The following is a 576,716-nucleotide window of genomic DNA, read 5'->3' on the forward strand; positions in this document are numbered from 1 at the left end:
GAGGCCGATGAGAGGCCATACATGAATGTGCTTTGTGAAGGCTCTGTGGAAATGTTGGATGCTCTTAGCATCCCTGTTAGCTGTCTCTAAGGACACCTCTGTCAATGTGAGGGAGTTTTCGTGTGACATGTGTTGTCTCCTGGAGTGCTGAGGTCAGTGGCATTCCACTGGAGCCCAAAAAGAAAACCCAACTAATATGTATAAGACAATAGTTGTAGTTGTGGGTGTTAATTAGATAAATTACCAAACTGCCTGCCACTTGTGATATGAACCAGAGAATATTTTTACTTTCTGATACTGATTTCTAATTTTCTTTGCAGGACAGATTTAAATTGTGTGTGGTACTATAAGGTAAAGAGTTCAACAGCATGACTGCCAGATGTTAGCTACTTGTTTTAGTTAGTTCAGGCTGCTTAACAAAATACCTTAGACTGGGTAATTTATAAATAGAAATGTCTTGCTCACAGTTCTAGGGGCTGGGAAGTCCAAGATCAAAGGCATCAGCAGATTCAGAGTCTGGTGAGGGCTTGCTCTCTGCTTCAAAGATGAGACCTTTCACACGATGGAAGAGGCAAACAAGCTCTCTCATGCCCATTTTATAAGGGCACAAAACCCTTATGAGGGATCCAGCCACATGACCTAATCATCAACCAAAGGCCCTGCTCTCTTAATACCATTACCTTGGGGGTTAGGTTTCAACATATGAATTTCAGGGGGGACAGAAACCTTCAGACTATAGCAGTACTGTATTCAACTATTTCCCTCTACTCTTAACTTCAGTTTTAACATAAAATAATAATTTCTAATAATTGTTGGACACTATTGTCTATCTAGCTCTGTACTAGATTATTTGGCTTTGCACAGATTATTTTAGTTCTCACAATAAACCTATACTTTAATGCAATTTATAATTCCTACCTTTGCAGACGAGAAAACAGGCTTAGAGAGGGCAAGTAATTTTTCCAAGGTCTCACAGCCAACAGCTGGAATTCATTTCTAAAGGTACTCTTAATATTGCATTGGACACAGAACATGGTGGTAATCTGGAAAACTGCAACTGCCTGGCTGGAGAAAGTATAAGTTGGTTCAACCACTCTGAAAAACAATTTGGCACTCTCTTATAATCTTGAACATTCTCATATTCTGTAACCTAGAAATTTCACTCCAAGGTAGGGAAATTCTCATGCATTACACTAGTATGTGTATATAGGAATGTTATGCAAGCATTGTTCACAATGCTAAAGAAACAAAAGACTTTAGAAAAGCTCAGACATTCTGTTGACAGGAGGGTGACTAACTTGTCGCAGTGGATTATACAGCAGTGAAGATAAATGAACTACAACTCCACAGAGGTGCAGAGATGAATCTTAACATTATGTTAAGTGGGGAAAAAACATTACAGAAGGGCTACCTACAGAATAATATTACCTTAATATGCAAAACGAAAAAATAATGAATAGGGATACATACATATGTGATAAAACCTTAAAAAAATCAAGTGAAAGTCAGGACAAAATTCAAGCAAATGCTTCCCTCTGATGGTAGGCAGGGAGTGGGATACATATGCACAGGTAGATACAAGAGTATTTGAAACATTCCAGTTATTAAGTTGAGTAGTGAAGTCTATAGGTGCCTGCTTTGTGGCTAAAATATAATAGTATTATATATTATTTTAAATGAAACAGATATCACATAATTACAACTTTCTTCTCAAAAGTTACCACTGAGACTTGACTGCAAAGGTAGTGTGAAGATGAGTGTATTGGGAGTCTCTGCTTCTCATTCCCACCCCCAGGAACCTAAAGCCTAGATGACTAAAAAGAAAAAAAACATCAGATCAAGGGCATGGCTATGATTACCCAGGTTTGTTTTTCTGGCCCGTTCAAGCTAGAGGACTACCTGGGGCTCTTAGCCCTGGATAAACCATCCTGCCGGTAAAGCAAAGCAGATGAGAAAGATCTAGACCACCCACACAGCAATCAAGAGCTCCTCTGGGTGGGCCAGGAAATTGCAATTGTCCCTGCCCTGTGGCAGCACTAAGCCACCTGTGGAGTGGCAGTATGGGCCAGGAGGAGTGGCAGTGTTCAGGGCTCAGCTGCCCAGCTGGTCCCTAGGGACCAGCAAGTAAGTGCCAGTGAGATATCAACACCAGAGCACTCCAGCTGAGGCAATTTAAAAGAGTGCATAATTGGACATAATAGAGTTAAAATATAATTGCCTCATTAAAATGGGTTACTAAATCTCATTGTGTGTGAGTGTGAAAGAGATAGACAGACATGTGTGTTAAACTGCAAGAAAGAGAAGTTACATAAATGAATGTGAGCGGGTAAGATCTGAGAGTGCCTGGCAGTGCCACCTAGATAGAAGAGACCCTGGTTCCTAATGGACAGCGTGTGGAAACCCCCAGCTTGTGGCTGCTCTTGTGCAATGACAGCTCAGAGTTGGGACCGACTAAATGTAACCAAGTTTCATCTTTTGCCAGCGGGTCTCCATTTTTAAAATCAAAGCTCCAGGTTAGGAATGCTTTTCTATCCCTTTGCTGTCGCTAGTTCACCTTGGCATGGCTACCAGAGCAAGCTGTAAAATTGGGACTTTTCATGTCTAGTTGCCTTCATGGCAGATTCAGAGCTAGATTTGAGGCTGTTGGCCTGAGTGACAGGAGCATGACTGCAGGGGTGAAATACTTCCAAGCAGCCACAGAAGTCTTTATCACCCTCTAAGGGAGCCCATACAAGTAACATCTTCTGCTCCTTCCCTGAAAGTTTGAACACAATGAGGCTTTGGTTAGATTTAGTAAATGCTCCCACCACTAACACACACAGAGAGAACACTCTTCTTTGCTGACATGTGGTACATAAAGTACAATGTTTCCTGCCACTGCCACCTCCACTCCCACTCTGAAAATCATCAGTGCCCCCTATAAGAACTCCTGAAGGGAGAAAAATGTCACCTACTTACCTCCTTTAAATTATTTTCAAGAAAAAATCAGTAATTTCTGACAATAACCTAGAACTCTCATTATCCCAAGAGCCTCAAGTGGTCATGCTTCACTTTGTTCTCAGTTTCCTAACATGAGTACAATCTGGCAATTAGCACAACTTAGTCCGGAAGGAGCAAAATTAATTTTTGTCTCAAAACCCTCACACATTAAAATGTCAAGACTAATGAGTTATTTTATTTTCTGTTGTAGAAAGCAGATAAACGTTAACAATCTGGTGTCAGTAAGTGTCACTAAGACCCAAAATATGCAGAGTGCTTATTGTAGACATAGCTTAGGCAAGGAGATGAAGGAAGCAAATAGAGAAGGAAGGGGGTAGAGGGTTCCATACCCCAGCCCTAACCTGTACACAAAACGCTGATCATACCCCATCACCCTTTAAAACAAGAAATGTCAAGTCAACATGAGAGAGCTTAAATTCACCCTAACCAGCTTATGTGACTCATCTCGGCTGGTAAGCACCTGCCTTTAAATGCAGATTTTCACTTATATGCACAGATTTGTTTCTATGCATGATTAAATACTCTGTTGATTCTTCAGATAAGTTCAGAAGTGCAAAAAAGTAGGAGGATAAGCTTTTTAATTACAAGCAATTCAGCCTGGCAAATAGAACTCTCAACCTGTCCAAGTCCTGGACTTCCAAACCTTGCCAAGATCCCCATCTGCTTCTTCTGTGGGAGCTTGGGGAGGGGGTGCTGATTCAAGTTCCCACAGAAAGAATTAGAAAATCTTGGACCAAATGCTTAGTTCTAACAAATAAAGAGCCTCAGTTCTGGATAAAAGTTAAATTGTTAAGACATTCCACTGCTCTGGTTTTGGGATGGGGTTAGGAGGGAATAGTATGGGATGGGGTAGGATGGGGAAATGACAGAACCAGATTTCAGCTCATCTTGATGAAATTTGGAGTTACAAAGGCTACTCTTGTTCCCCCAGGTTTTTTTGGGAATGGGCCAGGGGTGACTGGATGCCCAGAATGCTCTGAGTGGCTCTCCCTACTCCACCTCCGTGCCCAGTTTCCTTGAGTGCCAGGATACTCCAGAAGCCTCTGAATGGAGGCCCCTGAAATGTTATGCAACAGAAATTGGCAACCCTTTCCTTTCAAGTTGCCAAGCGGGAGAAGTGTTGGTAGGTGGTGGAGGAACAGGGAAGGTGAATGCAATGTGTTAGCTGGGAGTCGTGACTCAACATGTAAGGTGTCCCCAACTGTGTAGCTACTGCTCAATTGACAGGCAGATGGAGGGCAGATGGGCAAGAAGGGTGGAGACAGAGGCAGTATTGGGGAGAGGGTCCAGAAGCCAGAAGTGGCTGGGTGGCAGCTGCTGAGTCTCAGCCAGGCTGGCACAGTTATCAGGAAGCCTGGAGTGCCACCCTCTGGTAAGTGAGCCAAGGGTTGGTTGCTAAATCCTGTAACAGAACCCTCCCTACAGGCACTTGGCATTTGAGCCTTAATGGTTTTGGCACTTGGCCTAATTGCTCAGAATATGTGCTCGGTTAGAGAGTAATTCCTTCATCACACTCAGTAAGTATCTGCACACAGCACAGAAGCTGTGATATTTTTATTCCAGTAATTCCTTTGCCGACCACCAAAATTCTATGAAACCTTCCTTGAGGCTAGTAGATATAAATCAAACTCAGAGTTTTACATTAACTTTAGACTCCAGATTATGAATAATTTTTAAAGCAGAATGTCTACCCAGTAAGAAAACTGCTCTATTTTGTTCAAGAAACCATCTAGAAGGAAAGTTGCAACATACAGTTAAAAAAAGGATTCACATTTTATCTTAAAATACCGAAAGCTGGAAATCAATCTGACATACTTGCTTATTCTTGTTAATGTGATTAAGTACCATAACACATTTTGGGATTAAGGTCATTTCAGTGAGTGAAATAAGATTATTTCTAGTATATGAGATATCTAGATTTTTCAGAGATTAAAGTCATATGCTAGTATTCAAAAATCAATCAGAACCAATAGAATCCAAGTCACCCAATCCAGGGTTTGGGAGAGAAGGATAAGTGAACAATATGAATAAGGCCTCAATATGCTGTGAGGATTTGCTTAATTTACCATGGGATCAAGTAATTGGAACTGCCAGTAATTCAAGTATCAGTGATTGGCTTAATTGGTAAGTCTACAGTTTATTTTTATAAACTGTGGAATAGGAGACAGACAGAGAGAGATATCAGAGGGCATGGCAGAAGGAAGTCTCTTAGCGATTCTTTTTTAAGGAACAATTTTGATTGCCTCATTTCCTTGCTAAAAACTTTAATAGCAAAAATGCAAATAACATACTTCTAAGTAACACATAGTTCAAAGAAGAAATCATAATAGATAGAATTTATATATCTAGAAATTGCCTAAAAACATATAAAGCAAAAACTGACAAAACTAAAAATACAGGAAAATCCACAATCATAAAGTATTTAACAAGTATCTCTCAGTAGCTGATACACCATGCAGATTAAAAATCAGAAAGGCTATAGATGATTTAAACAAGATTAACAAAATTTATCCTTTTACCATATGCAGAGCACTGCACCCAATACTACAGAAAACATATTATTTCTAAATCTAAAAAGGACAATTTACTAAAACAAATGATATGTTGGACCATAAACCAAGTATGAATAAATATAAAAAGGTTGATACACAGAATATATTTTCTGGTTATAGTGGAATTAAGCTTGAAATCAGTAATATAAAAAAATAGAAAATATTCATATGTTTGAAAGTATGTTTCTAAGTAATCTGTGAGTCAAATAATAAATCACAATGGAAATTAGCAAATACTTCTGAAGTAAAAGGTAATGAAAATACGACATATAAAAGTTTATGGATATAGCTAAACCTGTGCTTAGATAGAAACACAGATGAACACATTAAATATATTTAAATGAATACATTACAACAGAAAAAGGTCCAAAAATCAATAATATAAGCTTCCATTTCAAGAAGAGAAAAAGAGGAGAAAATAAAATACCAAGAAAGTAAAAGGAAGAAAAAATATAGAGCAAAAAGAAATGAAATAGAAAACAAATATGCAATAAAAAAAAATCAACCAAGTCAAAAATAGGTTCTTTGAAAGGATAAATAAAATCCATAATTCTTCCAAGACTACCCAAGGAAAAAAAGAAAGAAAACACAAATTACCAATATTAGGTCTACAGACCTTAAAAAAGTAAAATGATAGTAAGGAGAACATTATGACAAAAATGTTTAGATGAAATGGACATATGCCTTGCAAAATAAAATTTACCAAAACTGACACAAGAAGAAATAGAACAACTAAAGAGTTTTACATCTATTTAGAAAATGGGATTTTTAATTAAAAACCTTCCTACAAAGGCATCTCCAGGTTTAGTTGGCTCTACTTGAAACGCTTCTAAATATTTAAGAAAGAAGTAACAACAATCTTACATTCTTCCAGATAACAGAAAGAGAGAATATGTCCCTATTTGTTTTATGAGGCCAGTATTATCATATTATCAAAACCTGACAAAGACCTTTAAAAAAAGGAAAATTACAGGGCAATCTTTCTCATGAACAAAGATGCAAAAATCCTAAATGAAGTGTTATCACATAAAATAAAAAGATATATAAAAAGGATAGTACATTATGACCACTGGGTTTATTCCAGAAATGCAAGGCTGATGGTTGAAATTCTCCATATTAAGTAAATAAAAGGGGGGAGGCACAGATATCAATTCTCCCCAAATTGATACATAGAGTCAAATAATACCAACCATTTTCCCAACAGTTGTTGAAGAAATATAAGTGAATTCTCTATCATTTTTCTGTATCTATCTCTAAATAGAAACAGAAAAAAAAACTGATCAAATTCAATACTTATTTGTTCTTTAAAATAATCACGACACACCAGGAACAGAAAGGAATTTTCTTAATTTGATAAAGCGTATCTACAAAACACCTATCTAACAAACAATTGAAAGCTTCCTCTCCTTCCATAAACTTTACAATTAATAAGTAAATTTAGCAAGGTCACTACTAAATATACAAAAATATACAAAACTAAATCCAGTGATTTATACAGAAAGGGAAAATAATATGATCAACTTAGGCTTATTTTGGGAATGCAAGAGTGATTTAAGGCCGGGAAAATTATAAATATCATTTATCACATTAACAAATAAAGGAGAAAAGCAAAATGATCATCTCAGTAGATTCTGAAAGTGGTTTAATAAAATTCAACATCCATTCATAACTAATAACAGCATGTAAGAATACAAAATAACTTCTTCTCTGATAAAGATTATCTGCTGAAAACTTACAGCAAGTATAATTCTCTATGGTGAGATACTGAAAGCTGAATTAAGAAAAGTAACCATTATCATAGCTATTAGTTAACATTTTGCTGGAGGTTCTAGCCAGCATAAAAGAAAAGAAAAAGAAATAAAGGGTACATAGGCTTCAAAGAAAAAAAAAAAACAACATTCTTATTTTGTCTCAAATAGATCTATATAGAGAAAACTCAAAGAAAAATCACTGAAAATAATATTACGAAGGTGCCTGGATCTATTATAATCAACATATAAAATCAACTCCACATCTTTATTTTTTAATTGTACATTATTTATGGGGTACAGTGTGATTTTTGATACATGTATTCATGTGTAATGATCTAACAGGGTAATCAGCATATACATCACCTCAAATGTTTATAATTTGTGTCAGACACATTCAAAATCTTCTCTTCTAGCTATTTGAAAATATATAATAGACTGTTAATTATAGTCACCCTACAGTGCTATAGAACACTAGAATTTTTCTACTATTTAGCTTTACTTTTGTATCCATTGAACAACCTCTGACTATCCCCACCATCTCCTTACATGTCCCTGCCTCTAGTATCAACTATTCTATTTTCTAATTCTATGAGATGAATGTTTTTATCTTCCATCTGAGAACATGCAGTATTTATATTTCTGTGCCTGGCTTATTTCACTAAATATACAATGTCCTCCAAGCTTATCCATGTTGGCATAAATGAGATAATTTTGTTATTTTTTTAATGGCTAAATAGTATTCCACTGTGTATATATACCACATTTTCTTTATCTACTCATCTGTTAAAGGACACAAGTTGATTCCATATCTTGGCTATTGTGAATAGTGCTGCAATAAACATGGGAGTAAAAATAAAATATCTCTTCAACATATTCATATTTCCTTTAGATATACCCAGTAGTGAGATTGCTGGATCATATGGTAGTTCTATTTTTAGTTTTTAGAGGAATCTCTATACTGTTTTCCATAGTGGCTGGACTAATTTACAACAGCATATGCATTCCCATTTCTGTGCATTCTTGTTAGCATGTTATTTTTTTCTCTTTTTGATAGTAGCCAAAATGAGATAATATCTCATTGTGGTTTTGGTTTGCATTTCCCTGATGATTAGTGGTGTTGAGTTTTTTTGTTTTTTTTTTTTCATATACCTGTTGGCCACTTGTGTCTGGTTTTGAGAGATGTCTATTTGGCTTTTTTGCCCTTTTTTAAAATTGGATTTTTGTTGTTGTTGTTGCTCAGTTGTTTGAGGTCCTTGTATATTCTAAATATTAATCCCCTGTCAGATGAATAGTTTGCAAATATCTTCTGAAGGTTGTATCTTCACTCTATTGATTATTTCTTTTACTGTGCTGAATCTTTTTAGTTTGATATAATCTTATTAGTCCATTTTTGCTTCTGTTGCCTGTGCTTGTGAGGTTTTCTCCATAAAATCTTCACCCAGGCCAGGGTACTGAAGTGTTTCCCCTATGTTTTCTTCTAGTAGTTTCATACTTTCAGGTCTTACGTTTAAGTCTTTTATCCATTCGGGGTCTAGTTTCACTTTCTGCATATGAATATCAGTTTGCAACTGCTGCACATAGAAGTCAATTCCATTTCTATATACAGCAACAAATAATTGTAAGTGTAACTTAAGAATAGATGTCATTTACACTCTTAACAAGAACTATATGTTTCTCAGGAATAAACACCAGAGTTTTCTCAGACATACATTAAGAAAATCACAGTGTTTTTGAAGGACGTTAAAACTACCCTAATAGGGAAATTCTGACATGCTGTGAGTTGGCTTAATCTTATAAAGATATCAATTCTCCCCGAACTGATACGTAAGAGTTGAAGTAATCACAACCATATTCCCAATAGCCATTGAAGAAATATAAGTGGATTCTCTATTATAGTGACAAATTTACATTGCTATTTGTGGAATGGCACAAAGCCAAGAACAGCTAAGGCACTCTAGATGAAGAAAAGAAAATGAAGCGCTCTGCCATATATTGAGACTTACTATAAAGGTATAATAATGACATTCGTTGTTGGTGCAGGAATGAATAAACCTATAAAAAGAGTGCAGTAAAAATACATACATTTATTCACATATGGGAATTTGATATATGACAGAGATAGTACTAGCCTTCCCCCACCATTATCACACACAGAAAGAAGAAAGCCATACTAATTCTACACCATCCCCCAGAGACCTGAGGTTACAAAGAGCAACACCAGAGCTAATGATTTACCACTTGCAGAGAGTCTTTTGGTAAATCAAAGTAGTGTGTTTGCATATTTTTTGGTTAAATGCAAGTTCTGTTATGGTTTGTTATTATATGATCCATTATATTAACCTATTAATACTCAGCTCAGTGGGGAAATTATTTTCTTTATTGTAAAATTTAGAATAAAGGCAGGGCACATTGAGATGTTCTTTCTGTTTTTGTTGTTTGTTTTCTGTTTTAGCAGCACCTTTTTGGCTTTTTAATGCTTGGCTTGCTTATATCTTTGTTTGTAAAAGAATCTAATAGTTTTAAGCAAGGAAAATTCCTAGTCTGCAATTAAATATGTACGGCAACTATGTGGAATACTAATCAAATCTTTGGTGTTCTTTCTAAGACTTAGCTTCTAAGGTAAATTCATTTTTCTACCTCAGTTCAATCTTCATTATCATTTTACTTTCCACTGGAGGCCCAGCTAGCACAACAGTGGCCAGCTCTTGCCTGAATCCCAAAAATTAGACTTATATAGATGATACCCCCAGAAAGACTCAGGGCAATCTCAACACAGGAGACCCAACTTTTGATGCTGGCTTGCACTCTTGCTTCTTGTCATCTTGCTTTTAGTAGGCCAAAGCTAATACTTCTCCAGTGGAATTTCAGATGTTGACATTGATGGAAACAAAGAACATATTTAAGTAAATTAATTTCCTGGTAGCAAAGGTATAAACTTTGAAATCCTAGACTGGCTTAGACTTTCACTGTTAAATTCACAATAATGTAACACTTTGCCAAAAGATGCTATGTCCCCTCAAAGTAAGCAAATATAACATATGAATACTTTTGGCCCTATCAACAATTTCCCCAATTCAGCTAATTTTTGTAAGCTTAGTACCATTTATTTTTACTTATTAAATTGTCGGTGTTAAGAAAGTTTTATTTTTAACATTCACTAGTATTAAGGTTAGTTGGATTTGATAGACTAATATGCTGTTATTAATGTAATTATTAATACTACATTCGTTTCTCAGCTAGTTTATAGAAATTTCATATTTGGACCTGCAAAAATACATAATTATATTATCTATCTTCCAAAGCACATTCTCTCAGAGGTGAAGTAAGCATGCAATTTCAAGATGATAGGTAATTGTGCTTAATACAATTATAGTCCCAAAGTAACCACATGTAGTCCTATCTATTTATAATATTATCTAAACAGCATATTTAATAAATATGTATTCAATATTATTCAGTATTATTATATGACTCTGCATTTCACTTATATATTTAATTTAAAGTCCATAGTGTATAAAAAAACTGATAAATATTCCAAGACTGGACAATTATATATCAGTACTATTGCCAGGTTCAAGGAAAATATCCCTCAATTTCTAGTTTTCAAAAGAGGCCATCAGATCACAAAACCACAATAAGATCACAATTAAGACATGAGAACTGGCCTGTTTTAATTCCATTATATTTGCAATTTACTTTGAGAAAAAATTCATATAACATAAAATTTACCATTTTAAAAAGAGCACAATCCAGTGGCTTTTAGTATACTCAATGCTGTGCAACCATCATACTGTGTAATTCCAGGACATTTCTATCACTCCAAAAAGTACCTGTTAGCAGTCTCTTCCTGATCAGTTCCTCTCCCTATCCCCTGGAAACTGCTAATCTACTTTCATGTCTCTGTGGATTTGCCTATTTTGGAGATTTCATTAAAATGGAATCAAATTATATATAGCCTTTTGTGTTTGGCTTCTAATCAGAATAATGTTTTCAAGATTCATCCATGTTGAAGCATGTTTCAGTAGTCCATTCCTTTTTATAAATGAATAATATTTCATTATACAGATATGTCACATTTTGTTCATTCATTATCTGATAGACATTTCAATTGTTTCTAATTTTCAGTTATTATAAATGCTGCTATGAATATTCATGTAAGTCTTGTGTAGACATAAATTTTCAATTATCTTGGGTAAAAGCCTAGGCATAGAAATGCTAGATCATATCATAACTCTACTTAACTTTTTGAGGTACCGCTTGTTAAACTGTTTTCCTCATCAGCTGTACCACTTTACATCCCCACCAGCAACGTATGGGACTTCCAAGTTCTCCACATCATACCAGCTTCTAAAATTACTAACATTATAGTCACCTTGGTATGTGCAAAGTAGAATCTCATTGTGATTCTGACTTGCATTTCCCTAATGACTAATGATGTTGATCATTTTTTCATGTTAGGGTTAGGGTTAGCTATCTGTGTATCTTCTTTGGTTAAATACCTATTCAAATACTTTGCACACTTTAAAATGTAGTTGTCTTTTGTTTTGTTTTTCAAGGAAGAACTTGATGTCCCAAAATTATTATTTTTTTTTGTAGAGATGGGGTCTTGCTATGTTTCCCAGGATACTCTTGAATTCCTGGCCTCAAGCAATCTTCTCACCTAGTGCTGGGATCACAGGCATGATCCACCATGCCCAGCTCAGTTGTCTTTTTTTTTTTTTTTTTTTTTTGAGAAGGAGTCTCGCTCTGTCACCAGGCTGAAGTGCAGTGATCCACCATGCCCAGCTCAGTTGTCTTTTTTTTTTTTTTTTTTTTTTTGAGAAGGAGTCTCGCTCTGTCACCAGGCTGAAGTGCAGTGGCGCAATCTTGGCTCACTGAAACCTCCGCCTCCTGGGTTCAAGTGATTCTCCTGCCTCAGCCTCCCGAGTAGCTGGGACTACAGGTACCTGCCACCACACCCGGCTAATTTTTGTATTTTTAGTAGAGATGGGGTTTCACCATGTTGGACAGTACGGTCTCCATCTCTTGACCTCAAGATCTGCCCACCTTGGACTCCCAAAGTGCTGGGATTACAGGCGTGAACCACCACGCCAGCCCTCGGCTGTCTTTTTATTGCTGAATTGCAAGAGTTATATTTTGGATACACAGCCGACCCTTGAGCAATATGGGTTTGAACTGTGTGGGTTCACTTACACATGGATTTTTTTTTTCCAACCAAAGCAAACAAAAAAACAACAGTACTCATAAGGTGTGAAACCTGCATATATGGAGGAATGGCTTTTCATATACATGGATTCTACAGGGCCAGTTTTTAAGACTCAAGTATGTGCAGATTTTGGTATACAACCACATATACCAAGGGATGAATATATATTCTAGATATCAGATTCTTTTTTTTTTTTTTTTTTTTTTTTTTTTTTTTTTTTTTTTTTTTTGAGACGGAGTCTCGCTCTGTCACCCAGGCTGGAGTGCAGTGGCCGGATCTCAGCTCACTGCAAGCTCCGCCTCCCGGGTTCACGCCATTCTCCTGCCTCAGCCTCCCGAGTAGCTGGGACTACAGGCGCCGCCACCTCGCCCGGCTAGTTTTTTTTTTTGTATTTTTAGTAGAGACGGGGTTTCACCGTGTTAGCCAGGATGGTCTCGATCTCCTGACCTCGTGATCCGCCCGTCTCGGCCTCCCAAAGTGCTGGGATTACAGATATCAGATTCTTGTCAGATATAAAACTTGCAAATATTTTCTACCATTGGGTGAGTTGTCTTTTCACTTTCTTGATAGAGTCCTTTAATGCATATATTTTAAAATTTTAATAAAAACCAAATTATATTTTCTTTGCATGCTTGCACTTTTGGTGTCATATTTAAGAAACTGTCACCTAATATAAGGCCATCTACATTTTCTTCCAGAGATTTATAGTTTTAGCTCTTATATTCAGATCTTCCATCTATTTTTAGTTCATTTTTGTATATTTTTGTAGATTTCCAGTTGTCACAGCCCCATTTTCTGAAAAGACAATTCTTTCCCCCAATGAATGGTCTTGGAAGCCTTGTAAAAAAATCAATTGAGCATAGATATATATGTTTATTTCTGGACTCTTAAATTTTATTCCATTGAAATATATGTCCATTCTTATGCCACTACCACACTGTTTTGATAACTGGAGCATTGTAATAAATTTTGATATTGGGAAGTTTCAAGTTGGGTTGGCCATAGTCCTCCACATATACAAATAAATTCCAGAATCAGCTTGTCCATTTCTTAAAAACAACAACAACAACAACAACAACAACAAAAACAAACAAAAAAAAAAACCAGGCAGATGAAACTTTGATAGGAATTGCATTTAATCTGTAGATCAATTTGGGGGGGATATTGTCATGGTAATAATAAGTCCTCTGATCCATGAACACAGGATGTCTTTCTAGGCCATCTTTAATTTCTTACAACAGCATTTTGTAGCTTCCAATAGACAAGTATTTCACTTCGGTGGTTAAGTTTATTCCTAAGTATTTTATTCTGTTTGGTGTTACTGTAAATGAAATTTGCTTAATGTTCAGATTGTTCACTGCTACTGTATACAACAGATACTTCCACAGTGATCTTGTATCCTACAATGTTGCTAAGCTTATTAGTTCTAGTTTCAGGGCTTTTTAGAAAGATTATTTAGGATGTTATATATATTTTTTGATACTTTGTGTATATGTGTATATACATAAATACATACATATGTATATATATAACCATGTCATCTATAAATCAACATAGTTTTACTTCTTCCTTTTCAATCTAAGTGCCTTTTGTTTCTTTTTCTCATCTAATTGCTACGGCTATAATATCAAGTACAATGTGGAATAGAACTGTTGAGTATCCATGTCTTGTTCATGATCTCAGGAAGAACGCTTTCAGTTTTTCACCATTAAGTATAATGTTAGCTGTGGGTTTATTCATAGATTCCTTTCATCAGTTTGAGGAAGTCCCCTTTTTCATTTATAAAAGGGTGTTTCTTTTTTTTAAGTCTCACTCTGTCACCTAGGTTGGAGTGTAGTGGCATAATCATAGCTCACTACAGATTCAACCTGGGAGGCATGAGTCACTGTGCCTAGCTGGTGCTGGATTTTTATCAAATGCTTTTTCTACAATCACTGAGGTGATCATGTATTTTGTTTTGTTTTTATTAATATGATATAGTACATTAATTGCTTTTCATACATTCAGTTGACCTTACATTCCTGAGATAAATTCACTTGGTTGTAGCATATAATTTTTTAAAACATTGCTGGATTCTGTTTGCTAGTATTTTGTTGAGCATTTTGCATAGATCTTCATTAGGGATATTGGTCTGTAGTCTTCTTGTGATGTCTTTCCTGTCTTTGTTGTACCAATAACAAATATTAGCCTTGTAGAATAAACACATTAGGGTGTGTTCCCTCCTCTTTTTGGGGAAAAATTTGATTAGTGTTAATTCCTCTTTGAATGTCTAGTAGAATTCACCAGTGAATTCACCAGTAATGACATCTAGTAGAATTCACCTGTGAAACCACCAGTGTATTCCCCAGTGAAGCAATTCACTAGGCTTTGTTGTTGCTGGGAGTTTTTTGATTACTGACTCATCTTGTTGCTATAGGTCTATCCAGATTTTATATTTCTTCTTGAGTTGATTTTGGTACTTTGTGTTTTTCATTTGTCCACTTTCACTTGTTTGCATATATTAATAGCATTCTGTTATCTGTTATCCTTATTTTGTAAGTTCAGTAATGTCCCCTCTTTCATACTTTCGTAATTTGAGTGATTATTATTATTATTATTGTTCAGTCAGCTAAAGATTAGTTAGTGTTTCTATCCTTTCAAAGAATTTACTTTTGGTTTTGTTAATCTTCTATATCATTTTTCTAGTCTCTATTTTGTCTCTGTTATAATCTTTATTATTTCCTTTTTCTTGCATTAGGTTTAGTTTGCTCTTCTTTTATGTTTCTTAAGGTTATTGATTAGGTTAATTTCTTTCTTTCCCTTTAAGGTAGGCTATAAATTTCCCTCAGAACTATTTTTGCTGCATTTCATAAGATTTGGTATGGTGTTTCATTACAAACTTTCATCTCAGAGTATTTTTTAGTTTCCTTTGTGATTTCTTCCTTGGTCCACTGGGTTAAGCGCATCTTGTTTAATTTCCACATATTAGTACATTTTAAAAATTTCCTTTTGCTATTAATTTACAATTTCATGTCATTGTGGTTGAAAACATACTTTGTATAATTTCAGTCTTTTAAAATTTATTGAGACTTGTATTGTGGCCTAACATATGGTCTATCTTGGAGAGTATTCCCTGTGTACTTGGGAGGAATGTGTATTCTGTCGTTGTGGGGTGGATTGTTCCATTGATGTCTACTAGATCTAGCTGATTTAGAAAGTTATTGAGTGTTTGATTTCCTTGTTATTCTTTAAGTCTTTTGTTGATTTTTTTGTCTAGCGTCCTTTCATTTCAGCTCCAAGTACTTCATTGAGCACTCACTTAGGGCAGGTTGGCCAGCAATGAATTCTCAGTTTTTGTTCATCTGGGAATGTCTTAATTTCTCCTGTGTTTTCAGTTTTGCCAGACACAGATACAACCCCCCACCCCCTACCCCCCACAGCTCTTTGAATATACCATCTAATGCCTTTCGGTTTCTACAGTTTCTGATGAGAAATTAGGTATAAGTCTTATGGAGGATCACTCGTACATGATGAGTTACCTCTCTCTTGGCGTTTTCAAGATTCCCTCTTAGTCTTTGGCTTATAACAGTTTGATTATGATGTGTCCCAGCGTACATATTTTTAGTTCATCCGACTTGGAGCTCAGTGAACTTCTTGGATGTGTAATGTTTTACACCAAATTTCCAGTATCCTGACAATATTTCTTCAAATATTCTTTCAGACTCTTTCTCTTTTTCTTTGAGACTTCCATTGTCTGTATATTGTTGATGGTGTCCCACAGGCCTCTGAGGCTATTTTCTTTCATTCATTTTTTTTCCTTTTCCTCAAACTGGAACATCTCAATTGACCCACCTTCAAGTTTTCTGAGTTTTTTCTTCTGCCTGCTCAAAATTGCTTTTATCCCCTATAATGTATTATTTTGTGTACTAATTCTCATGTCCAAATAAGTTTCTTTTCATAATTTTTATAAAGTATAACTTTAAATTATAACTTTTAAAATTTATAAATTTATAAAAAAACTTCCTTTTTATACCCATATCTTTTCATTATATTCTGTATTTGGTAAGATACTCTTCTCATACTTTAGTCCTTCAGACTTGGTTTCCTTAAATCCTTGAGTACATTTAAAATAGTTAAAATCTTTGTCTACTAAGTTCAATATCTGGGCTATCTATTGGAAATCAGACTCTCTTGCCCCACCCCATTTGTTGTTGCTGCCTTTTATAGCTGTGATTATATTTTAGTGACTTTCATGAATTCATTCGGTAAAATCTATATTCTTTGTCGTGTGACCACTTATGTGTCTGATTCATTAGCTTAACTGTCAACTAATGATTAGATGAAGAGTTCCCTGAATGCCTAAAACCAAAAAATTGCTCAGTCCTTGCTGAAGGGCTCTGTGTGCCTGTTGGGACATATCTTGGACACTCAGCCAGACAGCTTCTAACTTTGCTTCTGCCTTCATTCCCTGCTTGCTCAGATCCTCAAGGTCAGGCAGAGGTGAGAGACTGGGGTCTGTTCGTTCGTGAACATGCACACAGTCCTAAACGTGCACAGAGCCTTCTAGAGTCCCAGAAATATGTAAGAGTTTTTCAAAGTCCTTATGAATATCTCATTCCCAACCTTTCTTCCAAAGCTTTCTGGTTAGTTTATTGTTTGCCCCAACTGTTACCCATTGCTTCATGTAGCAATGACAGGTAAATGTTTTAAATAAATTCCCCACCCCCACCCCAGTAGAGCGTGAGTTCCATAATAGGTAAGATAAAGGCCAGTTTTTTGAATGGGTTTTCCTGGGAGCGATCAGACAGATCAAGGTCCATTTTGCCAATAAGGTCCATTTTGCTCTTTCCCATACCATGAATGTGGCATGTTCTTTTCAAGACTAATGCTGAACTAGGGAGCAAGGTATGGAATTGGCATAAGTTAAAGCACCAAAATGCTTGCTGTTATTGCTAACATTTGTTTTGTTTTGTTTTTTTAAGTAACTCAGGTTACTGTGATTTTTTAATTAGTTTCTAGAGTCCTGAAAAGGTTGACTTTGACCATTTTTTGAAGGCCAGTTTTATTGCTACCTTTATGAGGGGACAAAATTTTAAAATTCACCATTTTTGCTCTCACCATGCTATTATATGATTTTACATCTTAACCAAATAGTTAATAGAACCCAATCGTTATGATAATCACAGACTGAACAATGTACAGTTGTGGTTTGAAACTTTGTTTTCTTGCTCTCAACTTCTTATCCCAAGGACATCTGGCTGAATTATAAAGGATGATATTAGTTCATTTTTTCTTCTTGCCAACATGCACAAGCACTCTACCAAATTTCAAGTTAATTTACAATATATGTAACTATATCTGTGCAAGACAGGGAATTTCTCAATGGGAAACAAATGATTTGGTTATATTTTTAAACTCTGATGTTTATCACAGAGCCTACTACCTACTAGGTACTTAAGAAATGTGTTTAATAAGACTAATGAAAAAAATAGCTATCATATATTGAGTTCTAACTTTAGCCCAGGTCTTATGCCAAGCAAATTTCTAAACTATTTTTTAAAATTGTAAAATATATGAACAAAAGTTTATGTAACATATATGAAAAATTTTAAAGAATATTTAACAGTACTAACAACCTAGCATAAGAATAAAACATTATCAGTAACTTCAACACATCCTGTGTTTCCGTCTCCATAATCTTAAATTGTATTAATCATTTCCTATATTTTCCTTACACCTTTACCACATGTATATCTATGTATATTTTTATACTTTATTAAACATTCTATAAAAGGGTATTATATTATTCTGATTTCTTTCTCAACATTATATACTTGAAAACCATTCATTTTCTCACTGCTGTACTCCATCCTATGGATATATCTAAAGACATTTAAGCTAACATTATTCTGGATAGAATAGGTTGAAGTAATAAATCCCTAAAGGAAGGATTAAAAACAAAAAGTATCCAGGATCAAGCCCTAGAGTATGCCAACTTTTAGAAATCATATAGAGGCAAAAGAGCCAGGGAAGAAGGTCAAAAGGGGGTTGGGCTAATGAAATGGGAGGAAAATTAGCAGAAAGTGGTGCCATGGAAGACTGGAAAGGATAGAATTTCAAACAGAAATGTGTGGAATGACATTGAGAATTCAACAAGTAGAGATACAGAAGAATCTGCTGGATCTGACAACATACAGCACTGATGAAAAGCTTATCAGGTTAGTTTTGGTGTAGTGGTGAGAGACTCAAACTATATTGGGATACTTTAAAGACAGAATGAGAAATGAGGAAGTAGATGACAGCATGTCTAAACTAGGAAAGGAAGCAGAGAAATGGAGGTGTTAGGATCTGGGAAGTAGAGAGTATTAAAAAACATTATGAACATTATGACATTATGTATGACATTAAGAATAATCCTAGAGAGAGGCCAGTTGTTGCTGAAGCAAAATGAAGGGACAACCCAGAGAGAGAAGGCTCTAATAAGAAGATGAGAGATGCAAGCCAGAGCATAAAGGAAGGGAATATCCTGTCATAGAAAGAGAAATAACATCTCAAGTGCCAAACGAGGAAGAAGAGGAGATGGGTGTGATGTTTGAGAATAGGAAAATAAGGAAGATTAATAGTTTCTATTCTTGGTGAATTATGAAGGATATGAAATGAGAATGTGGATGAAAAAGTCCTTTAGAAACATGGAAAGTTAAGAGTAGAATTACAAACCAATATTGAATGTCTGTCTTAGTTCATTTAGACTGATACACCAAAATACCATAAACTTATAAAAACAACAGACATTTATTTCTCCCAGTTTTGGAGGCTGCAAAGCCCAAAATCAAATCACTAAAAGATTTGGTGTCTAGTGAGGGCCTGCTTCCTCACTGACAGCTGTCTTCTCACTGTAACATCACATGGTAGAAGGGACAGGGATCTCTTGAGCCGCCTGAGTAAGGGTACTAAGCCCATTCATGAGGGCTTTATCCTGACAACCTCATCACCTCTCAAAGGATCCACCTCCTAATACCATCACCTCAGGGGTGAGGATTTCAACATGAATTTGGGGAAACATAAACATTCAAACTACAGCAGTGCCCATTTGAACACTGTAATCATGAATTCCGAGTAAAGTCAATCAGTCCATTTGTGTCATCTTTTTCCTCAGGTAACATTCACCTGCTCAAGTGAAGGCACAGAGAAAGAAATGGAAAAGTCCAACCACATAAGGGTTTTGGCATTCAAACACCCTTCCTCTCTGAAAGAAGGGCAGACATGCATATTCTAGGTTATACTTATGCCAAATGAAAATAATTCAAAATGCAAACTATGGAGTAATGGCAAATTTAGGTGTTATATTAATGGATTGTTACTTACAATGTTTTATTTTGCCTTAGTTCTCAAGATTACACATACCAAATTTCACCTGTGAATCTCACGGATTACCTCAGTTTTGCCCTATGTTGTACTTCCTTTTCTATTAGTGCATTTTCTAAAAACACATCAATAGGATGTATATCTACAGGATAGCTGCAATAATTGCTGCTCTAGACATATTGTAATATTTTATTTGAAAAAAAGCCAGCTAAAAAGCACAATAAATTTTTCCCTATAAAACAAAGGAATTTACTCATGGCAAGGTATCAATCTTCTTTCACTGTAGAAATAAATTATATTAAAATTAAGTTCTTGATTTATACTTTATTTTCTGTCTTTTATATATAACACATACTAATCGAAGGGAAAAAAACTAAAAATACAGATTTATACCCAAATGGATAATGATTATATAATCATTCTCACTCCAAAAAGAATTGTATTAGGTAAAAATAATTATAAACTTCAGATAAATAGGTCATACTCTATAAATACTAACTTGTTATATACAACATAATCTTCTACAAATATTGATGTTATTACTTTTCAAAATATTTCAAACTAGTTATTTTTTTCCTTGTGCTTCAGTTTTCTCATTTGAAATTTAGGGACTTGCCCCTTTTTATAGATTTACTAGAAATCAAGTTTTTTTGCTGATAAGAATGTCAAATCAGGCACACTGGGATTTATTCCTTTAAAAATACAGTCATTTTGAATCTTCCTAATAGGTAATGGTCTAAAGTCAGAGTCCGGTTACACCATGGAGATAAGACACACCGCCGATTGGCAACCCCCCCTCTGGCAGATTTTTCTCCAGTGTTTGAGTAGATCATTGTTTCTTGGTTTGAACACCAGATAAAATGTGTAGTTGGTTGGATTTAGGGCCCGTATTGTATGACCAATACCCATCTTTAAACACCAGCCTTAGACACAGCTCAGGCTGTCTACATGCTTAGAGTTCATTGGAAAGGCTGAGTTCCACCTTGAGTTCCATTGAGGGCTCCCACAGAGTGGAATCCATCCTGTTTAAATCACTTTTCTCTCTCCTTTTTTTCTCATTATTGCTGAGTGTATATTTAAAATTGTGTAAAAATGTATGCAGTCAAATATATATAGTATGCTAAAGTAGAACAGAAAGGAGATTCACTGCCATATACACCAGAAGCACAATTCACTGTTATTTTTCTCCCTTCTAACAACTCTTTAAGGGCAGCTATTTTGGGGACAGAGACATAGGCTAGGTTCAGAAAAGCTACTAAGTATACCTACTCATATTAGTAAGAAAGCAAATGAATCTTTAGGTAAGGAGACATTTATTAGGTCATATCCTTACACTAATTCTTAAATTTAGACAAATTTTTTATATGCTGTTAATTTAGAACTACTAGTCTTGTAAAAAACATTCTTCAAACCTTTCATATTACTTTATGCTTCCTGAATACAGTGAAAACTGCAGAGCTGGAGAGATGGCTAGCAAAAAAATAGAGCATCTTATTTAGAGTAGATACACAGCAGTACTAGCTCAGGTCAACATGTTATTTACTTCCATGTTATTGAGACCAAAAAAAAAAAAAAAGTATCGGGACTTACAATCTCATGATACAAAGAAAACTGTAACTATCAAATTTTAAAGTAAAAATTCAAAGAATAAAAAATAACCTTCAGTGTTTTAGGGAGGTCATATTTTGCTAACACAATGAAATAAGATAATCAGGAAAGAAGCGTCTGCACTTGCTGTGGCGATCGGTGAAGAATGTTCTCTGGATCTTTGTATTCATTGACTGGATTCATCACAGCTGCATACACTTCACCATAGGCTCTGCAGACTAATTCTGTAGATTGTTTTACGATCTGCTCTCTATTGATAAGCAAACAAAATGTAAACATATCATTTGAAAAAATATTTTTACTAAGAATTATAAGACAGCTTGACATTTCAATCAATACATTTCACTTTCATTATCATCACACATACACTATTTAAGAATCACTATACAGGTACACAATTAATCCTGATTTGGGGATAAAACATAATTTTATACTTATTATTTATTAAATCTTTCTCCATTACTATATAGGTTGCAGAGGGCATGGACTGTGTTTTGTTCCTGATATATAGTGAACTGCTATATATTTGTGCCTGATACACAGGACTGCTAAATAAGAAACAAAAACTGTGACCCAATGTCAATGTATTGATTTTGCAAAAGTGGTAATACATTAAAGAAAGATGCTTACAATTGTTCAAATTTATCAACACTTTTATCTCTCAGAAAACTTAAACTGCTCTTTCACCTATAGCTTTTACACTAACAACCACATCTCCTAGCTTTCTCTTCATCTCTATCACCCCAAGCTAAAATGTGACGCTTGCAGTAAATCACAGCTTTCTCACAAATACACATTTCTACAAAAGCACACAAAAGAACAGAGTTTTGCAAATGTTTACACAATTATCCAGCTAGAAAAAAACAGTACTGGTTCGTTAAAAGTGCAACAACTCTCTGCATAGTTCCATGACATTAACTTCCTGTCATCCCCAGCTATTTGTACTATTCATGTATCACCACGAGAAGATGGTACTAATGGTTCTCATGGTACTAGCCATGAGAACACTGGTGCTAATTTTCTGATTTTTACAAAAACTAAAATAAAAATGTGTGTGTTTTTTTTTTTTTTTTTTTTTGAGACGGAGTCTCGCTCTGTCACCCAGGCTGGACTGCAGTGGCGCGATCTTGACTCACAGCAAGCTCCGCCTCCCGGGTTCACGCCATTCTCCCGCCTCAGCCTCCTGAGTAGCTGGGACTACAGGCGCCCGCCACCACACCCCGCTGATTTTTTTGTATTTTTAGTAGAGACGGGGTTTCACCGTGTTAGCCAGGATGGTCTCGATCTCCTGACCTCGTGATCCGCCCACCTCAGCCTCCCAAAGTGCTGGGATTACAGGTGTGAGCCACCGCGCCCGGCCATAAAAATGTGTTTTTAAAGCTTTGCTTCCAAACCTCCTTTTCTTGTAGTTTCCTACTTGTGTTAATGGCATAACAATGTCGTATCACCTCAGTTCAGGTTCTAAAATGACCTCTTGCCTGGAGTACAGGCAAACTCCTATCTATTCTTCTCTCTTTCAGTATCCTCCATATTCAATCCATCTTACGCACTGTTGTTAGATTAATGTTTCTGAGGCATACTTTCGATCATATCTTTCTCTTACCTGGAGCCTTCAAAGAGCATCGATGGCCTCTTTTGGTTTCAGAGAAGCCTACATTCCTTCTCCTACCATTCAAAATCATCTAACACTTTCCCTATCACTACTCTAATTCCAATGCTACTCCTGACTGTTCTCCCGGCTCTAGTCTTGCTGATCTCAGTTCCTTTGCTCCTACTTCATTTTCCTAGAATGCCTCTTTCACCACTTTTAAATGCTCTTAACGTTCAGCAAAAATGTTCTCTCTTATCCATGAAGTCTTATCTGATCTTTAGAGCTAGAAATAATTACTTCCTTTGTGGAATGTCCATGGTACTTTTTCTGTTCCTTTCATATAGCTTTTACCACTCCTAACTTACAATAAAGCTTCTACATTTTCTTGATGTTCAGATCCCAACAGTTTTGTATTAGGAAGGGGTTAGCTCTGCATCAAATGGATATGACTGACATATAACCCAATTTCCAAAATGTCCTTTAAAAATTATTATATTACAGAAATACATGTTGTTCGTGTCTTACCTGTCCTGCAAAATTTCAAGTAACTTGACACTGTTTATGTTCATATGTCCCTTAAAATCCAGTATATTTTTAATATGATGGATGCTCAATAAATACATGTTCACTGAATACTTGATGGAGAAAAATAACTTTTTCCTTATTTACAGAGTCCTATTCTGGGGCTCTTAAGCCACCACTGTTTTTCATAAACGCTGAATCAGTGGCTATTTCAGGGTAAACTGTTTCTTCACATAGTCAAGGGTACCTGATTGTGACTAGCCAGACTAACGTAATAGTTATAGCGTAATAGTAATATTGTGTTAAGTTGTAACACAAGTCAATATCATGAAGCCACCATCAACAGAACATATTCTTTGTTTTTCTAGGAATTATGTTCTTTTTTGGTAATAATGGATAGAATAATATATTTTTAAGATTATCTGTAGAAATATATGCATCTGTGGTCTAGAAAAGAAAATAGTTGGATGGAATAAGAAGTCCACCTATGAACTTGGAACATCCGTACACTGTTCTAATGGGGTCCAAACTCTTGGTGAGTTGAAGTAACTTGACATTTTCCAAAAATTGCTAAAGCTCCCAAAATGACAGTGAGTAGTAGAAAGATATGCTGAGTAAATTTTCTGAGCAGAGTAGAGTGGTGCTACTGGTTGTACTACCTTTTTGCTGAAAGGAAAGGGATGATGGTAGAAACTGGTTTAGAAAACTACTTAACTAAATGAGGCTTGGAGATTTTTTTTTTTTTTTTTTTTTTTTTTGAGATAGTCTCACTTTATCACCCAGGCTGGAGTGCAGTGGCATGATCTTGGCTCATTGCAACCTCTGCCTCCTCACTTCAAGTGATTCTCCTGCCTCAGCCTCCCAAGCAGCTGGGATTACAGGCATGCACCACCATGCCTGGCTAATTTTTGTATTTTTAGTAGAGACGGGGTTTCACCATGTTGACCAGGCTGGTCTTGAAATCCTGACCTCAGGTGATCCGCCCACTTTGGCCTCCCAAAGTGCTGGGATTACAGCCATGAGCCACCGTGCCTGGCCTGGAGATATTTTTTGATCTACTGATTGGTGATCTTACCTGTAATTAAATTTGCTTGACAATGAATGTAACAAAATAATGCAAAAATTATTTTTCATGAAAACATACTAGAAACTAGTATTTTAAAACTTTATTAGATATAACACACATTTGATACCCACTTTTGCAACAAATCAGATACTGGATTTTAGAAATAGTGTTCTTAGTTCTTTTCTAAGTGCAATAACATAGATTTCTGAGAAGTGTATAAAGCATTCATTACCCATGTCTCATACTCAAGTCTATACTCAATCTCAATACAGCATATACTTGATCGTATATAAGGAGTACACAAAATAAGGCTATTTCTTCTCATAAAAAGTATAAAATGTACAATTATAAATATTGAATATGATTTTTAAAAGTTCAGAGTAACTTGTAAATGTAGTATTGTTGAAACTTCTGAAGCAGTGAAGTTTAAATTTCATTTTCAAGTAACAGTGATAAAAAATTTAAAATTTACTGAAATTTAGTTATAACTTGACACATTTATTTCTAAGCTATATAAATTAGCTCACAAATGTCTGAAACTAACAATACAGCTGAAAATCCATTAAGTCTGCAATAGATAAAAATAAAATAAAGCAGTACTGCATAAACATAGATAATTAAATAAAATCAAGCCAGTTAAAACTAAACAAGAGTTTATAATTTATTTTAAATTTTGGTGTTAGATGGTATAGTACGTCTTCAGTCTGCTCCTCACTTTAAAAAGCCACTGAGATAGGGAAGGGGTTAAAAAAAGAACATGCGTATGGTGGAGAAGATGAAGAAAGCAAAGCTGGTGGATAAAAAGAAATCTTCATGTATTACATGAAGGAAGGAGGAAGGAAAAAAAGTAAAGAATAAGGAACTGCTCCTCCTGGCCTGCTAACTGCCTGCTAAAGCCAACAGGATAGAAATAAAATGAAAAGGGAGATTCTCTAAAGTGAGTCTGAGTCAAACTCAAAGTATAAAGACCAAGAACTCTGGATGACAGTGTGATTCTACATTTCTGAACAAATATGAGTTTATTCATCACCACCAAAGCGACAGGTTCCTACACTCACTTTTATTAAGTATTTTCTAATCAGTTCTATAGGGTACAGTAGAGATAAAATGGTATAGTGGAGGAAATTACTGTTAGAAGACTTACATTCTAGTTGAAGCTCTGCCACTTACTATTGTTGCCTTGAAAAAGTAATTTAACCTCTACTAAATTACTAGATGAATTAGTTAATCTTTATAAGGTACTTTGAGCTTTTGAGCGATATTATTCCATTGAGAGTTGAGAGTATTTTAATGAGTTATTGTTTAAAAAAACTACCTACATGAATAAATATATCACATATGCATACATATACATTATTTTAGGGAACTAAGTTTCCCAAAATATGATTTATAAAAGCATATCAATTATTTGTATATAAATGAATGTTTCTATAGTGCTAAAACCATTTTACCCTCTTGCCAGTTTACTATACTTTTTATTTACAGTAATAATTACTATGTAAATTCATCCTTTATCTTAAAAAGTATATTAAGTATCTGTCTATCAATCAACTGATCAAATGATTTTTAAAAGTTCAGAGTAACTATCTATATTGTCTGCCAGCCTGCCTGGTCTTAGCCCAAATTATTCATTAAATACTAATATCACGTATGAAATACAGAGTCTCAAACAATAATGAATCATTATAGTGACAAATAATCAATGTTCAAAATGGAAAAGTTTCAAGGATTCTATGACTAAATCCAAAATGACCAACAAATCATCTCAGTTCAGTCACATGCTTCTGAAAGCTGGGAATGTCCTTATCAACTAAACACCCTGTGTACAGGCAGTGAAAGCAGTGAATTTCTGTTGTTGTTGTCAGCAGTGCATGCTGAACACTGGTTCTAGCATGGGCATCCACTTGATTTTACTTACTTACTATTTTGATCAATCACAGCCTAGCCCATAGCTGATGGGGAGTACCTTCAGGACTGTTCCTGTCCTCTTGCTTTTCACAACACCAAAAGATATGCAAAAAGACCAGTTGAAAGGGGAAAGTAACTTTTTTTTAAATTTTTATACTTTAAGTTCTAGGGTACAGGTGCATAACGTGCAGGTTTGTTACATAGGTATACATTTGCCATGTTGGTTTGCTGCACCCCTTTACTTGTCATTTACATTAGGTATTTCTCCTAATGCTATCCCTCCCTCACCCCCACCCCACGACAGGGCCTGGGGTGTGATGTTTCCTGCCCTTTGTCCAAGTGTTCTCCATGTTCAATTCCCGCCTATGAGTGAGAACATGCAGTGTTTGGTTTTCTGTCCTTGCGATAGTTTGCTCAGAATGGTTTTCAGCTGCATCCATATCCCTACAAAGGACATGAATTCATCCGTTTTTATGGCTGCATAGTATTGCATGGTGTATATGTGCCACATTTTCTTAATCTAGTCTATCACTGATGGACATTTGTGTTGGTTCCAAGTTTTTGCTATTGTGAATAGTGCCACAATAAACATACATGTGCATGTGTCTTTATACTAGCATGATTTATAATCCTTTGGGTATACACCCAGTATGGGATCAGTGGGCCAAATGGTATTTCTAGTTCTAGATCATTCAGGATGTGCCACACTGTCTTCCACAATGGTTGAACTAGTTTACACTCCCACCAACAGCGTAAAAGCATTCCTATTACTCCACATCCTCTCCAGTATCTGTTTCTTCCTGACTTTTTAATGATTGCCATTCTGACTGGTGTGAGATGGTATCTCATTGTGGTTTTGATTTGCATTTCTCCGATGACCAGTGATGACGAACATTTTTTCATGTGTCTGTTGACTGCATAAATGTCTTCTTTTGAGAAGTCTCTGTTCATATCCTTTGCCCACTTTTTGATGGGGTTGTTTATTTCTTGTAAATTTGTTTAAGCTCTTTGTAGATTCTGGGTATTAGCCCTTTGTCAGATGGGTAGATTGCAAAAATTTTTTTCCCATTCTGTAGGTTGCCTGTTCATTCTGACGGTAGTTTCTTTTGCTGTGCAGCAGTTCTTTAGTTTAATTAGATGCCATTTTCCTATTTTGGCTTTTGTTGCCACTGTTTTCATCATGAAGTCCTTGTCCATGCCTATGCCCTGAATGATACTGCCTAGGTTTTCTTCTAGGGTTTTTATGGTTTTAGGTCTAACAGTTAAGTTTTTAATCTATCTTGAATTAATTTTTGTATAAGGTGTAAGGAAGGGACCCAGTTTCAGCTTTCTACATTTGGCTAGCCAGTTTTCCCAGTACCATTTATTAAACAGGTAATCCTTACTCCAGTTCTTGTTTTTTTCAGGTCTGTCAAAGATCAGATGGTTGTAGATGTGTGGTGTTATTTCTGAGTCCTCTGTTCTGTTCCATCAGTTTAGATACCTGTTTTGACACCAGTACCGTACTGTTTTGGTTACTGTAGCCTTGTAGTCTAGTTTGAAGTCAGGTAGTGTGATGCTTCTAGCTTTGTTCTTTTGGCTTAGGATTGTCTGGGCAATGCAGGCTCTTTTTTGGTTCCATATAAACTTTAAAGTAGTTTTTTCCAATTCTGTGAAGAAAGTCATTGGTACCTTGATGGGGATGGCATTGAATCTATAAATTACCATGGGCAGTATGGCTATTTTCATGATATTGATTATTCCTATCCATGAACATGAAATGTTCTTCCATTTATGTCCTCTTTTATTTCGTTGAGCAGTGGTTTGTAGTTCTCCTTGAAGAGGTCCTTCACATCCCTTGTAAGTTGGATTCCTAGGTTATTTTATTCTCTTTGTAGCAATTGTGAATGGGAGTTTGCTCATGATTTGGCTCTGTTTGTCTATTATTGGTGTATAGGAATGCTTGTGATTTTGCACACTGATTTTGTATCCTGAGAATTTGCTGAAGTTGCTTGTCAGCTTAAGGAAATTTTGGGCTGAGACAATGGGGTTTTCTAAATATACAATCACGTCACCTGCAAACAGGGACAATTTGACTTCCTCTTTTCCTAATTGAATACCGTTTATTTCTTGCTCCTGCCTGATTGCCCTGGCCAGAACTTCCAACACTATGTTGAATAGAAGTGGTGAGAGAGGGCATCCCTGTCTTGTGCCAGTTTTCAAAGGGAATACTTCCAGTTTTTGCCCATTCAGTATGATATTGGCTGTGGGCCTGTCATAAATAGCTCTTACTATTTTGAGATATGTTCCATCAAAACCTAGTTTATCGACAGTTTTTAGCATGAAGCGCTGTGGAATTTTGTCGAAGGCCCTTTCTGCATCTATTGAGATAATCATGTGGTTTTTGTCATTGGTTCTGTTTATGTGATGGATTATGTTTACTGATATGAGTATGTTGAACCAGCCTTGCATCCCAGGGATGAAGCCAACTGAATTGTGATGGATAAGCTTTTTGACGTGCTGATGGATTTGGTTTGCCAGTATTTTACTGAGGACTTTTGCATCGATGTTCATCAGGGATATTGGTCTAAAATTATCTTTTTTTGTTGTGTCTCTGCCAGGCTTTGGTATCACGATGATGTTGGCCTCATAAAATGAGTTAGGGAGGATTCCCTCTCTTTCTATTGATTGGAATAGTTTCAGAAGGGATGGTACCAGCTCCTCTTTTTACCTCTGGTAGAATTCGGCTATGAATCCATCTGGTCGTGAACTTTTTTTTGGTTGGTAGGCTACTAATTCTGCCTCAATTTCAGAGCCTGTTATTGGTCTATTCAGAGATTCAACTTTTTCCTGGTTTAGTCTTAGGAGGGTGTATGTGTTCAGGAATTTATCCATTGCTTCTAGGTTTTCTAGATTATTTGCATAGAGGTGTTTGTAGTATTCTCTGATGGTAGTTTGTGTTTCTGTGGGATCAGTGATGATATCCCCTTTATCTTTTTTTTATTGTGTCTATTTGATTCTTCTCTCTTATTAGTCTTGCTAGCAGTCTATAATTTTGTTGATCTTTTCAAAACAACAGCTCCTGAATTCATTGATTTTTTGAAGGGTTTTTTTGTGTCTCTATCTCCTTCAGTTCTGCTCTTAGTTATTTCTTGCCTTCTGCTAGCTTTTGAATTTGTTTGCTCTTGCTTTTCTAGTTCTTTGAATTGTGATGTTAGGGTGTCAATTTTAGATCTTTCCTGCTTTCTCTTGTGGGCATTTAGTGCTATAAATTTCCCTGTATACACTGCTTTAAATATGTCCCAGAGATTCTGGCACATTATGTCTTTGTTCTCATTGGTTTCAAAGAACATCTTTATTTCTGCCTTCATTTCATTATTTACCCTATAGTCATTCAGGAGCAGGTTGTTCAGTTTCCATGTAGTTGTGCAGTTTTGAGTGAGTTTCTTAATCCTGAGTTCTAATTTGATTGCATTGTGGTCTGAGACAGTTTGTGGTGATTTCTGTTCTTTTACATTTGCTGAGGAGTGCTTTACTTCCAACTATGTGATCAGTTTTGGAATAAGTGTGATGTGGTGCTGAGAAGAATGTATATTCTATTGATTTGGGGTGGAGAGTTCTGTAGATGTCTATTAGGTCTGCTTGGTGCAGAGATGAGTTCAAGTCCTGGGTATCCTTGTTAACCTTCTGTCTCATTGATCTGTCTAATGTTGACAGTGGGATGTTAAAGTCTCCCATTATTACTGTGTGGGTGTCTAAGTCTCTTTGTAGGTCTCTAAGGACTTGCTTTATGAATCTGGGTGCTGCTGTATTGTGTGCATACATATTTAGGATAGTTAGCTCTTCTTGTTGAATTGATCCCTTTATCATTATGTAATGGCCTTCTTTGTCTCATTTGATCTTTGTTGGTTTAAAGTCTGTTTTATCAGAGACTAGGATTGCAACCCCTACTTTTTTTTTTGCCTTCCATTTGCTTGGTAGATCTTCCTCCATCCCTTTATTTTGAGCCTATGTGTGTCTCTGCATGTGAGATGGGTCTCCTGAACACAGCACACTGATGGGTCTTGACTCTTTATCCAATTTGCCAGTCCATGTCTTTTAATTGGGGCATTTAGCCCATTTACATTTAAGGTTAATATTGTTATGTGTGAATCTGATCCTGTCATTATGATGTTAGCTGGTTATTTTGCCTGTTAGTTGATGCAGTTTCTTCCTAGCATCGATGGTCTTGACAATGTGGCATGTTTTTGCAGTGGCTGGTACCAGTTGTTCCTTTCCATGTTTAGTGCTTCCTTCAGGAGCTCTTGTAAGGCAGGCCTGGTGGTAGCAAAATCTCTCAGCGTTTGCTTGTCTGTAAAGGATTTTATTTCTCCTTCACTTATGAAGCTTAGTTTGGCTGGATATGAAATTCTGGGTTGAAATTTCTTTAAGAATGTTGAATATTGGCCCCCCACTCTCTTCTGGCTTACAGAGTTTCTGCTGAGAGATTTGCTGTTAGTCTGATGGGCTTCCCTTTGTGGGTACCCTGACCTTTCTCTCTGGCTGTCCTTAACATTTTTTCCTTCATTTCAACCTTGGTGAATCTGACAATTATGTCTTGAAGTTGCTCTTCTCGAGGAGTATCTTTGTGGCGTTCTCTGTATTTCCTGAATTTGAATGTTGGCCTGCCTTGCTAGGTTGGGGAAGTTCTCCTGGATAATATCCTGAAGAGTGTTTTCCAACTTGGTTCCATTCTCCCCGTCACTTTCAGGTACAACAATCAAACAGATTTAGTCTTTTCACATAATCCCGTATTTCTTGGAGGCTTTGTTTGTTTCTTTTTACTCTTTTTTCTCTAAACTTCTCTTCTTGCTTTATTTCATTAATTTGATCTTCAATCACTGATACCCTTTCTTCCAGTCGATCAAATTAGCTATTGAAGTTTGTGCACGCATCACATAGTTCTCATGCCATGTTTTTCAGCTCCATCAGGTCATTTAAGGTCTTCTCTACACTGTTTATTCTAGTTAGCCATTCATCTAATCTTTCTTCAAGGTTTTTAGCTTCCTTGTGATGGGTCAAACATCCTCCTTTAGCTCAGAGGAGTTTGTTATCACCGACCTTCTGAAGCCCACTTCTGTCAGCTCGTCAAACTCATTCTCCATCCAGCTTTGTTCCATTGCTAGTGAGGAGCTGCAATCCTTTAGAGGAGAAGAGGCTCTCTCGCTTTTAGAATTTTCAGCTTTTCTGCTCTAGTTTCTCCCCATCTTTGTGGTTTTATCTACCTTTGGTCTTTGATGTTGATGACCTACAGATGGGGTTTTGGTGTCGATGTCCTTTTTGTTGATGTTGATGCTATTCCTTTCTGTTTGTTAGTTTTCCTTCTAACAGTCAGGTCCCTCAGCTGCAGGTTTGTCGGAGTTTGCTGGAGGTCCACTCCAGACAAGCGGAGGCTGCAGAACAGCAAATATTGCTGCCTGATCCTTCCTCTGGAAGCTTCATCCCAGAGGGGCACCCGCCTGTATGAGGTGTCAGTCAGCCCCTACAGGGGTGTCTCCCAGTTAGGCTACATGGGAGTCAGGGACCCACTTGAGGAGGCAGTCTGTCCGTTCTCTGAGCTCAACACAGTGCTGGGAGAACCACTGCTCTCTTCAGAGCTGTCAGACAGGGACGTTTAAGTCCGCAGATGTTTCTGCTGCCTTTTGTTCAGCTATGCCCTGCCTGCAGAGGTGGATACTACAGAGGCAACCTGCCTTGCTGAGCTCTGGTGGGCTCTGCCCAGTTAGAGCTACCCAGGCCACTTTGTTTACCTACTCAAGGCTCAGCAATGGCAGATGCCCCTCCCCCTGCCAGGCTGCTGCCTGGCAGGTCGATCTCAGACTACTGCGCTAGCAGTAAGCAAGGCTCCATGGGCTTGGGATCTGCCTAGCCAGGTGAGGGATATAATCTCCTGGTGTGCCGTTTGCTGAGACCGTTGGAAAAGCACAGTATTTGGGTGGGACTGTCCCGTTTATCCAGCTGCCATCTGTCAGCCTTCCCTTGGCTAGGAAAGGGAAATCCCCCGACCCCTTGTGCTTCCTGGGTGAGGCAATGCCCCACCCTGCTTCTGCTCATCCTCCATGGGCTGCACCCACTGTCCAACCAGTCCCAATGAGAGAAACCAGGTACGTTGGTTGGAAATGCAGAAATCACCCGTTTTCTGCGTCGATCATGTTGGGAGCTGCAGACCGGCGCTGTTTCTATTCGGCCATCTTGGAATGGTGTAACTTTTTATTTGAATATAAGCTATGATCATCTAAACAGGTAGACCATTAACTTTCCTGTCTCTTTGCTACCACGAAATCCTCAGGGGTATTAATTTATTAAGGGGTGTCCTATGGGCCTTTGGATGGTTTAATGATCTTCCCAGTCCAAGTATAACTTTTAAAAAATTAAAAAGATGATTCTCATACAAATTAATGATGGGTCAAAAATTTAATAACTCATTGATGAGGAAACTACTAAGAAGATAAAGCTGGTTCAAAGCACATTTTGAGAAACTGGTCATTTACAGGTATTTGAAAAGGACAGTTAGAACAAAACAGGTTAGGTACAAATGTGCTACAGAGCAAGAAAAACCATAGCTTTGGGGCTATTTCTTCTACCACACAGAATCTATAAATTAACACGTCCACAGAATTTGGAACTTTTAATCAATAGTAAACAGAGAATCAAACAAAGGCCCATTCCCTAAATAAATAATTATTGATGAGCCTGTTAAAAACAATGCTTCATTATGATCCTGCAATGACATGCTGTTCTCTCAGAACTTATTTGCCTAATTCCAAGTTTTGAAGGGTCTTTCTTAACATCTCTTACACTTAGAAAGTAGCTGCTATACCAGCACATCATATAGCAAATATAATAATCAGGTAGCTAATTTACTGTTAGGAAAAAAACATATTGAGAGATCAGCTTGTTATATAATTTTAAAGAAGGCAACGTTTTTTCAGCTACCAATGTATCAGAATGCTATACATTGAGAAATTCAATTTGTCCAGTTACAAACGTCACAGTGTCATAAAAATCTGGTATTACAAATTTTAAAATCATGATAAAGACTGATCTATAACTAAATGGAGATATTATTCTCATTTTAAAATATGTTCAAAGAAATTTACTGTATTTTAAATAATTATTTAAAACTGAACTGAGATAAGAAATGAACTGCTTACTTCCAAAAATCAGTGAGCTTGTCATTAATCTGTACTTTAGGATTTTGGTTGCCATAACAACATTATACAACTTTCTCATTACCATAAACCCAGCATTTCCAAAAATAGATTATTTCAACATCAGGTTCTGTGATCACTGAAGTTAAGTTTTATTTTAGCACCACAGTTAAGAGTGCAATCAAATGTGCCACAGGAGAAAAAAAGGTGTTAAGCCTGAAAGCCCAAGTAGAAAAGATGATAATATCCTTATGAATAACAGATTAGTTAAAATTCTGATTTTTCTTTATCACCATATAAACATAAGAAATGTCACAATGGGTCAAGACAATTTTTCATCCCAGGTCAGCTATCTGTCTACAAGTGAAATTTAAGTATATTTTTCATGAGGCCAAGCTACGTATTTCATGTGTCATCTATCATCACATATGCCAGACATCTATGAGAATCTTTCAAAAATAATAAAATAACCTCAACACAGAAAGAGCTAATAAAATACAGTATAGTCTAGTGTTGAAGAGAATAGGGTCTAGAATCAGAAATACTGGATTCAAATCATGGCTCTACTTCTTACTTAATTTTTAACCTTGATTCAATTACTTAATCTTTCTAAACAATACCCTCTTTTAAATTCACCGAAAGAATTGAACTAAGCAATCTATTATTAAAGGATCACTCTGAGTGTTCAGTTTAGGCTGTAGGGCTTGGGTGGATGGTGGTGGAGAGGGCAAGTGTAAAAATGGAAGACTTCAGAGGTTAATGTGATAAACCAGGCACAGATGATGCCACCTTGGGCTGGAGTGCTAATTATGGAGATGTTCAAAAGTATGAGTCCTCTCTCATATACTTTTTCTTAGATAAATATTTAATGAAATAATTCCATGAGAAGTTTGATTAATGTTGGAGTTATTTACAGATTAACCTGTTACACTAGTGAATTCTCCAGTCAATGAACAGAGTATGCCTATTTAGTCAGACCTTTTAGAATTTTCAATACATTTTTATAAGTTTCATTATGTAATTTTCCATATATATTATCAAATTTATTCCTAGGAAACAATCCTATGACTTTTATAATAAAGTCTTTTACTTTTCATTGTTATAATTAGATATTGCTGGTATACAGAAAAGGTGCTAATTTTTGCATGTTAATTTTGAATCCGGCCAAGTAACAACTCTATTTTAGTTCTATTAGTTTATTAATTGTTTGCCTTTGTTTTTGGTACAGACATTTAAAATACATTTTATTAATTCTTTTCAATATTTATGACTCAATTCATTACAATGGCTAGAAGCTCCCAGGTAAATAGATGTGACAGTAAGTATGCATATCTTGTTTTGAACTTTAATGAAAAGATTTCTAATGTTTCATCATTAACTATTATGTTTGCTGTAGATTTTCAATATTCCAACATAGTGTAATGGTACTCTTCTCTAACTGGTTTATGTAGTTAATTCAAGTCAGATTTTTCTTTGTATCCTTTGGCTATGGTGCTTCTTCTCTTGATGCAATGGCATGTTTGATTTTTTAAAATTATTTTTTATATCTTGCAGGCTTTTTATCTAAGACCTACTGAAGCATGACTTTTATCACTATAAAACATTCCCCTTTGACCTTTTAGTGACTTACACCCTGAATTCAATTTTGCCTGTTAATATTGCAACTCCTTCTTTCTTTGTATGCCACTTTGTTGTAAATGGTCTCTTGTAAAGGGCATATAGGTAAACTGGGTGTTTTTTTTTTTTTTTTTAATCTAAACTGACACTCTTGTACGTTAAAATAGGGTAAATTAAGTTATCCACATTCATTGCAAAAACTGATTTAGCTTGCAATTTATAAAGAAAAACTTGCTATGACTTTTCCAGTTCTTGCTATGAACTTTCTAGAACTAGAAATATCTAGTTTGAGTTCTTAAGTTCATCTGCTTAGGATTTCTTATTTCCTTTTTTGCTCGTTCTTACATTAATTTCATGAATGTTTCATCCGTACCTAAAAACAATGTGTATTTTCTATAGTTTGTGTGTAGTATTTTAAATATTTCTTTTTTTTTTTTTTTTTTTTGAGACGGAGTCTCGCTCTGTCGCCCAGGCTGCAGTGCAGTGGCACAATCTTGGCTCACTGCAAGCTCCGCTCTGCCTCCCGGGTTCACGCCATTCTCCTGCCTCAGCCTCCCAAGTAGCTGGGACTACAGGCACACGCCGCCATGCCCAGCTAATTTTTTGTATTTTTAGTAGAGACGGGGGTTTCACCATGTTAGCCAGGATGGTCTCGAACTCCTGACCTTGTGATCCACCCGCCTCGGCCTCCCAAAGTGCTGGGATTACAGACGTGAGCCACCGAGACCGGCCGGTATTTTAAATATTTCTATTAGGTAAAGATTGGTAGTACTGTTCAACTATGAAGCATCATGTTAATGTCCTATTTTTTTGTATCAATTACTGAGAGGAGTTATGTTGAAATATCTAACTACATTTCTTGATATAGCTATTCCTCATCAATTCTGTAAGCTTATATTTCATGTTATTTGCAGCTCTGCTATTAAATGCACATATATACTATTATATTTTCTTCATGTATTAAACCTATTATATTATAAAATGTCACACTTTATCTCTGGTATTATTATCTGTCTGTAGTCTAATTTTTCTGAGAGTAATATAGCTATTCCAGCTTTATGATTAGTGCTTGCATGGTATATCTTTTGCCATCCTTTTAAACTATCTCTGCCTTTATATTTAAAATGAATTTTTTTACAGATAGCAGAGAGTTGTATCATGCTTTTTCATCCAATCTAACAATTTTGCCTTTTAGTTCGACTGTGTCTTGCCTTTTGGTTCAACCTAATTACTTATTAGGCTGTAATTAAGTCTATCTTCCTGCTACTTGTTTCATACTTGTCTCATTTGTTCTTTTACCCTCCTTTTGCACCTTCTTTTGATAAAATTACTTTTTTAAAATTCTATTTGATCTTATCTATTGGTATGTTAAATAACTTTGTTTGTTTTCATGGTTGTAGGAAGGTTTACAATCTACCTCCAATCAATACTCTATATTGCATGGATAACTTAATATCCTTACAATATTACAACACAAAACTTCCACTTCCCTCCCACTGCATCTTTTGCACTTTTGTTGTCATATGTTTTATTACTATGTGTTAAAAATTCTACCATTAGGAGCAAGATGAGCAAATAGAAGCCTCCAGTGATCGTCCCCCAAGCAGGAACGCCAAATTGAACAACAATCCACACAAAAAATCACCTTCCTAAGAACCAAAAATCAGGTAAGCAATCATAGTACTTGGTTTTAACATCATATTAAGGAAAGAGGCACTAAATAGGATAAGAAAGATAGTCTTGAATTGCTACACTGTCTTTCCCCTAATCCCTGGCACTGGCAGCATGGCGTGGAGAGATAATTTATGCACTTGTGGAAGGGAAAAAAAAGAGTGATTGTGGGACTTAGCAATGGAATTTAGTGCTGCCCTGTCACAGCAGAAAGCAACACCAGGCAGAACTCAGCCAGCATCCACAGAGGGAGCATTTAGACCAGCACTAGTCAGAAGGGAAGCCTCCGTCCCAGTGGTCAGAACCAGAGTTCTGGCAAGCCCCACCACCATGGGATAAGGTGCTCTGGGATCTGAAATAAACTGAAGGGCAAGTTTTGGGCTGTAAGGGCTCTAATTCGTGGGCAAGCTTCTGTGCTGTGCTGGGCTTAGAGCCAGTGGACTTGGGGTGCATGCGACCTAGTGAGACACCAGCTAGGGCAGCCAAGGGAGTACTTGTATCACTCCTCCTGCAACCCCAGGCAATGCAGCTCGTAGCTCCGGGAAAGACTCCTTCCTTCTGCTTGAGAGAGAAGAATGAGAAGGACTTTGTTTTGTATCTTGGATGCCAGCTCATCCACCTCAGAACAGAACACCAGATATAACAGATTCCTAAGGTTCCTGACTCCAGGCCCTGCATCCCAGACAGCTTCTCTGGACCCACCCAGAGACAAGGGAAACTCATTGCCCTGAAGGGAAGGACACAAGCCTCGCTGATTCATCACTTGTGGACTGCAGAGCCCTTGGGCCTTGAGGGAACATGGGCAGTAGCCATACAGTGATCCCTGTGGACCTTAGGCAAGACCCAGTACTATGCTTGCTTTGGATCTCACCCAGCACAGTCCCAGTGGTGGTGCCACAAAGAGGCATGTATCACCACTCCCCCAGCTGCAAGGCAGCTCAGTACAGACAGGGAGAATCTATTTGCTTGGTGGAAATTAAGGGAAGAGAACAAGAGTCTACATCTAGTAATCCAGGAAGTTCTCCTGGATCTCACCCAAGAACACCAATGTAGTACCTCATTGAGTCTGCAAGAGCCATAGGGCTTGGGGTGTTCCCTAATGTAGACACGGCTGCAGTGACCAAAGACTTAATTCACAACACCCAAGTCCCCTTGAATACTTGGAAAGCCTTCATAAGAAGGACAGATACAAGGCCCAGACTGTGAAGACTATAATACCCACCTCGTCAATGCCCAGACACTGATGAACATCTACAAGCATCAAGACCATCCAGGAAAACATGACCTCACCAAACGAATTAAACAATGCACCAGTGACCAACCCGGAGTGATAGACATTATGCGGCCTTTCAGACAGAGAAACCAAAATAGTTGTGCTGAGGAAGTGCAAAGAAATTCAAGATAACACAAAGAAGAGATTCAGAATCTTGTTTTTTGTTTTTCTGAAACAGAGTTTCACTCTCGTCGCCCAGGCTGGAGTGCAATGGCGCAATCTCGGCTCACTGCAACCTCCGCCTCCCGGGTTCAAGCGATTCTCCTGCCTCAGCCTCCCGAGTAGCTGGGATTACAGGCAGGCGCCACCATGCCTGGCTAATTTTGTATGTTTAGTACAGATGGGTTTCTCCATGTTGGTTAGTCTGGTCTTGAACTCCTGACCTCAGGTGATCCACCTGCCTTGGCCTCCCAAAGTGCTGGGATTATAGGCATGAGTCACTGTGCCTAGCCGAAATTCAGAACCTTATCAGATCACTTTAACAAAGAGCCGGAAATAATCAAAAAGAAGCAAACAGAAAGTCCAAAGCTGAAAAACACAAGTGCCATGCTAAAGAATGCATCAGAGTCTCTTAGTTGCAGAATTAATCAAACAGAAGAAAGAACTACTGAGATTAAAGACAGGATATTTGAAAATACACAGTAAGAGAAGACAAAAGAAAAAGGAATAAAAAAAAAATGAAGCACACATACAAGATCTAGAAAATAGCCTCAAGGGAGCAAATCCAAGAGTTGCTGGCCTTAAAAGAGGAGGCAGAGAGAGATTAGATTAGAAAGTTTATTCGAAGGGATAACAGAGAACTTCCCAAACCTAGAGAAAGATATCAATATTCAAGTACAAGAAGGTTACAGACCACCAAGCAGATGTAATCCAAATAAGGCTATCTCAAGACCTTTAATAATCAAACTCCCAAAGGCCAAAGAAAAAGAAAGGAATGTAAAAGCAGCAAGAGAAAAGAAACAACCTACAAAGGAGCTCTAATACTTCTGGCAGCAGACTTTTCAGTGGAACCCTTACAGGCCAGGACAGCAGACTTTTCAGTGGAACCCTTACAGGCCAGGACAGCAGACTTTTCAGTGGAACCCTTACAGGCCAGGAGAGAGTGGCATGACATAAAGTGCTGAAGGAAAAAAAAAAACTTTTATCCTAGAATACCATATCCAGTGAAAAGATCTTATAAACATGAAGGACAAATAAAGGCTTTCCCAGACCAAAAAAACAAAAAAACAAAACAAAAAAAAAAAGGACTTCATCAACACCACATCTGTCCTACAAGAAATGCTAAAGAGAGTTCTTCAATGTGAAAGAAAAGGATATTAATTAGCAATAAGAAATCATCTGAAGGAACTAAACACACTGGTATTACTATGTACATAGAAAAACACAGAAAAATATTGTCAACTGTAACTGTGGTGTGTAAACTACTCATATCTTGAGTAGAAAGAGTAAAAAGATGAACCTATCAAAAATAACTACAATAACATTTCAAGTGACAGACAGTATAATAAGATATAAGCAGAAACAACAAATATTAGAAAGAAGGGCAATGAAGTTGAAGGGTAAAGAGTTTTTTATTAGTTTTCTCTTTGCTTGTTTATTTACACAATCCATGTTAAGTTGTTATCAGTTTAAAGTCATGGAGTATTAAGATATTATTTGGAAGCTTCATGGTAACCTCAAGTCAAAAAACATACAACATATACAAAACATAAAAAGCAAGAAATTAAAATATACCACCAGAGAAAATCAACTTCACTAAAAAAGAGACAGGAAGGAAGGAAAGAAGGAAATGAAAACCACAGAAGAAAAGAAAGCACATTTTTAAATGGCAGAGTAAGTCCTTATCAGTCATAACACAATGTAAATGGACTATGGTCTCCAATCAGAAGTCACAGAGTGGTTGAATGGATTAAAAAAAACAAGACCCAAAGATCTGTTGCCTACAAAAAAAATACTTAATCTTTCATAAAATACTTCTGCTTTCATAAAAGCAGACACAGACTGAAAAAAAGAAAGATAGAAAAAGATACTCCATGCCAGTGGAAACAAACAACAAAATAGGAGTAGCTATACATATTTATATCAGAAAAAATAAGATTTGAAGGCAAACATAAAAAGAGACAAACAAGTTCAGCATATAATGATAAAGGAGTAAATTCAGCAAGAGGGTATAACAGTTGTAAATATACATGCACCCAACATTGGAGCACCCAGATATACAAAGCATTATTACAGATAATGAGAGAGACAGGCCCCAAAACAATAATAGCTGGAGGCTTCAACCCTCTACTTTCATCACTGGACAGATTTCCCAGAGAGAAAATTAAAAAAGAAACATTGGACTTAATCTACACTACGGACCAAATGCAAACACACCTAATCAATATTTGTAGAGTATTTCATTCAATGGCCGCAGAATAAACATTTTCTCTTCAGCACACAGATCATTCTCAAGCACAGACCATATGTTAGGACACAAAAAAAGTCCATAAAATTTTTAAAAAATGAAATTATATCAAGTATCTTCTTTGATCACAATGGAATAAAACTAAAAATCCTAACAAGAAGAATTTTGGAAACTATACAAACACATGGAAATTTAACAGTATGTTCCTGAATAACCAGTGGACCAATGAAGAAATTAAAAAGGAAATTAAAAAATTTATTGAAACAACTGAAAATGGAAACAACATACCAAAACCGATAGGATACAGTAAAAGCAGTAGTAAAAGGAAAGTTTATAGCTGTAAGTGCTTACATAAAAAAGCAGAAAAGCTTCAAATAAACAACCTAATGATACATTTTAAAGAACTAGAAAGGCAAGAGGAAACCAAACCCAAAATTAGTGGAAGTAAATAAATAAATATCAGAGCATAAATAAATGAAATTGAAACAAAGAAAAGTACAAAAGAGGGATGAAACAAAAGGTGATTTTTGAAAAGATAGACAAAATTGACAAACCTTTAGCCAGACTAAGAAAAGAACCAGAAGATCCAAATCAATAAAATCAGAAATGAAAAAGGAGACATTATAGCCAGTACCCCAGAAATTCAAAGACGCATTACGGGCTACTATGAGCAACTATAAACTTAGAAGAAATGAATAAATTCCTAGATACACGCAACCTGCCAAGACTGAACCATGAAGACATTCAAAACCTGAAGAGACCAATAACAAGTAATGAGATCAACGCCATAATAAAAATCTCCAGCTAAAAAACGCCAGGAACTGATGGCTTCACTTCTGAATTTTACCAAACACTTAAGGAAGAACTAGCGCCAATTCTACTCAAACTATTCCAAGAAATAGAGGAGAAGGGAATACTTCCATGTTCATTCTATGAGGCCACCAGTATTACCCTGATATCAAAACCAAAGACAGATTAAGAAAAAAAAAAAAGTAAAACAAAAATACAGGCCAATATCCCTGATGAACAGTGATGTAAAAATTCTCAAAATAATAGGGAAAAGAATGGAAAAAGAAAATGATCTTAAAGAATTCTTCCTTTTTGGCCAGGCACAGTGGCTCACACCTGTAATCCCAGCACTTTGGGAGGCCGAGGTGGGTGGATCACGAGGTCAGGAATTTGAGATCAGCTTGGCCAACATGGTGAAACCCCGTCTCTACTAAAAATACAAAAATTAGCCAGGCGCGTTAGCAGGTGCCCATATTCCTACCTACTCAGGAGGCTGAGGCAGGAGAGTTGCTTGAACCTAGGACGCAGAGGTTGCAGTTAGCCAAGATCGTACCACTCTACTCCAGCCTGGGTGACACAGCAAGACTCCATCTCAAAAAAAAAAGAAAGAAAAAAAAAAAAGAATTCTTCCTTTTTGTGCCCATTTCTTACAGTGCATTAAGCTGGGGATAAATCTTCTCTATTTTCATTTATTTCAAAACATTTATTTCACTTTCAGTTTTTTTTTGATTGATCATTTAAAGTTGACATTGTTTTTATACTTAGCTTTTTAAAGGTGATGATATTCTACTGTGTTCTGGTCTGTGCTGTTTCTAACGAGAAGACAGTAGTAATGCCACTGTTCCCTGCAAATGTCTTTAAAAATTTATCTCTTTATCACTGGTTTTCAATAATTTGATTATGGTATGATTTGGTATTTAATTTCTTGGGCCTGAGGGTTCCTATTTGCATAACATTTAGACAAAATTCCCCTTTTATTCAAATTTTTCTGCTTCAATTACACTATGATATCTAATTATACACATTAGACTGCTTAGTATTATCTCACAATTCTCTAAGACTCCATCTGTTTTCCAGCCTTTTAATTTTTTTCTATCTGTGCTTCAGTTTCTATTGTCCTCTCTTCAACTCAACTGATCTTTCTCTCTGGAGGGTTCAACTGGCCTATAAGCCAATCCAGTGAATTTTTCATTTTATATACTGCATCTCTGAGTTCTAAAATTCTAATTTTGTAAAATCCCCTATTTGTTCTCTCAGGGTCATGTTTTCCTTTAAATTCTTGAACATATTTTTAACAGCTTTTTAAAAACACCTTATCTGCTAATTCTGTAAACTTTATCATTTGAAAGTATGTTTCTATTGACTGATTTTTTTTTTTTCCAGGTTTGGCTAATATTTTCCTGCTTTCTCACTGCAATAGTATTTTAGTGCATGCTTAGCATTGTAGATGTTAGCATTATAGACTGCATGCTTAGCATTATAGATGTTGATTGTCTATAACTGTCATCTTTAAGTATGTTATGTTTTGTTCCGGAAGGCAGTTAATTTAATTACAGATCAAGTTGATCATTTAGAGGCTTGATTTTAAGCTTAATTAGTATGAATATAAAGTTGCTCTGATGGTTAATTTTAAGGGTTAACTTGACTGGATAAGGGATACCTAGTTAGTTAATAAAGCATAATTTCTGGGTGTGTCTGTGAGGGTGTTTCCCCAAGAGATGGGCATGTAAGTTAGGAGACTGAGTGAAGAAGATTCCCCATCAATGGGGCGGGCTCCATCCAATCAGCTGAAGGCCTGAATGGAACAAAAAGGTAGAGGAACAGCAAATTGCTCTTTTTCTCTCCTGCAGCTAAGATACTCTTTCTTTTCCTTCCCTTGACATAAGAATTCCAGGTTCCCCAGTCTTTGGAGATTAACCCTGCTTTTAAGGTTTGGACTTTCTGAGGTCTCTAAAGCATTCAGTTCACAGCTGTCCAGTAGTTCTTTTCCTGGTAGTTTTTGTTGTTGTTGTTGTTAATTTTACCCCAAACTTGCTTTACTTTTGTCTATATGGATATTCCTAATAGTACAGGTGAATAAAAGAAGGTAGTTAAAAGAAAAAAAAATCCAATTTCTCTAAAAAAAATTGCTCCATTATAGGTACATGCTTTATTTCTAACATATTATTTCCATAACGCAGGAAAAACCTTGAATAAAAGAGTTATCAAATCTTATCCACTTTCCCACATGCTCACTTTAGGAAGCATCTGCATTCTCTTTATTTCTTAAGCTATTATGGAAGTAACTGTGACTCAATAGCAAAGATTTGTTGAGAACATTTTATATATGCACAATTGTGGTTTCTATAGTCCAAACTCTATTTTTGTACTGCTATAAGGTGAATATTTGGAGATTTTGTATTGAAAATAGAACAACAAGCTTCAAATTCACTCCAAAGGGAAGACTTCTTTAAAACCATTTTCTTTCTCTATTCTTTTTCTTATTTCCTATACCACCTTGTTTCCTAGCTATTTAAATGTATTCAACAGCTTATTCAAAGGCTGAGGTGCTCAATCAAAATCTCTTTGAAAGTCAATCAAACGAAGACAAGACAAGAAAAAGGGAGACATGAGTTACAGGTGTCCCAAAGATATTGCAACTATGAAGATAAACAAAGTTCAGGAGAAGAGAATATGAAAAAAACAAAAACAGATAGTATACGTGCAATTTAAAAATCTGCTTTAGGCCGGGAGTGGTATCAAGCCTGTAACTCCAGCACTTTAGGAGGTCAAGGCGGGCAGATAATTTGAGGTCAGGAGTTTCAGACCAGCCTGGCCAATATGGAGAGGACCCATCTCCACTAAAAATACAAAAATCTGCCAGGTGTGGTGGCATGCACCTGTAGTCCCAGCTACTTGGGAGGCTAAGGCAGGAGAATCACTTGTACCCGGGAGATGGAGGCTGCAGTGAGTCGAGATTGTGCCACTGCACTCCGACCTGGGTGACAGTGCCAGACTCTGTCTCAAAAAAAATAAAAAATAAAAATCTTCTTTAATGTTTAATCTTTTTTTTTCTGAGATGGAGTCTTGCTCTGTCACCCAGGCTGGAGTGCAGTGGTGCAATCCCAGCTCACTGCAACCTCCGCCTCCTGAGTATCTGCTGGGTTCCCTGGCCCGGGGGTTGGGGACCCCTGCTTCACAGCATCTGGGCTATATGTCATCTTTCAAAGTATATTAAAACCTCTCTTCAGTCATTATTGCGTTCAAGAGATTCTCCTGCCTCAGCCTCCCAAGTAGCTGGGACTACAGGCACGCACCACCACACCCAGCTAATTTTTGTATTTTTAGTAGAGACAGGGTTTCACCATATTGGCCAGGCTGGTCTTGAACTCCTGACCTTGTGATCTGCCTGCCTCGACCTGCCAAAGTGCTGGGATTACAGGTGTTCAGAGAACCACCGCGCCTGGCCTGATGTTAAATCTTAAATGTGTAAAATGCCCTATATTTTCAAAGCAATCCTGATTTTGAAAATAAGTAGCTAAATTTATACTATAATTTCTGTTCATCTAAACAAATATTGAAAATTATGTTGCAGATCACATTTAATTTTCGAATACTTTGCAAATAACATTTAAAAATATTTCTGAATGAAAACAAAGGTAAATAGGCACTAAGAAATTTCAAATTCTTGTTAGTAGTATTAATACTTATATAAATAATATGCATATCTCAATTTTAAATGTCATTATAAATAGCAAGAATTCATAATAGGATGTTAGGCACATATCATAAAATAATTTTTAAAACTGAATTAAAAATTCACATTTAAAAAAAAGTACCAAAACTTTTTCATTTGTCTGATAACAAAATAACAGTTTACATTGTAACTGTTAGACAATGGGACAATAAAAGTAAATGAGAAACTAAAATATTCTCAATAATGGAAGACAAACATTTAATTTCGAAAATGATTTAAGCTTAGGAAATTTGACAAGTTTCTGAGGCAAAGAACTCAAATAGATCCGTATACAATACTCAATCCCATCGCTGGTTCAACAGTTTTTTTTTAAACTGTTACCAAGACTAAAGAAGAAAAATAAAATTTTAGAAGAGCCTAAGAATGTATAACTTCGAAATTTTGTGGAATGTTGCCAAACTGCCCTTTGAAAAGATTGTACTAATTTATACTGTCATTAAAAAAGTGTGAAAATGCCCATTTTCTCGGACCTGTTCCATTAGTATGTCATAAATGTTTTATTGTCAGCAGTCTGATAGATAAAAGTTCTCATTGCTTCAGTTTGCATTTTTTGGTAATTACCATTTCCTCAGATATTTACTTGCCATTTCCATTACTTCTGTGAGTTGTCCAAATATTCGGGCCTGTTTTTCTACAATCTGTATTAATTTATAGGATCTTACTACATATTAAGGATAATATATTAAGGATAATTTATCTGTTACATATTTTGCAAATATTTTTCCATATTATTGTTTATATTTTAACTTAGCTTATATTATCTTTTTCTGTAAAAGCCTTAAAATGTTACAGAGCCAAATCTGTCCATCTGTTTCCTTTATAGCAGCAGTTCCCAATGTTTTTGGCAGCAGGGACTGGTTTTGTGGAAGACAATTTTTCCATGGACGAGAAGCTGGGGGATGGTTTTGGGATGAAACTGTTCCATCTCATAAGGAGCACACAACCTAGATCCTCCAGGCACAGTTCACAATAGGGTTCATGCTCCTAACAGGCGGGGTCCCTGGCCCGGGGGTTGGGGACCCCTGCTTCACAGCATCTGGGCTACATGTCATCTTTTAAGTACATTAAAATCTCTTTTCAATCATTATATTATGAAAAGAAAAACAATATACTTCACATGTAGTGTCACTGCTAACAACATTCAAATATTACTTACTGAGACATGGTTAAGTTAAAAAGAATTACAGGTATTCAGTTAAAAATTTAATAATTTAAGAAGCACATTGGCTGGGTGCAGTGGCTCACGCCTGTAATCCCAGAACTTTGGGAGGCCGAGGTGGGTGGATCACGAGGTCAGGAGTTCGAGACCAGCCTGGCCAATATGGTGACCTCCATCTCTACTAAAAATACAAAAATTAGCTGGGTGCAGTGGTGGGCGCCTGTAATCCCAGTTACTTGGGAGGCTGAGGCAGGAGAATTGCTTGAACCTGGGAGGCAGAGATGGCACTGAGTCAAGATCACTGCACTCTAGCCTGGGCAACAGAGCAAGACTCCATCTCAAAAAAAAAGAGAGAAAAAACGAAGCACATACAAACAACCTGAGTCACAGCATAACAGTTTCTTTGGTAATCTCTTAAGTCTTCAGAATTCTGGTTATGTAAACAGTATAATATCTTTTAGGATAATACAATATAAAGGTCACAAAAAAACACTAAATTCATTTACTCTAGTCACTCACCTAAAATGGAACTTTCCTAAGTCTGTGTCTGAGAAAAAAAAAATGGTCCATTGATTTCCAGCCAATTTTAATTGATACCAAATTCTGCATGGTGAGTTAAAAAGCTGCTTCCTTGCTCCATTTTTTGCTGTAGTTCTATGCTCAGGAACAGAAAATAAGTATATCACCTCTACAACATTACATTCTTTTAGATGTCTGAAATGTTTTCTTCAATAGTTCTTTCCTTACTGTACATTTTAATGTAAATATTTGTTCACATGTTTAACTGACCTATTAGGTTATAAGCTCCATGAAAACAGTGCAAATGTCTTTTAAACCTTAACTCCTAGTGCCTGTTACGTAGAAAACACTTACTGCACTGCTATTTGAATAGAAAGGAAAAAATAGTGTAGATAATGTTGCCTAATTTCTTACCTAGACAATTTTGCCAATATTTTTCTTAAAATCAAGAAAGATTATATAATCTGTTTCTTCTAATTGTTATATTCTAATATTTTCATGTATGATTCTGTGTCCTGAATACATTCCTGATAAATGATACTGAGTAATTTTATATCTACAGAAAACTACCTTAGATTCAAAATAGTCTATAAATCAGTTCATCTGCATCGCATAATGAATATATTATTGATTTTCCATAACATATTCAACATTATTCTAACATGTTTGTTAACATAAAGGTATTTGGTATTACAGCTACATAGCTTCAATTATATTCAAAGTAATTATAAAAATCATTTACTAATTAGAGATTTTGGAGTGACACATAGACATGGAATAAGTACAGACATGTTCAGATCACATCCTTTGGTGTGCTGAGGCAGAAGAAAGGTTGAGAACTACAGATTTTCAATGGTAAATCGCCTATTCTTGAAAATAATTTTTTTTCCAAAAAACGTACTTGATATTTAAAAATATGTGAATCTTTACCAACTACTTGGGACCAAAAATACTTACTTCACTGTGGCACTTAGAAGAAAGTTCAGCTGTGGTATTAATAGGTTGTCTGGGGCTGACAGATAACGATCAAACTGAACCTAAATGAAATAGAGAAATACAAAATATAAAGTACATACATGTGCTAACAAACATCTCAAATACAAACATATCTTTTTTTTTGAGGCAGCGTCTCACCTTGTCGCCCAGGTTGGAGTGCAGTGGCACAATCTCGGCTCACTGCAAGCTCCGCCTCCCGGGTTCACGCCATTCTCCTGCCTCAGCCTCCCGAGTAGCTGGGACGACTACAGGGTGCCCGCCACCGCGCCCAGCTAATTTTTTTGTATTTTTAGTAGAGACGGGGTTTCACTGTGTTAGCCAGGATGGTCTCGATCTCCTGACCTCATGATCCACCTGCCTCAGCTGGGATTACAGGCGTGAGCCACCGCACCCAGCCAAACATATCTTTTAAGAATTAAATACTTGAGAAAAATTCCATACTCCAAATAACTAGATTGTTGTGTTCAAACTGTGTAGTATTTCGTAAACATTCTACCTAAAACTCCCTAAAACTGTCACATCTGTAATATAGTCAATATTAGCAATATTTACTTTTAAAATCCTGAATCCAAACCACTCATTTTACTCTTCCTCATAAAGCTTTTAAGTAATAATATTAACAAAAAGTAAAGTCATCAGGTTTCAGGTCTACCTGTTTCTTGATTTTACTATATTTATTCATTTGTTCATTAATCCATTCATTAGTTCAACTAATACCTACCATTGAAAAGATACTATATTAAGTAATAGAAGTACAAAATGAGCAAAAAAAAAAAAAAAGGATAGTCCCTAGCTTCATAGAGCTTATGACCTAGCAAGAGAGGTGTTAAACAGGCAATAATATAAATAAATATAAAATTACAAACTTTGTTAAATGCTATTAAGGAACAAAACAAGGTACTATAAAGAATAAATCAAGGACCTAGTCTGTGGATTTGGCAAAAGCATCTCTCAGGAAAGGACATTTGAAGTGAAATCTTAAAGATTAATATACATTAAGTAAGTGGATGGATGGGTGGGGAGGTTCAGGGAGAGGAGATAGCATGAAGGCTTGATGTGGGAAGGAAAACAGCTAGGTAAGTAGAGATCATGTAAGACTGGTATGCTTATTTAAGGATTTTAATAATTTTAAAAGCATTAGTAAACCATTTAAGTTAAGTAAGGGAGAAATCTGATTTAAGTTTTAAGAAGCTAACTCTGGCCATAGGAAGAATAGAATGGAAGATTGCAATAATAGATGCAAAGACACCAATTAGGTACCTTAGGCACCTACTGCAGCATTTTTAGACTATGGGGCAATCAAGACGAAAGAAGTAAAGATATTTGAGGACCATCAGGACTTGGTTACTGATAGAATGAAGAGATTGACTCCCAGATTTTGGATCTGTATAAATTAATTCACTATATTATCGTAACACAAAACTGTACTCTTCATTCATTTGTGTAGTAGCTGCACCCCTTACTAGATCATATCTGTTTTCATCCCAGTTCTTATTATGATGACTAGAAAATAGCAGAAACTTGGTTAATAACTATTTAAATGATAAATGGATAGAAGGTCTTACAACTTTCCGAGTTAATAATGCCTGGAAAAGGACTTCGGTTTGGGGTGGAATGGGCAGAGTTAGTTTTGGACATGCTGAATTGAAGTGCCTTAGAAACCCCTAAATGGAGACAACAAATGGTTGTATATAATCATGTATTAAATACAAAACTCAAGCAAGATTTGTCTCTTTAGAGAAATCATATATTCATATTCATCTTAATTGTTGTGAAAATTAACACCAGGAACATGAAGAAGTTTTAATGGCATTTAAAATATTTTATGAGTTGTATTACAGACTGGATACGTGTCAAGAGAGGAGAAACAGAGGGAGGGAACACACATTTGCTACTAACTAATGTTACAGATGTAAGTGTGAGCATAGATCTTCATTTTTGGGGGGTAAATACCTTGAAGTGGAATTTTACTGGATAGTATGGTGAGTGTATATATAACTTCCTAAAAAACATATCTTTTAATGAATCTAAAATTCATTTTCATCTATTTTTATTTAAACTTTTTAACATTGAATTTTCGTTGCATTTCTAATTTTTGCTATTATATTTTTGTTTTATATATAGAAGTTGTAACTGTTGCTTCTATATAGTGTCTTTTATTATGACATAATGTTTCTGCTTTGTTGCATTTAGTCTTTTTAAATTCTACTTTAGATATCTAATAATTATATAGATAGCTCTACCTTCTTCTTTGCATTTGTTAGGTATCTTATGGGCCTATCCTTTTATTTTCAGTTAAATTGAGTTCTGGAAGATAATATATAGGAAAGCTCTGGCATCAAAAATTGTTGGAAAATTTAAAAACCTTCCTAGAGGACTATCTATGAAAGTCAGGCCATTGTGGTAGTGAGTATTTGTGAGTATTTTAAATACTTAGGATCAGTAGTTTAGTACAGTAGTTAAATCCACAAGCACTGTAGGCCAACTTCCTGGATTGAATGGGGTTGTCATGAGGATTCAAGAGTTAACACATGAAAAGCACTTGCTATGCTAAGTAAATGTTAATGGCTGTTCTTGTTCCTTGTTATTATTATTACTATTACTAGTATTACTATCATAAAACTTCCAAAAGGGATCACTCCTATGAGGGATAGAGCTATATGACTTAAATATCATACAATGAACGGCTATGCACATGAGAAAAGTATATACACTTAAGACACAGAAACACACACAAAAAGTAGTGATCATGCAAAAAGGAAGATACAAGATCTTCACCTGAAAAGGAAGGTAATAAAGTCAAAATCCAGTGAGTCTCAAACTAAAGAGTAACATACTGTTTTAAGAGTGGAATCTAGTTTCAATTTTCATGTCAGGAAAAAGTCAAGAGCTTTAAACCAAGGATCATGTAGTAAGTTTATAATGATATACAGCCTAATTTCTTCATATCTGTCATTCCTGTTTTCAATTAAATTAGGAATAAAACTCTAAAAATAGAGTAAACAGTAATCCTAAACAGTAATGATGAGACTATCAGAGCATAGTGGAACACTACCATGAATTTAAGACTTGGCCAGAACTACTCAGTTAAAGGAATACAGGCTTAGTCATTATTATTGGACCCAATGTTAATACAGCATATCGAGAGATAAAAAGTATCACCCAGAATGAAATTATCACACAGCAAAAAATGAAGAATATTGATCCATAAAGAAATCTAAATTAAAATGTTTTATCATACACTTACCATTGCAGCCTTCAGTGTCACAGAATCTAGGTTGGGCATATTAGCTAAAGAGCCCTATTTAAAAAAAAAAAAAAAAAAAAGCAGATCCAAGATGTAAAAAAGGAGATGTACATTTTATTTCACTTATTGAATATAGTCCATTAAAGAACTGCCCAAATTTGGAAAATCATTTAGCTTATTTCCATAGAACTCAAGTGTAATTTCTTCAACCTCAGTAAGATCAGGGACTATGATTTGTTGGAGGGAGAAAGAGGCGCTCAAGTTTATTAACAACAGAAATATCATGATACTTCAAGTTTACTCATACTCAAGAAAATGAAGGCAATGAAGCACTGGAAGATGCCAGTGACACATGGAGGCTTTGATACTTTTAGAAAGTACAGAAAGGCAGCAAAATTGGTTCCTACTGGTAGAAATTTGCTTACCACTTTAGCAAATAAAAAATTGAAAAGTTGTGTTTTAAGAGCTTCATTTAAGAGTTTCTGGGCCATAATACAGTCTTCATGTTAATGCCGTTTGAAAGAGTTCTTTGCTTTCTTAAGAAAGATGGCTTACATGGTTTTCTAGGGTTCACATCACTCCTTTATTTCTACTAGGGTTCTGTAATTTAACAAGATCATATGCTGGCCCCAGAAGTGACTACCTTCTCAAAGTAATGGGCACTTCATTAAATTAAAAAGAAGATGACTGCTATTTATACTGTAATCTATGCATTCAATTACAACTAATAGTGATATAGGAATCCAAAAAATTTACCAGGATGAATATCCTTTAGACATTTTATTATAATACTAATTTTTGTATATTTTCATTACTTTTAACAAAAACCATTTTTAATAAAAAGGATTGTTAATACTGTGGGGCACTCTACCATATTTAGGAAGTCATCTAAGAGCTATGCATGTACTATGTCTTAAGAATAACCCTATGACACAGATACTATTATTACCCCCAACCCACAGGTAAGGAAACAGATACAGAAAAATAAATCCCTTTCCCAGGAAAACACAGCTAATATGTGGTAGAGCCAAGAATCCAGAGTGCAGCTCTAGAAGACCATACTATAAACTGGCATGTTCTTGAATTAGGAAGGAACATAAATTAGTAAGGAACATCTAAGCACTTACCTGTTCGGGTTTATGTTGCTGTACAGTGTTATAGATTGAACTCAAGCCTACCCTAGTTAAAACATAAGAGGCTTGCTCATTTATAAGTGTGTCCAAATGTGCTTCAATCTAAAATAAAACACAGAAAGAAAACATTTTAAAAGAAGAATGACACTGATGAGAGTAGAAGTAAACTACCCCAGAGTCTGAGCTCTTCATCATGGACTTTTTCCTTGCATTGGCACAGGGATGACCTCTGTAACAAAACCTTTTTCTTCCCCCAAACAGTAAGTCTTTCTATGAAAGGGGGGAAAAGTCTTACTTTAAAAATTATAACCAAGGAGGATTCTAGGACTATCCTCCAGTCACAAAATCTGGGTCGCTTCTCAACTCTTTTAAAAGCTGGTAATAAACAAAACACAAACAAAAAACACTAGTAAACAACAACAGTATAAAATAAAATATTTAGGAAGAACTCCGAGATGAGGGCCTGATGTTCCTGACTTCCTGTCCTCCTCATGGTCCCAACTTGCTAGGCTGACTTAACAAATCAAATATACCATCTGGAGAAGCCTAGAGGAAATCCTATTACAGCTCAGGGAGCAATTTCTCCTGTGGATAAGGCAGGCCTGTGACAAGTAGGGAAGAGTTGAGGGCCCAGTAGAAACTTGGCTAAAGATTTCAGGTTCAGGAACTGCCTAAGAAGATGCCACTACCAGATGTGAGTAGTATGGGTTCCCCAGTTTTGTGCTACTTTGGGGGATTCCAACTAAGGCTAATGGAAATAAAAACCACAGAAGAGGACTACCTTGATGGGTTGAAACATTCCCTGGTGAGAAAAAGCTTGCTCTTCCTTTTTTTTTTTTTTTTTTTTCCCGCTAGTACAATCCTGAATCTGGAGGTCTTCCTTCTATTCCTCACCAGAATGTTCCCCCAGATTTTACCAGTTTGCTTGCTAGTGATACAGTACACTGTCAACTTATGGTATCTGTTACCATCTAAATGGTTGCAATTTTCCAAGCAACTCCAATAGTTCTGCTCTTCCCCCTAAAAAGCTTAGAACTGATTTAAAAGAGGTAAGGAAGCTAAAAGAAAGCCCTTGTGAATAATCAGAACAAGCATGGTTTCTTTCCTGAGGCATCACTATGGAAAGACATAAAGTAATTTCATTTTTTTTGTTTTAAATAAATGCCCAAGGAAGTACAATTAGAGCCCTTACTTGCTAGACTTACCAGAAACCAAAGAAAAACAAAGTGTGCAAAGGTAAACACTTAATGAAGGTGAAAAAGAGTTACTGCTAAGAATCAAATTAGTGGTCTGAAAGAAAAATGGAAGGAAAGTAATATAGAGCAAATATCAAAGAAATAGATTAAAGTAAAGAGATCTAAAAAGAAATCAGAGGGCAGATCCTTGAGATAAAACCAACCGAGGACAGGGGTTTCAAAATATAAAAAGTAACACATAGAAAAGTGATGATTATAGAAACAGAACTCTTTACTAAGCAAAAGAAAGGTTTGAATCTTTACATTGAAATGGCTCTACAAAGTCAAAGATGCAAATAATTTTTAAAAAGAGACATACCAAAAATATCCTGGGAAAACATATGAACTCAAAGGAAAATCTCTGTAAGTTTACAGATGAATGGACTAGATTACTAAAAACAAGAGAATCTGACTAGCCTGGACTTCTTGCTTGAAACACTGGAAGAAGCTATATAAAAGTGGGAAAAAAATAATAGGCTATTGGTAGTAAAGGTCCTAAAATCAAGAATCCTTTACACAACAAGGTAAAGTGTTACTTTGGAGAAATGTGATAAACCACACCTTCCCACATCCACACCCTTGTATTGTCCTCTATCATACTGAATCCAGGCTGTTCTATGTGCCCAGTCTTAGCTGACAGCACGCTAGCAAGCATAATGCAAGTATAGACCAATAAGCACTTCCACACTGAGATTTGTCTGCTTAGAATACCCACTCAGAGGGACTGCCAGTGGGGTGTGAAAGGACACGGGGAAAATTGCTAGTGGAGTCTGGAGAAAGGGGAACCTGAATTACCTGCTGATAGGACAATTACTGAGAATGCTGCCAGGACTAATAAAGATCTGGCTCAAGAGATCTCTGCAGAATGCTGAAATACATGTAAAAGTCCAGTTGACACATTGAATAGGGGCGAAAATAAGCAAGGACATAGATAACTTGAATAAACTAATAAGCTCAATTCAGCGCACAGACCAGGAGGAATTTTCACCATGTATAAAATAGTTATGGAACACATAAGAAAACCAGATAATTGGTGATAAAGCAAATTGATAAACACCTGACATATCTGAAGATTTAGATCAGTGGCAGGGATTTGGGCTTGCATTAGTGACAAATATAGAAAAAAGTGACATTTCTTAAATAAAAACATTATTAATTCCACAGAAAATGAAAAAGTCATCCATGAAAGGTAAATTAACCATCCTTCGTTACGTGGCTCAGTCACCAATGGTGTTTACATAGTAATAATAATTTAACATAATATTGATCTAACCAAAATTTATAATATAGCTGCATTTGGGAGGATGGGAAAGCTCTAAATATAACCATATTCTTATCCAGGGGGGTTGGGGGAGTGGCGGTAGATAACTAAATTTTCATTGTTCATTTCATTTCATAATGTATTAGATTATATCTAATCTAAGTTTTATATCTAAACTTAGATTATATCTAATTATTAGATAGATTATTAGATTAGATTAGATTAGATCTAATACATTAGATATAAATGTATTAGATTAGATCTAATACATTAGATATAAAACTTAAAAGATCTGTAAGTAGCAATACACACAAGTGTTTAGAATTACAAATATAAATACCAAAAGAAGCAACTATAAAAACTGAAAGAAATTGTGCTTTTGAGGGAGAAATGAGAGAGAGATGTTGGAGGTGGAGAGCATGGTACACTGGTGGCTTTTCATAAGAAGTTCGGTAGAATTATTTGACTTTAAACCACAAATATGGAAAATTCTGATATATTTATTTTAAAAGAAAAAAATTAAAAATTAGAAAATATAAATTTAGATCTATCAAAACTCATTCCTATATCCACTGCCAAACTGTTGATATATGTGTGATAGCACAGAACATTCAGAGTTGTTTTTTAAAAAAACAGTATATTTACCAATAATCACTGCTTAAAATTGGAATCCAACTATCTACTAAATTTTACAAATGGCTTTGTTTTAGTCATCATGTACACTTTTAAGTGATAACCATTTGCTTTATAGAACTCAAGGACTGAAGTGATTGGTATAGCAATTTGTAATGTTTTGCCTAACACTGGTTTACACATAGATAAAAATATATCTGTCCTCTGTAACACATTCTGCATTAACTATGCAGCTTGAAAAATATAGCATATTATTCACAGTTCAGAAACTAAAATCTGCATACAGAATAACTGTTCAAATTAATCAGAAAAGCTTCAATCCACCATCACATACTACGGTATGAATCGAGTATTTTAAACATTACATATTCTGGTTCCTCTAAAGCTGAAAACTGAAATGCTGAATTTGTGTGTGTGTGTGTGTGTGTTGTATATGTGTGCGTGTGTCCTTTCATCAGATGATATCAAGGGATCTATAGGAATTGGGTCATTAAAATTAGTTAAGCCAATCACATAAAGCTATCACATAGAGAAAAAGATTCAATCATAGTAAACAGTCATTTTATAGAAAAATTTACCTGAAACTGTAGCATTTCCAGACGTCTGTCAGTGAATTCAAATAGAGCTAATGTTGTCTTCATCATATATAGTGAATTGACCATGAAAGTGGCCATGTCAGCTGTGCCTAAGTTGCTGGCTGATACAGTACACATCTGTAGGAGAGGATCCAAGACACATGATAAAACCTACAAATGAAAAATAAAATGAATTCTTTATTTCTCAATCACTGATATGGTCTCGGGTTAATGATACTTCAGAATTAATGCCAAACTAATCGGAAGGAGGCCAATTTATAGAAGCACATAGGAAAAGATTAAACATAAATCAATACTTTTTAAATTATGAGAACTGGTTTAATATTTGAAGGAAAATCAACAGTAAGAAAGGGATTGTCGAAGTATATGAATTACAAAAACCCAGAAGTGAAACAGAATGTACAATAGAGGAGCAAAAAGCAATCATTAAAAATGAATTTACAACATACCTGCACAAAATCAGCTTGACGAGCATCTAATGGTACAACTGAAGAATCATGAGATGCTAAAACTTCACGCAGCAACATTAGTGTCTGATTTAGTGCAGAACTTGGTCCAAGATCAGGTGGTGGGAGTTCAACCTAAAATAAGAGATGATTTATCCACTCCTTATATTTTTCCACTAAATTTTAATGGGTAAATGTAAGTTCATAGTAAAAAAAAATGTAGAAGTTATAAAGCATAGACTCACACATTAGAAACCTATAATTTATTAATAGCTTACTTTGAACTATACTAATAGCACACAAAGTGAGAGAAAAGTTCTTTGCCAGATTATCTCAGAATATCTCACCTTGTACTCTAAAATTAAAAAAAAATTTTGAAAAGTTAATGTTCACTTGAATTATAGAATTATGTTTTAATATGTATTTAAAATGGCCTGTTTTGTTTTTTAGCCCAAATCATAAGAAAAAAGCAGTCCATAGACCAGCACTATCCCAACTATAATATAATTGAGAAACGTCACCTACTCTCAGGCCCAAATCTCAGAGATTTTAGATCAATATGTATAGGCTAGGTGTTCAGGAATTGACAGTTCAACAAGCACCCTAGGAGTCTCTCAAGAAGGTAACCCATCAGTCACACATTTTGAAAATCACTTCACAGAAACAGTATAACATTACCATTAATATCTTGGGCTCTAGAGTTCAACACATTAAGTTCAAATCTTGGATCTATCAGTTACTAGTTGTGTAATCTTCAGCAAGTTACTTAACTTTTCAGAGCTTCAGAGGGACTCTGTAAATATTAAATGAGATTATTGCATGGCTGAATAGTGTGCCTTGCACTTACTAAGTAGAAGGTATGCCAAGTTCACTATCCTTATTTGGTGGCACCATGATACATAAAAAGAAGTGCCTATGAATTTCTTTAAAAATATTTTCAGAATACTTGTAATGTTAATAAAGTAATATTTTGTAAATTTTTTAAAAATAGCATTTAGAAGACAATGTAAGAGACTACATCTGAGTGGCAGGTAGGTAGAAAGGTGTAAGAATTTTCAAATATTGGCATTTATTATAAGATTGTTTCATGTAGAAAGTTAATACATAAGTGACATCACCAGGAATAGCAAAGTAAGCATGTCCAAAGATACTCTCTCCTTCATAAAAACAACAAGAACAAAAAAAATCATAAAACATGCAAACAAACAAGAAAATATAGTCCACGCACAGCATACACAGAAAAACACCTCAACAGAAACATTATCTGAGGAAGTCCAGATGTTAGATTTACTAGACAAAGACTTTAAACAAGCTATTTTAGATATGTTCAAAGACTGAAAGAAATCATGTCTGAAGAACTAAAGTATGAAAACAATGTCTCACCAAATAGAGAATATCAATAAAGTGACAGGAATAATAAAATATAACCAAATAGAAATTCTGGAGTCAAAAGGTACAATAACTGAAATGAAAAATTCACTATAGGGTTTTGTTTTGTTTGACAGGGTCTCTCTCTGTCACTCAGGATAAAGTGCAGTGGTGCAATCACAGCTCACTGCAGCTTGACCTCCTATGCTCGAGTGATCACCCCACCTCAGTCTCCCAAGTATTAACAGCTAGGAATACAGGCATGTGCCACCATGCCTGGCTCATTTTCTTTTTTGTAGAGATGGTAGACTTTCTATATTGCCCAGGCTGGTCTCAAACTCCTGGGCTCAAGTGATCCTCCTGTCTCAGCCTCCCAAAATGCTATGATTACAGGTGTGAACTGCTGTGCTTGGCCTTACAGCAGATATGAGCAGGCGGAATAAATAATCAGTGAACTTAAAGACAGGAACTTAAAGATTATTGAGTCTGAGAAACAGAAAGAAAAAGAATTAAAAAAAAAAAAAATGAACAGAACATCAGAGATAAGACACCATTTAACAACGTAAGTATACAGGGGATCCTAGAAGGAAAGAACAAAGAGAAAAAGGCAGTGAAGAAACAATGACAGAAAGCTTCCCAATTTTGATTTTAAAAAGCATTAATCAACATCCAAGAAGCTAACTGACCTCTCAGAAGGATAAACTCAAGAGACCTACATTAACACACATCATAATCAAACTGTCAAAAGACAAAGAGATAATTCTGAAAGCAACTAGAAAGAAATAACTCATTATGACAAGGGATTTTTGACAAGATCAATAGCTGATTTCTTGCCAGAAACATGCAGGCCAGAAGCATTGGATGACATATTCACAGGTTGAAATAAATGAACTGTCAACCAAGTATTTCAAATTCAGCAAAACTATTTTTCAAGAATAAAGGAGAAATTAAGACACTCCCAAATGAAGGCAAAAATTCTTCACTAGTATACCTGCCCTACAAGACATACTAAGGAAAACTGGACACTAGAAAGTAACTTGATCCACATAAAGAAATAGAGCACTGGTCAAGGCTGCAACAAAGATAACTATAAAAGACAGTTTTAATGTATTTTCTCTTCATAACTCTAATTTAAAAGAAAACTGTATGAGGCAATAATTATAAGTCTATGTTGATGGGCATACAATGTCATAAGATTTAACTGCATTAATAATGGCATAAAGGAAGAGGAGAATGGAGCTATATAGGAGCAAAGTTTTTGTATACTATTGGAAGTATGTTGTTATAAATTAAGATGCTAATTGTAAGTCCCAGGGCACCACTCAGGAAATAAAACCTTATACCCACATACATATATATTTAAATAACAAGGGAATTAAATTAGTATACTAGAAAATATCTACTTAATGTAAAAGAAGTGACAGGGACACAGAGAAAAAAATCATTTAAGACATACAGAAAACAAAATAGCAAAATGCAGACATAAATCCTACTCTACCCTCAATTAAATTAAGTGTAAATGGATTAAACATGACAATCAAAAAGCAGAGACTAGCAGATTAATTTGAAAAACCACACCATGTACCAACTATATGCCAACTTCGAGACACACTTTTAAGACAAAAATAAATTGGATGTAAAAGGATATAAAAAGATATACCTTGCAAACAATAACTGAAAGCTAGATTAAATTAGCTACACTAATATACTAATACCAGACAAAACAGACTTTAAGACAAAAATTATTACTAGAAATAAAGGATATCTGATAATGATAGAAGGGTCAATCCATCAAAAAAATAAAATAATTATAAACATATATGCACCCAACAAAAAAGCCCCAAAACACATAAAGCCAAAACTTACAAAATTGAAGGAAAATATTTCTTGTGATGAAGAGATACATATTTCAAGTTCCACAGTTTCTTCAGTTTTGTCTCCTTTTCTTTCATTAAATTCAAATAAATGTGAACTTAAAAAAAACCTCCAGACTATGATCTTATCTTCACAAAAGTATTCTATTTATCATTCCTACTTAAAATGATATCTAGACTGTTGTTAAACAAAGTTAACTAATGTTATTTCCAAGAAGAGGGTTTTAAAAAGTTTTTCATCTTTGTACTCTTCTCTATGGTTTACATTATGTATAAATATACGCATATCAGTTTTACAAAATTAATAGAGTGATCTCTGCCCCCTAAAAGAAATGAAATATACCAAGCAGTTAATAACAGTTAATTCAGGGTGAGAGGATGTAGATGAGTGTTATTTTCTTCTTTGTGTTTCCATTTGTTTTTAAAATAAATATACATTTAATAGAAATCAACATACTCATAATTCTAAAAATTTAAATATAATGATATTCCATATACATGCATACATATACATGTTTATAAGTAATATAAACTGAACAGAAGATACTCAAAAATTTTTCAGTGGAATCTTTAGCTTAGTACAAATCAGAAAGATCTGCTAGCATTCTAATAGCTATAATATAGAAATAGACAGCTATAAAAACTAGAGCAAACATGTATGTGTCAGTTCCCAATACCTTTCATAAACAGAAGAAAAAAAAAAATCTAACAAATCCTCCAGGGAAGCTTAGAGAGAGAGATAGAGAGGAGGACAGAGAGAGAGAGAGAGAGAGAGAGAAAGTATATAGTGTCTTTTGGAAGCAATAAATCTTTAAAAATCTTTTTTTTTAAATTTTAGTAACTTTTGGTGTACAAAAGTTTCTGGTTACATGGATGATTGTACTGTGGCGAAGTCTGAGATTTTAGTGCACCCATCATCCAAGTAGCGTATATCGTGCTCAATATCCAATTTTTTATTCCTCACTCCTCATCCTCTCCCCCTTCTGAGTCTCTGTAGTACATTATATCACTCTGTGTGCCTTTGTGTACCCAGAGCTTAGCTCCCACTTTTAAGAACACAGTTTTTGGTTTCCTATTCCTGAGTTGCTTCATTTAGAATAATGGCCTCCTGCTCCATACAAGTTGTTGCAATTTCTTTATCCACTCATTGGTTGATGGGCACTTAGGTTGGTTCCATTATCTTTACAATTGCAACTGTGCTGCAATAAACATACCTGTACAAGTGTCTTTTTGATATAACGACTTCTATTCCTTTGGGTAGATACCCAGTAGTGGGAGTGCTGGATTGAATGGTAGATCTTTTAGTTCTTTAAGAAATCTCCCTACTGTTTTCCACAAAGACTGTGCTAATTTATATTCCCACCAGCAGTATATAAGCATTCCCTTTCACCATATCCACACCAATACGTTTTTTTTTTTGTTTGTTTGTTTGTTTGTTTTACTTTTTAATAATGGTCATTCTTACAGGAGTAAGGGTGTCTCGCTGTGGTTTTAATTTGCATTTCCTTGATCTCATTTGCCCACTTTTTGATGGGATTTTTTTTCTTGCTGATTTCTTTGTGTTCCTTGTATTCTGGATATTAGTCCTTTTTCAGATGCACAGTTTGCAAATATTTTCTCTGTGGGTTGTGTGTTTCCTCTGATGGTTATTTCTTTGGCTATACAGAAGCATTTTAGTTTAATTAGGTCCCATTTATTTATTTTTATTTTTGTTGCACTTGGAAGCAATAAATCTTAAAAAAAAAAAAAAACTTTCAAAAATTCACACAAGAGATTTTTAAATTGCCAAACAAAACAGAAGACCAATGATGTAAAACTTACACATTGGTGGGAGAAAGCTTAAAGGAAATCTTTTTCTCCCTTGAAATCAAGTCTTTAAGGATTTTAAATTTAAGGCTAAAGACACACTTTGCCATAGTTAGAGTTGATGGTAAATTATTGCAAGTGAATGCTACTTGAACTCAAGTCATTCGACAAACTGCCATTCCATGAGGTGCTTTCACATACATCCATTAGATCAGCAACAAGGTAAGAACCACACTTCTAAAGCAAAGTGAATATTATGGCAGTTTTTCAGATAAACAAACTTTGTGACTATAAAATCCTATAGCAGAATAACGGAAAGAAAATCTAAGGAAGAGAAATAGTTCATTAATATCCTTTTGTCACTTTAGTTTCATTTTGTAAAATTCATTTCTAATGGTTAAACTTTGTAAGTGACAAGTCTACATTTCTTTTAAGTACCTCCAATGCATTCTTGCACTTACTTTATACTAACCATAATCTCCCTTAGGGAAGAGACCCTCTTTACTATGTCTTTCATATTTCCATATAAGCCTGTGGAGGCCAAACACTAGACTTAAGCGGGCTTTGTTATTTAGAGCGCCTAAAACAAGTAGTAGCAACCATTAGAAAAAAAACAAAATACATTTTATGAGCTTCATGTAAAACAATAATCACAATACAAAAATTCCTATAAGCTTTAAGCTGTGTAGAAAATCCAAGTTTATTCACACTCCACTTCCTTGGAAACCAGTCAGTACCAGTGAGTGAGTGGCAGATGCATCCTCAGAGTGATGTGACTGGGAGAAAGAGGTGTTAATATTATCACTGCTACTTATGCCAGGACTTGAGCTATTCATAGAAATCTTACATACTGACAGAAAGTTGAAGAAAATGTGAACTTTTGCCTTACAAATAAAGATTTCCCTCTTTCTTATTCTGTATGTTTGACTTTTCCCTCTATTTTTGTCATGATCTTAAACTCTCAAAAATCTTAACTAGAGTTGTAACCTGACCTTGGCCACATGATACTTTGCTGAGTATGTACAGCAGGCATGCAAGTACTTGCTCAGGCAGGTAAGCTTTGTTTTAAACATGGCCACATGTTACTTCCAAATATCTATATCATGGATATGTGCCACTAACCTAAGCACGTTCGTGTGAATGAATGGATAAAAAAATCACTGGTTATATTCAAAGCATACTCCCTCAGCGACAATGAGCAAACATCTTTGCTTGTTTTTAAATCCAAATACAAGGCTGCTAAAATGACATGTGAAAGTGTCTACTTCAAATAGATTAGACTTCCTATTTCAGGCACATATCTTAACTGCTCTTTCACAACGTTTTAAGCATAATGGATATCAATAAAAACTGTTGATTATGGTCGCTTACATTCAATTTATGTTCCTGCAACATAGTTATAACATAAAACATATACATGTACCACTATATATTTAATCAATTGTTTTGAAATACCGATGGACTAAACAGTAAGTCATTTCTTAACAAGCCTCTAGACAATAAACATGTTCCCACAGTACTATGAGGGAATGCTTTGGCATTAGTAATGCTATTTAATAGGGAATATGAACCAAAATAATTCATCTATAACTGGCTTCTGTGTGGAAGAATGGGATCCATAAGTACAATATTAAAGATGTTTCCAAAAATAAAGAATTAACATTTTATTAAGCCTGAACACTATAAAAGGTTAGTGAGAGAAACTAAAGACCTAAGTAAATGGAGAGATACATGATGTTCATAAACTGAAAATCTTGGTATCATTAAGATACTAATTTCTCCTCAACTGATCTATAGATTTAATCAAAGCCTCAGATATTTCTGATATTGACTGGGAAAGGGAATGAGGATGCCTACTGAGGTGCTATAAATGTTTTATGTCTTATCTGGGTGATAGTTAATGAGCACATGCAAATACAAACATTCAACTAACTGTACACTTTATATTTGGGTACTATAGCTGCAGTTAAAAAGAAAGCTCAGCCGGGCACAGTGGCTCATGCCTGTAATCCCAGCACTTCGGGAGGCTGTGGCGGGGGGATCGCAAGGTCAAGAGATGGAGACCATCCTGGCCAACATGGTGAAACCCTTCTCTACTAAAAATACAAAAATTAGCTGAGCATGGTGGTGCATGCCTGTAGTCCCAGCTACTCAGAAGGCTGAGGCAGGAGAATCGCTTGAACCCGGAAGGCAGCGGTTGCAGTGAGCAGAGATTGTGCATGGCACTCCAGCCTGGTGACAGAGTGAGACTCTGTCTCAAAAAAAAAAAAAAAAAAAAAAAAAAACAAAACCAAGCTCATTTGTTCTTCTTCTTTATATTATTGTACACATTAAACATCAGGTCTTATTATGAAATACTTATTTCAAAATTTGAATATTTTTAAGTGACAAAGTTGAAGTATACAGAAACATTTCACATTTAAAAGCATTTAAAGGCCAGGCATGTTGGCTCATGCCTGTAATACCAGCACTTTGGGAGGCTGAGGGGGGTGGGTTGCTTGAGGCCAGGAATTCAAGATCAGCCTGGCCAATGTGGTGAAACGCTGTCTCTACTAAAAATACAAAAATTAGTTGGACATGGTGGTGGGTGCCTGTAATCCCAGCTACTCAGGAGGCTGAGGCAGGAGAATCGCTCGAACCCAGGAGAAAGAGGCTGCAGTGAGCAGAGAGTGCACCACTGAACTCCAGCCTGGATGACAGAGCCAGACTCTGTTTCAATCGATTAATCAATCAATCAATTAAAAAAAGCATTTAAGCTACTGAAAACTTCCTATTTCATATATCAAAACCTCTCTTTTTTTAAATGTGTAGCGCTATACCAAAAGTCCTCATTCTTCTTGTGACTACTTTTTATCCTTTCTGTAGTTTAGGTGCTCTTTTACTAGAGAAAAATAAAAAGGTTGCACCATAAAAATTCCAAAAGCTGTTCCTATGACTTCATCCCACTACCAACTCTAGTTTTATTCTTTCAGCTATCTTCCACTTAAGGTCCTCTAATTTTCTGTTGTGTAGTTTCTTAGAAGGCCCTTCACCCATTTGCTTTCAAAATATAAAGACAAACCAACCAAACACAAAGTCCTCATATTTTTAAACGAATTTCCTCATTCTCTCTCTATCTATATTAAAATAGATACATAAAGGATTATATATGTATATATTTAAAGAAGTGTGTGTGTGTATATATATATATTCCTTTTGCTCTAAATACATACATTCTAGTAACTGACAATATGTGGAATTTAAGTTTTTAAGTCAACAAAATTGTCCAAGATAAATTTAAGAGTACAAATTAATGTGTTTGAAATAATTTCAAATTACAGCTTATTTTACACCCTTTTTTTTTTTAATGTTAAAGCATTTTGGATAAAAAAAAAAATTTGGTTTTTTGTTTGTTTGTTTTCCTGGCAGAACCATCTGTAAGGAATAATGTAAAACGCAAACTATTCAACCAGAACAGCACCTCTCAAACTTTAATGAGCACATGAACCTCCTGGGAATCTTATTAAAATGCATAATTCGATTCAGTAGGTCTGGAGTAGGGCCTGAGATATTTGCATGTCTAGTAAGTTCCCAGATGATGCCCAAGCTGCTAATCCACATACTATGCTATGAGTAGTAAAAAGAGATTCAAAGCAGTAGCCATATCCTAGAATTTAAATGACTATTTATTTAAAGAATCATTTTAGGCTTTTTTTTTTTTTTTTCTCCAGAGGACCAGGCAAATCAATCCTGACTACTATTAATTTGATATGGGTTTCATTTAAGACAGGCTATATCTTTTCAATTAGAACTGTACTATTACTATAGTGAGAAATAATTTTAGAAAATGTCAGTCTAGCCTAAATTGATATAGCATTGTGTCTTTTGCAGTAGAGATACATATTCTCTTTTAACTTCACTAGATTTGCAGTTATGAATATTTCAGGAGAGCTTGATAAGGAAGGCAGTATGCATACTTGAATACTCAAGTGCTTCAAACTGCTTTGTTAGGGAAAAGGTGCGTCTTTCAATAAAATTATGTCCTTGAATTTTCTTTTTTTCATGCTGGATAAAGAATTAGTTCCCAAGTATGTCTTTTTAAAAGCACAAAAGCAATCATATTTTTTAAAATTCATCTCTGGCTATACCTTTATTTTAAAAGCTATTCTTCCTAACAATTATACTATCCACTTAAAATTATATTAACAAAAATTTCCACTTGGGTGCTTTGCTAATGAAGAACATTCTACAATAAATACTGTTTTCTTCATAGAGCTACAGTGTTTTTAGAGGAAGCAAAATGGTTCACAAGAAGCAGAATAAGTAAAAGATATAACTAATATAAAATTATGGAACATTAAAATTTGATGAAAGGAAGATATTCTTGCAAAAAACCTGAAATGATTGTAGATACAAGCAACATATAAGTTGTAAAGAGAATCATAATATAGTTGCAATCTAATGTAAAAATAACTCTAAATATGGCCCAGTTCATATCTGAGAAAAACATCAGGGTTCAATTAATAATAATGACAACGAAAACAACAATAATGATCAGAGCCCATTCACTGCTATAAACTCACATAAGCTGCAATATTGATTGGTAATTAATATATTCAAAATTACAATTACTTTCTTCCCTCACTTTCACGCTGTTCTGTTCCAAGTTTTAATTGGAAGATGTCATCCTTCAATTGCCTTTTACTATCCATTACAGATGACCCTTAAACAACACACATTTAAACCACAAAGGTCCACATTTACATAGATTTTTTTCTCCCTCTGCTACTCTCTGAGACAGCAAGACCAATCCCTCTTCTTCCTCCTCCTCAGGCTACTCAATGTGAAGACAATGAGCATAAAGACCTTTATGATGATTCACTTCCATTTAATGAATAGTCGATATATTTTCTCTCCCTTATGATTTTCTCGATAACGTTTTCTTTTCACGAGCTTACTTTATTGTAAGAATACAGTATATAAATACATACAACAAAAAAATGTGTTAATTGACTGCTTACATTACTAGCAAGGCTTCCCAGTCAATAGTAAGCTAATCAGCAGTTACATTTTGAGAGTCAAAAGTCATATGCAGATTTTTTCAACTGCACAGGGGTCAGCATCCTAACTCCCATGTTGTTCAGGGGTCAACTGTATATTTTCCTGTTTTGTTGCAACTTTCATTTTAACTTTTACATGACTAATAAAATATACAGAAATTTACTATTAGAGCAATAAAACAAAATAAATGGATAACCACTTGGGAAAGAGTAAGATCTTAACTTTTCAGTCTGAACAATAATAAACTTCAGTAGATTAAAAATTTGTCGCAAAAGTGAAAGCAGGGTGTGGTGGCTCACACCTGTAATTCCTGCACTTTGGGAGGCTGAGGCAGGAGGATCACCTGAGGCCAGTAGTTGGAGACAAGCCTGGGCAACATAGTAAGACCATGTCTCTACAAAAAAAAAAAAAAAAATTAAATTAGCTGGACATGGTGGCATGCACCTATAGTCCCAGCTACTTGGAAGGCTGAGGCAGAAGGATGGCTTGAGCCCAGGAGTTCGAGGCTACAGTGAGCTATGATCCTGGGCAACAAGAGTAAGACCCTGTTGCTTAAAAAATAAATAAATAAAGTGAAAACATAGAAACACCTAAGAAAATATATCTAAATAAATACATTAAATAATCTATCATTTCCCCACTAATAGATGCTAACTTTATTACATATTAAATTCTAAATGTTTTTTCTTGTGGGAATACTTTCAAGCATGGAATGCTCCCAAGGGAAAAAACTATATAAAAAGTTATATTGAACTATAAAAAAATTAAAAGTTTATGTTTCAGAAAATACTACAGGCAAATTTTAAAGGCAGATGATAATGTGGAGAAAATGTCTGTAATATATATGATGGAGTTAATATTCTTAAGGCATAAAGACTATCAGAAACAAACAAGACAACCCAACAGGAAAATGGCAAAGGACTTGAACAAGCAATTCACAAACAGCCAAAACACATTATCTTAAAATGCTCATTCTCACTAGAATTCTCACAGAAATCCAAATGAGAAAAATAACAAAATGTCACTTTTGCTCATCGTGTTGGCAAATATTTTTTTTTAATGTCCATTATCCAGTTTTAGCAAAGGTTGGCACTTTTTCAGTAGGAGGTAGGATGGTAGATTTGAGGAAATGGGTGAAAGTAAGTATGGTAAATGTGAGTGGCTGCCAAAGGACAATCAGTATTTGCTGGACCTCCTGGAGGGCCTTCCTGATGCTGGAGACAATTTTTAGTGACTCCTGTCTGTATGATGTAATTTCCTTTTGCGGCACTCAGGAAAAATTGAAAACTTGAAATCAAGGTGGTTTTGCAAAGTGAATGTGGTAAAATGGCAAGGGTGCAAGAGATTTAAAGCTAATGGCAAGACAGTGACGCTATATTCCGTGTTACCAGTATTTATTGAGCACCTCATGAGCTGGCATATAAGAAAATTAATTACATTTGTATATTGATCTTTTCACCAATGACTTCACTAGAATTCATTTTCTGGTTGCACAACTTTTTAGTTGATTCTCCTAGGTCCTCAAAATAGACTATCATAACATCCATAAATAATCTAACGTCTCCTCCTTTAAAATATTTACAATTCATTTCTTTATCTGGTCTTTCTACCATGGTTATTATTTAAAAGTATTGGCAAGCATTCTTGTTCTTCACTTAAATAGAAGAATCACGAGTGTGTCAATATTAATTATGATGTTGGCTGTTAGTTTTATCTCTTTTTATATGGTTAAGGAAGTATTCTTCAATGACTTACTAAGATTTTCCCTAAACAATGTGATCAAATATGAGAATATAAAATTTATTTTATATACTCATTTAGTATATTTCCTAACACTGAAACATTCTTATATTCATGTAATAAATCATTCTTGGTTTTAATATATAAATGCTGAATTTTGAAGTTTTAAAACTTAAAAGGTGACTAATGTATGGTTTTCACTACTGACTTATCTTTAAAAGGTTTTATGTCAGTGTTATACTACCTAAAACAAACTGAGAAGCTTTCCATATTTTTTCGTGTTCTGGAGAATTATCTGTTACTCCTAAGTATGAATGAAGTTCTCTATATAATCTGAACGAGGCCTGGCAACACGTTCTTTAATAACTTTTCTTCCTTCCTTAGGTATATTCACACTTTCCACTTCCTTTTGACTCACATTTTACCAATTTATGTCACCTTAAAAAGCATTCACCCTATTCAGATTTTCAGATGATTAGCATAAAACTGCATATGTGTACTCTCTAAGTTTTAATTCTCATCTGTGGATTGTCTCTAATTTCTAAAAACTTTTAATTTTCTTTTTTCTTGATTAAACTTGTTAGAAGTTTGTCAATTTTGTTTATCTTTTCAACAAATAATTCTGCTTTTGTTTTCTAATTTGTCACAGCAATTTAATTCCATCCTTTCCATTTATCTTTATTTTATTGTTCTGCTTCAAATTTCTTAATACAAATGCCTAATGCATCTATTTTCAGTCTTAAGGCCCGTATGTTTTCCAATTGGTAAAGCTGGAAATATGCTCACCCATGAGCTTTTCTACATACTGCAATCTGGCTCCTATCTCCACCACAGAACTAAAATTGTCCAGTTAGGTCACCTAGCACGTATATATTGCCAAAGATAACAAGCCTCCTACTAGAACTCTTTAAAAGCATCTGTCATTATTAACCATGCCCTCCTTCTAGAAACTCTCTTCTCTTAGCTTTTCTGATAAAACCTTATCCTAATTTTTGTCCTGCCTCTCTGGCCATCCTCTCTTAGCATCATACTGTTCACTTTTTTCCTTCTCTTAAATGTCAGCGTTTCCCAAGACTGTGTTCTGGTAGCTCCACTCTTATAAAAAAAATTCTTCCTAGTGACTTCACCCAAACCCATGAATTCAACTATCTCTTATATGTAAAACTCTCTAAATCCAAATGTATCGCTCCCCTTTAGATAAGACCAATTCCAGAGGGATGTCTCATAGGCACCTCAAACTCAACTTATCTAACTTAGACGATACCATCTTTATCTCCCAAATGTTCCCTCTTTCTGCATTCTAGATATTTGTGGTTAGCCTAGGAATTAGTCTAGATGACTCCCTCTCACTTACCCACATTCAGTCAGTCATCAAGTTTTGAAGATTCTATCTTTACCCTTCAAGAATCTGTCCCCTCTTGCCTATTCCCAGAGTCTTTGCCTTAGATCATGTAGGAATAAAAAGAACTGCAATACTCCTTTAATTTTCCTATCTCCAAACCGGCCTCCCCACTTATATATATAAAACACATCACTTTACTAGTGGTATTTTTTAATAAATGAAAAATGTGTTTATAGGTAACTCATACTCATGTTCTAGCATATTCTATTTGTTACTTCTATTTAAGATGACCCCATCCACTCCTTTCTTCACCTATCTAAATCTTACCTGTCCTTCAAAGTTCAACTCTCTTACGTTTCTCTGTGGAAAGCTTCCTCTCTGTAGAAGAGTACATATAGTTTGCTAAATATACCCCTCCTTTGGTGCTAGCATATACCCTAGGCACATGTCTTTCATAAATCATAGGATTCTATAATAACCAGACTTATTTGGTCATTTTCCACTAAAGGAGAAGCAACCTTAATGAGGTCAACAGACCTTGAGTGTTCATCCTTGTACTCTCAACATCTAGCACATATTTGTTCATGTTTAATGTTTGAGTATCATGTATAAATTATTTTAGAAGAGTTCTGTCTAAATAAGAACCATAAAAACAAATATAACCAGAAATGATTGTTAGTAAACTGGTGATGCAAACAGAAATACACAAGGCAAGAAAAATCAAGGTAGACATCCCAGCTCCACAAATTCATGTTGCTTTTCCAAATGAATCTGAGTCATGCATGTAGGTCAGGAAGTAGACTCCTATTAAGGCTTAAGAAAGTGAAGACTGAACTTAGGAAAGTAAAGATTGACCAGGTATTCTGAACTAAATTGCTACTGACTATTTTATACCATATTACAAAACCTGGGCCTAATATAGCTAACCTATTAGATAGAGTAGTACAATTAAAAAGCCAGCATGGTGATTGTGACACATCCTTGAAAAACTCATGTCCTCAATAATGAAACAAAAATAAAGAAGGATTTGATCGTTGTAAATATATTCCTTAAGGTCCTACCAAAATACCCTGCTCAATTTAAGATATTAGATCTTACAGAACTTGTTCAGGTTTTTGTTGTTTATTTGTTTTTTTGTGGGATGTTTTTTCTTGTTTGTTTTCATAAATAATTATATAACTCAGAGGAGCATACATTTCATAAGGGCAAAACTGTAACATCAAGGGTAGAAATACAAGCTGTTTGGAAAAAACATTTTGTAAGAGTTCTGGTTTTCCAATCTATATGTCATCTTAGCCCCTGGCTAAATATAGTAAATTTGCTTTAATTATACAACTTCTGTGACAGAAAAAATGGTAGTAAAATTGGAGCCTGAAACGCTTTCTCTAATTATAACTCGATGTTATACTGTTTCTGGAACGAAGACTATAAACTTAGGTACAGTTAGCCATCTCAAAATGAAAGTTGTTGGTGACAGGAAGAACTCAAAGGAACATAGAATGTAATGGGAAAAGTTATAAATCAATAACAAAATCATTAAAATATCTTTAATGTGAAAGATTCACATTCACATAATTTAATAATTACATTTTTCAAACATACCTTGTCCATTAATTTACTTGCATGAAGACTCAAGCTATTGAAGAATATTTTTTTGCTTAGCAAATGCATTTCTTCAATGGTAGTCAACAATGTAGTTGCACTATTTCCAACAATGCCACTAAAAGTGAAGGATATTTCAGGTTGCAAAACAGAAATTGAAACAAAACAGTTCTTTAACTGAGTAGAATCCTTTAAAAAGGCCTAGATTTAAATAAAAGTTTTTATGTAAAATATAACCTGCGAATTACAAATACTCTAGTTTCATATTTTAAAAATCAGGATTTTTGTTTTTCTTTTGAATTAGGTGACGAAAAAATAAAAACAAACTACTATGTTTTCAATATTTCACAATCTCTTCTAGCAAAACTGTGGGTGAGAACAAATATTTGTAATATATAAAACCCTATCTCTATTTTTTCTCTATTAGAGTAAATATATGTCTCGATTATCTAAGACAGTTAAATTTTAGGAAGAGCATTGAATCAACAGTTCTATTGATAAAATATTTAAATTGTATAAATAGTGAGTTATTCTTTTAATTAAAACTGTCATACTATATCAATAACACTCCTATAAATTAGAGTTTTTCAATTTTTATACAACTGCCTACAGAGCAGTATATTTAGACTAACTGAAAAGTCTGATAAGTCTGAAAAGTATGATAATATTTTGAGATAACTAATTACATTAGTACATTCCACAATCCTCAATTTGCTATTGTATAAGGATATTTCTTAGACCCATTCAAGGAGGTTTCCCATTTTTGCCAAGATCTAAGACAAATATATATATAAAATAATTCCCAATTTTTTTCTCCTAATTCACACACTGTTGTGAATTATTGTAAAATAATTGTTGTAAAAATGATTTTAACAACTTTCTAGGGGAAAAGCTTCTCGAGGATATGAAAATATGCTGTAATCCAGTAGGGAATTATAATTTCTAAGGGTATAACAACATCTTCCATGCCTAAAACGTTTTAGATTGCTAAAGATGAATATAATGGCATTAAATACTACCAAACAGTAAGCTAAAACACAGCAAATTTACTGATAAATCATACCACATACGATATATTATAAAAGCAAATATTAATCTTTGCAAATGTAATATTTCAGTACAATTCTGAAACCAAAATAAATTAGTTCATGAAAAAAAGTTCATGAAAAAAAGCAAATTATTAGTAAAATACACATATAGAGCAAACAGCAAAATACTAGCAAATTGCTAAACCAACAGCCACAATACTTATATTTTAAAGAAACAACAAGTATTTCAGTTAAAAATATTGTAAACCAAATACTAAAATAAACTGGATGGAATTCCCACACATGCCTGCACATGCAATAAAAACAAGTATTTCTCTGAACAAAAGTGTACATCAAGCAACAGGGGAAGCAAATTAAATGAAAACAAATAGAAACAATTTAATGAAAAATTTAGAAAGAGCTCAACATACATTTACATTTTTTTTAAATTTGTAGTTATCAGCTGCACTTTGCAGTTATTCAGATCTAGAATTTCCTAACATTTATTGGGCACTCACTATGTTCCAGTAACTTGTCCAGATAATTGTAGGTTTCTTCTGACATTTCATTCCATATTTCTATCTAACATGCTTATACTACTACTTGATTTTTCAGTTTTAGGTATTATCTACAAATTCCCTGATGTAGAAGATGAGAGTTAAACTCTCTTATACACTTCTCCTCCTCCACCACAACACACCCAAACTGCACCTTCCCCAGGCTTCCTAATATAGCCACGGGCACAGAGTTCTGGTAAATAACTATTCAATGTTTGTATCATTACACTCATGTAAATACTATTCAGAGCTGACCAAAGAATCAGGGATACCCAAAACAAGCCAATGAACAGGCTAGTGAAGAAGACAAATCCCAGTGTGACAGCCAAGCAGCTTGCAGTAGGCCTAAAGGGCAACACATCTAGACTGGAGGGGAATGAGGGCTCCAAGAAGGGTATCAGACAGGGGCAGGAGAGAGGCCGATTACCTGGTGGACTATATGGTGAGACAATGCAGTGCTGAGTTCTCTTAAATAGCTTGGATCCGAAATAGTGATAAGGGCATAGGAAAGTAAAGTACAAAATCAAAGTGTTTATTAATTCCAGGGAGAAAAGTTTTAGAGGAAAAGATATATAATCCAAGCATGCTCGAGTCCCTGTTTTTGGGATTCTATATCTTCCTTTTGTTGGGAGTTTTAATGTATAAGAGGTGAATTTTTTGAGATCTTGCATGCGTCTTGTTTTTTTCCCAACTTCACTGCTATTCCTTGCCAGTTTTGTGGTTTCTCCTCTTCTTGACCTCAAAATATTGGAGCTTCCCAGGACTCAGTCCTTAGCCCCATTCTTTATCTATACTCATTTCTTAAGTGACCTTACCTACTCCCATGGCATCAAATGTCATCTATTTTCTGAAAACTAGACATTTACAGCTTCAGCCCTGATTTCTCTCTGCATTATTTGCTCACTCAAAATCTCCTACTCTATGTTCACAGATACATCAAATCTGACAAGGCCAAAACTGAACGGAATTCTTCATTACCCACCACTCCCATCAACCAGTTCCTCTCCAGCATTCCCCATCTCAGCAAACAAAACCATTCACCCAGCTGTTCAAACCAAATGCCAAGAATTCATCCTTGACTCCCCACACCTCACTCTATCTAGTATGTATACATGTCCTATTGGCTGTGACATAAATTATCTCCAAAATCAACTACTGTCACCCTAGTCTAAACTCATCATCATCTCTTCTCAGGACCACAAACTGCTTTCTAAATATCTTCCTTATTTTCCCTTTTGTCTCACTACACTACATGATTCACAGAGTATTCAGAGTAACCTTGTAACACAAACCTGCTCAGGTCACTCAAAACCCTCACATTTTTCCCAATCTTATTCACTCAGTATGAAATCTAAATATCCACTCTGGCCTTCAAAATCCTACATGAGCTGGCCTCTCTCTACCTTTCTTATTTCATCCCCCGCCTACTCCTTCCAATTCACTACACTCCAATTCCTGGTCTTCTTTCTAGTCCTCCAAAATGCAAGCTTTTCCTAGCTTCAGTACTAGAGTGTATTTTTGTCCTGGACATTCTTCCCCAAGATCTTTTCATGCCCAACTCCTCCATATTATTCACATCTGTATTCAAATATCACCTCTACTGAATGGCCTCAAAAATAGTCACACACACATATATCTAGTCATATATGGTCACTCCCTATACTTCTATTTCCTTTCTCCTGCTTTATCTTCAGTGCCCATATAACTACCAAAAATTATTATTTTATACTTGCTTGTCTCCCCTGCTAGAATGTAAGTTTAAGCTCTGTTTTGTTAATTACCGTTTCCTTATTACCTAGAAGAATGGCAAGTATACAGTCAACTTTTTAATTGAATGAGGAAATGTGTGAACAAGTAGAAAAAGTACACGCAAAAAGTCAAAGAAAGATTTTAATTGTCATCTTCAATATCATCTTCAAAGACAGAAAAATTACAATTATCAGAGCCTAAAAAACCTATTATCATCTTCAGAATCTGAATTATTTTTTTCTAACATTTTCTGCATTAGAAACTAAGATATCAATATCTTTAAATAATAAATTTCATTTAGTCCCATCATGGACATTATTAAATAAACAATTTTAAAAATTATTTTACCAGCATCTTTTTATAACACAGCATTTGCTATGTCTAGCTTTCAGCTGCCCTTGTGTTTTCTAAGTATTTATTATTCTCTTATTATAGGATGCTATAATATTACAACTGAAACTAATTTATTGCTTTTGAATTATGGGAACGATGACAATAAGTTTATATCTAAAATATTAAGGGACTAATCCAAATCCTATCTCTGATCAGCTTTGTAGACTACAGCTTGTTAGTTTTGTTTGAAAATCTACTAGTAAGATGTAAAATCCCCTTCTTAGCTGTCAAGTTCTGGGTGGCTACTGTCTGTCACTAAGGGGTAGGTGATAACCTTACCAGTTTTCTGGTACTCTGTAAACTAGTGCTCCTTGAACCTTTCCTGGTAATGTTAGTTATATTCTTCTTAGATTTTTAATAGTTGGCCTACTATTCCTGATACTGGCATACTGTATAACAAGTAATTTTTAAATAATTATTTAATAGAAAAACATAAAAACTATCAAAAACATGGCTTGGAAAGACATTGTTTTAACATAACTATACATGTAACAGTCTTACAGTGACAGTTATAATAAAACTCAAGGGTATACCACCAACAGACATATGTAAAGCAAAAATGAATGCATATTTTGGAGTCAAAGATGACATTTTATATAAGACGAGTAGTTCCTAATCAGATAAAGTTGCCAGTATGTAGAGAAGATAAAGCTATGGTTCTATTTTATCACTTATAGTAAACTAAATGCTAAAGAATTTAGGTTATTTACATCCAGAATAGAACATTTAATTCACTATGCTCTATTGTGAGTATATGGTGTGGCTGCGTTAGTTGCCTTGCATGTCTTTTACTAATGCAGGAAGACTCAATAAAGACTTACATTATAGACTTATATTGTTATATAAGTTGTGTGTGTGTGTGTGTGTGTGTGTGTGTGTGTGTGTGTAGTTAAGCTTGGAGAAAAAAGGAGAAAGGAAATAATAGACCTTAAGGCATAGCATGTATAATATGCATATAATGATTTACATGGTGTGGAGGTTCTACTAGTTATGCTTAGTCTATACTTAGTGTATAATTACCATACACAATATAAAAAAAAATCTTATACTGTGCTGTAACTGAAAGAAACATCACATTGGATTTGGCAAGCACATTTTGCCATTCCACTTACCTGATTGTATGGTGATAAAATTTGAGGAGATTAGAAATTTTATATAATAAAACTGCCCCAGGTTCAGCAACTATTACTTGCTCAATTCGAACCTATTAAAATACATGAGAGGAAAGTAAACATTTCTTAAAAGTATAACTTTTTTTCATTAATAACATATGGTATGAATAGAATAACAAAGACACAATTTTATTATTGCAGAGATTACAAAATGCCTCCTAAGTAATTTCTGAGTAGTAAGTCATAGAAGATAGTAAAGGAACAAACATTTTAACATAGATATACTCTACAAAAAAACTGACCCATTATTTGCAGAATTTGGTTCAAGCCAGTTGTTACCAGAAATATCAATACATTGAGATCATTTGAGATTTATCACCAGTATATAATGGAATGTGGTTCAATACTAAATTGTAAAGGCAACTGCTACATCCGTAAAACAGATTATCAATGAAAACATACTGCTTTATTGCCAAATATTCAAGAAAAAAAATTCCAGTCTGTAAATTATTATATCAAGTTTGTCTATTAATCAAAGAATAGAAAAGTAGACAAATCTTGAATTAGCACCAACATATTTGCCAAATTATAAGACTACCAGAGCAAAATCAGATCTAGTTCAAGATTAACTTCATCTGCCTCAAGATTTAGCAAATACAAATTTTTTCTAATTAAATTTCATCCTTCACTGATCTTTCTTTTCTCTTATTAATGAATATAATCTAAACTACACTGATAAATGCTTACCTAAATATTGTATCTACCCTTAAGCTATTGCTTACATTATATCTTCTTGCTTTCCTAACTAGTTTCTAAATACAAATACAGTATAGACATTATGTCTTCTTCTGCCTATTTTACATCTCTGTAACATCTGGTAGAACAGTATACACACAACAGATGTTTAATAAATGCTTTTAAAAGTTGAACTTTCTCTGTATTTAGATTTTGGCACATGTCATAAAACAACAAGATTTGCTAAAATGAGATTTCATATCTGCATACAAAAGCCTCTTAGATTACAGAAATCAATTTACATTTACATTAATATGTTTATGAAATTGGTTCATCTGTTGGTATAGGTGATACACTATCTAACTACCACAATACCATGGATCATGAATGGCATTTGAACTTAAAAAATATATTTTTCCATATTATAATTTATTTTTAAACCAAGACCTTAACAGTGACTTAAATTATATGTTATATCAATAAGTGATATTTTCTTAATTTTAATATAATTATTACAGAAAAATATAAAAAATGTTAATTGTAGGCAAACAGCTCTTTACTAGCAGATTTTAAACACCATCTCAGCTATCTGGCCACCTGCCTTCCAGAATTTTGAGGCATCAAGAAAATATTCTTAGTTCTAACTCCCTTAAGAAAGAGAGAAAAGAGGGGAGAGAGAGAAAGAAAGAAAGGAAAATAAAAGAGGGAAGGGAGGAAGGAAGGAAAAAAAACCAATTTCTATCTCTCTCGAATACAAAGGTTTTGAAGGAAAGTGGCAATAAACAATACAACAGCTACAATACAAAATAGAACAGAGAAAGACTGGAAAATCAGGAGACTGACAAATAATACACCAAGAATGCTTTGTTTGCCACACAGAAAGAAACACTCTGTCTTTTGAGGGCTATATAAGAGGCTAACCATTTTCAGCAAAACCCAACAGTCACAGGAGAAACAACAAAAGACAAGAGAAACAAAAAGTAAAAAGTAAAAAAGGTCAAAGAGACCAAAGAAGTGGTGGTAGCAGCAACTGGGCTGGAAATTATCACTGTGATGACAGTGGAGGGAAAAATCATTAGCAGAGATGGAAAGCAGCAATGGGAATAATGGCTCAAATATAAAGTGTGTTGGAACAAATCCTGGCACATCATAAGCACTCAATAAATCCTAACTGCATTGTGAGAAGGAAGCAGCATCAACCATAAAGACAGATATTAAAAGCAGCAAAATGGGCTTCAGGCACCCTGACAGCAGAGAAGGCAGGGAAGAGCTAAAAGAACAGTGGCTCTCCTCTCCAAGGCCAGAGAGACAGCTAGAGCAAAAGTGAGAGCAAGAGAAAGAGAGTGGGTTTGTGTTCATGAAGGGGACACGGGAAGAAGGGAGGACTAAAAAAGATGATGATTAATTTCCTTTACCTTAGTATCACAGACAGCTGCTCAGGGTAGACATCTGTTCCTATGTATACCTCAATCTGAGGGCCCAATGACTATGTTGTGTATAATATTCAGCTTTATTTTCCATGCCATTGATCTTTTACATACGCCTGCTTTCACAGAACCCGCCATAATCTAAGGTCTGTAGCATATACTACCCTAAAGTTTTTATTAAAAGAGAAAATTCAAATGATAGCTGGTAATCTCTCAGCAATCTAAAACATTCACATAAAAGAAGCATTTTATACCCATGGGCTTGAAAAAAAAATTTAATATATTGGTTCTGAACTTTCTAGCTATAATTTTGGAGTAAAGACATGTACAAAGTAATAGGGTTGATGCTGATGAGCCATGAATAGTATCCTCTATACAACATATGTAATCTTAAACTTAGAGCACCGATTCTTTAAACTGGCAATAGGTTTACAGATCTTATCTTAATGCATACATTTACAAATATTTAATCTACCACCTATGATGTTTCACTTTACTAAGACAAAGAAAAGATTAAACAAGGTAGAATAAATCAAATATATAGTTTCTCAAGGATTATCTCCCATTACCACTATAACCTTTTCTTTGTGCTTCTAAAAATCAAAATCTCTTACTCTAAAAAAAAAAATCATTTCTACAAGGAATAATAATGGACAGAAAAGTAGCCATACATCCAATATCATATGTCATTAGAAAAAGTTTAGCTGCTTATCAATTAGGAAGAAGAAATTTTGTATGAGTGAGATTATAAAAGCAGATTGATCACTAGAAAAATTCAGAATTGTAATTACAAAAGGAAACATTAAAAGTCAAAATTTTTTTCCTCATCTAACAACTATATCACTGAAAATATAACCACCAAATAAAGTCATACAGAAAAAAAATTCTTAAAACAGTGTAACACTGTCTATCAGTATAAAAGGAAGGGAGGTATGAAGTTGCTGGATTATATATCACTATCAAGCTAATTTGATATGTAACTATTGTGAACACCTGCTAAATATTCTCTGGAGTATGCAATACATATTATCATCATATGGAAAGATTTCAAGTTTCTGTCATTTCAGAAAAGGAATTTTTCTTCATTTTACCACAAAAAGATACTTGTTTGCTTACTAGTGTCTTCTTTCCCTTTGGCATCTTATATTTAAATTTGCCAGCAGATCACAGTAAGGTCCTACAATTGTCATAAAGATCTTTCTGAGTATGTACATTTAAGGAAGATGAAGTGAGAATTTCTAAGTACATTTTAAAACAAAGGCAGACTTCAGTATATAATGTCTTTATATAAGTGGTTGGTATTAGTTTAAACATTTTTGATATAATAATTCTTACTCAAACCAGGACAGGAAAATGAAAAGTCCACTATAACCCTTAGATTCTAAAATTATAATATTTACACAATTACTTTTTAAAAAGAAAAGGAAAAGCATACACCTACTATGTAGCCACAAAAATTATAAATTAAAAATTTTTTTTAAAAAGAAAGAATAGCTGTAAAAAGAAACATAATTACACAAGCAAGGAAGCGGGGGAGGTAAGGCAGATAAAGTAAAATTTACTTTATCTTTTACCTAGTCACTTTGATAAAGTGACTAGGAGTTTAACTATATGAAGTTATAAAAAGGTATAAAAGCATAGCAAAATAAATCTCATTTTATTCCTCCTCTTCTTCTATCTTTCCAGTAACTACCAGCATACAAAATAAACAACATTTATATAAGTTATATATGTCTACAAGGAAAAGTAAACCAACAATTGCCAAGTATTCTCTAAATATTAATAAAGGAAAATAAAGGTATTTACCATCTGCTAAATACTTAGTAAGTGTCATAAACTATGTACTTCATCTACACAGTCATCCTCACAACAACCCTGGATGATAGATGTTTTAACATACAGGTTCCATGGGAGCATAATTCAGGTGCAGAAGAGTTAAGCAGATAGAATAAGTAAACACAGTTAAGTGGCAATATGGGAATTCTAACTCAAATTTGATTCCAAATTCTGTTCCTTGTACTATAAATAGTATTGCTAATACCAATACATATTATTTTATCCTTGGATTAATCATTATTTACTGCTATAAGCAAAAACTCTTCTATGTTTGAAGCAATCAAGTAAACAAAATATTCTTAGTAAATCTCTCTGTTAAGAGTTCATAGATTTGCTATTTAAATTAATAGATTTTTTTCTCACTTGAGTAAGAAAAATTACTACAGGAAATATAATCTGTAAAAAATAGGTCAATATATGTAAACTACAAATATTTCCAATTTTCTTTGTCAGAGAGAAAACTGGCAATTATTATTTTAAAATGTTTCTTATTCATCTACATTAGTGTGCTAATTTGAAAAAATTATAGATTGTATTTGAGCTGGTATCAGTTCTTAAGTTCCTACAAATAAGGTAATAATTTAACCAGGTACCATATAGCATATGTAAAAACAAAATATTTTACCTTTAGAGGCCTGCACACACCTTCAGTGATATGCCCAACAACTTCTTGAATATTTTCTTCAACACCTAAAATTAATTACTACATAATTAATATTTGTTTCCATATTATACCTTGCTTCATATAAGTTCAAAAAACAAATAATATATAATACATATAATTAATGGCACTAATAACTTTTAAAATAACCATAACAGGGCCAGGCGTGGTGGCTCACGCGTGTAATCCCAGCACTTTGGGAGGCCGAGTTGGCTGGATCACAAGATCAGGAGATCAAGATCATCCTGGCTAACATGGTGAAACCCCGTCTCTACTACAAATACAAAAAATTAGCCAGGCGTGGTGGCGGGCGCCTGTAGTCCCAGCTACTTGGGAGGCTGAGGCAGGAGAATGGTGTGAACCTGGGAGGCAGAGCTTACAGTGAGCCAAGCTTGCGCCACTGTACTCTAGCCTGGGCGACAGAATGAGACTCCATCTCAAAAAAAAAAAAAAAAAATTAACCATAACAATATTTTAGTAAGTTTGATATCTCTTGGGACATTACTAATTGTGTTAACATATTACTAATTGTGATAATACCTAATATGTGTCTAGAAAGCCTTAATTCATTTGATTTTGAGTTAATAAAATGAATATTTCTTTGTGAAAAAGATTAAATTTATAAGACAGAGAAAAAAAAAAGTCTGAAATGTATTCATTGAATGAAGTGATGCCAAGATGTATTAGCATTTATTTTACAAACATCTTGTTCCAGGCAGTACTGCTTAGCACATACACTGAGGGTATAAAGTTGAAAAATACACCTTGAAATCTTACAGAAAAACTGGTATTTTCCAAACACCAACTATTTATCAAGCTCTGTGCTGGGTACTTGACATTTACTGCTTGTAACCACCTTCATTTTTACAGAGCCCAGAAGACTGAAGTCATTCCTGTAGAATAACCTACTTCATCTAACTACAATCTATTTTCTTTCTTAACACTGCCTCATATATACTTTTCTAAAACATCTTTAAGGAAACACATTTATTTAAATGGGGTAATGAGAATAAGAACAGAAAGAGAACCTAACAATGCACACTTTGTGCCAATCTAACATATGCTGAGTCTAATCTTGATACTGAAGAGTTAGAATCTATGAGGTTAGTATTACCACCATAACACTGACTCATCTTGCAGATAATGTGAACCACAGAGACATGTGGCTGAGCTATGTAAAACAGTCAAGTGATATCAAGCCACAGTGTCTCTCTTAACTTCCTATCAAAAATAGAACATTTTAAAATCATACATACACTAAACCCTCAAACTCTAAAACAGGCCTCTTTAAGTAATCACAACTAAGAAGATTTGGAATTCTGTAAACAAGACATCAGCAACTCTCAACTACAGTTATTTTTCTTCCTTGACATCAAGACAAAAATTTTAAGTACATTGTATATATGGTGATGTAGTGTGGATGTTTTTCCCCTCTAAATTCATGTTGAAATGTAATCCCCAATGTCGGAGGTGGGGCCTGGTGGGAGAGGTTTGGGTTATGGGAGTGGATCTCTTATGAATGGCTTGGTGCTATCCTCACAACAGTCAGTGTTGCTTAAAAGTGTGTGGCACCTCCCATCTCTCTGTCTTGCTCCCTCAGTCACCATATGACATGCTGGTTCTTCCCCCTTTTACCTTCCACCATGACTCTAAGCTTCCTGAGGCCTTCACCAGAAGCAGATGTTGGCATCATGCTTCCTCTACTGCCTGCAGAACTGTGAGTCAAATTAAACCTCTTTATAGATTACCAAGCTTTAGGTATTCCTTTATAGCAATGCAGAAACATACTAACAGATATGATAATTGTTTTAAAATTTTAAAACAGTGTCATGAGAATGAAAAAAGAGGTTGGGTAGCAGAAATGAAAGAATTAGTAGCTTAAAGACCTTAAACAAGTCACTCAGCCTGTTTACACACAGATAAAACTAAGATAACACCACCTTGTACCTTTAAAGCGTCATGCAGAGGATTTGAGAAAATGTATGCTAGATATTCCAGAAATTTCTTAAAAGTGCCACAGAGGCATCTAGGTTTGATATGGAAGGTCATTAGGGTTCACTATAAAACTGAACAGTTGAGTGACAGGACAAAGGTGATGGAAGAGAAAGTCTATTAGCAGAATGAGGGAGAATCTAGAGAAGAGAAAAACTAATCAGGACACTTATTGTACCATCAAGGTGTTTATCTAAGTGAAGAAGATGGCAACAAGAGTAGAAACAGAGATGCTTGTGTTATTTTCCATATTTAGGCATTAGCAATGCAATCGGTGGACCCACCTTGCGTAGTTACATGCTTTAAGAGAGCTTCAAGGTGTTCCTTTTCAGAAGCAGTAGCTTGATGGAGCCAAGCCAGCATATCTCCCACATACCTAATGAAAACTAAATGTTAATAAAGATTTCCTTTGGAAAAACATCAACTCCTCTTCTGCTGTCTGATTACTATACCTCAAAGGGTCATGAGAGTGCATTTCAATTGGTCTAGGTGTACCTCCGGGGCCCCCTCTTGTGAGCGCATCAATAAATCCACGAACAACTGTACTTCTTCTGGCTGTTCCAAATTCATCTAAGGTATATCTAGAAGAAACAAGTTGTATAAAAAATGGTTGGGCTTCTTTGTCTCTAGTGGCTATATCAGACTATTCATGCAATTTCTGAGACAAGCAAGTACTTAAAGCTCTTTTAGGCATTTGGTCAAGCAACACTGCTTTCAAACAAGAAAAAAATATTTAAGAGATAACTTCGGCATTGAAAATTGAATCAAAAAGTAAAAACTTTTACCCCTCCTAAGAAACAATGCTGGAATATGGGACTAAAGCAGAGGCAGCAGTAATAAGGGATAAAGCAATGGACATAGTAAAAGTAGGAAAATCAAGCCAAGGTGGGAAGACTTAACTTTTTAGGTTTAACTTTTTAGGTTTCAGTATATTCAGTATATTAGGTTTCCGTATATTTCAGTATATTTATAGTCTAAAACGATGCTCTACTGTTTTACATAAAGTCATAACAGTTCTCAAAAGCTGATTATAATTAGAACTCTGCAATCCAAGGCTGGGTGTGGTGCTTCACACCTGCAATCCCACCACTTTGGGAGGCCGAGGAAGGTGGGCACTTGAGTCCAGGAGTTAGCGACCAGGCTGGTCAAAATAATGAGACCCTTTCTCATGATTAAAAAAAAAAAAAAATAGCCAGGCATGGTGGTGCATGTCTATAGTCCCAGCTACTCGGGAGGCTGAGTTACAGGGATCACTTGAGCCTCTGAGGTTCAGGCTACAGTTAGCAGTGACTGCTCCACTATACTCCAGCCTAAGCCACAGAGCAAGACCCTGTCTCAGAAAAAGATAAAAGAATTCTGCAGTTCAAAAATTGAGATTTTCTCTTCTACATTAAAAAGTCTTCTTTATACATACTATCACAATTATCACCAAATTTTGCTCTAAAAATTGCTATCGATTTTTAAAAGCTTATTTTGACTCCAATATTAGACATAATAGATGTTCCTTAAATTTACTGACCAATCACATATACAAGCAAATACCTTTTTAAAAAACATGTATTAAGAAGTCACCTATTATAATGGAAAAGGCATGGAAAGGCTTTCTAAGGTGAAGGAACTGGTAGGGAAGGAAAGCTTTTAACTGGGGAATGGGACAATTTGGGATTCAATTTATAAAAAGGGCCTGGAGCTCTCTGTAGTACCCATTTCTTTGACTTGATTCAGCCTTGTTTCCCATTATCACCACCACTCCTGACATCCATCCCTCAACTGAAAGTTTTTTCCATTTTAAAAGTATAAAGAAAAACAAAATATATTTTAGCAGTCTGACGTCAGCAGATTCTAGACTAACTTGTAAACCTCTAAACAGTATTCTACCATACTAAATTTTAAGAATTATGTCAATAATTCTTTAATTCCTATATATAAACAAAAATTACCAAAACTTCCCAAGATACCAAAATAATTAATATCTTAGGCTACATAGCTTTCTTTCATATGCTGTTAATTGGATGAAAAATCCACATTTTGGTAAACATGTGAAAGATGGTTTACTTCCAAATAAAAGAGAAAGTCGGTAGAACTGGCAAATAGCTATAAATATTTAGGAATATGAACCTTTTTTGAGGACTGTTTACTATTAACTAGACTATGGTTCTTTGTGTGTTTGTTTTCTGTTAAAAAGAAATGGTTTTGAGATTCCCTGTGGTGACATACAAGTACAGAAAAGGGAAAGTGCAATATCCAGCTAAGTTTTGCTAAAGTGCATAATTGCCTTGCATTTACTTTCTATTTTTTAAACAAATTAGAACCAAAATGCTCATTGCTATTTTTTCCCTCATGCTCTTAAATTATAAATCCATTTAGTGTGAAGAATGCTATCTTTTAAATGATTCTCTGAAATAATGAACTTATGACTGCTTATCACAGCACAAAATTCACAAATGTTTAACTTTTTAAGTATATAAAGCTAATCCTCATTCCCAAGACCCTGCTAACCATAGTAAAAATAAACAGCATAATTTGTTTCTAGGACTGTCCACTGGGACCACAGTTGTAACAGAATCCAGTGAATCTACTGGTATCTTATATAGGGGGTAAATTACCAAGCCTAGCAAACACTGGAATTTCATCTGTTTAATACTACACAATATCAATAAACATTAATATTAATGTCAATCCTCCTATAGAACAAATATAATTTAAAGCAAAAACAGCATAAGCCACATGAACCTTCAATATCTTTAGACATGACACATCCTGGGAAGGCCCAGAGACAGAAGAAAAATTCTTTGACCAAAATCAGACATTCTTCCAACAATAATCAAAATTCAAAATGGAGCCTTTTCAGGGGGAATGTTCAAATTATGTAGATATTCTCAAATACCCCTAGTTAAAATTAAAAGTCTCATTTCAAAAATCGTGTTTAGCTACCATTAAAGAAATTCTGGTCAAAAAACAAAAGGAGAAAATTTTTTATCAAAAAGCAAATTAAAAGATAATAGTATAGAAGTGCCTCTTTGAAATACAACAAATACATAAAGAAGGAAGAAAAATCAGCATTGTACATATTACTACATTTTAAAATAACTTATATTCTAAAGGCTTACCAAAGGAATTACCAAATTTTTTCACTTCCATTTATAATTGTACATGATTTATTATTAAAAGTCAGTAATGCATTAGCATTCCAGTTATATTCTACATAAGAAACACTGAATAATGGCAACTTTCCCCAGGCACTTCAATAATTGACATTTTTCTTGTCTGTAATACTTACGTTATTTGAGACACAATAATGGACAGTGAAGCTTTTATACATTACTTATTAAGTTCATATAGTGCCATCTGGTGGTTAGCATGACACATTATTAAGTTTTCCCTAAATGTAAGGAAACTACCACTTTGAAAATAATTACTCAATGAAAGGCCAATTTTCTCTTTTTTAGCATTTATCTTGTTCTAATCATCTGGTCTTAAAAACTTACTCCCCCACTCAAGTTCTAAATGTCTCTTAAAATCTTCCGAATTGCCATTACTGCCCTCCTGCTTCTTAGCATATGCCCTTCACAGATAAACCTCTGTGCCTCTCCATTATAGTTCCATTCTTTATCTTTCAAGCTTTTTCCCTGATTGCCACATAGCCCTCAAATACACCCCTTTTTAGTTGACAGCTTTCTAGTCACCTCCTCTCAAAATAAAAACAATATCTAAAATTTAGTGATGTACCAAGCATCACACTAAGTGCCTTAAGTGAACAATCTAACTTAATCTTCACATCAACCCTGTAAAATAGGCACTATTATTATCTTCATTTTACAGCGAAGGAAACTGAAGCTTATAAAGGTACAAGGACTTCTTAAAGAAATTTGACTCAAGAGCCCACCTTTTAAGCATTTAATATTGCTCCTTTCCAAGTTTCGATAAAGAACTATAATTTAGTAAAAATTTATTTGCATGGCAGAAGTCAGCTCTTGTTTTCAGGTGCCCAAAACACACAAAGGCTTTGTTTTTTTTTTAAAGATTAACCTTGTGAATAAATATTAATCTGCAGACAATGCAACAGTTGTTAAAATCAAACACTAAATGTTTTAAGTGCTAAAAGACTCATAATCAATGCCAATATGTTAAAGTGAAAAAGTTGGGAAAGAAATTTCAAAGAACTGCTACGCTGCTGATCAATGGTAAACATTAACTTATCATATGTATATGCACAACGTTCAGGGCTATTATGATCCAGCTATTGCTCCTAATTCAATAGCCAGGGCAAGCTTTTGCAATTAATTTCCCAAAGGTGCATGTTCTCTCAATGTATATCTTTGCATTACTGTTTCCTCAACCTGGAAACTGTTCTTCCTTTACTTCTAGGAAAATGCCTATTCAGCCTTCAGAACTCACTTTATACCTAATTCCATAGGAAACTTTCACTGATGTTCACTCTTTCCCCTACCTCAGAATACTTGAGCCACACAGCATCTGGGACATAACTTCTAGACTAGCAATTAGTATATTCAATTAAAATGCATTTGTTTATCTCCAGTTCCATAAAATGAAGCAGTTTGAGGGTAGTGCTTTACTGAAGCTGTGTTTCTAGAATGTAAAATGGTGCTTAACACATAGTACTCAGTAAGTAGCACTGGGGTGTTATTATTTTACACAGTTGTTCAGCATTTGTGTTCAGTGACCTTATGATAGGATAAGTAGTGTTCCAATCAGAAAGTAATGGGAAGGTCCTCTAAAAATAGTATAAGCAGAAACTGAAAGGGATGATTCAGAGCAGGATGTACTACCTTGGTAAGAGTCCCCTGGTTTCCTATTTTCAGAATTGTTAATATCATGAACCCCTACATCTACCTAAAGCTTATGCTCATACTACTCTAGGCATTAAAGAATTTACTTTTTATTTTATAAAAATTAAGCGAATAAGATTAAAATATAAAATAATAAACATATCAACAAATATAAAATGCATTAAATTCTTATCCAAAGCATTACCACATGGCTCTTATTTGGCATCAGTTATGAGATCAAAGACCTGGGCCCTCTCTTCCTAAATCCTATTCATAGAACCTTGATATTAAATATTCTTTTTTTCATCTCTGCATAACCATATTTCTCAGTTCTGGTATGACTTCAGTCTCTGTAGGGAAGGATTCATATAGGAGTTTTAGTTACTTACAATTCTAAGGGAGTTAATGAGATGATGGGGGAAAAGTCACTGAACCTCTATATAAATAAGAGGTAGTCTAGATACAGAAACACTTTGGTTTCTCTTTCCATATTGTATTCTATAGTATGTAAAATTCAAATAAGCTGATATCCCATGAAACAAATTCAAGTTAAGGTGAATAATATTGTTGTCAATTATTATAAATATTACTCAAACTATTATATATGCTTTTGATAATACTGATATTTAAAGTAAATTATCAAAAGAAAAGTAGACCTTCTTTTTTAATTAAGAAAAAGTCACCAACTTATATAAGACAGGTCTGTCCTGCAGGGCTTCCATTGCCTGTGTCAATACTGGAGATACGTCACATGATTCTTGTGTCAATGTTCTGCATTCATCTGAAATATAATTAACATTATAACTTTTGTTAAATTCAGCTTAGATGTTTATTATGTCTGTTGCATTCCAGGAGTCTAAATTCTATGGCAAACACCCCATAAAAAAAATCCTCACAAAAACCTAGATACACCAATCAAAAACTAATTTATGCTGTCAACCAAACTAAAAAGTTAAGCTTAAGTAGTTATATAACTTTAAATGACCACATATGCTATCAGGTATACCCCAAAGCTGTATTTTATTATTATAAAAAACGAGAGTTCTGAAAAAACCAACCAATGAACAAGTATTTCCTAACAACTGCCATATACATGACATTATTAGGGAGGCAGGGAGGAGCACTAAAAATATATTATCAGTTCCTTCCCTAAGAAGCAATCTTTAAGCAGTTTGCTAAAATTGTTAATGTGGTTAACCAATATATAGTGATACAATTATAATTTCAAAAGAGTTTGAATTTTAAACTCTTAAAAATCTCTACACCAACTTTTCTTTATTGTTCTAATTTTATCTGTAACATGCTCACAAGTGCCTAGTACATTCAAATTTAGAACTTCTCAGAAATTCCCAACCTTTGGTACACAAGGGCTTCACACTGGCAGTATACTTTCTAGCATGCACTGACTGAAAACAAAATATGCACAGAGAATTGAAGACATCGTAAAACGTCTTCATAGTCTCCACAAGACAGAGGCCCACAGTTGGGAGCCACTATGTAAGATGTTGTGGAAACACAAAGAAATTTGAGTCAATGTCCATGCCTTTGAGAAAGTAAAAAACTAGTGAGATAAGACATATATGAAAAAAATACAATGAGATGCAACGAGAGAAAGGCAGATAACACTCCAGATGGAAGCAAACAGTGTAAAGAAGGAGATAGGTAGAAAAACAAACAGGTTTTAGAGATAAAGACTTAACCAACCAGACCAGAGAATTCCATTTGCAGAGCATAGTACAGGAGTAGCTGGTTAACTAAATTTAATTCCAACCCCTTCCAACAGTTCATTGGTAACACCTATTAAAATATGTGCTCCTGTTCCGTGCTTGTTTGTTTTAAGTATCTTCTCTGGTTTTAATAGGCTATTTGCAAAATGTCTATTGAAACATTTTCAAACAAATCTAAAGCAAATAAAGCATTCCTGGTAGGCAAAATAATGGCCCTCCAAAGATGTCCACATCCTAATCCCTGGAATCTGTGAATATGTAACCTTACATGGCAAAAGGGACTTTATAAATGAAATTAAGGTAGTAGACCTTAAAATGGAGAGATTTTCTCAGATTACCCAAGTGGGTCCAAGGTAATCACACAGGCCTCACAATGTAAGTAGCTGGCAGAAAAGTTAGAGATATGAGATGGAAGATGAGGCAGGAGAGAATCAACATGAGAAAATGACTTGACCTGACATTGCTGGCTGACTTGGAAGATGGAGGAAGGGGCCGCAAGCCAAAGAATGCAGGCAGCCTCTAGGAACTGGGAAAAACCCTCAGTGACAGCCAGCAAGGAAACACAGACCTCAATCCTACAAACACAAGGAATTGAATTCTGCCAACTAACTGAATGAGCAAGGAAACAGATTATCCCTTAGAGCCTACAGAAACAAATGTAGGTCTACCAACATTCAGATATTAGCAGAGTGAGAACCACGTCTGATTTCTGACCTACAGAGGAGTAAGGCAATAAATATGTGTTGTTTTAAGCCATTAAGTTTGTAATAATTTGCTACAGCAACAGCAGAAAATAAATTTACCACTTACAACTTTACAGTTATGTAAACAACAAGAGACACCTAATCTGCTTTAAGATAATCTAGGGCAGAAACTGTCTTCATGTTTTTATTCTCATACTTAATCAAGCATACTGCTTGGCCGATAGCAGGTGCTCATGATACAAACACAAAAACAGTGTGTTCAAACGTGAAGTTTGTTTTTCTGTTTTAAAGTATTTTTGATTACTAGATCAAAATGCATCAAAGACCAAGTAAAAATTTAAAAATCAAATACAATTTTTATTTAAAAAATGTTTTTGACTACTAAAATCAAAATATATCAAAGACCAAGTAAAATTTTAAAAAACAACTACAAATGTTCATGAATCTAGACAACATAAAATAAATCACTTACTTTGAGCCCATCGGTAAAGTCTTTCATAAGCCGTTTCTTGAAGTAAGGCCATCTGTTCCATAATTTCTAAACTAAAAAAAATTAAAGATTTATTATAATTTAAATCTTAGTCAACAGCTACATCTAAGCACCTAATTATTTTGTTTGCATATTACATATTACAGCATATTAACTTTTTATCATTTTATGGAATGATTTTTCAATAATTTTCTACAATTAAGTAAATGTCACATTTTAACCATCACTTACTTATCAACTGCTGTTTTAGCCTAAACCTGTCAGGGTATAACTTCACTATTCTCTAAAGATAAATAAAGATTAAACTTCTATTTCACAAAACGCTATATAGCTTCACAAACAATCTAGAATATCTTTAAAATTTTGGAAACATAAGCAGCAATGCAATTAGTTCAACGAGTAGTTACTTACCCTGCCGTTTGTTGATTTGTACGCAAGAGAACTTTGACATCATTATGAATCTGTTTTACTCTTCCAAGTGCCTTGAAAAACTCCTTTAAAATTAAGAATGTGACTTTATGTCCAGGCTTCAGGCAAAATTACATTATTTAAAACTGAAAGGTCACTGCCAAGGGCAAACAAACTCACCTATTTTAACGAAGACTTCCTATACTGATCTCAACTTTCTCTAAGTTTTCATAGATGATGTAACTGGTATTTATTCACATCTTAAGACATATTAACAAATTAACCCAGTTCCTACTACGTGCCAAATAGTGTTGACAGTTGCCAGGAATACAAAATTTATAAAGACAAAAATCCCTGTCCTCAAGAAGTGTACATAGTCTAATGAGAAATGCAAAACTAAAAATTAGTAAATTAAAAAAAAATACTGTGTATTACCCATCTTATTACTTAAGCCTGGCTTTCTTATTGCTCAAGATGATGTTTTACATATCTGTTGTATACTCATTCTTGCTCCCTCGTCCAAGAGTAGAATGCAAAGTTAAATATATAGGAGGTGACAGATGCCAAACTGTTGACTGATATTTAAATGTACTGGAGGCTTAGGTTTCAGAGTGCCACAAATAGTGTTCCACCCATGAAAAATAATGGATGTGTTATTTTTCTTTGATGGATAAAGCTTAAAATAATAATAATAATAATAATAATCTTCTTTTTCTAATTTCTACCAAGGGAAGAAAAAAATGATATATCAAATATTTCAAAAGCACAAAGTTCCTCAAAACATGAGGACAGTACACACTAATACATAATATCTCTATTAATCATCTCACCTATTTACCTCTCTACACCCAAATGACCAGTTCCATTTTAGCCAAGCCAGTAAAAGTGATACCTACTCAGAGACACTCAGTGAGAACCCTTCCCCACCTCAAGAACCCTTCTTGCCCTCTGATCCCACAATGATGACGACAGGCTTAAGTTTACAGCTCTTCCCAGCTAGAAGACCAAAAGATTCCTTTTTGGAAAAATTATTAATGTCTTCAAGAAAAAAAAAAGAAATGAAACTTTTTCTTGTTATTTAACATTTTGAGAGGTTTTATAATACTATCAGCCAGTTTGGAAAGAATGGAATAGCTTAAAAAATTAATTAGATGAAAAAATAAGCGATTTCTAACCCAAGGAAAGACACAAAGTTATAAAAGAAAGAACATTCAATCACTGTAATGTCATTGTAATGAAAATAAAAAATGTGTGGTAGGTACTACGGCTCAGACCTGTAGTCCCAGCACTTTGAAAGGCCAAGATAGGCAGATCGCTTGAGCTAAGGAGTTTAAGACCAGGCTGGGCAACACAGTGAGCCCTGTCTCTACTAAAAATTAAAATTAAGAACATCAGCCAGGAGTGGTGGTGCATGCCTGTCATCCTAGCTACCTGGGAGGCTGAGGTGGGAGGATCACTTGAGCCTGGGAGGTTGAGGCTGCAGTGAGCTGTGCTCATGGTACTGCACTCCAGCCTGAGTGACAGAGCGAGACCCTGTCTCAAAGAAAAAGAAAATAGAAAATGTGGTCTAACTGTACTATGATGTATGAAGGAGATAAAGAGAACATATGTGTGTACTATCTGTGTTGGGGGAGGAGACAGAGTGGGTAGAAGGCTAAATCCTCACATTTCACAGCAGAGAATCAACAGAAAATAGTTAACATAGATAATCAAAGCATATTCTTTTTAACCATAGATCTAGAATATAGAATTTACAAAAGAAGCAACTAATAACATTGAAAATGGTTGACAAAAGACCTAGGGGTGAGGAAGAGTAAAATAGGTGACATAGATTTTCTTTCTCTAATCTTTATTGACTCTGACTTTTTAAAAAGTACACGCATTACTTTGAAAAATATATTAAAATACACATCTTAAATTTCTAAACATAAAAATATTCTCATATGAAACTTTTTAAAATGGGAAAATAAAGCTTCAAAAATGCAATTTCTCTCTAATATCTGTAACTACTAAACTTTAAATGATTACAATAGAAAGTCAGGATACCTCAGTAATGGGTCCTTCTCTTGTACCTCGGAGAAGACTCATTTCATCAGGAGTCAGTTGGAACTTGGATAAGAAGGCATCTGCGACTTGTGCTCTTATCTCTAATTTTTGGCTGTAATTTTCAAAACAAGCAATAAAAATCAAGCATCTTATTCAGTTGCATAGTTTTAAAACAAATTATATCTCAGACATAACTTTTTAAAACAAAGGTATGAAAAATTCTCAACATTTTCAAAAGCCTTGTTTCTGCCTCAAATATTATAATTTTATCAGACATGTAGGTGATAAAATTAGCTAATATTGTTCTATTTCAGATGCTTGCACACAATAAATGGAGTTAATCATTATGCAAAAGAAAAAATAAGTCCATGCATGGTCCCTGCATTACAAATTTGCAGCCACTTACAGGTACTTAAATAGTTCACCTTGCAGTTTGCTAGATTGCTTTTATAAGGGAGAAATATGTACCTGTTTTCAACCAATTTCTTTTCAGTCACTAAAACAATTCCTAGCCTTTTACGTTTTCACATGCAGTACATATCAAAAATCAAATTTATTAGTTTATGTTAGAGAAGATAAGAACTCCTTTATTAATTCTCCATAAATTGCTAGTCACTTATCCACTTTTGTCTTCCCCACTTTTTCTACAAAATATAGTAATAAAAACAACCTTTTAAATTATATTGTCTGAATGCAACCTATCTAAACTAGCTGACAGAAAAAGGCACACTCAAGGACCTATGGACTAAGTAGAATCAATACCCACAGGCAAGTTAGGTACACAAATTACTTGAACAGAAACTCAACATTCCTGGTTTCTGTATCTCAGAACTGAAAATACATACATAAAGTTATAAAAGTATTTCACTAGCAATATCCAGAGAATAGTAATATTCCACAATTAAACAGATTTCAAATAAGAATGAACAAAGATAAACATAAACACTATTTGTATAGATGATACAATGCATCTGCCATCTCTGTTTTATTTGCACCTTTGAGATGGGAGGTTTTAAATTCAAAGTTGGTTGCTAATGCTCCTACTGAATAAAGAAACTTACAAGGAAAAATCCTCCAGGTGGCGGCAAAGATCTGTTTATTTCAAATGAGAAATCACCTAATTGAGTCTACACAGATTTAAATGTTATGTTCTTAATCATCTTATTACTGATGTCTGAAAGTTATCTTAATATTTATCTTATTTTTGCTTGGTTGCTTTGTTGCCTGTGCTTTTGAGGTCTTATTCAAAAAATCCTTGCCCAGTCCAATTTCATGGAACAATTCTCCTATTTTTTTGTTTTTTTCTGGTAGTTATATAATTTGGGGTCGTATAATTTACTCTTTAATCCATTTAGAGTTTGTTTTTATATATGGTGAGAGATAAGGGTCTGGTTTCATTCTTCTGTGTGTAGCTACCTAGTTTTTCCAACACCACTTACTGAAGACACTGTCTTTTACCCAACATGTATGTGTTCTTGGTGCCTTTGTTGAAAATCGGTTGGCTATAAATGCATGAATTTATTTCTGGGTTCTCTAGTCTGTCCCATTGGTCTATGTGTTTTGACACCAGAACCATGCTGTTTTGTAGTATATTTTGAAGTCCGGTACTATATAATGCCTCCAGCTGTCTTCTTTTTGCTTTGACTATCCAGGTTCCTTTGCATTTCCATATGAATCTTAAGATTTTTTTCTATTTCTGTGAAGAATGTCACTAATATTTTAATAGTAATTGCATAGAATCTGTAGATTGCTTTGGGTACTATGGACATTTTAACAACATTAATTCTTCTAATCATGGACACAGGATTATCTGCCCATTTATTTGGGTCCTTTCCAATTTCTTTCATCACTGTCTTATAATTTTCATGGTAGAGATCTTTCACCCCCTAAGTTTATTCCTAGGTATTTTATCATTTTTTGTAGTTATTACAAATGGAATTGCTTTCTTCATTTCTTTTTCAGATAATCTGCTGTTCGTGTATGAAAACACTACTGATTTTTGTATGTCGATACTGTCTTCTGCAACTTTACTAAATTCATTTAATATTTACACAATTCTACAATTTTTTGGTGGAGTCTTCAGGATTTTAAATATATGAAACAACCTACAGAATGGGAAGTACTTGCAAACTATGCATCTGGCAAGAAGCTACTATCTAGAATATATAAGAAACTCAAACATCTCAATAACAACAAAAAAATCTGATTTAAAAATGGGCAAAAGACCTAAATAAACATTTCTCAAAAGAAGACATACAACTGGCAATAGTTATATGAAAAAAATCTCAACATCACTAATCACCAGGGAAATGCAAATCAAAACCACAGTATCACCTCTCAATTAGAAAGGCTATTACCAGAAAGACAAAAAACAACAAATGCTGGCAAAAACGTAGAGAAAAAAAGAAATCTTATACACTGTTGGTGGGAATATAAATTAGTACAGCCATTACGGAAAACAGTGTGGGGTTCCTCAAAAAACTAAAACCTATCATGTGATCCAGCAATACCATTATTGGGTATATATGCAAAGGAATAATATCAGTATGTCGAAGAAACATCTGCACTTCCACGTTTACTGCAGTGCTATTCACAATAGCCAAGATATGAAATCAACCTAAATGCCCATGTACAGAAGAATGGATAAGAAAATGGGTGTGTGTGTGTGTGTGTGTGTACACATACAATTGAATACTATTCTGCCATAAAACAAAATGAAATCCTGTCAACTGTGAAAACATGGATGAATCTTAGAGGACATCATGTTAAGTGAAGTAAGAAAGACAAACATCACTTGATCTTCCTCATATCATATGTGGAACCTAAAAAAGTTGACTTCATAGAAGTAGAGAGTACAATGATGGTTACCAGAGGTTGGGGAAGATAGTGTGGAGAGGGGGAGAGGAAGAGATTGGTCAACAAGTACAAAGTTACAGTAAGGAGGAGTAAGTTCTACTGTTTTATTACAAACTAGGGTGACCACAGTAAATAAACAATGCAGTGGTATTTCAAGATAGCGAAGAGTTTGAATATTGTCAAAGAAATGATAAATGTTTAAAGTGATAGATATGATAATTACCTGGAAACATTACATTGTACCCCATAAATATATATAATCATTATGTCAATTATAAATTGAAAATGAATTTTAAGAAGCTTAAAGAGTTACCTTAACAGGTTTTGTTTTATACTTTTAAAAGTTCCAGTCATTATCATAAAGAATTTAAAGTAATTATAAAATTTCATCAAATTCCTAGAGACTATGCAAATTCACCATGCGAAATAAAATGTTTTTGGGAGCTTTTTTGGATCTATCTTTAGAATCAATTTATTAGGCACAAAGAAAAATTTGTCTCTTTAGTTTATAGTTTCATTTTGTTGTAACCAAAACAAGTGTTACCCACCTTGATCATACCCCTTAATCATTACAATTCATTCCAAATAATGTGGCTGAGTGGATCTAAAAATCAATCATGAGATAAAGACTGAAACATAGGCTCTTACTATAGCTACAACAGAGATGGTGCAAAAATATTTTTATAATGGGCACAATACTAAAACAAGAGTTTGATATATCAAGATGGCAACTTGAAAAGTAGTGACAGAATAAATTCTAATATATTTTTTATTATCATATTACTCTAGTTTTACCACATGTATTCTTTTCAGGTAAATTTTCACAACCATTCTGACAGGAAGTTATTGTTAAATGGTCCAGTGATTTGGTTTGGGAATATTCACTCATTCAAATAACATTATTGGAGACTTACAATGTATAAGGCCTATGCCAGAGAACAGTGTGACAAAAGGCACTTATGACACAGACCTTGTCCTTACTTTACCTCAACATATATATGGAACTTTTAGAGGGCTTTTAATGTCTAAGTAAAAAGTATATGAGATAAATATTAACATAAAACATATAAATTATAACTTCCAGAGTATTTAAGATTATGTTTATACAATCACTGTATATTGTATAAATAAGTTAAATAACAATATGTGAAATATATATTACAGAAAAATACATAATAGACAAAACTGAGGTAGATCTATATGTACTAACATAAAATGATCTGTAAGGCATTTTACAGATATAAAAAGTTGCAAGACAGTATGTATAGGAATCCCCACTTATTTTTAAGAGCCACAATAGTCCCCCCTTATCCTCGGGGGATACAGTCCCAGGCCCTCCAGTGGAAGCCTGAAACTGCTGATGGTACCAAACCGTACACATACTGTTTTTCAATCTGATAACTGAGACAGCTACTAAGTGACTACTGAGTGGTGGCGTATACAGCATCATACACTAGAAAAAGGGATGATTCAAGTCCCACCAAAGTGGGAGCCAACCACTTGAGATTTCCTCATGCTACTCAAAATGGTACACAATTTAAAGCTTATAAATTGCTTATTTCTGAAATTTTCCATTTATTACTTTCAGACTGCAGTTGACCATGAGTAATGGAAACCACACAAAGCAAAACCACAGACAAGGTTGGGAACACGTACATCAATTTTCAGTATGTCCAGTCATACATCGCCTAAGTATTTAAAATAAATAGACTACTTAATCTTCATGTTCCTTCAAATCATCCCAGAACATGATTTATGAATTTTGTGGTACTTTTCTTTTTCTTGAAAACTTATCTGTGTCATATCTTAATTCTACCTCTAGGTTCACCTACACCAAATAATTTCAAAATAATTTTTTAAAGGGACATAAGATATAAACCAAAACAAAAAAAAGTAAAGAAATACAAATGGCAAAACAAAATGAGAAACATGTCGATTCATCACTATTCAATGATATGTAAATTAAAATGATTAAATTAAATGAAAAATTAAATTAAAATGATACCAGGGCCTGTCGTGAGGTGGGGGGAGGGATAGCATTAGGAGATATACCCAATGTAAATGACAAGTTAATGGGTGCAGCACACCAACATGGCACATGTATACATATGTAACAAACCTGCACATTGTGCACATATACCCTAAAACTTGAAGTATAATAAAAAAATAAAAATAAAAATAAAGTGGTGTGATAATATTCTGCATCTATATTGGCAAAGTTTTTAATGATGATACCTAATGCTCATAAGGATTTAATAAAATAGACACACAATGGAAGTAGAAATTGTTATAACCTTTTTCAAGAAAACTTTAGGCATTGTATTTCAGGACACTTCCAAAAATGATCCTCTTGAAATAAAAAATCATAGGAAAATGGACATAAAATATTAAGTGAAAAAAGTAAAATATTAACAACACACACACCTACTCACTCTGGAAGGAAATATACCAAAACATTAATTGTGGTTTTGTCTGAGTGGTAGAGTTATATCTGATTTTAATTTTCCTTAAATTTTATACAATAGATTTATATTAACATTATGTCCAAAAAATTTAAGAAAGAAAAGGCAGTTTTTTACACGTAAGAGATTCCTTTTACCTAATTCATATGATGGAAAGATAAGTGAAATAACCTGTTTGACAGGATCTTAAAGAATCTGGTTATCAATCACAATCCTTAAGAAAAAGTATTTCTACAATATTTTTCTTGGTACTAAAATAGAAAAAAAGAAGAAACTTTCCACTTTAAGTTTCTATAAAGTATCAAACTGAAAGTTAAACATTTTTGAAAGACTGATTAAAACTCAATAGAGATAAAATCCTGTAATGAGGTTGTTCACTTGTCAGCATTTCCAGTATCATGCCATGATTTTAAAACCTGATAAATTTCTAAATTTTTATCTTAGTATTTTAAAACAAATAGATAAAATAACTTCAATACAAAAATATATTGAAAAATAAAGCACATACAAATGACAAAAAAGATAAAACTGAGCTACATCAAAATTTAAAATGTTTGTGCTATAAGTGATATCACAAAAGTGAAGACAACTCACAGAATGGGAGAAAATAATGTATCTGCTAAAAAACCTATATCCAGAATATATAAAGAACTTTTACAACCAATAAATAAAAACACAAATAACCTAAACAAAAAATGGGTACAGGACGTAAACAGACATTTCTCCAAAGAAAATATGCAAATACCAATAAGCAATAAAAAGATGCTTGACATCATTAGTCATTAGGAAAAAGCAAATCTAAACCACAATGAGCAGTACTTCACATCCAATAGCATGGCTATCATCAAAATGACAGATTAAAAACAAAGATATGCAGAAATTGGAATCGTCATATGCTGCTTTTGGAAACGCAAAACTGTGCAACTTCTTTAAAAAGAGTGTGGCAGTTCCTCAAACAGTGAAACAAAGAGTTACCATACATGATTCAGCAATTCTACCTCTAAATATATACCTAGGAGGAATAAAACATATGCCCACACAAAAACTTGTAAACAAATATTTACAGCCAGCATTATTTGCAACAGCCAAATAGTGGAAATAACCCAAATGTCTATCAACTAGTGAGCAGGTGAACAAAATGTGGTATAGCTATACAATGGAATACTATTCAGCCATAAAAAAGTTAAAGTAACATGGATGAATCTTAAAAGTATTTATGCTATGTGCAAAAAGCTAGCCAAAAGGGCCACATATTGTGTGATCTTATTTGCATGAAAGATTCAGAATAGGCAAATCTAGAGAGGCAGAAAGTAGATTAATGGTTCACTAAGGCTGGATGACTACTAATGGTCACGAGTTTTCTTTCTGGGATGGTGAAAATGTTGTAACTCAGATCATAATGATGGTTGTACAACGCTTTGAATATACTAAAAACCAATAAACTATATACTTTAATTTTATGATATGTGAATTATATCTCAACAAAGATGTTTTTACAATAAAAGGTTCTACCTTTTGAATTACAATTACATGATTATAACTGTACAAAATACAGCTTAAAAGGCATCTAATACATTCTTTCAGCTTGATACTTTCCACTCCTTAATAATATTTAGTTAAGTATATGCACAATTGCTATTACTGTTATAAAGTAAGAGTGTCAAATATTAACAGGCAATGTCAGCAATAACTATTTAAAATTTTAAAGTAACCGTGTAGATATATTCAGTTGATAAGTTTTCTGTGTAGAAAGGAGTGGGTACAAAGAGCATTAATACACTGCCTTTGCTATCCAGTTAAAATAGTCAAAGACCATAATGTCCAGCAACTGTTTAGAAATTATAGGGCAGAAAATGAGTGCTAGAAGAATAATGTGTTGTGGGATTACAAAGAAGGAACTAATTAATTTTTTTTCCTGGTGACCGAGTAAAGGTTCCTGGCTGAACATGGAAAATAGATAATAAAACTGTAAAGCACAAAGGTAGAATACAATTTCCTATAAGCTGAAGTATTTTTTAAAGAAAGCAAGACTTTCTTTGAAACATATATATGTACTTACATATATACATTCTCAAGGAACATGTACATGCATGTGTGACATACACATGACAGCCTATAATTCTTAAGTTTTGTAAAATATTTGGAAATATATGATGGGCATAAACAACAGGGAACCTTAAAGGACAAATGAGTTTTCAACAAATGAATTTCGGGAAATGGAATTCCAGGTAGAATGAATGAGAACGCAGAAAAAGTCTACCTGGTTGATAAATGCAGTTAAATCAGGAAATAAAAAAGCAATAGCCACTTTAAATGAAGTGTGCCCACAAAAAAAAGGAAGGAAAAAAACAAAACCTCTTTTGTATTGGTGGGGAAAAAATGTTAGGGAGAAAAAGTTCTTTTTTATTGGTGGGGAAAATTTGATCAGACAAAATTTTCATTAAAAAAATCCATACCATCTCCAAACATAATTTTTAAAATACGTAAACCAAATATTATTTCCAAATTTTTCCTCATACTATTTCCCTTAGAGTATGATCATCATAATCACGAGAAACACGTAAGTCATACTGTGCCTTACCCCCAAAATTTTCATTTCCAGTCCAATATGTGTGACTGAAATAAAGTTGTTACAGTTTATCTGAGTCGGGCCCCTGCATGTCACTGGCAATATTTTCTTTTGGATAGTTGCTGCTATGTACAAATGAGATAGGAAGAAAGAAGAAAAGAGATGTGATGCTGTCCTGCTTTCCCCTAACCTTTTATTAGGTAATGCAAGAAAATGTGTCACACATGCTTCTGCAATATATTTTTACATGCAATATAAAACCATTTATACAAGAAAAAGTTTTAAATTTTTATGCCACCAATTTCAAAACCTGAGTTAAAGTAGTTTACAATGCAATTAAAATAAAACTGTTAAAAACTAAAATAGTAAGAAATAAAGGGAAAGGCTGAGAAAGTAAATAATACATCTGAGGAAAGCTATTGCAATTAAGCACAAAATAGCTCTAAGCTTCCTAGTTGCCAGAGCAAAAATAGAAATAAGATGCGTGACATGGATTTCTTTGTCCAATAAAAGGGAGGAGTAGGCAGGGGCAACATTCTTTAATGTATGTCATGCAGTGTGTTCAGCAACTTATGTAAATCATTTAGTTATCTCAAAAACCCCATGACATAGATATTTTTCCGTTCCTTCTTTCAGACATAGAAACTTAGGTTAAGGGAGGTTAAGAAATAACTGTATAAAATCACAAATCTAATAATCTTTTACCCAAGGTTTCGATTAAAATTCAGGCTTTTGTCTTAAATCCTATATTCTTTCCATTTTAACATACTGAACTTAAAAAAATACACACACATAAACATTCTCCAGAGATTATTTTTCTGAATCCAGAGAGAAATTTGGCTGGTGGGCCTTTATAAGAGATAATAAAAATATAATAGTGATTTCAGTAGTATTTAAAAAATACAAAGGTATGTTCATGTACATATAGCCTTTCCTGATCATCAGTGAAGCCCATCGTCTGGCTACCAATGAAATATTAAGGGAAATGCTAACCTGCAGTCCTGTGAAGAAAATTCTACATTGAGCTTTATCTATTAGAGCATCTCAGCTGTCCTGATGACTGACTGACTTCTCACTCAGTTGGAAAAATATTCATATCATTTATACATTTGTCTGAATAAGAGTATCATATTATTCAAATAATCCCACAGTATTTCTATTTCTAAAGCTAACTGCTTGTTTAACGAAGTTTCTTGGTAAAAAGATATTTTAAAATGAAAAACCAACTCCGTGTCAGCCCCCAGAGACCTGTTATCATAATTTCTGCCTTGCAACTTTCCTAAAATATATTCACACAAATGTTCACTTGGCACATCATATCTATAGCTCTTGGGATACTAGAATGTCATGAATTTTCATTTCCCAAAAGCATTATCAGGTCAAAACACTTCCATAGGCTGACTAAAATAATAAACATAAACCTTGCTTAGTTTTGAGAATACATGAACAGAGGCACAATGTTTTAATATTGTCTCCTGTATACATTATTTAGAGTCCCATATTACAAGCTCCAATATAAGGTTTATTTTTCAGTTTTCACTTTATGTTCCTTTCCTAACATTATAGTTGCTTCCCATATTCATTTACTCAAAAATTATTTATTGAATCTGTGAAATACCAGGCACTGCAAATACAAAAAGGAGAATAAGAAATTGTCATTGTTCTCAAGGAGCTCACAGTTTAGGAGATAAAGAGACAATCAAATCAACAATTAATTGCAAACAACTGTAATACATATTACACCAAAAATGAAAACAAAAAGATTTAACTGAGAACAAGAAATGTTTAAATAGGCTTTGCATACAGGATTACTGATGTGTTATCCTTTTAGTTTTAGTCACAATTTTCAATTAAAGTAACGCTTTGTGTTCAGCATTAAGTTAGAGAAAAATTAATGTCAAGGTCTCTAACAGGGCATGTGTTTTTCTAGGACACTTTTCTTTCAAAAGAACTGTTATAAAATGCAATCTAATTTTATGGTGAAGGCACAGGCTTAATTCTGATAAAGAAATTTAACATTGCCTTTCCTTACAGAGCTGACTGCTTTGCAGAGTCAACCATCTCTCACATGGGCTTAGTCTGCAACTTTTCTCACCACTTTAACCACCAACAGGAGAATATTTGTGGTGATGGAACTGTACTATATCGTGACTATGGTGGTGCATTCAGGAATCTACAAATGATAAAATGTATAAAAATAAATACACCAGCCGGGCGCAGTGGCTCAAGCCTGTAATCCCAGCACTTTGGGAGGCCGAGACGGGCGGATCACAAGGTCAGGAGATGGAGACCATCCTGGCGAACACAGTGAAACCCCGTCTCTACTAAAAATACAAAAAACTGGCCGGGCGAGGTGGCGGGCGCCTGTAGTTCCAGCTACTTGGGAGGCTGAGGCAGGAGAATGGCGGGAACCCGGGAGGCGGAGCTTGCAGTGAGCTGAGATCCGGCCACTGCACTCCAGCCTGGGCGACAGAGCAAGACTCTGCCTCAAAAAAAAAAAAATAATAATAAAATAAATAAATAAATAAATAAATACACCAATAAGTAAAACTGTAAAATCTGAATAACACAGGCAGATAGTACCAAGGTCATTATCCTAGTTGTGGTACCATACTATAGTTCTGTAAAATGTTACCTTTGGCAGAAACAAGGTAAAGGCTACCTTGGATCTCTGTATTATTTCTTACAACTGCATGTGAATCTATAATTATCTCAAAATATAAAGTTTAACATTTAAAAAGTTTAAATGTTTTTTCAAAGTTTACCAGTTAGGAGGTGAGAGAATTAAGGTAGGGGAGAGGGACATTCCACAAAAAATTAAAAATATGAATAATATTTTGTCTAAGTCCAGGTCTTTCAAATTATAGTCTCTGGACCACTGTATAAAAATACCTGGGATTTTGTTAAAAGGGCCAAATCCTGAGCCCAAATCAAGATTTACTGAGTCATTAACCAAAAAACACAGTTGTTTAGTTTTTTCAGTGAGATCTCTGAGGATGGAGGCCAAAACTTGCCATTTTATCAAGCTCCTTGGTGGTTCTTATGTTTACTATGATAAGGTATGGGATACATGAATTGTAATGTAAAACACCAGAAAGAAAAACTGAAATAAAAGATGGCTCCAATGACACCTAACATCACACTAAATATTTCCAGTGATTTAAAAAAAAAAGCTTTGAAGAACTAATTGTTCAAATTGTAAGGGACAGAAAATTCTTGCTTATCATAAGTCAAAATTTGCCACCTGTAAATTTCTTCTTTAAAACTCAGTTCCAAACTCAGCAGCAATACATAATAAAATTTAGCTCTTTTTTAAACAAGAAAGATCATCAAATATTTGAAGACACCATCATGTCCCTCTTAGTCCTATACTTCTCAATAAACAATTCTGGTTTTTTCAACCGTACGTCATTTTTTGAGACCCTTTACCATCCTATTCACCCTCTTGCCCAGCCCCGTTTTTTTCTTAAAAGCTTGAATCTGTTGATATTTCACTTAACATTCCATACTTTGTGTCATTCACAATTTTCTAAGTAAGTTGTCTATGTATACTCTAAAGTCTTTGATTAAATGTTAAACATAAAAGGATTGGATTGAAGGTGCTCTGAAAAGTTTACAGACTTTTCAGAAAAAAAGCTGACTTACAGGTCATCATCAAGTAATTAACCACCAATGTGGGGGTACGACCATATATCCGGCTATAAAATAGAGAATGACATAAACAAGATAAAAGAGAATTTAAGGCCAGACTTCCTAAAATTAATTTCTATCCAGGCAATTTGCAATTCAATAAATCTGAGGACAACATCAACTTGCTCTCATTTTGGCTTGTAGAAATCACAAAATGGGTAAAGGTGGATTTTAGTGAAAGGGAAGGTAGTTAGTAAACAAAAAGGGAATTAAATGCATGAAATTATGATTAAACTTTTATAAAGTTTTGATACTTAGTTTTTTTTTTAAAGATTTTTCTCTGGCATAAGGAATAAAATCAAGAGACTATTTTATTTGGTATTCTTCCTTTCAACTAGTCTTAAAACTGGGCAATATTTTTATATTTTCCTGCTGTCAAACCCTTTTTTCAAACAAAATCTTACATGGAATCCTAATACATTAAATAAATAAAAGTGAAATTGCTCTAACTAAAATTAGGGTGAGAGAATCTGACCTCCAAAACTCCATTATCCTCTACATCTTGCAAAGAAACCCTAAGGTTCAATGAACTATGGTTTGAAAGCCACAGTTCTAAGATAAGGTACATGTTCCAATATCCAATAACGTACTTCCTATACGGGTAAAGAAAATGTTTGCTTTGTTTTGTGCTATTAAAGATAGTATTTTTTAGATGATATTGGTACATATATTTTATTTTGCTAATTTTGTCACATTTTCTCCATGTTTTTATAAGACAGAAAAGTAAGTTACAATGGTTACCATTTTAACTGCAATGGATCATTCCAGTTGATCTCTGAGTCCTCTGTAGCCCATGATATCCTTTTATACAAGTAACTTTACACCTCTGCACTCTTTATAATTTCCCATTCATCAATCTTAGCCTGAAGAGAATTGTATTAAGAAGGATTAAGGGCTCAATATAAAAGAATGTCAAGATCAATGGATGTAAAACTAAGGAGTTGGGGATCATGTATTTGCCATTGTTGGTCTAGGGCAGTGTTTTTCAAACTCTTGACTATGACCCATAATATTAAACCATTTAAAACCATTACCAAAACTGAAAGAAAGGCTTCACAAAAAAATATTCACCCAAACTATTTTTACTTATTTATTTTTTAGAGACAGAGTCTCTGTCTGTCACCCAGGCTGGAGTGCAGTGGCATTATCATAGCTCACTGCAACCTTGAACTCCTAGGCTCAAATGATCTTCCCACCTCAATCTCCAGAATAGCTGGGACTTCAGATGTGCACCACCACGCCCAGCTACCCAAACTATTTTCTGTTTTATTTTATTCTATTTTTATTTTTTAAGGCAAGCTATGATTGACTTAAATAGTAGTAATGACTGATAAATTATAATTTACAACCCACTGATCTTGACCTGAACTACAAAAAACACTAGTTGTATCAGGAGTCACAGACTTTTTCTGTAAAAATCTTGATATACATATTTTAGGCTTTGTAGGCCACATGTGGTCTCTGTTGTAACCACACAACTCTGCTGCAGTAGGGTAAAAGCAGCCATAGACAGTATGTAAACACAACCATAGCTGTGTTCCAATAAAGGTGCATTTACAAAAGCACGTAGTGAGCTGGATTTGGCATGTGGCCATAGTTTGATGACCTGTGGTCTATACTACAGTATACTGACCTACCGCAAAATGAGCATTTAAAGTGGTAGTATATCCATATTACTGGTGAAATACCTAGAATACTAAAGGTTTAAGTGATGTACCCAACTACTGAGCAGGAGACAAGTATACTGCATCATAATATAATGCTTCTCCCCCTCTATACTACTCCACACATGAGAGATGCATTGTTAATGAGTTTTAGCATAATTGCTATGAGTTTTAGCAATACTGAACACAACACATTATACAAATCCATACTATACTCACCTTTATTCACTCACTCATTCATTCAATCAACCAACAGTATACCTATCATATAAACTACAAGGAGAATTTATACAATTAACTCTTAATTTTACCAGAGAGGATATATCATAGCTTAAAAATAAAAGACAATGATTGTGAAAAAAATAGTAGTAAAACTATTAAAAATCTGAAAAAATTTACATTTTAAAAAGCAATCATTTCTGAACTCCGCAGCAAACAATAACAATACATCATCACCTCTCTTCCAAAGAAGGAATAATCTCTCAACCTCAATATCAAGTTTAATGCTCCTAAACTACTGTCTTTATGCTTAAGTTACTATTGGATAATATAATAGCTTAGGACCTTATGAACCATGTTATTATTCTGCTTTAGTTTTGATTTGGAGTTACATATAATTTTCTTTGACTCCAATCTCCAAATTACTGAAAACGTGGCTGTATGAAGAAAAACTTACCTTTCAGATTGAAGCTTAGTGGTTTTTACTATTAAATCTTGAGTCTGTTCCTTTGCTGCCTAAAATTATAAACATATCTAATATAAGTACATTCCAATTTTATTATATTTCAGAAAACAAATACTACCACTTACTGAGATTTAGACTTAAAACAAATGAGATCACTCTATGGAACTCAGAAGAAAAGCACAACAAAATGAAATACGTAGATGTTTCAAGGCTCATCCACTGGAGGAACACACTCAGAGTTCTTAACATAAGGCTTACAAGAAAGAAAAAGGTATCCAGACGCTGACTAAGGAACTTAGTTCATGATGCTTTTTAGTGCAACAGAAGCACTGGAAGAATAAGTTAAGAATGAAGAACATGACTTCAGGTATGGACATGTTGAACTGAGATACCATGCAACCTCTACATGGGGTTGTTAACTAAGTCACTGAAAAGGAAGTGTGGAGCTCAACAGAAAAGTGTAAGATGGAGGTAAAAATTTGAAAGTTGTAATATACAAACTATCTGCCATATAAGTTTTTGGTGAGGATCAGAGCTAGCCCCATCTAAAGGACACAAGGCTATTCCTAACCAACTTTCATTCTAAGCAATTCTCTCTTCCCTAAGCCAGAGTTGAAAGGATCAAGAGTGAAAAGTCAATTAAGAAAGCATTTTATCCAAAGATTAGAACACATTCACGAAGTGGCTTTAAACAAAAGACAATAAGATTCTCTCTCAAAGATCTGAACTGGGGAATATTACAAAACTAAGGCAATAAACAAGAAGAGAAGCAAGTAGTCATGAGGCATATACAGAAATAGAGTCCATGCCTTGAAGAAAAATTAAATGAGCCAGAAAGATGCATAAATTACATCATTAGTAAAGTAGAGAAAAACACATAAAATAGAAGGTGAGTCAGTCTGTTAAAGAGAAAATACCAGAGCAAACACCTGAAGACACTGGGTCATTTTCATGTTAGAACACCACAATAAAGAGTCAAGCTTCTATTGCTAAGGTTTCTTTCTTTCTTTTTCTTTTTTTTTTTTTTTTTTTTTTTGAGACAGAGTCTTGCTCTGTCGCCCAGGCTGGATGGAGTGCAGTGGCGCGATCTCAGCTCACTGCAAGCTCTGCCTCCCGGGTTCACGCCATTCTCCTGCCTCAGCCTCCTGAGTAGCTGGGACTACAGGCGCCCGCCACCACTCCTGGCTAATTTTTTGTATTTTCAGTAGAGAAGGGGTTTCACCGTGTTAACCAGGATGGTCTCAATCTCCTGACCTCGTGATCCGCCTGCCTTGGCCTCCCAAAGTGCTAGGATTACAGGCGTGAGTCACTGCGCCTGGCCTGTTGCTAAGATTTCTTTCTAGAGCTGCCTTAGATCTAGACACCTCCAGTTCTGGGTTTTTAGAGGCCTAATCCTCTACAAACTCAGTTTTCAAACTGAGGGAAATTCTCTTATTGCTTTCTAGGTATCCTGTCAATAACAGAGCCTGACTGCCACCTCAAATGAAGCTATTTTGAGTGTATGTTCCCAGGAAACAGATTTTTTAAGAAAATAGATTTGAACCTAGGTAATTCTGCATATCACTTATCTTTATTATTATTTGTTTTTAAAGACACAGGGTCTCACTCTGTCACCCAGCCTGGAGTATGGTGGTGCAATCTTGAGTCACTGCAGTCTTGACCTCTGGGCCCAAGCAATCCTCCCACCTAAGCCTCTAGAATAGCTATGACTATAGGCATGTGCCACCATGCCTGGCTAACTTATTAAAAGTTTTTGGTAGAGATGGGGTCTTGCTATGTTGCCCAGACTGGTCACAAAGGATCCTTCTGCCTCAGCCTCCCAAAATGCTGAGATTATGGGTGTGAGCCACCATGCCCGGCCATTTCACTGACTTTTAAGGAATGGAGTTCAACATGATAGCTCCCAAGGTACTCTTTTAGAATTATTAGACTGTCAATAACTTCTTCAAATGTTTATACTTCTTAAAGTTTCATTTCCACCCTTGTACAGCCTGGCCTTATGCAATTTTTAAAATATAGTATCCCCCCCTCAAGTCAAAGATATATTTCCTTTTTAATATTTCTGAAAAAAAGAATGCTTCACAAAATCAGTATCAAAAAACATTTACTAGCTTTTTACTCCAGTCATTATTGAGGGTGCACTTTACAGTTAACACCATTTATTAATCAATGAAATATGATACTTTAGCACAATGTTATATAATAAGAATTTGCAAATGTTTTTTGCATATTTCCTGATATTTTTCATTTATAAACTATGGTAAGAATTCCAAAGTAATATTTAATAATATTAATGAAGATTATTAACCTCACTTTCCATTATCTTAAATGTTAAAGATGATTATTGTTGAATTAATAATAAACATATGCATCTAAATATAATTTATCCAAGGAAAACCACAAAGGAATAAACAATAACATATATAAAACTACTGATTACATTTTAAAATGTTTTCTAATAATTTCTAAAAGGTACCATAGTCAAAGTATTTCAGAAAATATTAAATAATTAAATGAATCATTATAACAACATTCTACAAGAAAAACAGGGAGGATACGCTAAGAACTACTTTTCTTTATGAATGAATAACTTAAGAACATTAGAGTTGGTATTATGAACACATACTATTAGAATTCCAAAAGTGCTATATCCAAATAAATTACCTTTAAGCATAAATTGAAGGAATAAACAAAACCTTCAAAATCATGGGCCTCCTACTACTAGAAATGATATGTGGATCAAAAATGAATGTAAGCAATAGGCAGTAAAAATATTTTTAAATATTCAATCAAAAAGCTATGAGGGAATCTTTTATAAGTGATAAAAATGTTCTGTATCTTGATTATGGTTGTTGTTTCACAGGTGTATAAAACTGTCAAGACTATCAATATGAACACTTTGAATGGGTGCAAGTTTATTACCATTCATAAATTATTCCTCAATAAAGTTGACCTGAATAAAGAAAGAAAATAGGCCCATGTCACTATAGAAGAAAAAATAGGATGTAAGGTGGGTGCAAAGAAAATATAAAGGACTGGCCGGGCATGGTGGCTCATGTCTGTAATCCCAGCACTTTGGGAGGCCGAGGCAGGCAGATCACTTGAGGTCAGGAGTTTGAGACCAGCCTGGACAACGTGGCGAAATCCTGCCTCTATTAAAAATACAAAAATTAGCCAGGCGTGGTGTCAGGTGCCTGTAATCCCAGCTACTTGGGAGGCTGACACAGAATTGCTTGAACCCAGAAGGTGGAGGTTGCTGTGAGCCAAGATCGCACCACTGAGGATAGAGTGAGACTCTGTCTCAAAAAAAAAATACAAAGGACAAAACAGAAGGAGACACTTCGGTTGTAATTTAAAATATTTATAAACTATTTGAAAAATAGCATGAAGAATAAAAATACTATGATCTTTTTATATTTAAAACTCTCTATGATGAAAAGTATAAAAATATAATTAAGGGTACAAATTAAAAAATAAGAGATACTACCACTAAAAATTGGAAACTGAGTAGTCTAACATTACAAAGCATAATATTATTTAAAAAACACACAGGTACAATATAGAAAACATTATAAAGTGTAATTTGAGGACAGGCATTACATTACGGAGACTAAAAGATGAGAAAAGGAAATAAAAAAGTTAAAGAAAAAGAAGGGTCAAACAAAATCAACCACTGAGGAATAAAGTAAATATATGCCAAAAATGTGAAATGGCCATTAATAATTAGTATATGCTATATAATTATTTAAATATTGTCAAATTAACAAATACCTAAATATAGGACTAAGAGACAATAAACATGCCAATAATATCTGATAGGTTAGTAAGAATATCAAAATTTAGACAAGACCAGAAAAGATAAAATTTTAGAGAAACAAGAAATTAACTAGTCCTGCAAACTGATAATGCAAGTAGCCTGTGATTAATCTATAGAATATGCATTAATGATTCTTCCTAGAATCACTGTTGATGTCAATGGTTCCAGGAGACACTTAGAGATAGAAGCTTGCTCTTAAAATGTGAGGGTAGTAGACATAATCATGATTGGCCCTTAGGAGGAAACTGTTCTATGTACTACTCCAAAATTAGATGACTGAGGGTAATTAAGTCAAAATGCTGATTCTGCTGCCAAATTGTAAGGTTAGGATTGCTTTCATTAAAAGACCTAAAATTATACATATTTTCCCAGAATTGTTTTAAGGCTATGCATAAATCAGAAATAAGCTGGGTCTTTATCAGGCACAGCTTTAGTGTGAAATTAATCCTAAGGCTTCTTACTAAAAGAAAATCATTCCTCCTAGATTTCTAGAATATTATGGAATTGAAAGGTTTATCACAATTCTACATAGTTAGCTCTGTACTGGCTAGACCAAAATATAAATGCTCTAAAGTCAATTGAACAATATTAATAAATCATTATCCAAAGAAACACAAAGATATCTAAAATTTTTAAAAATAAGGATTATATTTATACCCAAATTTCCTACAGGGCATTATGGATTAGATATCTATACATTTTGTAGACCTAATAATTTTTGAAAGTTTACTTTAAAGCAGGAACTATGCCAAAATCTAGCCATTATACAATACCTGTAGGCGACTTGTCATATCTTGACAACAGTTGCTCATTGCTTGAACATCTTCACTTATGCTTTCAAGTTCCTGAAAAGCAGAAAAGTAACATCACACATCATACATACAGTAAGAAGAAGGTTCTCTTCTCTTAGCTAAATCCTTATTTTAGTTACATAAATTTTTTTTTTGGTCAAGGTATGACAAGAGATCCCATATTTAAAACTGGAAATGATTAAAAAGAATAACATCTAGTGCTAGAAAAATTGTAAAGAAAATAGTCCATTCCTTTTAGAGAATATGACCACAGGAAAATGGCAAATGCTTTATAAAACTGAATATCCCTTTATTCCTAGTGTTATTCAATTGCAGTTATTCTTATTGATGTTCAAATAGTCCTATGTTTGGCCAGTAGAAGAATCCTCTTCATATTAGCTCCAAAGTCCTTTTGACATTTATCCAATAGTCTCAGATAGCATCTTTGCTTTCTGATACTGATAAGATTGTTCCTTTTAGTAGGAAATGATGTTTAAAAGAGCCAGGCATGGTGGCACGCACCTGTAGTCCCAGTTACTTGGGAGACTGAGGTGGGAGAATTGAGTAAGCCCAGGAGTTCGATGCTATAGTGTACTATGATCATATCTGGGAACAGCCACTGCACTCCAGCCTGGGCAACATAGCAAGATTCCATCTCTAATGTAATTTAAAAAAATCCTTTCCAAATTATTAGTCTTCAGTCAATAAAAACCTACCAAGGTGTTAAAACAATCTATTTTTATTGAACACTCATTGAAACCATGTGCAACACTTCCATAACTCACAGAGAAATATATTAGTATTATAATGTATTAATACAGTTAATAAAATATTACATAGTAAGATATAATAACATAAACAAAATTTATTTTCACTCTATGGCGAGTGGACTACACTCTCAAGTATGATGAATCATTATTAATACATTGAAGTTACTGATATTAATCTGAAATTTTCGTATTTTAGGATATAGTAAAAGTAACTCAATTCTAATTAATCTCCAATAGAGAAGTTGTTATCCAAGAGAGGTTTATTTGATGAAGGGATATTTCTATTGGAAAGCCATTCAGGGAAATGTTAATATTTTTGTTAAAAAAGCTAAAATTCCTAAGATAATCTTCTAGAACAATGTTACAACTTTCTAAGAATTAGTATTTGTGGAAGTCACAGATTCATAAATCACATTAATACAAATAAAGACCCAAATGCAGCAAGAGAAATTAGCTAAGTTTTCTATTTGGGCATAGTATACGAATAGCAAATATATCAATCTAATTCAAAAAAATACTTAGCACAGAGCCAGACACAACAATAAATTCTCAATATATGCTAAATGAAAAGAGTTTACATACCTCCTTCACTTCCTTGAAAATGCTTACAAATTCTTCATTGATGGCTAAACTTTTACGTTCAATATCTCCACGTAAATTTCTTCGAGTTCTCAGACTATTTTCAACAAAAAAGGTTGAAAGTGCCTTGAGAGCTTCTAACATCTCCTATACAATTGGTAACAGAAGACAGTTATTGGAACTAATTTTTAAATGTTTTCCTAATCTCAAGACAAAATGTAATGAAATCATTTTCAAATGATTTGTTTTCATTAAACAATCCAAAAAATATTGAAGGACCTTCAAATTACTGAAGCATGCTTATTTCCAGAACATAATAAGGATCTACTTACTTGTGTATAGTGTTATATATACAAGATTATTCATTGCAGAATTGTTTGGAATTGCAAAAACTAGAAATAATCTAAATGTCCATCTAAAAGGGATTGCTTAAATAAATTATGATATACCAATTTACAAAAAAAAAATCTTTATGCACTTACATAGTATAAGCTTTGAGATATGGTAAGTGAAACATCAAGACATAGAAACAGTTATAATACCAACAGTTAAAAACTTAAAAGGAATATATACATGCATATTTACTTGCGTATACCTAGTTTACACATACATAATGTACACATATATAACGTACACATTAACTATCTCTGGAACGATCTATTTAAGAATAAGTACTGGAAGCCTCCAGGCTAGAAACTGAATAACTGGAAGCAGAACTTGGAAGAACTTAAAGGGGAAGGCCTCTCTGAGGTGACTTTGAACTGAGGCCTCAGTGGTAGGCAACAGCCAGTCATGGGGACAAAGCCTTCCACAGACAGAGCACATAGTGAGTACAAAGACCCTAAAGTGGTAGAAGGAAGGCCACTATGACTGAAGCTATGAGAAATTATTACGATTTTAGGCAGGGGAGTAATATAATATGATTTATATTTATAAAAGTTTATTCAACTTTGTAAGGGAAATGAATGGTAGAAGGGTACAAGAAAGGAAGTAGATAAGAGAAAAAACTAAATCCAAGTATGGTTTGATAGTAGCTTAGAACAAGATGGCAGTAGTACAAATGAAAAAGAGATATTCCAAAACATGGCACCGTGGCTTACATCTGTAATCCCAGCAGTTTGGGAGGTCAAGTTGGGAGGACAATTTGATGCCAGGAGTTCAAGACCAGCCTGGGTAACATAGTGAGGCCCTATCTCTACAAAAGATCAAAAAATTAGCCAGGTATGGTGGCATGTGCCTGTAGACCTAGCTACCTGGGAAGCTGTGGCAGAAGGATCGCTCGAGCCCGCAAAGATCGAGGCTGCAGTAAAGCTGTGTTCTCTCCACTGGACTCTAGCCTGGGTGACAGAGTGAGACGTGGTCTCAAAAAAAAAAAAAAAAAAAAAGATATTCCAAAAATTTTTTTCAAAGTAGGATACGTTTGTGGATTTGACAGGAGACGTAAAAAAAAAAAAAAAGTGACAAGAATCCAAAATTACTCATATGCTTCTTGCTTGACGGGGTAAATGGTGATGTTCTTTAGTGAGAGTGGAACCAGTTTAGGGAAAAATCAAGAGTTCCGCCCATGTTAAGTTCTATGATGTCAATCAGTATCCAATTGGAAGTATAGTATAGACAACTGATTGTACAAATCTGGAGCTCAGTCTATGTCAGAAACACAGTCATAAATTTGAGAGTAATCATACTTTTTACTACTTAAAATTATGAAAGTACAAGATTTTTCTCACAGAGAGAACATGAAAGGAGGAGAGAGCAGAGAACCAAGCCCAGGACATCCCATAGTACCCTAAATTTTGCAGATATACATGTCTACACCTCTACTACTGTATATTCTAGTAGGCTTACCCTTTCATGTTTCTGTTACGTTACTTTGAAATATTGGCTGGACTGACAAAAATAGTAAAGCTATTTATATAAATCCAACGTAATATTTAAGGGGAAGCAAAAATATGTTTACAACTATAAATACTTACCATACCAAAAAAAAAAAAGAAAAAAAAAAACCCATAAAGTGAAGCAGTTTCTTTTGACTATAGCCTTGCAACGTCCTTAGGTCTGGTTCAAAGAAGTAGTCAGTAATACTGAATGAACGAAATCACAGACTCAAATGTAAATTACAGTTCCACCAGTTACTAGTTGTGTGACAACCTAGCTGCACTCTCTCCATGCTTTATTTTCCTCATGGTAAAAAGAAGTTCATGTGGCCGGGCGCTCTGGCTCACGCCTTGCAACCCCAGCACTTTGGGAGGCCGAGGCGGGCAGATCACCTGAGGTCTGGAGTTTGAAACCCGCCTGACCAACAATGAGAAACCCCATCTCTACTAAAAATACAAAATTAGCCGGACGTGGTGGCGCATGCCTGTAATCCCAGCTACTCAGGAGGCTGAGGCAGGAGAATCACTTGAACCCAGGAGACGGAGGTTGGGGTGAGCCGAGATTGAACCATTGCACTCCAGCCTGGGCAACAAGCGCGAAACTCCGTCTCAAAAAAAAAAAAAAAAAAAAAAAAGAAGGCCATGTTATCTACATCAGAATAAGCAGCAGTCTTAAATGATATAATAAATATCAATATGAGACACATTAAACACTTCATACATTTTACGATAAAATTAATATTTGTTAAGAAACAGTAAGTACCAGGCTCTTTGCAAAGGACTTTACCTGGAGTCTCTCACTGAGTCCTCAAATAACCACCATGAGAAAGTTACTAGCAGTATTCCTAATTCCTAAACAGAAGCTGAGATTAATGAAGGGACTTACTCAAATCATAATGCACAAACTTAGTGGTTCTATCTAAAAAGTGGTAGCCCCCAGAGCCCTTCTTTCTTATTCATTACATTGCAATGTTATTTTGTTACATACCGGAGTCAAATTGTTATTGACAGCTATTTTTCAGTTATCTACATATTCACCTGTAAAACTCTCTAACTTTGACATATGTTCTTCTTTATGTTACACTGTCATGATCAATTTACCTAGCGACTCACGGAAACAGAAGAGACGGCTGGGTATGTGAGCAACTGTAAAGTCCAACTTAAGTTTCAGGAGGTACTTGGGAGAGCATGCGGTCTATCTTCTAAAGAAATACAGCCTGAGCCCACAGATCACAGCGCTTGGCTAACAACAACAAAAACTAGGAGATATAAGTTCATTTTAGCCATGGGCAAAGGTAGTTCTTTCGCGCTGCAAATTATTGTAGCTGTTGTCACTTGTCGGCGGAAACGCTCCCTTATCCCTACCACTGCTCTCTTGGTCTCCTGACCCCCATTCGCACTGCCTTATCTTGGAATCTGCTCTTCTGCATGTATTTCCTATCCCGTCCTGTGCTCTCCTCCTGTCTCCCAGCTGACACCGCCAAACACCTCCGGGGGTGTATGGAGGGCACCTTTCGAGACGCCACAGTTCACCAATCCCATCCAGAGAGTCTTGAAGGCACCTTTTCAGGTGGAGAGAACACACAGGAAACCCCTTCGCTTTTCCGGAGATTACTGGGCTCCCCTTTCTCACCCCCCCCGCCCCCGGCGCCCGCAGAGCAGCGGAGCCCGCAGGTCTGGGGTCACTCGCGATCGCTCTGCGACCGGGACGAGGGAGACCGCGGTGGGTCCCTGACAGACGCCGCCCCTGGCCCGGCTCAGCCCCGCGGGAACCTGTGATTCCAGCCCCGCCAGCCCGGGTTACCTTGTCGTTGTCCAGCCGCGTCTCCAGGATCTTATGCAGCTTGCGCGACAGCGGGTTGTTGGTCGTCGACGAGGTCCCGCCTGCCCCATTGTTGAGGCCGTTGGCAGCCCCGGTCGCAGACACTGCGACCACTTCCCCGCTGCCCTCGGCCATAGCGCTGCGCGTCCCGCCCCTTGCTGCCACCTCAACCAGGCAAGGACAGCAGCGGCAGCGCGAGTATTGCGCATGTGCAGATCGGCTGCGCATGCGCATCGGCCCCGGAAGGCTCCACCGGGTAACCCTGCCTGGGCTCCCAGAAGGGTGAGGAGTGGAGAAGAAGTAGGGGGCGGGACAAGATCCTCAGGTGGGAGGAGAAAATTTCTAGGATTAGAGAGGACTTGGAAACTGTGAGTCTGCGACGTTCTGAGAATTAGATGACAGCCAAATGTAATTTGTAAAATACACCAAGACTTGTGCCTGGCATATACATTCAGTATAAGTTAACTGAAAGTTTAAATTAAATTTGCCTTATCTGAATTCATTTTTTTGAAAATGATGTGTTGAAGGCATAGTATGTGCCAAGTACTCTGGTAGGCACTGGAGAATCTACATTGTATGTCTGAAACAGACAAAGCAGTTAATAGATGTTATTAGGCTGTGATGAGTGCTCACGGCATGAAGTAGTACAGTGAAAGAAAATGGAGGAAAAGGCCCACTTCACTCAGGGAGGTTTGGAGAGGAGTTGACACTTAAACTGAGATTTGAAGGAGAGTCAGAATGTGAGGAGAAATCATTCCCAGTTGGAAGAAAAGTGTGTAAGTGTACAGGCCTCAAAACAAGATGAACTTGGCTCTGACACAAATGGACCAGAGCCCATGTAACTATAAAGTAATGGATAAGAAAGTAACAAGTTGAGAAAACGTCCCAGGAAATGCTGAAAAACAAATATCTTTTTTTTTCTTTCTTTTCTCATTTTTTAAAATTTGGATCAAAATAAAATCCTGGACTTCTGTGAATTATTTGTCAGACACACTATTTGGCTCTTGTCATCAATTTTCCTTGTTTCATATATATCTATGTACATATTTATATTGTATATCGGACTTAAGGGAAAATTACCTATTACACAGGTCACATAAAGAAAGCACTGACAAAACCACTCATCTCTACTCTAATAAAGAAGAGAAGGCTCAACTATCCAAAAGAAAAAAATATACAAAAAGCAACATTATCTAGGTATGGATTCAACAAAAACTACAGAGAACCTAGATGAAGAAAACTTTAAAGTGCTACTGGGAGAACATACAACTTAAATCAATGAAAAAATATATTGTTCTCTTCAACAGGAAGACTCAATATTGTAAGATGTCTTTTTCACAGATAAATTTAAGTTCAGTGTAACCAAAACTAAAATATCAAAGGTGTTCCTAAGGTGTATATATCCAAATGAATCTTGACTATACAAAGCAATAATATAATGTGGAGTTTACAAATATGTACAGTTCAAAGGAATGACAATGATAGCATGCCAAGTCAGGAGTGGTCATGAAATATCACATATTAAATGACTTCCTTATGTGAAATCTCCCAAATAGGTAAATCCACAGAGATAGAAAATAGATTACTGGTTCTGGGAAGAGGAGTGTTGGGAAGAGAGAATGGGGAGTACCAGCTCATTGTACAGGTTAGTTTTGGGGGAGATGAAAATACTCTAAAGTTAAATTGTGGTGATGGCTGCGTAAATATACTAAAAACCACTGAACTGTGCACTTTAAATGAATGAATTGTATGGCATGCAAGTTTCATCTCAAAGCTGTTTTTTAGGCCAGGTGTGGTGGCTCACACCTGTATTCCCAGCACTTTTGGGAGGCTGAGGCAGGGGATCGCTTGAGTTCAGGAGTTAAAGTCCAGCCTGGGCAACATAGTGAGACACTGTCTCTACAAAAAAAAAAAGAAAAAGAAAAAGAAAAAAATTACAAAAACTAGTCAGGTGTGGTGGTATGCCTGTGGTCCCAGCTACTTGGATGGTTGAGGTGGAAGTATCACTTGAGCTCAAGCCTGCGGTGGGTCCATAAACTTCACCTGTTTAAAGTATAAAATATGACAACTTTTAGTTTATTTACAGAGTTGGCAAATATCACCATCATCTAATTTTAAGACATTTTCACTACTTTAAGAAGAAAACTGTACCCATTAGCAATCACTACCCATTTTCCCCTCTCTACCGCCCTAGGAAAGCACAAATCTGCTTCCTGTCTCTATAGATAGCCAGTTTGGGACATTTCATGTAAACAGACTAATGATATTGAGTTGTAAGAATTTTTTATATATTCTGGACACTAGTCTTAATGATTTATTGGAAAATATTTTTTGCTACTTTTGCTTGTCCTTTTACTTTCTCCGTGGCATCCTTTGAAGCACAATTGATCTTAATTTGATGAGGTGCAACTTATCAATTTTCTATTTTATTATTTGTGTTTTTGGTGCCTTATTCAAGAAATGATTACCCAACCTAGATCACAAAAATTTATTCCTGTGTTTTCTTCTATTACATTGGCACAAAAGTAATTGCAGTTTTTGCCATTGAAAGTAATGACAAAAATTGCAATTACTTTTGCACCGACCTAGTAAAATTTTATATTGTCAGCACTTATATTAAAGTCTATCTTGTACCTTGAGCTAATTTTTGTGTATGGATGTTAGGTAGGGATCCAGTTTTACTGTTTTAAATGTGGATATTTAGTCATCTCCCACACCATTTGCTGAAAAGACTGTTCTTTCTCCCATGTGAGCGTTTCTATAGATTGAGAAAAAGCAAATGATAAATCCAATTTCCATTCATGATTGAAAAAATAAGCAAACCCTTAGCAATTTGAATAGAAAGGGACTTCCTTAATTGGATTGAGAGTATATCCAAAACAAAAAAACCCTCTGACAAACATCACACCTAAGGAAATATTTAAAACTTTCTCCTTGACATCAAGAATAAGACAAAAACTATCCACTATCACTGCTATGCGTTATTTCACTAGAGGCTCAAACCAGAATAATAAACTAAGAAAAAAGTCATAAAAATTTGAGAGAATTTTTTAAATTCACACTTTTTGTAGATGATGCAATTGTGTCACTAGAAAATCCAGAAGGATCTACAGAAAAATTGTTAGAATTAAAATAATAACCTATTTCACATATTGTTTTCCAAAACTCCAAAAAGTACAGGATCTTGGAATTCAACTAGCTTGCAAAAGAGGTTGTGTGACTCATTAGCATCTCATTGCAAAAATACGTTTTTACATTGGTCAGAACTTGCTTCATCAGTTAGCATTGAAGAACCTGTAAAAGTGATTGAAAATCCAAGATTAAAAACGATATGGAGCCAGGTCCGGTGGCTCATGCCTGTAATCCCAGCTACTCGGGAGGCTGAGGCAGGAGAATCACTTCAACCGGGAGGCAGAGGTTGCAGTGAACCAAGATTGCGCCACTGCACACCAGCCTGGATGGTAGAGCAAGACTCCTTCTTTAAAAGAAGAAGAAGGAGAAGGAGAAGGAGAAGGAGGAGAAGAAGGAGAAGATGACGACAGAGGAGAAGGAGGAGGAGGAGGAACAGGAGGAGCAGGAGGAGCAGGAGGAGGAGGAGAAGGAGAAGAAGAAGAGGAAGAGGAAGAGGAAGAGGAAGAAGAAGAAGAAGAAGAAGAAGAAGAAGAAGAAGAAGAAGAAGAAGAAGAAGAAGAAGAAGAAGAAGAAGAGGAGGAGGAGGAGGAGGAGGAGGAGGAGGAAGAGGAAGAAGAAGAAGATATAGAGACAAGGCACAGTGGTTTATACCTGTAATCCCAGCACTTTGGGAGTTAGAGGCAGGAGGATCACTTGAGCCCAGGAATACGAGACCAGCCTGGGCAACATCAAGAGACTCCACCTCTACAAAAAAATTTAAAAAATAGACAGTTGTGGTGGTACATGTTTGTATCCCAGCTAGTTGGGAGGCTGAAGTGGGAGGATCACTTGATCTTAGAAGGCTGAGGCTGCAGTAAGCTGTGATTGCACCACTGCACTCCAGCCTGGGTAACAGAGTGAGAATCTGTCACCAAAAAAAAAAAGAAGAAAGAAAGAGAGGGAGGGCTGGAGGGAGGGAGCGAGATGGGGGTGGTGGGGCGGGGGGAGAAAAGAAAAGAGAAAAGAAAAGAAAGCAGGAGAGAAAAGAAGGAAAGAAAAGGAGAAGGAAAGAAAGAAAATATTTGGGCTGGGCATGGTGGCTCACACCTCTAATCCTAGTACTTTTGGAGGCTGAGGCAGGCAGATAGCTTGAGCCCAGGAGTTTGAGACCAGCCTAGACAAGACGGAGAAACCCTGTCACTACAAAAATACAAAAATTTAGCCAAGCATGGTACCGCACGCCCCTGTAGTCTTAGCTACTCAGGAGGTTGAGGTGGGAGGATTGCTTGAACCTGGAAGGCAGAGGTTGCGGTGAGCCGGGATCATGCCACTGCACACCAGCCTGGTTGACAGAGTGAGACCTTATTTAAAATATGTTATTTAAGTTATTCGAGGATTCAGGATTTCTTAACTTTGGCACCATTGACATTTGCATATTTTGTTGTTATTGTTGGGAACCCTTCTGTTCACCGTAGGCTGTTTAGCAGCATTCCTGCCCTCTATCCACTAAATGCCAGTAGCATCCTCCCCAGGTAGAACGATCAAAATGTCTTCAGACATTGCCAATATCACTGAGGGGCAAAATTGTCCAGGGTTGACAACCACTGTTCCAAGCCATAAGTATTTTAGTTATCTGATATTGCTTAACATGTTACCCCAAAACTAGTATATTTTTAAAAAAACCATCATGGCTTCCGTGAGTCAGGAAATCAAGAGTGACTTGGCTAGGCTGTTTAGGCTCAGGGTCTCTCATGAAGCTGCAATCAGATATTACCTAGGACTGCAGTCATCTGAAAGCTTAATTGGTGCTGGAGGATTCACTTCAAGGTGGCAAACTCATGTGACTGGCATATGCTACTCATTAGAAGGAGGCTCCATTCCTCACCAAATGGGCCTTCCCACAGGGCTATCCGAGTGTGCCCATAACTTGGCACTCTTCCTGCTAGGCATTTACTATGGATATAATGCAAATACTTGCCACAGTATATAAACAAAGATATTTATCATATCATGGTTCGTAATAGAGAGAAAAATAGAGACAGAGAGAGAAATGAAGAGAAAGGAAGGAAGGAAGGGAGAAAGAGAGGCAGAAAGAGAAAGAGAAAGAAAGGAGGGAAGGAAGGAGAGACTAAGGGATGGAGGAGGAAAGAGAGACAACCAAAGTGTCTATCAACAGAGGACTGAACAAATAAATTATGATGCACTCATTCGTTCAGCAGAATACTATGCAAATGTTATCTGCTATGAAGGAGGTTTAAATGTTAACCTGCAAAGAATTCCACAATATATTATGTGAAAAAGTAAGCTGTATTATGTATGCATGATGAGGTAACTTATATGCATGAAATGGAGAGATACATAGAAATTTAGATTTTTTTTTTTTCAGGATGGCATTCCAGTGGAAGGAAGGCTTCCATTTCCCATTTTGTACCTTTCTAAACTGATTGAAATTTTCTAATCTTATTCATGTATTACTAAATATATTAACAGACATTATTAAGGTAGAGTAACCATGACCCACTTTTCTTGTTTATTTCTGATTCTCTGAATTAACAATTGTAAAAAAGTAAATGAGATAATTTATGAATTAAAATAATATGTGGTAACATGAAAACAGGGAAATTATTTTACGTTTTAAATGCTTAAGTATATTTTTATGAGGCTAACTATAAATTGTAAGAACTTAAAATCAGTATTTGTCAAGAGTTAAAATAAATTTTCAGGTGTGCCTTATCAGAGACATGTGTGTATGTATCTGTGTATTTTTGAAAATAAAGTCTTTTAGTGAAAATGTGAAAGATAATTTTTTTTTTTTTTTTTTTTTTTTTTTTTTTTTTTTTTTTTTTTTTGAGACGGAGTCTCGCTCTATCGCCCAGGCTGGAGTGCAGTGGCCGGATCTCAGCTCACTGCAAGCTCCGCCTCCCGGGTTTACGCCATTCTCCTGCCTCAGCCTCCCGAGTAGCTGGGACTACAGGCTCCCGCCACCTCACCCGGCTAGTTTTTTGTATTTTTAGTAGAGACGGGGTTTCACCGTGTTAGCCAGGATGGTCTCGATCTCCTGACCTCGTGATCCGCCTGTCTCGGCCTCCCAAAGTGCTGGGATTACAGGCTTGAGCCACCGCGCCCGGCCGAAAGATAATTTTTATAGTAAGCTCCATAAAGTAGTAGAACATTAAAAGAATTAAAAGATATGCTCTGACCTAAATATTTCAATTTAATGGGAGAACAAATACATGCATGTAAAAGAGCAAATGACAGAAGATCCATGCAATAGAGTGAAATGTGGAGATTCTTACCTTCTAAGAAATGGTTGAGGCCAGATGCAGTGGCTCACCCCTGTAATCCCAGCACTATGGGAGGCCAAGGTGGGCAGATCACTTGAGGTCAAGAGTTTGAGGCCAACATAGTAAAACCCCGTCTCTATTAAAAATACAAAAATTAGCCAGGTGTGGTGGTGCGCGCCCTGTAATCTCAATCACTAGGGAGGCTGAGGCAGGAGAATTGCTTGAACCTGGGAGGCGGAGGCTGCAGTGAGCCGAGATTGCACCACTGCACTCCAGCCTGGGCAACAGAGCGAGACTCCATCTAAAAACTAAAACAAAAACAAACAAAAAAAAAAAGAAAAAAAGAAAGAAAAAAAAAGGAAAAGATTGAAAGGAGGGCCTCTCCAAGCTCCTACTCCTCTCCTTTAGATCAAGCTTCTCCAACCTGAGGCCCCCAGACCGCATGGATATGGCCCAGGACAACTTTGAATTCTGCCCAACACAATTTGTAAACTCACTTAAAACATTATGGATTTTTTGCAATTTTTTTTTTAGATTGTCAGCTATCATTACTGTTAGTGTATCTTATGTGTGGTCCAGGGAAGCCAAAAGATTGGACACCATTGCTTTAGAGGGTTATTTAAGCTTTCTTGCCCTTTGGCTTCTGAAATAAGAGGAAGTCACTTTGTATTGGCTACTGGGGCTTCATCAAAATATAATATGGCATTTACTAAAGCTATGTCTAGTGAGTCATAGAATTTTCAGCCTTCTACATTTTTCATTGTGTTGATAATAGTAGCTCCCATTATTTAGCAACTATGTTTATTGAAAATCAGGCTCTGTGCTAGAATTTATTATACACTATTTTTATCTTCACAGCTACCCTGCAACGTAAGGATCATTACCACATTATCATGTAATTAGTACTCTTATTGATGAGTAATCCAAGACTAAAGAAACCTTTCCAAAGATGTATGGCTAACTCAGATAACATAGCCAACTACCCCCTAATTGGGCATTTAACTTAAAGGGTTGGGCCGGGCACGGTTGCCAATGCTTGTTATCCCAGCATCTTGGGAGACCGAGGTGGGTGGATTGCTTGAGGTCAGGAGTTTGAGACCAGCCTGGCCAACTTAGCAAAACCCTGTCTCTACTAAAAATACAAAAATTAGCTGGGCACGGTGGTGCGCACCTGTATTCCCAACGACTCAGTAGGCTAAGGCAGAAGAACCTCTTGAACCCAGGAGGCAGAGGTTGCAATGAGCCAAGATCATGCCACTGCACTCCAGCTTGGGCAACAGAGCGAGACTAAAAAATAAAGGGTTGTATTACTGCTTTCTCGGTTTTCAGTTGTGTACACCTCTCCATTGGAATGTAAGCAAAAACTTTTGCAGCTAAACATTCAAATGTGTTCTATGTTGGTGTTACCTTGACCAAGTTCTTACTGCCTTCACGCTGACACCAGCATTATTTTTCTAAAACACAGATTTGGTCCTATCACTTTTTTTGCCTTAAAAACCATGATGGTTTGTGAAACGGGTATCCAGTGGGGATCATCAAAAGAAAAAAATAAATAAACAAATAAAAATAAAAAATAAAAAACAGAAGAAAAGATAAAAAGTAATAAAACGAAATAAAATAAAAACTGTGATGGCAGTTATCAAATAAATGAATGTTTTATTATAGTATACACAGGACTTCATAATCAGACCTTCATCATCAGATTTCATGTTATCACTCTGGCCTCATTTCTAGGCACTTGCAAATGATTGCGACATTCTGGCCACACTCCATTTGCTAGGCTACAAATGCATCACAAACTTTCATCTCCTTATGTTGACCCCTACAACCCACTTGTGTTAGTCCATCTGGGCTACTATAACAAAATACATAAACTGGAGAGCTTTTAAACAACAGAAATTTATTTTTCACAGTTGTGGGGCTGGGAAGTCCAAGATCAAGGCACTGGCATATTCAGAGTCAGGTGAGGGCCCACCTCCTGGTTCATAAATGGCTCCTTCTCACCGTAATTTCACAGGTAGAAGGAAGTGGCTAGTGAGTTCTTTGAGACCTCTTTTGCAAGGACACGTGTCCCAATCATGAGAACTCCACCCTCATGGTCTAATCACCTCCCAAAGGCCATACCTCCTAATTCTAACTTGGGAATTAAGATTTCAACTTAGAAATTTTGCAGGGACACAAACATTCAGATTTTAGCACCACTCTTTCAGGAAAGCCTTCTCTTACGAAACTGGTGATATCCTATTTGTCCTTCAGGCCCCACTCAAACAATTCTTTGTACCTTCATGAAGCACCCTACCTCTCCTGGAGCAGAATTAATTGGTCCCTCATGCAAATTCCTTATCGTATCATTATTTTAAAAATTTATTTTTAAATTTGTTGTTCCCCCACTAGACCCTAAGTACCTGGATGATGAGGACTATGTCACTCATCTTTGTCTTCCAATTTCCAGCACAGCATCAGGCACAATATATGTGCCTTAGTAAGCTAAAAGCTTACTCAATGAAAAGGACTGAAATGAAGTTTTATGGTGTTATAAGTTAGGGTTCTTAATCGCAATTGTTAGGAGCAGACTGAAGACAATTTAAATAGAAATGTGTTTATTGAAAGAATAGTGGGTAGGTCTTAGAATCAACAAGAAGGAGGAAGAATCAAGCTTGTAAGAGAGGCAAAAACATAAGGAGACTAGGCACACATAACCATCATCAAAATCACTGCACGAAACAACTCATCATGGACCCACTGTGAGATAGACAGATTGCTCCACCCACGCTGAGATGTCTGCAAAATGCTGTAACAATGCCTGGATTATGAAATAAGATGTATAGAAGCTGCACACTTCTGCACGGTTGTGTGTATGACACACAACTGCCACATTTATGTGAGCTATGTCACACCACCATCAGTGGAACTATACAATCAACCTTCTTTTCAGTCCAAGTCTCATACAACAATTCCTCATTCTCAGACAAAGCATATATATTTATACACATTTCCTATTCTCTTTCAGTCTCAACTTTCATCTGGCACACGCATGTCCATGCATATACATAAATACATCGTCTAGTATTAAGGTATAAATATTCATGTACTTTCTAAAGCTCTGCTTGTGTCCTCTTTCCTGATATAGATTCATTCATTCTCTAAAAGCAAAATTCTAACGTGTTCACTTGTCTGTTCGTATAGTTCCCATCTGTAAGGCTGCCTTGCTTATTCAATATATACCACATTTAATTCCTCAGTAGCAGGGTCTCCAATTTAAATATCGCAGTTAGTAATTTCATTATTCAACTTCTATGCTGGCAGCTTTAACACACAAACTATCTATTTTCCCTTCTTTCTAGCTGGCCTCCCCAGTCATTATTCTGCATAGCCCTGGCAGTCTTCCCCTTTTAATTGATTGCTATCGATTTTCTTTTCAGAATATATGAGCCCAGGGCCTCTTAGTGGAATTAAGTACCTACCTGTCAGAAAGAATCTGATTTCTGTTAAAATCTTTCTGCTTAAGTTTCCCGTGTACACTATGCTGTGCCTTGCCCATCTTACACCTCTGTCTGGAATGCCCTTCCTTTCTTCTTCCCTCGATTAGACTTACTCATTCATTTAGGCTGCTCAGGAGCCTCATCTCCCAAGTGCCTTTCCAGTCAGGCCAGGTGTCCCTTCCGTGTGCTTTCAAATAATTCTAAAGGTTGTTCTCTCACTGTACATTTCACAGTAAAAATCATTATCCATGTGTTTTTATTATTTCCACTAGTGTGTGAACTCCTGAGGTCAGAAAGCATGTCATTCATCTTTGAATACTAGGTGCTTTATGCAGTTCCTGAAATTTAGTAGGTGCTATAGTCTGAATGTTTGCGTTTCCTCAAAATGTGTACGTTGAAATCCTGCCCCCAAGGTGATGGTATTGAGGCAGGACTTACCATTTGACCCAGCAATCCCATTACTGGATATATACCCAAAGGATTATAAATCATTCTGCTATAAAGGCACATGCACACATATGTTTACTGCAGCACTATTCACAATAGCAAAGACTTAGAACCAACCAAAATGCCCGTCAATGATAGACTGGATAAAGAAAATGTGGCACATATACACCATGGAATACTATGTAGCCATAAAAAAGAATGAGTTTATGTCCTTTCCTGGGACATGGATGAAGCTGGAAACCATCATCCTCAGTAAACTGACACAGGAACAGAAAACCAAACACCACATGTTCTCACTCAGAAGTGGGAGTTGAACAGTGAGAACACATGGACATAGGGAGGGGAACATCACACACTGGGGCCTGTCAGGGAGTGGGGGGAAAGGGGAGGAAGATAATTAGGACAAATACCTAATGCATGTGGGGCTTTAAACCTAGATGTTGGGTTGATATGTGAAGCAAACCACCATGGCACATGTATACCTGTGTAACAAACCTGCATGTTCAGCACATGTATCCCAGAATTAAAGTAAAATTAAAGAAAAAAGAGGTAGGACTTCTGGGAGATGAATAGATCATGAGGGCTTCACTCTTACAAAAGAGACCAAAGAGAGCTAGCACACCCTTTCTATCATGTGAGAACTCTCCAACAGTCACCATGTTTAGGGAACAGGCCAGGCCCTCATCAGACACCAAATCTGCTGGCATCTTGGTTTTGGACCTCCCAGTCTCCAGAGCTATAAGAGATAAATATTTGCTGTTTATATGTCACTTAGTCTATGCAATTTTGTTATAGCAGCCAGACTTAATTAGCCAGGAAGAATTTAATAAATATTGTTGAATAAATTTAAAAATTAATATAAATAAATAGATGGACCAACTTTATTTGAATAAATCATGATCCAAATGGAAGCAAATATATCCCATTTTGTTCTTGTTGTTTCAGATAGCGTTTCACTCCTGTCTCCCAGGCTGGAATGCAGTGGCGCCATCATGGCTCACTGCAGTCTCAGCTTACTGGGCTCAGGTGATTCTCCCACCTCAGCCTCTTGAGTAACTGGGACCACAGGTGCATGTCAACCATGCCTGGCTAAATTTTGTGTTTTTGGTAGTGATAAGTTATCTGTGGTGTTGCCTTGCTTAGTCAATATATATTTGATTAAAAATATAAGATTAAAAATGTATGCCCAAGCTGGTCTCAAACTCCTAGGCTCAAACTATGCATCTGCCAAAATACTGGGATTACAGGTGTGAACCACCGCACCTAGTCTCTCCTATTTTAAACCAAGCTGAAAACATAGCATTTCAGGTACATTCTTAAACAGGTCTAAACATTTTAATGGTTGAGATACAGTGAAAATAAAAATATTTTCAATGATTTTTTTTTTTTTACTTATTAATGTTTCAAAAAACTTTTTGACTCTCTAAATTTGTATCATTAATATTATAATGTTCAGGTAATATGTGTATTATATATTTTATAGTCATAATTTATACATATTTATTCATATTTAAACTATATGTATATGCTTTGTTATTTTTAAAAGCCTTGGTTTAATACTTTGTGATACAGCAACTGAAAATAGCTATTCTAGTTTCAAGTTCCGTTTATTTCAGTACCTAGTTTGAACACTATCATGTCAAAAAAAAGAGAAAGAAACCTCTCAACATTTTACAAAGGCACAATATATATTACTATATACTACTTATAAGAAGGTTCACCATAAATAAAATTGCATCTATAGCCATATTTCATTGTCACCTTTAGAACAGTATTTCCTGGCTTGTAATGTGGGTGTTGAATATCTTGTAGTTGGAATCGAAGGAAGGTCAGCTGTGCCATATTTTATTTTTAATTGTATTATGAGTATTCGGTTTTTTATTTTTCTCTTCTCTTCTTTTCTTTTCTCTTCTCTTCTTTTCTTTTTTTTCTTTTTTTTTCTTGAGACGGAGTCTTGCTCTGTCACCCAGGTTGGAGTGCAATGGTGTGATCTCGGCTCACTGCAACATCTGCCTCCCGGGCTCAAGTGATTCTTCTGCCTCAGCCTCCTGAGTAGCTAGGATTACAGGGGCACGCTGCTACGCCCAGCTAATTTTTGTTATTTTCAATAGAGACAGGGTTTCACCATGTTGGTTAGGCTGGTCTTGAAATCCTGACCTTGTGATCAGCCTGTCTCAGCCTCCTAAAGTGCTGGGATTACAGACGTGAGCCACCGCGCCCGGCCATGAGTATTATTTTCAATCTGTGGCTTCTCTAAAGGAATCTCTTTAAATCTATCTGTAATTTTGTAAAGACGAATTTAGTTAAAATTAGATAACATAATCTATAATGCCAACTAACTGGGTCCCTCATAACCTGAAAACTCAATGAAAGGCAACAAAAAGTGAAGCTTCCCCTCAACCTCTCAGCATTATGGAGCTTCCACGGTACCCTCAGGAAGCCTCCTCTACTGTCCATGAAATACGACATGTGACCTTGAAATGTAGACAATGAAGGCATTCAATCAATAGAGTACATTTCATACTGCTTTTTTTCACCGTGAAGATGAAAAATTAAAGCTCAACAGAAGCTTTGACATCTTCTCACACCCCCATGCATTCTCTCACCTACATCCTGGAGTTTATGCTCCACTTTGGAGGACGTTAGTGTAGAGAATCAAATCCACACTGCTGTCTCTGGCTTCCAGGTGCTCTGTAACTTGACCTCAACCAACCCCAGCATGGCCTATATTTCACTCTCACTGCTGCCCTATGTTGAGTTTCTACTGCACTCCAAGAGTTTTAATCCTGTTTCTTAACATGCCCAGTGCTTGCCCTCCTCACCGTGCTCAAGCCTTCTCTTCTACCTGCAATGTTCTGCCCCTGTTACCCCTGTTTCACCACCTACCAGGTTTCTCCTTCATTAAACCTCCTTCCATCTGGGGTATCATTTTTTTAAACCTCATCTGAACAAAGATGCATAGAACTGAAAGGTTCTCTTTGACATCTGAAGTAGAAATAATTATGCACATGTATTACCTCTTCTATGAGTAGATTATGAACACCTTAGGAAGGGGCACCAGGGGCTGGTCACAGTGGCTCATGCCTATAATCCTAGCACTTTGGGAGGCTGAAGCAGGCAGAATACGAATTCAAGAGATGGAGACCAGCCTGGCCAACATCACGCACTGGGGCCTATCATGGGGAGGGGGGAGGGGGGAGGAGGGAGGGATTGCATTGGGGAGTTATACATGATATAAATGATGAATTGATGGGTGCTGACGAGTTGATGGGTGCAGCACACCAACATGGCATAAGTATACATATGTAACAAACCTGCACGTTATGCACATGTACCCTAGAACTTAAAGTATAATAATAAAAAAAAAAAATACAAAAATTAGCTGGGCATGGCAGCACGCACCTGTATTCCCAGCTACTCAGGAAGCTGAGGCAGAAGAATCGCTTGAACCCAGGAGGCAGAGGTTGCAGTGAGCCGAGATCGCACCACTGCACTCCAGCCTGGCGACAGAGCAAGACTCCAGCTGAAAAAAATTAAATTAAATTAAATTAAATTTTAAAAAGGGGTACCAGATCTCATTAATTTTTCTGTTCTCAACAATTACCCTGCAAACTTTTTGGCATATAACAGATATCCATTTGGAAGCAGTATGATAAAATGAAAATATATGGTTTTAGAATGAGGGATACCTAATTCATGGACAAAAGGTTAGCATAATTGTGAAAAGTTTGGAAAGGAAGAATCTTCTATCATTTAGAAAGAGGGTGGTCATACATTCACTCTCACTAGAGGAAGTGAAGCAAGGCCCAGCTGACAACCCCAGAGATGTAAAAGAAGAGACTTCTCCATTTGGTGGAATATCAAACTGAAGTTCCTTTCAACAGCAGGAATCTATGGTTTGAAGCAGAAAGAAATGCCACATTTCTAAAGGCTACTTCCAAGTAGAATGCTGTTACATTTTATAGTCACCTGTTATGTCTCAATTATATTATATAATTGTAATATATGATCTCAGATCTTATTATTGACTAACATATGTACAAAATACCATTTAAAAAATGAAAAGTGATTTTAGATTTTGATAGGTTTTATATTTCAATAGAGTAGGTCATCTTTTTTATGTGATCCAGCTCAGGAATGGATTATGGTTCAAGTTTATTTTAGAGGAGGTTGTCCAGCTGACAACAAGAAATATCAAACCAGCCAGGTGCGGTGGCTCACCCACTTACTTGGGAGGCTTCCAGCTACTTGGGAGGCTGAGGTAGGAGGATCACTTGAGCCCAGAGGTTGAGGCTGCAGTAAGCCTTGATTATGTCACTTCACTCCAGCCTGGGCAACAGAGTGAGACTCTGTCTTAAAAAAAAAAAAAACAAAACCCGAAAGAAAAGATACTAAACCTGTTAATTAAATGTAATATCATCCAGCTGTTACCAGAAGTACAGCCTTGAGTATGAATTCTCCAGGAACTTGGTGTTTTGGACAAAGAATTGGACAAAACACACAAACTAACAAAGGAATAAAACACAGGAACAGGAACGAAGCAGTGAAAGCTGGGATTTATTGAAACATACAAGCATTCTACAGGGTGGAAAATCTTTACGGGAGGCAGAGGGACTGATGGTCTTTCCTTCTGTAACTGCTTCATGCTGATTGGGGCATAGTCCCTACCTACTGGTGACCACAGAACTCTCGCCCTGCTCTGTCTAAAGGAGATGTTAGTGCCAGAGGTGTTTAAATCAGACCAATTCCATCTTGAGTAGGGGTTGGGTAAAATGAGGCTGACACCTACTGGGCTGCATTCCCAGACATTAAGGCATTCTAAGTCACAGGATGAGGTAGGAGGTCGGCACAAGATACAGGTCATAAAGTGTAGGAGATTGTTCATCGTGGTGGGAAAAATCGTAGAAAGATGCAAACCTTCTTGGAAGGCCAGGAGGTTTTGTAAAAGCTTCAGAAAAGGATTTGACTGAAGGCAGCCAAATTCTCTTATCTAGGAGGCATAAATAATTCACAATGCAATAACATATAATTATAGGGTTGAGCATGTAATCAAGAAATAACCATAAAAATGGAAAACCAGCAGCCCCTGGGGCTGCTGTTCCTGTGGAGTAGCCATTTTTTATTCCTCTACTTTTTAAATACACTTGTTTTCACTTTACTCTATAGACTCTTCTGAATTCTTTCTTGCACAAGATCCAAGAACCCTCCCTTCGGGTCTGCATCGGGACCCCTTCTCTGTAACAACAGGAGCCCTGAGCTTGTTTTGATTAGTTGTCCATCTTGGGCAGTTGGGGTAAGCGCCATCTGGAATTTGACAGCTGATAAACGATGGGTTCCATATCAGATGAGGCAATTCACGGTACAAAGTCCTAAAAGTAGTGAAACAAAAATCATTACTAAAGGTCCTAATATAGGTAATATTATTGGTAATAGCCAATTTTTAAAAGGAGATAACAAATTCCTTAGCCAGCTGGGTCCAGCCCCAGTATGTTCTCTTAGCCTGTCAATGATTTTTAGGTTTTCTTTTAGTTATATTTTCTTCTACCTGTACAGATGTATTTACATAAAACAACAAGTTTCATTTAATAAAGCACAAGTGCCTTTTGCTTCTGGAGTAATTACAACTAAAGCTCGGCAGTTTTGCAAAGCTACCTCTACAAGCAAATGAAATGGTTTTTGCTGATTTTCAATGGCTGCTACTGTGGCTTTCCAAGACTCTTGTACCATTATAGTTAAGTTTAAAATTCTTTATTCTAGTATGAGAATTCCAGCAAACCAAAACACTCCTCTAAAAATAGAATAGCCTGTGCCAGGCTTTTCTAATATAAGATCGTCAGTGCCACAGCCACGTTCAATGAAGAGTCAAACTCTGTAAAAAAAAAATTTTTTAACGGAGTTTTGCTCTTGTAGCCTGGGCTGGAGTACAATGGCATGATCTCGGCTCACTGCAACCTCCACATCCCAGGTTCAAGCAATTCTCCTGCCTCAGCCTTCTGAGTAGCTGGGATTACAGGCATGCACCACAACGCCCAGATAATTTTTTTTGTATTTTTGGTAGAGACGGGTTTCTACATGTTGGTCAGGCTGGTCTCGAACTCCTGACCTCAGATGATCCACCTGCCTTGGCCTCCCAAAGTGCTGGGGTGACAGGCATGAGCCAGCGTGCCCAGCCCAAAATATTTTAAGAGATTTATTCTGAGCCAAATATGAGTGACCATGGCCCATGACACAGCCCTCAGGAGGTCCTGAGAACATGTGCCCCAGGTGGTTGGGGTACAGTTTGATTTTATATGTTTTAGGAGGCATGAGACATTAATCAAATACATTTAAGAAATACATTGGTTTCATTCAGAAAGGTGGGACAACTCAAAGCAGAGGCTTCCAGGTTATAGGTAAATTTAAACATTTTCTGGTTGACAATTGGTTGAGTTTGTCTAAAGATCTGGGATCCATAGAAAGGAACGTTCATGTGAAGATAAGGGATTGCGGAAACCAAGTTTTATTGTACAGAGGAAGCTGTCAGATAGCAAACTTCAGAAAGAGCAGGTTGTAAAATGTTTCTTATGGGACTTAAAAGGGTGGCCTGGCTCTTAGTTGATTATATCCTGGATCTGGAAAGGAAGGAAGGAAAACAAAGGGGAAAAGGGATTCTCTATAGCATGTGGATTTTTCCCACAAGAGACTTTGCAGGGCAATTTCAAGGTAAGTCAAGGAAATATATTTTGGGGTAAAACATTTTGATTTTCTTCCATGTTATGCCAGAGTCAGATTATGTCATGATATACAGGGTTAAATCAAATCCATCTGATGAAAATTTATGGTTTGTAGGGCATGACTCCCCAGAACCCTTAGATAGGAATTTGGGCAAGATAAAAATCAGAGCTTAGTCTTCAGTAGGTATAGATAATTGGGGAAATTGTGCAATAAAAATTACATACTTTATTGAAGGACTAGTTTTGCCATCTTCCACACCAAGTTTTTGTCCATTTAGTAATCATAAAAAAATACTGGCAAACAGTGTTTGTGACTGTGACTGTTAATATCCTACTAGCACAAAAATATCACACACACACACACACACACACACACATTTTTATGGTGCATAAAATATTCAGCATTAGAGTCTCTTCTAAGAGATCATGTGGCAATTAACTTTACAATTAAAGCCAAAGCTTCTGGAAGACGCTTCTACTTACATTTTTTTAATTTTTATTTTTTGAGACAAAGTCTTTTTCTGTAGCCCAGGGTGGAGTGCAGCAGTGCAATCTTGGCTCACTGCAACCTCTGCCTCCTGGGTTCAAGCAATTCTCCTGCCTCAACCTCCCAAGTAACTGGGACTACAGGCACCACCACACCCAGACCCTTATTTGTGATATCCTCTTATTCCAGTTTTGGAAACACAAAGGTATGTTACTGGATTAGGGATGGTTAGAGCAAAAAATAGCATAGAAACTAGAGGCTGCTTAAAAATATGCAAAGATCCATGATGAAGAAGACGTGGAACATAGGGCACAGAAATGCACAGTCATCTCTCAGGCCAGCCTTTGTGCAGCACCACTCGTAGCTCCTGATAAACCTCAGCCCTGGAAGCATGTGGCCTGTCAGCAATCAGAACTGGCCTTTAAGAGGATCGTTGGAGATAAAATGCTCAGAAATAAATGCTCAGTGCCACAAAGTGAAACCAGCACTCAGGCAGTAGTTTTCTCAGCAAGGCAATTTACTTCTGCAGAAGGGTGCTGCTCATGTCAATCAGTATTACAAGAGCACAGGAAACAAAGGAAAGCAGGGGGTTTTATTCTTAAGGCAATCCCTACCTCTGTGTCACTCCCCTATGGGCTGGGGTGGGACCGCACAATCTAAACTGACCCGATTAGCTGCTTGTAAATATTTTTCTAAATATGGAAGGCAAGGGGAACATGAGGTACAGTGGTGAAGCCTACAACACATGCAGTTTCAGGGGAACAATGGGTGTAGGTAACTAAGATGTGAGTTATCGATTAGAGCTGACGGGAAGTAGGTAGGCTGTTTACAGTAACTGGAGGCAAGGAGGCATGTAGAACAAGAAAGTTAGGTTTGAGAACAAAGAACAAGGAAGTTAGCAGGCTAAACTTTTGAAGAGAAACTCAGAGAAATTCATTGTTTCCTGCAGTATTCTAAACTCTGCCGCCTGTAGACACCTAAGGAACCTCACCTGGTGTATGAAGGGGAGTTTGGGTGACTATCAACGAATAAAAAAAAAAAAAAAAAAAAAAACAGTAGCCAGGTGAGGTGGGGGGGCGCTTGTAGTCCCTGCTACTTGGGAGGCTGAGGCAGGAGAATGGCATGAACCTGGGAGGCGGAGCTTTCAGTGAGCGGAGATTGGGCCACTGCACTCCAGCCTGGGCAACAGAGGGAGACTCTGTCTCAAAAAAAAGAAAGAGTCTAAATTAATTCTCCACTTTAATCAATACCTTTATCTTATACTTACCCACCATGTTTGCTCAATTCTCTTCACCTATTTAATTTTCCCCAGTATGGTGAAAAGGAAAATTAACTAACCCAGAAATCAGCAAAACACAGCATAAGCTCTTAAAAACCGATTTTTTTTTTAAAGACAGAGTTTCTCTCTGTCGCCCAGGCTGGAGTGCAGTGGCGTGATCTCAGCTCACTGCAACTCTGCCTCCCAGGTGCAAGCAATTCTCCTTCCTCAGCCTCCTGAATAGCTGGAATTACAGGCTCAAGTCACTATGCCAGGTTAATTTTTGTATTTTTAGTAGAGACAAGGTTTTGCCATGTTGGCCAGTCTGGTCTTGAACTCCTGACCTCAAGTGATCTGCCCACCTTGGCCTCCAAAAGTGCTGGGATTACAGGCCTGAGCCGCCACACCCAGCCTGATTTTTTTATTCTCTGGCACAGATCCACTGAATCTCATTGGAGTGTAGAGGACAAAGTTCCAGTTATAAAGGAGAAGGAGGAAGAGGGGGAAGAGAAAGGTAAAAAGAAAATGTTCCTTACGTAATTTTTTACTGCTGACCAATTTCGAAAGTCTGTAATGTTTTTAAAGTGTGATCCCTAGAAGGGATATTTTAACGAGTTCTCCAGATGATTTTGACACACACTAAAGTTTGCGTTCTGCTCTGGTATAGCGTATGTGGGTTTTTCAGTAAAGGAGGATCCAATTATGACAGACTCCTAAAAGAAGCTTTATCTCTACAATAACTTTGTTTATTCTCTCTCTCTCTCTCTCTCTCTCTCTCTCTCTCTCTCTCTCTCTCTCTCTCTCTCTCATTCTCACAAACCTACACAGATTACACATTTATAAAAATAAAGGAAAGATAAAAAGTGGAATTTGCATTCTGGTGATTGCATGCATACCCCCATCTATTTTCCTATGGATAAACCCCCGCCTGCTTTCCTCTATTCCTTGAAGTTTAAGAATGTGTGTTATTCATCTATATACTCCACAGCAACAATTTGTATAATGCTTTATGCATTTAAGAACTACTTGTTATTAGAAAAATTAAATTGTTCTCCTATGGGAAGCAGGATTTGTGTTTGTAATGTGCAAAAGTATCCAGTTCAAGGTGGTGAATTTTAAATTACTGTTTAAAATTTGTGTAACATTTTCATCTAGTAATAAAAACATGATGTGTGTTAGTATCTTAAACACGGCGGAAGTTAATGACAGCAATCAAGAAAAACAATTCAAATTAAATATCCTACTAATTTCTAATCGATAGCATAATTTTCCCATGCTAAGGAAAATCATTTTCTTAGGTCAGTCCCAGGTTCTTAAAACATATTGAGTAAATCATGGTTAATGATGATAATATTGATATTAGGGATATAAGGCCTTTAGGTAAGAAATCATTGGAAAATTTTATGTCATTCCTGACAACTTAAAACAAATTTATGCTGATCAGCAAATTAGAAAATATTTGCTAATTAATCGACTAGAAAAAGTACATGTTATTACTGAAATATGATAAATTTTGAAAATGCTAAGAGAGACCATAAAATCAAACATAGACAGTTAAAAGCAATGTATTTCATGAGCACAGATTTATGGCTCAGTTAATCAATATTTGAATTAGATGTGGGTAGCTCAGTCGTTAAGCCACTTCTCCACAAACTGCAAATTAATATTAATGAAAAATGCAATGGCATTCAGCAGCAGCATTCTGTCGCTTGTTAGAGTAACCATTAATTTTAATTTTAAATATTAATGAAATATGATTTTTTTTGTCAGCTTTAGGCAAAGATTTCAAAGAAACAGCAAGACCTGAGTCAGGGGAGACCCTATCATAGGCAATTCGAGAGCAAAGTTGTCAGCAGTGACTGGTTAGCAAAATTTGAATCACTCTCTAGCAATTAGCAGATGATTGTGACTGATTACTTCCTTCATAATGAATAGCTGACCCCCAGGGTTATTTGGTTTGCTGTCTGTGACAAGTCTGTTTAAAGACCTGTCTGGTGGCAGAGATGGAGCGATTCATTCTGAACAGGTAATTCAATCATAAGTCCAGGGAACAGAGCCATGAAAACCAGCCAGCGTTTTGTACCAGGAGAGAGAAGAGCAGAAAGAAAAGCTTGGGAAAGTAGTGACAATAGGTGAGCCCCCCACCAACCTTTATGACATCCCAGGATCTCGGCATGAGAGGCCTGATAAAACTTGGACAGCATGTTATTGAGCCTAGTCCTACTCTTTAGATCTGATAGAGTGAAAACAGGATATTCTAATCATCCTAGAGTAGAGAAAACTTGTCACCTTTTTCAACGGGCAGAGGAGCAACTCTTTAATCAAGATGAAAGGATTCCAAAGACTGATTTACATGTCTCAGAACCTGGAGGACAAAAAGTAGCCAGATCTTGTCATCCTGGCAGCACCCCCTAAACCAGATCCTATCTCCTTCTGGGACCTCTGACCTAGAAAGCATATCAGGTGGATGGCTATATAGGAGAAATGCTCTTTTTCTCTTGCATAAGTCTGGGCTGACTCGTCAGAGTGCTGTGTCTAAAAACTATTTTCTATTTTTTAGAGTAAAGTATAAGCATCATTATTGCTCTTATTAGTAATAAAAAGCTTATGAGTCACCTGCCTCTGACAGGAATTGACATCAAAATAAAAATTACTTAAATTACTTATGAAGTATGTGTCTACATATTTACCATGTCTGACATAAAGTTATGATAATGAAATTTTCTTTCAAAGTCATTGAATTAATGCATGTCATTTCTATTCAAATTTAGAAAGCAAAGTCCTTTTTTTTTTTTTTTTAAGAGGTGGAGTCTTGCTCTGTCTGTCGCCCAGGCTGGAGTGCAATGATGCAATCTCGGCTCACTGGAACCTCCGCCTCCTGGGTTCTAGCAATTCTCCTGCCTCAGCCTCCTGAGTAGCTGGGATTACAGATGCACGCTGCCATGCCCGGCTAATTTTTTTGTATTTTAGTAGAGACAGGGTGCCCAGTCTGGTCTTGAACTCCTGAGCTCAGCCAATCCACCTGCCTTGGCCTCCCAAAGTCCTAGGATGACAGGTGTGAGCCGCCGTGCCCAGCCTTTTTTTGTAATCTCTAATGATGCTAATATCACCTTTTTCTTAAATAAAAAAATGAAAATGACATTTTTTGATGTATTATAACTTTACATGTTCAGTGACCTTTATTTCTGAAGAAATACATGTCAATTTACAGGGTAACTTTCTTAAAAATAAAAAGCAAACAAGCAAACTTAATTATTTGTTGAAATTATGATACCCTTCAAAAGGTAAGAAATAATTTAAATTAAGTATAGTGAAAGAACACCCTAAGCAGTGACATTAATAATTTCCTCCCTCCCTCCCTCCCTCCTTCCCTTCCTTCCTTTTTATTTGAGATGGAATCTTGCTCTGTTGCCCAGGCAGGAGTGCTCTGTTGCCCAGGCAGGAGTGCAGTGGTGCGATCTTGGCTCTCTGCAACTTCCACCTCATGGGTTCAAGTGATTCTCTTGCCTCGGCCTCCCAAGTAGCTGGGACTACAGGCATGTGCCACCATGCTCAGCTAATTTTTTTGTATTTTTAGTAGAGACGGGGTTTCACCATGTTAGCCAAGATGGTCTCTATCTCCTGTCCTCATGATCCGCCTGCCTTGGCCTCCCAAAGTGCTGGGATTACAGGCGTGAGCCACTGTGCCTGGCCGACATTAATAATTTCATAATGAGGTTTTCCCCGTCAGAAAGAGGAGCATAAAATATAGACATTGCACAGAAAAATGAATACATATTTTTGAGCCTAATATTTCCATTTGTTCCCAGTAGGGTGCAAACAATATACCCTGACAATCAAAGTATTAATTTTAATTCAAAGAAAGGACTATTTCCCAAAATGCCTCAGATAATATTTGATTTATCATTAGAAATAGAACTACTCTCTACTATTTTAAAATGCCATGCTTGCAATAGCTGTATGTTTATAACATTTTTGAATGTCCATACACTATATGGAACGTCAGTTATTCAATGAGTGTAAGAGCTACATTAAATGTATTTTTGGAATAGAACACTGTATAAATATTAAATTAGCAAGTATGGGAATATTAATACAAGCATATTTTATAAATTTATATGTAAATGCTTGTTTATATCCATAAATGATATAAACAAGCATTGTTTATATCATGATATATAAATGATTACATAAACATGAAGAAAAAAACAGATTGTTCAAGAAATGAGAGAGATCATGTAAGGGAAGGTGAGATTCACAGAATAAAAGGCTTCACTAAAACAAAAGCCTGTGTGCTTATTTATGTAAAATTAAAAACGTGTGAGTAGAAAAATTAGACATAAAAAATAGTTCCAGGAAAGCATATTTTGGGAAGATAGAGGACTAGGAAGCATCAGGAATTAGTCTATACACCTAAACAATTGTACAGTGTTTATCTGATGTAACTATTTTGGAACTCTGGAGTCTATTCAAGGCTTGCAAATTTCAGAGGAAGGCTTGGAAGGTAAATTCCACTTAATTTTGGTAAATTTCAGCTCTTCCTTCAGTAGTGGATACCCATCCTTCACCCCCAGCCCTGTGGCAGGCAGCTGTGAGGAGGAGTTTTGGAGCATCTTGTATGCACCCAGTGAGAGGCCAAGGTGGGCAAAAAGGACTCTCTCCTCCAAATATCAGGGATTTGTGTTCTAATTGCTGATTGCTGTTTCTGATCATGGAAGTCCAGTATGGAGGGGGGATAGCCACTGTCGCATCCTCCCTTCATTATTGCAAGCTTCACCCCCTCCAACTGAAGTGACTTCCAAGGGATTTAAAGGGCTGGTGCCCTTTAACCTCCCTCCTCTATTTTTCTCCTCACCACCCCCTCCCCCGCCACCTTTTGGATGTGAGACCTTAAAAACTAGAATATTCAAAGGAAAAAAGTTACCCCACATGCCCAGGAAAAGACACAGGCTCAGAAAAGACCTGAGTAGACTTTACGTCTCAGGCTGATCCTTGGCATAGAGACAGCCTACAGCAATCAAAAACAAAACAAAGCCAAAACAAAAACAGCAAGCCCTGGGGAAGAAAGTAGAATATAATATTCAGGGTTGCCACATTATTAGATTCAAATGTCCAGTTTCCAACCAAAAAACTCAAAAGTATACAGAGAAACAGGGAAGTATGGCTTATCCAAAGGGAAAAATTAAACCAGCAGAAACTGTCGCTGAAGAAGATAAGATGCCACATCTATCTTATCTTTAAAGCAACTATCTTAAAGATGCTCAGATAACTAAAACATGGCATAAAGAAAATGGTGTATGAACAAAATGGAAATATCAATACAGAGATAGAAAACTTAAAGATAATTCATAAAGAAATTTGAGAGCTGAAAAGTACAATGAATTAAATGAAAAGCTTATTAGAAGTATTCAAAGTTTATTAGAAGTAGGCAGAAGAAAAAAAATCAGTGAACATGAAGATAGGACTATTGAAATTGTCAAATCTGAGGAACACAAACCAAAAATACTGAAGAAAAGTGAAAAGGGACTAAGAAATCTCCGTGGTACTATCAACAGCACCAATGTATGCATTGTAGGAGTTTTAGAGAGAGTAAAAGAAAGATTATTTGAAAACAAATGGCAAAATACTTCCCAAATTTGATGGAAGACATGAATATAAACATCCAAGAAACTTAATGGATTCCAGGTAGGATGAACTCAAAGAGACCCACACCAAGGCACATAATAAGACGATTGAAAGACAAAGAACAGCAAGAGAAAAGCAAGTCATCACATAAATGGGATCCTCAATAAGATTAAAATGGATTTCTTTATCAGAAACTTTGGAGTCCAGAAGGTAGTGAACTGATACATTCAAAATGCTAAAAGAAAAAAAAGTCTGTCAGCCAAGAGTTCTACATCCAGCAAAGCTATCCTTCAAAAGTGAGAAGGAAATTAAAACTTCCCTAGATAAACAAAAATTGAGGGAATTCATTACCACCTGACCAGCCCTGTAAGGGAGTCTTGCAGGTTAAAGTCATATGAAGAAATAAAAATCTCAGGAAAGATAAATACATGGGCAATTATAAAAGATAGTATTTGTGTAACAACAGTTTGTACATCAACTTTTTGTTTTCTATATGATCTAAGAGACTAATACATTTTTAAAAATTATTAGTCTAAAATTATAATTTTGTACAATTTTACAACATTGTACAAGTTACAACATTGTAACTTTGGTTTGTACCTTCATATATTGTTTACTACACAATTCAAAAGAATAATGCATTAAGAAAACAATTATTTGTTTATGTTTTTGAGCACACCACATACAAAGGTGTAATTTTGTGACATCAAAAAATAAAACAGATGGAGACAGAGCTGTAACTGAGCAGTTTTTATATATTATTGAAGTTAAGTTGATATAAATTTAAATTATAGTGTTATAACCTCAGAATGTTAAATGTAATCCCCAGGACAATCACAAAGAAAATAATTATAGATATACTAAAAAGGAAATGAACAGGAAATTAAAATGCTTTACTACAAAAAATTATAAAGAGGCAGTGAAGCAGAGGACAAAAAGGGACAATGATGGGGGATTTTAAAAAAGCTATAAGGAATATAGAAAACAAATAGTGGCTAGGTATGGTGGCTCATGCCTGTAATCCTACCACTTTGGGAGGCAGAGGCAGGTGGATCGTTTGAGCCCAGGAGTTTAAGACCAGCCTGGTCAACATGACCAAACTCTTTTTCTATTAAAAAATACAAAAATTAGCCAGGTATGGTGGTGTGCACCTGTAGTTCCAGCTACTATGGAGGCTGAGGTGGGAGTATCATTTAAGCTTGGGAGGTCAAGGCTGCAGGAAGCCATGACAATGTCACTGAACTCCAGCCTGGGTGACAGAGTGAGACCCTGTCTCAGAAAGAAAGAAAACAAAGAAAGAAAGAAAGAGAGAAAGAGAGAGAAAGAGAGAGAGAGAGAGAGGGAGAGAGGGAAGGAGGGAGGGAGGGAGGAAGGAAGAAAGGAAGGAAGGAAGGAAGGAAGGAAGGAAGGAAGGAAGGAAGGAAGGAAGGAAGGAAGGAAGGAAGGAAGGAAGGAGGAAAAAAACGAATAGTAAAATTATAGAAGTCATATTAGTAATTAAATGTTAGTGAATGAAACTCGCTGATCAAAAGACAGAGATTGGCAGAATGGATTTAAACACACACACACACACACACAATGATGTAACTTTATGCTGTCTATAAGAGACACCCTTTAGATCCAAAGAGACAAATAAGTTAAAAGTGAAAGGATGGAAAAAGATATTCCATGGACATAGAAACCCAAAAAGAGCAGAGATGGCTATTCTAACATCAGACAAAATAGATTAAAAAAAAGATTGCAAGAGACAAGGAAGGGCATTATATATTAATAAAAGTTTTAATACAATAAGAAGATATAACAATTATAAACCTTTACATACCTAATAACAGACCATAAAAATATATAAAGCAAAAATTGATAGAATTGAAGGAAAAAATAAACATTTTTTTCCTTTTAAAATTTTTTTTAGATTTTAAAAAATTTTTATTTTTTTATTTTTTATTATTCTACTTTAAGTTCTATAACAATTATTGGAGACTTCAATATATCACTCTCAATAATAAATAGAAGGCCGGGCATGGTGGCACACACCTGTAATCCCAGCACTTTGGGAGGTCAAGATGGGTGGATCATTTGAGGTCAGGAGTTGGTCTGACCAACATAGTGAAACCCCACCTCTACTAAAAATACAAAATTAGCCAGACATGGTGGTGCACACTTGTAATCCCAGATACTCAGGAGGCTGAGGCAGGAGAATTGCTTGAAAGAGAGACAAAGGTTGCAGTGAGCGAAGATCGCCCCATTGCACTCCATTCTTGGCAACAAAAGTGAAACTTCATCTCAAAAAAGAAAAAAAATAATAATGAATAGGATAATAAGATAGAAGATAAGTAAGAAAATAGAGGACTTAACACAATAAAACACATAGATTTAACAGACATACACAGGACAGTCTATTCAACAACAGAATACACATTCCTGTTAAGTGCACATGGGACATTTTAGACTACATGTTAAGTTACATCTTACGTCTCACTAGACTTTAAAACATGGATATCATACAAAGTATTTTCTCTGACCACAGCAGAATGAACTTAGAAATCAGAATAGACAGCAGAAGAAACATTAGGAAATTCACAAATTCATGCAAATTAAACAACACACTCTTTTTTTTTTTTTTTTTTTTTTGAGACAGAGTCTCGCTCTGTCACCCAGGCTGGAGTGCAGTGGCCAGATCTCAGCTCACTGCAAGCTCCACCTCCCGGGTTCACGCCATTCTCCTGCCCCAGCCTCCCAAGTAGCTGGGACTACAGGCGCCGCCACCTCGCCCGGCTAGTTTTTTGTATTGTTAGTAGAGACGGGGTTTCACCGTGTTAGCCAGGATGGTCTCGTGATCCGCCCGTCTCGGCCTCCCAAAGTGCTGGGATTACAGGCTTGAGCCACCGCGCCCGGCCAACAACACACTCTTAAAAAACCAATGTACCAAAGAAGAAATCACAGGGAAATGAGAAAATACTGAGAGATAATAAAAATGAAAGAACAATGTACCAAAAACTTACGGAACATAGTGAAAGGGGTAGTAAGGAGGACATTTATAGCCATAAACATTTACATTTTAAAAAACAGGAAAGATCTCAAATCAATAACCTAATTTTACAATTTCAGAACTAGAAAAAGAACAAAGAAAGCTCAAAGATAACAGAAGGAAGGAAATAATAAAACTTAGAAACACAAGAGAACAGAAAAATAAAAGAGAAAAATCAATGAAACCAAAAGTTGCTTCTTTGAAACAATCAATAAAATTGACAAACCATTCGCTATATTGACTAAGAAAAAAGGAGAGAAGATTCAAATAACTAAAATCAGAACGTTTAAGATACTACTGCTGACTCTGCAGAAGTGAAAAGGACTATAAGAGAGCACTCTGAAAATCGTATGCCAAGGAACTGAAAAACTTAAAAGAAGTAGACAATAAGCAATCTGGAAAGAAAATTAAAAAAAAAAACAAAACTCCATTTACAATAGCATCAAAAAGAATAAAATACTTAGGAATTAACCAAGGAGGTGAAAGATTTGTATAACAAAAACTATAAAAATTCCTGAAATACATTAGATGTTAATAAAGGAAAAGGCATTATTCAATTATTGAAAGGCTTAATATTAAGATGTCAATATTACCCAAAGTGATCTACAGATTCAATGCAAATCCCAATACATTTTTGTAGAAATAGAAAAATATGTCCTAAAATTCATATGAAATCTCAAGGGATCACAAATAGCCAAAACAATCTTAAAGAACAAAGTTGAAGGACTCACACAGCCTGATTTCAAAACTTATTACCAAGCTACATTCATGACCGTGTATGGTGGCTCATGGCTATAATCCCAGCATTTTGGGAGGCTGAGGCAGGAGGACTGCTTGAGGCCAGGAGTTCAAGACCAACCTGAGTGACATAGTGAGAGCCCATCTCTATAATTAAAAAAAAAAAAAAAAAAAAAAAAGCTACAGTTATAAGAACAGTGTAGTACTGCCATAAAGATAGACATTTAAACCAATAGAAAGAAGTAACAAATCTCCAAATAATTGCTTACATATATGATCAAATGATTTTTGACAAGAGTGCTAAGATCATTCAATGAGGAAAAGAAATCTTTTCAACAAATAACGCTGGGAAAAGTAGGTATCCGCATCAAAAGAATGAAGTTGTACCCTTGCCTAACACCATATGCAGAAATTAACTCAAAATGAGTCAAAGTCCTAAACGTAAGAACGAAAACTGTGAAACTCCTAAAAGAAAACGTAAGGCAAAAGCTTCATGATATTAGATTTGGCAATAATTTATTGGCTATGAAACCAAAGGCGCTGGCAACCAAAGAAAAAAACGAGACAAATCGGGCTTCTGGAAAATGACGAACTTCCATTTATCCAAAGACAGTACCAACAAAATCAAAAGGTAACCTACTGAATGAGAGAATATATTTACAAGTCATATATCTGTTAAGGGATGAACATATCCGGAATACGTAAAGAACTTCTAAAACTCAACAACTAAAAAACTATCCGATTTGTTAGGATTATGTGTCTTTTTGCCATTCATATATCATATTTAAAACGATATATGAATGGCAAAAAGGCACATAAAAGATGTTTAATGTCACTAACCATGAGGGAAAGGCAAATCAAAACTACATTGAGACCCATTAGGATGATTCTTATCTTAAAAAGTACACACACAAAAAACCTAGAAATAACAAATGTTGATGAGGATGTAGAGAAAACCCTTGTGCGCTGTTGGTAAAATGATATAGCTGCAGTGGAAAACAGTATGATAGTTCCTTTAAAAATTAAAAATAGAATTTACCATATGATCCAGCAATTTCACTTCTGGGCATGTACCCAAAAGAATTGAAAGCAGAATCTTGAAGAAATATTTGTACACCCATGTTCATAGCACATTTATTTATCTATCTATCTATCTATTTATTTATTTATTTATTGAGACAGAGTCTAGCTCTATCGCCCAGGCTGTAGTGCAGTGGCACTGTGTCGGCTCACTGCAACCTCTGTTTCCTGGGTTCAAGCAATTCTCCTACTTCAGTCTCCCGAGTAGCTGGGATTACAGGTGCCCGCCACAATGCCTGGCTAATTTTTTTGTATTAATTTTTTTTTTTTTTTGTATTTTTAGTAGAGCCGGGTGTGGTGGCTCACGCCTGTAATCCCAGCACTTTGGGAGGCCGAGGTAGGTGGATCACGAAGTCAGGAGTTCAAGACCAGTCTGGCCAACATAGTGAAACCCGTCTCTACTAAAAATACGTAGCACCTTTATTAACAATAGCTAAAACATGGAAGCAATCAAGTGTGTATGGACAGATGACTAGATATGCAAACTGTTGCATATACATACTGTGAGATATTATTCAGCCTTAAAAATGAATGAAATTCTGACACATGCTAGATGAATTTTGAGGACATTATGCTAAGTGAATTAAATTAAGCAGAAAAAGACAAATACTGTATGATTCCACTTATATGAGGTATCTAAAGTAGTAAAAATCATAGTAGGAAGTAGAATGGTGGTTTCCAGGACTGGGGAAGATGGCACAGTGGGGAGTTATTGTTTAATAGGTATAGAGTTTCTGTTTTGCAAGATGAAGGCTTCCAGAGATGGACAGTGGAGGCAGATGTTGGTTTCCTCATAATTAGATTCAGTATGCACTGCTGTTAGGAATGTCACTAAAATTGATGCTGTGTTCTTATTGGTTTCCTCATAATTAGATTCAGTATGCACTGTTGTTAGGTATATCACTAAAGTTGATGCTGTGTTCTTATTGCCTCTTATCAGGTGCTGCAGAATTTCAATTTGTCCAATTAGTAATGATATTCACTTTGATAATTTGATTAAGATAGTGTCTGCAGGATTCTTCACCATAAACTTGTACTTTTTTCTTATTTATTTATTTATTTATTGGAGACAAAGTCTCTTTCACTCAGGCTGGAGTGCAGTGGCACGATCTTGGCTCACTGCAACCTCCGCCTCCTAGGTTCAAGCGATTGTCCTGCCTCAGCCTCCTGAATAGCTGGGATTACAGGTGCACACTACCATGCCCAACTAATTTTTATATTTTTCGTAGAGACAGTGTTTCACCATGTTTGCCAGGTTGGTCTCAAACTGCTAACCTCAGATGATCCACCTGCCTCAGCCTCCCAAAGTGCTGGGATTACAGGTGTGAGCCACCTCACCCGGCCTCATTTCTATTTAATGTGTTTTGTGGGAAGGTAACTTGAAACTTGGTGATAACCAATTTCTCATCATGGTTTCCTGTTGTATTCGATAAGTCATAACCCATTGTTACATTTATTTCTTTTAATGCTCAAATTGGACTGGACTTCATCAGTAGGAGGCCATCCAAATTGACTTCTGTGCATTTTTGCTGTTTCCATCTTTTTTCGCTTATTTGCTTGCATTCTGTCATAATAAGATAGCCTGGCCTCATCTCATACTTTCCTTTCAACAGGCCATAAACTTTCCAATTTGCCTCAATTCACATCACTCTCTATTGATCCCCCGAATTTCTCCCTGTCTCTATGATTTTGACTACTCTAGGTACCTCATATAATAAGTGGAATGAAATACTGAGGTCAAATGTCAATTGCCATTTATCATCAAGCACCATTTCTCTCTCTCTCTGTGTGTGTGTGTGTGTGTGTGTGTGTGTGTGTGTGTGTGTGTGTGTGTGAGTGAGTGAGTGACAGGGTCTCACTCTGTCACCTAGGCTGGAGCATACTGGTGCGATCATGGCTTGCTGCAGCCTCAACTTCCTACTCTCAAGCAATTCCCCCTACCTCAGCCTCCGAAGTAGCTGGGACCACGGGCATGCACCATAACACCTGGCAAATTTTTTACTTTTTTGTAGAGATGGGAGTCTCCCTATTTTGCCTAGGCTGGTCTTGAGATCTGGAGCTCAAGCAATCCTCCTGCCTTGGCTCCCACAAAGTGCTGGGGTTACAGGCATGAGTCACCAAGCCTGGCTACCATTTCTCTTACAGTAGAAAAGAAAATCAGTTTTTATGAATCTTCCAAAAGTGGGAAAATAAATGACGGGGAAGGCCACTTGACTTTTCCTGTACTTGGGCCTCCTTTACCCATTTATGCTCCATATCTGGTCTCTGAAGACATTTGCATTTGAGACTCTTAACTTAAGTAATTTAACAACTACTGCCCATCCACCTTGAGTCATTTTGGCTAGAAGAAATATGTGAGTGTTAAATTTGAATAGAAAAAGAGGTCCTAAGGAAAGGAGAGGTGGGACAGTCATTTTATATGTAGTAAAAATATAAACGTATATTTCTAATATTTATGCCCCCTCCACCCCCAATATAAAAAACAAAGGAAATAGTGAAAAGTGTTACTCAAATACAGAGGTTATAGGAGTATACTTTCAGTAGGCAGGGGAAAACCAAGGAAGAAGGACTCACAAAGTAATTCTTGAACTGAGTCTTAAAGGATAAGGATTTTCCTTGGCAAAGAGAACTTTATTACTTCATGATGAAGTCTGGGAATCAATGTTAGAACTTTAATTTATTCTCTCCCATTTCAATATTTTTCTAATAGCATTCATTACTGTTTTAGCACTTAAATACTCAAAGTGAAAGGCCAGGATAACATGGATCCAGTAAATCCAATGGTCTTATATTATAGAGTCAATCCTTCCCAATAGAATCACTCCTATTAGAATTTTTTGAAAGCATCAAAATGTATTTATTTATTCTCCTGTTGGACGTTTAGTTGTTTACAATTTTGTTTTTAAAACAATTCTGTACATCTTCTTTATATACATTCATTTTTCTGAGGTCTATGGCTGGGAGTGGAATTGCTAGGGGAAATAATACACTCATCTTCAAGTTTACTAGCTATTGTAAAAACTATTGTGCAAAGTATGGCACCAATTTATTCTAACCAAACAAGAATCCTCATTGTACCACATTATTTCCAATACTTGATATTGACAGCCTTTTCATTTTTGAGAGTTTCATAGTTATAAAATGGCATTTCTTTGATATTATAACTAGTATTTCCCTGATTACTAATGAAATACCCATCTTTTCATATCTATGGGCATTTGGCTTTCTACTACTGGGAATTGCTCATTCTTTTGCCCATGAGGTTTTGTTTTGTTTATCTTTCTTATAGTTTATTTGTACACATTATTAATGTATTCTGGATACAAATTCTTGTTGGTTATATATCTTTTCTCAGCCTGTGGCCCATATTTTTACCTTTCATGGTGAACAAAAAATGTTTATTTGCATTTAACATAGTTTCTCTCTAGAAATATAAGCTCTTGGACAGAAGGGCTTTTGGTCTCTTTTGTTCAACGATGTATCCTAAGTGCTTAGGGCAGTGTGTGATAAGTGCCAGATGTTCAAAAATATTTGTTGAATGAATGAATGAAAGGATGATTACTCATCTTGTCTCTTACATGATGGCATTTTGATGGGAATTGTATTGAATTTGTAGATTGCTTTTGGCAGTATGGTCATTTTCACAATATTGATTCTACCCATCCATGAGCATAGGATGTGTTTCTGTTTGTTTGTGTCATCTATTTCTTTCTGCAGTGTTTTGCAGTTTTCATTGTAGAGATCTGTCACCTCCTTGGTTAGCTATATTACTAAGTATTTTATTTTTTTGGCAGCTGTTGCAAAAGGGTTGAGTTCTTCATTTGATTCTTAGCTTGGTCATTGCTGGTGTATAGCAGTGCTACTGATTTGTGTAGACTGATTTTGTATTCTGAAACATTGCTAAATTCATGTATCAAATCTAGGAACTTTTTGGAAGAGTTTTTAGGGGTTTCTAGATATACAATGATATCACCAGTTAACAGCAACAGTTTGACTTCCTCCTTACCAATGTGGATGTTTTGATTTATTTCTCTTGTCTGATTGCTCTGGCTAGGACTTCGAGTACAATGTTGAACAGCAGTGGTGAAAGTGAGCATCCTTGTCTTGTTCCAGTTCTCAGAGGGAATGCTTTCAACTTTTCCCCACTTGGTATAACGCTGGCTGTGGGGTGTGTAATAGATTGCTTTTTATTACCTTGAGGTGTCCCTTCTATGCTGATTTTGCTGATCACAAAATGATGCTGGATTTTGTCCAGTGCTTTTTCTGCATCTATTGAGATGATCATAAGATGTTTGTTTTTAATTCTGTTTATGTGGTGTATCATATTTGTTGTCTTCCCTGTGTTAAACACTCCCTGCATCCCTCGAATGACACTCACTTGATCATGATGTATTATCTTTTTGATATGCTGTTGAATTCAGTTAACTAGTATTTTGTTGTGGATTTTTGTATCTATGTTCATTAGGGATATTGGTCTGTAGTTTTCTTTCTGGTTATGTCCCTTCCTGATCTTGTTATTAGGGTGATATTGGCTTCATAGAATTATTTACAGAGGATTCCCTCTTTCTCTGTCTTTTGGAATAGTTTCAGTAATGCTGGTACCAATTTTTTGAATGCCTGATAGAACTCACCTGTGAAAATCCATCTGCTCCTGAAATTTTTTTTTGTCCACAATTTTTAAATTACTGTTTTAGTCCTGCTACTTGTTATTGGTCTGTTCAGACTTTCTATTTCTTTCTGATTTAACCAAGGAGGGTTGTATATTTCCAGGAATTTATGCATCTCCTTTAGATTTTCTAGTTTGTGTGCATAAAAGTGTTCATAGTAGCCTTGAATAATCTTTTGCTATTTCTGTGGTGTCAGTTGTAATATCTCCTGTTTTATTCTTATTGAGCTTACTTGTATCTTGTCTCTTCTTTTCTTGGTTAATCTCACTAATAGTCTATCACTTTTTTAGTCTTTTGAAAGAAACTGCTATTTATTTATTTGCTGTTTCAATTTCATTTAGTTCTGCTCTGATCTTTGTTATTTCTTTGCTTCTGCTGGGTTTGGGTTTGGTTTGTTCTTGTTTCTCTAGTTCCTTGAGGTGTGGCCTTAGAGTGTCTATTTGTGCTCTTTCAGACTTTTTGATGTGGGCATTTAATGCTATGAGCTTTCCTCTTAGCACCACTTTTGCTGTCTCCCAGAGGTTTTGGTAAGTTGTATCACTGTTATCATTCAGTTCAAATAATTTTTTAATTGCAATCTTGATTTCATTGTTGACCCAAAGATCATTCAGGAGCAGATTATTTAATTTCCATGTATTTGTGTAGTTTTGAGGGTTCCTTTTGGAGGTAATTTCCAGTTTTTTTCTACCGTGGTCTGAGAGGGTAGTTGACATAATTTCGATTTTTAAAACATTTATTGAAAGTTGTCTTGTGACCTCTCATATGGTCTATCTTGGAGAATATTCCATGTGCTGATGAAAAGAATGTATATTCTGCAGTTGTTGGGTAGAATGTTCTGTATATATCTGTTTAGTCCGTTTGTTCTAGGGTATAGCTTGAGGCCATTGTTTCTTTGTTAACTTTCTGTCTTGATGACCTGTCTAGTGCTGTCAGTGGAGTACTGAAGTCCCCACTATCATTGTGTTGCTCTCTGTCTTGTGTTTTAGGTCTAGTAATAATTGTTTTATAAATTTGGAAGCTCCAGTTTTAGGTACATACATATTTCAGATTGTGATGTTTTTCTTTTGGACTGATTTTTTTTGGATCACTATATAATGTCCCTCTTTGTCTATTTTAACTATTGTTGCTTTAAGGTCTGCTTTGCCTGATATAAGAGTAGCTACTACTGATAGTTTTTGGTCTCCATTTGTATGAAATACCTTTTCTACCTCTTTATCTTAAGTTTATATGAGTCCTTATGCATTAGGTGAGTCTCTTGAAGACAATAGATACTTGGTTGGTGAAGTTTCATATATTCTGCCATTCTGTTTCTTTAAGTGGGGCATTTAAGCCATTTACATTCAATGTTAGTATTAAGATGTGAGGTACTCCTTTATTCATTGTACTAGTTTTTTCTTTTTTTTTTTAATTGCATTATAGTTTTATAGGCCTTGTGAGACTTAAGCTTTAAAAAGGTTCTTCTATTTTGGTGTATTTTGAGGTTTTGTTTCAAGATTTAGAACTCTTTTTAGCATTTCTTATAGTGCTGGCTTGGTAGTGGTGAATTCTCTCAGCATTTGTTTCACGGAAAAAGACTTTATCTCTCCTTCTTATGAACCTTAGTTTTGCTGGATACAAAATTTGCGATTGGCAATTATTTTGTTTGAGGACCCCAATCCTTTCCGGCTTGTAGGGTTTCTGCTGAGAAAGCTGCTGTTGACCTTACAGGTTTTCCTTTGAGGTTACCTGATGCTTTTGCCTTACAGCTCTTAAGATTCTTTGCTTAGTCTTGACTTTAGATAACCTGATGACCATGTGCTTAGGTGATTATCTTTTTGCAATGAATTTCCCAGATGTTCTTTGTGCTACTTGTATTTGGATGTCTAGATCTCTAGCAAGGCCAGGGAAGCTTTCTTCTATTATTAACTCAAATAAGTCTTCTAAACTTTAGAATTTCTCTTCTTCAGGAATGCCAATTATTCTTAGGTTTGGCTGCTTAAAATAATCCCAAATTTCTTGAAGGCTTTGTTCATTTTTTTAAATTCATTTTTCTTTGTCTTTGTCTGATTGGGTTATTTTGAAAGTCTTGTCTTTGAGCTCTGAAGTTTTTTCTTCTATTTGTTCTAGTCTATTGTTGACACTTTCCAGTGCAGTTTGTATTTCTCTAAGTGTGTCTTTCATTTCCAGAAGTTATGGTTGTTCTTTCTTTATGATATCTATTTCTCTGAATAAGTTTTCATCCATATCCTATATTTTTTAAAAATTTCCTTAAGGCCGGGTGCCATGGCTCATACCTGTAATCCCAGCACTTTGGGAGGCTGAGGTGGGTGGGTCACAAGGTCAGGAGTTCAAGACCAGCCTGGCCAACACGGTGAAACCCTGTCTCTACTAAAAATACCAAAAAATTAGCTGGATGTGGTGGCAGGTGCCTGTCATACCAGCTACTCTGGAGGCTGAGGTGGGAGAATCGCTTGAATCCGGGAGGCAGACGTTGCAGTGAGCCAAGATTGCGCCATTGCACTCCAACCTGGTCAACGAGCGAAACTCTGTCAAAAAAAATATATATATATGTACACACACACACACACACACACACACACACATATATATATATATATTTCTTTAAGTTGGTTTTCACCTTTTTCTGGTATCTCCTTAAGTAGCTTAATAATCAACCTGCTGAATTATTCAACTGGCAATTCAGAGATTTCTTCTTGGTTTGGATTCATTGCCGGGAAGCTAGTGTGGTGTACTGGGGGTGTTATAGTACCTTGTTTTTTCATATTACCAGACTTACTTTTCTGAGTCCTTCCCTTTTGGGTAGACTATTTTAGTGAAAAAATCTGGAACTCAAGTACTTCTGTTCAGATTATTTTGTCCTGCAGGGTGATCCCTTGATGTGGTACACTACCCCTTCCCCTACGGGTGGGGCTTCCCGAGAGCCAGACTGCAGTGATTGCTATTGCTCTTCTGGGTCTAGCCACATAATGGGCTCCAGGCTGGCCTGAGCTCCAGGCTGGTCCTGGAGAATTTCTGCAAAAAGTCCTGTGATGTGATCCATCTTCAGATCTCCCAGCTATGGATACCAGCACCTGCTTTGGTGGAGGTGGCAGGGGAGGGAAGTAGACTGTGTGAGAGTCCTTGGTTGTAGAATTGTTTAATGTGCTGGCTTTCTTGAATGCTGGTTATGCTAGCAGAGGAGTCGTCATGTGGAGAAACTCAGGACATCTGGTTAGCCAGGACGTTGCAGGCAATGGAATTAGCTATTGTTTTCTCCTTCCTTGGAGCAAGGTTATTCTGTCGTGAGTTGCTGTGATGTCCTGAGTTGGTTGGTCTTCAGCCAGGAGGTGGTCTTTAAGGAGCACCAGCTGCCATAGTAGAAGGGGGACGTAAGCTTGACCTAAGTTGGCCAGGATAAGTATTTGGGTTTCTCAGGCAATGGGCAGGGCCATAAAGCTCCCAAGGGTTTATGTCTCCTGTGATTGCCTGTCAGGGTGGGTAGAGAAATACCATCAGGTGGGGACAGGGTTAGGCAGGTCTGAGCTCAGACTATTCTTGGGTGGGCCTTGTTGTGGCCACTGTGGGGGATGGGGGGTGATTCTCAGGCCAATGGGGTTATGTTCCAGAGGGAATTATGGCTGCCTCTGTCACCAGGGAAGTGGGGGAAAGCTGGTAGCAATAGGCCTCACCCAGCTCCTACACGGCTGGCCATGCTGGTCTCACTTTGGCTGTGCCGGGCTAATAGCTCTGAGTTTATCTCCAGGAAGCCTGAGTGCAGGACTCAGACCTTGCCCCAGGCTATAAGCTTCCCTGCTGAAAAAGCAAGCATGGCTTTCAGGCCTTGCCCCTCACCCCTCCCCATCTCCCCATACTGGCTGTGTCTCCTGCTCTTCTTTCTGTAGCAGTTCCCATTTGCTACCCAGATTCTGCTCAAGACTTTATGCACAGCCAAAATTACTACAAAGTTCAGTTGGAAGTTTATTTTACCCTTTGACCTCCTCCTAAATTCTGCTGGCTGCCTTCCCTGAGAGCCCCCGTGAGATACAGTCAAGGATGGCTTCTCTGGGCTTGAGTTGGAGACGGCGAGTGCCTACAAGACTCTTTCCACTACTGCTTCTGCTTTTATATTCATGCTAAATCTGTTTTGGCTCTAGGTAAGGTTAAATCCTTCTCCCACAATCTGGATTTTCAGGTTCCCCAGGGGGGATGTGTGTGTGGAGGCAGGTTTGCCCCTCCTCTCACATTTTGGGAACTCACAGTTTTTCACCTGTCTCATGGAATTTGCAGTGGCCTGCCACTTCTTTCAAAGGATCTGCGAATTGTTTTGGTTTCCCTGGTGGTGGTTCTTGGAGCAAAAGTCCACAGTGTGAGTCCCCACGTGTCCTGTCTGTCCAAATGGGAGCTGCATGTGAGCCCTGTCTCGGATCCACCATCTTCCTCCTCCCTCTTCTTTATTAGAATTTACAGATGAGAAACTTGTTGTGAGGAGAAGAAGACACTTTGAAGATGGTGCCATGAGTCCTGTGGGCGGGTTCTGGCTTTGCATCTAACTCCTTGAACGACTTTTAGCAGGATAAAACTTCTCTGAGTTTGTTTTTTCATCTCTAGATGGAAATAATCCCATCTGGCCTGCCTCACATGGCTGTTGTGGAAGTTTACATGGGAAAAAAAAATCTGAAAATACATTCTAATCTGTGCCATGTCCTTCAAATGTGAGGTGTAGTTGGGCATATTGGCTCATGCCTGTAATCCCAGCTCCCAGCACTTTGGGAGGCTGAGGAGGGAGAATTTCTTGAGGTCAGAAGTTTGAGACCTGGGCAACATAGTGAGGCCCAATCTCTATTAAAAAAAAAAAAAAGTGAGGTGTTATCCACAAGAATGTCCAGCACAGAGAAGGACATAGACCAAGTTCTTTATATATATTTTAAGTTGTATCTTGGAATACTTGGCAATTTATGGAAAATTTGCAAAGATAATACGAAGAGTTCCCATACACCCCTCATCCAGTTTTAGTTTCCCCTAATGTTATTGTTATACAATGGTAAACTTGTCCAAATGAAAAAATCAACACTGATACAGAACTATTAACTAAATCCCAGCCTTTCACCAAACTGACATCCCGGTTTTTCTCCTAGTGTCCTTTTTCAGTTCCAGGAACTCATGCAGAATATGATGCTGCATTTAATCCTCGGGTCTCTGTCATCTCATCTGCTCTACAACAGTTTCTAAGTCATTCCTTGACTGTCATGATTTTGACAGTTTTGAGGAGTTCTGCTCAGGTATTTTGTAGGACAGTCTCCAATCCCTGTTGGTCTGTTGGAGTCATGGGATTTTGGAAGGAAAACCATGGTGCTGAAGTGCCCTTTTTTCATACAATATCAGGGGTAGTTGGCATTATTGGCAATGCTCACCTGACTCACCGGGTTAAGGTAGCATCTGCCAGCCTTCTCCACCAAAAAGTTACTATTTTTCCCTTTCTGTACTCTAGTCTTTGTAAGTGAGTCATTCAGTCGAGTCTATCTTCAAGCGTTAGGGGGATAAATTCCACCCTATTTGGTGGAGTGGGAGGGGGGAAATATATACATATATTATTCGGAATTCTTCTGTAAGGAAACAGTATTTTCTTTTTTTAATATAGAGTTTCACTCTTGTGGCCCAGGCTAGAGTGCAATGGCGTGATCTCGGCTCACTGCAAACTCCGCTTCCTGGGTTCAAGCGATTCTCCTGCCTCAGCTTCCTGAGTAGCTGGGATTACAGTTGCCCACCACCACACTCAGCTAATTTTTGTATTTTTAGTAGAGATGGGGTTTCATCATGTTAGTCAGTCTGGTCTCGAACTCCTGACCTCAGGTGATCCACCCACCTCGGCCTCCCAAAGTGCTGGGATTACAGGCATGAGCCACCATGCCTGGCCAGGAAACAGTATCTTTTAAACCATCGAATAACAGAAACAATATTGATAGATATAAGTTCAGTTTTTATTCTCTGCTTACTTAACTTCTGGTAAGAAAGCTAAGATTAGTCTTTCAGCCAATAGGCAGAGAGCAGGTGGGAGAACGAAGAGTCACTAAAGACCTAGAAAACCCACAAACTAGAGAATAACCCTCTTTATGCCTGAGAGTTGACTGTCATTCCAGCTACCCCATTGCCAAAAAGCAGAGCTTCCTACTATGGGAAACCATACTCCCGTGATAACAGCAGATGTCGCTATTGAGTAACGGCCGTGCAGCTTCTCCCTCACCGGATCTTTACCTAAATACTAAGCTCTTGCTGAAGACTGAAGCAGCAACGTTCTATCATTTAAATTCTTCCCTGGGAGATATTTTAAAATGTAAATAAGAAACATAATAATTATTCAGTTTCTGCAAACTGATCAAAGTAAACAGTGTTTGGGGGTTTCTATATCAATTCTAAAGTCTGATATAGACTATTTTAGCGGAAACATGGGTAAATATTCCATTTAATTTACTGTTTTGTCAGTAGGCTTTCTTAAACATTTGATACTCAGATGTATCTCTGTTCTTGCAATGATAAATATGGACAACATTATGAAGAATTAGAAGGTCACGGATATTTTTGAGACTAATATGTTTTGTATTCTATCCACAAAACTCATTTTCAAAAATAATTGTTAGCTAGAATTGATATAAATCAGTTAGGGCTATTAATCGCATGTATGAGTTAATGTTATTTAAGAAGGATTTCGAGATTGTACTAACGAACCTAAAGTGCTCCATGGAACCCAAAGTGCTTTCACATCCTAAAGTTACTTAGTAGGACCATCTGGGCCTCAAACTGTTGAGTCCAGTATTTTCTTTGTCTCTGCCAAGGTGGCTACTAAACTGGATTGTCAAGATAGGCTCAGAAATAGGGAGGGAGAAAGAAAACAAAGTTAGAGTTGGACTTGATCAGAGCAAGAAAAATCTTTTTTTTTTTTTTTTTTTTTTTTTTTTTTTTTTTTTTTTTGAGACAGAGTCTTGCTCTTGTCACCCAGGCTGGAGTGCAATCATGTGATCTCAGCTCACTGCAACCTCCATCTCCCAGGTTCAGGCGATTCTCTTGCCTCAGCCTCCCAAGTAGCTGGGATTACGGGTGCCTGCCACCACGTCAAGCTAATTTTGTTTGTATTTTTAGTAGAGACAGGGTTTCACCATATTGGCCAGGCTGGTCCTGAACTCCTGACCTCAGGTGATCCATACACCTCGGCCTCCCAAAGTGCTGGGATTACAGGTGTGAGCTACCGTGATGAGCCCTCTCTCAGATTTCTTGACCTCAGAGTAAACATATATTTCTAGCACTTCTCCATTGTTTGCTTTTCATTAAAATGTATCAACATATCAGACATCATGTCCATTGGGAAGTCTTTATTGGCCACCGTTTTGTTCAAGATAGTAAGCTGATCAATACATCAAAATTAGGGTATGGTCTGATATTTGTATTTCTATGAAAAACTTGGTCAGAATTTGTCTTTTCTTTGAAAAGAAACTGTGGAAAACATAATAGATTGCATGTTGAATAATCATGTTTTTAAAAGAAGGTTCATGTTAGTTTCATATAACAATTTCATCTTAAAAGGGTAAGTCAGACTTTTATTGTAAGTTTGAGTGTGTTGGATTATTTCTTGCTAACTGATCCTAGAATAATATTATTGATACAGTAATAGCCACCATTTATTGAGCAGTTGCTACATGCCAGGCATGGCTTTAAGTACTTCACATATATTATCTTATTTAGTCTTTACAATAACTCTATGGGCAGAGAATGTTATCTCTACCTTGCCCATGAGCATATTGAGTCTTAGACACAGGTTAAGTGTATTAGTCTGTTTTCACACTGCTGATACAGACATACCCGAGACTGGGCAATTTACAAAGAAAGAGGTTTAATTGGACTTACAGGTCCATGTGGCTGGGGAAGACTCACAATCATGGTGGGAGACAAGGAGGAACAAGTCACGCCTTACATGGATGGCAGTGGGCAGAGAGAGAGCTTGTGCAGGCAAACTCTTGTGTTTAAAGCCATCAGGTCTCATGAGACTCATTCACTATCACGAGAACAGCGCAGGGAAGACCCACCCCCATAACTCAATCACCTCCCACCAGATTCTTCCTACAACACGTGGGAATTGTGGGAGTTACAAATCAAGATGAGATTTGGGTGGGGACACAGCCAAACCATATCACTAAGTAACTTACCTAAGATAAGAAAACCAGTGAGTGGCAATGCCCGAATCTTCCTTCTTTAAACTACACCTGGTCTTCCTCTCGTAAGAGGTATTTCTATGGCTAAATCAAATTCTGATCAGTCCTGTCTTGGTAGCAGCAAATCATTATGCTATTTCTCATGCTTCTACTTAAGTTTATTACATGTCAACACTTAATCCAAGAAAATCTGAAAAAGCATCCAGACAAAAAAAACTTTTCTTTTTAATATTAAACAAAAAAAGTCATTAGAATTAGGTTCATTGCACTACGTTATGTTTAGGGTCTTGACCTTAGCATGCTCCTGGCAAACCAATTGTCCCCTGTAATTCATCTTAAAAGAGCTTTTCAGACATTTACTGTAGATTTGAATGTATTGAACTTTTTTTAAACTAAATAACTTCTACGATGGCAGAATAGAAATTATGAAGAACGTAGGTAGGGAAATAAATGATTTAAAACTGATGGTTCTGATTAATTTAGTACATTTGGATGCCTGACATCAGATTGCTCTATCCTTCTCCAGCACTGATTAGTACTGATTAGTGCAACAGAATTATTATTATGGCTTAAAAAAATTAAAGAGTATTATTTTATCTAAGTAGCATATGAATAAGAAATAGGAGAAAAGTTAATCAGCGGCACAATGGTACATTCATTCACCTATATCCCTGCTGTGGTTTAATCTTCAAAAAGTTTATCTCACGTAGCTAACATACTATAGCAAGAAATTTTCTGATACCAGCTTGACTGGCTATTGGTAATTACTTTATCAGTCTCATTCCACAAACTTTATGTAAATCATTGCTGTAGGCTGAATGTTTGTATCCCTCACAACATTCAAACGTTGAGACCTAACTCCCAATGTGATGGTATTCGGAGGCGGGGCCTTTGGGAGGTGGTCAGGTCATGAGGACAGAGCCCTCATAATGGGATTAGGGCTCTTATAAAAGAGATCCCAGAAAGCTCCCTCACCCCTTCTGCCATGTGAGGACACCACAAGAGAAGACAGCTATCTATGAATCAGGAAGCTGGCCCTCACCAGACACTGAGTTTGTCAGTGTCTTGATCTTGGACTTTCTAGACTTTAGGACTGTAAGAAATACATTTCTGTGTTTATAAGGCATCTGATTTATGGTAGTCTGTTATACGGTATTAAGTATTCTGTTATATATATTTATCGTATTCTGTTATGGTATTCTGCCATTAAAAGTAATGGCAAAAACTGCAATAACTTTTGCGCCAACCTAATAGCAGCCTTAAGGAACTAAGACAACCATACAGCTTTGTTTGGAGGAGAGAACAGAAGGATGACTAGATTCCTCATTTTGTATTGTTACTTGTCCAAAATCAAGCAAGAATTTAACAGCTACACCAAACCCAGAAATGGGTGTTCCTGACTTCTACCTTTGTGTTTAGATGTGGCATTCAGCTTCTTTCTGTGTCTCCCTCTTTTCTGTCTCTCTATATACAAAATTGCAAGTTAGGAGGCATCAATCAAACGCCAGATGTTTATTCTCTGTCTATTTAGCCAGACTCAAAGGCTTCTTTGAATCAAGGAAATCAGGTTTTTCCTCTCTTTGCTACACCATAATTATTTGTTTTCTAACTTATGTCCAGGTTGAAATAAGACTTGCAATGTTTTCAGACCAAAAGCAGTGTAAGTAAAAACTTAAAACTCTAAAATAAATACCTTTACATAATTTCTGATTGAGAATCATGACCATGAAAGAAATAATAGCCACATATATGAAAACAAAGACAAAGGAAGAAATATAATTAAGTGACAGGGAACTTATAGCAAAGATAGAAGGTGGGCTTCTCCTGGCTTAATGCCACTTTCAATATACCTACACTAAGCCAAGCCTGTGCCCAGGTTAACATGTTAAGAGCAGAGACATTTGAGATACTAATCAATTAACAGAAAAGTCATACTAAATGAAGCTGAAATCTAAGATGTATCCCTACACGTAGAAGAAAAATTACTGAAGATTCAAGCTCCTTTTTGCTGCATTTCTGCCACTAGGAGGCACCTGGTATAAAGAAACAAGTACTTAACAGTTTTCAGGGAAATTGCATTACAATCCAAGCACTATCATTAATTCAAGCTCTACCAATTACTAATATGAATAAAGGAACTGATTCATGTCATCTCAGGCAAATGATCATATATAATAGTGAATAATTTTATTAGCTAAAGACACTGTTGAGAGTAAATAGGTTATAATAGACGTGATACTTGAGTCATAATTAGTGTGTTTAAGATCCAGTCTCAGAATTTGAACTCAGGTTTCTCATTCCCCATGTAGTATTCCTTCCACTCCTGAACGCAGTGCATTCTGATTATGACGGTCAGAAGCCTGTTCTGACTCCTCTTGGAAAAGGTAGCTCTTTCTGAAGGCAGCTGAGCAGTATATTTTTATATGCTTTTTCTTAGACCAGTAGTTATGTGGGATTCTTATTTTAACATTTTGGCTCAACGTATCTGTTTAAAGCAATATGGAATTCATGCTAAACAGACGAAAATGTGTTGTTCTTAAAGAGGTTACCTCTCTAATAACATATTTTAAATAAGATTATTTTATGTTTTTAAAAAGCAGACTGACATTTGAGCTAATTTTTCAGAAAGGTACAAATCTAAATTCCCTTAGCAAGATAATTTTGTTCTTTAATTGAGGCAAGGGGTGGGGCTCAGAAAAACTCTTACAGTGACTTTGGTCATGATCACCCCCAGAGGGCGAACAACAGGGAGACACAGGGCAAATGCTGAAATGCCAAACAATACAGAGAACAGAATAGAGACTTACCTTTCCAAGCGCAGCCTAAGAGAGAGGTGCTAAGGGGCTCAGAAAAAGTTAGGGGTGCAGAAGAAGTCATTGAAGGAGGGAGAAGGACGGACCTGGCTGTACAAATTGGCAGTAGGCAGAATTCCCTGAGGAGACAGCAGCCTGTGTGAAATTCCCCATGGCAGGGGTTCTAGGATTAGGAGGCCCAGTATTCCATTTTGGGTGAATTGCTATGAAGTGCCAAACTGCAATCCCCCTCCCTTGTCATCCTGTAAGTCTTTAGGAAAATTGCTACCTGGTATGGTCTTACTTGGGAGATAAAGAAGTCTGTTACCACTTGGGATTTAATAGGATAACTCTAGGATGAGACAGACAGATAACTCCAGGATGAGACACAGCTAAGAGAGAGGAGACCAGGGTTTCTCCAAGGAATATGCAGAAGTGCAGGGGCTTTGCCGGATAGGAGTGTGAGCTACTATAGAGTGTTAGGTTGACCCAAAGTTAGGCCTTTGGGACATGCTAGGCTCAAAGTCAAGGTAGCATATGAAATTTTAGTCTTCTCTTTCCCTCTCCTTCTATTCTTCCCTCCCTGTCTCCATCTGTCTCCTTATTTCCCTCTCTCTCCCTCTTCCCCAACTCTGCTGTCTGCATGCTGACATGGTTGATGTTGTATGCTACTCTTAACTCTTATTGTATCTTCTGCTTCTTGTCACCTCACCCTTGCTCTTTAGCTTTTTATCACACAGACATAGATCTTTCAAAGGCAAAAGTAGTCAAATATAGTAACATCTCTTTTTATCCAGTCATTCACTCTAACTGGCAAGTCAACCAGGTACAGTGTTTAAGATGCGATCTTTGACAATTTAACTCAGTGTCAACTGCTAAATATTAGTTCCCACTTTTCTTTTCTTTTTTTTCTTTTCTTTTTTTTGAGGAGGAGTCTCACTCTACCACCCAGGTTGGAGTGTAGTGGTGTGATTTCGGCTCACTGCAACCTCCGCCTTCTGGTTTCAAGCGATTCTCCTGCCTCAGCCTCCTGAGTGGCTGGGATTACAGGTGTTCACCACCACACCTGCCTTTTTTTTTTTTTTTTTTTTAGTAGAGATGGGGTTTCACCATGTTGGCCAGGCTGGTCTTGAACTCCTGACCTCAAGTGATCCACCTGCCTCGCAGTTCCCACTTTTCCACATGACTCCATAGTACAGCCCTGGTGTGGCTGGCACATTGGTTAATAAACAGTAATATTTCACTGATATTTAAATGAATGTCCTAACATTCACTTTGTGTTAGTTCATCTTGGGGTCTCTGAAGGGTGGGCGATAAATAGTACTCCTCTTGCCCATCTGAAATCTGAGCTAATTGCAGGGGGAAAGTGGGAGATGGAGAACAAAATATCACGTTTCTTCCTGAAAATGGCTAACTTGGAGGCTATAGCTTAGCGAGGGACAAACAGGTTTGCTAACTGAACCCCAGAGCTCAGCAGATTTGTCCACCTGTCCCAGTCTCAGCAGTGTGAACAAAGAAGGCCTTCTGGGTAGCACACAGGCCCTCCTGCCCCATGTGGGAGATTTGCTCACAAGAGAAGATCAGAGCAAACCAGGCACACATGAGATGTTTCTTGTGGATTCTTTAATCACCCCAGGTGCTCAGAGGAGGGGAGAGAGCAGAGGTGCATTGAGGGAAAATTCTTCCTGAGGAAAACCAGAGACCTGGGGAAGAGGCCTTTTTCCCTCTACCATTTTATCATGGCTACAATATGAAATTATTTACTTCAGGAAAATTACATATAAGAGGAACTTGCTAAGTCCCTCTTAGTATTATAATACCAATTAAGTGTTTTCAATTTTGATTTTCTACTGTATGGATCATTTTATTATGTTAAAATGTAGAAAAGTATATTCATTTGGTCCTTGCAATGCATCTTATTTTGGTGCTGGAGAGATTTAAGATTTTAAAATACTGTAGAAATAAATCTTCATGAATTTTCTTAGACGTTAAGACTGATTGGTGGCAAATAATATGCATATTTTTTTATCTCTTTCTATAGTACCTATAATATTAATCTTTCTACATATTATGGAAAAATAAAAACACAAACCAAAAAGCATAGTCACAATGTTGAAAAAAAACAGAGGCCGGGCGCGGTGGCTCAAGCCTGTAATCCCAGCACTTTGGGAGGCCGAGGCGGGCGGATCACGAGGTCAGGAGATCGAGACCATCCTGGCTAACACGGTGAAACCCCGTCTCTACTAAAAAAATACAAAAAACTAGCCGGGCGAGGTGGCGGGCGCCTGTAGTCCCAGCTACTCGGGAGGCTGAGGCAGGAGAATGGCGTAAACCCGGGAGGCGGAGTTTGCAGTGAGCTGAGATCTGGCCACTGCACTCCAGCCTGGGTGACAGAGCGAGACTCCTTCTAAAAAAAAAAAAAAAAAAAAAACAGAGATGATTTTTGACCCTGGAAGAAAAAAATAAAAGCAGCAGAAGCATGACCCTGATTCAGTATTAAACATAATTATGTACTGCTTTAAAATGCAAACTGGGTCACGTAGCAGAAGTATATATATTATGTATTACGGACATTTTCAATTTTGATGGTTTAATGTGAAGTACTTGCTATGTTAAATCTGATTTAACGCTTCACTTTTTTTCTTATAAATAAGTTATTAATTTAATATTTGTATGCTACTTTAATTCATAAAAGAATAATACATAGAAACTATATGGCACTTCATAGCCCAAAGTAATTTGCAGACTTTAAATGAATAATGCAGACAGCAACACTAGGAGCAGGTCACAGATGGTATCTACCTCATTTCCATGAGAGCTCCTGAGGAATTCAGTCATACAAATCACTATGTTTAGAAATTGTATGTAACTAGACAAATGCAATATCTATGGGGCGGGGGTGTCTTGAGTCTATCAAACACATGAAAGAAAGTTCATCGAAAATGAAATGGGCAACTCCGATTTAATAGGATATTGAGATAGCTATGGTAAATACATGCATACAAACAGGAGAGTTAGCATTCTAAAAGCAATACACTGTCTCACTCATAGACTACTGGATATGGAGTCCAGGAAATCTGAGAGATTACTTGTCCCCTGAGATTTTTTCCCCATGTATATAATGGACTCAATGCAGTAAAATATCATAGCAATACCCCTTTAAATTAGTCTTAAGAAGGGATTTGTGAAGGTAAAAGGGCAATTTAGAAATGAAGGGAAGTGTAATTCCAGCACTTTGGGAGGCTGAGGCGGGAGGATCACGAGGTCAGGAGATCGAAACCATCCTGACTAACACGGTGAAACCCCATCTTTACTGAAAATACGAAAAATTAGCCGGGCACGGTGGCAGACGCCTATAGTCCCAGCTACTCGGGAGGCTGGGGCAGGAGAATGGCTTGAACCTGGGAGGCGGAGCTTGTAGTGAACCGAGATTGCCCCTCTGCACTCCAGCCTGGGTGACAGAGAGAGACTCTGTCTCAAAAAAAAAAAAAAAAAAAAAAGAAAAAAAAAGAAAGAAATGAAGGGAGGAAGGAAATGGCAGAATGGAGGAACTTACCATGATCTCCAACTATGTTTTTTTAAACCTTGTTTACTGCATCTGTACTGAAAACTGTGATTGCAGGTTTGCAGCTGCTGGAGCATTTCTTGGGATATCTCCCAGCATGTGTTGAGGAACAAATCATGTATTTTTTTCATCAAAAAAGAAATGATGAGCTCCACATTCAGGAGAACAGGAGAAGTTAAGGAAAAAATCACTCCTCCCTGCCCCTACTTAAAGCCTCTCTTGTTAGCTACTGATTCTCATTTGGACCTCCCACCTGCCTGCATCGCTCTCTTGATGGTTTGTATTTAAGGGGAAGCATTTTGTATCAGGCTATTTTATAATGCTGAGGATTTCTGTCTCTCTGAATTGCTCAAAGTTGAAACTTTAAGAATAAACATTTTATAAGCCATTTTCATAGCTGTTCCTGTTTCTATTGCCACACTTTAAGGAGGGTCCATCTTCTGCAATACACACTGTGGACAATAAATGCCTCCATAGCCACTGTTTGCTTGAGAATAAATTCTCTCTCGACACTGTAACATTCTTTCCTGGTTGTTTCATGTCCCCACACTGTGTCGTTGTTGTGGTGCTGGCCTCTTGAGTGTAACAGAAGAGTTAGTATGAATAGTGTAGTAGGTAATAACAGTGACTTAACCAGGTAAGGGTTCTTGATCTTACCCCAAGTGAAGTCCAAGCAGCCTAGTGCAGATAGGGAAGAAGCGGACTCTTTTCACCACTTTGTTCCATCATGGTTCGTGTGCTGGCTTTCCTCCTCAAGCCTGTCACTTCATGGCTGCACAATGAATGCCGTGCTGAGAGGTGCTATCACATCCATTCTCTGGGCTGGAAGAAGGAAGAGGTGGAGGTGATGGTACCAACACCCTTCAATGGCCGGAACTGTCACATGATGTTTCTGGAATCTCTAACCAGGTTTTTCCTCTGCTTTCACACCAACACAGTAACAATCAACACAGAAGACTTCTGTGATCCTAAGGTACGGGGATATTTCCCACCAACAAACAAGCAATCAGCTCTGCAGCAGACATGAGCTGGGTGTCCTCCAGTTCAGTTCGGACAACATCTACCTGGAGATGGCATCAGATCCCACAGATTGAGGCCTCAGTCCCCAAGACTGCCCCTGTCCCCCCACATCAGTCTTCAGAACTTCTGACCAACTGGCTTCAAGTTGGGGTTCACAGGACCCCTTCTTTGGGTTCAATTAATTTCCTGGAGCAGCTCATAGGACTCAGGGAAACATTTGTTTACCAGTTTATTATAAAAGGATATTAAAAAGGAAACAGACGAAGAGATGCACAGGGCGAGGTATGGGGAAAAGGGTGTGGAGCTTCCATGCCTTCCTGGGGCACACCATCCTCCAGGAACATCCAGTCCTCTTGGTTTTGTTTTGTTTTGTTTTTGAGATGGAGTGTGGCTCTGTAGCCCAGACTGCAGTGCAATGGTATGATTCAGCTCACTGCAACCTCTGCCTCTTGGGCTCAAGCGATTCTCCTGCCTTAGCCTCCTGAGTAGCTGGGACTATAGGCGTGCACCACCATGCTCAGCTAAGTTTTGTATTTTTAGTGGAGATGGGGGTTTCACCACGTGGACCAGCCTGGTCTTGAACTCCTGACCACAGGTGATCCGCCCATCTCGGCCTCCCAGAGTGCTGAGATGACTGGTGTGAGCCACCATGTCAGCCCTCTTGAGTTTTTTTTTTTTTTTTTTTTTTTTTTTGAGACAGAGTTTAGCTCTTGTTGCCCAGGCTGGAGTGAATTGCTTGATCTCGAACTCCCGACCTCAGGTGATCCGCCCGCCTCGGCCTCTCAGAGTGCTGGGATTACAGGTGTGAGCCACCGCACCAAGCCTGCCCTCTCCCAAGCCTGCCCTCTTGGGTTTTTATGAAAGCTTCAGGATGTCATCATTCCTTTCCCCAGGATATGGGGTGGGTCCCTCTCAGGTGAGGGTCCTAAGACCCACAGTCAGAAAGGAGGGGGAAAGATTAGAGCCCTGCCTTGGGGCAGGTGAAAGGAGAGCAGAAGCAGGTGAGAGAGGTTCTGTTTCTTGAGGTCTGCTCCTGAGGCCTAATATACCCAACACTGTAACAAAATACTGTAACAAGGCCTACGGGTGTTGGGAGCTAGGAACTGTAGACAAAAATTAATACATATCATAACACCACACATCGCCCCTCAAATTTCAAGGGAGGCTGGGACATGGAGATTTTAGCTTTCACTGCTTCTGTAGGAGATAACAATGTAAAAGAAGTGAGTTGGAAATGATATCAGCCAAACTGTAGTGTTTGCAACAATTGTGGACAGACTAAATCCCTTTCTAATCTCTCTCCGGTGGTCAGAAGTGATTGATTTCATTATGTCCTCTATATTTCATTATTATGCTCCTTCCCTAATTTCACATAGCATACCATTTGTTTAAAAACTAAATACCCACTCTGTAGGCTGCATTAGAACAAGGATAGTAATCACAATGATATTGATTTGTTCATTAAGTCCCACAATTACTGTTTGATTATGGAGTATCTGTCTACATTGCCAAGCACTGAGATACAATGTTCACTGATGTATATTTCTTCTCATTGAAAATGTCTTATCTATACCATGCTTTATCAATTAGGAATGCTTTTAGCTACTAAAAGGAGAAAATTCAACTCATAGTGATTTAAACCATATTAAAAATCTATAATTTTTAAATAATTCAAATGGAGGTGAGAAACTCTACAATGTTAGATCACTGGGATTATGTCTCTGTGACCCCCACCTGGTTACAAGAAGGCTGCTAGAGCTCCAAACACCTCATCCTTCAAGAATGTGCCCGAAGACAGTCATGATGGTGAGAGAACTATTCTCTCACGTCTCCTTATTTTATCAGAGAATGCAATCTTCCCCAGAGGCCTCCTTAGTGAACTCATTGGCTACAGCAGGATCAAGAGACCATTATTTGCTTTAAGGGAGGCTAGAAGAGTATCTGGTGAGAAGGGAGAGGGGATTGTGAATTAATATTGGGTGGCCAACCAAGAGTGTTGTCATAAACACTTTATAGCTTTCCACATACTGTCGCATTCATGATCTCATCTTGTGACTCAACGAGACTACTATCCAAACATACTGGAAACCCAAAACTGGAATAGGTGTTATAAGTGGCATCTACTATGTGGGAACTTCTGGCTGTGAAGTAGTTTAATGGTCCTTTAAAGGTACAATTTAATGCAAAGGGGCTTAAATAAATTATAATGCATTTTGCTTACAAAGTGTGCATGGAAGAACGTAAGGAATAATTCAGAAGATTTTATAGTTTAGTAAGATAATTAGAAAGAGAAATCAAGATATGTGGATTCTAGTCTCAGCTTTGGGTAAGACACTCGAAGAATTTTGAGCCTCTGTTTTGTCAGCTGTAAAATTACATACTTGAACAAGATTAGATGATCTCTAAATTCCTTCTCAAAGATGAGAGTACTCATATAACCATGATGCCAGAAGTTGTGAGCTTAAAAAAAATTAAAATAATCTATTCCAATCTCTTTTTAACAGTGAGATAACTTAGACTTGGAAAGATCACGTTTGTCTAAATTAACTTATTTAAGTTAGAAATTTGAGTCCCAGTATTATACTTTCATGAATAATTGATACTGCATCCTGACAGATTTTTAAAAATTTGGCCTCTTCTATAATTTTTTTTTTCATTTTAGGCAGAATCTCTGTGATAGCATTTACTCTGCTTAATAGAGTGCAAATGATGAGATTTTTTTTAAAAATCATTTTTTATCTGTAAATTCTTGGGCAAATTACTTCTTATCCTTGCTGTAATATAATAATTGTTCCTTCTTCATAATTTTTATTTTCTTATTTGAGGACTGGATAAGTAATCTATTAAGAGACCTTAATGTACTAACACACAGCAAGGAGTTAATCTGTAGTAACCATGATTATCATTAATATCTCTCCAGCCAGCTCAAGTGCTTAAAGCTTGAGAAAGTGTTTGAGAGCAATTTCCCCAGCAGGTTGTATGGAGGTGACTCTGATTCTCACTATTATTATTTTGTCTTTGATGATCATATCTTTCATCATCACATTATATAGGTATGAAGGCTCTGTGTAATAACTAAGGGTGTGGTACCTAAATGGAAGTCAAGCAATCATTCTTATGCTGTCACTGAGCCCAGTAACTGGTGATTTGTAAGAGTTAAAACAACTTAAACTAAACAACAACAACAAAAACAAAAACACTTAAATTGGGGATTCTGAATATGGGATTCATGAATGGACTTTAAGGGAATGGGAAACCACCTAATATTTCCTTCAAATCATTGACATTTTGGCCCAGGTAATTTTGGGGACTGTCCTGTGCACTGTATTTAGCGGGATCTCGGGTCTTCACCCACTGGATACCAGTAGTACTCCCCAGTCACGGGTTATGATAATCAAAATTATCTTCAGACCTTGCCAAACATCCCTTTCCTTCTTCAGAATCACTGTGGTAAAACTTTATATGTATGTGTATTTTTTTTTTTTCTGAAAGGCTTATCAGTTTCATTATATTTTTTAAAAGACCTGTGACCTCAAAAGGCTTGGAACCAATCACTTAAGATCTTTCAAAATAATAATAAAAGAACACATATCTCCAGCTGTCGTTGTGGGAAACATGTACACCATCATAGCTAATTAAAATAGTGCAGTCTGAAAATCTGCTATGAAATATATACCTGCCAATTTATTATTTTCAACTCCTCTAAAAAGGCACCTCACAAAAACTGTATCTGGGAAACTGTCTACTTCAAAAACTGCTGTTCCCAGATGGCATACTTCTTAAAATACTGTCTTCAGCAGAGACTCCCACAGTCATCTACTGAATCTAGCTCTCAACTTCTAAAGGGGTTAGTGCTAATGACAAGTGGAAAAAGTCCTTAAGTCCAGAGGGGAACTAAAAATCAGTTGTTTCGCAGAAAAGAAATCAAATGATGGAATAAATTGCAAAATTGATCAGGAGGCAGGATGGAGCAGAAGGGAGGGAGGAAGTGAAGGGAAAGGGAGGGAGGGAGAGAGAGAAAGAGAAACAGCGAGCGAGCGAGCGAGAGAGAGAGAGAGAGAACTTCGAAATAGAGTACCGCTTGGGAGAGGCTCGCTAGAGGTCTGCCCCTGCCTTCTCCCTGGCTCCTCTGGAAAGGCAGCTGCCCCCATGCCATACAGGAGCCTTGGGCTCTCTGCTGTGCTTTAATTCCCACGTCCAAAACCGCCTCGTTCAACGCCTTCCAAAGTGACCACTTCTCAAAAGCCTCCTCAAATCTCAAAGGGGCCACTTTACCCACTCTGTAAGGCCCTCCTTCCCGTCTACGGCTTCTAACGGCGGCAGGAAAACGAGCATAAACCCGAACAGTAAACCCAGAAAAGCCAACAGGCAAAGTGTGTCATCTTCCGTGGCCCCTCGGGGTCACCCACGAAGACAAGCAACTTTCTCCCATACTTCTCGGTCTGCCTGCCTTCCCCACTCTCAGCTTTGAATGAGACGCAGGGAGAGGGGGCGCGAGGGGGCTCGGGGCTAGGGGAGGAGCCGCGAAAGCTGCCTCCGGGGGTGGGCCTGGACCCGCGCGGACAGAGAGGCGCCCCCCACTCCCCTCCCGGCGCTCCAGGAACGTCCCCGGTGCGTCCTGGGTCTGTCTGCGCGGAGTTCCCGGGGCGCGAGGGGAGGGGACTGGAGAGAGGAGGGCCGGGCAGCGGAGGGGAGGAGGCGGTGCGTGCCTCGCCTGCCAAAGGGAGATCCACTCCTCTGCGTGCGATTCCCGGCGCCCGCTCGCGGCCACGGCGCTCCGCCAGAACCGCCGCCGCGGACTCGCCGGGAGTGGGGGTCTCTGCTGGTGCCAGCCCGCTTCTGGAGACCCTCCGCCTCCTGCCGACTCCTGCTCTTCAGGTTGGGCCCCGGAGCTCTGCGGCCGTTAGGGACAGAGGCAAAGAAGGGCAGGACGGTCTGGTTTTTCGTGGATGTTCCCGCCCGAGAAAGACAGCAAGTTGTGTGTGCGCCCGGGACGCGGGAGGGAAGGGAGCCGCCGCCCTCCAGCCATGTAAGTAAAGCGCTTGGCTGCCCCGTGGGCTTGGGCTCCGCTGCTTTCTCCCGGGCTCCCTCTCTGCCCCAGAGCCGGAGTTGGGCTGCTCCCGGGTTCCGGACTTCCTGAGCTCGGCGGATCCGTCGGCTCTCCCTGCCAGCCGCGTCCGCTCTTGGCGTCTGCCTCCGGGGGGTGCTGCCTTCCCATCCTTATCCCCTCCCTTCACCCAGAGCCGGCTGGAAAATGCCTCTTGCCCCCTTTTAGAATGGAGGGATCATTGTGTGTCTCCATGGGTGAAGTGGCTCGGTGAGGCAATGGCAGGGGGCTAAATATGGGCTTGTCTTGGCGAGGGCGCCTCACCGCAGTTGGAGATGGGGGCCCCCTGCCCCACGCCACCCCCTGCTGGTCTTCTCCAGCCTCGTGGCCCAGATAGATCAACTTCAGCCACTGACTGCAGTTGACAAGATTAGAAAAAAAAAAGTAGTAGCCGGACCTCCGTTTTGAGTGACATCCAGAACTGAAAATGGGCGGTGGTTAGAGAAAAAACGGGTAGGGGCGAGTTGAAGAAAGGGGGGAATTTGCTGTGGACCCTGATAGCTAGAGTTAGGAGTCCTGGGGGTGGAACTCCTAGGGTGGAGAGGCTGTGTGCTTCTGTATTCGTTTCTTTATAGAAAGTGTGAGAAATGGTTAAGGAACTCTTTTCGAAAGGCTGGAGTGGAAGTAAATGTTCCTGGAACCATTTGGATGACTGGGGTTTGACGTAGAATACTGGGAAGTATGGATTGCTGTTCAGATTAGACAATCATTGAGTGGGAGAAATTATTCCAATAAAACTGTTGGAATCAATGAATCAGAACTGCAGACCCAAAATAAGTCATACACAGGCATTCTTTTACACTAGAAGATGTTAAGACTAAAGAAATTCTCAAATGCTGCTGAATGAGTACAAAGAGTGTCTGGTAATAGTTCTGTACTGTGTGTGCATCCGCAGACCATAATGCTTGTTAAATTTATGGTACTCTACAATTGTGAAAAATTATTCTAATTAGTTTGTTTGGCTCATGCAGAGAGTTAATGCACCCTTAAAGGGACACAGAAAAGTTGCAACAAACTATGAGCACGAACTTGCAAGCCAAAAAAAGGAAACCATGGCATGGTTCATTTTATTTTCATTGTTTATTGCCAGTGAAAATGCTACATTACTTTTAATGTGAGGATATAATATATAGAATGAATTCATTGGCGTGTCAAATACAAATCAGGCGTTTCTTTAAGTAAATAGCTGTCAGAGTTAATTTGGAAACATTTATAGGAGATAAAGACATGAAAAAGCTTTGAGCTGGTTTGACAAAAATCAAGTTATGGAGAAGCTCATAGAGAGAATTAGTTCTTCCCACTTTTAAAGTGTTGAGGCAAGTCTGAATGTTTATCAATTGAAAATTGTAGACTAGCTGAAACAGTGTTGTCACTTCTTTTAATGCCTTTAATTTTTAATGTTTCCTGTTGTTTTATCAGGGACCGTCATCCTTAGTACAGAGGATGGAAAGCTGATGCCCAGTAAGACTGAAGATCCATTCGGCATTACAGAACTGTGGATTATCTGTGGGTCCCTGGTGATTTCACGTCTTCATTCACTCCTGCAGTCCCTGGACACTTACTTGGGGTCCTCATTGCCCTATCTGGTGAAAGATGGCATCCAGCCTGACTTGTACTGGAGTAATCTGGGCTTTGCTCTCTTTTCTTTGTGCTGCCACCTCCTGCGTGGGGTTCTTTATGCCTTACTGGCTCTGGGGATCACAGCTGGGCAAGCCTGTGTCCTTCGGTACCTTCCGGAGGTGCTCATATCCTGTGCATGATGAGAGTCGGCAGATGATGGTGATGGTGGAGGAATGTGGGCGCTATGCTTCCTTCCTAGGTATCCCCAGCGCAGAATGGAGGATCTGCACCATAGTGACCGGCCTGGGTTGTGGCCTCCTCCTCCTGGTGGCACTCACTGCCCTCATGGGTTGCTGTGTTTCCGACCTCATCTCCAGGACAGTGGGAAGAGTGGCTGGAGGAATTCAGTTTCTTGGGGGTAAGTGACTTGCTGAGCTTAAGTTGTTTACTGGAATCCCAAAGCAGTATTAAAAATTACGTTTCAGTTGTCTACTGAGATTATTATAAATGACACCTGGAATGCACAAGAGAAAGAGATTTGGAATGGCTTTGATGATAGGTTGCCAAAGTCAAGATTATTGTCAGAATTGCTTTACAGCTTCAAGAGTTCTTCATTTCTGTACGTATACATCACTGGCCTGCTAAGTGCCACCTGTGTGAAACAGTAACATCTAGGTTGTTTGCAGTGTAGTAGGGGAGACAGTTTGGATTTTATAGCTTCTTGTTCTTTATGTTAAACAATAGGCAGTTAGATTATCTTTGTCTTCATGGAATCCTCAGGTCTTCAGAGGTAAACATTTCACAGAAAAGTGGAAAAGGGTTTTGATCCAACATTGTTATCATGAACCTCTAATACACTTTGGTGGATGCAAAATTTACTCTTGCCCAATCTTAAACTCTATTTCTAAATAAATGTTAACTCTTTGAAATGAGAGATCAGTTTTATACAACAACTATGAACTTAACTATTCTACAGAGATAGCTATGTACTTAATTACCTTGTTAGGTCTTGACTTTCCTGGGTGCTCTTGCTGTGGAAAAAAAGAAAAGGGATATTTAGCAAACGACGTGTGCTTGTCCCAGACGGACTGGATAGTTTCACTAACGCCAGAAAAGGTTTGATTTTTACTTGGATTTCCTCCAGCGAGTATTGCTTCAATATCTCTGGTCATATGGTTTTAATTGTACTTTATGTATTTTCCACTGTGCTTTTCACCTCCATTCTTCAACCTGACTGGCTGAACTTGTCTGATTTACAGTCAACCCTGGTGAAATATGACAACCTCCATAGATAGTGCAGAGTGAAGGGAAACAGGAAGCCTGGAAAACTGATACAATGTATTTGGAACTTCATTACAAAGTAAAGGTCTGTTACTCTCCCATTTGGTGTTCTCTTACAGTCTTTTGTGAAGAATCCTGAAGAAGAAAAACAAATTAAAAATGAATAGTTGTGAGATAGTCTCCCCGTATTAGAGAACCCCAATGGATTATTTCAGATTATTTAATATAAAACTAAGTAACATTTTAAGTAATGTTTAATTCTTGTGCTGCAAATGCAAGTGGCAAAGTTTTGTGTTTTGAAATGAGATAGAAAGTTTTGTTTTGAAGGGAGATAGAACTGTCCATTCTTTCCTTACTAATGTAACTTTGTTCTCATTTGGTTTTTTTCCCATTGGTTTTGCATCTTAGTCCCTCCCTGGAGGCAGTGTGGGGGACCTACCTGTCCTCTCTTTACATCTTCAATGTTTAACACTGACAAAAGTCTTGCATGTGATATAGATATTTACACAGATATGTTGTTAAAACTGTTAGGAAACCTGAAGAAGTTGCTGTGGAAAGTGGAAATGTAAATTCAGAGTTTGAAAACTTACCAATTTTAAGAATAGAATTAATGCCAAGAGTATTTAAAATATTTTTCTGTAAGAATAAACTTGGTCTGCTGTTTGTGTTTCACTTGGCTCAGGAAAAATGCTTAGGCAGTTTCATTTTCTCCTCTTATGGTAAATATTACTTTCCATTTTTCCTTCATTTTAGGGCAGGGCCTGCTATTATTTCCGGCAGAACAGGAAAATGCTTACAAAGAGAAATCAGTTTTTATTGATTATCTTTAAACGTGTAATGAAGGAAGGCAACAGGAAGTGAATCTGAGACCCATGAGATTTATGGTTCCCTCTCTAAGCTGTGTATAGATTTTTTTTTGAATTATATAGAGCTAAATGTTCTACTTTACAGAATACCAAAGGGGACAGACAATTGGGGAAATTATATATATTTTTAAAGAACCGTGTTTTTTTCTTTGTGTGTACTTTTCATGAACTCTGGCTTGGTAGGAGTTACTGACATTAAGCTAAAAGTATAATTTGTTAGTAGCAGCAGGCCTGGCGCGGTGGCTCACACCTGTAATCCCAGCACTTTGGGAGGCCGAGACGGGTGGATCACGAGGTCGGGAGATGGAGACCATCTTGGCTAACATGGTGAAACCCCGTCTCTACTAAAAATACAAAAAAATTAGCTGGGCGTGGTGGCAGGTGCCTGTAGTCCCAGCTACTTGGGAGGCTGAGGCAAGAGAATGGTGTGAACCTGGGAGGCGGAGCTTGCAGTAAGCCGAGATAGTGCCACTGCACTCCAGCCTGGGTGACAGAGCGAGACTCTGTCTCAAAAAAAAAAAAAAAACACACAACAAAACAACAACAACAACAAAATGTGTTAGTAGCAGCTGGTATTCTCCCATTTCTCAAAAGTATTTCTTATACTGGCAAAAATAATTCTGGATGTAAAATCTAAGAGGGTTTTACAGAATCTCATCTCTCAAGGGTACAAGTAAACATACCATTACCAAAGATAACAGTAAATTTAGAATTAAAAAATAACTTGAAACATGGAAAAGGTTTTAAAGAATCCCTGTTTATCACTGTTACTTAATGGGAGACTAGATGACCAAAAAAAAAAAAAAAAAAAAAAAAAAACTTTGAAAAGAATTCCCTAGGTAAGTTTTTCATAATAGTTTAGGTTTTTATTCACGAAAACTTATGCAGTAAGAAATTTTATTTTAATAAATTTTTCTTATGATGGGCTGGGTTTCATAAAGACTCGGCAGGGTGCCAAACCAGTGAGTTCTCTCAATCTCATAGACTGCCATGTTTCAGAAATGTAATCAGCATACAAGGAACTTTGCTATGAGGCAGATTCTCCTGCTAAAAATGATATGCCCAGGAGGGTTATGTTTAGCTAAAGTTAGGCTGCTCCAAAAACAACAGGAAGCAGGAGAACGGCAAAATACAGAGGCATCCTGCTTAACCCCGCCTGCTGTGTCTAGAGTTTGCACATATGGTGTAACATCAGGCAGTAAAACCCCTGCAGTGCTTTGGAACAAGTTAAAGGACAAAATGTCAAACTTAATTCTGAATCTTCTTGCTATGGTTGGTTAGAGGTTAAAATGTCAGCTGTCAACTGATAGAGCAATGTAAAATGGGGCTGCCATATATGGATATTTTTTTACCTATGGTAGGAATACCTCAAGGGGTCAATGACTATCACTTTTCCTGTGGTAATCTGTACAGAAAATTGAATTGCCACCATCTCCATTTCATATTATAAGGTATGTTTATGTCCTAACTTAAAAGAACCCATGTGGGTTGAGTTACCCTCAACTGAGTTTTTAAAAGGCATGTAGAGAGGCTGTGGGAAATACAACATAAAATAAAAATGTTACCATGTATATAGTGTGGTAAGGATGCTAGGAGAAAATAGAGACTTTAATGTTTTTGATTGGTGAATATAAAATTTTGTGCTTTCAAATACCGTTTTAGTCATTAAGGACTTTAACAGAATTAAAAAAAATTAATATCAAACTTTTTGATGCACCTATTAGTAAGATTTACATGCCCTGTAAATGATACACGTAAGAACATTGTAAAGGCATATTAAGTGTATTTATAAGTTCTGTCAGGTGGTGCTTGCAAATGTCAGAATCTGAATGGGTACATTTCATCTTAAGAAACTGCTGGTGCAGTAATGAGGAAGTACCAAAGAGAGTCCCAGATTTATATTATTCCACGTTTAGTTTGATCATTTGTCGTATATACATATGAAATGCGTGTGGAGTGCTAACCAGCAGCAAACCATTACCTTTCCAGCTTAGACACTGTTTTGTTCTAAGAAGCTGGAGGAGATCATCTCAACTAATTGATAGTTAAGTGCTGCTGAAGACAGTGACGATGTCAGAATATTTCTTTGAGCATCCCTTGCTCTGTGTTCTGAAAGTATCATTGCCTTTTCAGAGTCTACCTACTGTGGAGTTCCACCTGGGCGTGTCTTTCATGGCTTGAGCGAGACTGCTTGGGACTCTCCTTCCCTTGCTTGACATGCCATGTTATGCTTTTCTTTATAGCCAAACTCTCCGCCACGTGACAGCTGAGTAATAAGCTAAATAATGAGTGTTGGCATATTAATGGGCATAGTGGCTTTCTGTGACCGTGTCTTAACTGAAAACAGTTGCTCTAATTTAAAGAAATGTAGGGACTCTTCTTAGGCCACTTAGGGAAGCAGGCAGGCGTCTTTTTTTTTTTTTTTAATGATGCCTTATAGATTACGATAATAACTACTCTTGTTTTATTTGGCTCACTGTAACCTATGATAGAAGGTCCAGGTGAGTTGTCTTGAGTTTTAAGCCAGCAGTTTTTAAACTCTAGTATGCATAAGAATCACCTGCGGGACCTTTTAAACCATGGATTGCAGAATTTCTAAATCAGTAGATTTGGTGGGGTACCTGATAGTTTGCACGTCTAACACGTTCTCAGGTGATGCTGGTGCTGCTGGTTCAGACACCACACCTTGCAAACCAGGTTCTAAGTTAACCATTTCCTATTTAAGAAAATGAGATTTCTGGTAGATGGCTTACTTTCAGAACTGAGTTAAAGTGTCGTCGTGTCATAATCTGCTATAAACCTCTCTAAAATTGCACTATAAAGGGGTCTACCTCTGTAGTTTGGTACTGATTTAGCACATTCTTGTTCCGTTTCTCTTAGTTCTTGTCACAACAAATTGTATGGAATTCTCTCTTAATACATGTTATATATATACATACATACATATATATGTTATAATATATGTATTATACATAACATTTCCTTTTATTTATCATTTTCTTATATCAGACACAAGATTTTATATATGAATAATTCAAAATGAGACTTTAATACAACTTCTGAAGTTTGCATGCAGTGGATTTTCAGTAAGAAATTGTTAATTGAAAGATATTAATACCATACTATAGACCATAGGGATGGTCCTGGACAGCCCTTGGCCAACTCTGTACAGTCATATACATCTTGGAAATATAGAATGATTAGGCCAGAAGGGCACCCTAGGAGCCAGTCCTTCTGAATTTCTCTAGCAAGGTAGAATGGCACTTAAATCAGCTTTAACTAATGAAAAGATCTCCTGGTCTTCAGCAACTTTGGGGAAGAAGATGATAAACTCTTGCTCAGTGGTCATACTTTTCTAGGGCCACAGACCATGCCTTTCATCACAACCACCAACACCGATAATATAGAGGAGCGAGCTTGAGATGGAGGCCTACATGGTGAAACAGTGGGAGTGGGGCTTTGCCAGCCAGGAAGGAGTGAAAGGGAGATGCACGCCAGGCGCAGTGGCTCACGCCTATAATCCCAGCACTTTGGGAGGCCAAGGCAGGCAGACCACCTGAGGCCAGGAGCTTGAGACCAGCCTGCCCAACATGACGAAACCCTAGCTCCACTAAAAATATGAAAGTCAGATGTGGTGGCATGTGCCTGTAGTTCCAGCTAATCTGGAGGCTGAGGCATAAAAATCGCTTGAACCCAGGAGGCCGAGGTTGCAGTGAGCCAAGATTGTGCCACTGCAGCCTGGGTGACAGAGCAAGACTCTGTCTCAAAAAAAAAAAAAAAAGAAAATGAAAGAAAGGAAGATACACTGCAGGCAGCTGACAGTGAGCACCAAAGAGAGCATGCACTCTAAGCTCAGGGTTTGTTAAAAGCAAGGTTGTTGAGGAATTAATAAATCTTTTATAATATAGATAACACAAAATTGTATATGTTTGTATCTAATGATGTTTTTAAATTATGTTTCCAGATTGTCATGGTCGCCAGTTTCGTTTTTTACGTATTTTTTTTTTCCTAAAAAGCTTGTTTTCTAAGCCTTAACATGAGAAAGATTTTTATTGTTTTGATGCTTTCCTATGAGGTTTCTAAGTTCTCCATATCAGGATTCAATGCAGTATTCTCTTTGTTGTTGTTGTTGCTGTTTTTTTGAGACGGAGTTTTGCTCTTGTCGTCCAGGCTGGAGTGCAATGGTGTGATCTTGGCTCACTGCAACCTCTGCTCTCCTGGGTTCAAGCGATTCTCCTGCCTTGGCCTCCCTAGTAGCTGGGATTATAGGCGTCTGCCACCATGCCTGGTTAATTTTTGTATTTTTAGTAGAGACAGGGTTTCACCTTGTTGACCAGGCTGGTCTTGAACTCCGGACTTTAGGTGATCTGCCCGCCTCAGTCTCCCAAAGTGCTGGAATGACAGGCGTCAGCCAATGCACCCAGCCTCAATACAATATTCTTTTAGCTTTCTAGTAGGCTTAAAACTCACCAGAGAGATTATTCTATGTAAAGAGTCCAAGGCCTAACCCCAGAGAGACTGCTGGAAAGGTCTGGGTGGGGCCCAGGGAGCACTTTTGAACAAACTCCCCAGGTGTTTTAGACACAGATGGTCCACAGACCATATTTGGAGAAACACAAACCACTTTTATTTGCCTGAAACTTCATGTTGTACTAGTATTGGGATGTAGACTTACACCACTGTTAAGCTTAGAGTGAATCATCATTACCTCTGTAGTGGTCATTTTGGGGGTGTTGTGATTTGAGCTGCAGAACATAAGAATTGGTGTAGGAACAGATGCATTTATTGTTGGTTTTGCTTTTATATAGTTTGCTGACCTTAGGTGATGGTTAGCCTTGTATATACACTCATAAAAAAGAATGAAATGTTTTCCATGCTATACTTAGATGAGGACTGTATTTTGATGTATGACTCCAGGTACAAAGTGCAAACCCCACCATCATTCCCAATGCTGTATTTTTCCTCCTTCATCCTGCAACAATGTGATATTGCTGCTACATGTTCTGTTAGAGTGGGCTCAGATCTAGTTTCTTTTGGCCAAATGTATCAGCTTTTCCCTGTTTTGCGTTACTGTGTTTTACTTTTGAACTTTATGTTTTTGAAGTAAAAATAATAATCATAGTAAGTCTTAAAATGGTGGGATATAGAGTTTTCCATTATACTTGGACTTATTAGCAGCTATGCAACACTTTTTTGCTAGAATTATTTATTTTTGACATGGTTCAGTTCTCCATTTACTTTAGGCAGAGTAGAGTCTTTCTAAGAGAATTGTTTGATTTTTAACTTACTTCCCTTAGTTTCCACCAGCAAACACAGCCATGGCCAGATACCCCTGAGGCCATGGTCAGTGTGGATCAGTTAGCCTCACTAACAGAGTGAAATGCAAATTGTTGACCTATCTTGTGAAAACAAATTGTTAGTCACAAAGGAAACCAACTGAGAAATGTAAATTCATAACCATTTCCATAGAAAGAACTCAAAAACCACACTCAAGAGATCTTTACATCATTCTATGTATCATATATATTTACATATCAATGATACATCATTCTATGTAAGTATGATGAGATGCATACAATTTGCACTCCACACAAAGTCATCACTGTTATACACTCTGTATTTGAACTCTCCAGGTTGGCAAGGGTGTCTTATTGTGTGGGTGTTGGTTATAATCAGAAAGCATAAAAGCAGCAACTCAAAACTTGTATTCTTGGATGTCACAAGAATTGATCTTGTTGCTCCCTTGAAGCATCAGCCTTAAGTGAGTTCTGAGGAACATTAATTCCTGGGTGTACCAATAGGTGCTACCAGGAAAAAGTAAAACAGTTTTAGGGACAAGTAGATTTGAGAAGCCCTTGGTTTTGGAAAGTTAATAGATTCATTGCAGCAGAACTTCACAGAGCTTTTGGTGTGTTGATGCATATTGCCAATCTCCTAGATAAAATGGGTGGGAATATAGGATTCAGTATTTACCTAATTTATTTGAGTCCTGCACCCTGAAGGGACCCTTGAGCTGTGGAACATATTCAGTTTTTATTTCACCTCAGTGAAGCAGGTGGTTAATTTTTTTTAAACAGATGAGAACACTGAATTTTAGAGCATGAAAACCAAAGTTATCCCATTAGTTACTGACTAGGCTGTGAATACCATCACCACAATATTAAAAGTGCTGATTAAACTTCTACTTTATATTATATTTAGTATTCAGAATTTTTGTTCACCGTGAATAAATCTCAACATAAGGGAATATTCTTATTGTCTCTTTGGCCCTCAGTTTATGCTTCTGGTATGACTGAAATACTTATAATATGATATAGCAACTTTTTGCCAATATTCAAAAATTATATTACAAGTTAATATTAATAACGTAATGTGTAATAGAGAGGCCATTTGGGGAGAATGCCAAAATATCTGACCAAAGCAAGCATACTGTCTTTTAAAAATTATTTAACAGATGATCATGTGCTGGCTGAATTTTCTGGTGTAGACACCCATTGCTGGAAGCCTTTGTAATAATCCTTTGTGAAGGTAAATGATAATGTTAATACCAAAGGACATATTGCTTAGATAACAAAACCAAAGGCTTTGTGTCTCTCTTTAAAAAGGAAGGATAATGTCCTACTTTATTGATCTGGATCAATAAAATATAGAAACAAATAGAAGTTTTAGCTATATCATAATAAAAAAAAGTCCATAACTTTCTCAGAGATTTTTTTTTTTTTTTTTTTTTGAGAAGGAGTCTCCCTCTGCCGCCCAGGCTGGAGTGCAGTGGCCGGATCTCAGCTCACTGCAAGCTCCGCCTCCCGGGTTCATGCCATTCTCCTGCCTCAGCCTCCCGAGTAGCTGGGACTACAGGTGCCCGCCACGGCGCCCGGCTAGTTTTTTGTATTTTTTAGTAGAGACGGGGTTTCACCGTGTTAGCCAGGATGGTCTCGATCTCCTGACCTCGTGATCCGCCCGTCTTGGCCTCCCAAAGTGCTGGGATTACAGGCTTGAGCCACCGCGCCCGGCCTCTCAGAGATTTTTAAATGGTCATTTTTAGAGCCTCATGGTGTTGGATAAAACATTGCCAAGTTCTTGTCATTAATATTGTTATTATTGGTGATTTAGCAAAATCTGGGCTGGGCATGGTGACTTACATCTGTAATTAATCCCAGCACTTTGGGAGGCCGAGGTGGGCAGATCATGAGGTCAGGAGTTCGAGACCAGCCTGAGCAACGTGGTGAAACCCCATCTTTACTAAAAATACAAAAATTAGCCAGGTGTGGTGGCACGCACCTGTAATCTCGGCCACTCAGGAGGCTGAGGCAGGAGAATCGCTTGAACCCGGAGGCAGAGGTTGCAGTGAGCCGAGATGGGGCCACTGCACTCTAGCCTGGGCAACAAAATAAGACTCTATCTCAAAAAAAAAAAAAAAAAAACCAAAAAAACCAAAAAACCAATTTATCTGGTAGATGTCATTCCAGTTAGTGATTTGCTCTTATAATTTGTGAAATTGAGATTGTAAGCTCCAGAGCCGACCTGCTTATCACTTCAGTAAATAATTACCCTCCATGGGTCTTCGAGTTTTAATAATCAAACAGCACCAGGTATCTTGATGTACTAAAGCATGTATAAAAATATTGTTGGATAAAAAAGAAAGTTTCATTTTACGGTTCTCTGTTTTTCTTATATCTTCAAATAGGGTAGGAACTATGACTTATATTTTTATTCTAGCCCTGCAGTGACTGGAATAGTAAATGACACCTTATATATCCAATTAATACTTGATGTGTTCTTTAGCTTTAATTATTTATTAGTGACACTTGTATCTTCAAGGTGTGACCTTATTCTTCTGTACCTCATGGGAATATTTCAAAGATAAAAGGAAGTAATGCTACCAATGTGAAGATATTTAAGCAATATCTCCTTAGAGCTGAGGTTCCTGCATAATGTTAGCTCTTTGGAAAAAGTGTTTAGTCGTCATGTACGTTGAAACAATGCTGTGTCACACTACAGTTCTCTCTTCAAGCACATCTTAAAAACTCTGAATAATTCTGCAATAAACAAACCAGCTTAAGTTTATTTAACCCTTTGTTTCACAAACTTACTTGGGAATGGCAGGGCCCTATTTACTTGTAATATGCATTAACATCTCTTTGAATTAATGGTCAACAGAATAAACTTTGGGAAATACCAAGTGAAAGTATGTTGTAAATCCAGGGGACTGGTGGTTAAGGGCATTTACTTATCGAGCACCCACTGTATGTCAAATAATGTGCTATGTGTTGGGGTAAAAATTGGGTTCCTGCTGTTGCTGAGCTCACGGTGTTATAGAGGAAACCAACGTGCGAGGTATAATTACAATACAAGGACTCATGATATGTAACACACGCACTTCTGTGTTTTGCTCAGACAGTGATCAACTGGTGAGGCTCACTCTGCAGCCACGTGAGGGGCTCAGCAGCCTCACACACTGTGTGCCACTCATTTTCCATCCCGCCCTTTCCCTGCTTGGTTGTAAATCACAAGGACCACGTTCCTGGATGCCTTAGCATCTGGCATCTGGACATCCGGCCAGTGGGAGGTACTTTTGGAAGACAAAAGGAGACTGGAAGAATCCTGGGTATTTCTCCTTCTCTTTTCCTTGCACAATTTTGTGGGCATGGTTCTCTCCTCCTAGAAAGCCCTGCCCTTCATGGTCCCAGCTCTCATCAGAAAATCACGACATGATCCTACCCTGGTCAGCAACCCAGGCCTCTCATCACTAGTAGTGCCATCTTATGTCAATATCACTCCTATCTAATGGACAGCAATAGTTTTCTGTTGATGCTACTTTCTGGGTTGCCTCTTTAGCTCCTGTTTGGCCTTTTAGCTCTTCCATCATCTGTAGAACCAATTTCTTGTACAACATTCTCTGTGTTTGAAATATCTAGGATGATTTTGGCTTCCCTGGCTGGACCCTGGGTGAAACGCAATATATAATTCAAATTCATACTGTCGCCAAGGCAGTATGGAGGATTGTGTCCTGCTATGACCTTTTAGGATTTTTGGTGACTAGACCAAAATCATAGATGTTTAATCTAGGAATGTCGAGGGTGCACTGGAGTATGAACAAAATGCTGTGGGTGTGCAGGGCAGGAGTGACATTGTGTCTGGGAATGTGTCATAGCAGAGGTGCTAGTTGACCTGGGTCTGGTGAGCAGACAGCCTCCTCAACGTTCAGACAGGGGAACATCAAGTCCTCAAAGCCAAGGAATTGTAAAGAGATCTGATGGGAGTTCAGGGAATGGTAATGAATTTACGACAAGGTATGGGGTGAGAGTGATGTGACAGGGACTAACGTGGACAGGACAGATGGAGTCAAGTTGTGAAGGCCCTGATTTATGTTCCAGGCTGAGGATTCTTTTTTTTTTTTTTTTTTTTTTTTTTGAGACGGAGTTTCGCTCTTGTTGCCCAGGCTGGAGTGAGGTGGTACAATCTCGGCTCACTGCAACCTCTGCCACCTGGGTTCAAGCAGTTCTCCTGAGGCAGCCTCCTGAGTAGCTGGGATTACAGGTGCATGCCACCACGCCTGGCTAATTTTTGTATTTTTAGGAGACACAGGGTTTCACTATGCTGGCCAGGCTGGTCTTGAACTCCTGGCCTCAGGTAATTTACCTGCCTCGGCCTCCCAAAGTGCTAGGATTACAGGCGTGAGCCACCGTGCCTGGCCCCAAGCTGAGGATTCTGTATTTAACTAAATTGAAGCTTTTGAGTGGCTATGGGTGCAACTGACTTAGGAACTATATATCTAGTAGCAGTGAGGAGCAGAGATTGGTTTGGGGAACATTAAAAACAGAAAAGGCAGTTACAGGCCTGTTACAGCAATGTCTGCCAGCGTTGGTGAGAATCTCAGTGAAGCTGTGGGAATAGAGAGAAAAGGAGTTTGAAGAAATTTCTGAAGTAGAGTCAAGCTCTGCTGTCACAATGCATATTTTTAGATGAATAGATGAATGAATGAATATCTCAGTAATTTTATATCTCTGTTTATATAAGTAGCCAGCATTTTCTTTTTTTCTTTCTATTACCTCAAAAGTTAACCAAAAGGGGGAAAGAAAATACAATAAATTACAACTGCTTTGGCTTTCAGTGGTTATTTTTTAAAGTAGTAAATATTGTTGTTACCATGGTATGTAGATGTGACTTATACAGCTTTACAATGTGCATATCTCTGATTTTAGAATCATTTGCACAGTGGTCTGCATGTAAGCATGTGTTACTAGCAGTCCAGCACAGCTGGGGGCTTAAAGGGGGCATATTGATGACAATTAAAGCAGCTGACAGTGTCACTGAACTTCACTGCTTCACACAAAAAGACGTTCTTTTTTTCTTCCTAAAAATGCAGGAAATACTGTGATATATATATAGCTATTATATATAGCAGCGAAGAGCAGTATATATGTACACACATACACAAAATAATTGGGTGTAAGAGTGATTTTATACATCTCATTTTCATAAACAATTTGACATTTTCTTTTTTTTTTCCTCCATGTTTTAATGGATCTATTGTTATTTTATTAGTCTAGAGATCTGCTGGGAGTTCAGGGAATGGAAAAAGATTTATGACAAGGTATGGGGTAAGAGTGCCCCATTTATTTTTTTGAGAAAAATCTAGTAGATTTTAATCATAGCTAAAGTTAAAATGTCCTAACTTTTGTTAGGTTAAGCATCCTGCAGTAGCTGTTAGTGGCTTCCTTTTTGCCCAAGAAGGATGTCTCATAACACATGATACATAATACTATGAAAAGAAAAACTTTTGACAAATTGAATTTAATAGCTTATTTGACCAAAGAATGGTTCTCCAATCAGGCAGCCCTCAGAACCAAAGGAGGCTCAGAGAGTCCCATTGGGCAAACAGGTGGGCAGGGAGCATTTATAGATAGAAATGGAAGTGAGGTACAGAAACAGCTTGATCAACAATTTGACATTTTAAATTATACCTATATTTTACTTATAAAGAAATAAATGAATGTTATTTGTCAACTTGTTTACCATTGAAAATTACTGTCAGTTACCTGTAGTAAATTGATCTTTTAGTCTGGAGACCTAATAGATTTGCTTTCACAGCTTATGTTAGTTGTATTACAGCTATATATTAAAGTATAGCAAATAAACTAGCTATCCCTTGATTGTTGTCTATGAGTTAATACTCATGGTATGTCCCAAGAGCCAGTTGCACTGAAGGCCATGACACACAAAATGTACTCTTGTCAATCTAGTGTAATTTATAGTTCTCATATATTTGCCGTATCACATTTTTGGGAAAAGCAATGTGCCTGTAAACTGGAAAATGTTATGATTCTGTGATAAAATGTAATCCTCATTTGATATTGTGCTCCTTAGCAAGACTCACTATGTATGAGGCATGGATTTCCTAGATGTTTCTGTATATTCCCTCAAGCTCCAGAAGCTGTATTAAAAGCACATACCCCTAATGCCATCTTATGATGAGATTATCCTATTTGCCCTCTCAGTAATCCACTAATGCACCTTCCATGTGGGTGTATTGGGGTGGTGTGGGGTGCAATTGGGTACACACATAAAGCAGGGGACTCCTTACAGGACTGTGTCATTTCAACATGTGTGTGGCTGGAAAGTGGGAACCTAGGTACACGGCCAGAGTCACCATAGACTTCTCACTCTTGGCAAAACTTGGCTCCCCATAACAATCCAAGCTCCTTGTATTATTTCTTCTTCCTGGCTGTGTGTGCACAGTTGTTTTGGGTAGAAGTATGAGATTCTTCCATGTTCTCTTCATGTCTAGAAGGGAACTACAATGGAGTCATTATTTTCTGCAGTTTGGTATATGTTGGAATGTTGTTTTTGTTGTTGTTTTGCCTTTCTTACTTGGGTTTGCATTACCCAATCTAAAGGGAAAATTATAATCCTAGACATTAAGGCTGTTCCTTTAAAAAGTCTATAGTCAGGTCTATGTAAGAATTGTTTACCATAACATTACTCTAAAGAAGAATGTTAACTCTAGTCTTAAAGGAAGTTACCCTGGTACACACTAGATATAAAAACATAAAGAAAAAATTAACGTATATATACACACATATATATGTATATATGTGTATATATATATAAAAATATTTATTTTTTGAGATGGAGTTTCACTGTTGTTGCCCAGGCTGGAGTGCAATGATGCGATCTTGGCTCACCACAACCTCTGCCTCCCGGGTTCAAGTGATTCTCCTGCCTCAGCCTCCTGAGTAGCTGGGATTACAGGCATGCGCCACCATGCCCGGCTAATTTTTGTATTTTTAGTAGAGACGGTGTTTCTCCATTTCATCAGGCTGGTCTTGAACTCCCAACCTCAGGTGAAATGCCTGCCTCGGCCTCCCAAAGTGCTGAGATTACAGGCGTGAGCCACCATGCCCGGCCATTGGTTCTTTGTTTTTATTCACTTATTCAACAAATGTATTTTAGGTGCCTACTACGTATCAGGCTCTGCTCTAGGCCCTGGACATAGAATGCTGCTCAGAAAAGTCTGGTTCTTGCCTACTAAGAATCTAAATCTAGTAAGAGAGACCAACATTAATCAAATTCTCCCCAAAATGAAAGTATAATTGCAGACATAATAAATGTTAGAAAGAGAAGATATGTCACAGGCAGGCATGACCTAGATGGATGCCAAGGAAGACATTCCTAAGGAAGTCAGGCTTGAGTTGAGGCCTGACATGGAGGAGGAGGGGAGGGAGCCTCTCAGGGAGGGAACAGCAGGGACAAGACAATGCGCTTGGGTGTGAGGGAGCAAGTTGCCTTCTAGGCACGCTAGACCAGAGGACATGAGGAAGGATGGGTCAGATGAAGCTGGAGAGGGAGGCAGTGGCCAGAAGGACTTGTGTTGAGGATTGGTTCAGGATATTTATGAGGTCAAAAGCCAATGAAGAGGTAAAGAGGTATGAACCAGGAGGTGCTGTTTATCCCTATACTTGCTTGCATGAGAAGTTTGTTCATTTAGGCAAACCATAGGAGGGTTAACTTGGGGGTTTGTTGGCTGGAAGACACCTGGATTCTTTCACTTACACTAGTCCTTGTGAGGTAGAGGTAACCATTATTGTAATTTGGAAAGAGAAAATGTCATGGAATTTCTCTACGTATTGTTTGAATGTGTAAGTTAACTCTGGCGTCTAGGTATTTGATTAGGAGGTACAACTGTTAGAATTTTGCACCCAGCTGTATGTGATAGCTCACACCTTTAATCCTAGCACTTTGGAAGGCTGAGACCAGTGAATTGCTTGAGCCCAGGAGTTCAAGACCAGCCTAGGCAATATGGCAAAACCCTGTTTCTACAAAAAATACACAAAAATTATCCAGGTGTGGTGGCATGTGCCTGTGGTTCCAGCTACTCAGGGGGCTGAGGTGGGAGGATCAGTTGAGCCTGGGAGGCAGAGGTTGCAATGAGCTGAGATTGTGCCACTGCACTCCAGTCTGGGTGACAGAGCAGGACCCTGTCTTAAAAAAAAAAAAAAAAAAAAAGAATTTGGCATCCTGTACATTTTCTTCATAAAATATTTTATGCTTGTGATAACTTAATTTTTGCAATTAGGTGTATAATGTCTTTCTTCTCTGATTGTAACTCCCCTAGGTCAGAGGTCTGTTTTAATCACCACGCTATTTCCAGAGCCTTCCAAAGTGCCTGGCAGAGAATGCAATAATTTGCTGTCTGCCTGAGACTTAATATAATATGACCTCCTTGAAAAACTGTTGCATATATACTTTTAACCCAGTTCAATTTTGAAGCTATTGATCCAGTTTCTACTTTGCAGAATGGCAGATGCTAGGCCTTGTGTTGAATAATGACTTAAATATGACAATATCTGTCTTCAGGAGGCTCAAAATCTGGTGTGTGGAATTATACAGACAAATGATGCAGCTGCTAAGATGATTGCTGTTTGTTTGATATCCTCAAGATCCCGTAAGATACATATATTGGGTAAGCTATGGAAAAAGGTCATCTGTCTGCCTTAGGCAAACTCAGTTGCAGCGCCTGAATCCTTTCTCCTCAATCTTCAGCGTTGCCATTAAAACCACACTCCGCCAAAAGCGCCAAGCAGGGGGTACATTCAGCTCTCTTGAATATTTTGCTACTGATTAAATTCTTGCATTGTGAAATGCCTTCCCATTGGTTGGGGGTTAGCTGTGGCAGCCGCATGATCATTAAATTTCCATCCTCTCCCCCATCCTGCTTTATAGCGTTGGTTCTGCATTGATTTCCTTAATGACCTTACCCTCCAAATCCCCTAGCTTGATACAATTCTCACTGGACTGCAGTTCACACGGTTGGGTCTTGTCACCCTTTTCTTAGTGATCTGCAGAATGAGACCCTGGACTCTGGGACATGTAAGACAGAAAGAGAGCGAGACTTAAGATGGGATGAGAAATGCAGTTGATGTGACTTGGCAATTGATTGTCATGTGAGATTATGCATCAGTAGTAGCAGCTCTCTATTTTCAAGTTCGTGTGCCCCCTAGAATGAGGCCGTTGCTTTTGGAGACTGATGTGTCTACAGGAGGCATGATTTAGGAAGCAAGGGGATGAGTTGAGTTCTGGACAGCTTTCGGTTCAAATTCTGTAGGAACTTTAAGGTGGAAGGCCAAGTGGACAGTTGGAAACACTGGACATAGATCTCATGAGAAAGATCAGGGTAAAATACATAGATTTATAAAAATAGTGTTTTGAAAACCTTCATGTGAATAGATACTACTTCATTTACTCTTAAAAACACATGGCTTTTGAATCTTGACATTTTCTTTTACATTTGACTCTACTGGTTGAAAGGCAATCTCCTAACTGTGTCTACTTTAATCATTAATTGTAAGCCTCCCCTCAGATAGTACCAGCTGCTTAACAGTTACTATGCCGGTGGACCAGGATGATGGAGAAGTTTGTACTTTATAGGAATAGCACTATTTTTTTGGTTTGTTTTTGGTCTGGAATAGATTGCAATAAAAATCGAAGTAGGAAAAAATTGCGATGTTCATTAACAAAAGATGCCTTGGGGGAAAGCAGAATCTAGAAGTGACCATGTATTTAAAAAAAAAAAAAAAAAAAAAAAAAAAAAAAGAGAGAGAGAGATGTGAAAGCTGAATATTTTAATTTCTTCTTCTTCTTTTTTTTTTTTTTTGGTCTCATGCATAAAGATGGTATTCTATTTTGATTGCCTGGTGGAAGAAAGTCAGTTCATTTATCTCATCCACCCACTGGTGGCTATCCTGATTATAGCCTCCTGGTAGGAACCATTTAAAATTCAATTTGGCTGTCTGTGCCCTTGGTGCTCAGTAGGTTTCATTAAATTACACAGCAGTGAGCTCTTCTTCCCTGTGTGGCACCTTTTGATGTACATTTGACTTCAGTGTAATTTCAGACAATTGTACTTTGTATGGAGTGGTTTTACCATAATAATCTTGCAGTCCAGATAGGGCAGATCTGGAAATCTGACTCTGATGGGATTCTAAGATGGTGGAAAATATTGGACCAGGGAAATATTTTCATTTCTCTATACTTTCCTTATTTAGCTTGTTAGGCTTGTAGAGTTTGGCAGATTGTTTCTGTAGCATTACTTACAGCATGAGATTAGAATAACATTTTCCCCCCATGTGGGATGCTTTAGGATTTTACATGCAGTCAGATTCCAGAAAAAACTGTTTCCTTGAGTCTGTAAGTAAAATTAAGTGTTAGTACTTTTTTTTCTTGTATTAGCAAGTCTTAAAGTACTGCCTTTATTCTTGTGTTCACATTGCTCGATGGCCACGTGTTGTTGTGCAAAGCAAACAAACAGAGAATTCTGGACAGACAGGGTTAAATTCTGCCACACATCAGCTTCCTGGTTCTGGACAAGTTACAGACTCTTGGCCTCCTGTCCTTTGTAATAATTCTGTTAACTCTTTGAATTTTTGTGAAATTTAAATACATATAAGTTACCTAATATCAGGCCTGATAAAGTAGATTCCCAATAATGGTCGCTATTACTAACAGTTGGTTACATAAATATTTATTGAATCCTGCTCTGTGCTAGGCAACATTCTAGATACACTGGGGATAAGGTAATGAACAGAAGCAGACCAAGAAAGAAAAGTAAATAATTATAAAGAACTGTAAAGGCAGAACTACAAACAAAGGACTTTGGTTCTATTTTCATCTACTTTTACTTCTCTATTGCTTTCCCATTGCATTTCCTTAGCTAGCTGATTTTTGAAGTTGTAATGTTCTTATTGGTAGGTGACTTCTTATTCAGGACCTGGTAATTCTACTGTGTTACTAGGTATATTTGACCTCCACAGATCATAATTTGGGATGCCATGCAGATATCCTTATGCATGTTCTCAGTGTCTGGACAGGTTTTTTTTTTTTTTTTTTTTTTTTTAACACCTGTCACCACATAATGGGTTTTCTTACTTCTGATTGCATTTTAAATATCATCTGTCCCTTCTGTGAGACCCCATCTTTAATTCCCCATCTCTCTTCCCATATGCTTTCATGTGTTCATAGCCTGATTACTACCTGTTCCTGCTTATAAATTTGTATTTTTTATCTCTTTTGTATAACCACTGAGATCAATTGAAAGTACAATTAGTTCTTTAGAGTTCTAAGTCAACTAATGCCAACTACTTTTAATATGGCACTTTATAATACACAGGAAATGTTTGTATACATTTTCTCATTTAATCTTAAGATTCTGCTGCAGCTTTGTGCTTGAAACTGTGATAGGTACTATGGGAAAAAAAAGAAGTAAATGTACCAGAGGTCTGTGACCCTGAGGCATTTATAAATTCATTGCTTTGGTCACTAGATTCTTTTCCTCAGAAAGATGCCATTGCTATTCTACCAACAGCAAGCTTCAGTATCATGTTATATTGCCAGATCGTTATTCTATCTTCACAAAATGAAACTTGCCAGTGATATTTGCAGGTGTATGTTGAAGTGATATTTTCTAAGATTAGAGCTCAATTCAGGGGTTTTGGAGCTTTCATTTCTGATCCTCGGGGGAATTGAGCAAAATAAAAAGAAAATAATATCTTTGATGGTTGTGTGTAATTCTTTAAAAACTGTAACAAGTATATTATTAGAAAAAGAAAAAAATTTCAAAATTGATGTCAGAAATGGGGCGGAAGAATGTGCTGTAAAACTGAATTATTTTGAGACTAGAAGCTGAATCTGCTAGAATGTCAAGACATTTCATTGTCTTGAATTTACTGTAAGAGAGTTACTTAATGTAGTATGTACCTATATGCCATGGAAGCGTGCTGTTCTAAGAGTCATGACCTGCTGGGTCATGCCCTGCTGGGTGACCATTTAAAAAGCCTTCTGGCATTAAATATTGTTCTCGTTTAGTGTCTTGGTGCACTATCACATTTGTTTCAAAATGGCTCAGAAGACTTGTGGGTGGGTGGAGAGTATCTGTCCTTGGCCTGAGCTCCCTACCTGCATGCCTACCTCCCTCCTATGCAGCCTCATGTTGCTGCCAGAGTAATCCTCTTGGCTGTGAGCATGGCCGCTTCATGCTCAAAATACCCTGGCTGCTCCCTGTAAGATAAAGACCTCCTGCAGTGTTACCCCAGGCACTACTGGACATATTACCATCCAGTCACCTCCGTCTTATTTATTCTACTTTAGCCACACTGAATCTTCTGGTGTTTCTTGTGCACTCGCTACACAAGAGGTTCCATAAGATTAGAGTAACCTTGTGCCTTTGTTGAACACTGTTCCCTTGACCTTTCTCTTCTCTCTTCGCAGACCCCAAACCCATTTGCCTTTTAAGGCCTGGTTTGACTGTTGACTTCTCCATGAAGTCTCCTCTGATTGCCCAGCTGGAGGGAATCCTCTCTTTCCTGAGCTCCTGGGAAACTTTATGAGCAATGTTTTTGGTGGGGATTTGGGAGAGCACCATCTACCATAGATGATTGTCAGCTCCCCTGGCCCCCCACTGTGGCCTCTTAGCATAACCTATACCTGTCACAATTTTTATATGCATTTGAATGATGACTTGTTGAAACTTATTCTGGAAACTTTTGAATTCAGGTGTTCACCTGAGCAAGATACTGATTTTGGGGTTCATGACATGCTTGTCTCGTGCCTTCTGTGTTGCGCTGTTAAATTTCCGTCCTTCTTTTGGCTGAGTCACTTGTGTCCATCACTCTCACACCTCATGGCACAATGCACATTCTATGCAGTTTTCTGTCTTGGATGGCCAGTGACTGTATGCTTAAAATAAAATTCTGTTTAAATGTAAATATCTCTGGTCAAGTTAATTTCAGAAGATGATTTTCTTACATCTGTTCCTGCTTTACTTGCACTCATACAGACAGCACAGAAATGCCCAACAGTTGAAAATGTTACTGTGAGGTAGTCTGTGGCTGTTGCTTCATGCTGATTTAATCATTTTTGTCAGGGGTCTTTAGTAGGGTGCTTTCGTCCTATCATTCTATGATGATTGATTCACCCATTTACTTTAGACAACAACTAACTTGGTTGCTCTTTTCCTGGAAAGGAAAAGGAGAAATGTCTAGTGATATGGGTTGAGACATGCTGCCCGTGTGTATTTTAAAGGTGGTGAAGGTACTGAGAACACTTCCCTTCAATTCAGTCTTGGTTGATGGATAACATGTCTTTTCTGGCAAGCTGCCAGGACGTGCTTGTTTGTGCGCTACCAGACATTTCTATTTTAAAATATTATCAAATGGCATTAATACTGAGTTGTTGGGGCTGGGCTCATGGGATTACAGGCTCATGCCTGTAATCCTAGCACTTTGGGTGGCTAAGGTGGGCAGATTGCTAGAGGTCAGAAGTTCGAGACCAGCCTGGCCAATGTGGTGAAACTCTGTCTCTGCTAAAAAAAAAAAAAAAAAAAAAATCTTAGCTGGACATGGTGGCATGTACTTGTAGCGAGTCTCACGCTTGGGAGGCTGAGGCAGGGAATCGCTTGAACCTGGGAGGCAGGGGTTGCGTGAGCCAAGATGGTGCCACTGCATTTCTAGCTTGGGTGACGGAGTGAGACTCTGTCTTTAAAAAAAAAAAAATGAGTTGTTGGAAAGACACTCATAAGCCACCAATCAATGCAGATATTGTGGTTTCATTAAGACCATCACACCATACTGCCTCTCATAGATGATCCAAATACATCTAATGGGATAATTGCTCACTGGGGTGCTTAGGGCTTGATACTTAGAGACAAGTGGAGCTCTCGAGTGTGTGTGCACACTGAGTTTCATTCTTTTAACTTGTACTTGGAAGCACATATGTTCCTTTTTAGAATGCTAACCTTTCCAAATTTGAAAAGCAATTTCCTGAAATGAGTACAGTTGGCCCTCAAGTAGTTGCTACTTCAATTTTCCTTGGAGGAACACTGCTTTCTCACTCAGCGTGTAGCCTGGTGGAGACAAGTGGCGGATGCTCTGGAAGACTAGGAGGAGCAGCAAAAGCAGGCATATTTGTTCAGTTTAGGAATACTGTAACCTTTTTAACTACCCAGTGAAATTTTTGTTCAAGTTTTAAAGATCACATTAGCACTGAAGTATTTTTCTTAAGTGTTATCATTTTTCACTGTTATGTTTTTTCTTTTCATTTTTAACTCCATGAAGATAGTGAGTGTATCTGTCTTACTGGAGCGTTTTGCATCTTTAGCACACAGTAGTCTCAACAAATTAGGTCACTGGATGACTGAATGAATAAACACATTCTATTGGTAAGAAGGTAAGGGTAATAGAATAATAATGTTCATACATCTAATGCAGGACTGGTGATATAATCTGGGAGACTGAATGCAAAATGAAAATGCAGGGCTCCTTGTTCAAAAATTATTAAGAGCCCGAGCAATGTAATGAGACATTGTCTCTAAAAAAAAAAAAAAAAGTTTTTAAACTAGCTGGGTATGATGGTGCATACCTGTAGTCCTAGCTACTCAGGAGGCCGAGTTGTGAGGATCACTTGAACCTAGGAAGTCGAGGCTGCAGTGAGCCATGATCACACCACTGCACTCCAGCCTGGGCAATGGAGTGAGACCCTGTCTCAAAAAAAAATTATTAAGAATTTCAAGATGATGACAGCAGAGCAAGTGTGACCCTCTGGAGCTGCATGGGTTGGAAATCATGAAGCCACTCTTTTGTAATGCAGAAAAAAAACAGAGATTTGAATTCCCGTTTTTATTTTTGCTTGTGAAGTAAGCATACTTTATTTTTTCTTTTCTAGTTAATAGTATGAAAGCTTTGCTTCTTGGCTTCCTAATGAAATAGGGAGAACAACTGTTTAATACTGGTACCTGTCACACCACAAATTGGAACTAATGCTTAATTTACCATCTTTGATGTCAGCATCCGCCAGTTTTCTTAGCACAAAATTTAAAGTAGTAAACTCTACCAACCTAAGCAATCTATTCTCATTCATAGCCCCAGTATTTTTACTGACTTTAACTGTGCTGCACTAGTAAATCATTTGACCCAAATCTAGTCTGTATGAACTCTGTTAAAATGATTTTAAATTAGACCAGTGAAAAATGAGCTTATTTCCTCTTTACTTTTGGAGACATAGGAACAAGTCCCAAACGGAATTGCCACAGAGCCAGTGGTCCCAGGAAGAGGTAAGCGAAACCTTCACATTTAAGAAATGCCCTGGGGTAGGTTTGGTTTACAAGTGAAATTGAATTGTAATAAAGCAGAAGGAAGAGATACCTCCGCTAGGGCTCCTTGCAAGGTACATAAACCTGAACAGAAAGTAAATGTTGGCCCCTCTGTGGTCTCCTCACATTTGAAAGTAAACTGGTGATTTCTAATCAGACGTGTCAGCACAGATAATCCTTCAGCTGCTGAAAGTCAATCGGAAGATCAGGAGCAGGCTATAGTCTGCACCAGGGCTGTCCTGTGACTAGAAGTGAGACATAAGGAGAAACCGTGCACACCCGGGCAGAAGCGAAGTGGACCCCACAGCGGAAGGAGCTCCCCACTCCACAGTTGTCCCGTGTCTTTCCCACTTCAGAATGTTGAACTTTTTGGCTGGCAAATTGCTACCCCATTTCTTTGCTGCTTCTTTTCCTTTAGTTCATTGCCTGATTCACAGCGTTATCGCTTGTTACTAAAAGCTAGGCCTTTAAGAATTAAAATGAAGCTAAAAATAAGTCTGGCCACTGGACTTCTTAATTCTGAGACATAGAGATTTCATAGTAAATTAGCAAGGCATTGTGACTAAAATGGTATCTTATGACTATTTGTGGATTTTCATGATACTAGTTTTTAATTTTAACGCTAGTCTTTAATTTCAATATAGATAAAGAATTGCTAGTAGCCTGGAGGAAAATGTATTAAAAATCATTCCTTAACTGTACGCTAAAGTCTGAAATACAAGTAAGGGTACAAATAGCTTCAGAAATGATTATCTTGTGGGCATTAGCAGAATCACAAACAAGGATATGACACATCGTCTTTCAGTCTTTACATCTGTGCTTTCCTATTCCCAGGAAAGGTAGTATAGCTCTGGTTACCTGTGTGTGTGGTCATCATTGTGTTTTCATTTGATGAGGTATCCTATAACAAAGACAGAGGAGAGGGATGGGCAAGGAACAGAATGAAAATTTCTTAGATCCACCTATTTTTTTTTTGTTTTTTTTGAGATGGAGTTTCCTCTGTCGCGCAGGCCTAAGTGTAGTAGTGCTATCTCGGCTGACTGCAACCTCTGCCTCCCAGGTTCAAGTAATTCTCATACCTCAGCCACCTGAGTAGCTGGGATTACAGGCACATACCACCACACCCAGCTAATTTTTGCATTTTTAGTAGAGATGGGGTTTCACCATGATGGCCAGGCTGGTATCGAACTCTGGACCTCAGGTGATCCACCCACCTCGGCCTCCCAAAGTGCTAAGATTATAGGTGTGAGCCACTACTCCTGGCCCCACCTGTTTTTTGATGAAGAAACCACACTCCCTCATTCTTGCCTGTACACTTGCCTTGCACATCCAGCCTCTTGTACATCAGTCTCAATTTGCAGAAATCTCAGTATTTCGTCATCCAGCTAACTGTGGATGCAATACCTTGCTCTGCAGTGCAGCTAGGAGAACAAGATTTAAACATACAAAAATCATTGAATAATCAATTAATGAATACTCCAAATAATATGAAATGTGACCTGTTATTTACACACCATAGGTGGAACATGTTTATTTGTAATCTTCACTGTATCTTTCTAAGATCGTGTGAGCCCTGTTTCACAGATGTGAAAGCCGAGGTTTAGAGAAGTCAGGAGTATGCAGCAGGCTACTGGCTGAGCTAGAATTCAAATATGGAGCAGGTGCATCCAAAGCTGTTCCTTCCCATTATAATATGCCCCTTCCTTATCTGACACACAGATAAATTATAGTGAAGGTATACACCTTCTATTGGGAGATACTTCATTTTTCTCTGGAATGGTGAGAGAAGGTGCCTTGGACCCATATGTAAACCTGGTGACATATGGTTTGCAAAAATGATAAATAGAGGAAAAATATTTCAAAACTAATAGAGGAAAAATATTTCAAGCTTCCTTTTTTATAAAAATATTTCAGAAATAATAAATAGAGGAAAAATATTTCAAGCTTCCTTTTTTATAAAAATATTTCAAAAATAATAGAGGAAAAATATTTCAAGCTTCCTTTTTTATATTTTATAAGTATCTCCTGTAAAATTTCAAAATGATTAACTATTAGCCTACTCATAAATATTAATATAGGAAGGAATTTACTGGATGCAATATTATTTCTTTTTTTTCTTTAGTTATTTTTCTTAGATGCCAGATTGTTCCCAATCCCTTTTGTATGGGGCAGAGTAGAATAAAGATACACTGTAATTTAAAAACTTGCAACTTTAAACCGAAAGTATTTTGTAAAAAGTTATACCATGTAAAAGAAGGGCATTTAAAGTTCTGACCTTCAAGCTCAGAAAATTTCTATTTACAACTGTGGCCGCTTTTCCTTAGATGTGGATATGCATTCATAAATTTTAATCTATTTTGATGATTATTATTCTTTTAAAATAGTTTTCTTTATTCTATATTTTCATTAAGATCTTCCAGGTATTTTTCTGGTCCCAGAACAAACTCCATGTGAGCAGTTCTTTTTAAAAACATGCATAAAAAAAGATGCCTTCCTTTTGAAGGCTAAGACCTATTGATATATACTCATTTAAATTGTAAAATCTATTTCAGGAATTAATTTGTTTCACCTAGTTTTTATTGCTTAGTAGGAATAGGAGTATTTAGGCAAGAATGAATCTCTATTCCACATTTTCACCTATTTTGATAGGGGAAAATCTCTATCAAATGTGTTTTGTATCTAAAATACTGTTGTATCTAGAATCCTATACCATACATTTTGACAAGTCTTCAAAACACAATAGAAGTTACGGCGTTGGGTAGGTTAAAAAACAGTATGCAGTACATTCAGTTTCAATCCTGGTTGTTTCTTCTTTATGTGGAAATAAGCTAGGAAATTTGCCATCATCAGATATTAGATTGTGTATCTCACCTTTAACCTCAATAACTTTATTCATTACTTTCCTATGAATTCTGATCCCCTTGCCCTCAGCCTTGTGACCCAAAGACCATGTGACTGGCTGACTTGGAGGAGAAGCTAATGGTCATCGACTGGTATCTCACAAATCCAGAAATCCTTCTACTTAGGAGAAAGATGGCTTTTTCTACCAGTTTTTGATGGCTTGGGTATGCAGACTCTGAAGGTTAAGATCTGGCTATTTGTGCAACAACTGAGCCTTAAAGTGGAAAGTGGTGATTAAATGAAACAGAGGACCGGAGAGGCAGGCAGCAAGAGTGGAGGAGACACAGAACCGCCAATACATTTTAGGTATGAGCAGAAGGAAGATAGGTGGCCAAGCCTACTTTGCATAGAAAATTGGACTGTGGTATGTTTTCCTTTTCAAAAGCCATAGCAATTAGGGATAAAGCTTTTACTTCTTAAAGAGAGGTTTTTGAGTAATAGGAGATGGATGTACTGTATAATACCCTTTATTGAGAATAGGACTGAAACCTCTGAATTATGGCTTTATACATATATTCATAGAAGATTTATGTCTGGGTCCTGCATTTGTGTATGTGTATGTGTTTCTGGAAAGAAGTCTCAGACTGATTCTCATTGGGGACTGTGACACACACAAACACACATAGTTTAAAAAAATACCACTGCAGCTCTGAGCCATAGATGACTAACTCTTTAGATTGTTCTATCTTAAATGCTTTATTTTGTGTTTGATTGTATGCAATATTCAGTGTCTTTAGAGTATTTTTATGAAAGCTTACTGTGTTGCTATTTGATTACTACTTATGTGGGACACAAGTACAATTCTAGGAGATTCTTGTCCTGTGATATAGTATCCTTGGCCAGTTCATGTCCTTTGCCCCGATTTAATTGTCACGTTTATAACCTTGGACATATCAATGCAGGATTTTTCTCGGCCCCTTCACCAGACTCATGTCAGGGAGCCCCCTCTACCTGGCTCATCACACTCAACCCCTTGCAGGAGGCAGCACGTGAGCGAGCAAGTGTAGGATCCGGCCAACCACTCTGGGTGCTGACACAGGAGCAAGCTCCATGCAGGGCCCATAGCCAGACCAAGCATGTCACCTTGAGGGGAATGTGGTGGCTCCCATTTGAGGGTGCCCATGACCCCAAAGTCCCAGAGAGGATGTTACAGTGCTCCTTAAATTCCACTGTCCATGGACAGTGGTGTGTTAGCAGCTCAGTTGGCCTCTTGCCTTGTTGTGTGGGGTGGCTGCCCTCTGCCGTCAAGGGCAAAAGGCCGGTGTGACAGCCTTTCTGGATACTCACAATCGGTGGGTCCTGAGCTCTTGTCCGGTGTCCAAGAAGAATGAGGTACACAGATAGTTGAAGGATGGTGAAGGTGGATAGTTTTACTGAGTGATGAAAACAGTTCTCAGCTGGAGAGGAGACGGGACGGGCAGGTCATCTTCCCTGATGTCAGGCCGTCACCTCCCCAAAGTCAGGCCGTCTCCTTCTCTAACGACTGAGTTTGGGGTCTTCATAGGCAAAAGGTTAAGGTGAAGACACCACTCAAAGTTGGGTATGATGGTGTAGAAGACCAATTAGGAGAGGGCAGGGATATGTAAAATAGGTGAAGGGTGGGGATCAATCAGAGGAAAGTGCATCAAACAGGAAGACAAGTTCTCAATCTGGTCTGAGGATTTAACTTGTAGCTTGGCTTTCAGGCTTTAAACTGTCTTTGGCTTGGAGATGGGTTTTGACCAGGGACCTGCCCTATCTGTCTAGGCATTTGGCTGCCTCCTATTGTTATCAATACGTGGTCACAAACATCTGTTGAAATAAAGCCTGATTTGTGGTTTGAGGCATCTTTCAACATTTCCTAAATAGAATAAGCTTGCCTAAAACCTGAACTACGTGAAGTGGTTGGTTTATTGTTGTTTTTTACACTTTCAATCTAGTAGTGGTTAGACTAATGGAAATTAAGGATTTTTGCTTACTGAGTCTGACTGGTTGGGGAGATAAAGAATGTTATCCATGGGTAAAAGAAATTACAGGGTTCTTCTTACTTTGAACATTCATCTTCAAGAAATAACCTCATTTACTTTAGGCTTTTGCCTTAAATATTTAGGAGAAAAACACATACATGCATACCCAAGCACACACACACACATTCACTCACACGTACTCACATGCACACACTGTTGCCCCATACTGACCGCTGATAGTATTAGTACTTAAAATACAACTACTTTATATCTACCAGAGCTATACTCACGATTAAATCATTGTTGCTGCAAATGCTAATTGCGTGGCAATCTTCTTACTTAGTTCTTTGATTATCATTCTATATGTCATTCTAATATATAGATTATATATAATTTATTTATAAGATTATCATTTTGTTTTATATTCTATTATATATTACTCTATTATTTTACTTCCACATCCTCTTTTCTTGCCATGCTTTTAATGAATCCTTCTGGATATTTAAAAATTATATAAATTAGCCAGGCATAGTGGATTATGCCTATAATCTCAGCACTTTGGGACAGCAAGGCTGGAAGATGCTTGAGTCCAGGAGTTCAAGACCAGCCTGGCCAACATAGTGACACACTGTCTCTACAAAAAATGTAACGATTTTACAATCTGAAGTGATGGCTCACTTCTGTAGTCCTGGCTATTCAAGAGAGGATTGCCTGAATCCAGGAGTTCCAGGTTACGGTGACTATGATTGTGCCACTGAACTCCAGCCTGGGTGACAGAGCAAGACCCTGTTTCTAAAAATAAATAAATTAATACAATAAAATAAATTTAAAAAGAGTAAAGAAAGATTAAGCTTGAAAAGCTAACTTGGAGTCAGAACCTGCCTATGTGACTTTTCCTTAGGCCATCATTTCCCTTGTATATGTAGATATTTCTTAGACTCTTAGAATTTTGAAGTGAAAAGTATGTAAGAATTCCTTTTTCTCCCACCATTCTAAATCATTCCTTCTGGACAGTCAGAGTCACCATGTGCTTGAACAGGTGCTTAAAGACTCCAGAAGTTGTTTCATCCATTTTACAACCTTTCAAATTGTTAGCATTTTCATAATTTTCCAGATGAGCTTGTGCCTACCACTCATTTCTGCTGGTTCTAGTTGGGCACTCTGTATATGTAGGAAAGTGAAGATATTAATTTATTAATAGCACCCTTTAGTGGTAATTTTTCAATAGTTTGAATACACCTTACACCTGTCATGCAAACTTGAGTTTTCCATGTTGATTATAAAGAATCTTAATTCATCAAATATCTTGCAAAAATCAAGACACTTTATACCTGTAGCATTTTCTTATCAAAACCAAAGTTGAGGTGAATTTAATGCAGTTTATTCTTAGTGATGTAGTGTTGCTTGCTGGTAATCTACTTTTTCTTGAGTAAGTTTTTTAGGACATCTGGTTAATAATGCCATTTGCAGGTTTTTCAGGTTCTCAACATAAAATTATTGACCTGTGTTTCCAAAAACTAACATTTTTTTCTTTTGAAAATGAAAACAATAGTTTGATGGGTTCCAAGACCTGGCTATCTAGCCTATTTGTGCTTGCTGAAGTCCTTGCCATCATTCATTGCTAATAGATCCCTTACATTTATGAACTTCAAAACCACTATGTTTTAACTGTTCAAATAGGTTTGCAAAGACATTTGTGGATAAGTCCTGTATGGTTTAGAAACCAAACACAATTCAGATGTTTGCAGTTTTTATCCATCCATCCATCCATGTTTACTAAGCCTCTATTGTGTGCCAGAAACTGAGCTAAGGCCAAAGATACATTGATAAGCAGGGCAGAAATGGTCTGTGCCCTCATGGATCTTATTCTGCTAGGATTTTCAATTTCCAAGCAGTAATGAGAACCAGTATGGGAAGTGATTTTAAGCACCAATGAAAATGGGTAACTGCTCAGGTTGGAGGATGGATGATTGAGGAGTGTAGATGAAAGTTCAGTAGAAATCCCTCTGTGTTTGTCGAATCCTGAGCTCTAGGGTTGAAGTCACTAGATATGATCAACTCAAATTCTGGTCTGCTGCTGGAAAGCAAAGCAAGAATCCATCTCTGGAGGTAGCACTGGCCTCCACCTAAACTGGACAGTGTGAACATTTGAGGATGTGGGGGTGAAAGGAGCCAGAGCCTGGAGCTTCTGAGATGGGCAGGAAGGAGTTTTTGAGTTATGCATCATGCAGAGAAAAAGTGAAATATAAATACATACAAAAACAATTTCACAGTGCTTTCCACGTTTAATTTCTAGGATGAAATATTCTGCTTATAGAATAGAGAGAAAGCTAATTGAGAAATGTGACTTTTTGAAATGATTTGATTTGGGTTAGTTTTTTTTATTTATATAGGCAGATATATATGGTGCTTTGCTCTGTTTACATAGCTTTATACCTTTTTATATACTAAATTGAAATGGATAGGTGGAAGCAATATTTTCAGAATTGAATAGGTCATTGTCCTGAATAAAGTGAGCCACTGTGTTCTCTCAGGCACCATCCAAGCTCACCCAATATTCATATACCACAAAAGGGTGTTTTTCCTGCCTAAGTTTATATTCTATATCATATTCTATTTTTCTTTTCTGGATATTTCCACTTCATATTGTTCTCTTTCAATATTTTGTACGAAGTAGTATTTCCTATTCTCTGCTGTTACAAAGACTATGAAAATACATGCGACCCATTTAAAGAAACACGTGGATGTCTGGAAGTTTTCTCTACCTAACACTTTCACATATAAAATTTATAATATTTGGTTTCTATGGTATTTAACATTGGCAAGAAAAAATAACTCCCAATGAAGTAACAGACCACTTGTTCTAGCTCTTCCTATAGTGGAAAGGGATAGAGAAGAGTGATAGTAACAAAGCATTCTCATTACTCTAGAACAGAGATTGGCAAACATTTTTCTGTAAAGGGCCAGATGGTATATACTTTTGGCTTCGTGGGCCATATATGGGGTCTCTGTTAAAACTGCTCAACCCTGTCTTTGGGGTGGGAAAGCAGCAATAGATACTTTGTAAGTGAATGGGAATGGCTGTGTTCCAAGAAAACTTTATTTACAGAAATAGGCTGTGGGCGGGATTTGGCCTTTGTTCTGTAGTTTGCCCATCCCTGCTCTATAACAAGGGTAGGAAACTGTGCCCTGGGGCCAAATCTAGCCTGAAGCCTAGTTTTGTTTGGCCACAGAGCTAGGAATGGTTTATGTGTTTTCACAGAGTTGTTAAAGGAGGAGAGGGAAGAGGAGAGGAAGGAAAAGGTAGAAGAGGAAAGGAAGGGAGAGAAATAGGAAGAGGAAGAAGAAGAAAACCGTATGTGGCTCACAAAGCCTAAAAGTTTACCATTTGGATTTCTATGGAAAAGTCTTAGATCTTGCTCTGAAAGATTGTTTACTTGTAACTTCCTTGATAATTTCAACGTATGGATTTGATTTTGTGCTCATTTTCTATTTTGCTATGCTTATAGTCTTATAATATGGAGCAAGTAAGTTTATTAGTCGGATAAAATATAGAATTTAAAATTTTGACGATATATTGGCTATCAGAAAAAATACTGATGTTTTCTTTGTCACTTTATTCTTTTGAAATTTGAGATTTTGTAAGAAATTTTGAAGAGGAATATTATTCTCTTGTCTTGAAAATGTTTTTAAGTGGGAGTATAAGAAACAAGGATATATTCCTGCTTAATTCTGTGCCTGAACTTTGGAGTCTTCTGATCTGTGTTTGGGACAGAAAATGCTCTATCTCTGCAAAAACCTTTTCAATCGTTGTAATGTTCTTTGATGTTAGCAAAAAACAAAACAAAAAAATGGAAAAAACAAAAACAAAAACAAAACCCTGGATAGCATTTATTCAGTGCCTAACTATGTGAAAGGCCACCATCTAAATGCTTTTAACATTATTTTCTCACTATTCTGGGAGGCATGTGTGATTAGAAACCTGGTTTTAAGGCCGAAGAGATCAAGACACAGAGACATTAAGTATTATTATTTGTCCAGGATTAACAGCCAGATAGTGGTAGAAATGGGGTCTAATCTGGGTTTTAAATGAGTTCCCCCAAGTAGAGATCACTTTCGATTTTCCTACAATGCCCTTTAAAGCAAACTCTTTTTTTTTTTTTTTTTTGAGTCAGGGTCTTGCTCTGTTGCCCAGGCTGGAATGCAGTGGTGCAATCTTGGCTCACTGCAGCCTGGACTTCCTGGGCTCAGGTGATCCTCCCACCTCAGCCTCCTGAGTACCTGGGACTACAGGTACACACTACCATGTGCCAATTCATTTTTTGTAGAGACCAGGTCTCCCTATGTTGCCTAGGCTCGTCTTGAATTCCTGGGCTCAAGTGATCCACCCGCCTCAGCCTTCCAAAGTGTTAGAATTACAGGTGAGAGCCACAGCGCCCAACTGAACTCACCATTTATTACTTCGTCAATCTCAGTAACCTTTGGCCAGTGATGCTACAATAGATGATGTATACGGAGAGTCATTTGGATATGGTTTCTGCTTTCTAAGGATTAATATTTCTCAATGATGCTTGACGTCGAGCAACTAGAAAAATCCAGTTGCTTTATTAGGACTTCACAAAAATGAATGGGTTAGAAAATTAGCAGTCACGTATTCCTCTGTTCTGTACAGCTAAATACAATTTCCAACCTCTTGACGAGGGGCCGAGAGTTCTGTATGAAGACTTGTACCTCCTTTTTCTTTTTGTTATTTTTTCCAGCAGGATGAAATCATGTGTTTGACATGTTGAACTTCAGAGGCACATCCTTGCCATAATAAGTATACATGGTTTTTCAAGTTCCTAAAAGTCCTTTCTTCATTTGTTTGAATCTGTGTTTCAGATAGATCCTAGGGCATAATAATTTAAAACTCCGGTTAAACCATAAACAAAATGGCCTTACTGTTTTTCTGTTGATTTGGTGTCTTTTTATTTGGCAGCAGAGTTTCTTCCTGTTGTTATTTCCCGTGTGATGCCCATGAACTGGTGGGTCCTGGAATCCCCACGTACAGTGTGTTGGAACCCATTCTGCCTGGGAGCCCTAGTGTAGGTGGCTGAGGCAGTGAGTCAACAGCACTGGAATTTGCTTGCTTCAGAGTGATAATTCTCATGCAAATAGTTCTCAGATTTTCAAAAGAAGGGCTTGTCAGCCCCATACTTTCAAAGTGACTCTGCCAGGAATTTACAGTTTTACGAGATTAAACGTAGAATGTTCTGTTATAATAATCAAATGTTCATTCAGAAATAACCCGGTTAATGCAGACTGTACAACAAATCCCCATCATTGGCACCAAAATTCCTTTCAAACTACAAGTCCCTTCTCTACTGTTTCTTTGGTCCTTTCCCTCCTCATTCAGCAGCTTGTTTTCTGCTGTCTGATAGTTATGCCAACATTCCATCTTATTTTAACAACTACACAAATATAAAAACCACAGCACCAAAATTGAACTTGGAAATTCATTTTGTACTATTTAAGAACTGTATTGTCATATGTAATTTGCAGTAAACTTGAACACAAAATGAAATTTAAAAAACCTTTCTTTTTGCCTATAATGTTTAGAAATGATGTTCTCTTTGAACTAGACTGGATTTTTTTTTAAGAGTACACTATCATTCTATGATGAAATATATGGCAATTCAACTACTTTTTCTGTTTTTCCTTTCTTGGCTTATTGTCCTCCTGGATATAAGATGATACAGATGGCAAGCTTATTTCAGGACAGTTTGTTTTTTATTCTAAGGAAATGGTAGTTTTTAAACAACAATGATCATTTTGATCTTTGGAGATCAGCCTTCCATTTTTAGAGCATTGGAATGTGGAAGAGATGTTTAGGCCTGGGGATTGCCACTCATCCAGAGCCACTCCTCTGTGAGAATTCAATCTTTGATTTGTTGCCGTTTATATTTATTTTACTTCTTATTGAATGATGCTTACTACACAATAGCAAGACATAATAAGGTGTAGAGACAGAGTTTACAGAACCTTGCCCCATTAGCATTTTAAAATTTTGTCACATCAGAGTTACTATACTGCCCCAGTTTTCAGAAGGACATAGCTCATTGGCAGAAGGTAGAAGTAGTGTTCTTAACCCTTTTACATAAAAGGCTACTTAAATGAGCAAACTTCTTCTTCTATCAGCTTTTCTATTTTCTTAAGTTCAAACTGACTTTATTTACCCATGGTTAGATGCTTTTGACTTACATATTTCCCAAAGGCAACCAAAATGGTATAATAGCGTAGCACAATTTTATCGAAGTCTCTTTGGCACCGCAGTAATTCTTTTTGATCTACAGTTCTCCTCTGGGTATGGTGGCTACAGGTGGTGTATCGCAAGCAGAGTCAAAGGCCATTTTTAGTGCTCTTGGGTTTTGTACTGCATGGGCCGTTGTTTGAAGTTTAGAAATACGAAGATGCACATACTGGTTGCTCTGGCCCAGTGTGGATACCATAGGCCAGATGGGTTTGAGCTAGAGAGACACATACATATTTATGTTCTTTTTTTTTCTTTATTGCCTCTATTGGAAGGACTCCAAAGAGGTCACCTCATTTAATCTTGGCAATAGATTTTATCATTTTTTATATCAAATACTCCCCATTAAGCACTCTATATTTATAATTGTGTGTTAGGTGCTATATTCAGAGTGTACTAAACAGACTTTATTCCTGGTCTTGACAATTTGTCTGCTGATTTGGCCAAATCTGTGCTGTATTTCTTTTGAACAAAAAATAAAATGCTCCAGAGGAAAACAGCTCCCAGTCTCCTGGATTTAATGACTCTCGATGGTGGGAAGCCTTCCAGTGCAATGATAATAGCAGCTCATGTTTACTGAGTGTTCACCATGGACCCAACATGATACTGGGAGGCTTACACCATTTTTATCACCTTTGGGGGATATACAACAAGTGTCTGTTCTCTTACATAACCGCCCTAGGGGATAGCGTCGATTAGCCTCATTTTACAGGGGAAAAAGCAGAGGCTCTGAGAAGAAAAGGAACGTGCCATACCTCATTCTTAATTTTGTTTTCAATCCCCTGAGTTAACTGGTATACTTTATGACCTGAAAGCATGAAGATAATCTGTTACCCTGGCAGGAATAATAAAACACAGAGACATGACAATGGATTAATAAAGATCTGATGAGGAGCAAACGCCTCCCAATCACCTTAAGAAATGCTGCTCCCAGGGAAGTAGAAATTATGTTCCAAGTCCCATATTTCCACTTTGCCTGTCTGTTTTATTCTTATTAGCCAAGAAGGTATTAAAATATGCAACGATTCTGCTCTTGAGAATGCCTCTATACTGCTGACTTGTGAGCTTTTACCCTCTAAGAATATTTTCACTCCCTTGTCTCATTATCTAACACCTATTTGATCTGTGTAAGTCACTTATCAACCCACCAGACTCATGTATTCTAGTCACTTAGGAATATGTTTGCTTTTTTCCTGTGCACAAGATATATCTCTGTATTTTGTTTCTGTCAGCTGCAGATTTAGTGACTTGGGGCAGCCTGGACTGTCACAGAGGGGTTTTCTTATTTGATCCATTCTTCTACTTTTCTGCTTTTATATGATCTTTATAATTTAAAGTTATTGGAATTCCAGCTCCCTTTTATTTTTAGTTTAATCCTGATTTTTAATTTTTAATGTATTTAGCTCTAATGGTTTTAAAAATCGATTTTTAACATTGTTGCTTTGCTGGATAATTCAGAGATGCTGTGTGTGTGTGTGTGTGTTTCTAGTATTGCCTCATGACCTTTATGACTCATTTAATGAGGAATTTAAACAAATTACTATTACTCCTACTGCATTCATTATCAACTAGCAGGCATCAGCTTTCTGCATAAAATATTTTTTTTCTTTGAATACCCTCTATTTCCCCTCTGTGAGGAATTTATTCTCCCCTTGGTGCGTGGGGACAGATTACAGTCATAATAGCCATTAATGATAATAGGACGAGTGTGTAAATCTTTGAAGCATTGAAAACTGAATGGCGCTCTGGTGGGTCTTTTTCTGTGTCTTACCTTAACCAGATTTTGTTTTGCAGCAGGTGCTATTGGTTGGGTAAAGTGCCATTACTCATGTTTTTCTCTTTATTTTATACACATAGTATACACACACACCCCCTCCCCCCCCACACACCCCCACACACAGAGCTTGGTTCTTCTCACACTGGAAGAGGATTACTCTTTATTTGTTGGTATCTCCATGAGGGCAGGAGCTGATTCGATTCATTTTCCTCTCCATGTTTAGTACTGCACACAATGCACCACTCATGCTGGGTAGATATTCCTATCTAGAGGAATGAAAGGGTGCATTCACTTCATGCACATGAAAGCAACGCGGCTGCTAATCCTGCCTGGGCAATATTCTTATGGTAACATACATATTGTATGAGTTATTGCATAAATATTTGTTCTTATTTATAATGCATGGGAAATAGTTTAGAGAAATGAAAAGAATACAGACCTTGAGATTAGAAGATTTGACCCTCATCCTGCTAACTATTGATTATGTGTGAGTTTTAGGAAATTTTTTAAAAAGTCTCTAGCTTCAGTTTTCTCATCTATTACATAGAGATAATAGTTTCTAACTCAGAGGATTGTTGTGAGAATCAAGTGAAAGCCCATGTTCACTTTGATTCAACAAATATTTACAAAGTAGTCACTCAGTGGTAGGCCCTGGGGTAAGTTCTGAGAACAAATAAGATGCCACTCCTGGCCTGGTGCCATGGTTCACACCTGTAATCCCCAGCACTTTGGAAGGCCTAGGTGGGAGGATCACTTAAGGCCAAGAGTTCAAGATCAGCCTGGGCATTATAGCAAGATCCTGTTTCTGCCAAACAGACAAACACAGCAGACATGGTGGCTTGTGCCTGTAATTCCAGCTGCTTGGGAGGCTGAGGAAGGAGGGTCACTTGAGCTCAGGAGTTTGAGGCTGCAAAATTACACCACTGCACTCCAGCCTGGGTGACAGAACAAGACCCTGTCTCTTAAATATATTCAGAACAAACAAACCAAATGCCACTCCTCTCTTCCCAAAATTCAGACACTGAGAGAGTTTCTCCTCAAAGTCTAAAGTGCACATAAGTTGTGGGGATCTTATTAACAGTGTCAGTTCTGATGCTGTAGGTTTGGGGACAACTCAGGATTCCCTGGAGACATCAATGCTGCTGGTCCATGGGCCACAGCTTGGATAGAAAAGGTTTAGGGAGAGGTTGACAAACAAGTAATAATGCAGGGTGGGTGAATACTGCTCTACTGGCATTCTAAAAGCAGAGTGGGACATAGAGAGGGGTATGGGGAGTGGGAAGGAGACAGGCAAAGCATCCTAGAAGTGGATGACTTGGGCCCTGAATAGGTGAGTCAACTTACCAAGCAAAAAAGTAGGAAAGGCCTTTGATCAGAGGGAGCACCATGGATGTGGACACGGGCTGGCTCCTGCATAGAGTGAAGAATGCAGAGGAAGGTGATGGGACAGTGGCCAGAGAGGAAGCCAGAAAGCTCACCAGGGGCTGGATGGTGAAGGGTCAGTCCTGTTTGCCATGGTAAGACCTAAGACTCCAGTCAGCAGGGAGTCTTGAGGCTTCATAGAGGTCTAGTTATACAGGATATGACAAACTGCTTTGAAAATAGCCAAAACTACATCATGTTAGACAATTTGCATAACCCAAAGGAGATTGTGCTTGAACACTCCAAGGCAGTGAATAATCTGCAAAGGAATAAGACTGTAGGTGAGAGGCAGGTTTTTAGACTTCCACAGTCTTGGGAAACAGAACAGGAATTGATTTCTGGTTCCTTGCTTTCTAGCTATATAACCTCAAGAAAATTAATTAACTTTCTGAATCTTAGTTTTCTCATCTGTAGAAAGGATGCAATAAATCCTGTCTCATAAAAGAAGTGTGAAGAGGAAGTCATTCATTTAATTCATTGAGGCACTACATTTTGGCAAAGCATGCAGTTTGCTGATAACAGGAAGTATTTGTTAACTTATTATTAATGTTGATTTGGAGCTCACATGAACTTTTGCCTAGGAAATGACCTGGTAGATCGGATAGTTACCATGTTGATAGATTGCCAAGTGCCTTTTCTCATGTGTGGGGTTCCGATGCCATCGTCAGCTGGAAGCTCAGTTGGTCTTGTGTGTGGAATGCAGCACCAGTTGTCTGATTCAGCAATGCTGTGAGAGAATTGAGAGGGTGTTCATTCAGTAAAGGGTGGCAAGGATTTTCTTAAATGTTTAAAAATAAAAAAGACAAAGAAATGTTTTCTCTTTAGGGGAGGGAAAATTGGGGACTGCCATAGTACTCCCCAAGGATTTAATTCAATAAACACGTTATTAATAATAATAGTTGAGAAGATTATCCTGACGCAACCAGATGTAGGTTAGATGGCCTTCTCTGCACTTCACAGTATGCAGTGACCATTTGCAGCCTGGCACTCCTCACATTCAATATAATCAGTACTTTTCACTCTGTCTTCTAGATTTGAGCTTCTTGAGGCAGACAGTTGTCTTTCTGTCTTTGATTTCCCACTGTCTAGAGCAGGGGCATGTCGTTGACTTTCACTAACTGCTCTTATCTACACACTTGTTCTCTGAGCTGTGTTATCCTTGGTAGAAACGAATGGCACTGGAGGAGGTGGGGCTTACGGAGCTCCGTGTCATCACTCAGGGGATCTGCAGTGTCCTTGCTGATTAGTCAATTCTGACTCTGCGCCCTACTTTGGATATTGTTTTTGAGATCGAAGTGCCCCTCTTTAACCCTGTCTGCCTCCGCATCATGCTTCCTGTTCATTAGGTCAGTCACATGAGAATAAACACCTTGTCTCCTCCGATCAACTCCCATCCTCTGACACCAGCCCCTGCCTCTGAATCCCAGCCTAGAGAATGGAGCCTGTGGGCCTCTCCCACGTGGGCTGAATGTGGCCTTTGGGTGAGGACATTTCTACCTGTCCCTGGAGGAGAGGCACTGAGTACTCCGTTGGCCTCCAACCTGGTGTCTTCCCTGACTCTTGGCGGTCAGTGTGACTTCCACTGGCTGTCTGCTGTTGTCTCCTTGGATGTTGCCTTTGGTCTGATAGAGTGGGCTTATTTCAGTGCCTGCAACAGAACCTGTCTCTCAGCACCTCTCCAGCAGGGAGGCTCTAGCCCCTCCTACTCTGCTTTGTTCGTTTAAACTTAAATGGGCCAAGACCAAAGGTGTGATTTCATGAAATGAACAAGAATTTCATAGAATGGAATTTTCTAACGATATTCGTCATTTCCAGTAAGGATTTTAAAAAGGTCAGCTTTGCTTAAATAGATGCAAACAGAGTGGCATTTAAAGATTGGAAAGCATTATTTAAGAAAATGATAGATTTCCCTTCCTAAAATAGGGTATCCTGCCTGGTACTGGGGAGAGAGTAGGCAGGTCAAGGGCTTCTCCTCTCTATAGCATTTCTGCTACACAAAGTCATTGTCGGATATCCCTGATTTTATTTTATATGCCAGCGTACAACTTAAGCCAAAGCTTGTGTTAGAACTGTTTTAATGAACATATTTGTTGTGGCCTTTTAAAAATGATATCATCATCCTGTCATCCAGTAAGCAGAGGAGGTAAGTGACTTTGAAGCAAGTGCTATCACTGAAAAAATACTTCATCATTATGAGAGAACGTTGAATGATGAAAAATAAAGGAGCGCATTATACAGTTGAGAGGTAACTTCCAATTATGTGTTGTCAGAATGTCCTATTAAACTTTCCTGGAGGTGGTGGAGAAAGGGTAATTAACACCTAATATTTGTTTAGTAACTGCCGTCTTATAGGCATTGCATGTATGTTATCTCATTCAATCTTTATAACCTCACCTGTTCCCTACCACGAGGCAGGAATTACTCCTATTTTTCATGTAATGAATTAGAGGTTAGGTGACCTGTCCAAGGCCCCACAGCTCATACAAAGTCTGTTACTATTCTACACTCTGTAAGACTAGTGTAGTATTTTAATATTCACAGTAATACCTTGATTAACTGAGTGGTGTGATAGTGTGTTGGTCTGCTCTTGCATTACATTAAGAAATACCTGAGACTGGGTAGTTTATGAAGAGAGGTTTAATTGGCTCACTGTTCTACATTCTGTACAGGAAGCATGGTGCCAGCATGTGCTCAGCTTCTGGTGAGGGCCTCAGGAAGCTTCCAATCATGGCAGAAGACAAAGGGGGAGCAGGTGTGTCATGGCCAGAGCAGGAATGAGAGAGCAAAGGGGGAAGTCCAAGACTCTTAAACAACCACATCTTGTGTAAACTAACTGAGCAAGAACTCACTCAACATTAAGGGGGTTCATGCTAAGCCATTCGTGAGGGATCCACCCCCATGATCCAGCACCTCCCACGAGGCCTTATCTCCAACCTTAGGGATCACATCTCAACATGAGATTTGGAGGGGTCGGATATCCAAACCATATCTTTCTGCATGTGGCCCCCGCAAATCTCACGTCCTTCTCATGTTGTAAAACACAATCATCCTTTTTCAGTAGTAGATCTACCACTGTATCTACTGCAGGTGGGACTGGAGGGCGGCAGCCCCTTGTCACAGCTCCACTAGACAGTGCCCTGATGGGGACTGTGTATTAGGGTTCCAACCCCACGTTTTCCCTCCACACTGCCCTAGTAGAGGCTCTGCAGCAAGCTTCTGCCTGGACACTCAGGCTTTCCCATACACCTTCTGAAATCCATGTGGAAGCCGCCAAGCCTCCTTCACTCTTGCATTCCATAGGCCTACAGGTTTAACACCACATGGCAGCCACCAACGCTAATGACTGACCCTCTCTAAAGTGGTGTCCTGAACCAGAATGTAGGGAGCAGTGTCCTAAGGCTGATCAGGGCGGTGGGGCCATGGGCCTGGCCCCTGAAACTACTTTTTCCTCCTAGGCCTCTGGGTTTGTGATGGGAGTGGCTGCCTCAAAGATTTCTGAAATGCTTTCTAGGCCTTTTTCTCATTGTCTTAGATAGTAACACTTGGCACCCTTTTAGTCATAGTAATCTCTCTAGCAGGTGGTTGCTCCTCAGTGTGCTTGGAATCCTTCCTGACCACAGGGCCAGGCTGCAAGTTTTCCAGACTTTTATGCTCTCCTCCTATTATTTATTTATTTAGGGACAGGATCTTGCCCTGTCACTCAGGCTGGACTGCAGTGGTGTGATCATGGCTCATTGCAGCTTCAACCTTCTAGGCTCAAGAGATTCTCCAGTCTCAGCCTCTTGAGGAGCTGGGACTACAGGGATGTACCATCATACCTGGCTGCTTTTTATTTTTTTGTAGAGATGGAGTGTCACTATGTTGCCAGGTCTAGCCTCAAACTCCTGGGTTCAAGCAATCTTCACCCTTCGGCTTCCCAAATTGCTGGGTTTATAGCAAGAGCCACCATATCCAGTCACTGCTTTCTCTTTAAATATAAATTCCAACTTGAAGTCATTTCTTTGGTCCCGTTATCTGATTATAAGCTGTCAGAAGCTACTAGGCCACTTCTTGAATGTCTTGCTGCTTAGAAATTTCTTCTGCCAGATACCCTAGGTCATCACTCTTAAGTTCAAACTTCCATAGATCCCTACGGCATAAACCCAGTGAAGCCAAGTTCTTTGCCAGGGTGTAGCAGGGGTGACCGTTACTCTAGTTCCCAATAACTTCCTTATTTCCATCTGAGATCTCATCAGTTTGGACTTCACTGTCCATATTTCTATCAGCGTTTTGGTCACAACCGTTTAACCAGTCTCTAAGGAGTTCCAAACTTTCCCTCATCTTCCTGTCTTCTTCTTTGACCTCCAAACTCTTCCAGCCTCTGGTCATTACCAAGTTCCAAAGCTGCTTTCACATTTTCAGCACCCCACTCCTCAGTACCAATTTTCTGTGTTTGTCTGTTCTTGTATGGCTGCAAAGAAATACCTGCAGCTGGGTAATCTATAAAGATGTTTAGTTGACTCACAGTTCTGCAGGCTGTCCAGGAAGCATGGTGCTGGCACCTGCTCAGCTTCTGGTGTGGACTTCAGGAAGCTCCTAATCTTGGTGGAAGGCAAAGGGGGAGCAGGGTGTCACATGGCAAGGGTGGGAGTGAGAGTGAAGGGGGAGGTCCCAGACTCTTTTAAACAACCAGATCTCATGTGAACTATTTGGGTGAAAACTCACTTACTGCGAAGGGGATGGTGCTAAGCCATTCATAAAGGACCTGCCCCCAAGATCCAGTACCTCCCACTAGGCCCCACCTCCAACGTCTTCAACATGAGATTTGGAGGGGACAAATATTCAAACCATATCATGTAGGGATGGAGTGTTATTAATTGAAATTTCTTGTTGAAGGCCATGAAAATATTTTTCAGTTTTGTTAAAAACCTTTCAAAATTATGTTGGTTTCTTTTGCTATCTTTATAAATACATTATATGCTATACATAATTTAATACTTAAATTTTTGTTACTAAATATCTTGCCTTCCCTTGTGTTTATTATTGTGAACACCAGTTTCAGTAAACTGATGCTTAATAAGCTCACTAAAGTTTAGTGCTCAGGTAGCCTCAGCCACTCATTTTACAGATGAGGAAATAGTGACCCAGAGAAATTGAGAGACTGCTTAGAATCACCGTGTTTGTTTTTAGAGGCACAGTGTGTGTGTGATTAGAGAACTTTCATCTGAATGTTATAATATGTGCCTAAAAGAAATGGCTATCAAATGAGTCCTGGTAGCACCTTATTATCTTTCTTAAATTCACAGCAAAATTTAAAAAAAGAGAGAGCTCTGTTTTTCTAAGTTTTACTGTGTTCAGAAACCACCTTTCACTTATCTCATTCTTCCAAATATGTCAGACAGTTGAGGATGAGAGTAGAAAGGGATTGGAGCACTTGTGGGTCCTGATTCTAATTGAATTTAACATAGTCATATTTGTCAGTTTCCGAGTAGGAGTGAAGTAGCTGATGCTGTACTAATATGTTAGAATTTTGAAGGAGTCAAAAGCTTACTTGTCCTTGTTTGTAATCTTTTATTTTTGATCATAGAGCACGAGTATTTATTTGCACCGCATCTGGACTTGACTTTTGGCTAGAAAACACATTTTTTTCTGAAGAGTTCCTCCCCATTCTAAGACCCCAGATCCACAACACATTGCATTTAGCCTATCAAGCCTTGTACTATTGTATGAGGGATGCAAAGGTTCATATGCAATGCTGTCAAAAATTTACAACCTTTAGCACTTGACTAAGTAAAGGTTAAACTTTAATGAAAACTTTACTATAACAATGGAGGCATATTCGAGGTGTTCAGGGAAAAGGACAGATCTACTCAAGGCAGTAGATGGGGATGTGAGTGGCTGGGGGGACACATGCCTACTGGAGAAGACGGTCAGAAAGTTGTCAGTAGTTGAATCAGCTTGTTGGAAGTTCAGTAGGTGGGGAGGAAAGGGAAGATGACAACAATTGAAAACATGGAGATGACTATTTTGGTGTGATGACTGTAAAAGTATGCAGGGATTCGGGGGAAACAGCTAGAAGGAAAAATTGGGATCAGATAATGAAGCGTCTTGAATTCCATGCTCAACTGTTCAGAACATTATGTAGGAAACTGGGGGTTGTTAAAGTGTCTGACTTGCATTTATGGGATGATATGTCCTGACATGCATTTTAATAAAACAATGATTTTGATTTAGTAAGAAAATTATTCCTCTTTAGTGATTAAAGAATGTATTAAAGAGGCAAAAGAATGAGGAAAGGAGACGTTTTAGAAGACAAATGATGAAGACCTTTACTTGTAGTGTGGCAGAAAAAATGGAGACTAGCAGATAGCTTTGAAATCTACATCTGTATAGAAGCTGCCAGATTAAGTGATTGATTATGGGAAGTACAGGAGAGGGAGAAGTCAAAGTAGATTGCTTAATCCAGAGTCATAGGACGAGTAATGGTGATATTGGTAGCTGAGAAAACACAAGGAGAGTTAAATAGAAGGTTATAGAATGAAATCCAAGCAGCGACTTTGAAAGGTAGATGAGCCTTTCATAAGGTATAACAAACCACCTCAAAATTTCATAGCTTAAAATGACAACCTTATATTAATTATGCTTATGAGCAGGGTGGTTCTTCAGGTCTGGGCTGGCTTAGGTTAGTTTGACCTTTTTTTCACTGATGATCTCCTGTCGGCAGAGAAATTGGCTGGTGGCTGGCTGGTTTAGGATGGCCTCAGCGGGAATGCTGTTCCACTATCTGTTTCTGTTCATCCAGCAGGCTGGGTAAAGTTTGTTTCATGACAGTGGGGCAGGACTCCAGCGTGCACCTGACCTTTTGTTATTTATTTTGTTATTTTTTGAGACAAGGTCTTGCTCTGTCACCAAGGCTGTAGTGCAGTGGCGCAATCATGGCTCACTGTAGCCTCACACTCCTGGGCTCGAGTACCACCTCAGCTTCCTGAGTAGCTGGGACTACAGGCACACACCACCTTGCTGGCTAATTAAAAAAATGTATATATTATAAATATATATTTATAATATATAAAATATATACAAATATATAAAATATATAATATATAAACATATACTATATTTATATTTTTATATATAAATATATTTTATATATTATAAATATATGTAACATAAATGTATATTTGTATATTATATATAAATATATATTATAAATATATATATATATATTTTTGTAGAGATGAAGTCTCACTATGTTGCTCAGGCTGGTCTTGAATTCCTGAGCTCAAGGGATCCTCACATCTTGGCCTCCCCAAGTATTGTGATAACAGGTGTGAGCCACCATGTCTGGCAGTGCCTGAAGTTTTGAAATCCACTCTCAGGACTGACATAGTTATCACTTCCATTGCATTTTTTTCTGGCCAAAGCCAGTTACAAAGCGTGTCCAACTTCATGGGGTGAAACTGCAAATTTACATTCCAGGGAGTTGGGTATAGGAAAGGTTGAAGAATGGGGTTTTTGCTGTAATTAGTCTACCACAGTGATTCGTAATTATTAGATGATTATCAAAATAATTTCTAAATTGTATTCCGTTAATTGTATTCATATGCTTTCCAGTGAAGACTAAAATGAATGATTTTCTAATATGAGCTTAAAAGTGTTGACATACTTGTTTCAATTGCTCTCATTTTGTGGGATATTATTCTGGTTGCTCTTTGCAGGGTTCCTGATGCTTTACATTTTTTAATTTAACTTCATTCAAAAGCATTAATAAAGTTTTTTCTCTTTTATTCAGAATTACCTCCAGAAGAATATTAAGTCTACAACAAATCCTGCAAGTAAGATATCCCAAAGCGTCATCCTCACTCTTGGTCACCACCTCCAAAAAGGCACCCATTAAATTTAAAAATTTGACTAAATGTGTAACGGTGCCTTCAGTGTCTTTGGGTGGAGACGTTCACTTCAGAAGCTTCGTGGGCTGTTTTTTCACTGTTGCTGGTGCGTTGCAAGATGTTGCCCTTGGCAAGGTGTGCTTGGTCCCTATAGTTCTTCTCTATCATTCTTATTAATGATGTTTTGCTAGTCGCATGCAGAGTCTTTGAATAGCATTCCAAGAAAGGACCACCCGCAGTGAAAATATTACGCCTATCCAGTGGTCTTGAATGTGTCCTTTATGAAGTGGAATCTTTATGTAAAATAGACACTTGGGAAGCAATTATTATTAATTATGGACCCTTTCATCACAGCCTTTGATTCCTTACATGCACCAGTACTCACTCCTGCTGTTCATGACAGTGACAGTGTGTTATAGACCAACAATGGTTTTTGTGCCATGAAGAACAAAGAGACTTTGTGAAATATATTCAGTTTACCAATTGCTGTCACAATTGTAGTCTTTGAATATGGTTGTGTGTGTTCTTCTCAGTTAATGGATTCTCCTTATATTAATGCTGACCCCTGCCTCTGTTACAGGCTTCAAGGGTATGTGTTTAAACTGACCCGTTGACATTGGGGTTAGATTATTCATGTATGCAATTTATTTTGAACCTTGTGAATGAGATAATCACATACAATTTCTGATCCATGAAGGGAATGCTATCTGGCACAGAGGGTACTGATTTGTTAGACTTTATGTTCTCATGATTATTTTCTGATGTTTGGAATAATTATCATTGTTTAATAAAAAAGCATAGGCCAGCTGTATATAGCTAATTCACTTATAATTAAGGAAGTTAGCCAAGATATTCTGAGTCATTATTCAGTCGAAACAATTTAGATACAGAGGGCTATTAGTATGTTAGTAACTGAAAACCTAAACATATAAAGATACTACTTTTGTCCCTGTTTTAAGCATATTCTTTCAAGTGTCAAAACTTGACTTTGAAGAATGGAGTGAGGGATAGGCAGGGATGAAAAAGAAGATACCAGAAATAAAAACTAATTTTTTCCTTAGAAAAAAATTAAATATCTGAATAAGTGGAGAGAGATACTGTGTCCTTGCATGGAAAGAGTCAATATTGTTAAACTCGATCCTCCTCTGGTGGATTTATAGATTCGATGCATTCCCAATCAAACCTCAGCTGGACTTTTGTAGGTGTTGACAAGTTAATTCAGAAACTTCAATGGGAAGGCAGTGGAGCTAGGATAGCAAAAACAATTTTGAAAAAGAAGAAGGACAAAGTTGGAAAACCATACTACCTGATTTCAAAATTGCTGTGGTTTGAATGTGTTCTCCAAAAGGTCATGAGCTGGAAACTTAATCCCCAATGCAACAGTGTTGGGGGGTGGGGCCAAATAAGAGGTGATTGGGTCATGAGAGTAGAGCCCTCAGGAATGGATTAATGCCATTACCACAGCAGTGGGTTACTTAACTCAAGAGTGGGTTGTTATAAAGTGAGTCTGGCCCCTGGTGCTTTGCCCGGTCTCACACACTTCTGGCACCCACCAGTCCCCCATGGGATGACACTTATCAGATGCCACACCGTGCTCTTGGACTTGCCAGCCTCCAGAGCCATGAGCTGAATAGGCATCTGTTCTCTATAAATTACCCAGTCTGTGGCATTCTGCTACAGCAACAGAAAATGGACTAAGACAAAGATTTATGGACTGTTGCATTAATCAGGGTCAGTTGCTATTGGCAAAAGAATAGGCAAAGGATAGATCAATGGAACAGACTAGAAAGCACAGAACTAGCCCTATATATATAAAAGACAGCAAATGACAACATGTGGGTAAAAGGTTAGTAATCAGTGAATCTGGGTAAATGTTATTTAGAAATTCTTTATACCATTCTGATTCTTGGAAACTTTCTGTGTTTCACGGTGTTTCTGATTTAAAAAAAATACAGCTTTCCTAGTAGAAAAACCTAACATACTCTTTAAAAGCATTCAAGACTGAAATAATTAAATTTTGGAATGTTTCTATTAATTAGGCACATGCTTTTTCAGAATGTAAAGCCCTTTGTTAACTTAATAAGCACATGTAAACTGAATTTATCTTATTCATAAAGCCAAAATAAATGGATTCAGGTCTAGTTAATAGCTTTATAATTGTGACTAGAAATGCACATGTCTGCATTACCTCTTACATTTATTCAAAACAATTTAAAAAGTGGAATGGAACTACTTCAATGATTAAAAAAATGCAATGACATCAGGTATTCAAAGGTATTATGATTGTGCACTAATACAGTATTGGTGGGGGAGGGTTGGTGAATAGTCTTACCACTCCAGTATACAAATTAAAAACCACAAAGCAAAACACAATTTTTCTGTTGGAAAATATGTATATAGATATTTAAAAGTCAAGTTCATTGAGGTATTATTTACTTGCAGTAAATTTAATCCTGTTTAGTTGAGTTTTGACAAGCACGTACAAATGTGTAACCCCCACCACAACCAAGATATAACATGGATCCATCACTCCCAGATAGTTCCCTCAAGCTCTTTCTAGTCAACCCTTCCATCTGTCCTGACAATCAGTGACCTGTTTTCTGTGCCTATAGTTTTCTCTTGTCCAGAAAGTCATATAAATGGGATCATGCAGTATGTAACTTTTCTATTAAAAAGAGCTTTATTGAGATAAAATTTATGTATCATACAATTTCCTCTTTAAAAGATATAATTCAGTGGTTTTTGGTATATTCACAAAACTGTGCAGTTATTTTCACAATTTGAGAACATTTTCATCACTTCAGAAAGAAACTCAATACCCATTTATTGGCATTCTCATTTGCCTGTTTTCTCACAACCTCCTAGTCTCAGGAAGCCACTAATTTACTTTCTGTGTCTAATGTAGCCTTTTGAGTCTGGCTTCTTTTACTAGGCAGGATGCATTTGAGATTCATCCATGTTGTTGCATATGACATTACTTTGTTTCCTTTTATTGCTGAGTAGTATACCATTGCAGGGCTATGTCACATTTTTGGTATCATATGTATCAGTTGAAGGACATTTGTTTTATTTTCTTTTCAGTTTATAGTGATTATGAATAAAGCTACCATAAACATTTTGTTTGAAAGATTTGGGTGAACATAAGTTTTCATCTCTCCTGGGTAAATGACTAGGATTAAGACATGGCCTGTGTGTGTTGAACTTTATAACCCAAGCTGTGTTCCAAAGTGGCTGTACCATTTTTTGCTTCTACCAACAGAATATGAGAATTCTAGTTGCTTGACATCCTTGCCAACATTTTGTATAGTCTGTCTTTTTAATTTTAGCTATTCTTATCTATGAATGATGGTATTTCATTGTGGTTTTTACGTTGTATGTAGGAAATCATTGTCTAACTCAGGGTCACAAAGATTTCTTGCATACTTTTTTTGGAAGTTTAATTGCTTTAGATTTTAAATATTGGTCTATTTTCTGTATATGCCACAAGTCAAGGTTGTTTTTTGTCTGTTTTGTTTTGTTTGCATATAGATGTACAATTGTTCCAACATTATTTGTTGTAAAAACTGTCGTTTCACCATAAAACTGCCTTTGCACTTTGAAACTCAGTTGAACATATATGTGATTTCAATTTGCATTTTCCTAATGGTTAGTGAACATTATTTCATATGCCTGTTTGCCATCCATCCATCTTCTTTGATGAAGCATCTCTTCAAAATCTTTTGTTCATTTTGTAATAGGGTCGTTTTTATATGATTGAGTTCTGAGAGTCCCTTAAGTATCTTGGATATGTTACTTGATAAGACATACGTTTTGCAAATACTTTCTCAGTCTGTAACTTGGTTTTTTCATCTTCTTCTGAACAGTGTCTTTCAAAGAGCAGAAGTTTTGATTTTGATCAAGTCTAAGTTATCAATCTTTATGGATTATGCTTTCGATGCTTCCAAAGTGGCTCCTGCATTTCCATGACACAATCCCATCTTTTTATTCAAGTACTTCCTCATTTTCTGGAATAACAAGGTGCTCCAGGCCTCACTTTACACTTTCCCTGCGTTACCCTGGAATGAGCCATTTCTATGGACAAACCATGGTTTCTTTTACTGAGGCATGGTATTAAGGAGGGAGAATTTTGAAAAACTTTTTCTGTCTCTTTTCTCCCTTAACGTGCGCCATAGATTTATGAGTCATTCTGCATTATGATTTTGGACATGAGTTTGATTCTGAAGGTAGGTAATATGATTTTTTTAAATCAAGAAATAAGAAGGAGAAAAGCTTGTCATCAGTGACTCTGAGTTGTTTTAACACAGATCCCCATGTGTCCCATGCCTAGTCTATGGCAGCTGCTGACCATCGGGAGATATGTTGTTGTCCAAATAGTGGGACTGCAACAGAAAAGGTCACTAGTCTTTTCCACATTTTACAGACATCCAGGTCGTCCTTTAATTTGAATTAGAATCTATTGTTTTTGAGAGATTTTCTTTCACCTTGCCACAGTAACAACAACCATAAGGGGACACAGTCTCTGATTCCTAAATTTGTCCACTGATGTTTGCCTTTGGGGAGAAATGTCTGCTTTGATTTCCCAATGCATATTCTATTATTAAATCTTTGGAAGGAGGTAATTTCCCAGGTAATGTTTTCATAATATTATGTTTAACTTAGTTTTATTACATATATGTATTCTTTTGGAAGCAGTCCTTTATAATACTTTGTGAGCATCTCCTAGCCTTTCTTATCTTGCCATGGTAATTATTTTATGTTTAAGGTAGAACAATGTGGTCCCACTGAGTTTTATGACCTTTAAATTGTGTTGATTTTCCAGGGAGTGGGATAAGGGCCATTGTACGTAAATCCATTGTGTTCCTAAAAGAAAGTGACTTAAGTTTGCATCTAAGTTATAACATTACCTAGCTTTCTTCACTTTGGGGCATTGAGCTCCACTTATTGATTCTCATCGTTTAAATACATAATGTATATCAGAATAACTCTTCATTCCTTACAATATTATGAAAAAAAGGAATACATTTTTGTAAAGTGCTTGGAAACATTAAGTACAGTCTTTGATTTGTAAACAGTGTATAATTTAAAATTGGCTGAGTCCTTCTGTCTGAGGTTTAGCAGCATGCAGCACAGAAGCCTCAATTCTCAGGAGCTGGTCCAGGTCAGATTTGCTGCGATATCTCACTGTTTTGCAAAATGTTCAGAATATAGTGTCTGCATTCTCATTTAGATAATTTGAGAATAATGATCATGAATTTAAGACCAGTTCCTTGGAAAGACTCACTACACAGAACATTACCTGGCTGCAGACCACAACCCTGATCTCAGCCAACAACATAGTAAATCTTGTTACGGGTGGACTAAATGGTTCAGCAAATTGATTTTGATTTCTTTCTGTGACAAAGCCCCTTGCTAGGTATTGGGGATACAAGATGAATGGAGCAATGAGTGGGTGAAATGGACATAAGGAAGCAGGCAACCAGAGACGAGGCAATGTGTCAGAAACCACTGAATGGGCTGTAACTCTACCTTGGGAGAAAGGTAAAAAGGGCTTGGGATTTTTTTTCCCCGTAAAATAAATAAATAAATTAAAATTAGAACTAGTAAAATTTAGCCGGGGCGCTGGAGTGGGGAGAGTGAAATGTGGAAGGAAGGGAGCAGCAGGCTCTGAAGTTTACAGGTGGAAAATAGTAGAGTTTGTGGAGGAAAATTCTAAGAGGCTTCAGCTGTTAGGGCAGAAAATTGGAGGCAGGGGGTGGTTATTAGCGAAACCAGCATGCTAGGCAGAGGCAGAGTCTGAAAGGACTGATAAGCTATTTTAAGGATCTTTAGTCTTCAAAGCAATGGGAATTTGCGGAAGCGTGCTAAGCAGGAGAGTGAAAGTGTCAGACTTGCAGTTTAGGTGCAGCACTGGATTTGAGAGTGACATGACTGGAAGCAGAGAAATTTGGTAGGAGTCCTTTGTGGCAGTCAAAAAGCAGTGGACAAAGACGTGGGATAGAGAAATAGAGGTTGGCAGGGAAAGAGGACAAAACAAAATAGGCAGTACTTGGTGGTTGATTGGCTGCCATAAGTGAGGAAGAGATGGGGTGGAGTCAAGGGTGACCCTGGATTGCTGGCTCTGGTGTCTGGGTCTCTGGCTGTATCTGAATAGGAAGGTACAGATTAGTGCAGTTGTAAAACCCAGCTGGAGGGTTGTAAAACCGAGATGTCTGGTTTATCCTAAAGTTTCTGATTCACTAGGTCAGGTGGACCCAAGAATTTGCATTTCTAACAAGTTCTCAAGAACAAAAACTTGAGAACAACTAGATTATTGGTTCTCAAAATGTCTTTTGGAATGTGCTAGAGTGTTTGTTTAAGGAAGTGGATTCTCATTCCCTAAAACTAATTGAGTTCCAATTTGTGGGCATTGCCCAGGAATCTACATTTTTTATAAAGGATCGGAAGTGATTTGTAATGCTGATGAGAACATAGGCCACATTTTAAGAAACATTTAGATTAAGGGCCGGTCTGTGGCATGAGTTAGGTGTGTATTACTAGCTAGGTCATCTGGCCCCAATTTTCTTACACGTAATCTCATCATGAGATTTCATAGTCTAATAGCTATTATTTATTGGGGGCTTACCATAGGCTAGGCATTCTCTAATCATTTTACAATATATAATTTTATATAAAGCTTGCCAAACTTTACAAAAGAGATAGAGCTGGCCCTTCATATCCATGGGCTCCACATCTGTGGATTCAACCAACCTTGGATAGAAAATATTAGGGAAAAGAAAAACAAAAAATAGCAATACAACAATAAAAATAACACAGTTTTAATTTAATTAATTCATTTGTTTGTTTGCAGAGAAGCAGTCTCACTATGTTGATAGGGCAGATCTCAAACTCCTGGCCTCAAGCAATCTTCCTGTCTCGGCCTTCCAAAGTGTTGGGATTACAGGTGTGAGCCACCTTGCCCAGCCTAAAAATACTACAAATTTTAAAAATACAGTATAATAACTATTTAGGTAGCATTTACATTATATTAAATATTATAAGTAACCTAGATGTGATTTAAAGTATACAAGAGGATGTATGTAACGTATATGCAAATACTATGCTATTTCATATCAAGGACTTGAACATCCCCAGATTTTGATATCTGCAGGAGTCCTGTAACCAATCCCCCATGGATAGGGAGGGATGACCCTACTACTATTATTATTTCCATTGTCAAGATGATGAAACTGAGAGAGGTTAGTAACTTGCCCAAGATCCCAGAGCTAGTAAGTGGGTTCTTATTTATCTGTGATCACGTTCAGTGGTTTCAGAGCCATTTAGTGTCTGCATGGTGGATAGTGTTCAAGGGTGTAAAAGTGATGCATTTTAGGAATGGACACAATATGGTACAGCTGGAGGGAGGTGGTGAGGGAGCCAGTACCAACTAGGATTCCTTCTCTCTGCGCTTATTCTATTGGATTTCTGACCACTTACCCTTGGTCACTTTTGATTTATCTTTAGTAATCTTGGTTTGAAAATTAAATTGGGTGTTTGCCTATTTGTAGTAAGTGTGGTGTTATTTATTAAATGACTTTTATATAATTAATTCAATGAACGGTGCAAAATTAGCCATGAGAGAATACTTGAAACTTTTTGTACTGTAACAGTTTTTGCCATCCAGTTCATTCCTTAGGACTTTTCCCATTGATAGTTCTATTGTAGTATAACTACTTTTACCAGATTCTTGTAGGTTTCTTCGTCCTTTGCATGTGAATTATTAATGTTTATTATTTTATAAGGAAAGAATCATTCCCATTCAATGTAGTCTGAGAGGGTTTCTGTTCATTTAAGTTGCATTACTTTTGTTGGTGATGATTATCTCATTGTCATCACCCACTGAGGAGAACAAAGGTATTCTCAGGATTGCCACTTGGAGCTCCTTGGGTTCAGGGAGAGCTTAGTGAAGCAAAGTTCTGTATCATTGGGAGGCCAGCTTCTATTTGTTAGCCTTTTCATTTTTGGTCCCCGCTTTCAGATTTTACCAGTTCATATCTGTTGCCTGCAAATAGCTGAAATAGCATTGTATGAGCTAGAAAAGTGTCAAATGAGCTCATTTCCTGCTCATGCATTCAGAGAAGTTTCTCGAACTGCGAAAAATTATATAGTGGCAAAATGTACTAGCCAACGCTGACTGCAAAATAAATTCTTCCTCAGTGAAAGAGCCCAGACAATTTTCTTTCAAATTGTACTTGTTATCAATTTCCCATCTCTTTTTGCCAAAAGAGAGGTAATATCTCCATTCAATTCTTTAAGTTTTTAGACAAAATGAATATTATTTTCCTTCATTTTCTTCTACTCTTCAATGATAATAGCTAAACAGTCTAGTTCCAACTGGAAATTGTACCTCTCTTGCCCCACTGAAATAAAAGAATATGATAGTTTTCCAAGTAGTTGAAATATAAAAGAAAGGACATAGTAGAATTGCTAAAGAAGCTGTAAGTAAACTCTTTTCATAATCACAAGAATTTTTAGGAAGCTTTTTGGACATTTTCCAGATGTGTCTGAGACATGCCATCAAGATATTGCTTTGTCTGCTTTATGCAAATTGGCATTATGCAAGTTTATAACTGAATAGGACCAGTTAACACCTTTATTTTAGGCTACAGTCAAAAATTCCTGAGACCTGAGGAGCTTGTGACTTGGCATAGTTATGTCATGGTAAAGCTGGGACTGAAATTCACATCTCTTGACTCCCAACCCAGCACCATTTGTACTTATAATTTCTTGTAGATACTCCTTTCTCTGGGCTGAGGAGAGGAGTTTTGTAAAAATTTTATTTTGCAGGGGCCAGATCCATTAGTCTTTTGCAGGGAAAATGAGTGACAGGTCAAAAGTAGGGACTATGATGAAGTAAAAGAAACTTCAGAAAGAGACTTCTTAGAAGACCCCAGGGAACGTCCTTCATGCACTAATAAATGACTGCTAATTGGGTGCTTATTATGTGCCAGCACCATGATAGATGGTGGGATAAAGAGGTGGAAGAGTCACATGTGTTCCCTGCAAAAACCAAACACAAAGAATTTTGGTGGAAGGTTCCAGGTTTAAGAAAACAGATGCTGGACTACGGTCTGCAAACTAGTGAGCAAGAACTGGCATGCTTTCCTTTGCTAGACAGTAAATTCCTCCAAAATAGGAAGGAGTGAATGGCTAAAGAAAATGTGATATATACATACAGTGGAATATTTTTCAGCCTTAAAAAGAAATAAAATTCTGATAAGTACTTCAACTTGGATGCACCTTGAAAACATTAAAGGAAATAAACCAGACACTGAAGGACACATATCATATGGTTTCATTTATATGGGGTCCCTAGAATAGGTAAATTCATAGAGACAGAAAAGAGAATGGTGGTTACCAGGGGCTGGAGGAAGAGAGGAACAAGGAGCCCGTATTTAACTGGTATAGAGTTTCCCTTTGGGAAGATGAAAAAGTTCTGGAAATGGATAGTGGTGATGGTTGTACAACATCATGGATGTACTTAGTGCCACTATATTTTATACTTAAAATGGTTTAAATGATAAATTTTATGTTGTGTATATTTTGCCACACACACACAAAAACTTGGAGACACCTCCTTTCATCATTATGACCCATGTGACTTAGCACATAACATTCTCAACAAGTATTTGTTGAACTGAATTGAACCAAGTGCCAGAGGACAGGGAACTGAAGAGAAAGTTGATTAAATCATGTCGGAGGTTGCAGAGAATTGGGGATTTCAGCCTACTCAGGCAGGGTGGATTCCCACAATGGCAAAAAGGTTCTCCCAGAGGTTTGGCTTCCTGACAGTGGAGTGGCTTGTTAAACAGTCTTACAAAGTCAGGGGTGGAGCCTTCTTACATGGTCTGGGCTGGTGGCAGGTGCAGAAGAGGCACAGTGGAGCGATGAGCCAAATGGGAAAGAAATTCTGTGGTGTGTGTGTCTGTGTGTGCTTCTGTGCTTATATTGTCATTGTCACTTGGATATTTCATTGTTACTAAATGGCGAAGCTGGCATTGTGCTACTTGAAACAACAGTGAGCATGTGGCCATGTTTGCAATATTTATTAATTTGGGTAATTTCTGTCACTAGTTCATTCTTTTATTTCTTCCACAATTTTTTCCCACAGCTCAATACATTTTAACTATGCAAACACACACATAACAATTATTCAGGTGAAGATACAGAATATTGTCAGCATCCCAGGAGTCTCCCTAATCCTTCCTTCTCTTCGGCCTCCCTGATACACCTTTGGTAACCTGTCCCATGCATTTTTATTATTATTATTGAGATGGAGTCTTGATCTGTCACCCAGGCTGGAGTGCAGTGGCGCAATCTTGTCTCACTGCAAGCTCTGCCTCCTGGGTTCACACCATTCTCCTGCCTCAGCCTCCTGAGTAGCTGGGACTACAGGTGCCCGCCACCATGCCCGGCTAATTTTTTTTTGTATTTTTAGTAGAGACGCGGTTTCACCGTGTTAACCAGGATGGTCTCGATCTCCTGACCTTGTGATCCGCCCACCTTGGCCTCCCAAAGTGCTGGGATTACAGGTGTGAGCCACCACGACCAGCCAACCTGTCCCATGCATTTTAAATGAGATTCTGCTACATGTCAGGCAATGTTCTAGGCATTGGATCAGACACAGAAATAATTAAGGTGATCCCTTTTCTGTAGCAGATCATAGCTCAGAGATGGAATAGACACATAGACAAAGAATAGGCTAAATACTCCAATAGATGTGTGTTTAAGGTCAGTGAGAGTGAATGGAGATGATCCTCACGAGCTGGAGTAATTAGTAAAGTCTGTGCATTGGACTTTAGTTGAGTCCTGAAGGATAATAAGATTCAGAGAAGCAGCATTAGAGGACAAGGCCTTCAGGTAGGGAATGAAGGCTAATGGTAAGAACAATCCCGGCAGCAGGTTATGGAGGGTGCCCGGCTGCATGATCAATGACACAATGTCGCACAGCTAGGGGAGGGCCTGTGGAGAGCTTTGAACGCTAGGATGGGGCAATATGTCTGCAGAATTGAGTTTTGCTTGTATTTTTGTCTGAATTTTTTCATAACAAGCAAACATGGAAAAATGGACTTCACTGGTGTTCAAGATATGTCTTTAAAGCAACCCAAACCAAGCTCTTCTCCACTGGGGTGTCCATGAGATCCATTTACTCAGTAGTGGCCCAGCGGAGTGGGGAGATAGAAGATGCTTTCAGGAGCAATACTGGGCTTCCCAGAGGTGGCTTATATTCCCATGCTGTGTACCCTGATGATTGTCATTAACAAAACACTGGCTACATTTCTGCAGAAATAAACCTTTACTAATCTTATCAGGCTTACTTCTCTAGTATAGAAAGTGTATGTCTAGTATAATTGTTTCTCGCTGACAGCGTACTTGTTAAGTATTAACTATTCTTGTTTCATTTTAAACTTCTCTTCAACACTGAAATGTACATTTTATAGTTTTTCTCTCTATTAACATGTGTTCTAAATGTTTGAGAGAAAACAGTTTCTAAATGCATTTGTTTTTGCTCTTTGGTAAACTGTTCTTTATCTAAGTTAATAAAGAAAGAGGTATTCCCAATTTAGCTAAACAGAGGTTTGGCAACTTAAAATACTTTGAAAGGAGTATGTTTCTATTATTTTCTCACTAAAACAATTGTTTCAACTCTTAGGGAAGTACTGTCCGATGGAAGCCTATTTTACAGAAGCATAAAACTATTTTATTATTATAAAGTTAATTGTTAACCCCCAAAACTTACACAGTGGGTTAAATACTTGTTATAGTAAGCAGATTACAGATATTTCTAATATTCCATCAGAAAATCCTTTCTGCTGTGTTAGGGGAGAGATAAATTTCCCCTTCTCTTGTCAAATTAGCATACATTTCATGGCACAAATTATTGTAGAAATACAGTAGTATATCTAGTAATATACATATTATGCCCCGAGGTGGATAAGATTCTTAAAAGCAGATAAAAATAAATAATGTTTCTGTAAACAACACTCTAACAAGACTTAAAATTAGGAATTTTTTCTTATATCATTTCTGGTCAATTTAAATTAAGAATCCTAACTAATACATAAATAATTAGAAGACTCTAATATGGTATTTTTTCATGAGTATCCTACTTTACTGCCTAGTTTGAACCATAAAGTATATTATCATGAAACTTGTGGTTCTATATATAGCTTTATATTTTATTTCAACTGCTTTTATGACCTTGAAACTTGGCAAGAGTCACCCCTCCACCCTCACCCTTCATTTCCAAAGAATTTATAGGCTGTCTTAACACTGTGGGTTTTTAAAAAATTTGAATCACGATTTAGCTTTCTTTTTATTAATAGAGAATCTATATAACATGAATTTTCTCTCAGTTTTTACTTATCATCCATATGAAACTCTTTTAAGAACTAAGCCTATTTGGGTTTCATGATATGCCATATTCTATAAAAGTGTATTACATGCAGTTTTAATGACAGAGCACAAACTGAATAGATGAAAGCTTTCTATTATAGGTAAACTTTTAATAGGCAGTCTGAACCAAAGGGGCAACTTGATGAATCCTGTAAATATTTAATATTGACTTGTATATTTCTAATGTCATCTTGAAGAGCAGTCTGGGTTTGTGGGAATCATTGTTAAAGGATTGCTCATTTATGAGCATCCAGACAGACAAACACACATTTTAATTGAATCTACACCTGCTTGGTAAGAGATACTGACCTCACCTATGGTATATGCTGATTAGCTGAGTTCATTTTCCCCAGTGGCACCTGTGTTTATTCTCCCAGGTCACGTGCATGTGCAGCATATTGTTCATGAAAATACCGATTTGCTGAATAGCCAGTATCCAGAGGACTTGAAAGAATGAGTTGGGTTCCAGTGGTAAAAAGAGGTGAAGGGCCCAGTGACTTTCCCACTTATCGTTAAAAGCTGTTCAAGTACTAATCAGCTCCAGGACCAGAGATCACTGGTGATTTGGTTCATTGGATGAAAGAGCCTTTGAAGAGTTCAATTTTCTTCTGATATGGTTATTTCATTTTATAGGCATGTTGCTTTTTTTTTTCTTTTTTGAAAAAATAAAATCTGCAAGTCACATGATAGAGAAAAGACTAGCTGTGCAAGAAAACACTTGGCAGATAATATGAAACCATATGTTCCTACTTTTCTAAATGCAAAAGAAAAAGAACTAAAAGGCTAAGGTAATGCCATGCTGTTAACTGGGGCCAAGGACTATGTTTGTCATAAGCCCAGCTTCTATTTTTTAAATGAAAGGGCCGATTAGGGGTGGGCAAACTATGGCCTGTGAGTCCCTCTGTGTTTATTAATAAAGCATTACTGAAACACAGCCATGCACATTCAGGTATGTATTGTCTGTGGTTGCTTTCATGCCACAATGGTAAAGTTGAGTAATTGCAACAGAATCCATATGGCCCGTGAAGCCTAAAATATTTACTCTTACCCTAAAAAGTTCACCATCTAGAGTAGATGAATAACTCTATGGTAGATGAATAAACCACACTTTATATAAAGATATTTTAGTGTAAATTGCAGGTATCCTTATATTTTACTCCTAATTTCTTTATTGAGTATCTCAAAATAATATTGCTGTGTAACCAAATTGAAATTATTATACTTAATAAAGTAATAGTTTTTTCTTAATGAAATTTGATACCAATTCATATAAAAATTTCTGAATTGCCTCCAAAATGTTATTTACAACTGGTTTCTCCAAGTCAGGATCTAATTCAGGATTATTCCTTGCATTTGGTGTCTGTGTCACCCGTCTCCTTTAATCAAGATATGTTCCTTTTGTCATGACACTGACTCCTGAAAAGGCTGTGCCATTTGTCCCATAGAATATATCTGGAATATATTTGATTGCTTTTGAGTGGTATCATCTAGTATGTTCCTCTCTGACCTGGATTTACTTAAACTGGAAGTTAGATCTCAATTGAATTCAGGTTAAACATGGTTGGCAAGAAATCGTGCAAAGGGATCCTAAAATCTGCATCAGATCTGAAGATTTGTGTCACTATTAGTGACACTAAATTTGACCATTAGCTTAGTCAACAAATTATTTTAAAGATAAGAAAAATAGGCTGGGCGTGGTGGCTCACACCTGTAATCTCAGCACTTTGGGATGCCAAGGCAGGTTGATCACCTGAGGTCAGGAGTTCGAGACCAGCCTGGCCAACATGGTGAAACCCCATCTCTATTAAAAATACAAAAATTAGCCAGCTGTGGTGGTGTGCACCTGTAGTCCCATCTACTTGGGAGGCTGAGGCAGGAGAATCACTTGAACCTGGGAGGCAGAGGTTGCAGTGAGCCGAGATCACACAGTCCAGCCTAGGTGACAGAGTGAGACTCCGTCTCAAAAAAAAAAAAAAACAAACAAAAAGAAAGAAACAAAAAAGAAAAATGGCATTCAGGGTACAAGAAGTAAAGAGCTAGAAGTTGAACTAGCTACCTGACGTTGATTTCTTGCTCCCATTTTTGTTCCAGGATGCCCTCTAGACTGTGTGGTAACCTGATCTTGACTCTCCATTGCTTTCTCAGTGGTTCTGTGCCTGAAGTATATTCTCACTCCATGAAAGTTTGTAATGGTTTGGCAGAATGGGGGTAGGCCTATTTTCCTGATAATTGTGCTTTGTTTGGGTTCTGTGATTGTTGAGGGTTTTGTTTTTGTTGTATGTCTTTCCTTTTAAGTACAGGAATATCAGTGAAAAGCAACAAAATGATTAAAGGTGGTAAAGCTTGATAATGAGACGTGAAAGAAATCTAAAGGACTTGTAATTATTGAGACTTAGATAGAAAACCCCATGCTGTAAGTTAACAAGTACATTTAGGTAATTATCACCATTAAAAAATCTGAATGCAGTTTTAAAGCCCTGAAATTTCCTAGTGTTATCTACTTCCCTGGCATGAAATATTCTGTACCTGTAAGGATAAATCTGCCAGAGGCAGACACATGCTGGGACTTGTGACCTTTTAAAATGGACTTTTGTTGTGTTAGTGTAAGTTTCTTCTTTTGCTTTATACATATTATTTCCCTGGTTCATAAACTTGTATAGCCCGGATCTAGGTTTTGATGCATCGTACCTAAAGCCATGTGGACTTGTGTGGTGTGCTTGCCAAGGACTGTGAACTTAGAGCTGCCAGTGGCCCAACCTGTTCCATTATTTTCAGGCAGGAATGTGTTTAAGGCCTTTGCAAGAGGAGGGCTAGAGTGAAAGGCAGGAAGACACTGCAAACAGAGAACCATGAATGAACTTTAAAAATTCCCACAAGGCTTGACAGGCTCCCATCAGTAGGAAGACAGTTAATCAAAATGACAGGGGCAGAGGAACAGGCCCTGTGGAGGGAACATTCTCAACAGCTTCTTAATACCTCAGGGAAATGTCTGAGCTTCTCTTGGATGTGGATATATTAGAATAGGTACAGAGAAGTGACAGCTAAGGGTCAGGAGTTGAAAAATAACAAATCATGCTTCATTGTTTTAGGAAAAATGACTGCTTAAAAGCAAACTACCTATTACTTGCCTTGAGGTCTTAAGTAGACAAGAGGTAAATCAGAACTGGATTGATTACTGACTGACTCACTATGAAACTAGTTCAAGTAGAATTTTAACTGCATTCTGCTGGTCAGATGTGCAAGACATTTGGGTGAAGAGAGGGAAATACTGATGAAAGATAAAGGGGGAAGGATAGGAAAAGATCAGGAGAGGTGCTGGACTGGGCAATAATCTGAAACCTATGGAAGGAGAGAGGGAAAGAAGTTGGGCAGGAAGAGCTCCAGACTTCAGTGTGGTTCTGAAAAGATCTCAGCTAGGCCACCAGGAGTCCCTGAGCAGGAGTTGCGCATTAAGAGAGCCATGAGTTGGGCAGCAAGGCTGAATCTAGTGACCTCACGGTGCTCAGTCATTGGCTGGGAGCGCCTTGGAAGAGGCACAGCTTTGGTATGAGTGCAGAGAGCCTGGAGATATAGCAACTGATGCTCATTCTGTTGACTCCTCACCTCTCGAAGGGAGATCTGAGTGGTACAACTCCGTGGCTGTCACACTTAGTCCTCAAAAGCAACTGGTATGACTCCTCTTTCTCTGAATTCTTGTTCCCCTACCTTCAGCAATCACCTGATGTGTAATTAAATTGAACAAGAGTGTTCGAATGTCAAAGAGTGGCACCTTGCAATGTACATTTCTTTCAGATTTTAGAACTTGCTCTATAGGAAAAATATTTTGATACTGAAAGTTTACTACTTGCTGCTTGTGAACTTAGAGCTGTGACCTGGCAAACAGATCTTTTACCAACTAGATAATGAAAACACATTGAATGCATAAAGTGAATGGGGTGAGGTTAGCATGTCTCATTTTTCCTTTCCTATGTAGTGTCAAATAGAAAGCTGAAGCAGGTAATCAAATAGGTTTTGTGAGTGGTTGATTACATTTATTCTGATCTCTCCTTGCTTGAGTTATTTATTTAGAATGCTAACGGTCTCTGCCAGACCCCATGCTCATTTATGTCCTGAGCTTGATTGTTTATTCACTGTAATAACTAGGAACAGGTGATTATGACTCTCAAAAGAAGAGGCAAAATCAGAGCAGAAGAATGATGTTTTTGTCTCTAATGAATCTTCAAGTTAATTTCTTATTTGCTTTAATTTAGCTATAAAATGTAATAGCACACATGTCTATGTAGGTCAACTTCAACCAGGTAAAAAATGATAGCTAGTAAAACAGAATGTGTACACTGTCCCTGAATTTATAGAACATCCTGACTCAGTGCCTGAAATTCCTATTTGGTGATATATGATGACCTTGATTCCCACAAAAATAGCCACCTTCTGTTCTTTTGAATTTTTATCTAAATTTCTTCCACCAAAAAATGCATTTTAATTGTTTTTACAGTGCCAGCCATTAATCTTTAAAGTTGTTATATTTAATAAGGTAATAGTTATTCCTTAATGAAATTTGGAATAAGATAAGTGATCATTGGGCTCACCCAGCCACTCTGCTGTGTTGAGCTTGGAACAAAAAGAAGAGACAGAGAAGCTCTATAAAATGTTGTGTGTGATGATGTGGGTTATGTTAGTGTTATAGGCTGAATTGCCTCTCACAAAAACGTATGTTAAAGTCCTACCTCCAGGTACCTGTGAATTTGACCTTGTTTAGATGTAATCAAGTTAAGATAAAGTCATTAGGGTGGGCCCTTCTCCAATATATGATTGATGTCCTTGTAAGAAGAAGGAAATTTGGACAGAGATACGCAGAGAAAATGCTGCATGGAAACAGAAGTAGAGATTGCAGTTATGCTGCCACAAATCAAGAAAGGCCCGGGGGTGTGAGAAGCTAGACAAGGAAAGGAAAGATCATCCTCTAGAGGCTTGGCCGACAGCATGGCCCTGCCAACATCCTGATTTCAGACTTCTAGCCTCCAAAACAGTGAGGGAACAAATTTTTGTTGTTTTAAAACACCCAGTTTATGGTACTTTGTTATGGAAACCCTAGGAGAATAAAGTGGGTAGTGAGAGGGCGATGGTTGCACAGGTGGCAATGAGAAGAAAAAGCTTATAATTATTAAATTTTAGTTTATGTGAATTGGTAATGCATAGTTGTGGTCCACAATTATAAAAGTATAAAAGGGTATATAGTAAAAGCATCTCTGTTACTACATTTCCCCCCATCTCCCCAGGTCTCCACCACTCTTACCCATTTTCTTGAGTATCACTCAAAAAGTGTGCAATGCATTTACAAGCATTTAATAATTTCCACCTTCCTTTCCTGTCTCTCCTTAATAAATAGCAATGTACTATTTACACATTTTGGATCTTGACTTTTCACTTACAATATATTTTGAGATTTTGGAATATTAACACAGAGCTATTATGTAATAGGGAAGATTTAAATTTGACCTATATATGAAGCCCAGTAATTGCCTTTTTCTAGTTTCTGTTGTTAGTGTACCACACAATCACATATGGGATGCTTAACACCACTGTATTTTGAAAACTGCCATGCGCTAGGTACTATGCAAATGGATTACATATTTTATTTAACCTGTCTTGGGTGAGGGCAGGAGGATTAACAAGAAAGCTTCAATTTCCTTTGCCTAAAGAACATAAAAAGAAATGTTTGCTATTGGAACAGGTTCAAGTTCCATTTGTCCTGTAGGCTCCTGAAAAAAAAAAAAAAAAAAAAAAAAGAGTAAATTTATATATGTAGTTCCAAATACTGCCAAATTGCCTCAAGGTTAGTTTCATGTTAAAAGACTTATCTCTTGTTTTTCACTTGTCATGCCTGAAAAACATCACTTCTTTGGCGTTATAGATGTAATTTTTCTTTCTGCAGAACTTATGCCAGGAAAGCAGAGTCTGTTTTTGATATTTCTGAACATTCCTAACTAGGATGGCAACAACAAGGGTACATATGTATTTTATACTGAGGATGTGAGCCAATTACATGTGCAACCCAATGTTCTACCCTAAAATTACTATGACTGTCACCCCCACCCACCATTCAAATATGGGTTCTTCACTGGCAACTTGACAGCTGGGAATTGGAAATGTGTGGAATGTTGTGTATGGTGGCAAAGGAGTTGCTACGTATCTGTGGCATTATTGTCTTGCTTCAGATGTGGAAATATGGAAGACCCCGTGTCTTCCAATCTGCTATAGAAATAGGGTAGATCAGTCCTTCTGAAAGCACACTAGAACATCTCTGTTCTCGGCATGGACTCCAGTGGTGGGGAGGACTCCATTCCGCGTCACTTGGTTATGTATTTGCCAGAGATGTGGGAGCAGAGATGAGTGGTTTTCCATCAGCATCCAAGCTAGGGAGTTTATGTCAGCCTCCTTTGCAGCTAAGTGTGGTAGCTAACCAAGTTCTGGTCAATGAGATGTGGGTGAAAGCGATGTGGGGCACTTCCCATCCATGCCTTTAGAAGAAAGGTGTGTGTTCCTTTGCTGTTTCCTTTTCTGTATTCAGACATGCATGTGGTGGTAGAAACAGGAGCTGTCATCTTGGATTCAAGAGGGAGGCCACATGTTGAAGATAGCAGAGCCACCCTACCACCCTGGAATATTCCTTGAGAGAGAAATAAACTACTGTCTCATTTAAGCCCCTGCATGTTGGGGGTATTCTTTGTTTCAACAGCTTAGATTGTGTCCTAACAAATATACCCATATACCCAGATATTGGTAAGGACTTGGGCCACCCACATGTTTTAACTATCTTCTGGAATCAAATACTGAAGATACAAATGACTAGTTTTAGAGCAGCCTAGAGTCCAAGGTTGCAATGTGTTCTCTTGTTTCCTTTATTTAAGTCTGTGCTTGAGAAATGTCTGTGGCTTAAAATGGGACTGGTTAGTATAAAGTTGGTGATAGCAGTATTTTCCAAAGTGCTTTTCAGGAAGCATGTATTAATGGGAATTCTTACAAAAAAAGTTGTGGGAGATGATTTAAAGGCAGTATGTTTGAAAAGTAACGGGTCATATAACTTTAGTTTCTTCAGAACCTCTATGTTTTGTGGAATCCTAGTGTTCTTCTAAACATAAGTTGGAATGACAGCATTATAGGGTTACAATTAGATTGTATTTTACTAGTCTAGAAAACATTCTGTTTCTATTAAGGATGACTATGTATCTCATCCATTGTGATTGATTCAAACTTTAACTCATAGAAGATACCATGTTTACTTTATTTTAAAGGTCTAGAGGAATACTGCACATTTGGTCCCATGGGATATATACATGGTACAAGTAAAAAGGACAATATTTGTCTTTATGAAAATAAAATGATATAAATTTGAATATATGAAATAACATACTGTAACAGGGCACCATTTTTATCTGCTTTGTATTATTTGGACTATGGGTAGGATTTTACTGGAAAAAATGGTGATGCAGCAGCAAAAATAAGTAAAAAACTATTGCTGGTATTTGTCGAGAAGCGGTGGTTGTGAGATGGAAAACGTCAGCTGGGGCTGCTTTGTGGAGGGCTACTCAATTTGGTAGGCACTTGAGAACCACTGAGTTTTTGAGCAGGGTCTTAGGGCAGGAGTTGGATTAGTGTTGTTCTTTAAGAAGAACATTCTGACAGCAGGACAAAAAAGAGTTTAGGGTAGGTGAATGCTGGAGGGAGGCAGGATTATTAGGCAGGAGGCCACTAACACCCAGGGAGAGGAACAAAGGGAAGGTGATTCAGGGGTAATTTCCAGACTTTCTGTTTTACATTCCTACTGTTGGCATTATATTTTGCATACAACTGAAATGTGGCTTTTGGAAACATAAACCAATAACAGAAAATGAAAAATTAGAAGCCCATGAACTATACTTGAAAACACCAAAGCCAAACCTGTCTCGTGGCTGCTTTTAACACCCTGAAGTGCTTTTCAGGGTGTTGGCATATGTCACGTGACCTTCTTCCCCATGACTCTCCTTTCTTCAGCGTACTTGTGGCAGAGGGGTTGAATTATGCAGTTATGTTCTGTAATATGATATTTGTCCAGCAAAATACTCTTTAGTTGAATTGTCTGTGCTCTTGATGTGGTGGTCACACTTCTGTCAGTAGAAGATTTTTACAGCATCTGGCCCCACACATCTAGTGTTCAGGGGCGGATGGGAAGCTGTGGATCTTAGAAGGAATCCACCTGAAGTCTGAGTAGCTTTTATGACCTAATGCTCAATCAGTGGAATTTCCAATTTAAATCTGGTACTTCTATACCCTTTTATTTCCAACTGTATAGGCTTTGGTGGCCCCAGAATAGTTTGGCTTGCATTGTCTGGAATCTCATGAGACCCCCAAAGTACATTTTGTTAATTTAAAATAACCTTTTCTCTTTTTAGGCACACCCTAATTTTTTTTACTATCTTTAAAATTTTATGTGTCCAAAGGGAAACAAAATGTAAGCATGGCTATCTACACAGAGACAATGAGGCTTATTAATTCTCATCTGCATAAAGGCCATTTCCACCAGCACAGCCCATTTTCTATTACAATGACATGCAATATATTCAGACAAGCATGTTTCCTAATAGTTATGTCACTAGCGTATGGTCTACATTTAGATTGCTTTTAATATATACTCTTAAGTTCTGCCAAAAAACTTTTCTCATAACGAATCATTGGAAAAAGCTGTAGTTTGTTCATTAGCTGTAATTCATGACCCTGGCATGAGTTAACTTGCAAATAATTACTCTGTGAAAAGTAGAGCCAGTTAAGTGTATATTGCTTGTATTAGTGTAGACACCTCATGAATGTCACCTTTTGTTTGTTTGTTTGTTTGTTTTTGTTTTTGTTTTGTTGTTGTTGTTGTTCAGATGGAGTTTCGCTCTTTCTCCCAGGCCGGACTGCAGTGGCGCGATCTGGGCTCACTGCAAGCTCCGCCTCCCGGGTTCACGCCATTCTCCTGCCTCAGCCTCCCGAGTAGCTGGGACTACAGGCGCCCGCCACCACGCCCGGCTAATTTTTTGTATTTTTAGTAGAGATAGGGTTTCACCGTGTTAGCCAGAATAGTCTCGATCTCTGACCTCGTGATCCGCCCGCCTTGGCCTCCCAAGTTGCTGGGATTACAGGCGTGAGCCACTACGCCTGGCCCGAATGTTACCTTTGTTACAATTCTTTTTTTCTTTGTTTTGAAACGGAGTCTCACTCTGTCACCCAGGCTGGAGTGCAGTGGCACGATCTCGGCTCACTGCAAGCTCCGCCTCCTGGGTTCAGGCCATTCTCCTGCCTCAGCCTCCCGAGTAGTTAGGACTGCAGGCGCCCGCCACCACGGCCGGCTAATTTTTTTTTTTTTTTGTATTTTTTGTAGAGATGGGGTTTTGCTGTGTTAGCCAGGATGATCTCGATTTCCTGACCTCATGATCCACCCTCCTCGGCCTCCCAAAGTGCTGGGATTAGGCCTGAGCCACTGCACCCTGGCCCACCTTTGTTACAGTTCTTAAGTGAATATGTCCCCTATCTGTAGCAAGCTGGAGACAGTGATCTCAGTGGAGTTTCTGCTTGATTCTGTAATCAGCATTGCAGTTTTGACAATGAACATCCTCTAGGGATTTTTTTTTTTTTTTTTTTTTTTTTCCTGCGATGTTATGTAGTTGGGAGTTTGGAGTCTCATGGCTAATTTTAGGCCCTTTTCCTTATGCTGCTTCCCTAGGTTCAGTCACAAATATACAGTATCATTCATTTGCCTTATCACAGGTGAAATAAGCAATCACAACACAATGCAAAAGAAAAAAGTGATAATGTAAAAGAATTTTGTACAAAGTGTCAAGAAGGCAAAGGTTTTATGAAAGTGGTAGTTTTATTCTGAGGTTCATCCAAGGATTATTTTATCCAATCCAAGTTTTTAGGACTTACGAGTTGTGCAGTTCCAAGGCGACACTATTCATTTAGAATATAAAGTAGCTGGTGCCCTTTGAATTTGTGCAGTGTGATGACTTTGATCTTGTTTACCTGCATTGGAAACTCTCCGGTAGCAGAATGTCTCCTCATACCAAGTGGAATAAAGTTCAAGCCCTTAAGTACAGACAGATATGGTGCTCCATTTTGCCCCCATGCATACCTCCAGGCACCTCTCTTCCTACTCCCCTTCCCACTCTGTTTCAGTTCATGGAATGGGATCTGGGCATCTTAGATGTCCCCATGTTTTACATACGCTACTCTTTTCTTTGATTTTTTTAATACTTTTTTTTTCTTCTTTTTTGAAACAACGTCTCACTTTGTCGCCCAGGCTGACTGGGTCCCTGGGCTCAAGGGATCCTCTTTTATAAGCCTCTGGAGTAGCTGGAATTACAGGTGTGCACCACTGCACCCAGCTAGTTACTCTCTTCTTTAGTAATCCTCTTCCCACTTTATGTTCACTCAAAGAACCCTACACATTCGTCCAATATTCAACAGTTATTTACTGAGTACCTACTATGCACAATGCATTGAACTAAGCACACAGGCAGTGCCCGTTTATAGTCTTGGTTTGGATAAGTTAATCATTGGATGAACTTCAGAATAAAATTTTCTCTTTCATAAAACCTTTTTCTTCTTGACACTTCTTGCAAAACTTCTTTTACGTTATCACTTTTTTCTTTTGCATTGTGTTCTGGCTCATTATCTGTGTGTTTCCTCCTTTTGGATTGTAAATGCAAGTCCCAAGACCTTACTTTTTATTTGCTTCCCAACAAACAGCTCAGTAAATTGGAAACAGCAAAAGTGCAAGTAGAATAGACTTTGAAGCATCCCCTCCTACTAGTGGGCAAGTTAATTAATTTTTCTAAATCTCGGATTCCCCATTTGTGTGTTGTAGTTAAGAACATCCAACTAAATCAGCCCAACAAGGTTTATTCTTTGTTCTTACTGTGTCTGTAGACTTTAAATGAGAACATATTTGTATATTTGCAGTACAGTGTCTTACACACTAAGTATGAACCTACTAAGGTGTTCATCCATTAGTAGCCTTTTTTATCCCCTGCCTAGGACTTTGAGCATAGTAGGAACTCATGAATATTAAATAAATGCATACAAGGTCTCTGTCGTTAAATATATTTAGATAGAAATAAGGGAATTGGGCCGGGTGTGATGGCTCATGCCTGTAATCCCAGCACTTTGGGAGGCCGAGGTGGGTGGATCACCTGAGGTCAGGAGGTCGAGACCAGCCTGGCCAACATGGAGAAACCCTGTCTCTACTAAAAACAGAAAAATTAGCCTGGCATGGTGGCGGGCACCTGTAATCCCAGCTACTCAGAAGACTGAAGCAGGAGAATCACTTGAACCTGGGAGGTGGGGGTTACAGTGAGCCAAGATCGTGCCACTGCACTCCAGCCTGGGCAACAGAGTGGGACTCAGTCTCAAGAAACAGGAAAAAAAAAAAAAAAAAAGGGAATTGGGATGAATTTTGTACATTATTTTTTGGCAGTGGCATCTCGGCACAGTGGGTCCTGTGAAACAGTTAGCTTGCCCTCCAGCTGTTTTAAACAGAAGCTAACTTGCACTGCCTTAACCATCTTTCTGTTTTTGACAAGATAGAGTAATTCTTTGAAAATCAAGCCATATACATTTTTTTCCCTTTGAAAGTGTCTAAGCAACAAAATAAATAAATGTATTATTCATTCTGGGTTGTGTTAATTCTTCCTGCCAGAGGGGAAAATGAATTTACAGGGAATTCCTGGAAGAATATCTTGGGACCTAAAAATAAAAATCATGGTTTTATTTTAAACTTGTCAACAGGGGTGACAAGTGCAAGAATTGTAGCCCAGATGTGCGGGAAGCAACTCATAAATTCTATTTTCCACTATGTTTTATCTTGCCTGCCACTTTCCCTAAAATGGAAATCATTTTTAGTATCATAGACAGAGATGGGAAACGTGGGAGTTTATTTGTAAAAGTGGCACTACGGTGAGTGAGCGTTCACGGGGACACTGGCCTATTTTCATAGCTGGCCTCTGGGAGAGAGGGATGCCCGACAGCCAGGCACTTGAGCTCTTCAGGATGCTGCTGGGCTTTTCATTGCTCTTCCTCTTTGGGGTCTCCAGGCCTCTTTTAAATTCTCTAGGAGGTGAGCATGGGACCTTATTAGATGTGCTTTAATTTCTTGTGCACATACAGATGTTAGTTTTTTTTCAGTCACAGGGGAGAGGAAGGATAGAGTTGAGGAGTGGGCAGTAAGCACCCCCATTCAGAGGCAGATGCAGCCTGGTTTGGGGAGATGGTAGAGGACTAGAGCATATTTGTGAGTATGGAGCTGGCCTGGGCGCTGAGATCCAGAGTGAGGAGCGTGCCAGAGAGTCCATCTGTTTGAGCTGGCGTGATTCATAGTGTGAATCAGTAGATCTCTTTTCTTAGCAAAAAAACAGCAAAAGCCAAAATGGTGAATTCCCTTCTTGCGGGGGTCATATGAAGTGGAAGGAGATGAGATTCTATATGATTTAGAAGTAGTTCATGAGCTACCAAATCTAAAAACTAGGAGTCAGGTCAGATAAAATAGCATATTTCTAGCTTAAAGTTTTATGATCATGAATCTTATAGAAACACAGTTAACTTAGAAATTAAAGATTTAAGATTAATTTAGAAATAGAAATTGCTAGAAGTTCTCAAATGTATACTTCTGACAACTTGGTTAAATCCCTGGCATGTGCAGAAAAGTTTCTGTGATTAAAAAATAACAGAAGTATGAGAGTTTTTCCTTGTCCAGCCAATTTTGTAGTCTATTTGGGAAGGTTAAAAACAACTACAAAAGCTAAGTAACAAGGAAACAAAAAAATGATGAGTATATAACCACAAGGAGCCCAGGTACTATAAAAGCTAAGTAACAAGGAAACAAAAAATATCATGGGAATATAACCAGAAGGAACCCTCAATTTGATTCCCATATCAGGAAGTTCTTGGGTTCAGTGCTAGACTTGAAACCTGACGTGGTCTATTCTGGCCACAGAACATTAAATGGTTTCCGCTTCTGGGAGCACAGTGGCATCCCATGGCATTGACCTCAACCACGTAGGTCCAAGTCTAGCAGCACATATCTGTTGTAGAAAAGAAAGAAGAAACAAATCAAGATGTGTTATCAGCTGCCCAAGGAGGTATATTTAGGTTTCATTAGATTGTAGAATGTATGCTTTTTTTTTTTTCTGGACAACAGATGGAACCATGTTGTCAGTTGTTCAAAGATGGACAGGAGACAGAAATCTATGAACATGAAGTCAGCTCCAACTGCAGCTATCTGTCTCTTCTCCTGAGGACTGTGCTAATGGTCCACAAAGCTCACCTTGCTTATCACGTGGTATTTCTTGATGTTGGTTGAAGCACATCACCTTAGGCAATGCATGAGGGCGAAAGGCCTCTTTCTCAGAGATGTATGTGAAAGCATGGTGGGTTGGGTACCAGCTAAGGCAAAAAAGACACAAAGCAGAATGCAAGCATCATAACAGTCATCATTCAGTAAGAAATCTTTATGATTAGACAAAGGAAAACATAAACGCCTTTTAACCTAGAATGCAAAATTTCTAGTAATTTTTACTTTTTCAGTGTATCAGAAGTCACTGAGCAAGGTAAATACCAGCACTTACAGAGACGGAGTCATAAAAGCTGCTCTCTAAAAGTAGAGGATGTGCAAACCCTGTAGTACCATTTAACAGATTTTTGAACTTGTTAATTATGTCATTTTGAAACTGGAATAAATACATAGTTCGAAGTTTGATTTTTCTGAACAAAAATAAGTTAAGGCAAAGTTTTCTCAGAATCTACCGTTTGATTCTTGAGGGTATTCAGAATCCAGGATTGATGTGCATTTCAACATTTCAGTTTTGCCTGAGTGAAGAATCACTTAAAGCCTTCGAAATTACAGATGTAAAATGAGGCTGCACGTGATGTCAGTAGCTCTAATTCCTACTCTGGGGGTAGCTTGATGTATCTGAAGGCTGAGTGAGCTGGGGCAGAATGAATGGATCTTTGGCTTCAGAAGATACTGTTCTAGTCTGTAACCTTGTCGTGTGGAATCAGCCCATCTGATGCTGAACACTAACTTGAAATGACTGGCTGAATGCAGAGTAACACATCAGAGCACTAGACTGGTGGAAAGAACCTAGATTGCAAATCCAGTGAATTCTCTCCATCTTCATTTTGTTAGGTATAGATTTACTTTTGTTATTGGTTGCAATTGCAATATTTTAAAATCATGATTATGCATTAACCCCAACCATTTCTAAAACATTGGTATTTGTGTCATTTTTAGTGTAGCTTGATTTTTGTTTTCTTCTTTCTGGTACAACAACTAGTTTCTCCCTCCAACCCCTGCCATCTATATCTGTATCATGTATATCTATATCTACATACCTGTCTCCTATCAGTACCTACTATTTACCAGGTAGTTCAGTTCATTTCAAATCAACTAGAATTTATGAAGTACCCGGTATGCTAATCGCTGTACCAGGGGCTTGGGATGTAACAGTGAATAAGTTCCTGGGGCTTACATCAGTCAATATAGGGTTACTGTCTATTGAACAAGATTATTTTGGGGTTTCTGTCTATTTGGGGATATGATAATGCATGTATTTATTCCTAACCAGCACACAATAATATTATGAAAAATGTTTTAGTAGGAGGAAGGTGAGAGCCTTCATTTTAGCTGGGAGGACTTGGTTCTATCTAAGATGTTGCTTTTGTTATGGGTTAGTGCCTATTAGATAACATTCTGTTTCTGTGACACATTATTTCTTTTTAACCTTCTTATGTCCACTGAGTTTTAGGAAAAAAAAAAAAAAAGGAAAAATTATGATTACGTATCTGTAACCTCAAGACTTTTTATGAGGATTATGATTTTACTGTATTTGATAATAAATGCTTTTTGCATGCACTGGTTTTCAGCATACAGTTATGAATATTTCCTAGTGGATCAGCTTAAAAAAGGGAACAGCTCCTTGAATTCATGATATGACTTTTGGCCATATTTCTTTGGCTTGACCATCCTTAGTATTTTTTTTATTGTCACTGTTCCTCAAAGTCAAAAAGAAGATGCAAGGCTATGCAGGCCCTTAAGTGACATTTACTGGTCACCCTCTGTTTCCAGTGGCCTCATGCTATTTAAATTAACCCTTTAGCCATTGATCTTGAATTAGTGAGTGACATTACATTTATTACCACTCACATGAAGTCTTAAGATAATATTAAATGCAGAGATATTCATTGTCAAGTTAGATAATATCCTTCCAGAAATATGATATTACAACAAAAGATATTTTTATGAAAATTAGTTATTTCATTATCTCTTTAGTATAAACTTTAAGTCAGAAGGAGAACTATGTTACAATGCTTTTCATTACTGAAGCCTGAGTGTTAAAAAAGACAATAGTCTTTCTCAGGCAGAGACCTCAGAAACAAAACCCATGATTGGGGTCTGTAATGAAAATGACTCTTAAATGAATCTGAGAGTTAGAAATAGGACTCAGATCTTAAAAATGTAAAAAACAAAACAAAAAAGCAGACAGCTCAAAGGGCTGCTTCGAGATTGGAAAAAAAGCGATTGGCAGCACCTCTTGCCACCTTCTGCACATGGACTGTGTGTCTCTTCTCTGGTTCCTTTGCACTGAACTCAAACGCCCTGAGCATTTACCATAGGTGGTCCTCAAATACATTTTCTTTTTCTGCCAGACATGTTCTCTTCCATTTATGTCAGATGAGCTTATTTTCTTCCCATTTTTTCATCAGCAGCGTGACAAAGTTGTCACTCCTGGCAGAAAATAGAGTAATTCAGTAAGTTTTATTTCCTTTGCTGATTTGATATTCTCATCATCCCTATACCCCAGACTTGGTTAGAACCCTCAGTTACATGCAATTTTAGTGCAATTTTCTATTTCCTCATAACATTTAGCACAAATAATTTAGTTAATTATTTCTGTCCTTAGTTTTGTTAAAGTCCATCTCCCCTAGTGGCCTGTAAATTCTGTGATAGCAGGAGGCCTGTTTGTCTCATGTTCCCCTAAATCCACTACTACATAGTCGGTGTGGAGCAGAGCAATCAAGCATGGTTGATATTGGTGCGATTCTTTCAAAGTGCTTTTACCTAAAAGGAGACGGGGGTTTTATAAAAACCCAAATACCTCTTCCCTTTGCACAATATACCTCCTGTGGATCAAAAGATACCTGCACAATATTACAGAGGGTTGAATCAAGACCTTGTTCCCTTCTCTTTCAGTGAGACTTTGAGCCAGACACTCATACCAGCTTCAAATAGGTCTAGTTCCTGCAAGTTGTATGATAGAAATTGTAATTAATCTTGAAAGGTGTATAAATAAATGTGGTTTTAATGGACCCACTTAGAGACAGCTCCCTTTCCCTCATGCTTTTTTTTATAGGCCTTACCTGTGAGCGAGTCGCTCCTTTCCTAAAAACAAAAACAGAACTCCCAAAACCCTGCTGATTAAACCATGCTTGCACTGAGTGTAATCCAGTCTATAGGAAATCAGTATAGACTGGCTTTTTCTCAAAATACATACTAAATTGATATTTGTTGAATATTTACTTCTTGAGCACAGTGGCATTCCTACTTCTCTTAGCCCCTTTCTTCCCTTTATCTGTGCTTCTATTTCATAATCTTTATCATCTGTGCTTTCTTTACCTCTTTAAAGTGTGACCTATTTGTATTTTAACCATGCTGGCATTGGGCATTGCTTTTCATTATCTTTTATTTGTACTCTGCCATCTTTTCCTATTGCTCCATAATACATATCTTCATTTTTTTTTTCTTTTTAATGTTAAAATAATGTTAACTTTCCTTTGAAGCTCACCAGCTTATTTATGGAATCTTTCTTTACCTCTTAACATCTATGCCATTAACCTCTTTTCTGTGTTTCTTGTCTTATTTATTCTAATACCAGCCTTGATTCTGGAACTTTTACTCACTTTTAAATCTTTTGTAAAATAAATGGGTAGTGTATTGATATACCTAGTTAGAGAGCGAGCAGTGGTGGTAGTAGGCAGTGATAAAATAGGAAATTCTGTGCCTAAGGTTTCTCGGGCTGTTACATCTCATTGCAAAGTTCTCTGGAACTGCCAGTGAAGAGTCCATTTGGATCATTCTTCTTATGACCTGGGTCTTCATATCTGTTAGGCTTAAGCCTGCACTAACTTTTTAGCAGTCGTATCATATTGTTTGGTGTTTACTGAGTTTTCAGAAACCTAACCCTCCATAATAGGAATAACAGTGATAGTAACAGAGACTGCATACTTTCTGCATAACCGGCACATTACATGTACCAGTTGTAAAGCATGATGTTATATAAAGGATGAAATAAAGGCCCAAAGTGGTTATGTAAATTGTCTAAGATCATACAGTTAGTAAGAGTTGAGGCAAGTGATTTTTTTGTTTGTTTGTTTTCCTACAAAGACTTTTGAGTTGTATTTCCCTCATCTTACATTTGAATATTGCTGATTTCAGGTACTTACTCATATGGTATTCCAACTTTGTTAGTTTCTACCCATTCTTTAAGGTTGATTTACCAGCTATGAATCCATCTAATCATGCCATCATTCTGTTAACATTTCTACATTGTCCATACAAATTTAATGCAACTGAAATCAAGAGTGAGACACTATATTAGATCCTGTGCAGATGACAAGAAGAACAAAACCCTTTTTTTGTGTGGTTTCTATTTGTGGTTGCCTGTCGGGGAGGAGGGAACAAACACATATCCAGGTCATTATGTATAAACCATGATGAATTTTCTCTTCAATATAGGTAGACCAAGGGAAATTTGAAATGGGAAGAAATAGATCTTGTTTGGGGAAATAGGAAGGCTATATCTGAATGGCAACGTGCAAGCCGAACCTTAAAAGGGATGTGGAGGGCTGTGCAGGCCATGAGATTGTCACCTGCGTGTGTGGAGTGGGATTAGTGCAGGCTGTGTGTGGAACAGTAAGATATTGGCTATCACCACAGCATGGGTGCTTTGGAAAGTGCAGTACACAATAATATTGGAGAGTTGGGTTTAAAACTTGGACTTGGCCATGCTAACAACAGTGTACTGATTAGGAGCATGGACTCTGGAGCCAGACTTCCTGAGTTTAAATCCTGCTGTGCCACTTACTAGCTGTGTAATCTTAGCTACCTTAGGTAATTTACTTAAACCTGTGCCTCAGGTTATCTATCTGCAAAATGAAGTTAAAATATCAACTACCCCTAAAGGTTTTTGTGAAGATGTATTGGATTAATATTTGTTAATCTCTTGCACAGTGCCTGGCACATGGTAAGTGTTAAGTGCTTGTTAAGGAGAAGATAGATTTTTGTCTTTGGGAGAGGAAAATGACGTGACAAAAGTTGGAAGGCAAAACAGTCACGGCAGTGGTAGTGCACATAGTGGATTAGTAAGAGGCTGTGTGTGTACTAGGGGTTTGGGTTGAGGCAGGGGTTGTAGTGAAAGCAATCTGGAAGCCAATGGAATAGGCGGGATGTAAAAGAGAATAGTGAGAGGGCCACTTTCATTCGGGATTCCATTAACTTTCACTTCACTAATTGGTTTTCCTTTTGGGCTGGTCACAAGTTCTCTTTTTGCTCCCTTCTGCCTTTTGAAAAAAGTAATCTGCAAAACAAGCCAACAATCAAGAATCTTTCAGCTGCTGTGCAATAGGCACGGTAAGACATGTTGAAAATTTGGATAGATAATGACTCTTTATCTTGACTACATTTTACTTCTGTAATCTGAGGAAAGCATATAATTCATCACTTTCTCTGTAGGTGTGGTTAATGCACACACAACAACAACAACAACAAACCCAGCCCACTGGATAGCTTATCAGCAGCCCTATTGCTACGTAAAATTTTGTAACTGCTACTGACCAATTGATGTAAACCTGCTAATTAAGCCAGAAGTTTTCCAGATATGTTAGAGGAAATCTAATTCTAATCGTAAACCACTAATCTCCCTTTCCGCACATGAAATGTACATGTAATGCACATACAGCAAATGATAGGTTAACAGTAGAACTTAGCTATATATAATAATTGCTATTTCAGGACACTCTGAAGTTCTGCTTGCTAAGATTCAATTCAAGATGAAAGATCACATAGGTATTGTAACATGCAACCTTGGATGGTGAGGTCATTTAAAAATAGGTAATCTACTTCAGACTTGGAAGAAGTATTGATTGAAGCTGTGAGGAATGGCCTTTGTCTCCATTTCTGATTTGTCGGAATGATCTGTCCTAAAGGTTGCAGGTACCTTATGCTACCTCAGACCTATGAAGGTAAGACAGATGTTAAAAGAAAGGAAAATAATTGTTGTCCAATTAGACATAATTTTAGAATTATGTAGAATTTGACATGGAGCTGTGTTTTCAGATCCTGCCTGGTCCCAGCATTTCTAGTTGCCTTCTTCCCAGAACTGAGGCTATCCAATGAGCCATCAGTAGTCCCTTCCCAGGCCTGTAGTCATTCTCAACCTTGATTGTACAATGAGATCACCTTGGGTACTAGAAAAATGCCAGCATCCAGACCCACACCCAGAGATTCTGATCTAATTAGATGGGGAGGGGATCCAGGCATCAGCGATTCTCATATGTAGTCAGGGTTGAGAGTCTCTGCTCTAGAGACCCGTTGTACCTCGGGCAGGAGGGATTTCAGGAGGTTGAGGTGAATGCTCTTCAGCTCAGCGATGCTGTGATCACTGCTGTTGTCTGGCCTTGACATGGCTCTGCTATTTGATAGCTCATTTCTCTACCAGTGTCAAAGACTCAAATCCCACCTTTGACCACAGTTCTGATAACAGGAGTCCTGCTTTCTTTTCCTGTGGCCAAGTCCACAGCTTGTTAATTTGCCCAGTTCATCACAGTCTGGAAGACTGAGACTCTATTTTTTATTTTTTACATATGGGGATCGAAGCCTTGCTTGATGAATTGCTACTAGAATGTCCTGTGCTAACTGAAAGTTCCATACAGCACTCTTGCTGAATGCCGGCTTTCAGTATTCCTCCTCCTAGGACACACTCTTGTTTGGGTTGGGTGTCCCTGATAGGAAGGCTGGTCAGAGCAATCCCCGAGGGCCACGTTCTCAAGGTAGCTTGGTGCTGGTTGACTTGACCTGCTGCGTTTCTGGCTGGGCCCCGTCCTGTTTTTCCCAGTGTTTGTTCCAGTGTAGAGGCTGCGTGTGGTTCTTGATATAGGTCCTTCATGTCTACATCCCTCTGCCCTAACTGTAGGTCACCAAATTTTACACAGCCTTTTACATGACAAAAGATGTTGATTCACATGAACCGATTCTGAAGACCAGGCTGCTGGGCACTTGCTCCCAGACAGGGAGGGTAGATCAGAACCTTCTGAGGAGCCGGAAACATCCCACTTCCTACTGAGATCACTAATGTACAAATCTAGGAAGCCTTTCTTGTGTGGACCAATCCTATGAATCCCTCCCTCTGGTGACTCTGGTGGTTTGTGTGTGAACCAGGGGACTATATGTCTGCAAACAGTGACTTGAGTGTTAAAGATTTGCTTTGGGTAGATTTAACCTCATGTTTTTTTTTGTTTTTTTTTTTTTTTCTTTCCCTTTTGTTAGTAATACCCAGAGCGTTTCATCTATTACCTCATTTATCTTCTAGAAATCTGGGAATTAGGATTTGCAGGTGCCCACTCTTTTATTGATATGGAGGGAGAAAGCATGGGGCTTACCTAAAGGTGAGAGAGAGAGAGAGAGAGAAAGAATGGATTATGACTTATTCTCGACCTGGATTATATATTTCTTGTGTATCATACTTAGCTTCACAATTTTAGCTGGCTTAAAAGAAAAAGAAAAAAATTTATTAGTGTTCAATAATTGAAGATTTTGTTTGTTGTTAAAACCAGGAAATTAGATCATTTTCCTGGCCTAATTGATCTGAAATTAATTGCAGACTGAGGGAGAGATGAAGAGGGAGACAAGCTAATGCGTGATAACTTTTTTAACACTCAGTGATCTGGGACATTGGTGCTGACCTGGTCAGTTATTTGAGGAAGATGTCCCTACTAGCTCCCTTGAAAAATTATGTTCAAAAGTCAAACTTAAGTCAAATAAGTGGATTTATTATGGAATTTCTACTGTAAGCAAATTCCTCAAGTATATTTATACAGATAATGTCTTACTTGGCTCTGATTTTTTTTTTATTTTTTTATTTTTTTTTTTTACTTTTTGAGACAGTTTTGCTCTTGTCACCCAGGCTGAAGTGCAGTGTCCTGGTCTTGGCCCATTACAGCCTCTACTTCCTGAGTTCAAGCAGTTCTCCTGCCTCAGCCTCCCGAGTAGCTGGGACTACAGGTGCCCACCACCACGCCCTGCTGATTTTTGTAATTTTAGTAGAGGTGAGGTTTTGTCATGTTGGCCACTCTGGTCTCAAACTCCTGACCTCAAGTGATCCACCACCTCAGCCTCCCAAAGTTCTGGGATTACAGTGTGAGCCACCGTGCCCAGCCCTGGGCTCTGATTTTTGAAGCAGCCACTTTGCTTAATGGCTGGCTTATTAACTCATTCTGACTTTGACATGTTCCATTGTGGATTGGATGCTACCCATTAATTGTCCAACTTCAGGGAACATCAGCAGAAACATGTGTTTGGGCCTCATCTCTGGAGTTTTTGATTGATTAAGTCATGGTGGGGGTGTAGGGGGGATGGGTGTAGGGGCCTGAGTGTCTGCATTTTTCAGAAGCTTTCCAGGTGGTTCTACTAGATCCAAAAGCCGAGAAATGCTATTGTAGAAGGATACAAATACACAGGTGTGGCCTTTGGAGATGCTTCCAACCCTGAGTTTCCTTATAGGTTGATCCAGTGTGAAGTGTCAAAAAGTTTTGGAAAGATTTAGAAACTTACAAAAATATGAAGTTAACAAAGAAAAATAATATACATTATAGTAGAATTATTTACCAGTAAGAAGGATTTTCTACTGGGCTATTTCAAATAGAAAAAGTCTCTAGTACATTCAACATATAAGTTGATTGAAAAATATAAGTTGTTAAAAAATACAAGATTGACATACAGTTTTTTGAAACACATCTAACTGGGGAAAGTAGCCAGGATGTCTCAGACCTCTTTTATTTTGCCAGAAAAGAAGTTGTTTGAGACCTAAAATGTTGGCACTTTAATATTTTGGGATCTGGGAAAACTAACTCTTAAGTTTGCATTATTACTATTAATAGAGAGGTACCAGCACAGTTGAATTATACAAACATTTAATGGGAGATTTATTGGATGAAGTGAAATTATGGAGGTCTTTGAGTGTCGCTATTAGAAAGTGTTTAAACTTTATTCTGAAAGCAGGGGAAGCTATCGAAGCAGAGGGTGACCTGATGAGATTTTCACTTGAGAAAGATCACCCAGAGGGAATGGATGAATTGGAGGAAGGGAAAGGTGGTATGGAGATTGGAATCCCAGTCAGTAGCTTATTTCAGCAGTCTGAGCTAGAGCAGATGGCACAGGCCCACCCATAGCTGGGGGTGGGTGGAACAGAGAAGGTGGGAGTTGTGGAACTGATCTCCACATAATTTATCCTCTTAATCTGGACTACTGTGAGAGTGAAGGGGAGCATAATTAATAGTAATGCCAGGCTGGGCACAGTGGCTCACGCCTATAATCCCAGTGCTTCGGGAGGCTGAGGCAAAAGGATCCTTGAGCCCAGGATCCTTGAGTTCAAGACCAGCCTGGGCAACATAGACCTTATCTCAATTTTTACAAAATTGTGGTCATAACCCCAGGACAAAAGGTGTACATGAAAACTGTCTCAGACAAACAGGGACAAATAATGGTGCTAAATGTGGAGAGAATAAGGACAACTTCTAGGGATTTTTCAAGGAGTTGAGGAAATTTGGACAGAAATTTGTATCTGGAGCTCAGGAAAAATGTTTAGGCTGAAGACATGTATTTGGGATCTTCAGTATAGACAGTAGTGATAAAGGATGATGCCTGAATTAATTATATTCATTTGAGAATTGGGATAAGAAGGAGAGAGCCAAGGATCCTGTACATATTTGTAAAACCAGAGCAGAAAAGTATTGTTCATCTGATCCTCTTGAAAATTTTGAATGCTTAGAACACGAACAGAGAGGCCCTGCCTTTCCTTCCTTCCCTTCCTTCCCTTCCTTCCTTCCTTCCTTCCTTCCTTCCTTCCTTCCTCCTCCTTCTCCTTCCTTCCTTCCTTCCTTCCCTCCCTCCCTCCCTCCCTCCCTCCCTGCCTTCCTTCCCTCCCTCCCTCCCTGCCTTCCTTCCCTCCCCTCCCTCCCTCCCTCCCTCCCTCCCTGCCTTCCTTCCTTCCTTCCTCCCTCCCTCCCTCCCTCCCTGCCTTCCTTCCTTCCTCCCTTCCTCCCTCCCTCCCTCCCTCCCTCCCTGCCTTCCTTCCTTCCTTCCTTCCTTCTCCCATACTATGAAAATTCACTGGCTTAACATGTGGTGTCTTCATTTATCCTCTTTGTACTTCATTATTTCTTTTCTTTCCAATCAGCAAATTGCATTTAAAATAGTCTTGGGTATTCAGGAACTAATTATATAATTTAGAAGTTCTCATTACCCCCCTACAGTCCACAGTATTTTTCTTTCAACCCTTGAGAGATTTGGCAAGCCTTTCCCGTTAGTACCATGGTGGGTTTCTTTAAAGCAACTTTTAGAAAAGGCATTATTTTTGGGTCATGTAGGGAGATAAGAATTTTTTTTTAACCTCTTCTTCTGAAACTATATAGCACATTCTACTTCCAGCGTGGAAGATTTAATCACCATCATGTGGCATGCATTAAATTAATAGAGTGCTACATGAGCTGATTTAAGAGGCTTTGTGTAATATGTTGGTCAGCTGCATTGATACGACTCCCTCCTGTGTTGGCACTTTGGATGTTTGCCTTGTGTTTTGACTATTGTCTTTGGGATTGTAAATTACTCAGGAAAGCTCATCAGAGTAAATTAAGTTCCACATCTAATTTTCATCAAGATTTTTATTTTATTCAACTTTACTGTTTGGCTAATAGAGGCTTACAGAGGCCAAGTGCCTTGGCCAAGGTTATCTAGCATGTTAATGTCTTAGCTCAGACGAGTTTTTGTTCAGTCCCTGTTGATTCCTGCATTATATATTCATCAGTCTGGTAATTAACATCCAGTCATCCTTGTTGCTCTCCTTATGAACTGGCTGTGTTGTAGGGTCCTCTACACCAGTGGGATTTATGGGAAGTCTGCATGCCCATGCATTATCTTTTATGTGAAAATGAGAAACATATAGAGATCAATTATGATAATCTCCTGCATGGCAGATGCGGCTCTTGAGGGATTTGTTACCCCGTGACAGCAAAATCAAGCCAGGGGCTGCTCGGCTCACCACTTGGACACTTGAGCAGAGTGGAATGATAAGTCATAGGCTGGTATTTGAAGCTGGCATGGTAGAAGGCAGGATGGCCTGCAAATAAATTACTTCATTTCAGGGGCATGAAGCCTTCGCCAGGATAGAAATGTTTTGCATTCATTTCCTAGAGGCTACGGGAAGTGTGGCATAGCTGTTAGATTTTTGTTGCTTGAGGGCTTTGTCTGCCCAGATACAGAATGTGAAGCTTGCAGAAATCCAGCTAGGAGACTATTCCAGAAGGATCAGACAATAGGAACTTGTAATTAGCCTCCACAGTCCTGAGCCTTCTAGGATATGCTAGAATGCAAAATACTTTGAAAAATTCCTGGGTTGAAATTTAATTTAAATATGTCAAGTTGAGTACCATGAATAAAGAGAAGGGTATACGGTAATTATGTGTAACTCTTGAGGTATGAATTCATCTGAAACTACATTCAAGCTATGTTTTTTTTCTCTCTGGTGAAACTGTATTTCCATAGTAATTTACTTTTTCTTTTTATTATTGGTCTCCTCTCTGAGTTAATAATGCTTTTTTATTTTAAGTAATTCCTGTAATTTGTGTCTCTTCTGTCTCTCATCATCACGCACACATCTGTATGGCAGGGAAGACAATGTTAGTGTTACTATGAGGGCAATCGGCGAGCCAGTTAATCACCTCCCCAGCACAGATAGCTGGGAGCTGCTTTGCTGTCGGGCAGAGATAAATTAGCAAGGGAGAATGATGATTTAAAACAATGCCTTAGAATGATTATCAAACAAAGGCAAGCATTTAGCAAGCTGTTAAGCTGCAGAGAAATCCCCAGGAAGGAGAAAAGCGACAGCCTTTATCTAGCAATAAGGGCAAATGGTAAGAATAAAGTGCCAGCCCGGGCACACTTTATATCAATTCAAGTGACTAAAGGCCAATTCGGTGCAGCGTGTTTGGATCATATGTTGTAAAATGCATGACCTTGTTTCCTGATGCTGATTTATAGCTTGGTGTGCTTCAAGCTTTATTTTCTTTCATGAAAAAATCCTCAACCCTTGATGGGAAAGTGGCAAACCTGAAGTAGCTGCAGAGGTCTGAAGGCACATCGCTTCTTGAAGGCAGTGCAGCTCATCCCCGGCTTGGATTGCTTTGTGAGTGGAACTAACAGGCAGGGACAGTGTCTTGTCAGAAATACCATGAAGTGTGAAATAGAGTCAGGTTCTTTGCCAGGTGAAGTGGGTAGAACTATTAGAGGTACAACCACTCACTTACAGGGGATTGAGGTCTCATCAGGATCAAATGAACGCAGTTCAACAACAGTGGCTCGGATGGTCCTCAAAGCAATGTGTAGGGCTGATTTAGGAGTTATTTATTGAATTGATCTATTCCTACAAATGCCTGGAAAATTCACGTGCTCGTCTTACACATTCTTGGAGCTTGTTTTCCAATATGTGGCGTTACCTGGGGGATAGAGTCCCTGCCTTTAGCACTTTGCTGTTTTTCTTCTGGGTTTTGGCTGGAATTAAATTTCTACATCAATCATGTCCCTGGTTGGCTTCTTCCACTTTGAGAATATTAAACTCTTTCTTCTGTATGTAAGTGCAGAAATGCATTCACATGGAATTCAGTGTTTTGCTGCCCTTTCCCTGTGCCTGTTTTTGGAGCTCTGCTCAGATTGGGGATGTAACCTTGCGCTCTTCTCATCCCCGGCACTCCGTTAACCTTGGATGGCTAGTAATGCACTGCCCAGGTGGAGTTTGGGGCTCACATTTCTTCAGTGAATTTTGTGTTCCTGGGTAGCATGGTGTTCCTGCCTAGATTATTGTGGTGCTCATTTGTGACTGGATCAGAATGATAAGCTGCTTTGCAGAGCAGGTATAAACGCAGTGCCGAGGGACCTGTGTTGGTGCCAGAGCACTTTTCCTTTATTGGTGTAAACAGTGAGTATACTAATCCCTCATCATCAAGAGAACAGACTTCCAGTCATTGCCCTGCTAAGCCCTGGTTGTGGAGAGGGGTTGGGGCTTTCACTGTGTGCTTTCGGAAGAGACCCTTGGACTCAGAGCTTTGTCACCTGTGACCCCACCCTTTTCTGCTTGTTAATCCGTTCATAACCAGGGAAATAAGAAGGGAATTGTAAAATGCTGAAGCTCTGAGGGACTTTAGTCCCTTCCAATTATTTAGTTTACATATGAAGGGAGTGAACCCAGTTACTTTAGTTTGGCCAGTTTAAATGATCAGTAGCTGGGACTAAACCAGAACATGAGTCTCGTGATCTTCAGCTAAAACCGTCTTTGACTCCATCACTCAGGTGCTCCCTGAGATGAGCAGGCGGCCAGGAGCAGGTGTTAGAGATAATTGTTGGGTTTCCAGATCAAGTTGCAGAGTGGGCTGAGGATGGGCTCATCCATTTTTTTGACTAGTTCTCAGAGTTAGAAGGGACTGAATTGTATGTATTATTTATCTCATAAAATATCCAGTATAGTAGGGATCACACTATACACACTTATAAATAGAAAGGCATTATGTGAACTAATGAGGGTCACACACATGTTGTAGGGTCATAAAGGCCTGCGTTTGGATCTTGAAAAGATATATAACCTTGGACAATGAAACTTACCCTCTCTGAAGTGTAGCTTCCCAACTGTAAAATGGAAATAATACCTACTTTTAGAGTTATTGCGAAGAATAACGATGGTAACATATAAAAGCTCCTGATATATTAACTGGAACGTAGTAGGTACTCAATAAAATGCAGTTTACTTTTCTTATTTTGACATTTCTCCATGGCTAAGCTTACTAAGCACCCTCTAGAACATGTAGACTTATTTATTCACTCTCTGAACTTTCTATCTTTGTATAGTTTTAACCTTCAAGATTTCCAAAGAATATTTTGGGAAAGAGATTCACATAAAGAAGGCCACTGGAAGGTGTAGGATAGGAAAAGAAGCCAAAAGTAAGACCGAATGTAGAAGATAATACAAACTTGGGAGTATAAGAGGTGAAGGCTGAGAAAGCTTTATCCTGATAATTAGAACAAAATAATTGTTTTTGGTCAGAATCCCATGGAATTGTGTAAGAAGGGTCATGCCCTTCTTATTCAGTTAAGCAGCTCTTTTAACTGTTTTAAAAGAACAGCTAAAACAGTTCTTCTAACTATTTATTTGATTTGCTCCAAAATGATCCCACCTAACTTAGAACAAAACCTCTCACAACTGTTTCCAGTGAGTAAAATTTTAAGGTTGTTTGCTATTATTCAGAAAATGCCCATTTAATGCTTCCAAAGGACAGGAAATGGGAGTTGGGAAAAGGTACAGATATACAGCTAGCAAATGTTCTCTAATAACACCCAGGACAGCATGGTCATCAGTCATGGCAGTGGCCAATAGCAGAGGAATGAAAGGCAGACAGTGTCGCGCGTGACTGGGCACGTCTTTCACGCCTGCCATCTCACCCCTCCAATGGCCAGGAATGGGCCTTAGCACAAAACTGGCAGAGAGAGAGAGAGAGTCTCTTAATAGATACTTATCTTGTCTTCTCCCAGATTCCAAACATGCCAGGCCTGGTCAAGCTGTCCTATCTGCTTTTAGAGTTGAAGAACGCATTGTCTGAATATGTGAATGTTTTCCGAAACAACCACACAGAGGAACATTTTGAAAAGGGAATAGAACTGGCTAATCATTCTGTAACTGATGAAAGAGAAATTTGGTCTAATTTCTTATATGTTTGACCTGTTTTGAAAATAAGGAAGAAAAGGCATTACTTGGTTTTTAGTCAAGGAAACATTTCACATAGATCTGCAGAATGATGCTGAGATGAGAGAGAACAGAAAGGCAGTCTTAAGCAGGAAGAAGGTAAGGCTTGGGAAGCTGTTGAAACAGTAGGCACATGTTTAAGACCTGACATGATAGACCTGACATGATCTTTATGGTGGGACTGTAAACTAGTTCAACCATTGTGGAAGACAGTGTGGCGATTCCTCAAGGATCTAGAACTAGAAATACCATTCGAGCCAGCCATCCCATTACTGGGGATATACCCAAAGGATTATAAGTCATGCTGCTATAAAGACACATGCACACGTATGTTTATTGCGGCACTATTCACAATAGCAAAGACTTGGAGTCATCCCAAATGTCCATCAGTGACAGACTGGATTAGGAAAATGTGGCACATATACACCATGGAATACTATGCAGCCATAAAAAAGGATGAGTTTGTGTCCTTTGTAGGGACATGGATGCAGCTGGAAACCATCATTCTCAGCAAACTATTGCAAGAACAGAAAACCAAATACCACATGTTCTCATAGGTGGGAATTGAACAATGAGATCACTTGGACACAGGAAGGGGAACATCACACACCGGGTCCTATTGTGGGGAGGGAGTCAGGGGAGGGATAGCATTAGGAGATACACCTAATGTAAATGACGAGTTAATGGGTGCAGCACACCAACATGGCTCATGTATACATATGTAACAAACCAAACCTGCACGTTGTGCACATGTACCCTAGAACTTAAAGTATAATAAAAAATAAATAAATAAATAAAATAAGATAAAATAAAATAAGAGTCTTTAAATTTAAAAAGAAAGTATTAAAAACCCATTTGAACCATCCATCCCATTTCAGAACCAGAAAACTCTAGGTGCTAATAGGTTGTCTCGTGGAGACTTGTGAACTGCCTGTCGGAAAAAGAAAATGTTTCGAGGCATTTACTGGGATGGGTGAGAAATATAACTTTCAGAAGGTGCTGGAAAATCCTGAGTGAATGATAGGAAGTTACAATGGAGGGTGCCTATGTGAAGATTATTATCGAGAGATTTCTCAAGGACAGCACTGTACTTGTTTTTGCTTCACAAAGCAGATACCTAAAAACAAGCATAACCTTACTGTAGAGCACCAGGTACAGAAAAATACATAGCAGGTGTCTTTTCGGGCTAATTCTTGATTGAGAGAAAAGTTGACTTTAAATTGGTGATTGATTCCAAAATGAAAATTAGTGGCCTGAGGTTATTCATTTTTCATAAAGCAAAACTTCTGTAATTGTTGAATAGTATATTCTTAAATATTCTTTGTTCATAAAATCAAGCTAGTTGGCCTGGAATGCTCAATGTTTTTCCCCTGACTTTAGTTGAATCCTTTGTTTACTGCTCTTACATATTCATCAGAGGTGGCGAATGTATCTCTTTTCTGTCTTCTTTTTTAAAGAATTTTAATCAATCGACAGGGGTTAGGAATAAAGAATGGTGTGATTGATTACTGATGTCAGCCAAAATGGGAGGAAATGTTATTTTTTTATGCCTTCTAGTTCAACCTCATTTGCAAATTTTTAGCCAAAAATGATTGTATATATAATATTGTATTACTTTAAGAAGTAAACACATTTGACAAAATGTTAAGATTTGAAAACTTGGGAAGTGGATACAGAAGTAGCCATTACATTAAATAAATACCCATGACTTTTTTGGTCCATTTTAAATACTGCATAAGAAAATATTTTTGCTGAGTGAGGTGGCTTGTGCCTGTAATCTCAGCACTTTGGGAGGCTGAGGCGGGCAGATCACCTGAGGTCAGGAGTTCGAGACCAGCCCGGCCAACATGGTGAAACCCCGTCTCTACCAAAAATACAAAAATTAGCTGGGTGTGGTGGTGGGTGCCTTTAATCCCAGAATAAGGCAGGAGAATTGCTTGAACCTGGGAGGCAGAGGTTGCAGTGAGCCGAGATCGCACCACTGTACTCTAGCCTGGGAAATAAGAGCGAAACTCCCTCTCAAAAAAAAAAAAAAAAAATTGTAAAAAGTAATGATTAAGAATACCAGTAATTTAATTTCAGGTTTAACTGTATATTTCAAACAGTAGTTTTTCTCTTCAATTATTTTTGTTTTATTTTGTTTTATTTAACTTTTTCACTCAGGAAGCAAAGTTGTCCACTTCTGTAAATTTCTGTAATATTTCCATTTAGCTAATTCTACGATTCCTGACTTTCTACCTGCTTCTCCATTGTGTGTGTGTGTTTTCTCTTTCTAGAAAGATGTGTTCTGATCTCTTGATTGACATAAGGTTTGTTGAAGAACTGAGGTTATAGATCCAATGATATCAGACTTACATAAAACACTATAGTTTCTCAGGCATCTGCCATCCCCAACCCACAATGCTAGAAGTGAAACACCTGCAGCAGCTGGAGAAAATTGGTTCCGGACTTTCAGTTTCTAGTGACCTACCCCTGGAGAGAAACAGACAGCTCTCTTGGCACTTACTACAAGCATCGCCACCTCAGTTTGCCCCAGGGCAAAAGTTACACTTCTGGAAAACAGTGTCAGGTGAAAAGGGGTTTATAATTAAGGACAAAAAATAAAGGAAACTTGATAAATGTTTCTTATAAACCAATGCTGCTCAGAATATATAATTTGATAGATTTAACTCTGCCTTCAATGGGTGGTGCTGCAATCTTTAATTAGTTTTTACTCTCGAGTGAAGTGCTTTGATTGTATAGGACTCCAGAGCAATGCATATTTATTGTTACCCCTCATTGTTATTATCTGCAGAGCAGTCAGTAGCCATCAGCAGATGGGCAATTGGGTGGGATTCAGTCTTCCTGCAGGATTCTCTTTGAGCACCATGAGTTTCTATCTTACAGTCTATTCTATTTCTTGTAACCTATAAATTGCTACTTTTATATTGTCTGGTTCATGCCAGTTGTAGTATTTTTATTTTATTTTTTGGGACCAGGTCTCGCTCTGTCACCCAGACTGGAGTGCAGAGGCACAATCATGGCTCACTGCAGCTTCACCCTCCCTGACTCAAGTATCATTCCCACCTCAGCCTCCCAAGTAGCTGGGACTGCAGGCACATGCCACCCTGCCTGGCTAATTTTTAAAATTTTTATACAGACGAGGTCTTGCTATATTGCTCAGGATGGTCTCAAATTCTTGGACTTAAGGGATCCTCCCTCCTCAGCCTCCTACAGTGCTGGGATTACAGGCATGAGCCACCATGCCTGGTCCCATCTTTATTTTAAAGCCCCTTCTTTATTGATCATTTTGGCATTCCTAAAGAAAAAGCATTGATATACTGGAATAGAAGAAAACTTTAAAATAGTCCAAAAATTTTTAAAAGAAATATAAAATAGCAAAATAAAAAAAATCAAATTTTAAAATAGGCATATACAAAAAAGAACTTCAGCACATACCTTAAACCAACTTCAGCACATACCTTAAACTACAGTTAATCTGAACGATATTATGTTCCTAAATCTAAAACCCCAACTCTAAAACACCTCTAGAAGGAAAGAGTAAAAGGAATTATTTATGATCTCATGTTAGGCCAAGATTTCTTAGATATGACATTTAAGATGTGATGGATTAAAAAAAAAAAAAGAATGACTCTTTGCAAATCACATACCTGATAAAGGATTTGTATCCAAATTATTTAAAAATATTCACAACTTGATAATAAGAAAACAGTGCAATTAAAAATGGGCAAAATGGACAAATACATGGAGTACAAATATATGAATGGCAGATACCCACATGAGAAGATGTTCACCATCATTATGTGGATGGCAAATAACCACATAAAAAGATGTTCACCATCATTTATCATTTAGGAAATGAAAATTAAAACCACCGTGAGTTACTATTCAGCACTTACTCGACTGACTAAAGTTAAAAAGAATAACCATACGAAGCATAAATGAGAATGTGGATCAACTGGGAGTTTCATACACTGCTGGTGGCAATGTAAAATTCTACAACCATTTTGGAAAACAATTTGGCAACTTCTTTAAGAAGTTAAATATGTATATACTGTATTACCGAGCCAGTCCTTTCATAGGTATCTACTAAAGAGAAATGGGAGCATATATTCGTACAAAGAGTTGTGTATGACTTTTCGTAGTTGCTGTATTTCTAGGAATGCTGTTAGCCCCAAACTGGAATCAGTAGGTGAACTGATAAACAATATTGGGGTATATCCATATGCTGGAATATTATTTACCAATGAAAAGGAATGAATTTATAATACATACAACAATGTGGATGAATCTCAAAATAATTATGCTGAGTGAAAGAAGCAAAACAAAAAGATACATACTGTATGATTCCAATAATATAAAATTCTTGAAAATTCAAACAGATCAGTTGTGAAAGAAAGCAGATGAATGGTTTTCTAGGATGGTGAGTGTAGAATGGAATGGGGGAGGAAGAAATTACAAAGTATTATGAGGAAATGTGATCAGGTAATAGATATGCTTATTACCTTAATTGCAGTGATGCTTTTGCCATTGTATGTGCATCAAAATTTATCTAATGTGTACTTCAGGTATGTTAATATAATTATATGTAAATTATGGCCGGGAGCAGTGGCTCACACCTGTAATCCCAGCACTTTGGGAGGCCGAGGCGGGTGGATCACCTGAGGTCAGGAGTTCAAGACCAGTCTGGCCAACATGGCGAAACCCCACCTTTACTAAAAATAAAAAAACTAGCCAGGCGTGGTGGTGCATGCCTGTAATCCCAGCTACTCAGGAGGCTGAGGCAGGAGAATCACTTGAACCAGGGAGGTGGATATTGATTGCAGTGAGCCGAGATGGCGCCATTGCACTCCAGCCTGGGTGACAGAGCAAGACTCTGCCTCAAAAAAAAATGTAAATTACAACTTAATAACACTATTAAAAAGAAAAAGAGGGAAAAGAAAGGGGAGAGAAGGAAAAAAAAGAGGGAAGGAAAAGAGAAAGAAATGGAAGGGAGGGAGGGGAAGAAGGGAGGAAGAGAGGGAGGGAGGGAAGGAAAGAAGGGAGGGAGGGAAGGAAAGGTAAGATAAGGCCTGGACTTGAAATCAGAGACAAATCTTGGGTCTATCATTTACTTGCTGTGTACCTGTGGATAAATTGTATAGCCTCTCTGAGCTCAGTTTTTCTTTTCTATAAAATGAAGTTAATAATATCTACCACATACTCAGATACTGTAGGTTAAACTTTTTCTATATTCAGGGTGCTTAAGAAATATTTGGCATTATTATGAATATTACTGATGGTATTTGACAAGCACATACAAACTGCAGCAATTTCAATATTTGGCATTATGAATATTACTGATGGTATTTGACAAGCAGATACAAACTGCAGCAATTTCAATATTTGGCATTATCATGAGTATTACTGATGGTATTTGACAAGCAGATACAAACTGCAGCAATTTGGGGCATTTCCCACACACTTTCGGAAGAAATGTCTGCAGTCCTTTGAGATGGGAGGGGGTGTTAAAGTGGATGTGATGTAGAGAGAAGAAGCAAGAATGTTTATCTTTTTCTGTGAGAGGGAAAACAAAACCCCAAACTTGCTAGACCTCTGATGGCACAGGAAATGCACTGCAGCTTCCCTCCTGTCTGGGGTCTACAGGTCCTAGCATGCAATGGCCCAATTTCATGTGGACCACAGAGCACTGCTTGTAAGGACGTGTAGCTTCTCTTGGCTACCCATGATGGAGAGGAACTGAAGCAGAAATGGGCAATAAATTCTTAATGCATTGCACACATTACACATCATGTTATTTTTAAACAAAAGGCATACCTTGCGTTTTCCCATTAAGACAGAATGCATTTATGTTTACCAAAAGGTGGCCAACTATTGCTTGGATGACCTGAAAAGCTTTCATAAGCACAAACGTGTTTATACAAACTTGTTTAGAAACATGCATGCACTGTTCAACAAAATTTGCAGTTTTTCCTTCCATGAAACATCTCCTTCTTGGCTAGCTCAGAGTCCGGAAGTAGACTCAAAGCACTAAGCCATTTAAAATCGAAATCAGAATTTAATAAGGGAATGTCATGTTTCATTTAAAAGCTTATCTTCACCTCCTTTTCTTGTGCTGTCAAGTGAAAGAAAAGCTAGCTTTATAATTACATAGCTGCCTCAGCTTTAGATTATATGTGAGATCTCACATTATTTTTCCACGCCTCCCCCCCACCCCTCCCTATCCCACCTCCTTCCTTCTCTGCCATTCAACCCTTTCCCACCCCGACTTGCTTTCTTATGCTTCTTAAGGAGCTGACAGAATGATGGAGCTCTGTTGATTAAGCTGCTGAGTGGCGGTGGCCCTTATTAATTTAGGGGTGACAAGCAAAAAATGAAATGAAACAAAATAAATGACTTTAGTGTGAAATGTTTCTCACTATGGATCATCATCCTAGCCTCGCTGGATAAAAATTAGGTGATTTTGGTTTCCACTGCTCAGAAGAGCATGAAATCCAATGGAACTCAACTTTGACAAATGTTTACTATCTTCTCTGAGGTCCTTTCTCACAGTTGGTCTTCGTATTCATCACTGAACACCGTTAGGATCCTCACTCCTTGTTAAGAACTTGGCCAAGGAATTAGCAGCAGGACCCACAGGTGCTCTTTCATATACGTTTTATGGTAGCCTCTTCTTCTTTTCCTAATCACATGTATTAACCGCACTGTTGATCACAGAATATTATGTCCACAGAAGCCAGAGCTGAATATTGGAAATCATATTGTTCCCCAGAAACTGTTATTATAAGGAAGTAATGTAAAAGATCATAGTGTAGAATAAAACCATATTATTATACTTGGGGCTGTTTTGTTTGTAAAAAGAGATAGTTCTTGCTTGATCACCTGCATGACAAGGTGGTCAGTTTTGAATGCAGGCTTTATCTGAGTTGAGTGGTAGAGGTTAAAAGGAGAGATGTTTCACAGATCCTTTATAATAAATGATGAGGACTAAGAAATTATTGATAGCTCCTCTGTGGCAGTAAGATAATGCATCCTTGTGTAGATGATTATATTTTTATTTGTAATATAGACAAAATGTCATTTAGAAAATGTGTAAAAGTGGATATTACCCTTCACTCTATCACTGGAAATCTGTAGTAGGTGCAGACCTTATGAGGTTTCTCAGCTTTAGAAGGAACCAAGAAAGTCAGCTATTCTCTGTCTCACCTATGAATCCCTCCACAGCACCCCCAAACCTTGTTTGACACATTCGGTGAGAAGGAACTCACTACCTCACTATTACTAGATAGTTATATTAGAAAACTCACCCTTCTTTTAGCCAAAATCAGCCTCTCAGGATTTGAACTAGTTGATTAAACTCTGCCTTCTGGAGCCTCTGACGATAAATCTGTTTCTGCTGGGAAGCCCTTCATGTGTATGTTTTTTTTTTTTTTTTTTTTTTTTGAGGCGGAGTCTTGCTCTGCCGCCCAGGCTGGAGTGCAGTGGCCAGCTCTCAGCTCACTGCAAGCTCCGCCTCCCGGGTTCACGCCATTCTCCTGTCTCAGCCTCCTGAGTAGCTGGGACTACAGGCGCCCGCCTCGTCGCCCGGCTAGTTTTTTGTATTTTTTAGTAGAGACGGGGTTTCACCGTATTAGCCAGGATGGTCTCGATCTCCTGACCTCATGATCCGCCCGTCTCGGCCTCCCAAAGTGCTGGGATTACAGGCTTGAGCCACCGCGCCCGGCCATGTGTTATGTTTTTTTAAAACAGTTCTCATATCTCCACTGAAGTTCTCTTTTCCTCCACCAAGTAACATAATCCTCATTTCTTTGAGCAGTTTCTCACTCAACCTCCTATGGGGTCTTGCACAATTCCTTATACATAGTAGGCTTGCAGCAAATGTTTGAGTTGACAGATTCCTGATATCAATTATGTTCTGAGTTCCACTGAGATTCTACTGACAACTGTCTTCTACTCCGATTCCGCTCTCTAGAATTTGGAAATAGCAGTGATTCTGAGGATGTTTTGATGCTGATAACGTCTATACCTGGTTGATGTTAAACCATTCTCTTGACCTTACGTTTCCTCCTAGAATGGTTGACTGATCCTCCCTTCTTTCTCTTTCTCGTTTGCATCAATTCCCAGAGAAGAATGTTTAAGAAAAAAAGATGTGTTTGTGTAAATGAATCTAAAATGAAAGATCTAGGAAAGAAGCCTAAGCTTTGGGGGAACATACAAGTCCTTTCATCTTTCCTGGTCGATGGAAAAAACTAGAAATTGTAGTTGTAGTTAAATTAATTTTAATTCATTCATTTATGTAATGAGCCAGGTCATCTTCATTTATTTCAGGAAGGTCATGTACATTGAAAATGACATTATACAATTTCCTCTGAGGTTTTGGTAGCATATATGAGAACAGGCAAAGATGTAGGGGAATATGCTTATTCCTGAGCATAAGTACTAGAATTAGAAATGTGGGGTTTCCTCCCCATATTCATGTGTGACAGCACTAACCTTCAGTACCTCAGAATGTGACTGTATTTGCAGATAGTCTTTAAAAAGTTAATTAAGTTAAAATGAAGTCATTAGAGAGGGCCTTAATCCAATGTAACCAGTGTCCTTAGAAGAAGAGAGTAGGACACAGACAAGTACAGAGGGAAGGACCATGAGAGGATGAGCAAGAAGGGAACCACCTGCAATGCCAGCCAAGGAGAGAGGCCTCCCAGAGAAACCAAACCTGCCAGCATCTTGATCTTGGACTTCCAGCCTCCGGAACTGTGGGAAAAGAATGTTTGTTGTTTAAGCCACCCAGTGTGTGATACTTCATATGTGAGCTCTAGTAAACTAATACAGCGAGGAAATCTTCCAATTTAAATTCTGAAATATGAAATCAAATTAAGACTAGAGATAAGATTTAAGATCCCATAAGATATAACTATAAATATTTGATCATTAGTGATAATATTAGATCTACTTATCTTATTCATCTGGATTTATTAATCTGAAATAATACCAGTCCTTCCCATTTAACCGTTTTGAAAGGAAAATTCGTAAAATATTGCAATTAAACTATATGCTTTAAAACATTATTCTGTGCTATAGATATATTAATATAACTTAAAACATGTTAGTGATCCTCCTGGCGATGATGTCTTGCCTCACCACAGTCATATATTGATTATTTAGGTTGGTGCAAAAGCAATTTTTGCCATTAAAAGTGATGGCACTATCAAAGCTAACATTTTGCCAAAGGAATGATATGCCAAAACTTCTAATTTTACCATATTATCATCTTTCTTATTCACACATGGTCTATCAGCATGTATAATTGTTAGTCTCTTCAAGAACTTTTGGAGGAAGCTTCTTGTATTTGACTTGTCAAAAGGCACATTCTGGGAAATTGATCTGGGCCCTAAATAGGCATTCAGTAAGTTATTGGGAAAATATGTCTGCTTTTCAAACTGTAGGTGACCTACTAGTGAGTTGCAGTCAAGACTTAATAAAAAAAAATTAGAATAGAATTGGATAGAGAATATCAGAGTACAGACATAGTAACGTTAAGTATTGTGTAAAATTTCTTTCAATTTTATTACTCAATTATATTAATTCAATTATATTTTTGAATTATATATAATATATATAATTATATATTTATATATTTTTATATTTTATATTTTATATATTTATATTTATATATACTATATTATATTTATAATATATTTTATATATTTTATATATGATTCAATTATATTAATTACCTCAACATATATTGAGCACCTACTGCATACCAAGCGCTGTTCTAGGTGCTTGGGATACATCATTAGACCTACAAAGATCCTTGGCCTCATGGAGCTTACTCTAGAGTGAGAAAGATAAATACTAATTAGCATAATAAGTAAATTGTGTGGTATACTGGAAGCTGAATGTGCCATGGCAAAAAGAAACAAAGTGGCAGGAGGGGATTGGGAGTTAAGGTAGTGTGTGGGGGGCATGGTTGCAGTCTTAGATATTAAGATGGTCAGGATAGGCCTTATCGAGCTGCTATTTGATCAGAGACAGGTAAGAGAGTTGGCCATGTGGATCCCTGGAAGAAAAGCATTAGAGGCAGAGGGAACAGTCAGTGCAAAGGCACAAAGGTGGGAATTCCTAGAATGTTTGTAGAATGGCTGGGAGGCTAGTGTATTTGTGAGGAATGAGTGAGGGAGCGATGTGTCCAGTGGTTGAGGATGCCAGGTCAGGTAGCATTTATAAGTCATCGTAAGCATTCTGGCTGTTCTGAGTGCAGCTTGGAACCACCCAGAGTTCTGGGCATAGGAGTCACATACATATGGATTGTAATAGAAAATGTATTTATTGGCCAGGTGTGGTGGCTCATGGCTGTAATCCCAGCACTTTGGGAGGCCAAGGTGGGAGGACAGATAGAGCCCAGTAGTTTGAGGCTGCCATAAGCTATGATCGCACCACTGCACTCACACCTGGATGACAGAGCAAGACCTTGTCTCTAAAATAAATAAATAAATGCGATACAACAATAGTAAATAAAAATTTAAAAAAGAAAATGCATTTATTACTCTGAAAAAGACTAGAAGAGACTGTCATGTTAAGGAATCTGTAAAAGTCCTATTAAATGGAGTTTCTGTGTTTTAGTATGTTGGGAGTTCCACAAATGGTCTTTTAACTTTTGAAACTGGTTTACCACACCTGAGGGAAAATAAGAATCACTTGGAGCTTTTTAAAGATCCTGTGTTCCAGCTTCACCCTCACCCTGGACTTACTAGATCAAGATGTATGTGTGTGTGTGTTTTTTTAGAGACAAGGTCTTGCTCTGACTGGAGTGCAGTGGCACGCACGATCATAGCTCACTGGAGCCTCAACTTCCCGAGCTCAAGAGATCCACTCACCTCAGCCTCCCGAGTAGCTGGAACCACAGACACACCACCACGCCTATTTTTTTTTAATTTTTTGTAGAAACGGAGTCTCACCATGTTTCCCAGGCTGGTCTCGAACTCCTGGGCTCAAGCAGTCCTGCCGCATAGGCCTCTCAAAGTGCTGCGATTACTGTTGTGAGCCATTGCGCCTGGCCGAAATGTGTATTTTTAATATGCTGCTGAGATGACTCTTGTATGATCAGAAAGAGCACTTGCAAATCACTGATTTTTTGAAAGATCTGAGTTCAGTTCCTGCCACTTCCTAGCAGTCAGGCATTGGCCAAGCTACTTAACCTCCAGCCTCAGAGCCTTCCTAGCAAGGCCATTTTGAGGTGTTTGTGCACCATCTGTGACACGCACAGCAAACACTGTAAATGGGAGCCATGTAGGGCCTGGGGGTTTTCTCTCAAGTGTCGCACTTCAGAATCAGAACAAGTGATAAGGGATCCACAAGAGAGTGATTTACAAGAAAACAGAGTTCTGCCCGTGAACAATTAGTTGTACTGCAGACCTCCTGGGCCCTTGGCTCACGGTCCTGCGAGAGTCATGTGGCCTGGTGAAATGTGTGAGCCCAGGTCCCCTTTGATCTGGCTAATTATAGTGAAGCATGGAAAAAATGTTAATTGCTTGACTCTTGGCTCCTCTTTTCCTTAGCCTCCTGCTTCTCTGCCCTGGTTCAGTCTGGGCCAGCCTCTTGTTAAGCTTTCGAACACATGGTTGATGCCTCTTTAGAAACTCCATGACCACACTCAGAGCAGGGGTTCCAACCTGCCCTCTCCATGGGGTAAATGGAGAGAAAACATTTCACCTCCTGAATCTTGTTTCTCCATCCCTCACCCACCCCAACCCCTCCTTTTGAATGTTAAACGCCACAAATAACCATCCTCAACAGTGTCCATAAAGTTGAGAATCCCATACATGGAGCCTGGGGGAAGCCTCAATCTATTTTGTAGGAAAATTGTAAATAATTGTTAGGGGGAAAGGAAATGGGGCAAGTTTAAGCCCATTGTCTAATTTCTTTTAAAGCACAGACTCTCTAAACATTGAATTTTAATTGAATTAGGGAGGCAGAAGGAAAAAAAATTCCGGGCCGTTTAGAGAAAGATAATTTCTTTTTCTTTTTTTTTTTTTTGAGATGGAGTCTCGCTGTGTCGCCCAGGCTGGAGTGCAGTGGCCGGATCTCAGCTCACTGCAAGCTCCGCCCCCCGGGTTTACGCCATTCTCCTGCCTCAGCCTCCCAAGTAGCTGGGACTACAGGCGCTAATTTCAAACATTGCAGCGCAGAGTAATAGAATAAGATATGAGAAAGGATAACGTGAGAGGCGCACTGTATTGAGTGATGTATCCACAGAGGAGGTATTGTGGCAGAGTTCGAAGAACCCTGGGCTGGGAATCAGAAGGCCTGCTTAATAGTCCAGCTTTAGACATCGCCTTCCTGTTGCTAACAGCAAATATAACAACACCAGGAATAACAGAACTGATCGGGCACCTGCGATGTGGGCTTCTGGATCTAGACCTCAAAGATGCCCACGCTCTTCTCAACTACTAAGATAGAGGGAGGAAAGGACGAGACTCCAGGGCAGCGGTCCCCAAAGAAGAGCATCAGCATCACTTGGGAATGTGTTAGAAATTCACGTTGTCATGCCCCACCCCAGACTTACTGAAAAACAAATTGTGGAGGTAGACCCCAGCAATCTGTGTTTTCCTGTTTTCCAGGTGATTCCGATGCTCACTCAAGTCTGAGAATCACTGTCTGAGAGACACAATCCAAATTTCTTGTCCAGGTTTAATTTATGTTTAATACTACGTGAAATATTGGGTTTGTTTTTGGTCAGGATACTTAATTTATTTTGAAATTAAAAGAGGTGTCAAATTTTTATACTTATCAAGAGGTGTAGTATACATTTTAAAAGGTTTGAGAACATTTGATATACAATTCATGGGCCTTTTCTTAAGAAATGTATAATTTAATTGAGGGAATGACATCCTTGTTAATCTATCAGCAGGTGCATAATAAGGAGTACAGGAAATGCGCTAGTGCCAACAGAAGTAGAATGAAGAATTGAGATGGGGGCCAGGCACGGTGGCTCATGTCTATAATGCCAGCACTTTGGGAGTTTGGGAGGTGGGAGGATTGCTTGAGCCTAGGAATTTGAGAGCAGCCTGGGCCACGTAGAGAGACCTCGTCTCTACACAAAATAAAAAATTAGCCAGACATGGTGGCATGCACCTATAGTCCCAGCTACTTGGGAGGCTGAAGTGGAAGGATCACTTGAGCCCAAGAGGTTGAGGCTTCAGTGAACTGTGATTGCACCATCACTGCACTCCAGCCCGGGCAACAGAGCAAGACCCTGTCTCAAAATAAAACAGAAAAACTAACCAAGCAAACAAAAAAACCCCAATCAAATGAAAAAAGCAAAATGCAAAGGGCTTCTACCTGGAAAGTGAGATGATGAAGGGTGTGAAGAAACACACTGAGGCAGGACCTGGGGGATCAAGACAGAGAGAAACTGGTTTATCTGGAGGTAAAAAGAACCCAACTGGTAAGAGAGAGGAGTTTGAAAAAAAAGAATAGACTCATTTGGATTTTGCAGGAAACTTGCTAGAATCCTGGACAAAGTAGCACAACAGAAGGATTCTCAAGTAAGAGTGTCATGTCAACAATGTGTGTGATTGTGTCAGGCGTGACCGTTTCAGCTGCACGTGACAAAAACCCAATTCAAAGTAGTTGAATCAAAAAAGAATTTATTGGCTCAAGTTACTGAAGACCAAAGATAGCCTGGCTTTCGGCCTGCTGGATCCAGGGGCTCCAGCAAAGTCATGATTTATGGGTCTTTTCTTACCATCTCTGCACCAGCTCCTTTCTCAGGGAGGTGTCTTTCTACAGCACTAAGCTGATGGCCAGAACCTCCAGGCCCACATCAAATTCTCAGAAACCCAGATAGTGTCCTAGAATTGAGCCTCTGGTTTCAGACAGGCTAGACCAGGTTCACGTCTCTCCCGAAAGGGTGGTGTACAGGGCCGTCTACACCTGGACCTCGTGGACTGAGAGTGGGCATGGGCCTGGTTCCGTTTTAAATAGGAATGTGGTTATCTGAAAAGAGGTGCTGAGGGGGCCTGGGCTGCAGGTCTGTTCTCTCAAGGAATGGTGAAGGGAGGAGAGGACTGAGGAAGGAAGACCAGCAAGGAGGCTGCTGCCATGATTCAGGTACACACTAACAAAGGCCTGGCTTGGAGTCATTCTTTAAAACCCAAGAGGACAAACTTTGACTATCACTGTAAATAAATAATCACTATGACTTCTAATAGGGTAATAAAAGAAAAATAGCTCATTGCTGTGCCTTGAGTATAGAAGAGAGATTAATTGGTGCTCTTAATAGTCATGAGGTTAAGAAGTTTGGGGAAAAGGCAGGCCAGGCATGGTGGTACACGCCTGTAATCTTAGCATTTTGGGAGGCCTAGGCAGGTGGATCTGAGGTCAGGAGTTTGAGACCAGCCTGGTCAACATGGTAAAACCCTGTCTCAACAAAAATACAAAAAAATTTAGCCAGACATGGTGGTGCACTCCTGTAATCCCAGCTACTTGGGAGGCTGAGGCAGGAGAATCACTTGACCCTGGGAGGTGGTGGTTGCAGTGAGCCGAGATTGCATCACTGCACTCCAGTCTGGATGGCAGAGCAAGATTTTGTCTCAAAAAAGAAAAGAAAAAGAAGTTTGGGGAAAAGGCAAAGCCTCACAATATCACCATGGGAAGTTTTTGTAGTTGCTGGTGGGAGATCCAAGATGCATAGTCCATCTCTGTGGACAGAGAGGTAGAACTAGGGACTTCACTCCTTGCACCCTTTATCCTTGAATTGTTAGCACAGAGAGCTGGCAGTACCTTTTTGTTACCTTTGTTAAATTAGAAATTTGGGGGCTTGTGTATCTCTTCCTAATGTAGCTGTAAGCTTTGAGAGCTGGGCTGTGTTTTGGACTTCCCAACCACAGCTGCATACTTGAATTATTCAGACTTTAGTCTCTACTGATCTTTTCTCCCTGATTTTAAACTTTGTAGTAAATAAATCTCAAGGAGAAAAAGGGGCCAATATGCCTTTTAGAATTAAAAAGGATCCTGATACCCCCTACTGTTCTATGTGTAGATAGAAAACGTGCCCATCATTTGAAGTCCTTTAACAAATAGGATGTGATTAGCTTGTGTCAGCCAGGTTTAGCACAACCCTCTACAGAATGGGTGCTTGGTAAATGCTCTTTACTTTAATGGAGCAGGTGACCAGGAAACAAACAAGGTTTTCAGTTGATTCTGAGTTGGGCATTGGGTAAGTCCGATCTTGGGGGAAAGTCACTTGTTCTCTGTAAGATTAATTAGAAACTGGACCACTTACCTTTTGTGGAGTGGTTTGGGAATAATCACCAGGAGCAGAATAAAATACTTGGAAACTAAAGAGATACTAAAACGTTAAATATGCCATATGGTAATAAAGTTTTAGAGCAAAATGGAACGTTCGATGGTTTTTAATCATGTCACTGATAGGGACTCTAGGTGGGGTTAATTTATCACAGTTCACTGCAGAGGCTTCGGTTGTAGCTAAGAAGAGCAAAGCTTTACAAGTGTGTACTAGCACTAAAATCAGTGTCTTCATTAGAGTATTAATCGTGTAGAAGTGGGAATTAAACTTGGCAACATGACAGAGAAGCTGACATCAGAGTTATTAAATTAAAAAGATTGCTACTGAAATCAAATCAGATAATGCTATTACTGTCATCCCTGGCACTTTCAACAGTATAAAGAGAGAGGAGAAATAAACCCTAAGTTAAACAGCTGTGTGCTCCTCCCCCCATCTTTGGAATTGCTGTCATAAACCCAGAAGATGAAATGTGTAGTCAAAGCAGGAAGGCTTATCAGTTACTGACTCCTATACACATATTACCAGTTCATTAGTTCCAAATTAATTTTGCCCATATCTATACAAAATGAAAAGAAAAAAATCTTACTGCTAGAGAGAAATACATTATGCTAGTAAATTTTAGCCAAGTGTTTTTAAAAATGCACACTTTGTTCTAAGGAGTGGCATCTTCTTCCAGGTGCCTTTGTAGCATGAGGGTGGCACTAGAGATGACACAAAATTCCTACTGGGAATTTGGTAGTCCCTATAAATAGGAGCATTCTCTCTGCATTTCTCTCCCTTAATTATGGCAAAGTTATTAAATTTGGAGCTCATGTATTGAGAATACAATGAGCTCTTTCATACTTCTCTCACCTTGACCTTCCCTCATAGTATTCAAAGTCAATGCCAGTAACTACAGCTCTTGTGGCTTTGTGATAGCCGATTTTTTACTCACTTTTTCTGAGCATTACCATAAAACCTGACATCATGCCTTCAGTCTGCTTGTTGTGGAGACTGTAATGAGTGGGGGTTGGCTTGAAGCCCATTAGTAGATTTTGAGTGTAGTTTACTTGCTCAAGATGATGAGCAAAGTGATCTATCACTGAATCCATACTCCTTACTGAAGGTAATCGTTCAACTTTATTTTTCTAGCTCCACAATTTACAGTCAGCAGTTAGATCTGGGATAGGCTTCTGCATTTTTGATTGTAGAGTGTTATGATTTTAGTACAGAGGTTTCATGGAGCCACCTGCAGCCTGCCCATCAGAGATGTGGCCAATACTGTGGTCATCTCTCCTCGTGACTGAGCTATACCCTTGGGTATCATGGAGAATGAATGACAGTGCTTCACTTCCAGTTGGTCATTGGAAATGCCTCTGGCACCTGCAACCCCTGGATCCCTGTGGTGGCCAGTAGAGCAAACATTCTCTAAAATGAGATGTAATTATCCTTTTCACTAATAACAGATTTCCTGCCTTCCTGTGGTGACTATTTTTGGTCTAGTCATTCATGAAGCTGCGTGCTCTTTTCTATAGCTCTCTATTGATGAATGATCCAGCCTGTTTTCTCTAGAAAGGATGTCTTTCTTTGACACTCAGACACCTGGTCCTCTGCATTTGGGAAGTATAAATGTCATTGCATGCCTGCATTTTGGAAGTAAGTGCTGGGTTTTGAAAGAGGCTTCTTTAGGGTCTTTTTATATCACATTTTATAAAACTGGTCTCATGGTCCCAAGGTGCTATTGTCTGAATGTTTGTGCCCCTCCCCATTCATATATATAAATTCGACTCCCAAGGTGATGATATTTGAAGACGAGGCCTTTAAGAGGTGATTAAGTCATGAGGGTTGAGCTCTTTTGAATGGGATTAGTTCCCTTATAAAAGAGGCCTCCAAGAGCTGCCTTACCCCTTCCACCATGTGAGGACACAAAAAGAAGACAGGCTCTCACCACATACCAAATCCACCTTTGCGTAGGACTTCCCAGCCTCTGGAATTGTGCTCAATAGATTTCTGTTGTTTATAAGTTACTCAGGGTATGGTATTTAGTCACAGCAGCCCAGGCAAAGACTCAAGGAATCCAGTTGGCAGAGCTGCCTTTTTTCTTTCTTCTTCTCTAATCTCCCTTTTCCATAGAGTTACCATTGACGGAATACCTGCCATGTGCCAGACCCTTTATATCTACTATTTTATTTTATCCATATTTCTCTTGACTCTAGACAAACTGAAGCTCAGAGAGGTAAAAGGACTGCCTTGGTCACCTAGCCGGCTAGCAGTTGAGCTAGATTTAAGTCCAGGCCCTTGAATTCCTGAAGCCTGAAATCTTTCTACAACACTGCTGGTCCCACCCCTGGCCATGCAGCAGGATAATCTGGTGAATTACCAAAAAGAAAAAGAAAAAAAAGATTATTGAGTTACATCCCAAGCTTCTCGTATCCCCAGCTTCAAAGTTGGTATCTGGCACTTAGTAGGCATATTATACGTATTGATTTACTACAACAGTTTTGAGAGATAATAATACAATCTAGGAATCTATAATGTTTCAGTTATTACATGATCATATACTTACAAAAAAAAAAAAGCCTAGGATGGTCGTTGAAAAGAAAGATATCCAGATGGAGCAACTGAGTTGTTCCATGTAGTACTACAACTTACCTTTTCACTGCTAGCCTCTAAAACGGGCATGATTTCTTTTGATGCCTATAACTGAAATATTGTGAGCACTCAGTGAGATGTGAGATGTGAGAACTACAATGTACAATACAAATGAAAGGTTTTATTATCATCAAATGAATTATAAGAGAAATTACATACGTGATTGTCTAGACTCACTGAATCCTATTAAATGAAATCAACCGGTCAGCATGAGAGAGGGTGAAAATGGCAAATAGAGCCCAATAAAGAGGTTCTCAAAGACCAGTACCCTGACATCTGAATAGATGCATTAATTTGAGACATCTTTTCATGTGAATAAAATGTGTTACAAGGTCTCAAAGCAATACACAGCGAATGGACTTGGAAAATAGACGTTTCCCTGTTTGGTTCACATCTGTTTTCCTAAGCCTGGAAGTCGATCAAGTTTGCTTGTTTTCCACTTGCTACCTTCTACCTACAGATACGAATGTGGTGAGCAAGGAGAGAGTGAGATGGGAGAGTGGGGTGCAGTAATTTCCTGTTCTAACTCAAGGCCTGAGGATGGCGTATGCAGTGGTGGGGCAGTACAGGCAGCTCACGGTCACATAGTTAAATGACTTTCCTGCTGTCAGCTCATGTGGTCAGTAGTATAAGCAATCTGTTAATAAAAATGGAAAATTCTGAACTAATTAATTTGAAAAGGAATGCCCGTAATCTCAGTCAGAGAAACATTTATTTTGGCACAGCAAAATTGTATTCTCTTGTGACTATGTCAGTACGGTAAGTGTGGCACATTTGATTCCAATTAAATCTGAAATGACTATAGAGCTTAATTCCAATTAAATACCCTAGTGAAGCTATAGTTTTATGAGCTGTAGCTATAGAAAGGGGTTTCTGTGAATTATTTTCCTTTTACTTTGACATGATTAGGATACTTTTGCACATTAGCTAGAAACTGTTTGCGTAAAATGAGGATATAAACTGCAACCTGATTTTATAAAGAACATTCAGAGCAGAGTTTATGAGTGTGGTGGGCTGTATGGGAGTGACCAGGGTGGCCAGGAGTCAGGCTCTGTACCCAGTCAGGCTGCCAAGGTGGAATCCCATCTTTGATGCTCCTTAAGTGAGGGACCTCAGACCACTTACCTTCTATATCCTTCAGTCTTCCCATGTATGAAATGGGGTTATTAACAAGTCCTTAACGGTTATTTCCCTATCTACCACAGGGGAAATGAATGGTAAAAAATGCCACGAACTGCCTAGCACAGTGCCTTCCTTATAGGCAGCACTAAGACTGTGACTAGCAATAGTCCTGCAAATGTAATGATGGCATTTGAGGCCAGTGTGCTGTCACAGTGCTTCCTGCCTTTTCACAGGGGTAGTTGCTCCAGCCCAGTGCCTGGTCTGTTTTCTTATAATATATTCCTAAAAGTAGAGATCCTAGGTCAATGCTCTTAAGTATTTTAAGTTTCTTAGTATAAATCACCAAATGGCATTCTAGAAGATTGGCATGAACCTAAATGACCAAGAGTAGGCGTATGATTGTATAAATTAGGGTGTATTCACATGATGGAACATTATACAGCTATTAAAATTGTTTTAGAAGAATATTGAGGCCCGGCACAGTGGCTCACGCCTGTAATCCCAGCACTTTGGGAGGCCAAGGTGGGAGGATTACCTGAGGTCAGGAGTTCAAGACCAGCCTAATCAACATGGAGAAACCCTGTCTCTACTAAAAATACAAAATTAGCCGGATATGGTGGCGCATGCCTGTAATCCCAGCTACTCAGGAGGCTGAGGCAGGAGAATCACTTGAACCCAGGAGGCAGAAGTTTAGATGAGCGGAGGTTGCGGTGAGCTGAGATCACGCCATTGCACTCCAGCCTGGGCGACAAGAGTGAAACTCCATCTCAGAATGAATAAAAAATAAATAAATAAATAAAAATAAAAAAGAATATCGGCATTGCTTGTAATATAAAAATGTACCTTTTTTGGGACAAAATATGTATATTATACACATAGAAAAAAGCATAAAGGAATCATAATAACAGTGAATGTCTTTGATTAAAAAACTGTAGGTAATTTTTATTTGCTCTTTTATTTGAATACATTCCAAAGTCTCTACAAGAAATATGTATTCCTTTTATAATCAGCAAATTGATTTCTAAAAGCATTTAACTATAAATGTATGATGATGTTAAGGTTCCAGTATTCATATAAATTCTTTTGGCTGTTTTAATGCTCTTGAACAAAAATAACATTACCCATTTTACTAAGAAAGTAAATGCTAATCATTCAGGCTGTTTAGTTCATATGCTCTAGCTTTTTTTATTTTGGGGGCACTCAGGAAATGACATCAATGTCGAGACAGCCCACAATTGCTACCTTCACCTACAAACAGATTTGCCTAAATCAGTAATTCTTTAATGGTGAGTTCTAGACTGCCTAAATCAGTAATTCTTTAATGGTAAGTTCTAGACTTCATATTCACAGTGTACTCATTCATTAACTCATTCATTTATTCATTCACAGTTGTTCATTGAGTACTTACAGTGCTTGCCACTGTACTAGAGATAAGGCAATAGAAAGATGAATGAAAACTGTTCCCATCTGCCAGAAGGTCACAGCTTAATGTATTTTAAGAGGCACTTGACTCACGCCAAGCATTTTGAGAAACTATCAAAAATAATGTAAATTTCTGCCATTTCTTGTTTAAACATCTTTAATGTCATTTTGTTTGATTTTCTTGACTTCTTACCTGTACGTATTTATTACTTGAGAACTGTATGTCTAGTATAGTAGTAACTAACCACATGTAGCTATTTAAATTAAAGTTAATCAACATTAAATAAAATTAAAAATTTACTTTCTCTGTTGAACTAGTCATCCTTCAAGTGCTTAGTAGCCGCATGTGGCTGGTGGCTCACATTGCAGATATTCGTATTGGACAGCCCTGCTTTAGAAGGAGAGATGGGTCTCCTTTCCCCTTGTCCCCACTCCATGTTCTTCCCAAGTCCTTCCTAGGCTTTAATTGTGGCTTCCCAAGTGAACTCGTTATTTCCCTTGAATTTAATCTTGTACATCCTCATCAGAAAGATAGTCTTGAAAGAACCATGATGAATTTGTAGCTTTCTAATTAGAAACTGTTAGTTGGTTTATCTCTTGGCTTCCAAATAAAATGTAGATTCTTGAGGCAGGCCTTCAGAGCACTCTAAAACCTATTTTCCACTCTCTTTCAGGCATTCTCTCTCTGCTGCTTCAGCTAGTTGCAACCATTCCCCATCTCTGAAGCTCCCTCTGCTCTTTTTTGCCTCTGAGTTATCCTTTACGCAAACCCACCTGTCAGAAATGCTATTTTCCCTCACGGCCCAGACTAGGAATTACTTCAGATGTCACTTCTGCCATAAGTCCTTCTTTGATCCCCAATCATAAGTTACCCCTTCCTCCTCGTTGTATATGGCTCCAGATTTGTAAACCCTCTGTGGCATCATTGCCTCACGCAATGCCTTGTACTTCTGGCAAATACATTTTTCCTTTTCTATACTATGAAGTCTCGGAGTAGTTTATGTGTGCCATGGTAGACTCACAAATCTTTGTTGTCTAAAATTAGAGGCACATTGCAGTCACTATCTTGATTTTAATTACACCATTTGAATGCGTTGAATAGCAGAGTGACCCTCATTCCGGTGGAGTTTGAGTTGGTCTGTTGCAGGGAGCTAATGTTTTTCCCACATGCCTGAAATAATTGGAAGTACTTGGATTTAATACTGATCTTTTTTGTGGGACTTCTAGGAAAATCAGGGTTCATTACATAGAGAAGAGAATGACATTAACAACAGAAAAATCCCAAAGTCAAGTAAGTAGCAGTGAGTAAAGAAAAGCTGTGTCTTTAGCAGCTGTCCCCTCCAGCTTTCCTTTTCAAATTAAATGAATCATTAAGGCTTCCTCTAGACTTTGTGATGTTATTGTTCTAATTGTGGTGTTACCAGGTCACATGTCATAGTGGCAATTTTGTGGCAGATGCTTAGCAGTACAGCTAATTACATGGCCACAGATGTAGCTGTAATTCCAGCGTTAGTGGCTACTGACATACTGTCGCCTTATCTTTTTCCTAAAGACTCCAGCAAATCTGCATTCATTGCATCCAGCATGATTTTTTCGAGTGGAGATGGAGTTAACACAGAGACTGCTGCACCTGAGAGAGAGCCTACCGGTGGCTGAACCAGGACTGTTCTCTTTCGGTTGTCCTCTAAAGCTGATTTATCCATGCACCCATTTAGAGACTATGATTTTTATCTACGCTGCTTTGTTCCCCTATCAGACTTTTAGAGACTTATCTCCCTCTTGGTTTGCACTTGTATTGTGGCTCTATTGTCTCTGAGAGATTCCTGCATAAGAAATTCCTGCAATTCCTGTACGTTTTGGAATTCTTGTGTTTCAGAATTTCGTGTTTTAGAACCCAAGCAATTCCTGCGTGTTTTGCACTCAGTGAAGGGGAAGAAGAGAAGCAGAAGTTCTGTATAGGATCTTCTTAATTCCGTGACTTTTCCTGTTTTTTGTTTGTTTGTTGATCTGTTATTACCTGTTGTCTTCAGGTTTCCAACTGTGGGCAAAAGAATAGCTGTTTGGATTTGATTTGAATTGGTGCTTACTTTTAATTTCATCTGCTACCTTTTCTGGTTTATGGGGACTGTTAGTTTTGTGGATCTTTAAATAGAGGTCTGAGCTTTACTCCAGCTCTTTAGAAATGGTGTAGTAAATCCAAAAGTGGTATAGTAAATTCAAATTCAAAACACCAGGCCAGGCACGGTGGCTCACGTCTGTAATCCCAGCACTTGGGAGACTGAGGCGGATGGATCATTTGCGCTCAGCAGTTCAAGACCAGGCTGGGCAACCTGGTGAAACCCCATCTCTACTAAAAATAGAAAAATTAGCCAGGCATGGTGGTGCATGCCTGTAGTCCCAGCTATTTGGAAGGCTGAGTTGAGGATCCCTTGAGCCTGGGAGGTGGAAGTTGCAGTGAGCTGAGATCACGCCCCTGCACACCAGCTTGGGTAACAGAGTGGGACCCTGTCCCCCCCGTCTCCCTGCAAAAAAAAACACAGTGTACTTCATTCCTTTGATGTATCTTTAACACGAACATGTGTATGAGAAGCCATGGAATCATATTATTTTCTATATATTTTAAGATTAAGAAGGAGCTGAGAGGTGATCAAGATTAAACCTTTTGATGAAGCATTGGTGTAGACAACTGATGGACCTTGTCCAAGGACACATTCCTGATCAGGAACAGTGCTGGGACTGGAACCCAGGCCCCCTGACTTCCAGGTTGGTGCTCCAACAAAGAGATTCTTTCGCTCTAGAAACAGAAGAAAGTATCAGCTGTGCAAAACAATTCCTCAACGTTCCTAGACCTCACAGTCCGGTCAGTATTTGGGTTCTCATACCATTGTTCAATGATTTGCACACCAGTTTTGATGCAAACATCAAACACAATTACTTAATGAGATGCCGCAAAACTATTTGTGTCAAAGGACATGTCAGGACTGAACATTTTGCTGGTAGATCTTCTTATGTAGAAGAGGAGAGATGGGAGTCGTTAAATGATACTGTTCAGATCATGTGTGAGGTGGAGTGAAGCAGGAAAGCCAACAGAAGAAGGAAAGGAGCTACATAAAGCAGATGGTTTTCTAATGGGGCGTTTCTGTCCACATCCTCTGAATTCATGACGAACGAGATAGAATCTAAAGCTGTATCTGCGAAGTCACATGTGTTGAATCCAAGAGATGGTTATTGATGTATCAATAACAATTGATTTTTGAAGTCTTACGCTATCTATGATAAATATCTAAAGATGTTTTAAGTCTAATTAGCACCATTCATTGGGTGGCCATAGAACTGAAGAGCGCTGTACTTGGCTTCATGTTTTCAGGAAGGAGAGTGCTGGGCCTGGCCACTAGGCACTGATGATAAAATACATTATAATGATTAATAATTATGTATTACATGATCCAATTAAACACAAGTACAGCTTCATTTGGTAGTAAGAATTTCTTCACGTGCTGAGGAGAGTGTGTCTAATCAGAAAAGTCTGCCTTAGAAGTTGCATTTTTGATAGGAGAGAAGGATGTGATTCAGTGGAGAGTAAGGGAGGAGGCCCTTGTAAAGGACAGGACTGGAAAAGGAACGGACTGCTGGGGTAAGAGGGAGAGTCATCTCACTTCACAAGCTATCCCTCACCTGTTCTCAGAGCTCACGTTTAAACTGTCAAGGCCTGACCTTTTACTTAGATACTTTTATAATTCTTACTCAACTGGATGTCTTAGTCCATTTGGATTGCTATAACAAAAATATCTTAAACTGGGTGGCTTATAAACAACAAACATTTGCTTCTGGCAGTTTTGGAGGCTGGGAATTCCCAGATCAAGGTGCCAGCAGTTAGTTAGTTCCTTGTAGATGGTGCCTTCTTGCTGTGCCCTTACATGTGGGTAATATGCTTGCTGGAGCTATCTTTTATCAGGGCATTAATCCCATTCATGAAGGTGGGGCCCTTATGACCTAATCATCTCCCAGAGGCCCCAGTTCTTAATACCATCTTATTGGGTGTTAGGTTTTAACATATAAATTTTGGCGGGACATCAACATTCAGACCATAGCACTGGATGCAATTTTAAAAATTAACTTTCTTGTTCCTCCCTGGGATAAATAGCAAAAGCAATTAGAGAACCACCACGCCCATCTAATTTTATATTTTTAGTAGAGACAGCGTTTCTCCATATTGGTCAGGCTGGTCTGAAACTCAGGTGCCTTCACCCACCTCGGCCTCCCAAAGTGCTGGGATTACAGGTGTGAGCCACTGCACCCAGCCTAGAGAATGTATTTCTTTTAATGTCATCTAAAATCTTGTCCACAAAGCAACCTGAATGCACTGTATCATGCAAAGTCTCTGATGTAATCCTACAGACCATATATAGTACATTAATGTGGGAATTTGCTAACTATTGTCAAATGCTTTTAAAGCATAAAACCACTTTCAAAGCTCGTATGATTAATTCATAAAAACACTTCAGTGAGGTATGTAGGTGCTGAGTCTTATTATTTTTGTTGTCATTATCTTTCTTATTTCACAGTTGGCCACACTAAAATGCAGGAAGGTTAACTGCTTTAGCCAAGGTCACTTAGGAATCCCTTGATGTGGCTAGAGCAGGACAGGAGAGCTGTAGGCTGAAGCACAACCGTTTGTCTATTAAAAAGGAAGAGTTTACTCTTTTGTCTACTAAAAATCAAGCCAAAAAGGCACTATAAAATTTTGAGAATTGAGGAATCTCTTTTTTATCTCTATTTGTTTCTTGAATAGTGTTGGAGGGGTATATAATATTGCCCAAATTGACTGATAGTGCGTTTATCATTTTTAACAATTTTTGGAAGAAATTCTTTCCAGAGTGGCTCATTTTGTCTGTTGGATGGTTTCCAAAAGCTTTTTAAGATTATATGTGTAGTTTGTGAGAAACAGCTCACATTTCATTTATCAGTGAGTCAAATACATCTTTCTTTGGATAGAAAGGGTACATTTACATTTCACTGAGTTCAGTTTTGACCCTTGTGCAAGCTGTGGCTGCCTCAGAAGATAGCAGCATTTGTGCTGAAGTCTCTGTCGTGTGCTGATTAAGTACCATTGAACGGATTAACAGGGATATGCCAACAATTTGTAGTAATTTTTCATAAACAAAGACACAATTTCCATCCTTTCTTTAGAGGTACTCACTTGTTCTAAATTACTGAGGCAGAGTAATCCAGCAAGGAGCTACACTGTTTTTCTTCTGACATTAGATATCCTGATAGGTTAGCATTTTCCTTTATTGTATAAAAGAGGTTCAAAGTGACCGATGCTTTTCAAGCTGGTGGGATTGAATTTCCCTTTGTAATGACAGGTTGCAGTGCCTCTTCTACTGGAAAATCTGTCTTTAGAGTGGCGCAAGACACCCTGACCACAGTCATCATATTGGCAGTAATACTCAGTAACCGCTTGGGGTGATACACTTTACACCCCTGTGTCTGCTTCCATTGGTGACCTGTAGGTAACCACTGTTTGCCTCGAAGATGTCAGGTTCGTGGGGCTCCCCGGGATAGGTTTTTATGTATACCACCCATTTGTAAGTGCTAAGACAGGGTTGCAATACATTTTAAAAAATACCGTGTTAGCTGACCCAGCCTATACTGTTGGTAGCAAAAACATTACTATCTCTCCACACAGTAACTGCATTGCTGCAGTTAGCACTTCTGTGGAAAGAAAAAAATGACATGAAAACAAAAATCTGATACAATGGAGACTCAATCAATAGTACTCACTAAGTACTCCACTGGAAATAAGTGATGTAAAAATATGGAAATTCCAGGTCTTGTCCCTAGAAATTCCACTTCCACTCTACAGTTGGATGCTTACAATCTCACTAAGGAAGAGAGTGAGGCCTGCAAATGGCTCTTTCAGATGTTGACAGACTGTGTGGAGTGGGTTTGGGGTCAGCCAGTCTCGGGTTCGACCCTTACTGATCCAGCAGACTTTGTGGCCCTGAGCAGGTTATTTACCCCTAAGCCTTGGTTCCCTTCTCAGTAAAATGCAAATGATAATACTTATCTTGGAGGTTGCTGAAAGGATTGGAAACATTGTTTGCAATGTGCCTTGGATAGTCTAGAACTTAGTGAAAGATCAGTTCATACCTCTTGCTTTTGTTATTACTAACAATAATAATGGCACAAGTCAGTGTGTGCCAAGTGCAAAATGGTTGGTACAAGTATAAATGTTAGAGGAGGTCAAAGCAAATTAAATTTCTTTCGCTACAATTTCTAGATTTGAAAAATTGGGTTCATTCATCATTTCCTTTAGTTCCACCCTGATTTCCTTTGTTCCCTGAAAATGTACTTATTTTCATAGCTGCCTTTATATTGGCTGGCTCTGGATTATTCATAGTGGTGGAAGCCAAGAAGCACATAAATAATTGAAATTCCAAGATAGAACGCTGGGAAATCTTATTTTAGTCTGTTTTCTTCTCTAGTCTTGCATTTACCAGAATTCTATCAGGGCTGTAGTAAGCAACAAACTGAACTGTCCTTTATCTTCTCTCTCTTTCTTTCCCGTTGATCCGTAGGGTTGCTAATGACTTCTGAAATGACTTAAAGATGGCTATCAGATAGGAGAAAAGATTTCTCTTGAATCATTTATGAATTAAATAATTAATTGTACGATACTTACAAAATGGCTGAACCCATTTCTCTGAATCTGAGCTACAAGTAGAAGTTTCGGAAAGTACTAAAATGCCTCTAAGGCATTGTTTTGTTGGAAAATAGTGATGTTGATAATCCAGGCTGTGAGATACTCCCAAAACATTTCTCCTTGTCTTTTGTATGCAGCATGATTTTTCCCGCTGATTTATCTCTCTTTATAGTTTGCTTAATCTGGTACTAAATATAGTGGGTATTTTCTGAGTGGTCACTGACTCCTGAGGGCAAAGTGACCCTGAAATGTATAAATCATTAGTAGAGACCTTTATAGAATTGAAACTAGGCCATAGAAAATCCACAGGATAATTGAGAATTTTCTTTAGATGAAAACTGCCCTGTTCAGGCATCTGTTTTCATCACTGTAAAAAAAAAAAAAAAAAAAAAAAAAAAAAAAAAAAAAGTTTATTCTGGCTATTCAAGGAAGGAGCGAAAAATCCATCATCACTCTGAGGGTTGGGAAGATGGTAGGCAGTCACCTACACAAATCTCTAGGGAAATCATTGCCACACACAGGTTTGCATCTCCTCATTTTGCACACACTTCGCACCTCCTCCTCGTTTATCCCCCTCCCCAAGTGAGAATCACCGCGTATAACAAAAGATACTTCTCAGAGTGGTTTATTACAAATGTAGATGAGATGAAAGCTTAAACCACCAAGTATTTAAAATTCTCACAACTGACAACAGCCTCCTGAGTAGATGCTTGGTCCTTCCAGAGGGAGTTCACATTATAGAAAGGATTTCAAAAGAGAAAAGAAATTATTCCTGTACGTAAAGGAGGGTAGATAAAAAGAAAGGGAGGGGAGCAAACGAAAGAGAGAAGGAAAGGCTGTCAATTTTTCATCAGTGGATGATTTTTCCCAGGAGAATTCACACTGTTTACAAATCAGGATCATATTTGTTGAAAAAAAGAGTTTCTCTGTTCAGCCAGGGTTTCCTCTCATTACATTTTCTAACAACAGCAGCAAACTAAAGAGACCTCAAGCATGACTCCAAAGTTGAGAGCTGGAACAGTGGATAGATGGTGGTGCCTACTCTGATGACTGCTAAGAGAGGAACACATTTTAGGGTGAAAGATCGTGGGCATGGGGAATCGAAAGTTCATTCTGGCCACATTTTGTTGGATATGAAGTGCTTTTGCAGGCAGTTGGCTCTGTGAATCTAAAGCTGGGTGGAGAAGATAGGATTGGAGAAAAACTTGGGAATGATTGTCATGTGAATGGCATTGAAAGCACAGATCTGGATGGAATCACATAGAAAAGTGTAAATAGAGAGTATTTGAGAAGAGCCAATACTCATGTAGATGAGGTGAATTGTCTTCGTCCAACAGAATCTTTTGAAATTAAGAAAAATAACTTATTATTCAACTAAGAAGAAAAGTAATACTTGTAATCCTGATCAGTGATATCCTTCTCCTTATGGAATGCCAGGTTTTAAACCTTAAACATCTGATCTCTTATGTATGTTAAAAGCAATGTGAGCTCAGTGAGACCAGGCCATTCCCTCGCCATGGAAGGAAGAGGGTGGCAGATAATCACAAGCAAGTGCTGGCTGACTATTTCAGCCTCTTCCTGTTGCTCTCAGTCAATAAGCTATTTACATTCACGGCCCCATCTTCTTCCTCTCTGCATTGATTTTTGGTGCTTCTGTAAACTCCTAAATTGCATCCTCTTGGTTTCTGAACCCAGTGAAGAAAACTGCTTTAGTATTTCATCAAAAAATGAAAGGAAAAGGAATCTAGAGCAAAACACTGTGTGTTTCATGGTATCATAGAATGCTTTTGCCCGAGGCAGAATTGGATGAAAAAGAGCAGGAAATGGTTTCGTAAAAAAAAAAAAATTGTAGTGAAGAAGACAGGAGTTTGGAATACTCTAGGCCAATTGTTTTTGTATATATGACATTTTTATGTTACACTTGACATAGGGGGCAAAGAAAACTTCCATTTTCTGGTTGAGCTCTAAAGTTACAATATTGGTGCAGTTACTCAAGTCCTTGCTCCAAGCACAACCCTTAGAAATAAATAGCCAAGGAAGGTGCACATTTGGACAGCTAGAAAGCTGGAACAGGGCAGAGAATGTGCCACAAAAAATTTTCCTCTTTTTAATGTAAGTTCAAATAAATCACTTGTATAACATTACTAGTTTAAAAATGTCCACATATGTTTCCAGTGTGGGTTTTAAGTTTCATTCAAAAAGTAGTGTTTTTTAAATTATGATTATAATATATATTCACTATAGAAACTTTGGGAAATACAGAAAAAGTATTGCAACAGTAAAATAAAATTTTCCAGCAACATCTGAGATCACTATTAAAACTGGGAAGATAAAAGATTAAAGCTCATTTATCCATCCTTTGCAATGTCTTCCATTTTACCTGCATCTGTACTGTATACTCTGCCTTCCCTTGTGTTACAACAGTGAAGGGCAGCCCTTCCACTTGAGTCCTGCATCTATTCCTTCTCTTTTAATCATCTTTTTTATCACCCACCTTTAATGAAACTCTACCTTCCCTTCCAACTACTCTTGCTTTGGTAGCTTTCATACAGTTGAGTTTTCTTGTTTGCTGTCTGTGGTTCCCTCTTGCTCTCTTCCTCCAATGGTATTCCTTCTCATCACTCTCCTAAAACTGCCATTGTCTAAGTTACCTGTGACCTCAGTGTTGCCAAATCCAGCAGTTAATTCTCTGTCTCACTTTACTAAATCTCTGTGCAGTGTGTGACACAATTGATTATTTCTCCTTCCTGAAGAATCTTTCTGTTCATCTTCTATGACATTATGCCAACCAGTTTCTTGATAAATCACCAGCTATTTTTATCTTCCTATGCTTAACCTGTTAATTTGGGTAAGATTGTTCTTCTCTCTCTTTTTTTTTTTTTTTTTTTTTTTTTTAGATAGGGTCTTGCTCTGTAGCCCAGGCTGGAGTGCAGTGGCACAATCTTGGCTCACCACAACCTCCACCCCTAGGTTCAAACGATTCTCCTGCCTCAGCCTCCTGAGTAGCAGGGATTACAGGCACGTGCCACCACGCCAGGCTAATTTTTGTGTTTTCAGTAGAGATGAGGTTTCGCCATGTTGGCCAGGCTGGTCTCAAACTCTTGACCTCAAATGATCTGCCCACCTCAGCCTCCCAAAGTGCTGGGATTACAGGCGTGAGCCACTGTGCCCGGTGGCTGTTTCTGCTTTTTATATGATTCTATCCAGTGCTTTAAATGACATCCATATGACAATAATTCCCAACTTTTCCACCAATCCTATCCTCTTTACCCAGCAGCTTCAGATTCATATAGCTAGTTGCCTACTAAGCACTTTACATCCAACAAAACACAGCCAGAATGAACTTTTGATTCCCCATATACATGTTCTTTCACCCTATAATCTGTTCCCTCTTAGCAGTCATCAGAGTAGGTACCATCATCTATCTACTGCTCCAGCTCTCAACTTTCAATCCATGCTTGATGTCTCTTCTTCTCTCAAACTTCACTTCTACTCCATCAGCAAGTACTCAGATGATATCACACTCCTGCTGAAAATCTTGCAATGAATTTTTATTAAGTAAAATAAAACGTCAACTCATTACCCTGGCCTTGCATGATCAGATCCTTGCCAGTTCCTGTGGATGCATCCTGAATCAGTCTCCTGCCCGCTTCCTTTTTGTGTTACAGTCCCAATGAGCTCATTGAATCTAGGAGGTCTTTGTCTTTGCTGTTATTTAAAGTCCTTGACGTCCTTACATCTTCATGTGCTGGCCTTCCTGTGTTATTTAGGCCCCATCCCAAATATCTTTGCTCAAAGAAGCAATCCCTGATTGCACAGTGTCAAGAACCCCCACCTCGAAATGACTTTTCATTATATATGCCTATTGTATTTTCTTCACAGCACTTACTAGCATCTGAAAAGGTCTTGCTTCTTTAATTATTTGATCATTATATCTTATTAACTTAGAATGTAACCTCCAGGAAAGTGGCAACCTTGTCTGTTTTAACCACCTCTCTGTACTCAGGGAATATGGGTGCTTGGTATGGGCTGACTGATTATTAAATAAATAGGTTGAAGTATTTTCCTCTAATCCTTGTTCACTGTGAACTAAATTGTATCTCAATCATATATAGTATTTTATTGCCTGATGTTTTTTTCAATTACCGTCACAAAATTAAACATTTTCCTTTGCTAGACATTTTTAAACAATATTTTTTATTATAAAACTAATAAAAGTTAATTGGGCAAACTTAAAAATACAGGGAGAAAAATAAGGGGGAAAAACAATCCATGATATTCATTAATAATTTGCCACAAATCCATCATCTGTAGACATTAAAATATATAACACATTAAATTTGCATGCTAATAAATATAGTTTTAGTAACTTGTGTTTTGTTCTTATGAATATGTTACAATTCACTTAGTATCCTATGATCATTTAGTTAACTCCAGTTTTTCAGTATTAAATACTGATGTAGTATGTACCATTTTTTGACCTTAAAATGATTTCAAATTCTATAGATCAAAGATTTGTTCTTTCAATAGTGTTGGTAAGAGATAAGCCTGCAGTCACTGTTGTGTCTGTGTCATAGTAAAAATGGTTGCCTGATTCTGCCTTGACTTACTACCTCCCTTTCTACAGGGATTTTTCTTGAGTAAAAAAGGGTGTTCCTCTTATACCAAGAAGTCCCCATGAGAGGGAGGGAGGGACGTCAGCGGCCCACACAAAGATGTTACCATTATGGCATTTTCTCTAAGACGTATTCACAAGCTACCAATCAAGACACATGCCTTCGGGGTAACAGTAAATGGCCAATGGTCTATATCTCAGGGGTTCTGCCTTGGTATCTCCTTCTTACAATATCAGAAGAGACCTTTTATCTTGGGACAACAGTAAACAAATGACAGGGCTAGTTGAGGAAATTTAGTAATAGATGCTCTCTATGGACTATACATATTTGTATCAATATATTCATATATAGATGCATCTGTATCAAGATGCTAGTATAAAATTCAAATGCAACTATCATGTTTTCAATAGTAAGTGTTTTCATTTAAATATACATTAACACTTTTATCTAGGAGGTTAACAGTACCTCCCTCATAGTCCAGGTCTAGGTCCAGATTGTTTCTTCTTGTTCTTTTCTAACACCGTTGCTTTTCTCAGACAAGACCTTCTTCAAACTGACGCATGGAAGAATCTGTGCCAAAATGTTAATGGGGGTTGTGCATGCTTGTGGTGTTATAGGTGGTATTTTTTCATATATTTTTCTGTATTTTCTAGTTTGTCAAATCGTTTGCAGAGTTTCCAACAATATAGGAAAATGCCAATTTGATAATGTGGATTGAAGAAAGAAACTGTGCTATGAAGTAGTATGTAAACATGCTCAGACTCAGTTTGCTGGTTTCTTGGCTCTTCGGGGCTACACCTGGCCCTGGCCCTTGTAAGTAGGAATATGGTCATTTCAGTTGTTGGAGATTGTCAGTGTTGATCTGCCCTTAAACTGTGTTTTCTGACTCAGCTACACAGAGTTTACCCATTAGTTTGCTGTTAGTATGCAGACTATATAGAAATGCTTGTATGTTTATATGTCTAGCTCCCTTTCTAGTCTGTGAGTTCTTTTAACTGTTATTGTACTCATTATTATATTTCCAGCATTTAGCACAATACCTGGCAATGCACAAAGACTCAAAAAATGTTTATAGTGCTGATTTCCAGAAGAAAAATCTGATAAATATCTATTTAGCTATGATTTCTCTGACATTACTGTTGATGCTTTTCTATTCCCTGTTCCTCTTTTATTCTTCTCTTTATTTCTGTCTCTGTGTTTCTGTTTCACATTGTTATCACTCAGTACCTTTGCAGTGATCCCAAGACCACTCTGGAAAGAACTGCAGCGCCTGCTTGCATCATGGTGATGGAGCTCCTCTCTAGAAGTGGTTCAGAGACTGCCTCTGTGAATTTAGAAAAAGTACTTCTCAGCCAACTTCTGCCTAGAGTTTTCCTAGTACTCAAAAGGTGTTTTTGGAATTGTTATTTCCTATCACTTACTCCAAAAAGGCATTTGTGCCATCTTGCTGTTACTCTGTTCATGACCATTATAGGTGGGTCCCTCTCAAAACCTAGTGTATTAGTCAGAGGTCTCCAAAGAAAGAGAATTGTATATATACAGATAGATAGATATAGATCAACCTGTGTATATCTATCTGTATCTATCCATCTATTTATCTATCTCCTATTTGTTCTTCATTATATATAATAAATAAGTCTCTTCATTGTATATATGTATATATTATATACAGAGACATATAGATATAGTATGGATAAAGAGATTCATTGTAAGGAGTTGGCTCATGTGATTATGGAGGCCGAGAACTCCTGTGATCTGCTGTCTGCAAGCTGCACACCCAGGAAAGCTGATGGTATAATTTCAGTCCAATTCTTAAGGCCTGAGAACCAAGGGAGTTGATCATGTAAATCCCAGGCAGCGACAGGAGAAGACCAATATTCCAGCTCATGCAAAGAGACCAAAAGCAAGAGGGGTGAATTACTTATTTCTCTACCTTTTTGCTGTATTCAGGCGCTCGTGGATTGGATGATGCCCATCCACCCTGGGAAGGGCCAACTACTTTATTTTACTGAGTTCCCTGATTCAGATGCTAATCTCATCCAGAAACAGCCCCATAGATATACCCAGAAATAATGTTTAATCTGGCCACTTCCTGGGGCAGTCAAGTTGACGCAAAAAATTAGCCATCACACCTAGATAATTGAGCTAGATTTAAGAGAGATACTATATCCATACAAAGTACATTTAATGTGCTATCAATATGCAAACTATATAGGAATGCTTGTGTGCTCATATGTCTAGCTCCCTTTCTAGTTTGTGAGTTCTTTCTACTGTTATTTTACTCATTATTATATTTCCAGTGTGTATTTAGCACAGTGCCTGGCAACCCACAGAGACTCAAAAAATGTTTGTAGTGCTGATTTCCAAAAGGAAAATCTGATAAATATCTATTTAGATATCACTTCTCATAACTTCCATTAATCTCCAGGTGGAATATGTTAACTCCTTGGAGACAGGGATCCTCACTTCTTAGAAAATTCCCTGCCCCCTCCTCTCTAGAACAGTGCTGCACACAGTAAGTTCTCAGTAAACACTATTCAAGCTTTAGCTTGATTTTGTAAATGAGAAGACTGTCTTGATTTGGGAACATTTTCTTGATTTAATTCTTCTCAAAACTGGACATTGGTTTCCAAATGGATGCTTTGAAATTCGCAGTCACTTGGCTTGTAACCTCATAATTGTATCACATTCTTTTTGGGTAAATTTAACCATGATTGTCATTTGTGGAAATTGATATACAGATATTTCATACTCAGCAACAGCATCATTATTTATTAGCTGTCTGTTGACTCTATGATATGCTTCTACATGCTTGACATAAACCATAAGAAGAGCTAAAACGAGAACCAAAAATTTATCTGGTATTTTATTCTCCCAAAAGTTACATACTCTTCTCAACTTGACTAGGGAGTAGATACAGGTTATTCACTGGCAAACAAAAGACATTATATTTTATCTCCTTATCTAGGGAGAAGATACAGGTTATTCACTGGCAAACAAAAGGCATTATGTTTTATCGAAGGATGAACTCTTGCGTGCTCTAAACATGCCCCTTGGTTAACACATAGAACTCTCTTCTCCTTGACAGTATCTAAAGGCAGGCACCTGGGGGATTCAGTAACAGGTTCACGTTGCTCTTTACAGATTTTCCTGGGACAAAGAATATGTTTGCAAATCAAGTTCTGCTGAAAAAAGATTTCAGTGCTTAGCATGATATTCTCTAATTCTTGTGGTAGGGATGCAAATAGAATTCTAAAAACACTTGTGAACAAGTCCCTGCTCCCAAGAAACTTAGCAGAGAGTCAGAAGTGCATAAAATGCTATCAGCCAAACAGTGTAGCTCTGACTGTATATGCAGCAGTGGTTTGGGGAAAGGAGGGAACCTGACAAAGATGGAATCGTTAGAAAAGGCTTCAGAGTCATGAAGGAGGAGTCTGGGCATGAAGAGCATCATGAGCTCAGAAACAAGAGGTTGCAGCAGAGGGACCGGGGGGAGGTAAAGTCACTAGAGATGGGGGAGGGTTGGATCTGTGGCACAGGGAGAAGACCAGGTTCAGAAATCACAGAATGAGTACTAGGGAGTGAAGGGCAATGAGTCTGAATTTATAAAATGTCAAAACCTCTGTTTTACTACCCATCCTCGATCTGTTACTCTTTGCAAATATTGTCAACAGCTGATCAAACATTCGCTTTATGTAATCACACAAAGACCATGCAGAATATCCCCAGTTTGCACTGGAGCAATGGGCCTCCCATTTAATGAGGCCCAAAAAACCCACCTATTTTGTTAAACTAGGACACTGCGTTTAAGCTTGTGAGTCTGTTTGCCATCATCTTGAAGGGAGGAGGCTCCTCACAGGTCTTAGATTATTGAGTACATACCTTCTTAAATATTATTGCTGGTGTCCCTTTGTAAGTATGGTTTACAAATTCTTCAGACCTGCAATATTTTCTTTTTACCAGACTTATGTTCCCAGAGATGTTGTAGTTGATATAAATTATATTGGAAGCTGGAGGAAATACAATAAGAATGCACTTTGCCCTTAATTCAGTTTTTATTAACATTTTTACTTACCTTCAGCAGAATCTCTTTAGGCTCAGCTACCTTGCCAAATTGTTACTAGATCTTTACTAGAAGAATTTATGCCAAGGACCAAATAATTCTTTGGGCACATGGTATTTTATTTTAGGTGCCAGCCTTTATTCAGATAGTATCTATATAATTTAATTTAGAGTTTAGTTTTCCTTTTAGAGTTCAAATTTTTATTTTCAATTTAACATGTGCTGAAATAAAAATAGAGGTTTTCAGGCTGGGCGTGGTTGCTCATGCCTGTAATCCCAGCGCTTTGGGAGGCCAAGGCAGGAGGATCGCTTGAGCCCAGGACTTTCAGACTAGCGAGACATAGTCTCTATTAAAACTAAGTAATACAAATTAAAATTCAACAAATAGATGTTTTCATACAAACAAAAAAATGGGATATGTGTTTCCTTGGGTTAAGTACAATATTAATCATGTGTTTTTATAGAAATAGTAAATACTCAGTTTATGGAAAAAGGTAATTCTTTTAGTTCGCCTGAAATAACAAAAAAATTACTGCTAATATCTAGTCAGGACACAGATATGCACATACTCATTACTTACATTATTTTTTTATTCCCTGCATTGTGGAGCTCTTTCTTTGGGTTGCCTGATCTTCCTGGGGATAGGGAGACACTCTGCCTTTATTGCCAGCCACGGTGCTGCACATCATTGCCTGTGCTTTCTCTATGGTGGGGAGGGATAGAGAGTAGTGATCCTTAGACTTTTTACTGGAACTGATAACTGGTGTTGCTTTGGGTATACTGTGATCATGGCATCCTGTTACTGCTATTTCGCGTGTACACTGGCATCTCCCAGCAGTGGTCTCTCCTGGGCCTCAGGGCTATGGTGACGAAACTGTCAGGGTGCCAATGAGAATGTGGGTGCTGTCTGGGAAGCCCCCTTGTGTGTGGCTATGGGTGGTGTCTGCAGTATTTATGGGCCACCTGGCATCGTCTGTTACAAGACGTGCTGCTACTACAGCATCCCTGAAATTTTGGTGGGCATGTTAAATCATTGTATTCTGACATTAGTGCCTGCATTGAAAACAACAACAAAAATGTGTTTTTTATTTCTTCATGGCTTCCTTCCAAAAAAAAAAAAGAGGTGGAGCAGTTAATTAAATGGAAAGAATTTGTTACCTCAAGTTTTTGTTACTAACATAGAAAGTTATTAAGCACATCTGATCTTATTTCTCATTTGTTTTAAATACTTAAACTGATTAGGATCAGGTACAAGCACCTACCCGTGGCAAGCAAGGCCCTCATGATCAGATATCTGCCTGCATGTCTGAGATTGTCACCCTCCAGTTTCTCGATCCTTCTGTGCCTGTGCCTTCTGCCCTACTCCAGCCTCACAGATGGTTCTTCTCCTGATGTGCCCCTCCCAGCCCCACTACTCAGCTCTGTCTGTCGGCTGTGTGGTTCTCTGAGGGTGGTCCTGGGACCACTTGAATCAAGATCAAATGGAAGCTTGTTCAAAACACAGGCTTCTGGGTCACATCTGAGAAACGCTGCTTATAATTCTTTGGGAAAGCAGTATTGGACTCTGTGTTTAACAAGTTCAATCTAAAATGTGAAAACCACTGGTCTACCAAACAAAATCCTTCTTTGAAGAATCAGTTCCACCACTGTCCACCTGGAAGGCCCTCCCCTACTCCCCAAGAGCTGTTAGGGTCTCTCCGGTCTCCTCCTCTTCCTGTTCTGCCAGCCTTGTGTGTTGTGTGAGATGCATTGCTGTCTGTGGTGCTTGCCTGCTGCCACCATGGGTCCGCTGTCTGTGGTACTTGCCTGCTGCCACCATGGGTCCGCTGTCTGTGGTACTTGCCTGCTGCCACCATGGGTCCGTGAGCTCCCTGTGGCCTGGGACATCATTGACAGCTCTCTTTGTCTGGTACTTATCTCAAGGCCTTATTAAAAAAAAAGCAGAGTTTAATAAATGTTTATAATTTGTTCATTGCCAGTTCAGAATTAGTGTGTCATGGCATTAAATTAACCTAAGAGTATATTTAAATTAAAGTCATAATGGCTTCATAGTTTGACTCTAAAAGGGTAAGAAAAGAGGTGAGGAAACATGATTTTCTCTTTTAAAAAAGAGATCCTGTTTAAACAGTTGAAGGGAAAAACAATATCACATTTTAAATTATGAACTAAAAGCCAAATATGAATAAAACTAACTTGTTACCAATTTGTCATGCCAGGTTGGTTCTCATGTGAAAAGTGAACATTGACTCAGATCAAAGAAAATGGAAAAATAAAAACAAGTGAAATTTTCTTCATGAAACTGAAAAATAATTTGTATTGTTATTTTAAACAAACTCATAAAATAGAAAAGCTGTATTATTACAACAAGTAGACGATTTGTTCCTTTTCTTTCCAAAGTGATATTGCTTAAACCTTTTTTTTTAAATTACATTTTCATAGACCAGAAGCTACAGAATATTTAATACAGGGTCATAAAAAAGGCATACCCATAAAATATCTGTTAGCAGAGGCTTTGTGTCAGAATTATTTTGGTGTTGCAATTGCAATTTTATTTAGGAAGATAAACCACCCAGCATTGGCCTCAAATCAATTGACTGTATTGAATAGTTACCCTTTCCCCAAACTCTCTCCTAACATATTGAGGACATTTTGTGTAATTGGAAATTTACTGGATGGTCATTTATTTCTGCGAGATTTTTTCCTCCTCATTTCTCTTTTTGTTTCTCTAGAAGAGCAAAGAAAGGAATAAATTAGATTTAATGTATCCTGTAGTCATACAAAAAGAATCCAAAGGAGATTCTGAAGTAGCATTGATGGTTGTATTCAGTCTTAAAGTTGCCCTTTGCCAGCACTTCAAGTGGCACATCTAATTATAAATTTGTCTCTCTGAGACCCTGTCATTGGTAAAGCAATTGGCCAAGGGTTACTTGTGACAGATTCACATAAAGTGACTCAGGTAGGACTCAGGTAGAAACTGAGGGGGGATTGCTGTCAATGTACCCGAAAGAAAGACCTGAGTGTGCTCAATTATATAAAACCTTATAATCTAACAGAATAAGTAAAATTGGACACATTTATATTGGAAGAAATTACACTAAGTCTGAATAGCACTGTGGAGGAACAAAAATGCCACATCCCTCACCTGAACTATTGTTGGCTTTCATTCTTTCACTCTGGAGTCCCTAAGGAACCCAGTGATTCCCTGCCAATTTTATAAAATATATCTCAGCATGGCATATCGGACTAGTAAACACAAAATGTGTGTGTGTGTGTGTGTGTGTGTGTGTGTGTGTGTGTGTGAGATCTAGTGTCTTCTGTCCTTATTCTGGAATAAATGGGCATTTCTCTGGAGAACTTTTGTTCTTAAAGCACACCTGTTCAAAGGAGTCAGGTGAGGCAACATCAAAGTGTGGCTGGTGTAGACAGAGAGGACCTGGCCATCTTTAGGACTCTCGCTCACAAGGAGGCCTCCATGGAAACCTGTTTCCCATGCTGCATCTCCACCTTCCAACCCCAGCTTGCATAGCTGTCACCTGGTGGTTTGAGGGTTCTGTGAGGGCTCCATTATCCGGAGACACACGGCCCAGCTTTGCTTCAGCTGCCTGGTTTACTCTGTAATTGCCACTCACACAGTGCAGAGTTTTTACTGAAGGGCTCATACATCCAAGGGATTTTAGCTGCAGTTTTGGAAAGGACTATCCCAGTGTTAAGGCCTGTTATTAATAAAGCGGGGGCTGGGCGCGGTGGCTCATGCCTGTCATTCCAGCACTTTGGGAGGCCAAGGCGGGTGGACCACCTGAGGTCAGGAGTTCGAGACTAGCCTGGACAACCTGGTGAAACCCCATCTCTATACTGAAAATACAAAAATTAGCTGGGCGTGGTGTCAGGTGCCTGTAATCCCAGCTACTCAGGAGGCTGGGGCAGGAGAATCACTGGAACCCAGGAGGCAGATGTTGCAGTGAGTCGAGATCATGCCATTGCACTCCAGCCTGGGTGACAGAGTGAGACTCCATCACAAAAATAAAAAATAAAAAAGTTAATTAAAACAATAAAGTAAAGAGGGGAAGAAATCTTTCAAGTACATTAAGAGGGAAAGTCCCTGCTCTCACAGCTGAACCCCGGCATATTCCCCAGGAAATAAAACAAGTGGAAGCTGTGTGTTGTTCATCAGACTTCAGAGCACAAGTCCTGTAACAATGAAGACACCAAGAGAATGAGAAAGGACACAGATTCGCTTCTGTGGGCCTCACTTTGTGGACTCTTTATAGTTGTCTTCCTTGAAAACATCCGAGAAGAGCCTTTAAGAGAGTGAATGGAAGTGCGGCTTGTAAGGGTGCTAGTAAGTGAGAAGGCGAAGGCATCTTGGATTGGATGGAAAGGAATCAGTGATTTTTACTTGTTACTGTCTGAGTGCTTTCTCCTGTGCAATGGCCAGGTAGTATATATTTGGGAAATGATGCGCACACTCAGCCACAAGGAGAGGGCATGTTTCTAAACTACTACGTCTAGGACCAGAGAGATGAGATGGAAAAACATGAATGGAGAGCTAGAGGACCTGAAAGTCTCAGGTTCTGGTCTCTGCTCTGTTACAATTTCCTGTGTAATTTTGGGAATAACGGTCTGGAGCATGTATTTCTTTCTTGTGTTAACAGATAGAAGAGAATAAATGCATTCCATGTATCCTATCCACACCATCTTCTGGAGATAAGATAAGAATCATTTGGTGATTAGTTGTTGAAAAAAATGTTAGGGTGAGTTCCTTTTTTGTGAAAAGTAACTGGATTTTTCTAGGATAACAATAAATGGGAATGATTATCATGTTTATACGAGGTTAAAGCTTTTTCCTATAAGAATAAATTCAAATGCCATAAAAATGAATTCTAGTTCCTTGGTTAATTTCTCTACAAGGTTAAACATCCTGGTCTCTAACGAAACACACAATACATGTGGTACAATACACGTGTAAGTACCAATGGGTAACATAAAGCCAGTTACAATTCAACTTAGCAACAGAGCTATATGTATTCGTGGTAAATCCGTATGTGGGGGTTCAGCAATGAGACTGGGAGACAGAGAGGTATGCAGAGACTCTTTGAGGGATTGGGACCTAATGGCAACCACTTTTACAGAACGTCCTGGTTGGGCCGTGTGAGATTTAAGAAGCTGCCTGCCACAGCAAAGGGATCACCCGCTTGTTTCTGCTCTCACTAGGCCTCCACTTATCATGGCACCTAAAACACTCTAGGAAATTAGTTGATTAATATCTTCCAGGAGAAAATACTGAAGGTCTGAAATAAAGCAGTGGCAGTGAGGATGGAAAGGAGGGACAGACTTCAGTGATGTGCTCAAGGTGGAAAGGTGGAAATGAAAGAAATTCATGCCTTCTTTGTCTGATGGAGCTTTCTCTCCTCCGCTGGCCAACACTCCTGCATCCTTCAGTCTTTCTATATTCAGTGCAGGGATCTTTTCCTCCAACAAACCTTCCTCAGTCTGCTGGGATGCTGCATTAGCTAGCATCCAGCTTCTATTTCTACCATAACTGCATGATGGTTGTTGATTTTCTTGGCTGTCTCCCTGGCTGGCCTCTGAATCCTTTCAGACAAAACCCGTCTTCCTCAACTACATAGTTCGTGGTGCCTAGAAGAGAGATTTGTTCACTGTGGACGTGCACTGAATATTGCTTGAGCAAATGCCTGTGTATCTGAAGTGGAGAGAGGGAGAAGGAGGTAACCACGGCGATGATGGGCCGCTAATGGAAATGTAGAGTATTCTTCATAACATTTGATAAATTGAAAAGTATTATCTAAAACTTGAGTTACTATTAAACTTGTTTTGAAATCAGCGGGTTTTTTTCACTCAAATTCTTTTTAAAGTTAACTTCCAAATTCAGAAATTTGTTGGATCAAGAATCAGGCTTTTTTCTGTAGTTTTTACATGTGTGTCTATGTTATTAACTATTTATTGTAAATAACTAATCCATATATCATGGAACATTCATTTATGGGAGTACCCATTCCTTTGCTTAGTAAGTTAGAAGCAGTGTGCATAGATGAAATGCAATCCATTATATCCCAAAATACAATAATTTAAGTGATATAAAAGAAATCATCTTGACTTCTTACATTTTTTTGTCTGTGTTTATAATTTTAAAAGTTCTCTTTTTAATTTAGCTCTTAGTAGCCGGTGTTTAATTACCATATAAAAATTGGCATACAATAATGATTAGAAAGTTGGCAATGTGAAAAAAAAACAAGAATGAATTGCTAAATACTATTAAAATAAAATTGAAGCTAATATTGCTCTAAATTTGACACGAGCTTTTGTAACAAATTAAACATTAGATTCGGGGTTTTTTTTTGCACTTCTTTGAACATATTCAGCACAAAATATTATATTTGATAGAGGAGAAATACTGAAGAAGAGTTCCTCTTGACCATTTAGTTTAGCAAAGGTTTTACCAAAGGAATTTTCCATTTTAGCTAGCCTATTTTGACTTTCTGTGGCTTTTATATATAAAAGTGAGTGGAGAAATGAAATGGTTAGCTGGATTATTCAAGCCTCAAATGCTATTTCACTTTAAGTTCTGCAGATACATATTGCTTCTTGCAGTACTTTCCCGATGTTCCTTCACGTCTTCGTCTTTTCCGAGACGTATGCTGGTAATTTGAGCCCTCTAGTGCTTTGCCTGTGTCTCTACTGTAGTAGCGATGCCATATCAGTGTGGTTGTACCTGTCTGCCTCTGGGACTACAATTGGTTGTAGTAACCTTGTAGAAAGAGACAACATGTTGCATTCTCATTTTTTTGTTTCCCCAGTGCCTAGTACCCAGCAGATGTTCAGCAAATGCTTTGAGAATTTACTCTAATTATCCTTTGATTTTATGTTTCACATTGTTGAGAAGCTCTGTGTAGCTTGCTTGGTCAATCAAAACCCACAAACATCTACTACAAGTTTATTCCATTAGCCTGTCTGGCCTTCTAAAGACAGAGCTTACTGTATGCTCTTGATGACCTTTTTTCTGATTTACTTTCAGTCCTGAGCACTAACCCATTTGCTTTCCCTCAAGGTGAGCAAGCAAACAGGGCTGTCATAGGGAGGATTTGGGGGTCATGCCCAGGTGTGGGCAGCCTGGTGTAAAGCATCCTGGGAGCTGCCTATATTCCACAGTGTATGTGAGTGTAATGCCATGAAGAAAGATATCAGCAGCCTTGAAGGAGGAAAGGGACTGGGGCTATTTGAACTACACTGGTAAAGAGGGAAAGTGCATGGTGGTGGGCGGTTTGCAGATGGCAGAGGAGAGGACGGAGATAGAGCTATGAACTGACTGGCCACAAGAATCTCAATCTCAGAAGCATTTTGAACATGAAGTTTCTGGCAGCACATAGTGCCTGTGTTGCAGGGTTACCCAAGTGCGAGAGAGGTGGGGAGGAAAGGAAAAGAACCTACCGGGAGGCCAGGAGACAAAAGCAGAGTGACTTGAAGTACTTTTAGGGCGGCTCCACTGGCAAGAGAGTTAAGAAGTGTCTTGTGGCACTGACTGGTGCCTTATAGTTAAAATCCTTATGAATAGGATATTTTTTTCTCCTAAAACAGTTACTGCTGTCCTAGCCCTTATGTGGTTAGGTTAGCCTGAGGCATACTAACTTAATTAAAATATTTCTAGCATTAGAAACAATGCTTTGGGGTTTACTTGATAGAGTGTTGCAATTCAAACCTGATTCAGGCTTTTTTTTTTTTTTCCTTACATTTGGCATCTTCCAGCTGTATAAATGGTGAAATGAGGATGCTGACCATAACCTTAATTCCCCTGTGAAATCAAGATCGAGTTTTCAATACTTTAAAAACAATCCAAGACTTGGCTTCTTCTGAGAATTGTAATCATATGCAGTGAAGTCATAAGTGGTTGTTAATGAGAATGTAAAACGGTAATGTTAGGTGTTTTTGATCAGAAAGGTGTATTCAGACCATTTCCTGGGGATATGAATAATCCTGATGGATTTCAGAGTGCAAATCATGACATTACTTTTAGGACATGGCCAAGGATGAAGATACATCATGGAAGCATTATGCCACTGACAGAAATGTTAAGATATTTCATGGCTCTTGGCCCAGTTCAAAAAATCGGCCAGCAATTTTTTTTTTTTTTTTTTTTTTTCAGGAACTGCTCAATACCAAATGATTCTCCAGCTAATTGGAGAACCAAGGGTATCAAAGCACCCAGTTCCTGCTGCCCACACCTACCTTACTCTTTGGGATCAAATGATTAAAGCCAGGAAAAATACATGATTACTCCAAAACAGCTATAAAGGGAACTGTTTAATGTTCATTTTCCATTATAGAAAAATGAGAGGATAAGTAAGAATAAAGAAGTAATGAATTTTCAGAAAGGAATTAAAAGAAAAAGGATAAAGGAATATCAAATACATAGGCTTGCACAAGTTACAATGGGTTTACATTATGTAAAATAAATGTGAAGACTTGGGTTTATGTAGATTGGTGAAAAATATAGCAGTGGAGTAGTACCATTGAGAAAGACTTTATTGGCATTGAATGTAAGGGATGTGGAACCAAGAGGAACAAGTATCATATGAATTTGACAGGCATAGGGGCAAAGGAGGAAGGCTTCCCCTCTGGTTTTTGAAGCTTCCCTGAAAATGACCTTACAATGGGCAGATTAATAGAAAAGGCATACAGCTTATTCAGTGTGCACAGGGGAAAAATCACAGGAATTACAGAGAAGTGATCACTCAGTAACCCAATGGGGTCCAGATGCTTATTTACCCTTCTTCATAGGGAAGGGTGAGATGGGGAGGATATGGCAATTTCAAGAGCAGTAAATAATTTTTAGGGAGAGTCAATGAGCCAAATGCTTAGACAATGATTGGTAAATAATTATTTTTGTGAATTAAACACACAATACTTTGGGCTCTAGGAGTGGTGTTTAATTTTTAATCTCTTCCTCTATGATATGAATTTAATCTTCTCTGATTAATGAAATTTTAGGGAGGGGATCAAAGCTAATTGCATTTCTCATTGGTGGATCTAGTTTCCAGGTAGATAAGGGAACTTCAGAGAACAGCTTCATCCAGTGCTTTTGGAGAGAAAGAATCAGAGACAGGAGCAGGGTTGGTCAGAGAGACCCTGAGGCTGCTGCTTTAATTCAGTATGTCAGAGTGCCATATTTCAGGGTATTGTTTGCTGAGCCCCAATGCAGGCAAGAGGATTCCTTAACCCTGTGGACTTGCAGACACCTTTCAAAAATCATGGAAGAGCAATGTTGAAAATAGTTGGGAGGAGATTCATTCATTCACTCATTCAGCAAATGTGTATGAAATGCTTTCCGTATGTCAGGCATAGTACTAAAAACACAAATAAGACATCGCACCCAAACTCAGAGGACTTAGGATTTAGAAGAAAGAAGGGAATCATAGGTGAATAAGGCAGTTAAGGGGAACAGATGAATAAGGGCAGTTAAGGGGAACAGTAAGATGGGGACACAAAGGAGATGGAAAAGAATAACTCAGGTTCTCTCTGTGAATTGGAATCATATTTGCTGTAGCTCCTTGTCTAATTTTATAAAGAACGTGTCTGGTTTCCTATTCACATGGCACACACATGTGTTTTATCACTTTGTCACTAAGTAACAAAGATCAATTTATACAAAATAATGTAAAACTTCATAGAACAAAGCAAATAGATGAATAATGATGGTGTAGAATTTCTATGTTTAGCTCTTACATATTTGACATATGGTTACCTGAAGTTACTTAGAAAAACCTACATCAGAAAAACAAATGTAATTTATTCTGCAGTGTCATTATATGATAAATGCTTAAGAAATCTGGTTAGAGAAATGTTTGCTGATGAAGTGCAAAGTCTTCTATATTAATATATCCTCATTTATTACTTATTGTATTTGGGGATGAGAATGAAGAGCAAGGGCTTTAATTACTTTTGTAAATGCTTTAAAATGAGAAGATATTCCAAATTACCTAGAGTCACATAATTTGTCATTGACTGATTAATAGTTCAGACCTGGCCATCTGATTCCAAAGCCAGGGCCCCAAACTACTAATTGGATCTTTCTACTCTGTGACCTTTGTAAAGTCAAGACCTGTGTAGTAGCCATACTCTTAAGGTGCTTCAAATCTTCTATACAACAGGACAAAGTTTAAATACAGAGACATATTCATCCCTGATTTTCTCACAACATGCAGCGGTCTTTGCATTGTTCAGGGCATAATCAATCTTTTTCAACGTGAATTCATGCTGATGTCAAGTGGAGGTGAATCTAAATTGGTAGATATTCCTCTTCCCGTCTTGGCCCATTGTGCCTTAGTGTTCCATTTTTCTCTACCTGGGAGTATCTAGAATTATGTGGCAATATTGAGAGAACCTTAGGAAAATCAATCAAACAAACAAACACAGATCCAAACATTTAGGCTGAACGTTTTTAAGATTTACTAAATCATGTCTCCAAATCTCTTCTCCTAGTGAAAGATAGCTGAAGAATAGACAGAAGTGGCTGTTCTCCCATGAAGGGGAACCCACTTTACTCCAAAGGCTGGCATTCAAGAAAGGAGTGCTTTTTCCAGGAGCGCAGGGCTCCAGGGAAGACCATGAACATTCTACCCATGGTGCCATACTTAGGATGCCAGTCACAGGATGGTGGAGGAAGCCGCCGCCCATCCTCTCTAGTTCAGTCTTCTGAGCAGTGCAAGGAAATCTGCCAGACCTACACCTTGCTAGGTCATTGCTAGCCGCTGCTGGACTCTTTTGCAGTGAAAGGAACTCTCTCTCCCCATGCAGCTGCCTCCTTTCTTTTTCTTCATGTTGATTCAAAGCCAGGATCCTTATAATGTGCTACCTGTGTTCTGCGAGGCCACCCGGAAATTCTACCCCTGTAAACCATGTGGGATGGACTTGCGACTTCTTTTTCCTACAGATGAATATCTCAGATATTTTCAGACAAGATGATTAAGTCGTTTTCTAGTTTGTCTTTTCCAGACAAGCAGCCCTAGTTATATGACGTGCTCAACTCTGAACGCTTCCCCTTGGAATTGGGTGCCCGGCACTGAGGGTGGCAGTTTAGTGGGACATGATCTGAAGACAGTGGGAGTCTAATTTTTAAACCTAAAATTGCATTAATTGAATAGTCGTAATTTGAAATGTCTGAATATATTGGAAAAGTAGTTCCTAAATTAGGGGAATGAGTTCTTTGGAGGTCACAGAGATAGGCAAGAGCCTAGAATTTTTTAGCTGTGACTCATATTCTGTCCAGGAATCACCTTGCTGAATGTCTTGTTAATGATAGGTTGGCATGCCGCTAGCAGTCTCAGTCACTCTAAAAATTAGTATTGGTAAAGCTATTTTAACACTTCAAAAGAAAAGTGATTACAGAATATTATTATTTTAGGGCTACAATCGATAAGCTGGTGGGCATTTTCTCTTTGTGGTTTCTGATTTCTCTGAAATTCCATGAGAATAAAGAATCTCTCAGGTGATCAAATCTTCAATGTTTTCTTTATTGCCATAGCAACTAAGTCTGTTTTTACTGCTCAAATTAGTTAATCAATTGTAGTCTCTGATTTATGGTGTTTGACAGCAGCCATCCCTGAAGATTTCTGGCTCTTTGTTCTTCTTTGGCTAATAAGTGCCCCTATTAGAAGACAGTACTCCCACATACAATATACACTGAATTATCTGAAGGACTCCTTCAGCTTGTGAGTCTGAGATTTCACTGCAGTATAATTAACTTGAATAACAGTTAAGGCCATGTTTTCCCCCATTGTATATTATTGATTAAGGAGTGAAATAAGTACACAATTCTCAGTTCTCTGGAATAGGTCATATACTTTATTTCTGTAGTAACCAAATGTTCAAAATGCAAGTCAAGACATTAGGTCAGACAAAAAAAAAAAAAAAAAAAGACTGCTTTTTCCCCTAATAGTTAAATTTATTTACATTGAGTCTTTCAAATGTTATAAAAATAAAAGCATATTTACTACACTGTTAGTTAATAGACTTCATGGATTAGAATAAAAGAACTGCAGATTTGAGCTTCTCAAAATTTTTTTGTAGTGGACTGGTATTAACATATGTTTTTTACACATATTCTCCCATAGAGAGTTAACTACTGTGGTTCATTCCAAATTCCATCTTAATTGTCTTTAGTAACTATTCATTTTATGTGTTTATCTTCAGTTGCATGTGATTTCCTTCTCTGTTTAGCTATTTTCACTTTGTTGGTCCAGGTCAAATGTGAAATGATTATACTTTGCTGTTTTATATAGGATCTATTTCCATCGGCCCCTCAATTTATTGATTTGTATCAAAATTATCATTGGAAAGAATTACTTAGCCCCCAAATATCACTTCTAGTATTATATAATCCACCCATCCTCATGGAGTTTCTATGCTGTACTGGAGACTTTTTCAACACATTACTCTTTTGAGTCCTAATTCATGGACTGTTTAATTGCTGAGCTTATGAAAAAGAAATGTAAGTCACAGACCTACTTGAAAACTCACCTTCTGAGTATCTCCTTAGTTTACAATGCCCTCTGTGCCTTGCATATTTTACTTATGTAGAATATATCAGTTATGGCTCCAAATTTAAATTCTGGCCTAGCCTTGTCAACAGCAACACAAGGGCTACCTCTGTATAATAAGGGCCTTCATTTCTAATCAGCAACAATATATTAGGTTTGCTCAATTTACATATCTAGAAACCTATAGCCAGGTGGGCAGGAATAGCAGACTGTCTGCAGTGTGTCATATTTGCAGTCTACAAATCAGGGCTTGTTAACTTGCGTGCAACCAATTATAGCGTGAGGGTGCTGCAACATAATCCTCAGTAAATCAATTACTGCAAGAGAATTCCTCACTATAAAGAATGAAAACTATGAGGTTTCATACCTCCCTGCCCTTTTCTCTCCTAACTTGCCTAATTGAAAGTCTGTGGCTGAAATATTCAGACTTTTCTCATCCAACTGTAGAGCCTCTTCACCTACAGTGGGACTCATGAACTGTCGGAGGCATCTACCTGGAGATTAAGGTACTATGGCCTTTAGCCCTACCTCGAATAAATCTTTGTATGCAAGATATGTGTTAATAGGAAAGTTGGAATAGATTATTTTATATTGGATATTCTTTTGTTATACTGAATAGTTTTATAATCAGTATTATTCTTCTAAGACTACCACCGATCAGTTTCTAATAATTATATAAAAACTAGTAGAATAAACACAATAAGATTCACTGTAGAGTTTGACTATACCTTTTTCCACCTCAGTTTTCACAGTGTATAAATTAACAATGAACAAAATGGTTTCGTGATTGGGGAGAAGTTGTAGGGTTGATGGTAGGGGAAATTGAGTCATACAGGGTTGAAATAATTTGACCAGACTCATACCAAACATATAAATGAAGGGAGGGCCATGAGCATTTGCTAGTTGATTCTGTACCCTTGCCATGGCCCAGAATGTTTCCAACCGTCTTTCAATCTGGGCTGACAATAGTGATGAAGCCCATTTCCTGTCTCTGCTAGAGATCGCCCTGTGGGTGAGGTAGAGGAAGACTCCAGCCACGTGGTTCCCTTGGGATGCTGATTTTCCTTGGGAGCTGCTTTTCTTTCCTGAACATGTTCATGGCACCCTTATTGGAGAACTGGAAAGCATGAGTTTGTATAATTACAGCCTGGTTTGACTAAACCTTTTCCTTGAAGTTAACCATGGTAGCACCCCCAGCCCCATCCTAAGGAATGAATCCAAGCTTCTCAGGGGCAATTTTCACCTTGTTCCCACAAAACTTAAATTCCTGAGGCTTTTTGAGGGTCACAATAACATAGGAAAGGACATCACTGGAACTTGGAATCACGCAGACTTGAATTTGATTCCTGCCTGGGCCATGTACTGCTATGGGACTTGCCTGCCTTTGTTTTCTTAGCTGTAAAACAGAGACAGGCCTGTCCACTGCCCACTTCACAGAGTGAAAGGGTAATGAAAAGCACGTAGCCTGGTCTGTGGCATTTATTTGTTGCTTCATACAGGTCTGTGTACTTTCCTTAAAAGCCTTTGAATGATATATAACTTTATAGGGATAGGATAACAGAGTTTGGACACATTTGTAGAAGGAAATGACTTTAAACATCTTCACAATCACTAGAGAGATTATTTGCAGTTTGCTAACATTTCCTAAAACTGTGGTGTGTGAGATACAGTAACACACACATTTTTTTTTTATACTTTATGTTCTAGGGCACGTGTACACAAGTACACAACGTGCAGGTTTGTTACATATGTACACATGTGCCATGTTGGTGTGCTGCACCCATTAACTCGTCATTTACATTAGGTATATCTCCTAATGCTATGCCTCCCCCCTCCCCCCTCCCCCTACTCCCCACACACATTTTTTTAAAAAGGCAACCAAAGCAAAGGAATTTTAGCTAACTGTAGTCTATCAAGACAGCATGGTTTTGAAGGATCAAGCCTTGACTGTAGCAATTCTCGTGGTGACATTTTGATAAATAAATCCTTAGGGGAGTGTTTCTGAGGGTTGAACTGCCTCTTCTTCTTCTAAAGGTGGTGTTAGCAGTGTCATCCCCAGCCTTTCTGAAGAGAGACTTAATAAGAGAAGGGGAATTAGTTGCCAAGTGTCTGCTCTGTCTATAAAGAGTTAGAGAATTTGTAGTTCAGTGAGAGGAGACTGGAGCCTGTCGGAGGCAGGAGACCCAGTAGAGTCAGCCCCATCTCTGCTAAGCACTGCCCCAAGATGAGAGCTGACTTTGAAACATTCCCAGATGACAGATTCGGCCACAGGGCAATTTTTTAAAAAGTGAATCCTAGTCTACTCTTCTTTGTTGTGAGAGATTTCTAACCCTAAAGAATTCAGGAATTAAAAAAATAGTGAGAGTTGATGACATGGCAAATGCCTGAAGTAGGCTCATATTTAGGGAAGAAGTTGTTCCAGTGGGATGTACCAATGTTTGCTGGGCTGAGACTGTTTAATGCAAATACTTGAGCAGCAGGTTTCTGGGTAGATTTTTATTTTGACTTTCCCAGCTGTCCCTTCACCTTCACCCTTTTTGCTTCCCTTCCCCAGGTATAACTAGTTAAAGGTCATGGTTTTTTTTCCTTTTGGACATAGACTAGCCTTAGCATCTCTGAATATAAATCATCTTTGATAATGTCTCAACTGACAGGAGAAACTTGCTTAAGGGGTGATGACTTGTGATGATGTTGAAGTTCTCCGGTTTGTCCGTGACTATGGAACTAGACTCCTCCCCTACCTACCTGCCCTTGTAAATGTAGCAGTAAACATTATACAGATAGTGCTTATACACTGCTGGTGGGAATGGAAATTAGTTCAGCCACTGTGGAAAGCAGTTTGGAGATTTCTCAAAGAGCATGAAACAGAATTACCATTTGACCCAGCAATCCCATTACTGCGTATCTACCCAAAGGAATATAAATCATTCTGCTAAAAAGACACATGCACATGTGTGTTCATCACAGTACTATTCACAATAACAAAGACATAGAATCAACCTAAATCCCATCAGTGGTACCCTAGATAAAGAAAATGTGGCACATATACACCATGGAATCCCATGCAGCTGTAAAAAGGACAAGATCATGTCCTTTGTAGCAACACGGATGGACCTGGAGACCATCATCCTAAGCGAATTAATGTAAGAACAGAAAACCCAAATACTGAATGTTCTCACCTCTAAGTGAGAGCTAAACATTGAGTAAACATGGACACAAAGAGGGGAACAATAGATGCTTAGGCCTAATTGAGGGTGAAGGGTACTAGGAGGGTGAGGATTGAAAAACTTCCTATCAGGTATTATTCTTATCACCTGGGTGACAAAATAATCTGTATACCAAACTCCCATGACACGTAATTTACCCATGTAACAAACCTGCACATACACCCCTGAACCTAAAATAAAAGTTGGAAAGGGGAAAAAAAAAAAACATGCACAGATGAGAGGACATCTTATTTTAAAGCACTGGCAGAAACACAGAGCAAGTCTTTTCTCCCTGTTAATATTTTCAAAGAGCAAATGAAATGTCTGCTTCGAGGGAGCTAGTTAATGCCTACGTAGAGCATCTGTTAGGAGTTCAAGTCATTAAGGAGCATGACTCTCAAAATAGCCAACACTGTTTGCTTTTGTTTTGCCATCAAATGATGTTCATTAAGTATGCACACATGTTGTTCTGGGTTCTGTACCAAGTAACTTGAAAGAACCCACGATTGTTCTTTAGGAAATCATAATTCAGAATTGCTGAGAGAGAGATGCTGTGAATCCTGGGCCAGCTGCCTGTTTGAATTGTTTTCTGTTCTCTCATGAGCTTAAACCAATGCTCATGTTGTGTCAAAAGCCAGCACCTTTAGTATTTCCACCATGGTTCTTGTTGTGTTGCCTCTTGAGACTAAGGAAAGGATTGAAGTTCTTACTAAGTAATTTGATCAGAGCTCTTTTAATTAACTTACTTTAGGTAATAGTCCATTGTATTCTTGAACCTTAACTTGTATTAAGGTGGATGTGAGCTTTGCTCTTTCTTGAGGCTGTCATGTTTTATGGGTTGTATCAAGTAAATTACTAAGCATCCTATGGTGTGAGCTTTTGGTTGAGACACCTTCTAATTCGCGGAGATCAATTAGTCATAGCATGAGTAGAGAAATTTCTGTAGATATTCAAGGCATTAATTGAATTAAAGTAAGTTAAGAAGGGGAGGGATTAAGATACAAAGATATATACCTTTTTTTTTTTTAAAAAGAAAAGATCCTCTTATTCCACATTCTTTGTAATAATTGTGGAAATCTGGAAGAGTTGGTAAGGTATGCTGATATGTCAACACCAGTTAGGATATTTTCAAACCTATTTTTAGTGATTTCTTACACATCAAAATCCCTGCTAAAATGAGGCACATTTTTCTGAAGGTTTTATGTTTTAGGTTGCTGGAGTTTTTGTTGTTGCCACAAATGATTATCCCTAAGTTCACATGATCATGTTTATAGCTTCAACTTTGTAGGACCCTCAGGCTGTCTTGTCAGGCTGAGTTTTAAAATTCCAAACTCAATTGTGAAGACATGGCATTAGGGAATGGGGAGATAAATAAAAATGTATAACTAAGAAAAATATTGTATCCCAAAGGTTTAAATTCCCATAGGAAAGAAAGTCTTGCTTTCAAGGACTAATATTGGAGGGCAGAACAATCAATAGTTGTTTCTACTTAATGTTAAAGCACTGAAAATTACTGATGAATCAGCTACCTTCCAGCCAGCCCAGATCCTGAGCAGGGTGGAACCGCTTGTGGCTTTGTGTCCCTGGCAGCTGGCACAGCGATCAGCCTTCAGCACGTTCTCGGGTTTGTTGGAAGGGAGAAAAAGAAGGGAAGGAGAGAGAAAGGAAAAAGCATGAAATAGAATAAAGGAAAGGAAGGAAAACAGGAAAGAGTAAGGGAGAGAGAAAAGGGAGTGAAATAAATGGAACTGGAAAACTGGTTTTTTAACACACATACACAGCGCGCGCGCGCGCGCACACACACACACACACACACACACACTTTAAGGAACTTGTCCAACTGTTACTGACAGACCTGGAACCAGAACACAAAAAGGTCTTTATAATCTATCTCCCTCTTGTCCCTGTGCTTCATAGTGGGAAGTCATTTCATGGGCATTTTGAAAGCCTTGAAGAGAATTATTAAAATGTATAAATTAAAAGTCCTTGGAAGGGAAACCATGCCTTAAATTGAGTTATTTACATTTAAGAGAGCCAAGTATGATTTTAAAAGGCCCCAGGAAGGATACATTTCATAGAAGGAAAAAAAGTGTGTTGAGAACATCTGGAAAGTAATTCTTCAAGTTATTTCTTTGGTATTTCCTTACAATATTTTAATTTTACAACAAAATAATATATTGGCAGTCTCATATCTCACGTTCCCATCCAAATGTGGACTTCCTAACCCTCCTTTTTTTTTCTTTCTTCATTTGTAGTTACTTTTTCTCTCTCCACCCATTGTACCTGGTGTCTAACTCTGCTTACCTTTTTTTTTTTTTTTTCCGAGCCAGGGTATTGCTGTGTTGCCCAGGCTGGAGTGCAGTGGCACAGTCACGGCTCACTGCAGCCTTTCATGGCCTCAGGTGATCCTCCCATCTCAGCCTCCCTAGTAGGTGCAACTACACATGCAGGCCACCATGCCTGGCTAATTTTTTTGTATTTTTTGTAGAGAAGGAGTTTTGCCATGTAGCCCAGGCTGATCTCGAACTTCTGACCTCAAGTGATCCACCCACCTGAGCCTCCCAAAGTGCTGGGATTACAGGCATGAGCCACCATGCCCAGCTTGCTTGCTTTCACTGACCTCAACATTCTTTCTCACGTCTCTTTTTTTCCTAGGTGTGTATCCATTTCTATTGCTCGTTCTTCCTCTGTTTTTCCCATAACCTCTTTTCTCAGCCGGTACTTTTCTACTGTTTTGCTTTGTTTTGTTTTATTTTTTCTTGGTCAGCTGTTCTTTCTCTTGGTTGGCATTCCTCTCTCATTTTCCTCTTTAGCTCTCTTTCTTCCATTCTTTACCCCTCCCATCCTTTTCTCTCCCCTTCTTCAAGGTTTACTAATGGCAAAGTGTCATTGGAAATCTGTTAGAGGATGAAGCTATTTCTCCATTATGTAATTGAATGTACCCAGAATCAGCTGTTATTATTGTCTTACGGGTAATGACATTTTTCCCAAAAATATAATAGAAGCTCCTGGATGATATTCATAGTGGGGGAAGGTAGTTTCTTTGGGCTGGACTTGACATTTTAGGAGCTGGATGTCTGATCACTATTTTCTCAAAATCTTGATTTCACTGTGTTACTCTGTGGCCATTTTCTATGCTCTTTTCTATACGAATAGGCAGTGGACAAATAGAAACATTTATGTAATTTTTACTTTTATTTATTATTAGGTATTATTTTATACAATACAATTCATCTATTTTAAGGGTGTGGCCTGAGGAATTTTGGTTATTCAGTTGTTTAGCCACTACCACTATCAAGATATACAACAGTTTCCTCACCTTAAAAAGTCACCAAGTCACCTTCTCCCTTTACCATATACCTGATTTTTGTCACTGTGGTTTTGACTTTGTGCAAACAGGAATAGATTGCAGAGTTCTTATGGTAAATGTACCTTTAATATTATAAGAAATTGCCATACTGCTTTCCCAAGTACCTGTACAATTTTGCATTTTTACTAGCAATGTATGAGAGATCTACTTGCTCCACATCCTTTCCAGCACTTGATATTGTGAGCCTTTCTAACTGTAGCTAATCTAGTAGGTGTTTAGTGGTATCTCATTGTGATTTCAATTCACATTTCCCTAATAACTAGTGATGTTGAACTTCTTTTCATTTACTTATTGCCCATTTATGTTCCTTCTTTTGTACAGTTTCTGTTCAAATCTTTTGCTCATTTTTAGATTGTCTTCTTGAATTGTAAGGGTTCTTTGTATATTGTAGATACAAGCTATTTGTTAGACATATGTATTGCAAAAATTTTCTCCTAGTATGTTGCTCGTATTTTTGTTTACTTAACTGTGTTTTTTCAAATATCAGATTTTTCATTTTGATAAATCCATTTTATCATTCTTGTATAATTTGTGCTTAAGAATTCTTTGTCTAATTCAGCTGAGCACTATGGCTCATGTCTGTAATCCCAGCACTTTTGGAGGCCGAGGCTGGAGGATCACTTGAGGTCAGGAGTTTGAGACCAGCCTGGCCAGCATGGTGAAACCCCACCTCTACTAAAAATACAAAAAAAATTAGCCAGGCTTGGTGGCTTATGCCTGTAATCCCAGCCACCTGGGAGGCTGAGGCAGGAGAATGGCTTGAACCGGGGAGGCAGAGGTTGCAGTGAGCTGAGATCTTGCCATTGCACTCCAGCCTGGGCAACAGAGCAAGACTCTGTCTCAAGAAAAAAAGGAAAAGAAATCTTTGTCTAATTCAGTATCACAAATATTTTTTTCCTGTGTTTTCTTCTAACATTTTGGTTCTTATGTTGAGATTCATCATTCATTTAAACTTAATTTTTGAATACAGTCTGAGGTTCTTTTGTTTTGTTTTGTATTTTTCCATACAGATGTCTAGCTGATCCAGCACTATTTGTGGAAAAGTCTATCTCTTCTCTCATTACATTTCCTTGGTGTCTTTGTCAAAAATCTGTTAGTATGGTGAATTACATTAATTGCCTTGCATTACTGGGATAAACCCCACTTGGTCGTAATATATTGTCCTAATTACATATTGTTGCATTCAATATATTAATATTTTGTAAATGATTTTTTTTGGTTTAATTTCCTTCAAGCCAGAAAAACATTGATCTCTGGACTTTTCCCAATTTATCAAAAGCGAAAATCCGTATTTCTGCTATCTAATATCAGCCTTTTACAGATTTGGGAATAAAATCAAATCCTTGAATAGTTATTTTCTAAACAATCCTCTGAAGTTTGGAAGAGCAAATATATTTATCTCCAAAAGACTCAATTTTCTGCCAGTCTGCAGATTATCCCCAGGAAGATGTGGCTCAGATTGGTTAATAGGCACTTTTAAGAAACTGACACTTGTCTAGATATGAGTCCAAATAAGTTAGCAATGACTTTTGGCCTCAGGAAGATTGTGTCCTTCTCTTGCTTGCTACTAGATTGTTTCTATTTCCTTGTTAACCACTCTGAGCAACACATTCCAGCTCTTATCACTTCCAGCCTCTGGCAGTCAAAAATCTAAGAGTCCTGTTTAGATGATGATGATATGGATTTCAAGTAAATGTATGTGTTTCCATATTCGTAACATAGTTCATCCGAAATTTAATCAAATTTCTGATTTTTTAATTTGTTTCTTATGTGATTTGTTCATTTAAACAACATAGGCTGTGTGACTTTAATGTGGTTAGAAAAAACAACTTCTCTTTCGCTGCTGTCTCACGTGGTAATCTTATTTGCCTCTGAGGACTGGAGCAGATGAAGTAATCGCTTCACAGCACTTGATAAATACATTGCATTGACTGGCAGAAGCAACAAGAGACTTGAAAGCCTTGTTCCCTAGTGAAATAAAATCAGGTTATGGTCCTCATAAGCCATTTCTCTTCCTTAGGCTTCTGAGCGGGAGTCACTGGTGCTGTGCTAAGCATGTCTGCTCTCTCTAGAACTAATGAAACTCTTGGCAGTTTGGAATTAAGGTCATTATTTTCGACGAAATGGAAAATGGGATTTGGTATTCAAATGATTTAGGTATTTTTATGCTAAAAATATTGATGGTATGTGGAAGCAAAGCCACACCCTTTCTCCTTTGATGGAAGCAGTGTGTATCTTTATATTCCATTATTTCAGAGCATGCTGTGAAATTTCAACTTTTTCACTCCTTGTGTTCTTCCATGACTAACGCAGGTTGCAGCTCAGGGTGAAGGGCTGCCACCGCCCCAGCTGTAGCTGCTTTAGGGAGAGTGTTCTGTGTGCTCTGGGTGCCCAGGACATTTTGTTAAATGATTTAAACATGAAACAGCTGAAACCACTTGACTTGGTTTTTTGGGCGGAGTGGGGGGCTTCTAAACAACAAAACTAACTTTCTCACTGTTCTGGAGACTGGGAAGCCCATGACCCATGTCCAAGCAGATTTAGTGTCTGGTGAGGGCCCATTTTCTGATTCAAAGATGGCTTCTTCTCCCTGTCCCCTCACAGGGTGGAAGGGCACTTGACTTTTATTGACAGAATCTCCAAAGTGAAAATAATAAAAGTAAAAAAGTGAAGGACACTCTACAGTCTACAATAATATAGTAACAACATTTATTTTTCCAGATGAATTTAAAATGTCAGCAATTATGTGCATTGTGACCTGTTGGATGAAAATATTGTATCTCCGCTCCTTAAACGTATCAGTAGGAAGACAAAAGTGATAATTTGTGTAATAATAAATTCATTCTGCCCACAAAAGGCAGCTCTTTAAAGCACTAATGATAATTCAGTGGTACTAAAATGGAATTACTGAAAGACCTAAGTACCAAAACTGAATCCAGCTCTTACCCAGGCATCCTTTGATTGCAACTCTTAAGGAAATGTTAGAGAGAAGAAATTGGAGTGTCACTGACCCAGAAGATCAAACGGTGTTGGATTGTATTTTAAAGTATTAACTACAGGTTTTGATCATCTTAGTTTCATTTTTCTGGATTATTAACCTGTCCCATAGAAATATAGTACTTTATAATGAGACAAATTAGAAGATTATACTGATAGTTTGAGATCTAATATTCCTTAAATTCTCCATTTTTCTTGAGAATCAGAAATCAGCTCTTGATTATCCCCAGGGATGAAGGGAAACTGGGTTGGACCATCCAAAGCAATCAATAATTCTGAAATCAATTGCATTTGCCTATGGAATGCAATAAAAGAACTCAATTGAAGTGTATCTTAGGAAGTCCATGTATATACTCAAAACCCCTGGCCTGACCTTGACTTTGGCCTTATCCCATTGCTCTTAGGTGGCTGATGGGCTAGAACTGTGTTGAAGAGAACGTTAGATTCTTCTTTTCCTTAACCATATCACACACGACTTGCTTGTTGAATTCATTCTCCAGTCATGATACACATTGCAGTAATTTGTCTGTCTTGTTCAACTCACACCCATGCTGTTGAGTTAAAGAACGAATGAATGGACTACCTGCCCAGGGAAGGCAAGGGACTCACTTCATATCAGGTAGTTAGTCATGAGGTAGAAGTAGAAACACTCCCTTACTAATGACGTGGCCTGATTTTCACTTAGCTGCTGCTTCTATCAGTCTGGATTCCTTAGCTGGGGTACTAATACTTGCCTTGCCAGTGTTGAATATTTTAATGAAATTTAAGTGAGATAATCAAGGTAAGTTTTTTTTTTTCTTTTAATTTAAACATTATAAAAAACATGATACACAAAGTATTTTATTTGCTTTTTGAGATTAAGGGTTCTCTATTTTTAGGCAAAAGGTACTGCATGAGTTAAATGCCCATCATTATATACTTCAAGGCTACTCATAATGGAAATACTGCATAAACCTAAAATTGATATAGCTTCATTCGTCCTTCTTAATTTGCCTGATGCTACCTTTTATTTTTTTTGCTCTAATGTAAATTCAGTGAAATGTTGCTTAGATATTTTATTTGAGTAAACTAGGCTTCTTTTAAGCCATCACTGCGATGCCATCACTTAAATGTAGTTCTTCAAGTAAAGCCAGTGAAAATGTATTCTATTAGGTGGAAGAATGACCTCAACTCGCAGGGTAAGGCCAAAAAAAGAACGGCCTTGTGTATTCTTCTGCCTGGTATATGCAGGTGAGTGAAGTCAGCAGGCTTCTCTCTATCCCAAGTGTTCATAAAAAGCTTTTGAAAGGTTAGGATTCCAGGGAGGCCTCTTTGTTCCTGGCATCTCAGTTTATTCCAGGCTGCTTCTGGCACAAGTAGCAACAAGGTCACTGTCTCTGGGGGAAGGAAACTGAGACAGATGGACGAAACCAGAGGATGGTACAGAACTATAGAGAACAGAGCCAGCTAAGCAAGAGAAGAGCATTATAAAGGGAAATGCCTTTATAGGATGCCCTGTTTTTAAACGGAGTGGCTGTCCCAGTAATACTATCAATGGATATATCTGTTTTTCACATCTAAATTTATGCATTGGCCATTATTCTTGCGGCTCTTCCTTTAGCTTGAATTACAGTCTTCAGCATCTTAATTGCGGTGCTTGAATGAGGCAGCAGAAGAGGAATGTGTGTGAGACACCCGGTGTCTGGGTATCATCATAATGAGCCTAGCAGAGCCCTGCACAAAGTCCTCCAGTCACCCCACACTCCATGTGAGACAGCACTGGGATCTGTGAAGAAAGGGAGGAGCGTCTCCCTACTGCTCCACTTTACATTTTTAAGGCATTATCATAACATAGGAAATTGTAGTTTTACATTTGCATTCACCAAAATGTATGACCCTCCTCTCCTCCCTTTGTCAGAAGTTTCTAAGTTGAAGGCTGTTATTTCTGAATTTAGTGATTTGTATCAAAACCTGGGCTAACTGGCTTAGTATGTAAGAGTTTCTCTTTGAAGGGCAAACATTTCAAATATTAAGTCCTCCTAGTACTCCATAATCTGGACTGGCTGAAGATTGTTTTTCAGTGCCATGTGCTGTGTTGATTTTCTTTTTCTGTGAAGCCTTGTCTGGATTAAACCTGTGTCCTGTGGATTGCTTCACTTCCCTCTGCAGCCCAGTGGGGAGTGGGACCAGCTGGTGTAATTCTGTTGACCTCATTTAAACTCTCTGTTATATACTCTTTTTTTTTTTTTTTTAAACCTTGATGTATCTTTACATAACAAATTGCTATAGAAAGTTTTTGTTCCTTTAAAGTGTGGGGTTCCTCTTGGGGCTTCATGAAGATCATATTCATTCAGTTCATGGCCCTGGTCCAAAAATAGTTTTTAAGCTCATCTTATGTACATGCATTCGGACACACACGCACACACACACATATTTCCTGTAGTTTTACACTTCTGCTTCCTATAGTTTTATTGCTATGCTTAGATAGGATTTTTCTCACAATATTTAACAGGAATTACTTGAATATATACTAGAATCTTTAGATCTTTAGGAATATTAGTAAAGGGTGTAACTTGATAATGCTTTAAAAAAGACCAGGAAAGGAGAATCTATTTGACTCAACCTACTTTATGAGACTTATTAAAAAGAAAATATTAACAGTAGAGACATATGCTGATAGGACAGGTAAGGAATTAAACTATCATTATAAGACCATGCGTTGTTATAAACAGCTTTTTATGTACTTTGTAAATGTACTACTTTTATCTTCTGAATAACATACATTTGAGTTCAAAACAAGCTCATTTAATAGCCTACAATAGTGCAAGTTTGATTTAGTGGCTTTTTGTGAAACAGTTCTCTTTCTTTGGCTAGGTTATGTAATAGGTTGGCTACAGGCCAATTGTTTCTCAGAAAAGGTTAACAATGATTATAAACCCCGATCTTCTTAAATCACAAAGCATATTCCCAGCTTGGAAATAAATTTACTTATAATAAAATCATAATGCCAACTGATGTTTTTCCTTTACCCGTTGTTAATCACCCAATATCTTAGTTGCTGCAGAATAAAACAAAAGTTCAGGTTTTCTTGTTTTTATCAGAAATATAAACAAACTTAATAATATCTTCCACTGACTCTGTAAACTATATTTAATCACACCTCTCCCCCTTTCTAAATAAATAAGCAAACAAAATGGATCTCAAGACTGGGAGAAAAACCTGACAAGTTTGCATTTTAGCTTCAGTGCACATTTCATGGGCAATCATAAGCCAGCAACTGGTGTTTACAATCCAGCTATCTTCCGGAGAGTAGAAATAAACTATTACCTAGTATTAGTGTGTTAGAATAAAACTCTTCATGGTAAATTTGTGGTAATTGAGGGTCCTAATATGTGATATCAGCTTTTGTTTTATTATTTTGACTTCTATTGTGACATTAGTCACATTTTTCTTTCCAGGTCAGGGTCCCTACTGCTCAGTTACTGTATGTTTATAGTCTAATTTAATTTTATAATTGAGCTAAGTAACATACGGTATGGGAAAATTTTACAGATCACAAAATGGCCTATAGTAACATTAGCTGGAGCCACATGAGATGACTGATATTTGACTGTTCTTGACCTACAGAAATGGTATTCACTTAGTTCAGACCTACCAAAACCCCACTATTTAATCGTTCCAATCAAGAAGCCACCCACTTAGTACACCTGGGTGAACTAGCAGCACCCACTGAGTGCAGGCAAACTCAGCTTGAAGTTCTTAGAATCTAAGCATGGATAGATAGAGAGAGACACAGACATCTCTTTATATAGCCATTTCTAGGTAGATACCTCACACCCACACACCCACATACAATACATATAGGTATTGTTTTAAGTCTTTTAAATGGATAGCTTTCTAAAATGAATTAGTGCTTTTATAACTCATGAAACTGACTAAACCAAACAAAATAGGAACTTTCTGAATGAATGAGACATCAGAATGAACATCAACTCTTCTACTATGAATGCAGTACCATGATGCCAGCGGGACCTATTGAGTTATATTAGTTCTCACTGCAGTATCCCCAGACTTGTGCTTTTTAAGCTTTTGTCAGTTTTAACAGATTTTCTATTTTGTCTACTATTGTATCTCTGCTCTCATAGAACCTATAACAAGTACTAACTCCGTTTATTTATGGCTTCTAACATTCTTTGGATTTAGAAAACAGGTCTAAAATATTAGAAAATATGATAAATTTTATAATATTATTTTTAGGTAAAGCATAAAAGCAAATAATCTGTAAAACTGATGGTGTATGAGTTTCTCCTCCAAGACAGAGCCAAGAGTTTTATGACTTGACTTTTGTGACTTGACTAATTGATTCTCAGTTGTGTTCCAAATATGAGATTGTCAGATGAGTATTTGTGGATACAGGAGATGTTATAAGAAGCAGCCAGGGAAGGTCAATCTGATGCAGAGCTGTGGAAATTAGCAAACTATTCAATCTTAGTTTTAAATTCCTTTTTTTTTTTTTTTTTTTTTTTGCTACTTTCAGAATCATTGAACTCTTAACCATTGACCTTGGAGGGACTTCGCAATTGAGTCACAGATATTGTGACTTTAAATCTTTAGGTTAATAGCACTCACTTTTCAGTGTGGGCTCCAGTGGTATCCACAATATTGAAATCTTAATTGCTTAGATGATTTGGCTCAGTCTGTATATGTTTCTTATGTTCTGTTCTGAAAACAAGTTCCATCATATAAATTAAAGGTAAGACAGTCTGTTGTGTAAATTTAGGCTCATTTTAAATCCCAAACTTTAAACCGAATGTTAACTATTTCACAGTTACAATATTTTTCAAATGACAAAATTGTAAATCTGGTTCTGTAAATAATACTGCGGGAAAATCACAACAATTGCAATGTTGGAAAATACTTTTCCTATCAGTACTACTTTTCATGTTTTCTTAGTTCATATCCATTCACACCCTTTACCAGGACAAATTGGCACATTTTTTATTATAATGCTAACCCTTTATAACCATGTAAGTAAAAATTACTTTATTAATTTATCAGATTTAGAATTAGGTGTTAATGTGTTTGGTACATTAGTGTCTTAAGTACATTTTACACATATGTGTTTAGTGCATATTTCAAGTAACGGTCGTGAAATGTAGTGAGGAATATCACTGATCATTCAGAACAGAGGGTCAGTTTACAGTTGACGTGGACGTCGGTATCTGTGAGTGCTGGAGGCCTGTGCAGCGGAGGTGCGGTGGAAAAGCTTCCCCGGCTTGTGAGGCAAGTAGCACCTCCCTTGCCCTATTAAAGTTGCAGGCTAGGAATAAGTTTCCATTTGTGCACTGACATGGTTGAGGCAGTTTTAGAAGGTCTGACAGCACTGGGATTAGCTCCCCGGATCAGATGACTTCTAATGCATCTGCTCACATTGTTTTGCCAGCTTTCAACTGGCCAGGTTCCCCAGTAAGTTCTTTTCATTGCAAATCTAATCCCCTTTACAAAGTAGAGTGCTACTTTTAGTTTTGTCCTGAAATAAGCACATTAAGTCATTCATTGTAGTCTTCCAGTAAATGGTTCCTGTTGTACGCATTTTAAATATTTCCAAATGATCTTGTTAGATTAACATCAGTAAATTAAAAGTGTATTTCACCTGTCTGAATTTAACCAAAAGTTCTGTTAAAAAGAATTATAGCCATGTGATTTCTGTTAATGAGGCTTTTCCATATTTAAATCTAGAACTAACACCAGACCTGATCATAGCAATTTTGTACATTAAGTTGTACATCGTTTACAGAAAATGAAAGTAGAGATACAAGAACGATGAATTTCTGTTGCACCTAATGTCTGCTCTTTTCATAATTACATAATTTAGCCAATGCACCAGATTCTTTAGATAACCTTGTTCCCACCTCTTTAAAGAATCCTTCTCTATTTTGCAAACTTCCCCACTTTCCTACCTGATGAATAAATGTGCAGTACAGACAAAACTTCTGCACAGAAGCAGGTCGTGTTCCATAATGTATTTGTTTGGACCTCAGAATATTATATTATGATAGGTAGGATCTGAGGCCAATAGGCAAGAGCATATTTCACACAAAATATACCCTGAATAACAGTGCTATCAAACTGAGTCATCTTGGAGAACATTATTTCTATGAAAAGTGAGGCTTCCAAAAATTTAAATGCAAGCAACAAATCTGCTCTCACTGAAACTCTGTAGCTTTGAGATCTGTGCCTTCCCACCACCCCTGAGAACTGGGAGGAGACTCCCACAGTTCTGAACATGTGATTGATTTGGCCTGGTGCCTGGCTACAATTAAGGAGATTAGGAGTTTGGGAAGAGGGTAGCACAAATATTCTGGGTCAAGGAATTAGAATGAAGATGGGAGGACTATGTGAAGGGTCTGGATGAGGAAAGAGGAATGGAAGAACATCCCCAGATGAATTCCCTCCTTTTTCCTTATGGTTTCTCTTTATCCTTCCTCTTTCTCACTTTCCAGACTTTTCAAAATTATCAATAATTTATGAAGGGTGGAGAAGAGCAATGGCCCAAATACTATACTAGGTTGGGGATGGATCTCCCTCTTCTTGCATCCCTCCCTGTTCCTCTCTTGCTCTGTGAGAACTCAACCCTTGAGTGACCTTGGTGCCACTGAGAAGTAGATAGTTGAGGCTGAGCCCTGGGTGCAGAATATACTCCATGTGTTGTTGAAGAGGCCTGAAGTCCAGTAGCAACAGGTGAGGGAAAGGGGATTCCTCTTTCAGGCTCTGTGGGCTTGCAGGTCTTACCAGTTAGATGTGTGATATTACTGCTTTTCATTTAGTACACACAGTATCTTTCATGGAGTACTCTGCAACTCAGGAATTCCAGGTCTGATCTTACCTATGGGGTAGAGTTTAATGAATCTAATGAAAAATTGGCAGTTCAACCAGGGTCCTCTTAAAGACTTGATTCCTAAGTTAGATATATCAATTTAAAAAAATGTAGTGAAGTATATGCATTATGAACAGTAAGAGAAAGTTTTTAAAAAGTTTATAACATTTTCACTTATAATTTCATCTGTTTTTGGATAGAGAGTCTGCACTGTACTAAATGGGCACACTCAAATTCAGCGCATATTGATCCTTTTGTGGTTCATAAGTGTGATGATTGAGTTTCACAGTAATGTGTGAGATGTGCCTCCTTCAGCCTTATTAGGATGTTGGCACATTACCCATCTGATATAAAAAAAATCAGTACATATTTAACTCTGTGTTCCTATACAAGGCCAACTTAGATTTGTGGTTTGAAAGGATTTGGGCTCTAATTTGTTCATTTAATAGTCTGTGGCTAATTAACTGAGTTGGTTAGAATTCAGCTCTAGGGAGCTTAAGGTCAAGGGCTCAATTTCCCTGTGGACCAGTTTATCTTTTCTGTTTCATGGTCATTGATTACACTCCTAATCCCTATTCAGGTGACTTACAAAGTTATGTTATTGATTATGACGGATTGGATATGGACAAATTAAAGCAAAACCTTTACCAGAGCAAATTTATTGCATATAGTTGACAGGTCGAAATGGCATGCCACTTAGTATCGTGAAGTTTGCTATTGGATGGGACCTAAATGAAAATACCGGCTTTGCCACTTAACTAGAGGGCAATATGGTTTACTTGCCTAAATCGTAGTTTCTCTATCTACACAATGAAGATGGTATCAGCCTCATAGGGAAGCCTTGAGGATCACTGAGGTCCTCAGATACAGTGTTAGTTGTGGTACACAGTTGGGACATGATCTTTGTTTACACTGGCCCAGTTCTCTCAGGGTATACTGTCCCATGCTGCATGTCCTAGGGCCTCTTCTTACTCTGTGCTCTGCAGATGGTATCTGCTTAACTTCTGCACCCACCATAGTTCATCAATAGCTCTCTCCAGCTATACATCAGGAGAGCTTGGGAGCTTGCCTGTGAGAACAGTTTGTTCAGTGATTTCTCCTATTTCATAGCACCTTTCAACTGAATGGTTCTGAGTGATAGGAGTTACAGTGCATAGGAGAGGATGGGAGTCTCATAGAAACATACACAAAATATAAGTAGGCCTACTCTGTTGGAGGAGATTACATAGATGGGCTTCAGGCTGTATCTGAATCTTCATGTTTCTTCCACTTTATCAGGGCCTTCCAGTGAGTTCTCATCCTAAAGTCATTTTCAAGTTTGTGCTCCTAACTACCCTGCTCATTTCCTCGTTTGTAAATTTTTTTCATCTCCCAGGAGAGGGCTAGAAAGTAATAGGTATCATAAAGAAGACTTGGCATACAAATTATAAATAAGATCAATAAAAATATGATGGAATGATGCTTTTTAATTCTCCTTCTAAGATTATTAGGTCTTTTTTGTGGAGAGAAAGATGCAAATGTGATGCTAATTATGAAGATCCATCTGTTACACTTAAAGTACCACAGGAAAAAAAGCCTAAATGTAAAGCTCTTCTATAGTACTTTGCAACCTTTGAAGACTCATTTTGGAGAGGCTGTTTCCATTTCAAACAAACTTTGATGTCCTCTAAGGCAGAATGTCTACCTGAAAGACTGTGAGTTGCTCTTTGAAGAGGCCAGTTTATTCTGATGTACCACTATTTTTTGTTTGTTTTATTCTGCTGTACCAAATATGTAGTTAATGGACAACTGAATAATTATTTGGAAAGAATTGTTAAATAAATGATGAAAAGCAGACATTAGGTAACTACCAACCCCTGAGTACTTACTCAACTCAGAATTTGTTTCTTTTAATACCCTTCCTGGGCAGGGATTCCAAAGTGTACTTTAATAAATGTCTATTGAAATCTGTTCTATACTAAGATGGAGCATTCTCCTGGTAATTTGCGTCAGGTCCAATTTAGGAGCTGGGTGAGAAATTCATCTGACCTCTCTCATCCTGTGTTTTTTAATTTGTAAAACTGGAAAAGTTATTTTCAATAAATCTTCACAAAGTCCCAAGTTAAAGAACCTAAGTGTTGTTAAAGCCCCAAATTCATGTTCTTTCCATTGTGTGATGTGATGTCATATGGCTTTTATAAGTTTTATAAGTTTATAAGATTTATAAGTTATCAAGGTAAAGGGACTGAGTCCATTTCATGCTGCTGTAATAGAGTACCACAGAATGGGTAATTAATAAACAATAGAAGTTTGCTGAGCTTATAGTTCTGGAGGTTGGGAAGTTCAGGATCAAGGGGATGTGTCTGGTGAGGACCTTCTTGCTGCATGATAATAAGACTGAAAGCATCACATGGTGACAGTATGCACAAGAGTTAGCAGGAGAGGACTGAATTCACTCCTGCGATAATGACAAACTCACTCCTGAGGTAATGCCATTAGTACATTTAATAAGAGCATCCCTGCCCCTGTGGCTTTGCTGGACTCAGTCCACCCAGCAGGACTCACAGGTTAAAGTCTTGTGCCTGCAGTTTTTCCAGGCTGGAGTTGCACACTGGTGACTCTGTGGTTCATGGTCTCAGGGCCACACCACTCCCATGGCTCCACTAGGCATTGCTCCAGCAGGGAATCTCTCCAGTGGTTCCACCCTTGTGACAAGTCTTTGCCTGAACCCCCAGGCTGTCTGTAACATCCTTTGATACCTAGATGGAGGTTGCCATGGCCCCACAACTCTTGCATTCTGTGTGCCTTCAGAATTAGCACCATATGGATGTTACCAAGATTTATAGCTTGTACCTTGTGGTGTGGCAGGTGAAGCCACACCTCAGCTCACTTGAACCATGGCCAGAGCATGCTGAGGGATGCTGTCCCAGAATTCCAGGAGTGGAGTCGCAAGGCAGTGTAGGGCAGCGAATGTTGAAGTCTTGTAGGCGCCTCTCTGGAAACCTTGCCCTTGAGGTTCTAGCTTGCCTTGAAGATCTCTGAAATGCCTTCAGGGTCATTGTCCTATAGTCTTGATGAGTAGAACCTGGCTTCCTTCTATCCATGTGAATCTGTTGAGCAAACATCTCTTGGTCACACCTTTAGTATTCTCTCCTGAACAAACTTTTTTATTCTTTATATGTTCAGGCTGATAGTTTTCCAAATCTTGGCATTCTACTTTCCTTTTAATTATAAATCCCATTTTTACGTCATTTCTCTCTTCCTTCATTTTACTGTAAGTACCTAAAAGAAGCCATGCGCAGCTTGAACACTTTGCTGCTTAGATATTTCTTCTGCCAGATATCCTAGTTCCTCATTCTTAAGTCCTGCCTTCCACAAAGTTCTAGGACCTGGACATAATTCCATGAAGTTCTTTACAACTGTATAACTAGGATAAAGGATGGCCTTTATTCCACTTTCCAATGCTCCTTGACTTATGATGTGTTTACATTTTGATAAACCCATTGTATGTTGAAAATACAGTAAGTCTAAAATACATTTAGCACACCAAACCTACTGAACATCGTAGCTTAGGATAGCCTACCATAAACATGCCCAGAATGCTCACATTAGCCTATAGACAAAAGCCTATTGTATAATCAAGTATGGAATATCTCATGTAATTTATTGAATACTATATTGAAAGTGAAAAACAGGATGGTTGTATGGGTACTGAAAGAACCATTTCTATTGAATGCATATTACTTTCACACCATCATAAAGTAAAAAAATTGTTTAAGTTGGGGACCATCTATATCTGTTTCTCATGTCTATTTGATACTATATCAGAATGGCACTTACACTCCGTATTTCTACCAACATTCTGACCATGACGAGTTAAGTAATCCCTAGGAAGATTTAGGTTGTCTGTACAGCTCTTGTCTTCTTCTGAACCCTCACCGGAATTGCCCTTACCACTCCATTTAAAGCAATCCAGGCTTTTACTAGCCTGCTGCTCCAAATTTTTCCAGCCTATATCCATTACTCAATTCTAAAGCTGCCTCCACTTTTCAGGTATTTGTTATAGCAACAACCCCATTCTGTGTACCAATTTTCTGCCTTAGTCTGCTTTATGCTGCTATATCACAACACCAGAGATTTGGGAGTTTATAAAGAAATGAAATTTATTCTGCTCATGGTCTGGTGGCTGGGTATTCCAAGACTGAGAGACTGCATCTTGTGAGGGTCTTCTTGCTGTGTCATCCCATGGCAAGAAAGCAGGAGGGCAAAAGAGTGCACATGAGAGACACAGGAAGAAAGGGGGACAGAACTCATCCTTTTCTCATGAACCAACTCCAGCAATAAATAACCAATGCCCATGTTAATTAATTACTCCCATAATAACATCATGAATGCATTTATGAGGACAGAACTCTTGTGACCTAATGACCTCTTAAAGGTGCTACTTCTAGACACCATTGCCTTGGGGATTCAGTTTCCAACACATGAACTTTGGAGGATGCATTGAAGCCACAGCAGGGACTAATGGAAGACACTAGATATTTTCAACTCTCTGAAAAAGGAGAGAGAGAGAGAGAGAGAGAGAGAGAGAGAGAGAGAGAGAGAGAGAGAGAGAGAACGAACAAGCTTCACTTAGCTCAGGAACTGAGCCATGAGGGCCGGCTCTGATTGAGGACAGTAGTATTTGAAATGATCCCTGAGTTGTTCTCACCATAAAAGCCAGGGATGGAATTTTAAGAAGGAGATTGTTCTCAATAGTGCCAAATGCTGCAGAGAAGTCCAAAAGAGGGAGAACAAAGACAAGGCAAAAATTCACAGTGCAAAAAAACAGAATAGAATTACAGAGCCCGAAGAACCTCTGAGATCTTCATTAATATAATACACATACCAGAAAACTAAGATCAAGAAAGAGAGACACTTAGGCAGAGCTACATAGCTAATCAGCCGTCGTTCCCAGATGGGTTCTGTCTCCTGATTCCCATCCTGTGCCCTATCCTTTCATGCCCTCCCTTCCCCTTGTAGCTAGTTAATGCCCATACAGACCCACTAGCACTTTCCAAAGTTTTGATTGTAATGATATTTTAAATGTGAACGTCAGTCTCACCAGAAAGTTTCTCCACACATGGAAACTTATTTGGGGCAATATAAGTGTTAAACATAGTCTTCTTAAGGTTTGCTCAAGAGCTTCTTATACTGAAAATTTACACATCATCTCTTAATAGCTAAGAATGTGTACCCTGATAATAAATAAAGGGAATTTGTGATATGACATTTATAATAATTTAACATAATACTTTTTGACATATTCAAATTTTTCAATTTTCTAATTTTTTAAAAAAAAGACTCAGTTCTTTCACATGACCATACAAGACTATTTGATATGTAGAGACACCTAAAGAAGTTTTAGCCAGCCAGGGGTGGTGGCTCATGCCTGTAATCCCAGCCTGAGGCAGGCGGACCACCTGAGGTCAGGAGTTCAAGACTAGCCTGGCCAACATGGTGAAACCCAGTCTCTACTAAAAATACAAAATTAGCCGGGCACGGTGGCACATGCCTGTAATCCCAGCTACTTGGGAGGCTGAGGCAGGAGAATTGCTTGAACTGGGGAGGCGGAGGTCACCATTGCACTCCAGCCTGGGCAATAAGAGTGAAACTCTGTCTCCAAAAAAAAAAAAAAAAAAAATCTTTAGTCCAGGTGCAGTGCAGTGGCTGGCTTACAGCTTTAATCCCAGCTCTTTGGGAGGCTGAGTCAGGCAGATTGCTCGAGCCCAGGAGTTCAAAACCAGACTGAGACACATGCTGAAATCCTATCTCTACAAAAAAATACAGTAATTAGCTGGGCATGGTGGCATGTGCCTATAGTCCTAGCTACTTGGGAGGCTGAGATGGGAGGATCACTTGAGCCCAGGAGGTCAAGGCTGCAGGGGGCCATAATCATACTTCTGCACCCCAGCCTGGGTGACAGAGTGAGACCCTGTCTCAAAGTAATAATAATAAAGTATTTTGGTTTTTATTTTTTTTTTCAGGAATTCTGAATTTAATTGATGAGAAATTGAAACAATATATCAGGAAGGCAGTAGACTTTTTCCTCCATTTTCCTCCATAGTGGTCCTATAAATTGCTGCCCCAGCCATATTTTAAATCCGTATGGCTAGGTTAGTTTAGGTGTTTTGTTCAGTATTTTTCACTTCCTGATCAACTAATAGCCTAGTAAACAATGCATTTAACAAAGCAGGGACCTGGTGCAGTGGCTCACACCTGTAATACCAACACTTTGGGAGGGAGAGGCAGGAGGATCATTTGGCCCAGGAGTTTAAGGCCAACCTGAGCAACAGAGAGATCCTTTCTCCAAAATAACAACAAACAAAAACAAAAACAAAATTAAATTAGTTGGCATGGTGGCACCTGCCTGTGGTCCCAGCTACTTGGGAGGCTTGTATTAGTCCATTTTCATGCTGCTGATGAAGACATACCTGAGTCTGGGTATTTTACAAAAGAAAGAGGTTATTGGACTTAGAGTTTCACATGGCTGGGGAGGCCTCACAATCATGGTAGAAGGTAAAAGGCACATCTCACATGGCAGTACACAAGAGAAGAGAGCTTGTGCAAAGAAACTCCCATTTTTTAAAACCATCAGACCTCGTGAGACTCATCCACTATCATGAGAACAGCACAGGAAAAACCCACCCCTGTAATTCAATCATCTCCCACCAGATTCCTCCCACAACACGTGGGAATTGTGGGAGTTACAATTCAACATGAGATTTGGGTGGGGACACAGCCAAATCATATCAAGGCTAAAGCAGGAGGATTGCTTGAGCCCAGGAGGTCAAGGCTGTAGTGAGCCATGAGTGCACCTCTGCACTTCAGTCTGAGTGACAGAGCAAGACCCTGCCTCAAAAATGACAGCAATAACAACTAAAACAAGGCAGGTATCAATCTCCAAGAAAGGGTCTATCTGTGTTAACTGGAGATTGTAAATAAAGTCAAAGAAAGAGCCTATGTATTTGCTCTCAGTTTTCTGTTTGTTTATGTGCATTTGTATATAAATTTGTATATAAAGACTCGTGTCTCACTTTGTTGCCCAGGTGGGTCTTGAACCCTCCGCCTCAAGCAATCCTCCCATTTTGGCCTCCTAGAGGGCTTAAATTACAGGCATAAGCCACCACACCTGACGGGCTCACTGTTTTTTAAACAGAGTATAGACCACACCAAAGCTCTGGGCTCTGAGCCAACCCAGAGTAACACTATGGAGTTGACTAAATTTGTCTTTAAATTTATACCCACCATCTTCACCCAGTCATTATACTTACCTCTTCCTTAGGAAATGTGATATATTATTGCAGTCGCTCCAGATAACTCTCTAAGATGTCTTCTGCTCACCTGAGCTTCAGGTTATATGATCTCTCTCAGTGTCCTTTTAAGGCATGATGAGACTTCTTCCTCTAATACATACTTTGCCATTCAGGCTCTGTGTATTAACTGATTAAACTTAAAAACAGTTACTTAATGAGGTTGGACTAGAGAAGACTGTAGCCACTATTACTGCATTAGTTCATTTTCACACTGCTGTAAAGAAATACCTAAGACTGGGTAATTTATAAAGAAAAGAGGTTTAATTGGCTCACAGTTCTATAGACTGTACAGGAAGCATAGCAGCTTTTACTTCTGCCGAGGCCTCAGGGAGCTTTTAATCATGGTAGAAGGTAAAGGGGGAGTGAGGGAGGCACTTCACATGCCAGAGAAGGAGAGAGAGAGAGAGCGAGCAGGGAGGTGCTACAGGCTTTTAAACAACCAGCTCTCATGAGAACAGCACCAACGGGGATTGTTAAACCATTCATGAGAAACTGCCCCCATGATCCAATCACCTCCCACCAGGCCCCATCTCCAACATTGGGATTTATAATTTGACATGATATTTGGGCAGGGACAAAGATCCAAACCATATTATTATACCCTAGACCCCTCCAAATCTTATGTCCCCCTCATATTGCAAAATACAAGCATGCCTTCCCAACAGTCCCCCAAAGCCTTAACGCATTCCAGCATTAACTCAAAAATCCAAAGTCTAAAGTTGCATCTGAGACAAGGCTAGTCCCTTCCTAGTATTAGCCTGTAAAATCAAAACAAGTTAGTTACTCTGAAGATACAATGCAGATATAGGCATTGGGTATATTCTGAAAAGGAGAAATTGGCCAAAAGAAGGGGGCTACAGGCAAGTCCAGGACCCAGCAGAGCAATCATTATATCTTAAAGTTCCAAAATAATCTCCTTTGACTGCATGCCTCACATCCAGGGCACACTGGTGCAAGGAGTGGGCTCCCAAAGCCCTGGGCCATTCCATCCCTGAGGGTTTGCAGGGTTCAGCCCCCTTGGCTGCTCTCAAGGACTGCCATTGAGTGCTTGTGGCTTTTCCAGGCACATGGTGCAAGCTGTTGTTGGATCTAACATTCTGGGGTCAGTAGGATGGTGGCCCTCTTTTCACAGCTCCACTAGGCAGTGCCCCAGTGGGGACTCCGTGTGGGGCTCCAACCCTATATTTTGCCTCTGCACTGCCCTAGTAGAGGTTCTGCACGAGGGCTCTGTCCCTGCAGCAGCCTTCTACCTGGACATCCAGGCTTTTCTGTACATCCTCTGAAATCTAGGTAGAGGCCCCCAAACCGCAACTCTTGTACTCTGCATACCTTCAGATTTAATACCATATGGAAGTTGCCAAGGATTAAGGCTTTCACCGTCAGAAACTGTGGCCTGAGCTTTACCTGGGCCCCTTTGAACTACAGCTGGAGCTGAAACGGCTGGGATGCAGGAAGCAGGGTTCTGAGTCTGCAGAGGGCAGTGGGGCCCAGGGCCTGGCCCAATAAACCATTCTTCCCTCCTTGGCCTCTGGGCCTGTGATGGGAGGGGCTTCCCTGAAGGTCTCTGAAATGCCTTCAAGGCCTTTATCTCATTGTCTTGGATATTAGCACTTGGCTCCTCTTTACATATGCAAATTTCTGCAGCCTGGTTAAATTCCTCCCTTGAAAATGGGCTTTTCTTTTCTACCATATGGCCAGGATGCAAATTTTCCAAACTTTTATGCTCTGTTTCCCTTTTAAATATAAGTTCCAATTTCAGTTCATTTATTTACTTATGTATATGACCATAGGTGGTTAGAAGCAACAAGGTCACATCTTGAATGCTTTGCTGCTTAGAAATTTCTTCCACCGGATACCCTAAATTATCAATCTCGAGTTCAAAATTCCACTGATCTTTAGAGCAGGGGCACAATGCAGCCAGGCTGTTTGCTAAAGCATAGCAAAAGTGACCTTTACTCCAGTTTCCAGTAAGTTCCTCATTTCCATCTGAGATCTCCTCAGCCTGGACTTCACTGTCTATATCACTATCAGAATTTTGGTCACAACAATTTAACAAGTCTCTAGGAAATTCCAAACCTTTTTTCATTTTTCTGTCTCCTTTTGGGTATCCCAGATGGTTCTAGCCTCTGCCTGTTACCTAGTTCCACAGTTTTAAGTATCTTTATAGCAATGTCCCTTTTCTGGGTACAAATTTTTGTATTAGTTAATTCTTGCACTGCTGTAAAGAAATACATGAGACTTGATAATTTATTAAGGAAAAATATTTAATTGGTTCATCGTTCTTCAGGTTGTGCAGAAAGCATAGAAATTTCTGCTTCTAGGAAGTCCTCAGGGAACTTTGAATCCTGGTGAAGGCAAATGGGGAGAAAGGCACTTCCCATAGCCAGAGCAAGAGGAAAAGAGGAAGTGGGGAGGTGCTGCATACTTTTAAACAACCAGATCTCATGAGAACTCACTCACTATCATGAGTACAGCACCAAGGGCGATGGTGTTAACAATTTGTGAGAAACTGCCCACGTGATCCAATCACCTTCCACCAGGCCCCAACACCAGCATTGGAGATTACAATTCGACATGATATTTGGGCAGGGAGACAGATCCAAACCATATTCATTACCCATTATAATGATGTCTAAGAAAAGCAGGATTAAATGGAGAGTTAGAATCTAGAATTACAGTAATAACAACAATACTAATAATATGATTATAAAAGCACAGCAGCTTACATGTTTTGAACACTTACCATCTACCAGAATATGTAAGCCTTTTTATATTATAATAAGTCTGTAAAGTTTCTCACATTTTGAATGAGGAGAGGTCTAGGCAGGTTATAAAATATATCTGAGAATTTAGAGCTGTGGATTTTATCACAGGTCTGTTGAGTTCCAGTGGCTTAACTACTGTGCAATCAAGTGGTTGAGTGGACCCAACATGTAGGTCACTCTTAGGATCCACATACACCTCCCATTGTTGGGGCCATAGCTGTATTTAATAGCTATTATTAGGCACACACTGGGATGTTGAAAAGTCACACTAACTCAGGAAATTACAGTGATCAACATGATATTGATGTGAACCTGCAACAGGTATGACCACACAAACCATAACATCGCTGTGCTTTATAATACATAATTTTAGAGAACAATGATTTAATATTTGTTGATAACCTGCAGATGAGGGGAAAAGTTGTTTTATAAGGTAGTGTAGTTTATAAGTATTGGTAGGAACTAGAAGGTTAAAAACTTTTGACCAGCCGGGCGCGGTGGCTCAAGCCTGTAATCCCAGCACTTTGGGAGGCCGAGACGGGCGGATCACGAGGTCAGGAGATCAAGACCATCCTGGCTAACACGGTGAAACCCCGTCTCTACTAAAAATACAAAAAACTAGCCGGGCGAGGTGGCGGGTGCCTGTAGTCCCAGCTACTCGGAGGCTGAGGCAGGAGAATGGCGTAAACCCGGGAGGCGGAGCTTGCAGTGAGCTGAGATCTGGCCACTGCACTCCAGCCCGGGTGACAGAGCAAGACTCCGTCTCAAAAAAAAAAAAAAAAAAACTTTTGACCAGGTGGGCAAGGGCTGTGGAGAAGAAATATGTGTATGAAGAATTGCCATCAGAGCGGGAAGAAAGGAAGGGATTGGATAAAAATGAATAGGGCAATGAAAAGGGAAGAGATGTTTCTCTAGACTAAAGCTGTTGTCATGTATGATATAATTCAGTTATTCATTTGTTTGTTACTTTTTATTTAAGCAAGCTGTACTCATTTAAAAAATTTTAACAGGACATCAAAAATAAAAATTATATTACTCATAATTTCACAACTTTACTGATATCATTAACATTGAAGTACATCTTTCTTCAGCTATTTTTCTCTGCATGTTATATTTTATTTTGGGATCTTTTTGCATGTACTCCTCTAGAATGTTCACTGGCTGCACATGATTTTCTTATATTACAGGTTTTCAAATGATTTGGCCTCAGGACCCCTTTACATGCTTAACAATTGTTGAGGACTCCAGAGGATTCTGGTTTATACGATTGATATTTACCTTAGTAAAAATTAAAACTGAGAAAAGCTTAACATATTTATATAGTTATTAATTTAAAAATAATATTAAAACCTAATACATGTTAATATAAATAAATATATTTTCCAGAACAAAAGAATAGTTAAGAGTGACATTGTTTTCCAATTTTTTGTGAGCATCACTTCTTTAGTGACTGGTTTAATAGAAAATAGCTAAGTTCTCATATGTGTACATACGACCTGTTTCAATATGTTGTTTTGATTGAAAATATGAAGAAAATACAGGTTCATACAAATATGTAGTTATTAAAGTGGCATTTTAATAGCATTTTGAGATAATTTTGAATATTCTTTGATGCCACACGAAAACTTGACAGGTAGTTGTTTCTAAAGGTTGGTTGAAATGTGGAATCCATGAGTTCTTCATATTTTGCTGTCTATGTATTATATATATATATATATATATATATATATATATATATATAGATATTAAATCCACCATCCTGTCTTGCATTTTGAATGGAGACTTTACCCATGCATAATTCTGTAATATTGTACACTAGTCATTTGGAAAATAACATTCTCAGTTACATTCAACTTCTACATGTTGATACATTTAACTTCGTAATATATAAAATATCATATAATGACCTCATCTAAAGGTCTTTAAGTATCGAGGAGCTTCCAAGCATACTGTGACAGAAACAAATCTTCCAAAATTCTTATATTTGCTTGAAAGCTCAAATTTTACCATTGGCAACAAACAACTGGCAATGTGGATTCACTTTCCTCTTGGATAAAACGTTCGCCCATTGCTCAAGTCTGGACAACAATACTTTGTCCTTTGTTGTTTCAAGTGAAATATTTTCATTTAAAAAAGGTTAATTTGGCTAAAAACCCAAAAACTCATTACACAAGTGCTTTATCTCAAGATAGGCATCATCTTTCTATGTGAGTATTTCTCATTTTGTCACAGAATATTAACAAGATACGTACTCAGAGGTTGATTTACTTCTTTATCAAGGATATTCTTAAATAACATTGGCATTTTTTGATTGCAAGCGTGGAGGTGAAATCTACATGGCCAGGAGTAGTACAGTTTGGTGCTGCAACCTTGACTCATGCTAAGGGCCATGCAGTTTAACCTACCATTTCATTTGGGCCATCAGTGAGGATGTCAGCTTGGTGAAAATGGGTAGTAACATTGCAATGTTACTATGAAAGCAAGTTTAAAAACAATTTAACCTGGCACCAAAATGATTGACATGTTTATAGCAATTTGACCACTATATAATATGCAAAGGAAAAAATGAAATTGGAATCACTCATGTTACAAATGCTTGATAGAGAAACAGCATCAGAGCAGAAAACGTGGATTCTGGAGTTAGAATTCTGCTGCCTTCTTTGCATGCTTATTAGCTGTATGACTTTGGACGAGTCTTTTAATTTCCCATTCTTCATCTGTAAAAGGTCAATAATACATTTTCTTACAAAGATGTTGTAAAGGCAAAACAAGGCTGTGTGGAAAGTGCCTGATATGGTACCCAACATGTAGTAGGTCTTCCCTAACTAGAAGCTATTATATTTTTATTAATGGGAAAAAATCTCCCCAAATCAAGGTCTGGGGCCAAGAGGTCTCTTATCTAGATCCATGCTGCCTCTGAGCATGCAAATCAAAGAATCCATTTGTAGATGTGGTTGCAGGATGTGGGAAGAAAAATAGGAATCCAAAAGCCTGATACAAGAGTCTGTAAGAGTCATCAAAACAGAAAGAGGGTCACAGATAGCAGGCTCTTTGCTGTCTTCTCCCAGAGACTGCCAGGGAAACAGGAGCAGCAAATCAACGGGTGGAAGGGAGTAGAAGAAACAAATTTCATCCCAAAGGAGGTTCCTGGTGACTGCTGGATTATTCAAACTTCCTGGCTGAGAGAGCTGGTTTACAGGGCCAGGGTGGGATGGATAGGAATTCTTATACTTTCAGACTGAATAAGAATTTTTTTGCCAACATGACAGCTTTGAGCAGCAATCAAGGGTTCAAATTTCCACAACATCTGAGGTCACTCAATTTATACTTAACTTGCCAGTGTTGTTATTATTTCCAGTGTCATATTGGATTCTTGGTAATAATTGTTTATCATTGAATATCAGATTGACACTAATTCTTTCTCTGGGGTCTTCTCTACAGATCACTGACTTTGAACAGATGTACATGTCCAGCTGTCTGCAACCTTGTCAGGGGTTTCTTCTGGCTTAATTGGTACTTTCTGATATTTATTAAGTACTCCTCAACATGATGAATCATCAAAGGATTATGTGTATAACATGCCCTTTACTTTATATAAAGTGTATTAAAGATAGAATTGTACATGTGCATTTATCATGTAAGTTATAAAGCTCTTGATCCCCCCCGCAAAATGCCAGTCATTTCCAGTACTTAGCTTTGTTAGAATTTTATTTTGTAGTTGATTGGTTGACGTGCTCTCTAGAGTTAAATATACATCATGGTGAGAGTTAGGTGCTATTTAGAAAAAAAAGGATTACTCACCAAATTAGTTGTTTCTTAACAACTTACTGATAGATACTTAATTATCAGAGCCTTATAACAATTTAGAGGTAGGAGAGCTTAGCTGGCCAGCTTAGTTCTCCTGCCTCTAAATTTGCATAAGGCTCCAATCTGTTGATTTTAGCATCAGAAAGCAAGATCTAGTGACTGGATAGCTTGAATGGATTTTTGCATATGTATTTCTTAGCCTCATAGGAGGATAACTTGAAAATAATTTATTTTCTGTTTTGGTATTTGTTTTCATATTAACAACATACGTATTCTATATTTCAGCCATAAAATTGGGGTAAAACGAAAATGTTTAGTCATCTGTTCAGTGATAGATTGACTGACTGACTGACTAATTGATTCAGTGACCATGTGTTGGCTGCTTATTATGTGGCAGGCAGTGTTCTAGGTCTTACAGAAACAGCAATAAATAAAACTGATAAAAATATCTGAATTTGTGGGGCTTAAATTTTGGGAGTGGAGTGGGAGAAGGGAGAAACAAACAATTTTTTTTAAGTAAATCATTAAGCACATTGAAAGATACCAAGTGCAAAGGAAGGAAAAACTCATACAACCAGGAAAGGAAACAATAACTACCCGGGGTGGAGGCGGGTTGCAATTTTAATGGGGCAGTTGAGGAAGACCTAATTGAGAGTGAGATTGGAACAAAGATGACATAGGAGAGGGGGTGCACCTTGCAGAGGAGAGGAGTGTTTCAGGCCAAGGGATGAGCCTGTGCAGAGGCATTGAGGGGAGACAGCAGGGATGGTAGCATGTGTAGAATGTGAGGTCAGAGAGGAGTGAAAAGGGAGGGAATGGACAGAGGGGAAAGCCATTATAAAGTCTGAGCACATGACCGGGTGTGGTGGCTCGTGCCTGTAATCCCAGCACTTTGGGAGGCTGAGGCAGGTGGATCACAACGTCAGGAAATCGAGACCATCCTGGCTAACATGGTGAAACCCCATCTCTACTAAAAATACAAAAAATTAGCCAGGCGTGGTGGCAGGTGCCTGTAGTCCCAGCTACTTGGGAGGCTGAGGCAGGAGAATGGCGTGAACCCAGGAGGTGGAGCTTGCAGTGAGTCAAGAGCACACCACTGCACTCCAGCCTGGGTGACAGAGCGAGACTCCGTCTCAAAAAATAAAAATAAAAAAATAAAAAGTAAAATAAAGTCTGAGCACAGTGTAAAGTGATCTGCCTTATGTTTTAATAGAATCACTCTTGCCACTGGGTTAAAAAGACTGTATTGGGTGTGTCTTAAATTATTTGTGCTGTCATAACAAAATACCACAGACTGGTAATTTTCAAATAAAAGACACTTATTTCCTCATAGTTGGAGGCTGGGAAGTCCAAAATCAAGGTGCTGGAAGGTTAGGTGTCTGGTACGGCTCGTTCATCTAGATGTCCTCATGTGGTTCAAGGGACAGAAGGGTAAAAGCGACCCAAGTGGGGTTCCTTCCAGCCCTTTTATAAGGCACTAATCTATTCATGAAGGTGGAGCCCCCTTAACTTAATCATTTCTCAAAAGGCCCCACGTCTTAATAACACCACAATGGAGATTCAATTTTAACACCTGAATTTTGGGGGACACATTCAGACCATAACGAGGTAGGGACAGACACAAGTAAAAAAAATGGGAGGGATTGCAATTAAGCCAGGTGAGAAATAAGGGTGACTTGGGGTAGAGTGATAGCTGGGTGGTGAGAAATGGTTAAATCTTTTAAAATCGAACCAACAGGTTTGCTGACTAATTTGATGTGGAATATGAGATGAAGCCACCCCAAAAATTCTACAGGGCTTTCGGCTTATGTAATAAACAATGGGAGTTTAGAGTTTTCATCAACTGAGATGGAGACGACAGTGTATGGGTGGTTTTTTAAGTGAGGGAGTGGTGTTGATCAAGTATTCAGTTTCAGATATGTTAAATTTGAGATTTCAATTAGACATCAAAGTAATAAGAAAAGTTGGAAGGTTGAGAAGAACAATGGATATTTCAGTCTTGGGATTCAGACAAAAGGTATGTGCTGGAAGTATGAGTTTGTAGGTGTTGTGTCCGGAATTGGTTCCTTCCGGTGGATTCTTGGTCTCACTGACTTCAAGAATGAAGCTGCAGACCCTCGCGGTGAGTGTTACAGTTCTTAAAGATGGTGTGTCCGGAGTTTGTTCCTTCAGATGTTCAGATGTTTCTGGAGTTTCTTCCTTCCGGTGGGTTTGTGGTCTTGCCGACTTCAGGAATGAAGCCACAGACCTTCGCAGGGAGTGTTACAGCTTTTAAAGATGGTGTGTCTGGAGTTTGTTCCTTCAGATGTTCAGATGTGTCCAGAGTTTCTTCCTTCCAGTGGGTTCGTGGTCTTGCTGACTTCAGGAGTGAAGCAGCAGACCTTCGCAGTGAGTGTTATAGCTCTTAAAGGCGGCACGTCCAGAGTTGTTTGTTCCTCCCAGTGGGTTCATGGTCTGGCTGACTTCAGGAGTGAAGTTGTTTGTTCCTCCCAGTGGGTTCATGGTCTGGCTGACTTCAGGAGTGAAGTTGTTTGTTCCTCCCAGTGGGTTCATGGTCTGGCTGACTTCAGGAGTGAAGCCGCAGACCTTCGCAGTGAGTGTTACAACTCATAAAAGTAGTGTGGACCCAAAGAGTGAGCAGCAGCAAGATTTATTGTGAAGAATGAAAGAACAAAGCTTGAAAAGTGTGGAAGGTGACCCGAGCAGGTTGCCACTGCTGACTTGGATGGCCAGATTTTATTCCCTTATTAGGCCCTGCCCATGTCCTGCTGATTGGTCCATTTTACAGAGTGCTGATTGGTCTATTTTTACAGAGTGCTGATTGGTGCATTTACAAACCTTTAGCTAGAAACAGAATGCTGATTGGTGCATTTTTACACAGTGCTGATTGGTGCATTTGCAAACCTTTAGCTAGACACAGAGTGCTGATTGGTACATTTTTACAGAGTGCTGATTGGTGTGTTTGCAAACCTTTAGCTAGACACACGGCGCTGATTGGTGCGTTTTCACAGAGTGCTGATTGGTAGATTTACAAACCTTTAGCTAGACAGAAAAGTTCTCCAAGTCCCTACTCAACCCAGGAAGTCTAGCTGGCTTCACCTCTCAATGTCAGCATGTAAATGATGTATTAGATCAGCTTTCCCAGGAAGCAGATACTTGAGATGAAGATTTGCAGTCAGACATGTATTGGCAAGGACTTTTGAGATCAATAACTGTGAGAAGTAAAGGGAGTAGGAATGGACAGGGGGAAAAGTTAGGCTGCAATAAGATCAGAAATAAATCCTTCCACCAATCTCATGGAGAGCTCTAGAGTTGAAAAAACCTTGCAGAATTGTCATAGTTTATACCCCCTACATCAGCCAGTTACTTGATGCCCACACTTGTGACCTTGAGTGAGGCAACTTTCTTCAGCTGAGGGCAGTTGCTTGGTGAAGACAGGGAATAAGTTTTGAGAAATCAACCATTAACATTCTCAGCAGTGGGGGAAATGAGTGCTTTAGTCTTAAAGGGCAGGCATCTGAGTGGTACACCCAGCATACACTGCAGTAGTATTTAAATCCACGAGAAGGATGAGATTACTAAAGAAATGAGTGTGCTTAGACAAGATGCCCAAGGACTGAGCCCTGAGCCCTGTGGCATTATGAAGTTAAGAAGTTGAGGTAATCAGTTGGAAAGGGCAGAGATCTCAGAGAAGGAGTAGTCAGTGTTGCTGAATGATTGCAAGGAGGGTATGATGCCCTACAAGCCATGGAAAGAAACATGCTTTAAGGAGACAGTGATAACGTATGTCACATGTTGCAGAGAGGTCAAGTTTAATGAAAATTGAGAATTTAAATTTGGATTTAGCAAGATAGAGGAAGTCAGAGTGGTCTTGACAATGACTTGTTTCAGTAGAATAGTAGGAATGAAAACCAGACAGAAACAGGTTCAAAGTAGAATGGGAGAAGAGGATTTGGAGACCATGAGTGTATATAATTCTTTCTAGGAGTTTTTCATAAAAAGGATTAGAAAAAATAGTACCAATAATCACATTAAATATAAATGGTCAATATATTGGTATTGGAAAATCAATATCAATAGTCACATTAAATACAAATGCAGGCAAAGATTGTCAGATTGTAAAAAAATGTAAGACCTAAGTATATGTTGCCTATAAGAAATGCACTTTAAATTTAAAGGCACAAATAGGGTAAAAATAGAAGGATGGAAAAAGATATACCAGGCTAACACTAATCAAGAGAAGGCTGGAATGGCTATATCAATAGCAGAGAAAACAGATTTCAGAGCAAAGATCATTATTAGGAAGATTTCGTAAAGAGAGATGGGTCAATTCATCAGGATAATTTATAATCCTGAATTTTTATGCACCTATTTATAGAGCTTCAAAATACATGAGACAAAAATTAATGAAACTGCAAGGAAAAATAGAGAAATCAACAATTATAGTCAGAGATTTCGATATTCTGTCTTGAGAACTGATAGAACAATTAGAAAAAAAAAACAGTAAGGATATGGACGACTTGAACAACACTGTCAACTTGATCTAATTGACATTTGCACAATAATTCCCAAACAACAGCAGAATACACATTTTTTCAAGCGCAAGAGGAACATATATGATAAAACAGTCTCAGTAAATTTTAAAAGATTCAAGTCATACATGTTGTTTGACCACAATGGAATTAACTTAGAAGTAAGTATTATAAAGATATCTGAAAAGTAGTACATTATTTGGAAATGAAATAAGACAGTTCTAAATAGCCCGTAAGTCAAAGAAGTCAAAAGAGAAATTAGAAAGTATTTTGAATGAAATGAAAATAAAGAGAAATACATCAAAATTTGTGAGATGCTGCTAGAGCAATATTTAGAGGGAAATTTACTCTAAAAGAGTGTTGCTCCATTAGAATACAAGTGTCTCAAGTCAATGACTCTACACTTTAAAAACAAGAAAGAGAAATTCAAAGTTAAGGAAATAAATGTCACAATAGAAGTCAATGAAGTAGAAACAGGAAAAACAATAGAGAAAATTGATGAAACCAAAAGCTTGTTTGTTGAGAAGATTGATAAACTAATAAAGCTGTATCCAGGTTGATAAAGAAAAAGAAGAGTAGAAAAGATACAAATTATAAATATCAGGAATGAGGAAGGTGATATCACTAAAGATGCTAGAGATTACAATGATAATAAGGGAAGATTATAAATCACTGCATACCAATACATTTGACAACTTAGATGAAATGGAAAATTCCTTGAAAAACACAACAAAAGGAAAAAGAAAATATCAGTAATTCTATATCTATTTTAAAAATCAATTTGTAGTAAAATACCTTCTCTATAAGAAACATCATGTCCAGTTGACTTTCCTGATGAATTCTATGAAACCTTTGAGAAAAAGTAATATTAATTCTTCAAATCTCTTGCAGAAAATTGAATAGGAGAAAATACTTCTCAATTCATTTTATAAAGCCAGCATTATGTATAAGGCCAGACAAAGACATTCAAGAAATGAAGCTGTATTAGTTCATTCTCATATAACTAGAAAGAAATGCCTCAACTGGGTAGTTTATAAAGAAAAGAGCTTTAATTGGCTTATAGTTCCAATGAGCCAAGTAAACAGTACCAAAGAGGCTGGACAGGAAGCATGATGCTAGCATCTGCTTTGCTTCTGGGGAGGCCTCAGGAAACTTACAATCATGGCTGAAGGTGAAGCAGGGAGCCAGCACTTCACATGGCTGGAGCAGGAGGAAGAGAGAGCAAGGAGGTGCTCCACATTTCTAAACAACCAGTTCTCTTAATAACTCTTATCAAGTTAACTAAGATGACGGTGCTAACCATTCATGAAGGACTCACTCCTGTTATCCAGTCATCTTCCACCGGGCCCTACCTCCAACACTGGTGATTACAATTCAGCGTGAGATTTGGGAGGGGACATAGATCTGAAGCATATCCGAAGCCTACAAATCACTATCACTCATGAACCCCAGTGCCAAATTTCTTTACATTTTTTAGCAAATCATATCCAATAATGTGAAAAAAATTTTTTTTACATATTGATGATGAGGTGGAATGTATCCCAGTAATGCAGAGCTCGTTTAACATTGAAAAAAATTAATTTAAATGACAATATTTTTAGAAGTTTAAAAATTAAATCATCTGGTCATTTCAATAGATGCAATAAGAATATTTTACAAAATACGACAGCTATAACTGATGACAACTCTTAGCAAACTAGGAATAGATGGGAACTTCCCCAGCTCAATAAAGGACATCTATAAAAAACCTGTAGTTAACATTATTTTTAATGGTGAAAGGCTGAATGTTTTCTCCAATGATCAGGAATGAGGCCAGATGTCCTCTCTATCTTTCATTAAACATTGAACTGGAGATTCTAACCACTGGAATAAAGCAAGAAAAAGAAAGAAGACAAACCCAGATTAGAAAGGAAAACTATTTTTATATTTCAGATGCCATGTTCATCCATATAGAAAACAAGAGGGACTCCTCCAAAGAAGCTTCTTGAACTAATAGATGAATTTAGCAAACTTCAGGATACAAAATTACTTTACACAAAAATTATTTCTATTTGTATATATTATCAACAAGCACATATATGGCAAGCTGTTTTTTCTTACAAAGATGCAAAACCTATTCAGTGGAGAAAGAATCTTTTTTTAGACAAATAAAGCTAAAACGATTGGATGTTTAAATCTAACAAAATGAAATTTGATCCATATCTCACAGCATATTCAAAAATTAACCCAAAATAAGTCAATACCTAAATATAAAACCTAAAATGGTAAAAATATATAAACAAACATAGGAGAAAATCTTTGTGACCTACAGTTAGTCAAATATTTCTTAGATGTGATACCAAAGGCTCAATCAATAAAAGAACAAATGGATAAACTGGACATAATAAAATTAAAACATTATCTTCACCAAAATATTTCTAAGGGTAAGCCAACTATTTTATATACATACAATAGAGTATTATTCGGCCATAAAAAGATTGAAATTTTAATATGTGGTGCAACATGGGTAAACCTTGAAAATATTATTCTAAGTGAAATAAGCCAGAAGCAAAAGGGCAAATACTGTATAATTCCACATACCTGAAATATTTAGAATAGGCGAATTTATAGAAAATGAAGTAAATTAGGCCAGGCGCAGTGGCTCACGCCTTTAATCCCAGCACTTTGGAAGGCCGAGGTGGGTGGATCACCTGAGGTCGAGAGTTCGAGACTAACATGACCAACATGGAGAAACCCCGTCTCTACTAAAAATACAAAATTAGCCGGGTGTGGTGGCGCACGCCTGTAATCCCAGCTACTCGGGAGGCTGAGGCAGGAGAATCGCTTGAACCCGGGAGGTGGAGGTTGTAATGAGCCGAGATGGTGACATTGCACTCCAGCCTGGGCAACAAGAGTGAAACTATGTCTCAAAAAAAAAAGAACAAAAGAAAGAAAACAAAAGAAAAGAGAATAAATTAGAGCTTACCAGGAGCTGGAGGGAATGGAGATAGGGAGTTATTGCTTGATAGTTATAGATTTCTGTTTGAATGATGAAAAAGTTTTGGAAATAGTGGTAATGGTTACGTAATGTTGCAAATTTATTTAATGCCATTCACTTGTACACATAAAAATCATGAAAATAACAAATTTTATGATATATATTTTTTACCACAATCTTAAAAAAGACTATTAAAAGAATGAAAAGACAGTGGGCCATGGTGGCTTGAACCTAGAATGCCAGCTACTCTGAACGCTAAGGCTGAAGGATCACTTAAGGGCAGGAGTTTGAGACCAGCCTAGGCAACATAGTGAAACCGTGTCTCATATTTTTTTTTTAAAAAGGAGAATGAAAAGACAACTTACAGACCAGGAGAAAATATGAGCATATTGTATGTTGATAAAGGACTTGTGTCAGAATATATAAAGAACTCTCAAAACTTCGTAATAAAATAATCCATTAGCAAAAATGGGAAAAAGATTTGGCTACTTCATCAAAAACAATATATGGACAGCAAATAAGCATGTAAGATGCTTTATTAGATATTAGGGAAATACAAATCAAAAACCACAATACACTACCACTTCACACCTATTAGAATTGCTAAAATTAGAAAGGAAAACCATACAAAATATGAGCGAGGATGAACTGGAGGTCTCATAAACTCATAAATGCAATTTGGCAGTGACTTCAAAAGTTAAACACTTACCGTATGACTCAACCATTCCACTCCTAGGTATTTTCCCATAAGAAAAGGAAGTATATGTCCATACATACATAGACTTGTATACAAATGTTTATAGCAGCTTTGTTCACAATAGTTAAGCACTGGAAAGAACACAGACGTTATCCACAGGCGAATGGATAAGCAAATTGTGATATACCCATGCAATGAACTGTTACTCTCAATAAAGATGAATGAACTATTGAGATATGCTCAATCAGGGTGACTCTCAAAATCATTATGCTGAGTGAAAGAAGCCAGATGAAGAGTACATATGTATTATTTCATTTATATTCTCTAAACTCTAGAGAATACAAACTCACCTGTTATGACTGAAAGCAATCTGTAGTTGCCTGTGGATTGGAGGGAGAAGTGCTGGCAGGGGTGGAAGAGAGGGTTACAAATGGAAACCTTTGGGGAGTGATAGATATGTTCATTATCTTTATTGTGGCCGTGGCTTCCTGGGTATACACATGCCTAAGCTTATCAGATTGTACCTTTCAAATATGTGGCATTTATTATATGTTGCTTGTACCTAATGAAAATGTCTAAAACAATTTAAGAGTACAAAATAGAACTGTAACTTTAGTACTCAAATAATGCTACGATTCTTTGCCCTATTACTTTTAAGGCTTCTGGGGAATAGTCTAGAAATGTGCAGTGCCCTCTCTCTAAGTTTCATATTAATATATTACAGAAATGAGATATGATAGCCACAGAGATTCCAGATCTCTGAAATTATACCAGGACATTTTCACCATTTTGAAAAATTGCAGTACAATTTTTTTTCATGTTGTAACAATCCCCATAATATTAAATTGGATGTTATCTTACTACCTATTTATGTGACTGTGGACTAGCACATAAACAGGTGATAAATTTTTCTGTAGCTCCACTTTGCAATTTCCTTTACTCGGGTGCCCTTCTACTTCACATTCACACGATAGGGATGTTTCCTTCACAGCCCACATTATCATCCATACGAGGCTGAGCTCCTGGTGCAGTTGCTGACAGCTTTATTCAGCAGCCTATTCATACCTACCTGGTGTTTCTCATTTTCACAGTTTTCACTTATTTAAGCTTTCTTAAAATTTTATTTCTTTATTGTGTGATTCCTTTATTCCTTTATTGTGTGATTCAGTCCCTAAGATGGAAATCTAGTTCTTCTAATATTCATTGACTTTCCAGATCTAAGGTGAAGCTATTTTAAAAGCTCTTTTATTATTCACTTTCACAGTATTTGGGTTACACTTTCATTTTAATGCATGAGCTACTTTAGGAAAAACAATAATTTTCTATAACTATTTTGTATGTGCTCTTTAAAAATATATAATATGTGTCATGTACCATATACAATATAAATAATATCTATGCTGGCTCATAGGAGTTCAATACAAAGGAGATTTTACCTTCTTCCTTCCCCCTGCCTTTAACGTAGCTCCTGCCACTCCCATCCCTCACCTGCTGTACTGTTGCAGTCTCTCAATTGGTTTTCCTGTGTCCAATTTCTTCTACCTGTAATCCAATTCTAACCAGAGTGAGCCTGTTAAAATATAATCATGTCACAGTACTGCAGAGGATCCTTCCCCAATTCCATGTTGCTTTGATAAAAGCATCTAGACAACTCCACTTACATGAGGTCCGGTGTGCCCTGGCACTACTTTATCTCACTTGCTCTGTTTCCTTTCTCATGCTTGACTCCTTCTACATTGAAATTCTTTCAGGTCTTTGTCACAGATATTGATTCCTATGCCTGGGATCACTTTTCCTCACCTCACATGATTCTCACTTGTCCTTTGTGTGTCAGCTTTTGCATTATGTTCCCTCAGAAAAATTAGCTAGGCATGGTGGCAGGTGCCTGTAATCCCAGCTACTCAGGAAGCTGAGGAAGGAGAATCACTTGAACCCGGGAGGTGGAAGTTGCAGTGAGCCAAGATTGTACTACTGCGCTCCAGCCTGGGCAACAAGAGCGACACTCCGTCTCAAAAAAAAAAAAATAAAGAAAGAAAGAAACCTTTCTTTCCCCAAGCTGAGTGTGATGCTTTGCCTTTGTGCATTGCAAAGCATCCTGTATTCCTCCTGTCAGATCCTTTAGATTTATTGCATTATGTAGTTGAAAAATATAGCTTCAAATACTCCTGAAGCAAGATTTAACCAAAGCTATTTGGCACGTGGAAGTGTTGTTGATATTCTAACCAAATAAATCTTTGTGTAATGTCTTAGATAATCTGAGTACTACAAGAGATCTGTTGAGAATTATACACATGTGGCATCCTTTCTTTGATTCTTGGTGATGTGGTTTGGCTGTGTCCCCACCCAGATCTCATCTTGAATTGTAGTTTCCTATAATCCCCACATGTCATGGGAGGGACCTGGTTGGAGTTATTATAATTTAATCATGGGGCTGTTACCCTCATGCTGTTCTCGTGATAGTGAGTGAGTTCTCATGAGATCTGATGGTTTTTTAAGGGGCTTTTCCCCCTTTTGCTCTGTATTTCTCCTTGCTGCTGCCATGTGAAGAAGGATGTCTTTGCTTCCCCTTCTGCCATGATTGTAAGTTTTCTGAGGCCTCCCCAGTCTTGTGGAACTGTGAATTAATTAAACCACTTACCTTTATAAATTATCCAGGCTTAGGTATGTCTTTATTAGCAGCATGAGAATGGACTAATACACTTGCCTTCCTTACAAACCACACAAATGAGGCTCCTAACCCAAAATAAACTGCTGAGGGAAAGGCGTTGTCATGAGAACTTTCCAGATAAAAGAGTGTATTTTTATAAGGAATTTGTAGCTGTTGCCCATTGTGCTTTCTTCCTTCTTCTTCTTCCTTCTTCTTCTTCCTTCTTTCTTCTTTCTTCTTCTTTTTTTTTTTGAGATGGAGTTTCGCTCTTGTTGCCCAGGCTGGAGTGCAATGGTGCCATCTCGGCTCACTGCAACCTCCGCCTCCCAGGTTCAAGCGATTCTCCTCTCTTAGCCTCCAGAGTAACTGGGATTACAGGCTTGCGCCACCATGTCCAGCTAATTTTTTGTGTTTTCTAGTAGAGATGGGGTTTCACCTTGTTGGTCAGGCTAGTCTTGAACTCCTGACCTCAGATGATCCACCCACCTCAGTCTCCCAAAGTGCTGGGATTACAGGCATGAGCCACCATGCCTGGCCTGTGTTTTCTTCTTGACATTAACTGCACCAGCATAATTATTTTAGAATTAATTATACCTAACATTAGAACATATCATATAGTCTGCTGCCACTTACATAGAAGATTATGACAGCAGCACAACTTCTCTCACAACTTGGCATTTTCTGGTACTTGCACCCAGGTTATTGACTTGTGATTAACAAATAAGGCTGGAACAATTGAATGTTTACATGCAATAAAATGAAATAACAAAATCTACTAAAAAGGGCATGAGATATGACCATCTCCTGAAGACTTAATAATTAGTAATAATAATAATGGTAGCAACAATAAAAAACCCAAACCAATTGTTTATGATTGCCTCATTCTTTATATTACTGGGCTAGCCAAGTATTAAGACAACTAGTCTACCTGACCGTCCTCTATGAGTGTACAGATTCCTCACATTGGTTTTGTAGGTGTGCATTTCTCCAGGTAAAGGAACAGAATTCAAATATGTCATATAAAAAGATTTTTTTATATAGCCAGCCTTCAAATTATTAATGTGACAGTCTGAAGCCATTTTTCAAACTTTTTCCATCCTCTCCCCAATATGCTTTTATTGGACTGCTTTGGGGAAGTAGAAACAGATGACAGCTGTGAATTTCCAAAATAGTCCCCATTAATTTCTCCACTTTGTACCAGTGGGAATGAACTTGGAACCTTGAACCCTGCCCATTAATGGAGGATTTTGCCATTTGAATGTTCAATTGAAAATGATGTAATTTTCATCATGAAACATTGGATTTCATACCTTGTAAACCAAAAAGTGGGACAGTAGACTGTCATCCACCCAGTAAAATCTCCTAAATGACAATGAGAATTTTTTTTACATAATAATAAATTTATTTTATTATTTCAATATGGAGGATCAGTCATAATGCTGGAATCTGTTTCATCACAGTATGTGTGTGTGTGGTGTGTTATGAGCCTAAGACTTAAAGTTGTAGAATTCAACATTTAGTAGTATCTCTGAGTGATTTTTAAATTATTAGTTATATTTTGTGAAAAATTTTAAAGCAAACATTTTTATCATTGAAGAATTTTAAACCAATAAGCAAATATGATACCTGAGCATCACTTTGGTGCATTCTGGAGTTTTACTTTCAATCTTTTGCCTTTTCTCCATGATTGAAAGGCTTTCTTTTAGCGGATATAACAGGAGAGTCAACGGGCATTCACACTTCTGATTTAGTTATTTTTTTGTGTGTGTGTGATCTGATAGACAGATATTAGATATTGCTACCACTAGGAATAAGACTGCTCTCCTGGCAAAACAGAAATGATAAAGCACAACTCCTTTTCAATTCCGTTACCAAACTATTTCCTAGTTTTGAGGGGGAAAAAAAAACCCAGATTCAGAATCTAAAGATATGATATTGCTGTCTATAAGAATGGAACTACAGGAAGGAAGTGATTACCAGGACACGTAACTTCAGGACTACTGGTACAAATTGAGACACTTCTGGGCAAATACAATCTATAGAACTTATAACAGTTTTTATCTTGCTACTGTTGTTGTTTGCGACAGCATACCATGAGGGTCTTCTTTTCCTGTCTCTCACCAAATTCATATCCTTCAAGTATCTCTTACAAGGAAGGAAAGTGAAAATACAATTATTTACACTTTTCAGATAGCCTCTTGAAAGTTTTCTAACTTTTGACAAAGTCCACCTTCTTTTTCCCTACTTGAAAGTCTTGAGGTATTAATTTCCCTACTCAAATGTCACAAACCCCACCTCCTTTAGTATCTACAAAGGAGGGAGTCTTGGGTTATACTCATGTATTTTTAAAATCTTGTCATTTTGATATGTTAAGGAAACTGGTGTGGTTGTTCCCAATGTCTGGCTGGTAAGCACTCTCCTCTTCGCTTCTTTTAGAACAGTTACTTTAAATGCCTGTCTTACTATTTCTCCCCCATGCTGCTGGCAACATTAATTGCTACTTATAGAAAGAAGATACAAAGGATGAATGATCCATTAACCAAACCTACCTAAAGAGCTTCAATTTGAGGTATGGATTACATTTTGATGGGCAAAGGCGTACTCTGTAAGTTGAGGATTGTATAGTAACCCAGATCTTAATCTTCAGACACTCCGAAGTCTTTGGAAAATAAGCCTTATTTCTGAGTATGTGATGTGCCTCAATTAGGAAGGGAGCTGTGGGAGAAGAGTGGATACAGACTCCAGATAGCCTAATTTGAAGGAGGCTTGCCTGTTAGTGTAAAGGCCAGGGGCAGCTAAGCAGGTGCAAACACAGTTGGTGATCCAGACCTTCTAGGAACACACAGGCTGTTAGGTTGTGCATTTTCTATAAAAGCGCTTTGTGCTTTGGTCACTTGATTGAAAATCATTATTCTCGACATTTTTACTTCTGTAAAAGAAATATGTATCTTATTAATAGTTATAAAAAGTACTTGGATTTTTAAAAATATTTCTAGAAAAAATTAATGATAACCTACATTGGTGAGCTTTACCTTAGGAAAAGACTCTCAGGAAAAAATAGAAAAGTAACTTGTGAACTCTTTGCAAGCAGGTGAATATGATTTTTAAAAATCTATATGGGACTAATATGTGTACAACTCATAATGATAAAAATTTTTTTAAAAATTTCTTCATCTGTCCTTCATTTCTGAAATGATTAAAACCTTTTAAAAAATAAGATTTAGAAAGAATCATGAACTTAAACTACTTTGCTCAATTAAGAATATTACAGCTTTAGTAGAAGCTAAAACATTTTAATTCATTTCAGAAGACTAATTCAACTCTTCTTTCACATATAATGAATGAGACATTTATTGGTTATAAAGCTTTTTACTTTTTACTTACTGGATAAGTTTCCTTACTTATCCAGAGAAGAGGATGGGAATACCAAATATGTTTTGAAACCATTTCATCCAAAGCTGGCTAGAAGTGTTTCTCTTTTTCTTTGTTCAATGATGGGTAAAACACTTTGACTTCAGACTGCTGTGATCACACTAGTGACATCAGCATAAACTTAGGGACTAGGGAGAGATGAAGGAATTGTAGTTGTATTTCACAAGAAGTCCAGAGTAGAGAAACAACTCATTATTATTTACCATTTTTTTTCACATCGAAAAGTGTTGTCTTTCATAAGCAAGATTGGGGTCAGGACAGAAGGGAGTGCAGCCTGTCCTGGGTTTTGTTGAAGCTGTCTCCAAAAGCTAGGTAGATGGAATGGTATAGCCCACATTTGAAATGTAGACTGATTCACCTGATCACTAATTGGGAAGCTAAATCCATGCCCTTACCGTTTATTTAAAAACAAATATTATAAAATAAAATAAGTGAAACATTTAAGGAAGGCGAATCTGTGGAATCCGTATTCTGATCATTGGGCAGCAATATTTATATATCACTAAACATTGCACCTATTTTCCACCTTGACTCTCCCGGGCAGCTCAGGGTGAATGGGATTCTTTACATGCTGTAAAGTCGGCAGGGCTGTTTGGTCACAGCAGAAATTCTATGTTAATGCCAAAGATTGCTAGAGTAGAAGACAGGAGAGGCAAAGCTGTTTAATTTTGTCAAAGATGAGACAATATTTTGAAGTTTCTGTGACTGAATCAGATGTCGTATTTTATAAATAAGAAAATGCACAACCGCTATTGGGAGCTTTAAGGAATTTTACTTTAATGAGGGGCCTTGCTGATATTTATCATTTAAAGTGGATTTTAATCATTAGGGGCTGCACACATTCAAGCTGATATTCTCTTCCACCCTACTTTTAATATGCAGCTTTTACTTCCCCCAGCCGCTACTTGCATTGTTAGGAGATTTCTGGATAAAATGTATACAAGTCTGTTAAAAATAAGTGAGTAAGAGAAAAGTTAGACATGGCCAATTCCTTTTACTCAGATATTAGTTGTATGGCATTCTAAAAAAAGAAAAAAACAAAAAACAAAATAACTTTTACCCTTTAAAAGGAAAACCTTATCATAGGAATCAGAGCATACTTCTAGGCAATCATTTCATTTTGAATCTATTGTATTCCATTTGTTCTTTAAGTTCATTGAATATTTAAAAATCCCTGCAGCATTTTTTCAAATCCCACGTAAAGAATTAGCAGCTAATTTGGCATACTACAGTATTCATAAGATAAAATATATAAGTAAGATTGACCATGGTCAAAAAGGACTTACTTGTTTATTTCATGCATTCATTTATTTTGCCGGGACAGGGTGGGAGTGGGATGGTGGAGTGGGACGAGTAGCTGTGGGGTTTGTTTGGTTTTGTTTTAATTTGAGCTTATCTTAGAAGATGTGAAATGCCTTCTTTTGATGCAGATCTGTCTGTGGATTGGGTGCTAGGACACAAGACTAACCCCCTTTCTCTCCCCATGTGACGCTCTAAATCTTGCAACAATACTGACTCAATGACTTCAAATCCCATGCTCCTTTCTTCCTTTCTTTCGCTTTCTAAACATGTTTGTGTTATGAATCATACTCAGACACAGGGCCCATTTGATGGCTGGGCTGGGTCTCCTTGTCACCACCCCAGTAAATTGGAATGCAGCCCACAAAGTCACCCCTGCCCTGGCCCAGGAGCTCCGCCTGGCTGGGTGAGTTCATTGATGTGCTGAATATCACAAAGACTTAATTCTGTGCTGAAAGGTTAAAAAGAAGCGGGGAGGGGAAAGAAGAGAGGAATAAAGATGAGGTCTGTGGAGAATGGTTTATTCAGCTAATGAATTTTTGCAGAATGGCTAACAAGGAAGAATTTTGCTTAAGGAAAATTGGTCCTTGATGTGACTCCTTCCCTCCTTCTGTTTTCCCTTTTGAGCAGGTGGAAAGTTAGAGGAACTGTTCGTTAAATGACAGAGGAAAAGAAAAGATGTATTTTCAAAAAGCAAAACAAAAACTCCCACTTTGGCTTCCAATTCATGCTTTGAGGAGTGTCAGCTTCTCATAGAGTTGCTCTGGCCGCCCCTGCCTCATTTAATATTAGGCAGCTGCTGTGACCTAATTTAGCCTCTGGAGCACCCAAGTCAGAGCATTTGAGGGCTTCACACAGATTCTTCTGCAAGGTGTCTGTTAACCAATAGTGCCTTTGGGAAAAAGCTTTAGTAGTTAGTCTTTTCGGTGAAGTCCAGTGCTGTCCTGTTTCAAGAGGGATATGAATAAGGCAGGATGATTCCAAAGAAGAGAAAAGACACTGGACATTGGTAAGAAGCGCAATAAAAGCAGCTTGGCCTATCCCACCTTTGTTTCTTCCTGGAGTTAAGAGGAGTCTCCCTACACCTTTGGGCTCTTCTAAACTTGTAATAACCTAAATGTAAATGCAGGCTAGAAGAAATCTGCAGATGACATTTTAAAACAAAAACATGTTCACATTTAAGAAAAAACCCTTATGTGATTGTACAAGGTGTATTCATTATTAAAGTACCTGTGACAAATGTTCATATGCCTATTATAGATAAGAAGATAAAAATAGGTGCTGGGACTAGCAGAACTCAGGTTTTAACAACTTTAGGAGGAAAATTTAATTTGCATGCCATTTACAAATTATTTCTACCACTTCTGACATCAAAGTTATAAATGTTTTTAAAAAACTGCACAGTGACTTTATAACTTTCCTATATTTATGTTCACACAAACTGTAAAAGAGAGAAAGCTAGCACTTTCTCTTTTCTCTTGCAATTGCATAATGCATTCACACATTAAGTACATGAAAGTGATCCTACTGTCTCCAGCTGCAGACTTTTGACTTTATTGCCCAAATATTCAGAGGTTGTATGGAAAAGGAGCTCAAGGTAGGGGAAGGGAAAAGACATTTTATTCTCTACCTTTTTGTCCTTTAATCTGTATGATCAAAAGTATCATTGTGTGGCACTACAGTTGGGGGAAATATAGAGTAAATGAACTGGAGAATGAATTGGCCTAATATAATGGAGTTTCATGCCTCCTCTTTTTTTTTTTTTGACATATTAAGATTCATTCATTCAACAAACATGTGCTAAGCATCTGTAATATGTCTGGCATTGTTCTCAACCCTTGGTGTACATTAATGAACAAGACAGAAAAAGATATCAGCCCTCCTTGGGTTTATATTCTAGGGCTTGATCATTGAGTCATAGAACCCGATTCAAATTGTTCAGATTATTTTTCCCCAAATAGTCTTACTACTCTTACTCTCATCAAAGACTTCAGTTCATATTAATTTTCTTTACCATTTCTGTTGCAATGTACATTTGCTCAGTACTCTTAACTTCGGTTGTTACCCAAGGAAACTGCATGATCTCATTTCTTGGACATTTCTTCAATTCACATCCATTCTGTCATTATACACTTGCTATGGACAGAGAAATAGACAGAGGTGATGTCCGAAGGGCCTTCCTAGTCCTAATTCTGCAAATATCTAAACTTCAAATGTCTACTCAAGGTAGGTAAGTATTGTTTTCTTTCTTTCTTCGTAATATATTGAACAAAGTTCAAGGAGGCAAACTGGCTGCAAAAGAGTCAAGGCTTGAAAGGAGTCAAGGTTTAGACTTCTCACTTTGGATTCAGCACAGAGACTATGAAGCTTTGCTGCTTATTGTATTTATCCTCCCATTTATTTATGCATTCATTAATCCTTCATCCAATACACCTTTGGTTACTGCTAAACTGTGAGCCAGACACTGCCTCAGCTGCTGAGGGGAGCAGAGATATGCCAGAAAGCCACTGCCCCGGAATTCAGTCTGGTGGGACACCAGGATGCTTCTTTGTAAGCACAGTTCTTCATTTCAAGTCATGAAGGACTTAAGTGTTTCTTCAGCTTGCTTTTTTTTCCCAGCATTTTTATGGCAAGCTGTCTTTGCCAGCAGAGGAATACACTATTAACATGTTGAACACAGACCTGAGTTCTTCCGCATGTGCCTGTGCACACACATGCATATGCATACACATACACAAAAATTTATTTTTCCTCAACTTTGCTTCAGTTATCTGCTGAGGCAATATCATAATATGCAAGCTTTTCAGAAATCCAAAGGGATTCATGCCCAACTGAGTTATTTCACTCTGCACTCTGTGTCAGTTCCTGGAAATTAACAATAGAGCATTTCACTTTGGTCTTTGATCCCACTAGCTCAGTCATGGTATTTTTCCAGATGTTTCCGTCTTGGGTTGCTATTACAAAAAAGCACAGCACAAGTTAAACTAGGACAAGTTGGCCTGTCCTGGGGTCTGAGGAATGTGTTTTCCAACAAATAAACTGATCATGTGCCACAGAAGGGTTAGAAAGGGAAACTCAGACTTTATAATCAGAGTTATCCTTTTCATTGTAAGTGTGTTTAAGAAAAAGTACCATGCCCACCCCCAGTAATTTGACTCAAGACCCTGTAGCTTCTCAAAGACATTGATTTGGCCTGGTTCTAGTAAAAGTGATTTATGTTTTGAAATAAGTTACCATGCTATTTTCTCTTCAGTTTAATTTACCCTAGCTTGTATAATACTCTTGGGGGTCTAAATGCCAACAGGCATAAGAAGAAACCTCAGTTGCCAGTAATTATATCATTTAGGTGGTTGGGCAGAGGTAAGACAAATAATTGGTGTTATCATGCCTTCTATCCAAGTTTTGTAAGCAAGAATTTCATAGCATGTTTGAACACAATTGGCAAAAAAATAAGCCCACAGAAACTTGAAGCATTATATGTTAAATTTACTAAGCTGGAAATGAGAAGAAGTGAAAACAGTACCCCAAGAAAGTCCCAAAAGACTGATAACACCAAATGCAGGGGCCCTTGCTCTACCTCAACTCCAGCCCAAATCCACCATGAAGACTCCCTCAATTGTCCTGAAACACATGCCCTGAAGCATAATGTGGTATTATAAAAGAAATTTCCTGAAAAATGACAAGATAAGCTTCTAATAAACTGGCTAAAATCTGATACTGGAAAGAGGAAGATGGAAGATGGAATTAGGAAGATGTGTAAATGTTGACACATATTCTCACAGCTAATGCTTATTTTATTAAGCATTTCTCATTTGGTTTGTGCTGCTACTAACACGTAACATTATTTACTGAGCTTGATTTCCAAATACTTAACATCTTTTTAAATGCTTTTATACCCTGTGATCTAGCAGTTTCACTCCTCCATATAGTCCATACAAAAATGTATAGATATGTGAATGAAACGGCATATGAGAATGTTCCCAGAATTATTTTTTGGAGCAATCAAACACTGGAAATTGTCCAAATACCTATAAACAGTAGAGTGGATAAATTGTGGTATATTCGCATAATGAAATGCTATGTAGCAATGAAAATAAACCAATTCTAATTATATTCATCACTATGGATGACTCTCGTAAACATGCATTTGAGTCAAAGAAGCCACAGCAAAAGAGTCCATAATTTATGATTCCATTAATTTAAGTGCAAAGAGAGGCAAAACCAATCTATTTTGTCAGGAGGTAGGATAACCCTTGGGAGGGGGTGGCAATTAAAAAGGAACAGAAGGAAGACTACTGGGGTGCTGGTCGATTCTTTTTAATTTGAGTAAAGGTTACATGATGTATTCAGCTTATGAAAATTCTTTGAGCTCTGCTCTTATATGTACACTTGTCAATATGCATGTTAGAGTTTAATACACTTGTGCAAATGTAAACATATGTTCACTTATTAAAGACAGCAACACAACAGAAAAATTCATTTTAAACATACTTAAAGAAAAAAAAAACTAAGTCAGTTGTGATGACACATGCCTGTAGTCCCAGCTACACAGGAGGTTGAGGCAGGAGGATCTCTTGAGCGGAGAAGTTGAGGCCAGCCTGAGCAACATAGTGAGACCCACCCCTGCTACCCCCAATTCCTTAAAAAAAAAAAAAAAAAAAAAAAAAAAATCCTGAGTAGTTTCGGGTTTGACGTTTAAATAAGAACATAATTTATGAATATTTTAATCTTATTTTCCTACTTTAAAGAGTAGGATATTTTCCTGAGTGCATATCAATGTGGATACATTTTGTAGTTATTATTTGACCACAGACTCTGAAGAACTGGCATAAAATATTATATAATACAAGCATGTTAAATTGGACTAAAATGAATAACAAATGCTATTTTTCCTTCGTTAAATATTCCAGATTTCTTTGATTAAATATCATCTCTCCCTTTTTTGAAAGTCCACAATATGTTGTATTTCACTTAGTGATGCATATATTGTACTACTTTGTATTATATCTAATTTTATAAACTCCTTGGGGTAGAGTTAGGGCTCGTTCATCTTTGAATCTACTGTGATATCTGCAGAAGGCAGGCATAATATAGGGAAGATGTTAAGAGAGTGCCTACTGGTGCTAGACATGAGTTCAGGTTCCCTTGCTGCCATTTACAATTTTTGTTTTTTGTTTTTTTCGAGACAGAGTCTTGCTCTGTCGCCCAGGCTGGAGTGCAGTGGCGTGATCTCAGCTCACTGCAACCTCCACCTCCTGGGTTCGAGCAAGTCTCTGCCTCAGCCTCCCTAGTAGCTGGGATTACAGGCACCCGCCACCACGCCTGGCTGATTTTTTTACTTTTAGTAGAGACAGGGTTTCACCATCTTGGCCAGGCTGGTCTTGAATTCCTAATCTCATGATCCATCCACCTTGGCCTCCCAAAGTGCTGGGATTACAGGTGTGAGCCACTGCACCTGGCCTACAGTTTGTATAAATTTGGGGAAGTAGCCTCTCTGTACTTCAGTTTCTTCTTTATAAAATAGGAACAATTGTGGCATCTCCCTCTTAGTGTTATGAAATGAATCAATAGCTATAAAGCTCTGAGGACAGTTCCTGAAACACTGTTAGTGCTCAAGAATTGCTAGCTGCTATTTTTAGGCATGGTAGTATAATTAAGATTCCTATTGTGATTCCTGAATGAGAAAAAGAAAAGGAAAAAATCAGAAAGACTTAGAATTAGTGGTCAGTCAAAAGTCATATGTAAAAATCTAAAATTTCTTGGTAAAGTTTCTGTCTGCTAATTCCCCAATACAATTTTTTTCTCAAATGTTCTTCAAATAAAGTGTCCTAATCTTTTATAGTTGAATAGTTTCAAAGTGTTCTAAATCAGTCTGGTCATAAACAATTACTAGATTATTTCTTGTAAATATCGATAGTCTCCTGATTCAGTTAGGTAGGTGGGACCATGGTAACAAATAGACCCAAAAATGTATAACGGCTGAAACATAGTAAAAGTTTATTTCTAGCTCATATTACAGCCCAAGTAGATATTGCTAGTCAGCTTCTATTGATGATTCAAGAACCCAGGTTCTATCGATAGGTATACCATCCCCTAAGTCTCTTCTAATACTTATGTCCCACTGTCAGAAGTGAAAGAGAGTGTGGGAAGCTGCATCCATCTACTTCTTAAAAGCCCTGATGAGAAACAGCACACATCACTTACTCCCGTATTCCTTGGCTAGATTTCACTTAATGGCCACATCCCACTGAAGAGACACTAGGAAATATAGTTTAAGTATGTGCCTCAGAAGGAGAAATTGAATTTTGTAAATAGCTGGCAGTGCTTGTCATTATTTAGAGGTAGGCAAGGGCTACAGTTCTACTTCCCGAACATTCCCACACAGATATGTCATAGTGACCAGGCCCCAATAATCATAGTGCTTTTTCTGAAGCTCATGAAAGTTCCAGGTCTCTGTCCCTGTAGGTGCTTCAATCGCAGCTGACACGAAAGGGTCCTCTTGAGATACAACACTGTTGTAAGGGCAGGACTTGGTTAAGCTTAGAGAAGGGTAAGGCAACGAAAGTCCTGAGAATCATGCTTGGATATACCACTATTTTGGAATCAAGTTCAGCAACCATTTCAAACAGCACCTTCCTTCCAAAAAGTGGCTCACCTCCTTAGCTCACTGGATTATTCTAGTGTTACACATAAGAGGGAAGAATGTCTTTCGATTCTATGCAATCCACATATTTTGAGCACCAATACTTTTACTAACAAAAACTCCCACCTCTTATATCCGTTTTGCCAATTAGAAGAACTTCTCAGGTTAGTGTGGACATAAAAAAAGCACATCTGTAGCAGCCACCCTGGAGTGTGGCCTTTTGATGAAATATTAGCAACTACAGTTGGCGTGCATTTTCGTACATAGAGCAACTCACCATTCCTCGGGTATAAGCAGGTTACTCACGCATACATATCATACTACCCATGCAGACAGGTATTTATTATGGGCAGCAAAATATTATAAAAGGTAAATTTAGCCTTTTATTTAAATATCCCTCTGACAGAGATCATCACCAAGGAAGGCTCCCCTATAATAAACCACTTATTTATAATACAGTGGTTTAACATGTAATAATTGCTTGAAACATGGAATATTGTCCGTAAGCGAAGCAGCTGTGCTATGCGATCAGGAAGTTGTTGTAGATTTCTCTTTTTCCCGCAAAGATCGATAGGGGGCAGTGACTTCTTGATTCATTAACCTCCGGAAAAGGAAGTAATGAAATGTTAACATTCTTCAAAGACTTGACTTTTGAAAAGCATCCTGAAGCCACTGTGGGCTGATTGATCATCTCAGTGGGAGTGTCCTCTGGAAGGTTTTGTACAAAATACTCCTAGATTGTGCGACAAGGAGCTGCATTTCTCCAGAACATGAGAAATATCTGTTGTGAATGTTATTCATACATTTTTTTTTTTTTTTTGGATACTCAAAAATTCTTGTTTTTTGTGACTGTCTTTTGTCGGTTTTGTCATTGTTGGTGGGATGGGGAGAAAGAGGATCTGTTTCTCTGAAATGATATTTGAAGTGTGTGCTTAGATCCTAGATGGAGAGTTCATGTCTAAGTTGTGTAATAACATTGTTTTTAAGTTTAGTGGTGGTGTTCCATGGGGACACTGGAGACCACCCTACTTGTGCTTGGGGGCTGCTATCTTCATTCATTGTGGTTTTCACCATGGCAATGGGAATAGAATTTTCAGCTCTCTGAACTCTTCTGCATTCTTAAGTAAGCTTGCATAATACTGCTGAGGACAAAGCAGTTGCCTGCTGAAAGCCAAATGAATGCATAAATTTGGCCTCAAGATTTTTGAACTGTTGTGAAAGAGTTTTTGTGTCGTGGGTTCCTTTTTTTCTTTCAAATCACCACTAGCAAATTTTTTCTTCAGATGATATCTTTGTTATCCAAAATCTGATGTATAATGAAGATAGGTAGACAATTTTAACGCATGATTTACAAATGAGTTTCAGAGTCTAGATAAGTCTTTTAAGAATTTTTATATTAAGTGAAAACTCCCCTTTTAAACATTTGTCTGGGATTTTGTGCTGGGCATGATCCAACAAAAGATTACTGCTTCTGTAACAAAAATGATAAACTCTATAGAACCTGGCTTAGAGATCTTGCCATATTATTGAATAGCATTGAATGGTATTGAATTATTCTTTTTCTAGATGACTGAGCTAAAAGGAAGCTATTGTTACAGAAAAATTTAGTTTGGAATTGTTTCTTTTCCTTTTCTTTCTTCCTTTCCTTTCCTATCTGACATTATATCCTCCCTAACCAAATGACATTTGTAATTACTGTTACCTGAAGACATTCTGTTAAGTTTTACCCAAATAATTCAATGGTTACTTTAGGAAACATAAAAAGTAAGTGCATATATTGAACTGTCCTGTCAAATTTGTATATTGTGGAAGGCAGGTATTTGAATCAGTAAGTACAGCTTGACCCAGAGACATGTAAGTCCCTGAAACACTGCAGGGATGAGAACACTGTGATAACAAAGAATGCCTATCAATGGTGGTCATGTGTGGTATCTCAGTACATTTCAAATGTTTTATTGTTTGTTTGTTTTGGGATGGAGTCTCGCTCTGTTGCCCAGGCCGGAGTGCAGTGGCGCAATCCCAGCTCATTGCAACTTCTACCTTCCAGGTTCAAGCGATTCTCCTGCCTCAGCCTCCTGAGTAGCTGGGATTACAGGCAAGCATCACCACGCCAGGCTAATCTTTGTATAGATGGGGTTTCACCATGTTGGCCAGCGTAGTCTAGAACTCCTGACCTCAAGTGATCTGCCCACCTCAGCCTCCCAAAGTGCTGGGATTACAGACATGAACCACTGTGTCTGGCAGTACATTTCAATTTGAGTTATGAAGCCTATAGATATCAGGTCTGATGACCCAGGGAATGTCTTGAAGGAAAAATTCATTTAGAAGTATGAAACAAAAGGCATTTGGCCTGTAGATTTAGGTGATGTCAAAGTTACCTGCTTAACACTACAAATTCCTCATATCTTATAGTGCACTAAGCTACTTTCCCACTATGATACACAAACGGACCACTACTTTGATTGTTGTAATGGCTGTTTACAAAACATTCAGGTGGCTTTGGGTTGGAAAAAGCCAAATAAGGAGTTTTTACTTTCTTAGATGTCCAATTTAGTCAATTAAAGAATAATAATAACAGCACAAACCTCTCATTCCTTCTATTACTATTAAAAACTTTTTCTAAATTACATTTCCAGTCATGCTGCTGGAAGCTGCAAACTGGATCTGCTTTCTGTTTTGGATGTTGACAGGCAGGGTGTGATTGTGACAGGGCATTGGCTATTTTTCATGGTCCGCTTATATTTGAACTCGACTTATTTTCAATGGCTCAAGCCATAGCAGTTCAAAGATAAGGAATAAGTGTTTGTTGTTTGTTTGGTGAAAAATATAGGAAAGCACTATAATGAAAACAGAATGGGCCCAAATTATGGGAGAATGCATTATTTATTAAGTCATTTTAGTTTCCTGTAATAAGAGCTGGAAGTCTCTGGATATTTATAATTGTCTATATGTAAGCGGTAATCCCAGAAGATCTGTGTAAGGATCAAATGAATTGCACTTAATTAAAGTGATTATACCAGGAACTTTCTGACATTGTTTTCAATTTGAGGGTGAAAAGATATCGTCATTACTATGGAAAAATTCCCTGGCCTTCTGGTCTGATAGTCTGGGGAAAGACTTCTGCCTGCATTAGGGCAGTTAGGTTTAGTCTACAAGTTAGACAACCAAGATATTTCCATAAATCAAATAGCAATTTCAATTTATGTCTGACTTATTAATAAATTTACATTAAACTTGGCTATTTCTTAGCAAAATTGAGTAACTTATTCAATAGTTTTTGACACTTTGGGAAATGCATATATGTTGTATTTACTTATTTTATTTCCATTATATTTCAAAAGAGATTTGAGATAGCTGAGTATAAACATCCTGCTTTAGACCATGTCAGGTGCAAACATGTGTAAGTAGTCTCTGGCATCCGTGTTGGTTACCCTGTTATGCAGAAGGAAAGGGAAGTGCTGGAACACTGTGTCCCAGACAGCGTCTGCCACTTTCCATTCATTCCCAGAAGGAAAACTCCCCTGTTTCTTGCCAAGAGAATCCACTACTGTTTATCTGACTCGAAAATTGTTTTTTTATATATTTATTGATGGCTAATTAAATGAGTCAACTTTTATAATGTGGTTCTTGAAGAAAAAATTTGATGTCATAAATTCATTCTTAATAATTACGTGCAAAGGTATATGTTCTGTGTACTTGCATATGAATGGCTCAGTGAATATTAAAGTGGAACACCCTTTTAAAAAATATTTATAAGGTAGTAGAGCATCAGTTTCATAGTTCATTACATTTAACTCCTATTTACGGCTCAGATATTTTTTCCATTACAAGTAGGTATCTTCTAAAGCATTTCCAAGACATTTTCCTTAGCAAATAGCAAGTTTTGATGACATGACCTAATTCTTCCAGTTTTCAGTTTCTAAGATGTTTGGCCCATGTCCCGTTTGGCACTTACCTGGGAAGGATCAAGAACAGTTAGTGAAGATGTTTGTGGCTAAAAGTCTGGAAAATGGAAAACTTACTTGCAGTAGACAAATGCCTTAGCCTGCGTCAAGGTGAACTTCAGACTGCAGTATGGCCAGTAGGTGGGGATACACAGAGGGGCTTGGTCTGGAAGAATCAGACTCTGGGAGTTCTTTCTCAGGCAGAGCATCTATAAAAGGATTGGAGAGATTGGGAAAATCATTAATTACTTGGTCAGTACAGAATTTTTTTAAGTGGGGAGAGAAACCTTTGGAATCCAATGGAGAAATTAATTATGAAACTCAAATAAATACAAGTTAATACAATTGAAGCAGTGAAGGATATTAGATCAAAGCTTCATGTGGGTTGCAAAATTCTGCCAATAGAGGAAAATTAGATAAAGATATGACTTTAATCTAGCCATCTGTGTTGCAAGACCAGGCATGGTCTGGAGACCCATGTTGGACTAATGACTGTCAAACAGGGTTTCCTTGGTGTGTTGATGATGGTGGTGAGAAAAATTACCTTGGATCTCTTGCAGTCTCAGAACTCACCTCTAGGCTAAAACCTGCAGTTGATACTCAACCACTCCCAGTGGTTGAACCTTTGCTTGTCAGCATGACCACGAAATTGTTTGAGGTGATTCAGTTGTTTCCGTAAGACTTAAAATTAAACGTACAGTGTTTAAGAAAATCATCCCATAATATTAAATGCTTTTGTATTAATACATCTGGAGGTATATGGCACTTTAAGTGTATGAGTATCTTCACTGAACACTGTGATTACATTAAAATGGATAATTGACTATTTAGACTTGGGTTTTTAAGTTGAAATATTAATAAGTTTATCAGAAATATTGAACAACTTGAGATAACTCCTAAGTTATCTCACTTAGATAACTCCTAAGATCCACTGTGTTTAATTTGTTATATTTACAAGAACTACTTATGTATGTGGTAATATTTGTTTGTACTCAAACGACTGAAGCAAGTAAGGAAATTAAAAAGAAAATGTATAAATGTAAGTTTAACATCTTTAAGGAATTTGATTAAATACATGAGACCAGGCATTGATCAGATTCCCTAAAAGCAATTTAATATTTCCTAAATTTCAAAAGAGAATTTTAAAATATTTTAAGTTGGATTTAGAAACTTTGAGAATATTTATTTTGAAAAAAATAAATTCTAGGTAATCTAAACCGTGCACAAAAAGCCATACATTGATACTATCCTGACACAATTCTTCCTCAAATGGCGTATTGTTTATTGGGGTGGGAAAAAAAAAAGGCTCCCAACCAGACAGTTTTTACAATGTTTACAAAAAACAATGTTTTACATTGCTATGTAAAACACATCTAACACGTTATTACATCAAGCCCTGATTGGGAAAGAGTTATCAGCCACTTTCTGTGGCACAGGACTGAGCTGGACCAGGGAACGAAACTGTACTGTGAATCCTTATTCATTTTCTCATTCATCCCGAACTCTGGTGAGCTCAGCTACAATACAGAATAATAAATTAATGTCAGTCACACCCATGAGGACTCTTTTAATGTTACCCATCGCAAAAATACCTTGGCCAAATTCCATCCTTTGCTTTAATAGGATGAGTCCTGTGGTTAACTCAGATTTCATTTGGAAAAAGAGCTTTCTCTGCCCTCAAGCAACTCGGACTAATCTTGTGTGTCCTTCATTAGTACTTTTACCACATGCCTGCTTTCACCCTGGAGCTGCGTAGAATTTATGCATACTCTGTCTCTGATGTGGCCTGCGAACACTACCTTAATTTGCAGCACCTGCTTTTGTTATAAGGTAAAAGTGCCTGAGAGCTTCTTTTGGTCTGTTTGTTTGCATGACAGCTTTTTGAAATTGGCAAGAACGTTTCTTGTGCCCTGCCCCCAGTCTGGGTTTCTGCTCAGAAGTTACCTGTTCGTGCTGGATGTCGGAATGGTAGTTTGTGGAGACAGCCTAGAAAATGTTTGTATCATCAAGGATTTGGGTGGAAGATAAAAATGGGAAGAGAGTAAATATTTTAGGGCGCATAAACCAATCTGTTTCTTCTAACACAGCTCTTTGATTCATCAGGCTAATCATTTAAATATTATCCCAAATGCTTGATCAAAATTAAGTAAAGAGGGTAGTTTTCAAAATGGAGCTCTTTCTTTCACATTTTATGAGTGAATCTGGTTTTCTGACTCAGATAAACAAAAGGCTGCTGACTTATGCAAATGTTTCATATAGCTCAGGAAGACTTGCTGGGTAGTGAAATTCAAGGCTGAGACAGAAGGCAACGTTGGGATGGATAGATAGCCTTTACTACATGATTTATAAATTAGACTGTCCATGCTCAGGTTCACTCATTTAAGTCAAGGAGGACAGATGTGCACATATGTGTACTACTCTTTATCACCTTGCACTCAATTTTATTGGTCTTTATTTTTATATATTCTGTATTATCCAGCTCTCTTATGTTTCATATGCATTAATTGTGCTTGTAAAGAGGTTACAAGTTTTTTTCTGTCACTCCACAGTACCTGTTTGAAAACTGATCACACAGTACTCAAATATTTGGTTAGTGGGCTAGTTTTAATTTGGGGGATTAAGTATCCGTGAAAAGGTAAACGTTGAACTTATTGACCATTCATTTTGCACAAATACATATTGTCCTGTCCCAGGTACTGCACCAGATGCTTGGATGCTGTGATGATAAAACAGTCAAGGTCTTGGCTCCCATAGGGTACACCATCTGGGAGGCATAGGGAGGATCAGAACAAAGATGGCACAGCTAAGGATAAAATAAGAAAAGGTACAGAAAGCTATGAGATGGAGCTCATAAATGGCAGAGAAACCTAAATTAGCTGGAGTGATTGTTGAATTCTTCGCTGGAAAAGTAACATTGAAACCAGTGGTTCCCAAACTTTGGTGCACAGTGGAATCATCTAGGGAATCTTTAAATAAACGCTGCTTTTTAAAACTGAAGCTCCCACCTCCAGTTATTATTATTTAATTTGTATAGGCTGTGGCCTGGGCATTGAGTTTTTTTTTTTTTTTTTTTTTTTTTTTTGAGACGGAGTCTCGCTCTGTGGCCCAGGCTGGAGTGCAGTGGCCGGATCTCAGCTCACTGCAAGCTCCGCCTCCCGGGTTTATGCCATTCTCCTGACTCAGCCTCCCGAGTAGCTGGGACTACAGGCGCCCGCCACCTCGCCCAGCTAGTTTTTTGTATGTTTTAGTAGAGACAGGGTTTCACCGTGTTAGCCAGGATGGTCTTGATCTCCTGACCTCGTGATCCGCCCGTCTCGGCCTCCCAAAGTGCTGGGATTACAGGCTTGAGCCACTGCGCCCGGCCGGCATTGAGATTTTTGAAAGCTGTCTGAGTGATTCTAACATGTAGCAGAGTTTGAGAGCCAATGTTTTAGGCCGAGACCTGAAGAGTGAATCAGAATTGACCAGGTGAAGAATGTCGAGGGAATATCGTCTTCTTGAGTTTGGAAGGACTGTACACCCAGGAGACTGAAAGAAGGCTTGCTTGTTGGATCAGGGTGAAAAACGAGGCTGCTGACTACTGACCCAAACCAGTTTGGTCATGAACATCACTTCGATTGATTTTATTAGTTAGCAACTAAGAAGTTTAAAGTATTATAGATGAGAGAAAGCCACTCCCTTATCACCTGGCTACTAGGTTATGAAAAACGTAAATTTCGGCTGGGCGCAGTGGCTCAAGCCTGTAATCCCAGCACTTTGGGAGGCTGAGGCAGGTGGCTCACGAGGTCAGGAGATCGAGAGCATCCTGGCTTACACAGTGAAACCCCGTCTCTACTAAAAATACAAAAAGTTAGCCAGGCGTGGTGGCAGGGCCTGTAGTCCCAGCTACTCAGGAGGCTGAGGCAGGAGAATGGCATGAACCCGGGAGGCGGAGCTTGCAGTGAGCCGAGATCATGCCCACTGCACTCCAGCCTGGGCGACAGAGTGAGACTCCGTCTCAAAAAAAAAAAAAAAAAAAAAGTAAATTTAAAACAGAATTCCATCACATACTTATTTAATAAGCAGCCATTAGCAAAGCAGGCACAAAGCAGTTCACACACTGTGTTCCTTAAGCTCCACAAAGTCTCAGCTCTCTGCACGTCCAGGTAAGCTGACCTTGCCTTGTACAAAAGGTTTACTTGAGGCAAAAAAAACAGCATTTGTCAGGCATGATTCCAGGCCTTCTACTTGGCATCATAGATCAAAAATTCTCCTAAAACAATGCTGGGCACATATCCGACTAGGTATCAAGCCACAGGCACCATTTTTCTAAGAGGTATAGGATTCAAACCTAAGGGATACATGATAACAGGCCTGGCTGGATTCTTACATGTTTATACAATGGTGGGGGTATATCTAATGTATTTCTACCCGTGCACATACTTTGAATATCTTAAACATCACCTAATGAAATTTCATTATTACATCTATCATGCTAATTAACAAAACACTACTTTCACCAATAAAAATCTAATGTTGATAATTTATTGGCTACTGGCAAAGTTTCCGGTCTTGATGGATATAGAGATAACAAAAGGGCTTGTAGTCGCTGCCTCTGGAGTGTGGCTCTTTCTGATTGCCACCCTAGTCTTGCCTCCTTTATAGCACGTTGCCTTGATGACTCCTGACCATGAAAGTGTAAACCAACTAGTATATGCACAATATCACACTGATTATACTGGAGTCATGAAAGTAGATTACAGACTGTAACAGAAGAGTAATGGCCATCTCAGAGCCTGGAAAGATTGGAAAGGAGGCAATGATAAAATTCTTCTTGGATGAGAAAGCTGACACTAATTAACTTTCCTTCTTGTTGTTTATAGAACACAAGAGCTTATAGAGAGCAAGGAAATAAGGAGGAAATGGAGAGCTGCTTGGATGTTCCCTTTTATAAACAGGCAAATGCCTTAATTGTCTTGCTCTGTGAATGACTTGAATTGCCACTTGACAAAGGCATGGCTTCTCCCATATCTCACACAATGCATTGATCCCTGTTTTTCCCTATTTCTCAATATCTGGGGATTTAAATATTAGTCAGAAAACTGTTGATACAAATATTAAATGATCTTATTATCTCCCTAGGTCACTGTGTATTCCGTTGAGGGAATTCCTTCGAGGACCCTTTGGTGCTTTTTCAGTAATTAGGTTCCATCTTTGATCAAGAGAAAATCAAAGTGAGGACTTGAGTACTGCGGGAGTCACAGCCCTAACCTCTAGCTGACTGTGAGAGCTACTTTCCCACAGCCAGTTCAAAAGACAAGGCAGGGATTTTGAAATCTGTGTTTGATTTCTTTTTGATACTGCTAGATTACATAGATTCAGCTGCTGGTTACGCCTTTATGCCATTCTCAATAGCAGAGATGTTTATGAGGCCTTCTCCATTTCCAGCTACTCTTCTGCTTTTGTTGCCAGAGGATTCGTTTGCCTTCATAGCAGATCATTTTTAGGGTTGCTTTTCATGAGTCTGCATTTTCTATGCTCCTTTATGTTACAGATGGAGTCTGTGATCCTAGTCTGTATTTGTGTTGTCAATAGAAATACAGTTTAGACTACATATGCCATTTTAAATTTTCTTGGAGCTATATATAAAACAGCAAAAAGGGCCAGGCACAGTGGCTCATGCCTGTAATCCTACCACTTTGGGAGGCCAGGACTGGAGGATCACTACAGGCCAGGAGTTCAAGAACAGCTTGACCCACATAGCAAGATCCCTGTCTCCACAAAAAATTGTAAAAACATTAGCCAGGCATAGTGGTGCATGCCTGTAGTCCCCGCTACTCGGTAGGCTGAGGTGGGAGGATTGCTTGGGCCCAGGAGTTCAAGGTTACATACAGTGAGCCATGATTGTACCACTACACTCCCGCCTGGGTGACAGAGCAAGACCCCAAATCAAAAAATAATAATAAGAAGAAAATATTAATAAAAAAAGCAAAAGAGACGTGAGTTAACTTATGTTTTATAGAAATCTATATCAAAAATATTGTTATTCTAACATGTAATCCACTCAAAAATATTATGAGGTATTGTACATTCTTTTTTTCATATAAAGTCTTTGTAATTGGTGTGATTTTATACTTTTCCAACACATTTCAAGTTGGACTCACCACATTTCCATTGCTCAATAGCCACATGTGGTTAGTGGTTACCAAATTGGACAGTATAGGTCTGTTTAAGAGTACTCAGAAACCTGTTATCTAAATAACCCATTGTTCATTCTGTAAAGCACATGCCTGGATTATTCCCTATCTTCCTAGTGGTTCTGGTGACCAAGGCCCGTATTGTTGAGATGACGGGGTTAAGGGCATTACTGGAGAGCAGCTAATTGGCTTTTTGAAATTCAAATATGTAAAAGTCTTTAGTCTCATGCCCTAGCCATTTTGGTTAATTGTTCACAGTGATATAAAAATGATAGACTAATTGCTTATGGTAGTGGAGTATTGGCAAGTCAGGAAAGGTGTGAGAATGATTAAGCAGTAGAACTCATGGTACTTTTGTGAAACCTGAATTTTAACAACTCAGAAGGAAAAGACTGAGCATGTGTATCTCAAAAAGCTCATAAATGCTCATGCTGCTTATCTTTCTGCTTCAGCACCAGCCTAGTAATGACAACTGGAAAGAACAGACACAAATGGAGGATACCTCCCTCCCCGCACCTTATTGAATCTGACAGCATGAGACGGTGACGTCATCATTTCCCACTGTTGACTCCAAGTCTCCCTCATCTGTATCATCATGAGGCTGATGAATTTCCCCTCTTAAGTGGAAACAGTGAACTCTGAGTTTTAAAGGAGAGAAACAGAGAGGGAGGAACAAACTGTACTTGTTTTCTTCCTGCCTAGCCTCTGCTTTCATTGTTATGCAAGAGGTTCATGCAAATGACTTTGGTGCCTGTGTGCACATTTCTAAAAATTAAAAAAGATATTGTAAAATCACCACCCAAAGTCCACGTGAAAGGATTTCAGGGGTTCTGTAATTGTCGGGCTTAGACTACTCAGTGTGCCTATGGATAATTGTAGTTATGCTCAACATAGTCATGAGACTGGAATTTAATGTCACATAAGCTCTATAAAGGAATCATTCAAATCACTTTTCTATATGTTAATTATAGGATGGCTTGCTCTATGGTTTCAATTATAATTTGCTATAATACTTCTTTGTTTATTTCTTTGGTGATTAAGCTTGAAAATAGTTGAAACTAGTACTTAGTAGTGAAAGGGAATTAAAAAGGTTTAGAATAAACATAGTAGTTGATGCTAACAGGCATTTTGGTGCTGGGAATATATAGAAGAGTATTACTAATATTTGCCATTCTTACAATAGTCTGAAATGTCTGAAAACCATTCCGTCTAACACAGCACTGTCCAGTGGAACTGTCTGCAAATGATGAAAATGTCTCCTATCTGTGTTGACTAGTGTGGAAGCCACCAGCCACATGTGGCTATTGAACATGGAAAATGTGGCTTGTATGACTGAGAAACCAGACACCTGATTATTTTCTAGAAACTTACATTTTGATTGAACTCATGTCAATGTTTTTTCCAAGTTAGTATCGACAGCGAATACCAATTTGAAGTGAAGCTATGCTGAGGTGCACAATATTGCCACCCTTCATTTTAAATTGGGCTATTAATAATTTTCACCTTACTTAGGCCTGCTTTCTTGGATCAAATTTGGTTGTATAAATTTTCTTTTCTTTTTTTTTTTTTTTTTTTTTTTTTTTTTTTTTTTTTTTTTTTGAGACAGAGTTTCGCTCCTGTTGCCCAAGCTGGAGTGCAATTGTGCAATCTCAGCTCACCGCAACCTCCACCTTCCGAGTTTGAGCGATTCTCCTGCCTCAGCCTCCTGAGTAGCTGGGATAACAGGCATGTGCCACCAGGTCTGACTAATTTTGTGCTTTTAGTAGAGACGGGGTTTCTCCATATTGGTCAGGCTGGCCTCGAACTCCCAACCTCAGGTGATCCACCTGCCTCGGTCTCCCAAAGTGTTGGGATTACAGGCATGAGCCACCGTGCCTGGCCTGGTTTTATGAAGTTTCTTATGTAACCCTGGCAGTCAAAGTTTTCTGATCTTGGATCCCCTTCAGCTCCTTTTCGGTGCCAATGATGCCAGAATGTATCTTGCCCCAAATGCAACAGGCAATATTAGTCATAACATTTTGGCTTCTCAGTGAATTTCTTTGCTTTCCACAGCTTGATCTTTATAGAACACTATCCTTTTAAGTCCTATGCTTCTCCCTCTTCCACCAACAAGAGTTCATAATTCTTGTCCTGATTTGCCAAATCTGCTGTCCTAAATTTCCAATTAAGATACGCCTACATAAGTGTTGTGATAGGAGTTTAAAAAGAGCTTGTTCAACTCTTGCTTCCAAGTTTGTCTCTTTCCTAATTATCATTTCCTCCTCTAATAAATGCTAATTAAAATACTTTTCTTGCTGGTTTAGAGCCTTCTGTTTTAATATTCTTCTGTGTAAAGAGGCTAAATTTAGTTTTCTCTGAATTCTTCAGACCATTTTAAACAGAAATGAATATGTAAAACCACTTTAGATTGTGGTTTCTGTATTTTCTCAACAAGATAACTGCACGTACTATAGAAATATGGTTATATATTTTAATAGAAGCCAGCAGAATAAGCCAGATTGACCCTATGCTCTTTTGGCTTACAAACATGTGTGCTGAAACTTTGAAAACCCCTTTTATGGTGTCTGGATAGCTATAGGGTTTTTAAAACTTGAATTCCTGCACTAATCATTGGCTCTAGGAAAGACTTGGAGTTGTAGGGTGGGTTGGCCACACTTATGTCAAACGATTATAAAACATACTCTGCTGTTCTACAGCAGCAAACCCCAACTTTCTGGCACCAGGGACCTGTTTTGTGGAGATAATTTTTCCATGGACAGGAGGGTGTAGTGGGGGATGGTTTGGGGATGAAACCGTTCCACCTCAGATCGTTAGATATTAGTTAGATTCTCATGAGGAGTGCACAACCTAGATCCATCACATGCACAGTTCACAACAGGGTTCGTGTTTCTGTGAGAATCTAATGCCACTGTTGATCTGACAGGACACAAAGCTCAGGCAGTAATGTTCACTTACCCACTGCTCCCCACCTGCTCTGCGGCTCTGTTCCTAACAGGCCAGGGACTGGTAGCGGTCTGTGGCCCGGAGGATGGGGTCCCCTGTTTTAGAGACTGGTGGCACTTGGTTAAATCCAATAAATTTACAATATCCAAGAAGGCAAACTAGTGCCAACAAAGTTTCCAAGTCTAGCAAAATGTATCACTTCTGTAGAGTCAACTTGAGTTTGGGCTAGTGAAGACTGAAGCAGCTTAGCATCGCTCTGCCCTTTGCAGAAAGGCGTTAACCTTTAGGGAGTTGAGAAATACAGGTTTCTGGAAATACATCTTTCTTACTATTTGGTAAATTAAAGGAAGATCCTCTCAGGTCAGGTCCAGAGAATTCAATGCTAGAATGTTTAATTACTTCGTTCTTCAAAGAGCTCAAAGAAATTTACTGTTCTTTCTTAAATCTTCATAGAACATCCAGGAACTTTCTCAGGAGATTTTACAGTGTTTTTTTTTGTTTGTTTGTTTGTTTTGTTTTGTTTCTTGAGCCTATTCAGAAACTCAGTAGGAAAACAGGCAAAGGAGAAGCAGCCCTGGTTGAAATGGGGTTTGCCTCTGAAGTCCTTCCTTCTTCTCTTTCCTTGATGATGTTGTCTCCATGTGTCCCAGTCATGCAGACCTCAGAGGAGTGCCAAGGGAGCACACCCTAAAGACTGGCCAAAAGCATCACTAAAGATGTGTGTGGTGAACAAAAATTTGGCTGAGATGCTGCCTCCACCCTAAAATGCTATTTACGGCATTCTAATGCTGCTCAGCAGAGTTAATGCTTCTGTCTCTCTCTGCACAAATGTGTGTGTACACACACACACACACACACACACACACACAGAGTCTGAGTTTCCTAGATCTCAAAATAATTCAATAGTTAAGGCTCTAAATAAATGGTAATTTCAGAATAGACGGGGCCTTTCTGAGTAACCCCCTCCCCAACAAAAGGAAGACAAGGGGAATTATTTTCTTCTACTCATCAGAATCTCCCAGAAATAGAGTTTATATGGAAATACAAACATCAGCTTCAGAATAACAGTCTGTGCATTTGGAGAGGAGAAACTTAACAATTCTACAAACAAAAAGAGGAGAACAAGTGGCCAAACCCTGAGATGCCAGAGGAAAGAGGGAGGTATGACCTTACTTTCCCTTCGTCATGGATGACTTGCAAGGATTAATTAAGTAAAAGTCGGTACATTTCTTCAAGCTCTTTGGAGAAAGAAGCTATTTAAATATAAATTATGATCATGCAGCTTGCATCTCACATGTCAGGCATGCATGGTTAACTGTGTCTGACGTGTAAGTTATGCTTCCTCCAGGTTATAGCAGTGAGGATCCCGGATCGACCTCCCTTCTTTGACACGGTGGTAAGACAGAGATTGATGGTGTTATGTGTGGCATCTGAGTCCAGGGCATCTGAGCCGCGATGTTGTGCTTGGAGAAACCAGAGCCTCTATCTGTGTCTCTTCTTGGGGGCATTTTCTTAAGACATTTGAGGACGGAGTGGGAAACAGAAGTTAGTAAACTGAGAAAATCTACTTTTTTCTTTTTTTCAATTTACTTTATTGCCTAAGAGGGTAAAACAAATTAAATGAGAGAAGAATATATTTTTAACCAGGTGTTTTAGTTTCCTAGGGCTGGTATAAGGAAGGACCACCAACCATGAGGCTTAAGACAACAGAAATCTATTCTCTTTCAGTTCTGAGGCTACAAGTCTGAAATAAAGGTGTAGGCAGGGCTGTGCTCCCTCCGAAGGTTCTGGAGAAGAGTTTTTCCTTGCCTCTTCCTAGCTTGTGGTTCCCCTAGGCATTCCTTGACTTACAGCAGCGTGACTGCAAACTCTGCCTCTGTGTGTGTATGCGTGTGTGTGTGTGTGTGTGTGTGTGTCTTCACCTGCCTGTCTTCCTGTCTTTTTTTCTTTTCTTTTTTTTTTTTTTTTTGAGACAGTGTCTCATTCTGTCACCCAGGCTAAAGTGCAGTGGCATGATCACAGTTCACTGCAGCCTTGACTTATCTGGCTCAAGTGATCCTCCTACCTCAACCTCACAAGTAGCTGGGACCACAGGCGCACACCACCATACTGGCTAATTTTTGTATTTTTTGTAGAGATGGTGACTCGGCATGTTCCCCAGGCTGGTCTTGAACTCCTGGGTTCAAGCAATCCTCCTGCCTTGGCTTCTTAAAGTGCTGGGATTACAGGCATGAGCCATTGCACCCAGCCTGGCTGTCTTCTTATAAGGACACCAGTCACATTAGGGTAGGGACCTACCCTACTCCAATATGATCTCATCTTACCTAATTACATCTGCAGAAACCTTATTTCCAAATAAGTTCATATTCTGAGGTGCTGGGGGTTAGGACCTCAATATACCTCTTTTTTGGAGATAGGGGGATGCAATTTAGCCCAGTAACACCAGGTTAGGATAGTTCTCAAAATTATGGAGGAGCCGAACCTTGCCCTTATGTAAAATATCAGGTGCAGCCCCATCAGAAAGCAGGTAGAGCAGCCCCGTCCTGGTGGGGGCAGCAGTGGAGGGCAACGCCTCTGCTCTGCATTGCCCCAGCTCACCTCGCTCCATCCCACCTGGACACATGTTCTTTAGACACCACAGAGATACCCCCAACACCCTGCAGAGCTTCAAGGGTCACAGCAGAAAAAAGAGCTGCAAAACTAGATGTTCCGTGGGTTTCCTTTCTCAAGTAAAACCCTATGTCTTTAGAGCAGGCAGCTTTAAGGCACGCAAATTGTGATAATTGTCTGTTTATAAGGCTTGTTGGAAAGCAATTGCATTTCCTTTGTTTGTTGGTTTTAACATAAAGGAAATAGAATCTATAATGAAAGCAAACTTCCTCCAGTGTCACCTTTGCATTGCCCCCAGCAGCCGCTCAGAGTGGGGTGAAAAGCCTACCACAGACTGAGGGCTGATTTTTCCCTTCTAAATATTAACGTCCATGGAGACTGGTAGCATACAGCTCACCCTCTAGAATGTGACTTCCTCCTTTCATAAAGACTGGGAAAGTGGGAAATTCATTCTTGTAATGACTGAAACAGAGGGAGTCACAGCCAGTCCTACCTGCTGAGCAGCACAGGGTCCACCCACAAAACAATGACTCCACAGCACAAACCCTGACTGAGGTCCATGCCGCCTCCCGCCGGGAGTGATGGAACTCTTGGGAATAGTTTGCCCAGGCTCCTGGGAGGAATGCAGACTTCCTTATCTGTCTTTGGGAGGCTGTGATCTCCCTGGCAAGGAGAAAGAATTATATTTTTTAGATAACTAGATCCTGGATGAGGAGGCTCTGGGAAAGAGTACACAAAGCAGCCCAAGGGGAAAAGTCCTAACGATAACTCCATAAAAAGCAGCTTTAAATGATCTCAGCTGATCCATATTTTTAGAAAATTGTTTTTACTCAGCCCGCCTGACTGTAATACTATTGCCAGAAACAGCCATGAAAGCGAGATAAGCATGATGTTGTGGTCTTTCTTTTTATGCCTCCCATGAAGCGCTGGGTAGTATAAATTGTGCTTGACAACCTTTGATTAGCAGCTGCTCATTCTGCTGAGAAAAGGAGGCATTTATCTGAGACACTGTTCTCCCTTCAGAAATAAGCTAGAAATTTGCGGCTGATGATGATGGTGTCCCCGAAGGAATCCTGGTCTGATCCACCTCTTTCACACCTCTGGACACTTCTGTTTGCAGGCCTGTGGGAAGGAGCAGTGGGGAGTCCATGGGGCCAATTGGGGAAGTCTGTGTCTCATGCTTAGGGTAGCGCTGGGTGACCTCAGAACCTTTTTGAATGTGATATGGTCTGTGCCAGGCAGATCAAGTACTTTCTTCTTTTCTGTGTGACAGCATGGTGCTGCAGAAAATGCTTTGGACTGAGCAACAAAAGATTTCATTCCATTTCCGATTCTTTTGCTAACTGTGACTTTGAGCATGCCACCTAATCTTTTTGAGCTGCAGCCTACATTCATTCTTCTAAAACTGAGCTATCCGTGTACTTAAAGGGAAATGGCTCCAGATATGTGAAGCCACGGGATAAACCCAAAATATCTTCTAAGAGCATCAATTTTACTCCCTCATTTTGAGGAAAGCATTTTTATATGAGAAACAAGGCTACCCGTGGAGTAGAATGGAGAACCTCACAATAGTTTTTCGATAGGTACAAGGAAAACCAACCTGTTTCAGAGAAGTACTGACTTGAGGTGTGATTTCCCTACTCTTTGATTTTAGGAATATTTTCATGGCAAAGTTTGAGAAGCACTAGATTAGATCATCTTGAGGCTGCATTTCAACTATCGTATTTGAAGTTTCTACCACAAACCTCTGTTGTGGGCTGAACATTGCCCCCCACAAGTTCAAATGTTGAAGCCCTACTCCCCAGTACCTCAGAATATGACTATGTGGAAATAGGACCTCGAAGAAGTGATTAAGTTAAAAACGAGCCCGGTAAGGTGGATCCTAATCTAATCTGACTGGTGTCTTTATCACAAGAGGAAATGTGGGGCTCGCTGCAGTAATTCACACCTGTAATCCCAACAATTTAGGAGGCTCAGGCAGGAGGACTGCTTGAGGCCAGGAGTTTGAGACCAGCCTGGGCAACATAGCAAGACCCCCATCTCTACAACACATAAAAAAACTAGCTGGGTGTTGTGGTATATGCCTGTAGTCCCAGCTATTTGGGAGGCGGAGGCCAGAGAATCCCTTTAGCCCAGTAGTTCAAGGCTGCAGTGAGCTAGGATCAGGCCACTGTACTCCAGCCTGCATGACACAGGGAGACTCCATCTCTATGAAAGAAAAAAGGAAAGGAAATTTGGACTTACAAAGAGACATTAGGGATGTCTGCTTACAGAGGAAAGACCGTGTGAGGATACAATGAGAAATGGCTATCTGCAAGCCAAGAAGAGAGGCCTCACAAGAAACCAAACTGCCCACACCTTGATCTAGGACTTCTAAGCCTCTAGAATGAGAATAAATACATATATACATGAATGAATGAATGAATGAATGTATGAATGAATGAATGAATGAATGAATGAATGAATGAATGAATGAATGTTGTTTGAACCACCCGGTCTGTGGTGTTTTGTGATTGCAGCCTTAGCAAACAATACGTGTTCCTTTTGGCTACTACATAAAGGCCAACTTCCTTGGCCCAGAATTGATGACCTTCTGTGAGGGTCATTGACCCCATCCTCACCATTTAGCCACTGCTGTCCTCTACTCCCTGAATTCCTAACTCACTCTATTTTCATTTTGTGCGTGCCCATCTCCGGGCCTATTCTCTTCACCTGAGATGACCACGTCTACTTCTCAGAACACACTGATCCCCTAACAGCCTCCTTCCCCTCAGGTCCAGCCTAAAATGAACTGACTTATCTGGTATCTGTTGGTTTTGCTGCTAACAGGACACAAGTATAGCCTTGGCTTTGGGTTGTTTCTGCATTATTCTTCCTCTCAGATGCCAGAGTAAAGAGACCACTTCTTCTCTGTTTTGAATGTTTCCACAGCAAGAAGTCCCATGCTTGACATAGAGTCAAAGCCCACCAGCGCAGTGCATGAAACAGAGATCAATCAGTATTGTTTTCTCTGCCAAATATATTTTAAAATGTACAGTCATTCCTTATCATCCTTGGGGGATTGGTTCCAGGACCTTTCTTAGATACCCAAATCTGCAGATGTTCAAGTCCCTTATATAAAATGGTACCATATTTGCATATAACCTATACACATTTCCTGCATACATTAAATCACCTCCAGATTACTTGTAATACCTAATATAATACAAATGCAATGTAGTTGTTATAGTATATTGCTTAGGGAATAATAACAAGGAAAAGAAGTTTACTTGTTCAGTGTGGACGTAAATTTTTTCAAAGTATCTTTGATCCACAGCTGGGTGAATTCATGAATTCAGAACTCATGGATACAGAGGGCCGATTGTATCTTATAAATATGTTTTACACATATATCTTTATTATATATTATATATAACTACATAAAAATCCCTTAAAATACATCGCATGCTTTGATTCCTGGGTATGCAACTGATATTCAGGTTTTTGTTTGTGGAAAATTCATATTGAGATGATTAAAACATCGGGCTGAAAATGAGCATTCCTGATTCTACCTTCTGCTAGTTCTGTAATGTGAAATGCAGCATTTACTCTTATGTTTTGTTTTGTTTTGAGATGGAGTTTAGCTCTTGTTGCCCAGGCTGGAGTGCAATGGGGCAATCTTGGCTCACTGCAACCTCTGCCTCCCAGGTTCAAGAGATTCTCCTGCCTTAGCCTCCCAAGTAGCTGGAATTACAGGTGCCTGCCACCACACCCTGCTAATTTTGTATTTTTAGTAGAGACAGGGTTTCACCATGTTGGCCAGGCTGGTCTCGAAATCCTGACCTCAGGTGATCCACCTGCCTTGGCCTCACAAAGTGCTGGGATTGCAGGCATGAGCCACTGTTCCTGGCCACTTTTACTGATTTTGGAGTCTGTTTTTATTTTTATTTTACTGTGCTGGTTATGATAATCTATTTGAAAAGATATGAGTCATTGTGATTGCTTGTGGTAGCATTTTAAATACTTCTTCCTTTGTAAAATACTTTATAATCATATTTCAAGGTATGTTTTTATATCTTTTAATCTTAAAAAACACTAAAGACAGATGTGGTGATTTAAATCGAGTCAAAGTGGAAAAAAAGTGTTGAACTGACTGGAAACAGAATTCTCAAGTACTTTCAAAACTTGTTTGGGACTGATGAGTACATCACAGATGGAAAAGTAAAAAGTTTCAGTTATCCTTGACATTTCAAGAGAGAAAGAAAACAGAAAGGAAAATCATGATAGCTGTCTTGAAAGAAATTGCTTCCATACTGCTGTCTGTCAGCTATTCCAGATGGCTTTACTGTTTTTTCAGTGGAAATGATGGTATTTTAAAAAGACCTGAGGAAAATAGATGAGGTTCTTCTTTCCTGATGTCCCAGAAAAAGGATCAAGGGAAAAATACTTTTAAAGAATTGTTTCTTCTAAGTGAGTTGGCCACCTGTACCACCGTATTGATGGTGCATATCAGCAATCTTATGATACGTTCATATTTTCTAAATTTTTAGTGATGAAAAAGTTGCTATATGAGCATAAATAGTAAAAACAATATATATCCTAAGCTGAAAAGTTAGAAGTTAGTAGAAACCTGTTATAAATGGTTTATATATTCTATTAAAAATATATAGCATATAATGTGTATATATTATATTCATAACAAAATAAGCTATATATAATTTGTAGATGATTATATATAAGGTTTGATACATATGTATGTATATGTATGTATATGTTATACAAACATACACACACATAAATCCTTACAATCCTTACAACAGCTCTATGATATGTATTTTATTCCTTCTTTACTGATGAGGAAACATAGTCAAGAGAAAGGCAAGAAGGTTGCCCATGATCACAGTGCTAAAGGGGAACGTAGCCACACTTCTATGGCCACCCTTTTCATTACCATACAACACGGCAGTAGTGTTTGTGAAATTCACAGAGTGTTTGGTTTGCTGTGGCATCAAAATCGGTAGTAAAGACCTGGATTCAAGTCTATCCTCTAGTGTGTCAAGACAAAAATCTATGCAGTTTCATGCTTTAATTTTCTTGTTTGCAAGTTAGGGATAAGTAGTATCTGCCATCAGAATATCTAGGACTTAAAGAAATGTGCTATATCAAGGCATGATATGCTTATTTTCATTAGTACTTAAGGTTTTCAATTGATACTTTGTGCATTACTGTTTTTGGATTGGTTTGTTTATTTATTTATTTATTTATTTATTTATTTATTTATTTATTTATTTTTGAGATGGAGTCTCGCCTCTGCCTCCCAGAGTGGCGTGCAGCGCCTCTGTCTCCCAGGGTGGCATGCAGCGGCGCAATCTTGGCTCACTGCAACCTCCACCTCCCTGGTTCAGGCAATTTCCCTGCCTCAGCCTCCCCAGAAGCTGGGATTACAGGTGCAAGCCACCACACCTGGCTAATTTTTTTGTATTTTAGTGTAGACGGGTTTTCACCACGTTGGCCAGACTGGTCTTGAACTCCTGACCTCGAGCAATCCACCCATCTCGGCCTCCCAAAGTGCCGGGATTATAGGCGTGAGCCACTGCGCCAGCCTTGGATTGGATTTTTTTAAAGTTTTTATTTGTATGGATTTAGGAGTACACTTACAGTTGTGTTCCATGGATATATGGCGTAGTGGGGAAGTCTGGTAGCCATCCCCTAAATACTGCACATTGTACCTGACAGGTAGTATTTCATCTCTCACCAGCTTCCCACTCTTTATTACCTTGTAAAAGTTTGTTTCTTTTGTTTTTTCTTTTATTTTTAGAGACAGAGTCTCATTCTATCTCCCAGGCTGGAGTGCAGTGATGCAGTCATAGCTCACTGCAGCCTTGAACCCCTGGGCTTAAGTAATCCTCCTGCCTCAGCTGCATTAGTATTTGGGACTACAGGCATGTACCACCACACGTGGCTAATATTATTTTCTTTTTTAAGAGAAGGAGTCTTGCTGTGTTGCCCAGGCTGGTACTTTCCTTATTTATCTGTGTAAGAGGCTTCAACTGGCTCACTGTGGAAGGACAAACTAACTACACAGAGTCTATATAAATTTGTAGAAGGTCTTTCTTTCGCTATCCAGTTCAACAAATGTAGATTTTACTACTTTTTAAAAAATGTCTGACATCCTACTTTACTGTTGGTGTGGGGCTTCTCGTTTACTTAAGACCCTTAGAAATATGTAAGAAGGGGAATTATTTCTTACCCACACTTTTTTTTAAAAAGTTAAGTAGAAATGAATGAAGGCTGGGAGTCTGTTGGTGCTTGAACTCTTGATGTGTTGGTTAAGGGCACTCATGGGGAGAGAGGTTTAACTCTTCCTCCTAAATATTGTTATGTTAGAACTGAAACCATTTCTGCAGTAGAACTTAGACAGGAGAGAAGCTGCAGTAGAAGCCGCAGGGAACTCATCAGTCCTTTGGAAGATTTCTCTACCTGAGCTCTGCACTGTCTTGGGTAATTTTATGATATTAGTATATCAGAACTAAGGAGGGAGATATTTTCCCTCAAATAGTTTGCCCTCTCTGCGTGTGCTTCCCCTGAGTGATCTCCTATGGAACATCTTCTCTCGTCATATGTAAACATAACATGCCACTCTCTACCACACACTGGGCAATTGGTGTGCGTTGCTGATGGTCACACCATCCCCAAGAGGTAGGTACAGGTGGCTTTGTTCACACTGGCCCTGAGAGAAAGGCTAAGTTTCAAAACAAGTGACCTTCCTAAGCCACCACTCACCAGTGCAGAGCCTGGCTCCACACCAATCGCTCTGGCTCCAAAGCTTACAGCCCTTCCTCTACAGCAGGCTCCCAATTCAGGACCCTATTTGAGTTAAAACTTGGCCATGCCCCTTCTTTATACATTTTGGCCTTAGATAATGATTTTTTAAAAAATGAATTACTATTTCTCACAGCCACATGAGAAGGTGCGTTCCCTGCGCCCCTTCTTCTCAACCCACAAGCCCACTCTTCCTTTCTTCCAAGGGAATTTGGTTACTCCCGCCCCACTAGTTCCCCACCCAATCAGCCCCTCCCCTGAGGTCATGGGATCCAGTGTCGAAGCTGTGTATTAATTAGCGTGACGAACAATGTAGTTCCTCATATGATCTGCACAGAATCGGGCAACTTGGTTCCTTCGTTGTCTCCGTTCAGACAGGATGCAACCCCCAAATCTGCTCCAGTTTTTGCAGGAGACAGTGTATTGCAGGAGTCTCTTCTCCAGCGAACTCTGTCTATGTACAGCTTGGCTTTCCATCCCATCACAAATGTCCCTTATACCAGCTCACCCAGAATGACTGAGAGGATCGCGCAATGAGTGCATTCAGTAGAAAAGAGGTGATTTCCCATGCCCAGAGTACATCGCTCTACAAGCCTGCCAGGAAGGAAACTGTGAGTTTGGGCTCTAGCAGGAATCAAAGATCTGTACAGATGTCAGGGGAAGGCTTGGAGGTGGCAGGGGATGGCATTCTACTTCATGATGCCAAGGTGTGTTGCCTGGGAGACTTCAAACACATAGTCTCATCTGCCCTGCAATTCCAGTGGAAGTTTTGCAAATCTCTCCCATAACACCGTGCATCCTAATGTAATGATGGTGTATTTTGTTTTCATAAAGACACTGTTATGTAAATAAAAATAAATGTTCAAAGTGTTACCTCTCCCTTGTCATTTCGTAAGCGGGAAGCTGCTTCTACATGCTCTGCACTGTGCTGGGATTTTAAAAGCATTTTCTCCAGTGCTGTCAGTAACTCTGTAAAGAAGCACTGGTGTATCCATTTTGACATGGTTTGAATGCTTGTCCCTTCCAAATCTCATGGTGAAACGTAATCCCCAGTGTTGGAGGTGGGGCTTGATGGGCGGTGTCTGGGTCAAGGAGGCAGATCCCTCATGGAGTGCCCGCCCCCGTGGTAACCAGCTCTTGCTAGAGTGGGTGGTTTAAAAGAGCCTGGCAGCTGTCTTGCTTCTCTCCATCACCATGTGATACACTGGCACCGCCTTTGCCTTCCACTGTGATTGGAAGCTTCCTGAGGCTTCACCAGCAACAGATGCAAGTACCATGCTTCTTGTACAACCTGCAGAACCATAAGCCAAAATAAGCCTCTTTTCTTTATAAATTACCCAGCCTCAGTTATTCCTTTATAGCAATTCAAACAGACTGATACACATTTCATGGAAGAAACTTCTGAGGCTCAAGTTTACGAGACTTGCTTGGCCAGTATCTAGTAAGTGGCATATCCAATATTTGAATACAGCACTTTCTGACTCCTAAGGCTTCCTTCCTGATAGTTTTCCACTGGAATATTTATTTTCGTGAGGGTAACCACAGTTGACCAACATGCAACAACTAGAGTCTGGTTTGGAATTAACGTTGCATTTTCAAAGCAAGGGTGGAATGCATTCAGGGTTTACGGTGCAAATTTACTTATGCATTTTTCCTTTTGTTTTTTTCTGGTCAGAACTTTCCTGATAGAATATTGTTGAAGCCTAGTCCTGCTCCTGGAAGGTTTCATGTTAAAGTGTGATGGTTATGTTCATTTTTTTTTTTTCTTATTTAAGAGGGTCAGTGTCAGGAGTAATTCATTTTTTGCACAAAGCAACAGTAATCATTAAGAGAAAATATGTCTAGTGAAAAGTCTGAGCTGAGCAGCTTATCTGTGCTGGGACTCTTTATTTTGTTATTCTGAGGTTTGAAATGTCTTGTAAGGTTCTTATTGGGATTTCTGGGTCAGGTAGCTGAAGCAAGCTGATCCTATTTTAAGCTGTAGGATAGTTGTTTGAGAAATGTGAAAGACTTAAAGGTATCCATTACTCCAGATTTGTATAAAAATCACTTTTCAAGTTGATGGATCCCAATTTAGCACCATCAGGCCTTCAGGATACAGTCTTGTCGCAGTTACAGCTTTTTGGTCTAATTTTGTGTCTGCGTCATAGGGTCTGCATAGACTCCTGCGCCAAAGAAAGAAGAGGATGGAGTATAAATGATGACAGGAAACTGTATATACTGATGCCTGAAACTTACTAAGACAAGTATCCCCCCATCCCTAAAACAAAAGGTGGATTTATGGATTAATAGAGGAGTGGGAACATAGGTAGATAGGAGATTAAAACATTTCAAAAACCTGTTAATCATAGAACCTAAATGGTGGGTATATGGGTATTCACTCTACAGTTCTTCCAACTTTTCTGTAAGTTTGAAATTTTTCATAATACCATGTGAGGGAATAAAAAGAAATGTAACAACTCTTAGCTGTAGAGATGTGGTTAGTTCCAGCAAGTGTATGTGTTGTGAAGATGTGAGCAAGTGATACAGCAGAAGTTTCTGCTTCTAATTAGGTAGTGTTTTGGTTTATTTGTTTGTTTGTTTGTTTTAAACTGGTGAACACCTGTAGGTGCTAATGAAGACTCTGAAATTGGCAGGTATAATAGAATGAAATACTTGACATTCTGAAACAGCGGTAACATCTTTATTAATATTGACATAAACAACTATAATATGCTGCCCCCTATTAGATGCCAAACTCTGGACCTGGCATTTTTATCAAGTCATTAATTTATATCTAATAACAGTGCTAAAGATACAGGTACCATGCTAAATGTACAAGAACCATTAGCTCTATTTTATAGAGATGAAAGACTGAGCTCAGAGAGGTCAAAGGCATGCAGCTCAGGGTCACATATCTAGTCAAGGTTGGTATCAGAATTCAGGCCTGACATGATGGATATCAAAGTTTGTGCAATTTCCACTCGACCCTTGAGGCTCAGTGTGTGGTTCTGGACAGCAGCCTCAGCCTTACCAGGAGCTGGCTGGAAATGCAGGACATTGGGCCTCATTCCAGAACTACAGAACCAGAACCTGCATTTTAACAAGCTTGCCAGCGGTTTCTGTGCACATCAGTCTGAGCAGTGCTACACTGGACCGTGGTACTCTGCAAATTTGGTACTGTGTCTTTATTTTTCTCTCCACGTAATGCATGACACCTTAGGGTCTGTGAAAATGGGCATTTCTTTTGTTTTGGAGGGGTAGCTGCAGGACTAAGCGTTGTTAACTTCCTTTCCAGCAGTATCAGAGTGAAGGCAGTGAATCAAAGCTCCTACTCCTATCACAGGACTCAAGTGCCTGAGTTTGTGTCCCAGCCCTGCCTCTGGTTATCTGTGTGATGATGGTACTTAGATCTCCCCATCAGTGTGTGACTCTGTTTCTTCATCTACCAAGTGGGTGAATCAATTCTGGCTCCACCTGCCTCACAGAAAGGCCAAAGGTGCCTTTACAAGACAAAAAACAGCTGGGCATGATGGCACATGCCTATAGTTGCAGCTACTCAGGAGACCGAAGCAGGAGGATACCCGGAGCCCTGGAGCTTGAGGCTGCAGTGAGCCATGATCCTGCCGCTGCACTCCAGCTTGGGCAACGGTGTGAGACCAGGTTTCTAAAAACAAACAAAAAGGAACAGAGAGAAGCATTCTCATCATGGTAGCAGAGTACTAATCCTTCACTCCTGTGAGGGTCACCCTGCTGCAGCTGTTTCACTTGTGCTTTCTGAAGTTTCTATGACTGGGCCAAGTGTTCATGGCTCACAGTTTCCAACAATGTCCTTGCTGGGACCCTCCCTGCATTCCATCTGAAAAGAGAAGCTTCTCCAAGAGAGGAGGACTCGATATCAGACAAATGTATACAAAAACACACTGGCCTTAAGCAGACTCACACCCTCCCTGCCTGCATGACAAGGTCTAAAGTTTAACGATAAAAACTATGCATTGAACTATGCCTGTGAAGTATTGTGTCTACCCCTTTACATACACTGTCTCATTTAATCCTTGCAACCATCTCAAGAGAGCCTGATAGGCATTTTCCCCCATTTTACAGATAAGGAAAACTGAGTCCTAAAGAAGTGAAATGGTAGAATTGAGATGCCCTTAACTACTGGGATTGCTAAGGGCAAAGGTGTTGCTTTCAATCAGATGTAATTTCCCAGAAAACTGTCACATATCTATTGCAAAGTCTTCCCCAAATTTTCATTGTTTGAAGCAACTTTATTTTTTTCTCCCAAGGATTGCCTAGGACCCCAGGAAGAGAAAAAGTGACAAGTCACTCATGACTGAAGTTAGCTTGTGAATTTTTGCTCTGAGCTAAGGAACAAGTATTTTGGTGCATAACACATTGTACATGTCTTTTGTGTTTTCTGTCACGTGAATTAAAAAAAGAAGAAGAATGAGAATCAAGGCACCACTTTGAAAAACATTTGAAGGAAACCCAAAGTATGCTCTCTTCTGCAGGGTGTTTTCAGCCAAGGAATAGCCTTATTGTGATTTGTTAAAATATTTTTGATAGGTTATCAAATTATCATATTTCTGTTTCATATTTTAGTGTTTGAATAAGATATGCTTTCCTTGGCTAACCTTCTGATCATAACCCATTTCTCATCTTTATACCTCCATGTGCTCTTTTTTGGACAGAAGCTTTTTGTGTGCCAGCGCTCACAACCGGGGTTCTCACTCACTGATCCCCAGGAAAGGGATTTGCAGGGTTTCCAAGGGCCCATCCCTTGTCATTAGTCACAGGCAGCAGTGCGAGTCTTCCCTGTGGCTAAAGCAGTGTCAGTCTTGGACAAATGGTGACTGGAAATCTGGCTTGATCTTCTGCCCCGTTCCTCCTTCCCATTTACACAAAGGGTTCAGTGCATGTGTGGCTATGGAAGGTAAGCCCAGAGATAGGACAGTGAACACTTGGGGATTTGGGAGGCATTGGAGAAGAGGGGTTAGGAGCACTGGCTCAGGGCTCAACCTGGATGTTTGTCCCTGGATCTACCACTTGAGTAGATTTATGAGCATAGGCCTGCTTGTGCAAGCTTCAGTTTCCTTCACCTATTAAATAGGGGCAATGATTTTGTGTGTGTGTGTGTGTGAGACGGAGTCTCGCTCTGTCACCCAGGCTGGAGTGCAGTGGCGTGATCCTGGCACTGCAACCTCTGCCTCCTGGGTTCAAGCGATTCTCCTGCCTCAGCTTCCTGAGTAGCTGAGATTAAAGGCATGCACCACCAGCTAGTTTTTATATTTTTAGCAGAGAGGGGGTTTCACCATATTGTCCAGGCTGGTTTTGAGCTCCTGACCTGGTGATCCATGCACCTTGGTCTCCCAAAGTGCTGGGATTACCAACATGAGCCACTGTGCCTGGCCGATATATTCTATAACTATGACCCGATATCTGGACTTCAAAAACACATGTGTACAAAAACACATTTTTCTGAGGGTTTTAAAGTACTAAATAAATAATATTACTACTATTTGATATTTAACAAATACTGTGAATGAGTGAGTTGGATGCAAGTAAACATAGAGTGTGTGGCCTTTCAGGACATGTAATACTTATAAATAACTGCAATGTAAGATGGTCAGCCTCAATTAAAGGGTAGAGAGTGCATCAAAATAGCAGCTCACAGGAGAGGCAAAACCAAAGCTCATTGCTGAGATGACCAGGAAAGGCAATGTGTTGGGGCTTCTAGACCTTAAGTGGTAGTATTTTCTGAACATTAAAGTAAGCAGTGAGAGTGTCTCAGTCAGAGAGAAGGGATTTAACTTCCAGAGATGAAAAAGCTCGAAATGTATTCAAAGAACCAGTAGTAGGTGCGGTAAGTCAGGGATCCCCAGTCAGAAATGCCTTTGAGACTGGCCATGGCACCCAAGCAGTTAACAGGAAGACCAGGACCTGGCTCCAGCCAGCCACTTGCAGGCTCTGTATTGACATATGTTTCAATTATTCAAGAGATACAAGAAATCTGGACTTAGAGATGCTAAGTCCCACTTAGTAAAACATGATGGTGGTCAAATTCAACATGTGTCTGGTTGAACTCAGATTATAGGTGGAGAGTGTATGACCATGGAGTGGACTTATGTCCAAGCATTGGGATCATGATAGGTAGAAAAGAGGCCTGGTCTGGGATCCAGGAGGCCCGGTATTAATCTGAGCTCTGTGTCCTTGGACAGGCTTCTTACATCCTCTGTGCCTCAGTTTCCAGAAGGCACTTTGATAGGAGGTGTGGTTTACTAGAACCCAACCAAACCTTCTTTTTTTCTTGTAGATTAAAGAATGTACTCCTTGGGTTTTCAGGGTCTGAAGAATTACACTACTGACCCCTGCTCTTGTTCCTTCCCCACCACTGTATTTGTTTTATTGTTACATTTCTTGTTCTTACATTTTGTAAAGGGGCCATTATCTAGGGATGAAAATGGACAAAACTCGTGTACATTAATTAGCATATGGAGAATTTGAGATGGAAACATGCCAGCCTCTTCCAAAGAGAAGTCCAGATAACAGGCTGCAAGATTGAGCAGCTTTCATGAGAACAGTAAAGAGAACAATTTCCCTCGGTGCTTACCGCAGAAAGGAAGATAAAGGAACTGGAGGATGGATAAAAGTATCCAAAACACATAAAAGATGAATTGATGGGAAATACTGGTGTGACCACTCAAGGGGCCAAGGGTGGAAAAAGTCATTCCATTAAAAAAATAAAATAAACAGTGGAAAAAGAATGGAGCCACAGTCATGGAAAAAAGTGAGATCACATTTAAAAACTTTCAAGATTGGCCTGGAAAAATAAGGCTTTATGAGTTTAACATGAGGACGCTATTCTTACCACCTGTGGAGAGTAATTGGCATTGGCTGACTAGAGGTTTGTTTTGCCTTCTTGGCAGGAGCTGAATTGTTATGTTAATCGTCCGCTGGCTAAGTGTTAAGTGCTGTGTTTGAATAGAAAGAGTTTTGCAGAAGGGAAAATTCCCAGCCCCAGGTTCTTATTCCGACCACCGAGCTCTTTACAGACTTCAGACTTCACACACTCAAATTCAAAGAAGCAATTAGTATCATGGCCGATATTTCTAGCATTTTGTGAAATTGAACAGAGTTTCTACTAGGAGCTCTCCTGCAGGTGGTTTACGGCCAGAGTGTATCCAGGCTCAGGTTTGGGCCCAAGGGCCCATTTGGAGCTAAAGAACAGACTTTCATCACAACAGCATTGCCCACCTTTTTAAAATTATCTATGCCAGCTCTTTTCCATTCACATTGGCTTCTCCTTAGAGGTCATTCCACTGACTTGGCTCTTAAAATATTGTAATTGCCCTTGAACAGGGTGAGCCCCAAAACCTCAGGGCACTCAGAAGGAAATGGTGTGGTAGTCAATGCACTATTAAAATGAACTTTTCTAAATTTAAGAATTATCAAGTCATCTGTTGGATTATTGCTTTTTCTTTTTTTAGGAGGCAGCATCTCTGTACAATCCTAAAACCTCTTTAAAAACGATCTTCCTCGTGGCCTTTTGCCTCTAGATTGCTAATTGCAGCAAGGTGCTGGTAGAAACTAAAGATTGAACTAATTTGCCATAATTTGTGATTGACTTATGACCCCTTAAAAGTTGCACATCTTTGGGGTTGCAGAAATAGATTGCTTCTTAATTGCAAATGAGCTTGTAGCTGCAAATGATCTCACACCTCTTCTTGCAACCCACCTTGATTCCCACCTTCCTCAGGTTACTGACTTGCTTCACAACATCTTCCCTCACTTTCACTCCTATGCACAAATTTCCAAAAGGTGTGATACTGTGACTTTTTTAATGTTGTCTTTTATGGCAGTGACAAAGGAATTTGATTGAAATTAAGTCCATGTGGTAACCACAAGGTTTAGAAGTCTAATAAAGAAAATCCATGTAAATAATATTAAAGCTTGTAAGCTAGAGATTCTAACTGAGCCACTTACAGAAGCAAGTTAGGCAACTAGAGGTCTTAAAATCTGTCAGTCACTAAGACATCATTTGAGCAATTACTTCAAATTCCAGAAAATTTTCTGAGCTCCATTTCTGCATACCGTATGATACCCAAGTGGTATCTAATTCAGGGATTTCTAAACGGTGCTTCCAACAAACATTGATTTCCACAACACGGGCTAAGATTTAACACTGCTGGAACTGAACAATGGCAAATTTCTTCCATTAAAAAGATGTTCTCAGTTTTACATTTGATTGCTTCTACTTTACTTTGCAAAATAGTACTTCAGTATAGACAACAAAATGCTAGTTGACTTCAGTCCTCTCCCAAAAGACAGTTAGTTAACATTCGAAGTATCCTTTTCAGAAATCTACATTTCAGGAGACATAATTAGCCTGTTCCATTTCCTTACCAAAGACCATACCACAGACATGCTTAAAGGCCAAGCTTTAGAATATCACGATCTATACTTGCCCCAGAAGTTTAATAATTAGCATAAATTGTGTTTAGAGATAATTTTTAATTAAGGAAATGGATGATGTTCAAGAAATATGGTGGGGTGTTAAGATCAGTATTGGCTCTTCTGCCCTTGTGTGAGTGGGCATGTACCAGAGTTTGACTGGTAAGAGAAATAACTCTAGATATTACCAGCAGGAAGGGATGTAGCCCAGAGATTTAACGTTTTTTGTAGACCTACTAAGAGGTCTGAGAAAGTGAAGGTCAGAGAAGCTGCTTTGAAGAATTCAGGAAATCAGAAAGTGCTGGGATCAACAGAAGCTACAGCTGATAATCCACCCTTAGAGGGTGATGAGGAGGGGGACACCTGGAAATCACTCCCAAAATGTCACTGTCTGTCTGCAGAAAGGCTTGCCCCTGGCTGCAGGTGTGAATGTGAAATACCAGTTTATCCCTTTTATCTTTTATATTCCACATGAGAGCTTCTTATTGACACAGTATGACCCAGAACTCCCACTAGTGTATGGAATATAGTTTCCTAGCCTCTAGCCCTACCTAAAAGGAAGAATTTTAAAGAACAGTGATGATTTTGATTGTTAACAAGCACTATTAGGCTTAAGGCCTAAGAATCTGACAAGTCCAGCATTCTTTTAAAATGTGTCTTATATCTAGCACAGCCATCCTCCAGTAGAACTACAGTTATGGAAATGGTCTGATTTACGCTGTCCAGTATGGTAGCCACTAGTGCCAAGTGACTGTCGAGCACTTGAAATGTAGTTGGTACAACTGAGGGATTGAATTTTTGAGTTGTATTTAATCTTAATTAACTTAATTTAAACTTAAGGGGCTACCTGCGGCTATTGGCTACTGCATGGGGCAGTCCAGGTTTAGCTCTCTCTCTTTGGACCTGTACTCCCTCTCCGCTTCCATTTAATGGAAAATATTGTGGCCTGATCCGATTTAAAGTTTCCCTGAGCTGTCTCATAGTCATCTATTGTGTGTTGAAAATTTCATGTGTGGTCCTTGTTGCAATGACTATATGATGGAGTTGTGTTGGTCATGGGGGCAGGTCACTGGATTTCACTGAGCTTACAGAATTGATCTTATGACTCTTTTTGGTGCCAGCTTACTAATCGACATTTGTTGCATATTTGGCCAAATTTGATCTGAAACTCCCTTTTACCATAATATACAGTGGTAGCAAGTTAGAGGGGAGGCCACCGAAACGTCTGCCTACATATCCCTAATAATTGCGATAGCCAATTAGCCTGATCATATGGTTTGTAACATACATTTTTCTCCCAGAAGTGTTTCTCAAATTTTTGGAGTCTGCAATTTTCTTTCCTGCTAGCAAATACCAGCAGATGACAAAACAAGAACTATATAAATATTAATATAAAAATTCAGATAAGCTAGTTGCCCTCCACTGAACAACTTTTTTAAAATGTGAGCATATGTTCATGGTATATTTTAAAAATTCATACGTGTACCACAAATTTCCTGTGTATAAAATTGTTCCTAATTTATATGGTTGAATCTACATTTCAAAGTAATGTGGCTGGGTGCAGTGGCTCACACCTCTAATCCCAGCAGTTTGGGAGGCTGAGGCAGGCAGATCATGAGGTCAGGAGTTCAAGACCAGCCTGACCAACATGGTGAAACCCTGTCTCTACTAAAAATACAAAAATCAGATGGGCGTGGGGGCACGCGCCTGTAATCCCAGCTACCCAAGAGGCTGAGGCAGGAGAATCGCTTGAACCTGGGAGTGAGCCAAGATCGTGCCACTGCACTCCAACCTGTGAAACAGAGCAAGACTCCATCTCAAAAACACACAACAAAACAAACAAAAGAAAACCAAAGTAGTGTAACCCACCCTAGGTTTGGCTGCTTGCTGGTAGAAAACCAGACAGAACACAAGAGACAAAGTTTGGTGGGAGGAAAAGCAGGTTTAATCGGATAACCAGCAACCTGAGAAGATGGCAATCTAGTGTTCTAAACACCATTTACATTTTAAAATGTACCATAGGGCTTTTAAAGGGAAACTTGGTATAGGAGACATTCAGGAGTAGTGCAGGGTACACGGTCTGTGTATCTTGTTCTCGTTAAATTGAACTGAACATGGCCTGAGAAAACCTCCATACTTCCATACGTAAGTCCTTGAGGATGAACCATAACCTGACTTAGTAGGTAGACTTAGTAGAAAACCTAATTTAGGAGTATGCTTCTGTAACAATAGCTGCATCTCAGCCAATCCCAGCAGCCACACTTCAACAACGCATGTGCTGCTGACTGTTCAAACCGTGTTCAGATAAGTCAAACACCAAGCTGTGACCCGTCCATCGTTTCTGTACCTCACTTCTGTTTTCTGTATGTCACTTTCCTTTTTTTGTCTATAAATTTGCTCTGACCGTAAGGTATCCCTGGAGTCTCTCTGAATTTGCCATGATTCTGGAGGCTGCCTGATTTGTGAATTTTTTTTAACCCTTACTCAATTAAACTCTGTTAAATTTGTCTAAAGTTTTATTTTCACATTCTGACGGCCATCTTGGGTAACCGCCTGTCTGGATGTCTGGTTGGCATTATCTTGACTTTGATGATGGTGGGCTAATGGTGGACTCTTCCTAAGTGGGAGGATTCTGCCATGGGACTCCAGCCTGGTTTGTTTCAAGAGCAAGAGCATAATTAGATAAGCATGCATTGTTGGAGGGGAGTGTCTAGAGAGGGAAGGAATGAAGGGGTGAGAAGGGAGAGAAGGAAGAAAAAGAAAGTGGGTGATTTTTAAAACCAAGGTCCCTGGTTACAGTATCACAAAAACAGCCCAGAATTCCACAAAAGACTCTGACTGCTAAGTGTTCTGCCCCTTGGAGAGCCCCTGTCCTAAGTGTTCCTTCCATATGTAAGCTCCTTTCTATTTAGTGTCCCAAAGTGACTAGCCTAAGACTGGGCCAAACTAGGTGTTTTCATGACTTCATGGCACATAGTTTTTACTTGTAATGAAAAGAACGTTAGAAAATAAAACTGTTTTTCATTTCGTTGTCTATCAGGTAAGGAGGAGATTACTGATAGCTTAAATCAGAAGTCCCCAGCCTTTTTTACACCAGGGACCAGTTTAATGGAAGACAATTTTTCCATGGACTGAATGGAGGAGGATGGTTTCAGGATGATTCAAGCACATTACATGTAGTGTACACTTTATTTCTGTTATTACACTGTGATTATATAATGAAATAATTTTACAACTCACCATAAAGTAGAATCAGTGGGAGCCCTGGGCCTATTTTCCTGCAACTAGACAGTCCCATCTGAGGGTGATGGGAGACAGTGACAGATCATCAGACATTAGATTCTCATAAGGAGAGTGCAACCTGGATCCCTTGCATGCACATTTCACAATAGGGTTCGTGCTCCTATAAGAATCTAATGCTAGGCCGGGCGCAGTGGTTCTGTCATCCCAGCACTTTAGGAGGCTGAGGCGGGTGGATCGCCTGTGGTCAGGAGTTCTAGATCAGCCTGGCCAACATGGTGAAACCCCGTCTCTACTAAAAATACAAAAATTGACTGGGTACAGTGGCAGGCACCTGTAATCCCAGCTACTCAAGAGGCAGAGGTTGCAGTGAGCTGAGATCACACCACTGCACTCCAGCCTGGGTGACAGTGCGGGACTCCGTCTAAAAAAAAAAAAAAAAAGAACTGATGCCACTGTAGATCTGACAGGAGGCAGAGCTCAGGTGGTAATGTGAGCAACGGAGAATGGCTGTAAATACATATGAAGCTTTACTTGCTTGCCTGCAAGGTGAGCACCTCCTGCTCTGTGGCCCAGTTCCTAACAGACCATGGACCCATACTGGTTCATGGCTCGGGGGTTGGGGCACCCTGGCTTAAATGTTACTATTTTTCATTTTTCTTGCACTTAAATGCTTTTTGTCCAGATGGCTTTCTGCATTTGTCATCCTTTAAAAAAAATTGCTCACAGGATCGTCTCAGAAAGTGGTGCTTCCTATTAAGACCAGAATATCACCGACATGATACCTCATTGTTTATTAAACATTCATGGAATTCAGTTTGCACAAAGCTTGGCATCCTCATTAATAATTTCTTTACTTAATGGTGCCTAAAACTAGTTTGGAGTTGTCTCTAGAATGCTATACATTCTATCCTAAGGGGAAAAGCCTAAGGAAATTGGCCACTAGGACATTTTGCCTCGTCAGCAAAAGATTGTATAACTGCTTTCTAGATTATTCTTCAGCTTCAACATAATTCATATTTATGCAGTTGCATATAGGACATGTGAATATAGTGATTCACAGTTTCAATGATTCTTTTAGCACTCCCACAAGTAGATGGCCCTCTGCATTGCATATAGAAGGCCCTTCATGTCAACCAAGGGGCAGACTGGGGAAAGCATTACCAGGGCAGGAAATGTATCAGGATGGGTGTGGGGGTGAGGGAGGCCTTTCCTTAGAGCTCCACAGGGTGGTTAAGGACAGGGATGGAAAGCAGCTTGCTCTCCCTTAGTTGCCTGTGAGGAAACAGATTATTTGTATGGATTACTACTATTCAATTTATCCACCAGGGGCGATGGGGGTGGGGAAGAAAAGGAAAAAAGAAAGCCAGGAAGGGACTTGGTGCAGAAATATTGAAGACCTCCTCTCGTAGATACATTCTAGGCCCTGCCATCCTCCTCCACATTACCATATTAATGGATTTTCTCATTTAGGGGCCTCTCTCATTTAGCACCTGATAAGCCACTTCCCCCACATTAGACTACCTATCTGTTGGTCCTGTGGGTTCAGCACATTTGTGGTACTCACAGGTGTTGATAACACCTGTGATTGACACAACAAGATCTCACTTTCAGATTAGCACACAAATTCAAATAGTGAGTGCTTAAATCTCATTTAGCTTCTTGAAAACCGTATTAGGCTTTGATGCAAACTAAAGACTCACCAATTGAAAGCTGTCAGCTCAGAGAGTGCTGCCAGGATAACTTAATTTATATTAAGATAAAACCGTCACTTTCTTCAGTTTAGTCATCAAAACTTTTGGTTTTAGCTGCAAGGGGTACTTAGATTATAATGAATGTCTGTCTTCCTGAGTCTTTCTGAGATGCGTGGATGCTCAGTGATTCTCCACGTCGCACAATAATGGGCAGGACAGTTCAGAGGTTTGATGAATGTGCCAAGGCCATTCATGAAACTCTTTATGTTCTTTCTGCCCCTGGTAAAATTTGACAACGCTGAAACACTCTATTTTGAGCCTTAAATAGGAAACAAAAATCTAATGAATAATGAATGATGAATTTAGAATAATGAATAAGAAATTATTAAGAACTTTTGCTTGCTCTTAAAATCCTTGTTTGCATGGATTAATGGTGGAATTGGTTGGGTTTTTACAAGAATGATTTAAAAAGCTTCTGAATTGTATTTCCTAAACAGGATTTGCAAGGCTTTTAATGCTTTAAAAGGCAAAGTTGGACCCAAACTGAGCTGTCAAGTTTTTTTTTTTTTTTTTTTTTCCTTTTACGCTGACTTGAAATTGTTGTTGGAGTCAAACTGACCTTAGATTGCTTAAAAGAGTTGTGGCTGGTGCTGTCCAAAAAACAGACGCTATGATCTTGTTATATTGCTAAATATTGATCCCACCACCTTTATCTAGTGATGCAGAGAAGCACTGGTAAAGCCCTCTTCTTATCTCTTTGCAGGCTTGTTGATTGGTGCTGGCTGTGCTCTCTACCCCTTGGGCTGGGACAGTGAGGAAGTCCGGCAGACTTGTGGCTACACTTCTGGCCAGTTTGACCTGGGTAAGCTCTCTTCATAGATGGCACTCCTTTTAGAAAAAGAACCTTATCTGATGTTTCATAGAAGCAGAAATTGGAAAGGGGACAGATGAGAAAAACCTATCTGGGTATTACAGCCAGCAGTCACGTGTAACAGTATAAATGTATCCATTTATTTAGTGAAGAGCTATTGATAATCTACTGTTTGCTTAGTACCACCATGAGTATTGTAGATACAAAGATAAGAAATGGCCCCTGTCCTGAAGAGTTTATACTCATTGATTACTTCATTTTTCAAAATCACGTATTTTTTACCCATTGCATGGGCTAAAAATAATTCTGTAGAATTTGCAGTCTGAGAAGAGGCAGCAACAAAACAGTCAAGGAAATGATAATACAAGCTAAGCAATTCAAAGCAATTTCACATCAGTGGTCTAATAAGGCCACTTTGTCAAAGAGGTGAGAACGGAGTTCGGTCTTGAACAAAGTGCTACATACGGATTATCAGGATTAGGTGGAAGCACCTTGCAGGTGAGGAATACAGTACACCAAAGGCACAAAGAAAGAATGGGAAAAGCTCATTGGGAGACCGCAGGGATTCCAGCAACAGAAAGTCGGGTCCCACTCTGATAAATGTGATGATTGGGTGAGAGTTTGCATATTGATAAAGGGCTCTTACCTCACAAATTTGTTTTTCTGCAGACTAATAAGAAAATTTCAGGTAGTTTTCACTCGTAACCATACTTATGTTGCAGTCTATAAAATATTTTGCAGAATACTCCATGGTTTGCATCATTTTAATTTGTAATAATTGGGTAATATTTCACTTGCTTGATAAACCTCCATCTACTTAACCATGTTCTTATTTCTTTCTAGCTGGGCATTTAGTCTATTCTAGTGTCCGTTGTTTTAAGACATGTTATGACGAGTAGTTTAATGAATATAAATGCTTTTCCTACTGAATATTTTCTTAGAATCTTTTTCTAGAATTGGTATTACTAGATCAAAGAATATGAACCCATAAAACACTTAGCATTGTATGGGAAAAGAAATGCATTTCTATTCCCCATTGCTAGATTCAAACCTAAGGCTCCTATAACAAATGGCAGATTAACAAGAGAAAAGCATACACATTTATTTAAAATAAAAATTTCATGACCCGGACCCCTCATAAAGAAATGAAGACTTGGAGAAGCAGGTAAACCTGTATACTTTTTTATGCTAGGTTTAATGAGGAAGTGGATTGTTGTGGAGAAGTATGACTGGACAAACGGGGTATTATCTAGTGGTAATAAACTATAGAACTTAGCAAGACCTGTTTGTTCAGACTCCTCTCTGTGTCCTTGTATTGCCGGAGGTAAGAACATCCCTCTCTTTTGGGTATAGTGAGAGCATCTTTCCAATGATGGTCTTATGATCTGCTTCAGAAGAAGGTCAGATAATCCTTTCTAGGTTTTATGACCTGCTTTGGGAGAGAAAGGCAACAGGGGAGTGTGAGAGAGACTTTCCTGCTTCTGCTGTTTTCTCAAATGCCAAGGTGCTGCATTTTAGGGTAGCATGTCCTGAAGCCCATCACTGTCAAGTGATAGCAAATATATTTTCCCCTGCCATATGGATGGACAGACTGAGATTCTGACAATTAGTACATAGTCAGTTACTAACTTAGACATCTACTTTTTATATTAAATATTTTAAGTAGAAAAATTGTGAGGGAATTGGTCTAATAGCAGTATTACTATATTCCAAATATTAATTTTAAATTTTTATGTTAGAACGTCTATGAAAAAAACTTCTGTTGGATTCTGAGAAAAAGGGACAGAAAAAAGTATCAAAGGTCTGTGAATTTGAAAATGAAAAAATGAAGCAATTTTTATTTGACTTCATGGATGACAACCGCCCTACTTCTGTCGAATATAATACTGGCTCTTCTGGTACAGAAGACTGTTCTAAATACCACCTAATTTGCATGGATAAAACAAATAAGAGATTTCCTTTTACCATTCTTCCCTCTTTGATGACAAGGCTTTCCTAAATCTGGTTTAGTTTGGGATTGCCATAAATGTAGAGAAGGGGAAAAAAATGCTGAAATGCTGGCATGCAAAGCTGACTGCCAGCTTTTTTTTTGGAAAGCAAACTGTGTCTAGGGGAGATACTTTAATACAGTGCTTGGCATTTTTCTTTCCCTGGTGTTTGAGGCATTCTTGGCTGTTCAACACAGGCCTCAACTTGATTATGATCCTGTGTGTGCTGACCTGTTGTTATTGTGTATTGCTATATTAATTAGCAGATTATAATGAAGTTCAGGTCCTGTTACTGCAGTTTTCATTACTGCAGCTCAGTATTTTGTATGTCCCCAGCATTATGGAATAAAACTTTGAATGTCAAACTGAACGTTGAAAAATACTTGCCTCTTTACTAGTGGTAATAGTTTTTTAATGTTAGTATACACTCTAAAACCACTCTGGCAATTTAAAAAACTATAAAGTTGTTTTCATTTCTGATCACGTGTTTCTAAATTTCCTTAGATTGGTTGATGAGAGAAAAAAAAAAAACTGGCATCATCCACAGATAACATGAGTTCTAGGTCCACTGCAAAAGTTTTTTGGGGTTTATCAAGGTCTGTTTCTCTAGGTTACTGTTATCTTTGTGGACTCTGTTATCTATTCTTTGGAAAGAAGACCTAAAGAGAAAGTGTGGCTTAGAGATGTCTCCTCTAGCCCATCCCACTTCACTTTCCTTTTTGTTTTTTTTTGTTTGTTTGTTTTGTTTTGTTTTTGAGACAAAGTCTCACTCTCTCGCCCAGGCTGGAGTGCAGTGGAGAGATCTCAGCTCACTGCAACCTCCGCCTCCCAAGTTAAGCGATTCTCGTGCCTCAGCCTCCTGAGTAGCTGGGATTACAGGCACCCACCACCAGGCCCAGCTAGTTTTTGTATTTTTAGTAGACATGGGGTTTCACCATGTTGGCCAGGCTGGTCTCGAACCCCTAACCTCAAGTGATCCGCCCCACTCAGCCTCCCAAAGTGCTGGGATTATGGGCATGAGCCACCCTGCCTGGCCCATCCCACTACACTCTTTATGCTTTCTACCTTTTAAAAATCGTTGCTGTTCTCCTGAACGCTGATGAAAGTTGAGCTCCAGTGACTTAGTGAAGTCACAAATTATGAAGTTAGATAGGGAGGGTCCCTGGACTGTAGCTGCTGAGCTTCAGCGTAAGGTCATGAGTGAACATTCCGGCAAACACGCTGCTTGCCTCTGCCACACCTTGCCTCAAGGATTCTGAGAATCCAGGTTTGTTTCTGCCTCTTCGCAAAGGAGACAGCAGGTAGACACTTCTTCCTCCCAAGGGTTGTGAAATGTTACTGTTATTAAAGCTCATGCCCTTCCTATTGCGGAATAGGTGTCTCTATTTTTGGCGTGCTGTTTTTGATATGTTGTTACTCTCTGATCTGGAGCATCCTGAAAGAAATAATTGCTTTTGCTCCTACATAGAAGATTATTTAAATAGTGCATTTATCTCAATTAGTCAGCCAACAAATATTTATGGAGTGCTTATAATGTACCAGCCCATGGGCTAGGTGCTGGGGATGTGGCCTCAGCAATGAGTAAAAAATGACACTATTCACTGCCCTCAGGGAACTTAAACTAGCAAGGGAGGCAGATGTTCAAAAAGATAATACAAATGTGAAGTATGTTAGAAAGGAAAAGTGTTGGGTGCTAGAATGGAAATTGTGGTTGTCTTGCGACATTATTCCACACTAGTTGGTGCGTCTAAGCCAGAGCTTGGCAAACACTTCTATAAAGGGTCAGATAATATCTTCAGCTTTGTGAGTTATATAGTCTCTACTGCAGCTACTTAACTCTGCAGAAAAGATAGATGGCCCCAATAGAACTTTATTTTTATTTTTTAGAATTTCAACTTTTATTTTAGATTCAGTGGGTACATGTGCAAGTTTATTACATGAGTATATTGCTTGATGCTGAGATTTGGGGTACGATTGATCTCATCACCCAGGTAATGAGCATAATGCCCAAGAGTTCGTTTTCAACCCTTGCCCCCCTCCGTCCCTCCCCTCATAGTAGTCCCCAGTGTCTATTGTTGCCATATATATGTCCATGAGTACATAGTGTTTAGCTCCCACTTATTAATACAAAGGAGAATATGCAGTATTTGGTTTTCTGGTTTTATATTTACTCACTTAGGATAATGGCTTCCAGTTGTATCCATGTTGCTGCAAAGGACATTATTTCATTCCTTTTTATGGCTGTGTAGTATTCCATGGTGTAGAATACTACATTTTCTTTATCCTGTCCACCACTGATGGACACCTAGATTGATTCCATGTCCTTGCTATTGTGAAGAGTACTTTGATGAACATATGAGGTACATGAATCTTTTTGGTAGAATGATTTATTTTCTTTTGTGTATATATATATATATATATATCCAGTAATGGGATTGTTGGGTCGAATGGTAGGTTTTATTTTGGTTTGTTTAAGTTATTTGAGAAATCTTCAAACTGCTTTCCACAGTGGCTGAACTAATTTACATTCTCACCAAAAGTGTATAAGCGTTCTTTTTTCTCCATAGCCCCGCCAGCATCTGTTGTTTTCTGACTTTTTAATAATAGCTATTCTGACTGGTGTGAAAGGGTGTATCTCATTATGGTTTTCCATTTCTTTGATAATTAGTGAGGTTGAACATTTTCTCATGTTTATTAGCTGCTTGCCAATTAAACTTTATTTACAAAAACGAGCAGTGGAGCCACAGTTTGACAATCCCTGATCTCAGGCAAAGCATACCTCTGGTGTGCCAGAAATGGTTACATTTCAGCTGTGCTCATTTATTGATCCTTGCAGCTCTCAGGGCAGCTGATCAGGACCCAGGACAACTGAAGACTGCACTGAGCAGCTCTATCCAATTACCCTAATACCCTGTATACATACTACAATTTTCTTGTTGGGTGGCAGTGGGAAGGAAGGTGGTAAGCACTGTGTCTCAGCCTTGGTCACCCTACCCCTGACACTGGCATGGAAAGTGAAGGCTTAGGCTCATTTGGACCAGTGAGTCTAGAGGCATCTTGGGGAAGAAGGGACCCTATGCGTAAGGGAGAGGCCACACATTCCTGGCTCTCCCTCCTCTGGCAACCCCCTCTGACCATGGGGACCTGCAGGAGTAAGCAGCCTGCAGGAGTAGAGGGGGGCAGAAAAACCAGTCTGTGGAGCAGCCATCCCTGAAGCTGGCCTTCCCTAGGAACAGCCAGCCTCACTGACACACAGTAATTTATTTCCATATTGGGTGATGTTTGAGGCCTGTTTACTCTTGCAACTGAAAGTAGCTGGACTTGTGTTTAGTTGCTATCTCATATTTCAAGGGGACCTGACCTCACCTGGGAGCTTCCTCAGGAAGTATTATACAGGCAGAGCTCTCAGCCCTTGGAGGATTTAGGTAGGTCAAGGGTTTGAGTCTACATGTGGTTTGGGGTGACATGGAGAGGTAGGTTGCAGAGGGGGCAGGAGGAAAAGTCAGGAAGGAGGCTACTTTATGTACTGCTTCCCTGTTTGGAAAGGTTTTAATTCCAAGTATCAGCCATGGCACAAAATAATACTTTATTTAGTTTAAGAGAGCAGGAAGAGCCTCCCAAGGTCAGAACATTTAAACTGGGTTCAAAAATGTAAGTAATAGTTAGGCAAGAAGGATTTCATAAAAACCTCACATATGTAGTTGTAGTATAATGTGTAGGAATCTGAAAAAAACCTGCTTGAAAAAATATCTCTTTTCCTTAGAAAGGAGAATTGGAGAGAATTTTTTTATATGCCTTAAAAACAATTTTATAATCCTATTGATTATTTCTTAAGCATTTTTCTATTTTATTACATACAGCGCTCTCAAGCAAGCTTGCAAAAGTATTCACTTTCACAAATCAAAGACTGTTACTCTGCTTACTTTTGGATCACACTAATTTATGAAGCAGCGAGGAATAGGTGTGAATCCACACATTTTTTAAAACAGAGAAACAAGAGTTCAGACAGGCTGCATAATTCTTTCATTTGTGGTTTAAACAAGTATCCCATGTGATTTAGGTACAAGTGGTCAGTGAGCATACTTTGAAAAACAATTGTCCTTAGTTGTATAGAAAAGTATTTTTGTTTCGTACTTTGCCTCGCTTAACAAACATTCATCATGTTTTGCATAGACTACAATGCTTTAGGTTTAGGTTATAAAAGTCTGGCTCAAACAGGCCAAAACAAAGAGGGCGTGTGATATCTCTCATTATAGCAAGGCAGGAGCTAAGGTCAGCTACAGACGACTGACCCAGGGGCTCAAAGATGTTTTCCAGGGACATGTTCAGGAAGAACTGTCTGTTGATTGGCTGTAACCATGCGCCATCTGTACGCTGGCTTCATTTTGACGTTAGTTCTCCCCATGGTTGTAAGTGTGTGTGGCACTTGTGGCTCTAAACATCCTTGTTCATGCCAAAAGGAGAGGACAAGCTTCTCCTCAGGAATGGAGTCAGCATCTCTCTCCTCACTCTAATTGGGCCAGCGTTGTCATGTGTCCACTCAAAGGGATAATGGCTGCCAGGGAATGCCACGTGCTTCTTATGGTTCAGCTTAGAGGCACTTAGAGTTTTATAAGACTTGATTTTACTGAGAAGTAGTGGGATTTGTAAGAGGAAGATGAGATAAAAAGGAGAAAAGACATTTTAGTCTTTTCTTTCTTTTGTCAGACTTCACTGCCTGTGGTCCTTCCATCAGTGCAGCCTGTGGTTGTGGATAGAGGGTCAGTCATGGCAGGTGTTAACAATGCTGATTTTATTTATTGATTTTTGAGAGAATAAAACAGTGTAAGTGATAAGAATACATAGTGTCACAGCATCTGGCACATAATAAAAGCCCAGTAATGTTTACAGTTGGACAGGACCATTTAAATGCATATTTGCTGATCAATCTTTATGCTGCCTTTTACATTCCACAACAGTGAGTTTGCGTTTACACATTAAGCATAAGGGCTTTATAATCAGGTTATCCAATTGATTTAATTCATGCCTCAGATTTATTCTCATCCACCAAAGACTTCTCTAATTATATCCTTGTGATCAAAAGTAGTGTTTCAATTAATTTGTCTCGCTATTTTACCAAGTACATTTGAGTAATTATTGCTTTCGTTTTGCTATTTAATTTGATTAAGAAGCCATCAATGATTCCTGTTCTTGAAATTATGCTGCTGGCTTCTTAAGAGCAGTGCCATAAACTCGAAACTCAGAGCCTCCCAGTGTTGATAAAGATGAGAGTCTGTTTCTTCCAATTTTCAAAGGAAGAAATCTCTTCTACTCTAATCTGAACAATGACTGTCCCACATCTCTTTTGACACATGTCCTTTAGCTCTTGACCCCTGACTCATGCTGTCTCGCCTCTCAAATCTAATCATACGTGAGAAAAAGCTGTTTGCAATTTCTGGCTAGGTCAGCTAGGTACGAATGCAAACAAAAGTATAATTTTTTTAAAAAAGTTTGAGCTCTTGGTGTTAGTGGGTGCTTCTCAAGCGAGGTAACCTGCTATTGGTCTCTGCGACATTTAACATGACTAGCTTCGTTTTGGTCAGAAGTTACAAGGCTCCAATGACTCCTGTGGACTTTTTGCTTCCTGCTCAGGCAGGCCAGGCAGCTCTGTACAGTTTCTGCAGGCATCTGAGTTGTGTGCCAGAGCAGGGTTCTCCTGACTCAAGCAGCAAGTGTTTGCAGAGAGCAGCAGTTAAAGTGTCTGTCACTCAGCTCAGGAAGAGACTCGTAACACTTGATGCATTGGTCATTGCTTAGAGTAAATGGATTATTCCATTATGAGATTGCTATTTGGGAGGATGGTTAATAGTAAGGTATTGAATATGCATTGATATGTAGGCAAATTGAAGGTCATTAATGCAGCAATGATGTCCCACCTCCCAAATGACTAGTAACTGAATATTTCCAAACTTTTGACACTTCAAGCCACTGGAAGTCATTTAGAAGGTCCAGCATGAGCCTGGATTTCCTCACCCAGAGCTCTAGCACAGGAGAATGACAGGAAAGCCAGGCAGCTGCTGTGAATTCAACAAAGACTTAAATTGGGTAGGAACCCATGGGGACACTCAGGAACTTGGCTCCAAATGATGCAGGGAAACTTCTGCAGGCCAAGGGAGCCCACCCTGGCCAGTGATGACATGACTGAGCAGAGTGTTCGGGCACCCGCAAGGCAACAATAATCAGCTTTTCTGGTTACTCAGCCTTTCTTAGGGGCTGCTTTCCATCAGATAAAGAGTTTTCTGCCTTTACTCTGGAAGTAGGGAGAATGCCAAATTTTTCCAGGGACACTCATTCAACCTGCCCATTCCAGTGGGTTCCACATTATCAAAATCAGAGCAGGAACATTTCTACTTTATAACTTAGTAAACACCTCTCATCCTGCTTTGGGAAAAAGGACCCCATTTTGTACAGTCATAGATTCAATTTGATCCGCTTCCCTAAGCACAGCTTTGCAGGTCCCAGATGAACCTGTGGGATAGGATTTTTCAACTTTGGTGCCTAGCTTGGTGTTTGGTATTCAATAGATTCACTTACTTCCTCAGCAAATATTTATTAAGCACATTCTAGGCATCAAAACTTGTGCCACAAACATAAAATTGTGAATAAGGTAGACATGATTCTTACTGGCATGCCATATATCTGCCATCTATTGAATGGTTAAAAATTTGGGAGGGAGAATGAGAGGAAAGGAAAAAGGGAAGGAAGGAAGGACGGAAGGCAGGCAGGCAGGCAGGCGAAGGGAAGGGAGGAGGGAGGGAGGAGGGAGGGAGGAAGGAAGGAGGGAAAGAAGGAGAGGGAGGGAGGGAGGGAGCGAGGAAGGAAGAAAGACAACCTACTATGAATTTTTGATCGCAGAAACAGCAACTGCCATCATGTTTCTGTATATATTTGGCCACTGATGTCCTGCCAAGAATCATGGCATCACTCGTTAAGGCACTAATGGCCTAACGACCTCCCAGAAAAAAAATTACAAAACCAAGTCAGGGTAATCATTTAAAGAACCAGATACCCTGATAGGTGGAAAAAATAATGCTCTACATTCTTTTTTTCTCAAGTCTATTTTGGCTTTATTTCAGTGTGGGTCATTCCTACTCTTTTATTTATGCCTTTGTAAAGCTTCATTCAGTGGCTTGCAGAGATTTATTTGTTTTTTTTTTTTTTTTTTTTTTTTTTGAGGCGGAGTCTCGCTCTGTCGCCCGGACAGGAGTGCTGTGGCTGGATCTCAGCTCACTGCAAGCTCCGCCTCTCGGGTTTACGCCATTCTCCTGCCTCAGCCTCCCGAGTAGCTGGGACTACAGGAGCCCACCACCTCGCCCGGCTAGTTTTTTTTGTATTTTTAGTAGAGACGGGGTTTCACTGTGTTAGCCAGGATGGTCTCGATCTCCTGACCTTGTGATCCGCCCGTCTCGGCCTCCCAAAGTGCTGGGATTACAGGCTTGAGCCACCGCGCCCGGCCCATTCAGTGGCTTGCAGAGATTTATAGCAGGGGAATTCAAGCAATTGCAGGAAAAAGGAAATCTCTTAGAAAACCTGTGGGAAATAAGATTTCTTGAGATCTGGTTACAAAACTATTGGGGAGAATATGCTAGTCTCTTTTCTAAAGATTCTTCATTTTTCAATGTTGTCCTTTTATTAATTTAAAAAGAAAAAAAATATGTACCTGAGTTTGCCTTTTCAATGTAAAGTACTTAAGGACATTTAGGAAATTGAGCTGTTTCTAATTATTTTTTGTATTATATGTTCTCAACCATTATATTCTTTCCCATCATTTCAGCCAGAATATATAAAATATAAAAGATAAAGAAGCCCCTTTTTATCATTAGTGGCTCTGTTGTCAGATAGTCATTCCTGAGAGCTGTGGACATTTGTAGAATGCTGTTGCCCTTGTACTAAGAAATCAAGACTGAAATAATTTTTTTGTTCTTTCTGGTTTTGTTGTTGTTGCTGTGCAATTGTTTTATGTCACAGTTATTGATTATTCATTGCAGTCATTATTGATACCTGTCTCTCTTTATTCTCTCACTTCTAATTTGTGCCCTTTGTAAAGATCATAAATCATTTTAAAATCATACTATGAAGGAACAATCTTCAGTCCTTTTTTTCTGAGGATTTTGTATCTTTTTTTATGTTGTTGTTGTTGTTGTTGTTGTTATTGAGACGGAGTCCCACTCTGTCACCACGCTGGAGTGCAGTGGCGTGATCTCAGCTCACTGCAGCCTCCGCCTTTCAGGTTCAAGAGAGTTTCCCGACTCAGCCTCCCGAGTTGTTGTTGTTGAGACGGAGTCTCACTCTGTCACCACGCTGGAGTGCAGTGGCGTGATCTCAGCTCACTGCAACCTCCACCTTTCAGGTGCAAGAGATTCTCCTGACTCAGCCTCCTGAGTAGCTGGGACTACAGGCGTGCGCCACCACACCCAGCTAATTTTTGTATTTTTAGTACAGACAGGGTTTCACCACGTTGGTCAGCATAGTCTCGACTCTTGACCTCGTGATCTGCCCACCTCAGCCTCCCAAAGTGCTGAGGTTACAGGGATGAGCCACCATGCCCGGCCTGTTTTTTTTTTCCTTGTCGCCTACTGCAACCTCTGCCTCCTGGGCTCAAGTGATTCTCCTGCCTCACCTTCCCAAATAGTTGGGATTACAGGTATGCACAACAATGCCTGGCTAATTTTTATAATTCTTAGTAGAGACAGGGTTCACCATGATGGCCAGGCTGGTCTGGAACTCCTGGCCTCAAGTGACCCTCCCACCTCGGCCTCCCAAAGTGTTGGGTTACAGGCATGAGCCTCTATGCCCGGCTGGATTTTATATCTTTGAAGCATTGATGTTTATATGTTCTGGCTAGTAGTTTTTAACCTCCTGATTTGGGGTCATGTTTTGGATAGGTGGAGATGTTATTAATACTTTTTGGGATATCTGGCGCTAAGTAAGCTACTTTGGGTTAGCAACTGGATGTTTTGATGAATTGGTAGAAGAGTTGAATGTTACGGTAACCTTTGATCTTCGGATCGATTTTAACTTAAGGTCTCCAGACCAATTAAGTGGTTCATAGTCCATCAATAGGCTTCAGAGAAATTGAGAACCTACTGAAATGCTATGCAATTTTCATAGGCTTTTGGACATGTGCTTTTTTCTGGAGAGAGTATTCATAGCTTTTTGTTATTATTCAAATGGATTCCTGACACCTGAAGACTTAGAACCTATAGTAAAAAACATTTGGAAGTCTTACATGGGAAAGCTTAGAGATCTGAACTCTAGACCTCACCTCCCGACAATCCTCAAATTCCCCCAGAAAGCCAGAACACAATTGAACCCCTTTGACTTGATTCATTATCTGCGAGAGTATTTGTTAAGGGATATTATACAGAAATGCACCTCTGCTTACAAGAAGCATTATGCAAATAAGTACTCCCATACAACAGTTCATTTTTATTTTTAATGACATTTTTGCCTTTTTTATTATTTCAATTTTTATTTTAGATTCAGGGGGTACATGTTCAGGATTATTACATGGATATATTGTGTAACACTGAAGTTTGGGGTACAACTGATACCATCACCCAGGTAGGGAACACAGTACCCCATAGGTAGTTTTTCAGCCCTTCCCCCTCTCCCTCTTGCCTCACTCTAATGATGCCCTGTATCTGTTGTTCCCATGTTTATGTCCATGCCATGCACCAGTTCTAATTCAAAATCACATCTGTGAAAAATTGAATATGCTTCCACTTAGGATCTTAGCCAGTTTCATTAGTGCCGCTGTTGGAGATGGTTCTTCACAGATCCCTTGTGTCTTAGCACAACTTGTCAGCAGAGACACTCTATCCTGAACTATCATTTCAAAGATGTTTGTATAGTAAACAGTCTTGGAAGTAGAGCAGAGGACAGGTGTGTTTAGTGTCCATTATAATAAAAATGATACCTTTCTCTGGGGTAAATAAAGATTGAGCAGATTTTATTGCAGTCCATTATAAAAGATTCAAGTTCCCTTCGTTTGGGTTCCTCAACTGTGACACAGACCCACTATGTTTGCTGCATTCACTTGGGCTGTTTTGCGTCAGCCCCTGTGAGGTGAGGGTGACAAGGGGAGTGGACATAATAAACATGAAGCTCATGCTGCCTGCTGTGCTGTGAGTAATACAGTCCTTTATCTCTGATCCAGGAGTCTCCTATCTTTTGACAGCATCCAAAAATTTGTGATAGTATAAATTGTTACATCGCAAATAGAGTAAAATATCAAACCCTTCACAGTTCTTGAGACTACTGTTACAATGCCTATAGTTCCTTGAAAAATACTTCATCGTAGACAGTGATATATGCATATTATTTAAGGGAAACTGCAACTCAAGTACATACTACAGACTGGATACTCATGGATGCTAGTACAAGTGGTTCTGTTATTCATATCTTGACTAACACTGGAAGCTTTACTAATTAGCACAGCAATGATCAAAATGGACTTTTATGGGTAGAATTAGATCTTATTAAATAGCATGATGAGTATTAAAAATGGACTTTCATTGGTGAGATTAAAGATACTCAAGATTGTGGATTGGTAGAATTCACATAAGTAGTTAGAGACATTCCCTAATTTTGCTTGAAAGAATTCAAGCATTCATCCAGTCACAGTGTTGTCACTCTAAGTGATATTCAAAATATTTAATAATCAATGTGCCATAGGTTGTAAAAAACATGAGCTAAAACACGTACTGGCCACATGCAGAGGTAGGCTCCCCTGGGGGCCTCCATTGCCAGGCATTAGCTCTTTGGTTTCTGGGATGTGAGGCAAGGATTCCCTAGGGTTTTCAAGGGAAGAAAAGGTTTTGGGGGATCTGGGGGCAGTGGCTGTTTACCTACAAACAGGTACATATTTTAGTATTTTGATACCCAGTACAGCCTTACTGATGCATTCCATCTGTGCCCTCACTATTCTTGGGAATGGTATCCACAGCTTGATCATCCCTAAAGTGTTCAGTTTCTAGTCTCCGGTTTGGAAGATTTCTGGTTGGTTGTTGCCAAAGAGAACAGAATCCTGCCATGGAATCTTGCTGCATTTTCCTTAGTGGTTTTTTCCAAGAAGTTGGTCGTCCAAATACCTAAAAAGAGAGTTAGGACTTAACTAGATCCCAGGTCAGTTTGATGTTTTGTGCCTGCTTTTTGATGACTATTTGTTGAATTAGTGTCTGTATGTGTAGGAGGATTTGTTCTGAGACTTGCTTTCATTATAAGTTGGAAATGAGATTGTGGAAGAGTATCTTACCATGTCTCACACTTTTTCAACAGATTGTAATTTACCAAAAAGAGTCTCAAAGCTATACTTGACCAAATTGAGTGAGGTTCATTCCCAAGAGCTACTGTACAAGCAAAAAGGGATCATCAAGGAAAACCTTTTAGATTGAGGGCAGCTAACAAACATCAAAGCAGTGCTTGCTGCAGTTCCATTCCGGTTCTCTAGGTATGTAACTGGGTATCTAGAGAGTATATTCAGAGACTGCTTGGTGGCCAATGGAAGTATAACCTGTAGAGACAGGGAGGGCAGATACATCATATCAAGATGACATGCAGCACCTCTTCATGTGGGTGTTATAGGAAAATGGCTGCAGCCATAGTTCACATGGAGGAGCAGCAATAAGAAACAGACTGGTTCTTTGCACACTCTCTTCTGGGCAGTCCGTGAGTCACAGGAGCTGGATTTCAGGTATTTCCAGCCTTTATAAATAGCAGCTACAGACAGAAACTGAAGGATAATCTTTATCACCATATACTAAATAAAGCCCGACTGGTTATCTTAGCCACCCCCACCTGGAGATCAGATTCTGTGTCAGTTCACAGTGTGAACACAAAGACCACCACTATACACTGAGCCAACGTGTTTGCTTTATCATCTTAACAGTACGTTATCTCTAAGGAAACTTTTAGGATGGATTCAGTGCTAAGGAGCAAGGATTAATAGCAGCTGTGCTAGCAGATACTCAACTGGCCAGACAAGACAAAGGGTAAACCATTTTTTGTGTGTAAGTGGCACAAATGTGTATGTTAAGAAAACTATTGGGTGGGGGGTTGAAGGGTACAACAAACCACCATGGCACGTGTATACCTATGTAATAAACCTGCACGTTCTGCGTGTGTATCTCAGAACTTAATTAAAAAAAAAAAAAAAAAAAAGAATAGGAAAGAAAGAAAACTATCCACCAGGCCACAGAACAGAGGTCCATTTTATTGGTGTGATCGTAAGAATTCAGAAGCCGCTCCACTCATCCTGCTGAAATGTGGTTATGTTTCTGAAGGAGCCAGGATATTTCTGTTTCTTTTGCCATTCTCCACATTGGGGGAATGCTAAATAGGCAGAACATCTGCCACCCTTTCCATGGCATGTGCTTCCTACTGGGATTTCAGGATGGGATGACACAGGGCCTTGACTCAGTGGAATTTAGGAGGAAAGACCCTGGATGGATCTGATGGAAGGAAAAATAATTAGGTTTGGTGTGGTATGAAAGGCAAACCCCACAGGACTCTAGATAAGAGGGGAAGTGCAGGGCGTTTGTTCCTGTGCAGCCATACCCAGCAACATCACCTGGACATCTAGTTCTCAGATCTTCCAGGGCCAGTTTCTGTGATTGGCCCATCTCTACTCTCTTCCCTGCCATGTAACCCTGCCCCTTTTGTTTTATATCAGTCTCGATTCCACAAGTAGTTTACTTATGTTGACATGAAGTAGAGTCACATACTACATAATGATGTTTCAGTCAATGATGCACCGCATGTGTGATGGTGGACCCACCAGATGAGGATGGAGCTGTGTAATGGAGTAGGCTATATCATCTAGGTTTGTGTAAGTACACTCTATGATGTTTGCACAATGACAAAATCACCTAATAATGCATCAGCAGAGTGTATCTCCATTGTTAAGCAATACACGTCCCAGTGTAAATATATATATATATCCCAATGGCCCGGTTTGTTGATGAAAAAGTTTGTTGGTTTTTTCCCACAGCTTTATAGCTTTTTGTTCTGGGTATGTGAAACTAAAAGGTAATTATGTGGTGTAAGTACCCAAAGAGTCAGGGCTGCATTTTTGGATAAGAATAACCCAGCATCGCCAGCCTGCTTTAGACTGGGAGCCAGGAAATTACAAATTATAAACAAAGAATAGGACTCAGCTACTGAAGAGAACACATTCAAGAGACATGGGAAAGCCCTGTCGGTGTCTTGGGCAGCAGTGTTCTCTTTGGGAAAGTACGGGAGATGGCTTACATCAGAGGTTGGCAAACTATGGGCCAAATCTAGTCTGCATGTTTCTGTAAATACAATTTTATGGGAACACAGCCATGCTCATTTGTTTATTTGGTGACCGTGCTTGCTTTTGAACTACAATATTTACTGTCTGGCTTCTTTCAGAATAAGGTTGCCAACCCATGACCTAAATGATCCTTCTGCTAGGTCCCTCTGTCTCTAGAATCCATGATGCTGTGATGCTCTGGGTAGCAGAAGTGACAAGGATAAAGTCAAAGGGATGCAGAAATGGAGGGGTGATGCACTGGCTTTTGACAAGGCTTGAATTTAAAAGAGGCTCTGTCCTGTTCAGGTCTAATCCCTTTCCTCTAATCCCTGCCTCCCATCCCTTCTGCCTTCCTGTCTTGCCAGCAGCACTCACAGCTGGAGCTGCCTGGGGAAGACTTTGATTGCACAAAGAAATCCTGTAGTCTTTCTCTTTGGAAGACAGGCTTTGTTTGTATAAAATCCTTCAAACGTATCAGCTGGAAAAACCCCTTTTTTTCAGTGGGAAATACCGTTTTCCACATCGAATATATAACTGCTTTACCTTGCCAGGCTGGGGAAATTTTGTGGAGGAAAATGGGCTCTGTGTCCCGATGTGTGGCCCTTGTCCTCTAGGCAGCTCCTGCTGGAGAAGATGGATGATACCCTGTTCCTTCCCCGCTGGACACAGGTCCTGCACACTCATCTACCTCCTATATTATCTCACAGGAACATTGTATGATTCATGCTGGGATGTCATCTTTATTTAATTGATTCAATTTGTAGATTGTTTGCTCAGTTGGGTGTGGTTGGCAGGAATGGGATGAAGTTTTGTGTTAGGTGGGATGTGGCCAGAGGGCAGGAACCAACTGAGCCTCCTCACTGTGTGCTGTGCTTAACAGAGCCACACCTGCAAATGGAGTGTAAGAGGGTCATTGAGTATTTTCATGAGGAAAATTACAGAATAAAAATGGCCATTATGTGGGTGTCTGATTTTGCATGTCATATGGTCAGTACGTTTATTGATTTCTTGCTCCTTAAACTGACAAAAGTCCCCACTGATTTTGTATATACTTATACATATACATACACCCATTGTATTAGTCCGTTCTCACACTGCTCTAAAGAACTACCTGAGACTGGGTAATTTATAAAGAAAAAAGGTTTAATTGGTGCACGGTTCCACAGGCTGTGGAGGAAGCATGGCTGGGGAGGCCTCAGGAAACTTACAGTCATGGCAGAAGGCAAAACGGAACCAGGCACATCTTACCTGGCCGGAGCAGGAGGAAGAGAGAGAAAGGGGGAGGTGTTACACACTTTTAAACAACCAGGTCTCATGACAACTCACTCACTATCGTGAGAACAGCAAGGGGAAGCCCACCCCCCATGATCCAGTCACCTTCCACCAGGCCCCTCCTCCAACAGTGGGGATTACAGTTCGACATGAGATTTGAGCAGGGACAAAAATCCAAACCATGTCACATAGATATATTCAAATTTGTGTTGACATTTGTGTAATTCTGGTTTTGGAGTAATTTTAGATACATAGAAAAGCTACATAATAATACAAAGAAGTCCTATATTCCTTTCACCTGGATTCCCTTAGTGTTTAATTTCATCACACCAGCTTTATCAGTCCCGGCCTCCCTCCTGCCCTATTCCCTCCTTCTGAGACATGCTGTCCTCCCAACCCTAGATACTTAAGTGAGTAATTCCTAACAATAACCTTCTCTTATCTGGCAATACAATTACCAAATTAGGAAATTAACATTGGTAAAATGCTATTATCTAATCTACAGATCTTATACTGATATATTTTACATACAGAATTATTAATAAAAGAAATGGAACTCATTTCCTTGTGCTGGGTATTGTTTGTCATGGGCTTTCTTTATGCTTATGGTTTTTGACTTGCAAAATATAACAAATGCAAAGCATATTTAAAATCTTCAGAGCCTCGAGAGATGGGCATGGTGGCTCAAGCCTGTAATCCCGGCACTTTGGGAGGCTGAGGCGGGTGGATCACAAGGTCAAGAGATCAAGACCATCCTGGCCAACATGGTGAAACCCCGTCTCTACTAAAAATACAAAAATTAGCCCGGTATAGTGGTGGGTGCCTGTAGTCCCAGCTACTCGGGAGGCTGAGGCAGGAGAATCACTTGAACTTGGGAGATGGAGGTTAAAGTGAGCCAATATCATGCCACTGCACTCCAGCCTGGCAACAGAGTGAGACTCTGTCTCAAAAAAAAAAAAAAAAAAATCTTCAGAGGCTCAAAATTTGAAAGAAAACAAGTTGCTTTCTTCACTAACTTCACTCTGATGTTAGAAATTGTTAAGATTTCAGAAAAGTATGAATAGTGACAGCATTAGTAATAATAATGATGGCTAGCAATGTCTTCCATCCTCTGCTGTATAATTTGGGCTCAGCACTGCTGACCCTTGTGTCAAGCCTAGCTGCTGGTCAGTATGTCCTGCCCTTTCACAGATATGAGCAGCTGTGCAAGTATGAGATCTCAGATAGGTATTTTCTGGTAAATTCTTGTGCTGATCATGGCCAGTGCCATTTCTTTGGGGGACAATAACTGGTACTAATAAATGGTCACAAACCTGTTATTTTCTTTTGCCCACAGTCTCTTATCTCAAAAGTGGAGCTAAAATATTTTTTTGGGGGGGGGTCAAGAGAGACTCAACAGATTAAATAAAAACTATGGCTCTTTAGCAAAATTTTTGTGGGAATCCAGAAGGGAAACTTATACCATTGAATATAAAAGAATGTATTTGTAATTCAGAAAGGTTTTTTTTGTTTGTTTGTTTTGTTTTGTTTTTGTCCCCTGACAATCTGAGGCCCATCTAACATGTGCTCCTATTTGAGCGTGGTGTTTGAACACCTGACCATTGCCTCTAATGCTTGTCTCTGTAGAGCTCTTTCCTTACTCCTCCCACTCCAGCTACAGAATGGATTTACCTACACTGCATAAAATTGACAAGGCTGATATATATTTTCCGATCAAAATTCACCCCCTAACATATCTCCTTAGACATAGTGCTCCTCTGTTATGAGCTCTTTGCAGATACACATCTTATCTTTTCTAGAGCATAAATCTCTGCTCCCTTTGACATGCATGGTTGTAGAGTGCTTAATGCCATAGCTTGAGTGTGTCAGTTCTTACTGATGGACACATCTGTGTTTTATCTTCTGGTTAGCTCTGTGGAGAAAGTAGGGCAAACAAAAAAGATAAAGGGAGTCTTTTAAAAAATGTCTTGGCCGGGCGCGGTGGCTCATGCCTGTAATCCCAGCACTTTGGGAGGCTGAGGTGGGCGAATAACGAGGTCAGGAGATCAAGACCATCCTGGCTAACACGGGGAAACCCCGTCTCTACTAAAAATGTAAAACATTAGTGGGGTATGTTGGCAGGCACCTGTAGTCCCAGCTACTCAGGAGGCTAAGGCAGGAGAATGGCGTGAATCCGGGAGGCGGAGCTTGCAGTGCCACTGCACTCCAGCCTGGGCGACAGAGCAAGACTCCGTCTCAAAAAAAAAAAAGTCTTGTCTTCTCTTTTTGTTGAAGTGGCTCCAATACGCTAAGCTAGAACATCATACATTGAGGCACACTGTGTGCTTTGGGGCAAGGTGTCATCCATTAAGAGAGTCCAAATCCTACCATTCGGTCCTCTAAATCTGATAATAAATAACAGAACAGGTCAAAAGAGCCTTGTGTGTTAGAGTCACATTAGAGAGCAGAGCTGCAGGTTTTTTTCTTTCTCAATGTTTATTTTAGGTTCTGGGGGTACATGTGCAGGTTTGTTACAGAGGTATACTGCGTGATGCAGAGGTTTGGAGTATGATTGAATCTGTCACCCAACAAGTGAACATAGTACCCAACCCATCTACCAACAGGTAGATTTTCAACCCTTGTCCTACCTCCTCCTCCTTGTATTCGCCAGTATCTATTGTTCCCATCTTTATGTACATGTTTGCCCAGTATTTTGCCCCCATTTATAAATGAGAACATGCGGTATTTGCTTTTCTGTTTCTGCATTACTTTGCTTAGGAAAATGGCCTTTATCTTGATATTTTTTAATGGCCATGTAGTATTCCATGGTGTATTTGTACATTTTCTTTACCCAATCCACCATGGATGGGCACGTGCCTTTGCTGTTGTGAATAGTGCTGCAGTGATCATACAGGTGCATGTGTCTTCTAGGTAGAACAATTTCTTTTATTTTGGGCATATACCTAGCAGTGAGATTGCTGAGTTGAATGGTAGTTCAACTCTTAGTTCTTTGAGAAATCTCCAGACTGCTGTCCACAGATTTTTGCCCTCAAATCTGAACTAATTTACATTTCCACCAGCAGTGTGTAATTTCCCTTTTCTTCACAGTCCTGCCAACACCTGTTATGTTTTTAGGTTTTTTGTTTTGTTTTGGAAACAGAGTCTCGCTCTGTCACCCAGGCTGGAGTGCAGTTGTGTAATCTCGGCTCACTGCAACCTCTGCCTCCCGGGTTCAAGTGATTCTCCTGCCTCAGCCTCCCGAGTAGCTGGGATTACAGGTGCCTGCCCTGATAATTTTGTATTTTTAGTAGAGACAGGGTTTCACCATGTTGGCCAGGCTGGTCTTGAACTCCTGACCTTGTGATCCACCCGCCTCAGCCTCCCAAAGTGCTGGGATTACAGGCGTGAGCCACTGCGCCTGGCCTATGTTTTCACTTTTTAACAAAAGTCATTCTGACTGGTGTGAGATGGTATCTTGTGGTTTTGACTTGAATTTTCTGATGATTAGTGATGACGAGCATTTTTTCTGTCACATGTTTGTTGGCTGCTTGTATATCTTCTTGTGAGAATTATCAGTTCATGTCCTTTGCCTACTTATTAATGTGGTTATTTGCTTTTACCTTATTGCGTTAAGTTTCTTATAGATTCTGGATATTAGGCCTTTGTCAGATGCATAGTTTGTGAATATTTTCTCCCATTCTGTAGGTTGTCTGTTTACTCCATTGATCGTTTCTCTTGTTATGCAAAACCTCTTTAGTTCAATTAGGTCCCGCTTGTTGATTTTTTTTTATTACAGTTGTTTTTGAGGACTTAGTCATAAATTCTTTACCCACACCTGTGTTGAAAGGGTGTTCACTAGGTTTTCATCTAGAATTTTTATAGTTTGAGGTCTTACATTTAAATCTTTAATCTCTCAAGTAAATTTTTACATATGGTATAAGGAGGGTGTCCACTTTTATTCCTCTGCATATGGATAGCCAGTTATACCAGCACCATTTATCAAATAGGGAATCGTTTCCCCATTGCTTACTTTTGTTGACTTTGCCAAAGATAGTTGTAGGTGTGCAGTTTTATTTCTGGTTTCTCTATTCTGTTCCATTGGTCTATGTGTCTGTTTTTGTGCCAGTACCATGCTGTTTTGGTTTTTGCAAATTTGTTGTATAGTTGAAGTCAGGTAATGTGATGCCTCCAGCTTTATTCTTTTTGCTTAGGATTGCTTTGGTTATTCAGGCTCTTTTTTGATTCTGTATGAATTTTAGAATTTTTTTTCTAATTCTGTGAACAACGATGCTGGTAGTTGATAGGTTGCTTTGAGCAGTATCTACCAACCTACAAAGTTGGTAGATTGCTTTGAGCAGTATGGTTATTTTAATGATATTGATTTTTCCAATTTATGAGCATGGAATGTTTTTCTATGTGCTTATGTCATCTATGATTTCTTTCAACAGTATTTTGTAGTTCTTTTTGTAGGAATCTTTCACTTCTTGGTTATATGTATTCCTAGGTATTTTATTCTTTTTGTGGCTGTTGTAAATGAGATTTCATTCTTGATGTGGCTCTCAACTTGAATATGATTGGTGTATAAAAATGCTACTGATTTTTGTGCATTGACTTTGTATCCTGACCTTTTACTGAAGTAATTGATGAGTACCAGGAAGCTTTTGACAGAGTCTTAAGGGTTTTCTAGGTATAGAATCATATCACCAGCAAAGAGAGATAGTTTGACTTCTACTTTTCTTATTTGGATGCCGTTTGTTTCTTTCTCTTGCCTGGTTGCTCTGGCTAGGGAGCCCACTCCTATTCAACATAGGAATAGGCTGGAGTGCAGTGGCACCATCTCAGCTCACTGCTACCTCCACCTCCCAGGTTCAAGCCATCCTCTCACCTCAGCCTCCTGAGTAGTTGGGACTATAGGTTCATGCAACCACACCCAGCTACTTTTTACATTTTTTAAGAGAGATGGGGTTTCACTATGTTGCCCAAGCTGGTCTCGAACTTCTGAGCTCAAGTGATCTGCCAGCCTTGGCCTTCCAAACTGCTGGAATTACAGGTACAAGCCACCATGCCCAGCCTGATTGGTAGCTTTTTAAGTTACCGATTCAATTTCAGAACTCATTATTGGTCTGTTCAGGGTTCAATTTCTTCCTTGTTTAATCTTGAGAAGTTGTATGTTTCCAGGAATTTACCTATTTCCTCTAGATTACTGACTGTGTGTGCACAGAGATGTTCATAATAGTTTGTGAGGGTCTTTCGTATTTCTGTGGGATTGGTTATAATGTCCCTTTGTCAGTTCTCGTTGTGCTCTTTTGGATCCTTTCCCCTTTTCTTTGTTAACCTAGCTAGCAGTCTATCAATCGTGTTTATCCTTCCAAAGAACCAAGTTTTGGTTTGATTGATCTTTTGTTTAAATTTTTACATCTCAATTTTGTTTAGTTCTGCTGTGATTTATTTGTTTTCTTATGTTTGCTTTGGCGTTAGTTTGTTCTTGTTTTTCTGGTCCCACAGATATGATGTTAGATTATTAATTTGAGATCTTTCTAACTTCTTGATGTAGGCATTTCATGCTATAATGTGTCCTCTCAACACTTCTTTTGCTGCATCTCAGATATTTTGTTACGTTGTGTCTCTGTTTTCATTGATTTCAATGAATTTTTTAAATTTCTGCCTTAATTTCATTGTTTATGCAAAAGTTATTCAGGAGTAAGTTAATTTTCCTGTAATTATGTGGTTTTGAGAGATCTTCATGGTATCAATTTCTATTTTTATTTCAGTGTGGTCAGATAATATAGTTGGTATGATTTTACTTTTTAAAAATTTATTGAGACTTGCTTTATCACTGAACATGTGGTCAGTCTTAGCATATGTTCCTTACGCAGATGAAAATAATGTGTATTAAGTGGAGTATTTTGTAGGTTTCTGTTAGGTCTAATTGGTTATGTTGAGTTTAAAAACAGAATTTCTTTTTTGGTTTTCTGCCTTAATGATCTGCCTAACACTGTCAGTGGGATCTTGAAATCCCCCACTATTTTTGTGTGGCCGTCTAAATCTTTTCATGGGTTTACAAGTGCTTCTTCTATGAATCTAGGTGCTCTAATGTTGGGTGTTTATATACTTAGGATAGTTAAGTCTTCTTGTTGAATTGAACCCTTTATCATTATGTAATGCCCTTCCTTGTCCTTGTTCACTGTGGTTGGTTTGAAGTCTGTTTTATTGGATATGAGACTAGTGACCCCTGCTCTTTTTTGTTTTCCATTTGCAAAATACATCTTTCTTCCTCCCTTCACTTTGAGCCCAGGGTGGTTATTACATGTGAGATGGGTCTCTTGAAGACAGCAGATGGCTGGGTCTTATTTGTTTTACCCAACTTGCCACTCTGTACCTTCTAAGTGGGGCGTTTGTACCATTTACATTCAAGGTTTATATTGATATGTAAGGTTTTGATCATGTCCTCATGTTGTTAGCTGGTTGTTTTATACTTGATTGTGTGATTATTTTATAGGATATGTGTGCTAGGTACTTAAGTGTGTTTTTGTGGTAGCAGGTACCACTCTTTCATTTCCATGTTTAGAGGAAGGACATCTGGTCTGATGGTAATGAATTTCTTTAGCATTTGCTTCACTAAAAAGGATTTTATATCTCCTTTGCTTTTGAAGCTTAGTTTGGCTGGATATGAAATTCTTGGTTGAAATTTGTTTTCTTTAAGGATACTGAAAATAGGCCCCTAATCTCTCCTGGGTTGTAAGTTTTCTGCTAAGAAATCTGCTGTTAGGCTGATGAGGCTCCCTTTGTAAGTGACCTGACCCTTTTGTGTAATGGCCTTTAAGATTTTTTTTCTTTCATGTCAACCTTGGAGAGTCTGATCAGTATGCATCTAGTATGGCACCTTGCTGGGGTTCTTAGAACTTTTTGAATTTGAATGTCGACCTCCCTAATGAGATTGTGGAAATTTTCATAGACTGTATCCTCAACTATGTTTTCCAAATTGGTTACCCTGTCTCCTTCTTTCTCAGGAATGCCAGTGAGTGGTAGGTTTGACCTCTTTACATAGTCCCCTATTTCTCCATGGTTTTGTTCATTCTTTTTCATTCATTTTTCTTTATCTTTGCCTGAATGAGTTGATTCATCAGACTGGTCTTTGAGCTCTGAGATTCTTTCCTCAGCTTGGTCTATTCTGTTATTAATGCTTGCAACTGTGTTATGAAATTCGTGTAGTAAATTTTTCAATTTCACAAGTTCAGTTTGGTTCTTTCTTAAAATGGCCATGTCTTCTTTCATCTCTTGGATTATTTTACTGGTTTCCTTGGGTTGGATTTTAACTTTCTGCTGAATCTTGTTGAACTTCTTTCCCATCCATATTCTGAATTCTGTGTCTGTTATTTGAGCCATTTCAATCTGGTTAGCAACCACTGCTGGAGAGCTAGTACAATCATTTGGAAGTAAGGAGACCCTCTGATTTTCTGAATTGCCAGAGTTCTTGCCTGATTATTTTTCATCCAAGAGGGCTGGTATTCTTTAATCTTTCTGAAATTGCTGTTGCTTGGGTGGGGCTTTTTGTTTTTATATTCTTTATTTTTCTGAGGGTTTGAATGGGGTGTATGTCATGTATAGTCAATTGGCTTCATTTCTGGGTGCTTTCAGAGGCCCAAGGTTCTGTGCAGGATCTTTATTTGTGGCTAGATTCCTGTTCTTCAGCAGTGATGCGTGGTGAAAGAATTTTTGTTTGGTGGTGTAATTCAGGCTACAATCCAGTGGATGGTGCATAAATGTAAGGGCTGGCAGATAGGCTCTTACTCTGTGGCACACTTCTTTCGTATTTCAGTGCATTCACAGCAGCAGTGGAGAGCTGCAGTTCTTAAGGGGAAATACTGGTCCCACCCACTGCAGTGCTGCTGTGGTGACTTAGGAGGCATCAAGATGGCCTTCTGGGATATTTTGAAAATAGACTCAATGCATGGGATTTGGGAGATTCTACCATTACACACACCTTCTCACCACCTATTCTTTTGGGGAATACTATGCAGGGAGCGCTATTCCCATTATATGCGTGTGTGCAGCACCGCACCCCCAGGGCACATCCATTAGGAAGCCCATAGAATGCAAAATAAATAGACGCCTTGGAGTTGTGTACAGGACAGCCCTGACAATCAATACAAGTTTATACTTTCTGTAATAAACAGACATAAAGAAACAAGCAAAGGAGTTTTGTTTGTGTATTTGTTTGTTTGTGTGTTGAGATGGAGTCTCGCTCTGTTGCCCAGGCTGGAGTTTGGTGGCACAATCTCGGCTCACTGCAACCTCTGCCTCCCGGGTTCAAGAGATTCTCCTGCCTCAGCCTCCCAAGTAACTGGGATTACAGGCACGTGCCACCAGGCCTGGCTAATTTTTTTTTTTTTTTAGTAGAGACTGGGTTTCACCGTGTTAGCCAGGATGTTCTTGATCTCCTGACCTCGTGATCCACCCGCCTCAGTCTCCCAAAGTGCTGGGATTACAGGTGTGAGCCACCGCACCCAGCTGTAAAGGAGCTTTTAAAAAGAGCCACGCCCCACAAACATTCTTCTCTCAGTCGTTTTACTTCTGCGTTTTCTGCCCACCAACCAAGTTTAGGTGGTCTTCTCTTTACAGGCATATGACATATCATTTTTACTGCTTGTCTCATTAAAAGTTTTTTTTTAGGACCAGGCATGGTGGCTCATGCCTGTAATCTCAGCACTTTGAGAGGCCGAGGCAGGTGGATCATCTGAGGTCAGGAGTTTGAGACCAGCCAGGCCAACATGGTGAAACCCTGTGTCTACTAAAAATACAAAAATCAGCTGGGCATGGTGGTGCACACCTGTAATCCCAGCTACTTAGGAGGCTGAGGCAGGAGAATACCTTGAACACAGGAGGAGGCAGAGGTTGCAGTGAGCGCCATTGCACTCCAGCCTGGGAGACACAGCGAGACTCTGTCTAAGAAATATATATATATATATATATATATCTGTATACACACAAGGATACAAGCAACAAGGATACAATCTAATATGCCTACTTCTTTTTTACCTAAACTCTACATTTAAATATTAACATGTTAAAAAATTTAAAATATCACAGATAAAAGATACGCTGCCTGGATAAATGAAGCCAGTCAGCTTATCATATCCTGACTCAGGCACTATGGCTACAAGGCATTCTGAGTGCTCAGCAGTGACCTTGTGGGGAAAGAGAAGTAAATGGGGATCCCATGGAGCTCAAGTTCAAGGAAAGGCACTATAAACATGGAGGCACTATAAACATGGAGGCACTATAAACATGGAGGTTTATGGCATGCAGTCAGAGGGCAGGAACTGCCTGAGTTAGTGTCCTGTGCTGCGCTTTCCAGAGCAATACAGTGAACAGTGGAGAGCGCTACTGTGGAGTCTCTGGGTGAAAGTTAGGATGATATGGTGGCACCAGCCAAACTTCTGAGGGTTCACAGGCAGACAGCAGCTCTGGAGGGGAACTAAAGTGTACCCAGGAGTTGAAGCCCTTCATCAGCTAAGGCTCAGACAGAGTCAAGGTAGGGTCAAAAGCACTCAGTTTGGGACCATTTCTAGAGCCAGTTTCTCCTGCAGGGAGCATCAGTTATCTGTTCCTCAAGCAAATTTATATTAGACATCACAGTCCCACATCCTTGAAGATGCATTGCCAAAGGTGCCAAGTGTGGTTTCATTGCCTCAGGAATTGGAGCTGTCAAGTCTTTGCAAGGTGCAGACCTTTAGTAATTGAAACTATACTCATTGAACATGGGCATTGTTCAAAGAAAAACTCTGGCTGAATTGAATTTAAAGGAGTTTAGTTGAGCAATGAACAATTCACAAATGAGGCAGCCCCCCGAATCACAACAGATTCAGAGAGACTACAGGGGTGCCTCATGGTCGGCACAAATTTATAGACAAAAAAGGAACATGACGTACAAAAATCAGAAGTGGGGTACAGAAGCAACTGGATTGGCTACAGTTTGGTGTTTGCTTTATTTCAATACAGTTTGAACATTCAGCAGTATATGAGTGGTTGAACTATGGCTGCTGGGATTGGCCAAGACTCAGCAGTTATTACGGGTGCACACACTTAAGTTAGGTTTCATTCTTGTCTGCCTATTAAGCTAGGTTACAGTTCGTCCACAAGGTTTCAAATATAGAAGTACAGAGTTATTCTTAGGCCGTATTTAGTTCACTTTAACAGCATGTAGTCTTCTAAGAAGACTGGCAAATTGAAGGGGTAAGGTAAAATATGTTTTATTTTTTTCTTGGGCGTATACATGCCAAGACAAGTACTATTTAACAAGTGAGAAAAATGCATTTGATTAAGATCTTTTTTATACATGATCTGAGCACAGGAAAAAACTCTGTAATCAGTTTGACCCAAGTTCCAAGTTCAAGCTTTGTTATTTATTTGAGATACTGGGTAAGTTACTTATCCTTCAGTTTCTGAATCTTCAAAGTGAGAGTAATGTTGGAAAGTATAAACAGACCAAGGATCCAAGACAAAAATTATTAAAGGAGAGACCCCTTCATAACTTGTAACCTTTCACTCGCCATCTATATATGACAGCTGTTATAGGACTATTAATTCTGTATCTCTATTCTTAGCACAAGTATAATATCTGATATCCATTCATGCCACAAATGTGTATCGGTTACTGTGATCTGGTCATCGTACTGAGTGCCCGAATAGAACATTGAAACAAGCAGACAGTCACACTTGGTAGGCTCCAAAATGTTAATTGAACACATTAATGAAAAGGCAGAGGTTAAACTCCAGTGTCCTTAAAAGATGAAAAGATCTCCGGAATGCCATTGTTGTATGTAATAAGACTGGATTCTTTGTACCTCTCTTTCTGTCTCCATCACTTCCAAAAGCTATACTAAAAACTAATTTGAGCCACCCTAAGAAATCAGCAACAACCCTCCCCACCCCATCTCTACTCTGGGGCTGCCCTGGAATTCCGCCACAGTCTTTTTCTATCGACTTGGCAGGTGGCTATGGTATGCTGCTTTCTGTCCCGTTAACCTCTATTTTATCTGTCAAGAATAGTATTCCCCATTGTTGAAAGCAGCAATTTGCCAACCAAGCAAGCTTGGAGTCCTGTTTGATGGAGCATTACGGAGAGCAAAAGGGAAAGTTTAAACAGATTTGCTTCTCTAATTTCCTGAAAGGATCACAGACAAAACTTGCCCTCTGGAAAAATGCTTTCTGTTTGCATTATAATAACAAGCATTTATTGCCATGACATGGGCAGAGAGGCCATGGAAGAATGGTCCTGTATTTCCTGGTTTTATTTAGTTTCATTACTACTCATGAAAAGTATGCAGAGACAGTTTTTTTCTATGACTGTAAAACATGTTGCTAATTTCTTGTTATTGAGCACACAGGTTTTAACAACAGGATCATGCTCAGAGAGAAAAATCTGTTTTTCTTTTTTCTTTGGAGAAGTTCAAAGTGACAAGCCTGTGCCTGGTAAACCCTTAATCTCTCACAGAATTCTGGATGTTTTGCTTTCACATTTATAGTTTTATGAAAAAAAAATCCTGTTGTATCTGGTTTATTTCATTAAACTGAAGTTCTACAAAACATGTGTGTAATATACAAGGAATGCTTCAGAATAATATAGCCGATGTGAGTGATATGAACTGGAAAGTAAGCTTCATGAGACCAAAGACTCTGCATTGTTCCCTGCTGCATCTCCAGCTTCTATAACACACCAAAACAGGTAGCAGGAGCTTACAATTTATTTGTGACTGTTCCTGTCCAACAATACAAATGACAATTTCAAAGAGGGAATTTTCAGGCTTCAAGCTCTCGAACTCTAGAGGTGGTCATACCTCAACCCATCCCTTGCTTTACACCCAAAATGGGATCCATCTCTTACTTGAGCAATACTTTAGCAAGACCCAAATCTGTCTGCATTTCTCCATTACATTTCCCATCCCCTCACTCCAAGCATACTGTTCCCTGGCCCCCCACATTCATGCTTGACTCACTCCTGAACATCTGCAGGTCTTGGCTTAGATCTCACTTCTAATTTAAGCTTCTCTTTCACTGACCTGACCACACTACATAGATCACTTGCAATATGCTGCCTTCGCATCCTGGATTTTTTCTACAAAGCACGTATCACAATTATCAGTAAATAAATGTCTCAGTATTGCTTAATGCTTATTTCCTTGACTAGACAATAAGCTTCTTGATAGCAGGAATTATATCTATATTATTCCCAACAAGCTCCCAGTACCCAGTGATTCATTCATAGTTGGAGCTGGCACTCACTGAATGTTTGTTGAATCAGTGAATAAATTGAGAGGGGGGAGCGAGGAAAGGGAAAAGGGAGGGAAGAAGAAAATCAAGAATCAGGGTTGAATGACAGTATTTTTTCAGATTTGCTTAAATTCTATTGATACACCTTACTCTAACTAGACTGATCTTGACCATTTTTCCTCAAAAGACATGTATGCATATGTACTTTTGTATATTTTTTGAGGCTAGTTTGATTGGTTGGCCATATCTCAGTATAATTTGTGACACTATTAAACAAATTCATATTAAACCACTTTTTGATTTAATAATTATTTTAAAAATTGCTTAGTAAATGAAAAAGCCTTCATGTCTTAAATGAAGGACTCTCTTTCTTGTAAATCACATTGAACATTAATAGCTCATTTCGGACCTTAACCGGCTGTTGAATTTTAATCCCAAATTTTGTAAATCATACACACAAACTTGAATATATATATCTGATTGATGGCCATATTTTCTTATATCCTCAAACATTTTTCTGCTATTATGGTACACTCCTTAAAGATCTTTACTTAATTTCCTGCCAGTTTTCATCTGGTAGATATTTAGCCTGATACATGAACTATCTGTTTTGTGACATAAACAAGAATGGATCCAGATAACAATGACTAGAAATTACAATTACACCTGAGCAAGACAAGAAATTGGATTTGCCCTAGGAAGAGGGTAGTGTGGTGAGAGCCGGAGCCAGCTGGTGCTGAAAGCTCTGCTCTGCCTCTTTCAGGTGACAGCAGGGCTTGGGTAGGTGGGTGGGGTGGTTTAGTTTCTGACAATGGTAGAAACTTACAGATCCCTTGATAAAGAAAAGCAAGAAAGTCTTTGTTCATTCACTCCTGTCTTAGATCTGGTTCCCCAGAGTGGATCCTGAGATGAGGATTTGTGTTCAAGTGATTGAGGAAATGTGCCAAGGAAAAGCCAGTGGGGAAGTGGAAAAGCAAGGTGGGGAAGGAGTAAACGCCCAGCAGGGTGCAGTTTGTCATCTGAGGGCTCAGCCTCAGCCTGAACTCACAGTGCTGGGAACATTCATTATCATTACACTGCAGACTTTGTGCCACCTGGAGAGAAGAAAGCCAGGTGTGCACACTCCAGTACAAGTCCATCGCTGGCAGTGGTCACACCAGGGGGCACTTCAGCTGTCAAAGAGCTGGGACAGAGTAATGCCAGTCACTCATGGGTCCTCTGAAGAGCGTTGCAAATATAAGCTGTTAGGAGCAAACAGGAAGCTGGAGATTGAGAGTCCAGAACCAGCAAAGGGACACAAAGGAACTGGCTGGAGAATCTACAGCATCGGCTGTAGCTCCCCTGCCACTTACGAGATGCTGAAGCTTAAACTTCTGCTATTTTATTGACTTCTCTGCCAAAAACAAAAGCAAAACCAATATTATCCTCTCTCTCATTACCCTCTGATAGCCAATCCTTTACTAGCTTCTTTTTCCATCTTTGTTTAATAAATATGTCTACTGTCACATACACTGTTTTCAAATTAACTAGCCTCAGCAACTTTTTCTTAAGTGCCAAATAATTAATAAAGAATTATATACTCTACTTTTCATGTTAGGTTATGGAACTATGTATAGGGCAATACATTATTAATAATGAACAATTGATTGTGTTCTGTGTTATGAGCCCAGTGCTAAATAGATGGACCACAAATTTTGCCGACTCTTTGAAATGTTCTAAACTAGTGGTCATCTCTTCTCTATTAATTCCCCCTCCTAGATGTATTTAATCCAGCTAAAGAATAATTCAAATTGGAGATTATTCCCAAGACTCACAACCACATTAGTTCATGGTTGTCAGCAAATCTGACCTGTGAAGGAGGACTCGGTTACCCGTGAAAAATGCATATTCTATCAGTATTAATGGAGGTCATTGTGCCAGTGAGACCTACCCAGAGGTGGAGAGGCGATCTTTCAGAATCTGTTACCCTATTAAATTTAACACACTCGCTATGAGACCGGAAATACACACTTGGTTTGGGAAGTTCTCTCCAAAATTTCAGTGCCAAAACAGGACAAGAGTTACTTTTAAAATAAAATACTAGATTTACTGTTTTTCAGGTATTAGCTGCCTGCCTGCTTTGCTTCCTTTCTACTTTTCTTTTACCTTGCCTTTCATTCAACAGTTATTTATTAGGTGCTTGTCATAGGCCTGGCATTTCCATGATCTAGAAGTAGAATTTCTGGGTGCAAGGAGTCGTAAGTGTGAAGCTCTCATGTCAGCAACAAGGCTGATGTGCTCCAGAAAAAGTGATCACTGTGGCCAGAGATAAGACACAGGAGAGAGCGGTCATGAGGTGTGAGAGGTCAGCAGACATTTAAGCCCTCATAGGCTATAGGAAGGACATTGATTTTTGAGAATTCATTAAAGGGACTTTTTTTTTCCTTTTTCTTTTTCTTTTTTTTTCGAGCCAGAGTTTTATTCTGCCATCCAGGCTCGAGTGCAGTGGCGCAATCTTGGCTCACTGCAACCTCCGCCTCCCGGGTTCAACTGATTCCTATGTGTGGGCCACTTGCACTAATTTACTCTGTGTGCTTGATGTCTGTGTGCTTACGTAATGGCCTAAGAGCTTTTAAGATGTGGAGGCTCTTGATCGAATTCGCCTGGCTAATTTTTGTATTTTTGGTAGAGATGGGGTTTCACCATGTTGGCCAGGCTGGTCTTGAACTCCTGACCTCAAGTGATCCACCCACCATGGCCTCCCAAAATGCTGGGTCATTACAGGGTTTTAAGTAAGAGCGTGGCTTGATCTGGTTGATTTTTTAAAAGACAGCTGCCTACCTTGCTGTTGGTGATGATATAAGAAGAATCAGGGAGACAAGAAAGCAATGACAGCAGACCAGACTGCCTGGGGGATGATGCGGGCATTGGAGAAGGAAAAGGATACAGGATAGATATGGGCGAGAGTGGCAGAGGACTTGCTACTTATTAAGCAGAAGTCCTGGAGCAGGTTATTAAACTTGCCTTGGCCTCAGTCTTCCCTTCTGAAAGATGAGAATGATACTCATGTACTTGCCACATTGTGTTCCTATGAGAATTAAAGCATTAATGTTTACTCCATGTAAAGCTTCATGACAATCTTGAGAAAATGGTAATCAAAACACATTTGCTATTTTTTAATTATTCATTGGATGTGGAAAGGGAGAAATCAGGGATGACACCTAGGTTGAGGACTGAACAACATAGCTTGATGTCTGTGTGCTTAGGTAATGGCCTAAGAACTTTCAGGATGTGGAGGCTCTTGATCAAATTTTGCTGCTGTTGACTCATGGTGACCACAAGCCAGTAACTCCCTTAGCTCTATCTTGCCTTGCCTTTTTATCTGTGTATGGGGCACATGCTAACTACTTCTCCAGTAAATGTCCAGTGAAGATCCAAAGTTTAACTGCACCTTATACCTAACAGTCTTGGTAATTTTCAGCAGGGAAGTTATTAATTTTTCACAAATGAACAAGGTAAAAGTGGCTATGTTCCACGGTGAGCAGGTCTATGCAAACCCAGCCCCATAGGCTGAGAGGCTGAGAAAAGAGGTGAGGAAAGAGGCTGACAAGTCCAGTTTCTCAGAAAAAAAGCATTTAATAGGGACTTACGAACAGAAGCCATGTCTTAGGCAGCTGCAAGATGGTGGATCTTTGCACCCGCCCTCCAGAAAGCAGCCTTTACATAGCAAGCTTCTAGGGTACAGATACGTGCAGCTGGTCACATCTCATACTTTCTTGCCAAAACTTGTGACCTCTAGGGAGATGAGATAAACATCTTTATGAAAGGTTATCTATGCCATAGGCATTGTTTCTTTATGGGGGGTTATCTACACTATGGGAACACCTCGGTATGCAGGAGTCAAACGCTGGTCTTCATTGAGGTTTCGCTTCAAGATGGTGTCACTCTTGCCAAGCAACAGGCTGTTTTCCTGCAGACTGCTTGTGAAAAGAAGGGATGTGATTTTCTCTTTTTTTTTTTTTTTTTGAGACGGATTCTCGCTCTGTCGCCCAGGCTGGAGTGCACTGGTGCGATCTCGGCTCACTGTGACCTCCGCCTCCTGGGTTCAAGTGATTCTCTTGCCTCAGCCTCCTGAGTAGTTGGGATTACAGGTGCCCACCACCTCACCTGGCTAATTTTTGTATTTTTAGTAGAGACGGGAGTTCATCATGTTGATCAGGCTGGTTTCGAACTCCTGACCTCAGGTAATCCACCCGCCTTGGCCTCCCAAAGTTCTGGGATTACAGGCATGAGCCACTGCAGCTGGCCCCGTGATTTTCAGTCTGTGGCTTTTATGTTCAGTGACTGTGAAATCCAAATGTCTTGCTGTTTATGTTTGTATCTAATGTAATGCAAAACAAGAACCAAAAGGAGGAACATGGTTGCTGTTCGAGCATCGTCTGATAAGATGGTAAGACCGGCTGAAAAATGAATTAGAATTGAAGCAGAAAGTACAGTGTCCAGTATAAGATATAGAGGCCTTCTTTACTGTGCACACAAAAAGAGTAACTTGGATGTCATTAAGAAAGAAAAAGCTAATGAATGCAAAAACCCATTCCATTAACCCAAATAGGGTATCTGGGGACGCCAGCCTATTCTTGGGATCTGGAACCCGGGTTTGAGTCCTGGCTCACTTTATTCCAAATTATAAGCATATTACTATGGGTAAGTCACCAACTTCTTTAAATGCTGAGGAGCATTTTTGTCAACCATGTTGAGCTGGTACTCCACCTTACGATGTTGATAAAAGAATTGACAAAGACAATATAGATACATAAATCTACTTATTATTTTTTAATATTTTGGGTGTGTTATGACTATTAAGGCTAATCTAACTCTGAGAAATCAGGACCCATTTGGACACTTGTCATTATATTTTCATTTAAATGATACTTTAATAAAAATAAATAAATAAATAAATAAATAAAAAATAAATGACACTTTATCTTCAAGGTGAGTGTTGATCCCAGAAGAATCTGGGAATTTTTGTTTTCTGATTCAAACAGTAGAGAGTAAGTCACTTGAGGATTCCACATACATAGCAGTATTCACCTTAGCATCAGCCATTATCCTTCAAATGGGTTGCCTCCTCAAAGTGGCCCTTTTGCAGAAGGATTGCATCAACATTTAGATTTTTTCCCTAAAGTACTTTGTTATGCAGGTGAGCTTGGGTGATGTCAGTTAGAATTAACTCCTTCATCTCATATCCTGGTTGCTGCTCTTCTTCTCTTTTTTTGACCAGGGTGTGGATATTGGTGGAGGAGACTAGACTTCTCTTCGCCAGTGTGAGAGGTAGACATTGAGACCCTTCTGAAATGCACCCAGCCATTCTTGCTTTCTTCACTGGCAAGATAACTTTCAGCACGTTATGATTCCATTTAAGCGAGGATACCATATTCCTAATGGGTGTTTCAGAACCCACACACTGGAAGCAATAATAAGAAGGCCTGCTGCAAAATCATCCTCATCTGTGTCTTTCTTCTTTCCCTTTCCTTTGTCCCTAGGGAAGTGTGAAATCGGCTGGGCCTACTACTGCACGGGAGCAGGTGCCACTGCCGCCATGCTGCTGTGCACATGGCTGGCTTGCTTTTCAGGCAAGAAACAGAAGCACTACCCATACTGAGATGGAGCCACCAAGAGCAGACAGAGGAGAAGACGGGCCGAACGGGCTTGGAGAGGTCAAAACATCCACCTACCTTCAAAAGGTGGAAGAGTAGTTCTAATCCAATACAATGCTAATAAAATGAAACCCGATAAAATCAGGAACATGATATAGGAAGGAAGGATTATAGGAGATTTGTGGGAGGAAAAAAAGGAGAGTGTAGAATGATGGAGAAAAATGGACCAAAGCCTAAAAATATTGCAGGGCATCGGGTGGTTCTATTCCACAGAGTATTGTTAATATACAACACACACACACACACACACACACCCCAAATCTATATATGCAAACAAGGGTTTGGGTTTTAGGTTTTTTTTGTTTTTGTTTTTGTTTTTAGGTGAGGACTCAGAAAATCCAAAGGGCTAGTAGAAACAGTGTTATGCTGGGAAGCAGGGTACCCCCAAAAATGTTCCCTGTAGGTCACGGCACTCCCGAAAGCACACAAGCACATACAGACATATGCATCCTCACACACGCCCATGCACAAACGTGGATCATCGCACAGACTTTACGGGAGGTTTAGTGGTGCATTTCTCCTCTGTTTTCTTTTTAACATACATTTAAAATACAGTATTATCACTTTATAAAGCATATATTAAACCCAATAAATGGACCAATAAGCCAAACTATCAGTATTTTGTATACCCTGCATAAACTCTAATTTAGTTCCTCAACATATTTTCAGTGTTTATGCAGACCTTTAGAGTTAAGCCTTTGTATTTCCATGTTATTCAACAATATGCAATATTTCTCTGAGTAGCTTCTGCTGTGATAGTCTTATGAAGAAAAGGGGCACCTTTCTGTCCACTGTAGGAGAGAATTCAGCCGAAGATATGAGAATAACGAGAGACATTTTCCAGTCATTGGATCGTGTTTTCTTTTGTCCATTATTGTACTGTGCTGTACCACATTTATTTCTATATTCATTTTGTAAAAAATTTAAAAGTGCTATTTTGTTTGTATTTGAAAATCTCTGTGAATAAATTCTCTCTTTGATCAATAGCTAGATGAGTCATGGAGTGTTAATTTAGTTATTGGATTTGCCTCCTTAATTTCTTCCATGTAGTTCTTCAACTACTATAGTCTTGTAAAATTTCCTTTTCTCTTTTAAGGCCTCTCATTAATTCACTCACTAATCATCCAACAAGGCATTGTTCTAGGCACAAGTGTATTAAAAATGAGTAAGACAGTTTCTGCTTTCAACATGAATTCTTTGCAACCAGAATTCTAACTTCCTGCTTATTACATTTCAGTCATAACCAAATTCTGAGGAGAGAAGAACTGCAGGTCTGTTTTGTATTAAGTTTGAGAATATGGGTGGTATTCAGATGTGATTTAGGGCAACAAGAGCTAGATTGTGGTTCAGGAGGTGACTGGACTGACCGTCTCCAGCATGGTGACATGACTGTTACAGTTGCCAGTGACTTGCTGTTCCTCCAGCTTCTACAAAGTGCTGGGTTTCTTCTGTACTTCTGTGTCAGGGAAAATTTTCTATCACTGCCCTTCAGGGATGTTAGCCATTTGAAAAAACTTATCTCAACAGCCCTGACCCTCCAGCAGAAAGTCTTCACAGAAGAGAAGGGTTTGGACCCTCACATGGCCCCTTAACAGAACCAGCTCTTTCAGGGCTAGGTGTGATGGCTCACGCCTGTAATCCCAGCGGAGGTGGGGAAATCACATGAGGCCAGGAGTTTGAGACTAGCCTGACCAACATGGCAAAACTCCTTCTCTACTAAAAATACCAAAAAAAAAAAAAATTAGCTGGGCATAGTGCTAGGGGTGCTCTCCTGTAATCCCAACTACTCAGGTTGAGGCACAAGAATTGCTTGAACCCAGGAGGTGGAGGTTGCAGTAAGCCGAGATTGCAACACTGCACTCCAGCCTAGGCAACAGAGTGAGAACCTCTCCCCACCAAAAAAATAAATAAAAATAACAAATAACAAAAACTAGCTCCTTCGGGAGCAAAGATTGCATACTGGATAGTGGATCTAGCCTTTTGTTTAGTAAGCCTGAGTTATTGTAGCAAATCCTTAAGAATTCAGTTTCAATTAGCTTCTAAATTCATTGTACTTTTCTGATTTGGAAATTGAACATTCTGGCTATTTATGCATATATTTTCTATGCTATCTATACACATTTATCAATTTCATTTGAATATCTGACCATTCCACTTGCTTCTAGTACTTTTAATCATCCAGGATGAGAATCCATGCTGCTCTGGAAGAACAATACAGGATCTGACCAATAAAATTCTACACTTTCTGAGGCTTTGTTGGTGTGGAGAAAGTCATTCCACTCTCAGATGCTTAATTCATAATGTGCTGAATGTGATTTGTGTCTCATTGTCTGCTGAGCAGCGGCTTCTCCATTCTGTGGTTTCCTGCAGAGAAGAAAAGATTGCACTTTGCTTCCTCAATTAGCCCATTATTTTCATGTATAGCTGGTGCTTTTCAGATTTCTTTTAACTGCACCTTCCTGTCAGAAGAGTGTTGTGACTTCTTAGCTCCCATGATCAAGTTGGAGTTCTCTAGGGAATTCATTAAGGTCTAGTTCCTTGGACAGATTTAATGATGACATTGTCATTTTTATGTAGTTCATGTGATTTTAGACATTAGTGAGCCTCACTAGAATAAAAGGTCAGCCACTCTAGATGGTAAAGTCAAATGACAAACTCTTATATGGCAATGGCAAAATCTGGCTACTTGTATGATTTTTTTTTTTTTAAGATGTCCCTGCATTTTAATAGGAACATCTAAGTTATTAAGAATTACATATACTGCTTTTGAAATGAAAATCACAATTCATAAGGTAATAACAATAACAAAGTCAGTGAAAAGTATCTGTTCACAGGATTCTTACTGATATATACGAGAGGCCATAAAAAGCTCAGTTTTCACAACCTTAAAAGCTTGCATTCCTTGCACATGCCTGTGCAGTAAGTGGGGAGTTTACCTTGTTTTAAGGAAGAGAAAATGACATGCAAAGAAGTGAATTGATGAAATTTAATTGACTCTAGTCATTGAACACCTGCTACTTGGTAGGTATTCTACTAGACATAAAACACAGCCCATGCTCTTAAGTCAGTCCTAAGCTCATGGAGAAAAATGACAGGAGCATCAGTGATTACCAAATCATATGTCAACTGATTCTCAAAGACAGGGAGGAAGCTCCTCCCAGGTGAAGAATTCTACACAGACAAAGAGGTATAAAGAAAGATGAAAGATGATTTATTACAATGCTCTGCTCTTCAAAAATCATCATTAACAAAATGAAAAGATGTGTCAAAGACTGGAAAAAGTTATATATCTGATAAAGAGCTTGTATTCTGAGTACATACATGACTCTCTCAAATGAATAATAACAAGGACAACTCAATTTTTAAAGAAAAAGTGAATGGGGTATTTCCCAAAAGACGATATACCAGTGGCCGATTACATTGAAAAGGTGTTCAACATCATTAATTGAGAAGGAAATGAAACTACACTGGAATAACTAAAACATAAAATACAACACCAAATATTGCTGCGTATGTGAAAACATGGCTGGAAAAGCGATAGGTACATTTTTATTTATTTATTTTATTTGTTTATTTGATTTTTTGAGACGGAGTCTTGCTCTGTCACCCAGGCTGGAGTGCAATGGTGCAATCTCGACTCACTGCAAGCTCCACCTCCCGGGTTCACGTCATTCTCCTGCCTCAGCCTCCCGAGTAGCTGGGACTACAGGCGCCCGCCACCACACCCGGCTAATTTTTTGTATTTTTAGTAGAGATGGGGTTTCACCGTGTTAGCCAGGATAGTCTCGATTTCCTGACGTCGTGATCCACCTGCCTCAGCCTCCCAAAGTGCTGGGATTACAGGCATGAGACACTGCCCCCGGCCCAGTACATTTTTATTAAGTGAACCATAATAATTCCCTTCCTAGGTATTCGTGCCAAAAAACAAAACAAAATTATGTTCACAAAAAGATTGTATAAGACTGTTCATTTCAATTTTGTTCATAATAACCCTAAACTGGAAGCAACTCAAATGTCCACCAGCACATACATAAATTGTGGTATATTTAAATAGTGGAATACTACTCAGCAATAAAAGGAATGAACACGTGGTATGCACATCAACCTGGATGAATCCCACAGACATTCTGTTGAGCAAAAGAAGCACAGAAGAAAACTCATACATGGTCATAGAAATTAGAATAATGATTACCCTCTTATGTGGGTGGGGGAATTGACTGGTGAGGAGAAAACGGGACTTTCTGGGATGATGGAAATGTTCTACGTATTGATTGGAGTGGTGTCCACATGCATGTATACACTTGCCAAAAATCCATTGACTACATGTACTTAAAGACTGCACTTTATTGTATTCTAATGGTGCCTTAATCAAAGAGAAAAGGAGGGCCTTAAAGGTTAATGGAACTGTCGGTCATCTCACATGGCAGCAGTTGGTGTATATTTGGGCAGGTGGAAGATGAAGTGGGAGAAGGGCAGGCAGTGCTTTGGGTACCATGCTAAGAGGACCAAAATTTAAAATGGATATTGGAGGCAGTGGGAGGATCTGATATAGGGGAAGTGTGGCATGAACAACTTATGTTTCTTGATTAGATCCCTGGTGGAAGTATTGTGAGATACTGGGTGGCAGAAGTGGGGAGAGAAATTGTTACAATGCAATCATTCCACCAACAAAGTGGAACATCTACAATGGTCTAAGTGATTAGGAAAAGGAAATGAACAGATATGGGGATATCGAAGTGTGAAATGATAGGGCCAAACTGGGCCAAATTAATAGAGGTGGGGAGGCTGGGAAACATTAGGGAGAACAGGATAAACTCAGTAGGTCCTTGGAACAGAGAGAGAGGGAAGGAAGAGAGTTGGGTGGATGGGGGTGCCACAGATAGAGACAAGATATAAAAAAGGAACATATTCTGCAGTGCATACATACATCAAAACATCACGTGGTACACAGTAAATATATACAATTCTTGTCAATTAAAAAGTAACAAAAAAAGGAATATACCATCAACCTAAATAAAATTCTATTCCCAAGAAAAATCCTTCAAAAACAAAAACAAACTTCAAATAAAAATAAAGACCTTTTAAGATGCATACAAAAATTAGTATAATTAAGGACTTGGTGTGCGTAAATTACCTGTGAGATATCCAGACACAGATGCTTAGCAGGTAGTTGAAAATTAAGGGTTGAGGCTCAGGAGAAATTTTAGGTATGCAATCATGTATTGCTTAATGATGGAGATATATTACAGAAATGCATTGTTAGGCAATTTTGTCATTGTGGGAACATCATAGAGCATACTTACACAAACCTACATAGTGCAGCCTCCTCCACATCTAGGCTATAGGGTACGACCTGTTGCTCCTAGGCTCTAAACCTGTACAGCATGTTATCGCACTGAACGCTATAGGTGACTATAACACAATAAGTATTTGCGCATCTAAACATATCTAATATAGAAAGGAACAGTGAAAATATGGCATAAAAAATTAACAATGGGCCAGGTACAGTGGCTCACACCTGTAATCCCAGCACTTTTGGGAAGCTGAGGCAGGCGGATCACGACATCAGGAGATCAAGACCTTCCTGGCCAACATGGTGAAACCCCATCTCTACCAAAAATACAAAAATTAGCTGAGCGTGGTGGTGGGCGCCTGTAATCCCAGCTCCTTGGGAGGCTGAGGCAGGAGAATCGCTTGAACCTGGGAGGCGGAGGTTGCAGTGAGCCAAGATCACACCGCTGGAGTTCAGTCTGGCAACAGAGAGAGACTCTGTCTCAAAAATAAAATAAAATAAAAATAAAACAAAACAATTAAAAATGGTGCACCCATATAGGGCACTTACCATTAATGAAGCTTACAGGACTGGAAGTTGCTCTGGGTGAGTCAGTGAGAGAGTGGTAAGTGAATGTCAAGGCCTAGGATATTACCATACACTAGCATAGACTTTTATAAACACTGTACATTTAGGCTATTATAAATTGATACAAATATTTTTCTTTCTTCAATAAATTAACTTTAGCTTACTGTAACTTTTTTACTTTATAAACTTTAAACTTTCTGACACTTTTGAAATAACACTTAGCTTAAGCTAAGTTTGTTTTAAAGCGTTGTACAGCTATACAGAAATACTTCCTTCTTTATATTCTTATTCGATAAGCTTTTTTCTATTGAAGTTTTTTGTTTTGTTTTGTTTTTCACTTTTTAATCTTTTAAAAGAACCAAAACACAAACACACACATTAGCCTAGCTTGCACGTGGTGAGGATCATCAATATCACTGTCTTCCACCTCCACTTCGTGTCCCTCTGGAAGGTCTGCAGGGGCAATAGCGCCCATGGAGCTGTCATCTCCTATGACAACAATGCCTTCTTCTGGATACCTCCTGAAGCAGTTGCTTGAGGCTGTTTTACAGTTAACTTTTTCTTTAAGAAGTAGAAGGAGTATATTCTAAAATAGCAATAAAAAGCAGAGTATAGTAAATACATATACCAGAAACAGTCATTTATCATCAAGTATTATGTACTGTACATAATTGTGCTATACCTTTTTTTTGTTTTTGTCTCTTTGCTTTATTATTATCTTTAACACATAATCATGTATGTTTATGGGGTGCTGAGTGATATTTCAGTAGATGTACACAATGTATGATGATAACATCTAGATAATTAACATATTCACCACCTCAAACATTTATCATTTATTTGTGTTGGGAACATTCAAAAATCTGCTCTTCTAGCTATTTGAAAATATACAATGAAATGTTAATGTTAGTCACCCTAGAGTGCTACCATATATACTGTACTTTTATATAACTGGCAATGCAATAGATTTGTTTACCCCAGCATCACCACAAACACATGAATGATGCGTTGCACTATGATGTTACAGTGGTTAAACATCACTAAGTGATAGGAATATTTTGGCTCCATTTAATCTTATGGGAACCACTGTTGTATATGCAATCTATTGTTGACTGAAATGTCTTTTTACAGCATGTGATCATATAGATAATGGATATAAGTGATACTGGTGAGTATGAAGACAACAGGAAGGAATTAATGCAGAAGAAGAAACCTTGGAGAACATCATCATTGAAAGGATAGACCATTAAAAGGATCTTTGTTGAGGAGCAATCAGAGATGTCAGAGGAAATTTTTACAAAGGTGTTATCATAGACACCAATGGAAGATAAGAGAATTTCAAGAGGAAGAGAGTTCTAAGCAGTGGAAAATGTTTTCAGGGAGCCAAGCTGCACTTATTTGATTTGGTAACTAGAAGGTTAATAATGCCCTCAGGAAAGAGTGGTTTTAGTAGAGTGGTGGGGTGTTAATGAAATTAGTAAGGGTAAAAGAGTGAGTAAGGGGTAAAGAAGAACAGAGAATTATAGAATAATCTTTCAAGAACCTTAGCAGTGAAGGGAAGGAAAAAGATACAATTCATTCTGCATTTTTGTTAATAGCAAAAATAGCATCTGAGTAAAAAACGTTTTTGCAATCCTTCGTGACCAGAGCGAATTTGTCAGAACAGCAAATGTTCGTACACCCTTCTTTGATTCTCATAAAATGGAGTGGGTAATTCCAGACAGCCTTCATGGAGATAAGACCACTAGATTGTTACCAGGTTCCAGCAAGCCCACAGAACCAAGAAGAAACTGCCTTCACCTCAAGAGCAATTGTTGAGGAAACTGAATTGGACTATTTCTCCAGTGCAAGTCAAGAGGATATCATGAACTGGATCACTGCATTAACAGGTCGATGAGAAAATAACTTTTTCCTGGAGCAGTACATCTGTTGTAAAAAGAGGACAATATTCTCATAATCCAGATCATCTTTAGTTCTGTATTTTCAGTGCCTATCATGTACTGAAGTGGTGGTTAAAGTAAATATTTACATGTGAAATTAAATTATTAGCATAGTGAAAAACAAGATTATTTTTAATATGAACAGGAGCAAGGAGACGGCTTAGTGTTGTGAGGCCATCTGTGACCACGTAAGCTAAATTACTTCCACGAGCAATTGAATCCGGAAATCCTTCTGCTCATATATGCTTCCTCAACAACGTTCAGAATTGCCACTTCTCTGGGAAATGGGAAGGAATGGTTGTCCTATTCAGAAGCCTATGCTGTACCTTCTGTATATGATTGCCTGAGATGTTTAGGTTGGCTCACCTAGAACTCTGTTATATGGCTTCTGATATCTTTGTATTTTTATTTTAGTTATTTCTTTACAAGTGTTTACTTATCACATTTTATGCATCAAATACTGTGATAGGATCTACCACTGACATATTTTGCCTTTTACTATGGCCCTTAAATGTTTCTACTCATCTAAATTATTTAAAATAAGGACTCTTTGTTACAATTATTTAAGCATATTATAGATCATAATACCAATAATAATTTTTTTCAATGTTTAACTTATAGCACACGCAGAAATAGCCTTCATTAGGAGGGACATTTTTTCAAAGATCAGATGCTTGCAGATGTGTGGTGTTATTTCTGAAGCCTCCGTTCTGTTCCGTTGGTCTATAGCTCTGTTTTGGTACCAGTACCATGCTATTTTTATTACTGTAGCCTTGTAGTATAGTTTGAAGTCAGGTAGTGTGATGCCTCCAGCTTTGTTCTTTTTGCTTGGGGTTGTCTTGGCTATACAGGCTCTTTTTTGATTCCATATGAAATTTAAAGTAGTTTTTTCCAATTCTGTGAAGAAAGTCAATGGTAGCTTGATGGGGATAGCATTGAATCTATAAATTACTTTGGACTGAATGGCCATTTTCATGATATTGATTCTTCCTATCCATGAGCATGGAATGATTTTCCATTTGTTTGTGTCCTCTCTGATTTCCTTGACCAGTGGTTTGTAGTTCTGCTTGAAGAGGTCCTTCACGTCCCTTGTAAGTTGTATTCCTAGGTATTTTATTCTCTTTGTAGCAATTGTGAATGGGAGTTCAATCATGTTTTGGCTCTCTATTTGTGTATTATTGGTGTATAGGAATGCTTGTGATTTTTGTACATTGAATTTGTATCCTGAGAATTTACTGAAATTGCTTGTCAGCCTAAGGAGGTTTGGGGCTGAGATAACGGACTATACAATCATGTCATCTGCAAACAGAGACAATTTGACTTTCTCTCTTCGTGTTTGAATACCCTTTATTTATGTCTCTTGCCTGGTTGCCCTGGCTAGAACTTCCAATATTATGTTGAATAGGAGTGGTGAGAGAGGGCGTCTTTGTCTTGTGCTAGTTTTCACAGGGAATGCTTCCAGTTTTTGCCCATTAAGTGTGATATTGGCTATGGGTTTGTCATAAATAGTTCTTATTATTTTGAGATATGTTCCATCAATATCTAGTTTATTGAGTGTTTTTAGCATGAAGGGGTGTTGAATTTTATCAAAGGCCTTTTCTGTATCTATTGAGATAATCATGTGGTTTTTGTCATTGGTTCTGTGTATATGAAGGATTATGTTTATTGGTTTGTGTATGTTGAACCAGCTTTGCATCCCTGTGATGAAGCCGACTTGATCGTGGTGGATAAACTTTTTGATATGCTGCTGGATTTGGTTTGCCAATATTTTATTGAAGATTTTTGCATCGATATTCATCAGGGATATTGGCCTGAAATTTTCTTTTTTGTTGTGTCTCTGCCAGGTTTTCGTATCAGGATGATACTGGCCTCATAAAATGACTTAGGGAGGATTCCCTCTTTTTCTATTGATTGGAATAGTTTCAGAAGGAATGGTACCAGTTCTTCTTTGTACGTCTGGTAGAATTCAGCTGTGAATCCATCAGGTCCTGGGCTTTTTTTAGTTGGTAAGGTATTAATCACTACCTCAATTTCAGAACTTGTTATTGGTCTATTCAGGGATTCAACTTCTTCCTGGTTTAGTCTTGGGAGGGTATGTGTATCCAGGAATTTATTCATTTCTTCTAGGTTTTCTAGTTTATTTGCATAGAGGTGTTTATAGTATTCTTTGATGGTAGTTTGTATTTCTGTGGGATCAGTGGTGATATCCCCTTTATCATTTTTTATTGTGTCTATTTGATTCTTCTCTCTTTTCTTCTTTATTAGTCTGGCTAGTGGTCTATTTTGTTAATCTTTTCAAAAAACCAGCTCCTGGATTCATTGATTTTTTTTGAAGGGCTTTTTGTGTCTCTATCTCCTTTAGTTCTGCTCTGATCTTAGTTATTTCTTGTCTTCTGCTAGCTTTTGAATATGTTTGCTCTTGCTTCTCTAGAAGAACTCCACACTTTATAAAGTATCTAAAAATATTTGATATAAATACTATACCAATACTTGACAATAAAGGCTAGACACAAAATACAATTTCTGATCCCTCTCTTCAATTCTTCTGAAGATCTGCCGATCACCTTTTCCCACGGAAGCTAAGGGAATGGTTCCTGCTGGTTTAGTTCGTCTTCCTTGTGATCCACATGACTGTGTCCTGTGAGGTCTGATATGCTTTCGAATGTCTTCTTCCAAAACACAGATCTCTAGTCCTAAGTCTTTATGAGTGCATTTCTCTGCAATGTTTTGCTTTCCTCCAATGGCCCTGAAACATGTGGCTGTGATTTTGCTGCTGCAGCTTGTTGAGATTTCAAGCTGAGCTTTCTGAACCTTTATCTATCTTCTCTCTGGCACCTGACCCCTCCCTGTTCTACCCCCTTTCATGATGAGAAAGGAATTTTAAACTATTTTGTCAAGAAGAATAATACTGGTTTGCACATGCACCAAGTAATTATGGACAAAGTTTTCACTGAGGCATTTTCAACAATAGTGGAAGTCTGGAAGCAACTCAAATGACCATCATTGGGAATTCCTTAAATAGATTATGGTACATCCATATGTAGAAAATGATACAGCCATGCAAAAGGCAGCTTTTCTGTACTGATATGGAAAGCACTTCTGTGCCTATTAAGAGAGAAAAGCAAGATGTGGAAGAGTTTATACAGCATGTCAACGCTTCTGATAACATTTTAAAAGACTATACATGTATTTGCTTTTTGCAAATAGCATGTTTCTGGAATGATAAATAAGAAACAGATGATAGTGGTTACCTCTGGATAAGAGACAGGATGAGAGGGAGACTTATTTTATGTGCCGTTTGTATTGTTGAACTTGTGACTATTATTAGCTACTTGAAAATAATACAGAGATAAGTTAAAATATATAAAACATATATAACCCAGACATGATGTGATAGATATGCTTATCTTTCAAAATATTTAGTAAATAAGCCCTTCAATTTCACAGCCTATCAGAGTTCAAGGCCAGTCCCCAAATTTCTGCAAATTCCTGGGGTGGGGAGTGCTATTTTCAAAGGCTGTCTCAACCACTGCATTCTTTTATATCCATATCCTGCTTTTGTTCCGTATCACTTTGACCCGAACATGAAACTCAGCTTTGTATAGAGCACCCTTGACATAAGTAACTCCATCTTAGAAAAAAGACTCCATCTTACATTTCAAAAGGCACTCTACCAACAGGGACCAGATGTTTTGCCTGATCAATAAGGACTGTATCCAACCACATAAGGACATAACCCAAGCACGCTCCTCCACCATCAGTCCTCATCAGGTGACCTTGTGGCCATAAAAAGCAGGATTTCAGCAGCTTGAAATAGCCATGTTAACAGACACCATCTTGCTGTCTTGTGATAAACACCTAGCATCTGCTGCTGAAGACTCTGCCCACATCAAAGGCTCTTTCTTGCAAGATCAAGGGACCTTTAGGCCCAGATCAGGATATTCTTTTTGTCCACATCATTCTCCCTGGACTAGTTTGTTTTCTATCCCCTTTCTCTTGATGTTAAATGTTACTTTGTTGTGGAATGTTCAATCTATATCATTTATGTATTGATGAAGTATACTATTATGTATGGTTTGCAATATTGACTGACTGGTGAGATGGCTTGAGCTTGTGTGCCTGTGGCTCTGATTACCTAGTGAACAGGAAGTACTAAGGAGAATTGCCTCCTTGGGAACTCTGTAGAGTGCATGGCTTTCATGATTGAAATAGCATCAGTAAGAGTCTGACATTGTGGAAAAACACAAACATGCGTGGACCTGGTTATCTCTGATCTTACATCACTCATGATAAGCTTCTTCTCTGGTTTCAAACAAAACAAAACAAAGAAATGAAAAACTCAGTTATGATGCAGCATCATGAACAACTGTAAATGGAACAGTAGGCAATCTTCCTTCAGTTGCCCTTCCATTGTGATGTTTTAGTAACCCCACCAGCCTGGCATCTCTCCATCGGGCTGCCTCCTCTGCCCTCTTTTCATATTTAAAAAGCAAAACAAAGGAACTTAATCTCCTGCATAGCCATTCTGTAATGCTATTTCCTAGTGTAAGTATGCCATTGAGCCTACTTGAGTGCAGTCTATCTTAGTTGGCTTATCAATGCATTTTCCCAAATAAAGCCAACTTACCTGAAAATAAATTTTGCTATCAGTTCTTAAAAATATGTAAAACAACACATATTTGCTAGAGTTACAACACCAAAATCATTACTGATGTATGTTGCTCCGATATTCACCCTCTAGATGTTGGCCTCTAGATGTTCTTCAGGGCCTTTTCCCTTCCTTCTGCATCATTAGCTACCTGGACCATCTCATGGCCTCCTGTGTGGCTTCAGTTATCTCTGCTTACTAAAGCCTCCCACAAGTACTTCTTCAACCCCAGACCTCTTGTATCCAACTACATATGAGTAATATGTTCATTTAGTAAACTTACAAACCTATCAGACCCAATCTGTCCAAAACCAAATTTGTAATCTTCCTACCAAACCAGCTCTGCCTTCAGTGTTCCTTGTCTCTGCATATTGTACCACCATGTACCAAGTTGCTTATGTCAGAAAACTGACATTCTTGCTTCTGTCCTCTCCCTCATCCATGTCAAATCCATCCCTTCAGTAGATCCACTTTCCTCCATCTCCACCATTGCTATCTTAATCCAGTTATTGTCGACTAACCTGAGCTAACTTGGCCAATCAATCTCATTTTCAGGTTCACGTTGACAATATTACTAGCTTAAGACATATGGAGATTGATGAGAACTCTAAGTATCTTCCTCCACAAGCTTGCCGCCAGATGGGATGTTACAATGAAAGCAAGTCTTAGACCAGATGCCACCTCATGGCATTTGCAAGTAAGTGCAGAAACTGTCATACAGTCTGTTCCATTTATTTGTACCTTAGGCACTTTGCAAAGTACCCAGTATGAGAAGTTCCACTGAGCAGTTGCAGTAGTCCAGCAACGGGATGCAGCTCACCTTCTTATGGATCAGAATTCTCTGTGAAGTGGTGGGACATGGAACCAAGCGGTCCTAGGCCTAGGGTACCACTCCTAAATTAAGAGGCCGCTGGGCTTGCCAGATTCTCAGAACACTGTTCATGCAAACGTAGTGGCTGTATGATTAACCAGCATCAATTCATTCATTTTAAATGTTACTCATTGCACTAATGAAATGTTCTGTCTAGCATTCCTTACACCAATTAACAAATGCTCTGGTGAAGATGTAACAGTGATATTTGAAGTCATTTGTTGGAACTGACTTGTCTGATGAGAATATATTAAATGTTAAGTAATCTCTTCCAGAGTAGAGATTAAAAAGAATTTACATATATTTGTATGTAATTACATATATATGTAATTGTACTCAAAAGGTATATTTTTGAGTACACATACCTACATATGTATACATATATATGCACGTATATATATATATATGTGGGTATGTGTAGATTATAAATACATATGTTTATAGTATATTATATACATGCATACATATACATATATACACACCCACATATGTGGGTATGTGTAGAATATACATATATACACACATGTGGGTATGCGTAGACAGACACATGTACATTTATATATCACATTTTAAAATTTCATTAAAGATAATATATTCCTTATCTGCAGACTCCTAATTCATCATCCTGCATCCTGGCTTTCTGTTTTCTAAACCCATGTTTCACAGTAGTGAAATAATCAATATTAAAAATCATAAATCTCATTCCTCTGCTTCAGTGATTCTCAATTCTCTTTTTCTGACTGGTCTGTATGTGTCTTACCACCCTGTCTCGACACTCTCCTCCTTATCTATCGGGCCTGATTACGTCACTGTCCTCCTTTTTGTTCCTTCAACTTGCCAAGACATCTTGGGTCTTGTAGTGTTTGCACTTCTGTCCTCCCTTGCATAGAACATCATTGTTCACCTCTCTTGGCCTATGCAATCCTCTGCGTAAGTGAGGTCACAGCTTAAGCCCATTCTTCAAGGAAACTTTGCTGACTTCTCCCGAGTTGAGAGGAAGTGAGCTTCCTGGTAGACCCACCTATGACAGAGTTGCAATTAATTACTGAATTGTCTGTTTTCTCACTTGAGTGTTGTCATTACAGGGACAAGTTTCATGTCTCTCTTACTCACTTAGCACTGCCTTTGTCTGGGTGTTTAATAAATATTTACTGCATGACTGAGTGAATGTAATGGCTATATTGTATCTGAGGAATTTCAGCCACATGCTTACATTGTGTGTCCTGTTGGAACATGAGTTTGTCGGTAGTTATGTCTGGGAATATCAATTGGTGTTGGCGTTGACTTTTTAATGATATTCTCTGGAAAATGATATGATACATGAATTCCTCAAACTAGATATACAGAGAAAACACACATCTGATGTCCTGTGAAACTTAAATCTTAAATCCTCCTTATCTGATTGCTCTTAGCAGTCTTTCAGAAGAAAAACAACATTAAGGACAAGAATGAATACAAACAATTGCATAGCATGTCTGGAAGGAGTTTCCTCATCACTTTTTCTCAGGCCCTTCTTAGGAAAGCAAAGCAGGGGTCAAAGGTGACCACAGGAAGACCTTTAAAATGGGGCTCAAAGGAATGTTCCCAGCAAACTAGGCTGAAAACTGTGCCAAGAATTAACTCCATATGGGGAAATCTTACAAACTGCAAAATCCATTTGTCTGCTTTGCTCCGGTAAACACAAATTAGAATCTATTTGCTTATATTGCGAAGATTGGCTTCTTTTATGGTATTGTTCTATAATGTCTTGGAGGCAATACAAGAGATAATTTATGCATTGAGAGATTGCCAATAATCTCTCAGGCATTAAAATGATCAGATATTTTCTCCCAACTTGTATGGTTTATTTACAAAGCAGATGCTTGGGCCTAACGAAGATTATTATTCAGGAGACAAGGTGTAGGGCCCAGTATTCAGCACTTAAAAAATAAGTTAAAACATTAAAAGATGGAGAAAGCCGTCAGGAAAATAGACCAAACACATATTAATCCTCTTCGTTCATGGAGACCTGGATCACTCCTTTTATCTACCATGGAAAGTTCCATCCTATGACATCCTCTCCACAGGAGAGATCAGTAATGTTGGAGGGTGTTCATGGATCTCCTGCTGAGGAAATGGGACATCTTGAGCTGTAAGTGGAAGTGAATACCGTTACAAGTGAGGGAATAAAAAACAGATAGCTTTTTGTTCCTCTGAGCAGTGGACCACATTGTTTTTTCAGTACAATTTACTAGCATAGATGTGCCTTATTTCTTTATTTTAGAAAAAAAATCTAAATTTCTTTAACACATAAGTGATGGGTAATAATTAAAATGGCATTCTCTAACACATTTACTATATAAATGTATTTACAATATTCTGACTCAAAATGTCTTAGAACCACACCCTCTTTCCAAAGAAAGATCCACTTGTAAATCTACTTTCAAGTGAAAAGAACAAAATTTGGCTCACTTGGCCATTCTTGAACAGAGCTGCTGTTTGAAACATATGACCCATATATTTTGGTATGAAGTTAGGATTTAGAAATGTAATAAGTTTTTTGACTTTTTGGTAGAAATCAAGGCTGAGGAGAAGAAATGTGACTTGTGACCAGGAGTGGATAGCATTGAGCTGCCAGACAAATAGGTCTTTATCAATTATATTTTGGAACCTGTCAGGAGAGAATTCAGATGTCTTAACTCTCAGACTCCCTAGGACCTCATTTTCTTTGGAGGATTAAGACTTCTCAGAAGAGCAGAACATTCCAGAGAAATGGGGAGGAGGCTACTAAGAGTCTTTTACAACATAGTTGAATCTGGAGTCTTAGAGTGGAACTGAATAGGAAATTGAAAAATTCCAAAAATTTGACCAAAAACCATTGAGCGGATGCATTTTCAGGGAGAAAAGGTATGTGTGCCTGCACGTGTGTCTGTATGCCTGCATGTGTGCCTGCATATGTGTGTGCATGCATGTTTGTGCCTGTATGTGTGTGCCTGCATGTGTGTGGGTGCCTACTTGTGTGTGCCTGCATGTGTGTGCGTGTGTGTGTGCATGCATGTGTGCATGTCTGTGTGTGCCTGAATGTGTGTGCAAGCGTGTGTGCCTGCATGTGTGTGCCTACATGTGTGTGCCTGCATATGCACGCGTATACATGTGTATGTGCATGCATGTGTGTGCATCCGTGTGTATGTATTGTGTGCATGCATGTGTATGCATGCATCTGTGTGCATGCATATGTGTGTGCCTCCATGTGTGTGTGCATGCATGCACATGTGTGCGTGCCTGGCCTGCATACGTGTGTGCACATGCATATGTGTGTGCCTGAATGTGTATGTGCATGTGCACATGTGTGCATGCATGTGTGTGCGCAAGTATATGTGTGCACCCACACATGCATAAATGTAGTGATGGGCATAGGCAGTTTAAGGTTAATAAGAGTCAGCATTTTTCAATATTTCTGTATTTTCCTCAGCTTTGACATCCAACAGTGACAGAAAGGAATGACAGAAAATTTTTCATTATAAATAGCTGACTCTTACAAGGGTGGCAATAAAATATATAATAGAATTCCGAGCCAGTTTTCAGAGACCAGAATGGGTGGTGGGAATAGTTACATGTAGATCTGATTAATTTGGATATTAGCACTGTGTGGACGGAGGGAGGGGTGTCTAGTAATTCCCTCTCGGCTATTGGAAATCTTCATTCTCTCTAGAATTGATTTTTCTAGAAGCAAAAGTTAAGCCAGACGAATATGAGAATAAAATTCTGATTTTAATACAACAGTTTGAGTCACAAAGGCAAAATGATGATATAGAGTTCTGAGTGTCTGACATGGGACATTTGTTCTTTCTTCCTAAGCATATGCCAGCTGTTGCCAATGCGTTTTTTCTTCCACAGTTCTAGAGGTGACACCAGACAAGGCAGGGTATGCAAGTTTCTCCAGAACATTCATCTTCAACCTGGCAGGAGTCCCACTTGCTCACTCTCAGCATCCTGGACAAGATTGCTTTGACCTTTCCTGCTTCATGGTTTTGCTTCTTTGGTTCCTTTTTGGATTAAGTCATTCTTTTATTGTTGTTTTCTTTTAAACTCTAGCTATGCTTGGATTTTAAAGCCATAGAACAGTAACAGTATACGTCAGTGTAAAACAGCCTGGATTGGAGACCCACTCCTGCCACTTACTAGCTGGGCAAGTGTTGAAATCATGAAAACTTTGTTTCTTCATCTTTAACTGGAGGTGAAAAGAGTACTTAATGGGAAACTCACAACATAGTACCTGGCAAATAGTGAGTTTTCAATAAATGTATTATTTCTTCACTGTTAATATTTTCACATTTTGAAGTGAGTAGTGCTCTGCTATGACTTAAGACGTCTACAAGAACCACCTTCTTTACATAAAGCGAAGAGCCTGCATCTAACTCTGAATTGGAAATTTGTTTCTTCATCTTCTCTAGACTTCTCTGGCAATAAGTTTCCTTGGAGAACATTTTAAAGCCTATGGAGTGGTGTCTAATTGTATTATCACACACACTGAAGACCTATTTTGTCAGATCATTACCCAATGAAGGACACTGCACAGGTATTCCATGGACTGATATTTTTAATAACAGCTCACAACACTCATCAATTTGGGTATGGTGTTTACTTTAAATTACATCTCCCAGTTGGGGATGGAACCCTTCAGACTTACGTGTGACCAGTCAGGCTCTGGAGGAGATCTGCCAACAGGAGGAGTAATGAAAGAACACTAACGTGAACACGATTCACTGTGCAGGCATCAGAGAACTAAGCCTTTCATTACTTTGAGAGATAGCACATATGAAAAGCTACGAGTGTTGTTACACTGCCTGAAGTATTCACAAATGTGAAGAAGAAATATTTAGCATGAAGCAAAGGAGCCCAGAGCTGGTGTCTAGGATGAGTTCTTTGTTGTTTCCCGAGCTCAGGATCTTAGAAATGTCTCCAGAGACCAAACTTCTCTGCCTCTGTAAGTTGTCAGTAGTCATTCTCAGACACTGGGGGCTGCTTGAGGACATGATTAGGCTCTCAAGGAGCCACTCCCATGAGCTTTTGCTAAAAGTGTCAGGTTGCTGAAGCAGACATTTCCAGGCACTTGGTTTCGTTTTCCTGCCTCTGGCAAGTGGTTTTGAGAGATTCAGTTAGTAAAGAAAATGGTTGGACTGTTTGGGAAGATACAGGACATAAGAAAACATTGTTTTGACCTAGTTAAGCAAGTGAATAGATTGTTGCATTTTAATGATTGGGGCTATCACGTTTTTAGGAAAACCGTAGTTGTTAATTACAAATGCTTATTTAAAAAAGTATCAGGAGCAACATAGCTTTATGAAACATGCTATATACAATTTCGTTCCTTCTCTCCCTCCTTCTTCCTTTCCTCCTCCTCTCTTCCTTTCTTTCATTCCTTTTTTCTCTTCTTCCCTTCCTCCTTCCTTCTCTCCCTTCTTCCCTTTATCTTCTCCTCCTTCTCTCCTTTTCTTCCTGCTTTCTTCCATTTTATTTGTAAGTGAGAAAAGCTGTGCTGTATGTGAGAGGCTACACTACAAGCAAAAGGTCCTTGCCCTTAAGAAGCAGTCTAAAGGGGAGACAGACATATTAATAAATAGAGCTACAATTACAGAACTGTGTGCAGGGTCCTGTGAGGAACACAGTAGGAAGTGGTCATTTTATTTGGAAAGTTTGGAAGTGCTCTCTAAAGGAGATGTCACTTGAGCTTTGTTTTTGTTAAAGAAAAAGCAGCAACTGAATTGAGCACTTCTCAGACTTTATTATAATCATGTATGTACACACACACACACACACACACACAGAGCCAGTAAAGAAATAGACTCCTCTAGAATCTTAGAATAGGATTTTAGGCAGAACAAGAAAAAAAGTTGTTAACCGAAACCCAAGACTGAATGCTTAGCCATGGTATTTAACAAATTGCCTCAGTCTTTGTGTTCAGATCTTTAGGACCCAACTTTGGGGCAGTCAAGTACATAACTGTTCATTACTGTAGTATTTTTCTTGTTGTCATGTTTTTTCGGGGGCAGAATTGTTAGAATTGTAAAGGTTTGGTACAGATTTTGGTTAACTTACTGTTGGTAACATATCTAGTAGGTATTACTTGCAAATTCTTTCTTAGGCATAAGAAATGGATATTCTTTCTTAGTAATAAAACATGGATAGATATCTCAGCAGGGTGGTAAAAGAGGGTACTCCAGGAAACAGGGGAAGGATGAACAAAGGAATGCGGCCAAAGAATAGTCAATTCTGATGGAGAAATGGAAATGGGTCATTATGGCGGGAAAGTGGGCCCAGAGGCAATGAGGCTATGAGTGGTGCAAGGGCCAAATCTACCACTTAACTCCTGATGGCAGGCATGTTTATGAACACAGCCAGGATTGCTTAACCAGTGGGTTGCTTAACTCCTGATCCCTTCTGCTTCTTTCTTCTCTTTGGGTACTTCCACTATATTTATGTTTATGCATGTAATGATGTCCCACATTTCAGTAAGGCTGTTTATTTTTATTTAATTTTCCCCTGTCTTCAAAGTGCATAATTTCTACTGATCTTTCTTCAAGTTTGCTGATTCTTTCTTCTGTCAACTCACATACACTGTTCAGCCCCTCAAGTGAATTTTTCATTTTGCTTTTTGTATTTTTCAGCTGTAGATTTTTCATGTGGTTCTTTTTAAAAAAGTAATTACTACCTGCATTAGACCAGGTTCTCCAGAAAAACAGAACCAATAGGATATGTATAGGTATATAGAAAGATCAATTATGAGGGATTGGCACACATGATTATGGAGGCGGAGAAGTCTCATGATTTACCTTTTGCAAGCTGAAGACCTTGGAAAGCTTGTGGTGTAAGTTCCAGTCCAAACCTGAGGCCTGAGAACTGGGTAGGGGGCTGGTGGTATAAGTCTCAGTCCTGGTCCAAAGACCTAGAAGCCCAGCTGATATCTGAAAGCAGGAGAAGATGGATGTCCCAAATCTAGCAGAGAGAACAAATTTATCCTTTCTCTAGCTCCTTGTTCTACTCAGGCCCTCAGTGGACTGGATAATGCCCAATCATATGGTGAGGATGATCTTTACTCACTCTACCGATTCAAATGCTAATCTCTCCCAGAAGACCACACCCAGAGGTAATGTTTTGCCAGACATCTGGGTATCAGTCCAGTGAAAGTAAAACATACAATTAAGCATCATATTATCTCTATTAATATTCTCTATATGATGAATTATTGTTATATCTTCCTTTAGTTATTAGAACATTTTGATAATAGCTGCTTTGAAATCTTTGTGTGCTAACTCCAAACCAGCTCCTTCTGAAGGCCATGATTTTTACCTGCCTTTTTTTCCCCTCGTGAATAGGTTATACTTTTCTGTTTCTTTGCATGTCTCCTAATTTTTGTTAGACATTGAGCATATTAGATAGCACAGTATTATAGCCACTTTGAATGTAATTCCCCTACCCATTTCTGAGAACTTAGTATTTTTTTCTTTTCGTTTGATTATTTATTTATCAGGTGGGGCTGGACTAGTTCTGTGGAGTCAGTTTGCCCCCCAGTGTGTGGCCTCCGATGTCTTGCTCAGATATTTTTTTCCAGGATCTTTTGTCCTGGCTTCCTGGGGGTTCCATATGGGTTTGCATAAATCAGATATTGATGGAAGATTATGATTAAGCTCTTATCCAGTTATATTCTCATCCTGTTTTCACAAATTATTTATGTGTGTGGCTTGGAGATTACCCTCACATTTTGGGGAGTTAACCATTTTGCCCATGTTCATCCAGGGGTGACAAGCTTGGAGATATTCTCTCCAGTCCCTCCTTACAGGACATGGTGTTAGATATGTGGACACACTTTCAGTCCACCAGGGATGATAATGGTTTTATTTTTAAACCAAGCCTTCTAGGACATACCCCTGGGTCAGAGTAGCTTATTTTTAGCTAGTATTTGATCGGAAGTTGTGCTTAAGCCCTTTGATCCAGTAAGACTAAAAGAATCTTTGCAGGTAGATTGGTGCACAGCTTGGGAACCCTTCTGGGGCTGCCCCTCAGCCTGCTTCAATTGTTCCTGAGAGGGTGCAGTGTAAAGCATGTGCACAACCTTCTAGACCCCCAAGGACAACATTGATCAAGGAAGGCCTCTTCTTGGCTGACTTCTTCACATCTTGTTATTTTTTGACTGTTCTGACCTTTTGCTCTTTGCCACTCGTATCTTGGAACTACCAGCCCCCTCTTCATTACTTGTCACCATTACTGCCATTGTTTTTGACAATATCTTTAGGCATGAACTTCTCCATGCTCTGTTCCAAGGTTGTTCACCTCAGGCAGAGTTGTGGAGTTCTCTATTCTCACAACCTGTTCCTTCCCTTGGAGGAGCCTCAGAGCCATTATACCAGAGCTAGGAATAATATCCCACTTCTCCCAGAATGGCACACACTCTAAAGCAGGGCTGAGTGGATGGTCGCCTTTTACTTTCTTGGCTGTTTCACTGGTGTGGAACTGTGTTCAGAATTGGTGGGTTCTTGGTCTCGCTGACTTTAAGAATGAAGGCGTGGACCCTTGCGGTGAGTGTTACAGTTCTTAAAGATGGTGTGTCCGGAGTTTTTTCCTTCAGACGTTCAGATGTGTCTGGAGCTTCTTCCTTCTGGTGGGTTCGTGGTCTCGCTGTCAGGAATGAAGCTGCAGACCTTCACAGTGAGTGTTACAACTCTTAAAGGCAGCGCGTCTGGAGTCATTTGATTTCTTCCCAGTGGGTTTGTGGTCTGGCTGGCTTCAGGAGTGAAGCTGCAGACCTTGGCAGTGAGTGTTACAGCTCTTAAAGGCAGCATGGACCCAAAGAGTGATCAGCAGCAAGATTTATTGCAAAGAGTGAAACAATAAAGCTCCCACAGTGTGGAACCGGATAACAGCGGCTTCCTGCTGGCTGGCTCCTGCAGCCTGCTTTTATTCCCTTATCTGCCCCCACCCACATCCTGCTGATTGGTCCATTTTACAGAGAGCTGATTGGTCTGTTTTGACAGAGCACTGACTGGTGCATTTACAATCCCTGAGCTAGACGTTGAGTGCTGATTGGTGCGTTTACAATCCTTTAGCTAGACATAGAGTGCTAGACAGAAAAATTCTCCAAGTCCCCACTAGGTTTGCTAGATACAGAGTAGTGATTGGTGTATTTACAAACCCTGAGCTAGACACAGGGTGCTGATTGGCATATTTACAATCCCTTAGCTAGACATAAAAGTTCTCCAAGTCCCCACTAGACCCAGGAGCCCAGCTGGCTTCACCTAGTGGATCCTGCACCTGGGCTGCAGGTGGAGCTGCCCACCAGTCCCGTGCAGTGTGCCTGCACTCCTCAGCCCTTGGGGAGTCAATGGGACCGGGCGCCTCAGCAGAGAGGGTGGCGCTCGTCGGGGAGGCTCAGGCCGCATAGGAACCCATGGCAGGGGGGAGGCTCAGGCATGGCAGGCTGCAGGTCCCGAGCCCTGCCCCATGGGGATGCAGCTGAGGCCTGGCGAGAATTTGAGTGCAGCACTGGTGGGCTGGCACTGCTGGGGGACCCGGGGCACCCTCTGCAGCTGCCAGCCCAGGTGCTAAGCCCCTCACTGCCTGGGGCCAGTGGCGTCAGCCGCCACTCGGAGTGCGGGCTGTGGAGCCCATGCCCACGCCCATGCCCACCAGAACTGGCGCTGGCCTAAGAGCACCACGTGAAACCCCGGATCCTGCCCACGCCTCTCCCTCCACACCTCCCTGTAAGCAAAGGGAGCTGGCTCTGGCCTCGGCCAGCCCAGAGAGGGGCTCCCACAGTGCAGCGGCAGGCTGAAGGGCTCCTCGAAGTGCCACCAGAGTGGACTACAAGGCTGAGGAGGTGCTGAGAGGGAGGGCCGCCAGCATGTTGTCACCTCTCAGAACCTCCTCCCTGTAAGCAAGCTGTAGTAGAGACAGTGCTCTTAGCTTGCTGCACCTGGACCAGAGCTCTCACCCTGTGAACACAAGCTGGGTGGGAGAAGGGAGCCCCAATTCCATTGGCCATGCCTGCTCAGAACAGTGCTTCCACAATATGAGATCATGGAGAATGAGAAATGTTAGTGGCCTATCCCTTCCAGGGTGAAATTATAGTTCTAGAGTAGAAACTGAGGAGAGCAGGAGACCCCAGCTTTTTGCCTGTGCCCACCTAGAGTAGTTCTTCCATCTCATGGAGCTGGAGTTGGGGTGGGGTGATGGGAGCAGCCATCACTCAAATGCCAGAGACTCACACTGTTTGCATGAAGATTTAGTAAAACCTGACAATCTTTTTCCATTTGCTGCATACTCCTATGAAAATATCTGGAGCTGTAAAGTGGTTTTTTTTGTTTGTTTTGTTTTTCCATTCTTTCACCAGTTAAATGTTTGCTTTGCTGGTAAAAGCATTCACCTAGATCCTCACATCGCCATTCCCCATGTCCCTTCTCCTATTAGGCCATTTATAAAGTTTTGAAATTTGGGGCTGTGTTAATTGCCACTCAGCAAGCAGGCTGTCAGTTTTACAAAAGTGTCAAAGAAATGCCACTGTTATTGTTAATGGAAATGATTTTTAAATGATTTTAAAACGATAAATCCATACCAGTTAAATGGATAACATCTTACCAAGTTGCTATATTGAGCGTGATGGTGATAACATCAGCTGTAAGTCAGACTCAGCATCTGGTATGTTTCTTTTTTTTTTTTTTTTTCTGAAATGGAGTCTTGCTCTGTCACTCAGGCTGGAGTGTAGTGGCGCGATCTCGGTTCACTGCAACCTCCGCTTCCCAGATTCAAGTGATTCTCCTACCTCAGCCTCCTGAGTAGCAGGGATTACAGGCATGTGCCACCATGCCAGGCTAATTTTTGTATTTTCAGTAGAGATGGGGTTTCACCATGTTGGTCAGGCTGGTCTTGAATTCCTGACCTCATGATTCACCCACCTCAGGCTTCCAAAGTGCTGGGATTACAGGCATGAGCCACCACACACAGTCTGTTAAGTTTCTTTTCAAAATTTTTTTTTTTTTTTTTGCTAAATTAGAAACTTCTAAGTAAAAAAGAATGCAAGTGGTTGCTGACTCTGTTGACTAGATTTCAGGGGAAGGAAAGAGCTCAGAATTTCTGGGGAGATTTCTCACTGAAGATGACTTCTGGCACTCTGTCAGGTGTAAAACCAGCAGGATTAGGAGGGTTTCAGCATGGGATAAAGCAGCTTATGGTTTCCTAATGTACTTTTTTATTACATTCTACTCTGGAAAATAATTTTTTCCTGTTTTTATTGCATCATGTGGAGGTGGTTTTAAAATGTGACTAATATGAAGTCTACTAATTCTCTGGTTGAGTGAAGAACTTCACAAACTTTGGAGAAAGGAAAACTCTCAGCAATTAGTCTATCATATTTTGACTTTCTTATAAAATCCTGATGTTACAGCCTCAGCAGTAACATCTTGAAATTTCACCTCTGAAATGACAGCTTTAGGCTATCTAGAGTTCATGTTCTATTGTTGAGCTATGACACATAAGCAAGTTTCATTGAATCATAGAAATGGTTTTTAGCAGCCTTATAAGTGTCAGGGTGAGCTGATTTTGTAATAACTTTAACTTCAATAGCTGAGGTGAGCATCTTCTTGATGGTCAGAAAACTTCAGAGTGGAAAGCAGATATATATTGCCAATTTATTTGCAGAATAAGCTGAAAATGAATGTATTCTGTTGGCTTAATTTGAATGCATCACTATTGTTCCTCTCACCATAACCATTGAATTAAGATGAGGAGTCATTTGTTGACTGCTAACTGTCGGCCATGAGTAGAGTGCTCACTGGATGATGGTGTCAGAGACCCTTCCTTATAGAGCCCTTAGCTCAAGCTTTGTCAGTACTGAAATCAGCACATTCTTTTTCAGTCTACACCACCATAAAATAATCCTTAAGTTTAAAAAGTTCTTTTTTCAAAAACATGGTTTCAGTGCCAAATGGATCAAAGCATCCTCCAGTCCATCAATTCCATCTACACAGTGCACAAGTGCCAAGTGCTGACGCATACAGCACAACACTGCAGCTCACCTCTGATGCTAACTACCCAGAGTTATTGCAGACTGCACGGGTTCAGGGCAGATCCCCAACAAGACGACAGCTAGCATCTGTAAGTTTGGGAATCCTCAGGCCTCCTGCACTTCTGACCAACTGGCTACAAATTTGGGAGTTCCCATAACCCCCTCAAGTTTGATAATTGGCTAGAAAAACTCACAGAACTCAGGAAAATGCCATACTTACAATTTATTATAAAGAACACAATTTAGGACTGGCCAAAAGAAGAGGCATAGAGGACAAGATCTGGGATAGTCCTGAATGTGGGGTTTCTCTGTTCTCTTCCCATGGAATTAGGCTGTATAACCCTCTCAGCATATAAATGTGTTCACCAATTGGCAAATTCAACTGAGCTTCAGTGTTTAAAACGAAACGTTATTGGGGTTTCATTACATGGGCATGATTGACTGAATCATTAGTCAAGTGACTGAACTTAATCTCTAGCTCTCCAGCCCTTCCCAGGAGGTAGGTCTGATATCACACGGCTACTCAAGGCCCCAACCCTCTCATGGCATAGGTGGCCCTTCCAGGATGGCTAGCCTCCATCCTGAAACTATCTAAAGGCCCATTATGAGTTGCCTTGTTAGCATAAACTCATAAGGGGTCTACTATGAATAGCAAAGGTACTCCTATTACTCAGAAAATTCCAAGTGTTTAGGAGCTCCATCCCAGCACCTAGGACAAAGATCAGACAAATTCATATACAACATGCAGCTTCATCCAGCAGTGTGTGTATTCATCATTGCCTTCCTGCTGGTATGCTGTTTATAATTTGCAGCCTCCATGGCTCCACTTGATAAAAAGCCTTTGCCAATATCTTATTAAGCTATTTCTCTGAGCCCAAGATTATTATCATTTAAAAACATAGAGGAAATCTTCTTGATACTGGTCTAGGCAAAGATTTTTTGGAATATAACCCCAAAAGCACAGGCAACAAAAGTAAAAATAAACAGATGGGATGACATTAAGCTAAAGAACTTATGCACAGCAAATGAGATAACCAACAAAGTGAAGAGACAACCTACAGAATGGAAGAAAATGAACCATATATCTAGTAAGAGATTAACATGTAAAATATAAGAAACACAACTCAATAGCAAGAAAACAAATTATCTGATCAAAAAGCAGGCAAAGGACCTGAAGAGATATTTCTCAAAATAAGACATACAATCAGCCAACAGCTTTATGAAAAAATACTGATGTCACTAATCGCCAGGGAAGTGCAAATTAGTGAGATATCATCTCATACCTGTTAGGCTGCCTATAATCAAAGCAAGAAATAAAAAAATGTTGGTGAGGATATGGAGAAAAGGGAACCCTCGTACATTGTTGGTGAGAATGTCAATTAGTACAGACACTATGGAAAACAGTATGGAAGTTCCTCAAAAAATTAAAAATAGAGCTATGATCCAGCAATTCTACTTTTGGGTGTCTATTTAAAGGAAATGAAATCAGTGTGGTGAACACTGCAGCACTATTGACAATAGCCAAGATCTGGAATCAGTCTCAGTGTTCATTAACAGATGACTGGATTAAGAAGATGTGATATATATGCTGATATATATATATATAATCTCACATACATATATATCACCATATATATATCTGATCTATCTATCTATCCATCCATCTATATCTGATAAAATACTATTCAGCCTTAAAAACAGGGTAAATCCTGTAATTTGCAATGACATGGATGAACATGGAGGACGTTATGCTATATAAATAAGCCAGACAAGTACTGTATGATCTCACTTATATGTGGAATCTAAAAAAGTCAACCTCACAGAAGAAGAGAGTAGAATGGTAAATACCAGTGCCTAGCAGGGCAGGGGTTGCAGGCGATGTTGATCAAAGAATACAAAATTTCAGTTACATAGAAGGAATAAGTTCAAGAGTTCTATTGTATGACATGAGACTACAATGTGCTGTATACTGAAAAATTGCTAAGATAATAATTCTTTTTCTCACTACAAAATAGGTACACAAGGTAAAGCATATGTAAATTAGTTTGATTTTGTCATTGCATAATGTGCACATATATCAAAACATGCTTTACATAATATATAATTTTTGTCAACTAAAAAAAATCTTTAAATAATTGTTTCATTCCTCCTTTCATATTACTTTGAATTCAATAAACAATTGTGCTGAAAATAAATTTTAAAAAATCATTTGTACCTGTGTATGCCCAAAAATGCAACTCCAAGATGGGCTTCTCTGAATTTGGACTCTTCTTTAAGAATTGCTCATACTTCTTGAGTGTTTAGTATTTCCGAGGCATTCATCTCAGCACTTCACATACATTTTACCCTCATAACAACTCTGTAAGATCAGATACTTAATAGTACCACTGAACACAAAAGGTAAGTGGGGCAAAGATACATGATATCCAAAGTAACTTACTCAAAGTCACAAAACTGGTAGGGGACAGAGCTCAGATATACACACAGGATGTTCAGTTTCAAAGCCAGTGCCCTAACCTATCAGACCATGCCACTTGTAGCAACAAAAGCATCAGTTTTGCACTGAAAAGTTCTGGAGAAACTCAGTTGGTTCACCATAAAAGTAACTGTTCTTTGTTTGAAAAATGATGCAAAAACATCAATGATTGTAATGCCCTAATATGACATGTTTGTTTAAAAAAACACATCAAAGATTCAGGTCAATCCAATAAAATCCAATTTTCCAATATTTGTCATTCATTGGATTCTTGTGAAAAATCTTCACTTGTAAATTCACTATCCTAACACATGCAGAGACAAACTCTTCATCTGCATTGGAGACCTCTTCACTATTTATTATGAAGTTCATCTAAGTTACACAACTAATGTTTCTATTTTCATGACTATTTTTACACCTTAATAAAGGCTTTTTTCTTTTTCTTTTTTCTTTTCTTTTTTTTTTTTTTTGAGATGGATCCTCACTCCATTGCCCAGGCTAGAATACAGTGGTGTGATCTTGGCTCACTGCAGCCTCTGCCTCCTGAGTTCAAGCAATTCTCCTGCCTCAGCCTCCCGAGCAGCTGGGACTACAGGCATGCGCCACCACACCCGGCTAATTTTTGAATTTTTAGTGTAGACGGGGTTTTGCCGTGTTGGCCAGGCTGGTCTTGAACTCCTTACCTCAGGTAATCTGCCTGCCTCATCCTCCCAAGGTGCTGGGATTACAGGCGTGAGTCACTGTGCCCGGCCAATAAAGGACTTTTGAGTCACTGACACATTAAAAAAATTATAATTGTAGCAATAACAGTTCAAGTTTAAGAACATTGAGAAAACATTTAAATGATGTAAAAATACATTAATCAATAAGTCATCTCCTGTCTGTGAAATCGAGTAGTAACCTAAGTGGACTGGGTGAGTCCTCCACAGTACTAATCTATGTAATGTGTCTGAGTGAATCGAACAGAGCCCGAGAGCCACACGGAGCTGGAATCTTCATTGCCGGTGGGCAGGTGCTGACAGGCCTGCTGGAACACTTTGATTAGGCTCCTTCTTTCCTGCTGTAATCATTTCTTATTCTGAAAAAAATTATGTTTATCTTGTGGCAGGGACTTTTACTCTGGTTTTTGCAGCTACCAGGAGGAGAAACGTCAGTCTGCCTAGTCTGACAAGGAAGAGTGAAGATTTTGCGTAGAGATCTCATTAACGGAGAAGAGACAGGCTGTAACATCAAGAGCAAAGGCGCAAAGTAATGGGAGTACCGTGTACTTTCTCCTGTTTTTATCACACACGGTACTGAGACAACCTATTTTATTTGTACTCGTTTATTGTCCTAAAACTTGACATGTATTTGAAAAGTGATGAGGTGTTCTTTATTCACATATTTTGTAAAACTTTCCCACAATTATGAAAGAAGAGGTAGAGGAGATTTAATGTGGTCGCTATTCTTCATTACTTTTAATTTCTCCTAAAACTCAGCAGGCTGACTTTGAATGGACCTTAGTGGAAAACATTTTTTTAATTAAAAATTTCACATCCAGAACTTTTGTGCTCAGCTGCCTGGATCCTAGCAGTTCTGATAGCTGCAAGTTCTTATTCAGAAATTCAGCCCTACAGATCCCCCCGGGCTACAAGTTTGCAAAAACAAACTTCAGCTGTTGGAACTGTGTGAAGAAGCCCATTCCAAGGACCTCTCATAGATTTTCCAAATATATGTAGGTAATGCACAAACATACACCCCCACCCCCCCGCACACACACCTCCTCCTTTGAACTAAAAACATTTAGAGCCAGCAGTTTACTTATGTCTAAAACGTAAACCACCTTTGAATTTGTTTTTGGTCTAGCTTGTGATAAGGTGTGCTGTGTAATTAACTGAGTGATTTGCTTTAAGATTTGGGTGGGGTTCGGGTGCTGCACAGCGAAGGTTGGAATTTTTATGCAGCCCTCACATAGCCTAGAGCTCTTGGCAGCACTTTGTGTTGGCCTCTGACTTGCTCCTCTTCCCTATAAGCTACTTTATTTTCTATGAGCATTTCTGCTTCTTTCTTGCTTCCTTCCTGGGTGTCTGCACCTATTTCTCCATCTCAGAGAACCAAACCTCCACCTTCATTTATTCAGCATTCTCTACTTCCCATCACTTGCACAGGATTAGAGATATCAACTCCAGGCCACCACCTACCACCTGTGTTAACTTAAACAAATTACTTAACCTCTCTCCTCCTTCATTTGTTTGTGTGTAAAATGAGAATAATGTTATTCCTCACATTTTATAGTTGATTAATTGACGTAATAAGTGTAAACTTCTCAGCACAAAGTCTAGTACACATTAATGACTAGTAGCTTTTATTTACCATACCCAGAAAAGCAAGAGGCCTATTTTTTTTAAAGTGTATGAAGATGTCTCCTGATACTGCTTAGCAGGACAGATGTCAGCAAGCCCACCTCAGTCATTTGCAGGGCTTGGGGGCAAGACTACAAACGTTCACCAACTCTTGCTATCTTTCCTCCTTCCACAGAGTCCCTCATTGCAAGGAGCCTCATCCATACGAGTGTGTGATATCCTAGTCTGCACGTCAAAGTTGTGTCCAAGCTCATCCCCTTCCTGTTATGCAGACAACTGCTCCTGGGCTACACCTTAGGTCTAAACATGGGCCCTCCAGAGGACACACCCAGGGCAGAGCCTCTTGTGGACCTGGCAATGGCTTGAGCCCTTGCATGGAGAACCCATGATCTCGGGTCCCTGGAGTGTGGTATAGAAGAGGAGAATGGTCTGGACTTAGTATCTCGGAATTCTTTTTCGTGGAGAGTCACAGTAACTAGGTGGCCAGAGCAGAGCCTGTAGGATGGACCTTGAATGTCTGGTGCTAATCATGTTTGCCGGTAGAAAGAACCAAGCTTTGGAGAGGGAGGTTTCTCCATGCTCTGTCACTGTAGCCAGTCCGAGGCCCTTGTGTCCTGTTCAGTCACCATGATGCCAAACGTGTGTGTAGGAACCTGCTTCTCTCATAGAGGCCCTGACAGCTACCAGGAAGCCAAAAGGCATCATTTTTGGACCAACCCCAAGGAATGCAAATTCCTTCAGAGCTCAGTGCTTGATATTGTAGTGACTGTGCCACCCTTTACTCAGCTCCCTCCCCAGCTGAAGCATAGCCTGTTCTCCTCCTCCCCTTTTATATGGTTTCCTTTCCTTGGCATTCGCTGGGTGGACATAGAAGTAATACTCGGAGGAACTCAAATACCAGGGATCTGGGAAGAATCTTAGGTACAGTGGGACAGAAAGGGATGTGTTTGCTGTTAGTAACATCAACTCTAGAAATCCCAGTGAGGAAATCGTTAAGGCCCGCACTGGCCCACTTCCTGCAGAACTGAGTTTATAAGCCATCTTCTCCTTTACAATGTATGATTATGTCTACATTAGCAACTCTCCTTTTATTGCTGAGAGTTGCAGCACCTATATGTTCTGCATATTGCTGCAAAGGATTTGGGCTGAAGTGTTAACCACTTCAGTTCTTTGAGAAATAGTTTGGTAAGAAAACAGTTATGAAGAATAATTCAATAGCCAAATACACAATAAAGATGAAGCATACGTGGTAGATAGTAAATCTTCCCCAGAAAAGGAAATCAATACCTTCAAGTACAATTTGTCATTTGGAATTTGGAATCTGAACAGCAATATCATCCCTGGAGTACAAAGTATTGAGTGCTAGAAATAGAAGCTTTGCTTCCCTCTCTCCTGAGCAAGAATATTTTGCCCTGCTGTCCCCAGTGATCCCCAGATTCCATGTGCATGGCCTAACTGACACAGCCAATGGCTTCAGAACTGGGTGAGTCTGGTGAAGAATTCAAATGTACAAGGCTATGTACAGAACAAGAGAAGGGACCTCTTTCAGTGCTTTTGTGTTTTTTTTTTCCTAAAAAAGCCATATCTGCTGACATTCCAACTAGTGGGCCATAAACATGAGTTTCTTATGATATTAACAGGGATTTCTATGGATTGAATGTTTGTGTCTGCCCCCCTCAAATTTATATGTTGAAATTGAATCTGTAATGTAATGCTATTTGGAGATGGGCTCTTTGGGAAATGATTGGTTTATGAGGGTGGAGCCCTCATGGAGGGAATTAATGCCCCTATAAAAGGGAGCCCAGAGAGTTCTCTCATTCTCTTTTCATCATGTGAGTCAATGGTCAGCAACCTGTAAGAAAACCCTCACCAGAACCTGACTATGCTGGCACCCTGATCTTGGACTTCCAGCCTCCAGAATATGGAGAAATCAATTTCTGGTTTGTGAGCCACCCAGATTATGTTACTTTGTGGTAACAGTCTGTACCAAGAGGCATGATATAAACAGTGCTCTGCAGTTTAAAGTTTAAAAGTTTGAGAAATGTTAAACTAAAAATTAATCTAAGAGTGTTTGTTTTAACTGAAGGGTATCTCAGAGCATTTATTACACTCGAGTGCTATATTATTTGAAATGAGATTGTACCATATGTTTTCTCAAAACAGAATGTACTGTAGAAATTACTCATATAGGTCACTTTTTATACCTTTGTGTTTTTCCTATCTCCTTTCCAGATAAATAATTTAGATATCTAAGTGTAGAAATGATATTTAAGACACGATAGCTTAAAATGTTCCATGGAGGTGGACAAGTTGATTCGTAAGTGTTGAATTCTAATATTACCCAAATTGTCCATCTTGCGGGGGGAAACAGGAAGACATTCTGCCAAGTTTCTCATGGAAAATCAGATGTAGGGGAGTGATTACTGGCATGGAATATTCCTTGGCATCTGTGTGGTTTAGGTACCACGTAACTTCACAGTGACGGCAAGGACCACCCGGGGTTGAAATCTCTAGGCCTCACAGTTAAGTCTGCCCCTGACTGTACTCCTTCAATTCTCAGGATCTCCTCTAAGAGACAAGGGGCTGAAATATGGGGAAAATGGCAATAAGTTAAGCATTTAGGAAAACATTCTCTTTCTTCCACAGTACTTATATTATTTATCCCTTTTCTTTTCCTTTCTTCATTTAGTTACTCAGATGAACCAGTGGCCCCAGAGGCATCAACTAGCTTTATGACATTTGAAGGTTGTTTGCTTTCGTTAATTCAATTGACTTTCAGCCTTAGCGAGGTAGTGGGTTTGACTCAAGGGAGAGGAAGCACTGAGAAATAAGCTTTACACTTAAACAAAGATGCTGGGAGCTTCCATGTGCATTTCCTTACATTTAAAAGATAGAAGCTACTTTTGGACATATAGTTTAGCTGTAAGGAGAGCATTATCATGAATTCTGTAAACATGGTAATCATAGTTTCCAAATCTCAAATTGGGACACATTCCCTGGCTAAAGGATTGTTATTTTTTTCCGTGAGGTGACTTACTCTTTATGAGGTGTACATTAATCCCATTTAGCTAGTCAGTAATGGAAATGCCTTGATTAGAGAAAATAGAATTTCACAAAATCATAAGTGTACCAGAAAATCTAACGTAGGTGTTCAATGTATGTGATTCAAGTCACACAATGTTTAGGTTGCAAAATCATCCCTAAGAATATTTTTGGTGCCTTTTGTACTGTTTTAAAGGATGAATTCTTTATATTTCTCTTATGAACCAAGGCTGAGTCTGCTCTACCATGTTTTTTTAAAGGAGGCTTTTATCACTCAATTTGCATCAGTGAGTGAAGCTGCAAGATATTTTTTCTCTTTCTGCAAAAAAACTGCATTTTTCCACCCTGAGATATTACACATAAGGCTCTAGAGTGTGACTATGCCTCAGGGTCATGGGACTTTCATTGTCAACCCAATCATTCTAAAACTCAAACCTCTGAGGTTCCTGTGTTATTTAATATCATTTTCAATTAGGCTGCATCTATCAAGGCCTGGTCTGTGTTTAGGTAAACAGGTGAGCATAAATGCACACTTCCTGTCTAGGAGGGATGAGAGAGTGTAGGTCATGGAATATTCCCTATCAGGTCCCCATATGTGGGTAAGAGTTGGCTTGGAGTTGAAACACAACAGGGTAGTTGGACCTGAAGGAATAAAAGAAAGTTGGCAAAGCAGATCTGTGGGGTCACCTCACTCTCCCTCTTCCCCTGGATTCACCTTACCCAGAGTAAAACCTGGGCTATAAATCCTTAAAAATTGTACCACCACAAGAAATTTTCTTTTTCCTTGCTTTTAAAATGACTATTAGCTCACTTCTTTAAGCCTTTCAGTTTTCACTTTGCTAAGGGAAGATGCTGAGTCTGACAATTTGGGAACTTTGAGTTTCTACTATACTTCTTCCTAAACTCGTAACAGAGTGCTTATCAGAGAATTTCAGCAGGAGCAAATTTATCCGAAACATTCTCTCATGGGGAAAGACCAGAGACTCTGATGTCTTATCCAGTGGAGTGCTGGTAAATGTTTAACAGTATAGCCACCATGACTGATTTAGTCTCCAGTGTGTCATCACTGGAGACACAGTTGGGAAGAGATGAGCATAATTAGCTCTTGCACGCCCAGTAGGAGCTGGCTTCGGCGTCACTGAGTTTATGTCCCTAGGACACTGGTCTCCAAATTTTAGTATGAATCACTATCACTATTATTAAAAGTAGAGAAGTTGATTCAGAATCTCTGGGGTTGAGGCCAGAGCATTTAGCAAGTTTCCCCAGATGATCCTGATCCTGTAGTTGGAGTTCTAGTTCCCATGTTTATTCCCATACAAGGCCAGTCTTGAATATACAGCATTGCCATTCCAGATCAAGAACTCTAAATACTTTTTCATACCATGAAATTCACTAGGCTATAACTAAAATAGGCTAAATTTACTAAGACATAATGAAAATGGATTCTAATGTTCAAGCTGAATAATGATCACAGTATTCACTTTTATATAATAGTCTATATTCAGTTCATTACTTTTCATTATCCTGAATGTAAAATGTGCTATGGGAAGTCAAATTCCATATATTTTAGGAATTAGATGAAATCTTTATGGAGCACATAGCTCATCCTAGAGTTGTAAGGAATATTGTATCAAATTTTTTTTTTGTTAAAAAAAAAAGATTCACAGGACAGCCTTCTTTGCTTCCCATCAATTTTCTTCCAATAGGTTTGTGCCAAATGTGTTGTGAACTTAATGATTTGTTTATGATAATAAAATTTGATAAATATATACGAATTTCCTCTAAAAAATATTTGGGTGATTTTTAAAAGGCTTTGTGGCAATTAGTTTATTCTTCAGTGATGAATGTGTTTCATTGGAGATGATTTTACTGCTTTAAACCTAATCTTTTCCCAAGGTCTGCATTCCCTCCACAAATACTCCCTAGTCAAAGGAGTTTACAATCTATTTGGAGTTTTAAGGATTATTTCCATTAACAATTGGAGAAGAATACAGGATGTATTTGACATTATGGCTGGTATCGATTGTTGTATGTGTTTTCCAGATTGTTAGGTAGGGGAGATACACGTAAATAATCACCATAGAGTGTGACAAATGCTGGGAGATGGTGACTAAAATTTCCCTGATGATGCAGGGCAGCTTCACAAAGGAGGTGACGTGAGCTGACACTTAAGGATAATTAGGAGTTGGGGAGGTTGAAGCACAGAGGGCTTTTCAGGCAGAGGAATGACACCAGGCACCTGGCTGAAGAAGAGAGATTTTCAAATTGTTCATTTGAATATCCAATATTCTCCTTTGTACACAGAACTGTGCTTGGCACCTGGGGAAGGAGAGTGGGTGGCACAGCCCCTTAACTCAATGTATTTATATGCCACTTGGATGCCTCTAAGACTTGCATATAAATACCATTCAGGACACAGGCATGGGCAAGGACTTCATGACTAAAACACCAAAAGCAATGGCAACAAATGCCAAAAGTGACAAATGGGATCTAATTAAACTAAAGGGTTTCTGCGCAGCAAAAGAAACTACCATCAGAGTGAACAGGCAACCTACAGAATGGAAGAAAATTTTTACAGTCTACCCATCTAACAAAGGGCTAACATCCAGAATCTACTAAGAACTTAAATAAATTTACAAGAAAAAAATCAAACAACCCCATCAAAAAGCAGGCGAAGGATATAAACAGAGACTTCTCAAAAGACATTTATGCAGCCAACAGACACATGAAAAAATGCTCATCATCACTTGCCATCAGAGAAATGCAAATCAAAACCACAATGAGATACCATCTCACACCAGTTAGAATGGCGATCATTTAAAAGTCAGGAAACAACAGATGTTGGAGAGGATGTGGAGAAACAAGAACAGTTTTACACTGTTGGTGGGACTGTAAACTAATTCAACCATTGTGGAAGACAGTGTGGCGATTCCTCAAAGATCTAGAACTAGAAATACCATTTGACCCAGCCATCCCATTACTGGGTATAGACACATGCACACATATGTTTATTGCGGCATTATTCACAATAGCAAAGACTTGGAACCAATCCAAATGTCCATCAATGATAGACTGGATTAAGAAAATGTGACACATATATACCATGGAATACTATGCAGCCATAAAAAAGGATGAGTTCATGTCCTTTGTAGGGACATGGATGAAGCTGGAAACCATCATTCTGAGCAAACTATCGCAAGGACAGAAAACCAAACACCACATGTTCTCGCTTATAGATGGGAATTGAACAATGAGAACAGTTGGACACAGGGTGGGGAACATCACACACTGGGGCCTGTTGTGGGGCTGGGGGAGTGGGGAGGGATAGCATTAGGAGATATACCTAATGTAAATGACAAGTTAACGGGTGCAGCACACCAACATGGCACATGTATACATATGTAACAAACCTGCACGTTGTGCACACGTACCCTAGAACATAAAGTATAGGGTGCCTAGTGTACTACAAGGATTCTACAGCCGTTCACCCATCCAGCCTCCAAGATATGTCTATTAAAGTGACACAAATACAATAAACACTATTAAAAAGCTCTTTCTTTTGTATATCAGAGTGACATTTTAAAAAGAGAATCATACATTTTATAAAGACAGTTTTCTATTTGCACAAAAAGAATTTCTAAAATAGATTTCAGTTCTTTTTCTCATTTACACTATTATACTCTTTCTCACACAAAAACTTCAGTCTTTGATCCTCCCTCCCACTCCAATTCTGAAGTTTTCACTGTTTGCAAGGAGCCACAGACAGTGAAGGTGTTAGCTTGTTTCACAGAGCTCTGCCTCCGCTATGCTCTGGGGCCCTTGTATCTATTTTGGATCGAGCATCTGTGTAGCACTTGAGGGCCAATTGCACTTCATTTTTTCAATTTAGTTTCATTGCATTTCTTGGTAGAACTACCCATTTGGATCTGGCACATGACACATTACAGAATTCCTCAGCATCATGGACTCACCCCCACCTCCCAACACATCTGCAATAAACATAGGTTAAAAATGTAAATACAAATTATATTTCTATATTTGAGGAAAGAAACAGGTTAGTAGATGGCTATCACTTTCCATTTCAAGTTGCTCAAAATACTTCTCAAATAGAGAAGCTATAATCCTTCATATTTTTAGCAACACTGTACTTATTTCCCTCAGAAGAAGAAAGTGCCGTTTTTTGGTTATTTTATAGGTGTAATTGGAATGGTGGCTTAGCTAATCTGATACATTCTACAAAACGAAAATGAGGGCATTGAAAATTCCAGCCATTTTGGTTGTTTGAATGAATAAGTTGTGTTAAAATACTGCCAAAACAATGTGAAGAAAAGTGGAAAATTCGTGTAATTAATTTTTATGCAATCCTTTTTTTTTTTTTTTTTTTTTTTTTTTGAGACAGAGTCTCACTCTGTCACCCAGGCTGGAGCGCAGTGGCACAATCTCAGCTCACTGCAATCTCCATCTCCTGGGTTCAAGCAATTCTCCTGCCTCAGTCTCCCGAGTAGCTGGGACCATAGATGTGTGCCACCATGCCTGGCTAATTTTCATATTTTCAGTAGAGGTGGAGCCAGGCTGGTCTTCAACTCCTGACCTCAGGTAATCTGCCCACCTCAGCCTCCCAAAGTGCTGGGATTACAGGCATGAGCCACCACGCTAGCCCTTATTTTTATGCCATCCTAAACCTACCACTTCTTTGGTTGAATCCAATTCCTGTTGCTTTGGTGGTTTTAGTAAAATTCACTTCTCTATGGCCTCAGGAACTATCATCCTCCTATATGAGTTCAGAGCTACTGCTGGTGATAACCTTGGTGCTGTATATTTGTTTCTGCTTTTCTCTTGCGGGGGTGGGAGGAAGTGAAGCCAGCTTGCCTCTACACTGCCATTTTGAAACTGGGAGTCCCTGATTTTAGTCTAATGTCCTGGTAGATTAAGGACGGCTGTGAATTCTCTGTGACTCCTGCCATTGAGAGTTAGAGTCTGGCCTCAGAGATTTCCTTGATCAATGGAGTGTGGTGGTGGAAGTGACACTATGGGACTCACAAGGCTCGGTCACAAGAAGTCTTAGCACTGCTGCCTTTGCTTCTTAGAAAACTGTCTGGAGCCCTGAGCTGCTCTAAAATAAGCCCATTTGCCTTGAGACTCCCATGCTTGAGAGGCTGCAAGTCAGTGCTCGGGTTGACAGTCCTCGCGGAGCCCAGTCTTTTTTTTTTTCCTGTTAGAGATGGGGTTTCATCATGTTGCCCAAACTAGTGTCAAACTCCTGAGCACAAGTGATCCGCCCACCTAGGCCTCCCAGAATGCTGGGATTACAGGCATAAGGCACTGTGCCTGGCCTGAGCTCAGCCTTTCTGGACAACCTGTCAAGTCACAGAAGAGTCTAGCTCTCTGGAAACCTCTAGACCAGCCCATTCAGTTGACACCACATGGAAGAGTAGACTCACTCAGTGGAGCCCTGCCTGAATCCCTTAACCATAAAATTGTACTATAATAAAGGGGTGGTTGTTTTAAGACTGATAAATAATCAAACACATAGAAAGGAGGTCCTTTAAGATAGTTGGATTCTTGTCCATTGGTGTTTTTACTTTGCCCAGTGACTATTACAAATAACATCTCTAATTCTCACAATGATCTTGTACTGTGTATATTATCACCCTCATATTACAGATGAGAAAATAGGCACCAAGAGAATAAGCAACTTGGCTAAGTATACAAAAGCATGGTAGATACAGGATGGAAACCCAAGGCTGTTCAGCTCGAAAGCCTGTGCTATTATCAGAGTGAGAATCTTAATTATTGCTGATGTAATCACATAGCTAAGAAACAAAAGTTTCTCTGGATTTTCAGGCTGTGATTCCAAGAGTGTCAATCAGGGGTCAGAAATTGATTCCTTACAGAGCTAGACAGTAAATATTTTAGGCTGCAGACCATATGGTTTCCATGGCGACTACTGCACTTGCTTTTTATGGAGTAAAAGTAGCCATAGACAACATGCAAGCAGATTATAGTGGGTATGTTCCAAAAAAATTTATTTACTAAATTAGTCAGTGGGGCTAGATTTGGCTCCCAGGCCATAGTTAGCTGATCACTGATTTACAGATCTGAGGTGATCGTATTTGGGTCTTTGAGTTTTTGGGAAAGAACTTCGCATCTCAATGAACTGTTGATGATACTTTCTTAAGATACAAATTTTAAACCAAAGCTCAAGGTTTTATAAATTTGTAAGACTCAACAGAATATGTGAAAGTCAATGGAATGCCTAAATCAATGTAGAAAGTAGCAAAAAATGTAGATTTAGAAACATCATTTTTGAGGTTCTTTTTGATCTTCTAAATTACAAATCCTAGAAGAGGATTGATAGGCATAAAAATAAACTAGAAGAGAATGTGGAATGTTCTCCAGATGGGCATTATATATAAGAGTATCTTTAGTCAATTGTTATTTTCTTTAACCTTTTGGAGTTGTTAAGGAGATGTTCTCGATAGTGATGACACAGTGTTTTCTGAAACATTTTGTACACTATTTATGGAAATTATTCTACCTTCTATGTCCTTCATGGTTCCTATCGGCTGAGTTACTGGCTGTTTGACAGCTGCACATCTATGTTATGTGCCAGGTCAGAATAGAATACTCCCATCTAACAGAGATTGTGTTGGCAATTGTGGGCAGCTGATGGCGATTGGAGTTGGAAGTTTGTTCTTTATAAGGGAGTTATTAAGGTCTTGGAAGTTAGAGAGGGCCAAGATTTTAATTACCTTTTTCCTTCTGAAAGATATCTCTATAATCATCTTTTAGTGTTACCTGAGCCACCCTAAGTTATTTCAGTCTGTGCTGCTCATTAATTTTTTGCTTTCTTATTATCTTGGATGCATTTAATCTATTAAGTATGAAGGGCTTAAGGGCAGGGAATGTTTCTTCTTTGTATTTTCTTCCTATTGCTTGACATATAATTGTGTTTAATACATTTTTGAAACTGCTTGGCCATCATCTTTAAGTTTTCTTATGTCAAATACACACACACACACACGAACGTGTACATATGAAGACTTTTAATATTGATTCTTTAGCTATCCAAGAATGCTATGAGCACGATATGTAATATTATCATCACTAGCTCCTATTGCTATAACATTTCTTTTACAATTTGATTTTGTGACTCAGCTGCCCACAAAATTTCCAATGACTTTGAATTTATCTATTCACTTAGAAGAGGTAATATATACATATGGTGCACAATTTAAAAAATTACAGAATAATATATAGCGGTGAAAATTAGGTTTTCTCCCCATCTTGTCCTATAGCCTTGGTTTCTCATCATTGTACCCAGTTTATTGAGCATCATGCTATAGACACACTGTGCCCACACCAGACAAGTACATATCCTATCTCCCTTTTAATTTGCACACACACTAGAATATTGCACGTGCTTTTCTGTATCTTGATTTTTTTCATTCATTATATTTTGGAAAGTATCCATTTTAGTAGATATAAAAATGACTTCTAAAATGTTCTGTTAGTATTTTATTGTGTGCTGTAGTTGACTTACTGATGTACATTTATGTACATTTTCCTATTGCAAAGAAGTGCTATAATAGCCTTTGACATATCTTTGTGCACATGTGAGACACTGTGTGTAGAATAAATTCCAAGAAATAAAACTATTGAGTCAAAGCAATATGAATTTTGAATTTTATTAGGTATTTTCAAGTTAACCTCTATAAACTTGCACCAATGTACACTCCAGGCAACAACGCACTAGAGTTGTTGCCCATTTCTTCCATATGGAATGTTTCATCAAACTTTGATCTTTGTTCATTTGACAAGTGAAAAAATATTCTCTCCATAGAGTTTTAAGTTGCAGTGTTCTGAGTACCACATGGTCAAGACCTTTGCTTAATTTTTATTTTTTTAAATTTAATTAAAATTAAAAAAAATTTTTTTTAATTGAGACGGAGTCTTGCTCTGTCACCCAGGCTGGAGTAGAGTGGCATGACCTCTGCTCACTACAACCTCCACCGCCCAGGTTCATGTGATTCTCATGCCTCAGCCTCCAGAGTATTTGGGACTATAGGTGCGTGCCACCACTCCCGGCTAATTTTTGTGTATTTTTAGTAGAGATGGGGTTTCACCATGTTGCCAGGCTGGTCTGGAAATCCTGACCTCAGGTGATCCACCAGCCTCAGCCTCCTAAAGTGCTGGGATTACAGACGTGAGCCACCGTGCCCGGCCAAGAATTTTGCTTGATTTTTAATACAACTATTAAATCTTTTTCTTCTTGATTTATAGTTCTTTGCATATTAAGAAAATTGAAACTTTGTTAGACATATGTTTTGAATGTTTTCTTCGATTTTTGTCTTTCTAATGTAATCAAAGTTGTGAATCTTTTTTGGCTTAGGAGTCTTTCCCTTGCCAATATTATGTTAAAAAATTCACCCATGTTTTCTTCCAATACTTTTGTAATTTCTTCTATTATTTTAATATTAATCTGGAAATTTTGGAGTGAAAGATGAACTTATTTTTCCAAAATGTTCCCAAGTTATCAAAATTCCATTTACTGAATATTCTATCTTTTCCCACACTTACATCTAATTCCTCCTTTAACATATTGTAAATTCAAGTATATAGTTTTTTGTACATTTCTAGTATCCATTTTTTCTTCCTTTAGACTTTTTCTACAAACCACATTATTTAAATTATTTTTGTATTAAAATGTTTTAACATCTAGTCTTCATTTTTTTTCTAGAATTATTCTAGTTATGCATGGATGTTTATTTTTATATGAATTTTAAAATAAGTTTAGTTAAAAATTTTTGCCTATCTTTTTTTGTGTATGGTGACAGTTGATAGTGGGATGAAATATAATTTATAGATTAATTTATACAGAATTGATATTCTTATAATTATTAAATCTTGAGTATCCTTTACATTATATTCAAGTCTTCTTTGAAGTATTTAATTTTTTTCTCACAGATCTAACTCATAACTTTAAGTTTATTCCTATTGCTTGTTTATTTGTTTGTGGTTGCTTTGTAAGTAGGTTATTTTCTTCCTTTTTTCCTAGTTGGTGGTTATTTTTGTATAGTAAGGCTATTCATTTTTATATATTCATTTTGAACCCAGCCACTTTATAGAAATCTCTTATTGTTTACAATATTATTAAGCTTATATTCTTGAGTTGTTTTAAATCTAAAAAATAATTTTGCACTTGTATACAATTTTTTATCTCATTGTTTGTCAAAGTTCACAAAATTTCAGTTAGATAGGAAGAATAAGTTCAAGAGATCTATTGTACATCATGATGGCTATACTTAATAACAATATATTGTCTACCTAAAAATTCCTCAGAGAATAGGTTTTAATGTTTTCACCACACACAAAAAATAATAGATATGAAGAGTAATACATGTTAAATAGCTTGATTTAGCCATTTCACAATGTATACATACCTCAAAATATCATACTGTACCTCACAAATATATATATTTACTTAACTAAAAAAAAATTTAAAATTTTATCTCTTAAATTTTTATATTCCTTATATGTTACCTCATTTTTTAAAAAGTTAAGTAAGAGTGTTGATAAATAATAGTCATGCTTGGTTTGTTTCTGACCTCAATAAGAATGCTTCTAGTATTTTAAGCATCAAGTATGAGGCTAGTTTGAAACTTATAAGGAAGTATTCAAATGTACAGATTTAAATACGTATTTATTTAAATACAGAAAGTTCTCAGGCTAGATATATGTGTATATATACACACATACTGCACTCATGTTATTTATTTACTTAAGGGAATTTTGAAAATTTTTCAGGTGACTGTGTATACACAGGAAATGTGTATAAGAAAATGTTTAGATGTCTTCAGATAAATTTTTTTCTCTGCATTCCTCTTTGTCCTCAGAAAACATGAGTTTCTTCAGCTTTTTGCCTCATGTATCTCATCTTTTAGTCTCTCTAGCAAATTCATTGACTGTGACTAGAAATTGAATTGTATGTGCCCCAGAGTTCTTCCCAATTGCATTTTAGGATTATAGAATTCTCAAAGAGGCCACAATATTTTTCTTCTATGATGCATTTCCAGAAGTTTAATTGGATTTTGTGAGTTCCACCTAGTTTATCAAACACCTATAGAAGAAAGATTGCAAAACACAAATATGATGAGAATCAAGGCTGATGAATGATTGCTGACTTGCCTGTGATGGTTAATTTTATGTGTCAACTTGGTTGGGCCACGGTGCCCAGGATAAGTGGTCAAACATTATTCTGGGTGTCTTTGTGAGGGTGTTTTGGATGAGATTTCCATTTAAATTGGTGGACGTTGAGTAAAGCAGATTGCCTTCCCTAATGTGAGTGGGCCTCATCAAATCAGATGAAAGCCCGAATAAAACAAAAGACTGACTGCTTTTCCTGGAGTTTCAGCCTTCTGGCCTATTCTGCAGATTTTGGACTTGCCAGTCTCCATGGTCATGTGAGCAAATTCCTTAATGTAAATTTCTCCCTATATACACACATATATATCCTGTTAGTTCTGTTTCTCAGGAGAAACCTAATATATTGCCTTTCTGCAAAATTGTGACAGGCAACAAGAAATGACTTTCTATATTATTTTGCTTCTTTTAGAACACGTTCTGAGAAGTGAGATTTACTTTCTGTAGCTAGGGGGAGTTGGGGACAACGAGACCAGGCCCCCTCCCATACTCTAGACATGCCAGATTATGCTAAGAATGAAAAATGGAAATACCGGAAAAAAAACATGTGATGATCTGGGCCTGTGGAATTTCTGGTCTGGCTGGAGTTCTGGGAGATTTACAAATTTTGCAGTAAATCTTATACTTGGACTGAGTGCTGTATTTGTTTTGAACTCACACACTGCAGCTAGACTTAGATCTACTGCTGGTTTGTTTTCCTGTTTCAATCACTTCTGTAGTTGTCAAAACCAATTACCTGGAGCCCATGTTTTCTCTTTTCTTCTTTGGCAAAAGGTAAGATAAATTTGATCAGTTACATGTTTTTGTACAAACTGTGCTATCTTGCTGAAGGAGTTATTTCTCCTTTTTTTCCTGTATTAGTCTGTTCTCACACTGCTATAAAGATACTACCTGAGCTTGAGTAATTTATAAACAAAAAAGGTTTAATTGACTCACAGTTCCACATGGCTGGAGAGGCCTCAGAAAACTTACAATCAGGGCAAAAGGCAAAGAGGAAGCAAGACACGTCTTACATGGCAGCAGGAGAGAGAGAGAGCAAAGGGGGAAGTGCCACTTTTAAAATCATCAGATCCTGTGAGAACTTACTATCACAAGAACAGCATGGGGGAAACTGCCCTCATGAGCCAATCACCTCCTGCCGGGTCCCTCCCTCAACACATGGGAATTACAATTTGGATGAGATTTGGGTGGTGACACAGAGTAAAACCAAGTCATTCTGCCCCAGCCCCTCCCAAATCTCATGTCCTTCTCACATTTCAAAATGCAATCATGCCTTCTCAACAGTCCCCTAGAGTCTTAACTCATTTCAGCATTAACTCAAAGTCCATAGTCCAAAGTCTCATTTGAGTGACAAGGCAGGTTGCTTCCACCTATGAGCCTGTAAAATCAAAAACAATTTGGTTACTTCCAAGATACAATGGGGGTACAGGCATTGGGTAAATGTTCCCATTCTAAATGGGAGAAATTGGCCAGAACAAAGGAGTCACAGGCCCCTTGCAAATCTGAAACCCAGAGGGGCAGTCATTAAATTTTAAAGCTCTGAAATGATCTCCTCTGACTCCATGTCTCACATCCAGGGGATGCTGATACAAGGGTGGGCTTCCAAGGCCTTTGGCAGATCCACCCCTGTGACTCTGCAGCATACAGCTCCTGTGGCTGCTTTCATGGGCTGGCATTGAGTGCCTGTGACTTTTCCAGGTGCACAGTGCAAGCCGTAGGTGGATCTACCATTCTGGGAACTGGAGGTTCGTGGACTTCTTCTCACAGCTCCACTAGGCAGTGCCCCATTGGGGACTCTGTGTGGGGGCTCCAACCCCATATTTCCACTCTGCATTGTCCAAGTAGAGGTTCTCCATGAGGGCTGTGCCCTGCAGCAGACTTCTGTCTGAGCATCCAGGCATTTCCATACATGCTCTGAAATGTGGGTGGAGGCTCCTAAAGCTCAAATCTTGTCTTCTGCATACCTACAGGCCCAACACCACATGGAAGCCACCAAGGCTTGGGGCTTGCACCCACGGAAGCAATGGCCTAAGCTGTACCTTGGCCCCTTTTAGCCACCACTGGAGCTGGAGCACCTGGGACACAGGGCACCAAGTCCTGAGGCTGCACAGAGCAGCAGGGCTCTGGGCCCAGCCCATGAAACCATTTTTACCTCCTAGGCCTCTGAGCCTGTGATGAGAGGGGCTGCCTCTGAAGATCTCTGACATGCTCTGAAGACATTTTTCACATTGTCTTGGCAAATTAACATTCAGCTCCTCATTACTTATGCAAATTTCTGCAGGTAGCTTGAATTTCTCCCCAGAAAATGGTTTTTTTTTCCCCTTTTAAAAATAAGTTCCAATTTCAGATCATCTCTCTCAGGTTCAAACTTCCACAGATCTCTAGGGCAGGGGCAAACTACTGCCAGTCTCCTTGCTAAAGCATAACAAGAGTGACCTTTGCTCCAGTTTCTAAGAAGTTTCTCATCTCCATCTGAGACCACCTCAACCTGGACTTCATTGTCTATATCACAATCAACATTTTGGTCAAAACCATTCAACAAGTCTTTAGGAAGTTCCAAACTTTCCCACATTTTCCGTTTTGTTTTTTTTGTTTTTTGTTTTTTTTTTTCTGAGCCTTCAAAACTGTTCCAACCTCTGCCCTTTACCCAGTTCCAAAGTTGCTTCCACAGCTTTAGGTTATCTTTGCAGCAGCATCCCACTATCCTGGTACCAATTTTCTGTTTTCACACTGCTATAAAGATACTACCTGAGAGTGGGTAATTCATAAACAAAAGAGGTTTAATTGACTCGCAGTTCCACATAGCTGGGAAGGCCTCAGGAGACCTGCAATCACCATGTAAGGTGAAAGGGAAGCAAGGCACATCTTACATGGCAGCAGGAGGTGGGGGTGGGACAGTGCCAGACACTTATCAAACAATCAGATCTTGTGAGCTCACTCATTGTTATAAGAACAGCATGGGAGAAACTGCCCCCATGATTCAATCACCTCCCACATTGTTCCTCCCTCAACTCATGGGGATTACAATTCAGATTACAATTGGAGATGAGATTTGGGTGGGGACACAACCAAACCATATCAGGGAGCTTCACAGTAAACTGGAAAAATATCCCTGCATTCTTAGTGGCAATAAATGGAGCGTGTTTGCTCTTCATTCACCTAAAAGAAAAGATCAGTGGCAGTGGCTTGATGCCACTCTCTGTGGCTATGAAACACATATATTGTGGAGGTTTGAAAGTAGGTTGTGGTGGGTAGAATAACAAGCTTCCAAAGATGTCCATGCCCTAATCCCTGGGACCATTGAATATGTTCCCATAGTTGGAAAAAAGACTTCGCAGGTGAGGTGAAGCTTGTGATCGCTTGGGCCCTTAGAAGGGGAAGAGGAAAGTGGCAGTCAGAGAGATTCGCTAATAGAAGAGAAGGCGGAAGAGGCGTGGCAGCCTGAGGAGGACTTGACCTGCACCTGTGGGCTTTGATGATGGAGGAAGGGGACCATGAGTCTTGGAATATGGGCAGGCCTCGTGTCTGAGAATGCCCTGGTCCACAGTCCAGAGCCAACAAGAAAATGTGGACATGGGACATAGCCCTGCTGCTGTCTCAGTTTTGGCACTGTGAGACTCTACACAGATGCCCCGTTGAGCCCTGCAGTTCTGGGACTTCTGCCTACAGAAACTTGGATGATAAATGGGTTTTGTTTTAAGCCACTAAACTGTTGTGATTTATTATGGCACCAATAGCAAATGACTACAGAGGATGTCACAGAGGTGGTTCGCTTACCTGGCACCCAATCCACATCTGCATGTTTCAGCTCATGCACAGATAGCTGGTGCAATCCTCTGATGACGGGTTATCAGGACTTATTTCAACTTCAAAGTAGGGATTGGGAATCAAAACAGCAAATGTCCACCCCCACAAAACAGTGGTTTGGGGTCACTTTGATTAGAAGGGAGCAGTATAAATGTAGGCTTGTGGGACATCATGGATAATGACTCTCTGACCCAAGACAGTTGAGAAGTCTTTCATCATCCTTTTAGGTCTGACATTACTTTCTCTGTGTTCAGCCATTCAGTCACTCAACAAACATATTGAGAGCTGTCAAGCATTACCTGGCACTTGTAAGTATCTTGTTATAATTGTAATGATTTATTTTCATGTTAGTTTTCCATCTCCAACTCCTACTACATTAGTGGAACATAGTGGACCTTCATAATTGGCTATAAACAAATGGACTCCAGTAATTAGTTTGTCCTAATTAATTACTGGCAGTGAATATAATTATTTTGACCCAGAGTAAAATACTGTCATGTCCTTCTTCCCTAAACTGTTGTACAAGAGTCTTCCCACTTCTTCTAATTCCGTTATGGCCTCTTATTCTAAAATAAGAGAAATATATTCAAGTTATTAGAGTGGCAAATCATAAATTTCCCTTGGTTTTCATTTGTGTCATCTCTCTATTATTATGACCATAGCTCTCTAATCCTTGTTTGTGTGATTCAGTATAAAATATTCAGAGAGTATCAAAAAGAAGGCTGCCTCCACTCTTATTAATATAGGCATGCAATTTAAAACTTGCATTTTCATGTTTCAGCTGTTCTGTCAATAGATTTTTTAAAAACTGTACATTCCTGGGGAAAGAGTAAGTCACAGTTGCCCATCTCCCATGGCATGCATATGTTGCTATTTTAAATCCTAATAACTTTGTCACTTCTGGACAATGCTGTGCTATCTTGACCTTGCTCAGTCAGGCTTGTTGGTGAAAAGCAAATCACTTGAAAAAGGCTGTGCCAATTCGTTAGTTGTATTTTCTTTTTCTTTTTCTTTTCTTTTTTTTTTTGCAATATCAACTCTGAATATTTGATCATTTTTGTAATGAAACACTTTAACATTTTCTTGACTTTCTCATTCTTACTACTTTCATTAGGCCTGGAGTTCTTAAACTATCATAATCCTCCCAGAAGTTACAGTTTCAACATGCTCCTTGTACTGAATTTTACAGTAAGCACAAATTCAAAGCACATTTCCAAAGAATATTCTTTTGTTAAGATTTTGAACACAGGGCTTGGGAAAATACCTGAAGCTTGACATATATGTTAAAAATAAATTTTGCATAAGCCTATATTTAGACGGCTGGTTATTTCTCATCCAAAGAGTTCCTTTACAGGAGAAAGATGTAAAATTTACAATTTTTTCATGCAGTTTTCTCTGAGCATTTGGATGGGCGTCCAAAGGAACACTGGGCAATTTATTTTAAAGACTTTAAAACAAAAATGGAATTGAGAGATCCTCTGTGACGAACAGTGAAAGTATACACATGTAATTTTCAGCCTTTACAAAACTTACTTTCATGGAAAGGGAGAGAAATCAAGTACTATAATGAAATCAAGTTTATCATAAACCATACGCTACTTCTATTCTTCTTACAGATGACAGTATACTTCTACATTTGCCCCACTGTGTGTTCACCCTTCTACAGTCATCCATTATTATGTCAAGTCTGGCCCACTAGTTATGTAATCATTGCATTCGTATTATCTCAATCCATACAAGAACTTGGGAAAAGATGGAGAGGGATCACGATGAAAAAGTATTTGCAGTCTTCTGATGAAAGGCTACCAACCATTATTTCCCACTTAAGTCTTTCTAGCCCCCTGGCCTCAATGGAAACCTAGATAATAATAATTATTATTATAGTTATTATTTTAACTTTTATTTTAGGCTCATGGGTACATGTGCAGGTTTATTATGCAAGTATGTGTCATGGGATGTTGGTGTACAGATTATTTTGTCACCCAGGTAATAAGCATAGTAATTGACAGGTAGTTTTTTGATCCTCTCTTTCCTCCCAGTCTCCATCCTCAAGTAGGCCCTGGTGTCTATGGTTCTTTTCTTCGTGTTCTTGTGCACTCAGTGTTTAGCTCCCACTTATAAGTGAGGACATGAAATATTTGGTTTTCTGATCCTACATTAGTTTTCTTAAGATAATGGCCTCCAGCTTCATCCATGTTACTGCAAAGGACATGATCTCACTTTTTTATGGCTGTGTAGCATTCCATGGTGTATACATACCACATTTTCTTTATCCGGTCTACCACTGTTGGACAATTAGCTTGATTCCAGGTCTTTGCTATTGTGAATAATCATGTGACGAACATGCATGTGCATGTGTCTTTTTGGTAGAATGATTTATATTCTTTCAGGTATATGCCCAGTAATGGGATTTCTTGGTCAAATGGTAATCAAGATCACTTTTTCTCATCTGATGAAAAAGGTGTTTTGAAGGATGAGCCAGGTAGCTTGTGACAGAAGTGTGGAGTCCCCAAATGGGCCCCAAGGAAGAGTCAAATACATTCAATTGACTGCACACTTGGAGCTTTGAAAATTGCTCCATGGCTGCCTGACCTACCAGTGAAACATCTACTTTAGAATACCAGATAGGTTGCATGTAAAAACGTCTTCCTTTGTTCTTCACATTTGTGAGGTCTCCCTCATTTATTCTTTTCCAGAAAGTCAGTTCTTCTGCCTTTTAATTTATTGGATCACTCTGCATCATTTCCTTCCATTGTAGAACTTTCAGAGGCGAATCCACGGAAGAACAGATCCCTTTGGTATTGGATTCTATGGAAATTTTCCTTTTACTGTTAACTTTTTTTTCCCCATGAAGTGATAAAGAACACTTTGATATGTTTTTATAAAGGCAACCCCCAACACATTGTTTTTTTTTTTTTTTTTTTCTATTTCAAACCATTTAAGGTGGAGAAACCTATTATGTATATATATAAGAAACACGTAATTTCCACATTAGTGTTTCTCAATCTTTTTGAGTTTTTGGATGGCATACCTCAATGATTTGTGACATTAGGCCAGAATAGTTGTGGCACAACAAAGTAATTCCTCAGTGAACGCCTGTTCTTTTTGACTACTCTCTTTTTTCCTCCATCCAAAGATCTCTTAACTCATTAAATGAATGGGATTTTTTTTTGGAAAAAACAAACCCCCAAGCAAACCAACTGGTAAATTAATGTGATTTCATCCAGAGAATCCTAGTAGAACTTTTTCTGTAAATAACAATATGGCGCATCTGCATAAATGTGGGGTTAGTCAACCAACTTCTTGCAAGCCATGTAGAGGATAGGCTTTCAATCTGTCTGGAAGAAAACAGAATTGAATGTTCTCAACCAGATGCATTGTGTGGGTGATAATTTGTGAAGTGCAAAGTTTTCTGAAAACACAGTGTCTCACTGGAACCCTAATGGGTCTGTTGCTCAAAGTACATGGCAAGTTAATATGCCAACATACCAGGTTGCAGCAGAGAAAGAGGCTTAATTGTAGGGCTGCCCAACGAGGAGACAGGAGGAAACCTCAAATAAATCTGTCTCCCCAAGGAGTATGGAGGTTTTTAAGGGTTTTGGAGTGGGCTGAAGGGTGAAGACCATTGAGTGGTAGAAGAGCCTAAGGTGAAGTGATTGGGACAGGGCAACGAAGAAGCTGTATTCTCATGCTCATTCCGTTCCTCTGTGGGGGTCTTCAAACTGGTTTGTGTCAACTGTTTTGCTGGAATTTGGGATCTGAAAAACGTCTTAAGCAATTCTTAAACAAAAGCCTTATGATTCCAAAGCCTGAAATCTCATCTGTAGGAACAATGGGGATGCCAATGGTTGAGTGTCTAGTGCAATGTGACTTTCAGTTACAAGGAAGTGGGTCAATGTGCAGCCTGATTAATGCTAAATTGTAACTATATTTCTGTACAGAATGCTTGTTAACCCTGTGAGGATTACTTCCTCACCATTGGCTCATCATTTCAAACTTAGTCATTTAAAAGACTCCTGGAATTATTTAAGGTGCATTTCGCACCAACACAATTGGCAATTATTCAGAGATAAATATCTGTTCAAAGGAATCAATTATTTTGTGAGGACAATACTAATTACATTACGCAACCAAATGATCTGTTTCTATACCAGCATGTTGCTGACTTTTAGATGACATATTATGGGATAACTTTGTAACTGGAGTTGGTGAATTTCTCCGAAGTCATGTCTTGGGGGAAGAAAATCAATTGTTTATAACTGTCCAGGAAAATGAACCCAAACTAGCAAAACTATTTTACAACATGGCTCAACATTTAAGAAACATCATCTTTGTTTTTTAAACCTTTATTTTAGGTTTAGGGATACATGTGCAGGTTTGTTATTTGGGTAAACTCATGTCATGGGGGTTTGTTCTAAAGATTATTTCTCCACCCAGGTACTAAGCCTAATATGCAACAGTTATTTTTTTCTGATCATCTTCTTTCTCCCACCCTCTACCCTCAAGTAGGCTCCAGTGTCTGTTGTTCTCCTCTTTGTGTCCATGAGGTGTAATCATTTAGCTTCCACTCGTAAATGAGAACATGCAGTGTTTGATTTTCTGTTCCTGCATTAGTTTGCCAAGGATAATGGCCTCCAGCTCCATCCATGCTTCTGCAAAAGACATGATCTCATTCTTTTTTATGGATGTATAGTATTCCATGGTGTATATATATTAAATTTTCTTTGTCCAGTCTACCATTGATAGGTTGATATTTAGGTTGACTCTATCTTTGCTATTATGAACAGTGCTTCAATGAACATACACAGGCATGTGTTTTTATGATAAAACAATTTATATTCCTTTGAGTATGTACCCAGTAATAAGATTGCTGGGTCAAATGGTAGCTTAAATTTTAGCTCTTTGAGGAAATACCACATTGCTTTCCACAGTGGTTGAACTAATTTACACTCCTACCAAGAATGAATGAGTTCCCTTTTCTCTGCAACCTTGCCAGCATCTGTTATTTTTTGACTTTTTAATAGTAGCCATTCTGGCCAGTGTGAGATGATATCTCAATGTGGTGTTGATTTACATTTCTCTATTTATCAGTGATATTGAGCTTTTTTCATAAGCTTGTTGGATGCACGTATGTCTTCTTTTGAAAAGTCTCTGTTCATGTCCTGTGCTCGCTTTTTAATGGGGTTGTTTTTTTCTTGCAAATGTGTTTAAGTTCAGTATAGATGCTGGATGTTAGACTTATGTTAGACACTGATGTGGTTAGGCTTTTTTTCCCCATCCAAATCTAATCTTGAATTGTAATTCCCATAACTCCCATAATCCCCACATGTCAGGAAAGAGACGTGGTGGAGGTAATTGAATCATGGGGGCAGATTACCCCTTGCTTTTCTCATGATAGTCAGTTCTCATGAGATCTGATGGTTTCGTAAAGTGCTCTTCCCCCTTCACTCAGCACTTCTCCTTCCTGCTGCCTTGTGAAGAAGATGCCTTGCTTCCTCTTTGCCTTCCACTATGATTGTAAGTTTCCTGAGGCCTCCCCAGCTATGCTGAACTGTAAGTCAGTTAAACCTCTGTCCTTTATAAATTACCTGTCTTGGGCAGTTCTTTATAACAGATGCCTAGTTTGCAAATATTTTCTCCTATTCTGCAGGTTGTGTATTTACTGTGTCGATATTTTCTTTTGCTGTGCAGAAGCACTTGAATTTAATTAGATCCCTTTGTGAGTGTTTTGCTTTTGTTTTGACTGCTTTTGGCATCCCCATCTTGAAATCTTTGCCCCTTCCTGTGTTCAGAATTGTATTGCCCAGGTCATCTTCCAGAGTTTTTGTAGTTTTGGGTTTTACACTTAAATCTTTAATCCATCTTGAGTTGATTTTTGTATATGGTATAAGGAAGCAGTCCAGTTTTATCTTCATCTTCTGCATATGGCTAGCCAGTTATTCCAGCATCATTTATTGAATAGAAAATCCTTTTCTCATTGCTTTTGTCAGCTTTGTCAAAAATCAGATGGTTGTAGGTGTGTGGCCTTATTTCTGGGCTCTCTATTCTGGTCCATTGGTCTGGGTGTGTGTTTTTATACCAGTACCATGCTGTTTTGATTACTGTAGCCCTGTAGTACAGATTGAAATCAGGTAATGTTATGCCTCCAGCTGTGTAATTTTTGCTTACTATTGGCTTGGCTATTTGTTCTTTTTTATTCTATACAAATTATAAAATAGTTTTTTTTTTCTAATTCTGTGAAGAATTCCATTAGCAATTTGATATGAATAGCATTGAATCTGTACATTACTTTGGGTAGTATGACCATTTTAACAATATCAATTCTTCCTATCCATGAGCATGGAATGTTTTTCCATTTGCTTGTGTCATCTCTGATTTCTCTGAGCAGTATTTTAAAATTGTCATTGTAGAGATCTTTCACCTCCCTTGTTAGCTGTATTCCTAAGTATTTTATTCTTTTTGTGGTTATTGTAAATGGGATTGCCTTCCTGATTTGGCTCTTAGCTTGGCTACAGTTGGTGTATAGGAATGTTAGTGATTTTTGTACATCTATTTTGTATCCTGAAACTTTGCTGAAGTTGTATATCAAGTGAAGGAGCTTTTGGGCAAAGACTATGGGGTTTTCTAGACATAGAATCAGGTTGTCTGCAAACGGAGAGTTTGACTCCATGGTTTCTTATTTGGATACCCTTTATTTGTTTCTGTTCCCTGATTGCTCTTGCCAGGACTTCCAACATTATGTTGAATAGGTATGGGGAGAGAGGGCACTCTTGTGTTATGCTGGTTTTCAAGGGGAATGCTTCTAGTTTTTTCCCATTCAGTACAATGTTGGCTGTCAGTTTGCCTAGATGGCTCTTATTATTTTTAGGTATATTACTTCAATACCTAATTTATTGAGAGTTTTCAACATGAAGGGATGTTAAATTTTATCAAAAGCTTTTTCTGCATATATTGAGATAATAATGTATTTTATGTCTTTCATTCTGTTTAGGAGATGAATCATGTTTATTGATTTGTGACTGTTGAACCAACCTTGCCTTCCAGAGATTAATCCTTTTTTGATCACAGTGGATCAGCTTTTTGATGTGCTGCTGGATTTGGCTTGCTAGTATTTTGTTTCTTGAGGATTTTTGCATTGATGTTCATCAAGGATATTAGCCTGAAGTTTTCTTTTTTTGCTGTTTCTCTGCCAGGTTTTGGCATCAGGATGATGCCCTAAAATGAGTTGGGGAGAATTGCCTCCTCCTTAATTTTTTTCAGAATAGTTCCAGTAGGAATGTTACCAGCTCTTCTTTGTACATCTGGTAGAATTTGGCTGTGAATTAATTTGATCCTGGGCTTTGGTTGGTAGATTCTTTACTACTGATTCAATTTCAGAGTTTGTTATTGGTATGTTCAGGGATTCAGTTTCTTCCTGGTTCAGTCTTAGGAGGGTGTATGTGTCCAGAAATTCTTCCGTTTCTTTTAGATTCTCTGGTTTGTGAGCATAGAGCTATTAACAGCAGTCTCTGATGGTTATTTGTATTTCTGTGGGGACAGTGGCAACATTCCCTTTGTCATTTCTAATTGCATTTATTTGTATCTTCTTCAGGTGTCTCTCAGGGTCATTTGCTCAAGCATGGAGTTTAGTTTCTGAATATATTTGTTAATTTTCTGCTTTGATGATCTGTCCAGTACTGTCAGTGGGGTGTTGAAGTCTCCTGCTATTATTGTGTGGAAGTTTAAGTCTTTTGGAAGATCTCTAAAAACTTGCTTTATGAATCTGGGTGCTCCTATGTTGGGTGCATATATATTTAGGAGAGTTATGTCTTCTGGTTGAATTAAACCCTGTACTGTTATGTAATACCCTTCTTCTTTTTTTTTTTTTTTCATCTATCTTTGTTTAAAGTCTTTTTTTGTCTGAAATTAGAATGGCAACCCCTGCTTTTTTATGTTTTCCACTAGCTTGGTAGATTTTAAGAAACAGCTTCTAAATGTCCATAGCATATAGCTGAGGACATTTGCCAACAGTGTGACATGGGTACACAGGGAATTCCTGGCTCCTGGTATCTTTGGATCAGCTGAGACATGTCTACTTCTGATCATGTAGGGAACAGTTTATATTTATACTCTACGTGAAGATTCAAGGTTTAGATATAAATTTGGCAAGAAGAAGAATGCAAATGTTTACTGGGAAGGAACTCTATTAAAAGCATTTGTAACATTAAAATATTTTAACTACTATGATTCATCAATAGGTTACTCAAATAATTCTTCAAGATATCAGAAGTTTAAAACTGGAGAGCCAACCCAAATTCAACTAGGCTAGGCTGTTACACTATTGTAAGTTAAAATATTTTATTCAGTCATTAACTCATTCATCTATCATTCATTTTATACAAACACACACACACACTCCACACACATATATATATATTTGAGACAGAGTATTACTTTGTTGCCCAGGCTGGAGTGCAGGGGCACAATCTTGGCTCACTGCAACCCCCGTCTCCAGGGTTCAAGTGAGTCTCCTGCCTCAGCCTCCTGAGTAGCTGGGATTATGGGGGCTTACCGCCATACCTGGCTACTTTTTGTATTTTGAGTAGAGATGGGATTTTGCCGTGTTAGCCAGGCTGTCTCGAACTCCTAACCTCAAGTGATCTGCTCACCTTATAGGTGTGAGCCCCCATGCCTGACCATAATAAATATTTACTAATGGCCTACTAGGGCACTCCAGACCCATTACATACATCATATCTAATCCTGTTGTCAAAGCTGAGAAGTAGGGATTATTATGTCCATTTTACAAGAGAAAAGAGATTTAGAGAAATTAGGTTTCCCAAAGCTGCAGTTAAGCATGTGATAGAACCATCATTTGAAATGAAGTTTTGTTTTAAAATTCTGAGGTTTCCCCTTTACCTCACTCTGCCTCCTTATCAATATACTTCGTGCACATATAAAACATTTTCTCAAACCATGCTCCCTGAAACATAATTTGTTAGCAACTGTTAAAAAACGGGTGTTCCATACTCAAACAAGGGCTCAATATGTTGGTAGATTGTGCTCCTATTCTCAATTATCCACTCCCCACTTCCTTATAAGAGAATTACGCATCCTTGAGGATTGTCATGTGAAGCATATGCCTCCTGCGGGAGAGAGAGAGACCTCCCTTGCCCCATTGCCTTTGAGTTTGGCACGTGACATTCCAATGGAATGTGAACGCCCAGGCAGAAACTCTAAGATGCCTTGGGACATTTCTACCATTCCTCTTGCTCTTATATCTGGCACATTCTATAACACAGCTATTTTTTCAGCCTGAGACCTGGAATGAGAAGACATGTGGATCAGAGCCGTGGTGACCTGCAGCTGGTAACATGTGTTGTAAGAAACAGAGCTTTGTTGTATTATAAGATGTTGAAATTGAAGGGTTGTTATGGGGAAATGTTAAACTCACATAAAAATATTGCATAGTATATCTCCCTCTCAGATATCCACAAGGAAACTGAGCATATTTTAGGTTCTGAGAAGTCTTACATTAAAGAAAACTTTTTTAAAACATAGTGGATTAAACACTCATATATTTACATCTATTCTTTCATGAACTACTGTTAAATGTCAGTTAAAAGGATTTTAAAAAAAGAAGGCATAGTACAAAGAAGTCAGGAAATAAGTAAACTGCAGATAAGAGATGGCATCAAAATCTTGGAAGCTGGCTAGGTGCAATGGCTTACTCAGCACTTTGGCAGGCCAAAGTAAGACAATCACTTGAGGCTAAGAGTTTGAGACCAGCCTAGGCAATGTAGCAAGACCCCATCTATAAAAAATAAACATATTAACAGGACATAGTGGGACACACCTGTAGTCCAAGCTACTCAGGGGTCTGAAGTGGGAGGATTTCTTAAGCCCAAGAGTTTGAGGCTGCAGTAAGCTATGATGACACTATTGCCCTCTGGCCTGGGCAATAGAGCAAGGCTCTGTCTCAAGAAAACAATTTTTTTTGGAAGCTTCAAAGCAGAAGAATGAATGATATCTAAAATTTCTAGACCAAAGAAAGTAGAAATCTAAGCAAATAGTGGGGAGAGGTCTGAAACACATCAACTTGAACCCTCAGTGTCCCAAAGATTCAAAACTGAAGGCACAGGATACCTCTGAAGCCAGGGGTATGGTTAAATCTGCAAGTAGGAAGTGGGTTTGAAAGCTTAAAATAAGTAGCAATTAGAGCCAGTGTTTCCTGCTCCTTTACCCCATGCAGCCGAATGACTGTCCTTCCCCCACTGTGTCAGAAGATGGGTGTTTTTGTCTCTGGGAAAATGGAGCCTGAGGGATCTGGTATTGAAAGCATTAGGAGAAGGAGAAGGTAAAACAAAAATGAAAGGATTCACTGAAAGTTGAGACTGATGACTGAGGTCCCCCTCCACACCCTCTTTCACATTTGGCTGCCAGGATACTGACAGCCAGGCCTATACTCCCCAAGCAGGAGATGGGGATATTCATCACCCCCATAAGAAATACCTAGAGACAGAGTTTGGGATACTCCAAGGAAATGGCCATCATATCACTTGAGAGCACAGCCCAGTGGACAAGTCCTCTGCCCAGCAATGAAACTATGTTCATGAAATGAGAATAGACGTCAGGAATCAGGATGACAACCCCATAGTACTGATAGGAACTAGACAGCAGCAAAGCAATGACTTCAAAATTCTGGGGGAAAATATTTTTCCACTTCGAGCTTTGTAGCCAGAAAAACTATTAATCAGATGCAAGGTTAGAATGAAAGCATTAGCAGATGTTTAAGCTCTCAACACATTTTCACCTAGGCTTGTTCAGGAGACCCTGTAAACATCTTCTCCAGCAAAGTAAACAGAGTAAACCAAGAAATAGAGAGAGTTGTAAGCTCCAGGAAGCAGGGAAGCCAAGAGGATTGTAGAGATAACAAGGACATCCCATGGCTGCAGCTGTTCCAGAGAGCAGCAGAACTGCTTGGCACAAGAGGACAGAGGGCTCCATGGGGCACGCCTTCAAGAAGAAAGCTACACAGTTAGAATATTTAATGTTGGAACTATTTGAAAGAGAGTTTCAGTTATGTTCGTGAGTTTGGTAGTAAATTATTAACTGACACAGAAAACTAAGCAAACATAAAATGTCATTTATAATTCCAGTTGATTTAAGAAATTTTAAATAAAGGAAAGGTAGTACTTGTGGCTCAACTGTGAGTAATAGTTGTGTAGCCACAGTAAGATAAACTGCTTATATTTACTTAAACCCAAACCACAATATAAGTATACTGAGTGAAATGAAGAGTAGCACACACCAAAAGTGCATATAATGTCTTAGTCCATTCGTGTTGCTATAAAGGAATAGTTGAGGGTTGGTAATTTAAGACAAGAGGTTTATTTGGCTGATGGTTCTCCAGGCTGTACAAGCAGCATGGAACCAGCATCTGCTTGGCTTCTGGTGAGGTCTCAGGAAGCTTCTACTGGTGGTGGAAAGAGAAGGGGGGCTGTGTATGCAGAGATCACATGAAGAGAGAGGAAGTAAGATAGAAAGTGGGGAGGTCCCACTCTCTTTCTAACAATTGTCTCTTGCAGGAACTAAAAGAGTGAGAACTTACTCATTATCAGGAAGACAGTACCAAGCCATTCATGAGGGATCCATTCCCATGACTCAAACACCTTCAAACAGACCCCACCTCCAACACTGGGGATTAAATTTCAACATGAAGTTTGTGGGACAAACATCCAAAGTATAACAATATCCTGTTTCACAGACAGCAATAGGTGATATCTAAAACTAAAGGATGAAGAAATAGGAGATAAGCGTGTCATATAGATTGCATATGGTAAGTAGCAGAAGAAACAGAAAACAAGTTTAAAGTGTCTGATGTATTAGTTGGAAAAATAAAGAACAAGACTACAGCACAACAATGTGAAGTTTCAGAATTCAGGGAACAAAAAGAAATTTCTGAAAGCTTCCAGAGGTTAAAAAATAGTAGATGACAAATCTCCTACAAAGGGGATTGGGTGTGGGGAAGAATGGGATGAAGAGTCTTACATGTAAGCCTGCAGTAGTACCTAATTTTAAAAATTATGTTATTTTGTTACTTGATAACAAATAAAATTTCAATTGAAAAGCAGAAAACAACAACAACAACAACAACACTGTTAACTAAATGTACCCACTTATTTGACCACAGATCACTTTTTTCCTGGCTCTTGAGGGACAAATGATCTAGGAATTTCATTTTTAGAAAAACTGCTCTGACAGGGAGAAAACAACAAAAAAGCTTTGCAAAGGATTACATGTATAACTACGTCCTTGAACTATTTACATATGTGCCAATAGTGCTTAGTGGAAAAGGAAGTCTTGATAAAGAAAGAACCAACGGCAGCAAAAGCCAAAATTGACAAATGGGATATGATTAAACTAAAGAGCTTCTGCACAGCAAAAGAAACTACCATCAGAGTGAACAGGCAACCTACAGAATGGAAGAAAATTTTTGCAATCTACTCATCTGACAAAGGGCTAATATCCAGAATCTACGAAGAACTCAAACAAATTTACAAGAAAAAAACAAACAACCCCATCAAAAAGTGGGCAAAGGATATGAACAGACATTTCTCAAAAGAAGACATTCATACAGCCAACAGACACGTGAAAAAATGCTCATCATCACTGGCCATCAGAGAAATGCAAATCAAAACCACAATGAGATACCATCTCACACCAGTTAGAATGGCAATCATTAAAAAGTCAGGAAACAACAGGTGCTGGAGAGGATGTGGAGAAATAGGAACACTTTTACACTGTTGGTGGGATTGTAAACTAGTTCAACCATTATGGAAAACAGTATGGCAATTCCTCAAGGATCTAGAACTAGATGTACCATATGACCCAGCCATCCCACTACTGGGTATATACCCAAAGGATTATAAATCATTCTACTACAAAGACACATGCACACGTATGTTTATTGCGGCACTATTCACAATAGCAAAGACTTGGAATCAACCCAAATGTCCATCTATGACAGACTGGATTAAGAAAATGTGGCACATATACACCATGGAATATTATGCAGCCATAAAAAAGGATGAGTTTGTGTCCTTTGTAGGGACATGGATGCAGCTGGAAACCATCATTCTTAGCAAACTACCACAAGAAGAGAAAACCAAACACTGCATGTTCTCACTCATAGGTGGGAACTGAACAATGAGATCACTTGGACTCGGGAAGGGGAACATCACACACCGGGGCCTATGATGGAGAGGGGGGAGGGATTGCATTGGGAGTTATACCTGATATAAATGATGAATTGAGGGGTGCTGACGAGTTGATGGGTGCAGCACACCAACATGGCACAAGTATACATATGTAACAAACCTGCACGTTATGCACATGTACCCTAGAACTTAAAGTATAATAATAAAAAAAACAAAAAAAAAGAAAAGAAAGGACCCAAGTGCACTGTCCATGAGGTACTTACAATTCCTCCTCTTTCCCCTGCTTTCAGTCAGATGAGCAACTTTCTGTGAATTTCACTAGGGGGAATGGGAAGGTCTTTGTAAAACCCCATCTTGCCCTAGCATATCAACAGCTGGTCTTTGGTGATAGTATTCTAGATACACAAGCCATGATCATTCATCAAGGAAACTGTCAAATTACATTCCTTTGCTTTGGAATTTATTTGCCTTTGGAGTTTTCCATTGCTTTGTGAAGACTCTGGCTTCTAAAATTTCTGATGACATACCACATTTCAGTGAGTGTTATGGGATTACTGAGGGGGTGAAATAAACCTGACATTACAAGTATATCTGACCACTGCCACTCTTTGTTTGTTTGACATATAATACTTTCTGGAAGCTCCACTGCACTGCTACCCCATACTGAACTTACTCTCAACTTGGATGTAAAGGGTTTAAGAACTCTTTTCACACATGCTGCTGTTAGGCCCAATCTCCTCAGTTTTATATTTGGATTCAAGTTCTTGACTTCATCTGTCATAAATGAAGTATGGCTTGAGCGATCTTTCTGAAACCTGTTCTGTCATTCAAAACATATTTTACCTCTCATAGCTTCATGTCACCCACCTATCTTATAAGCACTCTTCCATATATTTATTCAAGTGATTTCTTGAAAGGGTGAATCAGTTGGATCCAAGGAAATTGATTAGCACATTTAGCAACCACTGATTAATCAGTTTTAATTAGCAAAATTATAATGTCATTATGCCCAAATTTCCCCAGCATGTCCAATGGATATTATGTCAGATGACTTAAATTCCAGAATCATTGTATCTATCACTTTGTTTGGTGGGCTTAGTTATCCTTTCACAAAAGGAAAATGTAAATAATTTCACATGATGTTTTAAATGAACATCTTCTGGCTTGATAATTACCGTTTCTTCTGAGGATTGCCTCACAAACCATTCTAAGACATTGATTTTAGAAGTTTCTTCAAGATTTCTGTCCAGAGGAAAATAATCTTTTTATTTAAAATGAAAAATCAAAGCTGTGTATGGTCCTATGCTTTTAGCACTTCTCTCCATAGTTCTTGAAAGATCATTGACAGTGTTTCATGCATCTTTTAAAAAGTGATCTCAGTATTCTGAGACATAATTTGTCCAGATCACATGATTTTTTGCTCATCTGAGGCATCGATTCATTCTCTTCATTTTTTTCTGAGGACTATTCTGATATATTCCTCATATTAAATCAAAGTTAGGTTTGGAGAGCATTCTCAACCTCAAATGTATGGGAGGTTGTAAGGATAGTAAACTCAATGAGAGTAGAAATCTACCTTTAAAACCAAATAGATCAGTAATTACATTAAATTTACATTGAATAGAGACTCCTTCTATAAAAAACAAAGGTGGCTATGCAAATTTTATTTCCTGCTTAAAATCTGACATCTAAAACATAAGGTTACAGAAAGACTGATGGTAGAAGTATACAAACAATAAACAATGCAAATACTGAGAAAAAGCTAGCATATTAACAACAAACAAATAGTCTTTGTAGAGAAGTCATTCTTAAAGAAAAATAAAGATGTTTTATGATCAATTCACCAGGAAGATATAACAATCCTAAATATATATCCATATAATGTATAACCTCAAAATATGTAAAGTAAAATTGTACAAATTAAAGGAATAAGTAGATAAATCAAATATTAATGTGTATTAGGCTGTTTTTTATTGTTATAAAGAAATAGCTGAGATTGGGTAATTCATGAAGAAAGAGGTTTAATTGGCTCACAGTTCTGTAGGCTGTACAAGAAGCATGTGCCAACACCTGCTTGGCTTCCAGTGAGGGCTCCAGGAGGCTTACAATCATGGTGGAAAATGACAAGGGTAGAGGGAAGGGGGCAGCACGTCACATGGCAAGAGTTGGGGTAAAAGAGCAAGAAGAGAAGGCCATCCTCTTTAAAACAATCAGCCCTCATGTGAACGAACTCATCACCAAGGGGAGGTGCTAAGTCATTCATGAAGTATTGGCCCCCATCCAATCCAATCTCCTGCCATTGGCTCCACCTCCAACTGACATGAAGAATGGCATTTCACCATGAGATTTGGAGGGGACAAACATTTAAACCATATCACACAGTGAGACAATTTAATACAACTGTCTCAGTAACTAATAAACAGGGAGTTTTTGACAAAATTATGGTAAGAATACAGAAGATAACAAACAATTCAGTTGACAAACTGGACCAAATGGAAACCTCTAAAAGAGTGCACTCATGGTTTTTAAATAAACATTATTTTCAGACACATGTGTAACATTTACAAAACATATGGCAGGCCATAAAGTTAATCACACCAAATTTAAGAGAATTTACTAATAAAGAGTGTGTTCCATTTTCTCTAATCACAGTGCAATTAAGATAACAACCAATAGCATAAAGCTAATTGGAATATTTCCATATGTTTGGAAATCAGGATTATACTTCTCAATAACCCAAGGGTCAAGGAAGAATGGAAATTAGAAAATATTTTAACTGAATTGTAATGAAAAATATTTAACTCTTCTGGGATATAATGATTGTTGTGCTTAGAAGGAAATTTATTACCTTAAGTGCATATGTTAGAAAAAAAAGAAGTCTAAAAATTGATGACCTAAGCTTATAAAGAAGTTTGTAAAGGAACAAAAGTCAAGTCTAAAGAAAGTAGAAGAAAAGAAAAATAGAAGTAGAATACAGAGGATCAGCATAGTTTGTCATTTGACATATATAACACAAGTGATAAACTCCTAGTGAAATTTTTCAAGAAAAATGGAAAAAAAGTACAAATAACTCATATCAGTAATGAAAAAAATCTTTTTTAAACTCAAAAAGTATAACATCTTTTGAACAAATGCATCCCAAAAGTATGAAAATTTAGATAAAATGTAAATTCCTGGAAAACACAGCTTATCAAAGTAAACACAAGAATTAATAGAAGTTCTGAAATCTGCATAAATCTGTACCACTAAAGAAGTTGAATCCACAATTTAGAATTTCCCACAAAGAAAACTCTAGTCACATTTGGCTTTATGTGTGAATCATTTCGAACGTTTAAAGAAGAAATATTACTGATTTTATACAAAGTTCTGCAGAGATAAGAAAAAGAATATGTTCCAACTTGTTTTATGAGGCTAGCATTATTTTGATTCTAAAACTTGGAATGAACAATAAAAATTGGAAACTTATAGGTTAGCTTTATTAACATAGATGCAAAAATTCTACATAAAATATTAACAAAATGAATCCAGCCATATTTGAAAGGGGCTCATATAAAAAATACATAAAACCTTTTACAGATCTGTAACAGACAGAAAATCCAGTAGCAAAATGGGCGTGAAAATTGTACAGATATTTCACAAAAAGAATATTTGAACGGCTCATGAATGTGTGAAGGGATGTGCAACCACATTAGTAATCAGGGAACTGAAAATTAATGATATAACGAGATACCGCAATATATCCAGCAAAAGGGCTATATAGTAACAAAGACTTAGTAAGATATGGTGTGGAGCCACAGGTACCCTTTGCTCTGCTGATGAGAGTGTAAATTAGTAACTTCTATGGAATTAGCCACTGAGTGTAAACATATGCATGTTCTATGGCCCAGCATTTCTACCCGATGTCTGTATATGCTCAACAGAAACACATGCAGATACGTACCCAAACACATGTACAGAAATGTTTATAGCAGCGTGTTTTATAAAAGCCGAAAAATGAAAAACAAGTCAAATACTTATCAAAAGACAAAGCGGTACATAGTGGTTTATTCAAATAATAGAATACTATAGAGTAGAATAAATTAATGCTATATGCAACAACATGGAAGACTCTCATAAACATATTGTTGGGTGCTAAAACCAGAGACTATATATATATATATATATATATATATATATATATATACACATATATGTACACACACACACAACCCATGACTTCATTTATATAAAATTCAAAATTAGGCAAATCAATAGTGTCAGAAGTCCAGATAGCAATTACCTTTGGGAAGAAGGAAAGGGAGGGTGGTGTTTGGGAAAAGGGACAGGAAGAGGACTTCTGGGGTGCTGATAATTTTCAATTTCTTGCGCTGTGTGGTAGCTACACAATTAGGTCTACTTTTCAAATTCATGAACTTTTCAGCTATGATTTTTATGTTTCTGTTTATATTAATATATGCTTATAAGCATTTTTCTAGTATGAAACTTAAAGATATTATGCAATTAACACTCAACTGATTTTCAAAAATTAAAAAAAATTGACTAACCCATTATTGGTGAGAATGTAGGACAATAATTCTCATTCACTGCTGGTGGGAATGTTAATTGGTACGAGCGTGTACCCATTGGAAACAGATTTGCGTTAACTAATAAGACTGAAAAATCATGCTATGATCTAGGAAATCCACTCTAAGTACATACCTGAAGAATATCATGTGAATATGCACTAAAATACCTGTAGCATTATTTCCAAACTGAAAACTGTATATATCAACATGATATATAAATTATGATACATCTATAAAATTTATATAAAATGTACACAGGTAAACTATAGCTACAAACATCAACATGAATTCTACACATATGATGCTAAGTTAAAAAGACAAGACACGAAGTCACACATGCAGTAGGATCCCACAAGTTTGGAAACATGCAAAACTAAACTCTTGCTTTATGAATACCATTTGTATATGGTTAAACGATAAAGAAAGAGATGTGATTGTCACAAAATTTCAAAGAGTGGTTACATTTTAGGGAGCGGGGCAGGTAGTGAGTATAATTTGCAAGGCTATAGGGACTTAGGTTTATGGGGGTAGTGCCCAAGTTCTTCTTCATGACTTCCGTGGTTTTTCATGAACTTTTACCTTACGTGTATTTGTTAATCTAAAATACATGCTATATCTATCTTTCCATCTATATGTAATATTTTAAAGAAAATGCTACAATACTTTCTGAAGAATGTATGTATTATTGAGAGTTACTTTTCCATAATAAATTATTTTTATTATGAAATGATGTTTTTATTCCTGAAGTCAATTGTCACAATATCTTGGTCATAGAGCATTCAGCATATTCAGACCTTACTCATATGAAATCATTTATTAGGATCTATCTATTCATTTGATTCTGATATTAAAAACAACAGATCAAAGGTTATAAACCCAAATAGTTCTCAGAGTCCAGGAACTAACACACATGAGTTAAGAGGGCAGGTTACAGGACAAGACTGCTAAGTTTTTATGGCAAATGTATTTAATAACTACTTAAAATATTGCAGAGTCAATGAAACACCCAAATACAACATACACTTGAGCCAAATGGAAAAGAGGCAAATATTTTTGATCCTTTCAAAGAATGTAGCATCTGCCGGGCTATTTTGCATAATCCAGTCCAATTTTGGGTTCTCTGTTGTGTACTTATCACCTTATATTGACATTTCTGAAAATGTAGCTTTATTCACTCAAAAATTTACCAGAAACTTTATCTAAGCTGTCACCATCTTTCCTTATGTTCCCCACAAAAATGAAGGGAAAAGGTAGTACACGCTGATAAAAAATGCCCAAACCAGATTGTAGAGAGTTAACTCAATAAACAACCATCAGGTTTGTCATTGCTCAGAATGTCCCCTAAAGTTCTACAATTTGGGTTGGTCCTATTAAGTCCAAGCAAGCCAATGAAGAAATACCTCTGAACTTTTCTCAGTTACGTCTATCCAATCGAACTTACGATTTACAAGACAAAAGAAGCGTTTTCTGGATGTTGCTCTAACTGCTCACACTCTTTGTTCATTTCCACCACAGAAAGTGGTCTTTTCTAGGTTGTGTTTATTGGACCAGTGTGGACAAATGATCATATGGCTGCCCCGAAATAGGCCCAAAGCACAGACTGCCTTTTACAGCAGTATCAAGCTGATCGACTGTGAAGGCACCCTGAGCAGAGACATGTGCAATGGACATTTTAATTTTTGTATCTCATGTAACTGCTGAAGTAGAGTTACTAGGTACCAGTTGATTTAAGGGCAGTTTCTTGCTCTACAAAAGTTATTTGGACAAAAGTATATCATATTGGGTATGCGGGGCTGCCATAATCCCATGATGCTATTTTGTTCTGGAAGGATGACTTATCACTTTAGTGGGGTGCTATCCCAGAATAGCTCTGAAGATTTAAAAAACTCTCTCTGAATGCCTGTTTAAAAAGTCTTTTATTTCATGTCTTCTTTTTTATTTTAAAACTTCTAACACAACAAATCAGTACTACAGAAGTGGCCCTACAGTTTACCCCAGCAATTTATTCATATTTGATGTAATTTTAAACTCTTCTTTTTAAAAGATATGTCTTGGCCTTCTCCCAAAATCAGGACAGGCCACATCTTCTCTTTGATGGTTTGTAAGGACCATATCCTAAAGGGGGAGAACAGAAGTATAACACATAGGCAGGAAAACAAATCTTCGTTTCTCTAGTTTTTTTTTTTTTTTCCAATATGACTGTCTTTCAGCAGGCTGCTGGCCAGCTTCCAGAGCCACTAGGTCGCTGCTTCTCCCTTGATTTGATCTTGTCTAGAGCCATCATACTAATCCAGAATTGCTTCCTTTCATTGTGCAACCTTGGCTTGAACTACATTCACCTTAAAACACTGCTGTCCACATTAGGAGCATTTAATTAATGCTGGTGTACCAGATGCGACTGGTGCCTAGGGATTCTATTCACAGGCTGTTGTGGGTGCTGCTGCTAATCCATAAGTCAGCTGTCTCTGGAGGACTGCCCCTGGGTGTTGCAGTCTACTTGTTAGGCGGTGCTTGGATGGTGTGCTCTCCCCACTATCACTCCGGGATGGCCAAGAGCCAATGACTGTCTGGGGTCGGGGGATAAAAAAGACCCACTCAAACCACTAGAGGGATGAATTCTGAAGTGCAATTTAAACTCTACTTGTCCACCATTAGACTGAGATAAGTGTAGATTTCACCTGAAGCCACTGTCTTTCCCCTTCCCCATTCTGCTTCTCTCCCTCCCCTGCAGTTTTCTACTGAGCACACTGTTAAGGGCTGTGAACGAGTGGAGGTTTGCCCTAGTTGCAAGCTAAGTTAGCCTGCCACAATTTTATCAATGCTGGAAGAAGACAGGAGACTCCCATGTCAGAAACAAAGAACAATTTTGTACACCTAGCAATAGCAGTAGCCAGAGTATCATCATTTTGGCACTGGTTCCCCAAGCCCTTATTTTCAAAGAGGGTCAGATGACAACTGCACGCGCAGTTGCATTACAAACACCTTGAGCTTCAGGATTCTGAATCTTTTATAACAGGAAGTAAGCAAACCAGCACTTTCTTGTGAAAGGATTTACTCTCTTTGTCTTCCAGAGCTCTTCACTATACAAACACTTCTTAAAAGATAGTCCAGAACGGCCGGGTACGGTGGCTCTGGCCTGTAATCCCAGCACTTTGGGAGGCCAAGGCGGGCAAATCACGAGTTTAGGAGATCAAGACCATCCTGGTTAACACGGTGAAATCCCGTCTCTACTAAAAATACAAAAAATTAGTCGGGCGTGGTGGTGGGCGCCTGTAGTCCCAGCTACTAGGGAGGCTGAGGCAGGAGAACGGCGAGAACCTGGGAGGCGGAGCTTGCAGTGAGCCGAGATCCAGCCACTGCATGCCAGCCTGGGCGACAGAGCAAGACTCCATCTCAAAAAAACAAAATAAAACAAAACAAAAAACAAACAAACAAAAGAATAGTCCAGAACATTGGTAACCAATGCCTCTGCTCCCAGGACATGGAGAAACATGAGAAACCCATAGAGAACTGTCACTCAGCAATTCTCTCATTTCTACAACCTCCTGGTTTCTGGAAAAGTTTCCCATGAGTATGCCAAAGTTCTAACAAGTCAACTGATTTCTTCCCTTAGTGGTTGTGAATTTTTCTCCTTTCACACTTTAGTGTAGGTGTGCATCTTTATAACGATTGTCTGTAGAGTGTTGGCAATTTCTGCTGCCCATTTCTACACTAGTTGTGACAGTGGGATGGACTTGAGGCTGACTGCCAAATTGCTAAGGAAGTCTCACCACACAGAGGAAAATTAGCAACAACCAAGGCACCATCTGGCAGCTGTCTTTGAACTGACTTCCCAGGATTTGACCTGCAACCACCTTCCTCATTTCCACTAACAGACATTAAATTGAGGTCTACTCTTTGCCTGGCTGACCATACAACTTGGTCAAGATATTCACTACAGATTCCCCTGAACATATTTCACACTCTCTTAATTGGTTCAAGGAGTCTTCATTCTTCCCTTTTCAGAAATCACGTCTTTAGCAGCACCCCATCCTTGTTGCTAAAGCAGTCAGAACTTTAAAGGTCTGAGACTGGTTTTTACCTGCAAGCTAATAAGTTAACCTGCCACAGTTTCATGGATGCTGGAAGAAGAAAGGAGACTCTTGTGTCAGAGACAAAGAACAGTTTATGGCAAGTGGCATTATCCACAGGGTGATAATGCCTGTGGATAAAGAGCCGGATGACACTTGGATACATGATAGGTTGCATTACAAAAGAGAAAACTTGAGTTTAGGTAACCTCAATCTTTTATATTGAGAATTAAGCCAACTTGCCTAACCTTTGTCTTGGAGGGAAGTGTTATCTTTACTGTACTAAACGATAAACACACTTACCTTTTATTATAGATAAGACAATGTCTCTAGCTTCCATGGCTCTGCTATATAAATACATTGAAAAATAATTCAGAATAAATGCAGCCAGTGCCTCTATTTATAACATACACAGAAATAGGAGAGACCAATGAAAAAGTATCCCCCCATAAGCATTTCTTTAATAAATCAATTTCATATGGACTTTGTCTTTAGCTTTGCTTTTTTTTGGAACTCAAGACAGGGAAAATACAAATGAGGAGTTGGAAGGTCAAGTTTGAAAACCACAATAATAATGATTATTATTGGATTATATTATATAATTTTGTACGTTATTATTTAAAGTTGAATAACAGTGAGAAGGCATTTTTGGTGACCACATGCATTTGGCTCTCTTTCCTAGTACTGTAGTTAATAAATTCTAATGATTAAGAGAAGATGGGTGTTTGCCAAGGGAACGATGTCAGTAGAAACATTTCCAAATGGGAGTGGGCAGATTGAACGTTTACTTCTGCTAGCTTTGCAAACTACATCATTAGCACAAATTACCTTAAAGGTCTCCCTAGATATTTCTTTCTGGTCCAATTCATTGGGCTTTTTTCTTTCCTTCCCTTCCTTCTTTCCTCTCTGTTGCTTTCTTTTTCTCTTTTACATTTCTCTCTCCCTCTCTTCTTTCTTTTCTTCTTTCCTTCCTTCTTCCTTTTCTTCTTCTTTCTTTTCTTTATCTTTCTTATCTCTTTCTCTTTCCCTCCCTCCCTCACTTTTTTCCTTCCTTCCTTCCTTCCTCCCTCCCTCCTTCCTTTCCATCCTTTATTTCATCACTAAGGCTTGCAGACTATTTATTGGTTAAGACACTATTATTTTTCTGTCAAAATAGTCTGCATAACTTGGAAAATGGAGAAATTTTAGTTCTATGATGTATACAAGGAAATGAAGTACACATGAGTCTTTATAGATGTATATGAAGGCCACAGAGATATTTATCTGTCTGCACGTTTAATACAAGTGTACATTATACACGCACATTGAAACTAAGTTCCATGGTCCATCTGGATTTTTAATGCAGACTTTCCACAGTTACATGTAAGCAGTTACTGTCTTAGAAGTTTAAATGAATCCCATCTGTCACAAGACTATTAATCAGTACCATGGCGATCATTGCGCCCTTGGCGTCCAGTAAATAGAAGGTGCAACATGGTCAGCACAGAAGATCATAATTGGTCACTAACTTTTTATTTCACAGAAAAGTAAGTACATGCTACCAATCAGTAACTATCCAGATGACTTAAAAATAACCACCTTTGCAAGACTTCAATGTAGGAACAGGAGAAAAGAGGCTGGCCTCGAACTCCTGACCTCTTGATCCACCTGCCTCAGCCTCCCAAAGTGCTGGGATTATAGGCGTGAGTCACCGCGCCCGACCTACGTATACTTTTTATAACAATCTCTGTCATTACTAAACACATTTTAGTATCATCAAACACATTTCTTCTGGAGTATATCATCTTTACTTTCATGCAATATTTTGTGAAACAGAATTCATATATGATACTATTATGGATGGAAAATTATAGCCTGAGCTGTAAGTACCCATTTATAAATTTATTCATTTATTCAGCAAGTATTGACGAATATGTACTGTGGGCTGGGAACAGAGCTAAGTCCTCTGCTTATGGTGAAGATAGTACTAACTTTATGAAATAAAAGGTTTTTTAATAATTTCAAGTTTTACTTTAGATTCAGGGGATACATGTACAGCGTTATTACATGGGTATATTGTGTGATACTGAGGTTTGAGGTACAAATGATCTTATCACCTGAGTAGTGAGCATAGTACCCAATAGGTAGAGTTTTTCAGCCCTTGTTCCCTGTCCCTCTCCTGACTCTAGTAGTACCCAGTATCTATTATTCTCATCTTTATGTCAACAAGTACCCAATGGTTAGCTCCTACTTACAAGTGAGAACATGTGGTATTTGCTTTTCTGTTCCTGCATTAATTCACTTAGGATGACCACCTCCAGCTGCATCCATGTTGCTGCAAAGGACACGACTTTGCTCTTTATTATGACTGTATAGTATTCCATGGTATATATGTACTTACAGTTCCTTTATTCAGTCTGCCATTGATAGGTACCTAGATTGATTCCATGTCTTTGCTATTTTGAATAGTGCTGTGATGAACATATGAGTGCATGTGTCTTTTCTGTAGAATGATTTATTTTCTTTGGGTGTATGCCCAGTAATGGGATTGCTGAGTTGAATAGTAGTTCTGTTTTTAGTTCTGTGAGAACTCTCTAAACTGCTTTCCACAGTGGGCAAACTAATTTCCATTCCCACCAACAGTGTACAAGCATTCCCTTTTCTACATAAACTCACCACCATCTGTTGTTTTTGGACTTTTTAATAATAGCCATTCTGACTGGTGTGAGATAGCATCTCATTGTGGTTTTGACTTGCATTGGAATGTAAGTTCTGATGAAGTTATTCTACTGAAGAAAGACATGTGAAAAATATTTTATATTATATTTATTTATTTTTATCTGCTATGAAGTCAAATAAAGGAGTGGAGGATGGAGACTGGTGGTAGGGAGTGGGATGCTTCCTTAGGGTGTAAGAGAATGCCTCCTTGAGGGTTGCCTTGACTGCATCTTTTATTTTCTGTATTCTGATGCTTTCATCTCTAGGGCCTGGCTGACCCTGGAGGGACTGCCTCTCTCAGGGATAGCCAAGTCTTAGAGATAGTAAACAACTCATGGGTGTGCTTTTCAAATCCAAACCAAGGAATCCATATCCCAGAACCTAACCCTCTCCTTTATCGTGTTATCATATTCCAGTCCACTATCCATCTGCTCTCATCACCCCAGGGCCAGACACCAGATAACTAGGGACGACGCCACTGAAATTATTCAAACTAGTCCATCCTAAATCTGCTTCCCTTCCCCTGGACACCGTAATAGAAGCTCTAGCCCACAGCTGTCCCCACAACCCTCTGCCTCCTGATTGGCCCTAGCGTTTCCCCTCTGGGTCCACCATGGTGGGTCATTCCCCTGTTCTTGGCAACTGTGAGTAACAAACTGTCTTTTCAGTGGAATTTACCTCCTTGTCTATTGCCCTTACAATACCTCGACATTTCTATTAATATACTATATTTTATCACAGAGGGGGTGACATTGAAGGAGAGACTTGAATGAAGGAGACTAAGGATATATGGAGAATTAACATTGCACTCAGAGAACCGCATGTGCTCGTGGGCAAGTTTGAGGAGCAGCAGGTTGGCCCTGTGGTCAGAACTGAGTGGGCAAAGAGAGAACACCACAGATCCATCAGGAAGGAGGTTGCAGTAGTGGTTAACGTGAGCACAGGTATATGTGTTTCATTTGAAACTGCCAGTGATTAGACTGTCAATGGGGAGAGGCAAAGGGAAAATCTAGATAATCACTTTTCCAGATAATGAATAGCTATTGCCAAAGGCGGAAACTAGGGCCAGACACAGGAGCAGATAGTTCACATCTCCTACAAGGTAGCTCTCAACTCCCATGAATGACAGAAGAGAAATTCTGTTTTTATATTGTGCTCTCTGACTCTAATGGATTGTTGTGTTTGTGAAGGAAGCACTATGCTACCTCAAACCAGAACACTTTCAAAGTGACCTGCTGGAGCATCCCGACACCTGAGATCTTATTTTGCATTTTGACTAAATGAAGCTTCTTTTCCTCTGAGTTTTCCTAAAGTAGCAAAAAATTTGGGACAAAGGCATTACTAATGGAGTAGGTCATAACAGAGTTGTCTTTAGCCAGGACTTAGGCATGTATGATTAAATGCAATATTTGTTATGTATGTGGGGGTGGGAACAATATTTAGTATGCATGTGGTAGGCACACATTAATTAGAAACTTTTTCTTGCATATCTTATTACTGTGCTAGGAATGAGAGACGCTCAGAAGTATAAAATGGTGTTCACCTTAAAGAGCAGTCGTCAAGGCAAACACAGATGAAACCCTTGTAATTACAATATTTAATAACAAGCCAAATTTTGTGGTATAGATGGCAGCTTTTCTTTGAATTCAAAGGAAAGAGATAAGAAGCATTGGTGTGATAAATGAAAAGATTGATTTTAATTTTAATGTTGACCTTAAAGAAAGCATGTGGTTTCAACAGAAGGATGGTAGAGAGACTGCATGAAGGGAGCAAATTGTAAAAGCGGAAGAGAATGTGGAGTGTTTGGGGAGAGTAAAAAGTTAGCTTGGTTAGAAAGAGGAAAGCATGGAAAAATACATAATTGTTTGAGATCTTGAAAATAAGGCAAACAAGCATTTAGTGATAATTGGAGGAAATGGTGTATCATTTGTCATTTTGAACAAAGAAGGGACATCATGTGAATAACTTTTAGGAAATATTTTTCTGTCTGAATTAAGCTGAATAGTTCAAAGGTAAAACAACTAGAATTAAGGACAATAGATTTGAGGTATATTAGTTTCCTAGAGGTGCCATAGGAAAGTACCACAAACTAGGTGGCTTGAAACAACACAAATTTATTGTCTCATAGTTCTAGAGGTGTGAAGTCAAGATATCAACTTGATTGCTTCCTCCTGGAGGCATTGAGGGAGAGTCTGTTCCATTCCTCTCTTCAAGCTCTGGCAGTTGCTGGCACTCATTGGTGTTCCTTGGCTTGTAGATGAAGCACTCCAGTCTCTGCCTTTGTGGTCACATCGTGCTCTCTCCCTATTTATATTTGCATCTAAATTTCCCTCTTCTTTTAAGGACATCAGTCACTGGATTAGGACCCACCCTAATCTGCTATGACCTCATTCTAACTTGATTACATGTACAAAGGTCTTATTTCCAAATAAGGTCCTATTTACAAGTACCACGGATTAGGGCTTAAACAAATCTTTTTAGAAGACACAAACCCACAACATGAGGATTAGGTAGTAATATAAGTGCTATAGACTGAATTATGTCACCCCCAGATTCATATATTGAAGCCCTAATCCCCAGTATGGTGATATTTGGACATGGGGCCTTTGGGAGGTGATGAGGTTCAGACAAGGTCAGGAGAATGGGGCTTGATCATGATGACGTTAGTGCCCTTAGAAGAAGAAATGCTACAGAGCTTACTTCCTCTCTCTCTGTCTCTACCATGTGAGGACACAGTGGGAAGGCTGCAAAAAAGGAGCCCTGACTAGGGAACCAAATCAGCCAGCATCTTGATCTTGGACTTTCCACCCTCCAGAACTGTTAGAAATAAATTCCTATTGTTGAAGACACCCAGTTGGTTGTATTTTACTGTGGCAGCCTGAGGTGACTCATACAGCAGGTATGAGGTGATTTATATATTCAGTAGTTCTCAGTGAACTGCCATGTGCTAAGCACTATGCTACATATTGGATGCCATGGACCAGGGTGTTGTGGTTGATTCATTAATGCATTTATGCATCTATGTATGTGTGTGTATACTTATCCACTACTTTATTCCCAAAAGAACTTAGGCATCTAATATGATTATAAAAGGGGGAATAGAAAATCAAGCAGAAGTGTGATAATTTGGAAGGATAATTAGAAAATAACATGTAACTCCAGAGTAACAAATTTGAAAAATATAGAAAACTTCTTGACAACATATGAAATGCCTAAATTAACACATAAAAAACGTGATTAAATCAATTGCCATAGAAGAGAATGAGAAGATGATTGAAGAACTACTTCTGTTATAATGATGTCAGAACCAGATGGGCTCAAGGCTGAATTTTATCTAACCATTAAAATAACAGAAGATTCTATCATTTGTTAAAACCATTTTCAACTTCAGAAAAAGACAGAAAACTAAGTATTCCTTTCATAAATCCAGCTTAAGTTGAATATCAAATTTTATAATGATAATATACAAAAGAAAGCTATAAACAATTATTTGTATTAAATGTAGATTAAAAAATTATAAATAAAATGCCAGCAAATAAAATCAACAGTATAGCAAAAGATTAATATAGTATGACAAAGTGCAGTCATATTCCAAGAATGCATGTCTTATTTTATTTTTATTATTGGGAAATCTATCAACCTAATTCAATTCATTTAAATTAAAAGAGAAGGTATGTGATTACATGAATTGATACTGAAAATGTATTTAATGGTCTGCAACAGGTATTCTTAATGTAAAAATTCTAAGTTATATAAGAATAAACACTATTTATGAAAGAAAAACAAATATTACTCTGAATGATAAGACACTAAAATTCGAAGCCCAAGATGCCTGCTTTAAACAATGAAACAACAATGCTTTAGGGCTATGTGGTAGACTGATTTCTAATATAGTCTCCAATAATTTCTATCTCCTGGAATTCACACACTTGTGCAATTCCCTTCTCTTGAGTCTGGGCTGGTCCTACAGATTTGCTTTGAATTTTATTAAATATATGGCAAAAATGATGGGCTGCCACTTCTAAGATTGAGTTACAAAAGATAGTGACTTCTGTCTTGCTAGCACTCTTGCTCTGATTCTTATTCCTTTCTTGCTCTATTGAAGTCCTCTAGGCCAGAAGTCCCCAGCTCCCAGGCCATGGACTGCTACTTGTTCATGTCCTGCTAGGAATCAGGCCACATAGCAGGAGGTGAGAAGCAGATGAGGCAGTGAAATTCATCTGTATTTATAGCTGCTCCCCATCACTCGCATTGCCACCTGAGCTCCGCCTCCTGTCAGATCAGCAGCGGCATTCGATTCTCATAGGAGTGTGAACCCTATTGTGAACTGCACATGCGAGAGATCTAGGTTGTTTGCTCCTTATGAGAATCTAATGCCTGATGATCTGTCATTGTTTCTCATCACCCCCAGATGGGACCATCTCATTGCAGGAAAACAACCTCAGGGCTCCCACTGATTCCACATTATGGTGAGTTGTATAATCATTTCATTATGTATTACAATGTAATAATAATAGAAATAAAGTGCACAATTAATGTAACATGCTTAAATCATCCCCAAAACATGCCTGACAATCCCGGTCTGTGGAAAAATCGTCTTCCATGAAACCAGTCCCTGGTGCCAAAAAGGTCAGAGTGCTGCTCTAGGGAACAGCCAGGGAGGAACCAACAACCTACAGAGATCTGTTTCTTTCCAACAACAACTTGAATGAGCTTGAAAGTAGGTCCTTTCTCACTTGAGCCTTGAGATGGCAGAAGCCCAGGCCAACATCATGATTGTAGTCTGTGACAATTCATGAAGTTGGAGACTCAGCTAAACTGTGCCTGAGTTTCTGACCTACAGAGACTGGGAGATAACTGTTGTTGTTTCTTGCAAGAAAATCAAGGAACATACATTTGCTACCCATGGATAGTAGAAACATTATTAACAAAATGAAGAAAATATTTTAGCAAAGGGAAAATTAGAACGATTAGAAGGATACACACATCGAAAGGCTGATAAGTTTGATTATCTTAGGAAGAGCTGTAATGGCGCATGGGAATGGTAGTGATGACCTTTGCCCGTACATAGCGTTGTATTAGATTGTTTTACTTGTTGCAAATAGCATGAATTACCTCTGTAATTTGAGAAAAAATGAAATATATAAAATTTCTAAACAAACACAGTATTACAATAGTGTGGTGGGGGCACTATTTTCCCTAGGATTTGCTGTTTTCTTTCTCTGAAGGAAGCTGATATAATTTCTAGATTCTCCCTGCCCCTTTCCTCACCCCAAGGCAAGATGAAAGGAAGGATTAAAAGATTCACTAATTGATCGGCTTGAGGAGACTGACTTTGCAGGCATCGCCCAATTCAGCTCCTCTTCCCCTTGGAAATAAAATGCCATCAGGGAGCAAGCCTTCTGCTCCATTTCTTCCAGGGCAGGATTTCTCCCTGCAGGATTGGCACTGGCTGGGCAAGGAACTGTGCCCACTCCTGAAGTTCATTTGGCAGGCCCATTTGACTCGATCACTAAGCTACCTCTATGTTGATCTTCCATCTGCCTTACTATTTGTTTCTCCATTTACTCAGAATTGGGGCAGAAAAGAGAAATGTAATTTGTTGATATTCTTTAAAAAGCAACAGTTTTAGTTTCGGAAAAAAATTTAGAATACAAAAACAAAAGTGGTTTGTAGTGTATACACCTTTTATCTAAACACACTGCAAACAGATATGAACTCTAGTCCGTTGGAGGAACAATGGTTTTATTGAGGAAATGGCCTAAAGATAGGAACAAAAATATCCTGAAAGATTGTTGGTTTCTTTCCCATGGGGCATTGAGAGTCAAGCCCAAGGGGTCAAGAGATCAAAATGAGAATTGTTAAGAGGGATGTTTCTTCAGCTACTTTTGATGTTTCCTTCCCATGCTGGAAACACAGTTAAATGACTCTGACTCTGTCCTAGATTGTGGGACAAAATATGCTAACCCCTGGTCTCTGTCTGCCATTTACTCATTTCACCCCAAGGTGGCAGTGGTGTGGTGATTCGTTCTGTTGGTTAATTATGGAGAATTACATTGAGCATACATAGCCCAGTTTTGCCCTTCTCTTGAAAGCAACCCATTTGCAGGGAACATGCATTCTGCTCTGCTCCTCCTGAGACATGCTCTGCCCATGGAGGGTGAAAGAGCAAAAGATCTGCCTCAGTGCCCTTTTGATTGGGTGGGTAACTGTTTCTAATTAGTGGGTTCAGCTGGCAGATGTATCAGGCTCTGCCACTAAACTATGATCTCCCAATTTCACTTCCAGTTATAAAGATGATGTTTTGATTTCCCATCTGCCTTACTTTTTATTACTTAATTTGTTCAGAAGAGGATATGCAGGAAAAATCCCCCCTCAAAGATGCCAATGTGATTCTATGCGACGTTTTTCACTCTAAAGAGTTTTTTCAAAGTGGGGATTTCTGTTATTCTTGGACACTTGGATGGATGGATTGATAATGTTCCCAGTGTTTGCCCACACTCTAGGACAGAGTCAGTGACTGATGTTCTCCCTTTGATTATAAGCTAAATTGTAGCTAGGGAGGACCCAACTTTTATAACATAATATATTTAACTTATTAAGTATTCTACTCAATGCCAGGTCCAATGTAATGTTCATTAAAAAAATCCTAATGTGGATAAGGATATTCCCCATATTATGTGTGATTCAGTGAGTTTATATGACTTACAAAAGGTTACAAAGATAATCAATAGCAATCACCCAAGCCTAGTTCTGGTTCTAACTTCAGGAATCTTTTTGCCATATAATGCAGTTGATTTGCAGAATGCATTAACTCTGCTGCTTAATGAGGAATCAGAAAAACAGTGAGCTCTGAATAGACATGATGTTCAATGGCATTTTTGTTTAAAATGTAAAATAAAATTTAAGAGAATATAGGAATTGTAATATTACCTAAAGCAGTATGGGAACTGTAGGGTCCTCCCGTTGGAGTCCAATCTCACTTTGGTTCTGAGGCAAGTGAGCATCATTATCTTCCCAGCAATATTTTAGAGTTAGCAACTGCTACATCATTTTCAAATGAGAAAATACTCTGATCTCTCCCGAACTGTTCTTCTCTCCAGAATCAGAGAGGAAACTGCAGCTCTTAGAAGCTCCTCACACAATTTCTGGTTTGTAGTATTTTGAAAGTTCAGTATTAATGGTTTGCCTTTGAATCTTTTAAATATTTGTTCTCTTTTTCCCCATCTTCATCTTTTGTCTGCTACAGCTGATAATGAATACGGATCAGCAGAGAAACTACTAAAACCCAGTTTCTTCCCTACAAGCCTGACCCTAGCAAATACTAGTGGAAATAGATTTCTCTTCATCTGGGGGCTGCTTCCTCAGATTGGCCTTCATGTTACTTTCCATTCCCATCCCATCATCAGGAAATCAGCATCTTAACTGTGGAGGATAACGTCTCCTGGGGTGTTAGTGAGAGAGCAGGGCCCAATGGCCTTTGTCAGATGGTATTTACACATTTTAGACTGGAGCTTTTCTTTCTAGTCATAGTTAATATAACAGTACAGATGTCTGCCCAGTAAACTTTCTGGATAAGATCAGTTTTCCCAGGCAGGGCTGTTCACAGTTCTCATATCATAGTGTGAAGGCAGCTTTTGTATTTCCCTTGTAGGACTAAGCCTGCTCCCAGGAAATAGCCAAAATAAAACAAGGTAAAAATGAAATGTGCTATCTCAGGGACCCCAAATAAGTGGTAATTTCACTTTAGCACTCTGTAGGTGAAATTGTATTGTGTTGTGACACATGAAGTCCTTATCATTCAAAGCCCTAAATTTAGAAGGTGATAAAAGTCTTCTGTCCTCTTGGTTTCTTTAGCTTTCTATTATTAAACCTTGAATCACCCAAAGGTGAATAAAGGAACTTCTTGTGTCTGGAATTGATATCTTCATTTGAGATGATGTATTCATGCATTTTTATAAATTATTAATAAAATATAAACCAACAATATATTATCAGCCCAGCATATTTTAATCACATGTCTTACTATTTTATTAATTAAATAGGTAGTATTTTAAATAAAATATAACTAAATATTATCATCTGTGGTAATCAACTTTCACTAAGAGAGGAGGCCAGACACTTTGGTGGTTTTAAATCATTTTTTAATTTTAAATCTTTGTCAAGAAGTTTCTACTGACCCCTTCTCCCAAGTGCATGTCACTGAGCCTGCACTTGCATTAAGCCATTCTTTTCAGATCAGGCGCTCTCAGCAAAGCGTGGAAAGTCACACATTCCAAGGCGCAGAGCTCCAAATATATGGATATATTCTTAGATGGAGTCAGAGTCCTTGAGACAATCTGTTTCAAAGTGTAAATGTGGATGGTTTTGCAAAGATACAGATAGTTTTACCCTCACTGGCTAGTTAAAATAAGTCCCTTGTGAAAAAGAGCAAATACCAATCAATTTCATCAACTCAGTATATGTTGCATAGAATCAGCCCAGAAAACTGTTTTATACAACATCCAATGCAGGCAATGAATGAAAAAAAGTGCATTTCTAACAGAGTTCCATTGACATATGTACATTCATCTAACACATATTCATGACTGGCACTTTACTACAATAAGTTTCAGTTAGTATTAACAATACTAAGGGAAGCAGAAGATTTTAACAAAGTCCTCTCCAGATGCCTTGATAAATAATAGCAATATGTAGAAATCTGGTGATTCATATTTTCTAAGAAGTTCAAAATGTATCTTAAATGGAAAATATTTTCAGAATCTGATGTAACCACTTCATCTATAGTAGTACTCTTCTCAGTATTATAGAGTTTTAAGAATTTTCTCTTTAATGTCTGCTGGAAGGTGACATTCAGCTAAGAATTAAGTCCTGAAATGAATGTGTCTTTCCTTAATTAGGAATTTCAAATACCAAGAATTGACATCTTGAACCTAAGGAGTGTCGATGAAAAGAGTCAAACTCTGTACAATATTTTAAGAGATTCATTCTGAGCCAAATTTGAGTACCATGGCCCATGACACAGCCCTCAGGAGGTCCTAAGAACATGTGCCCCAGGTGGTTGGGGGACAGCTTGGTTTTATATATTTTAGGGAGGCATGAGACATTTATCAAATACATTGGTTTGGTTCAGAAAGACGGGACAGCTCAAAGCAGGGGCTTCCAGGCTGTAGTGAAATGTAAACACTTTCTGGTTGACAATTGGTTGAGTTTATCTGAAGACCTGGGATCAACGGAAAGAAATGTTCAGGTTAAGATAAAGGGTTGTGGAGACCAAGTTTTATTGTGCGGATGAATCTCTCAGATAGAAAACTTTAGAGACAGAGAGAGCAGGTTGTAAAACGTTTCTTATTCGACCTAAAAGGGTGCTTGGCTCTTATTTGATTATCTCCTGGATCCACAAAGAAAGGAAGGAAGGAAGGAAAACAAAGGGGAAAGTGGATTCTCTATAGGATGTGGTTTTTTCCCACAAGAGACTTTGCAGGGCAATTTTAAGGAATGTCAAGCAAATATATTTTGTGTTTAAATATTTTTTCCTTGTCTAGTAATGTTATGCCAGAGTCAGATTGAGAAGTAAGTCATGATACATACGGTCAAATAAAACCCATCTCATGAGAATTTATGGTTTGTAGGGCATGATTCCCTAGACCCCTTAGGTAGGAATTTGGGCAAGATAAAAAAAAAATCAGAGCTTACTCCTCAGGATTATCAAAATTATAAGCTTGGAGGTAATTAATTAGCCTCCACTTTTTGGAATCTCTGGAGATTCCAAATGATCTAAATAGAAGTTTATCAAAAAGTGTTCTAATTTTAAAGCTTAAAGAAAAATTACACTGGTAATTACACAATAGTTGTAAATCATTCTGTAAAGATTACAATTCTTCCATGTATCACATTTTAAAGGCAGTTGACAAATAGGTTGCAGTTGAGATTACTATTCTGAACAGCAAGCCCAGAGGTTCAAAGCCCTTACCCAGTCAAGAGTGTATTCTAAAATGCCTCCCAGTCATCCCAGAAAGTTGACTGGTGAGGTCCCTGGGTTAATAAGACATCCAGGTTCTTTTTTTTTTTTTTTTTTTGAGGTGGAGTCTTGCTGTGTCACCCAGGCTGGAATGCAGTGGCATGATCTCTGGTCACTGCAACTTCTGCCTTCCAGGTTCAAGCGATTCTTCTGCCTCAGACTCCTGAGTAACTGAAATTACAGGTGCATGCCACTACACCTGGCTAATTTTTAATATTTTTAGTAGAGACAAGGTTTTACCATGCTGGCCAGGCTGGTCTCGAACTCCTGACCTCAGGTGATCCGCCCATTTTGACTTCCCAAAGTGCTGGGATTACAGGTGCGAGTCACCACGTCCGGCCAAGAAATCCAGGTTCTGACACAGATTCAGTTAAGAACTTTCTGATTATAATGTATTGTAATAGCTTATTTGTGTGACTGTTGTCTTCACTAGACAATACATTCTTTGAAGGGCAGGGAATCCCTTCTGTGCTGTTATAGCACAAGCGTTTCGGTAATAACTGGTAAAAAGAAAAAACTCTGTTTTTCTACACTTTCTCCAACTTCTGACACTAAATGTGTGCTTTTGTTTCCACACCAACCAGTTCCACAAGTCTTGGCGACCCTGACTGGATGTCCTGGTGTTTAACTCAATTCTAACACTGACTGCCCGGAGTTAGCCCAGACTTCCCAGGTGAAGGGCTCAGTGCTACAAGACTGCCCCCCACTTCAGATGTCAGTTGCAAGTAGTGAGTCCCCAGGTTGCCACAAACTTCTGTCTGACATGGCTACAAATCAGAGGTTCCCACAACCTCCTCCTCATGTTTGATAATTTGCTAGAACAGTTCACAGAATCCAAGGAAAGTTTATATACCGTAACTCACTTATTAAATGGGAAATTTTAAAGGACAGAAATGAACAGCCAGATGAAGAGATACATATGGTGAGGTCCTAAAGGGTCCTGAGCACAGGAGCTTCTGTCCCTGTGGAATTTGGGGGTGCCACCCTCTTTGCAAATAGATGCATTCTAGTTCACCAACCTTCAAGCTCTCTGAACCTCTTTGGTTAGCATTTTTGTGGAGGATCTATCGCATAGGCATGATTGATTAAATCATTGGCCATTGGTGATCAACTCAGCCTTCAACACCTCTTCCTCCCCCCGGGGTTCAGGGGGTGTCATTGAAATTTCCAACCCTTTAATCATGGTTGACTCCCCTGGCATCCACCCCCTCCTCACTGCCTCATGCTTAGAGGCTTTACAAATGTCACCTGATGAACAGAAACTCAGATGTTGTTGAAAGGAGCTTGTTAGAACAACAGAGGTTGTTCCTTTCACCTTTATCACCCCAGAGCTATTTCAGAAATTGAAGGCAAAAAAAAAACTCCCCAAAACAAAACAAATAATATAATAAAAGATATTCCTATCACTCTTATCACTTAGGAAGTTACAAGGATTTTAGGAGTTCAGGCCAGGAGCTGGAGACCAAGGCCAAAATATATGCAAACATGTACTTTTTCTTTTTCGTTATCATTTTGTTTTTAAAATTAATTTTTTTTCATATATTTGAGGGCTACAACATGATGTAACGGGATACATACAGATAGTAAAGTGGTTACTATACTGAAGCAGATTAACATATTATCTCCTATAGTTACTTTTGTGTGTATGACAAGAACACACAAAACAGCTAAAATCTACTTTTGCAACAAAATGACAAGAACAGCTAAAATTTACTTATTTAACAAAAGTCCCAGCAATCTCTCTTCTGCATATATGCCTAAGGGAGATAAAATCACCACCTTGTAAAGATACCTGCACTCCTATGTTCCTTGCAGCATTATTCACAATCACCAAAATGTGGAAATAACCTAAATGTCCATTGAGGCAGGAATGAATAAAGAAAATGTCATATATATTACACACAATCTAACATTATGCAGCTTTTAAAAAGAAAGAGAGCCTCCCATTTGCACAATGGAGGACATTATGCTAAAGGAAATAAGTCAGAAAGAAAAACATTGCGTGATCTCACTTATAGGGGAAATATATTTCTTATATCACAATATCACACTTGGCAAAGAGTACACACTAAATAATGTTTTGAATAAATGAGTGATTTCAAAACCTCTTTGGAGACCAATTTCCTTATTTATAAAAGAAAGATGTATAATTAGATGTTCTATAAAGTACCTTTGAGCTCAAAGAAACTTCTAAAATATCACAATTTTCTTTTTTGAAAAAATTCAATTAATTTCTCTAATTATTTATGTTAACTTAGTTGAATTATTTTTTAGAAGATATTTGGCTGGCATGGAAGCTATGAACTCCATGTACTCGGAAAGGAGATTGCAGTGGAGAGACTCTGTATGTGGTAGCTGGATCTATCTGCACACAAGCTCTCAGCCTGGCCAGCAGCCCTTCACTGACTACCAGATTCTGCTGGCAACTTTACCCATTATGGTGTAGAAGGAGGTGTTACTGGGGCCCCTCCCTGCTTCAGGAGATACCAAGGCATCACAGGATAGATATCAAGATATCAAAGTCAGAATACAACAGGCCTCCACCATATATATTCAGATACCCAAAGCAAATGGTTTTAAGACCCCTTTCCACAACTCAACTCTTGACTGCCTCAGCCAGACCAGAGATAGAAGTCCCAGGGGAAATTTGAGAGGCGACTTGTACAGAGACTTCTTTGAAGCAAGCTAAGGCCTTTCTGTGCTGTGCAATGAGTGCTGTGGTTCAGCTCCAAGCCTAGGGAGGAGAGTTTTAGGAAAGCCACTTGGGAGAGCTTTGAAATGTGTTCTCCTCAGTAGCAACCTCAGGAGGCCCAATTCTTGCCTGAGAAGACTAAAGCTGACTGTAGACCGATGGAGATTCACTGAACCGTTGAGTGTGAGAGAGCCCTGCCTGGTTAGGGGACAGACCCTTGGTAACAGGGAAGAGATAATGTGGCATAAATGTAGAGCTGGTTCCTGGAGCTATGAGGAGACTTTGGGAAGGGTTAGGGAGTGACAAAAATAAATCTGTGTTTTGACCTCAATGCATGAGTCATGGCTTGTACAACACTGTAGTTACATCACGCTTGCTGCAAGTTTGCTGGTTTTATGGCGCTCCCCTGAATTGGATGTGTTGTGTTTGAAATTTTCCAAGATTGCATGTTGTTTTTCAGTAGAAGAGAAGAAGAGGGCCTTGCATGAGAGCAACCTGTTTGGGATATTGCATTACCAGTGAGCAGTACTGGGATCCTATCAGCTAAATCATGAGAAAAGCTTCAGGGGATCACTTGTTGTTTAGCAGGACCTGCCTCTGGTCTTTTGTGAACACTGTGATACATGGCCTAGATCCCACTTAAAGGACTTGTTCCCCTACCTGTTGGGCATGCTGTCAGCTGACAGGCTTCCCCTGTTAGGCTTTTCTGGGATTGCCTCAGTTGGCTGCAGATAACTCCCTCACCCAAGGCCAAATCCCTTTTCCAGGTAGTCTGTATTCAATGACTGACCAAAGCAGAGGGATAAACATTGGCTATTTTGGCTCAACTCAGAAATAACTCTAATGGGCTATTTGACCTTCATAGCTTCCAATGAGGTCATCTGAAGCTCATATGGCCTGCACTGCAACTCACATCTCCCTCTGTCTGACTCTTTCCCCACGCTTCCACAGGTGTGGATACTAAGGGCTCTTCCTAAGAAACATCATGCTCACTAAGTTCCCAGGAAGCCTTCCCTGCAACAGAAGCCCTCTAACTGCACGTTGTGAGTAGCCTGCATCATTGAAATACTGCTTGGTTTCAAATTTGCAAGTACACATATGTACAGTGCTGTAAAGGTATGAGCTTAGAACAACTAAAGGAATGCATGTTTGCATAGGAATGTGTACATTTAATTTGAAAAATTATAATTTGTGAAATATGTCATTTGTAAAATTTAAATCATAAGGTACAATTCCTTGAGGCTTCTTCACAATGAACACTTCACAATGAACACTGGTGATATCCCCAGTCTTCTTGCCCTAGAGACAGTCACATATGCTTACGCAGAAATCAGTTTCTGGAACATTTCCATGTACTATGTCCTAAACAGATGTTTCTGTTTAGTTAAGAAAATAGAACATTAATAATTTTATCACTCTCCAAAGAGTAAACCACGAGCGACAAAACAAGTGTTATAAATTCTATGACTTTTCCAGGAAGAGTTGATCAAGCAATGCAATCCCAGGCTTTCATCTCCACTTCATTTTGAAACAGTGTGTGCACACTTTCATTTCAGAGACACAGTCAAATCTTCTACTTAATGAGTCTTTAAAATGAACTGTACTCTTGTTTAGCTCATATTAACTCATTATGAAATTATATTTTCCATTATGTCACAAGGCTGCACATAAGGCACTGCCTTTCCATTTGGCCCCATTAAAAACTTGATAAACACATTTATTAAAACTAACTGGTAGGGGTGAATTGTTCTTTACAGTAATTTGTTCTGATGCCTATTCTGTTTCAAATCATTGCTCCTGTAGGGCAGAGAGTGATTGTAAACCTCTGCATTTGCTCACAGGAATGTTTAAAACAGGGCTTTGCATGCAGCGCATGACTTAATATCACTTAATTGAATTCAACAAAACTGGTTCAACGGCACATTATTTAGCAAACGTACCTGTTTTGAGAAGAAATTTTATTATGAACTTCCTTCACCATGACTTTCTTATTGCCTATGCACTGGGCAGTCGAGGTCGATGGAGAGCAAACTTACTTGTATGTCCTCTACTCCTAATTTCACTTTCCTTACAAGCCCATGCCAAGCCCAGGCAAAGATATTCTGAATTAGCTTCTGGTTCCAGCATTTCTATTCATACCATGAAGGAGTGCTCAAAGAAGTGGCAAAGAAAGGAAGCAGTCTCCAATTCCTTGTCTCTTAGAGAATCTTTGAATTATTGTTTTTATTCTCATTCCTGGTCCAGTACAACTTCAAATGGGCACATAGGCTCACGCATGTCTACATGAACAAACACATAGTTTTCATGTATTCTGAGAGGTTGCAGTAATGTGCAGAGTTCTGCATTCCTATGAGGGCATTTTGTCTTTGTACAATTCATGGCTATCTGACTTTACATGTTCATAGGTGCGCTTATTTCATTGATGTCTAGTTTTCTCCTGGACTTCAATTCCCTCGAGCGAAGGCATTATTACTTTCCCCATGCACCTAGCACAATGCCCAGCACACAGTAGGCTTTAGTAAATGTTGTGGCCTAGCCCTGGACTTTAGAGTCCTCTATGCAGGCACAGTTGAGATTTTTCCATTTCTCTTTTCTCTTTGAAAAATGCTTTGAGTGTCTTTGCAAAGATTCATCATTCAAGAATGGAGCTGCCAAAGTTGTGACAGTAAATAAAGTTTTTGGTGACATTGCCTTGACACTTAAGTTGTTGAGTGATTCCCAAGAGGTACATAAGACACAAACTGGGCAGATGATGTCCAAGAAAAGTAGAAAGTCATGCTTTCATACTTTTGCAGGACACACACACATGCACACACACACGCACTTTACACATACCATGGAAGCCGTTGTTATCTTCCGCAGAGTTCCTGGATTCCCATGGAGAAAGGAAGATCAATTCCACCTCCCACTCCTAGGGGCCTAAAAAGAGAGAGCTGCCTAAATCTGGACTGCAGTTTTGGCTAGAAGGAATTTGAGCCAGGAAAAGCCAGGATTGATAGGCAGGAACTATAGATTCATTAATTGTGTTTTAGCATCCAAAAGACCTAGCAGCAGAAATCAATAGTTTAGAATATAAAATTGAGAACAAAAGCAAAGGCATTAGGGTAACGGAGATGAAAAACCGGCAGTAAGAGAGAATCAGCACTGAGGAAAACCCCCCTTGAGGTGCATTTCCTTGTGCACCTGCCACGCAGGACAGATCCCATCTTAGATTACAAAGGGGTTAGATGTCATGGGCAGAGATAGGCAAACACCTTGACTGTCAGCCCAGTAGTTTAGTCTCTGTATGGGAAGCACTCTGCACAACTTCTGAACACTTATTTATTGACACCCCTTTACTGTTGTCTTTTAAAATAGTAATAATGAACTCTGAAATTTAATGCTGTGCTTAATAGGATGTCATGGGATGTTTTGATGAGTAAATTGGGCTCTTTAGTTCCCTAACTCTTTAATAACCAGAAAATCTTCAAACTTGTACCTGATTCAAATACATGGTCAATGCCATTTAAACTATCAAAGTGGTAATATTCTGGCCACCAGGTGATGAAAAGTCTCATTGATTTGCATTCAAAGGTAGTGAGGGGCTTAGAACCTATGAGGCTCAGACTATACACGTCCTCTGATGGAGGAGTGCTGTTCAGTATCCTGTGTTCCCTCAGAGATCTACTTACAGTTCCCTGCAGAGAATATGCCCTTTTATTTTTCTGTTATTTTGTACAGTGTTTCTTCTAGTGGGAACCCCTTTGTTCTTTTCCATGCCTATGTAAATTCTACTCATTCCAGAGGTTAGAGTTGAAGCAGGAGGTGCATAATTAGTCAAACAGATAAACAGTATCACATCTTGTACTTCATTTATTGATGTGTAGTTGTCAGCCTCTAAGAAAGCCCCAGTGATCTCTGCCTCCCAGGATTCATGCTTTTGTGTAATCATGTAATCTCCTCCTGTTGAATGTGGGCTGGACTTAGTGGCATGCTTTTAATAAAAAGAATAAAGCAGAAATAGTGGTATGCACATAACTCAGAGATTAAATCATAAAACAGTGTGCTCTCATTCTCCCTCTCATGACTTTCTCTTGGCAAAGCCAGCTGCCTCATCACAAATAACCCTATGGAGAGGCCCACATGGTGAGGAACTGAAGCTTTGGTCAATGGCTGCATAAGTGAATTTGGAAGTGCTTCCTCCAGCCCTGGTCAATCCTCAGATAACTGTAGCCCCAAGAAACCCTGGGGCTTTATGAGACAACCTGAACCAGAACAACCCAGCTAAGCTGTCCCTGGATTTTTGACCCATAGAAATGATGAGATCATAAATGTTTGTGTTTTCATATGCTAAACTTTGGGGTAATTTGTTCACAGAAATAGATAACTAATATACAATGTAACCTATATTTAAGGAGTTCCTACTGTGTGCTAAGGGATGTCAGGGGATACACCATGACAATCAAAAACAGACAAATATTTATCCTCATAAAAAAACTATTAAGTTTTAAATATCCATATTTATTAATATTAACCTGAATGCACACACAAGGTTTTCTGGAGCTAAGAATATTATTATTTACTTACTGCATGTAATTATAGGGTTCCCTTGTGCCTCAATTCTTACATCTAGTGTGACAAAATGAGAGCCAAATGCATTCTATACAAAGGGGATTGTAGGTGAGGAACCCTGAAAGAACATAATCCTCATTTTTATTATAGGAGAGGCAGCTGTTTCCCCTCTCCTGAGAGTCTCTTTGGTAAGAATCTTGGGTTCTTACTCGAATTTTATGGAATGAAAATAAATGTCCCCAGGGGAAAGATAAGCTCAGATGTCTCCATAATCCTGAGTCTTACCCTCACTTGAAATGTATATTTATATCTTCCATCGCTTGCTTCCAGTGGAGGTCCCAAGTTTTTCCCCAGGAAACTCTAACTTTGCAGCTCCATGACTGTGCTATCTTCATCATAACATTAATCAGAAAATAAAAATTCTGAATTAGTTTGCATATTTTACAATAATGGGAATGGTAAAATAAGTAATGAAAGAGAAACTAAAAATTCTGTGCATGTGACCTTAGAAAATATCAACTATCTAGACTAAATCTAACTAAAGATGTGTGAAGTATGCAAGATACGGAAAGCTACGAAATATTACTGAGAAAAAAATCAATAAAATAGTCATAAATGCAGGGAATATATCCCATAATCAGTGATGGAAAGTCTCAATATTGCTAAGGCGTCTATTCTTCCCAAATTGATTTATAGATTTAATGCAATGCCAAGGAAAATACCAGCAGGCTCTTTTGTAGAAATTGACAAGCTCATTCTCAAATTTTCATTGAAAAACAGGGACTCAGAATAGCCAATACAATATTTAAAAAAAAAAAAACAGACCTCAAAGTCAAGAGTTATTATAAATCTACCTGCTACAAATTGTATACTTTATTATCTACTCTAAATTAACGCCTGTGATACTGGCTTAAGGATAAAGAAACAGACTAGCGTAACAGAGAGATGCATCCATATGTGTATATACAAGCACCTGATTTATTACTAATGCTTTATTGTAATTCAGTGGGGAAAAATACAATATCTTTAATTAAAGGTGCTGAATCAACAGGATGTCCATATAGAGAGAAAGAAATACTGATACCACCTCACACCATATACAACAAAACTTAATTCAACATGAGTCATAATAAGAGTTAAACCAATCAAGCTTCCAGAAGACAACAAAGGAGAACATCCTCATGAATTTGGGGCACATAAGCATTTCCTAATGCTTTTTTTTTGCATTTTTTTTTGCATTTTTTTGCATTTCCTAATGCAATTTTTTTGAACACAAAAAAGCATTAATCATAAAAGAAAATATAGGAAAATTAGACTTTATTCACATTAACAACTTCTGTTTGTTGAAGAACATTAAGAGAATGGATCCACCAAGACAATGGACAGAGAAGCTATAAACTGGGAGGAGGTATTTGGAACACATATATCTCTCAAAGAACTCTTATCCTGAAATATAGACTCCTACAAATCAGTCAGAAAGACAACGCATCCTATGTGATCCTAGGTCACAACCTATGGCTACTGTAAGGTTTAGAGGAGATAAGGCTCATAAACAGTACTTCAAAATTTTTGCAAATAGTTAATACTATCATTACTGCCACTCAAAGGACTAAGAGCTGTTCATCCAACAGTTTAGTCTCTGTATGGGAAGCCCTCTGCACAACTTCAGAGCACTTATTCATTGATGCTCTTTTGCTGTTGTTTTTTGAAAAAGGAATAATACATTTTGAAATTTAATGCGGTGCTTAATAGGACAGCTTGGGATGTTTCAACTGAAGAAGTTGGGCTCTTTTGTTCTCCAACTCTACAATAACCGTAAACTCTTCAAATTTGTACCTGATTCAAATACATTGGTCAATGCCATTTAAACTGTCGAAGTGGTAATGCTCTGGTTATCAGGTGATGAAAAGTCTCATTGATTTGCATTAAAAGGTGGTGAGGCACTCAGAACCTATGAGGCTCAGACTACACATGTTGTCTGACGGTGGCCACAGACATCGTGACACATCTTCATCTGTTCTTCGGTACAGGTGTAATTTGCAAGTCTCATTATGTCATGATTTCAGAATGTAATAAATCATTAAAATTTTTTACTGAGTCAGGAAATTATGAGCTAGAGAAAATCTTGGTCCTGCCGACTCATAAACTGGAATAGAAATACCATAAGCATTGGAGGAGCCACAGAGTATGCATGGCATGGATCTCCCATAAATATCAATTTTACTCTGTTATATAGAGGGAAAATGGCAAATTTAATGATGCTAGTTTAATAGTAACCAATTTGAAACATTTTTATATTAAAAATATTGATTTATACTATGAATAGTATATAAAGTACACAAAATTTTCAAATAAAACCTAAGAATTCCAAAACTTTATCCACTTGTTGAGGTTCCCTTAGGCAACAAGTCCTAGGGGCCTGGGAATAAATGTTCACATCCCTCTTAGGGAGTGAGGTTTGTGAAGCTCTCATAGTCCATCTAAACTAGCCCTCTTATTTTACAGTTGAAGATTCTGCGGTCCACATAGGCAAAGTTAGTGGCAAAGCCAGGGCCAGAGCCTAGGAGTTCTGCCACCCCATCTTGAAGGTTTTCTGTTTTGTTTCCAGAATACGACAGGTGTTGTTGTATGAACCATTGACAATATGCCTGAAGTTGAAGCTGTGTCCGGTGGTTTACCAAGACCTCTTAGAAAGAGACCTCGAAAGACTCTCATGTGTTGTTTTGTTTTGTTTTTATTTTTGCCAAGTTGACCTGAATTCATGGATGGATTAGTCTCCACCGATTACATGACAGATATTCAGTAATTAGCCCGTAGGGTTAAATAGTGTTCTACCGAATTCACTCAAATGGAACACAAATGCCCTGATTGAGATTCCAGTTTTCACAAGCAGTGTGCCTAAGGGCGAGCTAGAGGGCAAAGGACAACACTGTGATGTATTTGCAGTGACAACCCTTCACTATCTTGGCTTAAAAATAGCCCTGAAAAGAAGCGGCCATTAATGATCCAACATTCATGCAGGGACACATGCTTCTACTCTAATCAAAGTCAGAATTTTGGGAGCATTTCTAAGGCATTGCTTTTTCTTTTTTTAAATTTCCCTTTTAAAGTTACAGAAATGGGAAAAGCAGGGATATATCAAATCTCTGCCAAACAGAATGAAATATTTTATCTAATGAAATATTTTATGAGAATGTTAGTATTTTCCAAGTTTTTCTCTGAGAATAATGGGAAGAATTTGAGTGGATAAACAACCTTTAAAAAGTGCAAATCTGGGCTCTTTGGATTTTGCCAAACGCTCTGTGGTGATGGAAATGATCTGTCAACTGCTGCCTTGGAGGTCTGGAAAGGTCCTGGAGCCACAGAGAAGCTGCAGCCATCATGTACTCGGCACGGGGGTAATCTGCTTCCTTTGCCTCTGCCATGCGCGTTTACGTCATTAGATGTTTGACTTTGGTTCCCAAAGCCGTGTGTGTGCATGTTGCATTCAGCGCGTATCCTTCCTCTTGCCAGCCATGAGTCTTGCTCCGTAATTTCTACTCCTGCTTGTCTGAAACAATCACCCCAAGCCCCATTTCATTTTCTTACTTGAAAGAAAAAATAAGTAACTGTGATTTTTTTCTGACACTGCATGTAGCACAAGAAATATACATATATTTTTGAATAAAACTTTTGTGTTAGAATAGTTTTAGATTGACAGAAAAATTATATAGTACAGAGAGCTCCCGTAGATGCCACATTTTACCCTATCAACCATACTGCATTAGTATGGTACATGTGTCACAATTAGTGAGCCAATATTAACAGATTATTATTAACTAAAGTCCATACTTTATTCAGATGTCCTTAGTTTTTACCTAATGTCCTTTTTCTGTTCCAGGAAACATCTAGGATGCCACATCACAGTTAGTAATCATGTCTCCTTAAGTTCTTTTTGGCTGTGACAGTTTGTCAGACTTGCCTTAAAAGTTTTAAGGAGTACTAGTTATATATTTTGTAGAATGCCCCTCAAGTGGTATTTGCTTAACGTGTTTCTCCTGATCAAACAGGTTATACATTTTGGGGAAGAAAACCACAAAAGAAAAGTGCCATCCACGTCACATCCTATCAAAGGTACGTGCAATCAACGTGACTGATGTAATGTTAACCTCGATCCCTTGACTGAGGTAGAGTTTGTGGAGTTTCTTTTTTTGAAACAGGATCTCACTGTTGCCCAGACTGAAGTGCAGTGGTGCAGTCACAGCTCACTGTAGCCTCGACCTCCTGGACTCAAGCGATCCTCCCACTTTAGCCTCCTGAGTAGCTGGGACTACAGGCATGCACCAACACAGGCTAATTTTTCTTTTTTTTCTTTTTTTTTTTTTTTGGTAGAGATGGAGTCTCACTTTGTTGCCCAGGCTGGTCTTGAACTCCTAGGTGCAAGTGATCCTCCCATCTTGGCCTTCCAAAGGCATGAGCCACTGCATCCAGCCTGGAGTTTCTCAACCGTTCAGTTGTTTGTTCTTCTTTCCAGAGTGTACTCCTGTGAAGAAAGTCACTATGTGCAATGCACACTTAAGGAGAAGGAAAGCAATTACATACATTATTTGGAATTATTCTATATGAGAGATGTGTCTCTTCTTTGCCATTTATTTCTTTATTCAATCATTTACTTGCACCAGTGTGGATTCATGGAATTTATTTTAGAGTTTGGGTTATAATCCAATAATACTTTATTTTGTTGGTCAAATTATTTCAGCTTTGGCCTTTGGGACATCTTTTAGTTGGCTCTCGTGTACTTGTGTTATACTCCAATTAGTGTGTGGCTTTTGTCTGGTTGTTTTTTTGTTTGTTTTAGCTTTTCTGTCATTACAAGTTGCTCTAGGATCATCTTACATATTTCCTGCCCAGATCCTAGACATTTCTTCAAAGAACCCTGGTTTCTTTTATTAGAGAATGGCATTAGAAACCAAGATCTGTATGGTAGGTTTGTTTGATATTGGGGTATGGCTGCTTCTAGGCCCTGTGTATACTAACCTGTGCCTATGTGTGTGTGTGTGTGTATAGATATGTAGACACACATATCTGTAAATATTTCCATATCTATATTAAGCTAAACATGAGTTCATTCTAATATCTCATTCCCAAGCCATCACCAGAGATCATTCTAGCCATTTCGCCTTGCGTACCTGTAACTTCACACTCCAACATGGCTCCCACCATCTGCCATCCATTTGATTGTTAATTTTCAGTAAACATGTATAATATATCACAATTGTTGGCCACTTCCCTTCAGTGAGGTTGTTCCAAACATTTGCAATACAGTTAGACTATTTTAGCATATTCTGTGTTCCATCCTGGGATTTCTGGCCTAATTTTTAAAACGTTTTCATACATCAAAATTCGCTATCTTGGTACAAAGTTCTGTGGGTGTTTACAAATGCATAATGTTGTATATCCACCATTATAGTATTATACAAGATAATTTCACCACCTAAAACATCCTGTACTTCACCCATTCAGCCCTCCTTCCTTCTCTGGCAATCACTGACCATTTTACTATTTCTATAGTTTAGCCTTTTCCAGAATGTTATATATTTGGAGTCATATAGTCTGCAGCCTTTTCAGATGGGATTCTTTCACTTGGTAATATGCATTTAAGATTCATCTGTATATGTTTGTGGTTTGGTAGTTTATGTATTTGTTGCCGAATAATATTACATTGTATGGATATACCAGTTTGTTCATTCATCTATTGAAGAATTTATTTCTTCCAGGTTTTGGCAATTATTAATAAAGCTGCTATAAACGTTTTTATTTAATTTTGTGTACATGCAAGATTGTGTAGACATACGTTTTCGAATCAGTTGAATAAATACCTAAGAATATGATTGCTGGATCATGTGGTAAGACTATGTTTAGCTTTATCGTAAACTGCCAAACTCTTTCAAAGTGGCTGTACTCTTTTCATTCTCACCAATAATGAATGAGAATTACTATTGCTCTGCAGCCTTGCCAGGAATTGGTATTGTCAAACTTTTGGACGTTAGCCATTCTAATAGGTGTCTAGTGGCATTTTGTTGTTTATTACATACTTTTTTTGTTCACCCAGATAATAAAGTCCATTAGTTGTTTTGAAAGACTTGGGGTCCTGTTAGCCACTTCTCATCACTAATTATGCTGTATTCATAACGTAGGAATTGAGGTTAATTTTCTAGATTATACAAAGTATTCAATTGCTGTGCTTGCGATCGAGTTATTTTATAAGTGGAACGGTTAGTTTCTTATATTTTTTCCTGGGAAGAGAAGGGCTGTTGTAGACATTTTATATCCAAAGTAAAATTTATTGGCACCTTTTTTCCATTACACTCCATGCACTTCACACCTATGTACTCTTTAGTCACCTTACTTTGCAAGGTAGGGAGGATGGGATAGTGTAACCCATTGAACAGATGAGTCAATTCAGGCCTAGATACGGTGGGCGATAAATGAAATAATCATGTGGCAGCCACTGTTAGAAACACCTCATAGGTAGGGACTCTTTTCTTTTTTGTTTATTCCTAACCTCAATCTAGTAGAGAAGTATTTGGTAATTTTGACTAACTAGACCTGTAAGAATACCTGAGTTTTCAGATTTTCTGACCAGAACTCTATGCATTACCTCTGGCCACTGATTCAGTTTACCTCTCTGAATTATGCCTGAATTATTTCTAAGTTTACATAATAAGCCTTGTTCATCGACCCCAGGTAGCTTATCAGACCTAGTGGTGTGGGCAGTAGTGCTGGTGGTAAAGGCAGACCCCAGAAGGTCAGCTCTATTTCAAAATGAGATGGAAGCCGTAGGTCAGCTTGGTGTGGGGCGGGTCTGGGGGATCCTTTCACACCTGATTGTCCTGTTCTTTGCATGGACACCTGCATGGGGATGCCTAACGTGTTTCTCAGGAAGATGGGAATAGCTATATTTTACTCTCACATGTGGACTCACATGTGTGAGCTCCGTATTTGCACAAAAACTCACATGTGTAAGCTCCGTATTTGCACAAAAACTCACATGTGTGAGCTCCGTATTTGCACAAAAACTCACATGTGTGAGCTCCGTATTTGCACAAAAACTCACGTGTGAGCTCCGTATTTGCACAAAAACTCACGTGTGAGCTCCGTATTTGCACAAAAACTCACATGTGTGAGCTCCATATTTGCACAAAAACTCACATGTGTGAGCTCTGTATTTGCACAAAAACTCACATGTGTGAGCTCCGTATTTGCACAAAAACTCACATGTGTGAGCTCTGTATTTGCACAAAAACTTGCCCTTTGTCTTCATGCACTGCATTTACATGCTTTTGGTAATGTCTCGCTCTAGAAAATATACTTACATTTCTTACTTTACTATTACATAGTCACAATGTGTGACTAATTTACAGCTGTGTTAGGAACTTCTTTGGAAACACACAATTTCATATTCAAAATGTACAGGGTGAAAGGAAGAGATAAGAATAAGATGAAAAGACTCAGAAGATGAAAGCTGTAAATGAAGACAGGTATAAGTAGCTTAATTCATCTTTTATTGTACAGGACACTAGGTGAACACAAAACTCAGTTTCAAAGCTATGTCATACATGCTATTATGTGTGTATAGAGAAAACTGACACTCATCCACTTGACTATGTCTAAAATTAATTACTTCTGGGGAAGAAATTATGTATGATAGCTCTTGCCTTAGAACCTCTGAGTGCATTTTTCCAAATTTTATCAATGCTGTAATTAATGATGATGAAACCGTAACTAGCTAAATATTTTCCTTACAGTTTCACCCAGGATCCTTGAGTGAGGACTTAAGCTGGCTACGTGCTGCGAAATCAGGCATGTACAGGTAAGTCTGTGCCAACCAGCTGAAAGATTGACAGGGGCTCCCTATATGTGAGGACAAATGAGTCTCATGGGAAAGGCAGTGATTGGATTCATTGATGAGTTGTTCACAGGGTTAAGGTTTTCAAGTAAAAAGAGCACAAGGGGCTGCCACTTAACTTCTCAGGCAGCAAACTTTTATAGAAACAAACTTCACCCCCATGGGAGCAAGAGGTCATTGTCCTCACCAGGTCCAGGAAACCAGAATGTGAATAAGGCATGTGGATTTAAATGAAGTAACATATGGAGCCCAGCACCCATGGAAGGTTCACCAAAGTCCTGGAGAAAAAAGGTTTGAATAAACAGTCAAATGAACGGGCTACACTTCACGTGGTAGTCCCATTGCTGAGATGGAAGCAAAGGGTTTTGAACACTGGTGAGATTCAGCATATTTCCAAGTCTGTGCAGTAAAAGATGGCAGAAAGATTAAGACAAAATTAACACGAATGACATAATGAAAAACTGTTGGATGCAGAGCCAGGCCCAGAAGATGTACATTACAAAGCGCTCAGCCCTGGTGCACATTGGGGCAGAGGGGAGGCAAGTGCCATTAAAAGAAGAAGAGGAGGTAAATAATGTTTACACGGTGGCACCCGTGACTCATTCTGGGGCCCCTCTAAAGACTGGGACCTGGGAGGCTGAAGTTTCAGTGATTGATCCAATAGAGGGATATAAACCAGAGGCTACTTGTTGGGGCCCATATTCCATTAGCAACCTGTCTTCAGGAGCCTCCTATTCGACTTTTAGGTGCTACAGATTACAAATGTGAATGAGATATGATCTTTGCTCACAAGGTAGTCACATCTGCAAGAGAGAGAGAATGACAGAGAGAGAGAGAGAGAGAAATAAATCAGTAATGACATCATAGTGCCCTGTGTGCTACATTAAATTTATGCACGGAGCAGGGTATCTGATTAGAAATGAGGGAGATTCGAGAGTCTTTGAAGAGCTAATATCTCAGCTGAGTTTTAAAGGACCAGGAGAAAAAGTGTATTCTAAGCAGTTCTTCACTGATTTCTTCAACAAATATTTGTTGAGCTCCTGTGGTGTGCAAGGCCCTGTGTTAGGGATTGGGATATCGTGGTAAGTCAGACAAACACCATTATCATCAGAGATGCACAGAAGGAAAACCAGAGAGAGCAGTGCCTGCTAAAGAAACCACGAGCGGCTTAGCAGTTCTGAGACACAGGTGTTTACAAAGAGCAAAAGGAGATGATGCTGGGAAGGTTGTCAGAGGCCAGGTCACTATGGGTCAAGAATATTATAACACGCCAAGGATTGATGTTCTCCTCCTCCTGGTGTCCACTACTGGTTATGCTGATTTATTGGAAGTGGAGTAAGTAAGAAGGTATGAAGGCACTCAGTAACTTTTAAAGTACTGTACGCTTTTAAGGAATTATCATCATGTGATCATGAGATCCTTACATCACAGTTAAGAAGAGGTCAATTGTATCTCTATGTGAATTAAACCTGTTTGACAGAACTGGCAGTCCAAATAATTTTAGTTTTGCCAGAATCAACAGGCCAACCATGTTTAATGCCAGCGATCAATGTAAATCATAAAAAGGCAAAGTCTGGCAGCTTGTACTGAGATGACTGCTCCAAATATCTTCTCTCCTGGGCTCTGAGAAAGGAAATTTGGATGTCTCCTCAATTCAGACGTGCACTCTGTGGCGTGTGAGGTTTTAGGTTCCTCCATGAAAGCACAGGATTTGCTCACACAAATGGCTTCAATAGTCCCACCTGTAATTCATTCAAATGCATTTTTTAAAACAGGACACAATAAGTGTGCTGTGTTGTCTATTTTGATTTTAAGAGTGCTAAGAATGTTCTTTGGACTTACGTATTTTATTTTTGTTGTATCCTTCACTTAGGCTGGAGGTGGTATCTACTGTGTCCTTTGAATATGCTCCTTAAGGAAATGAAGGAGGCTTTACTAGCATAAAGCCATTTCCCCTCTCATGGTTGTGGGGATTATCTTCTCCTATACTTCTCAAAAGTACAGGGGAAATTTTCTCTCTTTTGACAAATGTCATTACTGCATCTGAAAAAGCCTTAACTAACTTTCCACCAAAGATTTCCTAATTACAGCGCACAGCGCACAGCTGTAACATTATAAACAAGTGCATGCCAGACATTGCCCAGCTCCTGCATCTACTTTGAAACATTTTTTAAGGCCGGGCGCCGTGGTTCACACCAGCACTTTGAGAGGTTGAGGCAGGCAGATTACCTGAGGTCAGGAGTTCGAGACTAGATTGGCCAACATGGTGAAACCTCATCTCTACTGAAAATACAAAATTATCCGGGCTTGGTGGTGCACACCTGTAATCCCAGTTACTGGGTAGGCTGAGGCAGAAGAGTCACTTGAACCCAGGAGGCGGAGGTTGCAGTGAGCCCAGATGGTGCCATTGCACTCCAGCCTGGGCTACGAGAGTGAAACTCCATCTCAAAACAAAAATAATAAACGTTTTTAAAATGCAAGCAGCTGTTATTTCTCATCCTTGGACCGAGTGTCAGTAACACAAGGACAAGGTTACTTGTTAACCCTGTGCTCCTTCGATTTTGCCTGGAAAAATTCCTGCTTGGCTATCTCCTTTGTCAAATCATGAAATAACATTAGAGCCTGAAATGATTCAATTTCCAGAAATGACATAAATTACATTAATAATGGGTCTTCAGAATTTATTTCTTTTGGCCAAGGATTCAAATGAATTAACCAAATAATACTTAAAATTCACTGGTGTTTCAAAATTCTGCTTTTTTCACACATGAATTCCAATCACCATTTACTTACTCATTCTGTTTAAATTTTGTGATATTATTCATTGAATTTAAATTCCGTGATGCTAATTGTTGAAATACGGGAACTGTTCTTTTTGTAAAGGTAACGTCAGTCTGATTCTTCAAAGAACTGAGTGAAAGATTTGCAACAAGCCACCTAGATTCACTCCCAGTGACTCTTCTAATAAACTATTTTAAATTTAAAAAATTATTCTAAAGAGACATCAGATGACCTGAGTAAAACAAAGATGCCTGTTTTAGGATTCGTTATTGGCAAGAGAATGTTCTAACTAATAAGAGAGAACATTACTGTAGTTACTACGTAAGGGTCTTCAAGTCTGCTACAGGATCTATCCTGAGAGCTTGATGCCAGTGTAAATAATAATAAAATGAGCAATTAAATAAATAAGTGTTATCACCTGAAATGATTTATAAATGTACTGCTGATGAAACTGGGTGTTTCTGAAATCATCAATTGCAATCAAGGATGTGTTGAGGGGTGAGGCTGATGTCTGTCTGCACGGACAATAAAAAAATAAAATGCCATAGGAAGGAATTTTTAGTATTTATCCATCTCCAGTGAAGAGATACACTATATGGAAGATTTGACGTTTGAGTCATTAAAAAAGTGGATAAGTCATATTTTCTTGGATTTTGCAATAGTTGAGGTAAATTACTTTATAAGATTACAAGATTCTCTTTACTCTTTCCCCGGCTTAGATACTACATCATGTTGAATTGTTCCTTTGTAGTAGAACTGGATGGAGGAGAGCTAAATGGGAGAGGGAGATAGAAAGAAATGGGGGCAGGAGGGAAGAGGTGGAGAAAGGAAGGCGGAATTCAAGCTTAATTAGGAATATATTTATCAAAACTCATCGAACAGTTCGCCAAAGACGTGTGCATTTCACTCTCTACCAATTGTACCTTCATAATACACAAACTCCTGTCTTTAAAATAAATAACCCCAATTATGAATGAATACATTTATATTTAGATTTATGTCTATAAGACACATGAATTTGCATCAATCCCTTGAAATTTAGTTTCTCCTAGAGAAATGAATAAAGTTTAAGTTTCTGAACGTGCAAAGCTGAGGGTGTGACCATGGTCTATGATTACCCTAACTTTACCTACTTGACCAGCCCACTCAGTTTTCAGTCTCCTAAATTACAAACTTGTCTCATGGTCAGAGGGATAATATATATTGTAACCTCATTTTTACGTCATGTTTATCCCTTGCATAGAGACAAGGGTGTAATAGATGAATTGAGTACTAGTTGGTAGACTTGTGCTATCCATTCTGCCTGCAAATTTTATTAAACTACTCAATTGCTCACCCATAGCATGATTTCTTCTATGACAGGTCTAATGCTGTACAGACTCCAGGGTAATTTGCATGTGCTTCAGATTTATCACATAATCATGTAAACCACTTAGGAGCTAAATTTACTGATCTTACATGCATTCTAGGGGAAATAAAGCAGATCACCTCTGCATGGTGTTTTCAAAAGCAGAATGTTTACAAAAACATCTGAAATGAACAGGAATAGAACTACAAGCCATGGAGCAGCAGTTTCCAAAAGGTGTTCCCTGAAATACTAGTGCCATGGCTGTTACAAGTTGGTGATGACCACAGGGTCCCCTGGTCAAATATGTTTGTATTAACATGGAGTCAAACAAAATTAAACTGATTTCTTTACCGTGAGACATGTCAGTTTTTCATATGCTAATAATTTATGAATCTCTTAGAAGAAGCTATAGTATACAGCAACCTCATCTGACCTTGAGCGTGGGTGCGCTGTGGAAGGTAGTGCTCTGTTGAATACATTGGAAACATCACTACAGAGAGCAGCATAGTACCTCGAGGAGAAATCCTGGCAGGCATCTGAGTATCTGATAACACCTTGAGACTGACTAGATAACAAAACTAGGTGTAGGTATAATTTAGCCCTAAAGATAGAGGAAGGAAATAAGTAAACAGTAATATATTTGAGCTGTTGTCATTAGAACATATTGGATGTGTTATCAGGAGATATCATGGAGCTGTGTAAGAGAATCCATTTTCAGTGGATCTAAGCCTAAAATATCCTTCAAAATAAGTTTGAAAACCTTTTTGCAGCTCCACCTTGCATCAAATTCTGATCTTAGTAGAAAGGGCAATGGTTCCACCCTCAGGTGGCATAGGGAGCCAGTATTCTACAGAGCATGCTAGAGAGAAGAAACAGCAATTCATAAAGACTCAGTGAACGGTGTCTACTTTGGAACATCTGCAATATAAAGAATAGGGAATTCCTATCTTTATATATGATGATATATATAAATGATATATATGATATCATTTATATATTTATATATCATATAATTTATATCATATATATGATATAAATCATATACATGATATATACGATAAGGCCTCTGATCAAGAAGTAGGTGTCTCCAAACAGATGATTCAGGGGACAAAGAGAATGGGGTACCCAGGGGGCCATACAAGAGACTATTGTCTCTTGGTCACTTAAGGGTTATCACCAGATTTATTAGTAATAAGGAGCTGGAAATTGGTTTCATAATCCTTTATATATCCTTTTGCATTTCATGCATATAGTAATCTTGTTGAGTATTTACTATATGTTAGGTATTATTTCATCAAAATTTCACAATAATTCTATACAAGTTGTGGAGGATTAGCTAGTAAAATGGTCGAATAGGAACAGCTCCGGTCTGCAGCACCCAGCAAGATCAACACAGAAGGTGGGTGATTTCTGCATTTCCAACTGAGCCTCCATTGGTGATACCCAGAAAAACAGGGTATGGAGTGGACCTTCTGCAAACTCCAGCAGACCTGTAGCAGAGGGGCCTGTTAGAAGGAAAACTAACAAACAGAAAGGGATAGCATCAACATCAACAAAAAGGACGTCCACTCAGAGACCCCATCTGAAGGTCACCAACATCGAAGACCAAAGGTAGATAAATCCACAAAGATGGGGAGAAACCAGTGCAAAAAGGCTGAAAATTCCAAAAACCAGAACGCCTCTTCTCCTCCAAAGGATCACAACGCCTCGCCAGCAAGGGAACAAAACTGGACGGAGAATGAGTTTGACAAATTGGCAGAAGTAGCCTTCAGAAGGTGAGTAATAATAAACTCCTCCAAGCTAAAGGAGCATGTTCTAACCCAATATATGGAAGCTAAGAACCTTGAAAAAAGGTTAGAGGAATTGCTAACTAGAATAACCAGTTTAGAGAAGAACATAAATGACCTGATGGAGCTGAAAAACACAGCATGAGAACTTCGTGAAGCACACACAAGTATCAATAGCCTAATTGATCAAATGGAAGAAAGGATATCAGAGATTGAAGATCAACTTAATGAAATAAAGCAACAAGACAAGATTAGAGAAAAAAGAATGAAAAGGAACGAACAAAGCCTTCAAGAAATATGGGACTATGTGAAAAGACCAAATCTACACTTGATTGGTATACCTGAAAGTGACAGGGAGAATGGAACCAAGTTGGAAAAAACTCTTTAGGATATTATCCAGGAGAACTTCCCCAACCTAGCAAGACAGGCCAACATTCAAATTCAGAAAATACAAAGAACACCAAAGATACTCCTTGAAAAGAGCAATCCCAAGACATATAATCGTCAGATTCACCAAGGTTGAAATAAAGGAAAAAATGTTAAGGGCAGCCAGAGAGGAAGGTCGGGTTACCTACAAAGGGAAGCCCATCAGACTAACAGCGGATCTCTCTGAAGAAACCCTATAAGCCAGAAGAGAGTGGGGGCCAATATTCAACATTCTTAAAATAATTTTCAACCCAGAATTTCATATCCAGCCAAACTAAGTTTTATAAGCAAAGGAGAAATAAAATCCTTTACAGACAAGCAAATGCTGAGAGATTTTTGTCACAACCAGACCTGCCTTACAAGAGCTCCTGAAGGAAGCACTAAACATGGAAAGGAACAACTGGTACCAGCCACTGCAAAAACATACCAAATTGTAAAGAACATCAACACTATGAAGAAACCGCATCAACTAGCAGGTTAAATAACCAGCTAGCATCATAACGACAGGATCAAATTCACATATAACAATATTAACCTTAAATGTAAATGGGCTAAATGCCCCAATTAAAAGACACAGACTGGCAAATTGGATAAAGAGTCATGACCCTTTGGTGTGGTGTAGTCAGGAGACCCATCTTATGTGCAAACATACATATTGGCTCAAAATAGAGGGAAGAAGAAAAATTTACCAAGCAAATGAAAAGCAAAAAAGAAAAAAAAAAAAAAAAGCAGAGGTTGCATTCCTAGTCTCTGATAAAACAGACTTTAAACCAACAAAGATCAAAAGAGATAAAGAAGGTCATTACATAATGGTAAAGGGATCAATGCAACAAGAATAGCTAACTATCCTAAATATATATGCACCCAATACAGGAGCACCTAGATTCATAAAGCAAGTGCTTAGAGACCTACAAAAAGAATTAAACTCCCACACAATAATAGTGGGAGACTTTAACACCCCACTGTCAACATTAGACAGATTAATGAGATAGAAAATTAACAAGGATATTCAGGACTTGAACTCAGCTCTGGACCAAGCAGAACTAATAGATATCTATGGAACTCTCCACCCCAAATCAACAGAATATACATTCTTCTCAGCACCTCATCGCATTTGTTCTAAAATTAACCACATAATTGGAATTAAAGCACTCTTCAGCAAATGCAAAAGAATGGAAATTATAACAATCTCTCAGACCACAGTGCAATCAAATTAGAAGTCAGGATAAAGAAATTCACTCAAAAACTGCACAACTACTTGGAAACCGAACAACCTGCTACTGAATGACTACTGGGTAAAAAAATTGAGGCAGAAATAAAGATGTTCTTTGAAACCAATGAGAACAAAGACACAATGTACCAGAATCTCTGGGATACATTTACAGCAGTGTTTAGAGGGAAATTTATAGCACCAAATGCCCACTAGAGAAAGCAGGAAAGATCTAAGATCAACACCCTAACATCACAATTAAAAGACCTAGATAAGCAAGAGCAAACAAATTCAAAAGCTAGCAGAAGACAAGAAATAACTAAGATCGGAGCAGAACTGGAGATACAGACACAAGAAACCCTTCAAAAAAATCAATGAATCCAGAAGCTGTTTTTCTGAAAAGAGCAACAAACAGAACACTAGCCAGATTAATAAAGAAAAGAGAGTAATCAAATAGATGCAATAAAAAATGATAAAGGGGATATCAACACTGATTCCACAGAAAATCAAACTACTATCAGAGAATACTATAAACACCTCTATGCAAATAAACTAGAAAATCTAGAAGAAATGGATAAATTCCTGAACACATACACCCTCCCAAGACTAAATCAGGAAGAAGCTGAATCCCTGAATACACCAATAACAAGTTCTGAAATTGAGGCAGTAATTAATCGCCTACCAACCAATAAAAGCCCAGGACCAGATGGATTCACAGCCGAATTCTACCAGAGGTACAAAGAGGAACTGGTACCATTCCTTCTGAAACTATTCCAAACAATAGAAAAAGAGGGAATCCTCCCTAACTCATTTTATAAGGTCAGCATCATCTTGATACTAAAACCTGGTAGGCACAACAAAAAAATAAAATTTCAGGCCAATATACCTGATTAACATCGATGCAAAAATCCTCAATAAAATACCGACAAATCGAATCCAGCAGCGCATCAAAAAGCTAACCCACCACAATCAAGTTGGCTTCATCCCTGGGATGCAAGGGTGGTCCAACATATATAAATCAATAAACGTAATCTATCACATAAACAGAACCAATGACTAAAACCACATGATTATCTCAATAAATGCAGAAAAGGTCTTTGACAAAATTAAACACCACTTCATGCTAAAAACTCTCAATAAACTAGTTATTTATGGAACGTATCTCAAATAATAAGAGCTATTTATGACAAACCCAAAGCCTATATCATTCTGAATGGGCAAAAACTGGAAGCATTCCACTTGGAAACTGCCACAAGACAAGGATGCCCTCTCACCACTCCTATTCAACATAGTATTGGAAGTTTGGGCCAGGGCAATCAGGCAAGAGAAGGAAATGAAGTGTATTCAAATAGGAAGAGAGGAAGTCAAATTGTCTGTTTGCAGATGACATGACTGTATATTTAGAAAACCCCATCATCTCAGCCCCAAATCTCCTTGAGCTTATAAGCAACTTCAGTAAAATCTCAGGATAAAAAATCAGTGTGCAAAAATCACAAGCATTTTTATACACATAACAGACAAACGCAGAACCAAATCATGAGTGAACTCCCATTCACAACTGCTACAAAGAAAATAAAATACCTAGGAATACAACTTACAAGGTATGTGAAGGACCTGTTCAAGGAAATCTACAAACCACTGCTCAAGGAAATAAAAGAGGACACAAATAAATGGAAAAACATTCCATGTTCATGGATATGAAGAATCAATATCGTGAAAATGACCATACTGCCCGAAGTAATTTATAGATTCTGTGCTATCCTCATCAAGCTCCCATTGACTTTCTTCACAGAATTGGAAAAAACTACTTTAAATACCATAAGGAACCAAAAAGAGTTCGCATAGCCAAGACAATCCTAAGCAAAAAGAACAAAGCTGGAGGCATGATGCTACCTGACTTCAAACTATACTACAAAGCTACAGTAACCAAAACAGCATGGTACTGATACCAAAACAGATATATAGACCAGCGGAACAGAATAGAGACCTCAGAAATAATGCCACACATCTATAACCATCTGATATTAGACAAACTTGACAAAAACAAGCAATGGAGAAAAGATTCCCTTATTAATAAATGGTTTTGAGAAAACTGGCTAGCCATGTACAGAAAACTGAAACTGGATCCCTTCTTTACAACTTATACAAAAATTAACGCAAGATGGATTAAAGCCTTAAACGTAAGACCTAAAAGCATAAAAACTCAAAAACCTAGGCAATACCATTCAGAACATAGGCATGGGCAAATACTTCATGACTAAAACACCAAAAGTAATGGCAACAACAGCCAAAATTGACAAATGGGATCTAATTAAACTAAAGAGCTTCTGCACAGCAAAATAAACTATCATCAGAGTAAACAGGCAACTTACAGAATGGGAGAAAAGTTTTGCAATCTATCCATCTGATAAAGGGCTAATATCTGGAATCACAAAGAACTTAAATAAATCTACAAGGAAAAAACAACCTCATCGAAAAGTGGGTGGAGGATATGAACAGACACTTCTGAAAAAAAGACATTTATGCAGTCAACAAACATATGAAAGAAAGCTCATTATCACTGGTCATTAGAGAAATGCAAATCAAAACCACAATGCGATAGCATCTCATGCCAGTTAGAATGGCAATCATTAAAAAGTCAAGAAACAACAGATGCCGGAGAGGATGTGGAGAAATAGGAATGCTTTTACACTGTTGGTGGGAGTGTAATTTACGTCAACTATTATGGAAGACAGTGTGGCGATTTTTCAAGGATCTAGAACCAGAAATACCATTTGACCCAGCAATCTCATTACTGGGTATATACCCAAAGGATTATAAATCATTCTACTATAAAGACACCATGAACACATATGTTTATTGTGGCACTGTTCACATTAGCAAAGACTTGGAATCAACCCAAATGCCCATCAATGATAGACTGGATAAAGAAAATGTGGCACATATACACCATGGAATACTATGCAGCCATAAAAAAGTATGAGTTCATGTCCTTTGCGGGGACATGGATGAAGCTGGAAACCATCATTCTCAGCAAACTGTCACAAGGACAGGAAACCAAACACCAGATGTTCTGACTCATAAGTGGGAGTTGAACAGTGAGAACACATGGACACAGGGAGGGGAACACCACACAGCAGGGCCTGTTGGGGGGTGGGGTGCTAGAAGAGGAATAGCATTAGGAGAAATACCTAATGTATATGATGGGTTGATGGGTGCAGCAAACCACCATAGCACATGTATACCTATGTAACAAAACTGCACATTCTGTACATATACCCCAGAACTTACAGTATAATAAAAAAAAGTCTATGTGAGTCACAAAAGAGGAAACTGAGGCAAAAGATGGTAATGCGTTGTGTCCTTGGTACATGCTGAGTGCACACAAAGCTCCAGTGCCAGAGCCTGTTCTCTTCTCCACTGTGAGTCACGTGGACTCACACAATCCACAGTGGAGATTTCTTTCTTCTTCCAGTCATTAGCAACCAATCCTTTCTCAGCTTTTGTAATTCTCAAGTACACCTCCAGGTATCATGCCCAAGAACCTGGACTGTTGCCATCTTCCTAACTATTCAGGTAAAAAGAGCCATATTTTGTCTTTTTTTTTTTTTTTTTTTTTTTTTTGAGACGGAGTCTCCCTCTGTAGCCCGGGCTGGAGTGCAGTGGCCGGATCTCAGCTCACTGCAAGCTCCGCCTCCCGGGTTTACGCCATTCTCCTGCCTCAGCCTCCCAAGTAGCTGGGACTACAGGCGCCCGCCACCTCGCCCGGCTAGATTTTTGTATTTTTTTTAAGTAGAGACGGGGTTTCACCGTGTTAGCCAGGATGGTCTCGGCCTCCCAAAGTGCTGGGATTACAGGCTTGAGCCACCGCGCCCGGCCCACATTTTGTCTTAATGGGATTAATTCTATCTGGATATACTGAGGGTAATGTGATGCTACATTTTTCCAGAACAGTCCTGATTTATGCATTTTAAATAATGATTATTTATTTTACCCTCAAAATTATCCTGGGAAAATTATCCTGGGTTAGATCATAAATTATACAGTCACACTAGATAACTAATTTCACATTAAAAATATATTATTTGCCAAGAAATGCAAATAATATCCCTTTGAGTAGAAAATAGAATATTCTATAAGGCAAAAATATTCTATAAGGAAAAAATCAATTCAGGCCTTTGATTTGAGTCCACCAGGCAAATGTGAATGGTTAAAATATGGATAGTCAAAGAGCACACATATTTACCAGATATACTATCAGGTCGAATTTTTTGCTTTTTGAGCAAAACGCACAAATATTTCATCTCAATATAATGTGTGATACAGTTTCAGATATACCAGATCATTTTAAAGGGATCATTTTGTAACATCAGTTTTCTGGTTAAATTTATGTGTACTATCTTAAGTTTATTAGGATTAACCTTTATGAAGGAATATAAAATAGAATAAACAATTCAAAATGACTAAAGAAAATTCTGACTTGTTATGACTTATGGAAAGTATACATTGAAAAAGTACATTTATATTATTTAGTTTTTGTACTTTTATTTAATAGTAGTTACATGCTTTCCTTTTTGTTCTAAATTCATAGGGAAGAAAAGAGAATGAAGAAAGAGAATTGCATGTTGTACATGATATTTCCAATGGTGAATATTAAATCTTTTAGATAAAGATTCAAGATCCTTAATAGCCTGCAGGTGACCCTGTGGTTTGGCTCCCCTTAATCTCCCTAGGCTCAGCTTACTCCATGTTGCTGCTCATTCTCTGAGCTCTGGCCCCACTCGTATTCTCTGTATCTTCAACCCACCATGTTCCTTCTCACTACAGAGCATTTAGTCAAAGTGTTCCCTCTCTGTCTGACTTAGTTCCTACTCAAATTTTCCATTATATATTCTCCATGAACCATTGTGGTAGGTCAGATTATTGTTCAGGAATATACCCCTCACCATTTCCAAGGGAGGAATATAGCTCCCCATCCTTTGATGTTGGACTTAGTATTGACTTCCCTCAGCCAGTGTCATGAAAGCATATATAACATAGAAGAATTTTGAAAAGTGCTTGCACAATTAGTTTTGTCTTCTTTTGCCTCTGCCCTTGCCATGAGTAGAGTACTCCTAGGATGCCTACTGGTTCCAAGAGGAAAGTAAAATCATGAGAACAGAGCCACTGCAGCAAAGCCCTTCCTAGATCAGCCAACCCCAGTGACCTACGGAACTAAAGAAATGCCTATTGTTCCTTGGTGCTGAGAATTTTTAGTTTGTTATTTGGTATTAGCAATAACTAACTGATACCACCACATATTTCTCTTTTTCAGTATTTTCAACAGTTGTAATTTTAGATTTAGTTGGGTTATTATATGATTAAAAATAGCTTTTCACCACTAAAGCCTACATGTGGTAACCAAGAAGGTGCTGCATCACCAGCACCCAGCACGGAATCTGACGTCGAGCAGGCACCCAATAAATACTTTTAAAAAGCATAATTAAATTAAGGATCTCTCCAAAAGCTGACAGATGAATAAAAGAAGAAAGAAAACAGGAAGATTAAATTTTCTAATTTGTATTGGTCAAATAGTAACCAACGAGACTTTTGTGATCGTCTTCAAAAAGCCTTTCTGGGAATTGTCATTTGGATTCTCCTGTCACCTGCATGCCAAAATCAAGAACGAAAGCTTGAAACAATTGCATGTGTTTACAACATAAATCAGTGCTACTGATGATGAAAAAAAGTCAACTATCAAATTAAGCAAGGGAGAGATTGGTTCTCTCTTACATTAATCACTAACACAAATCTATTTCTTCTGCCTACATTTCTCTTTCTTCTACCCCAAGAGGGAAGAATAGAAAGAAAAGGAAGAAAGAATGTGTTTCACATGAGTCTGGCTAAGCACAACACCAGGCAGGCTAAATGTGATTTATGAGGAAAAACTACTAAGGGCCAGCGCTGTGTTTGTGAAGACAAGAAAAAGACAGTTTTTAGGGTAACGTTATTCAACACTGAATTGTGTATCACACAATGGTAATTCTTTCCAGTAATTTGCTTAAAAGAAGATGCTTCTAAGATTCTGTGATATAATAAGAAATATATATTTGGTGTTTCCCATGGATCCTGGCACACAGCTCCTAAAACTTTTGGAATTTCTGGAGTGGTAAGAGTGTCTTTTGTGTGATAATGAGATGACTGGTGGTTGGGGCCCCCAGGTGGCTTCATGTTATGAGCTGGTGGCCAGAAAGACTAAGGCACGATTAGGGGATTTCCACTTTCAGTCCCGTCCCTGACCTTCAGGCAGGAGAGATAGGCTGGATATTGAGTTGATCACCAAAATAAAATGAGTTAATCCATCATGCCTACATAATGAAATCTCTGTCAAACTCCTAAGTCATGGGGTTTGAAGAGCCTCTAGGTTGGTAAACACATTGAGGTGTTGGGAGCCTGGCATTCTTGGAGAGAGCATGAACGCTCTGAGCCCCTTTCCTCAAACCTTACCCTATGCATCTCTTCCATTTGGCTGCTTCTGAGTTATAATCTTTACAATGAATTGGTAAGTGTAAGTCAAGTATTTTCTTGAGTTCTGTGGACTGTTCTAGCAAATTATCAATCCTGAAAAGGGAGTCATAGGAACCTCCGATTTATAGCCACTCGGTCACAAGCACAGATGATAATCTGAGACTTGCATCTGGCATCTGATGTGTGAGAGGGGGCAGTCTTGTGGGACTGAACCATTAACCTGTGAGGACTGTGTTGACTACAGGTAGTTAGTGACAGAATTGAATTGCTGGACACTCACTTGGTGCTGGGGAGTTGGAGAATTGATTGGCATAGTGAAAAAAAACTCCACACATTTGGTGTCAGAAGCACTGTAAGTAAAAACAGTTTAGGTGCTATAGAATGTTTCTTCAAATAAAGACCCAAATCCTGATTTTTGTCTCTCTCAATTTAAGCTCATTAAAAAGTGTTATGTAAATTGATTTCTCATGGGACTCTATAGATGGTATTAATTACAACTCTGTGCATACTGCTATAGGCTCCATGTGTCGTGATATCTAACTCCTTGTACCATGCTCTCAGTCTCTCTTCTGAGTCACAGGTAATGTTGAAAGTTCCAGGGCAAAGTTACCTGCAAACTAGAGGTGCACACAAAATTCAGGTCTCTGGATGTACTCTTCTTGGCTACGGAACATGTGTAATAAACGCAGCATTCGCAAACATTCCTCAGAGGGAGCAGGGAAGTATGTGGAGGTGTGACAACTCTGTGGACAGGGCCTGGGTGAGTGTTAGACCACATGGCTCCTCCTTTCATTCCTCATTTGTTAATTTATTCCACAATATGTATTGATGGCCTACTATGTACCACACACTGTGCTGGGCACGGGGGATAGAAAGATACTACAGTCTTCCTGGAGAAGACAGACAAAGAAATGTTCATACCCTGGCAGGGGCCAGATAAGACATGAGGTAGATAAGGCAGGATGCTGAGGGATCATACTGGAGATGAAACTGAGTCAGTTTAAGAGTGGTCAGGGAATGCTTTCTGGATGAGGAGACATTTAACCTGGTATTTGAAAGATGATTGGCACTTATCTCAAGTGATCAAGTGATAAGGCAGGCTACTCTAGGCATTGGGGTCTAAGGTACAAGGCTTGGCTATGGTGTTGTGAGGTTGTAGCACAGGTGGGGGTTGGGATGAGAAAAGGGGTACGAGATGATAATGGAGTGGTTAGCAGGGGCCAGTGCACACGAGGCGTTGCAAGCTGCCTAGGGAGTTTGCAATTTAACCTTTGGGAAATGGGAGCCACAAAGGATCTTAAATAGGGCTTGACGTGATTGTGAAAGTTAAGAAGCAGCAGTATGTTGCCTTTCCTGGGTTTCTCTGATGTGTCTTAAAGCTCTGAACATATAGAGTTAGTTAAATGACTGCCTTAAAATGGGTCCCTCTGCTCATAAAAGCCCAGGCATGATTATGAATCACTCAGCAAAAATATATAATACCATTCAAAGGTCACCTCCAAACACACAACTCCCACATATAGCAGGTTTGTTGAAGAGTTGGCAAAACAATGGGAGCAATAATAAATACTTACACAAAATGATGGCATGAAAAAGAACTCTGAAATAGAATTCAGGAAAGTCACATGTGCACTCCAACTCTGCCCTAAACCAAAATTTCTTTTTGCTGCACTTTTCTTGTCTGTAAAATGAGGGAAGCTGGCTAAGAGATTAAAATTTACAGGAACATTAAAAGACATGGATATTTTGAAATGTACACAATTCTTTGTTTTTACCAATCTTTGGAAACCAAAAAAGGCATTTTTATTACTTTAGAAATGTAAAAATGAATTAAATGTAAGTCATCTTGCCTTTAAAATAAGATTGATTTCTTAGGATATGAAGCATTAGAAAAAGTTCAAACCTCTGGAGAAAACTTCCCTCTGAAATATCAGAAAACTCAAAAAAAGGATTGAAGTGGAAAAAAATGAGTCTATCATAACTTTAATTAAATTAGATGATCACTAGTTACTTTGAAGCTCTAAAATTTAAATAGTTTTTCATGGACTAGAGATATTATAGAATTTTAACCTTTTAAAAGTGTTTTCACATATATTATGTAATTTAATCTTTAATCATCATTCTGGCAAATTATTATTTTGAACTTTGAACTGAAAGACCTACAGCCCACACTGTCCAAACAAATGCTTTAATGTCTCCCCACATCAGAACACATTTCTCAACCCTGTACCAACATTTAATCCATTTTTTAAAAATGCTGTCTTCTTCCAAAATTAAATAACAATTTAAAATACTTCCCCAGGAGACTAGAAGTAATTATTCATACACAATGAGTGAAGGTAGAGAAAATCCTGACAGATTTCTTCATATACTAGTGCCATTAGCCAAGGGGAATAATGAGTTCTCTGTGGTATCTTCAGTAGGGATCTTAGAAAGAAAACAAGTCAAGGTAACATATTCGGGAGCATTTGAGAAAAGGTGCTAGGAGTAGTGTTCTTGACCTGGCTGGGGAGATTCTCTCAGAAAAGGGAGTGATAGGCAGAGTAACAGTCCCCACAGAGGTCTACCATCTGTCATATGTTATGTTATACAACAAGAGTGAATTAAGTTTGCAATGAAATTGTTTGCTAATCAGCTGACCTTGAAACAGGGAGATTATTCTAGATAATCTGGGTGAGCTTGATTCAGTCGAATGAATTTAGAAGCAAAGTTGAGATTTCGCTGAGAAGGAAGCAGTTCTGCCAGTGGCCAGCAGCTCCTCCAGGCCTGAGATTCGCAGCCTCCCCTTGCCACCTGCCTGCAGATTTCAGACTGTCTAGCTCTCCCCCACAACTGCACAAGCCAATTCTTTGCGACAAATCTCTTAATGTGTAACACCTAATGGTTCTGATTCTCTGGATAAACCCTGAATGATACAAGGGATTAGGTAGTTATTTGGTAACAACACATTGACTATTTTTCAATAAGAGTATCCTTGTCTTATAAACCAGAATAATAAAAACTCAGTTTGAAACCCTGTGTAACAAATGATCCTAATATTGTTTGAGTGTCTATAAGAACACAAGCCGTTTTCTCTAAGCATAACTGCTAAAGACCTCCAAGTCCATTATATTTCTCCTGCTGAGTAGCACATGCAAATAAAAAGTTCTTGCAGATTAAAGAAATTCTTTTTTAAGAAACAAAATAAACTTGAGATAAAATCATCTGCTATCAGTGTTAGAAGCTGGCTTTTAGGGAGAATATGTATGTATCTGTGATGGTTAATACTGAGTGTCAACTTGATTGGATTGAAGGATACAAAGTATTGATCCTGGGTGTGTCTGTGAGGGTGTTGCCAAAGGGGATTAACAGTGGGCTGGGGAAGGTAGACTCGTTGTTAATCTGGGTGGGCACAATCTAATCAGCTGCCAGCATGGCTAGAATCTAAGGAGGCAGAAAATTGTGAAAAGAGACTGGCCTCACTTCCCAGCCTACATCTTTCTCCCATGCTGGATGCTTCCTGCACTCAACATTAGACTTGAAGTTCTTCAGTTTTGGAACTCAGACTGGCTCTCCTTGGTCCTCAGCCTGCAGATGGCCTATTGTGGGACCTTGTGATCATATGAGTTAGTACTTAATGAACTCTGATCTCTCTCTCTCTATATATACACACATACATACATACATATATATATATATATATATATTCCATTAGTTCTGTCCCTCTTGAGAACCCTAATACAGTATCTAAACATGTAGCCCTCATTACTCATATACTGGTGCTATTAGCCAAGGGGCATAGAGGTCTCTGTGGTACATGTTTACATGTAGCAAGGCTGGGCTCCATGCTACCATGTGCATGTGTACAGGGTAGACATGCTACAATCCACCTGTTTGGATTATTGTTTGTGAGTGAGCTCAGATTTAAGGTTTGCAGAGCACATCCAGGACCAGCACTATAGACCAGCAGAAATGGTGAGTTTGTTTCATTCTCATTGTTTCTTCTTTGTGGGAGTACCATCTTTTCTCTCTCTTTCTGGTCAAGTTCAAGCAATCACACTGTGGATCGTTGTGAGCTCTGGCAGGTCTGTAGATCACACAGAAGTTTGATCAAGGAAAAAAGATTGCTCTCTGGAGGTAAACCTTATAATCCAGGCTGCTGGCTGCTTCAAGATTTGAGATAAATTGACTCGCTGATGAGGACTTAGCAGCTATCAGTCACTCTGACATCCTTGGAGTAATGAGGAGAGAAAACTACTTCTCTAAGGAAAATAATGTTTTCATTGTTTTCCTATTTCATCGCTAGTCCAAGTTTGCTGAATTGGACTAAGAGGGTACTTTCACAGGTGGTCTCCTGGGAGAGGGGTGCTGATGGAAGATCATTGCATAAAGAACTGTAATGGACTTGCTTCAGAAACTTATTATAGATTGTCTCTGGGATGGGTAGCAGTCTGCAGTTCTGAGGTTGAGGAAAGCTAGTTTTGCAAGAGGTTAGCAGGACTCACAAATGCTATATCTACCTAGGCAACCAACTGAATAGGGAAAATCTTTGTTTATGCCACTGGGCTGGTTTCCAACAGTTTCTACTTAAGCTGAGATGTCACTGTACTGTAATAATGAGGAAATTGCATAGTGGGGGTGGACTCTTGCTCTTCAGAGCCGCTTCTTCTGCATTACTTGAATTATATAATAATTTGATCTCTGGTTTGGTGCTGTAAAATGTGTATGGATTGCTGTTTGTGAAAATCTTTAAATGGGACTTACTTGTATTCATCAAAATGTATATATACAGCTTAAATTCACCTATGCAGACTGCTTACTATAATGAGAGGGAAGAGATTTTAGTGAAAAATTTTAGTTATAATTTGGAGCTGAGATGGTTTCTAGAGAAAATTACAGAAAATGTTCTATCAAGAAAGAGGGAGCCCAGTGTCCTGAGAAGATGGTAACGGGGGTCTGTAAAAAATAAGGATTAAACGACGCCCAACATGGCCAGAGGTCTGGGAGGGAGGACTGCCAGTCCAGGCAACCAGGCAACAGAATGAACCACCTCACTCTTCATGATGATGCTGGTGGAGTGGATAACATTCAGAGCAATCCATCCCAAGCTGAGGCCACGGCATGGCCCCTTTTCTGCCTCACAACTCTTTAAGACGACCCCTGAAGTCCTCTCACCACCCAGAGCCCAGAAAACTGCTCCCTCACTCATAAAGAAGGCTGACTGGGGTTCGGAGATGGAGGGTTCCCATTCCTCCATCAGGGCTGAAAGGCAAGAGCCAGCAGGGAATTCCAAAGCCCCTCCCCTTTTTAGCTCCATTTTGTTCTCTGTGTAGAGGTGAAAAAAGAGCAAAACAATAAGAAAAAAAGAAAAAAAAATGAAAGCAAACCATGAGCGACAGACAGCCAACGGCATTTTTATTCTGCTCATCTGTTCTTATATTGGGGACTGTATTAGTCAGAATTTTCCAGAGAAACAGAACCAATAGGGTGTGTGTGTGTGTATGTGTAGAGGAAATTAACTTATTTTAGGGAATTGGCTCATGTGGTTTTTGTGAATGGCAACTCTCAAAACTGTAGGGCAAACCAACGGGCTGGAAATGTCAGCAAGAGTTGATTTGCAGTCTTAAGTCTGAAGTCCCTCTGGAGGCAGAATTCCCTTCTCCTTCATGGGCCTTAGTTTTTTTCTTAAAGGCTTCAACTGATTGGATGAGACTTACCCAGTGGAGAGTAATCTGCTTTCCTCAAAGTCTACTATTTAAATGTTAATCACATCTAAAGAAAAATGACTTCACAGCAACATCCAGACTGCTGTTGGACCAGACAACTGGGCACCATAGCCTAGCCAATTTGATGTATAACATTAACCATGGCAAGAACAAAATGTCTCTATGAAAAAAATTAAATTACAGTGTTAAAAATGAATTGGGGGTTTTAAAATGCAAATCTTAAGTGTTTGCAGGATGGAGGAAACAATTTTAGTCTGGTAAGCAGATAATGCATGTTCTAGTACCATTTTAGTAATCCTCTGGCTATGTGACTTCGTGCAGGTCCTTGACATTCTAAGCATAATCTCTGCCCTCTCCGTGTAAAATGAGTAGACTGGACTGTATTTATCAGTTTGTTTTTGTTTTTAAATTGAATCAACAAAACCATAATGAATCTGTAAGATAGGATCACCTGGGTCTATGTTAGTATCATAACTTCCCTGGAGGTCTACACTGTGGAGACAGTTCTGTGAATTTCTTTGGACCCTTGAACAACATGAGTCTTATTTTGAACTGCTTGGGTCCAGTTATATGTGGATTTTTTTTGATAAATAAATTGGAAAATGTTTTGGAGATTTGTAACAATTTGAAAAAAACTAGAAGACAAACCAGGTAGCCTAGAAATATAAAAAAATTTAAGAAAAAGTTAAGTATGTCATGAATGCATAAAATATGCAGATACTAGGCTAGGTGCTATGGCTCATGCCTATAATCCCAGCACTTTGGGAGGCCAAGGAGGAGAATGGCTTGAGCCCAGGAGTTCAAGTCCAGCCTGGGCAACATGGTGAGACCTTATCTCTACAAAAAATGCAAAAATTAGCCGAGCATGGTGACATACACCTATAGTCCCAGCTACTGGGGAGGCTGAGGTAGGAAGATCACCTGAGCTGGGGAGGTCAAAGCTGCAGCTAGGAAGGTAGAAAATGCAAATATGAGTCTATTTTATCATCTCCTACCATAAAATAAACACAAATCTAATATTAAAAAGCTAAAATTTATCAAAGCTTACACCCTTATAGACTGTACAGGGCTCTATTCACAGTCAAGAGAAATGTAAACATAAAGCAGTATTAAATGAAAATGGCATAAAATTAACTGTAGTCCATGTTGTACTACTAAGAATTTTATAGCCGCCTCCTGTTGCTATTGCAGTGAGCTCAAGTGTTGTAAGTATATGTTTAAAAACCATGTGATGCTAATATCTCCATGTGAGCAATTCACCTCTCCAGTAAATTGTGTATTGCAGCAAAATGTGATTTCTTAGAAAATGATATCTTAGGCTGGGCATGGTGACTCATGCCTGTAATCCCAGCATTTTGGAAGGCCGAAGTGGGAGGATCACTTGAGGCCAGGAATTCAAGAACAGCCTGAGCAACATAGTGAGACCTGGTCCCTACAAAAATAAATCAATCAAATAGAAAATTAGTTAGACATGGTGATGTGCACATGTGGTCCTAGCTACTTGGGAGGCTGAGGCAGGAGTATCACTTGAACCCAGGAGGGCAAGGTTGCAGTGAGCAATGTTTACACCACTGCACCCTAGCCTGGGTGACAGACAGAGCAAGACTCTGTCACCAAAATAATAACAAAATACAACAATAACAAAAGGAACAAACAAAAGTGATCTTTTGTGGTTCTCACATATTTTTCGTATTTTACACCTTGAATGACAACATGGAACCTCTACAAAGTGCCACTAGTTATGTTCGCAGTGTTCTAAAGAAGCAGATAAAAGTCATGACATTACAAGAAAAAGTTAGATTGCTTGATACATATTGTAGACCGATCTGCAACTGTAGTTGCCACCATTTCAGATAGACGATTCATTCATCTTGTAATCAATGTAAACTTGTGGTATCAATAAATACAGTACAATACTGTAAACATATGTTCTTTTCTTTAAGAGTTTGTTAATAAATTTTTTCTCTTGCTTATTTTATAATAAGAACACAGCATGTGACATATGCAACATACACAATATGTATTAATTGACAGTTTATGGTGTTACAGGTAAGGCTTCCAGTAAGCAGTAGCTATTAGTAGTTAAGTATTTGGGGAGTCAAAAGGTAAACTCAGATTTTGATTGTGCAGGGCTTTGTGCCTCTAACCCCCGTGTTGTTCAAAGGTCAACTGTATTATAAAGATTAAAGATTTTGAAAAGTAGCAGCAACAGTTTCACAGTTAGCTCTGATTTTTCTCTCAGCATTCCATTTTCCTTCCAGATGAGGCAGCTTGCATTGCAAGACCTTTCTACATGAAGAGCTGGAGGCTAGGATTTAAAATATTGATTTTTGCTAAGTATAGCTCCTGCTTGACTGTGATAGATTCTTTGGTTAATGTCTAATTAACGGCAAAGCACAGCTATATGGTTTAATGAACAATATCTTTAAAATAGTAAAAATGTAAGTGACTTCCTGACCTTCAGATATTGCCCTCAGAAACGAAAGCTATTTTATATCAATTTAAAACCACAGCAAAAGGTACGTAGACATTTTTAATATACTGCATCAACAATGTATTATATTTAAATATATTTTCCAAAATAATCATTGACATTAGATGATTGCCATTCTAGACACTTCTCTACGTATATATTCAGAGAGGATAGAGGCATAGATTCTTTCTTATTAAGCACTGACTGTATCCCAGCCACTATTCCGAGCCCTGAGGACACAGATGATCAAGACTAAGTTTCTTCCTTCATGAAGCTTATCCTGGAGCGGGAGATAGATGAAAGTCCAATTTTAAAAATTGGGTAATTTCAGATAGGAAAATGATCTGAAGAAAATGCAAATGGATACAAGAATAGAGTTATGGTAGGAAAAACGTTTTATTTATCACCAAAAGCTTCTCTGTGGGATCCCTCTTTTTTTTTTTTTTTAATTTTACTTTAAGTTCTGGGATACATGTGCAGAACGTGCAGGTTTGTTACACAGGTATACATGTGCCATGGTGGTTCGCTGCACCCATCAACCCATGATTTAGGTTTGAAGCCCCACTTGCATTAGGTATTTGTCCTAATGCTCTCCCTCCCCTCGCCCCCTACTTCCTGACAGATGTGTGATGTTCCCCTCCCTGTGTCCATGACACATGCACACGCATGTTTATTGCAGCACTATTTACAATAGTCAAGACTGGGATCCTTTGCTTTTGGGCAAATATCTGAGTGAAGTAAGAGAGGGATCCATGAGAACACATAGAGGCAGAGCATTCCAGGCAGGGGAAGGAGCACGTGGGAGGGCTCTGCCATGGGAAGGAGCTTGGGCTATTTGAGGCACTTCTCACATTCCTCTCTGCCCGGACAGTACTACTTTCCCCCATTGGACAGATTGTTACAGTATCACAAATTTGTTTTAAAATGCTTCAGTTTATCCAAGTGATATTATGTATGTGCCAGTTAGTTTATGCTTCCACTGTGGAACGGGGAGCTAACAGGCCATCCAAACGCCCAAAGGGTAGTCCAGTAGCTCTCCCTCCCTGGGGAAGCTACTACAAGCTTGCTGTGGACTATCTCGATCCATAAATGAGAGTACTTTCTCATGATGATTGTCGAGAAAAGCTAGTGACTTATTACCATGATGACTGTTAGAAATGAGCTCTGACAAAATTAACAGTATTAATTTTAAGTGGATTCGCTAAAAGAGTTGAGCTCCCCTCTCTGCCCTACCCTGAACAGGCTCTAAGTAAAGAGCACATTTGTAACCTGTATTCTTAAGCATGGTGCCGTAGCTACTCTCCAGTGGCTTTCTATCCAGCCATTGGTTTAGGATGTGTTTTGACTGAATGGTGCAGAGAAAAAGCAATGGAATCCTGCTCTAGGAAGATTTTCCTGGCTTCCTGGAATGAAACTTTCAGAACTTCACTGACTTACAGGACATTTGTATGGATGTTTTGTATCTGCATTGCTCATGTGTGTTGTGTCAGTAAATTGTGGTTGAATTTGTTCTGAGGCTTTCTGAGCTGGTAGCAAGGGTGAGGGAGGGTGACTAACCCTTCCCATCTCAGACTTTTTGGTAGATATATGTAGCTACCCAAAAAGTACCTAAGAGTTGTACATGACTAAACCGACTTGGTTTCAATTTGCAACAAACACTTACCTCAGGTTTCACTGCCTCGAAAAAGTGCTCCCCGGCACCTCCTTACATTTCTGTCTGTGTCTTGGATGCTCCAGTTCTGTGTTCTTATCCCTGTGGGCATTTCTGTCAATACAATCATCAGTTTTTCCCACTCTATTGTGAGTTTGTTGAGGACAGGTACTATTCATGATTTATCATTATATCCTCAGCACAGAGGACTATAAATATTATTGAAAGAGACACTATTTATCAGCTTTATACTATGTGCCAGGTACTGTAATGTGCTCTGGAGATAAAATAAACATACAGACATAATTACTGTTCTCCTGAAAGCACAGTCTAGTGACAAGAACAGAACCCAAAAGTTATTCAAACATTTTAAAAAATTAATAAAGTGCTAGGAAGCAGATATGCAGATTGCCAAGAGCATATATAACAAGAAGGTGACTGAATCAAGGAATAAAAAAGAAAATTTCCTTGTAAAACATAAACTAAAATATAGTTATCATCATGTTTACTATCTAAGATTTTTAGTTTCTGGAAAAATAGGCTAACATACTGAACATCTTGTTGAAAATACGAGATAAAGATCTCAGGAGCTTTACCTTTTCAGTCATTCAAATGTATCCCCTTCTTCATCCCTCAACAAAGTTTACAAAGTGACTAATTCAGGGCATGCATACATGAAGCCAAAACAAACAGATATGAAATGCTTCTAACCAGGTATCTGGCATCATAGAAAGGGATTCCATCCATCAAATGCATGTTTAGTTTGAAAATGCCAGGGAACTGATTTGACTAGGACATAAGTTGACTTTTCTATGGCAAAGTTACTGATGGATGAGGAGACAGAATAATGGAATGTCATAATTGGAAAGGGTTCCAAGAATGTGAATAACTTGGCCAGCTTTGAACTTGTACTTTTCTGAGACACCAAAGAAGGCCTTGGATTTCCTGATTAGGCTTTTCATCCTGTAGTTACCACTCAACATCACATTGGCAGTCATAGTCATTAGGTGGAGGAGGTACAATACAACTGAGGGTGTAAGGAAGAAGAGCACACATGAATGGGTCTTGAAAATGGTCACTGCCATCCTGGGCAAAGGATCAAAGCTGTAGCTGCACTGATCTATGATCATGGAACTACAAATAATTTTTTCTTTATCTGTTTTAGAAAACAGATCTACCAAGTTTTCTGTAATGAGACTATCACAGTGATAATAGCTAATATTTATTAAGATTCCATAGTGGACCAAAATTATGCTATTCATTTAATCATCAAAACAGGCATATAGGCCAGGCGTGGTGGCTCATGCCTGTATTCTATAACTTGGGAGGCCAAGGCAGGAGAATCACTTGAGGCCAGGAGTTTGAGACCAGCCTGGCAACACATAATGGGTCCCCATTTTTTTGTTTTCAACTTTAATTTCATGGTTACATGTGCAGGATATGCAGGTTTGTTACTTAGGTAAATGTGTGCCATGGTGGTTTGCTGCACAGATCATCCCATCATCTAAGTATTAAGCCGAGCATCCATTAGCTATTCTTTCTGATGCTCTCCCTTCCCCAGCCCTGTTGACAGTCTCCAGTGTGTGTTGTTCCCTGCCGTGTGTCCATGTGTTCTCATCATTCACTACCACTTGTAAGTGAGAACATGCAGTGTTTGGTTTCCTGTTGCTGTGTTAGTTTGCTGAGGATAATGGCTTCCACTCTATCCATGTCCCTGCAAAGACATGATCTCATGCCTTTTATGGCTGCATAGTATTCCATGATGTGTATGTACCACATTTCCTTTATCCAGTCTATCATTGATGGGTATTTAGATTGATTCCATGTCTTTGCTATTGTGAATAGTGCTGCAGTGAACATATAGAATGATTTATATTCCTTTAGGTATACACCCAGTAATAGGATTGCTGGGTCAGGTGGTATTTCTGCCTCTAGGTCATTGAGGGATTGCCACACTGTCTTCCACAATGGTTGAACTAATTAGACTCCCATCAACAGTGTAAAAGCATTCCTTTTTCTCTACAACCTTTCCAGCGTCTGTAGTTTTTCGACTTTTTAAATAATAGTCATCCCGACTGGCATAAGATGGTATTTCATTGTGATTTCAATTTGCACTTTTCTAATGATCAGTGATGTTGAACTTTATATGTTTCTTGGCCACATGTATGTTTTCTTTTGAGAACTGTCTTTTCAAACCACTGTTTAAGTTGTTTGGTTTTTTTCCTTGTAAATTTGCTTAAGTTCCTTGTACATTCTCGATATTAGACCTTTGTCAGATGGATAGATTGCAAAAATTTTCTCTCATTCTGTAGGTTGTTTATTGACTCTGATGATAGTTTGTTTTGCTGTGCAGAAGCTCTTTAATTAGATCCCACTTGTCAATTTTTGCTTTTGTTGTGATTGCTTTTGGCATTTTTGTCATGAAATGTTTGCCTGTGCCTATGTTCTGAATGATATTGCCTAGATTTTCTTCTAGGGTTTTTATGGTTTGGGGTTTTACATTTAAATTTTAATCCATCGTGAGTTAATTTTTGTATCTAGTGTAAGGAAGGGCTCCACTTTCAATTTTCTGCCTATGGCTAGCCAGTTCTCTGGGCACCATTTATTCAATAGGGGATCCTTTCCCCCTTGCTTGTTTTTGTCAGGTTTGTCAAAGATCAGATGGTTGTATGTGTGGTCTTATTTTTGAGTTCTCTATTCTGTTCCATTGGTCTATGTGTCTGTTCTTGTACCAGTACCATGCTGTTTTGGTTACTGAAGGCTTGTAGTATAGTTTGAAGTTGGGTAGCATGATGCCTCCAGCTTTGTTCCTTTTGCTTAGGATTGTCTTGGTTATTCAGCCTCTGTTTTGGTTCCATATGAATTTTAAAATAGTTTTTTTTATCTAATTATGTGAATAATGTCAATGGTAGTTTAATGGTAATAGCATTGAATCTATAAATTACTTTGGGCAGTATGGCCATTTTCACAATATTGATTTTTCCTATCCATGAACATGGAATGTTTTTCCATTTGTTTGTATCCTCTGATTTCTTTGAGCAGTGATTTGTAGTTGTCCTTGAAGAGGCACTTCACTTCTCTTGTTAGCTATATTCCTTGGTATTTTGTTCTTTGTAGCAATTGTGAATGGGAGTTCATTCATGATTTGGCTGTTTGCCTGCTGTTGATGTATAGGAATGCTAGCAATTTTTGCACATTGCTTTTGTATTCTGAGACTTTGCCAAAGTTGCTTATCACTTAAGAAGCTTTTGGGCTGAAACAATGGAGCTTTCTAGATATAATATCACGTGATCTGCAAACAGATAATTTAACTTCCTATTTGAATACCCTTTATTTCCTTCTCTTGATGATTGCCCTGGCCAGAATTTCCAATACTATGTTGAATAGGGGTGGTGAGAGAGGGCATCCTTGTCTAGTGCCAGTTTTTAAGAGGAATGCTTCCAGCTTTTGCCCATTTAGTATATTGGCTGTCGGTTTGTCATATATGTCATATTTTGAGGTATGTCCCTTCAATACCTAGTTTATGGAGTGTCTTTAACATGCAGGAATGTTGAATTTTACCAAAGGCCTTTTCTGCATCTCTTGAGATAATCATGTGGTTTTTGTCTTTAGCTCTGTTTAAGTAATAAATCACACTTACTGATTTTTTTGTCTTTAGTTCTGTTTAAGTAATGAATCACATTTATTGATCACAACAAGGTTGTATTGAACCAACCTTGCATCCCAGGTATGAAACAACTTGATTGAGGTGAATAAGCTTTTTGATGTGCTGCTGGATTTGGTTTGCCAGTATTTTATTGAGGATTTTTGCATCTATGTTCATCAAAGATATTAGCTTGAAGATTTTTTTGTTGTACCTCAGCCAGGTTTTGGTATCAGGATGATGCTGGCTTCATAGAATGAGTTAGGCTGGAGTGCTTCCTTTTCAATTTTTTCAGTATCAATGATACCAGCCCTACTTTGGCACCTCTTGTTGAATTCAATTGAAAAACTGTCTGGGAGCACCACTTCTTAAAAAAAAAAAAAAAAAGAAAGAAAGAAAGAAGAAAAGAAAAGAAAGAAAAAGAAAGAAAAGAAAAATTATCCAGGCATGGTCATCCACACCTGTTGTCTCAGCTGCTTGGGAAGCCTAGGTGAGAAGATTGCTTGAGGCCAAACTGGGCAACATGAGACCTCATTTCTACAAAAAAAAAAAAAAAAAAAAAAAAAAAAAATAGCCAGGCATATTGGTGTGCACCTTTGGTCCCAGCTACTCAGGAGGCTGATGTAGGAGGATTGCTAGATCTCATGAGTTTGAGGCTTCAGTGAGCTATGATCACACCACTGCACTCCAGCACAGGTGACAGAGGGAGCCCATCTCTGTGTGTGTGTGTGTGTGTGTGTGTGTGTGTATAATTTAAATATGTTTATATTATATATATAATTTAAATATATTATATATATAATTTAAATATATTATATATAATTTAATCAATTATATATATATATAATTTAAAAGTTATATAAAATAAAATGATCTTGGTTAAATCTGAGAAAAAAGCCCCAAGCTGTATAATTCTTGAATAATAGAACTTGGATCTGAATCCATTTCTGTAGTTAAGCTTAAGTCACAACCACTATACACTGTTCTAAAAAAATCAAAGTAACTTAGTTTAAAAAATATTTTGCAGTATAATTTGACAAAACTCACCTTAAGAAAAATCATTTATGACAGATTTGTTCTCATTCACTAGTGACATCTTAAGTTGTCACTACAGTTATGGAAACCCTTGGAGCTGTCCAAATTTATTTGTTTAATCTCTTAAAGAAGAAGGGTTGTATGGTCCCCAAAATGTAGGAGAAAATGTAAACTCTCATCTGGCTCAAAATTATTTATCAGCATATAGAAAACATATGCATCTTAGGAGCCTATCAAATTCAAAGGTCTTTAGATTTTGTCAGAAAATAACTGTACATTTCTGCAGAACCAAGGACATGTAAAATTGAATCAAGTAATCTATCTGAGTAAGAGTCACTGAGTTGATTGAGAATAGCTACTGTGAGCAACAAAACTAATACCCTTTCCAGGTCTGAAGCCATGACATAATAACTACAAAAAGCAGCTCCATAAACTTTCCCACTCTAAAAAGACCTATGTATTGTACCTTTACTCAGATCATAAAATAATTTTACCAGCAGCACAGAAGCCTCCTATATCCCTTTCCAATCACTTCCCCATCATTGTCAGTTTGTTCTGTTTTTATACTTTATATAAATAGTATCTGATATGGTTTGGCTTTGTCCTTCCCCAAATCTCATCTTGAACTGTAGCTCCCATACTTCCCATGTGTTGTGGGAGGGACTTGGTGGGAGATAATTGAATCATGAGGGTGGTTTCCTCCATACTGTTCTCATGGTAGTGAATCAGTTTTATGAGATCTGATGGTTTTATAGGGGGAAACCCTTTCCGTTTGGTTTTTATTCTCTCTTGTCTGCCATCATGTAAGATGTGCCTTTTGCCTTTCACCATGATTGTGAGGCCTCCTCAGCCATGTGGAACTGCGAGTCCATTAAAACTATTTTTCATTATGAATCACCTAGTCTCAGGTATGTCTTTATCAGCAGCGTGAAAATGGACTAATATAGCATCATACAGTATACTACTTTAAGAATAGCTTCTTTCAATCAACCTTACATTTGTGAGATTCGTACACGTGGTAGATGACTGCTTATTTTTATTGCTGAATTCCGAAATTTATCTATCTAGTCTATGGTTGAGGACATTGGCACGGCATTGGACTGAGCATTCCAACACTCGAATCTCACTGAGTTTATATATGCATTTCTGTTGACTATATATTACAGTAGTGGACTTAGCAAGTCATGGAATGCGCATGCAGTCATCTTTAATAGAAACTACCAAACACATCTGCAAGGTCACTGTACCAATATACAACCCTATTAGCAGTGTGTGAGAGTTCCCGTTACTCTGCATAGATTTTGGATACTTTCCATCTTTCTAACTATGCTGGTGAGTGTGTTGTGGCACCTTGTTGCATTTAATTTACCTGTTTCTGAAGTCTACAGTAGGGAGCATTTTTTATTTATTAATCATTTGGATATACTTTTTGTTTAAGAGATGGAGGTCTCATGATGTTTCCCAGGCTGGAGCACAGTGGCTATTCACAGGTGGGATCTTAGCATATGATGGCCTCCAACTCCTGGACTCATGCTATCCCACCTTAGCTTCCTGAGTAGATGAGACTACAGGCACACACCACCATGCTCAGCTTCAATATCCTGTTATGTAATGTAGCCGATCAAGTCTTTTGCCCATGTTAACATTTTATACTGTTTGACTTTTTCTTACTGATTATCTTCTTTTTTTAAATTATACTTTAAGTTCTAGGGTACATGTGCACAACGTGCAGGTTTGTTACATACGTATACATGTGCTGTGTTGGTTTGCTGCACCCATTAACTCATCATTTACATTAGGTATTTCTCCTACTGCTATCCCTTCCCCATCCCCTACCTCACAACAGGCCCCAGTGTGTGATATTCCCCGCCCTGTGTCCAGGTGTTCTCATTGTTCAACTCCCACCTATGAGTGAGAACATGTGGTGTTTGGTTTTTTGTCCTTGTCATAGTTTGCTCAGAATGATGGTTTCCAGCTTCACCCATGTCACTACACAATGGATATGAAGAAACTACATCAACTAATGGGCAAAATAACCAGCTAACATCATAATGACAGGGTCAAATTCACATATAACAATATTAACCTTAAATGTAAATGGGCCAAATGCCCCAGTTAAAAGACACAGACTGGCAAATTGGATAAAGAGTCAAGACCCATCAGTGTGCTGTATTCAGGAGACCCATCTCACGTGGACAGACACATATAAGCTCAAAATAAAGGGATGCAGGAAGATCTACCAAGCAAATGGAAAGCAAAAAAAAAGCAGGGGTTGCAATCCTAGTCTCTGACAAAACAGACTTTAAACCAATAAAGATCAAAAGAGATAAAGGCCATTATATAATGGTAAAGGGATCAATTCAACAAGAAGAGCTAACTATCCTAAATATATATGCACCCAATACAGGAGCACCCAGATTCATAAAGCAAGTCCTGAGAGACCTAAAAAGAGACTTAGACTCCCACACAATAATAATGGGAGACTTTAACACCCCACTGTCAACATTAGACAGATCAATGAGACAGAAGGTTAACAAGGATATCTAGGACTTGAACCCAGCTCTACACCAAGCAGACATAATAGACATCTACAGAACTCTCCACCCCAAATCAACAAAATATATTCTTCTCAGCACCACATCACACTTATTCCAAAATTGACCACATTGTTGGAAGTAAAGCACTCCTGAGCAAATGTAAAAGAACAGAAATCACAACAAACTGTCTCTCAGACCACAGTGCAATCAAATTAGAACTCAGGATTAAGAAACTCACTCAAAACTGCACAACTGCATGGAAACTGAACAACCTGCTCCTGAATGACTACTGGGTAAACAACGAAATGAAGGCAGAAGTAAAGATGTTCTTTGAAACCAATGAGAACAAAGACACAATGTACCAGAATCTCTGGGACACATTTACAGCAGTGTAGAGGGAAATTTATAGCACTAAATGCCCACAAGAGAAAGCAGGAAAGATCTAAAATTGACACCTTAACATCACAATTCAAAGAACTAGAGAAGCAAGAGCAAACACATTCAAAAGCTAGCAGAAGGCAAGAAATAACTAAGATCAGAGCAGAACTGAAGGAGATAGAGACACACAAAAAAAAAAGCTTCAAAAAAGTCAATGAGTCCAGGTGCTGGTTTTTTGAAAAGATCAACAAAATTGATAGACTGCTAGCAAGACTAATAAAGAAGAAAAGAGAGAAGAATCAAATAGATGCAACAAAAAAATGATAAAGGGGATGTCAATACCAATCCCACAGAAATACAGACTACCAGCAGAGAATACTGTAAACACCTCTATGCAAATAAACTAGAAAATCTAGAAGAAATGGATAATTTCCTGGACATATATACTCTCCCAAGACTAAACCAGGAAAAAGTGGAATCCCTGAATAGACCAATAACAGGTTCTGAAATTGAGGCAATAATTAATAACCTACCAACCAAAAAAAAGTCCAGGACCAGATGGATTCACAGCCAAATTCCACCACAAAGAGCAGCTGTTACCATCCCTTCTGAAACTATTCCAATCGATAGAAAAAGAGGGAATCCTCCCTAACTCGTTTTATGAGGCCAGCATCATTCTGATACCAAAGCCTGGCAGAGACACAACAACAAAAAAAAGAGAATTTTAGACCAATATCCCTGATGAACTTCAATGTGAAAATCCTCGATAAAATACTGGCAAACCGAATCCAGCAACACATCAAAAAGCTCATCCACCACGATCAAGTTGGCTTCATCCCTGGGATGCAAGTCTGGTTCAACATATGCAAATCAATAAACATAATCTATCACATAAACAGAACCAAAGACAAAAACCACATGATGATCTCAATAGATGCAGAAAAGACCTTCAACAAAATTCAACAGCCCTTCAGCTAAAATCTCTCAGTAAACTAGGTATTGATGGAACATATCTTATAATAAGAGCTATTTATGACAAACCCACAGCCAGTATCGTACTGAATGGGCAAAAACTGGAAGCATTCCCTTTGAAAACTGACAAGACACGGATGCCCTCTCTCACCACTCCTATTCAACATAGTGTTGGAAGTTCTGACCAGGGCAATCAGGCAGGAGAAAGAAAGAAAGGGTATTCAATTAGGAAAAGAGGAAGTCAAATTGTCCCTGTTTGCAGATGACATGATTGTATATTTAGAAAACCCCATCGTCTCAGCCCAAAATCTCCTTAAGCTAATAAGCAACTTCAGCAAAGTTTCAGGATACAAAATCAATGTGCAAAAATCACAGGCATTCTTATACACCAATAACAGAGAGCCAAATCATGAGTGAACTCCCATTCACAATTGCTACAAAGAATAAAATACCTAAGAATCCAACTTACAAGGGATGTGAAGGACCTCTTCAAGGAGAACTACAAACCACTGCTCAACAAAATAAAAGAGGACACAAACAAATGGAATAACATTCCATGCTCATGGATAGGAAGAATCAATATTGTGAAAATGGCCATATTGCCCAAAGTGATTTGTAGATTCAATGCCATCCCCATCAAGCTACAAATGACTTTCTTCACAGAATTGGAAAAAATTACTTTAAACTTCATATGGAACCAAAAAAGAGCCTGCACTGCCAACACAATCCTAAGCCAAAAGAACAAAGCTGGAGGCATCACACTACCTGACTTCAAACTATACTACAAGGCTACAGTAACAAAAACAGCATGGTGCTGGTACCAAAACAGAGATATAGATCAATGGAACAGAACAGAGGCCTCAGAAATGACACCACACATCTACAACCATCTGATCTTTGACAAACCTGACAAAAACAAGCAATGGGGAAAGCATTCCCCATTTAAGAAATGGTGCTGGGAAAACTGGCTAGCTGTATGTAGAAAGCTGAAACTGGATCCCTTCCTTACACCTTATACAAAAATTAATTCAAGATGGATTAAAGACTTAAATGTTAGACCTAAAACCATAAAAACCCTAGAAGAAAACCTAGACAATACCATTACAGGACATAGGCATGGGCAAGGACTTTATGACTAAAACACCAAAAGCAATGACAACAAAAGCCAAAAGTGACAAATGGGATCTAATTAAACTAAAGAGCTTCTGTACAGCAAAGTAAACTATCATCAGAGTAAACAGGCAACCTATAGAATGGGAGAAAATTTTTGCAACCTACCCATCTGACAAACGGCTAATACCCAGAATCTACAAAGAACTTAAACAAATTTACAAGAAAATATCAAACAAGCCCATCAAAAAGTGGGCAAAGAATATTAACAGACACTTTGCAAAAGAAGACATTTATGCAGCCAACAGACACATGAAAAAAGGTTCATCACTGGTCATTAGAGAAACAAATCAAAACCACAGTGAGATACCATCTCACACCAGTTAGCATGGTGATCATTAAAAAGTCAGGAAACAACAGGTGCTGGAGAGGATGTAGAGAAATAGGAAAGCTTTTACACTGTGGGACTGTAAACTAGTTCAACCATTGTGGAAGACAGTGTGGCGATTCCTCAAGGATCTAGAACTAGAAATATCATTTAACCCAGCGATCCCATTACTGGGTATATAACCAAAGGCTTATAAATCATGCTACTATAAAGACACATGCGCACATATGTTTATTGCGGCACTATTCACAATAGCAAAGACTTGGAACCAACCCAAAGGTCCGTCAATGACAGATTGGATTAAGAAAATCTGGTACATATATACCATGGAATACTGTGATTATCTTCTGATTATTCTGGGGTATATTCTCTGTATATTATTTTGTTGGATATATGTATTGCAAAATATAGTTTCCCACTCTGAAGATTCCATTCTTTATTCACTGTTTTTTAGAAGTGCAAATTCTTAGTTTTAATGTTTTTCAATTTATCAATTTTTTTCATATTCTGTTCAGTGTGTTTTGTTCTGTGTCCTGTTTAAGAAATCTTTACTTACTTTGCTTACTTAAATTTGACAAGATATTTTAACTAGTTTTGCAAATGTTTTACATTATAAAACAAAAACTCTTCATTATAGAAAATGTGTATGATTTAGAAAAGTCCAAAGAAGAAATAGAAAAGTCCAAAGAATAAAATAAAAATCAATAGCACTCTCACCACCAGGAAGGTAGTCACAATTATCATTATTATTATTATTATTTTGAGATGGAGTTTTGCTCTTGTTATCCAGGCTGAAGTTCAATGGCATAATCTTGGCTCACTACAACCTCTAACTCCCAGGTTCAAGTGATTCTCTTGCCTCAGCCTCCCAAGTAGCTGGGATTACAGGCACCTGCCACCATGCCCAGCTAATTTTTTGTATTTTTAGTAAAGACAGGGTTTCACCATGTTGGCCAGGCTGGTCTTGAACTCTTGACCTCAGGTGATCCACCCTCCTAGCCTCCCAGAGTGCTGGGATTACAGGAGTGAGCCACTGTGCCCAGCCAATTATCGTTTTAGTCTTTTGTGCATCTGTGTGTATGTGTTACATAATGGTGACCATGTACATATTCACTTTTGTATCAAACTTTTTAACCATTCACCTATTTTAAAACTCTTCAAAGGCCTCTTATTCTTAGTGATTATATATTCTGTTAAGATTACAGAACATATAAAGAGGCCATTATAAATACTGTATATATGATGTGTAATTCTTTATTAAATATTTATGTACATGTATTTTGAACTATGCCTAACAAATAGCTATTAAAAAATTAATAAATCTAAGATCTAAATATTTGGTTCCTTGATGTCTATTGTAAAATACCTTTGGGAAAGTTTTATCAATTTGCCAGTCCATCAGGGTTTAATGAGAGCACCCAATTCATCGTGCTCTCATCAGCATGATGAAATACACAGCAAAAAGCTATAACCAGACCTGTGAAAATTTGATGCCAAAAATGAGAAGATTTTAATTTACATTTCTTTGATTTTAAAAGGTTATTTTTCAAAAGTTTATTTTGTAACTTATGTCTCTATGCTTTCTAATTTTTTGGAGTTACAATTTGGTTTTTAGAATTCCAACTAATATATAATAACAATGTACACTTCCTTGTATATAGATTTATAAATTTAGATACACAAGAAAATATGTAGAAAAATGAGAAGCTATTGAAATTACAGGAGCGGCTAAGGAGATTTTCAATCTTATATGAAATATTTTAATTACTTATGTATTTAATTAAAAATTGATTGTTCAAAAGAATATTCTAGTTCATTGTATGACTTCAGCTGCTGGTTTGGCTTCCGTAAGATGTGAATGTCTCTTTGTTCTTTAGTAGCAATAACTGCAGAGTTCAGCAACCTTCACCCCATGTGACTAAAACATTGTAGCTCAGTGTCTGCTAGGTTTCATCTTGTGGGCCATCTCCAGCTGATTTTTCATGCCTACCTGTAGAAGAGCATTGACTATTATTTTTGAAATGATTTTTGAAATGATTTATCAGTGTTGATTGTCTTGCAGATGAGGGTAAGGGGAGCAGAGGGACAGCATAAATGCCAACCAGTGACCATTTCTGCTTTAGATACTTAGACTTTATAATTGTGTTACACTATTTTAAATGATTCCAGGGACAGGGAGAGGAGGTTGATAGTTTATCACCTAGAACTAATTTTTAAATAAGAAACCTATTTGATACTGTCGAAAACAAAACTGGAAATATTTGCAAGTATCTTAAGCTATTAAATGATATGTGTATGTAATAATCAGTTGATTTGAGTATAAAGTAGTCTGCATTGTCTAGTTTTGAGATACTCTCCCTTAGTAAGTCAGTCTCTCCCTGAAACCCAGGATGTCATTATTCTGTTACATGATGACAGTTGCTAAATTGTTTCTGTCAGTTAATGTGTGTGTCATTAGCTGAGCTATTTCACAAGGATGTTCTTTCTAAGATGAAGAGGGTGTGTTTTATCTAGGGATATTCATTTTAAGGACTTCAAGGCTATGGTCTCTACTGAACCATGTAGGTAACAAGGAGACATCTGAAGACACAGGACCCAAGCCCCGATAATTTGGAGTTGCTTTTGAAGTTCTTTATGTATCTTAAAATGCTGCCAGGGGACACTGACTTTGAAGAGTCAGCTAAATGGTGAACAATAACCTTTGAAGTCCTAAAAGGGCAGGGAGAAGAGGATAAGACACAACAGATGATTTAGCAGAGAGGGCAAATTGTCCTAGGCTTTAACAAGAGCAAAGGCTGGCCAGTTTTGAATAATTCTCACTAAGACCACCCCAGACTCCAGAGCTCTGCTATGTTAATTCTTGATTTCAATCCCTATTGCGACTGTTGACTGGCCAAACTTTACCTCAGACTCTCAGCTACATCATCAAAATCATCGTCATCCAAATCATAGTTGTAATTTCACGAGCGTTTCATAAGAGCTCTAAAATCTTAGTTGCTAAAATTGTTATACTTAAGTTTCAGGCTCTGTGCTAATCAATTTAAATGTATCATATCATTTATTCACATGGTCCCCTCCAACTTTACAGATGATGGAAATGAGCTCATTGATGTGAGGTGACCTGTTGAATGTCATGCGGCTGCAAATCATGAGGCTGGCATCTGAGCTTGGTTCTGAGTGCAGGGACCACATGCTCTGTCCATGTGTTACACTCTCCAACCGCACCCTGCTACCCACTCCTCATGAGCCTCTCCATCTGCATGACCATGTGCCCTGTTGTGGTAGGCAGAATAATGAACACCCACAGGCACCCACCTCCTAATCCCCAGAACCTGTGAATATGTTATGTTACATGGTAACAGGGAATTCAGGTTGCAGTTGGAAATAAGCTTGCAAACCAGTTGACCGTGAGAAGGGGGCATTATCCTGGGTTATCAAAGTGGGTCCAAGGTAATCACAGGAAGGAGGCGGCTGAGGACAGAGTCTGAAAATGTATGATAACAGAAGCAGTGATTTTATGTGACAAAGACTCAACTTGCCATTGCTGGCTTTGAGGAATGAGGGAGGAGCCATGAGCCAAAAAATGCCGGCAAATTCTAGAAACTGGAAAAGGTCAGAAAACAGATTCTCTCTGTGATGGTTAATTTTATGTGTCAACATGATTGGGACCATGAGGTGCACAGATTAAATATTATTTCCAGGCATGTCTGTGAGGGTGTTTCCAGATGAGATTAGCATTTATTTAAATCGGTGGACTCAGTAAAGTAGATGGCCCTCATCTAATCCTTTGAGGGCCAGAGTAGAACAAAAATCAGGAAGGAAGGATTTGCTGGCTCTGCTTTGCTGCTTGAGCAGACATGCAGTCTTCTGCCCTTGGATTGAGATTTACAGCATTGGCACCCCAGCTCTCAGGTCTTTGCACTTGGTCTGGAATCATATCATTGACTTTTCTGGGTTTCCAGCTTGCAGACAGCAGATTGTGAGACTCTTCAGCCTCCATACTTGTGGGAGCCGATTTTTCACTACGTATATATTTCCTCTTGGTTCTGTTTTTCTGGAAAACCTTGACTAATACACTCTACTACAGCATCCAAAAAAGAAATGTAGCCTTTTTGATACCTTGATTTTAACGTAATGAGACTCATTTTGATATCTGGCCTCCAGAACTGAAAGATAATAAATTTGTATTGCTTAAGCAACTAAGTTTGTGGCAATTTGCTATAGCAACCATAGAAATTTATTACACCTGCTATGACAGAAGGAAGACCTGAGTTAGTAGTGGCCCTGGACCAAACCAGGGAACAGTGGCAATCGCAGCCAAGCAAGACCCTCTGCAAACAGACAAAGTATGCAGCCAAACACAGGTGCAAAACCAGAGATCAGTTATTTCCTCTCATATGCCAAGCACTGTGGGGCAGGAGGTGCAGAAACATGTTACAAGTACAGAGGAAACTAAGCAGGAACATGGCAAGGGGTGAGACAGCCTGGTACATAGGGCATCTGCCATGTCAAATAATAACTGCCATTTTGTCTAAATTATAAAAACGTTGAATGATTTACACTTAACTGACTTTTAAATATTTATTCATTGACTAACTCAGAATTAAATAAATTTTGACCATTAGATAAAGGCATAGTGATGTTCATTGGTTTGCTATTATTACTAATTCATTCATCATCAGAAATAATCTAAACTGAATGTTATCTAATTCCAATTATATTCAAGGACTTTCAAAATTTATAAGGATGAGGATGCATATTCAGATAATACAGTGATGAGACCACTCTGTATGGATTGGGGTTTTTAAGACTAGGTCATCATCGAGACTTAAGAGTGAATGCTCGGCTGGGCGCGGTGGCTCAAGCCTGTAATCCCAGCACTTTGGGAGGCTGAGACGGGCGGATCATGAGGTCAGGAGATCGAGACCATCCTGGCTAACACGGTGAAACCCCGTCTCTACTAAAAAAATACAAAAATCTAGCCGGGCAAGGTGGCGGGCGCCTGTAGTCCCAGCTACTCCGGAGGCTGAGGCAGGAGAATGGCGTGAACCTGGGAGGCGGAGCTTGCAGTGAGCTGAGATCCGGCCACTGCACTCCAGCCCGGGCGACAGAGCGAGACTCCGTCTCAAAAAAAAAAAAAAAGTGAATTCTCATTTTGCTCCTTAATATTTAAATGAGCCAAGGTGAGTTACTTCTCCTTGATGACGCTCAATTATTTTTGCCTATAAAATAAAAATAACAATGTCTATATATATATATATATATATATATATGTCCAAAAGAAATTAAATCAGTGTGTTAAGGAGTTAATCTCCACTTCCATGTTCATTGAAGCATTTTTCACAATAGCCAAGATACAAAATCAACATAAGTGTCCATTAGCAGATAAATGGATTAGGCAAATGTGGTGTATTTTCCTATGGAAACACAATGGAATGCTATTCAGCCTTTAAAAAGAAGAAAATCTTGTCATTTGTGACAACATAGATGAGATCAGAGGACAATATGTTAAGTGATAGAAAGCAGGCACAGAAAGATAAATACTGCCTGATCTCACCTTTATGTGGAATCTAAACAAGTTGAGCCCATAGAAACAGAAAGTAAAATAGCAGTTACCAGAGGCTGGGGGAGGAGGGAATTGGGGAGATGTTGGTCAAAGGACATAAAATTTCAGTTAGACAGGAGGAGTAAGTTTGAGAGATCTATTGCACATCATGGTGGCTACAGATAACAACAATACACTGACTACTTGAAGTTTGCTGAGAGTAGAATTTAAGTATTTTCACCACAAAGAAAGATAAGCATGTGAGGTAATGCCTATGCTAGTTAGTTTGATTTAGCCATTCCACAACACATAAATACATGAAAACATCATATTGTGCACCATAAAATTGTACAATTTTTACGTGTCAATTAAAAAAAGAAATTCGAAAGAGGAAATGCTTGACATTATACCTTGCATATAACTGAGTCTGAACACGTAGTTATCACCACTAGGGCCACCGCCACTTTCATTACTATCCAACTCTGGTGGCCACTGAGGGGCAAAGAGTCATAAAGAAAACTAACCCCACCCTTGTGGGGTTAGAGTTTTTGAGAAAGGAGTTGAAGAGTCAGGTTTTTTCTACTCCTTCAAGATCTTGATTGTGTCCTGATTTTGGGGTATAAAATTGGATTGAATTTACTTTGTTTGAAAGATGATCTTGACCTCGGAGGACTGAAGTTTCAGGAGAAACAAAGCAAACATAAAGCTGGTTGCTTAAGCTTGGTTTTTAGAAACAATAAAGGGAGATCTTTGGGTTCACCAGGATTGGAAAGAGAAATAGTACATTTTCGTAATGACTTTTCTTCCTAAGCAATGTACCTGAGATGTGATGTTCAAACAGGTTCTAGTGATTCCTGGGCTATTGGCCTTATGATTCAAAGGTAGTTTTCACAAAGAAGCAATTAACTAAACATTAGCTGTATATTCTTTCCCAATCATACAAAATATAACTTTAAAAACCACAACATAGCAATAAATTAGAGTTGACAAAACTATTTAAGGGGATAAACATTTTAGATGAAGATAAGTAGTAATCCTTAATCTAAAAGATCTTTCTCTGATCTGATTTTGAGTAAAAACAAGTCTCTCCATCCCAACACTTGATGTGGGGGAGAATCGTCTCTCTGAGGCCTTGAGGAAGTTCCATCACCCCTTTTTCTGTTGCAGGATTTAATCAAGCTCCTTGGTTACTAATGGGTTTCCTTGGTTTGAAGACTAGTGCAGTGTAATTACAGTTTCTATTGCACACGATCTGTCTGAAGAGAGAAGTTATCAGCATAGACAGTTTCCTTTCATCCTGAAGTTATGTTAATCACCAGCAGGCTTTCTGCTATTGTTGCCTAATCCATCACTTGCATCTATATAAAATTTAGCTTTTTACTAAAAGTGCTAAAAGAAATGCCAGTTTATTCTCAAACCTGTTTTGAATATTTTCTAAAGTTTCTTTATGTGACATATTTCATTTCTTTACATGGGCCTTGCTCCACAGAGGACTAAATCTGATGAGTTTCTATGGTTTCCCTATTATTTCTCTGACTATTCTTTCTCAATGTTTTTTTTCAGTGCTGATGTTTCCGGAAAGTTTTCTTCTCTGTTTTCTTCTCTGTGCTCAAGTTGCTCACAGCGGCTGGGCAAGACGTGTGGCAGTGTCATACTGACATCATACTAGGATGAACACAAGATGATGCAGACAGAGAGTGAATGCAGAGTGAACAGCAATGAGCACCCCCTGGAGGGGTCTGAGAGGGCTTCACAAGGACGTAACACTTGAATTGGGTCTTGAAATTGGAGTGAGAGTTTGGTGGACAGGGGATTCAAGAAAGGCACTCCAGGTTGAAGAACACAAACAAGGCTCTGCATCCAGGAAGGGTCAGATGAGTGGAGAAGTGTTTTGAGGCTGGGGAGTTAGGACAGTGACAATGAATGATGAGACAACACTGGAAACGAGAAGAGCTTTTTTTTTCTTTAGACAGTCTCGGTCTGTCGCGCAGGCTGGAGTGCAATGGTGCAATTTGGACTCACTGCAACTTCCGCCTCCTGGGTTCAAGCAATTCTCCCTTCTCAGCCTTTCAAGTCACTGAAACTACAGGTACGTGCCACCATGCCCAGTTAATTTTTGTATTTTAGTAGAGACAGTTTCTCCATGTTGGTCAGGCTGGTCTCGAACTCCTGATCTCAGGTGACCCGCACACCTCGGCCTCCCAAAGTGGTGGGATTACAGGTGTGAGCCACCACACCCAGCCAGGAAGAGCTAGATTCTAAAGGACTCTATATTATCCTGAGAAAGTTTTTGGATTTTAATCCTGCCAATATTTTGAGGAAATGAAAAAATGTAATATGGGACCCAGCTGAACCTAAGAGATAACAAGGTTTGCGAAGCCCTTGATGGAAGTCCTCTTAAGACTTATTTGATTTGATTAAAATTCATGGGAGCTAAGGAAGCTTCTGAGAAAAGAGCTCAAATAAGGAAAACAATTGGGTTTTAGACATCTACAGGAATGCCTAACATACTGGAGGCAACCAACGGAAGCTAACCACAGAAGGTGCAGGGATGCCTCAGAGAGAATCCACCCCAAGAAAAGAAAGATTTGGTTCTCTGAGTCCAACTAGCAACAGAATGAGAGAATGGGAGAGAAGTGGTTCCAGGTACGTGATAAACGTATCCCTGACCTGGCCACACTAAAGGGGTGCACAGGCCCGCTAGAGGTAGAAGATAGAGTACAAACACTATCTGTGAAAAGCCAAAAAAATGTTAAGACATCAGAAAACAAGCATAGGACCCTGTGACAGAGCCTAACATTCATCACAGGAATTCACTTTCTAATACATATCACAGCAAAGAAATGTATAAGTAATCCTGAGCCAATGATGGCAGACCAGACATTATGGGTGGTGGCCCAAGAGTAATGATGAGACAGTGCCTGCACAATGGTGTGGGAGCAGGTGTGCCTGGGGCAATAGAGGTATGTTGGTTGTGAAAAGTCTGGTGTTGTGGGTAGCCCAAAAGATGAACCACGTGAGGCACATGTGTAATGTAACATTTCCAGGCACTCACGGAAAACAAGAAGAGAAAGAGCCTTTTAAGCTTACAGTATTTGGGTGTATATTGTTAATGCAACTTCAGTAGCTCTATGCATTGCTAAGGTTACAGGTAGGCTATACCTCTTTATAAGAAGGGGAGTGACATGCTCTGGTTTACATTTTAGAAGTGTCATTCCAGGAGGTGGAATAAAAGATGCTTCCGAGAGGACAGGAATAGTAGAAAATTAATTAGAATATTTATAGTATGTCCACATTAAAGACAATAACGGATTGACCAAAGGCAGCAAAAGTTACAAGAAAAGAAATGGAGTTTGAGAGAGATTTTGGAAGTAGGATTAATTGGAGTTGGTGATACAGAAGAGGAGACAAGGGAGAGAAGTTAAAGAACTACCCAGATGGCTGGAAATGCCATTATCTGGCGATAGGGAATTCAGGAAAGGCCGCAGATTTCCAGGGAGACCTTGTCTTCCAAGAGAATGTGAGCTGTGAATGGGTAGGGACATCAGGCCACATTTGAAGAGACCAGAGCCTGGCACTGCTGACTTCAGCACTGACCCCATTCTCTCCATTGCCTTAATGGCTTGAGGGTGGAGAGAGTACTTAAGCATTTTGGGATCTCCTTCAACACGGAACTTTGAGACATTCTCTTAACAACTTCTTGTTTTCTTTCGTCTTTGCTGCAATAATAATGGTCTTGGGTCAACATTTAGGAGGTAATGTTTGCCAGTTCCTTTGAGAACTTTGGCTGAAGGTTCAGTGTAAATGACTTCATGAAGTATTCATGAATACTTCCAGCTTACAGGTTTAGCCTGAAAAGATAAAAAAGAACTACCGTGCTTTGAAAAGATATCTTCCTCATCTGATTGTCTTTTACTGATTGACGGGTAAGAAAATTGTGAGTGGAGGAAGAAAGGAATCAAGAGGGAATGAATAACGTTGGAAATGCTACTAGGATAAGTATTTCTTCAGGCGTGGGCTTCAGAAATCTAGGGATTAAAATCAGGCAAAGACATCATCTAGGCTTGTTCCAGGGAGGCAGGATTCCGTTCCTCAGTATCAACATAAGTCATGGTTTCTGTGGGCTCTTGTCCATGGAGGCGAGGATCAGGCCCAAGCTTTGAGTACCTATAGAGGCTAACAATGCTCCCAACAGGGACAGAATACTAGGTAGTAACCAGAGCCCACAGCTAACTTTCAGGAGGCAGAAATGGACAGCCTTGGGCCCCTGAAAGTGACAGGCAACAGGGCTGGCTGGTGCTGAGCACTTTTTAAAATAAAAAGTGGCTCAATTAATCGATAAAAAAATGGTACACACAAGCCATAAAAACATGGACCCAGAAGCCAAAGACTGGACCATCTACATGAGCTGCTTAAACTTGTAATCGGGCTGAGAAAGTCATACCCCCCAAAATATGGTGTTTTGACATGTTAAACTGAAGAAGAAACATCAGGACCTCTCTCACCTCCTCACTTCTTGCCTCTCAATCCTTTCTCTCTCCTAAAGTGCAGGATCAAGTTGTTCCCTGAAGTTCCCTCATCTGCCTAACGTCCAGACCCATCAAAGATGAAAACAATGACCTCTGGGTTCCTTCCCCGAGTTTTCATTAACCAAACTCCTCTTATAGGAAGAAAGACTAAAGTCTGGTAACACACCAGGACAAAATTTGTCACAAACTATTGTCTGCTCAATGGGCCCAACAGACTTTTTCCCAGATCGTTGTATGCTTTTTAAGCCCATTGAATTGCCCTAAACATTATTTACTACCACACTCAAAAAATCCACAATTTCCCATATCGATTTTCTCTAAGGAGAAGGGTATAGAAGCATCTGTACCCCATTGTGTGATAGGGTAAATCACTGTGGTTCGCCCTGTGGATGTTAATTTTGTGTGCCTTTTCTACTATTAATCTGCCTTTCTGCCTCAGCAAACCTTCAGAGGGTAAAGGGGACATTTTCCCTTGGCCCCTACACCTGCATGTTGTTTGCACTTCATTTCTCCATCCTCATTCATTTTAATAGGAGAAATAGAGGATGGGGCCTGAGTTTTGTCTTTGATCTGCTTGTGCATTTCTCCCTTCAGTTATTTTTGGTCTTTGTCTAAAATTCTGACATCTCAGACTTTGTTTAAAAGCAGTCTTTTGCGTTGATCTCACTGGGAGCTGCAGACTGAAACTGACAGAGACACAATAAAACAAGACAATTTCAGGCCAATATCCCTGACGAACATTGATGTGAAAATCCTCAATAAAATACTGGCAAACTGAATCCAGTAGCATATCAAAAAGCTTATTCGCCACGATCAAGTCGGCTTCCTCCCTGGGATGCAAGGCTGGTTCAACATATGCAAATTAATAAACAATCCATCACATAAACAGAACCAATGACAAAAACCACATGATTATCTCAATAGATGTAGAAAAGGCCTTCGATAAAATTCAACACCCCTTCATGCTAAAAACTCTCAATAAACTAGATATTGATGGAACTTATCTCAAAATAATAAAAAAGCTATTCATGACAAATCCACAGCCAATATCATACTGAATGCTTCCAGCATTCCCTTTGAAAACTGGCACAAGACAAGGATGCCCTCTCTCACCACTCCTATTCAACATAGCATTGGAAGTTCTGGCCAGGATAATCAGGCAGGAGAAAGAAATAAAGCGTATTCAAATAGGAAGAGAGGAAGTCAAATTGTTCCTGTTTGCAGATGACATGATTGAATATTTAGAAAACCCCATCATCTCCGCCCCAAATCTCCTTAAGCTGATAAGCAACTTCAGCAAAGTCTCAGGATACAAAATCAATGTGCAAAAATCACAAGCATTCCTATACACCAATAACAGACAGAGAACCAAATCATGAGTGAACTCCCACTCACAATTGCTACAAAGAGAATAAAATACCTAGGAATCCAACTTACAAGGGATGTGAAGGACCTTTTCAAGGAGAACTACAAACCGCTGCTCAACAAAATAAGAGAGGATACAAATGGAAAAACATTCCATGCTCATGAATAGGAAAAATCAGTATCGTGAAAATGGCCATACTGGTGAAAGTAATTTATAGATTCAATGCTATCCCCATCAAGCTACCATTGACTTTCTTCACAGAATTAGAAAATACTACTTTAAATTTCATATGGAACCAAAAGCAAGCCTGTACAACCAAGACAATCCTAAGCAAAAAGAACAAAGCTGGAGGCATCACACTACCTGCCTTCAAACTATACTACAAGGCTACAGTATCCAAAACAGCATGGTACTGGTACCAAAACATACATATATATGTATTTATATATATATATATGTGTGTGTGTGTGTGTGTGTGTGTGTGTGTATAGATAGACCAATGGAACAGAATAGAGGCCTCAGAAATAATGCCACACATCTACAACCATCTGACCTTTGACAAACCTGACAAAAACAAGCAATGGGGAAAGGATTCCCTATTTAATAAATGGTGTTGAGAAAACTGACTAGCCATATGCAGAAAACTGAAACTGGACTCCTTTATACTTTATATAAAAATTTACTCAATATTGATTAAAGACTTAAATGAGAGACCTAAAATCATAAAAACCCTAGAAGAAAATCTAGGCAATACCATTCAGGACATGGGCATGGGCAAAGACATCGTGACTAAAACACCAAAAGCAATCGCAACAAAAACCAAAATTGACAAATGGGATCTAATTAAACTAAAGAGCTTCTGCAAAGCAAAAGAAACTATCATCAGAGTGAACAGGTGACCTACAGAATGGTAGAAAATTTTTGCAATCTATCCATCTGACAAAGGGCTAATAATCCAGAATCTACAAACAACTTAAATCTACAAAAAAAAAAAAAAAAAAAGAAAAAAGAAAAAAAAAACAACCGTCAAAAGGTGGGCAAAAGATATGAACAGACACTTCTCAAAAGACATTTATGTAGCCAACAAACATGGAAAAAAGCTCATTATCACTGGTCATTAGAGAAAAGCAAATCAAAACCACAATGAGATACCATCTCACACCAGTTAGAATGGTGATCATTAAAAAGTCAGGAAACAACAGATGCTGGAGAGGATGTAGAGAAATAGGAACACTTTTACACTGTTGGTGGGAGTGTAAATTATTTCAACCATTGTGGAAGACAGTGTGGTGATTCCTCAAGGATCTAGAACCAGAAATACCATTTGACCCAGCAATCCCATTACCGGGTGTATACTCAAAGGATTATAAATTATTCTACTATAAAGACACATGCACACGTATGTTTATTGCGCACTGTTTACAATAGCAAAGACTTGGAAGCAACTCAAATGCCCATCAATAACAGACTGAATAAAGAAAATGTGGCACATATGGAATACATGCAGCCACAAAAAAGGATGAGTTCATGTCCTTTGCAGGGATATAGATGAAGCTGGAAACCATCATTCTCAGCAAACTAATACAGGAACAGAAAAGCAAACACCACACGTTCTCACTCATAAGTGGGAGTTGAACAATGAGAACACATGGACACAGGGAGGGGAACATCACAAACCAGGGTCTGTCAGGGGTGGGAGGCTAGGGGAGGGACAGCATTAGGAGAAATACCTAATATAGATGACGGGTTGATGGGTGCAGCAAACCACCATGGCATGTGTATACCTATGTAACAAACCTGGACATTCTGCATATGTATCCCAGAACTTAACGTGTAATAATAACAAAAAATAAGAACTTAAAAAGCAGTCTTTTGTCATACAATGTTAGCACTAAGGAGACTCCTAAAAAACCTATGTTTTCATTTTAGACAGAAGGAAATTGAGGCCCCCAGAGGTGCTGTGGTGCTCTCTGAAGTTGCCCAGCTAATTAGCATGAGAGGCAATCTATTGACAGTCTCTCCTCTGTGCATGGTGCCCATTTCTCACTTGCACACAGAACTTCCTCTTTTATCCAGACCTACTGTGCCATGAGTTTGCAAACAGTGGCCTACCTTACCAGCCCAAAGTGAGTCATTGTCAGCAGGGGACTGACAACCACAAGCTCAAAAGTAAAAGTCTAATGAGACACCCTGAGCACTCTAAGAAGGTACAGAGAAGACACAAACAGGTAATCAGAAAGTAGAAAGCAGTCACCAAGCAATGACTCTTGTTTGGTGTGTTGGTAAGGCCCATGGGGAAGGAGAGGATGCGGTGACTGATGTCAGTCCTCACAGTGCAGCTCAGGGAACAGCTCTGGGACAGCAGCAAGGGCACACATTCAGGTAGGATGCTCTTGTTGTTCTTCCCAGGAGGTTTCGTATTTCTTGATTCTGTTTATGTGCCCCTTCAACTTAGAGATGTTTACTCTTGTCTTCAAGAAGCTGTTTGTTTGTTTGTTTGTTTGTTTGTTTTTTTTTTGAGGCGGAGTCTCGCTCTGTCGCCCGGACTGGAGTGCAGTGGCCAGATCTCAGCTCACTGCAAGCTCCGCCTCCCGGGTTTACGCCATTCTCCTGCCTCAGCCTCCCGAGTAGCTGGGACTACAGGCACCCGCCACCTCGCCCAGCTAGTTTTTGTATTTTTAGTAGAGACGGGGTTTCACCGTGTTAGCCAGGATGGATTCAATCAAGTCAATGTGTAGTACTGTACTAATTTCTAAATATTTGGATCATCAGAATTTACAACATAATAATTTTCCTTCTACCTATTGTTTGAAAAAATAGAATATTATGAATTCAGTAATTGTTGAAAACGGCAATGTATGTTATCACTGTGGCCTATACACATTGGAAAAATAGTAGTGCATATCTATGTGCAAAATACAGACTTTGCCAATGTTACATTTGTAGATTTTTTGCAATTAATTTATGAACTCCCCAGGGAATTCAGCAACAGCGTAGCAACAGTTGAGAAGTATGTTTCTTTCTGTATGCCTTATAAGGTCTTAGGTTCCCAGCCTTGAATAAATGAGGTGCGAGGAATGGTAAGATGGAATCCCACTAGAGAGCACATACACATTTCAGGAAGTTCCCTTTAGTGAACCATTCCTTAACCAGGGAATACCTCTATGGCTTAGCAGAGTTACTCCTCTCTCAGGAAGTGAACAGTGCATTATAAATGGCTCAAGTGTGGGACAGCAAAATCTATTGAGGTTTTTAGGGGATGAGGAAGTGTCTTTTAAATACCATACACTGAAAATATTACTTACATTAGCTTTATGCTGCTTTTCTTTTATAAATATTAGCACTGATCTCAGTAATTTAACTTTTAAATTGAAGATATGTGACATCTGTAATTAGGGTCACGTCCTTCCTAAAGAGGGTGATTTAGTTGGTGCTAAGGAAACCATGTCATCCTCAGAGTACTCCAGAGGCAAGGATGAACCAGCATGAAGCTGACAACGAAAAGGTTTTCATTTCATTTCCTTAGTCAAAATAAGATATGGAAATGAACACAGAAATGAATCATGAGACTTTTCTGGTTGTGATGATTTGAAAGTGAATACCTGTGTGGCTCACTAGTAACATACGAGGAAAAGAAATAGTTACATTTCAATTTTTTATCATCATGATTGGTTTTCTGTTTTTCCTGAAGCTAATGGATTTTGCTTTTGTAACACAGTGTGCACTAAGGAGTTGGTGCATTCTTTGTGGCCAAAGCAGGTCACTTAGTCTTTTGTCACCTCCTTCTTCAGAATCTAATTTAAGATACTGTCAAAAGGAAAATGTTTACTGTAAATGAGTCACCCTTTGCTGAAATCATTTTGGCAAATACAGCCCTAACGGAAATAAATTCACTGTAATTGTTTCATATCCCCTGAGCTCCCCTAAGTACTCATCTGGCTCTTGTGCCCTAGGTGAGGGCACAGAGAGGGTAAAGAAAACTTGTTTGCACCATGCAGCATTCAAAGGTTCTATTTCTTCTGCCTGGAAATCCCTCCCACCCCTGTCCATCTCCAACTAAA

The 576,716-nt window shown here is 38.4% G+C and overlaps 2 protein-coding genes and 1 non-coding gene across 4 annotated transcripts; 2 read left to right on the plus strand and 1 right to left on the minus strand.

Annotated features, from left to right (window-relative positions):
- Nucleotides 1-20,029: 20,029 nt before the first annotated feature.
- Nucleotides 20,030-116,676, minus strand: COG6 (component of oligomeric golgi complex 6). Of its 2 annotated transcripts, XM_010360728.1 has the most exons (19): nt 116,424-116,676; nt 112,749-112,892; nt 111,379-111,450; nt 106,780-106,838; nt 92,863-92,974; nt 90,820-90,902; nt 90,391-90,461; nt 88,175-88,268; nt 83,150-83,278; nt 82,982-83,073; nt 80,670-80,734; nt 76,047-76,138; nt 71,208-71,325; nt 56,439-56,570; nt 55,972-56,139; nt 52,259-52,366; nt 51,132-51,185; nt 47,846-47,925; nt 20,030-21,711 (listed from the first exon to the last, which is right to left on the minus strand). In XM_010360728.1, the coding sequence occupies exons 1-19, from the start codon at nt 116,673-116,675 to the stop codon at nt 21,564-21,566; spliced, it is 2,073 nt and encodes a 690-aa protein (XP_010359030.1). In that variant the 5' UTR covers nt 116,676; the 3' UTR covers nt 20,030-21,563. The 2 variants fall into 2 exon arrangements, with proteins under 2 accessions (XP_010359030.1, XP_030778047.1); XM_030922187.1 differs by lacking the exon at nt 51,132-51,185 and having other exon boundaries at nt 116,424-116,670.
- Nucleotides 116,677-170,611: 53,935 nt separating this feature from the next.
- On the plus strand, nt 170,612-431,341 carry LHFPL6 (LHFPL tetraspan subfamily member 6). The gene is made up of 4 exons (XM_010360741.2): nt 170,612-170,947; nt 172,445-173,003; nt 395,725-395,823; nt 430,182-431,341. Exons 2-4 carry the CDS (start codon nt 172,619-172,621, stop codon nt 430,298-430,300), a joined length of 603 nt encoding a protein of 200 aa, XP_010359043.1. The 5' UTR covers nt 170,612-170,947; nt 172,445-172,618; the 3' UTR covers nt 430,301-431,341.
- On the plus strand, nt 323,236-323,337 carry LOC115894656. Its single transcript, XR_004054800.1, has one exon. It is a non-coding gene; the product is annotated as a small nucleolar RNA U13 (small nucleolar RNA).
- Nucleotides 431,342-576,716: the final 145,375 nt, after the last annotated feature.

The sequence above is a fragment of the Rhinopithecus roxellana genome, chromosome 18 (assembly GCF_007565055.1).
Source record: "Rhinopithecus roxellana isolate Shanxi Qingling chromosome 18, ASM756505v1, whole genome shotgun sequence".
Taxonomy (NCBI): domain Eukaryota; kingdom Metazoa; phylum Chordata; class Mammalia; order Primates; family Cercopithecidae; genus Rhinopithecus; species Rhinopithecus roxellana.

What these genes read in the sequence shown, in the direction of transcription:
- COG6 (XM_010360728.1), bottom strand. Translation starts at nt 116,675, where the DNA reads ATGCGCATGCGCAGCCGATCTGCACATGCGCAATACTCGCGCTGCCGC. An exon ending in CGCGGCTGGACAACGACAAG is followed by an intron (nt 112,893 to 116,423) that starts GTAACCCGGGCT and finishes CCAATTGTATAG; the next exon opens with GAGATGTTAGAAGCTCTCAA. An exon ending in CAAGTAAATTAATGGACAAG is followed by an intron (nt 56,571 to 71,207) that starts GTATGTTTGAAA and finishes CTCTTATTTTAG; the next exon opens with GTTGAACTCCCACCACCTGA.
- LHFPL6 (XM_010360741.2), top strand. Translation starts at nt 172,619, where the DNA reads ATGGCATCCAGCCTGACTTGTACTGGAGTAATCTGGGCTTTGCTCTCT. An exon ending in AGGAATTCAGTTTCTTGGGG is followed by an intron (nt 173,004 to 395,724) that starts GTAAGTGACTTG and finishes ATCTCTTTGCAG; the next exon opens with GCTTGTTGATTGGTGCTGGC. An exon ending in TTCTGGCCAGTTTGACCTGG is followed by an intron (nt 395,824 to 430,181) that starts GTAAGCTCTCTT and finishes CTTTGTCCCTAG; the next exon opens with GGAAGTGTGAAATCGGCTGG.